We start from the raw sequence: 572,060 nt of genomic DNA, 5'->3' as shown, positions 1-572,060 counted from the left end.
GTGCTCTCTGCCTCCCCCTAGAGTGCAGTACCCGGATCTGTGAGTAAATAACGAAGTACTGCAACTTTTTATGTGTGTGTCTACCTAATTTCAGCTCACTCTGGTCACATGATCCTCTATGTTAGCCAGTGGTGGCTTCAGGGGAGAGGAGAGAGTACTTAACAGCGTGCGTGCATGTGTGTGGGTCTGTGGATGCATGTACATGTGTCTGCATGTATGTAGATGTTTGTGTGCATGTACATACGTGTGTATGTATGTACATGTGTCTGTGTGTATGTGCGTGTGTATTTCTGTGTATGTACATGTATCTGTGTGTATGCATGTCTGTACGTGCCTGTCCATGTGTCTCTGCATGTGCATACATGTTTCTGTTTGTGCAGGTGTCTCTGTTTGTTGGGGGCGAGTAACTCTTAAGGCCTGGCTAGTAGCTCAGGACTTGAAATTTTAAGCCCTGCCTTACAATATATGTACAACCGATTGCTAAAATTTCATTAAACACAACCAGAAAATGGGCCCCCAGGCGGTTCACCCCATAATGTGCCGGTATGCACCGCATTCTACAATAATATGACAGAATTACCTGTCAAAGGATACTCTCCAGCGCTGCACGGTCAGTGCTTGGGCGCTTCCATCTTTGCCCGGTCTTCCTTCCAGGTTTGCGCACATGAAAAGTGCTGCTGTTTATACTATACATTCTTACTTCTTTTTATCACAAGTTCACATATACATTTTCCATTCATTTATGGATCCACCAGATCTCCATAACATTCCACCAGATGGATAAGGCTGGATCCTGCGATCATCCACCACTGTTGTCTTCCGTGGACGTCCATGCCTTTTTATGTTGCTGAGCTCACCAGTGCGTTCTTCTTTCCTCAGAATGTCCCAGACTGTTGCTTTGGCCACTCCAAATGTTGCTGCGATCTCTCTGATGGATTTGTTTAGTTTTTGAAGCCTTACAATGGCCTGTTTCACTTACACGGACAGCTCCTTTTGAACGCATGATGTAGGTTCACAGCAATAGATTCCAAATGCAAATTCCACACTTAGAATCAACTCCAGACCTTTTATCTGCTTAATTGTTGAAGAAATAACGAAGGAGTAGCCCACACCTGGCCATGAAACAGCTTTTGATTCAATTGTCCAATTACTTTTGGTCCCTTGAAAAAGGGGGGATGACTACTCCTAAGAGTTGTAATTTCTAAACCCTTCCTCCAATTTGGAAGGACATACCCTCAAATTACATCTGAGAGTGTGCACTTTCAGCCCATATCCATTATATAACTATAGCTTGAATATATTTTAGTAAATACCTGAAAAAAATCTAAAATCGTGCCTGTGTCCAAATATATACAGTATGGACCTAACTGTATATACATTATATTGCCAAAAGTATTGGGCCCGCCCTCCAAATCATGTGATTCTGGTGTTCCAATCACCTCCATGGTCGCAGGTGTATACAATCAAGCCCCTAGGCATGCAGACTGCTTCTACAATTATTGGTGAAAGAATGGGTCGCTCTCAGGAGCTCAGTGACTCCAAGCGTGGTCACGTGATAGGTTGTCACCTGAGCAATAATTCCATCCGTGACATTTCCTGGCTACTAAATATTCCACGCTCAACTGTTAGTGGGATTATAACAAAGTGGAAGCAACTGGGAACAACAGCCACTCAGCCACCAAGTGGTAGGCCACGTCACATGACAGAGCGGGGTCAGCGCATGCTGAAGCGCACAGTGCGCAGAAGTCACCAACTGTCTGCAGAGTCAATAGCTAAAGACCTTCAAACTAATTGTAATTTAAAGCACTGAGTTTTTTTTACAAATACATACACAAATGGAAAAGCCACATGTGAAATAATAAAAAAAGTACTTAAAGTGTTACTAAACCTACAACAGTAATATTAGTCTGTATATGCAGTAAAGCATGTTTGCTATACTCACTATAGAACCTAAGGGGTTAATTGTCCATATTGTGTACAAAAGCTGTTTGATCCTGTCTCCTCTGATCCCCCCTTCTTCTACTGTCCCCAATCCATCTGCTGATAGAACAGAGCCTTTGGGGGGCAAGCTACACATGCGCAGTTTAGCGTGTATTGCCAGAGAGAGTTTTTTTTTATTCTTGGAAGAGTGCATGTGGTCAGCACAGGGCCAATCAGTACTGTCCAGACAGAGGGTCAGGTGTTAGGCAGCCTCATAGGATAATCAGGGGAAAATGAACATTCCTCCTACAAGCTTTAACCAGTTCTCAGCTGAACATTGATAGAAGTCACAAGACTGCACTAACTGAAGTGAGAAAAGGAAATTAGCAGTTTATATTTACTAAAATAATAGCACATCCATGTTCTGTGTACTGTGGGAGACCAGATATAGTGAATGCAGGGTCCGGGGAGACCAGATATAATGAATGCAGGGTCCTGGGAGACCTGATATAATGAATGCGGGGTCCGGGGAGACCGGATATAGTGAATGCGGGGTCCGGGGAGACCGGATATAGTGAGTGCGGGGTCCGGGGAGACCGGATATAGTGAATGCGGGGTCCGGGGAGACCGGATATAGTGAATGCGGGGTCCGGGGAGACCGGATATAGTGAATGCGGGGTCCGGGGAGACCAGATATAGTGAATGCGGGGTCCGGGGAGACCAGATATAGTGAATGCGGGGTCCTGGGAGACCGGATATAGTGAATGCGAGGTCCGGGGAGACCGGATATAGTGAATGCGGGGTCCGGGGAGACCGGATATAGTGAATGCGGGGTCTGGGGAGACCGGATATGGTGAATGCAGGGTCCGGGGAGACTGGATATGGTGAATGCAGGGTCCGGGGAGACCAGATATAGTGAATGCAGGGTCCGAGGAGACCAGATATAATGAATGCAGGGTCCGGGGAGACCAGATATAGTGAATGCAGGGTCCGGGGAGACCAGCTATGGTGCATTCAGGGTCCAGGGAGATCGGATATAGTGAATGCAGGGTCCAGGGAGAGCGGATATAGTGAATGCAGGGTCCGGGGAGACTGGATATAGTGAATGCAGGGTCCGGGGAGACCAGCTATGGTGCATTCAGGGTCCAGGGAGATCGGATATGGTGGATGCAGGGTCCGGGGAGACCGGATATAGTGATTGCAGGGTTCGGGGAGACCGGATATAGTGAATGCAGGGTCCGGGGAGACTGGATATAGTGAATGCAGGGTCCGGGGAGACGGATATAGTGAATGCAGGGTCCGGGCAGACCAGATATAGTGAATTCAGGGTCCGGGGAGAGCGGATATAGTGAATGCAGGGTCCGGGGAGACCAGATATAGTGAATGCAGGGTCCGGGGAGAGCGGATATAGTGAATGCAGGGTCCGGGGAGACCGGATATAGTGAATGCAGGGTCCGGGGTTTAGTAACACTTTAAAAATGTATAGTATAATCAGTCACTCTTAAACCTAAAAAAAAAAAGTCCCGTAACTTATTGTATTCTTTGCATTTCATTGAAGTAATTTTCACTATTTTCTACCGTTTTCATCAAAAATAATACCTGGTGATCAGACTATAATGCTGACCTGTACATTTAACTTGAATGTACAGATGAGAAAGTATAAAAATCGCATGTCCAACTATTCCATGTTGCTTTTATGGACTGAACTAATTTTGAATGAACTTTCCTTTGAGTACCACATCAATGTCTCATTTTCGTAGAACGAACGTTCTGCTTCTGGATTATTGACAAGTGCATACGCATAGGACTAGCTACAATTTTTCTCAACTGGGAGAAAATGCAACGATCAGAAATTCATTTGTTTCAATTGGATTTGACAAAAATTTTCCTTGTCTGACAATTTTCAAGCAGAGTTCTATAGGTGCAAGGCCAGCTCCTGGATTCACACAGTGTATAGAGACACAGGTCTAGTCCCTGCATGCAAGGGAGGCTCCTTAGGACGTTGCAATTGAAAGAAGCCACCATGACAGAGGAAACCTGGGGCAGCGGTCATTACACCAGTTTAAGGTTCAGTTCACACGCCATGCGTTTCAGTTGCTTTTTTTTCTGCATCCACGATGCACAGAAAGTAGGTTATATGGTTGTCAATGTCATAGTTCACATCAGTGCGTTACAGTTGCAGAAAAAAAAAAAAAGTAGAACAGGCTGCATTTTTTTCTGCACAGAACTGTACCGGAACATGTTAAAGCACATCAAAAATGCACCAAAAACACACTGTAATGCACATTTCCCTATTTAAATTGAAGAAAAAGACAAGAGAAAAAATGAACTGGAACGCATAAAAAAAATGCACTGGAACGAGTCAAAACGCGCAAAAACACATCCGGAATGCATCTGGACTGCATTTTTATAGTGTGAACGAACCTAAATGGGAACAGAGGTAAGGACTAAAAGATAATGAAAAGCTGCATATTCAGTAAGTGATTAACCACTTGAGCTCCAGAAAGTTTTACCCCCTTCATGACCAGGGCATTGTTTTGCTATTCAGCACTGCGCTACTTTAACTGGCAAATTCACGGTCATGCAACACTGCGTGCAAATTTAATTTATATCATTTTTATCACACAGATAGAGCTTTCTTTTGATGGTATTGGATCGCCACTGGGTTTTTCTTTTTTATGAAATAAACAAGAAAGACCAAAAATGTTGAAGAAAAAACCCCAATATTTTTTACTGTCTGCTGTAAAACATCCAATAAAACCAAATCAAATTTCTTTAAAAATTCAGGTCAAAAATGTATTCTGCTACACGTCTTTGGTAGAAAAAAAAATCCCAATATGTGTATATTGATTAGTTTGCAGAGAAGTTATAGAGTCTACAAACTATGATATATATGCTGGAATTTTTATTTTTTTATACTAGGAATGGTGATCAGCGACTTATAGCGGGACTGCGATAGTACAACGGCAATCTGACACTAACTGACCCTGGGATGGTACTGACACAGACATCACCAGTGACACTATACAGTGATCATTGACAGTACTATACATTGTACTAATGACACTTGGCTGTACCAATATAGCATTAACCACTTCTGTGCTGCCCTATAGCAGAAATACTACTACAGGGCAGGACAGGTGCGCAAAAGTGTGTAAGTGTGTGTTTCTGCAGTTCCAGGTAGGGGGCGCCATTCGCGGCCTTGGCTGTCAATCACCGGGTCTAAGGCTGGTGATTTCTTGCCGACACCCGGCGATTACCGAGTATCTCCGACGGGGGAGACACTGGTGTATAAAACAACACAGATCTCTCCCCTGTCAGCTTCTGCACTGCTTTGTATGGCTCTGCATAGCAGAGCCATACAAAGCAGTGTGCTTACAGTGAAATACACACACACAGCACACAGTTAACCCTTTGATTGCCCCAGATGTTAATTCCTTCCTGCCCAATGCCATTAGTACGGGGTCAGCGCTTTTTATTAGCACTAATCACTGTATTGGTGTCACTGGGGATGTCAGTGGCAGTTAGTCCGTTCCCCCCAGTGTCCGAATGCCTGCCGCAGTCCCGCGATGAGTTGCTGATTGCCGCCATTACTAGTAAAAAGAAAAAAAAATTCCAGTATACACACTGCCATTCGTAGACCCTATAACGTTCACGTAAACCGATTAACTTACACGTATTGGGATTTTTTTTTTTTTTTAGCAAAGACACGGAGCAGAATACATTTTGGCCTAAATTTATGATGAAATTTGATTTTTTACTGGACATGTTTAACCCCTTGGTGCTGGCGCCTCCCGGCCCTTTAAGGGTTCCAGAAGCTGGGAGGCGGGGTTTTAGGGTCATGTGACTGCCGTGATTCGCAGTCACATGATCGGGAAAGGTCCCAATCGAAAGAAGAGATCGGGACCTTTCCGTAAGTACTGAACGTGTGTGCTGGGAGCGCACAGGGCACGTGCTCTCGGCACGTTTTTTTTTTAATAGAGCGTAAGTGTGCGGCCGCTCAGCATCTAGGCCCAGACACCTGGTGGCCGCACATTTGCGTTCGGCCGCCGCCAAGAGGTTAATAGCAAAAAAAAATTTTATTTTCAAAATTGCCGGTCTTTTTTTGTTTATAGCGCAAAAAATAAATGCACAGGTGATCAAATACCACTGAAAGTAAACCCTATTTGTGGGGAAAAAAGGACGTAAGTTTCATTTGGGCACAGCGTTGCATGACCGTGCAATTGTTAAAGTAGTGCAGCGCTGTAACGCAAAAAATGGCCTGGACAGGAAGGGGGGTAAATCCTCCAAGAGGGCGAGGGGTTAATGTACTTCTTTTGCAGAAATTCTAACACCCCATTTTTTCTCCCCACCTTTATGTCTGTGTCCAGATGGCTGTCCAAAAAAGCGTCTCCATTACATCTGCCTTACTTCCTGCAGAGCCTTTAGGTCATGACACAGGAAGGAGTTAACCAGCTGACCACATTGGCACACCCCCTGCGTCATCTACCCTCCTACCTCCCACCCACTTCCAGGTGCACAAATATTAAATGAAAAGCAATCAATCCAGTGATCATTGTTCTCACTAAATACACAGGCATTGATTTTTATTTTTCTACCTTAACCTCTTGGCGCCGGCCGAATGCAAATGTGTGACCTCCCAGTGTCTGGGCCTAGATGCCGAGCGGCGGCACATTTGTGTTCTATTAAAAAAAAAACTATGCGCTGAGAGCGCTCCCAGCATACATGTCCGGTACTCACGGAAAGGTCCCGATCTCCTCTTTTGATCGGGACCTTTCCCGATCATGTGATCGCTGTGCCGGAGGTCACATGACCCTAAACACCGCCCCGCTTCCTGGCTTCTGAAACCCTTAAAGGGCCGGGAGGCACCGGCGCTAACTTTCATCTGGCATAGATCATTCATGTGGCAGAGTGTGCTGAGGGTACAGATAACGGCCTACGTGGATAGAGCTGTAGTATCGAAAACAGGAGACTAGTGCTCTGTAAAGTTCACACACACTGTACAATCTGATCATACAATCTCCTTTAGATCTACCATCACCTATGGAGTGCAAGGGCCTGCCTGATTGGATAGATAGGTGGCTTCTCCTAGGCCATAGTTTCCACCTGGAAGTGAGTGGGAGGTAGGAGGGTAGATGACCAGCTGACCTCATTAGCACACCCCCTACATCAACTCCTGTATCATGACCTAAAGGCTCTCCTGGAAGGAATGCGGCCATAGACGGTTCGAAAATCAGCCAAAAAAAAAAAAAAAAAAAAATTGGCCGATTTTCGCACTTGCATGAATTGGTTGGCCGTTTTTCGGGTTTTTTGCACTTTGAGATTATCGATCATGTTGGAAAATTTGTGGCCGATTTGGATGATTGGCCGATTTTCCCACCAAATGATGGTCAAATCGGCTGATCATTTTAACGATAAAAAAATCGGCGCATGAGGCGTGACCTGCAACGGACAGAAGTTATGGGGTGAACTTTATGATTTAGTTGGCCGATTTTTTTCATTGTTGGTGGTAACGTCGGCCGAACGAACGACCGATTTTTCGTTTATCGTTCAAAAAAAAATCAGCCGATGTTCGACCCGTCTATGGCCTGCATTAGGCAGAAGTCGTGGAGAAGCTTTTTGGACAGCCATCTGGACATAAAGATGGACAGAAAAAATGGAAAGCTTCTGAATTCTGCAAAGGAGGAACATTAATGCTGTATATTGGTACAGGGGGCAGCTGAAATTTAGAAAAAAAAAAAATTAACTTATCCTTTAACCCCTCGCCTACAGGGCACTTATACCCCCTTCTTTACCAGGCCCATTTTCAGCTTTCAGCGCTGCCGCAATTTGATTGACAATTGCACAGTCATGCAACATTGTACCCATATGAAGTTTTTATCATTTTTTTCTCACAAATACAGCTTTCTTTTGGTGGTATTTAATCGCCGCTGGGCGCTTTACTTTTTGCGCTATAAACAAAAAAATTGCAAAAAATTAGAAAAAAATTTTTTTTCTTTGTTTCTATTATAAAATTTTTCAAAACAGGTAATTTTTCTCCTTCACTGATGTGCGTTGATGAGGTGGCACTGATGGGCAGCACTAATGAGGTGGCACTGATGGGCAGCACTAATCAGGTGGCACTGATGAGCAGCACTAATGAGGTGGCACTGATGGGCAGCACTAATGAGGTGGCACTGATAGGCAGCACTAATGAGGTGGAACTGATAGGCAGCACTAATGAGGTGGCACCGATAGGCAGCACTAATGAGGTGGCACCGATAAGCAGCACTGAGGTGGCACAGATAGGCAGCACTAATGAGGTGGCACTGATGGGCAGCACTAATGAGGTGGCACTGATGGGCAGCACTAATGAGGTGGCACTGATGGGCAGCACTAATGAGGTGGCATGGATAGGCAGCACTAATGAGGTGACACGGATAGGCAGCGCTAATGAGGTGGCACTGATAGGCAGCGCTAATGAGGTGGCACTGATAGGCAGCGCTAATGAGGTGGCAGGGATGGGCAGCACTAATGAGGTGGCACGGATAGGCAGCGCTAATGAGGTGGCACGGATGGGCAGCACTAATGAGGTGGCACGGATAGGCAGCACTAATGAGGTGGCACGGATGGGCAGCACTAATGAGGTGGCACGGATGGGCAGCACTAATGAGGTGGCACGGATAGGCAGCACTAATGAGGTGGCACGGATAGGCAGCACTAATGAGGTGGCACGGATAGGCAGCACTAATGAGGTGGCACTGATGGGCAGCACTAATGAGGTGGCACTGATAGGCAGCACTAATGAGGTGGCACTGATGGGCAGCACTAATGAGGTGGCACTGATGGGCAGCACTAATGAGGTGGCACAGATAGGCAGCACTAATGAGGTGGAACTGATGATGGGTACTGATAGACAGCACTGACAGGTGGCACTGACTGGCACAACCGCTGGGCACTGACTGGCAGCACTGTATTGATGGGCACTGGTGGGCACAGGTGAGTGGCACTGGTGGGCGGCACTGCTGGGCACCAATCATCAGGGCACTGACCATCAGTGCCCTGATGATCCCTGCTCTGACAACTGTTGGTTCTCGGCAGTACTTTCCTCGCGCTCTGACAGCATGAGGAAAGTGTAGCCGAGAACTGGCAATTGCATTTCCCAGTGATCAGCCTGTCATTGGACATGGTGGATCACGTGGTAAAAGGCCGCTGTGATTGGCCTTTTACCACATCACGTGATCAGATGTGTCCGTAGGACACAGCAATCATGGAGATCGCCGGGTGCACGCCCCCGGGGGCGCGCAGGAGAGCGTGTTCATTCAGAGAGCACATCAGTCGGCTATCTGCAGTTGGCAAGTAGTTAAAAAACTGAAAGCGGAATATCACTTTAAGGCTAAGCACTTGATTTGTGTTTTTAAAACGAAGTTCTGGCCCCTCCCCCCAAAGTCAGGAGCTACAAATACTGTAGTTGCTGACTTTCAATATCAGGGTATTTACCTGTCCAGGGGTCCAGCGGTGTCCTTACCCCAAGCGAATTCTTCAATCAGCTGTCGGGTGCTGGCACTGCCATCTTGACTAAGGGAAACCGCCAAAAATATAAAAAAATGAACTTTGTATTTATGATTATATTCATTTACTTTTGATCTGTGCCTGTGTCCAAATATACTGTATATGGACCAGGGGCGGACTGACAACTCATGGGGCCCCCGGGCAATAGGGGATCATGGGGCCCCTGTGTCCTTGCCCAAACTCAAAAAAGCCTATGAAAAAGGTACCAGGGACATCTCATGGGGCCCCCTACTGACCCCGGGCAGTGCCAGAGTTTCCAAATGGTCAGCCCGCCCCTGATATGGACCTAACTGTATAAACAGATTACATTTTCATCAGAATACGATCGAATCCCCTGCCGCCTTTTAGGACCATCTGGACAGGACCAAAGGCTTTTCCCACGGCTGCAGTGTGCCACCTTCCTTCCAGTCCAGTTCATATACAGCCACGGCCAAATGTTTTGAGAATGACACAAATAATAATTTTCACAAAGTCTGCTTTCTTCTGTGTTTTTGGATCTTTTTGTCAGAGGTTACTATGGTATACTGAAGTATACATACAAGTATTTGATAAGCGTCACAGGCTTTTATTGACAATGACGTGAAGTAATGACGACAATATTTGCAGCCTTGACTCTTCTTTTTCAAGACCTCTGCAATTCACCCTAGCATACTGTCAATCAGGGGCGGACTGACCATTTGGAAACTCGGGCACTGCCCGAGGGCCCGGGGTCAGTAGGGGGCCCCATGAGATGCCCCTGGTACCTTTTTCATAGGCTTTTTTGAGTTTGGGCAAGGACACAGGGGCCCCATGATCCCCTATTGCCCGGGGGCCCCATGAGTTGTCAGTCCGCCCCTGCTGTCAATCAACTTCTGGTCTACATCCTGACTGTTGGCAGACGATTCTTGCATAATCAATGCTTGGAGTTTGTTAGAACTTGTGGGGTGTTTTTTGTTCACCCGCCTCTTGAAAATTGACCACAAGTTCTTAATGGGATTAAGGTCTGGGGAGTTTCCTGGCCATGGAGCCACAATTTTGATGTTTTGTTCCCCAAGTCACTTAGTTATCACTTTTTCCTTATGGCAAGGCGCTCCATCATGCTGGAGGAGGCATTGCTCCTCACCCAACTGTTCTTGGATGGTTGGGAGAAGTTGCTCTCAGGGGATGTTTTTGTACCATTCTTTTTTCATGGCCCAGAATTGTGAGTGAGCCCACTCCCTTGGCTGAGAAATGACCCCACACATGAATGATCTCAGGATGCTTTACTGTTGGCATGAGACAGGACCGATCTTAGCGCTCATCTTTTCTCTGATGAATCTCCTTTCCGATTGGGGCATCCGGAAAAAACCTTGTCTGGAGAAGAAAAAGACTTTACCCCAGTCCTCAGCAGCCCTCTCCAGGAAAAACATCAGGGACAGACTGATATTCTGCAAAAGGTCCAGGGATTGAAGCAGGGGTGTATTTACCACAAGGCAAACAAGGCACTTGCCTAGGGCGGCATTTTTCAGGGGGCAGCACCTCCCCCCAAAAGAAAGGATGAAAGTAGGGAAGAGCGCACCATGGGAACCAGGCAGGATCCGAGAGAGGCTGTGGGCTGCTTAATGGTGTATGTAGAGCCTGGCTCTTGTTCCCAGGGATGTCCGGAGCTGTGAAGATGAGTGTCTTTCTATCGCAGGGGGGGTAGTGGAAGGCTCTACAGGGTGGGGGGGGCAAGGATGTTGTTGGTCAATGTCAGGCTCTCTTTGCGGGAGGGGGAAGGGGGGTTGTGCTGGTCAATGTCCATGGGGGCAGACAATTTTTGTGTTGCCTAGGGAAGCACAAAACCAAAATACACCACTGGATTGAAGTGGCTTCTTTGCTGCCCTTCTTGATACCAGGCCATCCTCCAAAAGTCTTCACCTCACTGTGCGTGCCGATGAACTCACACCTGCCTGCTGCCATTCCTGAGCAAGCTGAATCAACTTTAGGAGACGGTCCTAGGGCTTGCTGGACTTTCCTGGACACCCTGAAGCCTTCTTCACGACAACTGAATCTTTCTCATTGAAGTTCTTGACGATGCGATAAATGGTTGATTTAGGTGCAATCTTGATAGCAGCAATATCCTTGCCTGTGAATCCTTTTTTGTGCAAAGCAATGATGACCGCTGTTTCCTTGCAGGTAACCATGGTTAACAGAGGAAGAACATGGATTTCAAGAAACACCCTTCTTATAAAGCTTCCAGTCTGTTAATCTAACTCAGCAATGGGCAAACTACGGCCCGGCGGACCTTTTAATCCGGCCTGCGTAGCGTGGCAAACATTGGCTGTCAGGATGTAGGCGGGGCAGCGTGACGAACTCCTCTCCTCTCACAGTCCGCCCTGAAGACCGGAACGGCGCGGGAACACGGCGAGAGGAACGCGCGTAGCAAAGGTAAGTGAATTGACACTATATGGGGGATGAATTACTATATGGGGGATGAATTACTATAGGGGGGATGAATTACTATATGGGGGATGAATTACTATATGGGGGATGAATTACTATGGGGGATGAATTACTATATGGGGGATGAATTACTATATGGGGGATGAATTACTATATGGGGGATTAATTACTATATGGGGGATTAATTACTATGCTTACTATGGGGGAATATTACTATACTTACTATGGATGGCATGGTAGTGGCTGGGCCGACCAGCAGCTAGTCCGGCCCCCAGGTCCAATATATGAACCCATTGCGGCCCTCAAGTCAAAAAGTTTGCCCACCCCTGGTCTAACTCAATCATGACAGATCTCCAGCCTGGTCAATGCTGACACCTGTATTAACGAGAGAATCACTGACACGTCAGCTTGTCTTTTTGTGGCAGCTCTGAAACGCAGTGGAAATGTTTTTTTGGATTAGGTTCATCTTCACGGCAAAGAGGGACTCTGCAATTAATTTTCATTCATCTGATCACTCTTCATAACATTCTGGAGTATACAAAAATTGCCATCATAACAACTGAGGCAGCAGACTTTGTGAAAATTAATGTGTGTCATTCTCAAAACGTTTGGCCACAGCTGTAGATATCGTCTGAGTTTCGAAGTGCTGCCATTTTTGCCCAGCGGTGACAGTTGTGCATAAATTATCCCCCCACCCCGACCACTGAAAAGTGCTCATCATTGCCACACAGGACCTCAGACCCCATATAATGGCCAGCAATGGTTCAGTAATCCTGTCCACACAATCTCTGTATACAGCCTAGATGATACAAAAAAGGAAAACATACGTTTGTTTTTTTTAATCTTTATTATCACACAATAAATATTCACATTTTATCTTTGACAGTCAAATGTCATAAAATCACAGCAGCCATTCACTCTATTATAGGATCACTCTGCAGTAAGGACATCTAAAGATTTATTTTTAAAAAACAATGCCTTGTAAGACATGAAAACTCTGCACATTAATGTTACATCTGTATTAAAAATATTCTCTTTACGATTACATCCTAAAGAAGGACAAAGATGATCGAAAATTATGAAAAAAAAAAAAGCCTTCCAAAGGAAATAATAAATATTTTATTACTCTATATATATATAATACAAATACTTTTGTCATTTATTGTCCCCTCATCTGACATTGTTACGTTTATCTTAGAAGAGAGGATCAAAGAGTTTTACTGTGCGTGAATAGAGGACTTCGAGGTAATACACACCACTGAAATATAATAAATAGCGTCTGCCAAAGTATTTGTAGTGCTGTCCATCCAGCCCTACGCTCAGGTGTGAATAGAATGTGCTGAGGAGGATTTTTTTTTTTTGTAGGCAGCAAGGATGACCAGGGAGGAGAGGTCAGCGAAAAAAAAAAAAAAAAAAAAAAAAGACTTGGACATCCCACCCAAACAGCACAGCTAACTTGGTGATCCAACTTTTTATTACTGCAGTTATCTCTGGTTCACACTAGATTTTCCAGCGACCTGCAACATTCTGGTGACATGCAAAATCGCAGGTGAAGTGAAAACACATTTTAATGATGCCATCTTTTTAGCCACGACTTGAGTTGCTGCAACAATAAAAATACTTGCACTACTTTTGGGCGACTTCCATAGACTTCAATATAAAATTGCCAGGAAGTTGTACATTTGTCTTCATTGTCACGAATCTGCTGCTACTTCTGAGACAGTTTTTTTTTTCTTTTTAACCCTCACCTCTCCTCCCTGGTCATCCTTACTGCCTAAAAACCTCCTCCCTAGTACATACCATTCACACCTGAGTGTAGTGGAAACACGCATTCCTGCTTAATTCCTTATTTGCGTATTTGTCACGTGTAAACATGCATCCAGTATAGGGCAGACCGTTCACTTGAATGGGCTGCTTGGCTGCTCTACATGCGACAAATGCCCCCAAATAGCTCAAGAACCTTTTCGGCCATGAAACGGCACGCATTTTGTCAGCATTACACGTCTGCTAACTGCAATTGGGGCGCCATTAACAATTAACCTGCATTCAATTCTGCACATTTCCGAACACACAGCAACCATTCCACTCCACACTCGAATGGGCTGTCCTGCATGCGGCGCACGTTTACGCTTGAAAAAAGTGCAAAAAATGCAACCGGGAACATGTGTTTCCGCTACACTCTGGTGTGAATAGAATGTGCTTCGGAGGATGTTTTTAGGCAGCAAGGATGACCAGGGAGGAGAGGTGAGGTTTAAAAACCAAAAAAAACCCCAAAACACTGATCCATCAAAGTCACTTTGAAGTCGCACCATGTTGCCGGGAAGTCATACAGCAAAATTACTTGGAAGTCGCGTCGTCCTTCATTTCTCTAGAGGGAACCAGGGCTTCAGCAGCACAACCTGGTCACCCCTCCTGCCTCCAGGCTGCGATTGGAAGGTGAAGGAGCAGAAACAGTCCAATGTGGTCCTCTCTCTGCTCTCTCCTCCTGTCAGCACTTGTGATTGCTAATTGGTAACAAGTATAGTTTCTACGCACCCCCCCCCTCCCCCAAGTCTGAGCTTTGCTGGACAGAGAATTGCAAGAGGCCAGCAAGTCATATCCAGGGATTCACACTAGTTGTATTTAAAATATATTTACTTTTTGTTTTAAAAAACATAAAAAATTATATATATATATGCTACAGTCATATGAAAAAGTAGGTACACCCTATGAAAATTGTTGCCTTTTGCCTTGCTGCATCCCCCTAACCCCGGGCACAGCTGAGGCTTGCCCTTTCAGCCAAACTACTGTTGTCACTGCTGTGTTCATGTACCAGTTGGACATTTCTGTGTCTTGCTCCCTCTACAGGAAAGGGCAGGGAACTCTGGCGACAAAGACAGCCTAGCTGAAAGGATCGTCCGTCCCAGTGTTGGGTGTTGCCCACACGCATCAAGCCTGCGCAATTTTTTAAATTCGATTGAACTTTTCAATATTTGTGCTTTCCTTTAATGACGCCACATGCATGTCAGCTGGTTTTTTTTTTTTGGCGCACAACCAATACGGATTCTTATGAATTTAATCTGTATTTTTTTTGTTCAGGTCTTAAAAAAAAAATAAAATTGCCAAAAGATCCCATACATTAAAATCCTCTGCAAATGATCAAAAATGTCCTACAATCTAAAAAAAAAAAAATTGATTGAAAAATACCCAATTCACCTGCAGTCTTGGGGCTTGATAAAGTATCAGTAAAGCAAAGCAATAAATTACAAAACCGTCACATAAAAAGTTAAAAACGGAAACAAAATATCCATTGTGTTGCATTGACCATCATTAATGAGTCCTGCGCCACCTACTGGCTGGTGTAATAAATAATGCACCCAAAATATATTAATTGTTTCAGTGATGCACCGATATATCGGTCACCGAAATTTATATGCCGAAAATGGGGTTATCGACATTCTGCAGATAGAAAGAAAAAAAAAAAAAAGCGCTGATAATGTCATTGACTTTAATGCAAAATCGCGTCCCGTTGACTCCAATGCAAAATCGCGTCCCGTTGACTCCAATGCAAAATCGCGTCCCGTTGACTCCAATGCAAAATCGCGTCCCGTTGACTCCAATGCAAAATCGCGTCCCGTTGACTCCAATGCAAAATCGCGTCCCGTTGACTCCAATGCAAAATCGCGTCCCGTTGACTCCAATGCAAAAATCGCGTCCCGTTGGCTCCAATGCAAAATCGCGTCCCGTTGACTCCAATGCAAAATCGCGTCCCGTTGGCTCCAATGCAAAAATCGCGTCCCGTTGACTCCAATGCAAAATCGCGTCCCGTTGGCTCCAATGTAAAATCGCGTCCCGTTGACTCCAATGCAAAATTGCGTCCTATTGGCTCCAATGTAAAAACTCCCCCTACTGACTTAAATGCAAAATCGTGTCCCATTGACTCTGATGCAAAAACGCCTCTATTTAAGTTTCTTAATTTTATACAAATATATATATATATATATATTGCATTTTATTTTCTGTCCAATGTTTGTGCGTTACTTGCAATAAAAGTAACGCACAAAATAAAAGTTATTTTACGTTACTGGATCATATTTTTTAAATTCACATTCATGATATTAATTTAAATTGACACAAAAAAAATTATATATATATATATACATACAGTGTATATATATGTGTGTGTATATATATATAAAAATATATTTTTTAATTGTCTGTTTTGTTTTCTCAGCAAAGCGCATCCTGAATTTTTGTTTTTTTCCAGAATTTCGGTGCACCACTACTCTTCATGTATAGGTTGCACACATTGTGGCGTTCCTGCATATGTTGCACACTGGGATTTTCCCGTATCGGACGCACATGTCGCAATCCTCATTGCTGCATTCCTATACGGTAATATTTGTATGTATTTTATGCCTGTATCCAAAAGCCACGAGACTGCTGCTGGGTGTCACCATCTTGGATGTGATGTCAGCAGCCCCAGCAGGCTCAGAACTGTCAGTCAAGTGACGCTCCTTCCTTAACTTCTCTCCCGGCTGCTACATAAATGGTTATGTTGGGCGGTGGGATGGGAAAGGGAGGGGCATAGGAGATGGGCCAGCACAGACAGTAATTAAACACTTGCAGCTGACTCTTCCTGAAGTCAAATTTGCTAGCAAGTTCAAAGGCACATTGCGGAGAATAAATAAAAATGTGTGGAAAGGAAAAACACTGCAAGTAATCAATAAAAATATTTGTTTTTTCTGTGCTTGTGTCTGAAATCTAAGTTGGTGACAGGGTCTCTTTAAGCAGCACCTGTTTTTTTGAAGAAAGCTATAGGCTGAAGAGCGACCATAGAAGCTTCACTAGAAAGCGGTCCTGCCATCACTGGAGGGCGCAGTGGTAGCCATTCCATTGAAATCGATCTATAAGTCTTGAGTCATTTCACTGGCCCTAAAATCCTCGTCTCTCCAAGGCCTACCAGGTGCACGGTCAATCGGCCATCTTGCTCCAGTGAGGCCCCCTTCTTGACAAATGTTAAACTACAAGGCACAAAAGGGTGTAATACCGCCAACACGTGACCATCGCTAAAGCTTCCATTTCTTAACATGAACCTGAACTGGCCAAAAACGTTTCTAATATATTAATGGTACAGAGAATATTTAGCACCTTTTGTTGCCAAGAAACATTTGTGTTAGTCTTCAAATCAGTCTCGTCATTAGAAATGATGGGAGAGAAGAAAGATGATGCATGCTGTGCACACTGCGGAGAAATGTGAGTGTGACTAAAGTGAAAAAAAAAATAGTAGGGGAGGCTTGAAACTTCAGCCTACACACAGTGCAGGGGTCAGGAGTATGCAATGTGTATAGTGCAGGGGTCAGGCGTATGCAATGTGTATAGTGCAGGGGTCAGGAGTATGCAGTGTGTATAGTGCAGGGGTCAGGAGTATGCAGTGTGTATAGTGCAGGGGTCAGGAGTATGCAGTGTGTATAGTGCAGGGGTCAGGAGTATGCAGTGTGTATAGTGCAGGGGTCAGGCGTATGCAGTGTGTATAGTGCAGGGGTCAGGAGTATGCAATGTGTATAGTGCAGGGGTCAGGAGTATGCAATGTGTATAGTGCAGGGGTCAGGAGTATGCAGTGTGTATAGTGCAGGGGTCAGGAGTATGCAGTGTGTATAGTGCAGGGGTCAGGAGTATGCAGTGTGTATAGTGCAGGGGTCAGGAGTATGCAGTGTGTATAGTGCAGGGGTCAGGAGTATGCAATGTGTATAGTGCAGGGGTCAGGAGCATGCAATGTGTATAGTGCAGGGGTCAGGAGCATGCAATGTGTATAGTGCAGGGGTCAGGAGCATGCAATGTGTATAGTGCAGGGGTCAGGAGCATGCAATGTGTATAGTGCAGGGGTCAGAAGTAGGCAATGTGTATAGTGCAGGGGTCAGAAGTAGGCAATGTGTATAGTGCAGATGGTCAGGAGTATGCAGTGTGTATAGTGCAGATGGTCAGGAGTATGCAATGTGTATAGTGCAGATGGTCAGGAGTATGCAATGTGTATTGTTCAGGGGTCAGGAGTATGTAATGTGCACAGTGCATATAGTGCAGGGGGTCAGGAGTATGTAATGCATATAGTGCAGGGGTCAGGAGTATGTAATGCATATAGTGCAGGGGGTCAGGAGTATGTAATGCATACAGTGCAGGCGATCAGGAGTATGTAATGCATACAGTGCAGGCAGTCAGGAGTATGTAATGCATACAGTGCAGGCAGTCAGGAGTATGTAATGCATACAGTGCAGGCGATCAGGAGTATGTAATGTATATAGTGCAGGCGATCAGGAGTATGTAATGTATATAGTGCAGGCGATCAGGAGTATGTAATGCATATAGTGCAGGCGATCAGGAGTATGTAATGCATATAGTGCAGGCGATCAGGAGTATGTAATGCATATAGTGGGGGCAGTCAGGAGTATGTAATGCATATAGTGGGGGCAGTCAGGAGTATGTAATGCATACAGTGCAGGCAGTCAGGAGTATGTAATGTATACAGTGCAGGCGATCAGGAGTATGTAATGTATACAGTGCAGGCGATCAGGAGTATGTAATGTATATAGTGCAGGCGATCAGGAGTATGTAATGCATATAGTGCAGGCGATCAGGAGTATGTAATGCATATAGTGCAGGCGATCAGGAGTATGTAATGCATATAGTGGGGGCAGTCAGGAGTATGTAATGCATATAGTGGGGGCAGTCAGGAGTATGTAATGTATATAGTGCAGGCGATCAGGAGTATGTAATGCATATAGTGCAGGCGATCAGGAGAATGTAATGTATATAGTGCAGGCGATCAGGAGTATGTAATGCATATAGTGGGGGCAGTCAGGAGTATGTAATGTATATAGTGCAGGCGATCAGGAGTATGTAATGTATATAGTGCAGGCGATCAGGAGTATGTAATGCATATAGTGCAGGCGATCAGGAGTATGTAATGCATATAGTGGGGGCAGTCAGGAGTATGTAATGCATATAGTGGGGGCAGTCAGGAGTATGTAATGCATATAGTGGGGGCAGTCAGGAGTATGTAATGCATATAGTGGGGGCAGTCAGGAGTATGTAATGTATATAGTGCAGGTGATCAGGAGTATGTAATGTACACATTGAAGGGTCCTGAGTATGTAATGTACATAGTGCAGAAGTCAGGAGTATGGCATGTCCAGAGTTCAGGGGTCAGGTGTGTGTAATGTACATAAAGCAGGAGTCAGGAGTATGGCATGTACAGAGTTCAGGGTTCAGGTGTGCATAATGTACATAAATCAGAGGTCAGGAGTATGGCATGTACAGAGTTCAGGGTTCAGGTGTGTGTAATGTACATAAAGCAGGAGTCAGGAGTAAGGTAAAAGTGCAGGGTTCAGGTATATATAGCGTACACAGTGCATGGCTCAGAAGTACCGATTAGAATAAGTACTGCCCTGTGTAACCCCATAATCGTGATGCGTTTTCTGTCCTCCAGAACATGTCTCACTGTAAGCCTCGACAAAAGCCCTTCATGGCAGCCCAAGTACCACCAACTTTATTTGGCGTGAGTGTGAGCAGCAGGCCAGGGGTGGAAACGTAGCTTGCAGCTCCTGGACTGCTAAGCTTGGAACACTGCAGTGGTACTGCGATGTGACTGAGTGGAGGGGGGCACAGGTAGTCCCAGCTAGGCCCAGATACCCCTGCTCACCCAACAGGGTCCAAGCCTGGTATGAGATGGCTGCCTGTACTCCCCATTTCAAATTGATCCCACAGAAACATTTCCGTAGATCCTAGTCCCAGGCTACACAAGGGGGGCCTTGACTTTTGCCCAAGTTGAGATTATTGCACACCCCTTCCTGCCCCTCGTTAGATAATGGGTGGGCCTTAGCGTCATGAGGAGGCTGGACTTGGGGGGGAAGTTGAAGCCCCATGGCACAGCCTTGGCTTTAGATCAAAAAGGCTCTAAAGAGATCAATTTAAAGGCCCACAAAAGGGACATATGGGCACCACTTCAGCACTGTTACCTCAGTGGTCAGGTCACATTCACTTTAACTGTGATTGTCACATTTGTCAAGAAGAGAAGCACTTCAAGAAAGCCTGCCACTGTTTGCAAGGTTACTTTTTCAAACTATATCTACTCACAAAAATTAGACGAGGATGTCAAGTCAACGGGCCCCACACACATTGATGGCGGTAGACCACTCATGGAAGGAACAGTCATTGGGAACTGCTTTCCCCACAATAGGTGGTGGCAGAGGTTGAACCCTCATTGTGCACCTGGTAGACAGAGGCTCCACAAGTGCTCACAAGAAGTTTAATAGAAGTACTTGTGGGCACCCTGGGGTGCCAGCAATGTGGCAGTACCGGTACCTGCAAAGAACACAGCGAACCTTGATGGGTTCAACTTTAAACATCAGTCCAGTTTTCCATTGCAGATATCCAAATAGTACATCTCCAAAACCGATGGTCTGTGACCATCAAAAGAACTTCCATTTGCTGGCTTCAGTCGGGGTGGGCGGAGCTTCACCAACGTCCACCGTAATGTTGGTATACAGTGCGGTTTGTTCCCTGGAAAGTAGAGTAAAGTCTAAGGAGTTCATTCCATCATCTCTCCAGGTTTTCCTGGTGTTTCTAAGGAGATTGAACCTAAAAGGGAAACAGAAGACATAAGGGTGTAACTACAGCAGGTACAGGGGGGTCGTCTGTCTTTTAGGCCTATTAAGTAGGCTGGAGGGGTAGAGTGGAGAAACCTAACTGCTCCTTAACCAAACTCTACAGAATGAAGCATCATTAACCTTCACAGGACTTTTCCCTTTTATGATCAGCCATTTGTGCCTCAGTTACTAAAAACATTTTCACATAATGTTCACACCCCTTGAAATTTTCCACATTTTGTCATGTTACAACCAAAAACAGAAATGTATTTTATTGGGATTTGATGTGATAGACCAACACAAAGTGGCACATAAAATGGTTTTCAAAATGTTTTACAAATAAATATCTGAAAAGTGTGGCGTGCATTTGTATTCAGCCCCCTTTACTCTGATACCCCTAACTAAAATCTAGTGGAACCAATTGCCTTCAGAAGTCACCTAATTAGTAAATAGAGTCCACCTGTGTGTAATTTAATCTCAGTATAAATACAGCTGTTCTGTGAAGCCCTCAGAGGTTTGTTAGAGAACATTAGTGAACAAACAGCATCATGAAGGCCAAAGAACACACCAGACAGGTCAGGGATAAAGTTGTGGTTAGGTTATAAAAAAAATATCCCAAGCTTTGAACATCTTACAGAGCACTGCTCAATCCATCATCCGAAAATGGAAAGAGTACGGCACAACTGCAAAACGTACTAAGACATGGCCGTCCACCTAAACTGACAGGCCGGGCAAGGAGAGCATTCATCAGAGAAGTAGCCAAGAGGCCCATGGGAACTCTGGAGGAGCTGCAGAGATCCACAGCTCAGGTGGGAGAATCTGTCCACAGGATAACTATTAGTTGTGCACTTCATAAATCTGTCCTTTATGGAAGAGTAGCAAGAAGAAAGCCATTGTTGAAAGAAAGCCATAAGAAGTCCCATTTGCAGTTTGCGAGAAGCCATGTGGGGGACACAGCAAACATATGGAAGAAGGGGCTCTGGTCAAAATGGAACTTTTTGGCCTAAAAACGCTATGTATGGCAGAAAACTAACACTGCACTTTACCCTGAACACACCATCCCCACCGTGAAACATGGTGGTGGCAGCATCATGTTGTGGGGATGCTTTTCTTCAGCAGGGACAGGGAAGCTGGTCAGAGTTGATGGGAAGATGGATAGAGCCAAATACAGGGAAATCGTAGAAGAAAACCTGTTAGAGTCTGCAAAAGACCTGAGACCGGGGCGGAGGTTCACCTTCCAGCAGGACGACCCGAAACATCCAGCCAGAGCTACAATGGAATGGTTTAGATCAAAGCATATTCATGTGTTAGAATGGCCCAGTCACAGTCCAGACCTAAATCCAATGGAGAATCTGTGGCAACACTTGAAAATTGCTGTTCACAGACACTCTCCATCCAATCTGACAGAGCTTGAGCTATTCTGCAGAGAAGAATGAGCAGAAATGTCCCTCTCTAGATGTGCAAAGCTGGTAGAGACGTCCCCAAAAAGACTTGCAGCGAAAGGGGGTCCAACACAGTATTGACTCCGGGGGGCTGAATACAAATGCTGCCACACTTTTCACAGATTTATTTGTAAAACATTTTGTCATTTATCATTTTCCTTCCACTTCACAATTATGTGCCACTTTGTGTTGGTCTATCACATCAAATCCCAATAAAATACAGACATTTTTGGTTGTAACATGACACAATGTGCAAAGTTTCAAGGGGGAGGAAGACTTTTTCAAGGTACTGTATCTATAGCCAGCAACTATTTTATTTTTTTTTACATTTTTTTTATTTTGGAATGCAAAAGGGGATCCTCTTCCAGGATTTTACTGCTGTCTATGAAATTGTGGAGGGAATTCTACAAATTTCTTGTTCCGGTGTGAATACTATAATTGGGTAAAACATGAAGAAAAACCAGCAACAGGAACACGGACAGAAGTACAAATCTCTAAGGACTCTTTACACTTGTTTTACGATCACTAAATAAAACGGTTGGCTCACAGTCTTGTTTAAACACTGTATTTGCTTTTCTGCAAAATTTACACCCCATGTCGCTTTCTTGGTGCTTCAAAGCATCTCCGAAGCCTCCATAGAAGTCTATGACAAAGCCTACTAACAGCACCTGAAGCTTTTGAGGGGCATTTATTGAGCTTTAGCTTTGCTTTGGAGGTATTGCAGGTGCGAGGGAGGAAGCACTGAAACCAACAAGAAAACAAGAAAGACGTCATTAGCAGTCCCTTCTGGTTCATGTGTATACAGGGCTTTTTTCAGCGGGAATGCAGTTCCAGCACCTCCAGTACTGAATGCAATGCCAAGGGTTTCTGTGGTGTGCTGGAGGATCTACTGATGCTGGCTGCTGGGGGATAGATTGTCACTAGGAGGGGTCTTGTTGCTGGGGGGTAAATTGATGCTGGTGGGGAATCTACTGCTGCTGAGGAGGGTCAAATGTTGCTGGGAGGGATTTACTTTTGAGGGAGGGGTCTATTGTTGAGGACTGCTGAGAGATGTATTGTTGCTGGGGGGGGTCTATTATTGCTAGTTGCAGGGGATCCTGCTCTCTGCTTTATTGCTTTAGTTTCTAATTAACAAAATCCAGGCAAAATACCATGAGGTGGGGGGGGGGGGTGGAATCAAGGGATGGTACTCAGAGGTGGGTAGGGGGCAGAAACATGGGGCAACTCAGAGGGGGATGTACCTGCAACTATTCCTGGAGGGAAAAACAACCCTGTGTGTGTATATTCTGGAAGGGTTTGGTGCAGATGTCACACCTGGTGTACAATGAGAAGCAGCAGGAAGGTGAACGGGGTCCAGAGCTGAGCAACTAGCAGATGGCACACGTCCTATGTATCATGGGAACACTATACCAGAAGGTGAGAGTAGACCAGATTGAGAGGAGTGAGCGGCTGACAATCAGCAGACCTGGGGAATCAGAGCAGGAGAAACTAGCAATGTCACATGTGTTGAGCAGCATGGGAGCAATATAGCGGGAGGTGAGCGGGGACCAGAGAGAGAGAGAGAGAGGAGGATCAGCAGAGCTACGGGTTACTACTGAGTGGGAGATCAGCAGAGCTACGGGTTACTACTGAGTGGGGGATCAGCAGAGTTGCGGGTTACTACTGAGTGGGGGATCAGCAGAGTTGCGGGTTACTACTGAGTGGGGGATCAGCAGAGTTGCGGGTTACTACTGAGTGGGGGATCAGAAGAGCTGCAGATTACTACTGAGTGGGGGATCAGAATAGCTGGAGGTTACTACTGAGTGGGGGATCAGCAGAGCTAGAGGTTACTACTGAGTGGGAGATCAGCAGAGCTGGAGGTTACTACTGAGTGGGGGATCAGCAAAGCTGGAGGTTACTACTGAGTGGGGGATCAGCAAAGCTGGAGGTTACTACTGAGTGGGGGATTAGCAAAGCAGAAGGTTACTACTGAGTGGGGGATCAGCAGAGCTGGAGGTTACTACTGAGTGGGGGATTAACAAAGCTGAAGGTTACTACTGAGTGGGGGATCAGCAAAGCTGGAGGTTACTACTGAGTGGGGGATCAGCAAAGCTGGAGGTTACTACTGAGTGGGGGATCAGCAGAGCTGAAGGTTATTACTGAGTGGGGGATCAGCAAAGCTGGATGTTACTACTGAGTGGGGGATCAGCAGAGCTGAAGGTTATTACTGAGTGGAGGATCAGCATAGCTGGAGGTAACTACTGAGTGGGGGATCAGCAAAGCTGGAGATTACTACTGAGTGGGGGATCAGCAAAGCTAGAGGTTACTACTGAGTGGGGGATCAGCAAAGCTGGAGGTTACTACTGAGTGGGGGATCAGCAAAGCTGGAGGTTACTACTGAGTGGGGGATCAGCAAAGCTGGAGGTTACTACTGAGTGGGGGATCAGCAAAGCTGGAGGTTACTACTGAGTGGGGGATCAGCAAAGCTGGAGGTTACTACTGAGTGGGGGATCATAAAATATAATGATAAACTAAAGTCTAAATGCGACACAGAAATCATTATTATTCTCTTGCAATTGAACTGTGATACCACACCTCCAATGCTGCAACAATGAAAACATCGAACAAATGATGAAATACACATCACAAGTCCGATGCGGCACATCAAACCATTAAAATGAACGTGTTCCACCACTGTGAGAACTGTGCCCTCGCCTTCAGCTTGTGACTCACAACAACATATTGTGCATAAAAACCCAATGGGTAAAAGGTCACTCTTCCAAATTCGAACACTGTCAACCAGTAAGTGTGTGTTCTCCATTAAGGGGTTGGAGCTCCTGCTCACTCACTAAAGTAGGTTCAAAAAGCACATAGGGAACAAACCCATTGATTGAAGTTAATGCATTCACATGTAATCAAAAGCAATAACAAGTTCACATAAAAGCAACGGGATACTGAAAGTCCCTATCGGCGCTCCACTTCTGGTTTTAGTACATAAAGATGTCTCCCAGCTCCGCCTAATGCGCTGCATCACACATCACGTGACTTCATCGGGGATTTTATATTTTATCTATTTATAAAAAGTTTTTAGATCACTTTGTAGTTTATATATTTAGCAGTGCAGCACAATAACACCATAGTGGGGAAAATAATTATTTGATCCCCTGCAGATTTTGTAAGTTTGCCCACTAGAATTTTTATCATAGGTGTATTTTAAATGATAGAGACAGAATATCAAATCAAAAATCCAGAAAAATACACAATACAAATGTTATAAATTGAGATTCTGTTCAGTGAGTAATATAAGTATTTGATTCCCAATCAAAACATGATTTAGTACTTGGTGGAGAAACCCTTGTTGGGAAGCACAGAGGTAAGACGTTTCTTGTAGTTGGTTACCAGGTTTGCACACATCTCAGGAGGGATTTTGGTCCACTCGTCTTTACAGATCTTCTCTAAATTCTTAATGTTTCTTAGCCGTCTCTTGGCAACTGAAAGTTTCAGCTTTCCCCCATAACTTTCTATAGGATGAAAGTCTGGAGATTGGCTTGGCCACTCCATGACCTTAATGTGCTTCTTCTTGAGCCACTCCTTTGTTGCCTTGGTGGTATGTTTTGGGTCACTGCCATGCTGGAAGACCCATCCATGACCCATCTTCAGTGTTCTGGCTGAGAGAAGACTGACCTCATCCAAGATTTTACAATACATGGCTTCGTCCATTATCCCCTTAATGCCGCAAAGTCGGCCTGTACCTTTCACAGAGAAACAGCCCCAAAGCATAATGTTTCCACCTCTGTGCTTGACTGTAGGGATGGTGTTCTTAGGGTCATAATCAGCATTTTTCTTCCTCTAAATACGGTGAGTCGAGTTAATGTCAAAGATTTCAAATTTGGTCTCACCTTACCACAGCACTTTTTCCCAATCCTTCTCTGAATCATTTATATGTTCATTGAGAAACTTCAGACCGGCCAATACAGGTGCTTTCTTGAGGAGGGGGACCTTGCGGGTGCTGCAAGATTTCAATCCTTGGCGGCGTCTTGTGTTACAAATTGGTTTGTTTGGTGACTGTGGTCCCAACTGCCTTGAGATCATTCACAAGCTCCTCCCGTGTAGTTCTGGGATGATCCCTCACTTTTCTCATGATCATCCTTACCCCATGAGGCAAAATCTTGCATGGAGGTCCAGACTGAAGGCGATTAATGGTTATTTTGTATTTCTTCCATTTGCAAAAATCGCTCCAACTGTTGTCTCCTTCTCACCAATCTTCCTACAGATGGTCTTGTAGTCCATTCCAGCCTTCTGCAGGTCTACAATCTTGCCCCTGACATCCTTTGACAGCTCTTTATTCTTGCCCATGGTGGGAAGGTTTGAATGGAAAAAAGATTCTGTGGACAGGTGTCTTTTATACACATAACGAGTTGTCATTAGGAGCACCTTCTTAAAATTGACAGGACCAATCTGTGTATGACATGAGCAAAAGCCAGTTTGAGGGAGCCAGAATTATTGTTGGTTGGTAGGGGATCAAACACTTAATTTACTCACTGAACTGAAACTCAGTTTATAACATTTGTATCATGTGTTTTTCTGGATTTTTGGTTGATATTCTGTCTCATATCATTTAAAATACATCTATGATAAAAATTATAGACCCTACATTTCTTTGTAAGTGGGTAAACTTACAATATCTGCAGGGGATCAAATAATTATTTTCCCCACTGTATATCAATCACACACGCTGCTGAAACAATGGATAAGCATAGCAGCATTAGCATTAATAATAATAATCAATGGCAGCCCTTCTGACAGGTGTACATTAGACAAAATATAAGAAATAACCTGATGAGAAAAATAAAATGCATGATATTATGGTCTTGGCCCACCTGACCAAGACCTCCATCATGACGTCATACCAATAGGTGTCTTTAAATCTGACATGTACCTGTACGTGTTTTCTTCATTTCCAGAATCCCGGTCATGTGAGATCATTTTATAGCGGCCAAGGCTTAGCGGCGTCCTTGTGATGCTCAGTCCAGATAAACGAATCCTCAAATAGAAACACATTTTGTAGCCAGATAAGAACATGTCGCTATAATAATCTCACGTCAAATACAATCTAAATTCAAAAACTTAAAAAAAAAATAAAGAAAAGTTAAAACCCGTTCGTTTTTTGCTATCTGTATCCCACTGGTTATTTTTCCTTCACTTCCTGTCTTGGGGTCTCCAAACTATGGCCCATTGCAGGATTTTATCTGGTCTGTCAACTCTTCTTCCTTTTGCAACTTCTGTCTTCAGAGCCACATCTAGGTTCCATCAGGATTTAGAGGGCTGCTTTGTGTCATACCAAACTGGAATTACAATTCTCACCCATATTGTTCTTTCTTAGATACACATAATATAACTGGATACTAGGGATGCACCGAAATTGAAAAAAAAACAAAAAAACACACTGATACAGGTGCGGAAAAAACCCTGCCCCTCACTGCCGCCACCGCTCGTTAGTTCACCCTTACCTGAGAAACCATCAATCCCGGCGCTGGGCATAGAGATGAGTGAAGGAAAGATGGCCTCCACACATCTCTATGCCCTTGGAGGACCGGAGTGATGTCACTTCCCGTTCCGGCCATTCTTTTTTTTTTAAAGCACTAGAGCAGTGGTTCTTAACCTTGGTTCGATCGAACCCCAGGGGTTCGGTGAGTCAGTCTCGGGGGTTCGGCGGAGGTGACCCACACCCGACTCATGATTTGTGATGACATGCCCAGTGGTCGGCAAGCCGCGGCTCTTGTGTGCCGGGCGCCCGCTCCCCTCCCTCCTCTCGGGCGGCAGGGACTCAAATGCAATGATTGGCCAGTCTCGCTGCCACTCACATCCTGATAGCCAGTGATTGGCTGTCAGGATGTGTGTAGGCAGAGCAGCGTGACAAACGTGAGAGGAGCTAGGCTCCTCTCACAGTCCGCCCTGAAGACCGGAACGGCGCGGGAATACGGCGAGAGGAACGCGCGGAGCAAAGGTAAGTGAATTGACACAGGGGGGACTTGGGGACTTAATATGGGGGATGAATTAATATGGGGAATGAATTACTATAGGGGGGATGAATTACTATGGGGAATGAATTACTATAGGGGGGGATGAATTACTATATGGGGGATGAATTACTATATGGGGGATGAATTACTATATGGGGGATGTATTACTATATGGGGGATGTATTACTATATGGGGGATGTATTACTATATGGGGGATGTATTACTATATGGGGGATGTATTACTATATGGGGGATGAATTACTATATGGGGGATGAATTACTATATGGGGGATGAATTACTATATGGGGGATGAATTACTATATGGGGGATGAATTACTATATGGGGGATGAATTACTATATGGGGGATGTATTACTATATGGGGGATGAATTACTATATGGGGGATGAATTACTATATGGGGGATGAATTACTATATGGGGGATGAATTACTATATGGGGGATGAATTACTATATGGGGAAGGAATTACTATATGGGGAAGGAATTACTATATGGGGGATGAATTACTATATGGGTGATGAATTACTATGAGGGATGAATTACTATGAGGGATGAATTACTATATGGGGGATGAATTACTATATGGGGGATGAATTACTATATGGGGGATGAATTACTATATGGGGGATGAATTACTATATGGGGGATGAATTATTATGGGGGATGAATTATTATGGGGGATGAATTTTCATACCGTTTGTTACAACATATCTTTGCGAGCAATCCTTTTCGAGGATGCTGGACATAAAGACGAAGAAAAGGAACAGACTTTGTTGCGAAAATGACATGAGAGTGGCACTTGCCAAGGTAATGCCGCGCATTTCTGAACTGGCCTCTGAAAGACAACAGCAGAAGTCACACTGATTTGCGGTAAATATTCATTATTTTGTTTTTGTGTGAAAATCATGTTTTAATGGTTTTGTTCATTTTGTGCACCTATGTATAAATATATACCTATGTTTTGAATTTTAAAAATCATATTTTATTTTTCCAATTAAGAAGGGTTCGGTGAATGCGCATATGAAACTGGTGGGGTTCAGTACCTCCAAAAAGGTTAAGAACCACTGCACTAGAGCAATGCTTTTTTTTGATCCAATGCTTTACATTGTAGAGGAGAGATATGGTGTCTTATTGACCCCATATCTCTCCATGAAGAGGACCTGTCACTAATTATATCTATCACAGGGGATGCGTGCATTTCTTGTGATAAGAATAAAAATGATTATATTTTTTTTTTTAAAGGAACAGTGCAAAAAAACAAAAAAAACAAAACAAAAACAAAACATTAATTAAATTTTTTTTTAAAAAGTTTAAAATGCCCCTGTCCCCCCACATAAATGGGAACGCATACATAGGCCATGCCCACATATGTAAATGGCGTTCACCACGAACGTCAGAAAAAGAACAATAATTCTCACACTAGCCCTCTTCTGTAACTTTACATCGCTAACCTGTAGAAATTTTTAAAGCGTCACCCATGGAGATTTTGAAGTACCACAGTTTCACACATGTTGGGCAGCTATTTACTCGCCGTAACATTCTCTTTCATATTTTATAAAAAAAATTGGGGTATATATTGTTTTTTTTAATCAAAGTGTATTTTTTTTTCCAAAAATATATATTCATTTTTAAAAACTGCGTATATCTGTTTTGGTTAAGTGCATTTTGAATTTTCGGTTTTGGTACCAGAATTTTCACTTTGGTGCATCACTACTGGATACTAACATTTATAGGTAAAGTTGATCCAGGGAATATCCGATTGCCTCTCGGGGAATAAGTAAGGAATTTTTTCCCTGCAGGAGCAAATTGGTTCATACTTTGCTGGGTTTTGTTCCTTCCTCTGGATCAACTGTGGGTATAGGATTATAACTTTTTTTTTAGGTTGAACTGGATGGACTTTTGTCTTTTTTCAGCCAGACTATGTAACTAGAGCACTGTGTTTCACCATACTTTTACACCAAAACAAGAGGTAAAGGCAATTGCTCCAATACGGACATTTGTTCCAGGGACAACTATTTCCTCCCACTTCTGGTTCATCCATCACGGGAAGTTAAGCAATCTCACAAACAGTAAAATGTAAGCTAACCCTTCCTAACAGAACAAAAGGTTTTGGCTTCACATACAATTTAGGCTGGAAAATGCTTCATATGACATGAGTGAACGGCAATTACATTTTTTGCACTAGTCTAATGGAAATTTAGCAGACAGTACAGTCAGATTGTTAGGTTTGGGGTCAGCTTCGCTCCAGCCATTCTCAACCAGGGTTTCATGGAATCCTAGGGTCCTTGAGCTGTGGCTGATTGATCCCTCATTTGATAGTGGCTGCATAGTTCCAGGGCCAAAGCCACTAGACGAGTCAATAACATGACATCAATGATTATTTTAGCTATCTGTAAGGTTGGCATTTTACCCAGCACTGTAAGGGAGGCTTTCTTCTAACTGGACACCAATGTAGTCGGCATTTTTTTTATTGACCCTTGGTTTTAGAAGAGATTCCCCAAGACCTGAAAATGCCTTCAGGGTTCCTCTAGGGCAGGGGTCAAACTTTGCTAAATAAAGAGCCAGTTTACTGTCCTTCAGACCTTAGGGGGGCCGGACTGTGAATACAGAACAGCGGAAAGTAAACGCTTCAGGCTTCCTGGTTGTTGAGATTAAAAAAAATCCATCATTGGTATCAGTGAGAGAAATAGTACCCCATCATTGTTTTCAGTTGGAAGGAATAGTGCCCCATCATTGGTGTCAGTGGGAGGAATAGTGTCCCCTTGTTCGTTTGAGTGGAAGGAATAGTGCCCCATCATTGGTATCAGATGGAATATTAGTGCCCCAACATTGACAACAGTGGGAGGAACAGTGTCCCATCTTTGGTGTCAGCGTGAGGAATAGTGTCCCATCTTTTGGTGTCAGTGGGAGGAATAGTGTCCCATCTTTTGGTGTCAGTGGAAGGAATAGTGCCCCATCTTTGGTGTCAGTGGGAGGAATAGTGTCCCATCTTTGGTGTCAGTGGGATGAATAGTGTCCCATCTTTGGTGTCAGTGGGAGGAATAGTGTCCCATCTTTGGTGTCAGTGGGGGGAATAGTGTCCCATCTTTGGTGTCAGTGGGGGGAATAGTGTCCCATCTTTGGTGTCAGTGGGGGGAATAGTGTCCCATCTTTGGTGTCAGTGGGAGGAATAGTGTCCCATCTTTGGTGTCAGTGGGAGGAATACTGTCCCATCTTTGGTGTCAGTGGGAGGAATACTGTCCCATCTTTGGTGTCAGTGGGAGGAATAGTGTCCCATCTTTGGTGTCAGTGGGAGGAATAGTGTCCCATCTTTGGTGCCAGTGGGAGGAATAGTGTCCCATCTTTGGTGCCAGTGGGAGGAATAGTGTCCCATCTTTGGTGTCAGTGGGAGGAATAGTGTCCCATCTTTGGTGTCAGTGGGAGGAATACTGTCCCATCTTTGGTGCCAGTGGAGGAATAGTGCCCCATCTTTGGTGCCAGTGGGTGATATAGTATTTCATAATTTATATCAGTGGGAGGAAAACATGGCTCACTGTTGGTGTCCGTGGAAGGAATAGTGCCTCATTGTTGGTGTCAGTGGAAGGGCCAGATAAAGGCAAGCAAAGGTCCCATTCCAGCCCATGAGCTGCAGTTTGGAGACCCTCTACTTTAGGGTAAAAAGGGAGATAAAGTTTGGACTTGACCATTTCAGCGCCTCTGGTACTTTTTATTGTTTTTTTTTTTTTTAACCAGTCAGTATAAAGTTCATAGAATAGGGCAGAAAATATGAGAATTTGTGGAATAGACATACAGTCCCATTCAGCAGTCTATTGTTCTCCAATCTCACCTCACAGCAATGTCATCATCTTCTCCTCCCCAGCCCCAATATGTGTTGGGGAAACCATTGATTTTCATAAACTGATCCGGGGTCAGTGCAGACACTCCTCCAAAGTACGTCCAATAGGGCAGGCTAGGAAATAAAAATAAGATGTTATACACCAGCCCCAGAGTATAGACGCCTGGACAGCCTTGTGTCTTCTGTGGAACAATGGCAGACCTGCAATTCCACCAGAAAAGGCCGTGGATTATTGATTGACTTTTGTTTGGATATTCTTTTATGCAGTCAACATTTAAGGTTTCAGATATAGCAGCAGAGTATTGTATTGTATTAGCCATTGACAACAGTAGAGGTTTGTATTTAGAGTACAACCATTGAGGGTGCAAAGGCCTAGTGCAGTACACTAAAGAAGATCTTTATTAATTAAAACATTACCAAATGCATACCAAACACTGCCATAGACAAACAAGCGATGTAAATGATCCCAAGTGATGGAGAGGTCAGGATATAAATATGTCAGCACAACCAAGGAATTGCTCAGAGTCACAGGCTGATGCGTTTTGAGGGGTTTGAAGCTCTGATGAAGAGTGTTTGTTCCTTGAAACGTGTCAGGAACGGACCTTCACGAGACTCCGGCGGCGTGACGTCATGGCGTATTGGCTCCTCGACGCGTTTCGGAGGTCCTGCGGCCATCTTGCCAATGATTGGGATTGGCAATCCCTTCTGAGGAAGTGCGTGGCATGAAATGTGTCAAGGAGGAGCCAATGCGCCGTATTTTTACTACACCTTTGGCACATCACTGAATTTTGGAGTAATTATCAGTCCTTGATTGGCACCTTAGCACGACCTGTCACTTTATGAACATTATATTTTTATGACCTAAATATTATCTATTATTTGGAGTATTATTTGGTTTAATATAATTTTAGCGCTGCACCTTTTAGTACTGTCATTAACAATAAAGGAACACAAATGTGTGTCTTTGCCGTGATTTGGAATTGCGGGCAGAATCACGGCGATTCTGTCCACGATTCCAAATCGCTCAATGTGAATGGGGCCTAATAGAATCATAAAATAAATAATAAATACATACGATAATAATTCTAAATATAAATATTAGAAAGATGAAGATGATGCTTAACCACTTCCCGGCCGTGCTAAAGCCAAAAGTCAGCTACAGCACTGTTGGCTAGTTCTGGGAGGGCGTCCTCAAAGAACCACACCCCCTGCGCGCCACCTGAGGCGCTCTGTGCATGAACTGTGATTGCTTTGTCCTTTGGACACGTGTCCAGGTGAGGGGCCAATCAAAGCTGCCTTTTACCATGTGATCAGCTGTGTCCAATCACAACTGATCGCGGTATAAATAGGAAATGCCGGTTATTGGCAGTCCTCTCCTCGCACTGACAGTGCATGAGGAGAGGAGAGCTGGTAAGTGGCATTTCTCACAGGTGACATCTACACTGATCATCAGGGCACTAATCATCAGTGTAGCCCCATCAGTGCTGCCCATCAATGCCTATCAGTTCCACCTATTAATGCCTATCAGTGCAACAAATTGGTGCAGCTTCATCAGTGCCTCCTCATCAGTGCAGTCTCATCAGTGAAGGAGAAAAATCACTTATATACAAAACTTTATAACAGAAACGAAGAAAAACTTTTCCAAATTTTTTGGTCTTTTTTTGTTTGTTTAGCAAAAAATAAAAACCCCAGTTGTGATTAAATACCACCAAAAGAAAGCTCTGTCTCAAAAAAAACAATAATAATTTAGTGTTGCATGACCGCGCAATTGTCAAAGTGCAACAGCACTGAAAGCCGAAAATTGGCCTGGGCAAGAAGGGGGTAATAGTGCCCGGTAGGCGAGGGGTTAAGATGTATTGATTACCATGATAAAATTATGGATCGTAATAATAATAATATACATAATAAACAAAAAATTATGGTACAAAAGTCTTTTAATAAAGTTTTTTTTACCTAAAAAACAGTAAATATAATAGAATGATGAATACAGTAAATATAATAAATAATGAATATATACAGTAAAATATAATGAATATATACAGTAACTATAAGGAATATATACAGTAAATATAATAATGAATATATACAGTAAATATAATATAATATTGAATATATACAGTAAATATAATATAATAATGAATATATACAGTAAATATATACTGAATATATACAGTAAATATATACTGAATATATACAGTAACTATATTTACTGTATATATTCCTTATTATATTTACTGTATATATTCCTTATTATATTTACTGTATATATTCCTTATTATATTTACTGTATATATTCCTTATAGTTACTGTATATATTCATTATTATATTATATTTACTGTATATATTCATTATATTTACTGTATATATTCCTTATAGTTACTGTATATATTCATTATATTATAAGGAATATATACAGTAAATATAATGAATATATACAGTAAATATAATATAATGAATATATACAGTAAATATAATATAATGAATATATACAGTAAATATGAGATATGGAAACCATGATGGGACTGCACTGATCACACAGGCAGAAGTGTCAGTTATGCACCATACATGAACTGACATTTGATACGGTCTATACATTGACCCAGGGAATACACACGGCACTACCCCTTCCAGGAATTCAGAATTTGTTGCTTTGATACTTTTGAGAATCCCATCCACCTGTAGTCATCTCTTTGTTCCTTTTCTTTTGTTCTGGATAAGAGAGTCAGGTGCATTACGGCTTCATAATAAACCCAGAGAAAGGTGAAAACTCCCAGAACTAGTCTGGTACCGCGTCCAGCTGACTCGCCAAATCCTCGCTACATGTGATCACTGTACATTCAGGTATAGATGACACAAGGAGTCATTGTTCCTCCCGAGGATACAGAATAGAAAAGTCCAGCTCCATAAGATCAGAGAACAGAATGGCTATTGTGCCCGGGGGGTATACTTCATGAAATGGAACCTTCCCCCTCCGCCCCGCTGCAAATCTCAGACAAACACAATTCAGGATCGAGCTAAACATTAATAATCTGCTTATGTGATGTTTAAAGAACAAGCATTCAAATTTCTGCTGGAAATAGGAATAGGAGGGTCTTGCTCATGGAGCTTACAATCTAAAGGGAGGGGGAGGAGGTACAAAAGGTGATAGCTGCGGGGGATGATATGATGGAGGCGACTCAAGTACAGTTCTTAGGTGGAGGTGGGGTGGGCTTCTCTGTATAAACTGAGTTTTCAAGAATCGCCTAAAGGTGGACAGGGTATGAGCTGACCAGACATACTAGGGCAGGGAGTTCCAGAGGATGGGAGAGGCTCTGGAGAAGTCCTGGAAGCAAGTGTGGGAGGAGGTAACAAGGGAACTGGAGAGCACGAGGTGTATATGGTTTTTGTTCAATATAGTCCATCGAATAAAGTGAGAGTTTTCATATGAATGTTTGAACATTTTTTTTATTATTTTTAATTAATTTAATTTTACTTATTTTTATTTTTTTTATATATATTTGTATGACCCGTCTTAAGCTGGATATACACCAGTAAACTTTAGTTGAATATTTTTTATTTTTAGAACATTCGATATTCTAACCGTGGTTTGAAAACAAAATTTAGTTTTTGATCGCGGTGACAAGATTTCTAACTGTGAATGTTGTTTTTGTTTGAAAGTACATTGTTTGAATTTAAAATGAATGGACTTTCCCAAACATTTGTCAAGTCACTGAATAGATTAAGAACTTTCATACGATTACCTGTATGAACTTTTTTTTTCATTTTTAAAATGTTTAATTTTTTTTTTTTTTAATTGTTTATTTTTAACCAATTTTTTAAATATAGTTTGCATGACCTGGCTTTACACTAGTAGTATTTAGTTCAATATTTTTGATTTTTTTTTTTAGAACATTCATTTGATTTTCTAATCCTTAGTGGTTTTAATTCAACATTTTGTTTTTGATTGCTGTGATGAGAAAATGTGAAGAAGCAGAATGGGAAAATTATTCTCAAAGTTCTAAGGCCCCATGTACACGGGACACTTCTGAACGATGGAAATGGATTGCTGGAAAACATAGGTTAAAAAACATCTGTTTAGCCGTGTTTGCATAACGCGTTTATGTGCGTTTGCATTTAGAAGTGTTTTTTAAAAAAGTGTTTATTAAAGATAAGCACAGGAGAACCTCCCAAATGCCCAGAATGCACTGAAAAGTGGTAAATTATTAACTATTTCAGACTGTTTCAGAGAAATACAGAGAGTAGAAGCAGAGACAGCAGTATGTGTTGAGATTAGTTTAGGTGTGAGTTGCTCATTAGCATTTCTTTTGTTTCCAAGGGTGGGAAAGGTGTCTGGTGGAGGGAGTCATTAAGGTCACCTGGCAGGGGGTCTTCATGAGGAATTTGAGGTGTGAATGGTCATTAACATATCTTTTGTTTCCAAGGGTGGGAGAGGTCTGAGGTGTGAATTGGTCATTACAATGTGTGACTAGCTTGGTAGGAACATCCTGTGTTCAGTGTTTTGTCCATCTGAGCACCTTGAAATCTCTTTGCATGCATTTTTCATGATGAAAAAAGGCTCTGGACAGCATCGGGAACTGGAAGAGTTAAAAAAAAAAATATTTTCAAACGCAAATGCTTATAAACGCGATTTGCCGCGTTTACAAGCGTTTTGCGTTTGAAACGCTGATAAAATCGACTGCTGAACGCAAGTTTTCGGCGTTCAGAAAAACGACTGTAAACTCAACTGCCTGTAAACGAAGATGTGCACATGGACACATAGGAAAACATTAGGGAGGGTTCAGGGGCTGCTGAAAAAAAACACTGAACAGATCCTGAACGCGAGTTTATCAGCTGCAGTGTACATGAGCCCTAATAGTACATGTGGTTCTTGTTTGGGAAAGTCTATTCATTTTAAATTCAAATGTTAAAAGCAAACAAAATTATGAAATACTTTCGAACAACATTTGTCAAACAAACTGAGAATTTGCATATGAATGTTAGAACATTTTTTTTTTATTTTTAATTTGATTAATTACACTTATTTATTTTTCATTTTTTAATCTATAGTTTGCAGGATCTTTTGTCTTAAGCTGGCTATACACTAGTAGAATTTTGTTCAATATTCTTTTTCTTTTAAAAACATGAATTTGATTTTCTAATCCTTAGTGGTTTTAAATCAACATTTTGTTTTTGATCGCCGTGAAAACACAATTCAAAAGGAGCAGGATGGAAAACAAAACATTTCTGACAGTGAATGTGGTTTTTGTTGGGGAAAGTCTATTCATTTTAAATCAAAATATTAAATGCAAACACAAAGTACTTTCGAAACACGTTTAGTTTGGACCGAGAATTGTCGTAGATTCATTTGTTCAAAAATCTATTTGCGTATGGCCAGAGTGGATGGAAAATAGTACTCCATAACTGGTGTCAGTGGGAGAAATAGTGCCCCATCATTGGTGTCAGTGGGAGGAATAGTGCCCCATCATTGGTGTCAGTGGGAGGAATAGTGCCCCATCATTGGTGTCAGTGGGAGGAATAGTACCCCAAGAGCCAGATAAAGGCAAGTAAAAGTCAGCAGTTTGAGACTACCATCCTGAACAAATAAAAGGCATTTATGCCATGACAATGCCCAAAATTGTGTGCATTATGCCATTATTATATGTGAACATCTAAGCTAAGGGCTTGTTCACATGGGCAGCCGGGGGTAGTAAAAGCAGGCAGTTGAGCTGTGGTTTTAGTACCCCCTGACCACCCACTTAAACCACGGTATACAGCTGCTCTGGGCAAAAATCTAAACCGCACAACACCACTGCTGAACACTGACCTGTTCAAGTGAACCTGCAACCAGCCTACATATGCCGTCTGAAAGGCGATCCATGGAATGCTTTTCAAAGGGGTGGCAGTGCAGCCTCCCATGTTAATGACACAAATGTTGGATGCAGAGGCAAAGTGCTAAGGGGTCCAATGGGGCTCATTTCTAGCCGGTGACAATTTTGCAGACTATACAACCTGCAATGTTCAGATTCCACAGATAAGGGGCTCTCGGGCACTCACCAATTATCATTTATTACTTATATACTGCCACAGTGCTTTACATATATATTGTACATTCACATCAGTCCCTAACCCTCAAGGGGTGTACAATCTAAGGTCCCTAACTCACATCCATACATACACATACTAGGGACAATTTAGACAGGAGCCAATTCACCTACCAGCATGTCTTTGGAGTGTGGGAGGAAACCAGAGTATCCAGAGGAAACCCACACAGGCACAGGGAGAACATGCAAGCTCCCGGCAGGTGGTGCCGTGGCTGGGATTTGAACCGACGACCCTAGTACTGCCAGGGGGAAGTGCTAACCACTTAGCCACTGTGCTGCTCCAATTATTAGGTTTCTATTAAAATTGAAAGCAATGAATCTCTGCTACAAGCAAAAGCCTCGATCACCTTCACAGTGGCTGCAGAGAGAGGCATGCTGACACAGATCACCCAACACCAGAATAGGTCAAATATTTGTAAGGATTTGGAATCTGCAGCAAAAGTATTGGGAGCAATGCCCACCTACAGTCAGAAAATTTGTGCACATTCCCTACACACCAATCGAAACTTGACATCAGGCTGGCTGGCAGATCAGAAGGGGGAGGGGTGACTGACACAGATAATACTTGTAGATCCTCCTGCCAGCAGTGAATAAGTTATAAGAAAAACTCTTTTTTTTTCAAGATTTTTGGACATTTTCATTTACATAGCAAAAAAAAAAAAAAATCCCAGCAGTGAATAAATACCACCAAAATAAAGCTTTATCTGTCTCAAAAAAAATGCTTAAAATTCATATGGGTACAGTGTTGCATGACAGCGCAATTGTCATTCAAAGTGTGATAGCACTGAAAGCTGAAAATTGGCCTGGACAGGAAGGGGGTGAAAGTGTCCGGGCTGGAAATGGTTAAATGCGTTTTGCACTTTTTTTTGCCAATAGGAAAGTACTGACTTTGATGTGACTTTGGATGGGTGCGACTTTAATGTGACTTTTTATTTTTTTTATGACCAATAGGAAAATAGGACAGTTCTGTTCATATAGCGCAACATTGATAGCACTCTATGGCACTCAAGTATCATCAAAGTAGTATCCAAGTCGCACCCTTCCAAAGTCGCATCTAAGTTAAAACATTCCAAAGTCACATCCCACCAGTCGCACCCATCCAAAACTGCATCCAAGTCGCACCCATCCAAAGTCGCATGAGGCTCCATTCCCACTAGTGCAACTACAAAGTCGGCTGTGACTTTGATGACACTTTACGTTCTCTGGCACGCAAGTCGTAGGAAAGTAGTACAGGAGCCTTCTCCAAGTCTATAGAGGGTGTGTGTGTGTGTGTGTGTGTGTGTGTGTGTGTGTGTGTGTACACACACACATACACACACACACTATATTGACAAACGTATTGGGCCCGCCCTCCAAATCACTGGACTCAGGTGTTCCAATCCCCTCCATGGTCACAGGTGTATACAATCATCCCCTAGGCATGCAGACGGCTTCTACAAACATTGGTGAAAGAATGGGTCGCTCTCAGGAGCTCAGTGACTCCAAGCGTGGTCCCGTGATAGGTGGCCACCTGTGCAATAAGTCCATCCGTGACATTTCCTGGCTACTAAATATTCCACGCTCAACTGTTAGTGGGATTATAACAAAGTGGAAGCAACTGGGAACAACAGCAACTCAGCCACCAAGTGGTAGGCCACGTCACATGACAGAGCGGGGTCAGCGCATGCTGAAGCGCACAGAAGTCCAACTGTCTGCAGAGTCAATAGCTAAAGACCTCCAAACCTGGTGCAGTCTTCAGATTAGCACAACAACAGTGTGTAGATATCTTCATGGAATGGGTTTCCATGGCCGAGCAGCTGCATCCAAGCCTGACATCACCAAGTGCAATGCAAAGCGTCGGATGCAGTGGTGTAAAGCAAGCCACCACTGGACTCTAGAGCAGTGGAGACATGTTCTCTGGAGTGACGAATCACACTTCTCTGTCTGGCAATCCAATGGACATGTCTGGGTTTGGCGGTTGCCAGGAGAACGATACTTGCCTGACTGCATTGTACCAAGTGTAAAGTTTGGTGGAGGGGGGATTATGGTGTGGGGTTGTTTTTGCAGGGGTTGGGCTTGGCCCCCTAGTTCCAGTGAAGGGAACGCATAAGGCATCAGCATACCAAGACATTTTGGACAATTTAAGGCTCCCAACTTTATAGGAGCAGTTTGGGGATGGCCCCTTCCTGTTCCAACATGACTGCACACCAGTGCACAAAGCAAGGTCCATAAAGACATGGAGGAGCCAGTTTGGGGTGGAGGAACTTGACTGGCCTGCACAGAGTCCTGACCTCAACCCCATAGAACACCTTTGGGATGAATTAGAGTGGAGACTGCGAGCCAGGCCTCCTCCCCCGACATCAGTGCCTGACCTCACAAATGTGCTTCTGGAAGAATGGTCCAACCTTCCCATAGACACCCTCCTAAACCTTGTGGACGGCCTTCCCAGAAGAGTTGAAGCTGTTATAGCTGCAAAGGGCGGAGCCAACTCAATATTGAACCCTACGGGCTAAGAGTGGGGGGCCATTAAAGTTCATGTGTGTGGAAAGGCCGGCCGACCAATACTTTTGGTAATATAGTGTATTATATACATATACCCGTGTTTGGTCATGCCTCTCTCAGAGCCCAAAAAGGCGCACTTGTCATTTTTTTTCAACACAGCACACTACAATGCATGTCCTTTGGAAAGCTGCATTGGGATGCCTTTCAGAATGAATTGCACCACAGTGAACCAACATGCAACACATAAACCCAGACTAACGTTTGGTGTGGCTGGGCATCTGAGATGCTTCTGCTATGGATCCTCCTTTATGGAGGAATGAAAGCAAAGCACAAACTGACCCGAATGACCTCAAATGCCATTCCTTTCTTTGTGTGTGTGAAAACTGTTACCATTCTATAGCTTCAAAGAGATCTCAAATTTCACCAGGACAATAGCTCAGGAGTGCAGCAGCCTCACAAGGGTCACCTGATCCTGCTGTATAGTTTCTAACCAGCACTAAAAAAAAAAAAAAAAAAACGACAGCGGGGAACGGTTTCCTCCTTTTCTTTGTATTTAGGCGAATGCGGTTTTGTAGTTTGTAGGCGCTATGCTGTTCCATGCAAAACCTGCCAACAGCCATTTAACAAATAGCAGTGACATCTAGCGGGCAGATGTAGGTACTGCACCTTCACATTACAAAATGTAATGGTCAGGTATAAATGGGAGGGAGGGGGAGAGAGAGGGGGGGAGGGAGAGAGGGGGGGAGGGAGAGGGAGGGGGAGGGAGAGGGAGGGGGAGAGAGAGGGGGGAGGGAAGAGAGAGGGGGGGAAGAGAGGGGGAGGGAAGAGAGAGGGAGGGAAGAGAGAGGGAAGGGGAGAGAGGGCGAGGGAAGAGAGAGAGAGAGGGAGGCAGAGAGAGAGAGAGAGAGAGAGAGAGAGAGAGAGGGGGGGGCGGCAGAGAGAGAGAGGGAGGCAGAGAGAGAGAGAGGGGGGGCGGCAGAGAGAGAGAGAGAGAGAGAGAGGGCGGCAGAGAGAGAGAGGGGGGAAAGAGGGGGGAGAGGGGGGAGGGGGACGAGGGGAGGGTGGGAGAGGGGGACGAGGGGGGGGGAGAGGGGGACGAGGGGGGGGGGAGAGGGGGACGAGGGGGGGGGGGGGAAGAGGGGAGGGTGGGAGAGGGGGACGAGGGGGGGGGAGAGGGGGACGAGGGGGGGGGGAGAGGGGGGAGAGGGGGGAAAGAGGGGAGGGGGGAGAGGGGGGGGAAGAGGGGGGGGAGAGGGGGGGAGAGGGGGGAGATAGAGAGGGGGACGAGGGGGGGGGGAGAGGGGGGAAGAGAGAGAGGGGGGAAGAGAGAGAGGGGGGAAGAGAGAGAGGGGGAAAGAGAGAGGGGGGAAAGAGAGAGGGGGGGGAAAGAGAGGGGGAGAAAAGAGGGGGGGAGAAAAGAGGGGGGGGAGAAAAGAGGGGGGGGAGAAAAGAGGGGGGGGGAGAAAAGAGGGGGGGGGGAGAAAAGAGGGGGGGAGAAAAGAGAGAGGGGGGCAGAGAAAGGGGGAAAGAGAGAGGGGGCAGAGAAAGGGAGAAAGAGAGAGGGGGCAGAGAGAGGGGGAGGGGGAGAGAGAGGGGGGAGAGGGAGAAGGGGGGGAGAGAAGGGGGGAGAGGGGGGAGAGAAGGGGGGGGAGAGAGGGGGGGAGAGAGGGGGGGAGAGGGGGGAGAGAGGGGGAGGGGGGGGAGAGAGGGGGAGAGGGGGGGGGGAGAGAGGGGGAGGGGGGGAGAGAGGGGGAGGGGGGGAGAGGGGGGGGGGAGAGGGGGGAGAGAGGGGGGAGGGAGGAGAGAGAGAGAGGGGGGAGGGAGGAGAGAGAGAGAGGGGGGAGGGGGGAGAGAGAGAGGGGGGAGGGGGGAGAGAGAGAGGGGGGAGGGGGGAGAGAGAGAGGGGGGGGAGAGAGGGGGGGAGGGAGGAGAGAGAGAGGGGGGGAGGAGAGAGAGAGGGGGAGAGAGGAGAGAGAGAGGGGGAGGGAGGAGAGAGAGAGGGGGAGGGAGGAGAGAGAGAGGGGGAGGACAGAGAGAAAGAGGGGGGCAGAGTGAGGGGAGAGGAAATAAAGAGGTAACAGAGAGAGAGGGGAGGAAACTGAAAACCGAGAGAGGAGGAAGAAACAGTGAGGAGGGAAAGGAAATAGAGGGGGAAGAAACAGAGGGGGGGGGGGGGAAGAAACAGAGGGGGGGGGGGGAAGAAACAGAGGGGGGGGGGGAAGAAACAGAGGGGGGGGGGGAAGAAACAGAGGGGGGGGGAAGAAACAGAGGGGGGGGGGAAGAAACAGAGGGGGGGGGGAAGAAACAGAGGGGGGGGGGAAGAAACAGAGAGGGGGGGGAAGAAACGGAGAGGGGGGGGGGGAAGAAACGGAGGGGGGGGAAAGAAACAGAGGGGGGGGGAAGAAACAGAGGGGGGGGGAAGAAACAGAGGGGGGGGGAAGAAACAGAGGGGGGGGAAGAAACAGAGGGGGGGGGGGGGAAACAGAGAGGGGGGGGAAAGAAACAGAGAGGGGGGGGAACAGAGAGAGGGGGACGAAAGAAACAGAGAGGGGAGGGGAAGAAAGAGAGGGGGGGGACAGAGACAAGGGAAAGGAAATAGAGGGGGGAGAGAAACAGAGGGGGGGGGAAGAAACAGAGAGGGGGGGGGAAACAGAGACAAGGGAAAGGAAATAGAGGGGGGAGAGAAACAGAGGGGGGGGGAGAAGAAACAGAGAGGTAGGGGAAGAAACAGAGAGGGGGGGAAGAACAGAGAGGGGGGGAAGAACAGAGAGGGGGGGGAAGAACAGAGAGGGGGAGGAAAGAAACAGAGAGGGGGGGGAAGAAAGAGAGGGGGGGGGACAGAGACAAGGGAAAGGAAATAGAGGGGGGAGAGAAACAGAGAGGGGGGGGAAAGAAACAGAGGGGGGGGGGGAACAGAGACAAGGGAAAGGAAATAGAGAGGGGAGAGAAACAGAGGGGGGGGGGAGAAGAAACAGAGAGGGGGGGAAGAAACAGAGAGGGGGGGGAAGAAAGAAACAGAGAGGGGGGGGGGACAGAGACAAGGGAAAGGAAATAGAGGGGGGAGAGAAACAGAGGGGGGGGGAAGAAACAGAGAGGGGGGGGGAAAGAAACAGAGAGGGGGGGGAAGAAACAGAGAGGGGGGAAAGAAACAGAGAGGGGGGAAAGAAACAGAGAGGGGGGGGGGAGAAGAAACAGAGAGGGGGGGGGGAGAAGAAACAGAGGTGGGGGAAGAAACAGAGAGGGGGGGGAAGAAACAGAGAGGGGGGGGAAGAAACAGAGAGAGGGGGGGGAAGAAACAGAGAGGGGGGGGAAGAAACAGAGAGGGGGGGGAAGAAATAGAGAGGGGGGGGAAGAAACAGAGAGGGGGGGGGGAAGAAACAGATAGGAGGGAGAGAAGGGGATGGATACAGGGAAGGCAGATGGAGAAAATAAAGGGAGAGAAGGAAGGAGCGGGGTAAGTAAAGGAAACAGAAACAAGGAGGGGAAATGAGAAGAAAATGGAGCGGAGAGACTGGATGCAAACAAGTGAAGTGAGGTGCCTATGGTGGGGGCAGAGAAGGGAGAGGTAAACATAAGAGGGAGGAGAGAGGCGACAAAGTAAAAAGGGAGAAGTAAAGGGAAGAGAGAGAAAAGAGAGGCATAGGGAATGATGGAAAGGTAAGAGAGTGGAAAGTCAAATAAAATGGAAAAGAGAAGGGGGGTGGGGGTAAGGAAAAGGAGAGAGAACAGTAAAGGAAGTTTGAAAGAAAAGGTAAAGAAACAAATAAGGCGCAGGAATGGAAGACATAAAGGGAAAGTTACCATCACCTAAACCTTCCAACACTTTCCATGGAGGTGCTCCATATTATACAGATTAGAGGGTTTTTTCCCCTGATTTTTGAAATACACAAACTGTCCACTAGAGGGCAGATGGTGATTGAATAAAAAGTTAGCAGCGCTCAGGTACTGAAGAGCATTGGAAGTCTGAACACAACTATGTGCACAATATGATCAAACGGCTCTTTCTTGTATTGCTGAAATGCCAACCAAACAAAAAACCCCAAAAAAATAGGACAGCAGTTGAAGGAAATGTGTACATGTAAACCCAATAATTATAATCCTTTATATGCTTTAACATATTACTGCTATTGCAAAAGTATTTTCAACATTTTTAAAATCGTATTTTTCATTACAATAAAACTTGGTAATCCTGCCGCAAAGGTCTTTGGTTCAGGCATTTCCTGTTATAATCTGACCACACTTGTTCCTGTCTCCTATTTGTGCATCCTGTGTTGTCACCTGTCTCACCAGTGTCCATTTCAGCACACCTTGCACTGTTGTCACCATCAGAAAGCCATTACCCTGCCATACCATGAAGTGCCATCACTGGAGTGAATAAGGATAGGAAAAGGCTGCAGAAGATCCACAGCACAATAGCTGTTGTCACAGACTGCTCCGGATGTCTGGCCATGAGGAGCTCACAGGACAGGCTCCCAATAATGTGGCAGCCAATCAGAGTGATCACCTATTTGGGAAATCCATCCCACCTGCCAACCATAAAGACCCATTTAAATGGAAGCTGGATGGGAAGGGGTTAATGCAACCTTAATAAACAGAAACAAAGCATTTAAAAAAGTTAAAAAAACAACAAAAACAAAAAAAATCACTGAGAGAAAGGAAAGGAGGAAAGTAGGGTTAATAAGAAGTTAAATGCTAGTTAGACGTGCAGAACGAAAACATTTGTTTCGTTTCAATTCGTTATTTAAATCCTTTAATTTAATTCATTTTTGGAATTTGTTTCATTTCGAGTTCAATTCAATTTAGCATTCAAATTCTAATTTATTCCATTTAAAATTCAAATTTCGGAAGATGGTTATATTCTATTTTTTATACTCTCCTCTTTTTTCCTATTTGGATTCTAATTTATTCTACTCAAAATTCGATTTCCAGAAGACCGTTATATTCTAATCAATTCTGTTATATTGTATTCTATTGTTTTTCTATTTTGTTCCTTTCCATTCAATATTTTCATTGTCTATTCTATTCCAATCTATTCTTTTATGTTCTATTTTATTTTATTTTTTTATAATTCTGTTCTTTTATGTTCTATTAAAATTTGAACTTATTCTTTTTGAAATTCGAATTTCGGAAGACAGTTATATTCTATTGTTTTTTTCTATTCTATTATATTCTTATTCTTTTCTATTCTTCTATATTGTAGTGTATTCTTTTCTATTCTATTTTCTCTTCTATTCTTTTCATATTTGAATTAGATTAAAATTTCTACTGAATTTTATTTCATTATTTTAGATTGGTTACTAATGTAATTTGTAAATTCGGAAACATTCAAATGTCCGAATAACAAAAAATTAGTCTGAATTCAAACTTGAAATGAAACGAACTGCATATGTCCAATGCTAGTTTTAGGGCTCAATGACACGTGTGTGCATGTTGCAGTGCACACCTTAATGCATGTACAAACAGATATTTAAATATTTTCTTTAAAGTGTATCTAAATCCCAAAACAAAAAAGTTTTTCCTTTTTCATTTATTTTTATCTGATGACTCTGCCAGTAATACATTTCCTGTCTTAGGGTGACAACTCTCACTCACAGTACTGTATCTATGGAGGGGCAGTGTTGTCACCCTAGGACAGGACTACAGATCTCTTCCCACTTTCTTAACATTGGGGGGGGGGGGGGGGGGGGGAGTGTCTGTAGTCCTCAGAGAGAACTGGAAACAATATAATCGATAACAGTGCAGCAATTCACAGCAGGATGGACTGAACTGGTCCCACAGACTGCCTGGGCCGTTTGAATCAGAGAAGTAACATGGTGGTCACTTGACTGGGGACAAGCACAAGGATGATAAAAGGTATCTTAGAAGTATTTTTGAATAGTCTGCTCTCTAATTTGATTTGGGAAGGAACTCCCAGCCCAGATTTTTGTGCATTTTGGTTGACAATCACTTTATAGCATGTCATTAAACAATAAAAGACCAGCAGCACACAGAAGGATGTGATTGGACAATGAAAGAGAAGCAGCACACAGAAGGATGTGATTGGACAATGAAAGACAATCAGCACACAGATGGATGTGACTGGACAATGAAAGAGAAGCAGCACACAGATGGATGTGACTGGACAATGAAAGAGAAGCAGCACACAGATGGATGTGATTGGACAATGAATGAGAAGCAGCACACAGAAGGATGTGACTGGACAATGAATGAAAAGCAGCACACAGATGGATGTGACTGGACAATGAAAGAGAAGCAGCACACAGATGGATGTGATTGGACAATGAATGAGAAGCAGCACACAGAAGGATGTGACTGGACAATGAATGAGAAGCAGCACACAGATGGATGTGATCGTACAATGAATGAGAAGCAGCACACAGATGGATGTGATTGGACAATGAAGGAGAAGCAGCACACAGATGGATGTGATTGGGCAATGAATGAGAAGCAGCACACAGATGGATGTGATTATACAATGAAAGAGAAGCAGCACACAGAAGGATGTGATTGGACAATGAAAGAGAAGCAGCACACAGATGGATAATAGTATAAGGTGCAGAGCTGCAACTTGTTTTCCTGATAAAAGTACTTTATTTATTAAGGGTACAGTGTGCCAGTTACAGCAACCTACGCGGTTTGGTAAAAAAACCTTATTCATAGCCACAGGTGGATGTGATTGGACAATGAAAGAGCAGCAGCACACTGATGGATGTGATTGAACAATGAAAGATCAGCAGCATACAGATGGATGTGACTGGACATTGAAAGACAAGCAGCACACAGATGGATGTGATTGGACAATGAATGAGAAGCAGCACACAGATGGATGTGATTGAATATTGAAAGAGCAGCAGCACACAGATGGATGTGATTGGACAATAAAGGAAAAGCTGCACACAGATGGATGTGATTGGACAATGAATGAAAAGCAGCACACAGATGGATGTGATTGGACAATGAATGAGAAGCAGCACACAGATGGATGTGATTGGACAATTAATGAGAAGCAGCACACAGATGGATGTGATTGGACAATTAAAGAGAAGCAGCACACAGATGGATGCGATTGGACAATGAATGAAAAGCAGCACACAGATGTATGTGATTGGACAATGAATGAAAAGCAGCACACAGATGTATGTGATTGGACAATGAATGAAAAGCAGCAAATTAATATGTGCAACTGGACAATATAAGAGAAGCCTGTAAGGCCTGCGGGTGGATCAGATCCTTGACTTACGGTGCCACTTCACTGGATGGCCTGGGGGTGAGGGAGGGGGAGACAGAGGGCCTAAAAAAAATGAAGGCGACGTCACAGAACATGTGACCAGCTCCAGGTTAGCTCTGCCCCCCCACCCAGGCATACATACATAGAAGGGGAGCATGCAAACCGTGGTGGCAACGCTGCAGAGGATCCATGAGCCCACAGATTATTGCCACCACCAACTGTGGATGACTGACAGGCTGAACAAACCATTTATTTCTAAGGAAAGATTTTAGACCTAAACAAAGGGCACACAAACAATTATTATTAGGAAGGGTTTAATTTTTTGGGATTAAGTGGTATATTCTTGCATCCATTTTTTTTTCCTTCTTACAGTGAAAGCAGCGGTCTCTCTGCAGAGGTCTGACACACCCTCTGTAATCAGCAAAGCTTGTGCTCTTTGCTAATAGGAGAACTTTGGCTTTGTGTCAGCAGAGGGTGTATAGACCTCTGCAGAGAGAACACTGATGAGATCTAAGAAGGAAAAAAAAAACAGTAAACCGCATGAGCTTTACTGATAGGAGAGCTCTGGTTTTGTTTCAGCAGGGGGAGTATATACCTCTGTAGAGAGACCTATGTTTTCACTGCAAGAAGGAAAAAAAGTAAAGAGCATGAGCTTCGCTGATGCGAAAGCTCTGGTTTTGTCTTGGCAGAGGGCGTGTCACACCTCTGCAGAGAGACCACTGCTTACACTGGAAGGGGGGGGGGGGGGGGAAGTAAGGAGCATGAGCATTGTTGAGAGGAAAGCTCTAGTTTTGTCTCAGCAGAGGGCATATAGACCTCTGCAGAGAGACTACTGCTTCCACTGTAACAAAGAGAAAAAAAAAAGTAAAGTAAGAGCATTGTTGGTAGGAGAGCTCTGGTTTGTCTCAGCACAGGACGTATAGACTTCTGCAGAGAGACCACTGCTTCCACTGTAAGAACGAAAAAAAAAAAAAAGGAAAGAGCATGAGCTTTGCTGATACAACAGCTCTGGTTTTGTCTCGGCAGAGTGTGTCAGACCTCTGCAAAGAGACCACTGCTTACACTGTAAGAAGGAAAAAAAAATTAAAGAGCATGAGAATTGTTGATAGGAGAGCTCTAGTTTTGTCTCGGCAGAAGGCGTATAGACCTCTGTAGAGAGACCGCTGTTTCTACTGTAAAAGAAAAAAGCACACAAGGAATGAGCATGAGCCTTGCTGATACGACAGCTGTGGTTTTGTCTCGGTAGAGGGCGTGTCAGACCTCTGCAGAGAGACCACTGCTTCTTCATAGATGTATGCAATGCTGGACACAATAACCAAAAGCAAGTCATTTACACACAATACACAGGTACGTTTAACCAGCACTTACACCATTATTCTAAGCATGTGAAAGACCCTCTACTGAATGAACATCTGCCCTGGCACATCATAGTATTCACTCGGCACTCCAAGAAATAACAGAATCCAACTGCAATATTCTTGAACTGTCAAAACCTCCACTATTATTATCACACGACACACAGGAGGATATATCTTATAGTCATCACAATCTGCATAATAACACACACCAATAATAATGTGAGCATTACAGCATGAAATAGACACATCATCTGACAGCGTCACAGCAGAGAATTAATAAATTACCAAAGCTATGGGAAGATGGGAAGGAACACACCCCATTGGAACCATAATGCACAGGGGGTTGCAGAGAAGCCGTAAATGCAACCAATCGATGAGCCCATATCAGGGGCGGACTGACCATTTGGAAACTCTGGCACTGCCTGAGGGCCCGGGGTCAGTAGGGGGCCCCATGAGATGCCCCTGGTACCTTTTTCATAGGCTTTTTTGAGTTTGGGAAAGGACACAGGGGCCCCTTGATCTCCTATTGCCCGGGGGCCCCATGAGTTGTCAGTCTGCCCCTGGCCCATATAGACTTGGTAAGAGTCCCAGTGTCAGAGCGTCCCCTTTAGCATAGGAAGGCCCCTCCTCGACCATATTCAGGCTCCTCGTTTTAAGCCCTGTTTCTGGCAACTTTCCCGAATTGGTCAGGCACCACGCCCACTCCAAGAGGAGTTAGCAGAAAGATTCCTTGAGGATAACAGAGTCACACCCAGCCACTACACTGAACAAACAACGGTATCTCGTAATATCACTTTTGCTTCAAATCAGCTTATCTACCCTAAACTTAAAGATTTCTAACTTCTCAAACAAGTAGACATCTTTAAATGCACAAATATGTTCTTATTATCTATTTATTTCAGGTACTTATATAGCACCATCAATTTATGCAGCACTTTACATATATATTGTACATTCACATCAGTCCCAAACCCTCAAGGGGTGTACAATCTAAGGTCCCTAACTCACATTCATACATACACATACTAGGGCCAATTTAGACAGGATCCAATTAACCTACCAGCATGTCTTTGGAGTGTGGGAGGAAACCTGAGTACCCGGAGGAAAACCACGCAAGCACAGGGAGAACACGCAAACTCCAGGCAGGTGGTGACATGGTTGGGATTTGAACCAAGGACCCTAGTACTGCCAGGCGGAAGTGCTAACCATTTAGTCACTGTGCTGCCCATCCCACTAACACTTATCTACTTTCACCCCCTTCCTGTCCAGGCCAATGTCCAGCTTTCAGCGCTATCACACTTTGAATGACAATTGCGCGGTCATGCAACACTGTACCTATATGAATTTTTTAGCATTTTTTTGAGACAGATAAAACTTTATTTTGGTGGTATTTATTCACCACTGGGATTTTTATTTTTTTGCTAATAAATGAAAAAGTCCAAACATTTTGAAAAAAAGTGTTTTTCTTATAAAATTTTGCAAATAAATAATATTTCATCATAAATCTTGGCCAAAATGTATTCAGTTATCTTTTTAGTAAAAAAAATGACCCAAATTAGTTTATAACCAAAAATTATATTTTTTCAAAATGTTTTTTTACATTAATTTTATTGTTTAATTTTTTTAACATACCATCACCCTAGCAGTACAGTGTCACCATAGTGACACTGTACTACTTGTGGGGAATGATGATTTTTTTTTTTTTTACACCGATTGCTTTCACACATAAAGGCTGTAAAAGCAATCATTTCTCTTTCTCTCTGGCTGCTTTCTTGCAGCCATTGAAAAATACCATGAGAGCTGTGACTGGTCACAGCTTGTCACATGGTACAAGGCTGTTGTGAATAGCCTTGTACCATGTGATCTCTGTGATCATTCACAGATTTCACATGTAGTAAGCAATGATGTCAGAAGTGACATCTTGCTTACTACTCTTCATGTGATCACTGATTGGCCAATCAGTGATCACATGATCGGGACCTCACACAGAAGTCCCGTACAACGATCGGTGTTCTTACGGACACAGCGGGCACCGGATTGCAGTGCTGCGCACTCCCAGGGAGCGCGCACAAGTAGGGAGCGGGCAGGACGATTATAAATGGACACCCGACCCTGCACTGCCACCGTCCGGCCGTTTATGTACATGGGCCGGATGGGAAGGGGTTAAGCAGTCTAATGTCTTGTGACTCTGTTCCTTTAGCCTAGAGATATGACATCCATGTAATTTCTCGTGCTTCTGGCATCTGAGCAATGATGCTTTATTGTAAAAATTCCCCAGAAAACAAAGGGTCCAAGACCAACACATTTCATAGGCATTACAATAGAGCACAAAGTCCCACCTTGCAGCATGCTGCCAGGGGACAGGCCTTGAGGTTTTTGATCAAACCTGATGGATGTTTGTCTGCAGTAGGGGCATTAGAGTGTAAGCTCCTCTGCCGCAGAGACTTATGGGGTCCATACCTGTACTGGAACTTGTCCATGGCGCTGGACATGTGTTTGGGGTAGTTGGTGTCACAGATGTACAGGTTGTAGTCATTCTCCGGCACCAGGTCCACGTCGTGCAGGATCAGGCAGTCCCAGTCGTCGTAGCGTAGGGCTTCCCGGACGCCGATGTTCAGAAGCTTCGCCCGATTAAACGTGGCGTTCCCGGCCTGGCAAGATAAAGGCAGCGCTTAGCGAGTAAATGGAAGAAAATCTGTCTTCTGCAGTAATAACAGCCGTAACTATTTCACGGATCATTACAAGCCGCGGCAGCAAACGCCGCGCGCGGGAAAAAAGAGACCAGACCGAAACTTTATTACTCTTACTGGGATTCGTCACAGGAACACAGAATATAAAAAAGCGTTTATTATCTTTTAAAATGGGCAGTTAAAGCTACCGTGCCATTTAAAGTGAACTTTTTTTTTTGTCTATGCACTGCAAGGATTTTGGGCAAATTCACTGCAGATTCTTACCTGCATCTGTCCTGCAGATACCCGGCAAGGTCATTTCACTAACTGCCTTGCCAAAGGATGAAAGTCTCACTGCAGCGGCCCTAAGGTAAAGGTGGAGGGTTGCTGACAACCAATCACAGTGGTACCCCTGTACAAATCATTAGTAATACCTCATCTGGAATATGCAGTTTAATTTTGGGCACCAATTCACAAAAAGAACATTGGGGAACTGGAGAAAGTACAGAGAAAGGCAACCAAACTGATAAGAGGCATGGAGGAGATCAGCTATGAAGAAATATTAGAGGAACTGAATTTATTCTCTCTTGAGAAGAGGAGATTAAGGGGGGATATGATCACCATGTATAATACATAAGGGGGGGATATGATCACCATGTATAATACATAAGGGGGGATATGATCTCCATGTATAATACATAAGGGGGGATATGATCACCATGTATAATACATAAGGGGGATATGATCTCCATGTATAATACATAAGGGGGGATATGATCTTCATGTATAATACATAAGGGGGGATATGATCTCCATGTATAATACATAAGGGGGGATATGATCTCCATGTATAATACATAAGGAGGGATATGATCTCCATGTATAATACATAGGGGGGGATATGAGCTCCATGTATAATACATAAGGGGGGATATGAGCTCCATGTATAATACATAAGGGGGATATGATCACCATGTATAATACACAAGGGGGATATGATCACTATGTATAATACATAAGGGGGGATATGATCTCCATGTATAATACATAAGGGGGGATATGATCTCCATGTATAATACATAAGGGGGGATATGATCTCCATGTATAATACATAAGGGGGGATATGATCTCCATGTATAATACATAAGGGGGATATGATCTCCATGTATAATACATAAGGGGGGGATATGATCACCATGTACAATACATAAGGGGGGGATATGATCTCCATGTACAATACATAAGGGGGATATGATCACCATGTATAATACATAAGGGGGGATATGATCACCATGTATAATACATAAGGGGGGATATGATCACCATGTATAATACGTAAGGGGGGATATGATCTCCATGTATAATACGTAAGGGGGGATATGATCTCCATGTATAATACATAAGGGGGATATGATCTCCATGTATAATACATAAGGGGGGGATATGATCACCATGTATAATACGTAAGGGGGATATGATCTCCATGTATAATACGTAAGGGGGATATGATCTCCATGTATAATACGTAAGGGGGATATGATCACCATGTATAATACATAAGGGGGGATATGATCTCCATGTATAATACATAAGGGGGGATATGATCTCCATGTATAATACATAAGGAGGGATATGATCTCCATGTATAATACATAAGGAGGGATATGATCTCCATGTATAATACATAAGGGGGGATATGATCTCCATGTATAATACATAAGGAGGGATATGATCTCCATGTATAATACATAAGGGGGGATATGATCTCCATGTATAATACATAAGGGGGGATATGATCTCCATGTATAATACATAAGGGGGGATATGATCTCCATGTATAATACATAAGGGGGGGATATGATCTCCATGTATAATACATAAGGGGGAATATGATCACCATGTATAATACATAAGGGGGGATATGATCACCATGTATAATACATAAGGGGGGATATGATCTCCATGTATAATACATAAGGGGGGATATGATCTCCATGTATAATACATAAGGGGGATATGATCACCATGTATAATACATAAGGGGGGGATATGATCACCATGTATAATACGTAAGGGGGGATATGATCTCCATGTATAATACGTAAGGGGGGATATGATCTCCATGTATAATACATAAGGAGGGATATGATCTCCATGTATAATACATAAGGGGGGATATGATCTCCATGTATAATACATAAGGAGGGATATGATCTCCATGTATAATACATAAGGGGGGATATGATCTCCATGTATAATACATAAGGGGGGATATGATCTCCATGTATAATACATAAGGAGGGATATGATCTCCATGTATAATACATAAGGAGGGATATGATCTCCATGTATAATACATAAGGGGGGATATGATCTCCATGTATAATACATAAGGGGGGATATGATCTCCATGTATAATACATAAGGGGGGGATATGATCTCCATGTATAATACATAAGGGGGGGGGGGATATGATCACCATGTATAATACATAAGGGGGGATATGATCACCATGTATAATACATAAGGGGGATATGATCTCCATGTATAATACATAAGGGGGGGATATGATCTCCATGTATAATACATAAGGGGGGGGGTATGATCACCATGTATAATACATAAGGGGGGATATGATCTCCATGTATAATACATAAGGGGGGGATATGATCTCCATGTATAATACATAAGGGGGAATATGATCACCATGTATAATACATAAGGGGGGATATGATCACCATGTATAATACATAAGGGGGGATATGATCTCCATGTATAATACATAAGGGGGGATATGATCTCCATGTATAATACATAAGGGGGATATGATCACCATGTATAATACATAAGGGGGGGATATGATCACCATGTATAATACGTAAGGGGGGATATGATCTCCATGTATAATACGTAAGGGGGGATATGATCTCCATGTATAATACATAAGGAGGGATATGATCTCCATGTATAATACATAAGGGGGGATATGATCTCCATGTATAATACATAAGGAGGGATATGATCTCCATGTATAATACATAAGGGGGGATATGATCTCCATGTATAATACATAAGGGGGGATATGATCTCCATGTATAATACATAAGGAGGGATATGATCTCCATGTATAATACATAAGGAGGGATATGATCTCCATGTATAATACATAAGGGGGGATATGATCTCCATGTATAATACATAAGGGGGGATATGATCTCCATGTATAATACATAAGGGGGGGATATGATCTCCATGTATAATACATAAGGGGGGGGGGATATGATCACCATGTATAATACATAAGGGGGGATATGATCACCATGTATAATACATAAGGGGGATATGATCTCCATGTATAATACATAAGGGGGGGATATGATCTCCATGTATAATACATAAGGGGGGGGGTATGATCACCATGTATAATACATAAGGGGGGATATGATCTCCATGTATAATACATAAGGGGGATATGATCTCCATGTATAATACATAAGGGGGGGATATGATCTCCATGTATAATACATAAGGGGGGGGATATGATCTCCATGTATAATACATAAGGGGGGATATGATCACCATGTATAATACATAAGGGGGATATGATCTCCATGTATAATACATAAGGGGGGATATGATCTCCATGTATAATACATAAGGGGGGATATGATCTCCATGTATAATACATAAGGGGGATATGATCTCCATGTATAATACATAAGGGGGGATATGATCTCCATGTATAATACATAAGGGGGGATATGATCACCATGTATAATACATAAGGGGGGATATGATCTCCATGTATAATACATAAGGGGGGATATGATCTACATGTATAATACATAAGGGGGGATATGATCTCCATGTATAATACATAAGGGGGGATATGATCTACATGTATAATACATAAGGGGGATATGATCTCCATGTATAATACATAAGGGGGGATATGATCTCCATGTATAATACATAAGGGGGGATATGATCACCATGTATAATACATAAGGGGGGATATGATCTCCATGTATAATACATAAGGGGGGATATGATCTCCATGTATAATACATAAGGGGGATATGATCTCCATGTATAATACATAAGGGGGGGATATGCTGCAGTAAAGCAACACTTACATTTCCCGTCCCTCCCCCCAACCTCTGACTGGAGAGTGAAAGAAGAAGCAGCAGACTGGTGAGCTCATCCCTGTCACTCTGCTCTCTCCTCCTATCAGCATGTCTCTTGTTAGCCCATAACACCGCAACACAGGTAATTGGCTCCTTGTGCTGCTGTATAGCTCTGCTGTACAGGGAGACTGATACCAACTCACATTCTGATACTTACACGGCTTGTATTAAAAGGATAACTAAAAGGCAAAACTTTTTTTTTTTGTTTCGGAAGGAGTGGTGAGGGATTAGAGCCCCTGTTATGTTTTTATTGCTGTCTGTGCCCCCCTTCCCCCCCCCCCCCATTCGGGAGATCCCCCCTCTCTATTTGTCCTGTTTAATGCCATCACCGAAAGTGAAAGAAAATCCCAAATTTTGGGTTGTCACCAGAACAGGAATAGAGGGGAAATCTTCCAATCAGGTCACTAGTTCTATTGACAACCTGGGTATCTATTTACTCGGCATGATATCAACTTTTATATTTTACTTAAAAACTTGGTATTATATATAGTGTGTTTGTGTGCACTAAAATTCATCTAAGTGTATTTTCTTCAATAAAATTTGTGTTTGAAAAACCACTGCACAAATACTGTGTGACATAAATTGCAACTCATTTTTATATATATATACATACACACACACACACACACATATACATACACACACATATATATATATATATATATATACACACACACACACATACATACACACACACACATATATACACGTGTGTGTGTGGTTAGGGGTTCTAAGTAATAAAAAAAAAAATAAAAAAGATGATTTTTGTATGAGAGAATTGGCGTGGGTGGCAAGTAGTTAAATTTAAAGAACACACCAAATCCCTTCACATAAAGGAGCGTCGGTATAAACAGTGCAAATCCATAAATACCTGTCCAAGCAATATTCCATGTTAACAATGGTCCAGAGTCCAAAGATGAAAACGTCTTCCAGCCTCCGCTGCGTCATTACTCACATAATGAAAGTGTCAATCCCCACCAGAATGCACCTCACAGTTATATCTGATCCAGTGCTGGGACAAGGTCATTTACAGCCCGGGGCGAACATGCCAAATTGTGCCCCACCCCAGGATGTATGAGCATTATGTGTCAGCAAAAATCCTCCCCCCCCCCCCCGCACAAAAAAAAATAAAAAAATCAAGCTTTAATCTGCAGGCCTCTAAGCATAAAATTCCCCCTCCTCCCAGTACAAATCAACACCCCCTGCTGAAATCCCTTCAGCTGATATCATTTCTCCCCCCCCAAATGCCCCAGCACAAATCCCCCACCAAAAAATATCGCCCCTCCTTGCACAGATCTTCTACCCCTCAAATCTCCCCTCTGAGCACAAATCCCCTGCCCCCCCCAATCCAAATCCCACCCTTGCAGAACAAATTCCCTTTCCGCAATCCCCCATCCTAGCACAAGTCCTCTACCCCCCAAATTTCCCTGCTTACGCAAATTCCCCCCAATAATCCTCATTAGTACACCCCAAAAAATATTCCCCTCCTAGCACAAATCTCTTCCCCTCCTCTACCAGATCACTTTTTTCTAGCACAACCCCCCCAAAACCTCCCTCCTAGCACAAATCCTCTTCCACACCCCCCCCCAACATAATTCCCCCCAAATCACCACTCCTAGCACACCTCCACAAATTTCCCCTCCTAGAACAATTCCTACCCCCTGCCACCCCCAAATTCCACCTACCAACACAAATCCCCTCCCCCCAATCGTCTTGTGGTGCCCCCCCCACCTGACATGATTCCCCAGCACCCAGGGCAGCCGCCCCTCCAGCCCACCTCTTGTCCCAGCCTTGAACTGAACCTCTATGCATGGAAGGAGATGTAAGCTGGCAACACGTGTTGCAATTTTTTGGTAATGACAAACCAACCAAAACAAAGATAAAAATGAATTCTACATTAAAACAGATAAAATAAAAACATTTTTTAAAATACAGCTTTTGCTGACAGTCATCTTCAATCCAGCATTTTCCTTGGCAGTATATTTTTTTCTGTGTAATTCTGTTGGCCAGCTTTATTCAATCCATTTCCCCTGAGCCCAGGTCATCCTGGCCCTGCCCCCAGGCCTGTGACTGGAATGGACAGCGAAGAGAGAAGCAGCGCAGGGATAAGCTCATCACTCTGCTCTCTCCTCCTACCTTCTCGTCAGCACATGAACTGATGAGGCTGATACCAGGTCACATCCAGGCACTTACACTGCTTGCATTTAGAAGATACGGATTTATTAATAATTACAACAGCCATCCTCAACCAGGATTCCTCCAGAGGTTGCTAGGGGTTCCTTGAGCTGTGGTTGATTTACCTCCTATCTGATGGTGTCTGCATAGTTCCAGGGCCAACACCATTCTGAAGGACCAATGGCAGTTATCTTTTTAACTATCTCTAAGGGTCACATTCTGACCACCATTGTAAGGAGCATTCTTCCCACTGATCACCAATGTAAGAAGCATTCTTCCCACTGATCACCAATGTAAGAAGCATTCTTCCCACTGATCACCAATGTAAGAAGCATTCTTCCCACTGATCACCAATGTAAGAAGCATTCTTCCCACTGATCACCAATGTAAGGGGCATTCTTCCCACTGATCACCAATGTAAGGAACAATCTTCCCACTGACCACCAATGTAAGGAGCATTCTTCCCACTGACCACCAATGTAAGGAGCATTCTTCCCACTGATCACCAATGTAAGAAGCATTCTTCCCACTGATCACCAATGTAAGAAGCATTCTTCACACTGACCACCAATGTAAGGAGCATTCTTCCCACTGATCACCAATGTAAGGATCATTCTTCCCACTGATCACCAATGTAAGGAGCATTATTCTCACTGATCACCAATGTAAGGAGCATTCTTCCCACTGACCACCAATGTAAGGAGCATTCTTCCCACTGATCACCAATGTAAGGGACATTCTTCCCACTGACCACCAATGTAAGGGACATTCTTCCCACCGACCACCAATGTAAGGAGCATTCTTCTCACTGATCACCAATGTAAGGGACATTCTTCCCACTGACCACCAATGTAAGGGGCATTCTTCTCACTGATCACCAATGTAAGGGACATTCTTCCCACTGACCACCAATGTAAGGAGCATTCTTCCCCCGACCACCAGCATAGGGAGCATTCTTCTCTCTGATCACCAATGTAAGGAGCATTCTTCCCACTGATCACCAATGTAAGGAGCATTCTTCCCACTGACCAACAATTTAAGGAACATTCTTTCTACTGACCACCAATGAAAAGGGCATTCTTCCCACTGATCACCAATCTAAGGAACATTCGTCCCACTGACCGCCAATATAAGACGCAATCTTCCCACTGATCACCGATGTAAGGAGCATTCTTACCACTGATCACCGATGTAAGAAGCATTCTTCCCACTAATCACCAATGTAAGGAGTATTCTTTCCACTGCTCCCCAATGTAAGGGACATTCTTCCCATTGACCACCAATGTAAGGGGCATATTTCCCACTGACCACTAATGTAAGGAGCATTCTTCCCACTGACCACCGATGTAAGGGGCATATTTCCCACTGACCACTAATGTAAGGAGCATTCTTCCCACTGACCACTAATGTAAAGAGCATTCTTCCCACTGACCACCGATGTAAGGGGCATTCTTCCACTAACCACCAATAAATTGGTTTTAGCATGGGTTCCCCAAGACTTGAAAATGATTTCAAAAGGTTCCTCTAAGCCAGTGGTCTCCAACTGTGGCACAGGGGCTAGATGCATCCCTTTACTTGCCTTTATCCAGCACTTGGTACATTATTTATTCCACTGATATGAGATACTATTCCTCCCACTGACACCAATGATGGGGCACTATTCCTGCCTATAATACCAAACATGGGGCAATCTTTACTTCCAGTGATCCCAGAACTACAGCTCGCAGTCCAGCCCCCTTAAAGTCTGAAGGACAATAAACTGACCCTGTGTTTAAAAAGTTTGGAGACCCCTACTCTAAGGTAGAAAGTTTGAGATAGGCTGTATAGACCATGGTAAAAGTAAAGGGTTAAGTTGACTCTAGAGAGAGAAGTTTCTTGGTGGCCTGATTTCTTTCTGATAAGGTTGGATGTACTTTAGGTGATCACAGCAGTCCATCTTGTGAACTTAGATAAGGTAGAAGATGCTAATTTGGCCAAACGCCTGGAATCAACCGAAGCCTATCTTATCACAAGAGTTTCAGATTATCTGTTCTGCCACTACAAATTGGAAGTTTTTATATGGAAATAATTTCCTTGAAAACAAAGAATGATGTAAATGAGATGGATGAATACACTGATCATTAACCAGTTCAGCTCTTGTACCCGTGTGCCCTTTTTGGACCGAGGCAATTTTTACATTTCTGCTATGGGCTAGTATATTTGGCAATAACTTTGACATTACTTAAAGATGAATTCCAGGTATTATAATTTTCACATACTTGCATTGGTCCAATGTAAGTATGTATATACTAAATTCCTGTGGGATCCCTCTAGATCAGTGGTTCTCAACCTTCCTAATGCCGCGACCCTTTAATACAGTTCCTCATGTTGTGGTGACCCCTAACCATAAAATTATTTTCGTTGCTACTTCAGAACTGTAATTTTGCAGTGGGAGGAGTAGTGCCACATCATTGGTATCAGTGGGAGGAATAGTGTCCCATCGTTGGTATCAGTGGGAGGAATAGTGCTCCATCGTTGGTGTCAGTGGGAGGAATAGTGTCCCATCGTTGGTATCAGTGGGAGGAATAGTGTCCCATCGTTGGTATCAGTGGGAGGAATAGTGTTCCATCATTGGTATCAGTGGGAGGAATAGTGCCCATCATTGGTATTAGTGGGAGGAATAGTGCCCCATCATTGGTATTAGTGGGAGGAATAGTGTCCCATCGTTGGTATCAGTGGGAGGAATAGTGCCACATCATTGGTATCAGTGGGAGGAATAGTGCTCCATCATTGGTGTCAGTGGGAGGAATAGTGTCCCATCGTTGGTATCAGTGGGAGGAATAGTGCCACATCATTGGTATCAGTGGGAGGAATAGTGCTCCATCATTGGTGTCAGTGGGAGGAATAGTGTCCCATCGTTGGTATCAGTGGGAGGAATAGTGTTCCATCATTGGTATCAGTGGGAGGAATAGTGCCCCATCATTGGTATCAGTGGGAGGAATAGTGCCCCATCATTGGTATCAGTGGGAGGAATAGTGTCCCATTGTTGGTATCAGTGGGAGGAATAGTGCCACATTGTTAGTGTCAGTGGGAGGAATAGTGCCACATTGTTAGTGTCAGTGGGAGGAATAGTGCCCCATCATTGGTGTCTGTGGGGGGGGGATAGTGCCCCATCATTAATACTAGTGCGGGGGGGAATTGTGCCCCATCATTGGTGTCAGTGGGGGGGGGGGGGCGGGGGTAGTGCCCCATCGTTGGTGTCAGTGGGGGGAGGAATAGTGCCCCATCGTTGGTGTCAGTGGGGGGAGGAATAGTGCCCCATCGTTGGTGTCAGTGGGGGGAGGAATAGTGCCCCATCGTTGGTGTCAGTGGGGGGAGGAATAGTGCCCCATCGTTGGTGTCAGTGGGGGGAGGAATAGTGCCCCATCGTTGGTGTCAGTGGGGGGAGGAATAGTGCCCCATCGTTGGTGTCAGTGGGGGGAGGAATAGTGCCCCATCGTTGGTGTCAGTGGGGGGAGGAATAGTGCCCCATCGTTGGTGTCAGTGGGGGGAGGAATAGTGCCCCATCGTTGGTGTCAGTGGAGGGAGGAATAGTGCCCCATCGTTGGTGTCAGTGGAGGGAGGAATAGTGCCCCATCGTTGGTGCCAGTGGGGGGGGGGGGGTGGAGGAAATAGTGCCCCATCATTGGTGTCAGTGGGAGGAATAATGCCCCATCATTGGTATTAGTGACACCAATGATGGGGCATTATTCCTCCCACTGACACCAATGATGGGGCACTATTTCCTCCACCCCCCCCCCCCCCCCCACTGGCACCAACGATGGGGCACTATTCCTCCCTCCACTGACACCAACGATGGGGCACTATTCCTCCCCCCACTGACACCAACGATGGGGCACTATTCCTCCCCCCACTGACACCAACGATGGGGCACTATTCCTCCCCCCACTGACACCAACGATAGGGGAACTATTCCTCCCCCCACTGACACCAACGATGGGGCACTATTCCTCCCCCCACTGACACCAACGATGGGGCACTACCCCCGCCCCCCCCCCACTGACACCAATGATGGGGCACAATTCCCCCCCGCACTAGTATTAATGATGGGGCACTATCCCCCCCCCACAGACACCAATGATGGGGCACTATTCCTCCCACACTGACACCAATGATGGGGCACTATTCCTCCCACTGATACCAACAATGGGACACTATTCCTCCCACTGATACCAATGATGGGGCACTATTCCTCCCACTGATACCAATGATGGGGCACTATTCCTCCCACTGATACCAATGATGGAACACTATTCCTCCCACTGATACCAACGATGGGACACTATTCCTCCCACTGATACCAACGATGGGACACTATTCCTCCCACTGACACCAATGATGGAGCACTATTCCTCCCACTGATACCAATGATGTGGCACTATTCCTCCCACTGATACCAACAATGGGACACTATTCCTCCCACTGACACCAATGATGGGGCACTATTCCTCCCACTAATACCAATGATGGGCACTATTCCTCCCACTGATACCAATGATGGAACACTATTCCTCCCACTGATACCAACGATGGGACACTATTCCTCCCACTGACACCAATGATGGAACACTATTCCTCCCACTGATACCGACGATGGGACACTATTCCTCCCACTGATACCAACGATGGGACACTATTCCTCCCACTGATACCAATGATGTGGCACTACTCCTCCCACTGCAAAATTACAGTTCTGAAGTAGCAACGAAAAAAATTTTATGGTTGGGGGTCACCACAACATGAGGAACTGTATTAAAGGGTCGCGGCATTAGGAAGGTTGAGAACCACTGTTCTAGAGGGATCCCACAGGAATTTAGTATATACATACTTACATTGGACCAATGCAAGTATGTGAAAATTATAATACCTGGAATTCATCTTTAAGTAATGTCAAAGTTATTGCCAAATATACTGGGCCAACATCAATTGGCAAGCCAGAGGTGTGAGAGTGTTGATCTTTTTAGCGGTCTGTAATTGTGGCATTCTGAACAGCACTGTAATTGCTCCATTCTTACTGACTACCAATGTAAGGAGAATTTTTCTCACTGACCCCAGTGAACTGGTTTTAGAAAGGGTTCCCCAATATTTTAAAGTTATTTTAGGGGTTCCTCTGGGGGTAAGGTTGAAAAAAGCTGCTCTAAAGCTGGAGATCACGAATAGATACCACTACTCCAGGGATCTCTACTAGCTTCCCCATCCCATGTAAAGTGGCTGCCCTGCTGAATTGTGAAGATAGGAGTGTAGGAATATTGTTATAAATATATACGGCAGCACAGTGGCTAAATGGTTAGCACTTCAGCCTGGCAGTACTCGGGTCATTGGTTCGAATCCCAACCACGGCACCACCTGCCTGGAGTTTGCATGTTCTCCCTGTGCTTGCGTGGGTTTCCTCCGGGTACTCCGGTTTCCTCCCACCTCCAAAGACATGCTGGTAGGTTAATTGGCTCCTGTCTAAATTGTCCCTAGTATGTATGAATGTGAGTTAGGGACCTTAGACTGTACGCCCCTTGAGGGTTAGGGACCTTAGACTGTACGCCCCTTGAGGGTTAGGGACCTTAGATTGTACACCCCTTGAGGGTTAGGGACCTTAGATTGTACGCCCCTTGAGGGTTAGGGACCTTAGACTGTACGCCCCTTGAGGGTTAGGGACCTTAGACTGTACGCCCTTGAGGGTTAGGGACCTTAGACTGTACGCCCCTTGAGGGTTAGGGACCTTAGATTGTACACCCCTTGAGGGTTAGGGACCTTAGATTGTACGCCCCTTGAGGGTTAGGGACTGATGTGAATGTACAATATATATGTAAAGTGCTGCGTAAATTGACAGCGCTATATACTGTAAGTACCTGAAATAAATAAATATACTGTATGTGGTGTATTCTCACATTATTGACTAGGCCAGGATAGGACTGAGCCAGACGTATTTTACACAACAAATGCATAACCAAGGACACTTTGCTATGTTAATTTTATGAGGTAATTTGCAAGCTTGCAGGGGTGATAAAATGCAGATAACTCAGTCAGATGTGAAAGGACTACAATCTACTATCTAATAACATAAAAAGGGTTATTAACCACTTCATGTCTGAACACTTTCACCCCCTTTCTGCCCAAGCCAATTTTCAGCTTTCAGCGCTGTCACGCTTTGAATGAGAATTGCGCGGTCATGCAACACTGTACCCATATGAATTTTTTTGCATTTTTTTTTGAGACAGATAAAACTTTATTTTGGTGGTATTTATTCACCACTGGGATTTGTATTGCTATATAAATGAAAAAGTCCAAAAATTCTGGAAAAAAAAGTGTTTTTCTTATAAAATTTAGCAAATAAATAATCTTTCTTCATAAATCTTGGCCAAAATGTATTCAGTTATCTTTTTAGTAAAAAAAAAAAAAAACAAATGACCCAAATTATTTTATAAACAAAAACTATAATTTTTCTAAATTATTTTTTACATTTTTTATATTATTATTTATGGTTTTTTTTAACATACTGTCTCCCTAGTAGTACAGTGTCACCATGGTGACACTGTACTACTTGTGGGGGGTAATGAAGATTTCTTTTACACCCATAAATGCTGTAAAATCAATAATTTCTCCTTCTCTCTGGCTGCATTCTTGCAGCCATTGAGAAATACTGTGAGAGCTGTGATTGGTCACAGCTTGTCACATGGTACAAGGCTGTTGTGAATATCCCTGTACCATGTGACCTCTGTGATCATTCACAGATTTCACTAGTTGTAAGAAATGTCAGCAACTGACATCTTGTTTACTACTATTCATGTGATCACTGATTAGCCAATCAGTGATCACATCATCGGACCTCACACAGAGGACACCGGATCGTAGTGCCGTGCGCTCCTGGGGAGCGTGCACAGGCTGCGAATGCGGGCGCCGTTTACGAACGGCAACCCGCTCCTGCACTGCTCCCGTCCGGCCGTTTATATACATGGGCCGGACGGGAAGGGGTTAAGCATGGTGAATAGCATTCTTCAAAGGGTACCTTATCTAAATTAATAGTAAAAGAATGCAGTTTAGGAAATATCTAGACAACTAGAATTTATGATTGCATCTGTCCAAGCCCAAAAGCCATTACCCGTCACCCAGAAGATCAAAGGGGCTACTAAAAGTGGCCAGAGTGCTTGCCATTGTACTGAATGGTAAAATGTGTGCATTAACCCCTTGGCACTGGTCCTTTAACCACTTCCAGTCCGGACACTTTCCCCCCCCTTCCAGTCCGGACACTCCCCCCCCCCCCCCCTTCCTGTCCAGGCCAATTTTCAGCTTTCAGCGCTATCACACTTTGAATGACAATTGCGCGGTCATGCAACACTGTACCCATATGAATTTTTTACCATTTTTTTGAGACAGATAAAACTTTATTTTGGTGGTATTTATTCACCGCTGGGATTTTTATTTTTTTTTGCTATGTAAATGAAAAAGTCCAAAAATTTTGAACAAAAGTGTTTTTCTTATAAAATTTTGCAAATAAATAATCTTTCATCATAAATCTTGGCCGAAATGTATTCCGTTATCTTTTTATTAAAAAAAAAAAAATAAGCCAAATTAGTTTACAACCAAAAATTATAATTTTTAAACTTTTTTTTACATTTTTATTTTTTTTTTATATTAATGTTTTTTTTTTTACATACTGTCACCCTAGCAGTACAGTGTCACCATGGTGACACTGTACTACTTGTGGGGGGTGATGAAGATTTTTTTTTTTTTTTTATTTACAGTGATTGCTTTTACACCCATATAGGATGTAAAAGCAATGATTTTTCTTTCTCTCTGTCTGCATTTTTGCAGCCATTGAGAACTACTGAGTGAGCTGTGATTGGTCACAGCTTGTCACATGGTACAAGGCTGTTATAAATAGCCTTGTACCATGTGACCTCTGTGATCATTCACAGATTTCACACGTAGTAAGCAATGATGTCACAAGTGACATCTTGCTTACTACTTTGCATGTGATCACTGATTGGCCAATCAGTGATCACATGATCGGGAGAGGTCCCGTCCGACGATCGGTGTTTCACTGTGTCCAGAGGACACAGTGGGCACCGGATCGTGGTGCTGCGCGCTCCCAGGGAGCGTGCACAGCTAGAAATGGCGGGTGTCGTTTATGAACGGCAACCCGCCCCTGGAGTGCCACCGTCCTGCCGTTTACAAACAGCAGGCGGACGGCAAGTGGTTAAGGGTTTCAGAATCCGGGAGGCAGGGTGGGATTTAGAGTCATGTGACTGCCATGACGTCACATGATTGGGAAAGGTCCCAATCGAAAGAGGAGACCAGGACCTTTCCGTGTGTACCGGACATGTGTGCTGGGAGCGCATAGAGCATGGAACAGCAGAAGTGATGAACTTTCTTGTGAACGAAGGCGTAAAACCCGCAGATATCTGCTGAAGACTTCAAGCTCAGTACGGCGATGAGACGCTCAGCTGCAGTAAGACATCTGAATGGTGTAAATGTTTCAAAGATGGCCGTACTTTCGTCAGTGATGATCTTGGCCCAGGGGCGGACTGACCATTTGAAAACTCGGGCACTGCCCGAGGGCCCGGGGTCAGTAGGGGGCCCCATGAGATGCCCCTGGTACTTTTTTTCATAGGCTTTTTTGAGTTTGGGCAAGGACACAGAGGCCCCATGATCCCCAATTGCCCGGGGGCCCCACGAGTTGTCAGTCCGCCCCTGTCTCGGCCGTGGCGATTCCCAGCCCACAGCAGTCATTCCTGTGAACATTCAGTGCTGATTCTGGATAAGCGACGCAGAACCTGTCGTGATATTGCACAAGAGACGAATCTTTCTGTGGGAATGACTAAGTGAAGCAAGCCGTCCCGGTTTTACTTGAATATCCCTCATAATATTGGGAGGCAACGAGGCTGGAATCTGGAGCAGCGGCGTGTCAAGTTTCAGGGACGATAATCAAGCTCCTCGGTAGTCATGGACTTCGTTTAGAACAAGTCCTTGCCTGTAGTCAGCCAGTCCTGTAGCTAGTTACAACAATTAGAGGTGACTTTCTAATCCAGCACCCATTTATTTATTTATTTCAGGTACTTGTATAGCGCCATTAATTTACATATATTATTATTACACGATATTTATAAAGCGCCAACAGTTCGCTCAGCGCTGTACATTACAATGGGAGACAGAACATGTGACAGTACAATAACAATACAATGCAAAACACGAGGGGATCGAGGGCCCTGCTCCTTGGAGCTTACATATATATTGTACATTCACATCAGTCCATAACCCTCAAGGGGCGTACAATCTAATGTGTATTACATTCATACATACACATACTAGGGACCATTCAGACAGGATCCAATAAACCTACCATCATGTTTTATGGCGTGTGGGAGGAAACTGGAGTAACCAGAGGAAACCCATGCAGGCACAGGGAGAACATGAATACTCCAGGAAGGTGTGCTGTGGCTGGGAATTGAACCAACAACCCTAGGACTACCAGGCAGAAGTGCTAACCATTTAGCCACTGTGCTACCCCATTAAATGCCTGTATACATTCCAGAATATGATACAAAGGTCACGGTATATCCCTATAAGTATCAATAATGTATATGTAACACCACTACTCTCTAGGACCAAATAAATGTGTATACTCTGAAAGGGGGGCATGCATAAAGGGGGGCATGTCAGACCCATTACGCTTTAGAATTACAGCTTCTAGAGCAGCTTTTCTCATTTGTACTCCAGAGGAACCCTTGAAATCATTTTTCAAGTCTTCAGGAACCCCCTGCTAAAACCAGTTCATTGGTGGTAAGTGTGAAAATACCCTTTACACTAAAGTGGTGATCAGAATGCCACCCTTAAAGCATTACTAAACCCCGGACCCCGCATTCACTAGATCCGGTCTCCCCGGACCCTGCATTCACTATATCCGATCTCCCCGGACCCTGCATTCACTAGATCCGGTCTCCCCGGACCCTGCATTCACTAGATCCGGTCTCCCCGGACCCTGCATTCACTAGATCCGGTCTCCCCGGACCCTGCATTCACTAGATCCGGTCTCCCCGGACCCTGCATTCACTAGATCCGGTCTCCCCGGACCCTGCATTCACTAGATCCGGTCTCCTCGAACCCTGCATTCACTAGATCCGGTCTCCCCGGACCCTGCATTCACTAGATCCGGTCTCCCCGGACCCTGCATTCACTAGATCCGGTCTCCCCAGACCCCACATTCACTATATGCTGTCTCCCCGGACCCTGCATTCACTATATCCGGTCTCCCCGGACCCTGCATTCACTATATCTGGTCTTCCCGAACCCTGCATTCACTAGATCCGGTCTCCCCGGACCCTGCATTCACTATATCTGGTCTCCCCGAACCCTGCATTCACTAGATCCGGTCTCCCCGGACCCTGCATTCACTAGATCCGGTCTCCCCGAACCCCGCATTCACTATATCTGCTCTCCCCGGACCCCGCATTCACTATATCTGCTCTCCCCGGACCCCGCATTCACTATATCTGCTCTCCCCGAACCCCGCATTCACTATATCTGCTCTCCCCGGACCCCGCATTCACTATATCTGCTCTCCCCGGACCCCGCATTCACTATATCTGGTCTCCCCAGACGCTGCATTCACTATATCTGGTCTCCCCAGACGCTGCATTCACTATATCTGGTCTCCCCGGATCCTGCAATCACTATATCTGGTCTCCCCAGACCCTGTATTCACTATATCTGGTCTCCCCGGACCCTGCATTCACTATATCTGGTCTCCCCGGACCCTGCATTCACTATATCTGGTCTCCCCGGACCCTGCATTCACTAGATCCGGTCTCCCCAGACCCCGCATTCACTATATCTGCTCTCCCCAGACCCTGCGTTCACTATATCTGGTCTCCCCAGACGCTGCATTCACTATATCTGGTCTCCCCAGACGCTGCATTCACTATATCTGGTCTCCCCGGATCCTGCAATCACTATATCTGGTCTCCCCAGACCCTGCATTCACTATATCTGGTCTCCCCGGACCCTGCATTCACTATATCTGGTCTCCCCGGACCCTGCATTCACTATATCTGGTCTCCCCGGACCCTGCATTCACTATATCTGGTCTCCCCAGACCCTGCATTCACTATATCTGGTCTCCCCGGATCCTGTAATCACTATATCTGGTCTCCCCGGACCCTGCATTCACTATATCTGGTCTCCCCGGACCCTGCATTCACTATATTGGGTCTTCGGCAGTACACAGAACTTGGAAATGCAATTATGAAAAAAAATATAAACTACACAGTACCTTTTCTCAGCAGTTAGAGCAGTCTCATGACTTCTAACAGTGTCCAGCCAAGTACTGGGTAAAGCTTGTAGGAGGAGTTTTCATTCTCCTCTGAATGTCCTATGAGGCTGCATGCCCCTGACCCTCTGTCTGGACAGTGCTGATTGGCCTGTGTTGATCAAATTCATTTTCCCAAGAAAAAGCAAAAACACTCTAGCAGTACACACCAAACTGAGCATGTGCAGTGTCCCCAAAGCTGTGTTCTATCAGGAGATGAAATGGGAAACATGAAAGAAGGGGAGAATCAGAGAAAACAGGACCATCAGTGCAGCCTCATCAGTGGCCAATCAGTGCAGTCTCATTAGTGGCCCATCAGTGCAGCCTCATCAGTGGCCCATCAATGTACTTTTTCATGCATTTAGCAAAAAATAAAACCCCAGTAGTCATTAAATACTACTAAAAAAGCTCCATTTGTCTCAAAAAATGCAAAAAATGTTGTATGGATACAGTGTTGCATGACCGTGCAATTGTCATTTCAAGTGTGACAGCACAGAAAGCTGAAAATTGGCCTGGGCAGGAAGGGGATGAAAGTAACCAGTAGGCAAGTGGTTAAAAAATACTGGCCCCTAACTTTTTCAGCTGGCTCCTAGATCCAAAGCAAATTTATCAATCCCTGCACTAAGGTAAAAAAAACCTTCTGGATGCAGCTCCCCACCAGCCCCCCCAAATACTTATCTGAGCTCAAACCTCAATCCAGCGATGTGTGCAAGAGCAGCGGCACCCTCTCCCTGGACAGAGAGGTAGTCATTGGCTCATGCTGCTACCAATCACAGCCAGTAAGGAGAGATCGAGGGGCAGAGCCGAGCCATACTGTGTGTGTCAATGGACACAGAGAGCCGGCTCGGGAGCGAGCATGCACAAATGCCCCCAGAGCAAGTGGCTTGCTCTGGGGGCACTCAGCAGGGGAGGGAGGAGCCAGGAGCAACAGTGGAGGACTCCAGAAAAGTAGGAGTCTGTGTAGATCATTACAAAGAGCAGGCGCAGGAAGTATGATGTTTGTTGTTTAAAAACAAAATGCCTTTAAAATCACGTTAAGTCACTCAGTTATGTGTCTAAATTGACTTTATACATGTAAATACAGGGGTACCTCGGTCTACGAACGCCTCGGTTAACGTCATTTTCGGTTTATGAATGAAAATCCATGGAAAATAATACCTCGGTTTACTCATTTTTTTCGCAATATGAACAGATTAATTGGCTTTCAATGCATTTACTAATTTTTTGTTAATCACGTCCCTGTACAGTATTTATGCCTTTAAAGTGCACTTTATAAAGAGTTTTGAAGAGATAAAAGACTTTCGTTTTTTTTACTTTTTCTGACCTCCGGAACAAATTAATTGGTTTTCAATGCATTCCTATGGGAAACCACGTTTCGGTTTATGAATTTTTCGCAATACGTAAAGTTCCGCAGAATGCACTAAATTCGTAAACCGAGATACGCCTGTAAACTGAATTACGTGTGTAAATAGCATGGGCTATTGAGCTCTGCACTACTATCTATTTACCTATCTACAGTCAAGGACATAAATATTGGCACCCCTGCACAGCACTTTACAATTTAATGCTGCATGAGCTATTACAATTGTGCTGCCAACCTATATTGTAAAGAAAAAAAAAAAGTTATGATGTGGTGGCTGCATTTGTTTTCTTTTTATTTATTTTATTTATTACATCGAGTTTATATAGCGCCAAAGGGGGGACAATAGGGGGGACAATACATGGCACAGTACAACAAAAACAGACAGCGTACGAGGGGTAAGATGGCCCTACTCTTTCAAGCTTACAATCTAGGAGGGAGGGAGTAGTGGAACAATAGGAAGTGGCTGAGGGGAATGAAGTGGCTGAGGGGGATGAAGTGGTGGGAGGAATGAGGGAGGATGGCCGTTAGGTGAGGGTGGGGTAGGCTTCCCTGAAGAGATGGGTTTTGAGGGAGTGCCTGAATGTGGGGAGGGAAGGCGACAGTCGGATGGATTGGGGCAGTGAGTTCCAGAGGATAGGGGAGGACCTGGAGAAGTCCTGCAGTCGTGCATGGGAGGAGGAGACCAGGGAGCAGGATAGAAGGAGGTCCTGTGAGGAGCGAAGGGTACGGGTGGGGTGGTACTTGGGGATCAGGTTGGTGAGGTAGTCAGGGGCAGTGTTGTGAACGGCTTTGTAGGTCAGGATTAGAAGTTTAAATTTGATGCGTTGGGCAATCGGGAGCCAGTGGAGGGAGAGGCAAAGGGGGGTGGCAGAGGTGGAGCGGGTGGTGAGGTGGATGAGTCTAGCCGCTGAGTTCAGGATGGTCTGGAGCGGGGAGAGCCTGCACTGGGGTAGGCCAATGAGAAGAGAGTTGCAGTAGTCAAGGCGTGAGATGATGAGGGAGTGTACGAGTAGTTTGGTGGTGTCTGGGGTGAGGAAGGTACGTATCTTGGCAATATTGCGGAGATGGAGCCTGCATGTGTTTGTAAGTGATTTGACATGAGGCAGGAAGGAGAGGTTTGAGTCAAGAATGACGCCAAGGACTTTGGCTTGCGGGTGGGAATGATAGTGGTGTTGGTGGTGGTGATGGATAGGCTGGGGGGGGGGGGGGGGGTGTGGGGAGGGGGAAAGACGAGGAGTTCGGTTTTGGAGAGGTTAAGCTTGAGGAAATGGAGCGACATCCAGTCAGAGATGTCGTTTAGGAGGTGAGTGATGCGGGCGGAGAATGTGGGGGTGAGGGGAGGGGTGGAGAGGTAGATTTGGGTGTCGTCAGCGTAGAGGTGATAATTGAAGCCATGGGAGTGTATGAGTGTGTCCAGGGAGGAGGTGTAGATGGAGAAGAGAAGGGGTCCAAGGACAGAGCCTTGGGGGACCCCAACAGAGAGGGGGAGGGAGGGGGAGGTGGTACCATTGTAGGTGACGCTGAAGGAGCGTCGGGATAGGTAGGATGAGAACCAGGAGAGAGCGGTATCTCTGATGCCAAGGGAGAGTAGTTTATTAAGGAGGAGGGGGTGGTCGACTGTGTCGAAGGCCGCAGAGAGGTCCAGGAGAAGGACAGAGTAGTCGCCCTTGGCTTTGGCGTTTAGTAGGTCGTTAGTGATTTTGAGGAGGGCAGTTTCAGTCCTTTTTTTTTCTATCCTTCTCCCTTTATTTTCACCTGGTGATCCTGCCAGTAACACACTTCCTGTCCTAGGGTGACAGCACTCACTCACTGTACGGCGGTTGCCACCTTAGAACAGGACTGCAACAACTTCCCCTCTCCTTTCCTCCATAACATAGAGAGGAGGGGTTCTGTAGTCTTGAGATCGCTTAGAGCAATGCAACATTAACAGTGATATACAGGAAGTTATTAGCCATCAAGATTTATGGCAGGATCGACAAGCATTTCTCACATTTATCGAAGTTTTAAGGAAACACTTAATAGTATATTTAACCTCTTGCTGCCCATGCCGCGCATATGTAAGGTGGCGAAGAGGGTGGGATTTTAACATCCATGCACCGCACATATGTCTCAGCACCATATATCTAATGAGAGCATGCTCACTGTGCACTCCCAGCAAAGTCAAAGACAGCACTCAGTCTGCACTAGGACCCTCTGTTTCCTGTACCAAATTGTATTGTAACTGCAATGTCTGCCTTCATTTTGTAACGCACTGAGCAAACTGTTGGTGCTATATAAATCCTGTATAATAATAATAATAATGGCGTACCTCGGTTTACAAAATTTAATTCGTTCTGCGGGACTTTTCGTATTGTGAATAATTCATAAACCGCGCAGTTTCCCATAGGAATGCATTGAAAACCAATTAATCCGTAATGGAGGTCAGAAAAAAGTTAAAAAAAAAAAAAAAAAAAAGTATTTTATCTATTCAAAACTCTTTATAACTTTTCAACACGACACAGTGAGTGATTTGTACTAATTGCTCATGTGGCCATTCATAAATGAAGCAAAATAAACGGTTTACTATGCTTCAGTTTGTGAATAAATAAGAAGCTCTGTACAGCTGAGGCTGCAGAGATGGAGACTGAGGACTGTGTCCTCAATCCCCTTCTCTGTTTCAGAGGTGGATCATCAGAAGTCTGTTTAGACCATGGATATCCCACCAAAGCCCCCCGAAAGGGGCTGCTGAAAAAATTCTACTGTAAATAAATAATAAAATGATGTATATATATATAAAAAAAAAAAAAAAGGCTTTTATCTGTTCAAAACTCTTTATAAAGTGTACTTTAAAAAGGCATAAATACTGTACAGGGACATGATAAAAAAAAATAAAAAAAAATTGTGAATGCATTGAAAACCAATTAATCCGTTCTGGAGGTCAGAAAAAAAAGTCTTCTGTTCAAAACGCTTTATAAAGTGTACTTTAAAAGGCATAGTACTGTACAGGAACATGATAAAAAAAAAAAAAAATCATAAATGCATTGAAAACCAATTAATCCGTTCCGGAGGTCAGAAAAAAGTAAAAAAAGTCTTTTATCTGTTCAAAACTCTTCATAAAGTGCACTTTAAAAGGCATAGTACTGTACAGGGACATGAAAAAAAAAAAATGTAAATGCATTGAAAACTGTTTACTGTAATCCATTCCTGAGGTCAGAAAAAAGTAAAAAAAAAAAAAAAAAAGTCTCATCAGTTCAAACCTCTTTATAAAGACATAGTACTATACAGGGACGTGATTAGAAAACAATTTGTAAATGCATTGAAAACCAATTAATCCATTCGCATTGCAAAAAAAAATTCATAAACCAAGGCATTATTTTCAATGGATTTTCATTCGTGAACCGAAAAATTACGTTAACCGAGGCGTTCGTAAACCGAGGTACGCCTGTAATAATAATACTGATGATCAGGAGTTGGCCGGATCGCCCCCTCCCACTCATGTGACCACTGTGACAGCCAATCACAGTGGTCACATGATCTGCCAATCCTACCACCTGGGCGTACAGACCCTATTAGCCTCCCTAGCGGTCTGATTATGTCCATATTTCTGTGCTCAAAGCGGTACATTTTTTTGCATGGAAATATGTATTTTTTTTAATTGTAGGCCTGTAATTTTTAGGAATAACTCACTGAAATCTGTCCGAACAAGAGTCTAGTAAACATCCCGGGTATGATAAAATTTGAAACACGAAATCATAAATTATAATTTAATAAATAATCATAAAAAATAATAATATAATAATAATAAATGTAATTCAATAATATAATCAAACCAAAAACACTGAAATGTGAAATAGAGCGCCAAGTTCGCACATCGCTGAGCAAAGTCGCAGAATCGTTTTCAGTGTCTGATGATGAATTTCCCCCACGAATCATTATCACTCAATTCTGCAAGTGGTTCTGATTTACTATCGCTGTTCTCTAGCCGGTCTAAAACCAATTTTGACCTAAAGGGACGCTTTTTGGACGCCATGGACGTTTCTCAGTTTCCAGGCAGAAAGAACAGTAAAAATGCAGGCAGGGCGCCGGACAAAGCACTCGGGACAAAATGTATGTGAAATGGTTTGATACAGGAATGTTATACTATGTGATTTTAGTGAATTTAGTGAATGTCACTTTTTCACATTTTCAAATTTCCCGCCAGTTCCGTCCCCCGTACGTCCCGACGTTGCAGGGGATGGAACCCAGATGACAGATGCCGGCATCGGCCGGAGGACATTGCCGGGGACACTGCAGGAGGGACATCGCGGGAGTGCAGGACAAGGTAAGTGATCGAGGGATTCTGGAGCAACGCTGCAGTGTATTCCCGAGTGTAGCTCGGGGTTACCGCTTGTGGTGCTGAAACTTTACCCCGAGCTACACTCAGGAATACCGCCAGGGGGGTTAAAGGGACGCCAAAGAGGCCAAAAAGGGACCAAATAATTAAAGTCCATTGCTGTGGTTTATATAAAAGTCCGGTATTCCCAGCACTGGACAATTCTACCCATCGGGCCGGCCTGGTGTACAAGGATGTGTGCTCCTGCCGGGGATAGCGGGTCCAGAATGAACCTAAAGGCACCTTTACCTGATGGACCACGAAGACGGCGTAGTGCAGCTGCTGGCGCTGTAGGAAGGGGTGCAGGTAGTAAAGCAGCGTCTGCAGGTGGGCCTCCCGGCTCCGGTGCGGAATGATCACCGCCGTTCGGTATCGCCCGTAGCAGTGTTTGGGGCTGAAATACCCGCCAGGCTTCACGTAGCGGTTCCTCAGCTGGACCGTCCTCAGGCTCGGAATTCTGTTGAACCGTATAGTTAGCGGCCCGACTGAAAATGAAAAACGGAAGATACGTAAGACATCCGACAGGTAATATAAAAAGTAACAGAAAAAAAAAAAAGACATCAAGAGGAGAGGTTTTATCTGCCAAAGGATTTTTATTTCTGTCCATCCAGTCTTGAAATTACTCCAGCTCTGTCACACCGGCAGGGGACCTGATTTTTCTCTGATTTTCTGTTCATATTCACCAACAAGTCTTTCTCACACCCCCAGCCTGTGACTTGGCAGTGAAGGAGAAGCAGGAGACTGATGAGCTCATCTATCAGCATGCTTTTTATTAACACATGAGCACTGCAGTACAGCCGAGTGGGTCATTGTGTTGCTTCTCCCTTTCCAAGTCTGAGCTCGGCTGTACAAGGATTGCAAAAGGCTGATACCAGATCATTTACCATTTACTTACATGGCTTGCCGTTAGAAAAAAAAAAAAAACATTTAAAGTGTTACTAAACCCACAACAGTACAATCAGTCTGTAGATGCAGTAAAGCATGCTTGTTATACTCACTGTGGAACCTAAGGGGTTAATCCTCTGCATGTTGTAAAAAGGCAGTTTGATCCTGTCTTCTCTGATCTTCCCCTTCTTCCAGTGTCCCCCTCTTACTTTCTGATAAAACATATCGTGTGGGGCCACTCTGCACATGCTCAGTTTGGTGTGTATCGCTAGAGAGGTTTTTTTTTTTTTTCTTGGGAGAGTGCACGTGATCCACACAGGACCAATCAGCACTGTCCATGCAGAGGTCAGGGGTTCTGCATTCTCCTAGAGCAAAATGAAAACTTCTATAAGCTTTAACATGTGCTCTGCTGGACACTGATTGAAGTCACAAGACTGCTAACTGCTGATAGAAAAGGTATTTAGCAATTTATATTTAATAAAATAATTGCATTTCCCTGTTGTGTGTACTGTGGGAGACCAGATATAGTGAATGCAGGGCCTGGGGAGACCGGATATAGTGAATGCAGGGTCCGGGGAGACCGGATATAGTGAATGCAGGGTCCGGGGAGACCGGATATAGTGAATGCAGGGTCCGGGGAGACCGGATCTAGTGAATGCAGGGTCCGGGGAGACCGGATCTAGTGAATGCAGGGTCCGGGGAGACCGGATATAGTGAATGCAGGGTCCGGGGAGACCGGATATAGTGAATGCAGGGTCCGGGGAGACCGGATATAGTGAATGCAGGGTCCGGGGAGACCGGATATAGTGAATGCAGGGTCCGGGGAGACCGGATATAGTGAATGCAGGGTCCGGGGAGACCGGATATAGTGAATGCAGGGTCCTGGGAGAGCAGAAACAGTGAATGCAGGGTCCGGGGAGACCGGATATAGTGAATGCAGGGTCCGGGGAGACTGGATATAGTGAATGCAGGGTCCGGGGAGACCGGATATAGTGAATGCAGGGTCCGGGGAGACCAGATATGGTGAATGCAGGGTCCGGGGAGACCAGATATGGTGAATGCAGGGTCCGGGGAGACCAGATATAGTGAATGCAGGGTCCGGGGAGAGCAGAAACAGTGAATGCAGGGTCCGGGGAGACTGGATATAGTGAATGCAGGGTCTGGAGAGACCGGATATAGTGAATGCAGGGTCCTGGGAGAGCAGAAACAGTGAATGCAGGGTCCGGGGAGACCAGATATAGTTAATGCAGGGTCCGGGGAGACCAGATATAGTGAATGCAGGGTCCGGGGAGACCGGATCTAGTGAATGCAGGGTCCGGGGAGACCAGATATAGTGAATGCAGGGTCCGGGGAGACCAGATATAGTGAATGCAGGGTCCGGGGAGACCAGATATGGTGAATGCAGGGTCCGGGGAGACCAGATATGGTGAATGCAGGGTCCGGGGAGACCAGATATAGTGAATGCAGGGTCCGGGGAGACCAGATATAGTGAATGCAGGGTCCGGGGAGAGCAGAAACAGTGAATGCAGGGTCCGGGGAGACCAGATATAGTGAATGCAGGGTCCGGGAGACTGGATATAGTGAATGCAGGTCCGGAGAGACCAGATATGGTGAATGCGGGGTCCGAGGAGACCAGATATAGTGAATGCAGGGTCCGGAGTTTAGGAACACTAAGTATTAATGAACACAGAGCTGCATTATTGCCTGTAATTTGACAGATTCTAATTCTGACAATAGCAAACAGGGGGTTCCCCCTGAGGGGGCATTCCTAAGCCCCCAAAAAGCATGGGGAATTTTAGTGTCCTTAGGAGGGACTTTGCCCTGATCAAAGATGGCTTCCCCAGGTCAGAGATGGTGTCATTGGGATTTCCCATGTTCCTATAGAGCACTCTGCAGGATCAAAGGCTGAAGATCTGAGTCAACTAGGCTCCTGAATCTCAAGAGACACACTCGCCAACCTAAAATATTGCAGGTAACATCACAGAAAATTCAAGTATTCAAGTGTCTCCACCTCTCCCTTCCGCTAGAATTCAGCAGCTGCAGGAGGGAAATGGAGGGCATTGGTTCCTCCATATGCTGCCCCGCTCCCCTCTTATCCAGGTTACTTGTTCCCCCTGTGTGCTCTCCCGTCCCTGCCTGCCCCCCTTCTCCTGCTGGCTACTGCAGGTGATGTGTCAGGATGGAGAGTGGGGGAAGGGGCCAGTAATTATGACATTTACTGGCCCCCTCCTTTTCTGAATGGACACAGTGAGTGAATTGTACTAAATTGCTCATGTGGCCATTCATAAATGAAGCAAAATAAACGGTTTACTATGCTTCAGTTTGTGAATAAATAAGAAGCTCTGTACAGCTGAGGCTGCAGAGATGGAGACTGAGGGCTGTGTCCTCAATCTCCTTCTCTGTTTCAGAGGTGGATCATCAGAAGTCTGTTTAGACCATGGATATCCCACCAAAGCCCCCCGAAAGGGTCTCCTAAAAAAGTTCAACTGTAAATAAATAAATAATAAAATGATATAAAAAAAAATAAAATTCCAAAAATAAAAAAGAAACTTCTAACCCCATCCTCTACTCTAATGACCCTGTCCGCTGCCATACTAACACTGTTCACTGCCCTACTGACACCATTCAGTCCTACTGACACCAGTGGCAGAGCTACTCAGGACACAAAGTGTGCACTTGCAACTGGGCCATGGCGTTCCACCACCATGGGGGTGTCCCAAGACGACAGGAAGGAGACCCCCTGCAGAACATATGTAAAATTTCCAAGTACAGGGCTATAAAAAGAGGGCCCTGCGACAGGAGTAAAGGGCCCCAGAATCAGAGGGAAGGGCCCTGGACGAGGGCCAGGGGGCCTTTCATGGTTTCTTACACCAGGACCCTCAAGGTTTTAGTTATGTCCCTGGTCTCAGGCTTGGTGGTTAGTGGTAGTAAATTACATAGTGCGTGTGGTCAGTGGGAGGAATAGTGCCCACGTTGGTGTCAGTGGGAGGAATAGCGCTCCATCGTTGGTGTCAGTGGGAGGAATAGTGTCCATCGTTGGTGTCAGTGGGAGGAATAGCGCTCCATCGTTGGTGTCAGTGGGAGGAATAGCGCTCCATCGTTGGTGTCAGTGGGAGGAATAGCGCTCCATCGTTGGTGTCAGTGGGAGGAATAGCGCTCCATCGTTGGTGTCAGTGGGAGGAATAGCGCTCCATCGTTGGTGTCAGTGGGAGGAATAGCGCTCCATCGTTGGTGTCAGTGGGAGGAATAGCGCTCCATCGTTGGTGTCAGTGGGAGGAATAGCGCTCCATCGTTGGTGTCAGTGGGAGGAATAGCGCTCCATCGTTGGTGTCAGTGGGAGGAATAGCGCTCCATCGTTGGTGTCAGTGGGAGGAATAGCGCTCCATCGTTGGTGTCAGTGGGAGGAATAGCGCTCCATCGTTGGTGTCAGTGGGAGGAATAGCGCTCCATCGTTGGTGTCAGTGGGAGGAATAGCGCTCCATCGTTGGTGTCAGTGGGAGGAATAGCGCTCCATCGTTGGTGTCAGTGGGAGGAATAGCGCTCCATAGTTGGCGTCAGTGGGAGGAATAGCGCCCACGTTGGTGTCAGTGGGAGGAATAGCGCCCACGTTGGTGCCAGTGGGAGGAATAGCGCCCACGTTGGTGCCAGTGGGAGGAATAGCGCCCACGTTGGTGCCAGTGGGAGGAATAGCGCCCACGTTGGTGCCAGTGGGAGGAATAGCGCCCACGTTGGTGTCAGTGGGAGGAATAGCGCCCACGTTGGGGTCAGTGGGAGGAATAGCGCCCACGTTGGTGTCAGTGGGAGGAATAGCGCCCACGTTGGTATCAGTGGGAGGAATAGCGCCCACGTTGGTGTCAGTGGGAGGAATAGCGCCCACGTTGGTGTCAGTGGGAGGAATAGCGCCCACGTTGGTGTCAGTGGGAGGAATAGCGCTCCATCGTTGGTGTCAGTGGCAGGAATAGCGCCCACGTTGGTGTCAGTGGGAGGAATAGTGCCCCATCATTGGTGTCAGTGGGAGGAATAGTGCCCCATCATTGGTATCAGTGGGAGGAATAGTGCCCCATCATTGGTATCAGTGGGAGGAATAGTGCCCCATCATTGGTGTCAGTGAAGGAATAGTGCCCCATCATTGGTGTCAGTGGGAGGAATAGTGCCCCATCATTGGTGTCAGTGAAGGAATAGTGCCCCATCGTTGGTGTCAGTGGGAGGAATAGTGCCCCATCGTTGGTATCAGTGGGAGGAATAGTGCCCCATCGTTGGTATCAGTGGGAGGAATAGTGTCCCATCGTTGGTGTCAGTGGGAGGAATAGTGCCCACGTTTGTGTCAGTGGGGGGAATAGTGCCCACGTTGGTGTCAGTGGGAGGAATAGTACCCCATCATTGTGTCAGAGGGAGAAATGGTGCCCCATCTGTCGGGAAAGGCTTCCCCATAGTGCAGGTGAAGGTTCGCAGCGCATAAGTAGTTTGAAGACCACAGATCTACACAATGGAGGTTTTTATAGGTAAATAAGATGCATAAAATACATACAATGCACAGATCTTCTCATGGGAAGGTGTTTGTTGAAGTGCGGTGTGGAGGCAGGGTCTCTAACACTGGAAATCAGTGAGAGTCGCCCTTCCCGCCACACAGACCCCCCAGGAAATGATGGCGGTTAGGACATGTCCACACCTTGGGTTTCATGAGAAAGAACATAACACAGAGTCCCCGAAGCTTTCATACCACATAAACCACAATGTTCTCTCTGCACTACGGCTCACCATTGTATGAATAAAAAAGAAAAGAAAAAAGAAAAAACAAAACAACGTCCTTGGCACAGCTACAGCCTGGAATACACATGTATCTGCCCTTCACCCGCTCTTGTGTGCTCCTATCTGCACCTATCGGACTTTCCACTGCTAGCCCAGCACTCACACACGTTGGCAGCACAATACCAATCAGGGTTACTGATTAACGAATGTGAACGCCGAGTTCCAGACAAACTGGCTATAGGATAAAATACAAAGAATTCTATTTGCCAAAGGATTTATAGTTATGTCCACCCAGTCCCAAGATTTACACAGCTCTGCCAGGCAGCGGTGCCAGGTTGGTGTCCTGTCTTTTTCTCTGCTGAACACAATTTTTGCACTTTAAATGAACACTAATGAAGTGTGTGGAATGTGTGGCTGTTGCTGCGTTATGTAAGGCCAGGGATTTTTTTTTCAGCAGGAATGCAGTTCTAGCATCTCCAGCACTGAATGTAATGTAATGGCAAGAGGTGTTGTGGTGGGCTGAAGGTTCTATTGTTGCTAGGGGATCTTTATTTTTTGAGGGGACTCTATTGTTGGTGGGAAGGTCTATTGTTGCTAGTGGGGGTCTACAGTTTGGGGGGGGGGTCTGCTGTTGAAGGTGTGTATGGTTGCTGAAGGGTCTACTGATGATGGCTACTGGGAGATCTATTGTTGCTAGAGTGGGTCGTTTGTTGCTGGAGTGGATCTATTGCTGGGATGGATCTATTGTTGCTGGGGTCTATTGTTGCTGATGGGAGGTCAACTGTTGCTGGGAGGGCCAATTGCTGCCGGGGAGGGATCTACCGTTGAGGAAGGTGTGTATGGTTGCTGAAGAGTCAACTGATGCTGGCTGCTGAGAAATCTATTGTTGCTAGAGAGGGTCTTTTGCTTCTGAGGAAGGTTGAGGAAGGTGTGCATGGTTGCTGAAGGGTCTACTGATTCTAGCTACTGGGAGATCTATTGTTGCTATAGCGGGTCTTTTGTTGCTGGGGTGGATCTACTGTTGAGGAAGGTGTGTATGGTTGCTGAAGGGTCTACTGATGCTGGCTACTGGGAGATCTATTGTTGCTAGAGTGGGTCTTTTGTTGCTGGGGAGGATCTATTGCTGCTGGGAGGTCTATTGTTGCTGTGTGGGTCCATTGTTGCTGGGACGGCCAATTGCTGCTGGGAAGGGATCTACCATTGAGGAAGGTGTGTATGGTTCCTGAAGGGTCAACTGATGCTGGCTGCTGGGAGATCTATTGTTGCTAGAGCGGGTCTTGTGTTGCTGGGTGGATCTACTGTTGAGGAAGGTGTGTATGGTTGCTGAAGCAACTACTGATTCCGGCTGCTGAGAGATCTATTGTTGCTAGAGCGGGTCTTTTGTTACTGGGGTGGATCTGTTGAGGAAGGTGTGTATGGTTGCTGAAGGGTCTACTGTTGCTGACTGCTGGGAGATCTATTGTTGCTAGAGCGGGTCTTTTGTTACTGGGGAGGATCTATTGCTGCTGGGAGGTCTATTGTTGTTGTGGAGGTCCATTGTTGCTGGGAGGGCCAATTGCTGCTGGGAAGGGATCTACCATTGAGGAAGGTGTGTATGGTTGCTGAAGGGTCTACTGATGCTAGCTACTGGGAGATCTATTGTTGCTAGAGCTTGTCTTTTGTTGCTGTGGTGGATCTATTGTTGCTGGGGGTCCATTGTTGCTGGGAGGGCCAATTGCTGCTGTGGAGGGATCTACCGTTGAGGAAGGTGTGTATGGTTGCTGAAGGGTCTACTGATGCTGGCTACTGGGAGATCTATTGCTGCTAGATCAGGTCTTTTGTTACTGGGTGGATCTATTGTTACTGGGGGTCTATTGTTGCTGGTGGGAGGTCCACTGTTGCTGGGAGGGCCAATTGCTGCCGGGGAGGGATCTACCGTTGAGGAAGGTGTGTATGGTTGCTGAAGAGTCAACTGATGCTAGCGGTTGAGAGATCCATTGTTGCTAGAGCGGGTCTTTTGTTTTTGGGGTATATCTACTGTTGAGGAAGGTGTGTATGGTTGCTGAAGGGCCAACTGATGCTGGTTTGGGAAGATCTATTGTTGCTAGAGCGGGTCTTTTGTTGCTGGGGTGGATCTACTATTGAGGAAGGTGTGTATGGTTGCTGAAGCATCTACTGATGCGGACTGCTGGGAGATCTAGTGTTGCTAGAGCAGGTCTTTTATGCCCAGAGGGTCTATTGTTGCTGGTGGGGGTCCATTGTTGCTGATCTCCTCCTATTAGCTCCTTATCGGCTCAAGCACTCCTTGGCTCCCTGTGCTGCTTCTTCTCACACTCCAGCCCTGCTGTACGACGAGTTCAAGACTTCAGCCTTCCTGTACAACAACTTCAAGGAGCTCAGGATTCCTGTAAGGGACCGCCTGGCGGTACCACAAGCACTCCACTGAATAGGCGTCCCCAGCGCACGGAGTCTAAGTCCCAGGGTGCTTGTTCACCAGGGCCCCTGATGGTAAGGATGGACTTGGAGCCCCCTGAGACCAGGTCGTGGCTACTGGGTGCGTCCGTCAGTGGTAGTGATATGCGCCAAGGGCTCCCACGGGGAAGAGTCTGATATGAGGAGGACAGCAGACCCCACTGCACGGGATGGATGGATGGATGAGCAAGGTCAGACGGGCCGGGTCGGTAACAGAGAGGACGGCAAGGTACAAGGCAGCGGGCATAGAATAGTCGGGTCACACGCCAGGTCAGCAACAGCAGGTCAAATCCAATAGGGGGCATTCAGGAGAGAGGTCAGGCAAAGCAAGGGTCTGGGCAGGAGAAATACAGCAGGGTCAGGTACAATCCGGGTCAGCAACTAACAATACACAGGTTCACGGATACAGGATACAGGTAAGACCAGAAGGCACTCAATGACAGCTCAGGGTCGTTTAAATATCCTGCCCTGCGCTGCCATTGGTGCCCAGCGGGCGGCCGCGGCTTCTACTGCGCATGCGCGAACTCGAACGCCGCGGCAGGCCCGGACCCAGTGCTCGAGTCCCTGCACAGGGCGGCACACTGCGCCTGGACCATCGCGGCGGGGATCGAGGGGATCCCTGACAATTCCAGGTTAAATTTACATCTGACACTGCTTGCATTTACAAATAAACGATGTATTAATGATTGCTGAGCTGCATTAATGTGCATCTTTGATATCTACCGAGTTCAGCTTTAAATTGCATATATCGTTTGTTTCCTCGGGTTCACTGCAAATGCATTTATGATGAACGGTGTCGGCAATCGGAGATCCTTCAGAGATGATCATTAAATTATGAGCTCAGGTGCCAAGCAGTAGAATCCGGACAGAAGTTCTAAGGTTCAACGTAAGCTTTAAACATATAATTGGGGGAATAAAAGAGTTAACTGCGGCAGGAATGACAATCCTCTACAGAGCACCGGGCTCCATCCAATCCGGAATTGTTGTATCAGATTTAAATGAATCTATTCATTGCGGACTCTGAAAATGGAATATTCCCCTCCCCCCCGTCCTAATTGCCTCTCTTCTCCCCGTTACAATCAAGGTAATTAGCTGTGGGAATGGCTGATGTCCCAAAGATTATTTTAGCTCCGGTTCTCGATCAGAAGACGCCCTATTTCTGGTGGTTTAATATCCGCCTAAACAAACATGAGCGCGGCTCTCCGCTTCAAACTGAGTATACTGAGCCGCGGGCGAAGGCAAACGTCTCGCATGTTACAAAAAGTCCAATTATTGGATGCCATTGCCAGGCCTGATGACCAAGTGGCCAATATTTCCCCATTGCCGTTGAGGCATGCATTCTGCACCCTGGTCTGCATAGATCAGTGGTTCTCAACCTTCCTAATGCTGCGACCCTTTAATACAGTTCCTCATGTTGTGGTGACCCCCAACCATAAAATTATTTACCCAGTAATTATAATTCATGAGTGTCGTTTTACCTCCAATACTTCTGCTTTCAACACAGTAGCTGCTTTCAACACAGTAGCTGCTTTCAACACAGTAGCTGCTTTCAACACAGTAGCTGCTTTCAACACAGTAGCTGCTTTTAACAGAGTAGCTGCTTTCAACACAGTAGCTGCTTTTAACAGAGTAGCTGCTTTCAACACAGTAGCTGCTTTCAACACAGTAGCTGCTTTTAACACAGTAGCTGCTTTCTACACAGTAGCTCCTTTCTACACAGTAGCTGCTCTTTACACATCGGAAATATGTGTTTTCTGATGGTCTTAGGGGACCCCTGTGAAAGGGTTGTTTGACCCCCAAAGGGGTCGCGACCCACAGGTTGAGAACCACTGGCATAGTGTGTGAACAGACAGGCAGAAACCACAGGATTTCAACACATGCATCTAAAATGTGCTGGGCTGCCATCTTGACTTGTGTCGCAGTGCACCCTATCGTATGGTAGTCTGTCACCTTACGTTGCACGTTAGGGTGCTTTGGCAACCCATTGAGTAGGCTCCTTTAATGCAATGCACATCAATGCGCAATGCATTGTGGTTGGAGGGGGGGCAGTAAAAAAAAAATTATGTTTGAGTCGCATTTTTTTTACCACCCCTCAACTGCCCACCCCTTCAGCTTTAAAAGTCAGCAGCTGGGGGTGTACACATGCCATGGCGCTTTGCCTTTCACTGCCAAGTCCGTTTGTCGTATGGACCTGACAGCAGGAGTGTGTTTACCACAAGGCAAACAAGGCATTTGCCTAGGGCGGCATTTTTCAGGGGGGCAGCACTGCCCCTTGGAAGAAGGGACAGAAGAAAGGGACACATGTGGCATGGGGACCTGGTGGGTTCTGAGAGATGCTGTGGGTTTCATGAAGGTGCATGCAGAGCCCGACTCTCATTCCTGGGGATGTCCGGAGCTGTGAAGGCGAGTATCTTTCTCTCGCCATGGGGGATGGTGGCTGGTTTATGGGGGGCAGTGGTAGTGGAAGGCTCGGGTAGGGGGCAGGGGTGCTCTTGGTCAATGTCAGGGTGTGGGGGGGGAAGGTGTGTTAATTTTTGTGTTGCCTAGGGCAGCGCAAAACCTAATGCAACACTGCCTGACAGTAGGGGTTGGGGTCAAGGGTAGGTGGGGCTTACACACATTCCCAGTGGCTGAAGCTTCCATCTGACAGGCAGCAGTGGCCAGACTTCTGCCTGTCAGATGGAAGCATTCCATGCTTTCACACACCCCCAGCAATGACACACATCCGCTCTCCTCCCCTCCTTGTTGCTGATCCAGAAAGTGACGTGTAAAAGGTCACTTTCCGATCCCTATTTCAATTTCTCCAGCCAGTATGGCCAGGAAAGAATGTATTGCAAGGCGATTTGCACTTAATTACATTTAGTGGAGCACAGAGGAGGCATCCAGGGTCATTAAAGAGAACACCATACCCACTGTGAAGCATGGTGGTGGCAGCATTGTGCTTTGGGGCTGTTTTTGTTCAGCTGGAACTGGGGTCTTAGAAAAGGTAGAGGGAATTATGAACAGTTCCAAATACCAGTCAATATTGGCACATAACCTTCAGGCTTCTGCTAGAAAGATGAACATGAAGAGGAACTTCATCTTTCAGCATGACAACGACCCAAAGCATACATCCAAATCAACAAAAGAATGGCTTCACAAGAAGAAGATGAAAGTTTTGGAATGACCCAGCCAGAGCCCAGACCTGAATCCGATGGAAAATCTGTGGGGTGATCTGAAGAGGGCTGTGCGCAGGAGATGTCCTCGCAATCTGACAGATTTGGAGTGTTGGGCACAGATTGGCAAGTCAAGATGTGCCATGCTGATAGACTCCTCCCCAAAAAGACACTTTAACCATTCCCTGCTCTAACAAAAAAATAAAAAAAATGTATTTTTTAGATATACAATGTATTTTAAATCTACTTGTGCCAAAAACTTTATTTTCTAACTCTAGACAGAATGGGGAAGGGTGGAAACGGATGTCAGGTTTTTATTGCCATCCGGGCTGGAGGCTCTTCAGCTCACTTCCTGTCCCGGTGACCACAGAGGAAATTCCAAACAGAGAGCAAAGAAAACCTGAAAATAAGGTCTTAAATAAATGAAAATAAATAAATACAGTTATGGCAAAAAATATTGGCACCCCTCCATCTCGGTCAGATAATGCACCTCTTCGACCAGAAAATTGCTGCAATTACAAATGTTTTGGCATTCTCGTGTTTATTTCTTTGGTTTGTATTGGTATGACACAAAAAAACCCAAAAAACTGAGAAACAAAAAACCTAATCTGACACATTCCACGCAAAACCCAAAAAATGGACTGGACAAAATTAATGGCACCTTCTCAAAATTGTAAGAAATAATTGCATTCCAAGTTTGTGATGTTCCTGTAATTTGTCATTAAACTCCCCTGTATCAATGAACAGGTGCTGACAACATAGAAATCACACCGGCAACCAGTTAAAAATGGTGAAAAATTGACTCCACCTTCCTATTGTGAGTCTCTGTGTGCCACATGTAGTATGGAGGAGAGAAAGAGCAGCAAAGAATTGTCTGAGGATTTGAGAACAGAAATTGTGGAAAAGCACGGACAATCTCAAGGTTACAAGTCCATCTCCAGAGATCTTAATGTTCCTGTGTCCATGGTGCGCAACATTGTCAAGACATTTACAGCCCATGGCTCTGTAGCTAATCTCCCTGGACGTGAACAACAGAGAAAAATTGATCCAAGATTGCAACGAAGGATTGTTGGAATGGTGGCTAATGAACCTCGATCAACTTCCAGACAAATTCAAGCTGACCTTCAGGCACAGGGTACAACTGTGTCATCTCGCACTATACATCACCATCTGAATGAAAAGGGACTCTATGGTAGGAGACCCAGGAGGACTCCACTGCTGACCAGAAACATAAAAAAGCCAGGTTTGGAGTATGCCAAAACTTACCTGAAGAAGCCAAAATCCTTTCGGGAGAATGTACTGTGGACAGACGAAACAGAATGACAGCTTTTTGGTAAAGCCCATCATTCTACTGTTTTCAGAAAAAACAATGAGGCCTTTAAAGAAAAGAATCCAGAATCCAGTCCCTACAGTCACACATGGTGGGGGGGGTCACTGATGTTTTGGGGTTGCTTTGCTGCTTCAGGCACTGGATGTCTTGACCGTGTGCATGGCATTATGAAATCTGAAGACTACCAAAGAATTCTGAGGGCCAATGTAGGGCCCGGTGTCAGAAAGTTGGGTCTCCATCAGAGGTCATGGGTCTTACAGCTTGACAACGACCCAAAGAACACATCAAAAAGCACCCAGTAATGGTTTCAGACAAAACGCTGGAGAGGACTGAACTGGCCAGCTATGAGTCCAGATCTCAAACCCATAGAGCTCCTGTGGACAGATCTCATAACCGCAGTTGGGAAAAGGAACCCTTCCAATCTGAGAGACCTGGAGCAGTTGGAGAAAGAAGAGCGCTCCAAAATTCCAGTAGAGAGGTGGAAGGAACTCATTGATAGTTACAGGAAGCCATTGATTTCAGTTATTTTTTCCAAGAGGTGTGCTACCAAATATTACACTGAGGGTGCCAATAATTTTTTCCAGTCCATTCTTGGAGTTTTAAGTGGAATGTGTCAGATTTGGCTTTTTGTTTCTCCACGTTTTTGTGTCATACCAATACAAACCAAAGAAATAAACATGAAAATGCCAAAACATTTGTAATTGCAACAATTTTCTGGGCAAAAGTGGTGCAGTTGCAAGAAAAAGTATGTGAACCCCTTGGGATTACGTGGAGTTTTGCATGAATTGGGCATAAAATGTGCTCTGAATGTCATCTAAGTCACAACAATAGAAGAACACAGTCTGCTGAACATAATACTACACAAACATTCTTGATCGTAGGTCTTCTGAGAGCTCTTTTCTGCGAGGCATGGTTCACATCAGACAGTGCTTCTTGAAACCAGTAAACCCAAAACAGGTGTGTGTTTTTTTAAGGGCAGGACAGCTGTCAGCAACACATCCAATATCCTCACACTGATTGGAGTCAAGGTTGGCTCCCTCCTGGCTCCAATTAGATCTGGGAGAAGTCATTAAGCTAGGGCCTCACATACTTTTTCCTCCCTGCACTGTGAATGTTTACATGTTATGTGCAATTAAACCAAGACAACATCTAATGTTTGTGTAGTATTATGTTCAGCAGACTGTGTTCTTCTATTGTTGTGACTTAGATGACATTCAGAGCACATTTTATGCCCAATTCATGCAAAACTCCACGTAATCCCAAGGGGTTCACATACTTTTTAATGCAACTGTACATTATCTGACAGAAATGCAGGGGTGGCAATATTTTTGGCCAGGACTGTAGATCATTTTTTTGGCCAGGAGATGACCAGAGACTGCGGACACTGTACAGGAGAGGACCAGAGACTGCGGACACGGTACAGGAGATGACCAGAGACTGCGGACACGGCACAGGAGATGACCAGAGACTGCGGACACGGCACAGGAGATGACCAGAGACTGCGGACACGGCACAGGAGATGACCAGAGACTGCGGACACGGTACAGGAGATGACCAGAGACTGCAGACACGGCACAGGAGATGACCAGAGACTGCGGACACGGCACAGGAGATGACCAGAGACTGCGGACACGGCACAGGAGATGACCAGAGACTGCGGACACGGCACAGGAGATGACCAGAGACTGCGGACACGGTACAGGAGATGACCAGAGACTGCGGACACGGTACAGGAGATGACCAGAGACTGCGGACACGGTACAGGAGATGACCAGAGACTGCGGACACGGTACAGGAGATGACCAGAGACTGCGGACACAGAGACTGCGGACACAGTACAGGAGATGGCCAGAGACTGCGGACACAGCACAGGAGATGACCAGAGACTGCGGACACACTACAGGAGATGACCAGAGACTGCGGACATACTACAGGAGATGACCAGAGACTGCGGACATACTACAGGAGATGAGCAGAGACTGCGGACATACTACAGGAGATGACCAGAGACTGCGGACCTTTGGGGAGGGGGCAGGTACCAGAATTCAACAGGTACCTGCTCCCACTTCCACAGAGTTGTCCTCCCCCCCCACCTCCCCGTAGTCTTCTGGGACACATGACAGGTCCCACAAGATGACGGGGCCATTCACCAAGCTCAGCGCTTCTTGCACATGCGCAGTGGGCACCCGCCTGTGAAGCCGCAAGCTGTCACAGCCAGGTGCCCACACTAAAGATGCCGGCACCAGGGAGAGAAGACGGTCGATGGAAGGAGGACACTGCTGGACCAAGGAACAGGTAGGACTGAGGAGCGGATTCTTCTGCACAGTAGAGCTGAGCGGCTGGCCCGGTATTCTAACACGGCGGTGGCGATGGGAAGAATACCAGGCCGGCCTCTCCATAAGACGCACAGACATTTGGGGGAAAAAAGTGTCTTATGGAGCGAAAAATATGGTAAATGCTTTCTTTTGGGTTTAATACCGCTTTAAACCATTCTATGTGCAGGTTCTGCCACATTCTGTGGCTCAGAAGTTCTGACTGTAGCCGTGGTAGTCCATGCACTGGCAGCAACACAGGTTTTTTTTTTAATTTTCAGGACACGCATTCAGGGTGTTCCCATCTTCTGGGCCCAAGCAGTACTGGACCGGCTGCACTTACCCTTTACTGACATTACAGGGAGGCAGTCAGCTCTCTCCTGTATAATCGGTCTTCCCTCTGACCTTTCTCCCCCCCAGCATCTTCCGTCTGGAGGGAACGGTGGTGTCAGGAGTGACCTTTAGGTAGTACAGGGCTGAAATTCTCCCGGTCTGGATTGGGGGGGGGGGGGGGGGTGCTGTCAGAACACAGCGCTGGATGTAGTTCTAATTGCTGCGTTTGTTCTGGGAGATCCGTATTAATATACAGGACTCTACTAGGCTCTGCTCTTCATGTCATGGGAGGGAGGAGCGTTGAAGAAAACCTATAGAAGTGGAAAACCGCAACAGCAGCGCACTTTAAAGCTGAATTTGAAGGAGGTATAAAATGACTTCAATCGATGCAGCTCTGTAGTTACATTTTTTCAAATGCAAGCATGTAAGCATTTTAATGTGCCTTGGTATCAGCCTCTTGTAATCCCTGTGCAGCAAAGCTCAGACTTGAAGCAGCACAGGAGCCAATCGGGTGTGTTGCAATGCTCGTATGCAAGGGTTTCCTCCTCAGAGAATAGGTGCAGGTACTCCCTCCTCTCCATAGTCACCCCATCTGTGCCCCCTACCCATCTCTGAACACAGTGCCTTGTCTCTGCCCCCTTCCCACTTCAGAGCACCGTCCCTGGTCTCTGCCCCCTACCCACTTCTGAGCACCGTCCCTCGTCCCTGCCCTGGGCTGCATGTACCCACTTCTGAGCACCGTCCATGGTCTCTGCCCCCTTCCCACTTCTGAGCACTGTCCCTCGTCTCTGCCCCCTACCCACTTCTGAGCACCGTCCCTGGTCTCTGCCCCCTACCTACTTCAGAGCACCGTCCCTCGTCCCTGCCCTGGGCTGCATGTACCCACTTCTGAGCACCGTCCCTCGTCTCTGGCCCCTGCCCACCCACCTCTGAGCACCGTCCCTGGTCTCTGGCCCCTGCCCACCCACCTCTGAGCACCGTCCCTGGTCTCTGGCCCCTGCCCACCCACCTCTGAGCACCGTCCCTGGTCTCTGGCCCCTGCCCACCCACCTCTGAGCACCGTCCCTGGTCTCTGGCCCCTGCCCACCCACCTCTGAGCACCGTCCCTGGTCTCTGGCCCCTGCCCACCCACCTCTGAGCACCGTCCCTGGTCTCTGGCCCCTGCCCACCCACCTCTGAGCACCGTCCCTGGTCTCTGCCCCCTACCCACCTCTGAGCACCGTCCCTGGTCTCTGCCCCCTACCCACTTCTGAGCACCGTCCCTGGTCTCTACCCACTTCTGAGCACTGTCCCTGGTCTCTGCCCCCTGCCCCTGGTCTCTGCCCCCTGCCCCTGGTCTCTGCCCCCTGCCCCTGGTCTTTGCCGCCTGCCCACTTCTGAGCACTGTCCCTGGTCTCTGCCCCTTACCCAACTCCCAGTTGCCACCACTTTTAGAGAATTCAGACTCAAGTATCATTTGGTTTTAAGTAATTTGTATGAAATCTATGATAACAAAACAGGCTGTAAAATAAGATACCATGCAACCAGGAACAATAGATCCACCTAAGCAACAACAGCTAAAAACAGACCCCCTCAGCAACAATAGATCCACTCCACAACAATATAACCCCCCCCCCCCCCCCAACTACAACAGATCCCACCCGCAACACTACACACTCCTACCCACAGTGACAACAGATTTCCCAGCATGCAGGATCAAAAGAACCTCCAGCACATGCCAGCTTCCCTTGCCAGTAGATATATTCAGTGCTGTAGGTACAGGAACTGTACATCAACACGTTCCTGCTGAAAGCCAGCAACAATAGATCCATCCCAGCAATGATATGCCCCCCACTATCATCGATAGAGTACCCACTAACTACTACAGACCCTCCCAGCAAAACTATGCCTCCCTCCCCACCCCTCAGTGACAACAGATTTCCCAGCATTCAGAATGCTCCTTACATTGCTGGTCAGTGGGAAGAATGCCCCTTAAACTGGTGGTCATTGGGACAAATGCCCCTTATATCGATGGAATGGAGCGACGATAGCATCTTCTCTTTCAGTATAGAGCAGTACATCTGTGAATTCATGGCACCATCAATGAAATTCACCTTCCCGACACCAGCAGCACTCATGCAGCCTTACAGAAGGACACTGCCACCACCATGTTTCACAGTAGGCACCATGCATTTTTCTTTGTACTCCTCACGACGGCATACAGCTTTGAAGCCATCCGTTCCAAAAACTTTCCAAAAACATTTATCTAGGTCTCATTCCTTCAGAGTACAGAGACCCAGTAGTAGTCTTTTTCAGCATGGGCCCTGGCAAATTCTAGGTGGTCTTTTTTGTGCATGTCCATCGCTCTGCAGTGTATGCCGTATTGTATCACTGGAAACAATCACCCCAGTTTGGCTTTCTACTTCTTTAGCCAAGTCCAGAGAACTTGCATGATCATTTTCTTCATCCCTTCTCACCAGAAGACGCTCCTGTCAAAGTGCTAACTTCTGTGGACGGCCTGAACGTCTCTGTGAGATGGTTACAGTTCCATCTTTGTTAAATTTTTGTATCACTTTTGTTCCAGTATTCTTACTGATAAGTAAAGCTTTGCTCATCTTCTTGTAGCCTTCACCTTTGTGTAAATACATTATTTTCTCTCTTTCTCAGGCCTTTCTCTTTCATGTGGTGCCATTGCTGACAGCATGACACGGGGAGGGGTTTTCTTTGTTAATTAATGCCCTTTTATAATCAGCTGTCTGCTGGACAACTGTTTAATGAATAATTAGACTCCCCTGTAGTTGAATTCCTGTTCATTAGGATTTTGTTGTCTAAAATGTAGCTTTGCTCCTAAGACTTTCATTGGGGTGTGTTCATTTTTGCAACATGGTCTTGAATGAATTTGTCAGGAAAAATACTTTGTGTGTGCAAATTAACAAATCTTGTTTGCAATCAATGGCCGGCATTTGTGGGAGGATTTTGTAGTGTAGTGCCCCATAGAAAATGTTGATTCTGAAAGGAAATTAAAGGTTTTCTGACACATCTGTAGTACGTACTCATTTCTGCTGAGCACTGTACTACACTGTTGCACCCATGCTGGGTCCAGCACCTGAAACAATATTCCAGGCCACCCCCACTGTGCTGGGTCCAGATACGGTCCTCAAGGTTAAACAAACAGAGGTTACACCAATCCAGATGCTCTGCTTTTATTGTGGTTGATTGCGGAATTGATTGAAGATTGTAAGTAATAGAATAGTTAGACAAGAGTGAGGGAGAAGAGGTCCATCACCAGAGGACACAAGCAAAAAACTGAGGACGCACTGCGTGGGGTGGAGTTATAGAGGGGACACACGGGGGCGTGTCCTGAAAGTGTCCAATCAACTGAAGGCAGCAGCCTATAACCCAATGTCTATGAATACTCAGCCTGTGGCCTGTACTGTACAATTAGGATACTATTTTAACCACTTGTGCACCTAGGGCCTACAAAAGCACACCCTTTAACCACTTCCCTATGTATATAAACGGACAGACAGTGGCAGTGCAGGGGCGGGTGGTCGTTTATAAATGGCCTCCCCGCACCCTGCTTGTGCGCACTCCCTGGGAGCGCGCAGCACCGCGATCCAGTGCCCGCTGTGTCCTCCGGACACAGTGAAACACCGATCGTCGGACGGGACCTCTGTGCGAGGTCCCGATCATTTGATCACTGATTGGCCAATTGGTGATCACATGCAGAGTAGTAAGCAAGATGTCACTTGTGACATCATTGCTTACTACGTGTGAAATCTGTGAATGATCACAGAGGTCACATGGTACAAGGCTATTCAAAACAGCCTTGTACCATGTGACAAGCTGTGAGCCAATCAAAGCTCACTCAGTAGTTCTCAATGGCTGCAAGAATGCAGCCAGAGAGAAGGAGAAATGATTGCTTTTACAGCCTTTATGGGTGTAAAAAAAAAAATTTTCATCACCCCCCACAAGTAGTACAGTGATAATTTTTGGTTATAAACTAAATTTGGGTTATTTTTTTTTTTTTTTTTACTAAAAAGGATAACAGAATAAATTTTGGCCAAGATTTATGACAAAATATTTATTTGCAAAATTTTATAAGAAAAACGCTTTTTCAAAATTGTTGGACGTTTTCATCTACATAGCAAAAAAAAAAAAAAAAATCCCAGTGGTGAATAAATACCACCAAAATAAAGCTTTATCTGTCTCAAAAAAATGCTAAGAAAATTCATATGGGTACAGTGTTGCATGACCGCGCAATTGTCATTCAAAGTGTGATAGCGCTAAAAGCTGAAAATTGGCCTGGACAGGAAGGGGGTAAAAGTGTCCGGACTGGAAGTGGTTACAAATTTAACCTAAGCACCTACATGTGTAAATACATCAGTGGTCCATATGGTGTAGAGTTATTCACCCTGAGGTCATCACAGAGGACAAGGGGGCGCTCTTTATGTCTGGAGGAAAAGAAATTTAATCTCCAAACACGGAAAGGTTTCTTCACAGTAAGAGCTGTGAAAACGTGGAATAGACTCCCTCAAGAGTTGGTTCTGGCCAGTGGATTCTTTCTTGGATACACAGAATATAACTGGATATAACATTTATAGGTAAAGTTAATCCAGGGAATATCCGATTGCCTCTCAGGGGATCAGGATGGAATTTTTTTCCCAGCAGGAGCAAATTGGATCATGCTTTGCTGGGCTCTTTTACCTTCCTCTGGATCAACTGTGGGTGTAGGATTATAACTTTTTTTTTTAATGGTTGAACTTTTGTCTCTTTCAACCAGACTATGTAACCTTTCGTGTACCTTGCACGAGTCTTCCTCCATCTTTGCAAGAATGCAGACAGTGGTTTCTGCCTAAGACAAGGTTCACACCATATGCAGGTGCGAGACCGCTTGTAATCGCACACTTTCCCGCACCTGCATCAAAAAAAAAAAAAAAAAAAAGGGGCACCCCCACACACTGTAAAGCACAGAACATTTTCACTTGCTGGGAACCGCATAGCATCATGCAGTTTCCCTGCAGATTTTTGAAAAAGGGCAGAGACCTTTTTGATGTGATTCCTGTAAGTACAGCAGACCATTCAAATGAATGGCAATAGTATGAAACTAGACAAAATAATGCTTCATGTACACAAGCAGCTCATAAAACGCAAGTTTAGGAGCTTTTGGCATTTTTTTGCTCCGAAACTCAACTCCATAAAGCCTGTGTGTCCGTGTACACACAGGCTTGTAGCAGAGTTTAGGAGCTGCTGCGTTCAGGTGAGGTTACACCTCCCTCTCCTGAACATGAAAGAATCGCATTCAGGATAGGAACGTTGTGACAGCTGACCGCGGAATCCGCGTTTTTGCTGCAATTTGTGGTTTCCTGAGGCTGGCGGTGGGGGTAGGCTCATGTACATGAAGCCTAGGGCTGTTAAATAGGGTTTCCCTGATAAATACATTGTAACAAATGTATTTTGTTAGACTGTATTCAGACTAGCTGTTTTATGTGCAGATCAAAAGGTTGATCTTTGAACTGAACATAACATCACTTAAGTGTTACTAACCCCAGGACCCTACATTCACTATATCAGGTCTCCCCGAACCCCGCATTCACCATATCCGGTCTCCCCGGACCCCGCATTCACCATATCCGGTCTCCCCGGACCCCGCATTCACCATATCCGGTCTCCCCGGACCCCGCATTCACCATATCCGGTCTCCCCGGACCCTGCATTCAACATATCCGGTCTCCCCGGACCCCGCATTCACTATATCCGGTCTCCCCGGACCCTGCATTCACTATATCTGGTCTCCTCGGACCCTGCATTCACTATATCTGGTCTCCCCGGACCCTGCATTCACTATATCTGGTCTCCCGGACCCTGCATTCACTATATCTGGTCTCCCTGGACCCTGCATTCACTATAACCGCTCTCCCCGGACCCTGCATTCACTATATCCGATCTCCCCGGACCCCGCATTCACTATATCTGCTCTCCCGGACCCTGCATTCACTATATCTGGTCTCCCAGGACCCTGCATTCACTATATCTGGTCTCCCCGGACCCCGCATTCACTATATCTGGTCTCCCCGGACCCCGCATTCACTATATCTGGTCTCCCCGGACCCTGCATTCCCTATATCTGGTCTCCCCGGACCCCGCATTCACTATATCTGGTCTCCCCGAACCCTGCATTCACTTTGGGTAGAGCTCCGCCTTAAAGTAGAAGTTTACACTGTCAAACAGCATGGACTATTTTTAACCCTTATGCTGCTAGCATTAGTAAACAGATAGGAACATATATTATATTTACTTGTTTTAAACTAATTATTTTTTATGTTTGTTCAGTTACGTCCTTGTTTCTTCCTCTGGAGGGGTGGGTGGGTGGGTTGGGAGATTTCTTAGCTAAGCACACCCTCCTGCTTGTATGCCTGAACTAAGGGCACATGGATTTCGGGAAGTCAATGCTACATGAATCATCTGCCCTTACTCAAGATGGCCATGGCCAGAAATGCTAGGCGGTGTTATTCAAAGTGATTTCTGAATGGATGGGGAAGGGGGTGGGTGAATATTAACCGCTTCCCAACCGCCCTATAGCAGGAGTACTGCTACAGATCGGCAGGGCTGTGCAAAATCACGTATATATACACGATTTTGTATTTCCGGGTAGGGGGCGCGCACTCCATACCCACACCGCTATTGGCTCCTTAGCATGTCAATCACCAGGTCCCAACCGCCGATTCTCAGTCGGGACTCGTTGCTTGTCAGCGAAACAACACAGATCTCTACCCTGTCAGCACGAACAGGCTGCTTTGTATTGCTCTGCACAGCACTGCCCAGTGCCAAACCCTTCCAGCAGAGCACAGCACAGCAATACAAAGCAGCTTCTCTACACAGTAAAACACACACAGCACACTGTTAACCCTTTGATCGCCCCAGATGTTAACCGTGTGCCTGCCTGGCTGTGCTGTAATTTATCATGGCACATGCCAATCACTGGGTGCCAGCCAGTGATTGGCTGATGGCGATCAGCTCTCAGACTCATAGAACACAGCTCTGTCAGTGTACACAGCACAGAGCTGTGCTCAGCGACAGGCGATGTAGTTGATTTTTCATTCCCTGCTAAGCAGGGAATGAAAACAACTAGATCCACAGTAAAAGCAGCACACAGTACACACGCAAACACGTTAGGCACATATTTAACGCCTTGATCACCCCAGACGTTAACCCCTTCCTGCCCAGTGTCATTAGTACAGTGTCAGTGCTTTTTATTAGCACTGATCACTGTATTAGTGTCACTGGGGATGTCAGTGGCTGTTCGTTCCCCCCCCAGTGTCAGAATGCCCGCCGCAGTCCCACTATAAGTTGCTGATCGCTGCCATTACTAGTAAAAAAAATAAATCAAAATTCCAGTATATATATACTGCCATTTGTAGGCGCTATAACTTTCACGTAAACCAATTAATTTACATGTATTTTTTTTTAGTAAAGACATGTTGCAGAATACATTTTGGCCTAAATTTGATGAAATTGTATTTTTTTTATTTTTATTTTTTTTTAAATTAGACGTTTTATTGCAAAAAGTCACCATATTGTGTTTTTTTTTTCAAAATTGTTTTTTTTTGGTTTATAGTACAAAGTAAAAAAAATGCACAGGTGATCAAATACCACCGAAAGAAAGCTCCATTTGTGGTTCTCAGATGCAGTGTCGTACCGCTTTAATGCTACCTGTCAAGTGCATTTTTTTTTAATTTTTTATTAAGTGTATTGGTTTATCTCCTTGTTGATGTAAAAAAGAAAAAAAAAAAAGAAAAAAAAAAAAAAAAGGGAGGGAGCTGCAAAGCTTCAGCAATGAATGCAGTCTGGCAGGGGTGTCTGGCTCACAACACTGGCTAAACAGAATAATAAATTGCTTGTCAGGCAGAATTGCTCACCTGTGTGTGTTTTAAAATGCCAAAACAAAAGACGACTTTTTGCATTGTTACTTGAGTTATCCCCTTCACCCAAAGCTTTTCACGTACCGAGAATTGGGGACCTCACAGGACAGTAGAGGGTCTTCACAGCCTCAGGGTCGGGAGTGAAGTAGCTCAGGTTGGTGTACACGTCGTGGGTTCTGGAATAGTCCCAGGTGGGGCTGGACCCAAATATCCCCTGGAAGATGCTGGAGGCTCCGCGGCGGTACAACAGCAAAACAAAAAGCAGCTGCGACAAGACCAAACACAGGAGGAAATATGGCTTTTCTGTCCTTGCCAGGAACATTGTCCAGCCTCGGTCATCCACAGACTCTGCCAGATCATGTGAACAGGATACGGAGGGCTTGGAAGGGTTTGGTACTGGGCAGGGATCCAGGGAGACGGGCCGGCATCCTCATGTGTCTGTGTTCACACAGGGGGGCACAACGTACTAAAGAGGTCACTGCAGGACATTCCTTCTTTCATCTCTGAAAAACAGCAGCAGAGAGAAAATGAAAATAAATTACATTTAACAATTCAATTAGCAGAACTGCATCTACGTCCTCTTCTGAAATACTCTGCGCAGCTGGAGGACTCCGCTCCTTCCTCTATAACTCTCCTCTCCTGCCACACTTTGCACTGCTGGAGGACTCCGCTCCTTCCTCTATACACTACCCTCCTGAAATACTCTGCGCAGCTGGAGGACTCCGCTCCTTCCTCTACACGCTACCCTCCTGAAATACTCTGCACTGCTGGAGGACTCTGCCCCTCTCTCTATAAGCTACCCTCCTGAAATACTCTGCTCTGCTGGAGGACTCTGCTCCTTCTTCTATAACTCTTCTCTCCTGAAATACTCTGCTCTGCTGGAGGACTCCGCTCCTTCTTCTATAACTCTTCTCTCCTGAAATACTCTGCTCTGCTGGAGGACTCCGCTCCTTCCTCTATAACTCCTCTCCTGAAATACTCTGCGCAGCTGGAGGACTCCGCTCCTTCCTCTATAACTCTCCTCTCCTGCCACACTTTGCACTGCTGGAGGACTCCGCTCCTTCCTCTATACACTACCCTCCTGAAATACTCTGCACTGCTGGAGGACTCCGCTCCTTCCTCTACACGCTACCCTCCTGAAATACTCTGCACTGCTGGAGGACTCCGCTCCTTCCTCTATAACTCCTCTCCTGAAATACTCTGCGCAGCTGGAGGACTCCGCGCCTTCCTCTATAAACTCTCCTCTCCTGAAATACCCTGCACTGCTTGGGGACTCTGCTCCTTTGTCGATCTGTTTAGAGCAAGGGTCTACCACATTAAATAAAAATTGATATAAGATAGGAGATCGAGTTCCCACAGAACATCTCTAAATCATACAAAAGTAAATTTATAACTACATCAGTCCTAGTGCTTCAAAAGAACTATAATGAAAAAGGGATTTTTAATTGAAATACCGTTCAGGGCGATGACCATATATGTTCAATACAAGAATTGTTCTTGCAGAAGAATACTGCAGCCAAGTAACTCAATACACAATCATGTTCCCGGATCTACCGTAAAACAATTCAAATATTACAAAAGCATTCCTGTGTCTATTGAAGCCGACTGACCCAACCCTCCTAAATGATTCCTTGTTACAGCTGAACAAAACTGGATTTCAACTTCCATATTTTCCCTGAGATGCCATCAGGAACTAGACGTATGACCAATCCATGAAAGAAAACATACAGCAGATGGTATCGGCAAGAACAAACCCTCAAACCGGCCATCGTTGATTGCTTCCTGTGAATATGCAGATATTGAACATTCCATAATAGTTCAGAATACAAAAAGAAAGGCTTTTCTTGTGTCAGCTTTTCTTGGTTACTGTAGAGGCCAATTGTAGAGATATTCACGAATGAAGGTGCTGCCTTACACAGTCCTGGCCAAAAACATTGCCCCCCCCCCCCCCCCTCTGCATTTCTGTCAGATAATGCACCACTTTGCCCAGAAAATTGTACCAATTACAATTATTTTGGTATTCTCACATTTATTTCTTTGGTTTGTATCGGTATGACACAAGAAAGTGGAGAAACAAAATGCCAAATCTGACACATTCCATGCAAAACCCCAAAAATGGACTGGACAAAATTATTGGCACCCTCAATTTAATATTTGGTAGCACAGCCCTTGGAAAAAAAATAACTGAAATCAATGGCTTTCTGTAACCATCAATGAGTTTCTTCCACCTCTCTACTGGAATTTTGGAGCACTCTTCTTTTACCAACTGCTCCAGGTCTCTCAGATTGGAAGGGTTCCTTTTCCCAACTGCTGTTTTCAGATCTCTCCACAGGAGCTCTATGGGATTGAGATCTGGACTCATTGCTAGCCAGTTCAGTCCTCTCCAGCACTTTGTCTGAAACCATTTCTGGGGTCTTTTTTGACGTGTCCTTTGGGTCATCGACCTGCTACAAGACCCATGACCTCTGACAGAGACCCAACTTTCTGACATTGGGCCCTACATTGCACCCCAGAATTCTTTGGTAGTCTTCAGATTTCATAATGCCTCCTTACCTCAACTGTCCCCATAAGAGTGCCCCCATTAAAGTCCCTCATGGTTCAGTGGATGCACTCTAAGAGACCTTAGGCATAGCCCACCCCAGCACGCTCTAGATCTGGGCCTACCTCCTCATATATATGTATATTTTCAATTTCCTCACCACCTATCGCAGATATACTGCAGCAGGGCACCGGACTCATCTGGGTAGGGGGTGCGCGTGCACATGCTGATCAGCAGGTCTTGGCCAATGATGTCATGTAGCAGAGTACATTTTTACCTAAATTTATAAAGAAATTCGTTTATTTTTTTTGGATGTTTTATAAAATAAAAACCCCAGTGCCGATCAAATACCACCAACAGAAAGCTATGTGTGTGGAAACAAAAAGTATATAAAACCCTCAAGAGGTCAAGCGGTATATATATATATATATATATATATATATATATATATATATATATATATATATATATATATATATATATATATATATATATATATATATATATATATATATATATATATATATATATATATCAGAAGTGAGTCCACCCCTCACATTTTTGTAAATATTTGATTCTATCTTTTCATGTGACAACACTGAAGAAATGACACTTTTCTACAATGTGACGTAGTCAGTGTACAGCTTGTATAACATGTAAATTTTCTGTCCCCTCAAAATAACTCAACACACAGCCATTAATGTCTAAACCGCTGGCAACAAAAGTGAGTCCACCCCTAAGTGACAAGGTCCAAATTGGGCCCAATTAGCCATTTTCCCTCCCCGGTGTCATGTGACTTGTTTGTGTTACAAAGTCTCAGGTGTGAATGGGGAGCATTGTGTTAAATTTGGTGTTATCACTCTCACTCTCTCATAGTGGTCACTGGAAGTTTAACATGGCACCTCATGACAAAGAACTTTCTGAGGATCTGAAAAAAAGAATTGTTGCTCTACATAAAGATGGCCTAGGCTATAAGAAGATTGCCAAGACCCTGAAACGGAGCACCAGCACGGTGGCCAAGACCATACAGCGGTTTAACAGAACAGGTTCCACTCAGAACAGGCCTTGCCATGGTCGACCAAAGAAGTTGAGTGCACGTACTCAGCATCATATCCAGAGGTTGTCTTTGGGAAATAGACGTATGAGTGCTGCCAGCATTGCTGCAGAGGTTGAAGGGGTGGGGGGGGGGTCAGCCTGTCAGTGCTCAGACCATACGCCGCACACTGCATCAAATTGGTCTGCATGGCTGTTGTCCCAAAAGGAAGCCTCTTCTAAAGATGGTGCACAAGAAAGCCCACAGTTCAAGCAGACTAAGGACATGGATTACTGGAACTATGTCCTGTGGTCTGATGAGACCAAGATAAACTGATTTGGTTCAGATGGTGTCAAGCGTGTGTGGCGGCAACCAGGTGAGGAGTACAAAGACAAGTGTGTCTTGCCTACAGTCAAGCATGGTGGTGGGAGTGTCATGGTCTGGGGCTGCATGAGTGCTGCCGGCACCGGGGGGCTACAGTTCATTGAGGAAACCATGAATGCCAACATGTACTGTGACATACTGAAGCAGAGCATGATTCCCTCCCTTCAGAGACTGGGCTGCAGGGCAGTATTCCAACATAATAACGACCCCAAACACACCTCCAAGATGACCACTACCTTGCTGAAGAAGCTGAGGGTAAAGGTGATGGACTGGTCAAGCATGTCTCCAGACCTAAACCCTATTGAGCATTTGTGGGACATCCTCAAACGGAAGGTGAAGGAGCACAAGGTCTCTAACACCCACCAGCTCTGTGATGTCGTCATAGGAGGAGTGGAAGAGGACTCCAGTGGCAAGCTGTGAAGCTCTGATGAACTCCATGCCCAAGAGGGTTACGGCAGAGCTGGAAAATAATGGCGGCCACACAAAATATTGACACTTTGGGCCCAATTTGGACATTGTCACTTAGGGGTGGACTCACTTTTGTTGCCAGCGGTTTAGACATTAATGGCTGTGTGTTGAGTTATTTTGAGGGGACAGCAAATTTACATGTTATACAAGCTGTACATTCACTGCTTTACACTGTAGCAAAGTGTCATTTCTTCAGTGTTGTCACATGAAAAGATAGAATCAAATATTTACACAAATGTGAAGGGTGGACTCACTTCTGTGAGATACTGTAAGTGCAATGACCGTGATGACGCTTGATTTATGCCTTTGCAATTGTTGTATGTATAATTTTGGTATATTTCCACTAATCACTCTTGTTCTGTTTTATTCTCATAGGTAGCAGTCCAATCTTTGCCCCTGAGGAAGCGAAACATGTCGAGCTTTATGTGAATGGATGGTGGCAACCCTAGGAAAATTATACCTGTACCAGTAACTTTATAGTTTGTACTTTTATCAAGGTGTGGGGCCACCACCATAACCGACATAAGGGTGCAGGATACTACGTTTTATTTTACATGTGATTTTAATTAATGTTTAATTATGCAACAACAAAGATTGCAAAATAATTTATGATATTCAGTGTTGTGCCTATAAAGTCCATAGATTGTGGTCCAATGTATGTTTCTCTAGTTGAATGGATTTAGAGACCGGGCTTTTTAGTATCTGTTAGGGTCACGGACATTGCTTTTTTTCACCCTCCTTTGTTTTGTTACCATTGATTGAATTAACTGTATGACGTACAAGGTCCTAACCAACTGAATAGAGATTCATTAGAGAATCATTTAGGAGAATCATTTAGAATCATAGAGAATCATTTAGGACTATACACTACGTTATGATTGCTACATCTAATGACCAACTTTACGGCTTGTATACAAGGGTGGCTGACCCATCCCTTCTTCACCCAGGCTAATGGACTCCTAGAGGGGACATCACAACTGGCTGCCAGTGCAAGGTAGTGCTTTGTTTGGTGGAAAAGCATCTGAATAGGAATATTGAGTCCTGAGGAGCCCCCAGGAACTGCAACCAATGCTCATTGCACTCCAACCCATCAATGCCTTACTGATATAAACACAGACGCACCTTCAAAATTCCGAAGTGTTCCCTGAGAAGGTGACAGAGTTACATTAGCAGGAAAGATGCCAAGTTAAATAGGTCCAGTTTAAACCCGTCACTGCTATTGTAAGTTGATGGTGAAGTGTTTGTGTAAGGGACGTGTCTGAGTGCATGTGGCTTCCTCAAGCTTCATCAGTCCTTAGAGGAACAAAGCTTTTTAACTGAATAAATTCCTCTGTACTAAACAAATGGAAATGCCATGTGAATGTATGGTAATGGCATCTGATAAGCATTCCATTTCTCCATTGCTGCATTTGACCTGGCTTTGCTTTTTGCTCCTGGCATCCATGTGCACAAGTCCTAAGAGGTTCAGGTGCTCACCATGTATTCACTATGCATTCATTTTAGATAAAGCAGCGTGCTTACTAAGCTTTCTTTAGCCAGGTTTTTTTTTTGGAAGTCTCTAGCAGAGCTTGGTCCCCATATAAAGCAGTGCTCTTACTAGGCTTTCTTTAGCCAGGTTGTTTTTGGAGGTCTCCTGAAGAGCTTGGTACCTGTATAAAGGAGTGTTCTTACTAGGCTTTCTGTAGCCAGGTTGTTTTTGGAGGTCTCTAGCAGAGCTTGGTACCTGTATAAAAGGAGTGTTCTTACTAGGCTTTCTGTAGCCAGGTTGTTTTTGGAGGTCTCCTGAAGAGCTTGGTCCCCGTACAAAGAGGTTCTTACTAGGCTTCCTTTAGCCAGGTTGTTTTTGGTCAGTGTTCTTACGAGGCTTCCTTTTGCCAGGTTTTTTTGGGAGGTCTCCTGCAGAGCTTGGTCCTCGTGTAAAGTAGCATTCTTACTAAGATTTCTTTTGCTAGGTTGTTTTTGGAGGTTTCCTGCAGAGATTGGTCCCTGTATAAAGCAGTGTTGTTAACAGGCTTCCTTTAGCCAGGTTGTTTATGGAGGTCTCCTGCAAAGCTTTGTCCCCAAGTAAAGCAGTGTTCTTACTAGGCTTTCTTCAGCAAGGTTGTTTTTGTTCAGTGTTGTTAACAGGCTTCCTTTAGCCAGGTTTTTTATGGAGGTCTCCTGCAAAGCTTGGTCCCCATGTAAATCAGTGTTCTTGCTAGGCTTTCTTTAGCCAGGCTATTTTTGGAGGTCTCCTGCAAAGCTTGGTCCCTGCATTAAGCAGTGTTTTTACCAGGCTTCCTTTAGCCAGGTTGTTTATGGAGGTCTCCTGCAGAGCTTGGTCCTCATATAAAACAATGTTCTTACTAGGCTTCCTTTAGCCAGGTTATTTTTGGAGGTTTCCTGCAGAGCTTAGTCCTTACTAGGCTTTCTTCAGCCAGGTTGTTTTTGTTCAATGTTGTTAACAGGCTTCCTTTAGCCAGGTTGTTTACGGAGGTCTCCTGCAGAGCTTGGTCCTATATAAAACAATGTTCTTACTAGGCTTCCTTTAGCCAGATTATTTTTGGAGGTTTCCTGCAGAGCTTGGTCCTCATAAAACAACGTTCTTACTAGGCTTCCTTTAGCCAGGTTGTTTATGGAGATCTCCTGCAGAGCTTAGTACCCGTATAAAGCAGTGTCCTTACTAGAATTTCTTTAGCCAGGTTGTTTTTGGAGGTCTCCTGCAGAGTGTGTCCCCCTAAAAAGCAGTGTTCTTACTGGCTTTTAGCCAGGTTGTTTTTGGAGGTGTACTGTAGAGCTTGGTCCTTGTATAAAGCAGTGTTCTCACTAGGCTTTCTTTAGCCAGGTTGTATTTTGTATGTCTTCTGCACAACTTGCTTCCCCACTACCAAGCCCCCTATGTGGTCCTGTCTTCTGTGTGAGCCCGAGACTGCTGCAGAAGGATTCAGGATGGAGATGCAGCAATCTCCACCAGGTTCAATGAACCCAGAAGTGTTCCGCTCTGAGCAGATTCCAGGTTCAGATCTGTCAGAATCCAGTGGGGCAGCAGCTGAGTCACCAGCAGAGAGTAAAAGCTGAACTACAATGCACCTGAGAACCACAAACCAAAAAATGCTATTTAATTCACTTTTAATATTCAAAGCAAACTTCCCCATGCATCCATGTCTCCATGCTTTATTTTTCTGAGAAATCGCTTTGAAAAACACCCACCTAGCATTTCTAGCTGTGGCCATCTTGAGTAAGGACAGATAATATAGCATTTACTTCCTGGAATCAATCTGCCCTTAGCTCAGGCATGGAGAAAAGAATGTGCGCTTAGCTGAGAAAACCCCTCCTCCCTTCTTGAACACTTCTGGGATGTATGACATAATTTTGCCTAGGCCTGGAAACTAGGAAGTAACTAAAGAAATATAGAAACAAAAAATGAAAACACGTGTAAAACACAATATACTGTACCGAAGGGGAAAAACACCCCCCCACGTGTGTCACATATAACCAGAGTGCAGCACTTCCCCTCTCTGGAAAGACTCCAGCCACCCTTTTCACCAACATTCATCATAAAAGGGAAGTGATGTGGCAACAAAAAGCAAACAATGTATACAAATATTTGAAATGCATACAATGTACACATACCAATCAAAATACAGAAAGCATTGTATCTCGCTCTTCAGTCTGGTTCACACATGCGCCTTATCACGTGATTCGCATAGGAACCGCACCGGATTCCTGTGCAAATCACAAGAATTGTGTGCGGTGCGTCCGGAGCCATACATTTTGTATGGCTGTAATCGCACTGAATCCACACCAAAAAGGTTCAGGACCCTGATTTCAATTTAAATCTGATTTTTTTTTTACATTTAAAAATCTGATTTATATTTTTTATTATTAGTCTGGGTGCACAAGTGTGCCCTGCGGTATATCACGTGATTCGCACAGGAACCGCACAGGATTCCTGTGCAAATCACGAGAATTGTGTGCGATGTGTTCGGAGCCATACATTTTGTATGGCTGTAATCGCACTGCACCCGCACCAAAAAGGTGCAGGACCCTTTTTTTGGTCCGCACTAGAATCGGATTGCATGGGTATTCACACTTATGCGATCCGATTCTGCACAATGCACCGCGTTTTGCAGACCGATTTCGGGGTGCTGCTAACTTAACACACACCCGCAGCGGTTCGCATGAACGGGCTGCGATTCTGATGCTGTGCGGAATTCGCTGCAAATTCCACACAGCATCAGTATGAACCCAGGCTAAGTCACAAACCCAAATAGGCAAAAGTTTGTGAAAAACGGAAGCAGGATTTAGAAGGGAAAAGAAAGAGAGAAGCTGAAGCAGATGTAAGCCCAATCACAAAATTTTGTACAAACTTTTATGTCATTTCAAAAAGTTATTTTAATATTTTTTAAATCAAAACTGAAGTTTTCAATAAATAATCCCTGGTGATCCTGCCATCAGGGTGGCTAAAAATCGATAATTAAAAAAAAAATCTATTTCAATTTAAATCTGATTTTTTTTATTTAATTTAAAAAAATCTGATTTTTTTTATTTTTCTCAAATTTATTTTAATAAATGCATTTGGAATAAAAATCAATCTAAAGATAGTTTTCTATTTCAGATAAATTAATAATTGAGTTTATTCAGCATGAAATGGAGCTTAGTTATATAGCACGAGGCTGTATATTCTGCAATATTTACATTTTTGGTGACGCATTCAATGAATCCAAGCTCTGCAAGCTGAGATAACTCATCACTGCATTGATACATTCACACAATGTCACAGGAACCATGAGAAAAAACATGAAATAAAGAATTTGAGTCGTTCTCCAGCTATGTGTGATTAACCAATCAACCTAAAATCGGTTCTGATATCGCTACTTTACTAACCTATTTACTAACCTAACTTATTATTCTACAAAGGAAACCTTCATTTGGTTTGCAAATATTAAACATTCCAACTACCAGCAAGAATGAGTTGGATTTCTTACATTTAAAGAGCACCTGTCATTTTAGATCCATCAAGGCAGCGCCTGTTAGCGGGCATCCACTCCCCTGCTGCCGCCGCGCCCCTCACCTTGTTGTGTCCCTGCCGCATCACCAGCCGTCCCATTAAAGTGAATAGGACTGTCGGTGAGTAAACAGCGGGTCAGAGGAGGAGCCGCTGCGGGACAAAAATGACAGTTGCTCTTTAAAAATGATGATTTAAATCGAGCCTTTTCACTACTGATTTAAATCGTGATTGAAATCTACTTGATTTAAATCAAATCCGCCCTGCCTGCCATGAAGGTGCTTGTTCAGGTAGCGTCCTGTTACAGAGTGACAACGCTCTGTCCTGTCTCCCAATTATGCTCCTGCGTTGTCACCCTGTTAAAGGAGCTACTGATCAAAACTACAAGTGTTCGTTTCAACACGCATCACACAGGCATGGTCCATGGTCCTCACCATGTGGAAACCTGGCATTGCTGCAGTGCAACAGATACAACAAAAGAGAAAAATGGGCAGCACAGTGGCTAATGGGCAGCACTTCCGCCTGGCAGTACTAGGGTCGTTGGTTCGAATCCCAACCACGGCACCTCCTGCTTGGAGTTTGCATGTTCTCCCTGTGCCTGCGTGGGTTTCCTCTGGGTACTCCGGTTTCCTCCCACACTCCAAAGACATGCTGGTAGGTGAATTGGCTCCTGTTTAAATTGTCCCTAGTATGTGTATGTATGAATGCGAGTTAGGGACCTTAGATTGTACGCCCCTTGAGGGTTAGGGACTGATGTGAATGTACAATATATATGTAAAGTGCTGTGTAAATTGACGGCACTATATAAGTAACTGTAATAAAATAATAATAATAAAAAGTCAAAAGCTTTTTTTTTTTATGACTGACAAATTTACTATATGCAGCACTTTTAGCAAACACAACGTCATTTAGTTCAGGTTTACAATAGGGATACAACAATACCGATACGGAGTATTTTCACGAGTACTCGGAAGAATGCTCCTGATACCCGAAACCGATACTTTGTGGTGCGATTTGCTTCAATACAAAATTTAAGGATGCAAATTGCACTGCGAAGAATAGCATGCGATTTGAACAGGAATTCAGTGAATTCTCAGTGCAGGGATGACAGTATGGGCTAGACAAGAGGTAGGCAAACTTAAAGAGGTGGAGATCTACCTGAACAACATGGGAGAAGTCAAAGATCACCGGGCACAGTGCTGCCTCCTCACACCCGATTTAACCTCCCTAGCGGTCTGATTATGTCCACATTTCTGTGCTCAAAGCGGTACATTTTTTTGCATGGAAATATGTTTTTTTTTATTGTAGGCCTGTAATTTTTAGGAATAACTCACTGAAATCTGTCCGAACAAGAGTCTAGTAAACATCCCGGGTATGACAAAACTTGAAACACAAAATCATGAATTATAATTTAATAATCATAAAAAATATAATAATAAATGTAATTCAATAATATAATCAAACCAAAAACACTGAAATGTGAAATATAGCGCCAAGTTCGCACATCGCTGAGCAAAGTCACAGAATCGTTTTCAGTGTCTGATGAGGAATTTCCCCCACGAATCATTATCACTCAATTCTGCAAGTGGTTCTGATTTACTATCGCTGTTCTCTAGCCGGTCTAAAACCGCGTCTGACCTAAAGGGACGCTTTTTGGACGCCATGGACGTTTCTCAGTTTCCAGGCAGAAAGAACAGTAAAAATGCAGGCAGGGCGCCGGACAAAGCACTCGGGACAAAATGTATGTGAAATGGTTTGATACAGGAATGTTATACTATGTGATTTTAGTGTATTTAGTGAATGTCACATTTTTACATTTTTGAATTTCCCGCCAGTACGTCCCGACGTCACAGGGAACGGAACCCGGAAGACAGATGCCAGCATCGGCCGGAGGACATTGCCGGGGACACTGCAGGGGGGACATCGCGGGAGCGAAGGACAAGGTAAGTGCAGAAGAGATCCCGGAGCAACGCTGCAGTGTATTCCCGAGTGTAGTTCGGGGTTACCGCTTGTGGTGCTGAAACTTTCCCCCGAGCTACACTCAGGAATACCACCAGGGGGGTTAAACCTCTAATTACCGTACTGCCGTGTCACAATCGCAGCAATCGTGAGTTTAAATCAAGTAAAGAGGAGGCAACATATCGCCCCCTCACCACCTGTCAAACGCACTGGGATCGCTGTGCAGAGGAGCAGCAGTGCCTATTGCACCTGTGAATGAGCCCTTTGTTGTAATCGGCAGTGGGACACTCAGGGCTTGTTCACATGTAAAGTTGGGGGGGGGGGGCGGGTTTGATTGCGATTTCTGTTATTCTGTCCATTACGGGATCTGTGTATCCACATTGTTCTATTTATGTGTAATCCTGTTGATGCAGTGATGTCATTGTGGATTCTGTAAGTACTGTTCCATTTTCTTTATTATCTTGACAATAAAAATTGTTTGGATTTAAAAAAAAAAAAAAAAAGTTGGGGCGTAGTAAAACTCTGCGGTTGAACCAAGGTTTTATTGCTCCCCAATATCTACCCCCTATAGCTGCTGAGGTTGCAGCCTAAAGGTGTACACATGCCGCAGCAGGAATTACACCTTCTGTTGCTTTTGGTGGGTGCTGCTGCCAGTCAACCGAGACCCATTCAAGTAAATGGGGCCACTGTGCAAGTGTCCCTTAACTGCATGCTTCTGTGGAGTCCAAGGGGTTAAAGCAGGTGGTGAGAAAGCAACACACTGCTGCCTGTTTAACCCCTTGTTTGCTGTACAGTTGCAAGAAAAAGTATGTGAACCCCTTGGGATTACGTGGAGTTTTGCATGGCAACATCTAATGTTTGTGTAGTATTATGTTCAGCAGACTGTGTTCTTCGATTGTTGTGACTTAGATGACGTTCAGAGCACATTTTATGCCCAATTCATGCAAAACTCCACGTAATCCCAAGGGGTTCACATACTTTTTCTTGCAACCGTACAGCACAAGGTTGCAGGGCAAATGCAGAGCGGCCTCGTTCACTTGAATGGGTCATGCTTGGCAAGTGCTACACCCTCCAACCATGACGGAATGTAGGAGCCGGCACTACAGAGGAGGCATCAACGTATGCGACTCTTGCTCCCTACTAGAGCTCCAACTTTACAAGTAGTCCTTCTGCATTGCACTGTGTTTGATGCTCAGCAAGCCCAGACTGTGATCTACCAGTCACCTGGCCAAGATCTACTGGTAGATCCCAATCTACTGGTTGCTGACCCCCAGGCTAGACGGCTTCTGACTGATTGGCACCGTGATGATGCTGACCAATCAAAAGTCGTCAAGCCCATACCGGAGGGTAGAGAAAGCTTCAGAGATTTCAAATCCCTGCGGCTTTCTCTCCTCTCCTTGCAACTGCATGAGGCGCATGGGAGGGAGGAAAAACAGCGCAACGTCGCAAACCAAACTCTACAGCTGAGAATCTGGAGAATTGCAACTTAATACGCTTCCATCCTTCGCCTGATGGCTGACACCAAGGTATACGTCCTCACAGGCCCTCCTCTCCCTCTCTCCGCTCAGCATGGGATCGGCGCATGGAGGTTTCCTGCACCACGCTCATGTGAACTCAGGCTATGACAAGCGTGGGATCACACCAGAGCAGTGGGGAAATCGCATTCCTGTTCAAATCACATGCTATTCTTCGTGGTGGAATTTGCGCTCATACATTTTGTATAGGCGCAAATCGCATCGCAAAGTATCGCTACTCGCCGATCAAATATGGGGTATCCATGCATCCGTAGTTTACATCTTCTTTGACCCTCTTTTTTCAACACTGTCCAAGTTTCCACCCCCTGGAAAGTTTGGACTTGGCGCGCACGCACGCACGCACGCACGCACGCACGCACGCACACACTAAAGATTAAAGCGATACTAAAAGGTTAATTTTTTTTATTGTAAAATAACAAACATGTTATACTTACCTGCAGAGCGCGGTGGTATTGCACATAGCAGCGCAGATCCTCATCTTCTCAGGTCCCCCACAGGCTCTCCTGGCCCCTGCCTCCTGTCCGGTGCCCCCACAGCAAGCAGCTAGCTATGGGGGCACCCACTGCTTCGTGTGTCCATTTACACGCAGAGCCACGACTTGGCCTCACCCCCTCTCTCTCTCCTTACTGGCTGTGATTGACAGCAGAGGGAGCCAATGGCTCCTGCTTCTGTTTTAGCCAATGAGGAGGCAGAGACCCGGGATAGCCGAGGCTGTTGTGCACATCGCTGGATCTTGAAGGGGCTCAGGTAAGTATTGAGGGGGCTGGGGGAGCTGCTGCACACAGAAGGTTTTTTTACCTTCATGCATAGAATACATAAGGGTAAAAAAAACTTTGAGCCTTTACAACCACTTTAAATTTCCCACATCTGTGGCTTGTTAAATTGCAATTAATGTCGGTGTATAAACAGTCAATGAGCTGGTTAGCTCGCACGTGGATGCAAATCGCATCGCAATGTATCGGTACTCGCCGATCAAAAAAGGGTATCGGTGCATCCATAGTTTACATCTTCTTTGACCCTCTTTTTTTCAACACTGTCCAAGTACAATTGTGCAAGTTTCCACCCCCTGGAATGTACAGACCTTAAGCCATCATCACCCACCCTAGCCCCTCTCTAGGGATCACTACAAAATGACAGTTATCACGATATAACAGGAAGTGCCTTACAATATGCCGACAACACCTTGACACGCCTCACCGGGCTTTTTTGTGCTATTGGCACCATAAAGGCTTCTTTCTGGCAACTCAACCATGCAGCTAATTTTGGGGTTGTCTCCAGAACAGGAATAGAGGTTAAATCTTTCAATCAGGACACTAGTTTTGTTGACAACCAAGGATTCCTTCACTTTGGAGGGATTTCCTCTCGCTTCCGGTTTTGTCTATGGGACAGGAAATGAAAAGAAATTTCCCCTATGGGACACAGATGGCAACAAAAACCAAAACAAAAACCTGACAGGGGTTTGCTAGCTCTCATGTGGATGCATTGAGTAGTGCATCCACTGCACCATACGACAATAGTTGAACAAAAATGAGCTGCATGGTCGAGTTGCCAGAAAGAAACCTTTACTGCGCTAATGCCACAAAAAAGCCCGGTGAGGCGTGTCAAGGTGTTGTCAAGCATATTGTAACCGGGATTTTTGTATCTATAAAAAAGGAAAAGTGTGTAAAAAAAATTATTTGAATTAAAGAATTGGTAAGCAACAATAAACTAAAAATGTTTACTTTTGGGTTTAATATCGTTTTAAAACTTCACTAAAAGCTGGGGATCAACTTTAAAGTAGAACTAAATGCAAATTTTATTTTCTGGATAAAGGGAGGGTTAAGACCAGGGGCGGACTGACAACTCATGGGGCCCCCGGGCAATAGGGGATCATGGGGCCCCTGTGTCCTTGCCCAAACTCAAAAAAGCCTATGAAAAAGGTACCAGGGGCATCTCATGGGGCCCCCTACTGACCCCGGGCAGTGCCCAAGTTTCCAGATGGTCAATCCACCCCTGGTTAAGACCCATGACAAGGTTTTTTTTTTTTTGCCATCTGTGTCCTATCAGGGAAATTTCCTTTCATTTCCTGTCTCATAGACAAAACGGGAAGCGAGAGGAAATCCCTCCAAAGTGAAGGAATCCTTGGTTGTCACCAGGACTAATGTCCTGATTGCAAGATTTCACCTCTATGCCTGTTCTGGAGACAACCCAAAATTTGGGATTTTCTTTCACTCTCGGCATTAACAGTCAACAAGACAAACAGAGGGTGAACCTCCCTAACGGGAGCACAGACAGGCCCTTGTTCAGGCACTTCCTGATATATCGTGATAACTGTCATTTGTAGTGATCCCTACAGACTATTTGAGGGGTTAGGGTGGGTGATGATTGGTTCACACCAATGTGTTTTTTAGTGCTTTTTGCAAAAACGCACTACAGTCCATTTAACATGATTTCCTATGGGACACCTTCACATCTATGCTTTTTTGAGCCGCTGTGTTTTTGGAAAGGGTCAGGGACTATTTTAAAATACAAAACGTTGCAGTTTGGGTTTAATAGACTTCAATGGGGATACTGCAGAAAATGCATGCAGTCCATTTTTTGACACATTTTGCATTTTTAATCTGAGAAGCAACAAACTGGCCTTCTAAAAAAGCAAAAAAAAAAAAAAAAAAAACACATGGCAAAAAACAAAAAACAAAAACACGGGCAAAAAGACACAAAATACATTGCAAAACGGACAAAACACATTGGTGTGAACCAGGTCTTAGCAATAATAGTCTGTGTCACCAGCCTGTGAACAGCCACGCCGCCACACATTTTACAGGCATGATTTTCATTAAATGTTTCCCTGGTTTGTTCCCCCACTGATATCTATCTTTTGAGACCAGGGGCGGACTGACCATTCAAGCACTCGGACCTGCCCGAGGGCCCAAGGTCAGTAGGAGGCCCCATGAAATGCCCCTGGTGCCTTTTTTATAGGCTTTTTTGGGTGTGCTTTGAGTTTGGGCAAGGACACAGGGGCCCCATGATCCTCTATTGCCCGGGGGCCCCATGAGTTGTCAATACACCCCTATCAGGAAGCCAGACCAGAGTAATGATGTGCAGCTGACGCTGAAGCACGTGCATGCAGACAGGACGTGGTTGAAAGAGCCTGGAGGAGATCAGCAGCACCGAGATGTAAAAAAGAATATTAAAAAAAAAAAAAAAAGTAAAATCATATGTAAAAATTAAAAAAAAAAAAAAAAAAAGGCAACTGTTTGTGATACTCAAAGCTTAGCAAACTAAGTGCCATTCAGCTATGGCTTACATCTACTATAATCTTTCTTCTTTTTTAACGGATTCTATTTTTCATAAAAAAAGAATTAAAAAAATAAAAAGTGGAAAATGAAGAAGTGAAACACTTCAGAATTTCCTTCCTTTAGATGCTACCTCTTACTATGTAACCCGACTTCACACGAAAAACGTGATCAAAGCAACAAAAAAGTTTAAAGCTGATCTCTGGGCTCCGGTGACGCCACGTCCGGCCGGAGCAGAATCGAGGCTTGGAGCGCACGTCGGCCATTGTAATTGATTACACAGGAATACATGCTGGTGCCGGATACATAGGTACTTCTATATGTGAATGTACGGAGCTTGTTTATGATTTTGTTGCCCCATTAACCCCGTCCGCTGCTGATGCGGGTGGATGTTTCTAAATGTCCCCTCGCATCCATTGCCTGTGCGTACTCCTTGGGAGCGCGCAGCATCACGATTGGTGCCCGCTGTGTCTGGAGGAACACCGATCGCTGTACGGGACCTCTGTGTGAGGTCCCGATCATGTGATCACTGATTGGCCAATCAGTGATCACATGAAGAGTAGTAAGCAAGATGTCACTTCTGACATCATTGCTTACTACTTGTGAAATCTGTGTATGATCACAGAGGTCACATGGTACAGGACTATTCACAACAGCCTTGTACCATGTGACAAGCTGTGACCAATCACAGCTCTCACAGTATTTCTCAATGGCTGCAGGAATGCACCCAGAGAGAAGGAGAAATGATTGCTTTTACAGCCTTTATGGGTGTAAAAGCAATCAGTGTAAAAAAAGAAAAAAAAAAATCATCACCCCCCACAAGTAGTACAGTGTCACTGTACTGCTAGGGTGACAGTATGTTAAAAAAAAAAAAAAAAAAAAAAAAAAGATTAAAAAAAATTAAAAAAAAAGTTTTGAAAAATTATAAATTTTTGGTTATAAACTAATTTGGGTTATTTTTTTTTACTAAAAATATAGATGAATACATTTTGGCCAAGAATTATGAATAAAGATCATTTGCAACATTTTAAAAGAAAAACACTTTTTTTTTTTTTTAATTTTTGGACTTTTTCATTTATATAGCAAAAAAATAAAAATGATTGAGCCTTAAAAAAAACAAAAAAACAAAAAGGACTCTGATACTTGTTACACTGTCTGTTTATGCAGCACAAGGACTTTCTATGGAAACAGGATTAATATTTGGTTACTGATTATATTGTTTGATGAATAGTTCACCAACAGGTTGGCTACCCACAGACAACAAATATCCAGCAATTACATTGGGTTCACAGGGGTGAACTCTTGTTCTTTTTATGCACAGCACCTACCTATTCATTATTAGTTCACGTTAAAGTGTCACCTTTACATTTTAGCTGTAAAACCCCCCCGCGGGGGGGGGGGGGGGAGAGAATAAATATTAACCACTTACCTACCGGGCACTTTTACCCCCTTCCTGCCCAGGCCAATTTTCAGCTTTCAGTGCTGTCACACTTTGAATGACAATTGCGCGGTCATGCAACACTGTACCCATGTGAAATTTTTATAATTCTTTTCACACAAACAGCTTTCTTTTGGTGGCATTTAATCACCGCTGGGTGTTTTATTTTTTGTGCTATAAACACAAAAAAACAAGTTTTTTTTTTGTTTCTATTATAAGATTTTGCAAACAGATAATTTTTCTCCTTCACTGATGTGCGTTGATGAGGCTGCACTGATCGGCAGCACGGATCGGCAGCACGGATAGGAGGTACTGACAGTCAGCACTGATGGGCACTGATAGGAGATACTGACAGTCAGCACTGATGGGCACTGATAGGAGATACTGACAGTCAGCACTGATGGGCACTGATAGGAGATACTGACAGTCAGCACTGATGGGCACTGATAGGAGATACTGACAGTCAGCACTGATGGGCACTGATAGGAGATACTGACAGTCAGCACTGATGGGCACTGATAGGAGATACTGACAGTCAGCACTGATGGGCACTGATAGGAGATACTGACAGTCAGCACTGATGGGCACTGATAGGAGATACTGACAGTCAGCACTGATGGGCACTGATAGGAGGTACTGATAGTCAGCACTGATAGGCACAGGTGGGGGCACTGACGGTGTCAGGGATCCTGTCGCCGTGCGACGGATCCCCTCAGGCCGTGGCAGTGCACATGCGCGGTAGCGTGCGGGCATGCACAGAAGCGTGCGCATGCCCAGTAGCGTACACGTCAACGCAAGGCGGGCTATTTAAACCTGCAATACAGTGAAATCAATGCCTTCTGGTCTACAACATCCCTGCACTTTTTACCTGATTCTGTTACCTGTATCCTGATCTGACTTGACTAAGACAGAACTCCGCCTGCACCTATCCCTGACTATCTGCTTGCCTGCTCTCTTGTACTTGATCTGCTCGTTTAATACTGACCTGGCTTGTCTGACTCTGCTGCACCTACTTACCTGTACTTGGTTTGCATCCTGATGGCTGCCATACTTACCTGCTGCTGCACCCACGGTCCTGCACCCGGCCTGCATCCTGGTCACCTCCATACTTACCTGCTGCTGCACCCACGGTCCTGTATCCGGTCCTCATCCTGGTCACTGCCATACCTGCCTGCTGCCGCATCTACGCTCTTGTACCCAGTCCCAGTCTGCATCCTGATTGCCGCCATACCTGCCTGCTGCACCTACGTTCCTGCATCCGCACCTGGCCTGCATCCGGATCTCCTGGGTCTCCAGCTACCTGCTCCCTCCACCCGACACTCATGCCACTCCTGGCTCTGCGCCCTCTGTTCCCACTATCAGGGGCAACGAGTGGGAGTAGTAAGAGGACGCCTTCTCTCCACGTCAGGCTCCCCAACCAGGTACGTGACAGATGGGCACAGGTGGGGGGCACTGATGGGCACAGGTGGGGGGCACTGCTCATCTGTGCCCTGATGATCAGTGCCAATCGCCGGTTCTCGGCAGTACTTTCCTTACGCTGTGACAGCATGGAAAAGTGCAGCCGATAACCAGCAACTGCATTTACCCGGTGATCTGTGTCATTGGACACAGCTGATCACATGGTAAAAGGCCGCTGTGATTGTCCATTTACTGTAAGACATGATCAGCTGTGTCTGTAGGACACAGCAATCACCGGCGGCGCCGGGTGCGTGCTGCTGGGGGTGCGCAGAGGGGCATTTTCTGGAATGACATCCATGGACGTCGTTCCAGAACCAGACAACCGCGTTGTAGCTGTCCTTCGGCTATAGCGCGGTTGAACACCAATTTAATTCTTTATTTTATATCAAGTATTTGGTGTCACAATAATTTATTATTTTTTGAACGGACATCATAAATCGTCCTCAGGTTTAGGTGGTTATACCGGGATAATGCCTGCAGCTACAGACATCATCCCAGGATCAAATTTTACAACAGCCGATGCTCTTCATGTAGAAGTGATCTGAGCGACTTTACAGCCACTCAATCACTTATACAGGCAGAAGGGGGTGCTCTCCTCTCCTGTCACCACCTTTCCTGGGCTCTCCAAATCCCATCGCGGAGCTCAAGACTGCTCTGACTGGCAGCATTGGCTGCAATACAGAGAGAAAGAATAACTGACGCAGTTCCTCTCTCTCTGTGAGATCAGAAATCGGAAGCAATGAAGATTTTGTCCCTTCCAGATTCAGTCCCATGTAAATAAGCCATTACTGGCCGGTACAAGCATCTGATCGAACTGATATTGGTTTGATCAGGTACTTCGATGGCCAGATGAGACACCAAATATATATATATATATATATATATATATATATATATATATATATATATATATATATATATATATATATATATATATATATTGGGGATCGAAAGTTTGGGCACCCCAGCTAAAAATTTGTATTAATGCGCATAAAGAAGCCAAGGAAAGATGGAAAAATCTCCAAAAAGGCATCAAATTACAGATTAGACATTCTTATAATATGTCAACAAAAGTTAGATTTTATTTCCATCATTTCAAAATAACAGAAAACAAAAAAATGGCGTCTGCAAAGGTTTGGGCACCCTGCAGAATTTAAGGCATGCACTGCCCCCTTTGCAAAGCTGAGACCTGCCAGTGTCATGGATTGTTCTCAATCATCGTCTGGGAAGACCAGGTGATGTCAATCTCAAAGGTTTTAAATGCCCAGACTCATCTGACCTTGCCCCAACAATCAGCACCATGGGTTCTTCTAAGCAGTTGTCTAGAAAACTGAAACTGAAAATAGTTGACGCTCACAAAGCTGGAGAAGGCTATAAGAAGATAGCAAAGCGTTTTCAGATGTCAATATCCTCTGTTCGGAATGTAATTAAGAAATGGCAGTCATCAGGAACAGTGGAAGTTAAAGCAAGATCTGGAAGACCAAGAAAAATATCAGACAGAACAGCTCGCAGGATTGTGAGAAAAACAATTCAAAACCCACGTTTGACTGCATGATCCCTCCAGAAAGATCTGGCAGACACTGGAGTTGTGGTACACTATTCAACTATAAAGAGATACTTGTACAAATATGGTCTTCATGGAAGAGTCATCAGAAGAAAACCTCTTCTACGTCCTCACCACAAAAATCATCGTTTGAACTTTGCAAATGGCCAGTGGCACAGGGAACATCTCACGAGTAGAAGGAAAAATGGATTCAATAAAATTTCAGCAAATTTTGGATGGTAACTTGATGCCATCTGTGAAAAAGCTGAAGTTAAAGAGAGGATGGCTTCTACAAATGGATAATGATCCTAAACACACCTCGAAATCCACGGGGGATTACACCAAGAGGCGTAAACTGAAGGTTTTGCCATGGCCTTCACAATCTCCTGACCTCAACATAATTGAAAATCTATGAATAGACCTTAAAAGAGCAGTGCGTGACAGACAGCCCAGAAATCTCAAAGAACTGGAAGACTTTTGTAAGGAAGAATGGGCAAAGATACCTCAAACAAGAATTGAAAGACTCTTGGCTGGCTACAAAAAGCGTTTACAAGCTGTGATACTTGCCAAAGGGGGCAGTACAAGATATTAACTCTGCAGGGTGCCCAAACTTTTGCAGACGCCATTTTTTTGTTTTCTGTTATTTTGAAAATGTAAATGATGGAAATAAAATCTAACTTTTGGTGACATATTATAAGAATGTCTAATCTGTAATTTGATGCCTTTTGGAGATTTTTCCATCTTTCCTTGGCTTCTTTATGCACATTAATACAAATTTTTAGCTGGGGTGCCCAAACCTTCGATCCCGACTGATATATATATATATATAGTGCTAATATAAATAACACAAATAAATACTACTGTCCAAAAATTATATTGTCCACAATAAAAAATAAAATAAAATAAACAGGATAGACAAAAATCCTCCAGCAAGACAGTCCGCAAAAAAGCTTCCAGCCGAATGTAGATCCAGTGATCGAACCTCAAAAAAAGAGAGAACTCACATAGTGTGATACCATAAAAACACATAAGGTAATATCAACATCACTGCAAAACGCATGTGAATCACACTAACCCACATGTGGTGACTCATGCAGGTGAGTATAATGTGAGCTTTGCCAACCGCTATAAACACTCTCATGCCGTGTGCAAACCATGTAAACACGTGTCCACTTCTAAGTGTAAGGATAAAACACCCTTACCAGAACATGGATGTAACACGCATGTAAGTCCCAATCCAAAAACGGCTTTTCAAACTTAGCAAGTGGGAAATTCCTCCTCCATTACCATATAGATTCCCTCCAAAGCTGATAAAGTTCATGTAAAAACTCATCCGGTCATGTTCTCAATGGCTCCGGATAATGCCACCACAAACAGCAATAGGAAGTTCTTCAAATACCACATAAATTTTATTGCATAAATGTTACATCATATTAAAACTACGAACAGACCCTCCATAGATCCTCAGGAACACTCCTCTTCCTGTTTCTCTGAATGGAATTTCCAGGATCCAAGATGGCCGACCGGCAACTTCCTGTTACTCAATACGTCTTGATGTCACTTCCCTTTAACATGTTTCGTCACCTGACTTATTCATAAAGGGTAAACAAGTCAGGTGACGAAACATGTCAAAGGGAAGTGACGTCAAGAGTGAAGGGTCACCTATGAAGAGTGAAGGGTCACCTATGAAGAGTGAAGGGTCACCTATGAAGAGTGAAGGGTCACCTATGAAGAGTGAAGGGTCACCTACAGTTGCAAGAAAAAGTATGTGAACCCCTTGGGATTACATGGAGTTTTGCATGAATTGGGCATAAAATGTCATCTAAGTCACAACAATAGAAGAACACAGTCTGCTGAACATAATACTACACAAACATTAGATATTGCCATGGTTTAATTGCACATAACATGTAAACATTCACAGTGCAGGGAGGAAAAAGTATGTGAACCTTTGGACTTAACTGATTGACCCTCCTTTGGCAGCAATAACCTCAACCAAACGTTTCCTGTAGTTGCAGATCAGACCTGCACAACGATCTGGAGTCATTTTGGACCACTCCTCTTCACAAAACTGTTTCAGTGTAGCAATATTCTTGGGATGTCTGGTGTGAATCGCTCTCTTAAGGTCATGCCACAGCATTTCAATCGGGTTGAGGTCAGGACTCTGACTGGGCCACTCCAGAAGGCGTATTCTGTGCTGTTGCAGCCATTGTTTTGTTGAATTACTTGTATGCTTTGGGTCATTGTCCTGTTGCATCACCCATCCTCTGCGGAGCTTCAGTTGGCGGACAGATGGTCGTACGTTTTCCTGCAAAATGTCTTGATAAACTCTGGAATTCATTTTCCCATCAATGACAACAATCCGTCCAGGCCCTGAGGCAGCAAAGCAGCCCCAAACCATGATGCTCCCTCCGCCATGTTTTACAGTGGGGATGAGGTTTTGATGTTGGTGTGCTGTGCCTTTTTTTCTCCACACATAGTGTTGTGTGTTCTTCCCAAACAACTCAATCTTGGTTTCATCTGTCCACAGTATATTTTGCCAGTAGTGCTGTGGAACATCCAGGTGCTCTTTTGAAAACTTCAAACGTGCTGCAATATTCTTTTTGGACAGCAATGGCTTCCTCCGTGGTGTCCTCCCATGTACTCCATTCTTGTTTAATGTTTTCCTTATTGTAGATGTGTCAACAAAAATGTTAGCATGTGCCAGAGATTTCTGTAGGTCTTTAGCTGACACTCTGGGATTCTTCTTTACCTCATGCAGCATTCTGCGCTGTGCTCTTGCAGTCATTTTTACAGGACGACCACGCCTAGGGAGAGTAGCAACAGTGCTAAACTTTCTCCATTTGTAGACAGTCTGTCTTACCGTGGACACATGAACATCAAGGCTTTTGGAGATACTTTTGTAACCCTTTCCAGCTTCATGCAAGTCAACAATTCTTGATCGTAGGTCTTCTGAGAGCTCTTTTCTGCGAGGCATGGTTCACATCAGACAGTGTTTCTTGAAACCAGTAAACCCAAAACAGGTGTGTGTTTTTTAAGGGCAGGACAGCTGTCAGCAACACATCCAATATCATCACACTGATTGGAGTCAAGGTTGGCTCACTCCCGGCTCCAATTAGCTCTGGGAGAAGTCATTAAGCTAGGGCCTCACATACTTTTTCCTCCCTGCACTGTGAATGTTTACATGTTATGTGGAATTAAACCATGGCAACATCTAATGTTTGTGTAGTATTATGTTCAGCAGACTGTGTTCTTCTATTGTTGTGACTTAGATGACGTTCAGAGCACATTTTATGCCCAATTCATGCAAAACTCCATGTAATCCCAAGGGGTTCACATACTTTTTCTTGCAACTGTATGAAGATTTTTTTAGGTACCGTAGTTTGTATTGTTGTATAGCAGAGGAATGGTGTTGCATGGGTGTATGCAATTTTAAAGCATGACATGTTCGGTATCCATTTACTCGGCGTAACATTTTTTTTTATAGTTTACCAAAAACAGCGTTTGTTTGCACCAAAATTCATTAAAGTGTATGTTTTCCCAAAAAATGCATTTGAAAAACAGCTGTGCAAATGTCATATTACATAATATACTGCAACACCCAACATTTTTTTCTCTAGGGCCTCTGCTTAAAAATATATATATACGTTTGGGGGCGCAATGTCATTTTCTAGCAGAAAAAGTAGATTTTTACATTTTACATCTATCTTACATACATGTAAAATGTATCTTCCATTTTGCTTGAGGTGATTGTAGCCGTATTAGTGCATTTGTGACAGAAACAATTGAGTACTGACGGGATACTTTTTTTATTTGCACTAACATACAATTTTGAGGACAAGCTTTCGGGGTGACTGCCTGGACCTTGAAGAAGGGGACATACCCCGAAAGCTTGTCCTCAAAATTGTATGTTAGTGCAAATAAAAAAAGTATCACGTCAGTACTCAATTGTTTCTGTAAAATGTAAAAACCTAATTTTTTTTTGCTAGAAAATGTCAGAGCTGGCCTGGTAGACAAGTGGTTAAAGAGGAACATAAACTGGAAAAGATACTGAAATATGAAGACCTGCCAACTGAGATAAAGCGATGCTGGAAAACAAAACCAGCAGCAATTCCCGCCACAGTTAGTCCTGGGTGCAATTACAAAAGACATGGAACTTGATCCGAACACTGAGTGCATTCAAGTGGAACTCTAGACAAACAGTTAAATACGGTACACACGTGATCCACATATACTGTCTGCCTTTTTGCTAAGCATGTGTAACCCTTCATACTCCCGGAACATCGCTTTATGAAACCCTAGTGAACACTGCGCTAATGCAATCAGGAAAATATCAAAAGAAATATATATAAACCAACTTAAAAAAAGTGCAATCATTACGGTCACGATAACTGCTTCTGCTAATAACTACCGATACTTCAAACATGTACAAACCTAGATAAATGTGTAGCGTTGTCCCTTTAAGAATATAATACACATACAATAATGCAAGTTAGACACAAAGAGCCAAAATTTTAAACTGTGAAAGTCAGAGAGCCACACCACGCAGTGACCTGCCAAAACAGACAAACACTCACACAAAAACACATAATTAAAACCATATTATTCACCATAACACTTTCTTCCCCTTACAAAACAACAATGTGTTCATTTCAAGGTAAGTGTCCACCCTCAACACACACATCAAACGCAACTTAGCCAGAGTTAACACATCAACTACCCTGGAGGTTGCTGTGGCACCTGTCTCTCTCTCTCTCCCTTCTCTCTCTCACTCTAACACACAAGTATACAAAAAAAATAATTCTGAGCTAATGGACTGCGGACACAGTACAGGAGATGACCAGAGACTGCGGGCAGCACAGGGATGACCAGAGACTGCGGGCAGCACAGGGATGACCAGAGACTGCGGGCAGCACAGGGATGACCAGAGACTGCGGGCAGCACAGGGATGACCAGAGACTGCGGGCAGCACAGGAGATGACCAGAGACTGCGGGATGCACAGGAGATGACCAGAGACTGCGGGATGCACAGGAGATGACCAGAGACTGCGGGATGCACAGGGATGACCAGAGACTGCGGGCAGCACAGGGATGACCAGAGACTGCGGACAGCACAGGGATGACCAGAGACTGCGGACAGCACAGGGATGACCAGAGACTGCGGGCAGCACAGGGATGACCAGAGACTGCGGGCAGCACAGGAGATGACCAGAGACTGCAGGATGCACAGGAGATGACCAGAGACTGCGGGATGCACAGGGATGACCAGAGACTGCGGGCAGCACAGGGATGACCAGAGACTGCGGTGAGCACAGGAGATGACCAGAGACTGCGGGATGCACAGGGATGACCAGAGACTGCGGGCAGCACAGGAGATGACCAGAGACTGCGGGATGCACAGGGATGACCAGAGACTGCGGGCAGCACAGGGATGACCAGAGACTGCGGGCAGCACAGGGATGACCAGAGACTGCGGGCAGCACAGGGATGACCAGAGACTGCGGGCAGCACAGGGATGACCAGAGACTGCGGGCAGCACAGGGATGACCAGAGACTGCGGGCAGCACAGGGATGACCAGAGACTGCGGGCAGCACAGGGATGACCAGAGACTGCGGGCAGCACAGGGATGACCAGAGACTGCGGGCAGCACAGGGATGACCAGAGACTGCGGGCAGCACAGGGATGACCAGAGACTGCGGGCAGCACAGGGATGACCAGAGACTGCGGGCAGCACAGGGATGACCAGAGACTGCGGGCAGCACAGGGATGACCAGAGACTGCGGGCAGCACAGGGATGACCAGAGACTGCGGGCAGCACAGGGATGACCAGAGACTGCGGGCAGCACAGGGATGACCAGAGACTGCGGACAGCACAGGGATGACCAGAGACTGCGGGCAGCACAGGGATGACCAGAGACTGCGGGCAGCACAGGGATGACCAGAGACTGCGGGCAGCACAGGGATGACCAGAGACTGCGGACACAGTACAGGGATGAGCAGAGACTGCGGACACAGTACAGGGATGAGCAGAGACTGCGGACAGTACAGATGACTGCTGACCTTTGGGGAGGTGGGGAGCGGGTACCTGAATTTGACAGGTACCCGCTCTTACTTCCGCAGAGTTTTTGTTTGATCTTACCTGTTCCTCGATCCAGCGGCGCGCTGTCTTCCCGGCTTCTGTAATGGCGCTCGGCATGACAGCCGGGTGCCCAGTGCGCATGAGCGAGAAGCACTTGCGCTTTGTGATTGGTCCGGCGGCTTCTGGGATCTGTCCTGTGTCCCAGGTACCGCCTTACCATTCACAAAAAGCACCGCTTCTTGCGCATGCGCACTTGGCACCCGGCTGTCATGCCCAGTGCCCACACTACAGAAGCCGGGAAGACAGCGCGCCGCTGGATAGAGGAACAGGTAAAAATAAGAGAAACATGAAACTTGGCAAAGAGCCACAGTATACAAAATATGATAAGAGGCAAAGAGCCGCATTGATTTTGGCCGGGAGCCGCGTGTTCGCCACCCCTGCAATAATGCATAAAACGCAAACAATCTCGGTGCAAAATCCAAACACAATCTCAATATAAAATCCATCACACCGATTGTGCAATATTATTATTATTATTATACAGGATTGTATGTATTCTATATATATGTATAAATATTATGTATTATGTCTGCTAGAATGATATAATGTGTAATAACTTCTTCTGACCACTTAAAGAGTAACTCCACTTTTTTTTTTTTTTTACCAATAAAACATTCCCCTTGGGGTGATCTATGTACATTGCAGGGATCTTAAACTTTGCTGCAGATTCCTTTTGTTATTCTGAAGAAATAGCGAATAAAAATATATGCAGCGCTAAAAAAAGGATAAGCAATGTCTCATATATATATCATGCGTCTAATAAAATTAAAAAAAGGTGATAGCTAAAGTGCTTAAAGTGAAAATAACGTCCTCAGGTGATATATCAATCGTCCCAGTAATGGGTGCGAATGCTGTCGACTCCGTGCTCATAGGTGGGTATACTATATGCACTCACCAGAAAGCGCATAATATGCGCATTTGAGTTGTCAGACCACTCCTGGTACTGGAAGGCTGAGGCAATATGGGTCATCTAGCAGGCTGTCACTCTGATGGAGAAGCTCCTTCCTCTAACCAGCAGGGGTCGCCAGGTATCCAGCAACGGTTGTCATACAGCTAGTCAGGACTCCTCAGAGCAGGGCGCTCAAAATAGATATCCACCTTGAAAGGGGGGGGGCTCAATCATACAGCCCACCCCAAAAAAGCACTGATAGTGTAGTATGTACAGACGTTTTTATTTGAACATAATGCAGTACACTCACATAGGGTAGCCCAGAAACAAAGATGGCCGCCAGCCTCCACGAGGCGGCGTGACGTCACCGGCTAGGCTCCACCCTGACGCGTTTCGTGCAGACGAGCACGTTATCAAAGGCAAGAAATAGCTGTTTGTGTCCATGTGTTGGAGCAGCACAGTGACTAAATGGTTAGCACTTCTGCCTGGCAGTACTCGGGTCATTGGTTCAAATCCCAGCCACGGCACCACCTGCCTGGAGTTTGCATGTTCTCCCTGTGCCTGCGTGGGTTTCCTCCGGGTACTCCGGTTTCCTTCCACACTCCAAAGACATGCTGATAGGTTAATTGGATCCTGTCTAAATTGTCCCTAGTATGTGTATGTATGAATGTGAGTTAGGGACCTTAGATTGTACGCCCCTTGAGGGTTAGGGACTGATGTGAATGTACAATATATAGGTAAAGCGCTGTGTAAATTGACAGCACTATATAAGTACCTGAAATAAATAAAAAATAAATGTGAGGAATGAATCTGTATCGTAGTGGTTTCAGATTTATTAATCGGCTGCTGCATTTGCAAGGCTATAATGAGGAAATTGGCAGGGTCTGCATCCCTTTAGACTTGATTTTCCTTAGGGAGTATCTCACCAAAAAAAAAAAAAAACATAAAATGACATTTTTGTTGCAGGGGATTCCCAAAATCAGATTTGTATCTTAGTGCAGACTTCTGGAAAAATCAGTGAGCCAATCACACAAGCAGGAAATGACATGTCTGGGGGGCAAACCATACACCATCTGTATACAGAACGCCTTCAGGTTGCCACATTGCATTTTACAGAAAATTACAGTGCTGCAGATTTAAAAAGGAAAGGTAATTTTTAATAACATTCAATTACAATACAACTTGTATAGGAATTATATAGGAAATATTTTTATTTGCCATTTTTTCCCCCGCAGAAGTGGAGTTACCCTTCTCTAAGTTCTCCAACACCCAGTGAATCACCACGATCTTCACCACCACTAAAAATATGCCACTTATCGAATCCAGAGACCCCCTTAGTATAGAGGTCACAAGCGGTCTTTCGTAATATGAAGCAGATGGTAGCCGGGAAGGGAATCGCTCCAACAGCCCCAGGTTATTCCTCTTCACTTCCAGGAATGCTCATGTTTTATGTAACCCATCAAAGAAAAGGCCATACATTAACATAATGTACTCACAAAGCAGCAGCAGAAATAGAGCTCATCACATTTCGCCATATGGCACACATGCGTAGTGGCGCCAGATCATGTGCCCCGCCCCATGCACGTTTCGTCAGAAACGTTTCATCGGGGGAAAGAGGAACTGTTCCCAGTGAAGAGGAATTGCCTGGGGATGTTGGTAACCCACAAGGGAATCCCTCCATCTGCTTAAAAGGGTAACTCCACTTCTGAAGAAAATTTTTATATATATATATATATATATATATATATATATATATATATATATATATATATATACACACACACACACACACATATACATACACACACACACACACACACACATACACACACACATATACATATACACACACACACAATTCATACTTAGTGGCGCACCAAAATGAAAATTCTGGTGCCGAAACCAAAAATTCAGGATGCCCTTGGCTGAAAACCGAAACTGAAAATGGACAGTTTGTAATCTTTTTTTTTCTTAATTTAATTAATGTGGCTGTACATTTTGCACTGAAGTCACTAGAGGGTGTTTCTGCATTAAAGTCAATAGGGACATGACTTTGTAGGAAAATCAACAAGACGCGATTTTGCACTGAAGTCACTAGGGGGCGTTTTTTTATGAAAGTCTATGAGATGCGACTTTGCATGTATCAGCACCATTATCAGCAGCTTTTTTCCGATCGGCAAAACACCAACAACACAATTTTTGGCCAATATGTTTCAGCCGCTGATATATAGGTACATCCCTAGTCATATTGTAATTGAATGTTATTAAAAAAATTACCCTTGCTTTTCAATCTGAAGCTCTGCAATTTTCTGTAAAATGCAGACGATCTGTAGACAAATGGTGTATAGAACACCCCCAGAAATGGCATTTCCTGCTATAGTCATTGGCTGACTGATTTTCCCAAAAGCCTGCACCAAGATACAAGTCAGATTTTGGGCGTCCCCTGCAACAGGAGGTTCCGTTTTGGTGAGATACTTCCAAAGGGAAATCACGTCTAAAGGGATGCAGATCTTGTCACTTTCCTCATTAGAACCCTTCAAGTGCGGCAGCTGATAATTATAAAGTCACTCTCAGTCACATTCATTGTACTTATGGGCAAAGACAGACAAACCGCTATTTCTTCAGAATAACAAAAGGTAGGAATCTGCAACAACGTTTCCTAAAATCCCTGAAACGTACATACAGTGGGGAAAATAATTATTTGATCCCCTGCAGTTTTTGTAAGTTTGCCCACTCACAAAGAAATGAAGGGTCTATAATTTGTATCATAGGTGTATTTTAAATGAAAGAGACAGAATATCAACCAGAAATCCAGAAAAACACGATACAAATGTTATAAATTGAGGTGCAGTTCAGCGAGTAAAATAAGTATTTGATCCCCTACCAACCAACAATGATTCTGGCTCCCACAGACTGGCTGTGTGCTCATGTAATACACAGATTGGTCCTGTCAATGTAAGAAGGTGCTCCTAATAACTCATTATGTGTGTAAAATACACCTGTCCACAGAATCTCTTTCTTGGGCACCACCATGGGCAAGACCAAAGAGCTGTCAAAGGACATCAGGGACAAGATTGTAGACCTGCACAAGGTCGAAATGGGCTACAAGACCATCAGCAAGATGTTTGGTGAGAAGGAGACAACTGCTGGAGCGATTATTTGCAAATGGAATACAAAATTACTATCAATCAGCCTCAGTATGGAGCTCCATGCAAGATTTCACCTCATGGAACAAGGATGATCATGAGAAAAGTGAAGGATCAGTCCAGAACTACACGGGAGGAGCTTGTGAATGATCTCAAGGCAGTTGGGACCACAGTCACCAAACAAACCATTGGTAACACAATACGCTGCAATGGATTGAAGTCCTGCAGTGCCGCAAGGTCCCCCTCCTCAAGAAGGCACATGTACAGGTCCATCTGACGTTTTCCAATGAACATCTAAATGATTCAGAGAAGGATTGGGAGAAAGTTCTGTGGTCAGATGAGACCAAATGTGAGTTCTTTGGCATTAACTCGACTCGCTGTGTTTGGAAGAAGAAAAATGCTGACTATGACCCCAAGAACACCATCCCTACAGTCAAATACAGAGGTGGATACATTATGCTCTGGGGCGGTTTCTCTGCTAAACGTACAGACTGACCTTGCCACATTGAGGGGCCAATGGACGGCGCCATGTATTGTAAAATCTTGGATGAGAACCTTCTTCCCTCAGCCAGAACACTGAAGATGGGTCATAGATGGGTCTTCCAGCATGAATATGACCAAAAACATACCACCAAGGCAACAAAGGAGTGGCTCCAGAAGCACATTAATGTCATGGAGGGGCCTAGCCAGTCTCCGGACCTTAATCCTATAGAGAATTTATGGAGGGAACTGAAACTTCGAGTTGCCAAGTGACAGCCAAAAAAAGCCTTAAGGATTTAGAGAAGATCTGTAAAGAAGAGAGGACCAAAATCCCTCCTGAGATGTGTGCAGACCTGGCAACCAACTACAAGAAACGTCTGACCTCTGTGCTCGCCAACAAGGGATTCTCCTCCACCAAGTACGGAGTCATGTTTGCTTGGGGATCAAATACTTATATTACTCACTGAACGGCAACTCCATTTATAACATTTGTATTGTGGTTTTTCTGGATTTGTGGTCGTTATCTGTCTCTATCATTTAAAATACACCTATGATAAAAATTATAGGCCCTTCATTTCTTTTGTAAGTGGGCAAACGTACAAAATCTGCAGAGGATCCATAAATTATTTTCCCCACTGTAAGGCTACGTTCACACTAGCGTTGTGTGCTGGTGGCAGAGAGGCGTTTGGGAAGAGTTTTTTTACCGCTTCCCAAACGCCTCGGACAATTCTGCACATTGTAGCACATGGTGCTGTTCTAACGGGAGCATCGCAGCAAAACCTCTGGTCGAGTCAGGAGGCGTTGAAGCGTCCTATTCTAGTCTATGGTGCCACTCTGCAAACGTCCGGCCGGTGTTTGCGGAGCGGTAACACCATTTAAACTTCATTATAGGCGTTTGTGGGGCATTTTTAACGCTCGGCAAACGCCTAGCAACCGCCGCTAAACCGCGCATGCGGCGTTTGTGGAGCGCTAAAAACCGCTCCGCAAACGCCGGACCAACGCTTGCCAAACACTATAGGGGCGTTTGGCAAGTGTTGGTAAAACAGTCAAGTGTGAACAAGCCCTAAATCCCCCAGAGTGGACCTGATAGCAGTGCCTAGGCACAGGATGTGACCAGATGTCAGGGGGTGCCTAGGCACGGGAAGCGGCCTGATGTCAGGGGGTGCCTAGGCACGGGAAGCGGCCTGATGTCAGGGGGTGCCTAGGCACGGGAAGCGGCCTGATGTCAGGGGGTGCCTAGGCACGGGAAGCGGCCTGATGTCAGGGGGTGCCTAGGCACGGGAAGCGGCCTGATGTCAGGGGGTGCCTAGGCACGGGAAGCGGCCTGATGTCAGGGGGTGCCTAGGCACGGGAAGCGGCCCGATGTCAAGGGGTGCCTAGGCACGGGAAGCGGCCCGATGTCAGGGGGTGCCTAGGCACGGGAAGCGGCCCGATGTCAGGGGGTGCCTAGGCACGGGAAGCGGCCCGATGTCAGGGGGTGCCTAGGCACGGGAAGCGGCCCGATGTCAGGGGGTGCCTAGGCACGGGAAGCGGCCCGATGTCAGGGGGTGCCTAGGCACGGGAAGCGGCCCGATGTCAGGGGGTGCCTAGGCACGGGAAGCGGCCCGATGTCAGGGGGTGCCTAGGCACGGGAAGCGGCCCGATGTCAGGGGGTGCCTAGGCACGGGAAGCGGCCCGATGTCAGGGGGTGCCTAGGCACAAGAAGCGGCCCGATGTCAGGGGGTGCCTAGGCACAAGAAGCGGCCCGATGTCAGGGGGTGCCTAGCCACAAGAAGCGGCCCGATGTCAGGGGGTGCCTAGCCACAAGAAGCGACCCGATGTCAGGGGGTGCCTAGCCACAAGAAGCGACCCGATGTCAGGGGGTGCCTAGCCACAAGAAGCGACCCGATGTCAGGGGGTGCCTAGCCACAAGAAGCGACCCGATGTCAGGGGGTGCCTAGCCACAAGAAGCGACCCGATGTCAGGGGGTGCCTAGCCACAAGAAGCGACCCGATGTCAGGGGGTGCCTAGCCACAAGAAGCGACCCGATGTCAGGGGGTGCCTAGCCACAAGAAGCGACCCGATATCAGGGGGTGCCTAGCCACAAGAAGCGACCCGATATCAGGGGGTGCCTAGCCACAAGAAGCGAGCCGATATCAGGGGTGCCTAGCCACAAGACGCGAGCTGATATCAGGGGGGCCTAGCCACAAGAAGCGAGCTGATATCAGGGGGGCCTAGCCACAAGAAGCGAGCTGATATCAGGGGGGCCTAGCCACAAGACGCGAGCTGATATCAGGGGGGCCTAGCCACAAGAAGCGAGCTGATATCAGGGGTGCCTAGGCACAAGAAACTACCTGATATCAGGGGTGCCTAGGCACAAGAAACGACCTGATATCAGGGGTGCTTAGGCACAAGAAGCGACCTGATATCAGGGGTGCCTAGCCGAAAGAAACGACCTGATATCAGGGGTGCCTAGGCACAAGAAGTGACCTGATATCAGGGGTGCCTAGGCAAAAGAAGCGACCTGATATCAGGGGGGCCTAGCCACAAGAAGCGACCTGACATCAGGGGTGCCTAGGCACACTCACATACCAGGAAGAGCTCTGTTATTTTCTGGAGGAATTCCAGACAAATATTACACTTCTCTACACATACAATTTATGGTCAGGGTACACTGTTGATGTTACTTTAGGTCCAAGATTATGGTTGAGAAAGCAAAACATATCATCTTCAGGTCACTGCAGGGATTTAAGCAAGCATTGCTGAGTCTTACCCGTGTCTGTCCTGTAGATACAGAGACCATTGCAGGAACAGCTTCAACCTAAATCAGTGGTTCTCAACCTGTGGGTCGTGACCCCTTTGGGGGTCGAACAACCCTTTCACAGTGGTCACCTAAGACCATCGGAAATATATTTCCAATGTATAAACAGCAGCTACTGTGCAGAAAGCAGCTGCTGTGCAGAAAGCAGCTGCTGTGCAGAAAGCAGCTGCTGTGCAGAAAGCAGCTGCTGTGCAGAAAGCAGCTGCTGTGCAGAAAGCAGCTACTGTGCAGAAAGCAGCTACTGTGCAGAAAGCAGCTACTGTGTTGAAAGCAGCAGTATTGGAGGTAAAACGACACTCATGAATTATAATTACTGGGTAAATAATTTTATGGTTGGGGGTCACCAAAACATTAGGAACTGTATTAAAGGGTCACGGCATTAGGAAGGTTGAGAACCACTGCTCTAAATGGAAGGGACTAGAGTCACCTATTCAGCCCCAAAGTTGTAAGAAGGAATCACTAAACCCCCATCATCCCCTGAGTTCCCCGTATACTAACACACATGAAAGGCTTGCTGCAGTAACCTGACAGGGGATGCCTGACATGTGAACTCGGGCTCTGTGCAGACTTCAGGAAACAACTGTGAGCTAGTGACCCCAGCAGTGAGATTCCAGGGAAGTTTTGTACACAAAACAGAAGCCCGCCGGTAAAATATTTGAACCCCTTTAAAGTATAACTGTCTGCATTTTGAAATGAAAGGATAATACAACATGGCCTGTGTAACGGGCGGACTTCCCTTTACAACACACTGCGCTCCAGTCACTGGATAGGATTTTGTATTAAAGTAGGTATAAACCCCGCCACTAAAATCCCATTGTTAATGTAAAACCAAAAAAAGGTCACCTTGAATATTTTTAAATCTGTAGAATTCATTAAACTAATCCCTGGTGATCCTGCCATGAAAGTCTTGATTCAGGAACTTCCTGTTACAGAGTGACAACGCTCTCTCTCCATCTCCCAATTGTGCTCCTGCGTTGTCACCCTGTTACATGGGCTTTCAAAATGGGACTACAACTGGCATGCAGCAGGCACTGTAATAAATGCCATGCAACCATCAATGGAGTCACTGTAGACAAGAAGTGGCTGTAAAGAGGCAACAGGAGACCCGCAGCACTGAGCTGCAATAAAGGATAAAAATAAGGTCAAAAATCATATGTTAATAAAAAGGAGTAAGTAGCACCAAATGCCACCCAGCTAAAGGTAGGTGTGGCAGCCTCCATACACGTGCAATTAAAATATTTTACAAAGTGCTTTAAGAACGCCTTTCATAAAGAGAGGTGTCATTAATAGATTAGTGCCAACAATTTACAGTGCGTAGGCTAATTTGAGGTACACGACACACCCGGATTTGTGTCTCACTATGAAGACGCTCCGGTATGCCGGCATTAATTAATTACACACGTTGTACGACATTACCTGATGCTGCACAAATACTCCCATTCAGTTTCAACCCACTATATAAACGTTGACTCCCATACACGTCTAATCCTCACCCGAGACCAATGTCCCGGCACGCATGCTTACCACCTTGCCCTTGACGCACTACCAGAGACCAATGACCCGGCACGCATGCTTACCGCCTTGCCCTTGACGCACTACCAGAGACCAATGTCCCGGCACGCATGCTTACCGCCTTGCCCTTGACGCACTACCAGAGAGCAATGTTCCAGCACGCATGCTTACCGCCTTGCCCTTGCCGCACTATCAGAGACCAATGACCCGGCACGTATGCTTACCGCCTTGCCCTTGACGCACTACCAGAGACCAATGTCCCGGCACGCATGCTTACCGCCTTGCCCTTGACGCAGTACCAGAGACCAATGTCCCGGCACGCATGCTTACCGCCTTGCCCTTGACACACTACCAGAGACCAATGTCCCGGCACGTATGCTTACCGCCTTGCCCTTGCCGCACTACCAGAGACCAATGTCCCGGCACGCATGCTTTCCGTAAGTCTTGCCCTTGACGCACTACCAGAGACCAATGACCCGGCACGCATGCTTACCGCCTTGCCCTTGACACACTACCAGAGACCAATGTCCCGGCACGCATGCTTACCGCCTTGCCCTTGACACACTACCAGAGACCAATGTCCCGGCACGTATGCTTACCGCCTTGCCCTTGCCGCACTACCAGAGACCAATGTCCCGGCACGCATGCTTTCCGTAAGTCTTGCCCTTGACGCACTACCAGAGACCAATGACCTGGCACGCATGCTTACCGCCTTGCCCTTGACGCACTACGAGAGACCAATGTCCCGGCACGCATGCTTACCGCCTTGCCTTTGACGCACTACCAGAGACCAATGTCCCGGCACGCATGCTTATCGCCTTGCCCTTGCTGCACTACCAGAGACCAATGTCCCGGCACGTATCATTGGTGTCAGAGCGAGGAATCGGGCGCGAGGAATCGTGCCCCATCACTGGTGTCAGTGGGAGGAATCGTGCCCCATCACTGGTGTCAGTGGGAGGAATCGTGCCCCATCACTGGTGTCAGTGGGAGGAATCGTGCCCCATCACTGGTGTCAGTGGGAGGAATCGTGCCCCATCACTGGTGTCAGTGGGAGGAATCGTGCCCCATCACTGGTGTCAGTGGGAGGAATCGTGCCCCATCACTGGTGTCAGTGGGAGGAATCGTGCCCCATCACTGGTGTCAGAGGGAGGAATCGTGCCCCATCACTGGTGTCAGAGCGAGGAATCGTGCCCCATCACTGGTGTCAGAGCGAGGAATCGTGCCCCATCATTGGTGTCAGAGCGAGGAATCGTGCCCCATCATTGGTGTCAGAGCCCAAACCCTATATTTTAACAGGAAAAGTAGGGGGTCGTCTTATACGCCGGAAAATACGGTACTTCTAGTGATCAGACAACCCACCATACTCATGCTCCCTTCACTCTATTAAACAAAAATAAAATACATCTCCTTTGAAAGCCTCTAGCTCCCGAAAAGATGCAGACACAGTGGGGTTTATTTACTAAAGCTGGAGAGTCCAAAATCAGACTCCCTTCTGCATAGAAACCAATCAGCTTCTAACCTCAGCTTGTTCAATGAAGCTTTGGCAATGAAACCTGGAAGCTGATTGGTTTCTATGCAGAAGGGAGTCTGATTTTGCACTCTCCAGCTTTAGTAAATAAACCCCAGTGCGACCTGATATAAGTGGTAAGTAAAAGACATGCGACTACGGTCATGTGGCTTTTGTTTACCAACAAAGCAAGTGGTAATGAGTTAGTCAAGGTAGGACCTGCTGGCCTATGTTGGCTTACGTTGAAAAACCTTTCCTTTGTGTTTTTTCACATTTTTCTTCTGTAAGGTTTGTTCTTATTGGATTTTTTTTTACTTTTTTGGAGCAAAAAGGATTCAGGTTTTCATGTTATTGCTCACTGTAGCTGCATGTTTATGAGTTAGAGGTTCAGTAGCTCAAAATGTGCAGCTAATTCTGAGTTTGGCACCAGAAACATTTTCCAGGTCATGGTGTTCCCTTACCTGCAATACGGCTCCAGTGCTCATGTCTGGGCAGCACTCTCGATAGTCTCTCTCCAGCAGGAGAGGCGATGTAAGCCAATGGTCAGGCATGGCGATGTTTGACCCAACAAAAAGTGACACCACAACTGGTGAAGGTGGAAACTCGGCCTCCTTTAGGCTCTGGTGTGCGAGTAATATTTCTGACATTAGAAAAGACTTATCCATGAAGATGATGGTGTCGTTGAAGAAAACAATAATGAGCGGGCTTCTGGTGTGTACATTTTACATGGCCTTGGATCTTGGGAAAAACACATTAGAAATGGGCAATTTGGGTTCAAAACTGGCAACTTGGGTGCAGAGTCCTCCACGGTTATGGCAGCCCAGATGCCAGCAGCTTGCAATCACCGTTCTACCCGTGTGTGTGTCTGATGGCCACTCCATCCTACAGAACCAGGAGCCGCTGTAATTACCATTTCCTATTCACACAATCAATATATGATATTGTGTTTGTCCTATGTATGTATTGGGCGCTCCCTGAATAGAGGTATAGTGTTTATTATTTGCATGGGATTACAACATGTCAGAACACGCCTATGCAAACATGTCTAGCAATGTTAGTTATGATACGGGTCAGGCAGAAGGTAAGAAGCCCAGGTCATGTTACAGATGAGGGAGGGAGGGTTTGGACCTCTGCCAGGTTTTTACTGCTGCCTGTGTACCCAATCGATGGAGATTCACACTGACTTCTGGTGTGGCCACTTTGATAGAAGTGGGGGGGGACTACCTCTAAAAGAGAACCCAGCAATGAAAACTAGGGATGCACCTGAATTTTGGCCATCGAAGCATATCGGCCGAAAATAGCCCTTATCGGCACTCTACTGGTAGGAAAAATTTAGCCGATACAGGTGCCAATACAGGGGACTGTGTGTACTGCAGACTGCAGATGTAGGGGGGTGGAGGATAAAGGCAGGACAGGATCAATGTATACAGTGACTGGCTGTCACTATAGGTCAGTGCCGGTTTTTAAATGTAATTACCGGCTTTTTTTTCTTCACTTTAGCTAAGAGAATCAACTGTCACTTTCCCCCCAGCTAAAAGAAACAATGTTTCCTTTTAGTTTATTTCCCGATAACAGAAACAAAGTTTCCTTTAGCTCTGGGGAAAGTGACAGCTAATTCTCTGAGCTATAGTGAAGAAAAAAAAAGCCGGCAGTTGCATTTAAAAATCAGCACCGACATATAGCGACAGCCATTCTCTGTATACACTACCCCTCTCCTGCTCCTCTAACCACCCCCTCCCCCCTACAAAGACAACCTGTCACTCATATGCTAATATATAGGGGCCTATTGGTTCCCTATGTGATAGCAATAAAATCATAAGTTGAAAAAAAAAAAAAAAAAAAAAAGATAAATAAAACACGCACGCTCTGCTAAAAACTGATAGAAGTCACAAGTCTGCTCTAACTGCTGATGAGAAAAGGTATTTAGCAGTTTATATTTACTACAATAATTGCATTTCCATGTTGTTTGTACTGTAGGAAACCAGATACAGTGAAAGCAGGGTCCGGGGAGACCGGATATAGTGAACGCAGGGTCCGGGGAGACCGGATATAGTGAACGCAGGGTCCGGGGAGACCGGATATAGTGAACGCAGGGTCCGGGGAGACCGGATATAGTGAACGCAGGGTCCGGGGAGACCGGATATAGTGAACGCAGGGTCCGGGGAGACCGGATATAGTGAACGCAGGGTCCGGGGAGACCGGATATAGTGAATGCAGGGTCCGGGGAGACCGGATATAGTAAATGCAGGGTCCGGGGAGAGCAGATATAGTGAATGCAGGGTCCTGGGAGACCGGATACAGTGAATGCAGGGTCCGGGGAGACCGGATACAGTGAATGCAGGGTCCTGGGAGACCGGATACAGTGAACGCAGGGTCCGGGGAGACCGGATACAGTGAACGCAGGGTCCGGGGAGACCGGATACAGTGAACGCAGGGTCCGGGGAGACCGGATACAGTGAACGCAGGGTCCGGGGAGACCGGATACAGTGAACGCAGGGTCCGGGGAGACCGGATACAGTGAACGCAGGGTCCGGGGAGACCGGATACAGTGAACGCAGGGTCCGGGGAGACCGGATACAGTGAACGCAGGGTCCGGGGAGACCGGATACAGTGAACGCAGGGTCCGGGGAGACCGGATACAGTGAACGCAGGGTCCGGGGAGACCGGATACAGTGAACGCAGGGTCCGGGGAGACCGGATACAGTGAACGCAGGGTCCGGGGAGACCGGATACAGTGAACGCAGGGTCCGGGGAGACCGGATACAGTGAACGCAGGGTCCGGGGTTTAGTAACACTTTAATGTAATGTATAATGGATACATTGTTTGTCTTTCTGGGAGTAAACCTTTTTTTTTTTTCTGGCCAGTGAAGATGTTTCATTTGTTTCCGATTTTAGATTCTGTTTTAGAGGTTTGACACTTTTGGGCTAGTTTACTAAAGCTATGTTTACACTTGTAATTAGGGAGCAAGACAAACAAGTGGTTGAGCCATGTTATTACAGCCCCACCCCAACTGCTCCCCTTAAGCTGCAAATGCAGCAGCCTGGGCGGCTGCAGGTACTTGTGAGGGTCCCCCATTCCTTTGTGTGGGTGGTGCGGCTGCAGGTATTTGTGCGGGTCCTTTATTCCTCTGTGTGGGTGCTGCGGTTGCAGGTATTTGTGCGGGTCCCCCATTCCTCTGTGTGGGTGCTACGGTTGCAGGTATTTGTGGGGGTCCCCCATTCCCCTGTGTGGGTGGTGCGGCTTCAGGTATTTGTGGGGGTCCCCCATTCCCCTGTGTGGGTGCTGCGGCTGCAGGTATTTGTGCGGGTCCCCCATTCCTCTGTGTGGGTGGTGCGGCTGCAGGTATTTGTGCGGGTCCCCCATTCCTCTGTGTGGGTGGTGCGGCTGCAGGTATTTGTGTGGGTCCCCCATTCCTCTGTGTGGGTGCTACGGTTGCAGGTATTTGTGCGGGTCCCCCATTCCTCTGTGTGGGTGCTACGGTTGCAGGTATTTGTGGGGGTCCCCCATTCCTCTGTGTGGGTGCTGCGGCTGCAGGTATTTGTGCGGGTCCCCCATTCCTCTGTGTGGGTGGTGCGGCTGCAGGGATTTGTGCGGGTCCCCCATTCCTATGTGTGGGTGGTGCAGGTATTTGTGGGGGTCCCCTATTCCTCTGTGTGGGTGCTGCAGCTATTTGTGGGGGTCCCCCATTCCTCTGTGTGGGTGGTGCGGTTGCAGCTATTTGTGGGGGTCCCCCATTCCTCTGTGTGGGTGGTGCGGTTGCAGGTATTTGTGCGGGTCCCGCAGTGGCACCACCCATACAGATGTGAACCAAGCCTTAAAGAATTGAGAATCTTCACTCAAAAAACTTTATTTATATTCACTTCAATTATCCAATCAGGTTGAAAGTATCTGCACATGACTGGGCATTTAATGTGAATAGAAAATAGCTTTTCACGATTGGATAACAGAAGTGAACATTCATACAATTCTTTCCAGTGAAGATTCTCAACTTCTTTGGTAAATCAGCCTCAGCATCTCATCCTATCACTTAAAAGAGGCCCACAGAGTGTATGCAAAGCCATTACAGGCGTATCTCGGTTTACGAATTTAATTCGTTCTGCGGGACTTTTCATATTTCGAAAAATTCGTAATCCGAAACGCGGTTTCCCATAGGAATGCACTGAAAACCAATTAATCCGTTCCGGAGGTCAGAAAAAAGTAAAAAAAAAAAAAAAAAAAAAGTTTTATCTGTTCTCTGTATCTCTTTATAAAGTGCACTTTAAAGGCATAAATACTGTACAGGGACGTGACTAAAAAAAAAATTGTAAATGCATTGAAAACCAATGAATTCGTTCATAATGCGAAAAACATTTGTAAACCGAGGCATTATTTTCAATGGATTTTCATTCGTAAACTGAAAATTACATTAAATGAGGCGTTCGTAAACCGAGGTACGCCTGTATATAAAAAAAAAAAAAAAAATTGAATAGAATAGTGAAGGGTCAAAATCCCGTCAATTTGTTGCTATTTTCTGCTGGGTGTATTTCCCTTCACTTCCTGTCTGGAAACACAAAGGAAATTTATAGGAAGTGAGAAGAATTCACCTCTTAAGCTGGCCATCCAGGAATTGAATTTTTAAATGAAAAGAAGGTTCGAAGAAAGTGTGTAATCATTAGTGGGATCATAGTCACAGTTGTTGACTGCAGTGACAAGAAAAGCTGAAGGAGCAAGGATGGGAAATTTTTCTTCAAGAAAGGAATTTCTATCAGTTTATCGCACGGTAAAGCGTATTCATTCCAAAATCAGATGTTAAAGGAAAAGTTCACCTTTGGGAACAAGTTACATGTTCCCATAGCCGCCACCATGCCTGCTGCCCCCCTTCCCTCTGACAGATAGTGCGGGGAACCCTTCCTCCCCCCGTGCCAGAGAAACCCTTCCTCCCGCCGTGCCAGAGAAACCCTTCCTCCTCCCGCCGTGCCCGAGAAACCCTTCCTCCCCCCCGCGCTGGACAAACTCTTCCTCCCCCCCGTGCCCGAGAAACCCTTCCTCCTCCCGCCGTGCCCGAGAAACCCTTCCTCCTCCCGCCGTGCCCGAGAAACCCTTCCTCCCCCCCGCGCTGGACAAACCCTTCCTCCCCCCCGTGCCCGAGAAACCCTTCCTCCCCCCTGTTGCCCGAGAAACCCTTCCTCCCCCCCGCGCTGGACAAACCCTTCCTCCCCCCGCGCTGGACAAACCCTTCCTCCCCCCCCCCGTGCCCGAGAAACCCTTCCCCCCCCCCCCCGTGCCCGAGAAACCCTTCCTCCCCCCCGTGCCCGAGAAACCCTTCCTCCCCCCGTGCCCGAGAAACCCTTCCTCCCCCCGCGCTGGACAAACCCTTCCTCCCCCCCGTGCCCGAGAAACGCTTCTCCCCGTACTGTCAGATTTGAAAACTGCGTGGCCGTACGGGGCTCCGCCCACACAGCTGCGTCACTCATTCACAGAGTTCAGCATGGCATCAGCAATCTACTGATCGCTGGTGCAATGCTTTGCAGACTCCATTGGACAAAAATAATAAATGCACATTCATTATTTTTATCCAAAAGGTGAACTTATCCTTAAGGGCCGATTCACGCTATAGAAACGCAGTCCAGATGTGTTCTGGATACATTTCTGCATGCACAGTTTTGATGTGTTTTTGGTGCGTTCTGCTTCATTTTTCCCTCTCTTCAATTTAAATAGTGCGTTCCGGTGCATTTTTTTTATGCGTTTTACCACGTTCCAGTACAGTTCTGTGCAGGAAAATTGCAACGTGTTTTACTGTTTTTTCTTCTGCATCTGGAACGCACTACAACTGCAAGCACTGATGTAAACTATGACATTGACAATCATAGACTCTAAATGTAAATAATAAAAGTGCAGCGCTCAAAATGGATTAAAGGCAGTATAAAGTCAATGCGATATCCGCGGTGCTGTCTGGATTTGAAGAAAGCTTCCAGAATTTTACTGCTTCAAATAATAGCAATGCGCACTCACCAGAAACACATGGATTATGAGCATGTAGGAATAATCATCCCAGACGTCATATCCATCGAAGCCAGGTGGTGGGCATCCCTCTCACGGTGGGTCATCAAGGACTCCAAATCAGGTCCAGAGGTCCCCTTAAGGTCAGTCAGGTAATCCACACTGATGGTAATGATCCCTCCTCTGGATGGTATAGGCACCTTCTCTGTGGTGGTAATAGCTCCACATAGGAGCCACAGAAAACAGGTGCCAGAGATAGTGTAGTATGTTCTTGGATGAATTTTATTGGTCAATAACAGAACAGGGCAGTATGCACATCACAAAAACTATTAAAAGTGAAAAACAGCAGTACTGACCCCAATAAAGATGGCCCTCCAGAGGAGGGATCATTACCATCAGTGTGGATTACCTGACTGACCTTAAGGGGACCTCTGGACCTGATTTGGAGTCCTTGATGACCCACCGTGAGAGGGATGCCCACCACCTGGCTTCGATGGATCTGACATCTGGGATGATTATTCCTACATGCGCATAATCCATGCGTTTCTGGTGAGTGCGCATTGCTATTATTTGAAGCAGTAAAATTCTGGAAGCTTTCTTCAAATCCAGACAGCACCGCAGATATCGCATTGACTTTATACTGCCTTTAATCCATTTTGAGCACTGCACTTTCATTATTTACATTTATATATACATATTTTAAAGGTATTGTGGCTACTTGGAGTGTTCAAGCTGCTGCATTTATTTAAGAGCGCTCACTACAATTTGTTTTAAAATCACAGAATCTACTTTCTGTGCATTTTTGACGCAGAAAACAAAAAAAAAAGCACACAAACACATGTAGTGTGAAGTGGCCCTTAAGGTTTCACACTACAGAAATGCAGTCCAGATGCATTACGGATGCGTTTCTGCATGCGTGTTTTTTACGCATCTTGGTACATTTTTTCCTCTCTCTTTCTAGAATTTAAATAGGGACGTGCATTCCGGTGCGCTTTACCACGTTCTGTTCTGTACAGGAAAAATGCACCATGCTCTACGTTTTTTTTCTGCATCCAGAACGCAATGGAACTGCAAGCACTGATGAGAACTATGACACTGACAAACATATAATCTACTTTCTGTGTATTTTGGATGCCGACAAAAAGCACACAAATTCATGTAGTATGAACTGGCCCTTAAAAGAAAACAAATACTTTGGAAAAATATTCAAACATTCTGAGAATTTTTGTACATATTTTACTAAAATTTTTCCTAAGAATTTTCATTCGAAATTCTATCCATCTACAGTATGGTCAGCTTTAGACAGTTGTCATCAGAACAGGTGTCCCCATTGGAAGGTTTACCTTCACCTCCTGTTCTGGTGACACCTTTCTAGTGATCTGTTGCTAGGACGCAGGTGGCTTCTGATTACACACTATTGATAAAACGAAGCCACTAAGCCACGGGCGGACTGACCATTCGAGCACTCGGGCACTGCCCGAGGGCCCAGGGTCAGAAGGGGGCCCCATGAAATTCCCCTGGTACCTTTTTTATAGGCTTTTTTGGGTGTGCGTTGAGTGTGGGCAAGGACACAGGGGCCCCATGATCCCCTATTGCCCGGGGGCCCCATGAGTTGTCAGTCCGCCCCTGCACCAAGCATCCTTCTGTAGTCAGGGTTTCTGCCACCCAGTATCCTTTTGCTGCTAGGACCCAGGCGGCTTCAGCTTCTGCCACCTAGTGTCCTTCTACTGCTTGGATGCAAGCGGCATCTGCTGTCCACCATCCATCTGTGGCTAGGACACCGGCAACTTCAGCTCCTGCTGCCTAGTGTCCTTTTGTTGGTAGTACACAGGCAGCTTCTGTTTCCTAGTGTCCTTCTGTTGCTAGAATGCAATCGGCTTCTGTAAACTAGTGTCCTTCTGTTGCTAGGATGCAAACAAATTCAGTATCTGCTGCCCAGTTTCCTTCTGTTGGTAGGACACTCCTTCTGTTGCTAGGATGCAAGCAACCTCTGCCAGCTTCTGCTGCCTAGTGCTCTTATGTTGATAGGACGCAAGTGCCTTTGCCTTCTGCCACTTAGTATCCTTCTGTTGGGTAGGATGTAAGAGGTTTCTGCCACCTAGTATCCGTCTGTTGCTAGGATGCAGACAGCATCTGCCACCTAGTATCCATTGGTTGCTAGGAGGCAGATGGCATCTGCCGCCTACCATCCTTTTGTTGCTAGGACACAGTTGGCGTCTGCTGCCTAGTGTTATCCTGTTGCCAGGATGCAGGTGCCTTTGGCTTCTGCCACCTAGTGTCCTTCTGTTGCTAGGATGGAAGCGGTTCCTGCCACCTATTCTTCTGTTGCCAAGATACAGGTGGCTTTACGACCTAGTATCCCTTTGTTGCTAGGACGCAGTTGGCTTTGACTTCTGCCTCCTAGTGTCCTATTTTTAGGATGCAGGTGGCTTCTCCCATCTAGTGTTCTTCTGCTGCTAGGATACAAGCGACTTCTGTCACCCACCTAGTGTCCTTCTGTTGCTAGGATGCAGACCACATCTTCCATCTTGTGTCCTTTGGTTGCTAGAATGCAGATAGCATCTGCCGCCTACCATCCTTGCTATGATGCAGTTGACTTCGGCTTCTGCTGCCTTGAGTCCTTCTGTTGGTAGGATGCAGGTGGCTTTGATCACCTAGCATCCTTCTGTTGCTAAGATGCAGGTGACTTCTGCCAGCTACTGGCCTTCTGTTGCTAGGATACAGGTGGCTTCAACCATCCAGCGTCCTTCTGTTGCTAAGATGCAGGTGACTTCTGCCAGCTATTGGACTTCTGTTGCTAGGATACAGGTAGCTTCAACCACCTAGTGTTCTTATGTTGCTAGGATGCAAGCAGCATCTGCCGTCTACTATACTTCTGTTGCTAGGACACAGGAAACTAAGTTTTGCTGCTTAGTGTCCCTCTATTGGCTTTGGCCAACTAGTGCCCTCCTGTGGCTAGCATATAGATGGCATCTGCTGCCTATCATCCTTCTGTTGCTAGGATGCAGGCAACTTTGACTTCTGCTGCCTAGTGTTCTGTGGCTAAGAGGCAGGTGACTTCTGCTGGCTAGTGTTCTTCTGTTGCTAGGAGGCAAGCAGCTTCTGCCATCTACTATCCTTTTGTTGCTAGGACACAGACAGTTTTGGCTTTTCCCAACTAGTGTCCTTTTGTTGCTAGGATGCAGGCACAGGGATGTTGAATTCGTATCGCCCGATATCGGGTACATGTAGTTCCGGGCAGGTAGTTTTTTTGTAACCTTTAGCCCTGCTGCGGGCAAGCAGCAGGGCTCGCCTTTCAGGTGACAGCATTCGGGTGGCTGCGCTGCCGCCCGATTGCTTCCACACAGCTCACTACGGTGACAGTCTCCACCCCCTCCCGTGCAAACCCGCCCGCTATGTCTCCCAGGCTCCGCTTGCCCATCTGCAGGCCCAGGCGTGGTCCAATGTGCACTGGCAGCTAGAGGGGAGGGAGGCCAGCGGACACGTTTGCTCCCCTCCCCTTCTTGTCCTGACCCGGATGTGACGTTATGACGTCACTTCTGGGTCCCCGTTCGCAGATTTCCTGGCCATTGAGGCCTTACCTGAGAAACCACCGAACGATCCCAGCGCTGGGCATAGAGACCAGTGAAGGAGAGATGGCCTCCACTCATCTCTATGCCCTTGGAGGACTGCAGCAACGTCATTACGTCACTTCTGGATCAAAGCCTTTTTTTTTTTTCTTATATCACTAGATGAATGTTTTTTTGATCTAATGCTTTACATCATAGAGGAGAGATGTGGGGTCTTATTGACCCCATATCTCTCCATAAAGAGGACCTGTCACTACTTATTTCTATCACAAGGGATGCATGCATTCCTTGTGATAGGAATGAAAGTGATTAATTTTTTTTTTTTAAAGAGAGTGTAAAAACACAATAAAAAAAAAAAAAAAACAGTTTAAAGTCCCCCCCCCCCGCGCTCACGCATAATGCTGAACGCATAGTGCTGAACGCATATGTAGGCCACGCCCACATATGTAAACGGTGTTCAAACCACACAAGTGAGGTATCGCCGCGAATGTCAGAGCGAGAGCAATAATTCTCGCACTAGACCTCCTCTGAAACCTCACACTGCTAACCTGTAGAAAAGTTTAGAGCGTCACCCATGGAGATTTTTTTAAGTACCGTAGTTTGCCGCCATTCCAAAAGCGTGCGCAATTTTAAAGCAGGACATGTTGGGTATCTATTTACTCAGAGTAACATCCTCTTTCATATTTTACAAATGGACGTCTATATTGTGTTTTGTTTTTTTAATCATTAAAGTGTATTTTTTCCAAAAAAATTACATTTAAAAAAAAAAAAAAAATTAATTTTTAAAAACTGTCCATTTCGGTTCCCGGCCAAGTGCATCCTGAATTTTCAGTTTCTGCAGCAGAATTTTCATTTCGGTGCACCACCAAACTTAAGTGTATTTTTTTACTGACATTTTGCATTTTCTAGACCTTTATGGTAATATCGTGCGACATGAAAAATGGGAACTGCCACTATTTTATTCTCTAGGGTCTCTGCTTTCAGACCCTACCTTCGCCGCCATTGGCGGCTTCAGCTGTCGATCACCGTGTCCAGGCTGGAGATTGCCGAGTATCACTTGCAGGTGAGAAACCTGTGTGTAAACAATACAGATCTCTCCCCTGTCAACACCAGCATGCTGCTTTGTATGGCTCTGCATAGCATGATTACACAGTGTAAAAAAAAAAAAAAGCACACAGTTAACCCTTTGATCTCCCCTCATGTTAACCCCTTCCTGCCCAGTGCCATTAGTACAGTGTCAGTGCTTTTTATTAGCACTGATCACTGTATTAGTGTCATTGGGATGTCAGTGGCAGTTAGCCAGTCCCCCCCAGTGTCAGAAAGCCCGCAGCAGTCCCGCTATAAGTAGCCGCCATTACTAGTATATATAAAAAAAAATTCCTGTACATATATCACCATTTGTAGGCGCAATAACTTTCACGTAAACCAATTAATTTACACGTATTGGGATTATTTTATTTTTTTTAGCAAAGACTTGGAGCAGAATACATTTTGGCCTAAATTTATGACGAATTTTTATTTTTACCATTTTTTTTTACTGGACGTGTTTAATAGCAAAAAAGTAAAAAACATTGTTTTTTTTCAAAACTTGGTCTTTTTTTTTGTTTATAGCACAAAAAATAAAAAACACAGAAGGTGATCAAATACCACCAAAAGAAATCTCTATTTGTGATTGAAAAAAGGACGTAAATTTCATTTGGGTGCAGCGTTGCGTGAGCACGTAATTGTCAGTTAAAGTAACGCAGTGCAGTATCACAAAAAGAAAAAAATGGCCTGGTCAGGACGGGGGGGTATATCCTCTTAGGGGGGCGAGTGGTTAAATACGAGCCGTAGGCAGGACCCTCTGATGCTGATTTTTATTAAATGTCATGATTTTAGGGATGTGAATGCAGAGCGGGTTTCCTGATCTTCACACGGCTGTGTGTACGGGGCCACAGCAAACGATGCGCCTTCAGGTCCGTATACCAAAAAAATAAAAACAAACAAAAAAAAAAACAAAACAAGAAAAACTTTTTGCCACCTTGTCTAGGAGCCCTAAAAGTGTATTCCCTGTGCTGGTCCTGGTTCTCCTGCCCTCCTCCTCCCACCTAGTACTGTCCTGACCAAGCTGTCCGCTCTCCTGTCCCCGCATTGTATGGTACCATCGATGACAGTACAGGGGTCACCAGGCGGCCATCAAAAATTTTTGTCATGGGGTTCCATGATCTGTAGTCACCCCCTTTACTGGAAGTCTCCACCGGTGACCTCGCTGTGCGCCCCCAAACGTCTCCAAGACGCCTTTTGTTTTTATTGCAAAAATGTGTCCCTTCCCCTATGATATTTTTTAGGACTTTTACACTTTCTTGTTGCAAAGCAGCCCTCCCCTTTAACCCTTCACCGCCTGCCCGGTCTAATGATCACACCCTGGACCAGAGTCCTCCAGCTGCTCTGGGACTACAAGGCTCAGCATGCCCAGCAGCTGCCATCTGTAAAAGTTACAAAGTAACAAGTAGAAGTAGTAGTAGGATTCCCCTCCCCCCGGTACCTGTAGCCGGAGCTGCCAGTCTCCTTCGCTCACCGCACCAGTCACCTGTTACACTTCTATGCGCGCTCCCGCTACCGCGCGCCCGTCTCCCCAGCTGCTGTGCTGAGGCTGCGCGAGAGCCCTAGCTGAGTGTCAGATGCACGGGCGGCCCCGCCCACCTCCGCTCAGGGGTGACGTCAGAGGGCAGCTGGGGAGAAGTTGGTGCGAAGTTCGGGGGAAGTTTTTGCGGAGTGATGGGGGAGGGGGGTGCAGGGAGATGGGGGGCTGACTGCACGACGGACATGGGGGCAGCTATAGCTGGCTCATTCATAAAATGCCAATTGCCTGGTTGCATTGCTGTTCTTCTGGTTTCAGCATTTAAAGTGACCTATAGGGAGCTGAGTTCTAACTGCCACCTTCATTTTATTGGGTTGGTGACTTTAGACCTTTGTAACCTCAGCGGGTCAGCCGAGCGATTAGCAGAACCTTGGTAACGTCAGCGGGTCAGCCAGGCGATTAGCAGAACCTTGGTAACGTCAGCGGGTCAGCTGGGTGATTAACAGAACCTGGGTAACATCTAGGGGCGGACTGACAACTCATGGGGCTCCCGGGCCCGTGTCCTTGCCCAAACTCAAAAAAGCCTATGAAAAAGGTACCAGGGGCATCTCATGGGGCCCCCTATTGACCCCAGGCCCTCGGCAGTGCCCGGTGTTTCCAAATGGTCAGTCCGCCCCTGGTAACGTCAGTGGGTCACCCGGGCAATTAGCAGAACCTTTGTAACGTCAGCGGGTCAGCCGGGCGATTAACAGAACCTGGGTAACGTCAGCGGGTCAGCCGGGCGATTAACAGAACCTGGGTAATGTCAGCCGGGCGATTTAGCAGAACCTGCGTAATGTCAGCGGGTCAGCCAGGCGATTAGCAGAACCTGCGTAATGTCAGCGGGTCAGCCAGGCGATTAGCAGAACCTGAGTAACGTCAGCGGGTCAGCCAGGTGATTAGCAGAACCTTTGTAACGTCAGCGGGTCAGCCAGGCGATTAGCAGAACTTTTGTAACGTCAGCAGGTCAGCCAGGCGATTAGCAGAACTTGCGTAACGTCAGCGGGTCAGCCAGGCGATTAGCAGAACCTGAGTAACGTCAGCGGGTCAGCCAGGCGATTAGCAGAACCTTTGTAACGTCAGCGGGTCAGCCAGGCGATTACCAGAACTTGCGTAACGTCAGCGGGTCACCCGGGCGATTACCAGAACTTGCGTAACGTCAGCGGGTCACCCGGGCGATTAGCAGAACCTTTGTAACGTCAGCTGGTCAGCCAGGCAATTAGCAGAACCTGCATAAAAGCGGGTCAGCCGGGCGATTAGCAGAACCTGAGTAACGTCAGCGGGTCAGCCAGGCGATTAGCAGAACCTGCGTAAAAGCGGGTCAGCTGGGCAATTAGCAGAACCTGAGTAACGTCAGCCGGGCGATTAGCAGAACCTGCGTAACATCAGCAGGTCAGCCGGGCGATTAGCAGAACCTGCGTAACATCAGCAGGTCAGCCGGGCGATTAGCAGAACCTGCGTAACGTCAGCGGGTCACCCGGGCGATTAGCAGAACCTTTGTAACGTCAGCTGGTCAGCCGGGCGATTAGCAGAACCTGCGTAACGTCAGCGGGTCAGCCGGGCGATTAGCAGAACCTGCGTAACGTCAGCGGGTCAGCCGGGCGATTAGCAGAACCTGAGTAACGTCAGCGGGTCAGCCGGGCGATTAGCAGAACCTGAGTAACGTCAGCGGGTCAGCCGGGTGATTAGCAGAACCTCGGTAACGTCAGCTGGTCAGCCGGGCGATTAGCAGAACCTGAGTAACGTCAGCGGGTCAGCCAGGCGATTAGCAGAACCTGCGTAAAAGCGGGTCAGCTGGGCAATTAGCAGAACCTGAGTAACGTCAGCCGGGCGATTAGCAGAACCTGAGTAACATCAGCAGGTCAGCCGGGCGATTAGCAGAACCTGCGTAACATCAGCAGGTCAGCCGGGCGATTAGCAGAACCTGCGTAACGTCAGCGGGTCACCCGGGCGATTAGCAGAACCTTTGTAACGTCAGCTGGTCAGCCGGGCGATTAGCAGAACCTGCGTAACGTCAGCGGGTCAGCCGGGCGATTAGCAGAACCTGCGTAACGTCAGCGGGTCAGCCGGGCGATTAGCAGAACCTGAGTAACGTCAGCGGGTCAGCCGGGCGATTAGCAGAACCTGAGTAACGTCAGCGGGTCAGCCGGGTGATTAGCAGAACCTCGGTAACGTCAGCTGGTCAGCCGGGCGATTAGCAGAACCTGCGTAACGTCAGCGGGTCAGCCGGGCGATTAGCAGAACCTGTGTAACAGCGGGTCACCCGGGCGATTAGCAGAACCTGTGTAACGTCAGCAGGTCAGCCGGGGGATTAGTGGAACCTTTGTAATGTCAGCGGGTCAGCCGGGGGATTAGCGGAACCTTTGTAGGGTCAGCCGGGAGATTAGCGGAACCTTGTAACATCAGCGGGTCAGCCGGGCGATTAGCAGAACCTGCGTAACGTCAGCGGGTCAGCCGTTTCTCAAGGAGAAGATCTACTGGAAAAGATGAAGAAATGATTGGATCCAATAATAGGGAGAGCCGAGACTGATCAGCTAAAAATAGAATGCATAGGATACGGAGGACCCAAACAGTAACATCGGATTCCCCAAGAGACATGATAGTGTGTTTCCATCAGTACGAAGATAAAGAAAACATCTGGAAGAAGCTGCACGGGCGTTCAGAAATAAAATTTAGAGAAATAAAGCTGCACATTTTCACAGATATTGCTCCAGAGACACTGGAGAAGACTCCTGAAACCACTACTGGACCAGATGGAAGAGAAACAAGTCCGTCATAGATGGGGTGATCGGGTGGAAGGATGACAAATCGGCAATATTGAGATTCCCAGAAGACATGAGAGACTTTTGTGAAAGACTAGAACTACAGTCAGTGGACATTAAAGGGTTGTTCGGGGGTTGAATGAGAATGTGGTAATAGGAAAAGAGAAATGGCAAGGAGTATATAAAAAGAGATAGTAACAGGAAAAGGATGGGGGGAGGTGGGATTGGGTCGAAGGGGAGAGGAGGGAGCGCGGAGCCGAATTTTCGGACATTCATATATCTCCTTTACCCCCCCTTTTTTTTTTTTTTCCTTCACTCTCCCCCTCTGTGTGATATTTCCCTCGGACAGGGCGTAGGGTAGTTGTGGGTTTTTTTTTTAGATATACGGCGGGCTGTCAGGAGGCCAGTCACGCTGATGAATTTCAGACCCAGGATGAGATACCGGGGTCTGATTGGGCGTGTGTGTTTGGAGCCCCATCCCGGAATAGGAATGGAAGGTAATAATAAATCACAACTGTTTCCAAGGCAAAAAATAGGCCAGTGGGGTTTTAAAGAGGGGAACTCGGGGGGAGGTGGGGAGGAGAGGGAGGGAAAGAATATTAGTAGTAGGTCTTCTGGTTCTAAAAAAAGATATAAATCCAATCACATAGATGAGAAAATATAGAGGAAAGAATAAATCGGATCAATTTTATGACATACAATGTAAATGGTCTGAACACCCCAACAAAAAAGGTATAAGATCTTAAGAGAAATATATCAACGTTCTATTGAAGTGGGGTTTCTTTAAGAGACACATATAACCAGGGGCGGACTGACAACGCATGGGGCCCCCAGGCAATAGGGGATCATGGGGCCCCTGTGTCCTTGCCCACGCTCAAACCACACCCAAAAAAACCTATGAAAGGTATCAGGGGCATCTCATGGGGCCCCCTACTGATCCTGGGCCCTCGGGCAGTGCCCGAATGCCTAAATGGTCAGTCCGCCCCTGCATATAACCCAAGATACAAATGTGAAACTATACTCTAAATATTTTCCAACATAGTACTATGCTGATTCACCAATAAGACGGGCAAAAGGAATAGCAATCGGGGTTGGGAGGAACGGTCGAGTAACGTATGGTGGACCCTGAGGGTTGGTTTTTATTCCTGAGAGGAAATCTGCAGGGTATGGAGTGTTGTGACGGGAGTCACTTTGGGTGGGGGGCCCATGGAACCCAGCTCACTTTGGAGAGGTGGGGAGACCCCTGTCTCAGCTCCCCATATCCCTCTTATGTGTAAGTCACCCTGTGCCTGTTAGGGGTACAGGGTGATCTGTCCTAATATTGGGGTTGCTGATTGTTTAATGTCATGTGGCTACATCCCATTGTTCTATTGTCTGGCTTGGGAGCAAACTATTATGGGATGTATGTGTTGATGTGTATTAGCTTAGTGGGGGGGTGTCTCCAGCAGCCCTCCCTCCTGATGGGACTGTCTGCTGGTGTGAAGTTTGAATACCTGTGTGTCTCTTGTTACTAAATGTAGATTGCCCCGCCCTGTGTCATTATGCAGGGAGGGGGGATTGTCCTCTGAGTGTATATATCTTGTATCTGTGTTCAAATAAACTAGTCTACCTCCTGGTTTACTTCAAGACTGGTGTCGTCTAGTCTTGTATGGTCGGCTGTGGTGTCTGTTGTCGGTGTTCGGACGGGGAAGCGGTATTCTAACGGAAGTACTCAAGCACAGTCTGGGTCGGTTCTGTTATAAGTGTACTTTGGCAAATATTTATTGTCCTAATAAAAATCTAATGGTGTACTTGGAAGGGATACTAAGAATACGTAAAGACTTTAAGAGGGGATGTCTGATCGTGGCAGGAGACTTAAATTTTTGTATGGACCCAGAGATGGATGCGACATCGGGTGTCCGAGGAGGGGGAGATAGGAGTCTAAAGTACTTTAAAAAGCTTTTGCATCAATGTCAATTGATGGATGCTTGGAGAATAAAACATCCTAGAGAAAGGGACTATACCTTCTTCTCCTTGGTACATAAGATGTATCTGCGATTGTATTATATAGTGATTGAACATAGACTTTTGGAGTCTTTGGAGAAAGCAAACATAGAAGAGATGTCTATGTCAGACCATGAGCCTGTCATGGTGAGACTATGGATTGGAAGTGAGCAGAATAAAATGAATATGTGTTGTTTAAATTAGACACTCTTACAAGATCAGGAAACAGAAAAAAGATTAAAAGAGGAAATTGAACAATATTTTAGGCTAAATAAGAATGAGGAAGTTTCTGTGGCAACAGCGTGAGAAGCTCATAAGGTCTACATTAGAGGAATTTTTTTATTGATCAGAGCAGAAAAAAAGAAAAGACCGGGGCAAGAAAATAAGGACAATAACGAAAGAATTATATACTGTAAGATGGAACAAGTGCATAAAACGACGATAGATAAAGATACACAGTATGAGATAACTAAGAAGTGAGAGGAGCTAAAAGACCTCATGGAACAAGAAAATAGGAAGATTTTTAGTAGGGTCTCAAACGGGAGGACTGACAACTCATGGGGCCCCCGGGCAATATTGGATCACAGGGCCCCTGTGTCCTTGACCACACTTAAATCACACCCAAAAAAGCCTATAAAAGGTACCAGGGGCATTTCATGGGGCCCCCTACTGACCCTGGGCCCTAGGGAAGTGCTCGGATGGTCAGTCCGCCCCTGGTCTCAAAAGATAGATATCAGTGGGGGAACAAACCAGGGAAACATTTAATGAAAAAGTTAAGGGAGAAGAGAACGAGGAATTTAATTGAAAAAATTTAAGAAAAAGGGGAGATGGTTTGCTCAACCACTGATATCGCTGAGGCAATCCAGAAATATTACAGTAGCCTATATGGAGCAAAACAAAAGAACCAAAAAGAAACAGATGAAGAAAGAAAGAAGAAAAGGTAGATATATTTATGATGCTGGCTTACCCAAATTGGATGAAGCTAGACTAACAGCTCTAGAAAGTTTAATCTCACAAGAGTAAAAAAGCTTGCCACTAAGGAGCACTGCCGCTGGTAAGAGCCCAGAGCCAGATGGCTTTACAGTGAGATATTATAGGAAATTTAGAGAACAACTAGTTCCCAAAATGTGTACATATATGAACGCGTTGGGAAATGAAACAAAGATGAGGGAGGAGTCATTAAAAGCATATATTACAGTTATACCAAAGGAGGGGAAAGACTGATCTCAGTGTACCAGTTATAGACCTATATCTTTGCTAAATGTTGATACAAAATTATATGCAAAGGTATTAGGAACTAGCATGAAAAATAATATGTGGGGTCTTGTGAGCTACTATGGTGCCAAAAACTATTATATTAACCAATAAAGTGTTGTGAGTTATTAAACAATTAAATTATAACAGTAGATCATCTATATGCACATCATGCATACCCATACTAATGTGTTATAGCAAATCCAAGAAAATTATAATAGTGTTGCGCTCTACTGACATAGTCATTTGTCAGTAGAGCGCAACACTATTATAATTTTCTTGGATTTGCTATAACTCATTAGTATGGTGATTCCCAAAAACAAAATTATTAACCAAAACAAATTTTGCATCCAAATACAATTTCTTTAGAAAATTAGAAAGTGTCCATATTCAATCCATGACTTCAAACTCATTCAGGTGATGTAGAAAAAACAATTTGTGTTCAATCCACCAATATTGTGTTGTTATAACAACCAAATGTGCATCTTCACCGGCTGTGCTCTCAGCTGGTAGATATGACCAAACCGTTAAGTGAGGTCATATATGGCTTGTGTCCCTTTAAATTGGACTTAGAAGTGGATGGGAATGTCACTCTTCAAAGTCAAGGATCCCCTCACTTTCTTAACCTCCCTGGCGGTATGATTATTTCAGATTTTTGGTGCTGAAAGCGGTACCATTTTTTTGCATGGAAATATGTTTTTTTTTAATTGTAGGCCTGTAATTTTTAGGAATAACTCACTGAAATCTGTCCGAACAACAGTATGGTAAACATCCGGGGTAGGATAAAATTTGAAACACAAAATCATAAATTATAATTTAATAAATAATCATAAAAATAATAATATAATAATAATAAATTTAATTTAATAATATAATCAAACCAAAAACACTTACATTTGAAATATAGCGCCAAGTTTGCACATCGCTGAGCAAAGTCGCAAAATCGTTTTCACTGTTTGATAACGAATTTCCCCCACAAATCATCACTCAATTCTGTAAGTGGTTCTGATTTACTATCGCTGTTCTCTAGCCGGTCTAAAACCGCTTTTGACCTAAAGGGACGCTTTTTGGACGCCATGGACGTTTCTCAGTTTCCAAGCAATAAGAACAGTAAAAATGCAGGCAGGGCGCAGGACAAAGCACTCGGGACAAAATGTATGTGAAATGGTTTGATACAGTAATGGAATACTATATGATTTTAGTAATTTTAGTGAATGTCACTTTTTGTCATTTTTTAATTTCCCGCCAGTTCCGTCCCCCGTACGTCCCGACGCTCACAGGGAGGGACATCGTGGGAGCGCAGGACAAGGTAAGTGATACAGGGATCGTGGAGCAGCGCCGCATGGTATTCCTGAGTGTAGCTCGGGGTTCCTGCTTGTGGTACCGAAACCTTACCCCGAGCTACACTCGGGAATACCTCCAACGAGGTTAAGACTCTCCCTAAGTGTCGTGACGTCAGAGCCCCTCCCCTACACATTACGCCACTGGGTCATAACAATTCAATATTGGTGGATTGAACACAAATTGTTTTGTCTACATCACCTGAAAGAGTGTGAAGTCACGGATTGAATATGGACACTTAATTTTTTAAAGATATTGTATTTGGATACAAAATTTGTTTTGGTTAATAATATTGTTTTTGGGAATCACCTATTCATTTGTCAATAGAGCACAACACTATTAAAATTTTCTTGTACTGTATTAGCAACTAGGCTGAAAGAACTGATGCCGGACTGGATACACTTAGATCAAGTAGGATTTATTCCGGGTAGAGAAGGAAAGGATAACGGATTAAGATCATTGCTTCTCCTACAAAAAAGTAAAGAAGGTAAGGTCCCTGGGGTCATACTATCGATTGATGCCGAAAAGCCCTTCGATAGAGTTGATTTATGGTAGAGACATTGGAAACCCTAGGAATTGGGCCTAGAATGGTAAAATGGATTAAAGAGCTATATAGAGCCCCATCAGCTGCTGTTAAGGTTAAAGACTCAAAATACAAAATAAAGGTGCAGTGCTAAATATGAATATCGTATTGAAATAAAATATAACCAACAATATGAATCATGTGATGAATAAACCAGCAATATGAGTCATAAATAATCCGAAGTGAAAATAGACAAATAGAAAACAACCAAAAAACAAACTGACCATGTGTGTAGATAAGATGGCCGCCAGACCAGCAAGGGGTCCCGGCGGCGGGACGTCACAGCGTTGTAGCTCCTCCCCTGGGTAGCATACCCCCTAAATAAAGGTGCAGTGCTAAATATGAATATCGTATTGAAATAAAATATAACCAACAATATGAATCATGTGATGAATAAACCAGCAATATGAGTCATAAATAATCCGAAGTGAAAAAAGTGCTGAATAAAAGTGACCAACATCATAATAAATTGACAAGTGACATATCATACAATAAAGTGAAAATTAGTGCATAAAGTGGCAAAAGTCCACATAAATTAGTAGACGTGAGATCTCGGGTTAGGAGTGATCCCTTCCTGAATCTTCTTGTGAAAATCAAATAATAGAATTGTGCACTCACCAGATGCGCAATTACATTGCGCATTTGAGAACACAATTTCTCAGAAGGTCAGCTGGGTCGTCTAACGCGGCGTCTATAACCTGGTATGGATTCCTCCCTGGATTAACCGTAGATGGCAGCAACTTCCTTCTCCTTGTCAAGAGACTCCGTGGCTGGTTAGACTCATCAAGAGCCCAAGAAAAGGATGCCACATAGCGTGATACTGCTTCAAAGGTATTTATTATCCAGTCACAGGTACAAATAGAAAACAACCAAAAAACAAACTGATCATGTGTGTAGATACAATAGCCGCTGGACCAGCAAGGGGTCCCGGCGGCGTGACGACACAGAGTTGTAGCTCCTCTTTGATGCGTTTCGTGCTCTAGCACATACTGATAGGGGGTATGCTACCCAGGGGAGGAGCTACAACACTGTGACGTCCCGCCGCCGGGACCCCTTGCTGGTCTGGCGGCCATCTTATCTACACACATGGTCAGTTTGTTTTTTGGTTGTTTTCTATTTGTCTATTTTCACTTCGGATTATTTATGACTCATATTGCTGGTTTATTCATCACATGATTCATATTGCTGGTTATATTTTATATCAATACGATATTCATATTTAGCGCTGCATCTTTATTTTGTATTTTGATCTTGGGAGATTGATACCTTTTTTGGTGTCCCAGCTGCTCCAATTATAGCGCTCACTTCTGCGTTTTTATGCTCAAGGTTAAAGACTCACTGTCAAAGTTTTTTAAGAATGTATAATGGAACAAGACAGGGATGCCCACTTCCCCCCCTTCTGTTCGTGGTATCGTTGGAACCGTTGTTGGCTACGGTGAGAAGTAGTGTAGATGTGAGTGGAATGTGGGTAGGAGATGTAGAGCATAAAGTTGCAGCCTACGCAGACGACATGTTGTTTTATATAACAAACCTAATTTAATGAAAATATTAAAAGATTACTGAGAGTTATCTAATTTGAAAATTAATCCATCAAAATCAGAGATATTAAATATTAACATCTCTAAAAAGGAGAAATTAATTCTTCAACACTAATTCTCTTTTATATGGAGAGAAAAAGAACTAAAATATTTGGGAATAAAATTAACCCTGTCTTTAAAAAATGTATAGCAGGCAACTTATATCCCACTAATAATTAAAGGATGAATTGAGGAGAATTTCATGAGGTAGGGTATCCTTGGATAGGTCATAAAAACATGATAAATATGACCATATTACCAAAAGTCTTGTATAAGTTTAATATGCTTCCAATACAACTACCAAAGTCTTTTTTTGTGATTCTTAAAAAAATGATACTCCGGTATATATGGGCCAATAAAAAAACAAGAGTTAAATATGAATTTCTGCGCAATAATAAACTAAGAGGGGGGCTAAATATGCCAAATTTTAGGAGATATATTTCAGTGTTATTGTCACGAATAGGAGATTGGATATATAATACACAGGGCAGAAGTTGGGTAAAAATAGAGAATATATTAAGGAAAGCACAATTAGGATTATTTGGATTCCACGAGAGTTTTGCACACTGGATGAAGGCTCTAGTATTTTGACACTGAATGTATTGAGGGTATGGGATGTATTACATAAACAAATGGAATGGAAGTATAATTCATTTATGATTCTATTGGTGGGAACAATATTTTTCACACCAGGGAATGAAAGTATTTCGGGAAAATGGATAAAAGATAATAATACACATTTAAAAGATATTGTAAATAGTGGGGAATTATGTTCTTTTCACAATTTAAAAAATAAGAAAGAAACATTTTCAATATTAGATGAGTGGCGGTATTATCAATTGAGACATTTTGTGGCAAAGCTCCCTCAACCATTAAGGACAGAGGAGGATATGTATCCTTTAGAGCACGGGTGTCAAACTGGCGGCCAAATCAAACATTTATTTTTTTGTTGCTCGATTCATTTTGTTCCAAGCTCCTTTTCCCACTTATCTATAAACCCTTGAGAATCTGATCCAGATATTTCCGTAAGGATCCTATAGATTCTTGAGGTAGCATGTTTTTGTATTTTTTTTAAGCTAAACATTTGCTCTAAAGCAGGGGTGTCAAACTTCCACCCCTCCAGCTGTTGCCAAACTACAAGTCCCATGAGGCATTGCAAGATTGACAGTTACAAGCATGACTTCCAAAGGCAGAGGCATGATGGGTCACTGATGAAGTCACGTGCTGAGCGTGACGCAACACGTCGGTACGTGGGGAGGAGCTTCCGTTAAACGCGGTGACGTCATTTCCGGCGTGGGGGCCATATTGGATCACCCTGTGTATTACCCATGCAGTACACCCATAGCATGTGGTAGAAGGCTGGATTTTGTCATATTCAATGTGAGTGGAACTTTACTTTTAACTTATTTATTGCTGAATAAAACTGGTTGCACTATGGAGGGTCTCTATTTGTGTTTCATCATGACCCTGGGAGGAGCTGGCTGCTAATCTGGTGGATGCTGGAGGCGGAAGGTGATACCCCAGAGAGGAATCCGGTTTATTAGGATCGTGTGATCCTTAAAGCGTGCTGGCCCTTTTGGGGTCTAATCAAGGAGGTGAGGGGGCATTTTGGCCGTTAAGGATTGTCACGCGTGAATCCTGCACACTCCACATTATTTTGCATGACGAGTGGAGTGGAGTGTGAAGATCATCACTAAGCATTGCATCACTATCATTATTATTATATATATTGTATGGACTTTATTTATAATTGAAGATTGGTTCATTTATTTTTTGGGCACTGTATGTGTTCTGTCACTTTATTGTTTATGACTTGATTTGTCACTTTTTTGCACTAATTATTCCCTATAAGGGCATACACGCATGACACGATTATTTATTTAAGAGTATATTGAGTTTGATTCATTGTATTATGTGATCACCGATTATTTATATTTATTTATTCTATCTTTTTCTGGAGCGCTGTACTGTTTATTTTTATCAGAAGGGGGGAGTACCTACATCTAATCTCTGACAAAAAAAAGCCCCGACAATACCCGTTCATTATGAGGCCATTTTCAGTGTGGTAATTGTTTGACAATTACTCTGTTGGTTGTCCAGATGCAGAGCTGTGCCCTCCCCCCAAGATCAGTGCACCCGCTCTCCTTCCTTCCCTGTGCCCTGGCCACCCATGGTTGGCAAGGTGGGTGCAGTGCGCATAGGTGGCTGTTCACTTGCTTTCTAGCAATTGGAGGCAGGTGGTTGGTTGCACACTCGCAATGTGTTTTTCATGGGCTGTTGATGGTTGAAGTGGGGGAGGGAGGCAGAGAGTGGCCTTGTGGTGGCAGCACCTGTCAAAGCAGATGAAAAGCTGTGGTCTACTGGTTGCCCCCCACCCTGTAAGGCCTGGCAATCAAAACACGTTGCTGTGTGAAAACTGAATTCAAAGACACCCCAAAAATCAAAGTGAAAAAATTATGCGTCAGGCTGGTCCATTTTGCTGAAATTTCATTGCAGCAACTCAGAATGGTCCTCAGTAGTTTGTATGGCCCCCATGTGCTTGTATGCATGCCTGACAACGTCGGGGAATGCTCCTAATGATATGACGGATGGTGTCCTGGGGGATTTCCTCCCAGATCTGGTGTCGGATGGACTGAAACATGATATCCCAGAGGTGTTCTATTGGATGTAGGTCAGGAGAGCGTGGGGGCCATTCAATGGTATCAATTCCTTCATCCTCCAGGAACTGCCTGCATACTCTCACCACATGAGGCCGGGCATTGTCCTGCACCAGGAGGAACCCAGGACCCACTGCACCAGGAGGAACCCAGGACCCACTGCACCAGCGTAGGGTCTGACAATGGGTCCAAGGATTTCATCCCGATACCTAATGGCAGTCAGGGTGCCATTGTCTATCCTGTAGAGGTCTGTGCGTCCCTCCATGGATATGCCTCCCCAGACCATCACTGACCCACCACCAAAACAGTCATGCTGAACGATGTTACAGGCAGCAGAACGATCTCCATGGCTTCTCCAGAACCCTTCATGTCTGTCACATGTGCTCAGGGGGAACCTGCTCTCATCTGTGAAAAGCAAAGCACATCTGCCCACCTGGTGATTTTCACTGATACAGAGGTAGTAAGGTGTTTAAGTGATCCTATCTGTACACACAAGAGCCAGTAAAAGAAGATTAGCAATGCTTACCTGATGGGTAACCTCCCTTCCCCTCTGCAGTAAACTGTAGTTCCATCTGTTGTAGCTTGTGATGTTACAGAATGCATTAAGAGAGATGTAGGGCCAAAGTTCTATTAGTCGTATTCCTGTAGGTCAGTGGTGGGCAACCTTTTTTTTCAACTGAGCCAAATCTCGCCAAAACCATGATTGAAATTTATTTTGAGAGCCACATTTTTAAAACTGAAAATACATCTCCCATATAGTAATTCATCCCCCATAGTAATTCATCCCCCATATAGTAATTCATCCCCCATAGTGTAATTCATCCCCCATAGTAATTCATCCCCCATATAGTAATTCATCCCCCATATAGTAATTCATCCCCCATATAGTAATTCATCCCCCATAGTAATTCATCCCCCATATAGTAATTCATCCCCCATAGCAATTCATCCCCCGTATAGTATTTCATCCCTCGTATAGTATTTCATCCCCCGTATAGTATTTCATCCCCCATATAGTATTTCATCCCCCATATAGTATTTCATCCCTCATATAGTATTTCATCCCCCATATAGTAATTCATCCCTCATATAGTATTTCATCCCTCATATAGTATTTCATCCCCCCATATAGTATTTCATCCCTCATATAGTATTTCATCCCCCCATATAGTATTTCATCCCCCCATGTAGTATTTCATCCCTCATATAGTAATTCATCCCTCATATAGTAATTCATCCCTCATATAGTAATTCATCCCTCATATAGTATTTCATCCCCCCATATAGTATTTCATCCCCCCATATAGTATTTCATCCCCCCATATAGTAATTCATCCCTCATATAGTAATTCATCCCTCATATAGTATTTCATCCCCCATATAGTATTTCATCCCCCCATATAGTATTTCATCCCTCATATAGTAATTCATCCCTCATATAGTATTTCATCCCTCATATAGTATTTCATCCCCCCATATAGTATTTCATCCCTCATAAAGTAATTCATCCCTCATATAGTAATTCATCCCCCATATAGTATTTCATCCCTCATATAGTATTTCATCCCCCCATATAGTATTTCATCCCTCATATAGTAATTCATCCCTCATATAGTAATTCATCCCTCATATAGTATTTCATCCCTCATATAGTATTTCATCCCCCCATATAGTATTTCATCCCCCCATATAGTATTTCATCCCTCATATAGTAATTCATCCCTCATATAGTATTTCATCCCTCATATAGTATTTCATCCCTCATATAGTATTTCATCCCCCCATATAGTATTTCATCCCCCCATATAGTATTTCATCCCTCATAAAGTAATTCATCCCTCATATAGTATTTCATCCCCCACAGTACTATTCCCCCCCCCCCCCTTCTAGTAAGCCAAGTCCCCCGTGTCAATTCACTTACCTTTTGCGTTCCTCTCGCTGTCTTCCCGCGCCGTTCGGGTCTTCAGGGCGGACTGTGAGAGGAGCCTAGCTCCCCTCCCCTCACGTTCGGCACGCTGCCCCGCCTACACACATCCTGACAGCCACATCCGCAGGCCGGATTAAAAGGTCCGCGCGGACTTTTGGGGCTGCCAACCGAGAGGAGGCAGGGGAGCGGCCGACCGAGAGGAGGGAGGGGAGCAGGCGCCCGGCACACAGAAGAGCCGCATTAGACTGGGTAAAGAGCCGCATGTGGCTCGCGAGCCGCGGCTTGCCGACCACTGCTGTAGGTCAAAGGAGTGCACTTTGTTCTGCAGTCCTGTGACCCGTATCCAGATAACAGTGGGCTAAAGTCCGCTGTCGACTAACGTGACTCAGCCAGTTCAGGCTCCAGAAAGATCCCAACTTGGTCCAAATAAACGAAAGTGCCGGGAAACCTGGAGATCAGCTTTAACCACTTGCCCTCCTGAGGATTTACCCCCCTTAATGACCAGGCCTCTTTTTGCTACTCGGCGCTGCACTAATTCAACTGATAATTGCGCGGTCATGCAATGCTGCACCCAAACGAAATTTACGTCCTTTTTTTCACACAAATAGAGCTTTCTTTCGGTGGTATTTGATCACCTGTGCGCATTTTATTTTTCACGCTATAAACAAAAAAAAGACCAAAAATTTTGAACAAAAACAATATTTTTTACTTTCAACTATAAAAAATATATAGTAAACTCAAAGTTAGTTATAAATTTAGGCCAAAATGTATTCTGATACATGTTTTTGGTAAAAAAAAAATCCCAATAAGTGTATATTGATTGCTTTGTGTGGAAGTTATAGCGTCTACAAACTATGGTATAGATACTGCAATTTACACCATTTTTTTGCTATACAGCACTACTCTAGTTTAACGGACAATTGCGTGGTCATGCAATACGGTACATAAATGAAATTTATGTCCTTTTTTTCCCCACAAATTGAGCTTTCTTTCGGTGGTATTTGATCGCCTGTGCGGTTTTTATTTTTTGCGCTATAAAAAAAAGGATGACAATTTTGAGAAAAAAAAATCAATATTTTGGACTTTTTGCTATAAAACATGTCCAGTAAAAAAATGTAAAAATCTAATTTCGTCATAAATTTCGGCCAAAATGCATTCTGCAACATGTCTTTGCTGAAAAAACCCCAATACATGTAAATTAATTGGTTTACGTGAAAGTTATAGCGTTTACAAATGGCGGGAAAGATACTGGGATTTTTAATTTTTTTTATACTAATAATGGCGGTGATCAGCGACTTATGGCGGCGATCAGTGACTTATGGCGGGACTGCGGAGGACATTCTGACACTGGGGGGAACTGACTTGGGGTAACTGACATCCCCAGTGACACCAATACAGTGATCAGTGCAAAAACACTAATGGCACTGGGGAGGAAGGGGTTAACTTTTTTATTTATTGAAAGGGTTAACTGTGTGAGGGGAGTGTTTTACTAGGGGGTGGGGGTGTGTACTGCAGGGGGGGGACAGCTGTTCAGGAGAGAGAAACTCTTTTCTCCAGCTCAGCATGTCAGGAGCTGTCAGGGAACTGAAAGAAAGCACAGCTACTGCAGCCCTGCGCTCTCTCAGCGATTGCCGCTAATTGGCGGGACACAGCCGGTAACGACAGGCTGTGACCCGGCGACTGACATCCGCGGTCGTGATCAGCGGGACAGGTAGGGCGGTGCCTCGCGTGCGCCCCCTACCTGTTTTGCAAACACACGTTTTAAAACATGGTTTTGCCCAGCCGTGCCGCCCTGCCGCCATATTTCTACAGTGGCTGGGCGGCATGTGCATAAATGAAAAAAGACTGAAAATTTAGAAAAAGAAACACCAATATTTTCTACTTTCTGTTTCAAAACATATCCAGTAAATGAAAATAAAAAAATATGTCATAATTCATACATTTAGGCCAAAATGTTTTCTGCTACATGTATTTGGTAAAATAAAAATCCAATACAATGAGTGTATATTATTTGGTTGGTGTGAAAGTTACAGCGTCCAGGGGCGGGCTGACCAATCGAGCACTCGGGCATTGCCCGAGGGCCCGGGGTCAGTAGGGAGCCCCATGAAATACCCATGGTACCTTTTCTAGGCTTTTTTGGGTGTGCTTTGAGTGTGGGCAAAGACACAGGGGCCCCATGATCCCCTATTGCCCGGAGGCCCCATGAGAGTTGTCAGTCCGCCCCTGACAGCGTCTACAAAAGATGGTAGATATATTTTTGAGAATTGATAGGTCCTGATGTACTGATGGCATATCTTATTCCTTGAGGCTCTAAATCCTCAGGACAGTACAAATACCCCCAAACGACCCCTTTTTGGAAAGTAAACAGTCTGAGGCATTTAGTAAGAGGCATGGCAAGATTTTTGAAGTTGTAGTTTTTTTGTCACAATATTTTGGAAAATGAAAAAAATTAAAGAACATTTGTTTTTTTCACATTTTTTTTTACATACTGTCACCAGTGCAGTACAGCGTCACCATATGACTGGTGACTGGCGGTGATCAGGGATACTGACTGGTGACAGTATGTTAAAAACACAAACCAAAAAAAAAACTTAAACATTTTGTAAAAGCATTTTTTAAACAAATTTTTGTTGTTTTTTTACTTTACATACCTTTAGCAGAGTAGTTCAGTGTCACCATAGTGACACTGTACTACTCTGGGGAGGGAAGATCAGGGATTTTGTTTTTTGACACTTTGATTTGCTGTTACAATGATGATCACTGTAACAGCAATGTTTTGCACTGTCCTGAATGGGTTAAATTCATGACAGGTGTGATTACTAGTGATCTGTGATTGGCTACAGCTAATCACATGGTATAGGGTGCTGTGGTTGGCCCAGGTACCAAGTGATAGCTATGGGCCAATCACAGCATTACCACAGGAGTCACAGCTTTTATAAATTCATTCATAACAGCTTTGTTGACGTTGATCACATGATCCCCAACTGATCAAAGAGGCTCAGTACTGGGAGCCACAATCCGCTGTGTCCTGTGGAAATAGAGGCTACGGGAGCGACTTGCTGCACACCCCAGGGGACGCGCCAGGACACATGTGCTAAGCGATGTACAGGTACCGCACTTAGCCTGTAGCTGCCACCTGCCTGTACAGGTGTGGACTGACAACTCATGGGGCCCCTGGGCAATAGAGGATCATGGGGCCCCTGTGTCCTTGCACACAGTCAAACACACCCAAAAAAGCCTATAAAACGTACCAGGGGCATTTCATGGGGCCCCCTACTGACCCCGGGCCCTTGGGCAGTGCCCGAGTGCTCAAATGGTCAGTCTGCCCCTGTGCCTGTAGTATATGTACTGCGCATGGTCAGCAACTGGATAAGAAAGAAAACTTCAACAAGAACAAAGCTCACTGTAAGCAAGTATAGGAAATAAAAGCTGTTTAACCCCATGACGCCGATGCCTCACAGAACTAGGCTTTTTTCCATGGGGGCCGCATATTTGTGCACTTGTCTTTGTGCTGGAAGCACTGAGAGCCCCGGGTCCTGTTCTAACGATCGGGATCCAGGGCTCTCTGTACAGCCGACCCCCTTTGGGTTTTTTTTCCTCTATGAATGGAGGAGAGAGATACATTGTAACTCTCTCTCTCCTTGCCTAGAGGAAAAAAATAACAAAAAACCGTTTGTTTAAAAAAAAATAAAAATTAAAAAATAAAATTAAAAATAAATTAAAAATACATGGATCAAGATTTGATCTAGTTCAGTACCCGGATTAATGTTAGGGTCAAGGTCAAAAGGTCAGGATTTTTTTTTTAAATTGGTATCAGTGTCAGTTAGTGTCAGTGTGTTTTAGGTAAAAAAAATTAAAAACAAAATGCGCACTATTGCTTCTGGGCTGTACTACGGGTACAAACAATAAATAACATACACATATATAGTATCGCTGTGATCGTAAAGGGCTGGAAAATTTATTTTGGGTTGTTCTTTGGTGGTAGGTTAACCCTTTGAGGACCGGAAGGTGTTGGAACTCCAAAAGAATCAATTTATTTTGTTTTTAAAGTTCGTACACTTCAGTTGCTGTAACTAAGCCATTTCATGAAATAATTGGCAAAAAGCTAGATCCATTTGTTGTTTGTTGACAAGAACTAATATTTTGACTCAAACCAAAAAAAAAAAAAAAGAGTTTTAAGTTCTTAATCAGATGATACAGGCAATTACAAACATGGGACAAATACGTCCCTTGGTCCTCAAAGGGTTAAAATAGTAACAAGAAACACATAGCTAAATTAAAAAAACATTTTTTTTTACTATTTTGGGCCAGTTTTCTTTTGATAATAAAAAAAAAATCAGGAGATATCTATTACCATTTACCACCAAAGGAAAGCCCAATTTGTACTGAAAAAAAAACAAGGTATAATCCACCTGGATGTACAAAGTAGTTGTGATGATATGTACGGTTTTACTAACACATGTCAACGTTGCAAAATTGTGCTTAGGCATTTAGATTTGTTTTACCCTTAGGCGTGATGGGGTTAAACCAAAACGATGAGTGATATGGTGATATTCTGCGTGTATGATGGATGACTAGCCTAAATATATACTGGCCAGCTCCCACTCCCAGCAGACAATCAATGCATGGGAGATCCTTGTGAACTAGTCATCCACCCTACGTATATCATTATATTACTCATCTTTTTTTTTAATTATGCAGCTTTTCACTCCTATACACGTTTACCATGAACTTTGGTCCTGCTGGGATCAAGTGTTCTTCCTATTTGTTATACAAAGTTATCTTTTGCTACATTTATATTGTATATGGTATGGCAGGGTCCCATACACAGCATGGTGGGTTATGTTTTACAGCGGTTGATTAGCACCATAGTATTATTATTATACAGGATTTATATAGCGCCAACAGTTTGCGCAGCGCTTTACAATATAAGGGAGACAGTACAATTACAATACATTTCAGTACAGCAGGAATAGGAGGGCCCTGCTCCTTGGAGCTTACAATCTAGGAGGCAGGGGTGAGTGGTACAGTAGGTAAAACTGTGGGGGATGGAGTGGTTGGAAGAGTAGAGGATTCCAGTATTAGCAGAGGGCGGGATAGGCTTCCCTGAAGAGATAGGTTTTCAACGATCACCTAAAAGTGAGCAGAGTAGGCGATAGTCTGATAGATTGGGGTAGGGAGTTCCAGAGGATGGGTGACGCCCTGGAGAAGTCTTGGAGACGAGCATGGGAGGAGGAGATAAGGGAGCTAGAGAGTAGGAGGTCTTACGAGGAGCGGAGAGTACAGTTTGAGTGATATTTAGAGATCAGATCGGATATATAAATTGGGGCAGTGTTGTGGATGGCTTTATATGTCATAGTTAGTGTTTTGAATTTTGTCCGTTGGGCAACTGGGTGCCAGTGGAGGGATTGGCAGAGAGGGGTGGCAGATACAGAGCGGTACATCAAATTGCTGCTGCGTAACTGCTAGGAGGCTCATGGATCTTACAATCTAAAGGAAGGGGCTAGGTGATACAAAAGGTGATAGCTACGGGGGATGGTCTGGTGGAGGTGATTCAAGTACAGTTCTTAGGTGGAGGTGGGGTAGGCTTCCCTGAAGAAGTGCGTTTTCAAAGATCGCCTAAAGGCAGACAGGGTGGGGGCTGACCGGACATGCTGTGGTAGGGAGTTCCAGGGGATGGGAGAGGCTCTGGAGAAGTCCTGGAGGTGAGCGTGGGAGGAGGTGATGAGGGAGCTAGAGAGGAAGATATCATGGGAGGAGCAGAGTGGGCGATTTGGCCGATATCTGTGGATGAGGTTGATGATGTAGCTAGGGGCAGTGTTGTGGATGGCTTTGTAAGCTGTGGTTAGTATTTTGAATTTTATACGTTGGGTTAATGGAAGCCAGTGGAGGGATTGGCAGAGAGGGGTGGAGGACACTGAGTGGAGGCCAGTGGAGGGATTGGCAGAGAGGGGTGGAGGACACTGAGTGGAGGCCAGTGGAGGGATTGGCAGAGAGGGGTGGAGGACACTGAGTGGAGGCCAGGGGAGGGATTGGCAGAGAGGGGTGGAGGACACTGAGTGGAGGCCAGGGGAGGGATTGGCAGAGAGGGGTGGAGGACACTGAGTGGAGGCCAGTGGAGGGATTGGCAGAGAGGGGTGGAGGACACTGAGTGGAGGCCAGTGGAGGGATTGGCAGAGAGGGGTAGAGGACACTGAGTGGAGGCCAGGGGAGGGATTGGCAGAGAGGGGCAGTAGTCGCTGATCGGTTGGTAAGGTGTATGAGTCTAGCAGCAGCATTCATGATAGACTGAAGGGGGGATAGCCTGTGTAACGGTAGACCAGTGAGGAAGGAGTTGCAGTAATCGAGGCGGGATAGAACCAAGGCGTGGATAAGTTGTTTTGTGGTGTCATTGGTCAGGAAGGGGCGGATTTTGGAAATGTTCCGGAGGTTGAGGTGGCAGGACTTAGCCAGTGAGTGGATGTGGGGCCCAAAGGAGAGGTCAGAGTCTAGGATTACACCTAGCATAGTATGCTTATATCTTTATTTGTGTATGTAGTCAAGAGTTATTTTTGACTTCATTGCTATAAGTTAATTATATTCTGATAAATATAATTTGATGTTTATATTCGATTCTCCATGGTAGTTCATTTAGAGCAGGGATTTGACATTTTTTGTTTTGGTCGATGTACAATGTAAACCCTATTCAATCAGCGCAACACACCCTAAAATAATATGATAGTGCTCTCTGCTAAAACACTATTAGTGACTTCACAATACCTGTACCAAAATGAATAACAATAAAGTGTAGCAAAAAGAATGGTGCTGCGCTCCCACACAATGCCTATATATAATGCATACTCAAAAATGGATTAATAGTAATCCCCTTGTATAATCCACTGTATGAGTTGAATATATTCAATTATTCACAATAACGTGCAATCATAAAAAAGTGTCCACCATATACAATAAATAATAAATATATGTGAATACAAAAATTAAAAATAAATAGTGAAAAAAATTAGAGCAATACACGAAAATACACTTGTGTCCCTAAACAGGGTTAAAATGACATATATCACTGAACCACACGTGATGACCACTTGGCATAAATTAATGCCTAAAGAATGTGCAGTGAAACGATGACCGACAAATGTCACTAATAGTGCCTTATTGATGGTCAGGATACATTAACCTGACCGAAGGCAGTAACATAGGACTATAAAAAGTCCTTCCACCTATATGTGCAACCAACACGTGACAGGTTCCCACATACAAAAGTGGGATATATATATATATATTAATATTATTATTATATAGTATTTATAAAGCGCCAATAGTTTGTTCAGCGCTGTACATTACAAAGGGGGACAGAACATGTGACAGAACAATACCAATACAATGCAAAACATGAGGGGATCGAGGGCCCTGCTCTTTCGAGCTTACAATCTAGGATATACAGTATATATATATATGTGATGTAATAAGAAGTGGGATCCATCACTGGCTAAATTGCCCCTCACCTTCATGTAGCGACCCCAAGGGGTCAAAAAGCCTACCTAGTATTAGGCACAGCTGAACGCCGAATCCTCCAGGTACGGATTCAGTATAAAAAAAGTGGTGGTATCCCCCTTCAGGACCTAAAGGTATCACCGATCCTGGTATCCGGGTAATTATTGTTTAATATTTATTTTTATATGAGCTATTAGTCTGTTGCGCTACACTTTATTGTTATTCATAAAGTACAATGTAAGGAGCATTGTTCCCACTGACCACCAATATAAGAGGCATTCTTCTCACTGACCGCCAATGTAAGGAGCATTCTTCTCACTAAACATCAATGTAAGGAGCATTCTTCCCACTGATCACCAATGTAAGGAGCATTCTTCTCACTGATCACCAATGTAAGGAGCATTCTTCCCACTAACCACCAATGTAAGGAGCACTCTTCCAGCTGACCACCAATGTAGGGAGCATTCTTCCAGCTGACCACCAATGTAAGGAACATTCTTCCAGCTGACCACCAATGTAAGGAGCATTCTTCCCACTAACCACCAATGTAAGGAGCACTCTTCCAGCTGACCACCAATGTAGGGAGCATTCTTCCAGCTGACCACCAATGTAAGGAGCACTCTTCCAGCTGACCACCAATGTAAGGAGCACTCTTCCAGCTGACCACCAATGTAGGGAGCATTCTTCCAGCTGACCACCAATGTAAGGAGCACTCTTCCAGCTGACCACCAATGTAAGGAGCATTCTTCCAGCTGACCGCCAATGTAAGGAGCACTCTTTCAGCTGACCACCAATGTAAGGAGCACTCTTCCCGCTGACCACCAATGTAAGGAGCATTCTTCCAGCTGACCACCAATGTAAGGAGTATTCTTCCAGCTGACCACCAATGTAAGGAGCACTCTTTCAGCTGACCACCAATGTAAGGAGCACTCTTCCCGCTGACCACCAATGTAAGGAGTATTCTTCCAGCTGACAACCAATGTAAGGAGCACTCTTCCAGCTGACCACCAATGTAAGGAGCACTCTTCCCACTGACCACCAATGTAAATATCACTCTTCCCACTGACCACCAATGTAAGGAGCACTCTTCTCACTGACCACCAATATAAGAGGCATTTTTCCCCGACCACCAATGTAAGGAGCACTCTTCCCGCTGACCACCAATGTAGGGAGCATTCTTCCCACTGATCACCAATGTAAGGAGCATTCTTCCCACTGACCACCAATGTAGGGAGCATTCTTCCAGCTGACCACCAATGTAAGGAGCACTCTTCCAGCTGACCACCAATGTAAGGAGCATTCTTCCAGCTGACCACCAATGTAAGGAGCACTCTTTCAGCTGACCACCAATGTAAGGAGCACTCTTCCCGCTGACCACCAATGTAAGGAGCATTCTTCCAGCTGACCACCAATGTAAGGAGCACTCTTCCAGCTGACCACCAATGTAAGGAGCACTCTTCCCACTGATCACCAATGTAAATATCACTCTTTCCACTGACCACCAATGTAAGGAGCACTCTTCCCACTGACCACCAATATAAGAGGCATTTTTCCCCGACCACCAATGTAAGGAGCACTCTTCCCGCTGACCACCAATGTAGGGAGCATTCTTCCCACTGACCACCAATGTAAGGAGCATTCTTCCCACTGACCACCAATGTAAGGAGCATTCTTCCCACTGACCACCAATGTAAGGAGCATTCTTCCCACTGACCACCAATCTAAGGAACATTCTTCCCACTGATCCTGAATGTAAGGAGCATTCTTCCCACTGACCACCAATGTAATGTACCCATCAGTGCTGCCTACCAGTGACCATCATTGTAGCATATCAGTGCAGCATCATCAGTGCCTCCTCATCAATGTCCACCAGTGCCGCCTCATCAGTGCCACCTCATCAGTGCAGCCTATCAGTGCCCATCAGTGCTGCCTATCCGTGCCACCTCATCAGTGCTGTCTATCAGTGCCCATAAGTGCTGCCTATCAGTGCAGCCTCATCAACACACATCAGTGAAGGAGAAAAATTTCCTGTTTTTATTACTTTTATAATAGATACAAAGAAAAACTTTCTTTGTTTTCAAATTTTTTGCTCTTTTTTTTGTTTATAGTGCAAAAAATAAAACACTCAGTGGCGATAAAATACCACCAAAAGAAAGCTCTATTTGTTCGAAAAAAAGCTAAAAATTTCATATGGGTACAGTGTTGCATGACCGCGCAATTGTCAAAGTGCAACAGCATTGACAGCTGAAAATTGGCCTGGGCAGGAAGGGGGTATAAGTTCACAGTTTATTGTACTGTGAGATATAAATGTAGTAATTAGTGTTAGGGGTTCTCTGAGCCGGTAAAGTGATTTCAAGGGTTCCTCTGTGTTGCGAAGGTTGATAAAGCCTATAGGGTCTAATTCTAACAACAACAACAACAACAACAACAATGTAAGCATAGTAGAATGTGTGCTTTGTCTCTTTCTCTTTCTAAAGGGAGTGTTATTGTATACAGAACTATCCCACAGTTGTGTTTTGCAAGGAAATAGTTGGCCAATTTCTCTGTGTTTTGTATAGATGGCATTTTTATCTTGATCTTTGTCAAGATACCAAGGTTCATATTGTTGTCCAACAACTTAAATACATCACTTTGTTTGCCCACAAACAGACTTTCCTGCTTGTGTTTTATGTCATCAGATTAGGATGTCAGATTATTTAGGATTCAGAAAATAAACAATAAAGTTGTGTTTCAAAGCGGCTTTGAAATGAAAATGAAATATTAATTAAAATTTTATATATATATATATATATATATATACTGCTCAAGAACATGAAAGGAACACTTTTTAATCAGAATCTAGCATCAAGTCAATTAGACTCCTGGGATATTGATCTGGTCAGTTAAGTAACAGAGGGGGTTGTTAATCAGTTTCAGCTACTTTGGTGTTAATGAAATTAACAACAGGTGCACTAGATGGGCAACAATGAGACGACCCCCAAAACAGGAATGGTTTTGCATGTGGAGACCACTGACATTTTTTTCCCTATTGATTTTTTCTGACTGTTTTTTACTAGTTTTGCATTCAGCTAGGGTCAGTGTCACTACTGGTAGCATGAGGCGATACCTGGACCCTACAGAGGTTGCACAGGCAGTCCAACTCCTCCAGGATGGCACATCAATACATGCCATTGCCAGAAGGTTTGCTGTGTCTCCTGGAACAGTCTCAAGAGCATGGAGGAGATTCCAGGAGACAGGCAGTTACTCTAGGAGAGTTGGACAGGATCGTAGAAGGTCCTTAACCCATCAGCAGGACTGATATCTGCTCCTTTGTGCAAGGAGGAACAGGATGAGCCCTGCCAGAGCCCTACAAAATGACCTCCAGCAGGCCACTGGTGTGAATGTCTCTGACCAAACAATCAAAAACAGACTTCATGAGGGTGGCCTGAAGTCTGCTCACTGCCCAGCACCATAGAGCTGGATTGGCATTTGCCATTGAACACCAGAATTAGCAGGTCCACCACTGGTGCCCTGTGCTTTTCACAGATGAGAGCAGGTTCACCCTGAGCACATGTGACAGACGTGAAAGGGTCTGGAGAAGCCGTGGAGAACGTTCTGCTGCCTGTAACATGGTTCAGCATGACCGTTTTGGTGGTGGGTCAGTGATGGTCTGGGGAGGCATATCCATGGAGGGACACACAGACCTCTACAGGCTAGACAATGGCACCCTGACTGCCATTAGGTATCAGGATGAAATCCTTGGACCCATTGTCAGATCCTACGCTGGTGCAGTGGGTCCTGGGTTCCTCCTGGTGCACAGCAATGCCCGGCCTCATGTGGGGAGAGTATGCAGGCAGCTCCTGGAGGATGAAGGAATTGATACGATTAAATAGCCCCCACGCTCACCTGAGCTAAATCCAATAGACCACCTCTGGGATATCATGTTTCGGTCCATCCGATGCCGCCAGGTTGCACCTCAGACTGTCCAGGAGCTCAGTGATGCCCTGGTCCAGATCTGGGAGGAAATCCCCCAGGACACCATCCGTCATCTCATTAGGAGCCTCCCCCGATGTTGTCAGGCATGCATACAAGCACGTGGGGGCCATACAAACTACTGAGGACCGTTCTGAGTTGCTGCAATGAAATTTCAGCAAAATGGGCTATCCTGCTGCATTATTTTTTCACTTTCAGGGTATCTTTGAATTCAGCCCTCTGAATTCAGCCCGGTCGATAGTTTTCATTTCCATCAAACGATGGGACATCCTTATGTTCCTAACACATTACCCCGTCCATATCAGTGTAGATATCCAGCAGGAGATTTTTCCCCATTGAGATCTGACGTGTTTTCTAAGTGTTCCTTTCATTTGTTGAGCAAATACTGTGTATACAGCCTATTAATTCTACTATTACCAATCTACTAAGTAGTAAAGAATTGATACACTTTTTCCTGGGGAAGGAAGGGGGGGGTGCATAGTCCTCCAGAAGCAATAAGACAACATACTATTTCACTATCCTAAGTGCTATTCCTACCGTGTTTCCCCTGAAAATAAGACACTGTCTTATATTTTTTTTTGGCTCAAAAAAACACACTAGGTCTAATTTTTGGGGAAACAGGGTAATATCACTGACATTTACATTTTTCTATGATGCATTTCTGTCAATGTTCAATTCACATCCTACATTACAGTCCTAATGCCACCTAGTGGCCTTTACTACTACTGGGCCCCTAATGGGCACGAGGCAGTCCTTCAAATATGTTCAAATTATCCTAACTTCTTAATACCATGCCACTTAGTGGTCTAACTATATACACCAGTAAGCCCTTAGGCTTCATATACACAAGCAGGTGCTAAACTTGAGTTTAGGAGCTTTTGGCATTTTTTTTGCCAAAGCTCCTAAATGCAACTCCATAAAAGCCTGTGTGTTCATGTACAGATAGGCTTTTAGCAGTGAGTATAAAAAATACAGTGAGCGCTCCAATGGTCAGCAGCTGAACATTCAAGGAAAACACATAAAAGTCCCAAAAATATATATATAAAGAAAATGCAGCGCTGTGTGATGTTACTATATTGCGGGCAGATATAGATAATAAATGAAACCAAAGCAAATAAATAAATGAATAAATAAATGAATAAATAAATAAAACACAGTCCAGTAATGGTGCTCGCTGATTCCCAGTGCAAAAGTTAGAAATGCGCACTAACCAGAAACGTATTAATCGCATGTGTATATGATATCATGGAGATTCCCCTCTCTTTTCTGGTCTGGTAATGGGCAGGAGCTGAAGATAGTAGAGATGAAGCGCCCTCGTGTGGCGAAATGGAGGTCCAGCAGGTCACAGAAATCCTTACAGAAGTGTGTGAAGTGGAAAATTCCTCCTCTCAAAGGCTGGTGCAGGGATCAATCTGGGTCTGCAGAAGAATGGTGCCAGGTTTAATCAAATGACTGACCCTTTAAGATTTAAGATGGCCGCCGGGCCTCCACGTGGCACCGGCGGCGTAGTGTCAATGGCATCCTGGGCTCCACCTCGGCTTTTAGCAGAGTTTAGGATCTGCCGCATTTAGTTGAGGTGAAACCTCTCTCTTCTGAATGTGAAAGAATCACGTTCAGGATAGGAACATTTTGGCCGCCAACCGCGGGATAACGCAAAATGTGTCAAAAAAGAGTTTGTGGCCTTGATTCGTGGGAGGTTATATTTTTATGGATATTATGATTTAAACATTTTTGGTTTTGAAAAAGCACAGGAGATTTTGTACTTCAAGCACTGGAAGTACTGGATTTAAGTATTTGTGAGGTATCTGTACCTTGTTTAAAAAAATTATGTTCTGATTCTTTAACCATTAGCCGCCCGGCCAATGGCCGTTTGGCGGCTTCAATTGTGTCCCTGCACTCCGGGTGCACGCCATTTGGCGTGCTCCCGCACAGGCGCCGTTTGCGCTAATGCAGAGCGGCGCAGCAGTGCGATCTGTCACCGGCCGTGCACCTCGGACACGGCCGATGACAGATCCGAGTACCGGCTCCCGTTGCTGGTACCATGTGACCTGCTGTGACCAATCACAGCAGGTCACATGACAGTTGTATACAATGGATGGCTTCATTCATGATGCCATCCATTGTATACTAGTGCCTAGCTGTGAATGGTCACAGCTAATCACATGCACATGTCATGTGATTAGCTGTGACCAAATCACAGCTAAGCACAAAAAAAAAAAGAAAAAAAAAGCTGAATGAATCGATTTCATTCAGCTAAATGCTTGCTTATAGCAAAGTAATTCTTTGCTATAAGCAAATTGTGTAAAAAAAAAAAAAAAATACTGATCACTTCCCCAAAGTAGTACAATGTTACTATGGTAACATTGTACTACTTTGATCATAGTAAAATATGAAAAAAAAAATCTTAAAAAAAATAAAAAAAATTAAATATAATAAAAAAATTAAAAAAAAAAATATATATATATATATTTTTTTTTTCATACGGTCACCAGTCAGTGTCCCTGTTCACCGCCATGCCAGTTATATGATGACGCTGTACTGCACTGGTGACAGTATGTAAAAAAAAAAAATAGTGAAAATAATTTTTTTAATTTTTTAATTTTCCGAAAAATTATGACAAAAAAATACAACTTCAAAAAACTCGCCATGCCTCTTATGAAGTACGTCGGACTGTCTACTCTGCAAAAACGGGTCATTTGGGGATATCTGTACTATTCTGACATTCTTGGACCTCAAGAAATTAGATTGGCTGTCAGTACTTCAGGATTGATCAATATTCAGATCTATCCCATAGTTTGTGAACTCTATAACTTTCCTACAAACTAAAAAATACATCCTAATTTGGGTTATTTTCACCAAAGACATGTAGCAGAATACATTGCGGCCTAAATTTATGAAGAACAATTATTTATTTGTAAACTTTTATAACAGAAACAAAGAAAAATGTGTTTTTTTTCCAAAATTTTTGGTCTTTTTTTGTTAATTTAGCAAAAAATAAAAACCCCAGCGTTGTGTGAAGAAAATGATAAAATTTTAGTTTGGGTACAGTGTTGTATGACCGCGCAATTGTCATTCAAAGTGTGAGAGCGCTGAAACCTGAAAAATGGCCTGGGCAGGAAGGGGTAAAATTGCCCGGTATTGAAATGGTTAAAATTATAGTATGTATATTCTAATATATAATTTTTTTGTTTTGTTTTACGGTGAGTTAATGTGTGGGTGGAGGGTCAGCATGGAAGGAAGGCATTAGGAGGAACATTATTGTAAGGATAGGGTTGAGTGAAAGGTGTTTTCTGTTTTTGCATATTTATATTATGGGTGGTGATCTTGGGAGTTTATATAAATATAATGTGGGGAGGAGGGTGGAATGAAATTGAAATGCGGAGGAGTGGGCAGTATTTAATATGGAAAATTGTTTTTGTTTGCTTTATTTGAGTGTAAAATCAAAGATATGGTGGATTATGTTATTATTATGTTTTTATGTTCTTATTTATCTTTGTTATATTTTAATAAAAGAATAAAAAAAAATATAGACCAAAACCGAATCTTGCCTCAAAGAGTCTTCCAAAGCCCAGAAAAACTAAGCAGAAACAGGCATCCTAAGTAGTTTATCTAAATATCCATATACTGTATTTACACGACCTGCTATACAGTTTAACTCCCTAGTCAGGGACATTTAAACACAGAAAAATGTTTACAAGATGTGGGTTCTGGCTCTGCTAGGCAAAGTCCATGACTCACATGTAGAAATGCTGAACTCAGCTCAACTGACATAGCAAGGACCCCAACCTGCTATATCAGGAGCAAAAGGTCCCCACTGAATTGCCACCGCTGCCACCATTTTTACAAGAGACCTTCCAAGATGTGGGTTCTGGCTCTGCTAGGCAAAGTCCATGACTCACATGTAGAAATGCTGAACTCAGCTCTACTTACATAGCAAGGACCCCAACCTGCTATAACAAAAGCAAAAGTTCCACACTGAACTGCCACCCTGCCACCAGGTAGCATCATCAGGTTGCACTTTCTTGAAGCAGAGCCGGACATTCAGTGCCCCATATGTAAGTAACTTGAGGAGGTTGCCACCTATGTTATGCAACAGTTCAATTCAGCTTTACATATTTAGGTATAACAAGAATTTGCAGGACATCTGTAAAATGTAGTTGTAGGCAGGGGCAGACTGACAACTCATGGGGCCCCCGGGCAATAGGGGATCATGGGGCCCCTGTGTCCTTGCCCAAACTCAAAAAAGCCTATGAAAAAGGTACCAGGGGCATCTCATGGGGCCCCCTACTGACCCCGGGCCCTTGGGCAGTGCCCGAGTTTCCAAATGGTCAGTCCGCCCCTGGTTGTAGGGACTCCCTTGTGGAATAGAACTCAGACTTTTTGGGAATTCTCAAGATGAGCCATCACACCCCTGAAAGGTGATAACTCAGCAAAAGTTCAAAATAATGGTGAAGCGCTAGCAATATGACACAAATAAAAATAGATATAAAATGAGCATATACACAGCAGATAAATAAATAAATCAATAAAGTGACAATACAATGTGTTGATCCAATCGGATCAAATAAAGTGCTGCTGATAGTGAACAGGTAAACCTGTACTCATACAAGTGAACCCTTTCCCGAATTGGGGAAAAAACAACAAACCAGCCACCCCTAGTCCACTGGGGGACTGATGGTATATAATCAAGTGACCCCTCTGGGGATGAAGACACAGCAAAAGTGACCAATAAATAAATAAAAATATAATAACTCCCACAAATACATAATAAATGCACATGTAACCATGAAAAAAGTCCAGAAAGAACTGTATTAATCACACAAGTGCTGGTAATCAGTGTGGATATCCAAAATGCAGAATGGCTGCAGATCAACAACTATGTGCTCGTGGTAGGTGATCTTCAAACCGGGTGATAAGAATCCTAAATGGCAGAAATGCCCCCTCACCTCCAAGCAGTGACCACAAGGGCCAGCTCGCCTTATGAATATCACCACGAAGCCACGTCCAGACCAGAAAGTTGCATGGGATCCTCTGTCACTAGCAATCTCAGGTCACACTCCCCACAGAGCCATAACGTCAAAGATAAAAGAACAGAACATCCTCCATAGTGTAAAAACATTTATTTATCATCAATAAGTAAATTAAAAATGCCCACTCACATGTAGGGAATGATAAAACCGCATTGCCACCACTTAGTATGGGTGTACTGCAGGGATCAGATGATAGAGTCCAGAAAGGCTGTCAGGGCCTGGACTTGAACCTGGGACTTCTACTGTGTCAGGCAGTAACTCTTCTCACTGAGCTACCAAGGATGCTGGACAACACTCTGCCTCATCTATTGGATAATCCTGCCTTGTTTGCTCTTGAACCTTGAACTCCTTCCTCCTCCCATGAACTTCCTATATAAGCCATGTCCTTGGACTTCCTCCTTGCCAGATTATTGTGCCTTTCCAGCCAATATCCCGCTACTGTTCCTGCTGCTGTCTACACCTCCGCTACTGATCTTTGGCTTGTTCCTGACCACGATTTCGTCTCATCCTAACGTACTACGATTGATCTGCTACCGTTTGTGACCGACCCTTGGCTTGTGACCGACTCTGCTTTTGTCTGATCCCTAACCTGTTGATCCGCTATTGGTTCCCAGTCTGGTCATTCCCTGGTGGGGTGATCCTGAGATCTGCGACCTGGTATTAACACGCAGCCCAATCCATCTCCACCATTAGGAGCTCTGGTGAATACCGGTTAATACTTAGACCCCGCACCTCAGGTGAGCCTGCGTCATTCCCAGGGGGATCCGCTGGTGTACCTATCCTGCTGGTTCCAGGTAAGCCTTTTACTGCTATAGCAACTGGTCTCTGAACCTGACCTTACACCGTGACAAAGGCGTCCAACCGGAAGTAGGTCACCGGAACTGACGTACCGACGCGTTGCGTCACGACCACGTGACTTCCTCAGGGTATACTCAGCAAAAAACTCCCTGGAAAAAGAATAGATTGCCCCCTATGTAGGGCAACAGTTCAATTCACATTGTAATTGTAGAGCAAACTTCACAAAGGATTTTTCTCCTTTGGAAACATTTCTTGAGTGTCAGGCCATCACCCACTACTAAAATGATGACCTACCTGAAATTAGCTTCAGCTTCACGTCTGAATGAAGGCCAAAGCACCATGCCCTTGAGTTGCAAGCAGGAGAGGGATTTAGATCCCAACGGTTGCCCCTTTTTGATGAAGCAACAGTTCAAAGTAACAAACTTGAAACTTTGCAGATAAACACCTCTGCATACAGATCTAGTTGGTGGATAGTCACTCACTTGTTACGGTAACGGCACTCTGGAACTTGATTCGAGAAACTTCAGCTAAGATCTAGACACTTTCTGGAAAGTTCCCTCTGTTTCAACTGCACTGACATGAGGGCAAAGGGATTGGGGGAAAAAGGCACTTGCCTCTCATAGATTATCAACTTAGTGCAACAGATAAACAGATTTTCCTTTTCTTTTTTTAACGCTAGAATTCTGGGTCAGGAGCTTGAACCATCCTTCCGTCAGGTCCCCAGATGTGTACAGACCACTCCCTGGTGATACTGGTGTCCCTACTTCTTAAATACTACATGGTCTCATGGATGGACCTTCTCCAGCTCCAGCTCCTCTTTATGCTCTAGAACAGCGGTTCTCAACCTGGGGGTCGCGACCCCTTTGGGGGTCGAACGACCATTTCCCAGGGGTCGCCTAAGACCATCGGAAAATACATATTTCCGATGGTCTTAGGAACCGAGACACCGCTCCTGTCTCCGGCGATGTGTGGGCGGGATGATATGCTGCCCCTGTCACCGCCTCCTCGCCGCTGATTGGCCACCGGAACTGTAGCTCAGGAGAGGCACACAGGCGGCCAATCACCGGCGAGGAGGTGGAGCTTGGAGAGGAGGAGCCGAGCGGCAGCGCGCGTAGATCAAAGAAGATCGAGGGAGCTGCAGGAGCGAGTGAAGAGAGAGGCCAGAGAAGGAAGACAGCTGACAGGTAAGTGCACATTTTGCTGCTGCAGCCAGGTATGCAGGCTGTAGATGGGAGAGGGAGAGAGCGAGCCCAGGCTGGAGCAGGAGTCAGCAAGGTAAGTATCATTGGTGTCAGTGGGAGGGATAGTGCCCCATCATTTGTGTCACTAATACCAACGATGGGGCACTATTCCTCCCCCCACTGACACCAACGATGGGGCACTATTCCTCCCCCCACTGACACCAACGATGAGGCACTATTCCTCCCCCCACTGACACCAACGATGGGACACTATTCCTCCCCTCACTGACACCAACGATGGGGCACTATTCCTCCCCTCACTGACACCAACGATGGGGCACTATTCCTCCCCCCACTGAAACCAACGATGAGACACTATTCCTCCCCCCACTGACACCAACGATGAGGCACTATTCCTCCCCCCACTGACACCAACGATGAGACAGTATTCCTCCCCTCACTGACACCAACGATGAGGCACTATTCCTCCCCCCACTGACACCAACGATGGGGCACTATTCCTCCCCCCACTGACACCAACGATGGGGCACTATTCCTCCCCCCACTGACACCAACGATGGGGCACTATTCCTCCCCCCACTGACACCAACGATGGGGCACTATTCCTCCCCCCACTGACACCAACGATGGGGCACTATTCCTCCCCCCACTGACACCAACGATGGGGCACTATTCCTCCCCCCACTGACACCAACGATGGGGCACTATTCCTCCCCCCACTGACACCAACGATGGGGCACTATTCCTCCCCCCACTGACACCAACGATGGGGCACTATTCCTCCCAATGACACCCACAATGGGGCACTATTCCTCCCACTGACACCCACAATGGGGCACTATTCCTCCCACTGACACCCACAATGGGGCACTATTCCTCCCACTGACACCCACAATGGGGCACTATTCCTCCCACTGACACCCACAATGGGGCACTATTCCTCCCACTGACACCCACAATGGGGCACTATTCCTCCCACTGACACCCACAATGGGGCACTATTCCTCCCACTGACACCAATGATTGGGCACTATTCCTCCCACTGACACCGATGATGGGGCACTATTCCTCCCACTGATACCGATGATGGGGCACTATTCCTCCCACTGACGCCGATGATGGGGCACTATTCCTCCCACTGACGCCAATGATGGGGTACTATTCCTCCCACTGATACCAATGATGGGGCACTATTCCTCCCACTGATACCAATGATGGGGCACTATTCCTCCCACTGATGCCAATGATGGGGTACTATTCCTCCCACTGATACCAACAATGGGACACTATTCATCCCACTGACATCAGTGATGGGGCGCTAGTCCTCCCACTGCAAAATTACAGTTATGAAGTAGCAACGAAAATAATTTTATGGTTGGGGGTCACCACAACATGAGGAACTGTATTAAAGGGTCGCGGCATTAGAAAGGTTGAGAACCACTGCTCTAGAACTTTGGCACAGCTGGGGGAACTTCAGGTTTCTATAGGGTTTAGGGACATACAGGAAGTCCAAAATCTCTCTCTGTCACACCACTCATGACATTTGACTTCTATTTCCTCCATGATGTGTTGACAAAAGTGAATAAAGCTGAAAATCCTTCTAATAGCTTTTATTTCCATCCACACAAATGCATTGGGAACACGACACATTCTATTCCAAATCAAAACATGAAGAAAAATAGATCACATTTGTGTTGTTCCTCTAAAACAATTGAAGAAAAGTGAATATTAGACGGTTCAAAAAAATCGCAGTGTTTGTATTCTTCTTTACAAACTCAAACATTCACTATATAAACTGAGAAATGTTTGAAGATTTTGCTTTCCTTTGAATCACTTCATGAATATTTGGTTGTAGTCGCACTGTATCTGAGAACTGCTGTACATCTGTGTTGCATGGAGTCACCCAACTTCTGGCCCCTGTGATCAGGTATTCCAGCCCAGGATGATTGGACCACATTCCACAGTTCTTTTCTATTTCTTGGTTTTGCCATAGAAAATGCATTTTTGATGTCACCCCACAAGTTTTCTATTGGATTAAGATCCGGGGATTGGGCTGGCCACTCCATAACGTCAATCTTGTTGGTCTGGAACCAAGATGTTGCACGTTTACTGGTGTGTTTGGGGTCGTTGTCTTGTTGGAACACCCATTTCAAGGGCATTTCCTCTTCAGCATAAGGCAGCATGACCTCTTCAAGTATTCTAATGTATTCAAACTGATCCATGATCCCTGGTATGCGATAAATAGGCCCAACACCGTAGTATGAGAAACATCCCCATATCATGATGCTTGCACCACCATGCTTCACTGTCTTCACAGTGTACTGTGGCTTGAATTCAGTGTTTGGGGGTCGTCTGACAAACTGTCTCCGCCCACTAGACCCAAAAAGAACAATCTTACTTTCATCAGTCCACAAAATGTTGCGCCATTTCTCTTTAGGCCAGTCAATGTGCTCTTTGGCAAATTGTAACCTCTTCAGCACATGTCTTTTTTCCAACAGTGGGACTTTGCGGGGGCTTCTTGCAGATAGCTTGGCTTCACATACAGTGGGGATCGAAAGTTTGGGCACCCCAGCTAAAAATTTGTATTAATGTGCATAAAGAAGCCAAGGAAAGATGGAAAAATCTCCAAAAGGCATCAAATTACAGATTAGACATTCTTATAATATGTCAACAAAAGTTAGATTTTATTTCCATCATTTACACTTTCAAAATAACAGAAAACAAAAAAATGGCGTCTGCAAAAGTTTGGGCACCCTGAAGAATTTATAGCATGCACTGCCCCCTTTGCAAAGCAGAGACCTGCCAGTGTCATGGATTGTTCTCAATCATCGTCTGGGAAGACAAGGTGATCTCAATCTCAAAGGTTTTAAATGCCCAGACTCATCTGACCTTGCCCCAACAATCAGCACCATGGGTTCTTCTAAGCAGTTGTCTAGAAAACTGAAACTGAAAATAGTTGACGCTCACAAAACTGGAGAAGGCTATAAGAAGATAGCAAAGCGTTTTCAGATGTCAATATCCTCTGTTCGGAATGTAATTAAGAAATGGCAGTCATCAGGAACGGTGGAAGTTAAAGCAAGATCTGGAAGACCAAGAAAAATATCAGACAGAACAGCTCGCAGGATTGTGAGAAAAACAATTCAAAACCCACGTTTGACTGCACGACCCTCCAGAAAGATCTGGCAGACACTGGAGTTGTGGTACACTATTCCACTATAAAGAGATACTTGTACAAATATGGTCTTCATGGAAGAGTCATCAGAAGAAAACCTCTTCTACGTCCTCACCACAAAAATCATCGTTTGAACTTTACAAATGAACATATAGACAAGCCTGATGCATTTTGGAAACAAGTTCTGTGGACCGATGAGGTTAAAATTGAACTTTTTGGCCGGAATGAGCAAAGGTACGTTTGGAGAAGAAGGGGCACAGAATTTAATGAAAAGAACCTCTGTCCAACTGTGAAGCATGGGGTTGGATCAATCATGCTTTGGGGTTGTGTTGCAGCCAGTGGCACAGGGAACATCTCACGAGTAGAAGGAAAAATGGATTCAATAAAAGTTCAGCAAATTTTGGATGGTAACTTGATGCCATCTGTGAAAAAGCTGAAGTTAAAGAGAGGATGGCTTCTACAAATGGATAATGATCCTAAACACACCTCGAAATCCACGGGGGATTACATCAAGAGGCGTAAACTGAAGGTTTTGCCATGGCCTTCACAATCTCCTGACCTCAACATAATTGAAAATCTATGGATAGACCTTAAAAGAGCAGTGCGTGACAGACAGCCCAGAAATCTCAGAGAACTGGAAGACTTTTGTAAGGAAGAATGGGCAAAGATACCTCAAACAAGAATTGAAAGACTCTTGGCTGGCTACAAAAAGCGTTTACAAGCTGTGATACTTCCCAGGGGGGGCAGTACAAGATATTAACTCTGCAGGGTGCCCAAACTTTTGCAGACGCCATTTTTTTGTTTTCTGTTATTTTGAAAGTGTAAATGATGGAAATAAAATCTAACTTTTGTTGACATATTATAAGGATGTCTAATCTGTAATTTGATGCCTTTTGGAGATTTTTCCATCTTTCCTTGGCTTCTTTATGCACATTAATACAAATTTTTAGCTGGGGTGCCCAAACTTTCGATCCCCACTGTAGGCGTCTTCTAATTGTAACAGTCCTCACAGGGAACGTCACACCTTCTTTCATCTTCCTGGAGCTGATTGTTGGCTGAGTCCGCGCCATTTTGGCTATTCTTCTATCCATTCCAATGGTAGTTTTTTGCTTTCTTCCACATCTTTCAGGTTTTGGTTGCCGTTTTAAAGCATTTGCGATTATTTTAGCTGAGCAGCCGATCATTTTCTGCACTTCTTTATATGTTTTCCCCTCTCCAATCAACTTTTTAATCAAGGTACGCTGTTCTTCTGAGCAATGTCTGGAACGACCCATTTTCCTCAGAATTTCAGAGAGAAATGCACTGTAACCAGCATGTACAACATTTGCTGCCTTTCTTCCTTAAATAAGGGCAATAACTGCCACCTGTTTTTCAAAGAATGAATGACCTCACTAATAGAACTCCACACTGCTATTATTTTGAACATGCCCCTTTCAATGAGTGATTCAATGACACAGAATCAGCAGCATGCATGTCATGACTGTTGGGTCTGTTGGATTCCTATTACTCTACTACACCTGCTAGTAAATTATTTGCCATGTAGAAATATCATTTCTACCAAAAACAGTGATTGATCCGGTTAGTGATGTCTGACTGCTATTATTTTGAACACAACTGTATATATATATATATAGCTTTTTTTCAGCGGGAACCTGGGAGAACTTAGTTCCGGCACCTCCAGCATTTATATACAGTAATGGCAAGGTGTGCTGGAGGGTCTATTGATGCTTGCTGCTAGAGAATCTATTGTTGCTGGAGGGGATCTATTTTTGAGTGGGGGTCTTTTGTTGCTGGTGGGGGATGTTATCTTTCTGGGGGGTAATTTGTTGCAGGGAGGGATCAACTGTTGAGGGAGGGGGTCTATTATTGCTGGCTGCTGGAGGATTTAGAGATTTGATGTTTTTACTGGGGGTCTATTGTTGCTTGGGCAGGGGCGGACTGACCATTTGGAAACTCGGGCAGTGCCCGAGGACCTGGGGTCAGTAGGGGGCCCCATAAGATGCCCCCGGTACCTTTTTCATAGGCTTTTTTGAGTTTGGGCAAGGACACAGGGGCCCCATGATCCCCTATTGCCCGGGGGCCCCATGGGTTGTCAGTCTGCCCCTGTGCTGGGGGATCTATTTTTGGTGGGGGGGATCTGTTGTTGCTGACTATATATACAGTATATATACTGTCAGTATCTGCTTACTATAGTATCAATTTAATAGAAGTACCAATAATTTGTATTGTTGCCTTGCAGTTTTCTTGGGCCGATAAAACAACAGAAGTGTTCCTAAATGCGGACGGCAGTCACAAAAAATATCGCCATAGCGGCTCCATGGTTTATAACCAAGCCATGGAAGTGTTGCATAAAACTCCAATTTCACAGTCCGCGGCGTAGCGCCTGGTCTTTTTAGGAAAGCAATTTAACAAACGTTAGTGGGAGCGGAGAGAATCCCGCCACTTCCAAGCTTTTACTACGCATTTCTCACCCCCGGTCGCCTGCGCTGTGACTTAAGTGATTTAAAACCCGTTTGTTCTTTAAGTGATTATAAAGGGGATGTCAGGACATAAATAATGCAGTAAACAAGATGTTTTGTGCGTAAAAATAAATTTACTTTGTGTAGCTGGGAGGATGGAAATTTTACTGGCATCGGGGAAATTAAACAACCCCATTACAAAAAAAGAACTGCAATGAGGAGAGGCAGGTTAGTCCCAGCGGATTTCGGCTAATGGGACCATTTTCTCTGCGAACATTAAAATTGCATGAATGATATTCCTGATTGTCTGAGAGTGACAGATGAGGATTCAGGCTGAACGGAGGGAACATAGCTGTGTGCAACGTGTGATGAGTCAGTACAATATAACAGCAGCGAAATAATCATTTATTTTATGCATACTTAAAGCGGTATTAAACCCCAAAACAAAAATGTAATATATTGTAGTTTACCAGTCATTATATGTGGGGGCTGCATTAGTTTTCTTTTCTAGGCTTTTTCTTTCCCCTTAATTTCACCTTGTGATCCTACCAGTAACACACTTCCTGTCTTTCCCCAGGTTCACACTAAGAGTTTTCTGCAGCGTTTTGCAGAAACACAGTACAGTCCATTTAATATGATTTCCTATGGGGCAGGTTCACATCTCTGCGTTTTCACCCGGAGCATTTTTTGGAAAGGGTCAGGGACTTTTTTGAACACAAAACATTGCGTTTTTGGTTCTATAGACTTCAATGGCAATGCTGCAGAATAGCATGTATTGCATTTTTGCTGTGTTTTTGCCGCATTTTTTATGTGTTTTTGATGCATTTTGTGTTTAAAATCTGTCTAGCAACAAGAGAAAAAAATTAAACCGCGTCTATATGGACCACCGTTGTAAGGGAGGAATCGACACTGATCACAAATGTAGCTAGGATTTTTTTTTACCGACCATCAATATAAAGAGGAGTTTCTACACTGACCACCAATGTAAAGGGGATTTAAACTGACTACTAATGTAATAGGAACATTCACACTGACCACCAACGTAAGGGAACATTCACACTGACCACCAATGTAAGGGAACATTCACACTGACCACCAATGTAAGGGAACATTCACACTGGCCACCAGCGTAAGGGAACATTCACACTGGCCACCAGCGTAAGGGAACATTCACACTGACCACCAGCGTAAGGGAACATTCACACTGACCACCAACGTAAGGGAACATTCATACTGACCACCGACGTAAGGGAACATTCACACTGACCACCGACGTAAGGGAACATTCACACTGACCACCGACGTAAGAGAACATTCACACTGACCACCGACGTAAGGGAACATTCACACTGACCACCGACCTAAGGGAACATTCACACTGACCACCGACGTAAGGGAACATTCACACTGACCACCGACGTAAGGGAACATTCACACTGACCACCAATGTAAGGGAACATTCACACGGACCACCAACGTAAGGGAACATTCACACTGACCACCAACGTAAGGGAACATTCACACTGACCACCAACGTAAGGGAACAATTATACTGACCACCAACGTAAGGGAACATTCACACTGACCACCAAGGTAAGGGAACATTCACACTGACCACCAACGTAAGGGAACATTCACACTGACCACCAACGTAAGGGATCATTCACACTGACCACCAACGTAAGGGATCATTCACACTGACCACCGACGTAAGACAACATTCACACTGATCACCAACGTAAGGGAGCATTCACACTGACCACCAACGTAAGGGAACATTCACACTGACCACCAATGTAGTAGAACATTCATACTGACCACTAGTGTGAATGAAAGGATTCTACACCACGCCCCAATGTAATGAGATGATATACACTGATCACCAATGTAATTAATACATTTAGCCTACAGTATGTTCGTGTTGGGAAAACATGCAAAATCTCTTTCCTGACACCACAGAAATGTGCTGCCCTATAGCAGATACACAGCAGTGCCACTAATTGTTAATGACACCCTCATGCATCTGCTAACGTGTGCGTTTTCACATGCACCAAAATTCACTGGCATTGCGTGGCTCGATGTTATTTTGAAAAAGGGTCGGGGGACCTTTTTTTCCCACATTTCTAGTGCACAGAGCAGCCTATTGAAATGAATGGGCTGCCCTACATGTGGCGTACTACTTTATCCACCCCGTCACTACACCTTTGCATCCTAAATTTTCCTGCTAACCTCTGCACCCCAAACCTCCCCCATCCTCTTCACTCCAACCCCCCCCCCTTAACTCTACATGCCTCCTCTGCTCATCATTGCACCCACCTTCCTTACCCTCCTTGCTCACCTGTGCACCCCAAATTGTAGTTCCTTTTCTGCCTGCCTCTGCACATCCCCCATATGCACATTACCTCCCCAGTGGGCAGCGTTCTGCAGAGGTGATGGTGGCTGGAACCTTCAAGGGGGGGTCATAATATACATATGAATGTTGTCGCTTTTTTTTCGTTTTTTGGTTTGTTAGAGGGGTGGATGGGAGAAATAAGGGAAAATATTGCGAATGTTTGGTTTTATGAGATTGTAAAAAGAATTGGTATTGTTGTTTTTATTTTTCCTATTATCTTGAAAATTAATAAATATTTAAATAAAAAAAAAAAGAATTTACATATGAATGCTGACGTTATTTGCATACAATTGCCAGTTCTTTATATGTGAATGTTGACACAGTCTGCACACGTGAGTCATCTGTACATGGCAATAGAGCAGAGCTGGGCAGCATAGGTGACAGCACTTCACATTGGGGTATCAGGACACAGTGGATGACGAAGACTTCAAGGGACAAGGGAATGCAAACTGGGACAGTTTCCAAGTATACGGCATCTGCTTTGGGCCCCACAACAATGACAGGCCCAATGACTTTTGGCTGTCCTTAAAGATGGCCGTGTATCCACCAGCGGCGAACAGACAACTCATGGGGCCCCCGGGCAATAGGGAATCATGGGGCCCCTGTGTCCTTGACCAAACTCAAAAAAGCCTATGAAAAAGGTACCAGGGGCATCTCATGGGGCCCCCTACTGACCCCGGGCCCTCGGGCAGTGCCTGAGTTTCCAAATGGTCAGTCCGTCCCTGCCTGTGGCCATGGAGGTGATTGAAACACCTGAATCACATGATTAGGAGGGCTGGTCCAATACTTTCGGCAATATAGTGTATATAGGCGGTGTCACAGAAGTGGACCTTCTTCCGATGCACCGCATATACATACACCAGAGTTTGTGCTGGAAGTGTACCGACAGTTAAGGCTCTTGTACCAATGATCAGGTGCTGGGAGCACCGCCTTTTGGTCATTTGATTAGAACCTCACACAAATACAGATCCCCACCAGTGACAATAGATCCACCTGCAGTCAGCATCAATAGATCCTCCAGCACACCCCACACCCCTTGCCATTACATACATTCAGTGCTGGAGGTGCGGGGACTGTGCTTCCCTGCGTTCCCACTGAAAGAAAGAACTGGGTATACGTAGGACTCTTTAGGCACGTATGCAACAAACACATAAAAGCCCAAACTTTTATATTTACAAAATAATAAAATAAAATGATAAAAGATTGGTTATGCACCTGAGTGAAGTGTTTTGGATTGCCACTCATGTCCCTGTATCCAAGTCCAGTGGACTCACACTGTGGGTGCTGGTTCTGGGTAGGCGCTCGTCCCAACTCTGCATATACTAGAAGGGAAAAAATGTCTTGATCACCACACTCTAGAAAAACCCAATGGTCATGCAGGTAAAAGCCTAGCTCTGTCCAGGCCACACCTCCCAATGTGTGTCACCCGCCCCAAGGTTTAGTCATGACCAGGGGCGGACTGACAACTCATGGGGCCCCCAGGCAATAGGAGATCATGGGGCCCCTGTGTCTTTGCCCAAACTCAAAAAAGCCTATGAAAAAGGTACCAGGGGCATCTCATGGGGCCCCCTACTGACCCCGGGCCCTCGGGCAGCGCCCCTGGTCATGACTAAGCTCCAGGGGCCAGTGAAACGCGTTGGCTGGGGCCTCTACAGAGCTAGAGGCACTCTTTTAAATTGGAAGAAAACTATTTTTTGGGAGGTTCTTTACTTTTTTTATTTTTTTTTTTCATTCTACACAGCCCCACGGCCACCATTCTCAAACACACAGGTGAGGGGGTTTAAATTAAAAAGAAAAAAAAAAAATGGGGGAGAGAAGGTCGGCTTTAAGGAATCTACAGCTTGAATATATATTGAGGAACAATGAGAATCACTCACTATATTCAGTATTCTGTCATTTATTATTCATTTATTCAACATTGTAGAAATTAATTAGGGTGTAAGAGATGATGTGCAATGTCGGGTTTATACAGCAAACCACCGGAGATTTCAGCAGAGGCAGACCCCGGTACTCTGCCGTTACGTAATACCACCACAATTCACTTGCAAGCCGCTGTCAACAGAGAATTAACATGTTTATGCCCGAGAGATAAGAAACATTCATTTTTCACCTCTTTCTGAATCCACGCAGTATAAAAACAGAGCTTCCTTTGTGTTGAACCCCTTAATGCCTGAAGGTAAAACAAATCTTAAAGTGTTACCAGGGGCGGACTGACAACTCATGGGGCCCCCAGGCAATAGGGGATCATGGGGCCCCTGTGTCCTTGCCCAAACTCAAAAAAGCCTATGAAAAAGGTACCAGGGGCATCTCATGGGGCCCCCTACTGACCCCGGGCCCTCGGGCAGTGCCCGAGTTTCCAAATGGTCAGTCCGCCCCTGACTGTTACTAAACCCACAACAGTACAATCAGTCTGTAGATGCAGTAAAGCGTGCTTGTTATACTCACTGGAACCTAAGGGGTTAATCCTCTGCATTATGTAAAAAGGATGTTTGATCCTATATTCTCTGATCTTCCCCTTCTTCCAGTGTCCCCCTCTTATCTCCTGATTAGACATATCTTGTGGTGTCACTCTGCACATGCTCAGTTTGGTGTATATTGCTAGGGAAGTTTTTTTCTTTTCTTGGGTGAGTGCATGTGATCAGCACAGATCCAATCAGCACTGTCCAGACAGAGGGTCAGTGGTCCTGCATCCTCCTAGAGCAAAATGAAAACACCTCCTACAAGCTTTATCCAGTACTCAGCTGGACACTGATTGAAGTCACAAGACTGCTCTAGCTTCTCATGAGAAAAGGTATTTAGCAATTTATATTTACTAAAATAATTGCATTTCCATGTTCTGTGTACTGTGGGAGACCAGATATAGTGAATGCAGGGTCCAGGGAGACCGGATATAGTGAATGCAGGGTCTGGGGAGACCTGATATAGTGAATGCAGGGTCCAGGGAGACCAGATATAGTGAATGCAGGGTCCAGGGAGACCGGATATAGTGAATGCAGGGTCCGGGGAGACCGGATATAGTGAATGCAGGGTCCGGGGAGACCACATATAGTGAATGCAGGGTCCTGGGGGACCAGATATAGTGAATGTTGGGTCCGGGGAGACCAGATATAGTGAATGCAGAGTCCAGGGAGACCAGATATAGTGAATGCAGGGTCCGGGGAGACCGGACATAGTGAATGCAGGGTCCTGGGAGACTAGATATAGTGAATGCAGGGTCCGGGGAGACCAGATATAGTGAATGCAGGGTCCGGGGAGACCAGATATAGTGAATGCAGGGTCCGGGGAGACCAGATATAGTGAATGCAGGGTCCGGGGAGACCAGATATAGTGAATGCAGGGTCCAAGGAGACCGGATATAGTGAATGCGGGGTCCGGGGAGACCGGATATAGTGAATGCAGGGTCCGGGGAGACCGGATATAGTGAATGCAGGGTCCGGGGAGAGCAGATATAGTGAATGCAGGGTCCGGGGAGACCGGATATAGTGAATGCAGGGTCCGGGGAGAGCAGATATAGTGAATGCAGGGTCCGGGAAGACCGGATATAGTGAATGCAGGGTCCGGGGAGACCGGATATAGTGAATGCAGGGTCCGGGGAGACCGGATATAGTGAATGCAGGGTCCGGGGAGACCGGATATAGTGAATGCAGGGTCCGGGGAGAGCAGATATAGTGAATGCAGGGTCCGGGGAGACCGGATATAGTGAATGCAGGGTCCGGGGAGACCAGATATAGTGAATGCGGGGTCCGGGGAGACCAGATATGGTGAGTACAGGGTCCGGGGAGACCAGATATAGTGAATGCAGGGTCCGGGGAGACCGGATATAGTGAATGCAGGGTCTGGGGAGACCAGATATAGTGAATGCGGAAAAACCCCAGGACTAGTGGGCTTCTAGAGGAGTTTTTTAGCTGTAAAAATGCTCCAACACTGAAAAATGCAGTAAAACACAGTAAAATTTGGCAAACCGGCGTTTTTGGATTTTTTTGAGCCCAAAAAATTGGGGGGGAATAAAAGAAAATGCTAAAAAATGCAAACGCAGCAAAACGCGGCTAAACGCGGCTATCCTCTAATGCAAAAATGCTGAAAAACTCAAGTTTTTAATGTGACTTTACACAGCTAATGCTCCCAGTGTTATTAAACACCCCGTGTGCATGGAGACTAAGCATGAGGCATTAGATGAGGAGTATGGAAAACAGAGATAATGAATGGTGACACCCAGGGCCGTGGATAAGGGGGTACCACCAGTCCTCCTGTACGGGGTCCAGGACAGCAGGGGGGGTGGCCCAGGCAGCTAGGTGAATCGGAATGTGGGCAGGGAGGGTGAATTGCACAAAGGGGGTGCAAATACTGTAACCAATCCCCTGTATGGCTCTCCCTGCAGCAGCTGAAAGCCAGCGGGAAGGAGAGGAGAAGAAGCCGTCTTTCAGCTGCTGCAGGGAGAGCTATACAGGGTTACAGTATTTGCACCCCCTCCATGCCAATCACCCTCCCTGCCCACATCCTATTCACCCAGCTGCCCGGGCCCCCCCCCGCTGGCTGCTGCAGAGAGAGCCATACAGGGGATCAGTTCCAGTATTTGCACCCCCCCGTAGCACCTTATCACACTCACTGTGCAGCATACGCTTCCCCCCGTGTGCCCCCACCCCTGCAGTGCTGCCGGCTTCCCTCCCCTCCTTCCTACCAGCAGCTGCAAGCACACAACAGGATCCTTCAGGATGCAGACTGGGGGAAGAGTCCTGTAAATATGTAAAATTTCCCAGCCCCGTTCCTTCCTGAATGAACACAATGAGTGCTTGGTACCATTACTCAATGTGTTCATTCATAACTGAAGCATAGTAAACTGTGTTTTTTTGGGGGGGGCTGTCAGGTTGGCTGTATGAGGCCCCGTGGTTTCTAACAGCAGCCCCGGTGACACCCTTTTACTGTGCACCTTACGCTTCTCCCCTGAGTGCCCCCACCCCTGCAGTGCTGCCGGATTCCCTTCCCTCCTCCCTACCGCAGCTGCAAGCATACAATAGGATCCTTCAGGATGCAGACTGGGGGAAGAGTCCTGTAAATATATAACATTTTACCAGCCTCTTTCCTTCCTGAATGAACACAATGAGTGCTTGGTACCATTACTCACTGTGTTCATTCATAACTGAAGCATAGTAAACTGTGTTTTTTTTGGGGGGGGGCTGTCAGGTTGGCTGTATGAGGCCCCGTGCTTTCTAACAGCAGCCCCGGTGACACCCTTTTACGTAACACCTGTGATGTAAATGGATATTGCATTGTTGGAAGGTGCAGCTCAAGTGCTCGCCATATACAATTACAGTGGGAATGTGCCCTAGAACGATCCCACGGTACATCTGGGTTATGACTGTAAGACGATATTTCCTGCCATCTCTCCAGTTACCAGCTGTAGGATATGTTTTGCTGTCACTACAAAAAGGACTTTCTATATACAATTCGAAGGAAATGAAAGAGTTTCTCAAGTTTTTCCATCTTTGCTCTGTCCGTTTCCTAAATGTGTTCCTGCGTTGTCACCGTCACCTGGGCTTCCAAGGGGGGCCACAAGTGGCTCTTTTAAGCCTAGGTTCACACCTATGCATTTTCCTTTGCGGTTTGCAGAAATGCACAGCAGGCCATTTAACATGATTTCCTATGGGACAGGTTCACATCTCCGCGTTTTCACCCGCTGCGGTTTTTGGCAAGCGTCAGGGACTTTGTTAAATGCAAAACGTTGCATTTTTGGCTCAATAGACTTCAATGGAGACGCTGCAGAAATGCATGTAGTATGTTTTTGACACATTTTTGATGGGTTTTCCGTTAATCTAGCCAGCAACCAGTTTGGAAAAAAACGCAAAACGAGTAAAAAACGTGTCAAAATTGCATGTGCAAAAATGCAAAACACACCTAAAAAAAAAAACTGCAGAAATGGATCAAACGCAAACTGCATAGGTGTGAACCTAGGGTAACTCATATCACAGGGATGGCTCATTGTTGTCACCCGTCCTGAGAAATGACAGGCAGCTATCACTGGAGTGTGTGTAGACATGAAGTGGCTGAAAAGAGGCGGTAGAAAATACAACAGGTAAAAAAGGTGGTAATTGTTTATTTATTTAAAAGACAAACAAAAAACGTTACTTGCTTATAATACACAGCGCTTTAGCAAACTAAATTTAATTTGGTGTTTTTAATTGGAAATTATAGACATAGTCCACCTTATGAGTTAAAGGGCCAAGCACCTCAGTACATGGGCGCTCGTTTTCAGTGTCATGACAGCATGTTTCTAATTTTAAGAAGAGGCGCAAGCAAAGTGTACGCTCTCTTCCTCTGGTGCATGTGCAGTCTCTGCTTCCTAGTGACATTGTGGAAAAAAGGGAAAGGGAGTGCACAGTGCACATGCACCAGAGAAAGGGAGCGCGCAGTGCACATGCACCAGAGAAAGGAGAGCGCAGTGCACATGCACCAGGGAAAGGGAGTGCACAGTGCACATGCACCTGGGAAAGGGAGTGCACAGTGCACATGCACCTGGGAAAGGGAGTGCACAGTGCACATGCACCAGGAAAAGGGAGCGCGCAGTGCACATGCCCCAGGGAAAGGGAGCGTGCACTGCACGTGCACCAGGGAAAGGGAGCACGCAGTAAGCGTGCACCAGGGAAAGGGAGCGTGCAGTGCAAGTGCACCAGGGAAAGGGAGCGCACACTGCATGTGCACCAGGGAAAGGGAGCACGCAGTGCACGTGCACCAAGGAAAGGGAGCGCACACTGCACATGCACCAGGGAAGGGGAGCGCGCACTGCATGCGCACCAGAGAAAGGGAGCGCGCACTGCACGTGCACCAGGGAAAGGGAGCGCGCAGTGCACGTGCACCAGGGAAAGGTAGTATGCAGTGCACCAGGGAAAGGGAGCGCGCAGTGCACGTGCACCAGCAAAAGGAAGCGCACAGTGCACGTGCACCAGGGAAAGGAAGCGCGGAGTGCACGTGCACCAGGGAAAGGGAGCATGCAGTGTACATGCACCAGGAAAAGGGAGAGCGCAGTGCACATGCACCAGGGAAAGGGAGAGCGCAGTGCACATGCGCCAGGGAAAGGGAGAGCGCAGTGCACATGCGCCAGGGAAAGGGAGCGTGCAGTGCACATGCACCACGGAAAGGCAGTGCGTACTAAACATGGACCAGGGAAAGGGAGTGTGCAGTGCATATGCACGAGGGAAAGGGAGTGCTCACTGCACACGGACCAGGGAAAGGGCATATGTCAGTTTTATATGTCACTTTCTGTAATTAAAATGTGTGCATTTACAATCTTGATTGCATGTCTTGGCTCAGCTAGAGAGGAGGGCTGTAGCAGCTTACAGTGCTTAAGTGTACAGGCTGCACTGCCACAAGAAAGTAGAGAATATTAGGGAGAGAAGATAAGACACTATCTTTTCAAATTTAACTCTTTTGTGTCTGCTTGGCAACAGAGTTTGTCTTGTCACCTCTCCTGATTTTCTTTTCTCTCTCCCTAATCTGTGTTCCCTCAGCACAGTTTACGTCATTCCTGTTGTTTCCTCTCCCCTCAGCAGCAATAAATCTTGAGGCCATCAGCAGATCCAGCCTTGATTGGCTCAGCTAGAGAGGAAGGCTGCAGTAGCTGACAGTTCACAGGCTGCCCTGCCCCTTAGGAAAAAAGGAGAGAATATCAGGGAGAGAAGATACTATCTTTGTAAATGTAACTCTTTTGTGTCTGCTTGGCAGCAGAGTTTGTCCTGTCACCTCTCCTGATTTTTGTTTATCTCTCCCTAATCTGTGTTCCTTCAGCATGGTTTGTGTCAATCCTATTGTTTCTTCCACACTCAGCATTAATAAATCTTGAGGCTGTTAGCAGATCGGCCTCTGGTGGCTCATTGATTATCGGCACAGTGTCAAGAATACAGGACAAATGAGCATGTGCAGAGCTGGGTGAGACAGTGAATTACTGGATTTTTAACAGTACAGGGGTACCTCGGTTTACGAACGCCTCGGATAATGTAATTTTCAGTTTATGAATGAAATTCCATTGAAAACAATTCCTCGGTTTACTAATTGTTTTTCGCAATACAAAGCGTTTATAGCACCGGCCCCATGCCTTTAAAGTGCACTTTATAAAGAGTTTTGAACAGATAAGACTTTTTGTTACTTTTTTCTGATTTTCTGACCTCCGGAATGGATTAATTGGTTTTCAGTGCATTTACAAATTTTTTTTAATCATGTCCCTTTAAAGTGCATTTTATAAAGAGTTTTGAACAGATAAAAGACTTTTTTTTACTTTCTTCTGACCTCCGGAACGGATTAATTGGTTTTCAATGCACTCCTATTCATTTTACGAATATTTCACAATACGAAACGTCCCGCAGAACGCATTCGATTCATAAACCGAGGTACGCCTGTATAAGCATTTATTTTTAATGTTTTACATCTATCAGGACTTAATTTTCTGACTAAAGTTCCACTTAAAGCTGCATACCTCATTGTGGCAGAAATTTTAACACTTCTTGGCAGTGCTGCAGCTTGTCCTCTTGATGATAGTAATGTCGGCTGCTGCAAATTATCATTACTAAAACCTTTTCAGATGTACATTGCTCAAAGAAATGAAAGGAACACTTTGAAAACCCATCAGATCTCAATGGGGAAAAATCTCCTTCTGGATCTCTATACTGTTATGGACGGGGTAATGTATTAGGAATGTAAGGATGTCCCATCGTTTGATGGAAATGAAAATGATCGACCTACAGAGGACTGAATTCAAAGACACCCCGAAAATCAAAGTGAAAAAATTATGCAGCAGGCGAGTCCATTTTGCTGAAATTTCATTGCAGCAACTCAGAATGGTCCTCAGTAGTTTGTATGGCCCCCAAGTGCTTGTATGCATGCCTGACAACGTCGGGGGAGGGTCCTAATGAGACGACGGATGGTGTCCTGGGGGATTTCCTCCCAGATCTGGACCAGGGCATCATTGAGCTCCTGGACAGTCTGAGGTGTAACCTGGTGGCGTCAGATGGACCAAAACATGATATCCCAGAGGTGTTCTATTGGATTTAGGTCAGGTGAGCGTGGGGGCCATTCAATGGTATCAATTCCTTCATCCTCCAGGAACTGCCTGCATACTCTCCCCACATGAGGCCGGGCATTGTCTGCACCAGGAGGAACCCAGGACCCACTGCACCAGCGTAGGGTCTGACAATGGGTCCAAGGATTTCATCCCGATACCTAATGGCAGTCAGGGTGCCATTGTCTAGCCTGTAGAGGTCGGTGTGTCCCTCCATGGATATGCCTTCCCAGACCATCACTGACCCACCACCAAGGAACTGTTTTTTCCTGGAGGATGAAGGAATTGATACCATGGAATGCCCCCCACGCTTGCCTGACCTAAATCCAATAGAACACCTCTGGGATGTCATGTTTCGGTCCATCCGACGCCGCCAGGTTGTACCTCAGACTGTCCAGGAGCTCAGTGATGCCCTGGTCCAGATCTGGGAGGAAATCCCTCAGGACACCATCCGTTGTCTCATTAGGAGCCTCCCCCGATGTTGTCAGGCATGCATACAAGCACGTGGGGGCCATACAAACTACTGAGGACCATTCTGAGTTGCTGCAATGAAATTTCAGCAAAATGGTCTCGCCTGCTGCATCATTTGTTCACTTTGATTTTCGGGGTGTCTTTGAATTCAGTCCTCTGTAGGTCGATCATTTTCATTTCCATCAAACGATGGAGAGTCCTAACACATTACCCTGTCCATAACAGTACAGAGATCCAGAAGGAGATTTTTCCCCATTGAGATCTGATGTGTTTTCAAAGTGTTCCTTTAATTTTTTGAGCAGTGTATAAGGATAGTGTTTCCATGTTTTGTCTAGACCAGGGGCGGAATAACCATTAGGGTACTTGGGCACTTCCCGAGGGCCCAGGATCAATAGGGGGCCCCATGAGATGCCCCTGGTACCTTTCATAGGTTTTTTTGGGTGTAGTTTGAGTTTGGGCAAGGACACAGGGGCCCCATGATCCCCTATTGCCCAGGGGCCCAATGAGTTGTCAGTCCACCCCTGGTCTAGACATGTGCATTACATTTCATTATGATTTGCTTTTTGTTTAGTTTTTTTCCTTATGATTCCGTATTCCTCTACTTCTAGGCAATGTCACTTATGAACAGCAGGTTGATTTAATAAAGACGAATAGGCTGTTCATTTTGCAAGAGAATTTGCATTTTGCATGTAAATTTACCCCAGAGGTCAGTGAATGTGGTGAAGCTCTGCTGACTTCCATCATCCAATCAAGTGAAATCAAAAATGCTTTTTTTTTAAAAAAATGTCCTTGCTTGTGATTGTGCATTTTTTGTGAAGTGAAATTTCACCTCATTTATCAAGCTCTGGGGGAAACAATTCCCTTGCAAAGTGAAATTTCTCCTGCAATTTGCCTTTTGTAAATTTACTCCACCGGTTTGATTCAGCAGAAAATCTCCCAGGGTCTATATAGACATTGCTATGCATAAAAAAAACTAAACCTTGATGTCAAAGGTTTATCCAGCCTGAAAGTTATGAACTTAGTACCTCATAAGTCCAAAGGATAGAATAAATGACAGGTTATTAGTGGTTATTGATTTACAAGGAACATGGTAAAAATTGGATATATATTTTGTCTGTGTGTATAGTTAGCTGTGAACTTTTACCTATTTTACTATATTACCGATGGTCCTTTGCAGCGTCTTATAGGACACAAGGAGGTCCCTAGAGAAGGAACTTATATACATGGGTGGAAGGCAAAGACCATGGAGGTACTTATGCAGGCCATAAATGGGTCGAATTCCAAAAAAATTTTCTTTAGAAAATCAGAAATTTTGTACATTTTGTAATCCGATGGCGCCACCATTGATTTCGAAATTTGACCAACCACACCTTTACTTTCACATCATGTTGCTACAGAAAAGAATTTTTGTGGCCAAGAATTTTCTTTTCTTTCCAGGTCACAGCTCATGCTCATTTCTTTTTCTATTACATTTCTTGCACAATTCCTCCACCATTGATTAGAAATTTGTTCATTTTTCAAAATATTTCCATCATGCCCAATCACTCAAACTTGATGGTCGCTCAAAAAGCGGCCATCGAAGTGGCCCACTAATAATAAGAAATTCAAATGAAAATTATTGGAAAGAAGGAAAGAAGGAATTTATATATATGTGTAGAAGACAAAGACTTTGGCCTCATGCACATGGAGGTACTTATGCAGGCCATATATGGGTCGAATTCTGAAAAAATTTTCTTTACTAAAATCAGAAATATTGTAATCCGATGGCGCCACCATTGATTTCGAAATTCGACCAACCAAGCCTTTAGTTTCACATCATGTTGCTACAGAAAAGAATTTTCATGGCCAAGAATTTTCTTTTCTTTCCTGGTCGCAGCTCATGCTCATCTCATTTTCGATTACATTTCTTGCACCATTTCTCCACCATTGATTAGAAATTAGTTTTTAAAATATTTCCATCATGCCCAATCACTCAAATTTGATGGTTGCTCGAAAATCGGCCATTGATGCGGCCCATTATGAATAGGAAATTCAAATGAAAATTATTGTAAAGAAGGAAAGAAGGAACTTATATATATGGGTAGAAGACAAAGACTTTGGCTTCATGCACTTGGAGGTACTAATGCAGGCCATATGTGGGTTGAATTCCAGAAAAATTTCCTTTAGAAAATCAGAAATTTTGTAATACGTTGGCGCCACCATTAATTTTGAAATTCGACCAACCAAGCCTTTAATTTCACATCATGTTGCTACAGAAAATAATTTTCATGGCCAAGAATTTTCTTTTCTTTCCTGGTCACAGCTCATGCTCATTTCTTTTTCGATTACATTTCTCGCACCATTCCTCCACCATTGATTACAAATTAGTTCGTTTTTCAAAATATTTCCATTATGCCCAATCACTCAAATTCGATGGTCGCTCGAAAAGCGGCCATTGATGTGGCTCACTAATAGTATGAAATTCAAATGAAAATCCTTGGATTTAAAAAAAAAATTATTTCGGAATTTGACCCGTGTATGGCCGGATTAAGTTTCTTTAGAAAATCAGAAATTTTGTGTGTTTTGTAATCCGATGGCGCCACCATTGATTTTGAAATTCAACCAACCAAACCTTTAATTTCACCTCACGTTGCTACAGAAAATAATTTTTGTGGCCAAGAATTTTCTTTTCTTTCCAGGTCACAGCTCCTGCTCATTTCTTTCTTGATTACATTTCTCACACGATCCTTCCATCATCGATTAGAAATTCATTAGGTTTTCAAAATATTTCCATCATGCCCAATCACTCGAATTTGATGGTCGCTCAAAAATCGTCTGTTGATGTGGCCCATTAATAGTGCGAAGTTCAAGCAAAAATTCTTGGAAAATATTTTTGAAAGAAAATTATTTTGGAATTCGACCCGTGTATGGCTGGCTTAAGTTTCTTTAGAAAATCAGAAATTTCTTGTGTTTTGTAATCCAATGGTGCCATCACTGATTTCTAAATTCGACCAGCCAAGCCTTTTAATTTTTTTTTCTTTCCAGATCACAGCTCCTGCTCATTTTTTTTTCGATTACATTCCTCACACAATCCTTCCATCATCGATTAGAAATTCATTCGTTTTTCAAAATATTTCCATCATGCCCAATCACTCGACTTTGATGGTCACTCTAAAATTGACCGTTGATGTGGCCCATTAATAGTGTGAAATTCAAACAAAAATTCTTGGAAAAGATTTTTGAAAGAAAATTCTTTCGGAATTCAACCTGCGTATGGCCGGCTTTACTGAGAAACCACAGATGGGATGTAGAGCCGACCACAGAAGTGAATTGTTGTACGCCCCTGTACTTTTGTACAGCTATACGGCCCTGACTCTTATACCGATTCTTCACATCGGCGTTTACCTGCGTATGTGTAGACGGCGTAATTTGAAATACTTGTATGCACATGAATGGGTAAACACCAACGCAATGAAGCATCAGCGTTTACAGGTGCAGATTCGTACAGCCATTGACTTATATGGTTGGCTTTATGCCCCTACTTTCGGTACTCCAGCCATGGGAAAATGCTGAGTTTTTTACGCCTAAAAACCATCCATGTGCGCTCACACTCCCCTCTGGTGTAACGGTCAACTACCCAAATTACTAATGATCCTGGACTCTTTGGGTTTCCAGAAGTGTTCTATATCTCTCCCAGGTGATCTCAAGTCGTTTCAGGCGTTGAAGGAGGAGATTTCCCTTCCCCATCACATGCTTTTCAAATACCTACAAATACGGCATGCTTTGCCGGCCTACTTGCCTAACCCCCCTCCTGAACCTCCTTATACTGACCACGAGCCTTGGGACAGACCCAAATAAATTGATCTCAATATTCTACAATGACCTCCTTACCCCCTCAGCCACCTGATTGGCATATCAACTCAAATCTAGATGGAAGGGAGATGTTGGGGACGTGGAGGATGGGAACTGAGCAGAAATGTTGGAGGCTTGTAAACTGGTTTCTCCAAAGGTCTCAAACCATCCTACACAATTATATATTGTTCACAGAGCATACCTGACTCCGATACGTATAGCCAGATATCACCCTTCTCGTTCTTCTCAGTGCCCTAAATGTTTGAACCCTGGGGGAACCTTTTTTCATCTGATATGGGACTGCCCTATTATTCCAGTCTGAATCCTCCTATATTCATTTTACTGTTTGCCCTTATATTGTAAAGTGCTGAGTAAACTGTTGGCGCCATATAAATCCAGTATAATAATAATTATAATATTCATGAGTACTGGTGCCAAGTGGTGCAATTTCACCACCATAAAATGGGCTCACCAATAACAGTTGACCCTAAACCCTGCCTGTTTTTTTCTAAACCCCGATGAATATAATTATGGGACACTTTTTCTACATGAAGCCCTTTTTTGCCACTCGAAAGTTTAGAGCTGTCCTACCCAAGGGCGTATTTACCACAAGTCAAAAAAGGCACTTGCCTAGGGCGGCATTTTTCAGGGGGGCAGCACCTCCTCCAGAAGAAGGGATGAAAAAAGGGACACGCGCACCATGGGAACCAGGTGGGATCCAAGAGAGGCTGCGGGCTGCTTAATGGTGTATATATACCTTAGATTGTACGCCCCTTGAGGGTTAGGGACCTTAGATTGTACGCCCCTTGAGGGTTAGGGACCTTAGATTGTACGCCCCTTGAGGGTTAGGGACTGATGTGAATGTACAGTATATATGTAAAGTGCTGCGTAAAAGTGACGGCGCTATATAAGTACCTGAAATAAATAAATAAATAAATATAGAGCCTGGCTTTCATTCCTGGGGATGTCCGGAGCTGTGAAGCTGAATGTCTCTCTATCACTGGGGGGGGGGGAGACAGGGTAATTGAAGGCTCTCCCGGATGGGGGGCAGGGGTGTTGTTGGTCAATGTCAGGCTCTCTCTGTCTCTCTGTGGGAGGGGGAAGGGGGGTTGTGTTAGGCGGTGTCTGTGGGGGCAGACGATTTTTGGGTTGCCTAGGGCAGCACAAAACCTAAATACACCACTGCTCCTACCCACATTCCAAGCTTGGTGCCTTTTAAGTTAACTCATCATTGCCCTTTAAAGTGGTAGTAAAGTTGTTTTCTTAACCTGCACCTACAGGTATGCCTATAATAAGTTTTACCTGTAGGTGCTGTAAATTTCTCCCAAACATGCCACATTTAGAAGATATTTACTTGTAAAAGACACTGGTGCATGTGCTCTGAAGGAATGGCATGTCCATGCCGTTCCTTCAGAGCTGAGTGCCATAAAAAGTGACTCCCGCACATGTATGAGAGTGACGTCATCAAGCTGCCCGAGCCTGCAAACCCAGAAGAAGGACCGTGCAAAGATGGAAGCCCTGTCAGCAGTGACAGCATCCCGCTGGAGGGCTTCTTTCTAAGGTAAGGTTCAAATAATGTGCTAGTATGTGGGCAGCACAGTGGCTAAATGGTTAGCACTTCTGCCTGGCAGTACTAGGGTTGCTAATTCAAATCCCAACCACGGCACCACCTGCCTGGAGTTTGCATGTTCTCCCTGTGCCTGTATGGGTTCCTCCAGGTACTCCGGTTTCCTCCCACACTCCAAAGACATGCTGGTAGGTGAATTGGCTCCTGTCTAAATTGTCCCTAGTATGTGTATGTATGAATGTAAGTTAGGGACCTTAGATTGTACACCCCTTGAGGGTTAGGGACCTTAGATTGTACGCTCCTTGAGGGTTAGGGACTGATGTGAATGTACAATATATATGTAAAGTGCTGCGTAAATTGACGGCGCTATATAAGTACCTAAAATAAATAAATAATAAAGTATGTGATGCATATTAGCACATTATGACATTGTTTTGGTACGTTCTAGTGCATTCTGGTGCGTTTTGATGCATTTTACCACATTCCAGTACAGTTCTGTGCAGGAAAAATGCAGCATGTTCTACTTTTTTCTGCAACTGGAACGCACTGGAACTGTAAGCACTGATGTGATCTATGACACTGACAACCATATCACCTACTTTCTGTGCATTTTGGATTCAGAAAAAAAGCAAATGAAATGCATGGAGTGTGAACTGACCCTTAGGGCTGGGTCACATTATAGAAACGCAGTCCAGATGCGTTTTTGCATGCACGTTTTTCATTTTTCCCCTCTCTCTTTTTCTTCAATTTAAATAGGGACATGTGTCTTACAGTGTATTCCAGTGCATTTTTCATGTGTTTTACCACGTTCCAATACAGTTCTGTGCCGGAAAAATGCAGCCTGTTCTATTTTTTTTCTGCAGCCGGAATGCACTGGAACTGCAAGCACTGATATGAACTGTGAGATTGACAACCATATCACCTACTTTCTGTGCGTTTTGGATGCAGAAAAAAAGCAACTGAAATGCATGGAGTGTGAACTGGCCCTTAGAGCGTCATCTACAGACAGTTTTGAGTGATGCAATTTTAAGGCTTGATATCTAATTACTTTCAATGCGTTTTTGGTGCATTCCAGTGCGTTTTACCACGTTCCATTACAGTTCTGTGCAGGAAAAATGCAGCCTGTTTTTCTTTTATTTCTGCAGCCGGAACACACTGAAACTGCAAGCACTGATGTGAACTATGGCACTGACAACCATATCACCTACTTTCTGTGCATTTTGGATGCAGCAAAAAAGCAACTGAAATGCATTGAGTGTGAACCAGCCCTAACGGCTAGTTCACAGTAGATGCAGTCTAGTGTGTTTTTCTTCTGCATGAAAAATGCATGCACAGTGTTTTCCATGTATTCCAATGGCTCTGGTTTACACCAGTGCAGTCAGTTACAGGCAATGCAGAAAAAAAAAAGTAGAACATGCTGCATTTTTTCTGCACAGAACCATAGCATGCTTCAAAACTGCACCGGAACTACGTGTGGTGTGAACTGTAAGCAGAAACGTATCCGGAATGCAGCCAGAGTGCGTTTTTGTGGTGTGAACTGACCATTAAACCTATGAGCCGCCTTCTTTTCTACTGACACATGATGGCGCCAGAGAGTCACCATCTGTAGATAATACAGCCCTATAGATGATGATATCATTCTGAATATTGGCTCCCTATTGGCAGCATTGTGGATCATTGTCATTGGATAACATTTGCTTTATTCTTTTTGCTTTTTCCCCATGGTGCCTTAAATGAAACATCTGTTTTTTCTTTTACTTTAAAGTGTTGCAATCAAAGAAGCATCTAGTTTGTCTATAAGGCTACACTCCCTTGGCCTCAGAGACTCCGCTCTCTCCTGGCTCTCATCCTACCTGTCACAGCGCTCCTTCAGCGTTACCTATAATGCTACCACCTCCCCCTCACTCCCCCTCTCTGTTGGGGTCCCTCAAGGCTCTGTCCTCGGGCCCCTTCTCTTCTCCATCTACACCTCCTCCCTTGGCCAACTCATACACTCTCACGGCTTCAACTACCACCTCTATGCCGACGACACACAAATCTATCTCTCAACCCCCCACCTCACCCCTTCAGTCTCCGCCCAAATCACACACCTACTGAGCGACATATCAGACTGGATGTCACTCCACTTCCTTAAACTGAACTTCTCCAAAACCGAGCTCCTAGTCTTCCCCCCAGCCCGGACACCACCCCCCACTGACTTCTCCATCACGTCCAACAACGCCACCATCAAACCCAGAGTACTTGGTGTCATTCTGGACTCCAACCTATCCTTCCAGCCCCAAGTCCAATCTTTAACTAACTCATGCAGACTCCACCTCCGCAACATCGCCAAAATCCGCACGTTCCTAACCCCAGAAACCACTAAACAGCTCATCCACTCCCTCATCATATCACGACTCGACTACTGCAACTCCCTCCTCACTGGCCTGCCTCGCCGCTGGCTATCCCCGCTTCAGTCCATCCTGAATACGGCTGCCAGACTCATTCACCTTTCCAACCGCTCCATTTATGCCACCCCCCTCTGCCAATCCCTCCACTGGCTTCCAATTGTGCAACGGATCAAATTCAAAATCCTAACACTGACGTACAAAGCTGTCCACCATACTGCCCCGAACTACATCACTGACCTAATATCCAAGTACCACCCAACACACACACTCCGCTCCTCACAAGGCCTCCTTCTCTCTAGTTCCCTGGTCTCCTCCTCCCATGCCCGCCTCCAGGACTTCTCCAGGGTGTCACCCATCCTATGGAACTTCCTGCCCCAACCCATCAGACTATCGCCTACTCTCCTCTCATTTAGGCGCACCCTGAAAACCCACCTCTTCAGGGAAGCCTACCCCACCCCCTGCTAACTTGCCGATCTCCTCCACTCTTCCTACCACTCCATCCCCCACAGCTATCTCCTCCTGTACCACAATCCCCTCCCTCCTAGATTGTAAGCTCGAAAGAGCAGGGCCCTCGAACCCCTCGTGTATCACATTGTATTTGTTTTCATACTGTCGCATGTTCTGTCTCCCACTATAATGTACAGCGCTGAGCGAACTATTGGCGCTTTATAAATACGGTATAATAATAATAAGGCTGGCATGTGTTCATCCCAGGAACGCAGCTTTTGGTTCACACTGAGAACCCTATGTGCCATTTGCTGGAGCATTAGAAATCATGGGGCCCCATACAGCCTTGCTAACACCCACCCCTCCACCTAACAGTCCCTACCTTTAAATACCTTATTGCACACCTACAACTGACAGTAATCACACCAGCCGTGGCTTCCTGCTGTTAGATAAACCTTCCCCGGGTCCCACCAGTTCAGCAGTGGAGGACCGGGGCTTCTTTCAGTGGGAATGTGGGGGAACGCAGTTCTGGCACCTCCAATACTAAATGTATTTAATGCAGTAGCGTCTTGAGGCAGGTATGGGGGGTGAGCGCCGAACCGGGTGACACCTACTGCATGAGGTGACACCGGATCCGCTCCCCGAAAAGGTAAGTTGTAAAGCAAGCCGACGATCCCCGCAGAATCGATCGGATCTGCAGATTGAGCATAATGGATCGGACCCCGATCCATTATCCTCCCCAATCCGCAGATCCGATCGATTCTGCGGGGATCGTCGGCTTGCTTTACAACTTACCTTTTCGGAAGGCTGGTCCTGTGTGACGCCGTATAGGTTGCACGCCGACGATCCCCGCAGGATAGATCGGATCTGCGGATTGGGGAGCATAATAGATCGGAGTTCGATCCATTATGCTCAATCCTCAGATCCAATCCATTCTGCGGGGATTGTTGGAGGGGGTGTCACCAAGTGTTATCGCACCGGGTGACACCAACCCTAGGGACGCCCCTGATATAATGGCAAGGAGTGCTGGGGTCTGCTGGAGGGTCTATGGGTGCTGGGGCATCTGAAGGGGATCTATTTTTGAGTGGGGTGTATTGTTGCTGGGGGGTCTATTGTTGCTTGTGGGAATCTATTGTAGCTGGGGGGGATATACTATTGAGAGAGAGGTCTATTGATGATGGTTGCTGGGAGATCTGTTGTTGCGTCAGGGAGTCTACTGTTGGCAGGGTGGATCTATTGTTTCTGGGATGGTGTCTTGTTGTGTGTGTGTGTGTGGGGGGTCATTGTTGCTGGTGGTGTCTCTTGTTATAAAGGGGATCTATTGTTGCTGGTGGTGTCTCTTGTTATAAAGGGGATCTATTGTTGCTGGTGGTGTCTCTTGTTATAAAGGGGATCTATTGTTGGTGGTGTCTCTTGTTATAAAGGGGAATATTTTTTGCTGGTGGGGTTTGTTGTTATAAAGGCGATCTATTTTTCTTAGTTTTTGTTATAAAATTTTGTAAATAAGTGATTTTTCTCCTTCACTGATGTGCGCTAATGAGGCTGCAGTGATGGGCACTGATAGGCTGCACTGATGGACACTGGTAGGTGGCACTGATGGGCATTGATAGGCATCATCAGGGGCGGACTGACCATTTGGAAACTCGGGCACTGCCCAAGGGCCCGGGGTCAGTAGGGGGCCCCATGAGATGCCCCTGGTACCTTTTTCATAGGCTTTTTTGAGTTTGGGCAAGGACACAGGGGCCCCATGAGTTATCAGTCTGCCCCTGAGCATCACTGATGGGCACTGAAAGGCAGCACTCATATATGGCACTGATAGGTGGCACTGACTGGCACTGATAGGCGGCACTGACTGGCACTGTTAGGTGGCACAAACTGGCACTGTTAGGCAGCACTGATAGGCAGCACTGACAGGCACTGATAGGCGACACTGATGCACACTGATAGGCGACACTGACTGGCACTGATAGGTGGCACTGACTGGCACTGATAGGCGGCACTGATTGGCAGCACTGATAGGTGGCACTGACTTGCATTGATAGGTGGCACTGACTGGCACTGATGGGTGACACTGAAAGGCAGCTCAGATGGGCACTGATATGTGGCATTGATGTGGCACTGATGCTGACTGACAGCTGGCATTGATGGACACTGACAGGTGGCACTGCTGGGGCTACACTGATCATCAGGGCACACTGATCATCACTGCCCTGATGATCAGTGTACATGTCCCCTCGAAGGAATGCCGATTACCGGCTTTCCTCTTCTCTCGAGCTGTCTAGGTGACAGCTCATGAGGAGAGAAATGCTGATAACCGGCTTGTCTCTATTTACATGCGATCAGCTGTGATTGGACACAGCTGATCACATGACCGAACCGACATCTTCGGCTCTTTCCGTCGATCGGAGCCGCGCATGCACGGTTAGAATGGGAGGATGTCATATAACGTCCTCCCAGGATGAGAGAACCGCCTTGCGCCCATCATTGTACTATATGGCGGGCGGGAGGTGGTTAAGGTATTTTTCATTCAACTCACCACTTTACATACTATTCATGCACATTAGTCCCCGCCCTCGAGAAGCTAAGTTCCCTATCTCACATGTATACTGTACATACCTATACCAGGGCCAATTTAGAAAGACCAATTAATGCACCAGCATGCCGATCAGGTGTGAGAAATGTGGCAATCCAATATAAACGTAATTATGCTCTTCCTGTCTGCTGGTTGTCTGTTTCAACAACGTCCTGGATTCCCTGCCTGCTTTGCAGCTTCTCCTCCATTTCTAAGGACAACATATCCCATGGTACCATGTTGCCTGAAAGCAGTGATTCCTGTACTGACTCCGCCTCCTGAAGCTCCTCCTTTCAGCCCCTCTGTATACAGATGGCGGGCTCTGTGAAATGTGTGACACAGCAGTGCCACCTGCAGGCAAAGTGACTACGTGTCACAGAATTCAGTAAACATGCGGGGTAAGTTTACAAAGCAAGTTAAAAAGTAACAAAGTAAGTTTACAAACTTCAAGATGGGTCAGATTAATAGGAAACTAGAAATAATAGAAATACAAGGTGGAAATAATTGTACGATTTTACATTTCGACCATAGATACACTTTAATTGTGCGTTTACAGTCGTCTGAATATTGAACGGTTCCCTGTGCTCTGAATTACAGGTCCTCTTTATTGGCCACAGAAGCAATCAGCGCACATGATGGGCTAATACAGTGAAATTGCTCTGAACTGTTAGACAACCCAAGGCACAGGAACATAATCACCTCTCATAAAGCCGGGACATGTCCTTTGCAGAATGATTCACTGTTTTCCTCCTGTTTATGACTCCGCGTACTCACTGCCAAGAGGAATCTGGCCCGATAATCTGCCTGTAAAACGCTGACAAGGCCTGACAAATGTGATAAAAAAAGATAATTAGATGTGACTTGGCAGTAAATATCTCCCATTCCTGGGAATTATTAGCATGAACTGACGTCTCCAGCCGTGGCACTCTTGTACTTTCATGGAGAAATACAGTCTGTTGCCGGAAGGTTGTATATAACATGGAGCAGGGGCGGACTGACAACTCATGGGGCCCCCGGGCAATAGGGGATCATGGGGCCCCTGTGTCCTTGCCCAAACTCAAAAAAGCCTATGAAAAAGGTACCAGGGGCATCACATGGGGCCCCCTACTGACCCCGGACCCTCGGGCAGCGCCCGAGTTTCCAAATGGTCAGTCCGCCCCTTTTGTGGAGGCAAACTAAGGTTTTGGCTCCATGGGCAGCCAACAGGGAGGATTCCACACGTTTTTATTTTTTTACACTTCTAAAACACCAAATAACTATGTTGAGATACTAAGAAAATATATATGCATTAGTACCATCCAAAAGACTGATCAGCATGGCTTACCTTGTTTCCTTGTTACCTTGTACACAGGTGGAGGCTGCCATATATCCTCCAACCTGAAGGTTGCGCTGTGCTGTTTCTTCAGGGTAGCAGGAGATCATGTAGTACTAAAAGTCCTCTGCTGTGGGCTCCAGGCAGCCACCTTGGGAAGGACGGCAGTCCTATTGGATACCAAAATCTTTTTTTTTCCACCCTTGAAATGCCCAATAACCACCCCACACAACAACTTCACGGTATCGCATAAATTTACTGTAAAAGAAAACTTCCAGGTTGGGGTACTAAGAAAATATGCATTAGTACAATCTAAAAGACTGATAAGCATGGGTTAACTTGTTTCCTTGCTATCTTGTAGACAGGTGGAGGCTGCCATATATCCTCCAACCTGAAGGTTGCGCTGTGCTGTTTCTTCAGGCTAGCAGAAGATGATTGAGGACAAACTGTCCTCTGCTGTGAGTTCCAGGCAGTCACCTTGGGAAGGATGGCAGTCCTATTGGATACCAAAATCTTTTTTTTTCCACCCTTAAAACGCCCAATAACTACCCCATGTAACACCTTCTTGGTATCGCATAGATTTACCATAAAAGAAAACTTCCAAGTTGGGTACTAAGAAAAATATGCATTAGTACCATCCAAAAGACTGGTAGGCATGGCTTACCCTTTTCCTTGCTATATTTTAGACAGTCGGAGGCTGCAGTATATCCTCCAACCTGAAGGTGGTGCTGTGCTGCTTCTTCAGGCAAGCAAGAGACCATTGAGAACTAATTGCACCCTGCTGAGGGCTTCAGGCAGCCACCTTGGGAAGGATGGCAGTCCTATTGGATACCAAAATCCGTTTTCCACCCCTGAAACGCCCAATAATCGCCCCACACAACGTCCTAATGTTATCACATTCACTTTAAAGCAAATTCCAGGTTGAGGTGCTAAAAAACAAATGCATTATCACCATCCAAAAGACTGATGGTTGGATGGTTGCATGGTTTAACTTGTTTCTTTGCTATCTTGTAGACAGGTGGAGGCTGCCATATATCCTCCAACCTGAAGGTTGCGCTGTGCTGTTTTTTCAGGCTAGCAGAAGATCATTGAGGACTAATTATCCTCTGCTATGGGCTCCAAGCAGCCACATTGGGAAGGATGGCAATCCTATTGGATACCAAAATCCTTTTTTCCACCCCTGAAACGCCCAATAACCACCCCACGCAACACCTTCTTGGTATCACATAGATGTACTGTAAAAGAAAACTTCCAGGTTGGGGTACTTAGAAAATATGCATTAGTACCATCCAAAAGACTGGTAGGCATGGCTTACCTTTTTCCTTGCTATCTTGTAGACTGGTGAAGGCTGCAGTATATCCTCCAACCTGAAGGCGGTGCTGTGCTGTTTCTTCAGGCTAGCAGGAGACCATTGAGGACTAATTTTCCCCTGGTGTGGTCTCCAAACAGCAACCTTAGGAAGGATCCTTTTTTTCCACCCCTGAAGCGCCCAATAACTGCCCCACAATGTCCTAATGTTATCACATAGATTCACTTTAAAGCAAATTCCAGGTTGAGGTACTAAGAAACAAATGCATTATCACCATCCAAAAGACGGATAGGCATGGCTTAAAGTGGAGCTCCATGCTCCCCCCAAAAAATTAAAAGTCAGCAGCTACAAATTCTGTACAAGCAGCCATCTCTACTTCAATAAAGTCAAAGATGTATAGCCGGCAACTAGTCATCCAGAAAGCAAATTAATTTATTGATGCAAGTGTAGTGCAAATATATAGCAGCTGTAAGTACCTGGTCACATATACACTATATTGCCAGAAGTATTGGTCGGCCGGCCTTTACACACACATGAACTTTAGTGGCCCCCCAGTCTTAGTCCGTAGGGTTCAATATTGAGTTGGCCCCGCCCTTTGCAGCTATAACAGCTTCAACTCTTCTGGGAAGGCCGTCCACAAGGTTTAGGAGGGTGTCTATGGGAAGGTTGGACCTTTCTTCCAGAAGCACATTTGTGAGGTCAGGCACTGATGTCGGGGGAGGAGGCCTGGCTCGCAGTCTCCACTCTAATTCATCCCAAAGGTGATCTATCAGGTTGAGGTCAGGACTCTGTGCAGGCCAGTCAAGTTCCTCCACCCCAAACTGGCTCCTCCATGTCTTTATGGACCTTGCTTTGTGCATTGGTGTGCAGTCATGTTGGAACAGGAAGGGGCCATCCCCAAACTCTTCCCACAAAGTTGGGAGCATGAAATTGTCCAAAATGTCTTGGTATGCTGATGTCTTAAGAGTTCCCTTCACTGGAACTAGGGGGCCAAGTCCAACCCCTGAAAAACAACCCGAAACCATAATCCCCCCTCCACTAAACTTTACATTTGGCACAATGCAGACAGGCAAGTACCGTTCTCCTGGAAACCGCCAAACCCAGACACGTCCATCGGATTGCCAGACAGAGAAGCGTGATTTGTCACTCCAGAGAACATGTCTCCACTGCCCTAGAGTCCAGTGGCGGCGTGATTTACACCACGGCGTCCGATGCTTTGCATTGCACTTGGTGATGTAAGGCTTGGATGCAGCTGCTTGGCCATGAAAACCCATTCCATGAAGCTCTCTACACACTGTTGTTGTGCTGATCTGAAGGCCACACCAGGTTTGGAGGTCTTTAGCTATTGCCTCTACAGACAGTTGGCGACTTCTGCGCACTGTGCGCTTCAGCATGCGTTGACCCCGCTCTGTCATGAGACGTGGCCTACCACTTGGTGGCTGAGTTGCTGTTGTTTCCAGTTGTTTCCACTTTGTTATAATCCCACTAACAGTTGACCGTGGAATATTTAGTAACAAGGAAATGTCATGGATGGACTTATTGCACAGGTGGTAACCTATCACGGGACCACGCTTGGAGTCACTGAGCTCCTGAGAGCGACCCATTCTTTCACAAATGTTTGTAGAAGCAGTCTGCACGCCTATGGGCTTGCCTGTTATCTCAACTTAGGGACAGCATACACCAGCACACAGGCCATGATCAGAGCTGTAAACAGCTGAGTTCTGGCAGGATGTCTGTTCTACTGACCATAAAAAACTCTAAATATTAACATTTCCCTCTGACCTATCATAAAACTATGACAAAATCCTCCAGCTCTGTGTCACATGGTTTGTAGGGTAATTAAAGCACTAGAAACCCATAGCGTGCCATAAAATGTCTACCCAGAAAGCAGTCAGGCATGGGGGGCGACCCTTCTGAGACAATACCTCCCAACAGCCCTGGATTTGGTGGGACTTTCCTACTTTTTCACTTTTGTCCTGTGGTCCCGGTGTACAGGGGCTTTGTCCCGCATTACTCTATCTATTCTTTATATGCTGACTTCCAGCTGAGCAGGACCTGCAGCAGTGTGAACAGTGGGCGCATCTAGTACAGCCAGGGACTCTGCACGTAACGCATCCCTGAATCCTGCACTCTGTACGTAACGCACACCTGAATCCTGCACTCTGTACGTAACGCATCCCTGAATCCTGCACTCTGTACATAACGTGCTACTGAATCTTGCGCTGTGTACGTAATGCTATCCTGAATCCTGCACTCTGTATATAACGCATCCCTGAATCCTGCACTCTGTATATAACGCATCCCTGAATCCTGCACTCTGTATATAACGCATTCCTGAATCCTGCACTCTGTAAATAACACACTCCTGAATCCTGCACTCTGTATATAACGCATCCCTGAATCCTGCACTCTGTACATGACGCACCCCTGAATCCTGCACTCTGTAAATAACACGCTCCTGAATCCTGCACCCTGTACGTAATGCACACCTGAACCCTGCACTGTGTATGAAACACACTCCTGAATCCTGCACTCTGTATATAACGCATCCCTGAATCCTGCACTCTGTAAATAACACACTCCTGAATCCTGCACTCTGTAAATAACACACTCCTGAATCCTGCACTCTGTACATAACACGTACCTGAATTCTGCACTCTGTATGTAACGTACACCTGAACCTTGCTATGTCAAGTTTGACAAAGGAGCGCGCCCCCAGAGTTGGTGCGCATGCTCCGAAACATCGTCGTATCACTTCCGGTGACGCGGTTACACCGAACTCTGAGTTCCACCTCACACCATAGCGGTTGTTCCAGTCCTATTCCACCTCATAGTTGGCCCCTGAACCATGGAACTGGATGCCTTGACCCGTAACCCATGCCAACCGGTCCCGGAGGACTACATTGGACTCCAGATGTGCCTGTATTTACGTTCTATAATGTCAGTATATATGCTTTTTAATAACGTGTATAATGGTCTGCACTCTGTGGCGCCTTCTCTACCTTCTTTCACATGTGACATTGGAGACCCACTTCTGCTCTGCCCTGAAGGCAGCCTTGAAGTGACGACCATCTTGGTACCCCTGTGGATCTTCTGCCGGATACAGCAGTGGTCTTCTCCTCCCTCTCCCCTTTGCTTTTGGTGCCTTCTCTACCTCCTTTCACAAACTGTGGCCCAGGGGCTGGATGTGACCCTTTGTCATCCTTTAACCAGCCCTTGGGGCACTATTCCTCTGTATGACACAAGGCACTATTCCTCCCACTGACACCAACAATGGTGCACTATTCCTCCCACTGACACCAACAAGGGTGCACTATTTCTCGAACTGACACCAACAATGATGCACTATTCCTCCCACTGACACCAACAATGGTGCACTATTCCTTCCACTGATACCAATGATGGGGCAGTATTCCTCCCACTGACACCAACAATGGTGCAATATTTCTTCCACTAATACCAATGATGGGGCACTATTCCTCCCACTGACACCAATGATGAGGCACTATTCCTCCCACTGACACCAATGATGAGGCACTATTCCTCCCACTAATACCAATGATGGAGCACTATTCCTCCCACTGATACCAATGATGGGGCACTATTCCTCCCACTGATACCAATGATGGGGCACTATTCCTCCCACTGACACCAATGATGGGGCACTATTCCTCCCACTGATACCAATGATGGGGCACTATTCCTCCCACTGACACCAACAATGGTGCACTATTTCTTCCACTAATACCAATGATGGGGCACTATTCCTCTCACTGATACCAATGATGGGGCACTATTCCTCCCACTGATACCAATGATGGGGCACTATTCCTCCCACTGACACCAATGATGGGGCACTATTCCTCCCACTGACACCAACAATGGTGCACTATTTCTTCCACTAATACCAATGATGAGGCACTATTCCTCCCACTGACACCAATGATGAGGCACTATTCCTCCCACTGACACCAATGATGAGGCACTATTCCTCCCACTAATAGCAATGATGGGGCACTATTCCTCCCACTGATACCAATGATGGGTCACTATTCCTCCCACTGACACCAACAATGGTGCACTATTTCTTCCACTAATACCAATGATGGGGCACTATTCCTCCCACTGACACCAACAATGGTGCACTATTTCTTCCACTAATACCAATGATGGGGCACTATTCCTCCCACTGACACCAATGATGGGGCACTATTCCTCCCACTGACACCAATGATGAGGCACTATTCCTCCCACTGATACCAATGATGAGGCATTATTCCTCCCACTGACACCAATGATGGGGCACTATTCCTCCCACTGACACCAACAATGGTGCACTATTTCTTCCACTAATACCAATGATGGGGCACTATTCCTCCCACTGACACCAACAATGGTGCACTATTCCTTCCACTGATACCAATGATGGGGCACTATTCCTCCCACTGATACCAATGATGGGACACTATTCCTCCCACTGATGCCAATGATGGGGCACTATTCCTCCCACTGACACCAATGATGGGGCACTATTCCTCCCACTGATACCAATGATGGGGCACTATTCCTCCCACTGATACCAATGATGGGGCACTATTCCTCCCACTGATACCAACGATGGGGCAATACTCTTTTTTTTACTGACCACCAACCCTGAGGCCATGTTTATTCTCACAGATGCTGGTCCCGGGACATTTCCTACCCCCACTGACCACAATCCGGCCCCCCTAAAGTCTGAAGTACAATAAACTAGCTCTTTGAATAAAAAGTGTGGAGACCCCTGGTCTAATACACCTGAATGCTACAACGTTCTATAGACTAATATAATAAGTCAGCCTCCTCTATGGTTGTTTTACACCCGAAAGGTCGCCTCGCTGGAAAGCTCTACAGAAATCCGTAACGCTGTTACGTTGTCTTGCGGGAAGTGCAGAAGCCGCCATTACAATCATGACTCTGCACTAAAGACCTTAAAGAGAGGAACTGCCAATCAAGCTGCATTCCACTAGATGGCTACAATGTCCCTCCAGGCACAGGCAACTGACAAGGGCTCTCCATATGTCAATGCCCCGGGCTGTGGCACAGTAGATATACTCTCTGTCAGGGGCGGACTGACAACTCATGGGGCAATAGGGGATCATGGGGCCCCTGTGTCCTTGCCCAAACTCAAAAAGCCTATGAAAAAGGTACCAGGGGCATCTCATGGGGCCCCCTACTGACCCCGGGCCCTTGGGCGGTGCCCGAGTTTCGAAATGATCAGTCCGCCCCTGCTCTCCGTTCATCTAGAATGAGCTTCAGAGGCCCAAGGAGACACTAACCTGCAATACTGTCGAGACAGCAAGCTGAATCTAAAGGGGAACCCCAGAAATTTCAAGTCCGCGGCAGGGAGGGGTGCCTATTCTGCCTACTGCACTCACTCTGGGTTATAGGATTCCCAGAATTACATTTACATGTAAAAATGACCAAAGCATATCCCTCTATAGTGTGTACTTGCCTCAGTCCAAAGAATCCAGTGTGAATTCCCTCTCTATTCCTATGCTATCTGCATGACGCACTTCTGACAGGTCATGCTGACTAGACATGTGCGGTTCGTTTGGTTCCAAATCAAAATTCAGACGAATTTTCCGTTATTTGGATGTAACCGAATTTTCAAATAACAAAAGTAACAAATTTAAACAATTCCAAAATAGTGAAACTAAATTTCGTCCGAAATAACGAATTATCCGAATTCAAATGAAACTCGGAAATGAAATTGGATTCAAAAACAAATTTGAAATGTAAACATATTGCTGATTTCCTTCAAAGACTGCATGTATTAGAATATAGCCATCTTCTGAAATTGGAATTTCAAAAACAGAATAGAATAAAACAGAATAGAGTAGAATAGAAAATAAAGGAATAGAAGAGAAAATAATAGAATAGAATAAAACAGAATATAATATAAAAAAACAGAACAGAATAGAAAAATAGAACTGATTGGAATTTAGAATAGAATAGAATAAAATAGAAAGAATATAGCCATCTTCTGAAATTCAAATTGTGAACAGAATAGAATAAAACAGAATAGAATAGAAAAAATAGAAAAAAACAGAATAAAATAGAAAAAATAGAACAGAAATGAATAGAATAGACAGAACACCCAAATTCGAATTTAAAATTTTTGTCTACCAAAATTCGAATGTAAAAAGAGTAGAATTGAAGAAAACAGAATAAAATAGAAAATTAAAGAATATAATATTAAAGAATAGAATTGAATAGAATAGAAAGAAAAAATAGAACAGAAAGAATACAGCCGTACACTGAAATTTGAATATTGAATAGAATAAAATAGAAAGAATATAGCCGTTTTCCAAAATTCGAATTTAGAAAAGAATGGAATAGAATAAACAGAATAGAATATAAAAGAAAAGAATATAAAGGAATAGAATATAAAATAAAAGAATAGAATAGGAAAAAATAGAGAAGAATAGAATAAAAATGATAAAGTCAAATTTCGCAAAGAATCAAATAGAATAAAACAGAACTAGAAAAGCTACAATTTCTGGGGAAATTATGTGAAGTGTTCTTGCCTCCACCAGTAGTCTACAACTCACACTCTCGCTTTTGTCACTCTGCTGCCTGCTCACACACCTGGGTTTCTATGGCAACTCACTCTACAGCAAGGGCAGAGAAGAGCGGTTAAAAACAAACTGCTCCAACTTGCTCACTTCACTGGCGGTTGCCATCTTCAAACGATTGTAGTTTAAAAATTATAAATCCTACACTGAAGAGCTTTATATTGTAAGAATCACAAGACCCAGACCTACATTTTGTTGCATAGTATGTCTCTAAAATATTAAAAATGAAGGCACAGTCACAGTTTAGAAATTGCCCTTCAAATTTGAGGTGTCTAGAGTGGAGTTTCAATGAATGTCAATGGGCGGCGTGAGTTGCAAACAAATGGTCATATTGTAAAAACTATCAGGATTATGGCTTAGCCGTGGACATTTTTAGTGGCAGCAGGGATAGCTGAACATTTTGTTTTGTAATATTTGTGTAGGTGGGCTTGAAAATGAGGGAGTGATGGCAGTTTAGAAATCATGTCCTGATTTTTCAGCTCACACTCTAGCTTTTGTCAGCTCCCACTCTAGTTTTGAACATTCCGCCATTCATTCCTATGGGACCAATTTCACCACAAAAACTCCGATATTTCGTGAACCATTTGGCGAAACGTTCCACAAAGTAATAGCACACCAATCGGGAACAATCTGTACGTTTCGGTATATTACTGTCTATGTAGTGTAAAAACTGTGGGAGGAGTTAGGGGGGTAAATTCGGCTATAATAATAAGAATATATATGTGAGATAACAGGAAGTGGTCGCCATGCAAGAACACTTCATTAAAGAATAGAATAGAGAGAATGCAGCCATCTTCTGAAATTCGAATTTCGAATAGTATACAACCAGTGAATTCAGTCGTGATATTTTTTATTTGAATTTTGATTTGAATACTTCGAATTCATTGGAAAAAAATGTAATCCAGTCGAAAACTAATAAAGTAAAGGGAACAAAATGATCTGAAATAAATCACATTTTTTCCTTCTACACATGTCTAATCTGACACCACTAATTCTCAGGAAAATCCCCCCCCCCCCAGCACACAGCGGAAAACTGACAGCTGTGCATGCTTCCCTATGAGACTGTGTAAAGGGGGGGGTGTCTTTTCCCTCCATCTCAGATTACACCGAGCTTTCCTCACTATGCTGTGCAGTGTGTGTGACATCAGATCCCTGCGCTGGAGCTGAGTAAAAACCTTTGATATGTGTGTTTTAGGAGACTGTAGAGAAGAGAAGACTGCAGATAAACAGGTACAACATATGTAGGTTTGGGTGTGTATCACCTGAGGCCAGTCCCTTCACTGGGGAGGGTTTACAGAGGATCCCTTTAAACAGTAGCTTTAAAAGGGTTTTGCTTTGGATAGAATGGGGAAAAGTAATTTCTTTTTGGATTTGTTACCTATTTGTGACTCCATTGGAGAGATTTTCGCTCACTTCCAGGGGTGGACTGACAACTCATGGGGCCCCCGGGCAATAGGGGATCATGGGGCCCCTGTGTCCTTGCCCAAACTCAAAAAAGCCTATGAAAAAGGTACCAGGGGCATCTCATGGGGCCCCCTACTGACCCCGGGCCCTCGGGCAGTGCCCGAGTTTCCAAATGGTAAGTCCGCCCCTGCTCACTTCCCGTATTCGCAGGGCTGCTGTTAGAAAACACAGGGCCCCATACAGCCATTGCAATTCCCCATGATGAAGCCATGTGACCCGGTGGCATAAGGCGTAGGGGAGGAGCTCTGACATCACGACCACACAGCAAGTATATGGGAGTGTGGAAAACCTACTAAAAACCAAACAAAATTGTATCAAAGGCGATTTTTTTATTGTTTTACATGTGAGTGCACTATATTTATCTAATACATCTTTTAAAAAAGAGGATAAGGCACTATATATTTTTTTCAATTACATGGAACACACATATATGGAGGAAAAAGTCTGAAAGGAGTCAAGAGACCCCCTAGAGGGAAGAGGGATAACTTCATCCATCCATCCATCCATACTTAGGAAAAGGATCTCTTGATCCCTGTATCCATCCCTGTATCCATCCATCTGGGATACAGGGATTTATCTATTTGTCCTATTCTGAGCCCAATTAACCACCTCCTGTCCGGCCCATGTATATAAACGGCCGGACGGTGGCAGTGCAGGGGCGGGTGGCCGTTTATAAACAGCCTCCCTGCCCCCTGCTTGTGCGCACTCCCTGGGAGCGCGCAGCACCGCGATTCGGTGCCCGCTGTGTCCTCCGGACACAGTGAAACACCGATCTTCAGACGGGACCTCTGTGTGAGGTGATCACACAAAAAAATCAGTGATCACATGTAGAGTAGTAAGCAAGATGTCACTTCTGACATCATTGCTTACTACGAGTGAAATCTGTGATCACAGAGATCACATGGTACAGGGCTATTCACAACAGCCTTGTACCATGTGACAAGCTGTTACCAATCACAGCTCACTCAGTATTTTTCAATGGCTGCAAGAATGCAGCCAGAGAGGAGAAATGATTGCTTTTACAGCCTTTATGGGTGTAAAAGCCATTAGTGTAATAAAAAAAAAAATCTTCATCACCCCCCCACAAGTAGTACAGTGTCACCGTGGTGACACTATACTGCTGGGGTGACAGTATGTAAAAAAAAAAACATAAATAATAAAAACAAATAAAATAAAAATGTAAAAAAAAAGTTGAGAAATTGTAATTTTTGGTTATAAACTAATTTGGCTTATTTTTTTTTTTTTACTAAAAAGATAACAGAACATTTTGGCCAAGATTTATGATGAAATATTATTTATTTGCAAAATTTTATAAGAAAAACACTTTTTTTCAAAATTTTTTGGACTTTTCGACCCTGCGTATTCGTCACACCAGTGCTAGGAATGGCAGGAATGACTGTTGCCAGGAGAGGAAGTCATCGCCAGAAATAAAAATATTGCCAGACGCTCAAACCGTTCACCACTTTGCTAAAATGTTTTTGTATTTTTTTTGGAGCGTGTGTCCACATTAGTGAGATTATCCATCACTTCCTGTTCTGACGTCTGTGTCTTTGTGAAGAGCTAAGCTGCTTGTGGATGTTGCCAAGTCAGCAGGTGACCATGCTGTCTGGACAGACTGGGTTTAGGGAGGTATATCAATCCATAAAAAGGTATTTGAAACAGAACAGTGGGCATACAGTGGGTATAGAAAATAATCTCTCCCCTTTAAAATAATCACATTTTGTTGCTTTAACCATTAGCCGCCCGGCCAATGGCTGTTTGGCGGCTTCAAAAGTGCTTTGGCATTCCAGGTGCACGCCATTTGGCGTGCTCCCGCACATGCGCAGTTTGCGCTCCTGCAGAGCCGTGCAGTGGCGCGATCGGTCACCGGCCGTGTACCTCGGACACGGCCAATGACAGATCTGAGTACCGACCCCCGTTGCCGGTACCATGTGACCTGCTGTGACCAATCACAGCAGGTCACATGACAGTTGTATGCAATGGATGGCTTCATTCATGCCATCCATTGTATACTAGTGCCTAGCTGTGAATGGTCACAGCAGGTCACATGCACATGTCATGTGATTAGCTGTGGCCAAATCACAGCTAAGCACAAAAAAAAAAAAAAAAAACCTGAATGAATCGATGTCATTCAGGTAAATGCTTGCTTATAGCAAAGTAATTCTTTGCTATAAGCAAATTGTGTAAAAAAAAAAAAAAATACTGAGCACTTCCCCAAAGTAGTACAATGTTACTATGGTAACATTGTACTACTTTGGTCATAGTAAAATATGAAAACAAAATCTTAAAAAAAATGTAATAAAAAATTTAAAATAATAAAAAAATTAAAAAAAATATATATTTTTTTCATACTGTCACCAGTCAGTGTCCCTGTTCACCGCCATGCCAGTTATATGATGACGCTGTACTGCACTGGTGACAGTATGTAAAAAAAAAAATAGTGAAAATAATTTTTTTAATTTTTTCATTTTCCAAAAAATTATGACAAAAAAATACAACTTCAAAAAACTCGCCATTCCTCTTATGAAGTACGTCGGACTGTCTACTCTGCAAAAAGGGGTCATTTGGGGGATATCTGTACTGTCCTGACATTTGGGGGATATCTGTCTTGTTCTGACATTTGGGGGATATCTGTACTGTCCTGACATTTGGGGGATATCTGTACTGTTCTGACATTTGGAGGATATCTGTACTGTCCTGACATTTGGGGGATATCTGTACTGTCCTGACATTTGGGGGATATCTGTACTGTCCTGACATTTGGGGGATATCTGTACTATTCTGACATTTGGGGGATATCTGTACTGTCCTGACATTTGGGGGATATCTGTACTGTTCTGACATTTGGGGGATATCTGTACTGTCCTGACATTTGGGGGATATCTGTACTGTTCTGACATTTGGGGGATATCTGTACTGTCCTGACATTTGGGGGATATCTGTACTGTTCTGACATTTGGGGGATATCTGTACTGTCCTGACATTTGGGGGATATCTGTACTGTTCTGACATTTGGGGGATATCTGTACTGTCCTGACATTTGGGGGATATCTGTACTGTTCTGACATTTGGGGGATATCTGTACTGTCCTGACATTTGGGGGATATCTGTACTGTTCTGACATTTGGGGGATATCTGTACTGTCCTGACATTTGGGGGATATCTGTACTGTTCTGACATTTGGGGGATATCTGTACTGTCCCGACATTTGGGGGATATCTGTACTGTCCTGACATTTGGGGGGTATCTGTACTGTCCTGACATTTGGGGGATATCTGTACTGTCCTGACATTTGGGGGATATCTGTACTGTTCTGACATTCTTGGACCTCAAGAAATTAGATTGGCCGTCAGTACTTCAGGATTGATCAATATTCAGATCTATACCATAGTTTGTGAACTCTATAACTTTCCTACAAACTAAATAATACATCCTAATTTTGGTTATGTTCACCAAAGACATGTAGCAGAATACATCTCGGCCTAAATTTATGAAGAACAATTATTTATTTGTAAACTTTTATAACAGAAACAAAGAAAAACGTGTTTTTTTTTCAAAATGTTTGGTCTTTTTTTGTTAATTTAGCAAAAAATAAAAACCCCAGCGGTGATTAAATACCACCAAAAGAAAGCTCTAGTTGTGTGAAGAAAATGGTAAAATTTTAGTTTGGGTACAATGTTGTATGACCGCGCAATTGTCATTCAAAGTGTGAGAGCGCTGAAACCTGAAAACTGGCCTGGGCAGGAAGGTGTAAAATTGCCCGGTATTGAAATGGTTAAAGCCTGAAATGAAGACAGACACAGTTTTTGTTTTATCCAGCTATTTACTCAGTGCAACTTATAACATCCAAGTTAAAGATATGACGCCAACATGTTAGAAAAATATTTCAAAAACAGAATCACTGAGTTGGAAAAATAATCATCCCCCCTCCTGGTGTCAGCATTTTGTTGAACCCCCTTTTGCTTTAACCGCTTGCCATCCGCCGTATAGCAGAAATACTGCTACACGGCGGCACGGGTGCGCAAAATCACGTATATATACGTGATTTAGCATTTCTGGGTAGGGGGCACACGCCACTATTCGCAGCCGTGTATGTCAATTACAGGGTCCCGGCTGGTGATTATCAGTGATGGGGAGGAAGACAGTCTTCCTCCCTGTCAGCTCAGGCACACTGCACAGCACAGCCATCCCGATCAGTGTGTTTACAGTGAAGCACACACCCCGACCCCTAGTAAAACACTCCCTACACACAGTTAACCCTTTGATCGCCCCAGATCTTAAACCCTTCCTGCCCAATGCCATTAGTACAGTGTCAGTCCTGATTTTAGCACTGATCACTGTATTGGTGTCACTGGGGATGTCAATGACACCAAGTTAGTTCCCCCCCCAGTGTCAGAATGCCCATTGCAGTGCCGCTATAAGTCGCTGATCGCTGCCATTACTAGTAGGGAACAAAAAAAATTCCAGTATCTATACCGCCATTTGTAAACACTATAACTTTCACGTAAACCAATTAATTTACACGTATTGGGATTTTTTTTTAGGAAAGACATGGAGCAGAATGCATTTTGGCTGAAATTTATGAGAAAATATGATTTTTTAAATTTTTTTTACTGGACATATTTAATAGCAAAAAGTAAAAAATATATTTTTTTTCTCAAAATTGTCGTTCTTTTTTGCTTATAGCGCAAAAAATAAAAAACACACAGGTGATCAAATACCACCAAAAGAAAGGTTAATTCTTGGGAAAAAAAGGACGTACATTTCATCTGGGTGTGGCGTTGCATGACCGCGCAATTGTTAGTTGAAGTAATGCAGCGTCGTAACGCAAAAAATGGCCTGGTCAGGAACGGGGGGGGGATACTCTGGAGGGCGAGGGGTTAATTCCTGCCTTTAGTCTGTTGTGGATTTGTCTCTACTAACTTTGCACATCCAGACTTTGCAATATTTGCCCGCTCTTCATTGCAGAACTCTTCGAGTCATTCCACAGATTTTTAATGGGGTTCAGGTCTGGGCTCTGCCCATGCCAGGGGCGGACTGACCATTTGGATACTTGGGCACTGCCTGAGAGCCTGGGGTCAGTAGGGGGCCCCATGAGATGCCCCTGGTACCTTTTTCATAGGCTTTTTTGAGTTTGGGCAAGGACACAGGAGCCCCATGATCCCCTATTTCCAGGGGGCCCCATGAGTTGTCAGTCCGCCCCTGGTCCAGGCCATGCAAGGAGATTCACTTTCTTCTCCTCCAACCACTGGAGGGTCATTCTTGCTGCGTGTTCTGGGTCATTGTCATGTTGGAAGGTAAACCTTCCCGTTGACAACTTTCTGGCAGAGGACAGCAGATTTTCCTCCAGAATGTGACAGTATTTTGCCCCATCCATTTTTCCTTCTATCCTGACAAGTGCTCCAATCCCAGCTGCAAAGAAACCCCCCATAACAAGATATTACCCCCCCTCCCCCATAACAGGATATTACCCCCCCCATAGCAGGATATTCCCCCCTCCATGCTCTACTTTAGGAATTGTGGGATTTGGATGGGGATCTGGATTGGATTTCCATCAGCCATACCGTTTAGTGTTGAGGCCAAGTCATCCAATTTTAGTGTCATCTGACCAGAACCCCTTTTTCCATGTGACCTCAGAATCTTCATGGTGCATTTTGGGAAAGCTCAGTGGTGGTGGCATGTGGCCTTTCTTGAAGAGCGGATTTTTTCTTGCACCCCTCCCATTCAAGCCACATTTGTGGAGGATTTGTGATATTGGTGTCACATGCACACAATGACCACTCTTTGTCATCAATTCCTGACACTGCTTCAGAGTTGGTGTAGACCTCTTGGTAGCCTCTCTGACCAGTTTCCTCCTGGCTCTTTCATCCAGTTTGGAGCAATGTCCTGATCCTGGGAGGGTCTGTGTTGTACCAAATACCTTCCACTTCTTCATAATAGACTTCACTGTTCTTCTAGGCATTGATAAAGCTTTTGATATTTTTTTCTGTATCCATATCCTGACATGTGCCTGTCCACAACTTTATCCCGGAGATCTTGTGAGAGTGCCTTGCCACCCATAGTTGATTGTTTGCTTCAGTTGCACTACCAGGGACTGTAATGCTCCAGGAAAGCTCTTTTCATGCTGAGCTAATCAAAATGACCCCAGCTGATCACAGTTTAAAGCAGGGGCGGACTAACAGCTCATGGGGCCCCCCAGGCAATAGGGGGTCATGGGGCCCCTGTGTCCTTGCCCACACTCAAAAAAGCCTATAAAAGGTACCGGGGGCATTTCATGGGGCCCCCTACTGACCCCGGGCCCTCGGGCAGTGCCCGAGTGCTCGAATGGTCAGTCCGCCCCTGGTTGAAAGTCAAATGGCTTTGTGTGCCATTGAGAAGGTGATTAGCTACACCTGAAATTACAAGTCATTTTAAGGAGGACGGGGTGATTCTGTTTTAGATTTTTTTTTTCCTGTTGATGTTATATCTTTCACTTGGAAGTTATACGCACGGGTCGAATTCTGAACTAATTTTCTTTAGAAAATTGGAAATTCTATGCATTTTGTAATCCGATGGCGCCACCATTGATTTCAAAATGCGACCAACCAAGCCTTCAATTTCACATGTTTCTACAGAAAATAATTTTTGTGGCCAAGAATCTTTTTTTCTTTCCAGGTCACAGCTCTTTTCAATTTTGATAATGTTTCTCACACGATTCTTCCAACATGCCCGACCACTCAAATTCAATGGCCACATGAAAATCAGCCGTTTTTGTGGCCCACTAATGGTGGGAAATTTGAACGAATTCGGAATTCGACCCGTGTATGGCCGGCTTAACGACTTGACAACCGGGCTATAGCTGAATGACAGCTACAGCGCAATTGTCCAGTCCTGGGAGGGCGTCATATGATGTCCTCCCAGAACACACACCCCCAGCGCCCCCAGTGGCGTGCACCCGGTGATCTCCGTGATCTCTGTGTCCTATACACACAGCTGATCACGTGATGTGGTAAAAGGCCAATCACAGCAGCCTTTTACCACGTGATCAACCGTGTCCAATGACACAGCAGATCACTGGAAAATGCAGTTGCCGATTGTTGGCTGTCACACTGTCACAGCGCGCAGAAAGTACTGCCGATAACTGGCAATTGTCAGAAAACAGATCGGCACTGATCATCAGGGTACTGATGATCAGTGCCCAGCAGTGCCTCCCACCAGTGTCACTCACCTGTGCCCAGCAGTGCCACCCACCAGTGCCACCCACCTGTGCCCAGCAGTGCCACCCACTTGTGCCCAGCAGTTCCAACCACAAGTGTCCAGCAGTGCCACACATCTGTATCCAGCAGTGCTACCCATGTGTGCTCATCAGTGCCTAGCATTGCCACCCACCTGTGTCCAGAAGTGCCACCCAGCAGTGCCCCCCATCAATGCCACCCATCAGTGCTGCCCATCAGTGCCACCCATCAGTGCCGCCAGTCAGTGCCCAGCAGTGCCGCCAGTCAGTGCCATCCATTAGTGCCCATCAGTGCCACCTATGAGTGCCCATCATTGCTGCATATCAGTGCAGCATCATCAGCACCGCCTATCAGTGCCCATCAGTGCAGCCTATCCGTGCCACCTCATCAGTGCTGCCTATCAGTGCCCATCAGTGCAGCCTCATCAATGCACATCAGTGAAGGAGAAAAATTACCTGTTTGCAAAACTTTATAATAGAAACAAAGAAAAACTTTGCCCTTTTTTTATTTATAGCGCAAAAAATAAAACACCCAGCAGCGATTAAATACCACCAAAAGAAAGTTCTATTTATGTGAAAAAAATAAAAAAAATTTCATGTGGGTACAGTGTTGCCTGACCGCGCAATTGTCATTCAAAGTGTGACAGCGCTGAAAGCTGAAAATCAGCCTGGGCAGGAGGGGGTATGAGTGTCCGGTAGGCGAGGGGTTAAAAAATACAACTGTGTCTGTCTTATTTTCAGTCTGAAAAGCAACAAAATGTGATTATTGTAAAAGCAGGCGATCCTTTTCTATACCCGCTGTATTTAACGTACAACTTTACTAATGCAGACCATACATGGGTCCAATTCTGAACAAATTTTCTTTAGAAAATCTGAAATTTTGTGCGTTTTGTAATCCGATGGCGCCACCATTGATTTCGAAATTCGACCAACCAAGCCTTCAATTTCACCTCATGTTGCTACAGAAAGAATTTTCATAGCCAAGAATTTTTTCTTTCCAGATCACGCTCACGCTCATTTCTTTTTTATTACATTTCTCACACGATTCTCCCAATGATTAAAATTTTTTCATTTTTCAAAAAATTTCCAACATGCCCGATCACTCAAATTCAATGGTCCCTCAAAAGTCAGCCATTGCTGTGGCCCCCTAATGATGCAAAATTCAAAAGAAAATTCTTTCGGAATTCGACCCGAGTATGGCCGGCTTTAGGTTTGGTTCACATATATGCATTTTGCTTTTCATGCTTTCTCCAGTGCTTTTTGCAGTTTGTTTTGTGCTTTTCTACATGCGTTTTTGACACGTTTTTACCGTGTTTTGTTCAGCTTTTTTTTTATTGAAGTGGAATTTTTTTGTTGCTGGGCAGAATATAAATGCAAAACGCGGCAAAAACACACTACCATGCATTTCAGCAGCTTCTACATTGAACCCTATTGTAGCAAAAAAGCTGGTTTATGCTTTAAAAAAAGCCCTTGACCCAGGGGCGGACTGACCATTTGGAAACTCGGGCACTGCCCGAGGGCCAGGGGTCAGTAGGGGGCCCCATGAGATGCCCCGGTACCTTTTTCATAGGCTTTTGTGAGTTTGGGCAAGGTCACAGGGGCCCCATGATCCCCTATTGCCCGGGGGCCCCATGAGTTGTCAGTCCGCCCTTGCCCTGATCCTTTCCAAAAATGCAGTGGCTCAAAAAAGCAGAGATGTGAACATGTTCCATTGACTGTAGTGCGTTTCTGCAAAAAGCACTAAAAATTGGTGTGAAGGGAGCCTAAGGGCCGGTTCAAACTATAGAAACACAGTCCAGATTTGTTGATGCATTTTTGCATTTGCGTTTTTGATGTGTTTTTGGCATGTTCCAGTGCGTTTTTGATGCATTTTTGATGAGTTCCAGTGTATTTTTTATGCCTTCCAGTTCTTTTTCTTCCTCTCTTTTTCTTCTTTTTAAATATCAGCATGTGCGTTCCAGTGCGTTATTGGTGTGTTTTGGTGTGTTCCGGTGCGTTTTTGATGCATTTTACCATGTTCCAGTACAATTCTGGCAGGAAAAAATGCAACCTATTTTACTATTTTTTACTGCATCCGGAACGCACTGGAACTGCAAGCACTGATGTGATCTATGACATTGACAACCATATAACCTACTTTCTGTGCGGTTTGGATGCAGAAAAAAAAGCAACTGAAATGCATGGAGTGTGAACTGGCCTTTAGTCCTCATGTATACTACACATTGTTACAGCAGCTGTTTTTGGCTTTTGAGTTTTTTTTCTACAGCCAGTAAACTCCCCAGCATGTTATCCTATGTGTCCATACACACATAGACTGGAATCAATGTTTTTTGGCAGGGATGCTTTTTATTTATTTCAGCTACTTATATAACGCCGTCAATTTACGCAGTGCTTTACATATATATTGTACATTCACATCAGTCCCTAACCCTCAAGGGGCGTACAATCTAAGGTCCCTAACTCACATTCATACATACACATACTAGGGACAATTTAGACAGGAGCCAATTCACCTACCAGCATGTCTTTGGAGTGTGATAGGGAACCAGAGTACCCAGAGGAAACCCACACAGGCACAGGGAGAACATGCAAACTCCAGACAGGTGGTGCTGTGGTAGGGATTTGAACCCACAGCCCTAATGCTGCCAGGTGGAAGTGCAAACCATTTAGCCACTGTGCTGCCTGCTTTTTTGGCTAGAAAAAAATCCAAGAACTAGTGTGTTTCTAGAGGAGATTTTTAGCTGTAAAAATGCTCTAAGCCCTCATGCACACTTGATGTTTTGATAATGCTGGTAATATTAGCTGTGTTAAAAATGTGAGTTTTGCAGCTTTTTTTAGCGTTTTTGCATCAGCATTTAGCGGTATTTTCCCACGCTTGCGTTTTTAGCGCTTTTTTTTACCCTTTTTTTGGGTCAAAAAAAGTCCACAAACGCCGGTTCGCAGCGTTTTACAGCGATTTACCACATGTTACCACGTTTTTTAACGTTAGAGCATTTTTACAGCTGAAAAACACCTCTAGAAACCCACTAGTTTTTTTCCAGCCAAAAAACGTTGATTCCAGTCTATGTGTGAATGGACACATAGGATCACATGCTGGGGGGTTTATTGGCTGTAGAAAAAAATGTCAAACGCCAAAAACAGCCGCTGTAAAAAAGTCAAGTGTGCATGAGGGCTAATGCTGAAAAACGCGCCAAAACGCTGCAAACTGGTATTTTTTTTCCCAAACAAAATTTGGGGGGGGGGGGGGGTAAAACTAGTTAAAGAAACACCACTAATTGCAGCTAAATGCCGCTAAACGCAAAATGCAAAAACGCTAAAAAAAGCTGAGAAACTTACGTTTTTTAGCTCTACACAGCTAACGTTACCAGTGTTATCAAAACGTCCCGTGTGCATGAGGGCTTAAAGTGAATTTGTCCTTAAACCTCTTGGCGCCGGCGCCTCCAGGGACGTATTTACCACAAGGCAACAAGGCATTTGCCTAGGGCGGCATTTTTCAGGGGGGCAGCAGCATTTTTCAAGGGGGCAGCATCACCCTCCGAAAGAATGGATGGAAGATGGGACACACGCAGCATGGGGACCAGGTGGGATCTGAGAGAGGCTGCGGGCTGCTTGATGATGTATGCAGAGCCCGACTCTTCTTCCCGGGGATATCCAGAACTTGAAGGGGAGTGTCTTCTCTCTCACCAGAGTTTGCCACTGTATGGCGGGTGGTGGTAATGGAAGGCTCTCCTGGGTGGGGGGTCTGGGGTGTTGTTGGTCAATGTCAAGCTCCCTTAGTGGGGGAGGGTGGTGTTGGTCGGTGTCAGGGTCTCTCCGTGAAGGGGGGGAGCCAATTTTTGTGTTGCCTAGGGCAGCACAAAACCTAAATACACCCCTGGGCGCCATTTGAGTTTCAGAAGTCGAGAGGCGGGGTTTTAGGGTCATGTGACCGCCGTGATTCGCCCTCACATGATTGGAAAAGGTCCCGATCGAAAGGGGAGATCGGGACCTTTCCGGGAGTAGCGGACATACGTGCTGTGAGCCTGCAGGGCGCGCGCTCTCAGCACATATGTATTTTTTAATTGCACGCAAATATGCGGCCGCTCGGCATCAAGGCCGCATATTTGCATGCGATCGGTGTCAAGGGGTTACATTCATCCCATGGTTCCCTTTTATTAGGCACCTGTATTGATCTCTGAACATATGTGACTCTGCCAATCCCTTCATTAGCTCCCGATTGCCCAACGCATCAAGTTCAAGCTGCTAACCCTGACCTACAAAGCCATTCACAATGCCGCCCCGAACTACATAACTGACCTGATACCCAGATACTACCCTACACGTGACCTCCGCTCCTCACAGGACCTCCTGCTCTCTAGCTCCCTGGTCTCCTCCTCCCACGCCTGATTGCAGGACTTCTCCAGGACTTCCCCCATCCTCTGGAACTCCCTACCCCAATCCATCAGACTGTCACCTACACTCCTCACCTTCAGGCGCACCCTGAAAACCCTCCTCTTCAGGGAAGCCTACCCCAACCTCACCTAACAACTAACCTCCTCCACTCCACCCACCACTCCATCCCCCACAGCCATCTCCTCCTGGCCACTTCCCCTCCCTCCTAGATTGTAAGCTCGAAAGATCAGGGCCCTCGAACCCCTCGTGTATTGTATTGTTACTGTCTTGTCTCATGTTCTGTCCCCCTTGCTATTGTACAGCGCTGAGCATACCCTTTGGCGCTATATAAATACTGTATAATAATAATAATATGCTTCCACTTAAAAAGGCACCATAGCTTTCCATTGGACAGATACCAACAAGAACAAAGATGTCCTGAAAGTTCATCGGAATAAAACCAGGAAAACTTTTTTTTGTTTTTTTATTGTCAGTGTACCATTTTATGTTTTTTTAATTATCATCAGCAAAATCTGTTATGTCAGATGTAACATAAGCCTATGCTTCTAGAAAAAAAAAACAAAAAAAAAAGAAACACAGAGAAATTTCTGGTCTTTCATATGGAAGCTTGATTAGGAAGTGTCGTACGTTTGATGGCGCGTTAGGCGGAGAGAACATCTTAATTAGCTTTGGTACAGAGACCCATATGTCTGAGGAAGAACCAACATATGTTTTACTCCGAGAGAAGAGATGGCTTCTTTTCTGCTTCCTCCTTGCTGGCTCTTCGTGTCTTATATTCCGTATTAATTAGGAGCGGGGTGGCTGTAGCAGCAAGGCGGTTCTCTGCCGACACAAAAAGAAAAAGTTTTTTTCTTTTTTGAAAAGTGCGAACTTAAGCATTCACAAAAAAAAATCCCACAATATTTAGTTTGTAAGAATAACACTGTAAAATCAGTCTTTTGTAAACGTTTCCTTCTGTATCTTCATAGAAATAGAGTGACGTGGACAGAACACCTGCAAAAAAACAAAAAACATTTTGTAACTTTCAAAAATCGAGAAAAAACTTTTAGATTCACATAATTAATAGGTCAGTTCACTGAAAAGTGATAATAATTTGAAGGTGGAGCCTGATTATCAGGGGCGGACTGACAACTCATGGGGCCCCCGGGCATAAGGGGATCATGGGGTCCCTGTGTCCTTGCCCAAGCTCAAAAAGCCTATGAAAAAGGTACCAGGGGCATCTCATGGGGCCCCCTACTGACCCCGGGCCCTCGGGCAGTGCCCGAGTTTCCAAATGGTCAGTCCGCCCCTGGGTCAAGGACTTTTTTTAAATCATAAACCAGCTTTTTTGCTACAATAGGGTTCAATGGAGAAGCTGCTGAAATGCATGGTAGTGCGTTTTTGCCACGTTTTGCATTTTTATTCTGCCCAGCAACAAATAAATTCCACTTCAACAAAAAAAAAGCTGAACTCAAAAAAGCCTATGAAAAAGGTACCAGGGGCATCTCATGGGGCCCCCTACTGACCCTGGGCCCTCGGGCAGTGCCCGAGTTTCCAAATGGTTAGTCCGCCCCTGCTGCTTACGTATCTTGGGAACGCCAAAGGGTGTCTCTACTTCTTTCGCTGCCAGGGCCATTTTTCCATTTTTTGCGCACGTTTAAAAAATCATTTTAGGTCTGAAGATGATGCAAAAACCCCCAAATCATTATATATTTTTTGAAAGCAGACACCCTAGAGAATATAACAGGGGTAGGTTCAAATTTTTATGTCACAAGATATTACCGCAAAAGGTTTAGGAAATGCAAATTTTCAGTAAAAAACACACTAAAGTGAATTTTAGAGCAAACAAACACAATACATTACACACGTTTGGGAAAATATAAAAGATGAGGTTGCACCGAGTAAATAGATACCCAACACGCCAAACCTTAGATTTGTGTGTGCCTATGAAATGGCAGCAAACTTCAGTACCCTATATTTTCTATAGGCGATGCTTCAAAAGTCCCCTATAAGTCATCAGCTTAGTGTTAGAGAGGAGATCTTGTGCTAGAATTATTGCTCTCACTCTGGCATGCGCGGTGATATGTAACATGTAACACCAATAACATGGGCACCAATTCACAAAAAGAACATTGGGGAACTGGAGAAAGTGCAGAAAGGGAAACAAAACTGATAAGAGGCATGGAGGAGATCAGCTATGAGGAAAGATTAGAGGAACTGAATGTATTCTCTCTTGAGAAGAGGAGATTAAGGGGGGATATGATCTCCATGTATAATACATAAGGGGGGATATGATCACCATGTATAATACATAAGGGGGGATATGATCTCCATGTATAATACATAAGGGGGATATGATCTCCATGTATAATACATAAGGGGGGATATGATCTCCATGTATAATACATAAGGGGGGATATGATCTCCATGTATAATACATAAGGGGGGGATATGATCTCCATGTATAATACATAAGGGGGGATATGATCTCCATGTATAATACATAAGGGGGGGTATGATCTCCATGTATAATACATAAGGGGGGATATGATCACCATGTATAATACATAAGGGGGGAAATGATCTCCATGTATAATACATAAGGGGGGATATGATCACCATGTATAATAAATAAGGGGGGATATGATCACCATGTATAATACATAAGGGGGGATATGATCTCCATGTATAATACATAAGGGGGATATGATCTCCATGTATAATACATAAGGGGGGATATGATCTCCATGTATAATACATAAGGGGGATATGATCTCCATGTATAATACATAAGGGGGGATATGATCTCCATGTATAATACATAAGGGGGATATGATCTCCATGTATAATACATAAGGGGGGGATATGATCTCCATGTATAATACATAAGGGGGGATATGATCTCCATGTATAATACATAAGGGGGAAATGATCTCCATGTATAATACATAAGGGGGATATGATCACCATGTATAATACATAAGGGGGGATATGATCACCATGTATAATACATAAGGGGGGATATGATCTCCATGTATAATACATAAGGGGGGGATATGATCTCCATGTATAATACATAAGGGGGGATATGATCACCATGTATAATACATAAGGGGGGATACGATCACCATGTATAATACATAAGGGGGGATACGATCACCATGTATAATACATAAGGGGGGATACGATCTCCATGTATAATACATAAGGGGGGGATATGGTCTTCATGTATAATACATAAGGGGGGATACGATCACCATGTATAATACATAAGGGGGATATGATCACCATGTATAATACATAAGGGGGATATGATCACCATGTATAATACATAAGGGGGGATATGATCTCCATGTATAATACATAAGGGGGGGATATGATCTCCATGTATAATACATAAGGGGGGATATGATCACCATGTATAATACATAAGGGGGATATGATCTCCATGTATAATACATAAGGGGGGATATGATCTCCATGTATAATACATAAGGGGGGATATGATCACCATGTATAATACATAAGGGGGATATGATCTCCATGTATAATACATAAGGGGGGATATGATCTCCATGTATAATACATAAGGGGGGGGGGGTATGATCTCCATGTATAATACATAAGGGGGGATATGATCTCCATGTATAATACATAAGGGGGGATATGATCTCCATGTATAATACATAAGGGGGGATATAATCTCCATGTATAATACATAAGGGGGGGATATGATCACCATGTATAATACATAAGGGGGATATGATCTCCATGTATAATACATAAGGGGGGATATGATCTCCATGTATAATACATAAGGGGGGGGATATGATCTCCATGTATAATACATAAGGGGGGGATATGATCTCCATGTATAATACATAAGGGGGCATATGATCTCCATGTATAATACATAAGGGGGATATGATCTCCATGTATAATACATAAGGGGGGATATGATCTCCATGTATAATACATAAGGGGGATATGATCTCCATGTATAATACATAAGGGGGGATATGATCTCCATGTATAATACATAAGGGGGATATGATCTCCATGTATAATACATAAGGGGGGATATGATCTCCATGTATAATACATAAGGGGGGATATGATCTCCATGTATAATACATAAGGGGGATATGATCTCCATGTCTAAATACATCAGTGGTTCATATAGTGAACTCGGTATAGAGCTATTCACCCTGAGGTCATCACAGAGGACAAGGGGGCGCTCTTTACGTCTGGAGGACGGGTGTAACTATTTTTTTCATCACATAGGGGACACATTGTCCCCTATCTGATGATTTTTAGGTGACAGGTTCTCTTTATTGAGACATGCAGGGTCTAACAGACCTCCAATGTCTCCTCTAGGCTCAACTCAGTCTATTGCAATGCATACCGCATTACAATAAATTGCTTCTGGACTGTGCTAGCAGAGAAAGTGACAGCTGTGACCCATAAGTGACGTCACTCACGCATGTCGCCTTCCTTGTTACGGAAAGAAGGGGAGGGGAGAGGACATACTAGGGGCTGTGGAAGCAATCGGGCAGCACCGCAGCTGCCCAACTGCTTCTACCTGACAGGCAGGAGTCTGCCTGTCAATTTTATACACAATCTGGGATTGTGTATACACAAAGTCACTGGATTGTATATTAGACCCCTCGCTGTCAGGTCTGTATGACATATAGACCGGGCAGCAAAAGGGTTAAGATATCATTATTTTCTCATGCCTGGGCTTACCAGTTGTAGCCCCCTGGTCCTAAATTGGGGCTGCTATGCAAATCTAGTTTTTGACTGGGCTGTAGTTGGCTCAGACTGATTGTACATTTCCCCAAATCTCAGTAGGTTTGTGCATTTCTCACAGTCGCTAGGAGGTGTCACTGGTGCCACAGGTCATAGTATGAGATTGCACAAATGGACTGAGTTATCGATATTTATATTTCTTTCAGACAAAACAGTAGGAGGTTCTATGGCCGCTGGTGCATTCTGGGAGAGGATATAAATATTTGGAGCGGGCTATGTGTTCATTCTCTTGCCTCAGGCCGAGGCCTTAGGAGATGCTGCTGATGAGAGCTCCATGTTAGGCCCAGAAACTTGTCTGGGTCTACCTACTTTGAAGTGGTCCTGAGGATATCCTGCCCGAAGTGGAGGAAGCCAAGCAAAGGTGGGAAGATCCAGGGGAGGCCACTTGGTGGAGAGAGCCAGGATGAATGCTGGTCTCTCTGAAGGTCCTGTTGACTCGCTTGGAGGACGCACTAGACTCTGAAAACGCGCTTGCAGTGTTGCCAGGTCGGCTTAAAGGTTCTGACGCTGTGAAGCTGGACTTTGTTCTTGATCCAAGGAGTCTGTAAGTGATCTGCGTGGCACCTAAAAGCCCTGACCCTCTCCTTTCACTTCCTTTCAAGTTCAACATTAAAACTTTGAAAAAGACCTAAAGTGGCTGGCACCCAATTTCTGTTCTAATCTCCTTTTTTAACCACAGACTTAGCCCAGGGGTAAATGCTAGCTTGCTCCATGCCCTTTGGAGGTACTAGATCTGTTGTGAGGAGGGCACTACACGGTTCTTTTTTTAAAAAATGTAACTAAAAGTTCTTGGATTTGTTTCTGCCCACCTTGGAGGTTTGATTGTTACCTCCTACCTCAGAGAGATGGGTGTTGAAATTAGCCCTAGATGTTTGAGTGTTTCTAAACACCTTGTCTTTTGGATTTTCCTTTCCACCTTGAACATTTACAAGTTCCCAGACACCTGTGTTCCTTCCAGCTTGGAGGCATGAGTGTCCCTACCATGTTGAAGGTTTGGGTGTTCCTCATCTTGGGTTTTCGGATGTTCCTGTCCACCTTGAAAGTTTGAATGCTCCCACTCACCTTCGCTACCACCTATGTTCCTGACAGCTTGGAAGTATGTGTGTTTCTGCCCACCTTGCACTTTTGAGTGTTCCCACCTACCTTGCGTTTTTGAATGTTCCTGTCCACCTTGCAAGTTTGAGTGCTTTACCCAGGGGTTCTTCCCCTAGAGAGTAACCTGCATTCATATTTTACATTATTTTACATTTTTCAATAATAAACCTCATTTGCCATATAGTTCCCACCCCTGTATTATGAGTAGGTCTTCTTGTAAAGTTGTTATATCCTGTTGTGAAGATATAACCCTGCTCAGCTTTGTATCATCAGCAAACACTGAGATTGAACTATCTATACCAACCTCAATATCATTTTATTTATGCACAAGTTTAATAAAATGGGACCCAGGACAGAGCCTTGATGTACCCCACTTACAACTGTAGACCATTCAGAAAATACGCTATTTATCATCACCCTCTGGATGTGGTACATACACTATCGTCAATGCCAACAGACCTCAACTGGTAAATTAATCTTTTATGGGGTACTGTATCAAATGCTTTGGTGAAATCCAGATACCCCACATCCACAGGTATTCCTCTATGCAGATTAAAATAAGTAGTAAATCCACCTGCGCTACTACGTTTACAATATATAATATAAAGACAGCTGCCAACATCCAATCCTCACCTTTTAAATGGACATATATATATACAAATAATCAATATTGATGCAGCGCTGATATAATTAACAATAAGGTGGGTTTCAACCGTGAGAAAATAGTGAATTCTGTGTCAAACAGCCCGCACAATCTCGGCCCACAGTGATTCCCTCTATAACATATAATTGCTGTTTATAGACGGTAAAGGCAAAAAATGCAGTCCACAGTAGATATAGATACATAAACACGTTTTAGAGGACACACATGCTCCTGTGCTCATGCAAAGTGGTAGGTGATAATCCTTGTATGGCTAGCATGCCCGCTCACCTTCCCCCTGCGACCCACAGGGGCCAAATAGCCTTACGGGTCACACCTTGACCCTATGCGTTTTCTCCAGGTGCAAGACACTCTTCACTCTCCAATGCTCTCTCCTTCACCATCTGCTATTCCCCCTGAATAGGTACCGCTGTGCATGTACTCAAAAGCTCATGGGATGGTGACAATCATGAAACAAAAACACAAAGATCCTCCATAGTGCAAAACTGTATATCACGTTTATTCCGTTTAAACCGCCAAGTTGCAACTCACATTTCAGCAGACGAAATTTCACTTGTGACACCTCTCATGGGTGTACTGAGGCACTCTGGTGTAGCAAAATGGCGCCAACCCGGAAGTGCGTCACCACGTCACTACGTCACATCTACGCGTTACGCCACGCCCCTCGTAGCTTCGTCAGGAACGTTCCTGACGAAGCTACGAGGGGCGTGGCGTAACGCGTAGATGTGACGTAGTGACGTGGTGACGCACTTCCGGGTTGGCGCCATTTTGCTACACCAGAGTGCCTCAGTACACCCATGAGAGGTGTCACAAGTGAAATTTCGTCTGCTGAAATGTGAGTTGCAACTTGGCGGTTTTAAACGGAATAAACGTGATATACAGTTTTGCACTATGGAGGATCTTTGTGTTTTTGTTTCATGATTGTCACCATCCCATGAGCTTTTGAGTACATGCACAGCGGTACCTATTCAGGGGGAATAGCAGATGGTGAAGGAGAGAGCATTGGAGAGTGAAGAGTGTCTTGCACCTGGAGAAAATGCATAGGGTCAAGGTGTGACCCGTAAGGCTATTTGGCCCCTGTGGGTCGCAGGGGGAAGGTGAGCGGGCATGCTAGCCATACAAGGATTATCACCTACCACTTTGCATGAGCACAGGAGCATGTGTGTCCTCTAAAACGTGTTTATGTATCTATATCTACTGTGGACTGCATTTTTTGCCTTTACCGTCTATAAACAGCAATTATATGTTATAGAGGGAATCACTGTGGGCCGAGATTGTGCGGGCTGTTTGACACAGAATTCACTATTTTCTCACGGTTGAAACCCACCTTATTGTTAATTATATCACCTCTATGCAGATTATAGCTCATTTCCCCTTAGAATGTTAACAGGTTGGCCTGGCAGGAAAGCCTACCCCACCCCCTGCTAACTTGCTGACCTCCTCCACTCCTCCTACCACTCCATCCCCCACAGCTTTCTCCTCCTGTGCCACCATCCCCTCCCTCCTAGATTGTAAGCTCGAAAGAGCAGGGCCCTCGATCCCCTCATGTTTTGCATTGTTATTGTTCTGTCACATGTTCTGTCCCCCTTTGTAATGTACAGCGCTGAGCGAACTATTGGCGCTTTATAAATACTGTATAATAATAATAAAAAATCCATGCTGGTTTTCATCAGCAAATTCTTGGATATGGTCCATTATCATCCTCTCCAATAGTTTACATACTATTTATGTTAGGCTGACTGGTCTGTAGTTCCCAGGTATATAATTCAGCCCTTTTTGCTATTGGTGGTACCATTCCAGTCAGTAAGCTGTCCTTAAAGATAAGGAATAATGGGCTGGTGATAATATGAAGTTCTTTGCGGACTCTCAAGTGTAAGCCATCTGGTCTCTGGGATTTATTCACATCAAGATTTTCAAGTCTTTTATGGACACTGGCTTCTGTAACTACAAGGGTACATTCTGTGTTGTGCTGCTAACCATACAGTTCCCTTTATTATACCCCTCTGAAGTGGAGGGCAGAAATATTATTTTTTTTGTTTGTATTGGTTTTGTTGAAACCGCCAGTGTATAAAGCAGTCGACGTATCGGCATAATTGATCTATAAGATCCTGTGCCCCCACAGGGGATAGGGGATGAGGCAGATCTCAGCAGGTAGTGCAGACAGCATTGTATAGTGTACAAAAAGCCAGACACTTTGGTTTCACAATGCTTCTCTGCAGGCTATTTCTTCTTGCTGTACCTTTACTTCCCTCACACCTGCTACCTGTGTAATCCCGAAGCAGCAGCCAGGATGGACACCCAGCCCTCTGAGGACCCAACACTGGCCTGTGAAGGATCTCTGCCCTGTGTGCTGGACACTTAAACTTGGCTGTACCCTATTTCTGCCTGGACGATCCCTGCCCCTTGCTGTGCCTGCTGTTGCCCTGTGGACTGTTCCCTGTTGTTGTACCCTGCTTTTTTTGCTGCTGTGCTGTATGAGGTGCTGTGCTGCAGCCAGCCTCCGACAGCTCCCTTTCCTGGAACCTGTGGACTCAACCCCCGCATGCCCTGCCTCTGCTACCAGCCCCAAGCCCTCTCCACCTGGTTGCTTTCAGCTGCTGGCCTGTAAGGACTTAACCCCGCTATGTCAAAGTCCAAAGTCCTACTCTTCTGTGCTGTGTGCCCTGTGTGCTTGATTTAACCCCTGCCGTGCCAAGTTCTGTTCTGCCTGGAGCCCTGCCCTTTGTACTAAGGACTTAACCCCGGCCAAACTCCACTCTGACCCTGAATCCTGCCATGTGTGCCAGATGTCCTGAGGATCATTCAGCCCTTGCTGTACTTTCTGGTTGCCCTGTGGACTATTTCCCTTTGCTGTCCCATATTGATGTCCTGAGGATCATTCAACCCTTGCTGTACCATCTGGCGGTCCTGTGGACTATTTCCCTTTGTTGTCCCATATTGCTGTCTTGAGGATAAGTCAACCCTTGCTGTACCTTCTGGTGGTCCTGTAGACTATACCCCCTTTGTTGTCCCATATTGATGTCCTGAGGATCATTCAACCCTTGCTGTACCTTCTAGTTGCCCTGTAGACTATACCCCTTTGTTGTCCCATATTGATGTCCTGAGGATCATTCAACCCTTGCTGTACCTTCTGGCGGTCCTGTGGACTATTTCCCTTTGTTGTCCCATATTGCTGTCCTGAGGATCATTCAACCCTTGCTGTACCTTCTGGCGGTCCTGTGGACTATTTCCCTTTGTTGTCCCATATTGCTGTCCTGAGGATAATTCAACCCTTGCTGTACCTTCTGGCGGTCCTGTCAACTATTTCCCTTTTTTTGTCCCATGTTGCTGTCCTGAGGATCATTCAACCCTTGCTGTACCTTCTGGCTATCCTGTGGACTATTTCCCCTTTGCTGTCCCATATTGCCATCCTGGAGATCATTCAACCCTTGTTGTACCTTTTGGCTGCCCTGTGGACTATTTCCTCTTTGCTGTCCCATATTGTCACCCTGAAGATCGTTCTCCCTTGCTGGGCCTTCCAGTTACCCTGTGGACCTGGTTCCCTTTTGCTGTGCCCTATTGCCTTTCTGTAGATGCTGTATCAGTGCTGTGATACATTGTTGCCCTGTGGACTATTTGTCTGTTTTGTGTCTTACTGGCACCCTTCCTGAACCCAAGTCCCCCAATAAGCGCTCGTACATGGGATTCCTTGTGTTTAGCCTCTATTTACTCTCTGCGCTCCTATAGGCGTTCACCACGCCTTCCTTTTCCTTTGTAAAAATGGAGGAGAAGAATGCATTTAATACAGCTGAGTATCCTAGCAGGGATACAGACAGCACTAAAAACCTTACAGGGCTTCCATCCCCTCCCAAAAAAAGCTTTGGGTCTACTGTTGGAAAGCTGTTGAAAATTACCAACTGGGCTGGTGCTGGACCCATGGCTGAGCCCTTCTTGTTTTTATTGGAAACCAACAAGCACCCAGAGACAGGAAATTACATCATAGCCGTTTCATTCCACCAGGAAGAATATTACATCATGCATGCATTAAAAGTAACACTACCATCTAGTGGCAGAACTGATAATCACAGTATAATGTATGAAAACGGTCATTGCGCCTATGTTTCTATAAACAGCATGCTAACATGCACTTTAACTTTGTGTTTTTTTTCAAAGGAGAGCTCGGCGGTGATACATCACATACATCTTTGGAACAGGTTGCTCTTAAAAACAGAATTCTGGGAAAGACTCGAAATATTGGTGCGTCTCCCGTGAACAGACACAGGACAGCTAAGTCAGCATTAATTAATGTTTTAACTAATTACAGAAACATGCTCTGCTCCTCAGGACTCAAAGCTTTGAAAAACTCCCCGGTGTACCCGTGCACACTGGCAGCGTGTGCAAAGCCTGGGGGCAGAGAGGCAAGCTTGCCGCACAATGCAACTCTTGTTATCTAGCTAATCTGGAGGAATATAGCAACCCGACAGCAGACTGAAAAAGGCACTTTGCTCAATTGTTCATAAGGCATCTGCTTTTGTGTTTTCTCTACTTGCTAGATGCTTTACTGTGGAAAGTGAGACCACCTTTTCTGATACCCCCAAATATTTCTGTAAAATAAATATAGCTACTCTGGGCAGTTTCTCCACTCAGTGTTTTCTGATGAGTTTTGCCAAAAATTTCAGGGCAGCACTGTGGCTAAATGGTTAGCACTTCCACCTGGCAGTACTAGGGTCGTTGGTTCGAATCCCAACCACGGCACCACCTGCCTGGAGTTTGCATGTTCTCCCTGTGAAAAATCCACCACCAAAGGAGATTAAATGAACTCACCAGAGCTCACCGCGGATCTCTCCCATACAGCACAGAACAACAAGGCTCTCTAACGTCCACATCAAGTAGGCCACGCCCAACCGGCTTCGTCACACCGACGTCATCAAGGGGGTACCGCTGGGTACTCCAGTTTCCTCCCACACTCCAAAGACATGCTAGTAGGTGAATTGGCTCCTGTATAAATTGGCCCTAGTATGTGTATGTATGAATGCAAGTTAGGGACCTTAGATTGTACACCCCTTGAGGGTTAGGGACTGATGTGAATATATAATGTATGTGTAAAGCGCTGTGTAAATTGATGGCACTATATAAGTACCTGAAATAAATAAATGAGATAATTTCACACCAGGTCCTGGTGCAGGGGTTGTGTTTGTGTCCATATTACCTCTTCCTTCAGTACAAAGTATGGCCAGGTGTAGAATAAAGTTGATCCCGTAATGCAGAGGATGTTGGATTTGGACCAGATTTCATAATTCAGATGCCCCGAGCTGCATCTACATTTCAGTGTTGTTGTCAGCAGTTTGGAATTCCAAAAGTCTTCTAGGAGAAAGGGACCAAAGGCTGCACTAAAGGATGTCGCTGCTTCACATCTGCACCCTTAGCTTGACTGCCAGTGTCACCAGGTCCTCACATCTAACTTAGGGGTCTATGTATATAAAATGTGCCATGCAGATGTCTTAGGCTCCTTGTAGGGGCGGACTGACAACTCATGGGGCCCTCGGGCAATAGGGGATCATGGGGCCCCTGTGTCCTCACCCACATTCAAAAAAACACCAAAAAAAAAGCCTTTGAAAGGTACTAGGGGCATCTCGTGGGGCCCCCTAATGACCCTGGGCCCTCGGGCAGTGCCCAAGTACCATAATGGTCAGTCCGCCCCTGGCTCCATGTACACGGGACACTTTTGAACGATGGAAACTGACTGCTGGAAAACGTAGGTTAAAAAACGTCTGTTTCCTTTTCTATTTCTGTTTGTTTTTGGTGTGGCGGTGGATAGCTGCCTTAGGTTTGAGTTATTGTTAATGTTATACCAATGTTTTTGTCATTTATGTGCCATTGATAGCCCCTGTGTGTGCGCACCTTTTGCTCTGTTGGTGTTAGAACACTGTTTTTTAAATTTTTTTATGTGCAATTGATGGCCCCGGCATGGGTGTGTCTTGTTGCTACTGTTTTTTTTAAAAATGTTTATAAACTAATAATAATCATTGAAATACAAAAAACGTCTGTTTAGCCGCGTTTGCATACCGTATTTATGGGGGTTGCGTTTAGAAGCGATTTTTAAAGATAACCTCAGGAGACCTTCCAAAATGCCCAGAATGCACTGAAAAACAGTAAAAAATTTACTATTTCCGACATTTTGAGAGAAATTGAGAGAGCAGAAGCAGAGAGAGCAGTATTTGTTGAGATTAGATTTTTTTGTGGTGTTTGGATGTGTTCCAGCTCATTTCTGTGCAGAAATTATTGCAGCCGTGTCTTGCGAAACCTCAAAGTATGGTGTACCGGGTCCATTTGAGTACTGGGAAAACTCTTTGCATGCATTTTTCATGGTGAAAAAAGGCTCTGCACAGCATCTGGAAATGGAAGAGTTAAAAAAAAAAATTCAACCGCAAGTGCCTATAAATACGGTTAGCCGCGTTTACACTTGTTTGCAAGTGTTTTGCGTTTGAAACGCTGATAAATTCGACTGGTGAACGCAATTTTTTTGCATGAAAAAAAACGACTGTAAACTCAAATGCCTGTAAACGACGATGTTTACATGGACACATAGGAAAACATTAGGGAGAGTTCAGGGGCTGCTGAAAAAAACGCTGAACAGCTCCTAAACGTGATTTTTTTCAGCTGCAGTGTACATGAGCCCTTAACCTCCCTGGCGGTATGATTATTTCAGATTTTTGGTGTTGAAAGCGGTACCATTGTTTTGCATGGAAATTTGGCGTTTTATATTGTAAACCTGTAATTCTTAGGAATAACTCACTGAAATCTGTCCGAACAAGAGTCTAGTAAACATCCCGGGTATGATGAAACTTGAAGCACGAAATCATAATTATAATTTAATAAATAATCATAAAAAATAATAATAGAATAATATTACATTTAATTCAATAATATAATCAAAGCAAAAACACTGAAATGTGAAATAGAGCGCCAAGTTCGCACATCGCTGAGCAAAGTCGCAGAATCGTTTTCAGTGTCTGATGAGGAATTCCCCCCACGAATCATTATCACTCAATTCTGCAAGTGGTTCTGATTTACTATCGCTGTTCTCTAGCCGGTCTAAAACCGCTTTTGACCTAAAGGGACGCTTTTTGGACGCCATGGACGTTTCTCAGTTTCCAGGCAGAAAGAACAGTAAAAATGCAGACAGGGCGCCGGACAAAGCACTCGGGACAAAATGTATGTGAAATGGTTTGATACAGGAATGTTTTACTATGTGATTTTAGTGAATGTCACTTTTTGTCATTTTCAAATTTACTTCTGTTCCATCCCCCGTACGTCCCGACGCTCGCAGGGGACGGAACCCAGATGACAGATGCCGGCATCGGCCGGAGGACATTGCCTGGGACACTGCAGGAGGGACATCACGGGAGCGCAGGACAAGGTAAGTGATCGAGGGATCCCGGAGCAACGCTGCAGTGTATTTCCGAGTGTAGCTCGGGGTTACCGCTTGTGGTGCTGAAACTTTACCCCGAGTTACACTCGGGAATACTGCCAGGGGGGATAAAGGGTCAGTTCACCTTTACCAAAAAACACAGTATCCTGTCCTATATATATGGGTATATACCTTTTAACCGGGACTCCCTTTTGTTTAAAATAATTTAGCCAAAATCACATTAAAACAAAGCCTTCTACAGCCTGTGATGGCTCCAAGTAGGGACTGAGCAGTCATTGGGTTCAGCTCCCCCTAGTGCCGCAAGAGGGGGTACAGTCCTATTCCTTTGGGTGCACAGTCGTTTGGGTGCACAATGGGTGGCAGGGTAAACTTCACACCACGCCTGTGCGGCCTGAAAGAACAGGGTGGTGCTTCCTCCCGTGGCACTACGGGGTGCTGGTCCCAACTGCTGATATGTTCCTGCAATAACTGCGAACTGAGCCACCACAGTGTGTAGAAGATTTTAGGAAAGCTTCACTTTAATGTGGCTTTGGCCTGTATTCTTTAAACTTAAAGGTAGGTTTAGTACAATGTGCTGCTATACCTGTCTGGGACAGTATGATGTGCTTTTTGCTAAAGGTGAACTTAGCCTTTATTATAAAGAAGATGCACAATATTATTATTATTATACAGGATTTATATTATTATTATTATACAGGATTTATATATTATTATTATTATTATTATTATTATACAGGATTTATATAGCGCCAACAGTTTGCTCAGCGCTGTACAATATAACGGGAGACAATACAGCAACAATGCAGTTCAATACAAGAGGGATAGGAGGGCCTGATCCTGGGAGCTTACAATCTAAGAGGGAGGCACATGAATGTAGACATAGGCTGTGGTGATTTACAAGGCATTATTGCCACAATGTGTATGAACGCACAGATCTGTGTATGATGTGCTGCACTGCCCTTCAATTTAAATGGAACCCCAACACACAGAGATAGCACACCAATTGCACATGCATTTTAGTGCAACAAAAGGCGGAGATGTGAATATCATCTGCAGGGCTTTGTTTCAGCGAGAACGTGAGGGAATGCAGTTCCAGCACCTCCAGCACTGAACGTGTGAAATGGCAAGGGGTCTGCTGGAGGATTTATTAATGCTGGCTGCTGGGGTATCTATTGTCACCAGTGGGAAACTTTTTTTGTGCAAGGGTCTCTTTTTGCTGGTGGGGGATCTATTGTTGCTGGGGTGTCTTATATTGCTGGTAGGGAACTCCTGTTGAGGAAGAAGTTTCTGGGAGATCTGCTGTTGCTGCTCGGGGGAAAGGGGGTGTATATTGATGCTGGAGTAGATCTTTTATTGCTGGGGGTGAAGTTTTGTTGTGGGTGGTCCATTGTTGTTGTGTGGGGGATCTATTGTTGCTGGTGTTGGCTCTATTGTTGCTGCAGGGGTCTCTTGATGCTGGAGTAGGGTAGGGTCTATTTTTGGGGGCCTATTGTTGCTGGGGTGGGTCCATTATTGGTTAGGGAGTCTATTGTTCTGTAGGGGATCTACTTTTTTTGGGGTGGGGTCTATTGTTGCTGGGGTGATCTATTGTTGCAGGCTGCAGGGGATCTATTTTACTGCTTTTCTTGTTATCATCAAATTCCATGCAAATTATTAAGCACCACAAAATTGTACTTGGTTTTGTATTCTCCAAAAGGGGTGGGACTAGGAGGTGGGAAGGGGGTAGAACCAAAGGATGGTGCTCAGAGGAGGTTAGGGGGCGGAGACAAGGGGGGACTCAGAAAGGGCGGGTTCCTGCCAGGGGCGGACTGACAACTCATGGGGCCCCCGGGCAATAGGGGATCATGGGGCCCCTGTGTCCTTGCCCAAACTCAAAAATCCTATGAAAAAGGTACCAGGGGCATCTCATGGGGCCCCCTACTGACCCCAGGCCCTTGGGCAGTGCCCGAGTTTCCAAATGGTCAGCCCGCCCCTGGTTCTTGCACATATTCTCTGAGAAAAAAAGCCCTGATCATCTATGTTTGGAAAAAGGTGCAGATGTGTTATAACCTGCATTGTGGTGAGTTGACAGGCCAATCTAAATGTATAAGTGAGTATTATCGAGCGTGCCTTACCACAAAATAGAGTTGATTTACTAAAACTGGAGAGTGCACAATTTGGTGCAGCTCTGCATAGAAACCAATCAGCTTCCAGATTTATTGCCAAAGCTTGATTGAACAAGCTGACGTTAGAAGCTGATTGGCTACCATGCACAGCTGCACCAGATTTTTCACTCTCCAGTTTTAGTAAATCAACCCCAATGTGAATCTGGTCTTAGTTGTGAAGCAAAACTCAGAAAAACAATTTTTTTAATGCATTTTTTTCTATGGAGGGTTAGATTGAGTTTGAAAATACAACTTCTTTGGCAACACTTACGCAGCAATACGTTCCATGTCTACACTTCAATGTTCATGTCAGTAAATCCTCTTTTCCCTTCATTGACCAAAGTAGGTCTTTCAGTCCTGGTGTGCCAGACCAAAACCTATACAGGAGAGGATAAGGCATCATTAGTCTACAGGTCGGCAAACTGCACAGCCAACGCTTCGAGATCTCATAAGAGATGAAAGTAGAGCTATCGCTAACTAAAGTCTGCCTGGATAAAAACCTGACATGTTACAGCCACAGAATACACAAAACCTTTTATCATTACAAAGAGAACCTTCAGCTCCAGTCATGTGACTCCTCCTCTTGCCGTTGGGAGCGCCACAGATTTGGGATCACAGCACATCAAGTAGAATCAAGGTGCTCTCATTAGTATACCAGTCTCGTTCCAATGTCCCTTCCATAGATCTGCCCAGATGGGTATCCAGATGGCACGCTCATTCCTAGGCTTCGTCACTACTTACATCAGATTACTCTGGCCTGGCCTAAACGACTTCAGGACCTTCAGAAGAAGGTGTTCCTTTTGTGTTCTGTACCACCTCGCCTGGAACTTCAGCCATACAACGGACCATTTAGTTCAGCTCTGCAGAAGACTATATCTTATCAGCTCTGAGGTATCTTGCTGCTATGCCCCAGACTACTGGGACTCTCCCACAGCTGGCCTTTATATGGGCACTCACTAAACCCCTGACATCACTAGAGGAGGGACTTCTGTAAAAGGAAAGCTATCACCTGCTTGTAACTTCCTTCTTATGGTACTATAATGGGAACAGAGCCGTCTAGTGGCAGGCAAGCTTGAACCTTCCAACACACTACCCAGGTGGACTAACCTATGAGAATAGATAATGAGGCTGGCTACCCCTCTCTGTTTGAATTAAACTGTCTGCCAAGGCAAGGTCTGCCTGAGAGGAGCATTATGGGAGAATCTGCTCAATGCTGTCCTTAGCCCATGTGTTTTACCATGCAACTCTAGATAAAGCTAAGGCTAAGATGGCAGCTTCCTTGTCTGTAAAGGATAATAGGGTTTAGTTTTACTTTAACTGCCAACCTCCCCAGATGCTTCTAGTTTTCGCTTCACACCTCTGCCATTTTATAGGGTTTAAAATTTAACCTGTGCATTGGCCATAAGGGCAATACAGCAGGTTCACTTTATTGGTGGGTCCACCAGTGGCACTTACTTATAGCCCATTCTCAAGAAAAGAGCCCAGTGTAAGCCCTAAGTTTCTCTGGTTGGAGTTAACGAGAGGCTAAGGACCCTATCCCTCTGCACTGGCAAAGCAGTCCACTTTACTAGAGGGATCCCTATTGAATCTGGCCAGTAGCATCAGTCAGGTTTGTGGACCTGTAGAGCCATGGCCGAGTTGGTTAGTCCAAATATATCCAGCAGAGGCGTAATTACAGGGGTTGCAATTGTGACCCGGCTCTAAGCTGCAGGACCCTCTGTACACCTGGATAGGAGGAACCAAGCTCACCAAGTTCCTTCAGCCGCTGAATGTTTGTGGGAGGGAGAGAAGGAGAAGCCAGCATTCAGTGGCTACAAGAGGAACATGGAGAGCTAGGTTTCTATATATACAGCCGCCCCCGGTGCTCCTCCTATCCAGATTTTTATATGCTGTCACCTGTGTGCTCTCCAGCCCACCCTGAACTCTCTGGCCCCCATGCTCTTTCCCACCCACCCTGCTGTCCGTCCCTCATGCTCTTTCCTGGCACCTCCCGTTGCCCCTGTCCTCTTTCCTATAATAAGTATATTATCATTTGGCTGCTTATAAAGATTTCCCCAAAGGACATTTGTGTAATTTTATCAGAACTACAAGCTATCAGAAACTTTTAGACATCTCTGTAGGTCTATAGGAACTATTCCTAATTTATGTTGTTGTTGTTTTAGAAGAAGGAGATGATTATTCACAACATTTTCCGTAACTCATAAAACGACAGCGACAATTGCACTTCAGAAAAATTCCATCTTTGTTCTAATGATACTTTCCTGGAATTAAACAATGGCCAGCAGGTTCTCCAACTGTTACATTACTAATAGCATCCAGATGGCTTCCCAAATGGCACCAGCTTCGGACATGGTATTGCTCATAGGGGAAAAACTGTGTGGGAGGAAATCGTAACGAGAATATTTTGTAGAGCTTGTGTCACTTGGGGATGTTTATAGGGTTTAAAAATTAACCTGTGCATTGGCCATAAGGGCAATACAGCAGCTTCACTTTATTGGTGGGTCCACCAGTGGCACTTACTTACAGACCATTCTTTCTTACACCACTTCGTTCACTTTGGGAGTGAAAAATAAAACTACCCTTTAGAAAGACCACTACCAGTTGCCAAGAGTAGATTGTTGATTGCTTATGCTATCAACCCTTGGAACGTTTGTGGAGCTTGTGCTCACTTGGTTGGAGCCCCCTCATACGCCACCCACTTTACCCAGTATTTTCTCTTATTTACTTCTCCCTCTTTTTCATCCTCTCCTAGTAACCCCTTTTTCAACTGTTTTTTTTTCAACCTGTGGCTCCTCTAGCTCCTTTTTATAACTGTAGCACTCTTCTAGTCAGCTATGGGGAGCTAGACTCCACTTGTTAGCAAGGAGGGCTGAGTAGCAGTCTGGGTGTGATAGCTATCAGGGGTCAAATTGCAGTCAGAGCTGAGGTGCTCTGCAGATCAGCCTTTTGGAATTTTCCCCTGCTCTAGAACTTTGGAGAAAGGTCTAGAAGCAGTGGGTGGATCTGAGGAGTGGCTGGTCTGCACTTAAAGAGGATCTTGGCAAATCCCCAAGATGAGGCTTGGCAAGGGGCCAGGACAACCTTTAAAAGTAACTGCGGCTGCTCAGCTGTCGGAGAGTTTGGGTGGAAGATAGAGAGGATGTGAGGCTGGAGGTAAGAGCCTGTGAGGGGGCCCAGATAGAGAGGGGTTCACCTACAGGCAGTGGAGCTTTGAATGAGGAAAGAGAGAGGACCACCTATGTAGCATGGAAGACCTGGTAGCAGCCACCAACCCATCAGCCGCACAGGAGAAGGACTGAGTGAGTGCACCTGCAACTCCTGGGCCAGAAAGGGGAAGGATGCACTCTAGTGGGATTAGCCTGCCACTCAGGACTGTTGCACTATTCACATGGCAGACACTGGATCCGTTGCTCAAGGATTCCTCCAGACACCAGGGTAAAGAAAAGGATTTATCTGGGGTCTGGGGTGATGCTACAGGAGATGCTAGCTAGCTCCCCAAAGGAGACTGTTTGCTGTAACCACTGTATATAGTTCAGGAAGTCGTCCTCGGTTTCTCAGTTCCATTGGGAATCCCGCACACCCCTTGCCCTATCCAAGTTGAAATCCCCCTAATAGCCAAGGACTGGCTACTTACTCCTGAAAGCAAGTCTGTCTGAGGAGCTGCTTGGTTGTGCAGGACTATAGGGGGACCCAAATACTCAGCAACTCCTAAGGGGGTAGTGCTACAAACTATGGCGATTGTAGTTTCTGTCCAATTTCAAGAAAAGCAAGACAACAGCCTTTCGGGGTGGGTCACATTATTGGTGGGATTCCCACTGTCAAATATTTAACATTCTATTGTTGTTGCACCACTCTATTCACTTTAGAAGTGATAAGTAAATATACCCCTTGGGAAGACCTTCACCAACCCTTATGCAGAACTTGTGTTCTCCTGGTTGGACCCCCCATACCCCACCTACTTTACTCTACCTTTACTCTTATTTCTTTCTCCTTCTATGTCTTCCCCAACTAGTAATCGCTTTTCAACTTTTTTCATCCTGTGGCTCCTCTCCCTCCTTTTTGTAACATTGTCCAACAATGGTGGTACTTTTTGTCTAATTTTGAGAAAAACAAGACAAGAGCCTTTCACCTTTATATTCCGTATTCCATATGGTTTGCTAGCTGATGTGTATTCCCCATGACCTTCCCAATTCTCTTCTTCCTATCCCCTTCATCCCTTGTTCTCCTCGCTTACCCACAAAGACTACCTTTGCCAAAATAGTGCTGTTTGAGTGTAATTCCATTTGACCTTTATTGGTCTTCATCAATTTGTATGCATACTTTGCTGTAACCATTTTGGCTTTGTTGTACAAAGAGTAAAAATATATATTTTTTTTGTAAAAAAAAAGTACTTTTTTTTGACAAAACAAGGAAGTCTAATAACATTATTGTAAAATAAATAAAACAATGAAGTATAGCATGGTCAAGCATGTAACTCGCCTTCCTTACTCCTACGTGACAGCGCTTGTGCTTGGCCACTAAGGCACCCAGCACTGTCACATGAGGGCGGGAAGAGAGTCCTCAGACCAGTGTAACCTTCAAGTCATGGGGATTAAAAGAAAATAAATAAAACAAAAGAAAAAATATTAATTTTGTAGTTCTGTATTTAATAACTAACTAAACAATAAAAATATATTAAATACTATAGATTCTCTTTAAGAAATTATTTTGAACACTTTGATAATATCAAAGCCTGCATAAAAGACTATATTCTTATCTTTTACATATCTGCACCTGGAGGATAAAAAAAAACATTTCCCTGTAGCTTATGATTCATATGTTTGATAGTTATAGCAATATTAATGAAAGTATTTCTGTTTTGCTCTCCACACCAACCTTAGTGCAATTGGCGGCCTTGGCTTCCAGTCCATCCATGGTGACGAGATCTTTCAGTAAGCTGGTCTCCTGGTAGCCGCCTTTCACCCCCTCCAGCTTGAAGTTGGCATAGGGCCTTTCCAGAATGAGACGAAGGCTGATGGCAAAGCCGGCCATGTCGATGGCAAATGGGCGATTGGGATCAAACACCGTTTTCCAGCCAACCACTCTGCCTGCTGGACTGACCCTGGGGGATTCGTACCGTAAACCGCCCACGAAAGCCACCGGCCACACAGACACTGTTCGTGTGTACCGCATCTGTGTATGAAATAACGGAATATTATTGGTATGAATACAGTATATAGCTGAACTCTGAGCAGATATAAAACATAGTATTGGGGGAGATTTACTAAAACGGGTGCACTCAGAATCTGGTGCAGCTGTGCATGGGAGCCAATCAGCTTCTACCTTCAGCTTGTTCAATTAAGCTTTGACAATATAACCTGGAAGCTGATTGGTTTCTATGCAGAGCTGCACCAGATTTTGCACTCTCCAGTTTTAGTAAATCAACCACAGTGTAAGCAGCTCTGTACTTAACCTCCCTAGCGGTCTGATTATGTCCATATTTCTGTGCTCAAAGCGGTACATTTTTTGCATGGAAATATGTATTTTTTTTATTGTAGGCCTGTAAATTTTAGGAATAACTCACTGAAATCTGTCCGAACAAGAGTCTAGTAAACATCCTGGGTATGATAAAACTTGAAACACGGAATCATAAATTATAATTTAATAAATAATTATAAAAAATAATAATATAATAATAATAAATTTAATTCAATAATATAATCAAACCAAAAACACTGAAATTTGAAATATAGCGCCAAGTCCGCACATCACTGAGCAAAGTCGCAGAATCGTTTTCAGTGTCTGATGATGAATTTCCCCAACGAATCATTATCACTCAATTCTGCAAGTGGTTCTGATTTACTATCGCTGTTTTCTAGCCGGTCTAAAACCGCTTTTGTCCTAAAAGGACGCTTTTTGGATTCCATGGACTTTATCTAAGTTTCCAGGCAGAAAGAACAGTAAAAATGCAGGCAGGGCGCAGGACAAAGCACTCGGGACAAAATGTATGTGAAATGGTTTGATACAGGAATATTATACTATGTGATTTTAGTGTATTTAGTGAATGTCACTTTTTGTCATTTTCAAATTTTCCGCCAGTTCTGTCCCCCGTACGTCCCGACGTCGCAGGGAACGGAACCCAGATGACAGATGCCAGAGGACATTGCCGGGGACACTACAGGAGGGACATCGCGGGAGCGCAGGACAAGGTAAGTGATCGAGGGATCGCCGAGCAACGCCGCATGGTAAGCCCGAGTGTAGCTCGGGGTTACCGCTTGTGGTACTGAAACTTTACCCCGAGCTACACTCGGGAATACCGCCAGGGAGGCTACTAATGCACTGTTTAAATAGTTTCCAACCCCCTTCCAAAACAAAGACTTTAAAGCCCTGCATATAAAATGTTAAAACCATCTATGCCTTTGCTTTTTGTAATCTAATGTAATATTCCTTGAATATAGCCATTGATCCTGCCAGTAAATTGTCCTTCTTGGTTAGCAGTGACAACGATCCGCAGCCTCATCTAGGCTCTATCTCTTTATGCAAGTGAATTCCGTCTGTACGGCTTACTATGCTCAGTAATCCCTGCTATATCAAGTGATCATTTCGCTCTACTCAGTTTAGCGCAGCCCACCGACTTGGGTCATGCACAGCCTAGGGAAAGCAAAGGAGTGACGTGACCTGAAGATTTTCTTAGTTTACAACCAGAGGCGGACTGACCATTTGGAAACTCGAGCACTGCCCGAGGGTCCGGGGTCAGTAGGGGGCCCCCTGAGATGCCCCTGGTACCTTTTTCATAGGCTTTTTTGAGTTTAGGCAAGGACACAGGAGCCCCATGATCTCCTATTGCCCGGGGGCTCCATGAGTTGTGAGTCCACCCCTGTTTACAACTTGATATGACAAGTGTCCATTTCTAGTACTGGTGTGCCGGATATGTAGGGCCGTGGATAAGGGGGTATCACCAGTCCTCCTGTATAGGGCCCAGGCCAGCAGGGGGGCCCAGGCAGCTGGGTGCATCGAATGTGGGCATGGAGGGTAATCAGCACGGCAGGTGGGCAATTATTGGAACTGAACCACTGTATGGCTCTCTCTGCAGTAGCTGAGAGCTGGCTTCTCCTCCTGCTGGCTTTCAGCTGCTGCAGAGACCCATTCGGGGGACTGGTTCCAGTAATTCCTCTCCTCCGCACCCATCACCCTCCCTGTGCAAAATACATTTCCCCCTGCTGTCCAAGCCCCCCTGTGTGCCGCCCATAGTGCTGCCGGCTTCCCTCTCCTTTCCACTGACAGCTACAAGCACACAAAAGGATTCTTCAGGATGGAGAGTGGGGGAAGGGTCCAGTAAATATGTCATATTCACCAGCCTCTTACTTTCCGGAATGAACACAATGAGTGATCTGTACTGATCACTCACTATGTTCATTCATAACGGAAGCACGGTAAACTGAGTATTTGTTCTTTTTTGGGGGGGGGGGGCCTGTCAGGTTGGCTGTATAGAGCCTCATGGTTTCTAACAGCAGCCCTGTATGTAAACCCCAACATTGAGCATCTCGAAAAATAGCCGTACGTGACCATATTCCTTTAGCTGAGCCTGCAAATGTAATGTGAGAAAATCTATAATGTTTCCATCTACTTTCTTAAATGAGTATGGTGGTATCTACTGTATTCAAGCAGCCCCAGTGCTCACAGCTGTCTGAATACCTACATTTTAACTGCATCTGATTGGATGCTGGTCTCCTGGTAGCCGCCTTTCATCCCTGTTGAGATAGAGGTGGCCAGCCTCATCACCTATTCTCTTAGGGTAGTCTACCTGGATAGTGCATTGTCACACATTGCTGCACCGCACACATTAACATACGTATCACTACTATGAATAGATGTGAATGGGCCCTTAATGGTAGAATGGCTTGTGCTGAAAAAAAAATAAATTATACATATATGGGCAGCCCAGTGGCTAAATGGTTAGCACTTCCACCTGGCAGTACTCGGGTCGTTGGATCAAATCCCAGCCACAGCACCACCTGCCTGGAGTTTGCATGTTCTCCCTTTGCCTGCGTGGGCTTATTCCTGTTTCCTCCCACACTCCAAAGACATGCTGGTAGGCTAATTGGATCCTGTCCAAATTGGCCCTAGTATGTATATGTATGAATGTGAGGGTTAGGGACTGATGTGAATGTACAATGCATATGTAAAAGTGCTGTGTAAAATTGATGGTGCTATATAAGTACCTGAAATAAATATATATACACAGTATCTCCCAAAAGTGAGTCCACCCCTCACATTTTTGTATCTATTTGATTCCATCTTTTCATGTGACAACACTGAAGAATTGACACTTTGCTACAATGTGACGTAGTCAGTGTACAGCTTGTATAACATGTAAATTTGCTGTCCCCTCAAAATAACTCAACACACCGACATTAATGTCTAAAATGCTGGCAACAAAAGTAAGTACACCCCTAAGTGACAAGGCCCAAAGTGTCAATATTTTGTGTGGCCACCATTATTTTCCAGCACTGCCTTAACCCTCTTGGGCATGGAGTTCACCAGAGCTTCACAAGTTGCCACTGGAGTCCTCTTCAACTCCTCCATGACGACATCACGAGCTGTTGGATGTTAGAGACCTTGTGCTCCTCCACCTTCCATCTGAGGATGTCCCACAGATGCTCAATAGGGTTTAGGTCTGGAGACATGCTTGGCCAGTTCATCACCTTTACCCTCAGCTTCTTGAGCAAGGCAGTGGTCATCTTGGAGGTGTGTTTGGGGTCGTTATGTTGGCATACTGCCCTGCAGCCCAGTCTCCGAAGGAAGGGGATCCTGCTCTGCTTCAGTATGTCACAGTACATGTTGGCATTCATGGTTCCCTCAATGAACTGTAGCTCCCCAGTGCCAGCAGCACTCAAGCAGCCCCAGACCATGACTGGGTGGTGGGTAGGGGGTGAAACCAAGGAACGGTGCTCATTGGTGGGTAGGGGGTGCAGACAATGGGTGACTCAGAAAAGGGTAGTTCCTGCACCTATTCTCTGAGAAAAAAAAGCCCTGTTATATACAGTACTGTATATATTGTACATTCATATCAGTCCCTGCTCTCAAGGAACTTACAATCTAAGGTCCCTAACTCACATTCACACATACATTACATGCAAATATCTGTGCAGTGCGAGTTGAGCCATATTACATCGCATCCGCACCAAAAAGGTGCAGGACTCTTTTTAAATCCGCACCTGAATCACATCGCATGGGTGTTTTCAACCATGCAATGCGATTTCTGGCAATCGCATTGTGTTTTGCGATCTGTTACGGGGTATCAATTTATTATTGACAGCCGCACCAGATCGCATGAACGTGATGCAACTGAAACGTACAGGATTTGAAGCATTTCTCTCATCACATTGGTGTGAACCCGGGCACAGTGTTCTGATGAGAAAAGCAGCAGTGTCTGCATCCCTTTTGAAGTAGTTTACTCTTGGGGAAAATACCACCAAAATTGAAATCCCTATTGCAGGGGAAGCCTAAAATGTGTATCTTAGTGCAGACTTCTGGGAAAATCCATGAGCCAATCACACAAGAAGGAAATTAAATTTCCAGGAGAGTTCTGTACACCAATGTTGTATAGAAGGCCTCCAGGTTGCCATATTGCATTGAAATTTATAAAAAATTACAGCAGCTGCAGATTGAAAGGGAAAGGTCATTTTTATTAACAATAAATTACAATATGGCGTGTGTAGCAATTGTATACACGATATTATCTTTTTATTTTTGCACAAAAGAGTTACCATTTAATGAAACTTCTGAAAATATTTCTTTTTAGACAAATATGAAACCCTTGGGGAGTTTCTCACCGAAACAGAAATTTCTATTGCAGGGGATGCTTAAAATGTGTATCTTGGTGCAGACTTCTGGGAAAATCAGTGAGCCAATCACACAAGCAGGAAGTGACATTTCCAGGGGCGTTCTGTACACCCATGGTGCATAGAGCGCCTCCAGGTGCCATATTATATTGAATTTTACATAAAATTACAGAGGGTCTAATAGACTCAGATCTCTCCGTATAGAGGACTTCTCACTGCATATTGTAAACATTCCTTGTGATAGCAAGAAAAGGGATTAAAAAAAAGGACAGTGTAAAAATGTTTTTAATTAAATAAATAATAATAATAATTATTTAAGGTTAAATTTAAATTATTTGAGGTAATACTGCGAACATCAGATGAAGAGCAATAATTCTAGCACCAGACCTCCTCTGCAAAACTAAAGTGGTGACCTGTAAAGACTTTTTAAACGTTGCCTACAGATTACATAATGTACATAGTTTGTTGCCATTCCACAGGCATGCACAATTTTACAGCATAACATGTTTGGCGTCTATTTACTGGGCATGACATCATCTTTTAAATTTTAACAAACAATTGAGTATTATATTGTGTTTTTATGCATTAAAAGTGTATTTTCCCCCCAAAATATTGCGTTTGAAAAAACTCTGCGCAAATACCGTGAGACATAAAAAATTGCAACACCCACCATTTTATTTTCTAGGGCCTCTGCTTAAAACATATCTAATGTTTAGGAGTTCTAAGTTATTTTCTAGCAAAAAAATGCTTATTTTTACATTTATGAAAGAAATGTGAGAATTGGCCTGGTAGTCAAGTGGTTAATAATAATAAATCACTATATGGCTTGTGTACAGGGGCGGACTGACAACTTATGGGGCTCCCGGGCAATAGGGGATCATGGGGCCCTTGTGTCCTCGCCAGGGGCGGAACTGACAACTCATGGGGCTCCCGGGCAATAGGGGATCATGGGGCCCCTGTGTCCTCGCCAGGGGCGGACTGACAACTCATGGGGCTCCCGGGCAATAGGGGATCATGGGGCCCCTGTGTCCTCGCCAGGGGCAGACTGACAACTCATGGGGCCCCCGGGCAATAGGGGATCATGGGGCCCCTGTGTCCTCGCCAGGGGCGGACTGACAACTCATGGGGCTCCCGGGCAATAGGGGATCATGGGGCCCCTGTGTCCTCGCCAGGGGCAGACTGACAACTCATGGGCCCCCTGGGCAATAGGGGATCATGGGGCCCCTGAGTCCTTGTCCAAACTCAAAAAAGCCTATGAAAAAGGTACCAGGGGCATCTCATGGGGCCCCTTACTGACCCCAGGCCCTTGGGCAGTGCCCGAGTTTCCAAATGGTCAGTCCGCCCCTGGTCCTCGCCCACACTCAAACCACACCCAAAAAAGCCTATGAAAAGGTACCAAGGGCATCTCATGGGGCCCCCTACTGACCCCGGGCCCTCGGGCAGTGCTCGAATGGTCATTCCATCCCTTCTTGTGTACCATTTGCACATGCTGTATTTTTTTTTTGCACAAAAGAGGAGTTACCGATTCATCAAACTTCAATGAATTGAAATTTTTTTTTCTTGAACATTTTTTGGCAAACGAATGAATATATAAAAAATATATACCGCATCCCACCCGCTGGTATATGCATGATATTTTCAAAATACCAAACAACACGGCATTACAAAAAAAAAAACAAAATCAAAAGAGATGAACGATATCGGTGAATTATACCCAACAAATTGCAGAATAAGATCCATTATTCACACCACTTATTTCCCGCGTATAATAGTTTGACTGTAGATCAGGGTAATTTGTTTGTGCATCTGAGCTCATTTATTCAATGGGAGAAAAGCGTTGCGTGCTCGTGGCGGTGTGGACGGCGGTGATAAATTGCTCTAGTTATCCAGCGCTGTCACCTGCTAGATTAGAGGGAGTTAGCGCTGGAGATCCAGATATGTTAATGAGAGATATTAATCATTGTGTTGCTTTTTGTGTATCTCCAATTCCTGCAGGTCCTTCCTTCCGGCTCTAATAAACCTCGTAAGAACTCGCTGCTAATGTATCAAACTGTATGCTGATTCCAAATTATTTGGGTTACAAGATTAGGCTGCTTCATTAGAATTTCTCTGAGGACTGAAAGTTCTATTTCTTTTCCCTTGTACTGTAAATATAAACTTTTATCGTCGGCAAAACTTTAGCAAACAAAAATTAAAGGGGGATTCTACTAATAATGACAGAAAAGCACTAAAATGTATGTTGTGTACTGAATATGCGGTTGAGAATGGGGGGACTTGAAGTACAGGTGTACATTTGTTTATGAAATGCTGTATGCCCCTTCCTATCTGGTGTGCCCCCAGAGGCAGGGTAGACCTGCGCCTCACTATACCACCCTCCACCCTACTGGCTGGTACTTACAACTGGGTGCCTGTGTTCTCAGTGCTGCCAATAGGGGGGTACAAGTGGTCCTTCTATACTGGGCCCAAGGCTCATTGGGTCAGCAGCAAGGGCGGACTGACAACTCATGGGGCCCCCCGGACAATAGGGGATCATGGGGCCCCTGTGTCCTTGCCCAAACTCAAAAAAGCCTATGAAAAAGGTACCAAGGGCATCTCATGGGGCTCCCTACTGACCCCGGGCCATCGGGCAGTGCCCGATTTTTCAAATGGTCAGTCCGCCCCTGGTCAGCAGGGTGTGCCGGGCACCCCCCCCACTGTACCTGCCCCCAAGTAGCCCCTGTCTCCATCAATGTCTTCTACATGGCTAACCCCCACTTCCCAGGTGGTTGCCTGGACCACCAGTTTGGTGTCCTTGTAGTATGTGGCAGGGCAGTTGCAGCCTGAAGCTGACTAATCAGCGATTTTCTAGGAAGGTAAGCTGAAGGATATTGAATGGTGGCCGTTTGTCCTGTACGACAAACCTCTGGAGCTGTCCCATCTAGGACTATGATCACAATAAGGGCAAACTGGATTTACTGCCACAGTCTACTTTCTCCGCTACCTCACTGCTAAAAGAAGAGTTGGAAGGGGCATAATGCCCTGTCAGACAGACTGTACAGGGCCCCATGATTTCTTATGGTAGCCCTGACTTTGTTCAAGGCATAGACATAACTCCAGGACTACACATGTAAATTAGAGAGCCTGGATCTGTATTTAAAGTCTGTGGGGTGGGGTATGTGCATTTTGGATAAAAGTAGAGTTTGGGAACCCTTACAGCATTTTTAAAACAAATGTACCTGTAGCACCCTCGTGGTTAGTATAAGGTTGCTTGGTAAATTTAGTGTAGCACTACCCCCATAGGAGTTGCTGAAGATTTGGGTCTCCTTATAGTCCTGCACAGCCAGTAAACAGTCCTTGAGCTTGATTTTATGCTTTATTAAGGGGTATTGAACTTGGATGGGGTAAGGGATGTAGGAGATGCCCAATGGAACTCGACAAACTACTTAGCAACTATGTACAAGCCTTTGCAAAGCAGAAACATTTCTTGGAGACTTCTCCAACCTCCACAGACCCCAGATAATTCTCTTCTTATCCAGCTGGCTGAGGGAATTTGGGGAAAGATAACCAGTGCCCGCCACTTTAAATGAAACAGTCCTGGGCAAGGAGCTAATCAGGTGTCCCACCAGAGTGCTTTTCCCTTAACTGGACCAGGGACTACTCAGTCAGTCTCAATCCTGCAAGCAGATTTAGGTGGCTGCCTTCTGCTAGGTTAGCTCCTTTCCTGGCTCTTCAGGTGGTCCTCACTCTGGGGGCCAGTGAGGCTCAGTGATCCTCCTTTCCATTGCCCTGCCTGTAAATAGGCCCCTTCCCACTAAGCCCCCCTCCCAGGCTCCTGCATCTCAGCTTCTTCACATATTCCACCCGAACTCTCTCCGCCACTGAGCAGGCTCAACCATTTTTAAGGGCTGTCCTAACGCAATGCCAAGCTTCCTGCTTGGGGATTGGTAAGGATCCCCTAAGAGTGAAGACATGCCCCTCCTCACCCCTGCCCACTGCTTCTAGAATCTTCTCCAAGATTCTAGACCAGGGGGAGGTATCAAGGAACTGATCCGCAGAGCCTCTCATCCTTGATCCAAATTTGACCCAGCTGACTATTACCCAGGCTGCTACTTAGCCTTTCTAATCGAAAAATAATCAGCTAGCTCCCTCTAGCTAACTAGGAAGGTGCTACATTAGTTTAGCTCCTCTGTAATCCGTGGAGCAGGAGTTGATTGTTCTAGCCTGCTCAGTGTTACACAGGTTACTGGTCTGATTGCTTCCTCTGCAATCTAGGAGAATCTAGATTTACAGCGGGAGGAAGAATGGGAGAACAACTTAAATATTTATGGGAGCCCAGCCACACCCTGGAGGGGTGTGTCCAGAAGGTGGTTGTAGAGCCCATAAATACTCTTAAGTCTAGAGTAGGGGGTTGATGGATCCTGGGTTTAGCCCTGTCAGAGGAGTTCCCTGTCTGAGAGGCTCTTCCCCTCTGGGCAGTCTGGTAGAAATGCTGTTTGGAGGTCATTGAGGTCCCTAGTTTAAGCTGGGGGGGCCTATTCTCTAAAGTCTGGGGTTTCTTTTTTATGGTCTGGAGAAGCACACTGGAGATACCCGGTGGAAGCTGGAAGGAAGAGGGTCCAGTGATTGGTGGTATCGTGAGTCTGATTCTCCCTCACTTAGAATCACCCAATGGATATCAGAAGGTGGAAGCTGATGATCCTGAGGCCTTGTGAATACAGACCTAAGTCCTGTGCTCCAGAGATTGTATGCAGTTCTCAGTTCTACAAAGAAGCAAGTCCTAAGAATTTCTCCTAGCAAGTAGTAAATCTGTGGAAGGTCTCTGCCAGAAGAAAAGAGTCCTCAATTATTTCAATTCTTTTGGGGTATCTCATGCTTCCCCCATACCTATCCAAGTTATACTCAGCAATAAAAAATACAGAGGATACTTCAAGACTTTATTTGAGCCATTGAGAAAGAAGAAACTACTATGTGCCTGGCTGTGCGTGCACCAAGTGGGGAAACGGGACCATTCAAAACCAGCGGCTCCTTCTGGGTTGTGCTATATACAAGTCATGAACTATATAAAAATATATATATACGAGCCATGAGCTACATATGCACCTCATACCCATGAAGGCTTTAAATGTTTTCTGATGGTTACAGAAGCTCCTTTTAGCTATCCTGGACCTGGTGTTTTCCTTGAAAAAATGGTTCATCATTAGCATCATTCATTTTTTTTTAAAGAAAAAAAACATAGTGAAAAAAAGAGTAAAATAAATAAATAAACATAAAAGAGGAAGTAAACAAATATCAATCAAATACACACACGGGGTCACTTTTACAGAAAAGGTCACCTGTAATAGAAGTGTTTATATGCTTACTTTTCTGGAAGTTTGTGTATTGAGAAGCCACCATTTCTTCACTCCCCAGCTACTGCAAGTATTTTACACTCCTGTACAATACTTGAATCTTGGTGTGGTTTGTGTATTTCTTCCAGATCTGTCCAGTAATCCAGTGTGAGATATTACCTCTGTGTAGGAGCTTCCTGTAACAAAGACCGGTCACTGCTGATCTCTCTCTTCTTGTGCAGGGTGACTGGTCTTGTCTCCGCCCCCACATGAAGCTTTCTGCAAAATGCCTGTAGTGGGTTGGCCTGCTGGGCCCCTCCCACAGCTCTGCTCTCTGCACAGGTTATTCACAGCACAGTGATGTCATCACCTGTACTTTTACAAGCCAAAATCTGGGATCACAAAGACATTGAGTACAACTAAAGTGGATTTATACCGTTTGTGGTTTATGAGGAATATGTTTGAATGGAAGTTTTTTTTTTTCAGTAGTTCTGCTTTAAGTGGGTCACAAATACAAGGCGAATAAACTAAAAAAGAAAAACACAAGAAAACTAAGAAAGAAAAAAAATGTTTTTTGCTACTTCCTTTAAGACACTGAGCATAATTAAGCAGCCTTATTATGGGCAGACTTAAAGTGTTACTAAGCCCATGACCCTGCATTCCCTATATCCGGTCTCCCCGGACCCTGCATTCCCTATATCCGGTCTCCCCGGACCCTGCATTCCCTATATCCGGTCTCCCCGGACCCTGCATTCCCTATATCTGGTCTCCCCGGACCCTGCATTCCCTATATCCGGTCTCCCCGGACCCTGCATTCCCTATATCCGGTCTCCCCGGACCCTGCATTTACTATATCTGGTCTCCTTGGACCCTGCATTCCCTATATCCGGTCTCCCCAGACCCTGCATTCCCTATATCTGGTCTCCCCGGACCCTGCATTCCCTATATCTGGTCTCCCCGGACCCCGCATTCCCTATATCCGGTCTCCCCGGACCCTGCATTCCCTATATCCGGTCTCCCCGGACCCTGCATTTACTATATCTGGTCTCCTTGGACCCTGCATTCCCTATATCCGGTCTCCCCAGACCCTGCATTCACTATATCTGGTCTCCCCGGACCCTGCATTCTCTATATCTGGTCTCCCCGGACCCTGCATTCTCTATATCTGGTCTCCCCGGACCCTGCATTCTCTATATCTGGTCTCCCCGGACCCTGCATTCACTATATTTAATCTCTCCGGACCCTGCATTCCCTATATCCTGTCTCCCCGGACCCTGCATTCACTATATCTGGTCTCCCTGGACCCTGCATTCACTATATCCGGTCTCCCCGGACCCTGCATTCCCTATATCCGGTCTCCCCGGACCCTGCATTTACTATATCTGGTCTCCTTGGACCCTGCATTCCCTATATCCGGTCTCCCCAGACCCTGCATTCACTATATCTGGTCTCCCCGGACCCTGCATTCTCTATATCTGGTCTCCCCGGACCCTGCATTCTCTATATCTGGTCTCCCCGGACCCTGCATTCACTATATTTAATCTCTCCGGACCCTGCATTCCCTATATCCGGTCTCCCCGGACCCTGCATTCACTATATCTGGTCTCCCCGGACCCTGCATTCACTATATCTGGTCTCCCTGGACCCTGCATTCACTATATCCGGTCTCCCCGGACCCTGCATTCACTATATCCGGTCTCCCCGGACCCTAAATTCACTATATCCGGTCTCCCCGGACCCTAAATTCACTATATCTGGTCTCCCCGGACCCTGCATTCACTATATCTGGTCTCTCCGGACCCTGCATTCACTATATCTGGTCTCCCCGGACCCTGCATTCACTAAATCTGGTCTCCCCGGACCCTGAATTCACTATATACGGTCTCCCTGGACCCTGCATTCACTATATACGGTCTCCCTGGACCCTGCATTCACTATATCTGGTCTCCCTGGACCCAGCATTCACTATATCTGGTCTCCCCGGACCCTGCATTCACTATATCTGGTCTCCCCGGACCCTGCATTCACTATATCCGGTCTCCCCGGACCCTGTATTTACTATATCTGGTCTCCCAGGACCCTGCATTCACTAAATCTTGTCTCCCCGGACCCCGCATTCACTATATCTGGTCTCCCCGGACCCTGCATTCACTATATCTGGTCTACCACAGTACACACAACATAGAAATGCAATTATTTTAGTTAATATAAACTGCAAAATACCTTTTCTCATCAGCAGTTAGAGCAGTCTTTTGACTTCTATCAGTGTCCAGCAGAGCACTGGTTAAAGCTTATAGGAGGAGTTTTCATTCTGTTCTGTCCTATGAGGCTGCATAACCCCTGACCCTCTGTCTGGAAAGTGCTGATTGATTGGCCCTGTACTGATCACATGCACCCTCCCAAAGAAAAAAACCTCTCAAGCAATACACACCAAACTGAGCATGTGCAGAGTGACTCCTAGAGCTCTGTATCATCAGCAGATGGATTGGGGACAGTAGACAAAGGGGAGGATCAGAGAAGACAGGATCAAACAGCCTTTTTACACAAAGTGGAGGATTAACCTCCTAGGTTTCACAGTGAGTATAACAAGCATGCTTTACTGCATATACAGACTGATTTTATTGTTGTGGGCTTAGTAACACTTTAACACATTTTGTTTTCAGTTTTATCACTTTATATAAGCTTTCAACTCCAGCAATCACTTCCCAGTTTTAACTGCGCAGAGAACTGAAATTAGCAAGGAAGGTGATTGAAAATGTATTTATTTAATTTTTTTCAAGCACTTAACCGCTTGATTCCGACCATACGCAAATAAGCGTCCTCTCGGCAGAGGGCCTTGACACCGAGCGGCCGCATATTTACGTACCACTTGAAAACACATGCGCTGAGAGCACACGCTCCCAGCACATATGTCGGTGTCTCGCGGAAAGGTCCCGATCTCTCCTCGCGATTGGAACCTTTTCCAATCACGTGACAGCGAATTACGGCGGTCACATGACCCTAAAGCCCTGCCTCCTGGCGTCTGAAACCCCTTAAAGGGCCGGGAGGCACCGGCGTGAAGAGGTTAAATAGCGCCATCAATTTACACAGCACTTTACATATATATTGTACATTCACATCAGTCCCTAACCCTCAAGGGGTGTACAATCTAAGGTCCCTAACTCACATTCATACATACACATATTAGGGCCAATTTAGACAGGAGCCAATGCACCCACCAGCATGTCTTTGGAGTGTGGGAGGAAACCAGAGTACCCTGAGGAAACCCACACAGACACAGGGAGAAAATGCAAGCTCCAGGCAGATAGGGCCATGGTTGGGGTTTGAACCAACGACCCTAGTACTGGCAGGTGGAAGTGCTAACCATTTAGCCACGGTGCTACCCAAAATGGCATTCAAGTAGCACAGTAGTAGTTTAGATCCATCACTATCGTAATCTCCATTGCTTGGTAACTCTGCATTGGGGAACAGATGAGGATGATAGATTGCTTCCTTTTATTTGGGATCCTTTTGGTTCACTTTTTAATTGAATGACTGGAGTAGGGATATTGGAAGTAACATTCCCAGTCACATGGAGGGCCAGTACAGAGCGTCGGCACGGTAGAAGAGTGTTGGGAGGAGGTGTGGTATGGGCTTCTTCCACACTTTCTTAAAAAAAGGGCCAGTTTACTGTCCTTCAGACTTTGAGGGGGCCAATTTGAGTAGAACCTGTCCTGGATTTAATGGGAGTAAACATGTCCCATCATTGGTATTTGTGGGAGGAATAGTGACCCATCACTGGTATTAGTGAAAGGTATACAGTAGTATACCATTGTTGGAGTCAATGGGAGGAATAATGCTCCTTTATCGGTGTCAGTGGGAGGAATAATAGCCCTTTCATTGTTGTCAGTGGAAAGAATTGTGCCCCATCATGAGTGTCAGTGAGAGGAATAGTACCCAGTCATTGATGTCAGTAAGAGGAATACAATTCCTCATCATTTGTGTCAGTGGGAGGAAAATATCCTCATCATTGGTGCAGTGCGAGGAATAGTGTCTGGTCATTGGTGTCAGCGGAAGGAATAGTGAACCATCACTGGTGCCAGTTTGTGGAATAGTACCAGGTCTTTGGTATTAGTAGGAGGAACAGTGCCCCATCATTGGTGCCAGTGGGAGGAATAGTACCCAGTCGATGGTGTTAGTGGGAGGAATAGTGCCTGGTCATCGGTGTCAGCGGAAGGAATAGTGAACCATCACTGGTGCCAGTTTGTGGAATAGTACCAGGTCTTTGGTATTAGTAGGAGGAATAGTACCCAGTCATTGGTGTCAGTAAGAGGAATAATATCCTCATCATTTGTGTCAGTGGGAGGAAAATATCCTCATCATTGGTGCAGTGAGAGAAATAGTGCCTGGTCATTTGGGTCAGTGGAAGGAATAGTGAACTATCACTGGTACCAGTGCGTGGAATAGTACCAGGTCTCTGGTATTAGTAGGAGGAATAGTGCCCCATCATTGGTGCCAGTGGGAGGAACAGTACACAGTCTTTAGTGTCAGTGGGAGGAATAATATCCTCATCATTGGTGCCGTGAGAGGAATAGTGCCTGGTCATTGGTGTCAGCGGAAAGAATAGTGAACCATCACTGGTGCCAGTGGGTGGAATAGTACCAGGTCTCTGCTATCAGTAGGAGGAACAGTGCCCCATCATTGGTGCCAGTGAGAGGAATAGTACCCAGTCGATGGTGTCAGTGGGAGGAATAATAGCCTCATCATTTGTGTCAGTGGGAGGAATAGTGCCTGGTCATCGGTGTCAGTGGAAGGAATAGTGAACCATCACTGGTGCCAGTGGGTGGAATAGTACCAGGTCTTTGGTATTAGTAGGAGGAATAGCACCCAGTCATTGGTGTCAGTAAGAGGAATAATATCCTCATCATTTGTGTCAGTGGGAGGAAAATATCCTCATCATTGGTGCAGTGAGAGGAATAGTGCCTGGCCATTTGGGTCAGTGGAAGGAATAGTGAACTATCACTGGTGCCAGTGGGTGGAATAGTACCAGGTCTCTGGTATCAGTAGGAGGAATAGTTCCCCATCATTGGTGTCAGTGGGAGGAATGGTACCCAGTCGTTGGTGTCAGTGGGAGGAATAATAGCCTCATCTTTGGTGTCAGTGGAAGGAATAGTGGCCCATCACTGGTACCAGTGGGAGGAATAGTGCCAGGTCTCTGGTATAAGTAGGAGGAATAGTATCAGGTTGTTGGTGTTCGTGGGAGGAATAGTGCCCCATCACTGGTGGCAGTGGGATACAGTGGGAATAGTGCCCCATTGTAAGGGACCACCAGGCGGTACCACTAGCACTCCACTGGCCAGGCGTCCCCAGCGCACGGTATCTAAGCCCCAGGGTACGTGTTCACCAGAGCCCCTGATGGTGGGGATGGACTTGAAGTACCCCGAGACCAGGTCGTGGCTACTGAGCACGCCCGTCAGTGGTAGCGGTATTCGCCAGGGGCTCCCGCAGGGAAGAGCCTGATGTGAGGAGGTCGGGTGATCCCGTCGGGATGGATGGATGGATGGCTGAGCAAGTGCGGGGTCAAACGGGCCGGGTCGGTAACAGTGGGGAAGGAGCAGTACAAGGCAGCGGGCAGAGAGTAGTCGGGTCACACGCCAGGTCAGCAACGGAAGGTCAGATCCAAACAGGGGCATTCAGGAGAGAGGTCAGGCAAAGCAAGGGTCTGGGCAGGAGAAGGCAACAAGGTCAGGTAAAATCCGGGTCAATAACTTACTAGAACAGGTTCGCAGATACAGGATACAAGGAAAGACCAGAAGGCACTGAATGACAGCTCAGGGCCGTTTAAATATCCCGCCCTGCGCTGCCATTGGTGCCACGCGCGCGCCCGCGGTCCCCACTGCGCATGCGCGAACTCCCTCGCCGCGGACGGCCAGGTCTCAGTGCCCGCATTCTGACACGGAGCGGTGCACTGCGCCTGCGCCAAGCCCGTCGCAGCGGGGATTCCTGACACCCATTGTTGGTGTTCGTGGGAGGAATAGTGCCCCATCACTGGTGTCACTGGTGGCAGTGGGAATAGTGCCCCATTGTTGGTGTAAGTGGCAAGAATTATGACCTACTGTTGCTTTCAGTGGGAGGAATAGTGCCTTGTATCACTGGGAGGAAAAGTACCCCAAGCTCCCGATAAAGGGAAGAAAAGGGTAGCATTTGCCCCCCAGGATGCAGTTTGGAGACCACTGATCTAGCCAATCATCAGAAGAGCAATACATCCAACCAACACCAAGGGAAGGGGACCAGGAAAATGCAAGTCAAAGCCTCCCTTGTATCTACCCCCTCTCCCCCAGATGCCCATGCTTGTGAAAACTGTATTTATGGCAGCTTGACGCTCACTAACTGCATAGTACGAAATGAGCTCTTCTGCCTCAACAAAAAGCCATAATGAAATCGCGGTTTAATTAAGGAGCAAAAACACATTGATTTTACAATGGTTGTAAAAATTGATATTTTCACTGTTAAAGGTGATTAAACATGTTTCGGGAAGCCAATTACAAGGGTAAATTAAGATAGCCATTAAACTGGAAAGCCAAGCAGAGCTCCAAAGGGAGATTTGGCATATTAAATCACTTGTTTTATTATTTTACACTATGCCAACATATTCCGCAGCACAGTACAATGTAGTGGTTACATATGTACATAATGGAAAATAAACGGAAAGAGGATCATGTTACCAAGAGCTTACAGTCTATGACACAGCAATAAAAGAGGAAGAGCTTATAACCTATAAGAGAAAAATGGAGAAGGTGAAAGGGTTAACAATCTATCAAATTATAAAAGCGGGGAATACAAAGCGGAAAGCACTTTCAGTCTATTAGGGTATGGAAGAGTTATACGGAAGGCAGAAGAGCTTACACTCTAATATGGTAAAGGGAGAAGTCAGAAGGTGGAAGAGTTTACAGTTTATTTGGGTATAAGGTAGGTTACAGTTTACAGTCAATTAGGGAATACGGGAGGATACCAGGGGCGGACTGACCATTTGGAAACTCGGGCACTGCCCGAGGGCCCGGGGTCAGTAGGGGGCCCCATGAGATGCCCCTGGTACCTTTTTCATAGGCTTTTTTGAGTTTGGGCAAGGACACAGGGGCCCCATGATCCCCTATTGCCCGGGGGCCCCATGAGTTGTCTGTCCGCCCCTGGAGGATACAGAACTTGGAAGAGCTTACAATTTATTATGGCATAAGGGAAGATACAGAAAGCAGAGGAGCTTACAATCTTTTATGGTATAAGGGAGGGATACTGCAGGTGAAAGAGTCTACTAGATAGGTGCGTTTTTGTTTTTCGGACAACAATTTGATTTTTGGGGATTCGGATGTGGATGAATCTCCGAATGGACACAGAAACGAATGTCAAGGAATCAAAAAAAAAAATGAAAACTAATTGTGGGCAGCACAGTGGCTAAATGGTTAGTACTTCCACCTGGCAGCACTAGGGTCGTTGGTTCAAATCCCAGCCATGGCACCACCTGCCTGGAGTTTGTATGTTCTCCCTGTGTCAGCGTGGGTTTCCTCTGGGTACTCCAGTTTCCGTCCACACTCCAAAGACATGCTGGTAGGTGAATTGGCTCCTGTCTAAATTGTCCCTAGTATGTGTATGTATGAATGTGAGTTAGGGACCTTAGATTGTACACCCCTTGAGGGTTAGGGACCTTAGATTGTACACCCCTTGAGGGTTAGGGACCTTAGATTGTACACCCCTTGAGGGTTAGGGACCTTAGATTGTACACCCCTTGAGGGTTAGGGACCTTAGATTGTACACCCCTTGAGGGTTAGGGACTAATGTGAATGTACAATATATGTGTAAAGCGCTGTGTAAATTGATGGTGCTATATAAGTACCTGTAATAAATATACAAATGCATTCGGTTCATTTAGATAAAGTCGCATAATACAACAGTAGTTTGGGCCCATAGGAAAATGAATTCAATTTTCGAATGTGGTCGATCATTCAGATTCGGATAATTCGGATATCGAATTTCATTCCATTAGTTAATTCGGATGCACATGACACCAGTAAATACTGTCAAATATTCGAATGTATAGAAAGTGAAAGAGCTGACAATCTCTTATGGTATAAGGGAGGAATGCTAAAGGTAGAAGAGCTTACAATCTTTTAACGGTTGATACAGAAAATGGAAGAGTTTATAATCTATTGTATTGAAAGCAAGGATAAAAAAGATGGAAAAGCTTACAATCTGTTATGGTATAAGAGAAGGATACTGAAGGTAGAAGAACTTACAGTCATTTATAGTATAAGGGAGAACTAACAGTCGATTATAGTACAAGGGAGAAATACAGACGGTAGAAGAGCTTACAGTCAGTTGGAGTATAAAGGAAGATACAGAAGGCGGAAAAGCTTATAGTTTGGGGAACAAGCAAGAAATACAAAGGTTGTAAAAAAATAAAATCTATTATGGTATTAGAGAGTTATACAGAAGGCAAAAGAGCTTTCAATCTAATATGATATAAGGGAGGATACAGAATGTGGAAGAGCTTACAATCTATTATAAGGGAGGATACAGAAAGTGGAAGAGCTTACAATCTATTATAAGGGAGGATACAGAATGTGGAAGAGCTTACAATCTATTATAAGGGAGGATACAGAAAGTGGAAGAGCTTACAATCTATTATGATATAAGGGAGGATACAGAAAGTGGAAGAGCTTACAATCTATTATGATATAAGAGAGGATGTAGAATGTGGAAGAGCTTACAATCTATTATGATATAAGGGAGGATACAGAAGGTAGAAGAGCTTACAATCTATTATGATATAAGGGAGGATACAGAATGTGGAAGAGCTTACAATCTATTAAGATATAAGAGAGGACGCAGAAAGTGGAAGAGCTTACAATCTATTATGATATAAGGGAGGATACAGAAGGTAGAAGAGCTTACAATCTATTATGATATAAGGGAGGATACAGAAGGTAGAAGATCTTACAATCTATTATGATATAAGGGAGGATACAGAATGTGGAAGAGCTTACAATCTATTATGATATAAAGGAGGATACAGAAGGTAGAAGAGCTTACAATCTATTATGATATAAGGGAGGATACAGAAGGTAGAAGAGCTTACAATCTATTATGATATAAGAGAGGACGCAGAAAGTGGAAGAGCTTACAATCTATTATGATATAAGGGAGAATGCAGAAAGTGGAAGAGCTTACAATCTATTATAAGGGAGGATACAGAATGTGGAATAATTAATCTATTGTGCTCTAAGCAATAATATAAAAGGTGGAAAAGCTTACAATCTATAGTATAATGGAGGGATATTGAAGGTGGAAGAGTTTACTGTATAATCTGTCATGGAGGCAGAAGAGCTAACACTCTATTGAGAATTAAAGAAGGGACACAGAGAATGAAAGCACTTGCAATCTAGTATAAGGGAGGGGTACAAAGGCAGGAGAGCTTACAATCTATTAGGGTTCAGTAAAAGGGGGTGGTACAGAAGGTAGTTATGCATACAGCCTATTAGGTCATAAGGGAAGATATATAGGGTGAGAAATCTGCAATTTATTTAGAGTAAAACGAGGGCTACAGAAGGGGGAGAGCTTGCAATCAATTCTGGTGCAAAGGAAAGATATAAAAATCTTAAGAATCTATTTGCAAATAAAACACTAGGTCAAAACAAGCAAGGTTTTATCATTCCTAGTGCTGAAAGCTATTCCTAGCCAAACCACATAAATAATGCTTCAGAGGACAAATGGTGAAAGAGAATATAGCTGGCCTTATGCGCCAATGGTAATTGGAATATTGATCGAGCAATCTAAGAATGTTCAATACATAATAGTAAATGAACAAAAAGAGAACATCAAATTATTCTATGTAATTAAACAATGTCAGGGCACTTGGTCCGATTGCACAGTAGCAGATATCGTTTAGACTAAATGCTTTGTATGCCAAACAACGTTTTTTTTTTATGGACATTTAAAAAAATTGTTGTTTGCATGATGCATTGATGATCAAAAACCATTTTGACTGATGTCTCCCATTGTATTTGTCTTTGGTGATGGGTCCTCTACCTGGTTCCTCTGTGACCTTGTCTGTGTTCATTAAATATTCTTTGAGTATTCCCCTAATCAACGTTGACTCTTCCAAAAATCAGACAATGTGTGGCTAACCTTAGAGGATGTTGTAACCTTCCCTGCACAGATGGTTTCCAATGATCACTTAAAGGTAATGAGTTGTGGTTTTGTTCATGTATTATTTATTTACTATGCTCAGAATTAAAGATGAACTGTTTTGTCATCGGAAGTCATTGAAGTCCAAATGCCCAAGCTAAATTTAAAGCAGAGGTAAAATTATTTTTTTTTCTTTTGTTTTTTAATGCAGACACACTGAAATTGCAAGTTAAAAACAGTGCTTGCTTGCATACTATACCTGCAAAACTTCTGTGGCTTGTGGTTTCATCATAGTGTACCACCTAGGATTCTCTATGGCTGTCAGGACCTGGATCCCCAACTGGTGGCACTGTGCTTCCCAGAGTGGGAGGCTGTAGTTCTGGGTGTCCACCAGCGGGTGTCTCTTAGCAGCCATCAGATCCCAGTAATCAGTCTCCACCTGATGCTGGCTGATCGGAGGATATTTAGTGCCTCTTTTACTATTACACTGCACTTAAGAGTTTTGCTTTGCTGCCAGATACTTGTTATCCACTTATCCTGAGCCTAGATCCTGATCTTGCTCCTGCCCTGCATCCTGAACCCTGTTGTCTCTTTTCTGCTTCCCTTGTACCTGATCCCAATCCTGGTTCCTCCTTCCCAACCTTTATCTCTAGCGTGCTACTAGAGTAGTGTAGAGTATTATAGGTAAAATCGTGTGTGACTCATGGTAGTGTGAGGCATGTGATTGAGATCGGGTTAGTGCAGGTCAGTTGGATGACTCAACGGGTTGTGGCTCTATCGCCTCCTCCTGACTCTGGAGGACCATAGAACCTTCCAGAATTCCATAAGAAGGAAGGGGTGGAGGCCTAATCTGCATATTCATGGGGGGTCCGGCCAGTCCCAGGTTTGGAGGCCCTGGTAGAGTGGTGGACTGGTCTATAAATATGGGAGAGTGTCAGGAATCTAGGAATGACCAGAAAGGTGTGGACTGACACAGGGAAACGCAGGTTTCAGGTATAGTATAATAACACAGTTTATTATTAGCCATCCAGATATATATATAAACGCACAGTGAACAAACCAACCTTCCACTAATCTTAGTAGGTGCAGGAACACAGGCGTAGTCAGGGCTGGAGAGGTGGAACGGTCAGGCTGGCCGTAGGGTACTGTAATGACTGTTTGGTGGTACCTCTAGTGGTCCCCAGGACAGGATTCCCCAGGGCACGGAGTCTAAGTCCCAGTCTGCTTATTCACCAGGGCCCCTGATGGTGGGGATGGACTTGAAGCAGACAGGAACCAGGTCGCGGCCCCTGAGTACACCTGCTAGTGGTAGAGGGATCCGCCAGAGGTATGTGCAGGTACGGCTGGATCCGTGCAGGATGGATGGATGGCAGAGTAGTTAGCGTGGTCAGACGGGCCAAGTCAGCAATGTGCGGGCAGCAAGGTACCAAAGGAGCAGGCAGAGAATGGTCAAGGTCACAAGCCGGGTTCAGCAACTCACGGGCAGCGCGGCACAGGGGATCAGGCAGAAGGATGGTCAGGCAAGCCAGGGGTCCAACAGGAGACGGCCAGCAGAGGTCAGGATCAAGCCGGGTCAGCAACGAAGCAGGAACACAAGATACCAGGTACAGAGGCTCATGGGAAACCATACACCAAGGTCCAGATCACAGGCCTGTTCATGCCTTAAATACACCTTTCTGCAATCAGCCCCAGGTTTGGCTGATTGCACGTGTGAGCTTCTGGCTGCTGAGAGCACCTGCTGGTCAGCTCTGGTACTGCAGCCCACAGGGCAGATGAGTCCCACCGCCAGTGCTGAGTCCATTCCTGACAGAGAGTCAAACTGACAGAGGAGTCTGTGGAAGATGGAGTGCTGAGGAGACTGTGTCTAGAAGGGGTCCCCTAGGTCTGGGGGGGGGGGGGCAGCCTCTAGGCTGTGCTCAGGATGGCTCAGGAGGATACATTCTGTGGAGAGGCATGGATGGGATCAAGACCTGGAGCAGCAGGGAGCAAAGAGGACAGTGTGAGTACAGCAGCACAGTTTGGGAAGGGGAAAGACTGCCAAACGTAGCAAGTTTTCTAAGGACCACACTGAGCTCAAGCCTTTATCCTAGTCCTGGTAGAACTTCTGGGAAACCAGGAGGGTTGGTAGTGCTTGCAGGCTGTGGAGCTTGGAGCAGCTCTGTAAAGGGGCAAAAAGACGTCTCTGCATATAGCTACAAAAAGTAAAGTGATTTTGAGGGGCTGCTAGTTCCTCATTTGTAAAGGGCAGCTGCTACTGATCCACAATGACTGATGGCTTTCAGCAAAAGAACAGTCCAGGATCTGCTTTGTACATAGGACAGAAGTGTCCCCCTTCCATTGTTTGAAGCCAAATTGGGCATCCCATAATCCCTATTTCCCTATCCAAGTTGAATTCCCCTAATAAAACAACAAAACCAAGCCCATGGACTGGTCACTGTCTTTAGATGCAAGTCTGTGTGAAAAAACACTGTTGCCTGGCTGTGCGGAGGGAAGCTTAGGGTTGTCCACAACACAGCGGCCCTCACAAGGGTAGGGCTACTCCGGCATCTACAGTTTTCCCTGTTTCTTTGTGTTCCCCATGTTTGTACAAATTGTATACATATTGTACGTAGTTAGTTTGTTAGTTAAGTTTCCTGTTACTTAGGTTGCTAGTTGGGTATTTTGGTTATATGGTTATGGTATACTTGTATCTTCATGTTTGCTGTGTTTTCTGTTTGCTGGTGCTTGGAAGTCTTTTGTTTTACTATTAATAAATGTAGTTTACTTTATATAGTCTGGTTTCAGTTTCTTAGAGTAGCTATTAACCCCCCTAGTGGTATTCCCGAGTGTAGCTCGGGGTAAAATGTCAGTACCAAAAGCGGTAACCCCGAGCTACACTCAGGCTTACCATGCGGCGTTGCTCAGGGGGTCCCTGCAGAGCTTACCTTGTCCTTCGCTCCCGCGATGTGTCCCCTGCAGCGTCCCCGGCCATCTCCTCCGGCTGATGCCGGCATCCGGCTCCTGTGTTCCGGTCCCTGTGACATCGGGACGTATGGGCGCCGGCGGGAAATTTGCAAATTTAAAAAAAATTTCATTTTTTTCAAAACGATTTTACATAGTAAAACATTGCTGTTTCAACCCATTTCACATACATTTTGTCCCGAGTGCTTTGTCCGGCGCCCTGCCTGCATTTTTACTGTTCTTTCTGCCTGGAAACTGAGAAACGTCCATGGCGTCCAAAAAGCGTCCCTTTAGGTCAAAAGCGGTTTTAGACCGGCTAGAGAACAGCGATAGTAAATCAGAACCACTTGCAGAATTGAGTGATAATGATTCGTGGGGGAAATTCCTCATCAGACACTGAAAACGATTTTGCGACTTTGCTCAGCGATGTGCGAACTTGGCGCTCTATTTCACATTTCAGTGTTTTTGGTTTGATTATATTATTGAATTAAATGTATTATTATTATATTATTATTTTTTATGATTATTTATTAAATTATAATTTATGATTTTGTGTTTCAAATTTTATCATACCCGGGATGTTTACTAGACTCTTGTTCGGACAGATTTCAGTGAGTTATTCCTAAAAATTACAGGCCTACAATAAAAAACTACATATTTCCATGCAAAATAATGTACCGCTTTCAGCACCAAAAATCTGAAATAATCAGACCGCTAGGGAGGTTAAGACTTGGCCATCCCTGCTGCTGATTCCTAACAATGACCTCATGGTTTGATCTCTGCTAGCTGCATAGCTCAGAGATCATAGGCTCTTTCCTCTAAATATGTTATTATGCCCCTATGTGTACCACCCTGCATTAGGCCATGTTCACACTTGTAAATAGGCTCAACATCCATCACATACAAGAATCCCAGTGAGGGTTCCAAGTGATTAGCTGCAAGAGGCAACACCATTGAAATCAACTGGAACTTGATGGCTCCTATTCATAGGTTATCTCTCATAGAGCGATCACCTGCAAGCAGGGGCGGACTGACCATTTGGAAACTCAGGCACTGCCCGAGGGCCCGGGGTCAGTAGTGGGCCCCATGAGATGCCCCTGGTACCTTTTTCATAGGCTTTTTTGAGTTTGGGCAAGGACACAGGGGCCCCATGATCCCCTATTGCCCGGGGGCCCCAGGAGTTGTCAGTCCGGCCCTTTCTGCAAGTAATAGGCCCTGGATTAGACTGTCTACGGCCAGGGCCTATCACTCTCAGCTGATTGCTTCATGAATGATTATATGAATAGCAGCTATTAACTGCGGGAGCTGGCAGCCTCCTGTTACTTTCATTGGGGCTACCTCCTGCAGCTAATCGCCAGGAACCCCCACTGGGGTTCTCACATGTAATAAGTGTTGGGCCATTTTTAAGTGTGAATGTGGCCTTGTATGGCTTTTCCCAGTCCTGCCACTGTAGTCTTCCTTCTCATTTGAGAGACAAGCAACATGTGGCTGATAAAAGAGCAGGAGAGGAGGATTAGGTCGAGTACAGAACCACTTTATTACCGTATTTTCCGGCGTATAAGATGACTTTTTGACCCTTGAAAATCTTCTCAAAAGTCGGGAGTCGTCTTATACGCCGGTATACATCAGGGGGCACTTTTTAGGGGGGCGGCGCGGTGCCGCCGCCGCCCCCCCCCCTTCCGACGGAAGGGACACTAAGTACAGGGGTGGCCAGAGGGCTGCTGTCTCTTACCTGGCTCCAACGACGATCCATCCAGGAAGCGCTGCTGATTCAGTCACTCCGGCCACTCCCTCACTCCTGCCGCTCGGCTCCGCCTCCTCACCGGTGATTGGCCGCCAGAACTGTAGCTCAGGAAAGGCACACAGGCGGCCAATCACGGGCGAGGAGGCGGAGCCGAGCGGACCCACAAAAATCGAGTGAGGGAGCAGCCGGTAAGTGTGCAGTGCAGAGGTGCTGCTGCAACCACATATGCTGGCTGCAGCAGCACCACACTGGAACAAGGGTCAGCAAGTGCCATTGGTGTCAGTGGGAAGAATAGTGTCCCATCATTGGTGTCACTGACACCAATGATGGGGCACTATTCCTCCCACTGACACCAATGATGGGACAGTATTCCTCCCACTGACACCAATGATGGGGCACTATTCCTCCCCCTAATACCAATGATGGGGCACTATTCCTTCCACTGATACCAATGATGGGGCACTATTCCTCCCACTGACACCAATGATGGGGCACTATTCCTTCCACTGATACCAATGATGGGGCACTATTCCTCCCACTGACACCAATGATGGGACAGTATTCCTCCCACTGACACCAATGATGGGGCACTATTCCTCCCACTGATACCAATTATGGGGCACTATTCCTCCCCCTAATACCAATGATGGGGCACTATTCCTCCCACTGATACCAATGATTATTATTATTATTATTATACAGTATTTATATACTGTATAATAATACATTATTATATCACACCATGGGGCACCATCATTGGTGTCAATGGGAGGAATAGTGCCTCATCATTGGCGTCAGTGGGAGGAATAGTGCCCCATCATTGGTGTCAGTGGGAGGAATAGTGCCCCATCATTGGTGTCAGTGGGAGGAATAGTGCCCCATCATTGGTATCAGTGGGAGGAATAGTGCCCCATCATTGGTGTCAGTGGGAGGAATAGTGCCCCATCATTGGTGTCAGAGCGAGGAATCGTGCGCCATCATTGGTGTCAGAGCGAGGAATCGTGCGCCATCATTGGTGTCAGAGCGAGGAATCGTGCCCCATCATTGGTGTCAGAGCGAGGAATCGTGCCCCATCATTGGAATACCATACCATATTGAAATCAAATCTGATGTTTTTTAATTTTTATTTGGTGTGCGTTGGAAGAGGGGTAGTCTTATACGGCGAGTATAGCCCAAACCCTATATTTTAACAGGAAAAGTAGGGGGTCGTCTTATACGCCGGAAAATACGGTACATGGAAAACAAGTAAAGTTGTTTCTACGGAGAACTTTTTGTAAGGCATGATTACAGATTACCATCCTTCAGAGAGTAGCACCAACTTCTTCACCTCTCTCTAATGTTGAGATAAGAAATGGCATAGATTCTGCAAGATGGCATATGGATAATATAAAGTAGACATAAAGCAAAACCTAGCATACATTTGCATATATTTCCATATATTCTCTGCACAGTATGTATGCATCCACAATTTTAATTTGCAATTTAACAGTGATAAATGAGGTCTGCTTTACCTTGACTATACCTCTATGACTAATTTACACACGCACACACTTTTTCTAAAGACATATGCGGCATTTATTTGGTATACTGCTTTCTTTTTTATTGTAAGGGTAAAAAAATTCACATTAATTTAAATAATTCGAAAATGTTTTTATCATTTTTCATTAATACTGTAATCATATCTGACAGCTGCAGTATTAAACAGAATACTTCCATCTTTAGGCTGGCCATACATTATACAATTCTCTTGAGATTTTTTCTTTAGATTTACCAAAAACCATTTAATATGAGGTCAAACCTAAAAAACACTTTCAATTGTATTCACTTAGGCAGGCCATTTCACTACATAGTGGAAGGTAAATCTAAAGGAAATTGGGCAGAAATTGGACAGAAAATTGTATAGTGTATGGCCAACCTTAGGCTGCACCACCATCTGCAGAATCAATGCTTATGGTGCGATTGTGATTACATGTTCAGGAATCATTTTGATTGGTTCTGCATTGTTAATGGCGACCAGAGCTTTCAGTGACAGTCCAGTTTGAATAGGTAGCAGCTATGCACAGCATTGGCTGCTGCCTGCTTAATGGGAGATGTGTGTAACAGGGACAAGGCTGGAATGGTTAAAATGTAATTTTTTTTTTCTTATTTTCTTCCTAATCAGGTAAATCTGAAAAATGACATATAAATATTTAATGAGCAGCCAACAGATGGTACTACAGAATCTGGTGAATGCAATTAGTGTATTTCAGAACACACATAGCTCAATGACTCAGAAGAGGGATAATTCTTCCTACCTGTCTATAGTTTAAATGATTCTCTATTGAGTATTTAAAGTGTCATTAAGGTAGTTGTAAAGGCTCTATTCTATGCATGAAGGTAAAAAACCTTATGTGTGCCGCAGTGCCCCCCCCCCCCCAGCCCCCTCAATGCTTACCTGAGCCCCATCATGATCCAGCAATGTGCAATACAGCCTCGGCTGTCCCGAGTCTCTGCCCCCTCATTGGCTGAGCCATTGGCTCCCGCTGCTATCAATCACAGTGAGTCAGCCAATGAGGAGAGAGGGGGTGAGGCCAAGCCATGGCTCCATGTGTGAATGAACACATGGAGCAGCAGGTGCCCCCATAGCAAGCTGCTTGCTATGGGGGCACCCGACAGAAAAAAGGAGCCAGGAGACACTGCGGGGGACATGAGAGGAGGAGAATCCAGGCTGCTCTATGCAAAACCACTGCACACAGCAGGTAAGTATTGACATGTTTGTTATTAAAAAAAAAAAAAGAACCTTTAGTATCACTTTAATCCCAAATCATCAAAAACTGTCAATACATGCTATTTGTTTTTTTGTAGACTGCAAAAATCTTGGTTTACCCTGCTGTTCACTGTCCCTCCCTCCTTGTCTGTTTCCCTGCTGCAGCCTGAGATTATGTAGACTAATTGTTGACATCTACTGAACATGCTCCAGTACTGTTGGGCTGTCTTATTAGAAAGGTCAGAATGGTTTGCAATTCATTGCTGTGGAAAGACCCTACTATACCTTTATTCCTAAAATTAAGATTTTATATAGGTGATGAAAAAGTGACTTGAAAGATCAGTTTAACAATTTGTAAACGTAAAAATGTGTTTGAAATGAAACTGAAAAAAAAACCAGTGTGGTTTTCTTCTAAAAGATGAAATGTTAGTAAGCAAGCACAATGAAACACGGGAGAGAATTCCACAAAATAGAAATTTGTCAGACAGGAAAAAAGCATAGTTATGTGAGGGAAGATGGAAGGAGAGAGACTGTTAAGTTCAACATACATGTAGAAATCTGACCATTCAATCTCAATTTAGTTTTTCGAATTGTCCACCAAATGTTTAAACAGATCCCACATCCAATTTCTATGGGATGCAAAAGCCTTATAAACGAAATAAAAGCTTCCCCACCCATTAAGTGTAATTTTTTAAATACTGTAATAGTATCTGACAATTGCAGTATTATACAGAAGCACACTTTGGAAGGTGGGAGCAAATGACAAGACTTATAACTTCTCCAGTTCATAAGAGATATCTACTGCAGTCATATACAAAATATTGCTATCCTATCCAGGGGATTACAAACAACTTGACTATGTCAAGCCTAAATGGGGACTTCTAAGTTAAAAAGACATACAGCATAACTGGTGTTTAAAATCTATGTATAAAGGAGTTACCTCTTCAAAAAGTTCCAGGCTGTAGGTGTTATCATCATCAGCAAAGTAGACCACTCCCTCGGGAGGGTTGGAAGCATTGATGTTGTCCCGAAGCCATCGCAGGCCCAAGTTCCTCTGCATGGTTCCTCTCGGGGTATGGGAAGGGGTTCTGGATAAGCCTACTTTTTGATTGTGTGGGCTCTCGATGTTCAGGTGGGTGAAGTTGAGCCCAGCTTTCTCCAGCAGGTTGGCCACCAGTTTGGTCTTCCTTGGGCAATCTTCAACCACAATCCAGTGCAAATTTACGACATGCAGAAAGGTGTTGGCCAGTCGAACCAGCTCAGCTTTCTGGACAGGTCGGGTGTAGGTGGGTGTAATAACATAGATGACGGGAAGCTCCTCATTCCAGGGCGGGGGTCGAGAATAAACATATGTCCGGACAACTACGGGGGTTTCTCGAGTGAAGTGCTGGTGGACACATTGAAGAGAGTCCTCTTTACTCTGGGTCACATTGTTGAAAAGGGGTCTGGCTGTAGAATTGTCACCTGTGTCCTCTGTACAGAGAATACATATAGAAATATATTGAGATTTTAGAGACTTTAGGCATTTAAATAAAATAACATTGAAGATGCATAGAAATATTCAAAATGGTTAGTCAACCATTTAAATTCATGAATAATAGTTAGTTTAATGGACAGTTTAAATCTCAACTTCAGCCCAGATTGAGGGTGTCAATCACCGGGTCCCAGCCGGTGATTACCCGCCGGCGCCCGGTGATTACTGGCGATCACCGACAGGGAGGAGGGCAGCATTGTTTACCAACAGCCCTCCTCCCTGTCAGTTTGGGCACACTGCTCGGGATGGCTGAGCACAGCCATCCCGATCAGTGTGCTTTACAGTGAAGCACACACCACCCTGCCCCCTAGTAAAACACTCCCATCACACAGTTAACCCTTTGATTGCCCCCAAATGTTAACCCCTTCCTGCCCAGTGCCATTAGTACAGTGTCAGTGCTTTTTTTAAGCACTGATCACTGTATTGGTGTAACTGGGGATGTCAGTGACACCACGTCAGTTCCCCCCAGTGTCAGAATGCCCACCGCAGTCCCGCTATAAGTCGCTGATTGCCGCCATAAGTTGCTGATCACAACCAATAATAGTATAAAAAAAAATTCCAGTATCTATACTGCCATTTGTAATCGCTATAACTTTATTTACACGTATTGGGATTTTTTTTAGGAAAGACATGTTGCAGATTACATTTTGGCCTAAATTTATGACGAAATTTGATTTTTACATTTTTTTACTGTTTAATAGTAAAAAAGTCCAAATTATTGCTCTTTTCTCAAAATTAGCAGCCTTTTTTTTTCTTTTTTATAAAAAATAAACACACAGGTGATCAAATACCACCAAAAGAAATCTCAATTCATGGGGAAAAAAGGGCGTAAATTTTATTTGGGTACAGCGCTGCATGACCGGACAATTGTCAGTTAAAGTAATGCAGCGCCGTAGCGCGAACCACTTCTTTATCTGCTTCCTGACCGCCCTATAGCAGAAATACTGCTACAGGGTGGAACGGGTGCACAAAATCATATATATATATATATATATATATATATATATATATATATATACGTGATTTGCGCTCCCATGTTTTTCACGCCCTTCCCAGATAGCGTCAGATTGCCTGTCAGTACACCAGTAATCACATTTAACCCCTTGATTGCCAGGAATAGCTCATACACAAAAAAACCTCCATTGCTAGTATAGTGTCTGAACAGATCAATATCTTTGATCAGATTAGCACTCTACCAGCGTTCACATTAGTATAGTGTCCCCAAAAATGCAGTGTTAGCTGGATCAGCCCAGGCACCTGCCAGCACCTGTGTTTAGCCCCTATGCTTACCCCCCCTTGTCCCCCAGCAAGTGCAGTGTCAGTAGGTCACTGTCACTTGATACATTGCACACAAAACTGCAGTGTTCACAGAATCAGGCCTGATCTCTGCTAGCACTTGCCGGTAAATTTCATATGCAGCAGGGTGCCAGTACTAGTGCTGTTCTACTTTTTGGTGAACTGGCGAGTACTAGTGGCCTAGTACCTCCTGGTCTTTCACATACCAGCACTGCAGTATCACTTGGTGACGTGGTGAGTCCCATAAGTTCAGTACAAGATGGTGCGGTGGCGAGCACAAGTATTGTCCTGTAACCATCAAGAATTCGTACACAGGCCTGTAGAGCCCCTAGTATTATTCCGGATGTGCTTGCAAATCTCGATTGGCAGCCCACAAATTCTGCAGCACCCGTACTTCCCCCATTCACTGCCCAACCCGGAATTCAGGTGGAAACAGCAAATTTATCTACTCCCCTTGATTTTTTTGGAGCTGTTTTTAATGATCTGTATGCATTGATTGTGGATTAATATATATGCACAACAATTTATCGCCGCCAACCCAAATTCAAACCTTGCGCATGGAAACCCATTACGGTTTCCAAATTTTTTTTGGGCCTAACCCTCAACATGGGCATTACTAAAAAAAATTAATTGCGATTGTATTGATCCACAGACCCGATTCATCATATGCCGTGTTCTCTGCTGCCATGGCCAGGCATAGATATGAGAGTATAATGTGTTTTATGCATTTCAATGACAATACACTCTGTCGTCCTTGGGGTGACCCTGAATTTGACTGGCTCCACAAAATTTGGCCCCTCGTAAATCACCTTAACCAAAAATTTGCAGATGTCTATACTCCCCAGCAAAAAATCTGCGTTGATGAGTCCCTCAATAATTTTCCTGGCAGCCTTGCATTCAATTTCTCCCCAGCAAGCGTGCCAGATATGGGCTCAAGATGTAGAAGACCTGTGAGAGCACAAGAGGCTATACTTATATGTTTCGGATTTAAGATAAAAGATAGCCACGTGGAGCCCTTCAGATGCCCAGACTACATGGGGAATAGTGGCAAGATATTTTGGGACTTGGTGTCATCCTTTTTCCATATGGGGTACCACTTATACGTGGATAATTTTTATTCAAGCGTGCCACTATTTAGACATTTAGACTCTAATGGTGGGCATACCACACACTTTTTCTGGCAGAGATTTCTTCTCTTTTTTTGATTCAGCCCACAGGCTGCATACAAAAAAAAAGAACATAGCATATATACCCAACAAGGACGAGCATCGTACTGATACATCACTGGACTTTGAATGGTTAATGATGCCTACAGCTGTAGGCATCATCCCGGTATCATTTTTTTCAGCCGGGGATCGGCTTTCATTTCACTTCCTCACTACCTATCACAGTTTCGGAGGTCCTGAAATGTCAGGATAGCACAAACCCCCCCCAAATGACCCCTTTTTGGAAAGTAGACACCTCGAGTAATTTCATAAGAAGCACGCTGAGTATTTTGCAGATCTTGTTTGTTGCCACAAGTTTTTGGAAAACGAAGAAAGAAAACAAAAACATATTTTTTCTTTTTTTATATTGCAAAACCTTGTGAGAAAAAATGAGATCTGAAAAATACCTACCATGCCTCTTTAAATTCCTTGGGGTGTCTACTTTCCAAAAAGGCATTATTTGGGGGGTTTGGTGCTATCCTGGCATTCCAGGACCTCCAAAACTGTGATAGGTAGTGAGGAAGTGAAATGAGGGAGTTAAGCACCTTCAGGCTTTCAAAGTGATCATTGGATTTCAGGCTCCTGTATGTGGCTAGGCTCCCAAAAAGTCACACACATGTGGTATCCTCATACTCGGTAGAAAGTAGAAGTAGCAGAATATATTTTGGGGTGTAATTCCACATATACCCATGGCTTGTGTGAGAAATATATCATTTAAATGACAACTTTGTGTAAAAAAGAAAAGAAAATGTTTTTGTCATTTTCCAAAAACTTGTGGAAAAAAAATAAAACTTCCATGGACTCAATATGCCTCTCAGCAGATAGATTAGGGTGTCTACTTTCAAAAAAGGGATAATTTGGGGGTGTTTGTACTGTCCTGGTATTTTAGCACCTCAAGAAATGTGATGGGCAGTCAGAAAGTAAAAGCTGTGTAAATTCCATTATCTATACCATAGTTTGTAGATGCTATAACTGTCACCCAAGCAATAAATATACACTTATTTGGATTTTTTTTAACCAAAAACATGTAGCAGAATACATTTTGGCCTAAATTTATGAATAACTTTGAGTTTACTATATATTTTTAATAGCCGAAAGTAAAAAATCTAGTTTTTCTTCAACATTTTTGGTCTTTTTTTGTTTATAGCGCAAAAGATAAAAAGCGCACAGGTAGTCAAATACCACCAAAAGAAAGCTCTATTTGTGTGAAAAAAAAGGACATCAATTTCGTTTGGGTACAGCATTGCATGACCATATCATCAGTTTAAATAATGCAGCGCCGAATAGCAAAAAGAGGCCTGGTCATTAAGGGGGGGAAATCCTCAGGATAGCAAGTTGTTAACAAAAGAACATACTGTACATTCCATGTTATTAATTATGCTACCAAAATTAGTGTGTGCTGTAAACTGCCTCCAGAATTCGTCCTCTTTCTTCATTCTGGATGCTGCCATTTTGTTAAAGCCCAGAGCAGTCACTTTCTTATTAGAAATCCTCCCCCTCTCCTTGGTCTCAAAAACTATATCTCATTTTCTTCAATTAAAATATGTACATTTCCAGCCGTTATAGTATGTCTTGGCTCAATTAGAGAGGAAGGCTGACAGAAGTTTTACAATGCTGAATTTCACGGGCTGCACATGAGAGAAAAAAGAGAAAATATGAGGGAGATAGGAAAAGACACTATCCTTGTAAGTTTACCTCTTTTGTGTCTCCCTGACAGCAGAGTTTGTCCTATCACCTCTCCTGATTTTCTTTTCTCCCTCCCTAATCTGTGTTCCCTCAGCACAGTCAGTGTCATTCCTGTTGCTTTCTTCCCGTTCCAACAACAGTAAATCTTAAAGCTGTCAGCTGATCGTCCTCTAGTGGCTCTGATTTTAGGCACAGTCATGAAAATATAGAGCAGCTGAGAATGTGCAGAGCATGTTTTAAACAGTATAAGCACTTATTTTTAATGCTTTTACATAGCAATACCTTCAAAGAGGGCCAGCATGAAGTGATCTAGCAGGACTTAATTTTCTGACTAAAGTTCCACTTTACATAGTTACATAGTTAGTCTGGCTGAAAAAAGACAAAAGTCCATCCAGTTCAACCATTACAAAAAAAAAAAAAGGTTATAATCCTACACCCACAGTTGATCCATAGGAAGAAAAAAACCCCCCAGAAAAGGATGATCCAATTTGATCCTGATCCCCTGAGAGGCAATCGGATATTCCCTGGATCAACTTTACCTATAAATGTTATATCCAGTTATATTCTGTGTATCTAAGAAAGAATCCAGGACTTTCCTACAGCAATCCACTGAGCTGGTCAGAACCAACTCTTGAGGGAGTATATTCCACATTTTCACATCTCTTACTGTGAAGAAACCTTTCTGTGTTTGGAGATTTCATTTCTTTTCCTCCAGACATAAAGAGTGCCCCTTGTCCTCTGTGATGACCTCAGGGTGAATAACTCTACACCAAGTTCACTATATAAACCACTGATGTATTTATACATAGAGATCATATCCCCCCCTTATGTATTATACATGGAGATCATATCCCCCCTTATGTATTATACATGGAGATCATATCCCCCCTTATGTATTATACATGGAGATCATATCCCCCCTTATGTATTATACATGGAGATCATATCCCCCCTTATGTATTATACATGGAGATCATATCCTCCTTATGTATTATACATGGTGATCATATCCCCCCTTATGTATTATACATGGAGATCATATCCCCCTTATGTATTATACATGGAGATCATATCCCCCCTTATGTATTATACATGGAGATCATATCCCCCCTTATGTATTATACATGGTGATCATATCCCCCCTTATGTATTATACATGGAGATCATATCCCCCCTTATGTATTATACATGGAGATCATATCCCCCCCTTATGTATTATACATGGTGATCATATCCCCCCTTATGTATTATACATGGAGATCATATCCCCCCTTATGTATTTTACATGGTGATCATATCCCCCCTTATGTATTATACATGGTGATCATATCCCCCCTTATGTATTATACATGGAGATCATATCCCCCCCTTATGTATTATACATGGAGATCATATCCCCCTTATGTATTATACATGGTGATCATATCCCCCCTTATGTATTATACATGGTGATCATATCCCCCTTATGTATTATACATGGAGATCATATCCCCCCTTATGTATTATACATGGAGATCATATCCCCCCTTATGTATTATACATGGAGATCATATCCCCCCTTATGTATTTTACATGGTGATCATATCCCCCCCTTATGTATTATACATGGAGATCATATCCCCCCTTATGTATTATACATGGAGATCATATCCCCCCCTTATGTATTATACATGGAGATCATATCCCCCCTTAATCTCCTCTTCTCAAGAGAGAATAAATTCAGTTCCTCATAGCTGATCTCCTCCATGCCTCGTATCAGTTTGGTTGCCCTTCCCTGTACTTTCTCCAGTTCCCCAATGTTCTTTTTGTGAATTCATGCCAAAACTGAACTGTATATTCCAGATGAGGTATTAATAATGTTTTTTATTGGGGAAATGATATCTGTCTCTCTGGAGTCTATACCTCTTTTAATACAAGAAGGAGATTTTTTTTATTATTTTATATTTTATTAATTTTTCGATTACCATTTCATACATACAAAAGCTAATAAAACAGACATATAAATATAAATATTCTCAGTTTCGTATGTCCAAAAAACATTGTCACTCATCTATTAATTTTTTTTACACCTTCCCTTCCCTGGGCGGCCTGAGATTATGCAGGACAACAAGGGGCCTATATTAGGAGCATGCAGGGTGGATAAAAATCAATGATTTTTAAAAAAAAATAAAAAAAATCAGCTTCCCCACCTCCCAGTGCTTCCTTGCAGCGGGTCACATGACCACCCCATCGTCCTCCATGCTCCGAGGCAGAGCAATCCCGCCGCAGCAACCGTCCCTCCGAGAGATCCCTGGCCACACGCTCCTCATCGCCGGCCACACCAAGGATCCCCTCCACCGCTCCACGGGGCCCGCACTCCTTCACTGAGACCACCGCTCCCACCGGTGAGTCTCGCTCTAAAGGCAGGGCACACGGAGGTATTGGGAGCTGAGAGCCCTCACATCAGGCTCTCACTCCATGCACGCCATAGTCAGGCTGCGCTTCCATCCGAAAGCCTAATCACAAGAAGGAGATTTGATCCGGCTTTTCTAATACAATGAGAATTATAATTCAGTCTATTGATCATATAGCAATACATAACAGTGTTTAAGAGATTTTGATAACTCCTAATGAATTTACAAACCAGATGTTAGAAAATTCACTTCAGACTGATCCTAAGGGTCACCATAAACAGGCCACTTTTCATGCTCTCATGTGCTGCTGTGGCGAGTACAACGTCAATAAAGGATACCCTCTTTACTACAAAGAGGTTACTGTGTATGTCAAGCCAAATCATTTTTTGGCTATTGATAGAACTTTAAGTCCGGTTTTTGCTGCTATCTGCAGCTCGAAAGATTTACTCTCACTTCCTGTCCTGCTAACAATGTTTTACCAGAAAATATATGAAGGGAACTCTCCAAAACCAACACAGAGAGAATATGAAAATGCTTTGAAGGTGAAGGCTAGAACCCCTGTCAGTTTTTATTTCTTTTTGTGTCCCTGTTGTAGATTTTTCTTCACTCCCTGCCTGGTGAAACTAAGGTCTGCAGGTCAGAAAGTGAGGGTAGCCCCAGGATAACCGAAGCCCGAGGTGCAGTTGTGTGAAAATAAGTACATGGAACTCCATGGAAATTGACTTTTTCAACATACTTGAACAGTAAAGCATTACATATTCACTCAAATAGTGCTTACAGATAAAGGGGATATACTTGAATAAGAACACAAGAAAACAGCATTTTCAATAATTTAACAAAAATATCAGTAGATGTAATGGTGTTCTAAGATGAAGGATACCCTTGGCATGAGAAGCTGGTATTGCTGTAGCAGAATGACTTCTTGTAGGGATTTTGTATGCTCACCAGTCTAGACATTAGCTTTGTTGCATTTTTGACTACTTCATGCAACCTTTCTTCAATTGCAAGATGTTTTACGATTTTTCTTGTAGGAGCTGCCATTTTCAAAATTCCCCTAAGAGTTTAAATGGGGTTTTAAATCAGGACTTTGACTAAGACAACATCTACTTAATCTCAATTGACCAGGTACATTGATATAAAGTAATATATAAAGCTAAGATTTGCTTGTAAAAGACAGAATATCCGAATATTGCAGCTTCAATATGTAAAGTTAGTGTCTTCTGAAGCAAAAGATAAAGGAGATGTTTTAGTAAATTATTAAATTACAGATGGTCAGTTTTATGCTGTACCAGAGAAGGTCATCTCTATTTATGTTTCATCAAAAAGTGCCATATATCCAATTAATATCAGGGCCCATTTGGTAATTATTAACTTCGGGCTCGTTGCTGGCTGGGATTACTGTAATTTTAACACTGGTGCAATAAAGTATACAGATTCATCTAATTATTGTATGTTTAAAAAAATAGGATAGAGCTAAACCTATAATCACTTTGGCTGCAGTATTTATTTTCACAGGGAAATTATGAGAGACAAATATATTTAACGTGAAACCTAACATGAATTTAGGGTGGGTCAGGTCAAAGGCCTACTTAGTGTAAGTTGCAGTTGAATCCAACTGAAATATGCTAAAAAAAACAAATGGAAGCAGGTACTTGTCCAGATTCTCTTCCACTGACCTCCAATGTAAGATGACCTCTTCCACTGACTTCCAATATAAGAGGACCTCTTTTACTAACCTCCAATGTAAGAGGACCTCTTCCACTGACTTCCAATATAAGAGCTCCTCTTTTACTGACCTCCAATGTAAGTGGACCTCTTCCATTAACCTCCAATGTAACAGGACCCATTCCACTGACCTTCAATGTAAGATGACCTCTTCCACTGACCTCTAATGCAAGAGGACCACTTCCACTGATTTCCAATGGAAGATGACCTCTTCCACTGACCTCTAATGTAAGAGGACCCCTTCCACTGACCTCCAATGGAAGAGGACCTCTTCCATTGACCTCCAATGGAAGAGGACCTTTTCCACTGACCTCTAATATAAGAGGAGCTCTTCTACTGACCTCCAATGTAAGGGGACCTCTTCCACTGACCTCCAATGTAAGAGGACCTCTTTTATTGACCTCCAACGTAAAAGGACCTTTTTTCACTGACCTACGAAGTAAGTGGACCTCTTCCACTGACCTCCAATGTAAGAGGAACTCTTCCACTGACCTCCAATGTAAGAGGATCTCTTCCACTGACCTCCAAAGTAAGAGAATCTCTTCCACTGACCTCCAAAAAAAAGAGGACCTCTTCCACTGGCCTTCAATGTAAGAGGACATATTTATTACAAACTAATGTAATGGGGCATTCTTGCCATTGACAAGCAATGTACGGGCTTTCTTTTCACTGACTAAAGATGTAAGGGGGATTGCTCCCACTGACCGCCAATGTAAGAAGATTTTCCTTCCACTGACCGTCAATGTAAATATCATTCTTTACCCTAACCACCAATAGTGATTAATGTATGGGTTACTCATATAAGAGATGAAAGAGGCTCCACTGGTCCTGTGCCATTGGCTCTGGAAAGTGACGCCGGTACCAGAACTATGGAGGCACACAACCCATCTCCTCACCCCACTGGGTCAAGTCATGGTTTTGTCAGATACAGGGTTTGGTCAGAGCATATGCAATTGGCATTTTATATGAGAGAATAGTCATTAGTTAGTTACTGTCAACATTTCAGACTGCAAATTTAAAAAAAAAAAAGAGACAATTCCTACAGGCTACAGAAATGTCTCACATATTTGCCTCAAATATTTTTTTCTTTGGACATTCTGTATAATTTTTGGCTGAAGCCATGTCCTGTAAGCTTCAGTAACAGAAAAAACCCAGGACCGTTTTCAAGAAAGTTGCATGCTGTATGTTCCAGAAACTAAGAATAATTTACTGTTCACCTGAAATAATAATAAATAAATAATAATTACAATATAATAATTTTAATAATTAGATAACTCTCTATAGCAAAAATTATTCTTCCTTCTTTCCTCTCTCCCTTTTTGTCCCTTTTTCTCTCCTTTCATCATCGCTCCTCTCCCCTACCAACTTTTTTTTCCCTCTCACCATCCTGCCTTTTGTTGCTCATCAAACACCAACCAAAAATACAAATAAACTACAAATAAATAGCCATTAAAAATTAAAAAATCACATTTTGCTGTAATACTAGCCTTCAGAAACAAAAATATAGATAAAAGTAGACTTCTGCCTAAATGGCCATAATGCAACTTTCTCCGTGGGGTTCTCCTTGTTGGGCATTGTTCTCCCCATCATACTACCACATTATGGATTCCCCAAATACAGTGAAGGAAATGCGTATTTGATCCCCTGCTGATTTTGAATGTTTGCCCACTCACAAAGAAATTATCAGTCTAAAAATCGAATGGTAGATGTATTGTACTATTGAGAGACAGAATAGCAACAAAAAATTCAAAAGAAATGCATGTCTAACAAATGATGACTGATTTCATGTTCATGAGAGAAATAAGTATTCGATCCCTATCATTCAGCAGGATTTTTGGCTACCAGGTGTCTTTCATACAGGTAACAAGCTGAGATTAGAAGTAGTCTCTTAAAGGGAGTGCTGCTAATCTCATGTTGTTACCTGTATAAAAGACACCTGTCCACAGGAGCAATCAAACAATCAGATTCCAAACTCTACACCATGGCAAAGATCAAAAGAGCTGTCCAAGGATGTCAGGGACAAGATTGTAGACCTACACAAGGCTGGACTGGGCTACAAAACTATCGCCAAGCAGCTTGGTGAGAAGGTGACAACAGTTGGTGCAATCATTCCCAAATGGAAGAAACACAAAACAACTGTCAGTCTCCCTAGGTCTGGTGCACCATGCAAGATCTTACCTCGTGGAGTGTCAATGATCATGAGAACAGTGAGGAATCATCCCAGAACTACACGTGAGGATCTTGTCAATGATCTCCAGGCAGCTGGGACCACAGTCACCAAGAAAACAATTGGTAACACACTACGCCGACAAGGATTGAAATCCTGCAGTGCCCGCAAGGTCCCTCTGCTCAAGAAAGCACATGTCCAGGCCCCTCTGAAGTTTGCCACTGAACATCTGAATGATGCAGAGGAGGATTGGTTGAGAGTGTTGTGGTCAGATAAGACCAAAATTGAGCTCTTTGGCATCAACTCAACTCGCCGTGTTTGGAGGAGGAGGAATGCTGCCTATGACCCCAAGAACACCATCCCAACTGTCAAACATGGTGGTGGAAACATTCTGCTTTGGTGGTATTTTTATGCTAAGGGGAAAGTACAACTGCCCTGCAGGGGAAAGGATATTGCACTGATGGACAGGGCAATGTACCATCAAATCTTGGGTGAGAACCTTCTTCCCTCAGCCAGGGCATTGAAAATGGGCCGTGGATGGGTGTTCCAGCATGACAATGACACAAAACACACGGCCAAGGCAACAAAGGAGTGTCTCAAGAAGAAGCACATTAAGGTCCTGGAGTGGCCTAGCCAATCTTCAGACCTTAATCCGATTGAAAATCTGTGGAGGGAGCTGAAAGTTCGAGTTGTTAAACGTCAGCCACCAAACCTTAATGACTTGGCGAGGATCTACCAAGAGGAGTGGGCCAAAATCCCTCCTGAGATGTGTGCAAACCTGGTGGCCAACTACAGGAAACGTCTGACCTCTGTGATTGCCAACAAGGGATTTGCCACCAAGTACTAAGTCATGTTTTGTGAAGGGGATCAAATACCTATTTCCCTCATGAACATGCAAATCAGTGCATCATTTGTTAGACATGCATTTCTTTTGAATTTTTTGTTGCTATTCTGTTTCTCAGTGTTACAATACACTGAACATTCGATTTTTAGACTGATCATTTCTTTGTGAGTGGGCAAACATTCAAAATCAGCAGAGGATCAAATACTTATTTCCTTCACTGTAAATGGCACCAAGCCTATTTGATAGTTGATTAAAATGGACAGTGGACTCAGATGCAGAAGTGGCTCTGCATCCAGTCTGTAGCTTCCTTGTGAAGCTTTGCCATCAAGCATGTTAATTTGTTGTTTTTACTATACATATGTATCACATTGTAAAGCGCTGCACAAACTGTTGGCGCTGTATAAATCCTGTATAATAAGAATAATATAATAATGTAGCCAGGTGCTGGCTATATCATACCTTTCAGGGACATTTACAGATGAGCAGGGGCGGACTGACCATTTGGAAACTCGGGCACTGCCCGAGGGCCCGGGGTCAGTAGGGGGCCCCATGAGATGCCCCTGGTACCTTTTTCATAGGCATTTTTGAGCTTGGGCAAGGAAACAGGGGACCCATAATCCCCTATTGCCTGGGGGCCCCATGAGTTGTCAGTCTGCCCCTGCAGATGAGACTATGGTTACTCCATTCCCCCCAAGTGCCCAGTATTGGGTCTGCTACATCACTTCCTGTTAGCACAGTGGATCCAGTTCTTCTGACAGCAGAAGATCCTGAGACCTGTAGTCCAAAGCCAATACATCCTGTATTGCTGATTGAACGATAACTACCAGAGAGCTGGTGAGCCAGAAGGATGCTGGGAGAGCAGATATATTCTACAGCAAGACACTAGCTCTCTCTCTTTGTGTAGCATTCAGAACTCAACACAGGGGGACTGCAGTTCTCCTCCAGAGACAGATTGCTGGTCTACTGCTGCAAGACTCTTCACAGTGGTAACACTGATCGCCACAACAGGATCACATCCACTTCTCTGCATCAAGACTGTCACTATCCGGTCTTCACAGACATCCCTGCTCGCTGCACTGACAGACTGTCATCCCTGCAAACAGCCAAGAGACTATGCGAGAACATTTCTTCCTAGGAGGCTGTGTTGTCCATGGGATTGCCCACCCTCTTTCTACAATCACCCTAGAGACACTGCATGCAGAAACCTTTAAACCTCAGTATCAGGAGATCTTTGCTTTGAGCAGTATCGCAGCCTACCTATTTAAGTTAATTGAATTACCCGTATTCACTAATGCTTATGGGCCCCACCATTGCTAGCAGAAGGCAACGTACCACCACCATATCAGGAACTTTAACCATCACAGGACTCAAATTGCATTCACTAGTTTTAGGGACCCCCTCTCTTCTAAGGCCAATGTTATTCAAATTAGGATACTTATATCTATTTATGCATCCACCTTTGCAGTGCTGTGGCCTAGAGGTAGTTGATATTGTTGACTTATCTTCCCCTGTTACTGCTGGTGTTGGAGTTTAACAGTTGAAGCTTACTACTCATGACTGTATAATTTGTTAAACATTGCTAACTTTATTGTAAAGCGCTGAGCAAACTGTTGGCGCTATATAAATCCTGTATTATAATAATAATAATAATAACAACTGATTATTCCTATTTTACCAGTGTTCTGTTTTTGTCTTAGCTGGAGTTGTATATCCTAAACCCATTATTCCTGTGGTCTACTCTTTTAAACAAGACTAACATAGAAGTGTTACTAAGAATTGTGTCTCTTGCATTATTATCCTATACTGTTAAAGTATGTCTGAACCCAGAGTGTTAGAGGTGTCGGGGGGATTGCAACCACTGGGGACAAGCATTAGCAAGCGGCCCTTGCAGAGTATACACACTTATCAAACAAATGGGAAGTTGACATTGAAAAAAGTGGGGATTCTTAAAACATTTGCTCTCCTACTTGCAAGATTGTATTGTTACTGCTTTGATCTCAATTCATGATGAATAAAAGATTTTTATTGCAGTAGATCTTCAGTATCACATCCTATTTGGTATAACATTACAGCAGTCATTTTGGAGTTTAACTTAAATAAAGGAATGCGCTAGAACCACAAACTATTCCTAATTTAGTGTAGAAACATCCAACAATTTAATAAAGATTTAGACTCACAAAAAGGGTGTCTTTACCGACACCAGTATAACAGCATAAAACAGCAAATGGTATAACAGTCTCCTGTTCCCCGCACACTCACTACAGCGCTCGTGACTCAATCCTCTCCACAGACGTCAGCATCCAGCAAGCCAAGCCTACTAGTTTCGTTATAAATGACGTCTTCAAGGGGCGGTCCCTTTGAAGACGTCATTTATGACGAAACTAGTAGGGCTTGGCTTGCTGGATGCTGACGTCTGTGGAGAGGATTGAGTCACGAGCGCTGTAGTGAGTGTTCGGGGAACAGGAGACTGTTATACCATTTGCTGTTTTATGCTGTTATACTGGTGTCGGTAAAGACACCCTTTTTGTGAGTCTAAATCTTTATTAAATTGTTGGATGTTTCTACACTAAATTAGGAATAGTTTGTGGTTTTAGCGCATTCCTTTATTTAAGTTATAGCACTAAGAAATTTATTTGGTTTCTTTGAGGTGGAATTGCTGCTTTAAAGTATTAAGGGTGTGGCGCTTTTATTACACTTGTGATATTGTTAGTCATTTTGGAGTGCTCTTGATGTGATTGCCCTATACTTGCTAACTGTGCTACATGTGGCCCATCTAAATCTACAAATATATATATGCACCACTTCGCCCAGAAAATTGTTGCAATTACAATTGTTTAGGCATTCTCATGTTTATTTCTTTGGTTTGCATTGGCATGACACAAAAAAGTGGAGAAACAAATAGCCAAATCTGACACATTCCACGCAAAACTCCAAAAATGGACTGGACAAGATTATTGGCACCCTCAATTTAATATTTTGTAGCACACCCCTTGAAAAAATAACTGAAATCAATCTCTTCCTATAACCATCAATTAGTTTCTTCCACTTGCACTTACTGGCATTTTGGAGCGCTCTTCCTTCGCCAACTGCTCCAGGTCTCTCAGATTGGAAGGGTTCCTTTTCCCAACTGTTGTTTTGAGATCTCTCCACTGGAGCTCTATGGGATTGAGATCTGGACTCAGCCAGTTCAGTCCTCTCCAGTGCTTTGCCTGAAACCATTTCTGGGTGCTTTTTGATGTGTGCTTTGGGTCATTGTCCGGCTGTAAGACCCATGACCTCTGACGGAGATCCAACTATCTGACACTGGGCCCTATATTGCAACCCAGAATTCTTTGGTAGTCTTCAGATTTCATGATGCCATGCACACGGTCAAGATATCCAGTGCCTGAAGCAGCAAAACAACCCCAAACATCAGTGACCCCCCCACCATGTTTGACTGTAGAGACTGGATTCTTTTCTTTAAAGGCCTCATTGCTTTTTCTGAAAACAGTAGAATGATGGGCTTTACCAAAAAGCTGTGATTCTGTTTCATCTGTCCACAGCACATTCTCCCAAAAGGATTTTGGCTTCCACAGGTAAGTTTTGGCAAACTCCAATCTGGCTTTTTTATGTTTCTGTGTCAGCAGTGGGTTCCTCCTGGGCCTCCTACTATAGCGTTCCTTTTCATTCAGATGGTGACGTATAGTGCGAGATGACACAGTTGTACCCTGTGCCTGAAGGTCAGCTTGAATTTGTCTGGAAGTTGATTGAGGTTCTTTATTCACCATTCGAACAATTCTTCGTTGCAATCTTTGATGAAGTTTTCTCTTTCGTCCACATCCAGGGAGATTAGCTACAGTGCCATGGGCTATAAACTTTTTGACAATGTTGCACACAGTGGACACAGGAACATTAAGATCTCTGGAGATGGACTTGTAACCTTGAGATTGTCCATGCTTTTCCACAATGTTTGTTCTCAAATCCTCAGACAATTCTTTGCTGCTCTTTTTCTATTTCTATATTGTCAGCACCTGTTAATTGATACAGGTGAGTTTAATTACAAATTACAGGAGCAGCACAAGCTTGGAATGCAATTATTTGTTACAATTTTGAGAAGGTGCCAATAATTTTGTCTAGTTAATTTGTTTACTTTTGGGTGGAATATGTGAGATTTGGCTTTTTGTTTCTCCAATTTTTTGTGTCATACCAATACAAACAAAAGAAAGAAGGCCTAATCAAACATTTAATACATAACTGATCTATTTGAAACCTTGCATTAAACCATCTGAAATGAGTCCCTGCTGATGTGTCTTTGGGCATATTTAACTGATTAAAAAGAGAACAAGAAAATATATGTTTTCTAAATTGTATTCTTTACTCTATAGCAGTGGTCACTAAATGGCGGACCGCGGTACAGAACCAAACCGAGGGACAGTCTCGTTTGGACCGGAGCCACGCCACCGCCAGGTGCCCTCCCTCGTGTCCCCCGCCCAGTCAACGACGCCATCCCCACAGCGGGCGGGATGCAAGGAGCTGCAGATCGGGACCGAGAGGCGGGAGCTGCCAAAGTCACCATGTCAACAAGTGGATGACTGCCTGGCCCGCTGACATGAAAAGGCTCCTGCCCCCCGCCTTGAGCCGTAGAGAGCAGAAGTCCCTACACACTAAAAAGCCAAGCAATCACCAGCTCTCACTCCCCAGTCCTGACCCACAGCCCCCCACACCCCGCCCAACGTGAGGACGACACCGGTGGCTGGGCGGAAGGCCTGGAAGAGGACACCCAGCAGCCGTAGTGGCACGGCTGCAGTCTGGACAGGACAGGACTGCCCCTTGGTGGGCAAGGCGTGAGGAGCTGCAGATCGGGACCAAGGGGCAGGAGCCGGCGACCACACAGCCAGTCAACATGCAAAGATCTCCATTCTCTGCAGCTCGAGACAGAAAGCAGGAGCCCCCCCCCCCCCCAACACCAGCAAGCCAGGCAATCGCCCACCTGCCAACACAACAACCTAGGCAGCTCCAGCACCCCACACAACATAAGGTCGACACCGGTGGCAGGCCAGAGGCCCAGGAGAGGACACCCCAGAAGGATTAGTGTCTCTGCCCTGCCTAAGGTACCAGGGAAAGGCTTGCATTGAAAGGGCGTTGTGTTGTTAGGGGCGCTGTGTTGTGTTAGGTGTGCTGTGTTTTAGGGGTGCTGTTATGTTAGGGGCACTGTGTTGTGTTAGGGGCGCTGTGTTGTGTTAGGTATGCTTTGTGTTTTAGGGGCGCTGTGTTATGTAAGGGGCACTCGCTATATTGTGTTAGGGCTGCAGTGTTGTGTTAAGGGACGCTGTGTTGTGTTAGGGGCGCTGTGTTGTGTTAGGGGCGCTGTGTTGTGTTAGGAGGCACTGTGTTGTGTTAGGGGCGCTGTGTTGTGTTAGGAGGCACTGTGTTGTGTTAGGAGGCACTGTGTTAGGGGTGCTTTGTTGTGTTACGAGGCGCTGTGTTGTGTTAGGGGTGCTGTGTTATGTTAGGGGCACTGTGTTGTGTTACGAGGCGCTGTGTTGTGTTAGGGGCACTGTGTTGTGTTACGAGGCGCTGTGTTGTGTTAGGGGTGCTGTGTTATGTTAGGGGCACTGTGTTGTGTTAAAGGGCACTGTGTTGTTAGGAGTGCTATGTGTTTTAGGGGCACTTTGTTGTGTTAGGGGCACTGTGTTTTGTTAAGGGGTGCTGTGTTATGTTAAGGGGCGCTGTGTTGTGTTAGGTGGCGCTGTGTTGTGTTAAAGGGCACTGTGTTATGTTAGGGGAGCTGTGTTGTGTTAGGTGGGCTGTGCTTTAGGGGTGCTGTGTTATGTTAGGGGTGCTGTGGTATGTTAGGGGAGCTGTGTTGTGTTAGGTGTGCTGTGTTTTAGGGGTGCTGTATTATGTTAGGGGCACTGTGTTGTGTTAGGGGTGCTGTGTTATGTTAGGGGCACTGTGTTGTGTTAGGGGTGCTGTGTTATGTTAGGGGCACTGTGTTGTGTTAGGGGTGCTGTGTTATGTTAGGGGCACTGTGTTGTGTTAGGGGTGCTGTGTTATGTTAGGGGTACTGTGTTATGTTAGGGGTACTGTGTTGTGTTAGGAGGCGCTGTGTTATGTTAGGAGGCGCTATGTTGTGTTAGGGGCGCTGTGTTATGTTAGGGGAGCTGTGTTGTGTTAGGGGTGCTGTGTTATGTTAGGGGCACTGTGTTGTGTTAGGGGTGCTGTGGTATGTTAGGGGTGCTGTGTTATGTTAGGGGTACTATGTTGTGTTAAAGGGCACTGTGTTATGTTAGGGGTGCTGTGTTGTTAGGGGTGCTGTGTTGTGTTTGGGGTGCTGTGTATTTTAGGGGCGCTGTGTTATGTTAGTTATGCTGTGTTCTGTTAAAGGGTGCTGTGTGTTTTAGGGGCGCTGCGTTGTGTTAAGGGATGCTGTGTTGTGTTAGGGCTGTTATGTTGTTAGTGGTGCTGTGTGTTTTAGGGGCGCTACGTTGTGTTAGGGGTACTGTGTTGGGAGTTCTGGGTCCCGATCGTTAGAACGGGACCCGGGGCTCTCAATGACACCGCGGCGCGCTCCCAGCACAAAGACAGGTACGTAAAAAAGGTACGCCCCACCAAAAAAGCCCAGTTCTGTGAGGCCGCATATTTGTGTTACGTCGGCGTCAAGGGGTTAAGAAAGTGAATTTGATGGTGCCGGAACCCTAGGAGGATGTCACCTGGTACTTAAGATTGATAACATAAAACAAATCCTACTAGTATTATCCTGATAGGGTATTTGGGTGATGCTTCCAAACACCAGGGGCCTCCACAAAAAAGCCTCGGCAAGTAAGTATAGTGGTTGGATCAAAGGATTGGAGCTCCACACCGAAGTGTTGAAGTCCAAACAGGCTTGTTGCATCCACCTGCCGCTGAAAGGGGTCAAGTTTTTTTTTAAATGTACAATTATCCTGATTTTATTTATAGCTCAAGTCCCATGGCACTCATTCTCTTAAGCCCTGGTGAAGGTGCAAATTGAGGCCCAGTGAAATGCATTGCTACATATTTGGAATAAAGCCTACTGTTTAGATTTCAACATTTCCAGTCTTTTAATCACTTGCCACCCTGCCACTGTAGAAATACGGCGGCAGGGCGGCACGGGCAGGCAAAACCACGTTTTAAAACGTGTGTTTTGTAAACAGGTAGGGGGCGCGCCGCCGCTCTACCTGTCCCGCCGATCACAGCCGCGGGTGTCAGTCGCCAGGTCACAGCCGGTCCTTACCGGCTATCTCCCGGTGATCGGCGGCAATCAATGACAGAGAGCACAGCTGCAGTAGCTGTGCTTTCTGTCACTTCCCTGACAGCTCGAGAACAAGCTGATCGAGACAGAAGAGTTTCTCTCTCTCGATCAGCCTGTCCCCATCCAACACACACCCCCACCCCCTCATACAGATAACCCTTCCCTGCAAAATAAAGTTAACCCCTTCCTCCCCAGTGCCATTAGTACAGTGTCAGTGTTTTTTTTTTTTTTTGCACTGATCACTGTATTGGTGTCACTGGGGATGTCAGTGACCCCAAATCAGTACCCCCCCCAGTGTCAGAATGTCCACCGCAGTCCCGCCATAAGTCGCTGATCGCCGCCATTATTAGTATAAAAAAAACCCTAAAAATCCCAGTATCTTTCCCGCCATTTGTAGACGCTATAACTTTCACGTAAACCAATTAATTTACACATATTGGTTTTTTTTTTTAGCAAAGACATGTTGCAGAATGCATTTTGGCAGAAATTTATGACTAAATTTGATTTTTAAATTTTTTTTTTACTGGACATGTTTTATAGCAAAAAATCCAAAATATTGTTTTTTTTCCTCAAAATTGTAAGCCTTTTTTTTATAGCGCAAAAAATAAAAACCGCAGAGGCGATCAAATACCACCGAAAGAAAGCTCAATTTGTGGGGAAAAAAAGGATGTAAATTTCATTTATGTACCGTATTGCATGACCGCGCAATTGTCCGTTAAACTAGCGCAGCGCTGTATAGCAAAAAAATGGCGTAAATTGCAGTATCTATACCATAGTTTGTAGACCCTATAACTGTCACACAAAGCAATCAATATACACTTATTGGGATTTTTTTTACCAAAAACATGGAGCAGAATACATTTTAGCCTAAATTTATAACCAACTTTAAGTTTATTATATATTTTTTATAGCTGAAAGTAAAAAATATTGTTTTTCTTCACAATTTTTGGCATTTTTTTGTTCATAGCGTGAAAAATAAAAAGCGCACAGGTAATCAAATACCACCGAAAGAAAGCTCTATTTGTGTGAAAAAAAGGACGTAAATTTCGTTTGGGTGCAGCATTGCATGACCGCGCAATTATCAGTTGAATTAGTGCAGCGCCGAGTAGCAAAAAGAGGCCCGGTCATTAAGGGGGGTAAATCCTCTGGAGGGCAAGTGGTTAATGCATGCTACAATGTTCATCTATATACCATCTCTTGCTTTTCCATTGTTTCCTCTTGTCCCTTTTTTCCCCTCTCTCTCAACAACATCTCACTCTTCTCCTCTCTTTTTAGCTTTTCTCCTCCTCCCTTTCTTCTCACTCTTCTTTTCTTTCCCCCCTTTTCATTTAGTCATTTCCCCCAATTTCTTGCATACTGTTGTGTATATAATTGTATTTGTTGGGTTCCTTACTTCTTAGCAGGGTGAGGTAGCGGCTGGTGGGGTGCTGATGCCACAGTGTTAGGAGTAGGGCCCATGGAAGGACGATGAGCAGTGTAGTGAGAAGGTTTCGTCTCCTCAGCATGCTGTTGAGACTTTCCGTGCCAGGTCATCTCTTTACCTGAATGGAGAAGAAAAATCCTGAAGGTTAACAATCATATATTTAAAAGTGCTCAAATTTGTTGGCACTGTAGTTGAATAGTTTTGATTCTTGATATCACCTGTTTCAATAGAAACCATGTTTTCTTTGCTAGAAATGTACATTTTTGAAAACCAATTAAACAAAATAAAACTGTATTATAAACAACACTTTATAATTTGATCTTTTATGACACTTTTAGCTGATTAGCTAAAATACTGTTTTTATGGTACATTTTTGGAAGAAATGTTTCAATAAACATGTTTTATACAGTAAAATGAGGTTGTCCGTTTTCTGTACCAGTAAAGTCCCCAGGGGCGGACTGACCATTTAGTCACTCGGGCACTGCCCGAGGGCCAAGGGTCAATAGGGGGCCCCATGAGATGCCCCTGGTACCTTTCATAGGCTTTTTTGGGTGTGGTTGGAGTGTGGGAGAGGACACAGGGGCCCCATGATTTCCTATTGCCCGGAGGCCCCATGAGTTGTCAGTCCACCCCTGAAAGTCCCATTTGGTTTTTGTGGTTCTTTATATGATATTTGAGGGATGAAGTACGTTTGCAGTCTGGTCTATATAATGACACTTTATTTGTATAAAGTATAGCTAAAGGAAAACCTTTTTTTCAGTTTTGGATAGAGTGTAGATGGATCAGAACACTTGTCAGTTTTTATTGCTGTCTGTGCTCCCGTTTAGGAGATTTACATTCTCTATTTGTCCTATGTACTGTAGCACCCTCTAGTGTGCTGCTAACGTAGTGCAGTGTGGGTAAATTTATTGTGTGTGACTCATGGTAATTGCGTGAGTCTGTGATTAAGATCGGGTTACTGCAGACCAAGCTGGATTGCTTAACTGGTTAGGACTCTATTATCTGGCTCTGGAGGACCATAGGAAACTTCCAGAAGCCACTGGGTGGAAGGGGTGGAGACCTAATCTGCATGTTTATGGGAGTCTGACCAATCCCAGGTTTGGAGGCCCTGGTAGAGTGGTGAGACCAATCCATAAATATGGGCTAGTTAGGCCAGCAAAGGGAGTAGGGTGGAAGATGGAATGCTGAGACCAGGGGCGGACTGATCATTTGGAAACTCGGGCACTGCCCGGGGTCAGTAGGGGGCCCCATGAGATGCCCCTGGTACCTTTTTCATAGGCTTTTTTAGTTTGGGCAAGGACACAGGGGCCCCATGATCCCCTATTGCCCGAGGGCCCCATAAGTTGTCAGTCCACCCCTGGCTGAGACTGACAGTGGCATGAGAGGGGACCCCTAGGTCAAGCGGGGCTGGCCTCAAGGCTGAGCTAGGACTGGCTCAGGAGGGTCCATTCAGCAGTACGGCATGAACAGAATCAAGGCCTGGGAGCAGTGGGAGCAAGGAGGACAGAGTGAGTACATCATCACACCCAGGGATCCCCAAGGGGAGAGACTGCCACATGTAGCAAGCTTTCCATGGACAGCGCTGTGCTTAATCCTTTATCCTTGTCCTGGGAGATCTTCAGAGCAGCCAGGAGGGCAGGTAGTGTCTGCAGGCTGCGGAGCTGGGAGCAGTTCTACAGGGGAGAGGAGTCATCTCTGCACGTAGTTTACAAGTTAAGCTGATATTTAGAGGGACTGCTAGTTCCTTGCCCTTAAGGGGCTGTTGGCTACTGATCTGCAGACTGATGGCTTTCAAGGAGAAGAACAGTCCAGGATCGGTTTCTGTAACTAGGAAGAAAGTTGTCCCCGCGCATTGATTTAGCCAACTTGGGCATCTCATAATCCCTATTACCAGGGGTGGACTGACCATTTGGAAACTCGGGCACTGCCCGAGGGCCTGGGGTCAGTAGGGAGCCCCATGAGATGCCCCTGGTACCTTTTTTCATAGGCTTTTTTGAGTTTGGGCAAGGACACAGGGGCCCCATGATCCCCTATTGCCCGGGGGCCCCATGAGTTGTCAGTCCGCCCCTGACTGTTATCCTATCCAAGTTATAATCCCTAATAACAAAAACCAAGCTCATGGATTGTTCACTGACTGTGGATGCGAGTGTGGAAAATGCGTGTTACATGGCTGTGCAGAGCTTAGGGGACCTAGAACTACAGCGGCCCTCACGAGGGTGGTGCTACATTACTATTATCATTAACCTCCCTAGCGGTATGATTATTTCAGATTTTTGGTGCTGAAAGCGGTACCATTTTTTTGCATGGAAATATGTAGTTTTTTTATTGTAGGCTGTAATTTTTAGGAATAACTCACTGAAATCTGTCCGAACAAGAGTCTAGTAAACATCCCGGGTATGATAAAATTTGAAACATGAAATCATAAATTATAATTTAATAAATAATCATAACAAATAATAATATAATAATACATTTAATTCAATAATATAATCAAACCAAAAACACTGAAATTTGAAATAGAGCGCCAAGTTCGCACATCACTGAGCAAAGTCGCAGAATCGTTTTCAGTGTCTGATGAGGAATTTCCCCCACGAATCATTATCACTCAATTCTGCAAGTGGTTCTGATTTACTATCGCTGTTCTCTAGCCGGTCGAAAACCGCTTTTGACCTAAAGGGACGCTTTTTGGACGCCATGGACGTTTCTCAGTTTCCAGGCAGAAAGAACAGACAAAATGCAGGCAGGACGCAGGATAAAGCACTCGGAACAATATGTATGTGAAATGGGTTGAAACAGCAATGTTTTACTATGAAGAATTTGTTTGGAAAAAAATGACATTTTTTTAAATTTTCAAATTTCCCACCGCCGGCGGTGCCCGTACGTCCCGACGTCACAGGGACCGGAACACAGAACCCAGATGCCGGCATCTGCCGGAGGAGATGGCCGGGGACACTGCAGGGGACACATCGCGGGAGCGAAGGACAAGGTAAGTGCTGCAGGGAATCCCTGAGCAACGCCGCATGGTAAGCCCGAGTGTAGCTCGGGGTTACCGCATTTGGTACTGAAACTTTACCCCGAGCTACACTCGGGAATACCACCAGGGGGGTTAAAAGTGAAAGTACAAGAAAGTCCCAAATTTTGTGTTGTCCCAAAAAAGTAATATAGGGGAAATAATCTAATGGTGACACTAGTTCTGGTGACCTGGGGGGTCACCAAGGAATTCCCTCAATTTTCAGGGCTTTCCTCTCACATATTGTTTGGCTTTGGGCCAGGATATGGGGAGGAAATCTCTACAAATCGACACAGATGACGAAAAAAAAAAATCTGACGGGTTATAACCCTCTCTTACTCTATCCAAAATTTAAAAAAAAAGTTTTGCCTATAGTTCTGCTTTAATTTTAAAAACTAAAATGTAAGGTGCTCCCATGGAACTGTGTTTGCTGAACATTCTGGACTTTCTAATAGGACTGCCCAGCAGTAGCAGATCAATTTGGGATTGTTTCTCTGTAACTGATTCCCCATGCAGTGAACTGAAGATGTGAATTGGTTGGTGGCCCCTCCTATGAACCATACATCTGTGTGTATCTAAATAGAGCAGAAAATCAAATTACATAACAAAATGGAAATTAAACTCTAAGGCTAGGTTCACACTAATGCGGTGCAGTACATCACATGTGATTCGCACAGGAACCACACCGCATTCCTGTGCAAATCACATGCGATTTGTGTGTGGTGAGATTGGAGCCATACATTATGTATGCCTCAAATCGCATCGCACCTACACCAAAAAGGTGCAGGACCCTTTATTTGGCCCGCACTAGAATTGGATTGCAAGGGTATTCCCACCCATGCAGGGGCGGACTGACCATTTGGAAACTCGGGCACTGCCCGAGGGCCCGGGGTCAGTAGGGGGCCCCATGAGATGCCCCTGGTATCTTTTTCATAGGGTTTTTTAAGTTTGGGCAAGGACACAGGGGCCCCATGATCCCCTATTGCCCGGGGGCCCCATGATTTGTCAGTCCACCCCTACACCCATGCGATCTGATTCTGCCCATCGCACCACGTTTTGCAGACTGATTTCGGGGTGTTGTTAACTTAACATCACACCCGCATTGGTTCGCATGAACGGGGTGCAATTGTGATGTGGTGCGGACACAGAAAACGCTATGAATTCTGCACCGCATCAGTGTGAGCCCAGCCCAAAGCTCCACCTGCTGGATGGAAAAGGTAAATATAAAATATTTACATGCAAATTGATTGACTAAATAGAAACAAAGTTTTATCTTTTATGGAACAAGGAGAAGCATGCACAAACAAGGAGAGGAGAGAGAAGAGATGGGAGTGAGATAGAGGGGGTAGAGGAGATGGGTGGGGGGGGGGAGAAGGAGTAGGGAAGGGGGGGGGGAAAAGAGAGATAAAAAGAGGGGAGATAAGAAAAAGAGATTGTAGAGAGAGAGAGGAGTGGATAAAAAAGAGGGAAGAGGGAGAGATGGGAGGGGGGGGGGGTAGGAGTCTGAAGGGGGGGTGGGGAGAGAACAGGAGGAAGAGACAGAAGTAGTAGGATAAAGAGATAAAGAGAGCAACAGGGAAAGAGAGAAGTGTAGAGAGAGCAGGAGGGAGAGAGAGTGTGAGGAAAGGGGGGGGGGGGAGCATGAGGATGTGAAAAAGAGTGTCAGAACTCAGTAGCAGGGATGCCCAAATCTGTGTAGCTACAACTATGTGCTGCTCCCCTCCAGCCCCCACCCCCCGAACCTGATCTCAATCCAGGCACCGTGCGTGGGAGCAGCAGCTCTCCTGGGTCTCTCTCTCTCTTATCATTAGCCATTGGCTTCTACTGCTGTCAATCACAGGCAGTGACAAGAGAGTTGGGGGGTGGGGCTATAGACACACAGAGTGGGGCTCAGGAGCGAGCATGTACAAGTGCCCTCATGGCAAGTGATTACTATGGGGGCACTCAGCACAAGGCAGGGACCAGGAGTGCTGACAGGGAACCTGAGAAGAGGAGGATCGGAGCTGCTCCGTGGAAAACCATTGCACAGACAGATAATTATGACATTTGTGTTTAAACAAACTGAGCCTTTAATATCACTTTAAGTGAGTTTTATTTACAGTGAAACATAACCCATCCAAACACCAGCACACAGAAAACACAGCAGACATAAAGATATAGGTGAACCATATCCCAATGACAAATAAAAATCAACTAGTAACAGAGTAACAGAAAGCCTGACTAACAAACTGACTATATACAATATTTACACAAAATGGGGAACACAGATCAACCGGCTACACAGCAGATGCAGGGAACAGATGGGAAATGGGAACCAGAACTGGAATCAGGAACAAGAAGAGCAGATAAGAAATAGTAGGGCTCAGGATGCAGGACATGAGCAAGATCAGGGTCAGTATCAGAATAAATGGCATGCAGGCTCTGGCAGCAGAGCAAAACACTGGAATAAGAGGCGCTAGTAGGGGAGGACCTAAATACCCTCCCAGTAGCCACCATCAGGTGGAAACTGGTTATGGGAATCTGCTTGCTGCTGGAAGACAGCCACTGGTGGATCCCAGAACTTTAACTTTCCAATCTGGGAAGCAAAGTGCCGGCAGCTGATCCAGGTCCTGAAGATGGAGAGCAGGAGACAGAGAAAGAGGGAGAGAAAGAAGAAGAGAGATACAGAAAGAGAGAGAAGGAGAGAAGAAAGTAAAAAGAAGAAGAGAGGGAGGGTGAGCAGGAGGAATAGAGAGAAGGGGAGAAAGAAAGCAGCAGAAACAGAAAGAGGGAGACAGAGAGGGACAGAGAAAGAGAGAGAGTGCAGAAAGTAGAGAAGGGAAGAGAGAGAGGGCAGAGGACTTGGAAGAAAAATAGGTTAGGGAGAGAGGAAGACATCAAGGTGTAAGAGAGAGGGAGGGAGAGAGGGAGGAGGAGGAGGAATGATGGCCGCTGGTGGACACCAGAACTATATCCTTCCGCTCTGGGAAGCACAGTGCCACCAGCAGGTGATCCAGGTCCTGACAACAGGATAGAGACACCAGGAGAAAGAGAAAGAAGGAAGGAGAGAGACACAGTAGGAGAAATAGGGGGGAAGAGAGACAGCAGCAGGAAGAGAAAGAGTGAGAAATGGAGGGGAAGAGAGCTGGAAAAAAGGAAGAGGGAGAGAGAGTGAAAAAGAAAGTAGAAAAAAGGAAAGAGAAAGAGCAGGAGGAAGAGTGAGAGGGGAAGATGGGGAGCAGGAGACAGAGAAAGAGGGAAATAAGAAGAGAGAGACAGAAAAAAAGAGAGAGCAGAAAGGAAAAAGAGGAAGAAAGTGAGGGAGAGGAGGAAGAATATAGAGAAGGGGAGAAAGAAAGCAGGAGAAACAGAAAAGGGAGACAGAGGGGGACAGAGAAAGAGAGAGAGTGCAGAAGGTAGAGAGGGGAAGAGAGACAGAAAGCCGGATGAAAAGAGAGAGGGCAGAGGACATGGAAGAAAAAGAGGTTAAGGAAAGAGGAAGACAGAGAGGGGTAAGAGAGAGGGAGGGAGAGAGGGAGAAGGAGGAATGATGGCCGCTGGTGGACACCAGAACTATATCCTTCCACTCTGGGAAGCATAGTACCAACAGCAGGTGATCCAGGTCCTGACAACAGGATAGAGATACCAGGAGGAAGGAGAAAGAAGGGGGGAGAAAGACACAGCGGGATCAATGGGGGGTGGGGGGAGGTAAGAAGGAGAGAGAGTGAAAAGTGAGAGCAGAAAAACAAAAAGAGAAAGAAAGAAAGAGAGAGCGTGAAGAAGGTAGAGAGGGGAAGAGAGAGAGAAAGCAGGATGAAGAGAGAGAGGGCAGAGGACATGGAAGAAAAAGAGGTTAGGGAGAGAGAGAATAATAGAAAATGATGGGGGGAGAGAGAAGAGGGAGAATGGGAAAGAACGGTAGCGATGTTGCTGCTGAACCAGGTGAACAGTCTGGCCGCAGGCTCAGTTTCAGGGCCATTTAAAAGTCAGCAGCACAATAAGAATTCAGCTAGTGAGATAGCGAGGTGCGCGCGGTGAATGTTTCAGAAAGCGTCTGGCGTTCTCCCTGGAATTAGAGGTCAGTGGTGAGAAGCAGTCAGCTGTAGACACGTTCCAAGATTTCCATTCGGTGCCGTTGTGCTCTGTTTAATAATAATTAGATTCCAGCTCAGTTAAGCGGCCACTCCGCTTTCAGGGCTTGGGTCTGACTTAACTATGAGACGATCATAATGGAATATAAACCGCTACATCAGCTGTCTGATAACAAGTCCATTCACCTTTTTCAGGTTTTGAAATGAAGCTTTCCGTTGGGTTGTTGGACTGAATGGCATCCATTGAGAAGTGTGGAAGGGTTTATCACAACTTTCTTTTTGTATATTTCATTAACCACTTCCAGTCCGGACACTTTTACCCCCTTCCTGACCAGGGCAATTTTCAGCTTTCAGCGCTATCACACTTTGAATGACAATTGCGCGGTCATGCAACACTGTACCCAAATGAATTTGTTACCATTTTTTGAGACAGATAAAGCTTTATTTTGGTGGTATTTATTCACCGCTGGGATTTTTATTTTTTTTTGCTATGTAAATGAAAAGGTCCAAAAATTTTGAACAAAAGTGTTTTTTTAATAAAATTTTGCAAATAAATAATATTTCATCATAAATCTTTGCCAAAATGTATTCCGTTATCTTTTTAGTAAAAAAAAAAAACAAATTAGTTTATAACCACAAATTATAATTTTTAAACATTTTTTTTACATTTTTATTTTATTTTTTTATATTATTATTTTATTTTATTTTTTTACATACTGTCACCCTAGCACCTTACTTGTGGGGGGTGATGAAGATTTTTTTTTTTTTACACTGATTGCTTTTACACCCATATATGATGTAAAAGCAATCATTTCTCTTTCTCTCTGTCTGCATTCCTGCACTCATTGAGAAGTACTGAGTGAGCTGTGATTGGTCACAGCTTGTCACATGGTACAAGGCTGTTGTGAATAGTCCTGTACCATGTGACCTCTGTGATCATTCACAGATTTCACACATAGTAAGCAATGATGTCAGAAGTGACATCTTGCTTACTACTTTGCATGTGATCACTGATTGGCCAATCAGTGATCACATGATTGGGACCTCGTACAGAGGTCCCGTCCGACGATCGGTGTTTCACTGTGTCCGGAGGACACAGCGGGCACCAGATCGCAGTGCTGCGCGCTCCCAGGGAGCGCGCACAAGCAGGGTGCGGGGAGGCCATTTATAAACGCCCACCCGACCCTGTACTGCCACCGTCCGGCCGTTTATATGCAACGGCCAGTCGGGAAGTGGTTAAATGGCACAGTGCCAAAGTGTTCTGCAGAATCATTTCCTATGGTACCAATGAGCTCTATGTTCCAATATTTATTATTATTATACAGGATTTATATAGCGCCAACAGTTTGCGCAGCGCTTTAGAAAATGAAGGTAGACATTACAATTACAATACAATTTAGTACAAGAGGAAACAGAGGGCCCGGCTCCTTAGAGTTTACAATCTAGGAGGAAGGGTTGAGTGATACGAAAAGTAATAGCTGTGGGGGGGGGGGGGGTGAGCTGATGTAGGAAATAAATGGCAGTTTACTAGGTAGAAGCAGGATAGGCTTCTTTAACCATTTCAATACCGGGCACTTTTACCCCCTTCCTGCCCAGGCCAATTTTCAGGTTTCGGCGCTCTCACATTTTGAATGACAATTGCGCGGTCATACAAAATTATACCCAAACTAAAATTTTATCATCTTCTTCACACAATTAGAGCTTTCTTTTGGTGGTATTTAATCACCATTGGGTTTTTTATTTTTTGCTAAATTAACAAAAAAAAACAAAAATTTTGAAATAACCCACGTTTTTCTTTGTTTCTGTTATAAAAGTTTGCAAATAAAAAATTGTTCTTCATAAATTTAGGCCGAGATGTATTCTGCTACATGTCTTTGGTGAAAATAACCCAAATTAGGATGTATTATTTAGTTTGTAGGAAAGTTATAGAGTTCACAAACTATGGTATAGATCTGAATATTGATCAATCCTGAAGTACTGACAGCCAATCTAATTTCTTGAGGGCCAAGAATGTCAGAACAGTACAGATATCCCTCAAATGACCCCTTTTTGCAAAGTAGACAGTCCGACGTATTTTATAAGAGGCATGGCGAGTTTTTTGAACTTATAATTTTTTTGTCATAATTTTTCAGAAAATGCAAAAATTGAAAAAAATTTTTTCACTATTTTTTTTTACATACTGTCACCAGTGCAGTACAGCGTCATCATGTAACTGGCATAGTGGTAATCAGGGACACTGACTGGCGACAGCATGAAAAAAAATTATAATTTTTTAAAATTATTTTTAAAAAAATTTTTTATTAGTTTTAATTTTTTATTACTTTTTTCTTTTTTTTTTAAGATTTTTTTTCATATTTCACTATGACCGAAGTAGTACAATGTTACCATAGTAACATTGTACTACTTTGGGGAAGTGATCAATATTTTTTTTTTTTTTTTTTACACTATTTGCCTATAGCAAAGAATTACTTTGCTATAAGCAAGCATTTACCTGAATGACATCGATTCGTTCAGGGTTTTTTTTTTTTTGTGCTTAGCTGTGATTTGGCCACGGCTAATCACATGACACAGCTGGGCTGTGATTGGCCCAGCTTGTGCATGTGATCGCTGTGACCATTCACAGCTAGGCACACTAGTATACAATAGATGGCATGAATGAAGCCATCCATTGTATACAACTTCCATGTGACCTGCTGTGATTGGTCACAGCAGGTCACATGGTACCGGCAACGGGGCCGATACTCAGATCTGTCATCGGCCGTGTCCGAGGTACACGGCCGGTGACAGATCGCGCCGCTGCACGGCTCTGCGGGCGCACAAACTGCGCATGCCCAAAAGGACGCCATATGGCGTCCATCCGGAACGGCAAGGTGCTCACCTGGCCACCATCTGGCCATAGGCCGGGCGGGAAAAGGTTAAAGAGAGAGGTTTTCAGGGAATGTCTAAAGATGGATAGATTAGGGGATAGTCGGACAGATTGGGAGAAGCTCAGGAGAAGTCCTGGAGGTGAACATGGGAGGAGGTGACACGGGAACTAGAGATCAGAAGGTCTTGGGAGGATCGAAGAGAGCAGTTTGGTTGATATCTTGAGACCAGATTGGTGATGTAGCTGGGGGCAGAGTGGATGGCTTTGTAAGTTGTTGTTAGTATTTTGAATTTTATTCGTTGGGCGATTGGATACCAGTGGAGGGATTGGCAGAGAGGGGTAGCAGACACTGAACGGTTGGTAAGATGGATGAGCCTGGCAGCAGTATATTAGATTATTAGTATATTAGCAGCAATATTAGAATAGAAATCCAGCAAAATCTTAGGCCAGCACAGTGGCTTAATGGTTAACACTTCCACCAGGCAGTACTAGGATTGCTAATTCAAATCCCAACCACGGCACCACCTGCCTGAAGTTTGCATGTTCTGCCTGTGTGGGTTTCCTCTGGGTACTCCAGTTTCCTCCTACACTCCAAAGACATGCTGGTAGGTAAATTGGCCCTAGTATGTGCATGTATGAATGTGAGTTAGAGACCTTAGATTAGAAGCACCTTGAAGGATGTGAATGTACAATATATGTATGTCAATTGATGGTGCTATATAAGTACCTGTAATAAATAACATTAACCCCCCTGGCGGTATTCCCGAGTGTAGCTCGGGGTAAAGTTTCAGTACCGCAAGCGGTAACCCCGAGCTACACTCGGGCTTACCATGCGGCATTGCTCAGGGAGTCCCTGCAGCACTTACCTTGTCCTTCGCTCCCGCGATGTGTCCCCTCCAGCGTCCCCGGCCATCTCCTCCGGCCGATGCTGGCATCCGGCTTCCGTGTTCCGGTCCCTGTAACATCGGGACGTACGGCGGCAAATTTGAAATTTTTTTAAAAATTTCATTTTTTTAAAAATGATTATTACATAGTAAAACATTGCTGTTTCGATGCATTTCACATACATTTTGTCCCGAGTGCTTTGTCCTGCGCCCTGTCTGCATTTTGACTGTTCTTTCTGCCTGGAAACTTAGAAAAGTCCATGGCGTCCAAAAAGTGTCCCTTTATGTCAAAAGCGGTTTTAGACCGGCTAGAGAACAGCGATAGTAAATCAGAACCACTTGCAGAATTGAGTGATAATGATTCGTGGGGGAAATTCCTCATCAGACACTGAAAACGATTTTGCGACTTTGCTCAGCGATGTGCGAATTTGCCTCTGTATTTCAAATTTCAGTGTTTGTGGTTTGATTATATTATTGAATTAAATTTATTATTATATATTATTTTTTATGATTATTTATTAAATTATAATTTATGATTTCGTGTTTCAAATTTTATCATACCCGGGATGTTTACTAGACTCTTGTTCGGACAGATTTCAGTGAGTTATTCCTAAAAATTACAGCCTACAATAAAAAAACTACATATTTCCATGCAAAATAATGTACCGCTTTCAGCACAAAAAATCGGAAATAATCAGACCGCCGAGGAGGTTAATGCAGATACAAAATACCCCTCTAGGTGGCCTTCTGGCTCACCTTCACCGACTGTAAGTTTTTGAATGGGGAATGTCCTTCGCTGACATTAAAAAAAAAAAAATGCAAATAGAAAAAGCCGCATGTCGAAATATCACGTTCATGGCGACTCGCTAATCTGAGCGAGATCCTTGTTTGATGGAGGAGAAATGAGCAGCTTCCTTGGGGAAGGTAAACAGGGCTGTGAAAGTTATCGCGGCTTGCAATACCGTTGGCCACCCCTAGAGATTACCGGCAACTTTACAGCCTCTAGTAATATATTGCAACCATCTCTCTAAGCGGAATGAATTCCTACCTTGGTACACACTTATTATTTTTTACAATTTAATATCCCCAGGGGGGCAGTGCATGGAAATATGTACAAAGATAACAATTACAAGAAAGGACATGAAAGGAAATGACTGTTTACTATGAAATAAAACATGAAAAAAAAAAAGAAATTAACTTTACAGTTTGGGCAGTAATATTTTATTTTGTTGGTGGAGAGAACACCATGAATTCGGTAACTGCTGTGTTTTTTAATTCCATCTTCGGATGAATACCATGTCTTTTGTAGATGTGTACAGTTCATTTCGTTCTGAATTGAAATTCAGACAAAATTTTAATTATACGGAGATTCAGATGTATCCAAATGTCTGAATTACAATAATAATGAATATAAAGTGTTACTAAACCCCGGACCCTGCATTCACTATATCTGGTCTCCCCGGACCCCGCATTCACTATATCTGGTCTCCCTGGACCCAGCATTCACTATATCTGGTCTCCCCGGACCCTGCATTCACTATATCTAGTCTCCCCGGACCCTGCATTCACTATATCTGGTCTCCCCGGACCCTGCATTCACTATATCCGGTCTCCCCTGACCCTGCATTCACTATATCTGGTCTCCCCGGACCCCGCATTCACTATATCTAGTCTCCCCAGACCCTGCATTCACTATATCTGGTCTCCCTGGACCCCGCATTCACTATATCCAGGCTCCCCGGACCCTGCATTCACTATATCTGGTCTCCCTGGACCATGCATTCACTATATCTGGTCTCCCATGGACTCTGCATTCACTATATCTGGTCTCCCCAGACCCTGCATTCACTATATCTGGTCTCCCATGGACTCTGCATTCACTATATCTGGTCTCCCCAGACCCTGCATTCACTATATCTAGTCTCCCCAGACCCTGCATTCACTATATCTGGTCTCCCACGGACTCTGCATTCACTATATCTGGTCTCCCCAGACCCTGCATTCACTATATCAGGTCTCCCCGGACCCTGCATTCACTATATCCGGTCTCCCCGGACCCTGCAGTCACTATATCTGGTCTCCCCGGACCCTGCATTCACTATATCTGGTCTCCCATGGACCCTGCATTCACTATATCTGGTCTCCCCGGACCCTGCGTTCACTATATCTGGTCTCCCCGGACCCTGCATTCACTATATCTGGTCTCCCTGGACCCTGCATACACTATATCTGGTCTCTCCGGACCCTGCATTCACTATATCTGTCTCCCCGGTCCCTGCATTCACTATATCCGGTCTCCCCGGACCCTGCATACACTATATCCGGTCTCCCAGGACCCTGCATTCACTATATCTGGTCTCCCCGGACCCTGCATTCCCTATATCTGGTCTCCCAGGACCCTGCATTCACTATATCTTGTCTCCCCGGACCCTGCATTCACTATATCTGTCTCCCCGGTCCCTGCATTCACTATATCCGGTCTCCCCGGACCCTGCATTCACTATATCCGGTCTCCCCGGACCCTGTATTCACTGTATCTGTCTCCCCGGTCCCTGCATTCACTATATCTGGTCTCCCCGGACCCTGCATTCACTATATCCACTATCCCACAGTACACAGAACATGGAAATGCAATTATTTTGGTAAATATAAACTGCTAAATATCTTTTCTCATCAGCAGTTAGAGCAGATTTGTGACTTCCATCAGTGCCCAGCTGAGCATTGGTTAAAGCTTTCAGGAGGAGATTTCATTCTGCTCCAGGAAGATGCAAGACTCCTGACCTCTCTGTGGACAGTGCTGATTGGCCCTGTGCTGATCACAAGCACTCTCCCAAGAAAAAAAACCTCTCTAGCAATACACACCAAACTGAACATGTGCAGAGTGACACCACAAGATATGTCTTATCAGGAGATAAGAGGGGGGGCACTGGAAGAAGGGGAGGATCAAAGAAGACAGGATCAAACAGCGTTTTTACACAATGCAGAGGATTAACCCCTTAGGTTCCACAGTGAGTATAACAAGCATGCTTTACTGCATCTACAGACTGATTGTACTGTTGTGGGTTTAGTAACACTTTAAACAAATCCGAAAAAATGAAACAAAATTTCGTTAAAAATTTTAATCTAATTTAAATCAAATTAAAAAATGAAAAGAAAAACAAATTTTAAATATATATATTGCCAACTATTGCTGATTTCCTTCAAAGACTAGATGTAAAAAGCAAGCCATACATGGGTCAAATTCCGAGCGATTTGTTGCTTTGAAAATAAAAAAAATGTGTGATTTGTAATCCGATGGCGCCACCATTGATTTCAAAATTCGACCAACTAAGCCTTCAATTTCACCTCATGTTGTTACAGAAAAGAAATTTCATGACTGTGAATCTACTTTTCAGCTTACAGCTCATGCACATTTCTTGCACGAATCGCCTATCATTGATTATTATTTGTTAATTTTTAAAAAAATTTCCAACATGCCCAATCACTCAAATTCGATGGCCGCACGAAAATCAACCATTGCTGCGACCCCACTAATGGTCGAAATTTTAACAATATTCAAAATGGCGATTTCAAAAGAAAAAACATTTGGAATTTGACTCAAGTATGGCCGGCCTTATTGTTAGAATATTGCCGTCTTCTCAAATTAAAAAAAAGTAGAATAAAACAGAATAGAATATTAAATAATAGAAAAGAAATCAAAATAATAAGATAGAATAGAAAGGAATAGAAGAGAAAAGAATAGATTAGATTTCAATAGAAAAGAATACAATAAAATAGAGAGAATATAGCCATCTTCCGCAATTTGAATTTTGAAAAGAATAGAATAAAACAGAACAGAAAAGAATAGAGTAAAACTGAATAGAATAGAATAAAATAGAATAGAAAATCTCAGAGTACAATAGAAAAGAATAGAATAGAAAAGAATAGAGTAAAGCTGAATATAAAATCTCGGAATACAATAGAAAAGAAAAGAATAGAATAGAATAGAAAAGAATACAGTAAAGCTGAATATAAAATAAAATAATAGAATAACATAGAACAGAAAATAAAGGAATAGACTAGAAAAGGAAAGAAAAGAAAAGAATGGAATTGAATAGAAAATAATAAAATAGAAAAAAATACAACAGAATAGAATAGAAAATAATAGAATAAAATAGAAAGACTATAACTGTCTTCCGAAATTGGAATTTGAAATAGAATAGTACAAGCTATTCTTCACAATGAATTCAGATCGATTCGATATTTTCTATTCTAATGCGATTCGAATACTTTGAATCGATTTTTTATACTAATAATAGTGGCGATCAGCGACTTATGGCGGAAAAAAATAGAACAGAATAGAATTGAAAATAACAGAATAAAATAGAAAGATTTTAACTGTCTTCCAAAATCTGAATTTTAAATAGAATAGAACAAGCTATTCTTCACGATGAATTCAGATCGATTCGATATTTTCTATTCTAATTCGATTCAAACTTCTATTTGAATACTTTGAATCGATTTTTTATACTAATAATAGTGGCAATCAGCAACTTATGGCGGAAAAAATAGAACAGAATAGAATAGAAAATAATAGAATAAAATAGACTATAACTGTCTTCCGAAATTGGAATTTTAAATAGAATAGAACAAGCTATTCTTCACAATGAATTCAGATCGATTCCATATTTTCTATTCTAATTCGATTCGAACTTCTATTTGAATACTTTGAATCGACTGGAAAATTTTGAATCCGGTTGGAAACAAATAAATGAAATGAAACGAGACTAAACAAAACAAATTTTTTATGAATGCAACAAAATGAAATTAGTAACTTAACAAATCGATCCGAAACGAAACAAATGTTTTCGATCTGCACGTCTGCTTGTTTTTATGAGAGTTCTTGCCCCCTGAAGTGGCCATTGGTTATATGGACCAGCTTGTTCATATGGCTTGGTTGGGGTTAGGATTTCTAAGCCCAACCAGAATGAGTTCAAACACCACATTGCTACCACTAGGAGGGTCCATTTCATCATTTTGTCATTTCCTAGGTGGTTCTAGGAGGGGAGGACATATTTATCATCTGTATGTTGCTCATGATGCATATTACTAGAAGGAATCTACCTGCAACCAATGTTTTGGGATTTATTAGAGATAAAACACTTAAGAAAATGTACGTGATCTAGGTAACTAGAAAGGTGCAAGTAGACAGTGTGGTGCCTCCAAGATGGGATGACCTCGCCTCCCTACAGTCTCCAGGTCTGAAGGATTTTTGTAGCCTCCCTAGCGGTCTGATTATGTCCATATTTCTGTGCTCAAAGCGGTACATTTTTTTGCATGGAAATATGTATTTTTTTTATTGTAGGCTGTAATTTTTAGGAATAACTCACTGAAATCTGTCTGAACAAGAGTCTAGTAAACATCCCGGGTATGATAAAATCTGAAACACGAAATCATAAATTATAATTTAATAAATAATCATAAAAAATATTAAATATAATAATAAATTTAATTCAATAATATAATCAAACCAAAAACACTGAAATGTGAAATAGAGCGCCAAGTTCGCACATCGCTGAGCAAAGTCGCAGAATCGTTTTCAGTGTCTGATGAGGAATTTCCCCCACAAATCATTATCACTTAATTCTGCAAGTGGTTCTGATTTACTATCGCTGCTCTCTAGCCGGTCTAAAACCGCGTCTGACCTAAAGGGACGCTTTTTGGACGCCATGGACGTTTCTCAGTTTCCAGGCAGAAAGAACAGTAAAAATGCAGGCAGGGCGCCGGACAAAGCACTCGGGACAAAATGTATGTGAAATGGTTTGATACAGGAATGTTATACTATGTGATTTTAGTGTATTTAGTGAATGTCACTTTTTGACATTTTCAAATTTCCCGCCAGTTCCGTCCCCCGTACGGCCCGACGCTCACAGGGAACGGAACCCAGAAGACAGATGCCGGCATCGGCCGGAGGACATTGCCGGGGACACTGCAGGGGGGACATCGTGGGAGCTCAGGACACGGTAAGTGATCGAGGGATCCCGGAGCAACGCTGCAGTGTATTCCCGAGTGTAGCTCGGGGTCACCGCTTGTGGTGCTGAAACTTTACCCCGAGCTACACTCGGGAATACCGCCAGGGGGGTTAAGGGATTGTCAGGTGATAGTTTCTTTACTCAAATCTACAACCACAAGCCTACAGGTCCTGTCAGAGGTTCACTAGCCGATAGGTGTTAATTCAGGTCTGGTGTTCAGGTTCTAAGCTATGAGCATTTGTCCACTTAGATAAATCAGGAACATATCTGTAAAATCTTACTGTTATGTCTTACATAAGCGGTTTGTGTTATGGCTGCATCACTCTAACTGACAATTGCACGGTCATGCAACGCTGCACCAAAATTAAATTTACATCCTTTTTTCCCCACAAATTGGGCTTTCTTTCTGTGGTATTTGATCGCCTGTGCATTTTAATTTTTTGCACTATAAAATAAAAAGACCAACAATTTTGAAAAAAAAAACCAAACCAATATTTTGGACTTTTTGCTGTAAAACATGTACAGTAAAAAAATGTAAAAATTTAATTTCGTCATAAATTTAGGCCAAAATGTATTATGCTCCATGTCTTTGCTAAAAAAGAATCCCAATACGTGTAAACTAATTGGTTTATGTGAAAGTTATACCGTTTACAAATGGCGGTATAGATACTGGATTTTTTTCTTTATACTAATAATAATGGCGATCAGCGACTTATGGCGGCAATCAGCAACTTATAGTAGTGATCAGCGACTTATGGCGGCAATCAGCAACTTATAGTAGTGATCAGCGACTTATGGCGGCAATCAGCAACTTATAGTAGTGATTAGCGACTTATGGCGGGACTGCGGCGGACATTCTGACACTGGGGGGGGGAACTGACTTGGGGTCACTGACATCCCCAGTGATACCAATACAGTGATCAATGCAAAAAAAAAAACACTGACACTGTACTAATGGCACTGGGGAGGAAGAGGTTAACATTTGGAGGCAATGATAGGGTTAACTGTGTGAGGGGAGTGTTTTATTAGGGGGCGGGGGTGTGTACTTCTCTGTTACACACTGTTCAAAGGCTGTGCCCAGCATTCTGGAACAGTGTGCTGAAAACTGACAGGGAGGAGAGCTCCATAGAAAACAATGCAGCCTTTCTCCCCGTCAGTGTTTGCTGGCATCCAGTAATTGACACCCTAGGCCACGATTGGCGCCGCAGGTAGGGCGGTCACACGCCTCGCGCGTGCCCCCTACCCCGAAATGCAGAATCACGTTTATATATGTACTGCGGGTGGTCCCCTAGTGGTTAATCTCACATGGCCCATCCACCATGTCTTTTTCTGTTTTTTCACAAAACAAACATTACTGTAATATCTGGAGGAGGGCTTTTCTCAGCTAAGCACACTGCCCTGCATGCATCTAAGGGCAGCTGGACTCCAGGAAGTTAATGCTACGTAAATCATCTGCCCTTACTCAAGATGGTCACAGCTAGAAATGTTTTTCAAAGTCATTTCTCAGTCAGTTCTGCTTTCGGAATACTCCATATAGATAGCAGATAGGAAAGTATGTATTTCACTTTCTGTTCTTGAAACCGTTTATTTAAAGCTGCATTTGCTGTTGAGTGTATCTCAGCCATCTTAATAGGCATGCCACCTACTTACACTCACCGATCACTTTATTGGGTACACCTTTCCAGAGGCGGAATGACAACTCACGAGGCCCCCTGGCAGTAGGGGATCATGGGGCCCCTGTATCCTTGCCCAAACTCAAAAAAGCATATGAAAAAGGTACCAGGGGCATCTCATGAGGCCCCCTACTGATCCCGGGCCCTCGGGCAGTGCCCGAGTTTCCAGATGGTCAGTCCACCCCTGCACCTTTCTAGTATTGGGTTTGGATCCCCTTTTGCCTTCAGAACTGCCTTCATTCTTCGTGGCATAGATCCATAGATGTTGGAAACATTTCTCAGAGATTTTGGTCCATATTGAGACGATAGCATCACGTAGTTGGTGCAGATTTGCCGGCTGCACATCCATGACGCAAATCTCTCATCCCACCACATCCCAATGGTGCTCTATTGGATGGAGATCTGGTGACTGTGGAGGCCATTGGAGTACAGTGAGCTCATTGTCATGTTCAAGAAACCAGTTTGAGGTGATTTGATCTTTGTGACATGGTGCATTATCCTGCTGGAAGGAGCCATCAGAAGATGAGGACACTGGGGTCATAAAGGGATGGACATGGTCAGCAACAATACTCAGGTAGGCCGTGGCATTTAAACAATGCTCAGTTGGTACTAAGGGTCCCAAAGTGTGCCAAGAAAATCTCCCCCACACCATTACACCACCAGTGGCCTCAATTGCTTATACAAGGCAGGATGGATACTTTCATGTTGTTTATGCCAAATCCTGACCCTACCATCTGAATGTTGCAGCTGAAATCAAGACTCATCAGATCAGGCAACATTTTTCCAATCTTCTGTTGTCCACTTTTGGTGAGCCTGTGCGAAATGTAGCCTCCGTTTCTTGTGCTTAGCTGACAGGAGTGGCACCCGCTGTGGTCCTCTGCTGCTGTAGCCCATCTGCTTCAAGGTTGGACGTGTTGTGCAATTAGAGATGGTATTCTGAATACCTAGGTTGTAACGAGTGGTTATTTGAGTTACTGTTGCCTTTCTATCATCTCGAACCAGTCTGCCCATTCTCCTCTGACATCAACATGGCATTTTCCACCACACAACGGGCGCTCACTGGATATTTTTTTTATCTTTTTCGGACCATTCTCTGTACACCCTAGAGATGGTTGTGTGTGAAAATCCCAGTAGATCAGCAGTTTTTTAAATACTCAGACCAGCCCGTCTTCTACCAACAACTATGTCATATTCAAAGTCACTTAAATTCCCTTTCTTCCCCATTCTGATGCTCGGTTTGAAGTTCAGCAAGTCGTCTTTGCCACGTCTAGCTGCCTAAATACATTGAGTTGCTGCCATGTGATTGGCTGATTAGCAATTTGTGTCACCAAGCAATTGAACAGGTGTACCTAATAAAGAGGCCGATGAGTGTATATGAACAGGTATCTTTAGAAGTTACCAGTTTTTTTTTTTTTTTTTTAAATCTAACCTAAATATGACAAGCTCTACATTCTAAAGTTGGTGGAATGAAACAAGAAAAAAAAAAGTCTGAGACTGCTTATTTGCATAATTCCTGCAACGCACCGATAAAAGATCTTTATAAAATCGGCAACTTTGCATATCAGTGTTTTATTGCCTCTTCATCCTGAAAGCCTCCTAAACGTGTCTGCGTAGAAGCAACCCGCGACGATAGTTATGAGCAGTCTTTAATAAATGTTTTCATCATCTGCAACTCCTTCTCTAATCCCGCAAGCGCAGATCTGATTGCTTATGTCTTTCAGCAGCTTTCCGCAGATTAACGGCAGTGGTGCAGTAGTAATCTGATTAGTTCAGACTCATCCTCGTAATTAGTCCAAATCCGACACGACAGGAGTGTTGGATGAATTTAACTTGCTCACTGCGGCATGGGCTGTAAGGATGACTAACCTGTAATTACCTGTCGCACTCAAGGATATTTCAAATTATGGAAATATTTAAATCGCCACAAATACGCACAGCTCAGCGGTCCGCTACAGCATATACGTTTAGATCCAATCATAACGCTCAGGGCAGAGCTGAAGGCCTTCCCCCTTCGCTATTCTAAGAGATCTTCGCCCAAAGAAATATGGGACCTGCCGTTGCTGACCTTCTTGTGAAGTTCGGGTTGCCTGGCTACCATGCTGGACTTCAGTACTTTCCAAGACACTGACCTGGAACAAGTATATAAGTAAGAAATATCAGAGTAAGGTCCTTATCTGTACGCTTCTTAAAGTTAGCAGTGGGTGAGCTTTTAACCATTTGCCACCCGGCCTATAGCCGGTTGGTGGCCGCAAAAATGCATTACCTTTCCGGGGTGTACGCCATTTGGCGTCCTCCCGCACATGCGCAGTTGCAGAGCCGCGCAGCGGTGCGATCTGTCACCGGCCGTATACCTTGGACACGGCCGATGACAGATCTGAGTACTAGCCCCTGTTGCCGGTACCATGTGACCTGCTGTGACCAATCACAGCAGGTCACATGACAGTTGTATACAATGGATGGCTTCATTCATGCCATCCATTGTATACTAGTGACTAGCTGTGAATGGTCACAGCAGGTCACATGCACATGTCATGTGATTAGCTGTGGCCAAATCACAGCTAAGCACAAAAAAAAACAAACCCCTGAATGAATCGACGTCATTCAGGTAAATGCTTGCTTATAGCAAAGTACTGTAATTCTTTGCTATAAGCAAATTGTGTAAAAAAAAAAAAAATACTGATCACTTCCCCAAAGTAGTACAATGTTACTATGGTAACATTGTACTACTTTGGTCATAGTAAAATATGAAAAAAAATCTTAAAAAAATTAAAATAAATGTAATAAAAAAATAATAAAAAATAAATAAATAAATATATATATATATTTTTCATACTGTCACCAGTCAGTGTCCCTGTTCACCGCCATGCCAGTTATATGATGATGCTGTACTGCACTGGTGACAGTATGTAAAAAAAAAATAGTGAAAATAATTTTTTTAATTTTTTCATTTTCCAAAAGATTATGACAAAAAAAATACAACTTCAAAAAACTCACCATGCCTCTTATGAAGTACGTCGGACTGTCTACTCTGCAAAAAGGGGTCATTTGGGGGATATCTGTACTATTCTGACATTCTTGGACCTCAAGAAATTACATTGGCTGTCAGTACTTCAGGATTGATCAATATTCAGATCTATACCATAGTTTGTGAACTCTATAACTTTCCTACAAACTAAATAATACATCCTAATTTGGGTTATTTTCACCAAAGACATGTAGCAGAATACATCTCGGCCTAAATTTATGAAGAACAATTATTTATTTGTAAACTTTTATAACAGAAGCAAAGAAAAAACATGTTTTTTTTTCAAAATTTATGGTCTTTTTTTGTTAATTTAGCAAAAAATAAAAACCCTGCGGTGATTAAATACCACAAAAAGAAAGCTCTAGTTGTGTGAAGAAAATGAAAAAATTTTAGTTTGGGTACAATGTTGTATGACCGCGCAATTGTCATTCAAAGTGTGAGAGCGCTGAAACCTGAAAAATGGCCTGGGCAGGAAGGGGTAAAATTGCCCGGTATTGAATTGGTTAAACAAACCCTCACTTACCTCTGAAGCTTTGGGTATTGCAGAACAATTCATCAGCACATTTCACATTAAATTTTGCAAAACTTTTCTCTTGGCAGTATATATCCTCCTGTGCCCCCCTCCCAGCAGTGACTCAGCAGCTCAGCTCCCCCTGTTCCCCCAGCTCAACTCACTCTACCTTCCTCCCAGCAGTGACTCAGCAGCTCCGTATACTCTGCTCCCCCTGTCAGTGGTGACTCGGCAGCTCATCTCTCTTTGTTCCTCCCTCCCATAGCTTTTGCTGTGTTTTTACATTATTATTATTATTATACAGGATTTATATAGCGCCAACGGTTTGCTCAGCGCTTTACATTATAGTGTGAGACAAAACAGTAACAATACAGTTCAATACAAGAGGGAATTGAGGGCCCTGATCCTGGGAGCTTACAATCTAGGAGGAAAGGGTGAGTGGTACAGTAGGTAAAACTGTGGGGGATGGAGTGGTTGGAAGAGTAGAGGATTCCAGTATTAGCAGAGGGCGGGATAGGCTTCCCTGAAGAGATAGGTTTTCAATGATCGCCTAAAAGTGAGCAGAGTAGTCTGATAGATTGGGGTAGGGAGTTCCAGAGGATGTGTGACGCCCTGGAGAAGTCTTGGAGACGAGCATGGGAGGAGGAGATAAGGGAGCTAGAGAGCAGGAGGTCTTGCGAGGAGCGGAGAGTACGGTTTGAGTGATATTTAGAGATAAGATCGGATATGTAAATTGGGGCAGTGTTGTGGACAGGGGCGGACTGACCATTTGGAAACTCAGGCACGGTCAGTAGGGGGCCCCATGAGATGCCCCTGGTACCTTTTTCATAGGCTTTTTTGAGTTTGGACAAGGACACAGGGGCCCCATGATCCCCTATTGCCCGGGGACCCCATGAGTTGTCAGTCCACCCCTGGTTGTGGATGGCTTTATATGTCATAGTTAGTGTTTTGAATTTTATCCGTTGGGCAACTGGGAGCCAGTGGAGGGATTGGCAGAGAGGGGTGGCGGATACAGTGCGGTACATCATATTGCTGCTGCATAACTGCTAGGAGAGGAGGCTGAGCTGCTGAGTCACTGCTGGTAATGGGGAGAAGCGTGAGCTGTGCTGCCAAGAGAACAACTTGGATGACTATAGTGCTTCTGCTGTTAAATTTGATAATGAATTTCTCTGCAGTACCAGCAGTTTCAGAGGTCAGTCAGTGCTTGTTTTGAAGCTGATTCACTGCTAGTAAATATACCATGTTCATTTCTAGGCCATAGGTTCACTTTAGGAATAAGGTCAGCAATGGCAGTCCATATTTTTCTCTTTTAATTGAAAATGTGGCTTTGATCAATGTTTGCAAAAAGAAAAATATAGCAGCACCTACAAAAAATATTAATTCCAAATGCATTCTTGTTTTCATAAAATATATGTTTATATGGGGTGTTTGATGACTTTTCAAGGCCATAGTGAGCTTTTTTATCATGGATGTGAAAAAAGAACAAAAAAAACTTGGTCCACAACAAAAGAGTTAAAGTGACTTTTCCATTCTCCAAGCAGGTATAAATAGTAGTACCTTCAGAATGTGCTCCATCAGGTGTCTCTAACATGCCTTCTTTCCCTAGAATGGAAAGGCTCAGCAGACTAAACAGATGACCATTCAGAAGCTTGAACAGTACCACCAAGCTACCCTGGAGCTACCACCAATTGGAGCTGCTAAACTTTTTTTTAACGAAATGAAAGCTCAGCTCTTGAAAGCCAACCGCCTTTTATGCATTTCTGTGGTAGGTTGTGTAATGGTTGTGCGCATTAGGCACATGGAAGCTGTAGGCAACAGCCATCTTGTTCAGGAAATTTTCGTCATGAGCCCAGTAATCTTTCCACCTCCCTCCTCCTGCAATTTATGGAATTCATAGCCTTAACCTTTAACACACTCAACTTAGGAATAGCAGACGCCGGCACACAGGCATTAGTCAGAGCTGTAAACTGCTAATTGAGTCCTGGAAGGATGTCTGTAGTTTCTACTGACCATAAAAAACTCTACATATTAATACTTCCCTCTTACCTATAGTAAAACTATGACAAAATCCTTCAGCTCTGTCACGCATGGTTTGTAGGGCAATTAAAGCACTTGAAACCCATAACGTGCCATAAAACGTCTACCCAGAAAGCAGTCAGGAGTGGGGCGACCTCTCTGAGATCTCTGCCCAATTCACAACTTAACAAAATCCGCACACAATTCATAAAACCCAATAGGACCAAGACACATTAATATTAAGTATATATTTGAATGAGGAATATCAAACCAAACAAATCAAGGTCATATATGCCTAAGCTAGCACATATGAAAGGGGGGATAGCGGTCTCCTATCTTCTGGGTGACAGGCCCATCCGAAATACTCTGTGTTTGGTATTCCTGGACACGAAACATAATGCTGAACAATAATCTACCAGTTTCCAGAATGCAACTTGTACATAGTTGAAGATATTAATATTAGTATAAAACCTTGTGTAAGGGAGGACTACGATACAGTCATAAATGTGGTGACCTCCCAGCCACCACTCCTTAACCCTTAACCCGGATGATTGGTCAGATGGTTTCTGTCAACACCCCTTTGATACAACAGAAAAAGAAAGTGTCAGGACCTTTTGACAGCTCTCATTTTAATGACAAAGGAACACCTAACTGAAACTGAGAGAGCCACTTTATTGTTTTTGGTTGATCAATTGGACTCTGCTAAAACCAAGGACTTTGCAAGTATTCTTAGTTTTCAACTCCTTTTTAATTCTCTGTTGCTTTATTGTCTGTTTATTTCCTTTTTTCTGTAAATAGTTTATTTGCACCATTTTGACCTTTTCATTATTAAACCCTATTTTGAAAAGTTAAATTGAGATTGGCCAGTCCTTTTCACAAGTTGGTTAAAAGGGCACGGGTCGGGCATCGTGCCCATCACAGGTTGTATACTGTCAAAGAATGCCAAGCAGTTGTGAGCAGTAAATGCTTGGTGTCACCATTGCTAGCCACTAGGGTTCTGAATGGAAGGGAGCCTCAAGGTCATAAGCATTAAGGCATTCCTCTTTGAGAGTGGAATACGTTTTATAATTTGATTTTAATTTCAGAAGCAGAAAAAGAATATAATTTCCCTTTTGATTTACAGCTAGCCAAACATTTCTATTTCTTGCCCTTTCTAATGTTCCCAAAGCTTCCTTACTTCTACATAAACAGTTCTTTCTTGGAACATTCTTCAAGGTTCCTTTTAGACATCTTGCTCAGATTACCATAGTCTTTACAAACCTATCCTGGCACTTCCTGTAGTGATGATTACATCTTGGCTTTCCTAAGTGAAATCTGATTTTATCTGAAACGATTCTGACGGTAAAACGTGAGGGATATAGACAGAAGAAAGAGCTGGGGTCCATCAGAACTGAATGTTTAATGTCAGAGAACCACATGATCCATGTTTAGAATAGCAGGGATTGTGGGAAAAAGGTAAGGGACAAAAGTCGGAATCATCATGGCTTTAGTTATTGGACAATACAGAATTTGCTTTGTATTAACAACCACATACTTAAACCTGTAGACAGCAGTAGCATAGCAATTGGGTCCCAGCTGCTGGGGTCTAGGGTTGAATACAGCATTTCCTCAGCAGGTTGCCCACTTTTGCTGCATAAATAGGGCCTGAGCAATGTTATTCAGTTCTATGTGTAATGATAGGTTTTTCCCTTACTATGTTTGAAGTCCACAAATGGCCACCTACAATTTATGTACAACACCATTTGTGTTTAGTTACTTGAAGGTAAGACCTTAATTTATAGGACGGACAGCAGTCATATCTCCCAAGTGTCTCAAAATATGATCTTGGAAGAATTTAGACTTGTATAAAATGATTTGACATGTTGGAAAGGACAAACTGGAGTAGAGTTTGAGCATAAGGGTATGGAGTCTGATGTATCTCTTGTTCAAAATGTTCACAAAATGTACACAGCCACTTGTAGGATTATGCCATGGCTGCAGGGTGTGTTGCTACTTAATGAGCTTATCGAGCCTTGCCTACTGCATTCCTTGAACCTGTGACAGGGAATATAGAGGTTCAGCTGTCCATATCCTTTGAATAGGGAGGATGCACGTTCTCCCAGTCCAATGAGGAACCCAGGAAAGACCTGTGAAGGACTGTAGACAAAGCCTCAGAATGACTTCTGAATCTATGCTCCTTACAGCCCCCTTAAGAAAATCTAGCAGGCTTCCCATGAATAACTTTGCACTTTACAAAATGGTTGCTGGCCATTTTATCTACTGGTAACTGCCGAAACTGTTGCCTTAGCAATGCTGGCCTTGGCTGAGTCCTCGTATGCCCATTCTGTCTTGCCAGTAATGGTGGGACTCACCTGCCTTGTGGGCTGCAGTACCAGGGCTGGCCAGCGGGTGCTCTCAGCAATCAGAGACTCAACCCTGCAGCCAGCCAAACACCTGAAGCTGATTATGCAGGTGTATTTAAGGGATGGCCAGACCTGCAGTCTGGGCCTTGGTGTGTGTTTTTCCTGGGCCCCTGTATCTTGTTACCTGCATCCCTGCTCCTGTTCCTGTCCCTGTCTGACTGATTCGTTGCTGACTCTGCCTGATCCGGACCTCTGCTGACTTCTCTTGTTTGATCCCTGGCTTGTGACCCCGACTATTCTCTGCCTGACCCCCTGTACCTACCTGCCCGTTAGTTGCTGTACCCAGCTCGTGACCTGACTACTCTCTGCCTGCTCCTTCTGTTCCTACCTGCCCGATTGTTATTGACCCGGCCTGCCTGACGACGCTTGCATTGTATGTATTGTTATCTGTGGGTGGTTTGGTTCGTTTGCACTGTGTTATGTTTTAGTATTGCACTGCGTTTATGTATTGTTAGTGTTAATAAATTATATTGTTATAACATATCTGAAGCCTGCGTTTCCCTGTGTCAGTTCACATACCTCTGGTCACACCCTGGAGCCCTGACACATTCATTCTTCACTTTGTGTTAGCAAGACCGTTATTCTTGGCCCCAGGTCAATGGACAAAAAGAAACAAAAGATTAGTTTGTCCTTTGCATATTTAAAGAAGGTGAACAGGTCTCTGAATGTGTATTTCTTTTTTATTAATTTTCTTTCCATTTTGTGCTAAGAGCTACTCAGGCAGGTTGCTGTTGTACCACATTCATCTAGAAACCAAGTTACCTAAGACCTGTGAAAATGTGAAGACAGGGTCTCAATTATACATGAGAATGACCTCTAAAACTAAGCTCCTCACTACCCCCTCAAAAAACTCTAGTAGGCTTCCTAGGTAGGTCTAGTAGATCCATTATCTTTCTGCATTAGCAAGACCTTCTCTTGACCGTTATTCTTGGCCCCAAGTCAGGGGACATAAAAGAAACAGGAGATTTATTTCTCCTTTGAATATTTAAAGAAAGTGAACAGCTCTCCAAAGGTTGTTTCTTTTTTTATTAATTTTCTTTCGATTTTGTGCTGAGGGCTGCTCAGGGGCATGTTGTACCGCAATCATCAGAAAAACCAAGTTACCTAAGCCATGCAAGTTCTCCCAGCCTGACCAGGAACCTAATGAAGGCCTATGAAGGATTGTAGACAGGGCTTCAATTATACATGAGAATTACTTTTGAATCTAAGCTCTTTACTACCCCCTCAAGAAAATCTAGTATGGTTTCCATGAATAAGTCTGCACTTCTTTTGATTTTGTGCTGAGGGCTGCTCTGAGGCACATTGCTGTTGTACCGCATTCATCAAGAAACTAAGTTACCTAAGCCACGTTCCCCCAACCCGAGAAGGAACCCAATAAATGCCTGTGAATGATTGTAGACAGGGCCTCAATTATACATGAGAATGACCTCTGAATCTATGCTCCTCACAACCCACTCGAGAAAATCTAGTAGACTTCCCATGAATAAGTTTGCACTTCGCAAAATGGCTTCCGGCCATTTCGTCTACAGGTAACAGTCAAAATTGTTTCCTTAGCAACAGCACTGACCTTGGCTGAGTCCTAGTAGGTTCATTCTTACTTTGCATTAGCAAGACCCTCCCTTGACCGTTATTGTTGGCCCCAGGTCAATGGACAAAAAGGAAACAAGAGATTAGTTTGTCCTTTGAATATTTAAAGAAGGCAAACAGTTCTCTGAAGGTGTGTTTCTTTTTTTTATTAATTTTCTTTCGATTTTGTGCTGAGGGCTGCTCGGGGGCATGTTGCTGTTGTACCGCAATCATCAGAAAACCAAATTACCCAAGCCATGCAAATTCCCCCAGCCTGACGAGGAACCCAATAAAGACCTGTGAAGGATTGTAGACAAGGCCTCAATTATTCATGAGAATGACCTCTGCCTTGATGCCCCATGTATTATTCATGCTTGTTTGTTCCCTTGGTATCACATCCACTCGGCAGACACAACTCTCCTCCAATTTAAATCAAGATAACGGAATAGCTCCATCTGTCTCTCCCACTTGTTTTTTATTTGCCAATTACTAAACCACTTCTTGCTCCAGCCGTGTTCAAGAAAACAAGAGATATTCTTTGTAATATTTGAAGCTGGAATATCATGCAATTATGAAGGGCATCAGCTGTAAGATTTACTGTATTGAAAATGCAAAGGGTTCCGAGTTATTGTCTCATGGTGGTGGCAACATAGACAATTAGAGGTCAGTTTATAGAAGAAGGCCAAGGCCAAGTACAATCCGCACCAACCTTTAGCTCTCTAGTGTATTTAGCAGAGGATGAATGGAAATTTAAAAAAATTGGTGGATTTTTTTCAAATTTGTAAGGAATGCGATGAAAGATTGTCAAGGGTCTCAATAGGAGACCGCTATCAAAGACTAATCTTGAAGGAATCTGAAATGTTATAGACTGTTTTGAAATAGTAATTTCAAGCATAACAAATACAGTTAAAGGATACCTAAACACCAGGACAAAAATATAATATATAGCAGCTTACGGTCCTTAGATGTGGTAGCTGCATAGGTTTATTTTTTTTTTCACACTGTGAACATTTTCAGCAAGTGCAGAAAACATTTGTTGAAATCTTGAAATGCAGTGTCCTTTTCACTAACTGTGAAGTGCACTAGTTATATTCCTTCCTAGCGACCTTTTGTAAAGTACCAATTACCCTGCCCGCTATGTAATGGAGAAGAAGAGATAAGTTCATATCAGGAGAGCAGGCTAAGGTTGAAAACTAGAGATGAGCGAATCGAAGTATCCGAAGTGGAATTCGAGTCGAATTTCGGAAAAATTTCGATTCGTGCCGAATCCGAAAAACAGCCTAATTCGGACGCGCGAATCGAAATTTTTCCGAAAATGGCGGCTGACATGTGCGGCGACGGAGCGGGGATGTCGGGGAAGGCGCGCAGACAAGGCGCGCTGCCCCATAATGCATTCCTCAACGACATGTGATCGCATCAGCCAATCAGCAGCCAGCCAGCCAGCACTGTGTAATGGTCGAGGTATATATAGCGGCCATTTTGGAAATCTTCATTTGCCTGCAGTCATTGAACAGAGGCAGACCGCTCTGTACTAGGGACAGGGACAGAGTTAGGGCCACAGAAACGAGAATTGGGGACAGAGAGAAGTTACTTAGGGACAGAGAACCATTACTCAGGGACACAGACTTGTTAATGAGGGCCACAGAATCGTTATTTAGGGACAAAGAAACGCTAGTTAGGGCCACAGAATTCATACTCAGGGACAGACAGAATTGTTACTCAGTGCCAGAGAATTGTTACTTAGGGCCACAGAAACGTTATTAGGGCCACAGAATTTTTACTCAGGGACAGACAGAATTGTTACTGAGTGCCAGAGAATTGTTACTCAGGGACAGACAGAATTGTTACTGAGTGCCAGAGAATTCTTACTCAGGGCCACAGAATTCATTCTCAGGGACAGACAGAATTGTTACTCAGGGACAGACAGAATTGTTACTGAGTGCCAGAGAATTGTTACTCAGGGACAGACAGAATTGTTACTGAGTGCCAGAGAATTGTTACTCAGGGACAGACAGAATTGTTACTGAGTGCCAGAGAATTGTTACTCTCACAGACACAAAATTGTTACTTGCACAGACACAGAATTGTTACTTGCACAGACACACAATTGTTACTCAGGGCCACAGAATTCATACTCAGGGACAGACAGAATTGTTACTGAGTGCCAGAGAATTCTTACTCAGGGCCACAGAATTCATACTCAGGGACAGACAGAATTGTTACTCAGGGACAGACAGAATTGTTACTGAGTGCCAGAGAATTGTTACTCAGGGACAGACAGAATTGTTACTGAGTGCCAGAGAATTCTTACTCAGGGACAGACAGAATTGTTACTGAGTGCCAGAGAATTGTTACTCTCACAGACACAAAATTGTTACTTGCACAGACACAGAATTGTTACTCGCACAGAGACAGAATTGTTACTCAGGGCCACAGAATTCATACTCAGGGACAGACAGAATTGTTACTGAGTGCCAGAGAATTGTTACTCAGGGACAGACAGAATTGTTACTGAGTGCCAGAGAATTGTTACTCTCACAGACACAAAATTGTTACTTGCACAGACACAGAATTGTTACTTGCACAGACACACAATTGTTACTCAGGGCCACAGAATTCATACTCAGGGACAGACAGAATTGTTACTGAGTGCCAGAGAATTCTTACTCAGGGCCACAGAATTCATACTCAGGGACAGACAGAATTGTTACTCAGGGACAGACAGAATTGTTACTGAGTGCCAGAGAATTGTTACTCAGGGACAGACAGAATTGTTACTGAGTGCCAGAGAATTGTTACTCTCACAGACACAAAATTGTTACTTGCACAGACACAGAATTGTTACTTGCACAGACACACAATTGTTACTCAGGGCCACAGAATTCATACTCAGGGACAGACAGAATTGTTACTGAGTGCCAGAGAATTGTTACTCAGGGACAGACAGAATTGTTACTGAGTGCCAGAGAATTGTTACTCTCACAGACACAAAATTGTTACTTGCACAGACACAGAATTGTTACTTGCACAGACACACAATTGTTACTGAGTGCCAGAGAATTGTTACTCAGGGACAGACAGAATTGTTACTGAGTGCCAGAGAATTGTTACTCAGGGACAGACAGAATTGTTACTGAGTGCCAGAGAATTGTTACTCAGGGACAGACAGAATTGTTACTGAGTGCCAGAGAATTGTTACTCTCACAGACACAAAATTGTTACTTGCACAGACACAGAATTGTTACTCGCACAGAGACAGAATTGTTACTCAGGGCCACAGAATTCATACTCAGGGACAGACAGAATTGTTACTGAGTGCCAGAGAATTGTTACTCAGGGACAGACAGAATTGTTACTGAGTGCCAGAGAATTGTTACTCTCACAGACACAAAATTGTTACTTGCACAGACACAGAATTGTTACTTGCACAGACACACAATTGTTACTCAGGGCCACAGAATTCATACTCAGGGACAGACAGAATTGTTACTGAGTGCCAGAGAATTGTTACTCAGGGACAGACAGAATTGTTACTGAGTGCCAGAGAATTGTTACTCAGGGACAGACAGAATTGTTACTGAGTGCCAGAGAATTGTTACTCTCACAGACACAAAATTGTTACTTGCACAGACACAGAATTGTTACTCGCACAGAGACAGAATTGTTACTCAGGGCCACAGAATTCATACTCAGGGACAGACAGAATTGTTACTGAGTGCCAGAGAATTGTTACTCAGGGACAGACAGAATTGTTACTGAGTGCCAGAGAATTGTTACTCTCACAGACACAAAATTGTTACTTGCACAGACACAGAATTGTTACTTGCACAGACACACAATTGTTACTCAGGGCCACAGAATTCATACTCAGGGACAGACAGAATTGTTACTGAGTGCCAGAGAATTGTTACTCAGGGACAGACAGAATTGTTACTGAGTGCCAGAGAATTGTTACTCTCACAGACACAAAATTGTTACTTGCACAGACACAGAATTGTTACTCGCACAGAGACAGAATTGTTACTCAGGGCCACAGAATTCATACTCAGGGACAGACAGAATTGTTACTGAGTGCCAGAGAATTGTTACTCAGGGAAGACAGAATTGTTACTGAGTGCCATAGAATTGTTACTCAGGGACAGACAGAATTGTTACTGAGTGCCAGAGAATTGTTACTCTCACAGACACAAAATTGTTACTTGCACAGACACAGAATTGTTACTCGCACAGAGACAGAATTGTTACTCAGGGCCACAGAATTCATACTCAGGGACAGACAGAATTGTTACTGAGTGCCAGAGAATTGTTACTCAGGGACAGACAGAATTGTTACTGAGTGCCAGAGAATTGTTACTCTCACAGACACAAAATTGTTACTTGCACAGACACAGAATTGTTACTTGCACAGACACACAATTGTTACTGAGTGCCAGAGAATTGTTACTCAGGGACAGACAGAATTGTTACTGAGTGCCAGAGAATTGTTACTCAGGGACAGACAGAATTGTTACTGAGTGCCAGAGAATTGTTACTCAGGGACAGACAGAATTGTTACTGAGTGCCAGAGAATTGTTACTCTCACAGACACAAAATTGTTACTTGCACAGACACAGAATTGTTACTCGCACAGAGACAGAATTGTTACTCAGGGCCACAGAATTCATACTCAGGGACAGACAGAATTGTTACTGAGTGCCAGAGAATTGTTACTCAGGGACAGACAGAATTGTTACTGAGTGCCAGAGAATTGTTACTCTCACAGACACAAAATTGTTACTTGCACAGACACAGAATTGTTACTTGCACAGACACACAATTGTTACTCAGGGCCACAGAATTCATACTCAGGGACAGACAGAATTGTTACTGAGTGCCAGAGAATTCTTACTCAGGGCCACAGAATTCATACTCAGGGACAGACAGAATTGTTACTCAGGGACAGACAGAATTGTTACTGAGTGCCAGAGAATTGTTACTCAGGGACAGACAGAATTGTTACTGAGTGCCAGAGAATTGTTACTCTCACAGACACAAAATTGTTACTTGCACAGACACAGAATTGTTACTTGCACAGACACACAATTGTTACTCAGGGCCACAGAATTCATACTCAGGGACAGACAGAATTGTTACTGAGTGCCAGAGAATTGTTACTCAGGGACACCTAATCGTTGAATTAAATAGTATGTCAGACAACATGCAGAGGAGTGGCAGAGGAGGCAATGTTTTAGGAGCGAGCAGACGTGGCAGCAGAGGAAGGGGTCGAGGCAGCAGTATTCGCAGCCAGAGGCCAGTGCTCCCGGTGTCATCCAGCGGTCGTGTCTCCACCGACAACCCTGCCGTCATTGATTGGTTGGCTCGGTCGTCTTCCTCTTCCCAGGTCACCTCTGACACCTACAGCCAACGGTCGGTGGGTACGTCAGACACAACCGTTAGTTGGCATGGCCCGGGACCAAGCCCACTGAAATCACGTGTCCTCTACCTGCCCCTGTCCTTTGCTGTTCCCTCACCAAGCGAAGTATCGCATGCTGTGGGCTCAGCCCCACTGTACAGTGAGGAAGAGCTAACAGAGGGCGGTCAGGAACGGGGGGAGACATCGGCCTTTTCAGCAGCCAAGCGAACAAGTACTGGCGAGGAGAGTGGCTCGGTAGCCGGTCTAGAGACAGGTCTGTCTCCTGACCCAGACGCAGCCGAGGGGGCTAGTAGTGAGGCGGAGACCCTACTTGATGATGAGGAGGTTGATCGCACTTGGCAGCCTCGTCGTCATCAGGCAATTTCTTCCGCATCATCAGGAGAAGAGGGTGGCAGCTTGGCAGCGAGCAAAACAGTCGGTGGGTTGCCCAGGAGACAGCAGCAGGGTCGCATCAGTGTCAGTGGAGCCAAACGTCCACGGAGTAGAGCACCAGCTCCACTGCAGCCTACCACCACGGCCAGTAGTGGTGCCGGTGCGCACGGAGGAAGTAGCAGTCAGCCAGTGAAGAGTAGCGGGGGCAAAGTTTCCTACTCGGTGGTGTGGCAATTTTTCCTCAAGCCGCCCGAGGAAGTAAACGTAGCCGTATGTCGACTATGTGGCCAGAAATGCAAGCGTGGCCAGGGGGCCCATGTTGGGACTACAGCGTTGCGTCAGCATATGCAGCGTCACCATTCGGTGGCCTGGGAAAACCGTGATAAACATACGGCGGTTCTGCCTGCCCCAGCCCCCGCTCCATCACCCGCTCCGTTACTTGCTCCGTCACCCGACGTCGTCAATCGCCCTCTATCAGCCAGTCAAGGCTCCAACACCTCTGCTGAGGGGAGTTGTCGCTCATTGGCATCTTCCGCTCGTTCAGATGCTCCTTCTCCTGCTACTCCTCTTCTCGGATTCCGTCAACAGTCTTTCTTGGAATCCGTATCCAAGAGACAACAGTTTGCGAGCACGCACCCGACGGTGCAAAAGCTGAACGTCCTCCTGTCCAAGTTGCTGGTGCTGCAGTCCCTCCCTTTCCAACTGGTGGACTCAGCACCTTTCCGAGAAATGATGGCTTGTGCCGCGCCGCGGTGGAGAGTGCCAAGCCGTCATTTCTTTGCCCAAAAGGCAGTGCCAGCCCTGCATTCACATGTAGAAGAGATGGTGGGCCAGTCTTTGAGCATGTCGGTCTCTGCCAAAGTGCACGGCAGCGCCGACGTGTGGAGCTGTAACTACGGTCAGGGACAGTACATGTCATTTACGGCCCACTGGGTGAACGTGGTGCCGGCACAGCCGCACCAGCAACTTGGACAGGTCACGACGCTTTTGCCTCCACGTTTGCACGTCCTTGGTCCAGCAAGCATGTCCGCCTCTACCACCTCTTTTTCCGCCGTGTCCTCAGCCGCCACCCCCGTGCCAAGTCCCATTACCCGACCGGCATATCACATGTGCAGGGCGCAACGGTGTCACGCTGTGCTGCACCTGGTATGCCTTGGCGAACGTAGTCACACAGGGGAGGAACTGCTGAGTGTAATGAACAGAGAAATCGACAGATGGCTGTCTCCGCGCAAACTAAAAATCGGAACCATGTTGACTGACAACGGAAAGAACATGGTGTCTGCTCTGCGTCAAGGAAGGTTGTGCCATGCGCCATGCATGGCTCACGTGTTCAATCTGGTTGTCAAGCGGTTCCTAAAATCCACCATCCCACTGCAAGACATCCTTAAAATGTCACGTAAACTGTGCATGCATTTCAGCCATTCCTACACCGCAAAGAACACCCTCATTGAGCTGCAGCGGCAGAACGGAATTCCACAGCATCGCCTGATCTGCGACGTTGCAACAAGGTGGAATTCAACCCTACACATGTTAGACCGCCTTTACGAGCAGCGAAAGGCCATCACCGATTTCCTGATGTTACAAGCGGATAAAGGTACTCCCCTGTGTAACTTAGATGTCAGCCATTGGCAGCTCATGCGTGACACCTGCCGCTTGCTCAGGCCCTTTGAGGAGGCCACGCTATTCGTGAGTCGGCAGGACTATGGGATGAACGACGTCATTCCTCTGTTGCACGTCCTGGAACAAATGCTGTTAACAATGGCTGGTCAGGGTGCGGTAGACGTGGCGCACAGATCTCAACGCCACATGACCCCTGTGGGGGCAGGACAGGAAGAAGAGGAGGAGGTAGAGGAGGACATTTGTGCTCAGGAATTATTGAGTGAAATGGGTGGTTTTTCCACTCAGCGGACAGGAGTGGAGGAGCAGGAGCATCTGGTAGAGGAGGAGGAGGAGGAGACAGAGGACCCAGACGCACCGTGGCAGTATGCTGTGGAGATGGAGGCAGGGAGTCCCTCGCATTCCTTGGCACAAATGGCCCATAGCATGCTCGGTTGCTTGCGTAGCGACAGCCGAATAATAACCATCAGACAGAGGGATGACTTTTGGCTGTCCACCTTGTTGGACCCTCGCTACCGGTCCAAAATGGTGGCCTTTTTCACACCTGCTGAGAGGGAGGCCAAAATTACGTACTATAAAAACCACCTATGTAGTCAGTTGGTCTCTGCCTTTGTGCGCCAACGTCCATCCTCAGACACTGTGGGCCCTGTGCGCTCGCGTTCCGCTGGCATGGCAGCAGGGGAGGGGTGGGGTGGTAGGAGCAGTGGCAGCTCCACCAGCAGCGGCTGCCTCAGTCTGCAGTCGATGATGAGTAGCTTTCTTCACCAGCGCAGTGAGGAAACTACTAACCAGCCGCAGCAGCAGCAGCAGCATCAGGTGGACCTGGAGCAGGAGCTCAAACAACAGGCTTGGGCCTACTTGGACAGCACCCTGCCAACCGAGGTAGACAATCCCCTTGACTACTGGGCAACGAAACTTGACCTTTGGCCCCAACTAGCTGAATTTGCCCTTGAAAGGCTGTCATGCCCGGCCAGTAGCGTGGCATCGGAGCGCGTGTTTAGTGCGGCAGGAGGTATTGTAACTCCGCGGAGGACACGACTGTCCACCCAAAGTGTGGAGAGACTCACGTTTGTGAAAATGAATCAGGCGTGGATTAGTCTGGATTTCAAACCACCAGTTCCTGACACAACTGACTAAATCCGCCATGAATCATGCCTCAAACATGTGCCACTTTCAGGTCTCCTCACACTGCTGGTGTGTTGAATTTTTTGACATAGGGTGCTGGCAGATTACGGGCCTCCTATAGCTGCTGCCAGGCCCCTAATCTGCCATAGGCCCCTATATACCGCCTCCTCCTGCTGCTGCCAGGTCCAGAGTCTCTCATGGGTCCCTGTACGGCCTCCCATTGCTGCTGTCTCCATCGCCACACTCTGCTGCCATGTGCCACTTTCAGGTCTCTTCACACTGCTGGTGTGTTAAATTTTTTGACATAGGGTGCAGGCAGATTACGGGCCTCACATAGCTGCTGCCAGGCCCCTAATCTGCCATGGGCCCCTATATACCACCTCCTCCTGCTGCTGCCAGGTCCAGAGTCTCTCATGGGTCCCTGTACGGCCTCCCATTGCTGCTGTCTCCATCGCCACACTCTGCTGCCATGTGCCACTTTCAGGTCTCTTCACACTGCTGGTGTGTTAAATTTTTTGACATAGGGTGCTGCAAGATAACGGGCCTCACATAGCTGCTGCCAGGCCCCTAATCTGCCATGGGCCCCTATATACCGCCTCCTCATGCTGCTGCCAAGTCCAGAGTCTGTCATGGTCCCTGTACGGCCTCCCATTGCTGCTGTCTCCATCGCCACACTCTGCTGCCATGTGCCACTTTCAGGTCTCTTCACACTGCTGGTGTGTTAAATTTTTTGACATAGGGTGCTGCAAGATAACGGGCCTCACATAGCTGCTGCCAGGCCCCTAATCTGCCATGGGCCCCTATATACCGCCTCCTCATGCTGCTGCCAAGTCCAGAGTCTGTCATGGTCCCTGTACGGCCTCCCATTGCTGCTGTCTCCATCGCCACACTCTGCTGCCATGTGCCACTTTCAGGTCTCTTCACACTGCTGGTGTGTTAAATTTTTTGACATAGGGTGCTGCAAGATAACGGGCCTCACATAGCTGCTGCCAGGCCCCTAATCTGCCATGGGCCCCTATATACCGCCTCCTCATGCTGCTGCCAAGTCTAGAGTCTCTCATGGGTCCCTGTACGGCCTCCCATTGCTGCTGTCTCCATCGCCACACTCTGCTGCCATGTGCCACTTTCAGGTCTCTTCACACTGCTGGTGTGTTAAATTTTTTGACATAGGGTGCAGGCAGATTACGGGCCTCACATAGCTGCTGCCAGGCCCCTAATCTGCCATGGGCCCCTATATACCGCCTCCTCATGCTGCTGCCAAGTCCAGAGTCTGTCATGGTCCCTGTACGGCCTCCCATTGCTGCTGTCTCCATCGCCACACTCTGCTGCCATGTGCCACTTTCAGGTCTCTTCACACTGCTGGTGTGTTAAATTTTTTGACATAGGGTGCTGCAAGATAACGGGCCTCACATAGCTGCTGCCAGGCCCCTAATCTGCCATGGGCCCCTATATACCGCCTCCTCATGCTGCTGCCAAGTCCAGAGTCTGTCATGGTCCCTGTACGGCCTCCCATTGCTGCTGTCTCCATCGCCACACTCTGCTGCCATGTGCCACTTTCAGGTCTCTTCACACTGCTGGTGTGTTAAATTTTTTGACATAGGGTGCAGGCAGATTACGGGCCTCACATAGCTGCTGCCAGGCCCCTAATCTGCCATGGGCCCCTATATACCGCCTCCTCATGCTGCTGCCAAGTCCAGAGTCTGTCATGGTCCCTGTACGGCCTCCCATTGCTGCTGTCTCCATCGCCACACTCTGCTGCCATGTGCCACTTTCAGGTCTCTTCACACTGCTGGTGTGTTAAATTTTTTGACATAGGGTGCTGCAAGATAACGGGCCTCACATAGCTGCTGCCAGGCCCCTAATCTGCCATGGGCCCCTATATACCGCCTCCTCATGCTGCTGCCAAGTCCAGAGTCTGTCATGGTCCCTGTACGGCCTCCCATTGCTGCTGTCTCCATCGCCACACTCTGCTGCCATGTGCCACTTTCAGGTCTCTTCACACTGCTGGTGTGTTAAATTTTTTGACATAGGGTGCTGCAAGATAACGGGCCTCACATAGCTGCTGCCAGGCCCCTAATCTGCCATGGGCCCCTATATACCGCCTCCTCATGCTGCTGCCAAGTCCAGAGTCTGTCATGGTCCCTGTACGGCCTCCCATTGCTGCTGTCTCCATCGCCACACTCTGCTGCCATGTGCCACTTTCAGGTCTCTTCACACTGCTGGTGTGTTAAATTTTTTGACATAGGGTGCTGCAAGATAACGGGCCTCACATAGCTGCTGCCAGGCCCCTAATCAGCCATGGGCCCCTATACCGCCTCCTCCTGCTGCTGCCAGGTCCAGAGTCTCTCATGCCATGTGCCACTTTCAGGTCTCTTCACACTGCTGGTGTGTTTAATTTTTTGACATAGGGTGCAGGCAGATTACGGGCCTCACATAGCTGCTGCCAGGCCCCTAATCTGCCATGGGCCCCTATATACCGCCTCCTCATGCTGCTGCCAAGTCTAGAGTCTCTCATGGGTCCCTGTACGGCCTCCCATTGCTGCTGTCTCCATCGCCACACTCTGCTGCCATGTGCCACTTTCAGGTCTCTTCACACTGCTGGTGTGTTAAATTTTTTGACATAGGGTGCTGGCAGATTACGGGCCTCCTATAGCTGCTGCCAGGCCCCTAATCTGCCATGGGCCCCTATATACCGCCTCCTCATGCTGCTGCCAAGTTCAGAGTCTGTCATGGGTCCCTGTACGGCCTCCCATTGCTGCTGTCTCCATCGCCACACTCTGCCATGTGCCACTTTCAGGTCTCCTCACACTGCTGGTGTGTTGAATTTTTTGACATAGGGTGCTGGCAGATTACGGGCCTCCTATAGCTGCTGCCAGGCCCCTAATCTGCCATAAGCCCCTATATACCGCCTCCTCATGCTGCTGCCAAGTCCAGAGTCTGTCATGGGTCCCTGTACGGCCTCCCATTGCTGCTGTCTCCATCGCCACACTCTGCCATGTGCCACTTTCAGGTCTCCTCACACACTGCTGGTGTGTTGAATTTTTTGACATAGGGTGCTGGCAGATTACGGGCCTCCTATAGCTGCTGCCAGGCCCCTAATCTGCCGTAGGCCCCTATATACCGCCTCCTCATGCTGCTGCCAGGTCCAGAGTCTCTCATGGGTCCCTGTACGGCCTCCCATTGCTGCTGTCTCCATCGCCACACTCTGCCATGTGCCACTTTCAGGTCTCCTCACACTGCTGGTGTGTTCCATTTTTTGTCATAGGGTGCTGGCAGATTATGGGCCTCCCATAACTGCTGCCAGGCCCCTAATCTGCCATGGGCCCCTATACCGACTCCTCATGCTGTGACGTTGCAACAAGGTGGAATTCAACCCTACATATGTTAGACCGCCTTTACGAACAGCAAAAGGCCATCACAGATTTCCTGATGTTAAAAGCAGATAAAGGTACTCCCTGTGTAACTTAGATGTCAGCCATTGGCAGCTCATGCGTGACACCTGCGCTTGCTCAGGCCCTTTGAGGAGGCCACGCTATTCGTGAGTCGGCAGGACTATGGGATGAACGACGTCATTCCTCTGTTGCACGTCCTGGAACAAATGCTGTTAACAATGGCTGGTCAGGGTGCGGTAGACGTGGCGCACAGATCTCAACGCCACATGGCCCCTGTGGGGGCAGGACTGGAAGAAGAGGAGGAGGTAGAGGAGGACATTGGTGCTCAGGAATTATTGAGTGAAATGGGTGGTTTTTCCACTCAGCGGACAGGAGTGGAGGAGCAGGAGCATCTGGTAGAGGAGGAGGAAGAGGAGACAGAGGACCTAGACGCACCGTGGCAGTATGCTGTGGAGATGGAGGCAGGGAGTCCCTCGCATTCCTTGGCACAAATGGCCCATAGCATGCTCGGTTGCTTGCGTAGCGACAGCCGAATAATAACCATCAGACAGAGGGATGACTTTTGGCTGTCCACCTTGTTGGACCCTCGCTACCGTTCAAAAATGGTGGCCTTTTTCACACCTGCTGAGAGGGAGGCCAAAATAACGTACTATAAAAAACACCTATGTAGTCAGCTGGTCTCTGCCTGTCTGCGCCAACGTCCATCCTCAGACACTGTGGGCCCTGTGCGCTCGTGTTCCGCTGCCATGGCAGCAGGGGAGGGGTGGGGTGGTAGGAGCAGTGGCAGCTCCACCAGCAGCGGCTGCCTCAGTCTGCAGTCGATGATGAGTAGCTTTCTTCACCAGCGCAGTGAGGAAACTACTAACCAGCCGCAGCAGCAGCAGCAGCATCAGGTGGACCTGGAGCAGGACCTCAAACAACAGGCTTAGGCCTACTTGGACAGCACCCTGCCAACCGAGGTAGACAATCCCCTTGACTACTGGGCAACGAAACTTGACCTTTGGCCCCAACTAGCTGAATTTGCCCTTGAAAGGCTGTCATGCCCGGCCAGTAGCGTGGCATCGGAGCGCGTGTTTAGTGCGGCAGGAGGTATTGCAACTCCGCGGAGGACACGACTGTCCACCCAAAGTGTGGAGAGACTCACGTTTGTGAAAATGAATCAGGCGTGGATTAGTCTGGATTTCAAACCACCAGTTCCTGACACAACTGACTAAATCCGCCATGAATCATGCCCCAAACATGTGCCACTTTCAGGTCTCCTCACACTGCTGGTGTGTTCCATTTTTTGTCATAGGGTGCTGGCAGATTACGGGCCTCCCATAGCTGCTGCCAGGCCCCTAATCTGCCATGGGCCCCTATACCGCCTCCTCATGCTGCTGCCAAGTCCAGAGTCTCTCATGGGTCCCTGTACGGCCTCCCATTGCTGCTGCCTCCATCGCCACACTCTGCCATGTGCCACTTTCAGGTCTCCTCACACTGCTGGTGTGTTCCATTTTTTGTCATAGGGTGCTGGCAGATTACGGGCCTCCCATAGCTGCTGCCAGGCCCCTAATCTGCCATGGGCCCCTATACCGCCTCCTCATGCTGCTGCCAGGTCCAGAGTCTCTCATGGGTCCCTGTACGGCCTCCCATTGCTGCTGTCTCCATCGCCACACTCTGCCATGTGCCACTTTCAGGTCTCCTCACACTGCTGGTGGGTTCCATTTTTTGTCATAGGGTGCTGGCAGATTACGGGCCTCCCATAGCTGCTGCCAGGCCCGTAATCTGCCATGGGCCCCCGTACCGACTCCTCATGCTGCTGCCAGGCCCGTAATCTGTCATGGGCCACTGTTGTCGCTTGTTGGCATATTCCGCTCGTTCAGATGCTCCTTCTCCTGCTACTCCTCTTCACGGATTCCGTCAGCAGTCTTTCTTGGAATCCGTTTCCAAGAGACAACAGTTTGCGAGCACGCACCCGACGGTGCAGAAGCTGAACGTCCTCCTGTCCAAGTTGCTGCTGCCAGGCTCGTAATCTGTCATGCGCCCCTGTACCGCCTCCTCATGCTGCTGCCAGGTCCAGAGTGTGTCATGGGCCCCCGTACCGACTCCTCATGCTGCTGCCAGGCCCGTAATCTGTCATGGGCCCCTGTACCGCCTCCCCATGCTGCTGCCAGGTCCAGAGTGTGTCATGGGTCCCTGTACGGCCTCCCATTGCTGCTGCCAGGCCCGTAATCTGCCATGGGCCCCTGTACCGACTCCTCATGCTGCTGCCAGGCCCGTAATCTGTCATGGGCCCCTGTACCGCCTCCTCATGCTGCTGCCAGGTCCAGAGTGTGTCATGGGTCCCTGTACGGCCTCCCATTGCTGCTGTCTCTATCGCCACACTCTGCCATGTGCCACTTTCAGGTCTCCTCACACTGCTGGTGGTTTCCATTTTTGTCATAGGGTGCTGTATGGCCTCCCATTGCTGCTGCCTCCACCGCCACACTGTGGCTCCACACTCTGGTTTTGGCCCCGTGACTGCCCAAATGAGTGAAGTGTGCGGTGATTCTAAGATCGACGGCACTCATCTGCATGTCATACTGACTGACAGTATTATTTCTCTTCCCCAGCAGACTCCAAGGGCATTTAAATTAAAGGTACAGTGTTCTGCACTAATATTAAGTCTCTCTGAAGCCTAGAAACACCCTTTTTTAAGTTAAATTCACAGCGAATTTATTCGACTCGAATCGAATATTGTCCACGAATTCGCCGAATCAGTCGAATCGAATTTTTCATTTCTTCGCTCATCTCTATTGAAAACCATGGATCCTTCAATAGGTACGGTGGAGGAGTGACGTGACCACCCAGAGACAGGAAATGTGTTATTCACAGTATTACCAGGTGAAAATATAGCAAAAGAAAGCTTGAGAAAAGAACACTAATGGTGTCACCACAGCAAGCAGTGGTAAGCTACAATATATAGCATTTTTGGTTCTGGGTTTAGATACACTTCCAGGATTTCTAGACGTAATTGGTGGGTATGGTTAGGGCACTTGGGCTTAGTCACTCAGCAAATATCACCACTATTAACTCTCTTTCTTCCCTGATCCTGCTCAATGACAGAACAGAAGTCATAGTTGTTGGAGCTATACAATGAACCTTCCTGTAGAGAGCTCAGCCCCAATTTACTGTGCTAGGAAGGTATTGATGAGAGAACACAATGCTACTTCCCAATGAGTGCCCCGCACTTGGTCATGAAAGACACGTTAAGGGAGTTGAGTTCAAAGTTTCAATTATTTATTTTAAACAACAGATCGTGGTAGGCAACCTTGGCACTCCAGCTTTGGTGAACCTACAAATCCCATCATGCCACTGGGAGTCATGGCTGAGCCTGTCAGAGTCTTGCTGAGTGGTTCGTTTAGTTCCGTATCAAAAATTTGGATGTATTTGAATTCAATCCAATTTGAAAACAAAAATAGTATAAATTAGAATAGAAAATAAAGGAACAGAAAAAAATAGAATAGATTAGAAAAGAAAAGAATTGAATAAACAATAAATTAATAGAATACAATAGAAAAGAATAGAATAAAATAGAACAGAATAATAAAAGAATAGAATACAACAGAATAAAAAATAAAGGAATAGAATATAAAATAAAATAATGGAATAGAAAGGAATAGAGTAAAACAGATCAGAATAGAAATTAAATGAATAGAATAAAATAGAATAGAAATGAATAGAATAGAAAATAAAAGAATAGAATAGAAAAAGACAGAATAGAATAGAAAAAACAATAGAATAGAAAGAAATAGAATATAACCGTCTTCAAAAATTCAAATTGCAACTAGAATAAATTTGAATGTTGATTCAATACTTTTGAAATTCCATTCACATTTTCCAAATTTGGAAAATTTGAAAACGAACATATGAAACCAAACTAAAGGAATTCTAAATTTATTTAAATAACGAATGCAAATGAAACAAAACAAATGTTTTTGTTCTGCACATGTCTAATGCGGTTACCTACTCCTGCAACAGATGAGGTTGTAAAAGCAGCAAATTCTGCATCAATCCAGTTTACTCCTCACCATGAACTCCAGGTTGCTGGATTTGTAGGTTGATGGAATCAGCGAGCCTTCTAATGCAGGCCATAAATGGGTCGAATTCCGAAAGAATTTTCTTTTGCAAATCTAAGAATTTTGGTTCGAATTTTGCACCATTAGTGGGCCACAGCATTGGCTGATTTTTGTGCAGCCATCGAGTTTGAGTGATCAGGCATGTTGGAAATTTTTTGAAAAATGAACAAATTTCTACTCAATGATGAGAGAATCATATGAGAAATATAATCGAAAAAGAAATGAACATGAGCTGTGACCTGGAAAGAAAAGAAGACTCCCAGCCAAGAAAATTATTTTCTTTAGCAACTTGAGATGAAATTGGAGGCTTGGTTGCTTGGATTTCAAAATCAATGGTGGCGCCATCAGATTACAAAACACACGAAATATTCGATTTTCTAAATAAAATTCTTTCAGAATTCGACCCATGTATGGCCTTTGATTCTTTATTATAATACGTAAAACGCAGAGTCACCAGTGTCTGAAAACACTGACTTACTAGCAGGGGCAGACTGACCATTTGGACCATTTGGAAACTCGGGCAGTGTCCGAGGGCCCGGGGTCAGTAGGGGGCCTTTTTCATAGGCTTTTTTGATAACTTTCCCAGTCTAAAATATAAGAAAATGTAGGAGGGGCACCCAAATGTGGTCCATAAATGAGAGATATGCCCCCCCTCTATACTTATCCTTTTTTTAGATTAGTTAAGTCTAATTTTGTCTGAAGACATATTCTGCCTTCGTTAATCAAAGAGAACATATCGGGGGGACAAGAAAAGAAGTACTAAGAAGGAAACTATATGTTCAGCAGTACAACAGTAATTCACAAAGCAATTGTTTTTTAGTTATCTGATGCCCTAACTAGTTGTACTGTACAGGGGTGGACAGACCATTTGGAAACTCAGGGTCAGTAGGGGGCCCCATGAGATGCCCCTGGTACCTTTTTCATAGGCTTTTTTGAGTTTGGGCAAGGACACAGGGGCCCCATGATCCCCTATTTCCCGGGGGCCCCATGAGTTGTCAGTCCGCCCTTGCTTACTACCTAGTCTGAACATCACATTGTTATTTATTGCTGATGAACATACAGTACCAGGGGCGGACTGACAGCTTATGGGCCCCCGGGCAATAGGGGATCATGGGGCCCCTGTGTCCTTGCCCAAACTCAAAAAAGCCTATGAAAAAGGTACCAGGGGCATCTCATGGGGCCCCCTACTGACCCCAGGCCCTCGGGCAGTGCCAGAGTTTCCAAATGGTCAGTCCGCCCCTGTACAGTACAACTAGTTAGGGCATCAGATGACTAAAAAACAATTGCTTTGTGAATTACTGTTGTACTGCTGAACGTATAGTTTCCTTCTTCGTACTTCGTTTCCTGTCCCCCCCAAAATGTTCTCTTTGATTAACGAAGGCAGAATATGTCTTCAGACAAAATTAGACTTAACTAATCTAAAAAAAGGATAAGTAAAGAGGGGGGCATATCTATCATTTATGGACCACTTTTGGGTGCCCCTCCTAAATTTTCTTATATTTTAGACTGGTAAAGTTATCTCTTAGAGAACAAAGATCTTGACTTTTGGCATAAATGCTTTCTGAGATCATTTACTGGTATCGTGAATGTGGCCTTAATGGACGCTAGTCTGAAGGTTCTCACCGGATGGTACCTAGTTCTGACACGCTTAGCTAGAACGTATCCCTCGGCCTCTCCATTGTGTTTCCGGGGATGTGAACTGGTTGGTTCTATGTAACACATATGGTGGGAGTGTCCTAGGATCTGTAGCTTTTGGAATGGTATCTTTTCTTTGTTGGGAAGGGTCATGGTCATGGGAGTGTCAGATCCACAAATACCCCAATTAGCCCTTCCTAATGTACAAGATACAATGGTTAATTTTCTTTATTTTGTTGGGGGCCAAGATGACAAACTCTAAAGCTTGGAAACAGCTCTCTGTGTCTATCACAAGCAAAGAAAAAGGTTTCCTGGGTCATGCTGCATGAAAACCTGGCAAGCATCCTACAAGACAGGGTCAAGAAATTTGAAACCACCTGGGAACCTTGGGCTAAATATCTCAATATTTCATTTGAATCTTAAGATAGTTTTAGAGGTCTACTGCGGCGTGTGTCTCTCCACCTCTTAGTCCGAATCTACCACTGTATTTCTTGATTTTCTTCTCCTCTTGTCTACTTTGCTTTTCTCTTTTATTTCTCTGTTGACCCTGGATATCCAGGTTGTGGTCGGTTCTCTGAAGACTCTCACCTGAGAGATTCATATCTTATGTGTGGTGTGGACTATGCTATACTCAATGAATAATGTTGCTTATGTCCTTTGTTAATACTTTAGACTTGGGACAATGTTTGTTAAGTTGCATAGACACTGGAGGGGCGATGATGCCACCAGGGCCAGACTCCAAAATCAGACTTACAATTATGGCCAAAAAAATTGTCCCCTCTGCATTTCTGTCAGATAATGCACCACTTCTCCCAGAAAATTGTTGCAATTACAAACGTTTCAGCATTTTCATGGTTTTTTTTTTGTTTGTATTGGTATGACCCAAAAAAGAGGGGAAACAAAAAGCCAAATCTGACACATTCCAAAACTACAAAAATGGACTGGACAAAATTATTGGTACCTTCAATTTAATATTTTGTAGCACACCCCTTGTAAAAAATAACTGAAATCAATGGCTTCCTGTAACCATCAATGAGTTTCTTCCACCTCTCTACTGGAATTTCGGAGCGCTCTTCTTTCATCAACTGTTCCAGGTCTCTCAGATTGGAAGGGTTCCTTTTCCCAACTGCTGTTGTGAGATCTCTCCACAGGAGCTCTATGGGATGGAGATCTGGACTCATTGCTGGCCAGTTCAGTACTCTTCAGTGCTTCGTCTGAAACCATTTCTGGGTGCTTTTTGACGTGTGCTTTGGGTCATTGTCAAGCTGTAAGACCCATGACCTCTAACGGAGACCCAACTTTCTGTCACTGGGCCCTACATTGCACTCCAGAATTCTTTGGTAGTCTTCAGATTTCATAATGCCATGCACACAGTCAAGACATCCAGTGCCTGAAACAGCAAAGCAACCCCAAAACATCAGTAAACCTCTACCATGTTTGACTGTGGGGACTATATTTTTTTCTTTAAAGCCCCTATTGCTTTTTCTGAAAACAGTAGAATGATGGGCCTTACCAAAAAGCTGTAATTTTGTTTCATCTGTTCATAATACATTCTCCCAAAAGGATTTTGGCTTCCTCAGGTAAGTTTTGGCAAACTCCAATCTGGCTCTTTTTATGTTTCTGTGTCGGCAGTGGGGTCCTCCTGGGTCCTCTACCATAGGGTCCCTTTTCATTCAGATGGTGACGTATAGTGCGAGATGACACAGTTGTACCCTGTGCCTGAAGGTCAGCTTGGATTTGTCTGGAAGTTGATTGAGGTTCTTTATCCACTATTTGAACAATCCTTTGTTGCAAACATTGATCAATTTTTCTCTTTTGTCCACATCCAGGGAGATTAGTTACAGCTCCATGGGGTGTAAACATCTTGACACTCTTGCCCACAGTGGATATAGGAACACGAAAGTGTTACTAAACCCACAACAGTACAATCAGTCTGTAGATGCAGTAAAGCATGCTTGTTATACTCACTGTGGAACCTAAGGGGTTAATCCTCTGCAATTAGGGATTCACCGAAATTTCAGCCACCGAAACATATCGGCCGAAAATAGCTCTATCGGCATTCTGATAGAAAAAATTTAGCTGATACAGGGGACTGTGTGTACTGCAGATGTGAGGGTGGGGGGCGGTGGAGAAAGGCAGGAGAGGAGCAGCGTATACAGTGACTAGCTGTCACTATAGGTCAGTGCTGGTTTTTAAATGCGATTGCCGGGTTTTTTTTCTTCACTATAGCTCAGAGAATCAGCTGTCACTTTTCCTGAACTAAAAGAAACAAATTTCCTTTTTAGTTGCTTTCCCAAGCTAAAAGAAACAAAGTTTCCCTTAGCTCCGGGGAAAATGATAGCTCATTATTTGAGCTATAGTGAAGAAAAAAAAAAGCCGGCAATTGCATTTAAAAACTGGCACTGACATCTAGTGACAGCCAGTGAGGGAGCCTCTCTGCATACACTGCTTCCTCACTGTATACACTGCCTCTCTCCTGCCCTCTCCTTTCACACACTGCACCCACCCCCCCTACAAAGATGGCCTGTCACTCATATGCTATCACATGGGGGACTATTGGTCCCCTATGTGATAGCAATAAAATCATAAAGTTAAAAAAAAATATATACATGAAAGCAGAAAAAAAATAAAAAAAATAGTTGGACCCTCCCCACCCCCACATATGCTGACATATTGTTTTGGTTCAGTTTTCGACCACATGCATTCTGAATTTTCAGTATCGGTTTTGGCGTCATAATTTTCATTTTGGTGCACCACTATCTGCAATGTGTTTGATCCTGACTTCTCTGATCCTCCCCTTCTTCCAGTGTCCCCATCTTATCTTCTGATAAAACATATCGTGTGGAGTCTGCACATGCTCAGTTTGTTTGTTTTTTTCTTGGGAGATGGCATGTGATCAGCACAGGGCCACTCAGCCTGTCCATACAGAGGTCAGGGGTCCTGCATCCTCCTATAGCAGAATTAAAACTCCTACAAGTTCTAATTAATGCTCAGTTGAACACTGATAGAAGTCATAAGATTGATCTAACTGCTGATGAGAGAAGGTATTTAGCAGTTTATATTTACTAAAATAATTGTATTCCCATGCTCTGTGTACTGTGGGAGACCAGATATAGTGAATGCAGGGTCTGGGGAGACCAGATATAGTGAATGCAGAGTCCAGGAGACCAGATATAGTGAATGCGGGGTCCGGGGAGACCAGATATAGTGAATGCAGGGTCCTGGGAGACTGGATATAGTGAATGCAGGGTCTGGGGAGACCAGATATAGTGAATGCAGGGTCCGGGGAGACCAGATATAGTGAATGCGGGGTCCTGGGAGACCGGATATAGTGAATGCAGGGTCCGGAGAGACTAGATATAGTGAATGTAGGGTCCGGGGAGACCAGATAGAGTGAATGCAGGGTCCGGGGAGACCGGATATAGTGAATGCAGGGTCCAGGGAGACCAGATATAGTGAATGCAGGGTCTGGGGAGACCAGATATAGTGAATGCAGGGTCCGGGGAGACCAGATATAGTGAATGCGGGGTCTGGGGAGACCACATATAGTGAATGCAGGGTCCAGGGAGACCAGATATAGTGAATGCAGGGTCCGGGGAGACCAGATATAGTGAATGCAGGGTCCGGGGAGACCAGATATAGTGAATGCAGGGTCCTGGGAGACCAGATATAGTGAATGCAGGGTCCGGGGAGACCGGATATAGTGACTGCAGGGTCCGGGGAGACCAGATATAGTGAATGCAGGGTCCGGGGAGACCAGATATAGTGAATGCAGGGTCCGGGGAGACCAGATATAGTGAATGCAGGGTCCGGGGAGACCAGATATAGTGAATACGGAGTCCGGGGAGACCAGATATAGTGAATGCAGGGACAAGGGAGACCGGATATAGTGAATGCAGGGTCCGGGGAGACCAGATATAGTGAATACGGAGTCCGGGGAGACCAGATATAGTGAATGCAGGGTCCGGGGAGACCAGATTTAGTGAATGCAGGGTCTGGGGAGACCAGATATAGTGAATGCGGGGTCTGGGGAGACCAGATATAGTGAATGCAGGGTCCGGGTAGACCAGATTTAGTGAATGCAGGGTCCAGGGAGACCAGATATAGTGAATGCAGGGTCCGGGGAGACCGGATATAGTGAATGCAGGGTCCGGGGAGACCAGATATAGTGAATGCAGGGTCCGGGGAGACCAGATATAGTGAATGCAGGGTCCGGGGAGACCAGATATAGTGAATGCAGGGTCCTGGGTTTAATAAGATCTCTGGAGATGGACTTGTAACCTCGAGACTGTCCCAGGGGCGGACTGACAACTCATGGGGCCCCCGGGCAATAGGGGATCATGGGACCCCTGTGTCCTTGCCCAAACTCAAAAAAGCCTATGAAAAAGGTACCAGGGGCATTTCATGGGGCCCCCTACTGACCCCGGGCCCTCGGGCAGTGCCAGAGTTTCCAAATGGTCAGTCCGCCCCTGAACTGTCCATACTTTACCACAATTTTTGTTCTCAAATCCTCAGACAATTCTTTGCTGCTCCTTCCATTCTGCAAGGTGGAGTCCATTTTTCACCATTTTACCTGGTTGCCGGTGTGATTGCTATATTGTCAGCATCTGCTAATTGATACAGGTGAGTTTAATTACAAATTACAGCAGCATCACAAACCCCTACCCAGGGGCGGACTGACCATTCGAGCACTGCCCGAGGGCCCAGGGTCAGTAGGGGGCCCCATCAAATGCCCCTGGTACCTTTTATAGGCTTTTTTTTGGGTGTGCTTTGAGTGTAGGCAAGGACACAGGGGCCCCATGATCCCCTATTGCCCAGGGGCCCCATGAGTTGTCAGTCCGCCCCTGCCCCTACCTACCTCCCAGTACCACTCCTTTTGAAGAATACAGAGCCAAGTATCATTTTGTAGTGCTGCATAATTTATATGGAATTTGTTAATAATAACATGAAAAGCAAAAAAATAGATCCCAAGCAGCCAGCAACAATAGATCCCCCAGCAACAATAGATCCCCCCAGCAACAATACATTCCTCCAGCAACAATGAACCCCCAAAACAAAATACCACCCCGGTAACAATAGACTCCTAGCAGTTACAACAGATCTCCCAGCAGCCAGCATCAATAGACTCTCCAGCAGCCAACAACAATAGACAATATTGACAGCAGCCAGCAACAGTTGTCCCCCATCAACAATAGATCCCCCACCAACAACAATAGACCCCCCCAGTAACAATAGACCACCACACAAAAATAGATCCCCTTCAGTGACAATAGTTATCCCATCAGCATGCAACAATAGACCCTGCAGCACCCCTTTCCTTTACATACATTCAGTGATTGAGGTGCCAGAACTGCGTTCCCTCGCGTTCCCAATGTAAATAAGCCCTGGTCATACTGCACTTAGAAGCGCCCTTTTGTGCTCCTTTGCAAGAGCTACAGATATTCTTTTTGTTCTCTGAAGAGTCTTATTGAAGCTAGATGGGCCTACTCAGTCATTTATGAACTATGTGGTCACGTGGGCAGCACAGTGGCTAAATGGTTAGCACTTCCGCCTGGCAGTACTCGGGTTGTCGGTTCAAATACCAACCACGGCACCACCTGCCTGGAGTTTTCATGTTCTCCCTGTGCCTGTGTGGGTTTCCTGTGGGTACTCCAGTTTCCTCCCACACTCCAAAGACATGCTGGTAGGTTCATTGGCTCCTGTCTAAATTGTCCCTAGTATGTGTATGTATGAATGTGAGTTAGGGACCTTAGATTGTACACCCCTTGAGGGTTAGGGACTGATGTGAATGTACAATATATATGTAAAGTGCTGTGTAAATTGATGGCGCTATATAAGTACCTGAAATAAATAAATTGTGGTAATTTATGAACTTTCCAGCTTGGACTTCACCACTCTGGAGTTTACTGGCTTGCTTTGCGCTCTAGCAGATTTGTTTTATTATACACCCACTCCTCCAGACTGATATCCAGCCATTAACCACTTCCAGTCCGGACACTTTCACCCCCTTCCTGTCCAGGGCAATTTTCAGCTTTTAGCGCTATCACACTTTGAATGACAATTGCGCGGTCATGCAACACTGTACCCATATGAATTTTTTAGCATTTTTTTGACACAGATAAAGCTTTATTTTGGTGGTATTTATTCACCACTGGGATTTTTATTTTTTTTGCTATGTAAATGCAATGTCCAAAAATTTTGAAAAAAAGTTTTTTTAATAAAATTTTGCAAATAAATAATATTTCATCATAAATATTTGCCAAAATGTATTCCGTTATCTTTTTAGTAAAAACAAAAATCCAAATTAGTTTATAACCAAAAATTATAATTTTTAAACATTTTTTTTACATTTTTATTTTATTTTTTTATATTATTATTTTTTATTTTTATTTTTTTTTTTACATACTGTCACCCTAGCAGTACAGTGTCACCATGGTGACACTGTACCACTTGTGGGGGGTGATGAAGATTTTTTTTTTTTTTTTTTTACACTGATTGCTTTTACACCCATATAGGATGTAAAAGCAATCATTTTTCTTTCTCTCTGGCTGTATTCTTGCAGTCATTGAGAAATACTGTGTGAGCTGTGATTGGTCACAGCTTGTCACATGGTACAAGGCTGTTGTGAATAGCCCTGTACCATGTGACCTCTGTGATCATTCACAGATTTCACACGTAGTAAGCAATGATGTCACAAGTGACATCTTGTTTACTACTCTGCATGTGATCACTGATAGGCCAATCAGTGATCACATGATCGGGACCTCGTACAGAGGTCCCGTACGACGATCAGTGTTTCACTGTGTCCGGAGGACACAGCGGGCACCGGATCGCGGTGCTGCGCGCTCCCAGGGAGCGCGCACAAGCAGGGTGTGGGGAGGCCGTTTATAAACGGCCACCCGACCCTGCACTGCCACCTTCCAGCCGTTTATATGCAACGGCCGGTCGGGAAGTGGTGAAGGCATTTTGATATTTGCATAGCTCCTCCCAAGAGCCACCCCGCTGATTGTATCAGGGGTGAGGGACCTTGAGAGGAGTACTGAGGCAGGGATCCTGTGTTGCTTTCAGGAAGCTATATGCAGCATCCTATGGCCACTCCCACCAGCCGTAATCTACCTGCATTGCATAGGGAGGCACAAGGACCCAGTGATAATGTCACTTGGTTGTAAATAAGGTATATCACGACAACTTAAATTTTTATTTAAAAATGTAATTAACATGAGAAGGGAAATTAGAAACATGAAAGGGAAGAGAATAACAAAATCAGAGCAAGTTAAACTTCAGCTTTAAGCTCTGCTATGTAGATTTGTGTATTTATTGTACATTTTCATTCTCAAACATTTTTATATTAATGTAATATCTGAATCCTTCCTATAAACCTTTACTTCGTAATGTAACACAACTCTATAGATCCGGTGCTGGTATTACACAGTAAGCATCTGCATTGCCATACAAAGGATACCTCCGCTGTTTACAGTGATGGATATATATTACAGAAACAGATCATGCTGTTTACAGAAAAATAATGATTCACTTCCTTCCCAGCAGGCAGCCCCAGACAGACACCTCTCTAACACTCCGACTATTGTTCAGCAGCAGAAAAATGTCCATTTTACTAAGCCTGCACCATCTGTGCGCAAACCGGGTCTGATGCACAATTGTCTCTTCCCAAGCTGTCCCTGGACCAGCCCCAGCTTTGTATATAAAGAGCACTGGGCTGTCATCCTTCTCTGGAGGCTTTTTTAGTCAGGTGCAATGGAGAAGGAGTTAGGTGGTTAAAAAAAAAGTATGATAAACCAAAAAACCCCACAAAATTAGCTTCAAAATTTAAATTTTAAATATTAATTTCAAGATTTTTAAATCTTTTATTTATTTTTTTTGACTTTTTAATTTTAATTACTTAACCATTTCAATACCGGGCAATTTTACACCTTCCTGCCCAGGCCATTTTTCACGTTTCAGCGCTCTCACACTTTGAATGACAATTGCGCGGTCATACAACATTGTACCCAAACTAAAGTTTTATTATTTTCTTCACACAACTAGAGCTTTCTTTTGGTAGTATTTAATCATCGCCGGGGTTTTTATTTTTTGCTAAATTAACAAAAAAAGACCGAAAATTTTGAAAAAAAACCATGTTTTTCTTTATTTCTGTTATAAAAGTTTACAAATAAATAATTGTTCTTCATAAATTTAGGCCGAGATGTATTCTGCTACATGTCTTTGGTGAAAATAACCCAAATTAGGATGTATTATTTAGTTTGTAGGAAAGTTATAGAGTTCACAAACTATGGTATAGATCTGAATATTGATCAATCCTGAAGTACTGACAGCCAATCTAATTTCTTGAGGTCCAAGAATGTCAGAACAGTACAGATATCCCCCAAATGACCCCTTTTTGTAAAGTAGACAGTCCGACGTACTTCATAAGAGGCATGGCGAGTTTTTTGAAGTTGTATTTTTTTTGTCATAATTTTTCAGAAAATGAAAAATTAAAAAAAATTATTTTCATTATTTTCTTTTTTACATACTGTCACCAGTGCAGTACAGCGTCATCATATAACTGGCATGGCAGTGAACAGGGACACTGACTGGTGACAGTATGAAAAATATATATATATATATATATTTTTTTTTTATTTTAAATTATTTATTACATTTTTTTTTATTTTTTTAAAGATTTTTTTTTCATATTTTACTATGACCAAAGTAGTACAGTGTTACCCTAGTAACATTGTACTACTTTGGGGAAGTGATCACTTTTTTTTTACACAATTTGCTTATAGCAAAGAATTACTTTGCTATAAGCAAGCATTTACCTGAATGACATCGATTCATTCAGGGTTTTTTTTTTTTTGTGATTTGGCCACAGCTAATCACATGACATGTGCATGTGAACTGCTGTGACCATTCACAGCTAGACTCTTGTATACAATGGATGGCATGAATGAAGCCATCCATTGTATACAACTGTCATGTGACCTGCTGTGATTGGTCACAGCAGGTCACATGGTACCGGCAACAGGGGCCGGTACTCAGATCTGTCATCGGCCGTGTCCGAGGTACACGGCCGGTGACAGATCGTGCAGCTGCGCGGCTCTGCAACTGCGGGAGGACGCCAAATGGCGTGCACCCCGGAAAGCTAATGCATTTTTGCGGCCGCCAAACGGCTATAGGCCGGGCGGCAAATGGTTAACCACTTCCAGTCCGGACACTTTTACCCCCTTTCTGACCAGGGCAATTTTGAGCTTTTAGCGCTATCACACTTTGAATGACAATTGCGCGGTCATGCAACACTGTATCCATATGATTTGTTTACCATTTTTTTGAGACAGATAAAACTTTATTTTGGTGGTATTTATTCACCGCTGGGATTTTTATATTTTTTGCTATGTAAATGAAAATGTCCAAAAATTTTGAAAAAAAGTGTTTTTCTTATAAAATTTTGCAAATAATATTTCATCATAAATCTTGGCCAAAATTTATTCCGTTATCTTTTTAGTAAAAAAAAAAAATAAGCCAAATTAGTTTATAGCCAACAATTATAATTTTTAAACATTTTTTTTTACATTTTTATTATTTTTATATATTATTATTTATTTTATTTATTTTTATTTTTTTACATACTGTCACCCTAGCAGTACAGTGTCACCATGGTGACACTGATGGAGATTTTTTTTTTTTTTTACACTGATTGCTTTTACACCCATATAGGATGTAAAAGCAATCATTTCTCTTTCTTTCTGCCTGCATTCTTGCAGCCATTGAGAACTACTGAGTGAGCTGTGATTGGTCACAGCTTGTCACATGGTACAAGGCTGTTGTGAATAGCCTTGTACCATGTGACCTCTGTGATTATTCACAGATTTCACACGTAGTAAGCAATGATGTCAGAAGTGACATCTTGCTTACTACTTTGAATGTGATCACTGATTGGCCAATCAGTGATCACATGATCGGGACCTCGTACAGAGGTCCCGTCCGACGATCGGTGTTTCACTGTGTCCGGAGGACACAGTGGGCACCGGATCGCGGTGCTGCGTGCTCCCGGCCGGTTGGGAAGTGGTTAAAACCCCAAAACATTATATATGTTTTCAAGCAGAGGCCCTAGAGAATAAAATGGTGTTGCAATTTTTTTATGTCACAGAGGGTTTTTTAAATGCAATTTTTTAAAAAAAAAAAGACACTTTAATGAATTTTAGTGCACACAAACACAATATATTACCCATTGTTTTTGTAAAATATAAAAGATGATGTTATGTCAAGTAAATAGATACCTAACATGTCACACTTTAAAATTGCATACGCCTGTGGAACCTTGCCAAACAACAGTACCTAAAAATATTTATAGGCCTTTACAGGTCACCAGTTTAGAGTTACACAGGAGGTCTGTTGGTGGAATTATTGCTCCCGCTCTGACGTTCGCCATGATACTTCACATGTGCGGTGCATTCACTTTTAAGTCTGTGCGTGGGACAGGGGCAGACTGACCATTTGGAAACTCAGGCACTGCCCGAGGGCCGGGGGTCAGTAGGGGGCTCCATGAGATGCCTCTGGTACCTTTTTCATAGGCTTTTTTGAGTTTGGGCAAGGACACAGGGGCCCCATAATCCCATGAGTTGTCAGTCCGCCCCTGGCGTGGGACCAATGCATGCGTTCGCCTTTTGTGTGCAAGCATGGGGGGAGGGAGGACTTAGGAGCGCTTTAACATTTTTTATTACTATTTATTGTATTTGATTTTTTTTTTATTTTTACACTGTCTCTAATTTTTTTTATCATTTTATTGCTGTCACATGGAATGTAAACATCACTTGTGACAACAATCAGCAGTGAGAGGTCCTCTTTACTGAGACTATTAGACCCCAGAAGTCTCCTCTGACCTTACCAGCATCAGATTAGACCAAGCTCAGTCAGATCCGATGCTTGTACAAGCTACAATAGCTTAGAAAAACAAAACAGTGAAATACAGGTCGTATTTGAGAAATCACTGATGCCAGTAGGTTGCATTGGTACCACTGACAATAGTATGAGATTTAATACCTCCAGCCAACACAGTAGGAGGTTCAAGGCCACTAGTGCATGCTGGGGGGGTATAAACATTTGGGACACGCCTGCTGATCTCTCTCTTCCCCTGGGCTGAGGCCTGGAGAGGTGCTGCTGGGCTGAGCTCTGCTATTAGGCCCCATAGTTTGTGTGGGGTCTACCATGTGCTGAATATTGGAGCTAGGCCTGAAGTTATCCTGGAACTGTCCTGCCTGGTGATGGGGGAATCTGTGCAAGGAGGATACCCAGGGGAGGTCCCTTGCTGGAGATAGCCAGGAAGAAGGCTGGTTTCTCAGAAGGGCCTGGTGACTTGCTTAGAAGAGGATGCACTGAGTCAAGGAAACAGTGAAATCTGTGAACCAAATAAGTTACTGTCTACAGTGTCACTGGGTTGCCTTAAAGGTTCTGTCACCGTGAAGCTAGACATGAATCTGGATACAGAGAATCTGTAAGAGACCTGTTTGGTATCTGGGACCCCCGCCCTCGCCTTCTTGACTGTTCTGCAAAAAATCTTTAAAAAAGGCAAAAGTGACTGGCACAGAGTGTTCTTTCCGGTCCTCCAATTTAGACATGGACTCAGCCCTGGGGGGGAAATTCTGGCCTACCTCCTGCCTCTGGAGATGCCACGGGGGTGGGTGCTACAATATAAACCAAGGGTAGGTGAACCCAGAGAGGTGGAGATCTACTTTGAAAGACCTGAAAGAACCCAAAGATCACTGGTGAGGGGGGCATATTTTAAAGGGGACATGACCAAATTAAAATGGCCATGGACCCCCCTTGGGGGTGCTACAATGTAAACCAAGGGTAGGTGAACCCAGAGAGGCGAAGATATACTTTGAAAGACCTGAAAGAACCCAAAGATCACTGGTGAGGGGGGAATATTTTAAAGGGGACATGACCAATTAAAATGGCCATGGACCCCCCTTTGGGGGTACTACAATGTAAACCAAGGGTAGGTGAACCCAGAGAGGCGGAGATATACTTTGAAAGACCTGAAAGAACCCAAAGATTACTGGTGAGGGGGGCATATTTTAAAGGGGACATGACCAAATTAAAATGGCCATGGACCCCCATTTGGTATCCAAGTAATGCTTTGTCACCCTGTCACTCCAGTGTCATCATTATGTTCCCTCAGTGTCACCACTATGTCCCTCATTGCCACTCTGTCACCCCAGTGTCACCAATATGTCCCCCATTGCCACCTCTTCATCCCAGTGCTACCATTATGTCCTCCCAGTGCCACCAATTTATCCCCCATTGCCACTATAATGTCTCCTAAGTGACCCTCATCAGTAATACTTTCCTTCTCCATCTCATATGCAGGTTTGTGCAGGGAAGCCGCAGCAGGACATGTCTACATATTCTTCGTCTCTACCTCTGAAGAAGTGCGTGCGCACAAAACGCGTCAGTTGGAGCCCAGGACATCGTGACGTCACGGCGCCGGTGCCACGTGGAGGCCCGGCAGCCATCTTAGATACTGGATGCTTTTCAAATTTCAGAGCCCAGACGGGATCCATCAGCTCCAGAGAGGGGAAAGTTTGTTTACATAAAGGATTGCCTATCTACACATTACTGGAAGGGGATCTCTGACTTTCTGGTTCCCATCTTCACCACACGAGGGCGCTCCTTCCTCATTTTTTCAGTTCCAGTCCATTTTCTGACCAGAGAGAGGGGGATCTTCAGGAAAATTAGACACCGCGTATTGTGAATACGCTTCTGGTTAGTGCGCATTTCTATCATATGCACTGGAAACGCAGAGAGCACCTTCACAGAACTTTATTGCACTTTAGTGCCATTTTTATATTTGTATTCATTTTTATTTTAACCACACCGTTTGTATATCTGTATCATTGATACCTTTCATTTGTCAGCGCTGCATTTTACTTTTTATGCCATTTCACAAGGTTTTATATGGTTTCCTTGAATGTCCAGCTGCTTTCTTAGAGCGCTCACTGTAACATTTTACTATTACGCTTCATGTCTACATATTCTGCCATGCTGGTCCCTGCAGATCCACATACAAGCACCTGGACGGATGGGAGAGGAGGATCATGGGGACCAGTGTGGCAGTATGGGTTAGCTTCCCTCGGCTATGCAATGTTGTTCTAATCTGAGGTCTTAGAGGTGTCGGTTAGGCACAGAAGCCGGCAACACAGTGAGGTCGATTGTAATCTATCCTTCATATGTCTGCAATCAACAGCTAGTTTATGATCGATGCCTTGCTGAGACCCAGTATAAATATCACGGTTTGCTGGATCATGATATCTACTGTATGTTTCCAAATCTTTCATTGGTTAGATAGTTTCTGTAAGTCAGACTTTGGCTGACGTGCCCTTTTGATTTCATGCATTACACTGCCTTGGCTCTGGGTTGGCATAAAAGTGCCAACCAATCAGCTGTTCCCCATATTTCTCTGTTTCACAGTGGGAAGCGTTCATCTGGCCGGCACAGACAATGCAATTGTGTTTCCTGTGTGAAAAGGTCCATTCATAGCAGCAGAGGACAAGGTTCGAGCTGGGACAGAGTGGAGATAGATACAGTGTTGTACTATCATTCATCACTTGTTAATAGACGCTGCCTCATTGTCCTGTGACTTGCATGCCCCTACAAGATGGAAAGTAGCCGGGTGGAAGCCACTGCTTCCTCACTACCCAATTTTCACTCCATGCTGGAAATATTTCCCAGGTTCCTAAGAGAAATATTGTTTAGATCACTGGTTAGCACCCTTTTTTGAGACCAGGGCCCGGGAAACTCTTTAAAATTTTCCATGCTCCAACAATAGACAAAGTTTATATTCACACAATAAATGTATGAGAATGCCAGAAAGCTCTGGACGGGGCTGGGTGTCACTGTGGGGGGATGGAGGCCTAGGAGTGAGTTAACACGCTCAGCAGCAGATTTGGTGGCTCTTTAAAGGATGAGGTTCCTTTAACCTCCTCGGCGGTATGATTCTATCCGATTTTTTGTGCTGAAAGCGGTACATTTTTTTGCATGGAAATATGTAGTTTTTTATTGTAGGCTGTAATTGTTAGGAATAACTCACTGAAATCTGTACACCACATTGCTACCACTAGGAGGGTCCATTTCATCATTTTGTCATTTTCTAGGAGGTGAGGACATATTTTTCATCTGTATGTTGCTCATGATGCATATTACTAGAAGGAATCTACCTGCAACCAATATTTTGGGTTTTATTAGAGATAAAACTCTTAAGAAAATGTACGTGACCTAGGTAACAAGAAAGGTGCAAGTAGACAGTGTGGTGCCTCCAAGATGGGATGACCTCGCCTCCCTACAGTCTCCAGGTCTAAAGGATTCTTGTAGCCTCCCTAGCGGTCTGATTATGTCCATATTTCTGTGCTCAAAGCGGTACATTTTTTTGCATGGAAATATGTAGTTTTTTATTGTAGGCTGTAATTTTTAGGAATAACTCACTGAAATCTGTCCGAACAAGAGTCTAGTAAACATCCCGGGTAGGATAAAACTTGAAACACGAAATCATCAATTATAATTTAATAAATAATCATAAAAAACAATAATATAATAATAAATTTAATTCAATAATATAATCAAACCAAAAACACTGAAATTTGAAATACAGAGGCAAATTCGCACATCGCTGAGCAAACTCGCAAAATCGTTTTCAGTGTCTGACGAATTTCCCCCACGAATCATTATCACTCAATTCTGCAAGTGGTTCTAATTTACTATCGCTGTTCTCTAGCCGGTCTAAAACCGTTTTTGACGTAAAGGGACGCTTTTTGGACGCCATGGACTTTTCTAAGTTTCCAGGCAGAAAGAACAGTCAAAATGCAGGCAGGGCGCCGGACAAAGCAGTCGGGACAAAATATATGTGAAATGCATTGAAACAGCAATGACAGCAAAATTTTTTTTATTGTAGGCCTGTAATTTTTAGGAATAACTCGCTGAAATCTGTCCGAACAAGAGTCTAGTAAACATCCCGGGTATGATAAAACTTGAAACACGAAATCATAAATTTTAATTTAATAAATGATCATAAAAAATAATAATATAATAATAATACATTTAATTCAATAATATAATCAAACCAAAAACACTGAAATTTGAAATATAGCGCCAAGTTCGCACATCGCTGAGCAAAGTCGCAGAATCGTTTTCAGTGTCTGATGACGAATTTCCCCCACAAATCATTATCACTCAATTCTGCAAGTGGTTCTGATTTACTATCGCTGTTCTCTAGCCGGTCTAAAACCGCTTTTGACCTAAAGGGACGCTTTTTGGACGCCATGGACGTTTCTCAGTTTCCAGGCAGAAAGAACAGACAAAATGCAGGCAGGACGAAGGACAAAGCACTCGGGACAATATGTATGTGAAATGGTTTGATACAGGAATGTTATACTATGTGATTTTAGTGTATTTACTGAATGTCACTTTTTGTCATTTTCAAATTTCCTGCCGTTCCGTCCCCCGTACGTTCCGACGTCGCAGGGAACGGAACCCAGAACACAGATGCTGGATTACATTGCCGGGGACACTGCAGGAGGGACATCGCGGGAGCGCAGGACAAGGTAAGTGATCGAGGGATCGCGGAGCAGCGCCGCATGGTAAGCCCGAGTGTAGCTCGGGGTTACCGCTTGTGTTACTGAAACTTTACCCCGAGCTACACTCAGGAATACCGCCAGGGGGGTTAATAATTTTGTCTACAGATAAACGTATAATAAAGCTTACCTGTTGATAAAAATTAATATCTCCTAAATGTGCACCATTTAGGAGATATTAGTCCTTTCTGATAGCCGGCACATGCGCGGGTATGCCGTTCCTTCAGAGCACTGTGTAGGAGTGACGTCATCACGGCTCGGCCAGTCAGCTGACTACAGCTGACGAACCGGGGAAGGAAGACCGGGTGAAGATGCATGCCCAGGGGAGCCGTGACAGCGCTCTGCTGGAGGGCTTCGTTTCAAGGTAAGTCCTTCATAATGTGTTAGTATGTGATGCATGCTAGCACATTATGCCTTTACCTTGCAGGGGTTTTTTTATTACTTTTTGTTTTTGAATGCGGTTTACTACCACTTTAAGTCCTGGTCCCTGTACTGTATGGCGACGGAAGTATAGCAGACGAAGGAAAGTGTCTTACTGTCCATGCTTGAACTTGGGAAAACAAACGCTTTTACCACATTATACCAGCTACCCCCTTTAGCTGCAGAGACACTGGCCAGGAGGGTACCCTGGCCCTGTTGCATCCCATTCAATTGAATAGGGCCACTCTGCAAGCACCCCACAACCAAGTGCAATGCATGCGGTTGCGGTGTGCTAGGGGTTAAAGCAGGCAGTGAGGAGGCGCAACAACGCCTCCTCAACGCCTGTCAAATGCTCCCCGAAGAGCAATCCGAATGCAGATCTCTCTTCAGAGACCAAGGCAAGTGTAAATGAGCCCTATCTATGAAAAAATTAATATATATATATATTTATTTGTTTGTTAATTAAATGTCATTTAATAACAATTTTTTTTTCTTTTTTCTTAGCAGCTGTACGTCACATCAATGTTATCACACCTATGAGTGTCTCCTTTACAGACAGGCGTGAGTTGTAGCTGGATTTAGAGATCTGTCATTCCAGTGTTCTGTTAATTAAAGGGATGAGCTGGCAGCCTTGTTACTGTACAGAGTATAGAGGCTCCAATACAGAAACCGACTCTCTAAAATGAAGTGCTGTGAATCTGTCACCTCTGCAAAACACAATCTCCATCCCGATAATAACCTTCTCACATCTCTTACCGCACAGATGATTAAAAAAAAAAAAGTGACATACAATATATGGGACTCTATGGACACTGTGTCACGTTCATGTACAGTTGCAAGAAAAAGTATGTGAGCCCCTTGGGATTACGTGGATTTGTGCATGAATTGGGCATAAAATGTGCTCTGAACGTCATCTAAGTCACAACAATAGAAGAACACAGTCTGCTGAACATAATACTACACAAACATTAGATGTTGCCATGGTTTAATTGCACATAACATGTAAACATTCACAGTGCAGGGAGGAAAAAGTATGTGAACCTTTGGACTTAATAACTGGTTGACCTTCCTTTGGCAGCAATAACCTCAACCAAACGTTTCCTGTAGTTGCAGATCAGACCTGCACAACGATCTGGAGTCATTTTGGACCACTCCTCTTCACAAAACTGTTTCAGTGTAGCAATATTCTTGGGATGTCTGGTGTGAATCGCTCTCTTAAGGTCATGCCACAGCATTTCAATCGGGTTGAGGTCAGGACTCTGACTGGGCCACTCCAGAAGGCGTATTCTGTGCTGTTGCAGCCATTGTTTTGTTGAATTACTTGTATGCTTTGGGTCATTGTCCTGTTGCATCACCCATCCTCTGCGGAGCTTCAGTTGGCGGACAGATGGTCGTACGTTTTCCTGCAAAATGTCTTGATAAACTCTGGAATTCATTTTCCCATCAATGACAACAATCCGTCCAGGCCCTGAGGCAGCAAAGCAGCCCCAAACCATGATGCTCCCTCCGCCATGTTTTACAGTGGGGATGAGGTTTTGATGTTGGTGTGCTGTGCCTTTTTTTCTCCACACATAGTGTTGTGTGTTCTTCCCAAACAACTCAATCTTGGTTTCATCTGTCCACAGTATATTTTGCCAGTAGTGCTGTGGAACATCTAGGTGCTCTTTTGCAAACTTCAAACGTGCTGCAATCTTCTTTTTGGACAGCAATGGCTTCCTCCGTGGTGTCCTCCCATGTACTCCATTCTTGTTTAATGTTTTCCTTATTGTAGATGTGTCAACAAAAATGTTAGCATGTGCCAGAGATTTCTGTAGGTCTTTAGCTGACACTCTGGGATTCTTCTTTACCTCATGCAGCATTCTGCGCTGTGCTCATTTTTACAGGACGACCACGCCTAGGGAGAGTAGCAACAGTGCTAAACTTTCTCCATTTGTAGACAGTCTGTCTTACCGTGGACACATGAACATCAAGGCTTTTGGAGATACTTTTGTAACCCTTTACAGCTTCATGCAAGTCTACAATTCTTGATCGTAGGTCTTCTGAGAGCTCTTTTCTGCGAGGCATGGTTCACATCAGACAGTGCTTCTTGAAACCAGTAAACCCAAAACAGGTGTGTGTTTTTTAAGGGCAGGACAGCTGTCAGCGACACATCCAATATCATCACACTGATTGGAGTCAAGGTTGGCTCACTCCTGGCTCCAATTAGATCTGGGAGAAGTCATTAAGCTAGGGCCTCACATACTTTTTCCTCCCTGCACTGTGAATGTTTACATGTTATGTGCAATTAAACCATGGCAACATCTAATGTTTGTGTAGTATTATGTTCAGCAGACTGTGTTCTTCTATTGTTGTGACTTAGATGACGTTCAGAGCACATTTTATGCCTAATTCATGCAAAACTCCACGTAATCCCAAGGGGTTCACATAATTTTTCTTGCAACTGTAAGTTCCTTTCAAGTGTAGCTATGGGCAAAATAATAAAAAATGCTGCAGCTTGCCACTAGCATTACCTGTTGATCCTGCCAGTACATAGGTTATGTACCTCTTCCTTTTATAGGGTGACAACGCTGCTTGTCCTGCAGCAAAATTGTACAGCTGTGTTGTCACCTTGTAGACAGGGACTTGGTGTTTCTGCATTTTACTATGTGGCCCAAAAAATAATACACTAGTGACCAAAATTGTGGATACTCCTTACATTTTTACAAACTTTTGCAGTTTAAAGTACTTTTTATCTAAAAATCTCTAAAAATGACATAGCACACGTAAAAGTTAATATAGTAAATTAATGCCTTAACAAAAAAATCTTTAAATAAGTTCAATTTTGGCTGGAAATGTAGCATATGATGCCCAGAATTGATTATTGCATGGTCTTGAGCAACAAATCAAGCAACAAGCGAGGACTCATTGAGGCTAGCCTCGTTGAGTCCTCGCTTGTTGTGTGGATTCTTGCTCGAGACCACGCGTTTCAATCTTGACCACAGATTTTTGATGGGATTCAAGTCAGGGCTATTTCCAGGCCAAGGAAGCAGAGGAATTTTCTTGTCATTGAACCAGTTAACCCCCCTGGCGGTATTCCCGAGTGTAGCTTGGGGTAAAGTTTCAGCGCCACAAGCGGTAACCCCGAGCTACACTCGGGAATACACTGCGGCGTTGCTCCGGGATCTCTTCTTCACTTACCTTGTCCTGCGCTCCCGCGATGTCACCCCTGCAGTGTCCCCGGCAATGTCCTCCGGCCGATGCCGGCATCTGTCTTCTGGGTTCCGTCCCCTACGACGTCGGGACGTACGGGGGACGGAACAGCGGGAAATTTAAAAATGTGTAAAAGTGACATTCACTAAATACACTAAAATCACATAGTATAACATTCCTGTATCAAACCATTTCACATACATTTTGTCCCGAGTGCTTTGTCCGGCACCCTGCCTGCATTTTGACTGTTCTTTCTGCCTGGAAACTGAGAAACGTCCATGGCGTCCAAAAAGCGTCCCTTTAGGTCAAAAGCGGTTTTAGACCGGCTAGAGAACAGCGATAGTAAATCAGAACCACTTGCAGAATTGAGTGATAATGATTCGTGGGGGAAATTCCTCATCAGACACTGAAAACGATTTTGCGACTGAGCTCAGTGATGTGCGAACTTGGCGCTCTATTTCACATTTCAGTGTTTTTGGACTGATTATATTATTGAATTAAATTTATTATTATTTTTTATGATTATTTATTAAATTATAATTTATGATTTTGTGTTTCAAATTTTATCATACCCGGGATGTTTACTAGACTCTTGTTTGGACAGATTTCAGTGAGTTATTACTAAAAATTACAGCCTACAATAAAAAAACAACATATTTCCATGCAAAAGAATGTACCGCTTTGAGCACAGAAATACTGACATAATCAGACTGCTAGGGAGGCTATGGCATTTTCGAGCTACATGGCATGGAGCTCCATCCTGTTGAAAAATAAATTCTGTGCCTTTGTCCGATAAGTCGCTTATTGATGGGATCAATTTTGGTTCCAGGACCTCCTTGATGTATCGCTCTGCATTAATAATGCCATCAATAACCTGCATTCGTCCAACACCATACCAAGACATGCAGCTCCATATCATGACGCTTTGAGGGTGTTTCATTGTTGCTGTCATGCACTCAGGAAGGCATTCTTCGCCTGACCTTCTTCGCACGTATCGAACACATCGCTTCCGAAAATAGAAATTTGTGTTTCATCGCTCCAAATAATTTTTTTCCAATCTTCTGTTGTCCAATGTTCCTTGGCCCATTCAACTCTTTTCTTTCTTTGTTGGCAGTTTAAAAACAAGGGAGTAAATAAAGATATCAACCAAAACTGACAAAATCAGAAGGTGTATCCACAATTTTGGCCACTAGTGTTCATTTATTTATTTCAGGTACTTCTATAGCGCTGTCAATTTATGCAGTGCTTTCCATATATATTGTACATTCACATCAGTCCCTAATCTTCAAGGAGTGTCCAATCTAAGGTCCCTAACTTACATTCATACATACACATACTAGGGCCAATTTAGACAGGAGCCAATAAACCTACCAGCATATCTTTGGAGTGTGGGAGGAAACCGGAGTACCCGGAGGAAGCTCACACAGGCACAGGGAGAACATACCAACTCCAAGCAGGTAGTACCGTGGTTGGGATTCTAACCAATGACCCTAGTACTGCCAGGTAGAAGTGCTAACCATTAGCCACTGTGCTGCCCCACACATAAAGCTGAAGTTTAGATACAGATATCTTTGCATACTTACATACCTCCCAACTTTTTGAGATGGGAACAAGGGACACTCATTAGCGAATGTATGTAGGCATAGGAAACCCCCCCCCCCACTTTCCTGCCATGCCCCCTTAAAGGAGAATTATACAAAAAATAAATTAGTTAAACTCGCAAGTGATTTTTTTTTTTCAAAATGCTATTCCTTTATACTGGCTTTTGAAGTTTACAAATGCAGCATTTTAGAAACTGGATGAAAGGTTTATCACTGGGAAAAACACTTTTTGAAAGATAAATAGTACATTTTATTTATAACTATACAGAGAAGACCAAAATGATGGACAAATGAGGAGGAAAAAAGGCATTTTCATATCTGACCTAGAATTACAATAACAACTAACGTACCTCAGTGTAATTTCTCCACACCCACCATTCCAAAAATGTTCTCTAATGTCAATGATTCCATGTTTCGGTCTATCATGAATCTACGCGTGATATTGACAATATGTTCTCATAACCATAGTTACTCAACACCTCTTTATTTCTCGTCCTTCTAGACTCACATCCTCCTCTTTGTTCTCTAAATTAATGTTTGGGGTCCGCCCCCTCATTCTTCTGTGTTCAACTTGCATGCTAATTTTTTTTTTTTTGTCTGACTTAAGGCTAGATGCTTCTAGCAAACCGCTGTTTTGATACAACCCATGTCTTTGTCTATGTTTCTGTTTTTCGATGCTCAATAAATATTTATTGGAAAAAAGGAAAAAAGGGACAGAGGGACTTTGTTCCAAATCAGGAACAGTCCCTCGAAATCAGGGACAATCCCTTGAAATCAGGGACAATCCCTCGAAATCAGGGACAATCCCTCGAAATCAGGGACAGTTGGGAGGTACGTAGTTACACTGGTTCAGCTTGGCTAAATGGACGTACAATATGTATGTGACATACCTGTGGGATCTCGTGGATGCTGGAAATGACTAGACACCGGTACTACAGTGATTACCGCTGGCTTCTGAGTCCCGTGCTGAGTGGCTGCCCTTCTATATTGTGAACACAGGGGGTCACTCGCTGAGCAGGGGCACCATACAGGAAATTCTTTGCATTTTCTCAGTGAAAGCAAAGTGTTCTCTGATTGGACAAGGTAGAGATTGTGATGTGTAAAACCGTGATACTTGTGAGCTACTATGGTATATGTGCATAAATATCTTATTAGGTGAGTGAAATATAAATTATTAAATGTAAATGTGTAAATAAATTAGGTAGCTTAGATTGTATGCCCCTTGCGGGTTAGGGACTGATGTGAATGTACAATATATATCTGCAATAGACACGAAACGCGTTAGGGAGGTGCCACCCCACACACAGACCTAGCCCACATGGTCCTCACGTCTGACCGGCGGCCATTTTGGATTTCTTTGGAATTTTTACCATGTAAGTTTATTACTTGTTTTTACTACACCTTTTGAATAAAATATACTACACTATCGGATACCTCTCTCTTGGGCTTGTTTATTCTGCGAGCCCCCAAGGTGATTCCTGATACACGAGAGTGTGCAATATCCCCCTGGTGGTTGATGACAGAAGGTGATTCCTGATAGGAGTGAGCGTGGAATACCCCTCTGGTGGCTGCTGACGGTACACCTGGAGATGACACAGAGTACCTGGAGGTTGCTGAACTGATGGCCATCCTTGTAGCAGTGTCCCGGATCCAGTGACCAGGACTAGGTCTGTTTACTCCAACGCGCTATCCTTTGCGCTATCTGCCATCAACAGTCACGTTCTATACCACAGATGTCACGGATTTCTCCTGTCACCTTGAAAAATCCACTGATGTATTGACTTTGGCACCAATGTCACTATACGCACTATGCCTTGTTTTTATGATATCTTAGCATCATTTTCATATTATTGGTTTCCGTACCAATCTCCTTATTGCCCGTGTGCATATTATGCATATTCTATTTGGTATACATTTTATTTGTTAATATTTGGTTTAGCGCTGCATATTTTATGTTTTAGCAATTTTATCACGAGGCCATTGAGGTTTTGCCTTTTATGCCAGCGGCTTATATCACTTTCACTACCTCATCCAGCGCTCGTTTTACCCTTCTTCTTTCACTTAACGGTTTGGTCATATACGTCAGGTGAGCGCACAATGGTGAAGGAGCACACAAGTTAAAGTTTTTGTGGACTTTTTCATATATAATTTTTTATATATAAAATTAAAAAAAAAAAGTTTGTATATTTTATATTATTTATTTTTCACTAGTGAATAACACAAGTCACGGATTGTTTTTGTAAATAAGCACGCAGGATTGCAATTTAAAGCAGGACTCACTTTTGTTACTTAAATAATTTTGGATTATATATATTAATCCTATGTTTATATTTCAGTGTAAATATCATATTTAATATTAGTGGAGCGGGACACGTTTTGCAGAGATTGTGATGTGACCACCCCACCTCTCTACCTCATCCAGTCAGAGAATACTCGCCATGGGACCTGGAAGATAGTGGAAATCACAGCACAACCAGGGGTGGACTGACAACTCATGGGGCCCCCGGGCAATAGGGGATCATGGGGCCCCTGTGTCCTTGACTAAACTCAAAAAAGCCTATGAAAAAGGTACTAGGGGCATCTCATGGGGCCCCCTACTGGCAGTGCCCGAGTTTCCAAATGGTCAGTCTGCCTCTGAGCACAACACATAAAAAGTGCAAAAACATGCAAAAGCACGATGCCTAGCATAGAGGATCAAAATGTGAATGGGGCCTTAAAGCTGTAGTAAACGTGAAAAAAAATCTTGGCCTTCTTCAGGTTTATGCCATCATGTGCTAGCATGCACCGCATTCTAGCACATAATGGTAAATCACCATTAGAAACGAAGCCCTCCAGCGGTGTGCCGCCACCACTGCTTAAGCTTCCATCTTCACCCGACTTCCTTCCTGTTTTGTGGACATTTGAATGGCTGTGCTTCAATGACGTCACGCATGCACAGGAACCATAGTTGCGGCACGGAGCTCTGCATTACACATACTGTGTGGCCCTGCATGCAGATGTCACCGCGTATGCGTGGGTGACATCATCGGCCATTGCTGATGCGAATATCTCCTAAACAGTTCACGTGTAGTTGATATTCATTGTACCTACAGGTAAGCTTAGGTAAGTTCACACACACCTTTTTAAGTAGCTGTATCTATATCAATGAGCTATAATGGAATGAATTAGGACAGCACAGTGGCTAAATGGTTAGCACTTCCACCTGACAGTACTTGTGTCATTGGCAGGGGCGGACTGACCATTTGGAAACCCGGGCACTGCCCGAGGGCCCGGGGTCAGTAGGGGGCCCCATGAGATGCCCCTGGTACCTTTTTCATAGGCTTTTTTGAGTTTGGGCAAGGACACAGAGGACCCATGATCCCCTATTGCCCAGGGGCCCCTAGAGTTGTCAGTCCACCCCTGGTCATTGGTTTGTATCCCAGCCACAGCACCACCTGCCTGAAGTTTGCATGTTCTCCCTGTGCCTGCGTGGGTTTCCTCTGGGTGCTCCAGTTTCCTCCCACACTCCAAAAACATGCTGGTAGGTTAATTGGATCGTGTCTAATTTGGCCCTAGTATGTGTATGTATGAATGTGAGTTAGGGAGCTTAGATTGTACACCCCTTGAGGGTTAGGGAGCTTAGATTGTACACCCCTTGAGGGTTAGGGAGCTTAGATTGTACGCCCCTTGAGGGTTAGGGACCTTAGATTGTACACCCCTTGAGGGTTAGGGACTGATGTGAATGTACAATATATATGTAAAGTGCTGTGTAAATTGATGGCGCTATATAAGTACCTGAAATAAATAAATATACAGTGCTAAATTTATTTAAAAAAAAACAAAAGAATCCCTAGGCACATCTGAATATATTACAATCTACTAGATTGTAAGCTCTTATGACCCTCCTAATTAATTGTACTGTAACTGTACCATCTCCCGTTATCGTGTAAAGCACTGCGCAAACTGTTGCTCGTATATATAAATAGTATAGATCCAAGAAAAATTAAATAAAAAAATAAGAAATATCCAAAATCTTTATCCAAAAGACCATTATTATAACCTGAAAGGCCAGCTCAGAATATAAAATGATTTAAATATATAAACCAGCCATGCTTCCAATACCGGTTTGTATTAATAAAAGCAATGTATTATAGTCAATATAAAAAAAAAGCATGATGGGAATTTCTATAAGTCCCTCAGACCTTTAAGGTTCACACAGGCAGAAAAATATATTGTCAAAATGATTCATGTATGTCCTGGAGGATCTACAAAAGGTTACACAAGTAACAGAGGGGTAAGCATCATAAAAGCTCTCTTTATATCAAAGTAACGAAAGATATTCACCCTTACGAGTCAAAAAACATCAAATGAAAGCTTGGACAGGCGAGTAGATCCTCAAATCTTCTTTGAAATTTCTTTTGGCTACCCTAAGCTTATATGTAGGTATTCCCTTTAAAATCATTTTTTTTTCTTACTTAGGGGTAAGTGAATATGTGAATGCCTCAACATTCGCACAACCCTCATGCATAATTCCCGTAATTTGTCTAATATGTTTATCTCTATGTTTCTCAGCTCCATCTGGTGGCCATAATTTGGTATTTCGATAGGCACAATAAAGTGTTTCTTTGTGACGGCTGTGCGTATTACATTTCTGCTGCAATATATTACACTTTTGTTTTTGGGTTTAGGCATGCTTTAGAGTTAAAGTTAGAGCACATGGGCTAGCTAAGCGTTCAGGAGAGGATACACAACAGGGATTCAATTCAAGGGTTTGGTTAGGCGTCGGGGTAGTGTGAGGAACCTGGAATTTGAGGCAAAGCTTAAGGTAAGGTGTCAAGAGTTTGGGGTTGAAAGGCTTATTTTAGGGAATAGTACTACATTTTCAGGTAGAAAAAGTTATAGGTGCCTTAGGGTGTATGATAGTTACAGATTTTAAGGCACAAAAGAGGAGACTAAAACTAAAGAGTGCAAAATCTGGTGTATCTCTGCATAGAAACCAATCAGCTTCCAGGTTTTACTGTCAAAGTTGAACTGAACAAGCTGAAGTTTGAATCTGATTGGCTACTATGCACAGCTGCACCAGATTCTGAGTGCTCCAATTTTAGCAAAGGGTATTGCTGATATTTCCTATGTTTGGAAAGCCAAAAGAACATAATGTTCCACAATATGAGAGCATTCCAGTACTCCTTCAGAAAATCCATTGTGTCTTTTAATACTTCCTTAGCTTCTAGCTGGGGGGAAGGGACCTAGTCTGATAGCTATGAAGATGGAAGTCAGGTAGTGGGGTCTGATCCCTCTTTGGTCTTCATGGAACACAGAAGTTTCCTGACCATCATCTAGCCTATGGCCACCATCCAAATCGAGCAAAATAGTGTCACTCCTCAATGTCCTCAGGTATCAATGCCATCGACCCACTCCCTTTAGAAGTGGAGGAACAACCTTCTACAGATCTACTAAGAGGATTGTGGAAGGTCTCAAGCTGTGAATTGCAATAAAAGGGGTTTCACTGATATTTCCTATGGTAGCAAAGCCAAAAGAACATAATGTACCACAGTGTGAGAGAGTTCCAGTGCTCCTCTAGGAAATTCACCATATCATTGTAGGCTTCCTTAGCTTTTAGCTTGGGTAAAGGACCTAGTCTGATAAGTACCTAATCTGGCTAAGAACATGGTAGTCAGAAAATGAAAGCTGCCGAACCATCATCTAGTCCATGACCATGACCAAAGTCGAGCACCACAGTGTTACTTAACATTGTATGACGGTACCAACGTCATTGACCTACTCCCTTTAGAAGTGGACGATCAGCCTTCTATGACATCCATTCTCAATCAAGGTTCCAACAGCCATTCTCAACCAGGGTTCCCCCAGAGGTTGCTAGAGGTTTCTTGAGCTGTAGCTAATTTACCTCCCATTTGATGGTGCCTTCATAGTTCTAGGTCCATCATCACGTGGTAGAGCCAGTAGCATGACACCAATTATCCTTAAAGCTGTCTGTAAGGGTGCATTCTAACCTCAATAGTAAGGAGGAGACATTCTTCCCACTGGCCACCAATGTAAGGTGCAGTATCCTAATGACCCCCAAAGGACTAATCTTAGTGGGGGTTCCCTGAAACATGAAAATTATTTCAAGGTTTCCTCTGGGGTAAAACTGTTGAGAAAGACTGTTCTATAAGGTAGTGCTGACACATCTACTAAATGGATTGTGGAAGGTCCCAAGCTATGAAATAAAATAAAAGGTGTTTATTTTATATTTTCTATGGTAGTAAAGCCGAAATACTATAATGTACCACAGTGCAAGAGTGTTCCAGTGTTCCTCCAGGAAATCCACCATGTCATTGTAGGCTTCCTTAGTGTCTACTTGATGGAAAGAACCTAGTCTGATAACTGTGAAGCTGGTAATCAGGTAGGGGGGTCTGATCCCTTGTTGGCCTTTGCAGAAAAGGAAAGCTGCCTAACCATCATCTAGATGTCTCACAGAAACACCACCAGCATAATATTGACAGAAAGTCAAGCACCATACTGTCACTCATCATCTTCTCAAGGTACCAACACCATCAAACTACTCCCTTTAGAAGTGTGTGGGGAGGTGCAGCATGCTGTGGTGGCAGTAAACACTCAGAGTCCAGTTGCAGGAAACAGAACTTGTATTATTGCTAAAGTTTGTTCACGAAAGCACCCAACCGGAGCACTCACAGGATGTAACAGCGATGTGCAGTAGAGCAGGTCTTGGATGTGCCGACAGCGTCTGCCTTGAGGGGCAGAATGGGACCTGGCCTGTTCATGCCCAAATGGGGAGGTTTCCAGGAAGGATGACATGCCCCTTTCCTTTACTTACTTGTCTGGAACCTCTCCCTACCGCTATTCACTGTCTCTTACCGATGGGTGACCTGTCCTCACACTACCCACATGCAAACTGCTCTCCAAGCCTGGGATACAGGGTCTCAAGTAGACTCTGACTGATGCAAGATGGCCACCAGAGTTATATCTGGTGGCAGCATCCAATCGGATATCTTCTCCAGTGACCCAGGAAACCACAGAGGAACCATGTTCCTCTTGACTTTTCCAACTGCAATGCCGCTGTGGTCCATCGCCACCCACAGTGGAAAAAACAGGGTGCACCTGCCTACAAGCGGAGGAACAGCCTACTGTGCCATACTGCTAGCAGATCTTCTAAGGGGAGTGGGGAAGGTCACAAGCTGTGAATTAAAAAAATAAAAGAGGGTTTCAACCACAAGGTCAACAACTGAGCCTGAAGAACACCGCAGTTCCTTCATAACCCCCGTCACCTTGAGACCACATAAGAAGGAACTTACAGTAGAAGCCTTAAAAATAAAAAAAGGACTTGTCCTGAACCCAAGAAAATTGTACATTCCTAAGCATATACACAGTGCTTGTAGGTTCCTAGGCGTGTATACCTAGTGCCCCATCTGTATTTTCCATTATTCGAAGTGCAGCAGTGATATTGCTCCTTCATTTTACCGTAACTGTTATTGGATGGCAGTCGATGAGAAGGGTTCTATCGGCAAATGACACTATAATGAAGAAGCTCCTCCATTATCGCATTGCTGCTCCCTTTAATGACTGTGGATGCATTCAGGACACGCAGACTTGTATTACAGAGATCAGTGGCGGCTGTAACTCCATTTACTGCTAGATCACTTTCTGCTCGCTGAGGAGACACTAGGAAAAAAAATGTAAATTTCAGAATGCTTAAATGGGACGCTATTGTGTTTCGCTGTGGTCTTTGCGGCTAAACACGAGAACTGATCAGCTTGGCGTACATAAATTAACCCCCATCCTTCAGGGCCAGGTCCTCTTCTCTCCTCACTCCGCTACCTGACAGGCACACAGAGCAGAGATCGGGAGGTAGGACAGATTCAGAGGCACAGTAACACTGCATGGAGGGCGGGAGCGGAGAGCTGCCGAAGCAAACTTTGCATATTACTGAGCTGGTGATTAGTTGCTAGGACCGCTCTGCGTCCTAGCAACGCCTGCTAGTTAATCTTCAAAGTTATCTTGGGCAGCTACTGCTCCTGCCTTCCATGGAATGCTACTGTGCCTCTGGATCTGTCCTGCCTCCTGATCACCACTCTGCTATTATAAAGACAGCGGCGGAGACTGGTGGACAGAACTAGTTCCTAAATGGCACGACCACAAGTCCGGATGGGACACTGACTCAGTCTGCATCCGGCCTGTGTTTGCTATTTAGTGATGCCTGGTGTATATTATTGTTTGTATATATGCCTGGTGTATATTATAGCTGTTTGATTATTTTCATCTAATGTCCATGTATTTCGGTGTGCTGAAAACAAATAAAATATTGAAAAAACTCCTAGACGTCATGATTTGCCACAAAATGCAAAATTGTCTTCAAATTTATCAAATGTTTTTAATTTTTGGTATTTGTTAGGCACACAGTTAACCCTTTGATTGCCCCTAGATATTAACCACGTCCCAGCCAGTGTCATTAGTACAGTGTATATTATTAGCACTGATCACTGTATTAGTGTCACTGGTGATGTCAGTGGCAGTTAGTCAGTTTCCCTCAGCGTCAGTTAGTGTCCGATTGCCCACCACACTATCAGAGTCCCATTATAAGTCTCTGATCGGCCACATTACTAGTATTAAGAAACACATAAATAAAAATTCCAGTATCTATACCATCTTTTGTAAATGCTATAACTTCCACGCAAACCAACCAATATACACTTATAGGAATTTTTTTTTACAAAAGACATAACAAAATACAATTTGGCCTAAAGTTATGAATAAATTTTATTTTTTTTCTAGGATATGTTTTATAGCAGAAGTAGAAAATTTTATTTTTCAACATTTTTTATCACAAAAAAATAAAAAAAAACCTTGTGTGGATCAAATTCCACCAAAAGAAAGCTCTATGTGTGTTAATATAACAATATCAATTTTGTTTGGGTACAGTATTGCATGACTGCGCAATTACTAGATTACAAAACAATATTGGATAGATTTTATAGAAGAAAGTAGAAAATATAGTTTTTTTTTCAAAATGTTTGGTCTTTTTTCATTTACTGTATATTGCAAAAAAAAAAACCCTGGTGGTACCAAATACTACCAAAAGAAAGCTCTATTTGTGTTAAAATAATGATATCAATTTTGTTTGGGTACAGTATTACATGACTGCGCAATTACCAGATTAAAAAAAAATATTGGATAGATTTTATAGTAGAAAGTAGAAAATATAGTTTTTATTTTTCAAACTGTTTGGTCTTTTATCATTTATATTGCAACAAATAAAAAAAACCCAGTAGTAACCAAATACTACCAAAAGAAAGCTCTATATATATATATATATAAAAATACAATTATTTTGGGTACAGCATTGCATGACCGTGCAATCACCAGACTAAAAAAAAATTTTTGGATAGGTTTTATAGCAGAAAGTTAAAAATATAAGAGTTTTTTTTTCAAATTTTCAGTCTTTTTATAACAAAAAAGAAAAAAACCCAGTGGTGATCAAATCCCACCAAAAGAACGCTCTATTTGTGTTAAAATAATGACATCGTTTTTGTTTGGATACAGTATTGTATGATCAAGCAATTACCAGATTTAAAAAAATAATTTATTGGATAGGTTTTATAGTAGAATTTAAAAAATTTTTCAAAATGTGTGGTCTTTTTTCATTTATATTGCAACAAATAAAAAAAAACCCAGTGGTAACCAAATACCACCAAAAGAAAACTCTATTTGTGTGGGAAAAAAAATATCTCTTAGATTGGGCCCTCCTATCCCTCTTGTATTGAACTATATCGTTGCTGTATTGTCTCCCTTTATTGTAAAGTGCTGAGCAAACTGTTGGCGCCATAAATCCTGTATAATAATAATAATATATAAATCCTGTATAATAATAATAAAATAATTTATATATATATTATTATTATTATGCAGTATTTATAAAGCGCCAATAGTTCGCTCAGCGCTGTACATTGCAAAGGGAGACAGAACATGTGACAGAACAATACCAATACAATGCAAAACATGAGGGGATCGAGGGCCCTGCTCTTTGGAGCTTACAATCTAGGAGGGAGGGGATAGTGGTACAGGAGGAGATAGCTGTGGGGGATGGAGTGGTAGGAAGAGTGGAGGAGGTCGGCAAGTTAGCAGGGGGTGGGGTAGACTTCCCTGAAGAGATGGGTTTTCAGGGTGCGCCTAAAGGAGAGGAGAGTAGGTGATAATCTGATGGGTTGGGGCAGGGAGTTCCAGAGGATGGGTGACACCCTGGAGAAGTCCTGGAGGCGGGCATGGGAGGAGGAGACCAGGGAACTAGAGAGAAGGAGGTCTTGTGAGGAGCGCAGTGTGCGTGTTGGGCGGTACTTGGATATTAGGTCAGTGATGCAGTTTGGGGCAGTATGGTGGACGGCTTTGTACGTCAGTGTTAGGATTTTGAATTTGATCCGTTGCGCAATCGGAAGCCAGTGGAGGGATTGGCAGAGGGGGGTGGCGGAGATGGAGCGGTTGGAAAGGTGAATGAGTCTGGCAGCCGTATTCAGGATGGACTGAAGCGGGGATAGCCAGCGGCGAGGCAGGCCAGTGAGGAGGGAGTTGCAGTAGTCGAGTCGTGATATGATGAGGGAGTGGATGAGCTGTTTAGTGGTTTCTGGTATATACTGTTTTATATATATATATATATATATATATATATATATATATATATATATATATATATATATATAACAGTGGCTAAATGGTTAGCACTTCTACCTGGCAGTACTTGGGTTGCTGGTTCAAATCCCAACCACGGCACCACCTGCCTGGAGTTTGTATGTTCTCCCTGTGTCTGTGTGGATTTTCTCCGGGTATCCGAGTTTCCTCTCACTCTCCAAAGCAGGGGCGGACTGACCATTTGGAAACAAGGGCCCAGGGTCAGTTGGGGGCCCCATGAGATGCCCCTGGTACCTTTCATAGGCTTTTTTGAGTTTGGGCAAGGACACAGGGGCCCCATGATCCCCTATTGCCCAGGGGCCCCATGAGTTGTCAGTCCGCCCCTGCTCCAAAGACATGCTGGTAGGTTAATTGGATCCTGTCTAAATTGGCCCTAGTATGTGTATGAATGTGAGTTAGGGACCTTAGATTGTACGCCCCTTGAGGGTTAGGGACTGATGTGAATGTACAATATATATGTAAAGTGCTGCGTAAATTGACGGCGTTTTATAAGTACCTGAAATAAATTAAATAAATATATATATATATATAATTTGGGTACAGCATTGTATGACTGTGCAATTGCCAGTTAAAGTAGCACAGTGCTAAATAGCAAAAATGGCCTGGTCATGAAGGTGGTGAACTCTTCTGGAGGTCAAGTGGGTAAACTAAAAATAGCTCAGGGTTTGATACTATTTATATCCTATTTATTATCATTGAATCTTTCGGCTATACAGGCACTCTAAAGGTTTTGAAATGAGAAATGAGTATCCCCGGGTCTTCCCCTATGGCTCTGCATTGGATGGCGGTTTCTGGATTGGAGACTCAGGGCTGAGGAGAGCAGAATTGATAGGGACACAGACAGACAGAGCAGAGTACCTGGCAGGGTGATTTATGGGGATCTTAGAAGTAACACAAGAATGAGTTTCTGGGAGATTTACTATGAGCCATAAACAAGGCTCTCTCTCAGCAGCCTCATAGTGTAAATAAAGCAGCCAGGCAGTTTTACGACTTGGAAGCAGAATGGCTTTATTAAGTCTCCGTGTTGGCAAATATCAGGTGATTATTCCTGAAAATGATGCCACCTTCACCCTCTCCGGGCTCCACCATGTTTATTTTATTGGGATTTAATTACTAGGCATTAGCATAACCTCAGGAGCTGCCGACACGTCTTCTCTACAAGTGTTCATGAGATAAAGCAGAGGCTGCAAGCCATTTATTTTTAATAGACGGCAAATCAGAGGCGATGATTGCAGGACGTGTTGTTGTGTAGCAATATCCGACACGTTGTTGTGTAGCGATGTCCGATACGTTGTTGTGTAGCGATGTCCGATACGTTGTTGTGTAGCGATGTCCGATACGTTGTTGTGTAGCGATGTCCGACACGTTGTTGTGTAGCGATGTCCGACACGTTGTTGTGTAGCGATGTCCGACGCGTTGTCGTGTAGCGATGTTCGATACTTTGTCGTGTAGCAATATCCGACACGTTGTTGTGTAGCGATGTCCGACACGTTGTTGTGTAGCGATGTCAGACACGTTGTTGTGTAGCGATTTCCGATTCGTTGTTGTGTAGCGATGTCCGATACGTTGTTGTGTAGCGATGTCCGATACGTTGTTGTGTAGCGATGTCCGACATGTTATTGTGTAGCGATGTCCGATACGTTGTTGTGTAGCGATGTCCGACATGTTGTTGTGTAGCGATGTCCGATACGTTGTTGTGTAGCGTTGTCCGACACGTTGTTGTCTAGCGATGTCAGACACGTTGTTGTCTAGCGATGTCCGACACGTTGTTGTGTAGCGATGTCCGACACGTTGTTGTGTAGCGATGTCCGATACGTTGTTGTCTAGCGATGTCTGATACGTTGTTGCGTAGCCATGTCATACACGTTGTTGTTTAGCAATATCCGACACGTTGTTGTGTAGCGATGTCCGATACGTTGTCGTGTAGCGATGTCCGATATGTTGTTGTGTAGCGATGTCCGAAACGTTGTCGTGTAGTGATGTCAGACACGTTGTTGTGTAGCGATGTCAGACACGTTGTTGTGTAGCGATGTCCGATACGTTGTTGTGTAGCGATGTCAGACACGCTGTTGTGTAGCGATGTCAGACACGTTGTTGTGTAGCGATGTCCGATACGTTGTTGTGTAGCGATGTCCGATACGTTGTTGTGTAGCGATGTCCGACACGTTGTTGTGTAGCGATGTCCGACACGTTGTTGTGTAGCGATGTCCGACGCATTGTTGTGTCGCGATGTCAGACACGTTGTTGTGTAGCGATGTCAGACACGTTGTTGTGTCGCGATGTCAGACACGTTGTTGTGTAGCGATGTCAGACACGTTGTTGTGTAGCGATTTCCGATTCGTTGTTGTGTAGCGATGTCCGATACGTTGTTGTGTAGCGATGTCCGATACGTTGTTGTGTAGCGATGTCCGATACGTTGTTGTGTAGCGATGTCCGATACGTTGATGTGTAGCGATGTCCGATACGTTGTTGTGTAGCGATGTCCGACACGTTGTTGTGTAGCGATGTCCGATACGTTGTTGTGTAGCGATGTCCGACACGTTGTTGTGTAGCGATGTCCGATACGTTGTTGTGTAGCGATGTCCGACACGTTGTTGTGTAGCGATGTCAGACACGTTGTTGTGTAGCGATGTCAGACACGTTGTTGTGTAGCGATGTCCGACACGTTGTTGTGTAGCGATGTCAGACACGTTGTTGTGTAGCGATGTCAGACACGTTGTTGTGTAGCGATGTCAGACACGTTGTTGTGTAGCGATGTCCGATACGTTGTTGTGTAGCGATGTCAGACACGTTGTTGTGTAGCGATGTCCGATACGTTGTTGTGTAGCGATGTCCGACGCGTTGTTGTGTAGCGATGTCCGACACGTTGTTGTGTAGCGATGTCCAATACGTTGTTGTGTAGCGATGTCCGATACGTTGTTGTGTAGCGATGTCCGATACGTTGTTGTGTAGCGATGTCCGATACGTTGTTGTGTAGCGATGTCCGACACGTTGTTGTGTAGCGATGTCCGATACGTTGTTGTGTAGCGATGTCAGACACATTGTTGTGTAGCGATGTCCGATACGTTGTTGTGTAGCGATGTCCGATACGTTGTTGTGTAGCGATGTCCGATACGTTGTTGTGTAGCGATGTCAGACACGTTGTTGTGTAGCGATGTCCGATACGTTGTTGTGTAGCGATGTCCGATACGTTGTTGTGTAGCGATGTCCGATACGTTGTTGTGTAGCGATGTCCGACACGTTGTTACGTAGCGATGTCCGACACGTTGTGTAGCGATGTCCGATACGTTGTTGTGTAGCGATGTCCGATACGTTGTTGTGTAGCGATGTCAGACACGTTGTTGTGTAGCGATGTCCGATACGTTGTTGTGTAGCGATGTCCGATACGTTGTTGTGTAGCGATGTCCGATACGTTGTTGTGTCGCGATGTCCGACACGTTGTTGTGTCGCGATGTCAGACACGTTGTTGTGTAGCGATGTCCGATACGTTGTTGTGTAGCGATGTCCGATACGTTGTTGTGTAGCGATGTCCGATACGTTGTTGTGTCGCGATGTCAGACACGTTGTTGTGTCGCGATGTCAGACACGTTGTTGTGTAGCGATGTCCGATAAGTTGTTGTGTAGCGATGTCCGACACGTTGTTGTGTAGCGATGTCCGATACGCTGTTGTGTAGCGATGTCCGATACGTTGTTGTGTAGCGATGTCCGATACGTTGTTGTGTCGCGATGTCCGACACGTTGTTGTGTAGCGATGTCAGACATGTTGTTGTGTAGCGATGTCCGATACGTTGTTGTGTAGCGATGTCCGATACGTTGTTGTGTAGCGATGTCCGATTCGTTGTTGTGTAGCGATGTCCGATACGTTGTTGTGTCGCGATGTCAGACACGTTGTGTAGCGATGTCCGACACGTTGTTGTGTCGCGATGTCAGACACGTTGTGTAGCAATGTCCGATACGTTGTTGTGTAGCGATGTCCGATACGTTGTTGTGTAGCGATGTCCGATACGTTGTTGTGTCGCGATGTCCGATACGTTGTCGTGTAGCGATGTCCAATACGTTGTCGTGTAGCGATGTCTGATACGTTGTTGTGTCGCGATGTCAGACACGTTGTTGTGTAGCGATGTCCGACACGTTGTTGTGTAGCGATGTCCGACACGTTGTTGTGTAGCGATGTCCGATACGTTGTTGTGTAGCGATGTCAGACACGTTGTTGTGTAGCGATGTCCGACACGTTGTTGTGTAGCGATGTCAGACACGTTGTTGTGTAGTGATGTCCGATACGTTGTTGTGTAGCGATGTCCGATACGTTGTTGTGTAGCGATGTCCGATACGTTGTTGTGTAGCGATGTCCGATACGTTGTTGTGTAGCGATGTCCGATACGTTGTTGTGTAGCGATGTCCGATACGTTGTTGTGTAGCGATGTCCGACACGTTGTTGTGTAGCGATGTCCGATACGTTGTTGTGTAGCGATGTCCGATACGTTGTTGTGTAGCGATGTCCGACACGTTGTTGTGTAGCGATGTCCGATACGTTGTTGTGTAGCGATGTCCGATACGTTGTTGTGTAGCGATGTCAGACACGTTGTTGTGTAGCGATGTCCGATACGTTGTTGTGTAGCGATGTCCGATACGTTGTTGTGTAGCGATGTCCGACACGTTGTTGTGTAGCGATGTCCGATACGTTGTTGTGTAGCGATGTCCGATACGTTGTTGTGTAGCGATGTCCGACACGTTGTTGTGTAGCGATGTCCGATACGTTGTTGTGTAGCGATGTCCGATACGTTGTTGTGTAGCGATGTCAGACACGTTGTTGTGTAGCGATGTCCGATACGTTGTTGTGTAGCGATGTCAGACACGTTGTTGTATAGCGATGTCAGACACGTTGTTGTGTAGCGATGTCAGACACGTTGTTGAGTAGCGATGTCCGATACGTTGTTGTGTAGCGATGTCAGACATGTTGTTGTGTAGCGATGTCCGATACGTTGTTGTGTAGCGATGTCCGATACGTTGTTGTGTAGCGATGTCCGATACGTTGTTGTGTAGCGATGTCCGATACGTTGTTGTGTCGCGATGTCAGACACGTTGTGTAGCGATGTCCGACACGTTGTTGTGTCGCGATGTCAGACACGTTGTGTAGCAATGTCCGATACGTTGTTGTGTAGCGATGTCAGACACGTTGTTGTGTAGCGATGTCCGATACGTTGTTGTGTAGCGATGTCAGACACGTTGTTGTGTAGCGATGTCCGATACGTTGTTGTGTAGCGATGTCAGACACGTTGTTGTGTAGCGATGTCAGACACGTTGTTGTGTAGCGATGTCCGATACGTTGTTGTGTAGCGATGTCCAATACGTTGTTGTGTAGCGATGTCCGATACGTTGTTGTGTAGCGATGTCCGATACGTTGTTGTGTAGCGATGTCCGATACGTTGTTGTGTAGCGATGTCCGATACGTTGTTGTGTAGCGATGTCCGACACGTTGTTGTGTAGCGATGTCCGATACGTTGTTGTGTAGCGATGTCCGACACGTTGTTGTGTAGCGATGTCCGATACGTTGTTGTGTAGCGATGTCCGACACGTTGTTGTGTAGCGATGTCAGACACGTTGTTGTGTAGCGATGTCAGACACGTTGTTGTGTAGCGATGTCAGACACGTTGTTGTGTAGCGATGTCAGACACATTGTTGTGTAGCGATGTCAGACACGTTGTTGTGTAGCGATGTCCGATACGTTGTTGTGTAGCGATGTCAGACACGTTGTTGAGTAGCGATGTCAGACACATTGTTGTGTAGCGATGTCCGATACGTTGTTGTGTAGCGATGTCCGACGCGTTGTTGTGTAGCGATGTCCGACACGTTGTTGTGTAGCGATGTCTGATACGTTGTTGTGTAGCGATGTCCGATACGTTGTTGTGTAGCGATGTCCGATACGTTGTTGTGTAGCGATGTCTGATACGTTGTTGTGTAGCGATGTCCGATACGTTGTTGTGTAGCGATGTCCGATATGTTGTTGTGTAGCGATGTCCGATACGTTGTTGTGTAGCGATGTCAGACACGTTGTTGTGTAGCGATGTCCGATACGTTGTTGTGTAGCGATGTCCGATACGTTGTTGTGTAGCGATGTCAGACACGTTGTTGTGTAGCGATGTCCGATACGTTGTTGTGTAGCGATGTCCGATACGTTGTTGTGTAGCGATGTCCGATACGTTGTTGTGTCGCGATGTCCGATACGTTGTTGTGTCGCGATGTCAGACACGTTGTTGTGTCGCGATGTCAGACACGTTGTTGTGTAGCGATGTCCGATAAGTTGTTGTGTAGCGATGTCCGACACGTTGTTGTGTAGCGATGTCCGATACGCTGTTGTGTAGCGATGTCCGATACGTTGTTGTGTAGCGATGTCCGATACGTTGTTGTGTCGCGATGTCCGACACGTTGTTGTGTAGCGATGTCAGACATGTTGTTGTGTAGCGATGTCCGATACGTTGTTGTGTAGCGATGTCCGATACGTTGTTGTGTAGCGATGTCCGATACGTTGTTGTGTAGCGATGTCCGACACGTTGTTGTGTAGCGATGTCCGATACGTTGTTGTGTAGCGATGTCCGATACGTTGTTGTGTAGCGATGTCCGATACGTTGTTGTGTCGCGATGTCAGACACGTTGTGTAGCGATGTCCGACACGTTGTTGTGTCGCGATGTCAGACACGTTGTGTAGCGATGTCCGATACGTTGTTGTGTAGCGATGTCCGATACGTTGTTGTGTAGCGATGTCCGATACGTTGTTGTGTCGCGATGTCCGATACGTTGTCGTGTAGCGATGTCCAATACGTTGTCGTGTAGCGATGTCTGATACGTTGTTGTGTCGCGATGTCAGACACGTTGTTGTGTAGCGATGTCCGACACGTTGTTGTGTAGCGATGTCAGACACATTGTTGTGTAGCGATGTCAGACACGTTGTTGTGTAGCGATGTCAGACACGTTGTAGAGTAGCGATGTCAGACACGTTGTTGTGTAGCGATGTCCGATACGTTGTTGTGTAGCGATGTCCGACGCGTTGTTGTGTAGCGATGTCCGACACGTTGTTGTGTAGCGATGTCCGATACGTTGTTGTGTAGCGATGTCCGATACGTTGTTGTGTAGCGATGTCCGATACGTTGTTGTGTAGCGATGTCCGATACGTTGTTGTGTAGCGATGTCCGACACGTTGTTGTGTAGCGATGTCCGACACGTTGTTGTGTAGCGATGTCCGATACGTTGTTGTGTAGCGATGTCCGATACGTTGTTGTGTAGCGATGTCAGACACGTTGTTGTGTAGCGATGTCCGACACGTTGTTGTGTAGCGATGTCCGACACGTTGTTGTGTAGCGATGTCCGATACGTTGTTGTGTAGCGATGTCCGATACGTTGTTGTGTAGCGATGTCCGATACGTTGTTGTGTAGCGATGTCCGATACGTTGTTGTGTAGCGATGTCCGATACGTTGTTGTGTAGCGATGTCCGACACGTTGTTGTGTAGCGATGTCCGATACGTTGTTGTGTAGCGATGTCCGATACGTTGTTGTGTAGCGATGTCCGACACGTTGTTGTGTAGCGATGTCCGATACGTTGTTGTGTAGCGATGTCCGATACGTTGTTGTGTAGCGATGTCAGACACGTTGTTGTGTAGCGATGTCCGATACGTTGTTGTGTAGCGATGTCCGATACGTTGTTGTGTAGCGATGTCCGACACGTTGTTGTGTAGCGATGTCCGATACGTTGTTGTGTAGCGATGTCCGATACGTTGTTGTGTAGCGATGTCCGACACGTTGTTGTGTAGCGATGTCCGATACGTTGTTGTGTAGCGATGTCAGACACGTTGTTGTATAGCGATGTCAGACACGTTGTTGTGTAGCGATGTCAGACACGTTGTTGAGTAGCGATGTCAGACACGTTGTTGTGTAGCGATGTCCGATACGTTGTTGTGTAGCGATGTCAGACACGTTGTTGTGTAGCGATGTCAGACACGTTGTTGTGTAGCGATGTCCGATACGTTGTTGTGTAGCGATGTCCAATACGTTGTTGTGTAGCGATGTCCGATACGTTGTTGTGTAGCGATGTCCGATACGTTGTTGTGTAGCGATGTCCGACACGTTGTTGTGTAGCGATGTCCGATACGTTGTTGTGTAGCGATGTCCGACACGTTGTTGTGTAGCGATGTCCGATACGTTGTTGAGTAGCGATGTCAGACACGTTGTTATGTAGCGATGTCCGATACGTTGTTGAGTAGCGATGTCCGACACGTTGTTGTGTAGCGATGTCCGATACGTTGTTGAGTAGCGATGTCAGACACGTTGTTGTGTAGCGATGTCCGATACGTTGTTGTGTAGCGATGTCAGACACGTTGTTGTGTAGCGATGTCAGACACGTTGTTGTGTAGCGATGTCAGACACGTTGTTGAGTAGCGATGTCAGACACGTTGTTGTGTAGCGATGTCCGATACGTTGTTGTGTAGCGATGTCCGATACGTTGTTGTGTAGCGATGTCAGACACGTTGTTGTGTAGCGATGTCAGACACGTTGTTGTGTAGCGATGTCCGATACGTTGTTGAGTAGCGATGTCCGATACGTTGTTGTGTAGCGATGTCCGATACGTTGTTGTGTAGCGATGTCCGATACGTTGTTGAGTAGCGATGTCCGACACGTTGTTGTGTAGCGATGTCCGATACGTTGTTGAGTAGCGATGTCAGACACGTTGTTGTGTAGCGATGTCCGATACATTGTTGTATGTACGTTGTTAGAATTTTTTTGAGACAGACAGAGCTTTTGTTTGGTGTATTTAATCACCACTGGGGTTTTTTTTTAATTTTTTGCTAAACAAACTAAAAAAGATACAGTTTCGAAAAAAAATAGGTTTTTCTTAGTTTCTGTTATAAAATTTTGTAAATAAGTAATTTTTCTACTTCGGCGATGTGTGCTGATGAGGCTGCTCTCATAGGCAGCACTGATAGCACTGATAGGTGGCACTGATAGGCGGCATTGCTAGGTACTGACAGGCATTATTGATGGGCACTGATAGGCGACACTGACTGGCACTAATAGATTGTACTGATGGGTACTGATAGACTGCACTGATAGACGGCACTGATGGGCATTGACAGGCATTACAGATTTGGCACCGATGGGCACTGATAGGTAGTATTAACTGGCACTAGTTGCCACTGATAGGCTGCAGTGATGGGTACTGATAGGTGGCACTGATCGTCACTGATAGGTGACACTGATTGGCACTGATAGGTGGCACTGATGGGTACTGATAGACTGCACTGATGAGGATGCACTGATGGGCATTGACAGGCATCACTGATGGGCACTGAAAGGCAGCACTGATGTGCACTGATATGTGGCACTGATAGGTAGAACTGACTGACACTGATAGGTGGCACTGATTGGCCCTGTTAGGTGGCATTGATGGGTACTGATGGACTGCACTGATGAGAAGGCACTAATAGGCAGCACTTATGTGCATTGACAGGTATCACTAATGGGCACCGAAAGGCAGCTCTGATGGGCACTGATTCCCAGCAATGATGGGCACTGATCAGCAGTAATGATGGGCACTGATCGGCAGCACTGATGGGTCTTCACTGTTTACTAGGGCACTGATGATCAGTGTAGATGTCCCTTCTGAGAAATGCTGCTTATCGGCTCTCCTCTCCTCAAGCGTTGTCAGCATGATAAAGGACTGCTTTTAACCGGCATTTCCTATTTAGATGTGATCAGCTGTGATTGGACACAGCTGATCACATGGTAGAGCTTATGTCATCAGCTCTTTACCGTGATCAGTGATCTGCTGTGTCCTAGGGACCAGTAGTGTATTTTGGTCTATTTCTGCCCTAGGCAAGACTAAAATTGGGCACCCCCCGCATCTAAAATTGTCCTACCCTTTTATCTGCAAACTCCACCCCTTCCTCTTTAGTCTCCACCTCTTCCTATTAGAGCTCTGCCCACTGACAACGATGGGGCACTATTCCTCCCACTGACACCAATAATGGGGTACGATTCCCCCCACTGACACTAATGATGGGGCACAATAGTGTCAGTGTGTGATATAATATTGTATTATTATACAGTATATAAATACTGTATAATAATAATATTAATCATTGGTGTCAGTGGGAGGAATAGTGCTCCATCATTGGTATCAGTGGGAGGAATAGTGCTCCATCATTGGTGTCAGTGGGAGGAATAGTGCCCCATCATTGGTATCAGTGGGAGGAATAGTGCCCCATCATTGGTGTCAGTGGGAGGAATAGTGCCCCATCATTGGTGTCAGTGGGAGGAATAATGCCCCATCATTGGTATCAGTGGGAGGAATAGTGCTCCATCATTGGTGTCAGTGGGAGGAATAGTGCTCCATCATTGGTGTCAGTGGGAGGAATAGTGCCCCATCATTGGTATCAGTGGGAGGAATAGTGCTCCATCATTGGTGTCAGTGGGAGGAATAGTGCTCCATCATTGGTGTCAGTGGGAGGAATAGTGCTCCATCATTGGTGTCAGTGGGAGGAATAGTGCCCCATCATTGGTATCAGTGGGAGGAATAGTGCTCCATCATTGGTGTCAGTGGGAGGAATAGTGCCCCATCATTGGTATCAGTGGGAGGAATAGTGCCCCATCATTGGTGTCAGTGGGAGGAATAGTGCCCCATCATTGGTGTCAGTGGGAGGAATAATGCCCCATCATTGGTGTCAGTGGGAGGAATAGTGCCCCATCATTGGTGTCAGAGGGAGGAATAGTGTCCCATCATTGGTATTAGTGGGAGGAATAGTGTCCCATCATTGGTATCAGTGGGAGGAATAGTGCCCCATCATTGGTGTCAGTGGGAGGAATAGTGCCCCATCATTGGTATCAGTGGGAGGAATAGTGCCCCATCATTGGTGTCAGTGGGAGGAATAGTGCCCCATCATTGGTGTCAGTGGGAGGAATAGTGTCTCATCATTGGTATCAGTGGGAGGAATAGTGTCCCATCATTGGTATCAGTGGGAGGAATAGTGCCCTATCATTGGTGTCAGTGGGAGGAATCGTGAGGGGCAGTGGGACAGGAGGAGCGCAGTGGGACAAGTGAGGGGAAGTGGGACAGGAGGAGTGCAGAGGGATAGGTGGGGGCAGCTTGACAGGGGGCATGGGACAGGATCGGGGCAGCTGGACAGGAGGAGCGCAGAGGGACAGGTGAGGGGCAGATGGACAGGAGGAGCGCAGAAGGATAGGTGAGGGGCAGTGGGACAGGAGGAGCGCAGAGGGATAGGTGGGGGGCAGCGTGACAGGGGACATGGGACAGGAGGAGCGCAGAGGGACAGGTGGGGGCAGTGGGACAATGTGGGGGAAGTGGAACAGGTGTGGGGCAGGGTGACAGGTGTGGGCCAGGGTGAAAGGGGGGCAGTGTGATGGATGGGGGGCAATGGGACGGGGGAGGGAAGTAGAACAGGTGGGGGGCAGTGTATCGAGGGGACAGTGAGACAGGGGTTTGGAAGCACCAGTCCTCCTAGCACTTACCTGTCCAGCAGCGGCTCCTCCAGATGGTGTCAGGCTCATTGCAGGATGGGTGCCTGTGTCCCTTCTCCCCCAGGATCGCCGGCGGCGGAGGCGGCAGCTGCAAAAGAGCGGGCGGGCTCCTTCTCCCTGACCTCGTCCTCTTCTTCTTCCTCCTCCGTGGCAACTTCTGGCCTTCCTTCACATCCCGGCACACTGATGGGCCCCGCCCCTCACACGTTCCGAGTGCACACCGGGGATCCACCCACCACTCCACTATCCTCTGTAGCCGGACCCTTGGCCTCAGCCATGGCGGCCCTGCCCCTGTATCTTTCCCACGGAAGTGTCCCTTCCGTGTGAAAGGGGGGTGGCACTGCTGCCGTGCCGCCCCCCTGAAAAGTGCCGCCCTAGGCAAATGCCTAGTTTGCCTCGCAGCAAATACGCCCCTGCTAGGGACACAGTGCACCACCTATCGCCACGCACCCCCAGGGGAGTGCATGCACAGCTAGAGTGGGAGGACATATGACATCCTCCCAGAACAAGAAAGCTCCCATCCATCCATCATTTCCCTATACGGCGGACAGGAGGCAGTTAAAAAAAAATAATTTTAGACCTAAAGATTATATCAAACCCCCAAAACATCATACATTTTCTGACAGCAGACACCCCAGAAAATAAAATAGCGCTGGTTCCAATTTTTTAGGTCACAGGATTCTTTAAAAGCCCCCACATATCAACAGTTTACAGCTAACTCATTCCCATCCGGTCTATTATAAAATGACGGCCGGGAGGGAGCACTATTTTCCTGGGAAGACGTCATATGACTTTCTCCTAGGATCGCACCCATGGACAGCAATCTGTAGTGGCCCACTGACTGTACCATGTGATCGCTGTGGCCAATTGCATAGCAGATCAGATGATAATTGTACACAATGAAAGGCTTTGATTCATGCCTTTCATTGTGTACTATCATGATAATGCTCTGTGATTGGTCACAGTGATCACATGGTACAGACAGGGCCAATCATAGCTAATCACAATAGCAAACACTGAATAAATAGTTTTTTTTCAGAAAAAAAATGGTTGCTTATAACTGTAAAATTCAGTTAAAGCAATTATAGTGTGTAAAAAAAATTAAAAAATTCCGATCACCTCCCCAGAGTTGCAGAGTATTGCTATGGTATGTAAAAAAAATGTAAAAAAAGTAATAAAAAAGGAAAAAAATATTTTAAAAAATTGAAAAAAAAAAATGACGGCCCCTGATCACCACCACACCAGTTTTATGATGACACTGAACTGCACTGGTGACAATAAGTAAAAATTGTTTAAAAATTGTGAAAAAAACATTTTTTTAAACCACTAGCCTACAGGGCACTTATACCCCCTTCCTGCCCAGGCCAATTTCCAGCTTTCAGCGCTGTTGCACTTTGAATGGCAATTGCGCGGTCATGCAACACTGTACCCATATGAAATTTGTATCATTTTTTTGTGACAGATAGAGCTTTATTTTGGTGGTATTTAATCACCTCGGGGTTTTTGATGTTTTCTTAAACAAACCAAAAACCACTGAAAATTGTGAAAAAAAAAGTTTTTTCTTAGTTTTTGTTAAAAATTTTTGTAAATAAGTGATTTTTCTCCTAATGAGGCTGCACTGATGGGCACTTATAGGCTGCACTGATGGACACTGATAAGTGGCACTGAGGGGCACTGATGAGGAGGCACTGGTAGGTGGCACTGATGGGCATTGACAGGCATCACTGATGGCCATTGAAAGGCAGCACTCATATATGGCACTGATAGGCGGCACTGACAGGTGGCACTGATAGGCGGCACTGACTGGCACTGTTAGGTGGCACTGACTGGCACTGTTAGGCGGCACTGATAGGCAGCACTGATGGGCACTGATAGGCGGCACTGATACACACTGATAGGCGGCACTGACTGACACTGATAGGTGGCACTGATTGGCAGCACTGATAGGTGGCACTGACTGGCATTGATAGGTGGCACTGACTGGCACTGATGGGTGACACTGAAAGGCAGCTCAGATGGGCACTGATATGTGGCATTGATGGGCACTGAAATGTGGCACTGATGGGCACTGGCAGGTGGCATGGATGAGCACTGAGAGCTGGCACTGATGGACACTGACAGGTGGTGCTGCTGGGGTCACACAGATCATCAGTGCTCTGATGATCAGTGTAGATGTCCCCTCCGAGGAATGCCGATTACCGGCTCTCCTCTCCTCTGTCAGCGTGACAGTTTGTGGGGAGAGAAATGCCAATAACTGGCATTTCCCTGTTTACATGTGATCGGCTCTGATTGGACACAGCTGATCACATGACTGAGTCGACATCTTTGGCTCTTTCCGTGGATCGGTGATCCGCTGTGTCCAGGGACACAGCGCACTGCCGATCGCCGTGCTGCGCGCTCCGGGAGCCGCGCATGCGCGGATAGAATGGGGGGATGTCATATGACGTCCTCCTAGAATGAGAGAACCGCCTTGCGTCCGTCATTTTACTATATGGCGGGTGGGAGGCGGTTAAATATCTTAATTTTCCAAAAAAATTGTGACAAAAAATTACAACATCAAAAAACTCGCCATGCCTAACTAAATATCTCACACGGTCTACTTTCCAAAAAGGGATCAATTGGTGGCTACAGTATGTATGCTGTCCTGGCGTTCTTGGGCCTCAAGAAATGAGATCAGGACTGATCGATTTTTCTTTTTGGTCAAATAATTTTTTTTTAACATTTTGTTAGGTTTTATAGAAAATAAAGTAAAAATAAAACAAAACAGAAAAAGAAAAAGTAACAAAGGTGCACTGAAGAGTCTGTTGCGTATAGTCCCTCCCTGTCGCCGTCACACCATGAGCAGCATATACATAGATAATAGCATAGCAGGTAAATACATGCACTTCAAAGATGCGATTACACCGCTCATTATTTGTAGTGATCCCAACAGCAAATAAATTGCCACTCATTCCCCTTTTCATTCCAGGGACACCATCTACATCAATATTTAGCAGTATACACCATAAATAAGTACCTATAAGAAAAGAGTTATAGTTGTAACAAAAAAAAAATGAAAAGAAAAGTAAGATTAACCAGTGCTATCTAACCGTGCGCTTCTGTAGCACCTGGACCAGTTAGAATCGTATACCTTGTATTGTGCTGATGGATTTACAGATATACAGTATACCCCATAGTTAAAGAAATAAAATAAATACTAAATATAAATAATAAACACTGATTTGGGTTATTTTCACCGAAAAAATGTAGCAGAATACATTTTGTCCTAAATTTTACTTTACTGTTGTTTTTAAGGTGAGTGTGTGCCAGGGGCGGACTGAAAATTTGGAAACTCGGGCACTGCCCGAGGGCCCGGGGTCAGTAGGGGGCCCCATGAGGTGCCCCTGGTACCTTTTTCATAGGCTTTTTTTAGTTTGGGCAAGGACACAGGGGCCCCATGATCCCCTATTGCCTGGGGGCCCCATGAGTTGTCAGTCCGCCCCTGGTGTGTGCACTGGGTGCACTGGCTGCCATTGTGCTAGATGCTGGGTGTTCTTTGCACTCCTGTACCTTTAAGAGGGGTGGGCTCCCTGATGTGCACCTTCCCTTGGTCTATCCTTTAAATGCATGTGACTCTACTAAGGGGGGGACTCTCAAATTTGTAGAGTTATGCAGGCCATAGACGGGTCAAAAATCGGCCAATTTTTCGGCCGAAAAAAATCGGCCGATTTTCGCACCGTTAATGAGTTAATTGGTCGGCGGTTTTCTGGATTTTGTCAGATTTTTTTGATCGGTAAAGTTGGAAAAAAATCGGCCGATTTTCGCGGCAATGATGGGCAAATCGGGCGATCATTTTACCGATAAAAAATCTGCTCATGAGCCGTGACCTGCAACAAAAAGAAAAGAAGAAGAGGAAGAGGAAGAAGAAGAGAAAGAAGAAGAGGAGGAAGAAGAAGATAAAGAAGAAGAGGAAGAGAAAGAAGAAGAAGAAGATAAAGAAGAAGAGGAAGAGAAAGAAGAAGTAGAGAAAGAAGAAGAATTCCAGTCCGCTTATATATTTGACATTAAAAAGTCTTGCGGTTGCAACAATGTATCTATTTGTATCCGAAAACCCATCTGCATCCGAAATGGATACAAATAGATACATTGTTGCAACCGCAATACTTTTTAATGTCAAATATAATAGCGTAGCTCTCTGCAGGGACAGAAGTAATTAAATGCCGGCCGTAGACGGGAAGAAAATCGCCCGATTTATTTTACTGTTGGTGGTAACTTCGGTCTATTGAACAATCGATTTTTGTTTTTTTTTTAAAAAAAACGGCCGGTTTTCTCCCCGTCTATGGCCTGCATTAAGACCACAGAATATCGGGGTGCCGTGATGTGGCTCTGTGGCTTACGTATGTATTTGCAAATGTGTGCTAACTAAACCCCTGTTTTTAAGGCATACTGTTAGACAGGTCAATTTGGTTGTTGGCAAGCTGGCTGGCGAGTTGATTCTTGAACCTCTTTTTTATTTTTCCCTTATTACTGACATGCGTTGCCCGGTTCACGTAGTCCTTGCTTCATAAGCCAGCTATAGACCGGAGCGGGTGCCATGTTTTATTTTACTAAATTTATGAAGAACGATGTTTTGCAAAATGTTAAAAAAAAAAATGAAAATTTTGAAAAAAACAAGATTTCCTTTGTTTCTGTTATATTTAGCAAAAAATGTAAAAAACAGCGGTGATTAAATTCCACTGAAAGAAAGCTCTATTTCTGTGATGATAAAATGATAAAATTGCATATGGGTACAGTGTTGCATGACCGCGCAATTGTTGTTCAAAGTGCGACAGCGCTGAAAGCTGTAAATTAGCCTGGGCAGGAGGGGGGGTTGAGTGCCTGGTATTGAAGTGCTTAACGTAGTCATAAACCCTTCCATTTACCCAGTGAAGTGACTGTCCTCAGGTGATACACAGATATAAAACAAAATCCTCCTACGTAAGTTGTATTTGTGTATCTGCAGTCTTCTCTGCTCTACATCTGTTCATAGTACTGAATTTATAAAGCTTGTCTGAAAGGCAGAGAGCTGAAATTATACAGTGCAGAGCTCAGTGAGGAGAGCTCTGAGAGCTGATTGGAGAGAAGGGACACCCCCCCCCCCCCTCCACACAGCTCACAGGAACAGAGCTGAGGCTGTCAATCACAGGCTGTGTGCTGGAGCTCCATCCCGTCACCTTTTCTCTCTTGGTGTCAGAAAAACCTGTCAGAAGTGATTTATGTTGATAGACGAAGGAGGCATCAAACAGAAATGACTCTTACTGCTCCTTATTAGGACAAGTACACACTAGAGGGGTATGCTTTGTTTACATTTCATGTCTGAGGTTTACAACCACTTTAAAGGGTAACTCCACTTTTGTGGAAAATAAAATCACAAAAAAATATACAGCCTATATAATTGTGACAAGTCATATTGTAATACAGTGTTATTATTATGACCTTTCCTTTTCAATCTGCAGTGCTGTCATTTCTGTAAAATGCACTATGGCACCCTGGAGGCGTTCTGTATACAGATGGTGTACAGAACAGAAATGTCATTTCCTGCTTGTGTGATTGGCTTACTGAATTTCCCAGAAGTCTGCAAGTCAGATACAAGATACAAGTCAGATTTTGGGTACCCCCTGCAACAAAAATGTCATTTTTAGTGGGATACTCCCAAAGGAAAATCACGTCTAAAGGGATGCAGACCCTGACACTTTCCTCATTAGAGCCTTGCAGGTGCAGAAGCTGATTGATAATTATAAAATCACTCCCAGAGTCTGCGCATGGACACAGACAAACACCTATTTCTTCAGAATAACAAAAGGTAGGAATCTGCAACAAAGTGTGTTAAAATCCCTGCAATGTACAGAGATCACCCAGAGGGGAATGATTTTTTTTTTATTAAAGTGTTACTAAACCCCCAGCAGTACAATCAGTCTGTAGATGCAGTAAAGCATGCTTGTTATACTCACTGTGGAACCTAAGGGGTTAATCCTCTGCATTGTGTAAAAACGCTGTTTGATCCTGTCTTCTCTGATCTTCCCCTTCTTCCAGTGCTTCCCTCTCCTAATAAGACTTATCATATGGAGTCACTCTGTACATGCTCTGTTTGGTGTGTATTGCTAGAGAGCTTTTTTTTTTTTCTTGGCAGAGTGCATGTGATCAGCACAGGGCCAATCAGCATTTTCCAGACAGTGGTCAGGGGTTATGCAGCCTCCTAGAGCAGAAAGAAAGCTCCTCCTACAAGCTTTAACCAGTGCTCTGCTGGACACTGATAAAAGTCACAAGACTGCTCTTGTAGGTATTTAGCAGTTTATATTTACTAAAATAATTGCACTTCCTTGTTGTGTGTACTGTGGGAGACCAGATATAGTGACTGCAGGGTTCTGGAAGACCATTTATAGTGAATGCAGGGTCCGGGGAGACCAGATATAGTGAATGCAGGGTCCGGGGAGACCGGATATAGTGAATGCAGGGTCTGGGGAGACAGGATATAGTGAATGCAGGGTCCGGGGAGACCGGATATAGGGAATGCCGAGTTTGGGGAGACCAGATATAGTGACTGCAGGGTTCTGGAAGACCATTTATAGTGAATGCAGGGTCCGGGGAGACCAGATATAGTGAATGCAGGGTCCGGGGAGACCGGATATAGTGAATGCAGGGTCTGGGGAGACAGGATATAGTGAATGCAGGGTCCGGGGAGACCGGATATAGGGAATGCCGAGTTTGGGGAGAGCGGATATAGTGAATGCAGGGTCTGGGGAGACCAGATATAGTGAATGCAGGGTCCAGGGAGACCAGATATAGGGAATGCCGAGTTTGGGGAGAGCGGATATAGTGAATGCAGGGTCTGGGGAGACCAGATATAGTGAATGCAGGGTCCGGGGAGACCAGATATAGTGAATGCAGGGTCCTGGGAAACCGGATATAATGACTGCAGAGTTTGGGGGGGAGCGGATATAGTGCTTGCAAGGTCCAGGAAGACAAGATATAATGAATGCACGGTCCGGAGAGACCGGATATAGTGAATGCAGGGTCCCGGGAGACTGGATATAGTGAATGCAGGGTCTTGGGAGACCAGATATAGTGAATGCAGGGTCCTGGGAGACCAGATATAGTGAATGCAGGGTCCTGGGAGACCAGATATAGTGAATGCAGGGTCCTGGTAAACCGGATATAGTGAATGCAGAGTCCGGGGAGACCGGATATAGTGAATGCAGGGTCCCGGGAGACCGGATATAGTGAATGCAGGGTCCGGGGAGACCAGATATAGTGAATGCAGGGTCTGGGGAGACCAGATATAGTGAATGCAGGGTCCTGGGAGAGCAGATATAGTGATTGCAGGGTCCGGGGAGACCAGATATAGTGAGTGCAGGGTCCGGGGAGACCAGATATAGTCAATGCAGGGTCCGGGGGAGACCAGATATAGTCAATGCAGGGTCCGGGGAGACCAGATATAGTGAATGCAGGGTCCGGGGAGACCAGATATAGTCAATGCAGGGTCCGGGGGAGACCAGATATAGTCAATGCAGGGTCCGGGGGAGACCAGATATAGTCAATGCAGGGTCCGGGGTTTAGTAACACTTTAAAAAAGTGGAGTTTTTATTTAATTGTGAATAATAGGCCTAGATGTATTGCTCTCACTCCAGTGTGCACAGTTATCCCACGCTGATAATACAATTATATTTTCTCCATGAAATAAACTGAATTTTCAGCTGAATTGTGACAGGTTCTCTTTAAGCAGAGGGCTCACCTCATACAACGAATGAAAGCCCCACACAGGTAGACTGTATCCTCATTACGCATTTCACGGCTTCATTTTTAATATTGCCCGGAGAATACCTTTACCGCTGAATTTTAAATGATTCATATTTTTTTTTTGCAGATGTGCGATCTTAATTACTTCTTCTGTGCGGAAACAAATTTTTTTTTTCAGCGATTTTAAACAATCCCTTGATAACTGATCTCTTCACTCATTTTCAGTGAGACTCCTCGCCGCGCTCGTCCTCCCGCTGCGACAGGATGTGGTAATCTCGGTCACTGCGCGAGGTTATTGATCACGCTGTTACAGCATCAAAGGGAATATTAGATGGAGTAAGTGAGCTGCAGCCAGTCAGTCTCGCTGTTCAAGAGGGAAGAAAATACCAATTATATTATGGAGTAAAAGGCTCTACTTCCTGCGCCCTAATCTTACCGCAGATTAAAGCACAAGCTTCCAGGCTATGAGTTGCCGTTAGATAGTAAACCCCCAACGCACTCATTCAGGCTTATGCGTCTACGGCAAACTTGTTCGATTTTTGGAAACTGCGTTAAATAGCATAATGCAACATAAAAGATCTGACAACATTAAAAAAAAAATGAATTTCAGGAAGCTATAAAAGACACAAATTAATGCAACTCCATATTCATGGAACTGTAAATGTCTTTTTTTTAACCCCTTTGCTCCAGACCTGTTTTGGCATACACATTTAAAAACTTCTGGATTTCTAATGAAAACAATCTGGTGGCTGTACAGCCGCTAGATCATTTTCTGAGTGCATCCCCCCAGCACGCCCCCCACCAAGCTTCACAGGTTTCACTGTCCCACCTGTGGGCTCGTTACCCGGATGATGGCTGCCGCCAGATAGAAGGGAGGGAGAACAGTCAGTTAGATAGAAAGCACCCAAAAAGTAACACGGGCCAGGGAAGAAGCTAATAGAGCATGATATGCACTTTGTTAGCTTCAAAGGAAGGTAGAGGGGGCTAAATACCCCTGATGTCTTCTATAAGAGAACCTGTCCTAAAAATATTGTTTTAGGGAAAATTAAAAAAAGCAATTAATCAGGTTACATTCAAGTACTTAAACCCCCCCCCCCAAAACAATTTGGAGCCTGCTCCGTCCCCATGGACACATGCACAAAAATGTAAATGCACCTGTTGGCAGCACCTAGGTATGCAAACTTCAATTGTGATACATCCCCCACCCCTCTTTCTCTCTCAAACCCTCCATTTCTTACCCCCCTCTCTCTCTCACCCTATCTCTCACCACCCTCTCTTTCTTACCCCTCTCTCTCTCTTACTACCTCTTCCTCTCAACCCCCTCCTCTCTCTTACCCCCTTTCTCTCTCTTACTCTCCTCACCCTCTCCTCTCCTCTACTCGTCTCTCTCTCACCCCTTCCTCTCTCTCTTACTCCCCTCTCTCTCACCCCCTCTCTCTCTTAACCCCCTTCTCGTTCTTACTCCCCTCTCTCTCACCCCCCCCGTACTCCCTCTCTCACCCCTCCCTTCTTACCCCTCCCTCTCTCTATTACTGCCCTCTCTCTCTTAACCCCCCTCCCATTCTTACTCCCCTCTCTCTCTCACCCCCCGTACTCCCTCTCTCACCCTCATCTCTCTCTCTCCCCTCCCCTCTTACCCCCCTCTCTCTCTTAACCCCCCTCTCGTTCTTACTCCCCTCTTTCTCACCCTCCCTTATTTCCTCTCTCTCTCTCGCCCTCATTTCTCTCTCTCTTACCCCCCTCTCTCTCTTACTCCCCTCACCGTCTCTCTCACCCCTTCCTCTCTCTCTTACTCCCCTCTCTCTCACCCCCTCTCTCTCTTAACCCCCTTCTCGTTCTTACTCCCCTCTCTCTCACCCCCCCCCCCCCGTACTCCCTCTCTCACCCCTCCCTTCTTACCCCTCCCTCTCTCTATTACTGCCCTCTCTCTCTTAACCCCCCTCCCATTCTTACTCCCCTCTCTCTCTCACCCCCCGTACTCCGTCTCTCACCCTCATCTCTCTCTCTCCCCTCCCCTCTTACCCCCCTCTCTCTCTTAACCCCCCTCTCGTTCTTACTCCCCTCTTTCTCGCCCTCCCTTATTTCCTCTCTCTCTCGTCCTCATCTCTCTCTCTCTTACCCCCCTCTCTCTCTTACTCCCTTTTCCTCTCAACCCCGTCCTCTCACCCAACCTCTCTCTTTTACCCCCTTTCTCTCTCTTACTCTCATCTCTCTCTCTCTCTTACCCCTCCCTCTCTCTCTTACTCCCCTCTCTCTCTCACCCCTCTCATTCTTACCCCTCCCTCTCTCACCCTCATCTCTCCGTCTCTCTCTTACTCCTTCCTCTCTCTCTTACCCCCCTCTCTATCTTAAACCCCCTATTACCCCTTCCTTCTTTCTCTCACCCCCTCTCTCTCACAATCTCACACACTTGTGACAAGTGTGTGTGTGGGGTTTGTGAAGTGATGAGAGCTGGGGTCAGAATTTGTGTGTGGGCGGCTGTGCAGAGGTGAGAGTGTGGGGGGGGGGGGGTTGGGAAAAGTATATGTGGGGGGAGGAGTGTATGTGTGGGGGGGGCAGGGGCGGACTGACAATTCATGGGGCCCTCGGGCAATAGGGGATCATGGGGCCCCTGTGTCCTTGCCCAAACTCAAAAAAGCCTATGAAAAAAGGTACCAGGGGCATCTCATGGGGCCCCCTACTGACCCCGGGCCCTCAGGCAGTGCCCGAGTTTCCAAATGGTCAGTCAGCCCCTGGGGGGGGGATTTGTGAAGAGTTGAGAGCTGTGAAGAGAGGAAAATAGTCAAGAGTCAGCAACTCGGAAGGTTAAAATCCAATTCTCCTTTATCAAAAGCATTGCAGGGGTAAAAAACAAGCAAACTAGGAACAAAATAGTCACTGCGTTTCAGCCTAATAATAATGAAGACAATCATAATGACTAAGGCCTGCATAGCCTGAAACGCGTAGATTATTTTGTTCCAGTTTTTTTTTTTTACTCCTACGTCGCTTTCAATAAAGAAGAATTGGATTTTAACCTTCTGAGTTGCTGGCTCTTATGACTGTTTTATACTGACGGCTTGCAGAGGCTTCGAGCGGGGCACCGGTAAGGGATTAAATCTCCTTTGAAAAGGATTACAGGGTGGCAGTGCTGTTGGTTTTTGTTATTACTATGACACAATGTGATTTAATGCTTGTTCATTAATGCAATGCCCAGGAACAGAGAACTCTGAAGAGGCCCTTATTGTCTATGTCCCCCTGGGGTGGATTTACCCTCAATTTCTGTCCAGGTGACACACAGAATGCCACACCAATCTGTTGATTTTTTAAATCAGCACAAATGTAAAAAAGTAATCTTAATATCTCTACCATCTTAATCCCCTCCCCTCCCTATTATTTTATAACCTCTGCGCAGATAGCTTTGTTCTCTTTATCATCTGCTCACCTGTCCGCCGAGAGAGGTAAGATAATTATTTCTAAATTGAAGTGTAAGAGTCTTGTAATTTCTGAAAATGGTGATATTAAAAATAATGGCCAAAAAAAAAAGATCTCTATCATTTCTTGCTTGAGAAATCTTCGCCGAGAGAAATTACGATTCCATCTCTCGCCGAACGCCCCCTCGCCCGCACGGAGAAAAGGGATTTTTTTTTTTTTCATGTGTGGGATTGCTAGTTTTGCAAAGGCTTCAGTTAATTGCACATGTTGTACTGTACCCAAGACAGGAGCCTTAATCAGATTCATGTCAGCGGCACTCAGAAAAGTCTTATTCCCTGGGATACCTATTGATTCATTTTCCAAACCCTTTACAGAGACTTTTGTCTTCATTAAGAGAAAATTACAGCTAAATCGCAGGCTGCTGTGATGTGAAGGAGGTTTTATGTAGCGTTCTCCCACCACCGACCTGCCAGAATGGTGCTTTTCCGCTGACGGCCGTGTTTTCTTTTGTGGATGCCGCAGAAAGTTGGGATTCAAATGCAAAATATTAAGTACAAAATTACACCCGTGCCCTGAAGGGTTGTACATGGCTGATACCAATAATTACTTTTAAGTGTACCTGTGGGTATAAAAGGGATCTCAATCTGTCACTTGTTTTGTATAATGGACATCAGTGGGTGCCTGTACGTCAGCCATGTCAAACCTTAATGGTACAGCTGGCTGAATTGGGTGGAATATTCCTTTAAGGGTTTTCATTGTGTCTGCTGAAGGCCACACCTTCCTAAAGCCTAGGTTCCTGCACCTTACTCACCCCCAGAGGCACCCCAACATCTGATTTATGCATTCTTTTTTTTCCAGTCCAGTCATGTGACCAGGGGTGGACTGACAACTCATGGGGCCCCCGGGCAATAGGGGATCATGGGGCCCCTGTGTCCTTGCCCAAACTCAAAAAAGCCTATGAAAAAGGTACCAGGGGCCCTTGGGCAGTGCCCGAGTTTCCAAATGGTCAGTCCGCCCCTGCATGTTACCCAAAGTCATTCTTCCTGTGCAGGTCTTCTTCGGGGGCTGCGGCGCCTCTCTCTGAATAACTGCACTGTTGTCACAGAAAGAGGTCTGTATCTACTAAGAGAAAGATAGTTCTAGGGATTTCAGGGCTGCGTCTGAGGGCAGAGAGGCAGCAGTGGAGGTTAGCAGGCCAGACAATGGCAAAGTGCACCGGGAACTGCATGGGGACACAAGTGTCATGGGGTCACACAGTTTGCACTAGGAGTAACTACATGACACTGAAAGTTCTGGGGTGCACTGGAGTCATGGGGTACACTGGGGTTACTAGATGACACAGGTGTCATGGGGTCACGCAGGGTGCACAAGGAGTAACTACATGACACTGAAAGTTCTGGGCTGTTCAGGGCTGCACTGGAGGGCAGAGAGGCAGCAGTGAAGGTTAGCAGGCCAGAAAATGGCAGAGCATGCCAGGAACTGCATAGGAACACAAGTGTCATGGGGTCACACAGGGTGTGCTAGGAGAATCTACATGACACTGAACGTTCTGGGGTGCACTGGAGTCATGGGGTACACTGGGGGTACTAGATGACACATGTGTCATGGGGTCACACAGGGTGTGCTAGGAGTAACTACATGACACTGAAAGTTCTAGGGTGCACTGGAGTCATGGGGTACACTGGGGGTACTAGATGACACATGTGTCATGGGGTCACACAGGTTACACTAGGAGAATCTACATGACACTGAACGTTCTGGGGTGCACTGGAGTCATGGGGTACACTGGGGGTACTAGATGACACAGGTGACATGGGGTCATACAGGTTGCACTAGGAGTAACTACATGACTCTGAAAGTTCTGGGGTGCACTGGAGTCTTGGGGTACACCCGGGTTACTAGATGACACAGGTGTCATGGGGTCACACAGGTTGCACTAGGAGTGACTACATGATACTGAAAGTTTTGGGGTGCACTGGAGTCATGGGGTACACCAGGGTTACTAGATGACACAGGTGTCATGGGGTCATACAGGTTGCACTAGGAGTAACTACATGACTCTGAAAGTTCTGGGGTGCACTGGAGTCTTGGGGTACACCCGGGTTACTAGATGACACATGTGTCATGAGATCATACAGGTTGCACTAGGAGTAACTACATGACACTGAAAGTTTTTGGGTGCACTGGAGTCATGGGGTACACCAGGGTTACTAGATGACACAGGTGTCACGGAGTCACACAGGTTGCACTAGGAGTAACTACATGACATTGAAGGTTTTGGGGTGCACTGGAGTCATGGGGTACACTGGGGTTACTAGATGACACAAGTGTAATGGGGTCACACAGGGTGAGCTAGGAGTGACTACATGACACTGAAAGTTTTGGGGTGCACTGGAGTCATGGGGTACACCAGGGTTACTAGATGATACAGGTGTCACGGAGTCACACAGGGTGCACTAGGAGTTACTACATGACACTAAAAGTTCTGGGGTGTTCAGGGCTGCACCTGAGGGCAGAGAGGCAGCAATGGAGGTTAGCAGGCCAGACAATGGCAGAGCGCGCCAAAAACTGCATGGGGACATGACACTGAAAGTTCTAGGGTGCACTGGAGTCATGGGGTACACTGGGGGTACTAGATGACACAGGTGTCATGGGGTCACACAGGTTACACTAGGAGAATCTACATGACACTGAAAGTTCTGGGGTGCACTGGAGTCTTGGGGTACACCCGGGTTACTAGATGATACAGGTGTCATGGGGTCACACAGGTTGCACTAGGAATAACTACATGACACTGAAAGTTCTGGGGTGCACTGGAGTCATGGGGTACACCGGGGTTACTAGAAGACACAGGTGACATGGGGTCACACAGGGTGCACTAGGAGTAACTACATGACACTGACCGATTTGAGGTGCACTGGAGTCATGGGGTACACTGGGGTTACTAGATGACACAGGTGTCATGGAGTCACACAGGTTGCACTAGGAGTAACTACATGACACTGAAGGTTCTGGGGTGCACTGGAGTTATGGGGTACACCCGGGTTACTAGATGATACAGGTGTCATGGGGTCACACAGGTTGCACTAGGAATAACTACATGACACTGAAAGTTCTGGGGTGCACTGGAGTCATGGGGTACACCGGGGTTACTAGAAGACACAGGTGACATGGGGTCACACAGGGTGCACTAGGAGTAACTACATGACACTGACCGATTTGAGGTGCACTGGAGTCATGGGGTACACTGGGGTTACTAGATGACACAGGTGTCATGGAGTCACACAGGTTGCACTAGGAGTAACTACATGACACTGACCGATTTGGGGCGCACTGGATTTATGGGGTACACCGGGGTTACTAGATGACACAGGTGACATGGGGTCACACAGGTTGCACTAGGAGTACTCTAATAAAAAAAATGTGGAGGGAAATATGAAAAATCACTGATTGCCTCCTCACTTTAAAAGTGTTGCCGTCTAAACTATTGACCAAAGCAAAAACAAAAAGTATGGCATGAGTGGGTAAAGCCCATCCCATGAGACAAGGGGTTAATTGGACAGCAAACGAGACTTGTATCAGGCTATGATGAATAAAATATTATGTTTATTCAGTTTAGTAAAATAATTTGCAGTATCAATATTAAAGTAACACGCAGTGCTCAGCAACCACAACGTACATGTGAACATACAAGACATAAATAAAAACAATGTCAGACAAGGATGTCCGGATGTCAAAATGTGGTATATATATGTATGCCAGAACTGGCGGGACATCACCTCAAGGTCTGTATGCCATTCACTTACAACACACATGACTCTAGATCCCACTGTGGGGTTAAAGCTGAAGTGGATGTTCATCTTTTTGCTCCGTACAGAGTGGCATGCCGCCGCATTGTGTCTACAACCTGATGCAACTATGAGCAACTGCTGTATCTAAGTCGGTGATGAATGTATATGTAGTGGGACACAGCTCTCTGATCCATGCATGTGCCCATACCTCGCACATTGAACTCATTAGACCTTTATGAGGGGTAGCTGGTGAAAAAGTGGTTTGGTTCCCTTGTATCTACTGGTGATACACATACCTATACAGGATAGATGGGAATGAATATCTATATCTCCACATCAGGGGCGGACTGACAACTCATGGGGCCCCCGGGCAATAGGGGATCATGGGGCCCCTGTGTCCTTGCCCAAACTCAAAAAAGCCTATGAAAAGGGTACCAGGGGCATCTCATGGGGCCCCCTACTGACCCCGGGCCCTCGGGCAGTGCCAGAGTTTCCAAATGGTCAGTCCGCCCCTGCTACACATTACGGACATATACACCTGTACCAACGGGCTAACCACTTTTTGCAGCATACTTGGGATCATACACCTCCTGGTTGACACGAACTGTGGGGTTTCCCCCTCATTGACCTGTGTGGTACATTATATTACAGCCTATTTTTTGGACTTGGAATTGTTCTGATCATCCTATTACAAGCTGATAACAGCTTATACTTTTGATTTTCTAGTACAGAACTTCCATCTCTGATTTAGGGACCTGTCAATATTATCCCATGGTCACCTATTCTAAGATATCTACCTTCATGTATCATATCAGTCCATGCACCCACCTGATAATCTGTATGGGCCCTGGGGTGTATATGTGGACGCATATAGAACTTGTGGAGCTCTAATTCTAACCTATTGATAACTTCAATACACCCAATCTTGGGTCAGGCTTTCGCAAGATATACAGTTGTGCTCAAAAGTTTGCATACCCTGGCAGAAATTGTGAAAGTTTGGAATTGGTATTGAAAATATGACTGATCATGCGAAAAAATGCTCTTTTATTGAATGATGATGATAATCATCATCATCATCATATGAAGCCATTTATTATCAAATAGTTGTTTGGCTCCTTTATAAATCATAATGATAACACAAATAACCCAAATTGCCCGGATCAAAAGTTTCCCTCCCCTGGAATGTTTGGCCTTGGTACAGACACACAAGCTGACACACACGGGTTACAATGCCAATTAGAGGTTAATGTCCCACATCTGTGGCTTTTTAAATGGCAATTAGTGTCAGTGTATAAATAGACAATGAGTTTGTTAGCTCTTACATGGAAGTACTGACTGGGCTAGATACTGAGCCATGGGGAGCAGAAAAGAACTATCAAAAGTCCTGCATAACAAGGTAATGGAACTTTATAAAGATGGAAAAGGACATAAAAAGATGTCCAAAGCCTTGAATATGCCAATCAGTACTGTTAATTCACCTATTAAGAAGTGGAAAGTTCAGGGATCTCTTGATACCAAGCCAAGGTCAGACCAAGAAAGATTGCAGCCATAACTGATAGAAGAATTGTCTGGGATTCAAAGAAAAACCCACAGGCAACCTCAAACGAAATACAGGCTGCTCTGGAAAAAGATGGTGTGGTTGTTTTTAAGGAGTACAATATGGTGATACTTGGAACAAAAATGAGCTGTTTGGTCGAGGTGTCAGAAAGAAGCTTTTACTGCACCAATGCCACAAAAAAGCCCGGTTACAATATGCCTGACAACACCTTGACATGCCTAACCGGGCCTTTTTGTGTCATTAATGCAGTAAAGGCTTCTTTTTGGCCCCCTCGACCATGCAGCTCATTTTTGTTCAAGTGTCATCATATTGTGCTCCTTCAAAACAACCACACTGTCTTTTTCCAGAGCAGCCTGTAATTTTCTTGTGGTTTTCTATGGGTTTCCCTTTGTATCCTGAACAATTCTTCTGGCAGTTGTGGCTGCAATCTTTCTTAGTCTGCCTGTACTTGGCTTGGTATCAAGAGGTCCCTGAATTTTCTACTTCTTAGTGGAAGTGATGATTGGCATATTCAAGGCTTTGGACATCTTTTTATGTCCTTTTCCATCTTTATAAAGTTCCATTACCTTGTTACGCAGGACTTTTCACAGCTCTTTTCTGCTCCCCACGGCTCAGTATCTAGCTTGGTCAGTGCTTCCACGTAAGAGCTAACAAACTCATTGACTATTTATACACTGACACTAATTGCAATTTAAAAAGCCACAGATGTGGGACATTAACCTCTAATTGGCATTGTAACCCGTGTGTGTCACCTTGTGTGTCTGTACCAAGGCCAAACATTCCAGGGGAGGGAAACGTTTGATCCGGGGGTGGAGACTTCTGATCCGGGGGGGCGGAGACTTCTGATCCGGGCCATTTGGGTGATTTCTGTTATCATTATGATTTAAAAAGGAGCCAAACAACTATTTGATAATAAATGGCTTCATATGATCATCATCCTTCAATAAAAGAGCATTTTTTGGCATGATCAGTCATATTTTCAATATCAATGCCAAAATTTCACAAATTCTGCCAGGGTATGCAAACTTTTGAGCACAACTGTATAAATACATATACCACATTTTGACATCCGGACGTCCTTATTTGACATTGTTTTTATTTATGTCTTGTATGTTCACATGTAAGTTGTGGTTGCTGAGCACTGCGTGTTACTTTAATATTGATACTGCAAATTATTTTTCTAAACTGAATAAACATAATATTTTATTCATCATAGCCTGATACAAGTCTCGTTTGCTGTCCAATTAACCACTTGTGGGCTTTACCCACTCATGCCATACTTTTTGATTTTGCACTAGGAGTAACTACATGACACTGAAAGTTCTGGGGTGCCCTGGAGTCATGGGGTACACTGGGGTTACTAGATGACACAGGTGTCATGGGGTCACACAGGGTGTATAGGGATTAACTACATGACACTGAATGCTCTAGGGTGCACTTGAATCATGGGGTGCACAGGGGTAACTAGATGACACAGAATGCTGTGTTGTTACATAGTTACATAGTTAGTCTGGCTGAAAAAAATCCAAAAGTCCATCCAGTTCAACCATTAAAAAAAAAAGAAGTTATAATCCTACACCCACAGTTGATCCAGAGGGGTGCACTAGAATCATGGGGTGCACTTGGGTCACAAGCTGACACGGGCTGGTCTGAGGTGCACTGGAATCATGTGATGCACTGGGGTCACAAGATGGCATGGGATGCTTTGGGGTGCACTGGAATCATTGGCTGAACTGGGGTTACTGGATGACATTGGATGTTCTGGGGTCTATTTAAATCTTTAAACCATTGAGGGTCATAAAGAAGGAGAGAGCTGTTTGCAAGTTTCCTAAAAACCTCATTTTGACATGACAGTTGTATATCATTCTTGCACCTCTGTAGAGCACTTCAGATACCAAGGAGCTCTGATATGAAAAGAGCAGCTATTGATGTGGGTTATCACTGTGGCCCACCCCCTCCCAACTCATGCACCTTACTATTGGCAAGGAGAGGCTCAAATGCGTACCTATTCTAGTGCTCACGTGATGACATCAGCACTGCTCCCAGCCCTAGTACACTGTAAATACAGGGTGTTGTAGTGATGCCCTGCACTCACAATATGTCCTCAGTCCTCCAAATCAAGTGACCCTGGATGTTATTCATCATAGAAGACTGAGGACATCTAGTGGCCAAGAAAAGGTACAGCAGGATGAATGATTGAAGGTATTGCAGCCTGAGCTGCTTTTCTTATGCTGTCCATGGGACTGGTTTAAAAAAGCTGGAATTTAGACCAGAATTGGGCTTTACTATTGCACACTCCCTTTGCACACTGCTAACAAAAAAGTGTGTATAAAATGATTACAATATGTTCTCTTCAACACAAATACTCACAAAATGGGAAAACTCACATGATTCCAGGTGAAATGAGGACCCTATTAGAAGGCACTCTTGGTCCTCTGTCTAAAGGAGCCTGGCACAACAAGGCAACCCCAAAAATCAATTCTTTGGCTTAGGAGAAACGGTGATATCACCATCTCAATTTTGTCCAGTCATAGATCACCTTGTAGAATTATAGATGGTGGGAACTTATAGAAACAGAACGGCGCTATAAGTATTTGACGCTTTGTGATTGTGAGCTTTGTGATCCTGCCATATCTTAAATCTGAACTCCAGGACTGATCCACATTGCATAGTTACATTGGTCCAGCAGGGCACAATGTAAGTACATATATCTCACACCTAATGGGTCACTGAAAATATCTGTAGTAGTCAGCACTACTACAGTGATAACCATGATCTTCTGGGTCTTGCATTAGCAGCTTTCCCTCTATGCACTGACCACAGGGGGTCACTCACTTGGCACTACCACCATTCATAAAAAGCCTTGTATTTTTTTTTCAATAAATGCAAGGCATTCTCTGATTGGATGAGGATGAGATGGTGACGTCACTACTCCTCTTCTCCATCTCATCCAATCAGGGAATGCCTTGTATTTAATGAAAAAAAAAATGCAAGGCGTTTTATGAATGATTATTATTATATTATTATTATACAGTATTTATATAGCGTCAACAGTTTGCTCAGCGCTGTACATTACAATGGGGGGACAATACATGATACAGTACAATAACAATACAATTTGAAACATGAGGGGTTCGAGGGTCCTGCTCCTTGGAGCTTACAATCTAGGAGGGAGGGGATAGTGGCACAGGAGGAAAAGCTGTGGGAGATGGAGTGGTAGGAAGAGTGGAGGAGGTCGGCAAGTTAGCAGGGGGTGGGGTAGGCTTCCCTGAAGAGGTGGGTTTTTAGGGTGCGCCTAAAGGAGAGGAAAGTGGATGATAGTCTGATGGATTGGGGTAGGGAGTTCCAGAGGATGGGTGATGCCCCGGAGAAGTCCTGGAGGCGGGCATGGGAGGAGGAGACCAGGGAATAGAGAGAAGGAGGTCTTGTGATGAGCGGAGAGTGCGTTTTGGGTGGTATTTGGATATTAGGTCGGTGATGTAGCTTGGGGCAGAATTATGGACAGCTTTGTACATCAGTGTTAGCAGTTTGAATTTGATCCGTTGGGCAATCGGAAGCCAGTGGAGGGACTGGCAGAGGGGGGTGGCGGAAACCGAGCGGTTGGTAAGGTGGATGAGTCTGGCCGCCGTATTCAGGATCGACTGAAGCGGGGATAGTATGTGGTGAGGCAGGCCAGTGAGGAGGGAGTTGCAGTAGTCGAGTCGTGATATGATGAGGGAGTGGATGAGCTGTTTAGTAGTTTCTGGGGTTAGGAATGGGCGGATTTTGGAGATGTTGCAGAGGTGGAGTCTGCATGAGTTTGTTAACGATTGGACTTGGGGCTGGAAGGATAGATTGGAGTCCAGTATGATACCAAGTACTCTGGCTTGCGGGGTGGGCTTGATGGTGGCATTGTTGGACGTGATGGAGAAGTCAGTGGGGGGGGGAAGGTGCGTGGGCTGGGGGGAAGAATAGGAGCTCGGTTTTGGAGAGGTTTAAGAAAGTGGAGCGACATCCAATCTGATATGTCGTTCAGTAGGCTGGTGATTCGGGCGGAGACTGAAGGGGTGAGGCGAGGGGTCGAGAGATGGTAGTGCTAAGTGAGCACTGGTGTACACTGGGGTTACTGGATGACATGGGGTGCACTGGGGGCCTCTGGGGTGCACTGGAGTCATGAGATGCAATGGTGCCAAAGATGACACGGTATGCTTTGGAGGGCACAAGAATCATGAGGTGCACTGGGGATACTAGATGACATGGGATGTTCTGGGGTGCACTGGAGTCCTTGGTCACACTGAGGTCACAAGATTACACAGGATGCTCTGGGGTGCACTGAGGCTACAGAATGCATAGAGGTCAGAAGGAGACACACAATGCTCTGGGGTGCACTGGTCAGTATTGTATCAGGGGGCTTGGATGAAGCACAGTGACGCGTTGCTCAAAAGGCGCTGCAACGTCGGTCAGGAGAAGCTAGTGCGCCGGGTGAAACACCAGACAGGAGACTTGCTGCAGGATCCCTAGAAAGGTAAGTGTGACAACTGCGAGTGCAGGGCATCATTGGGGGGTTCATGTACTCACAGGGTGTCCTTAGCTTTCTTGATTGAATGAGGTTGGGTGTCATTGATCCAGAAAGCTGAGGACATCTAATGGTGGAAAGAGGGCACTGCAAGGGACAGCACCAAAGAGGAGGACATCAAGTAGCAGAAAGAGGGTACTACACCCATTGTGATCAGTGTGCAGAGCGGAAGCTGTTCACACAGAACCTAAACAAGACCCAGAAGATTGTGCTGATCACTGTAGCAGCGCCAACTACTACAGTGATTTCCAGCTTCAGGTATGAGATATGCATACCTATGAAAACTGCCTCAAGAGTGGTGAAATTATGGAAATATTTCCGGTCCTTGAAAACATCAGCACACGCCTTGCTGCCCTCTAAGGGTCGGGGGAAACCCAAAGGACTCACAAGCGACTGTGTTGACAAAGGCATATTGGTATCGAAAGCAATCGCGTCACCAGGTCAGCTCCCAAACCACGAGAAGACCCCCAAATTTCTGACGCGTTTCGAGGGCCAATCCCCTCTCTTTATCAGAGCCAATCTGCTGATCAATTGGCTCTGAAAAAGAGGAAATTGCCCCTCGAAACACGTCAGACATTGGAGGTTCTTCTCGTGCTTTGGGAGCTAACTTAGTGACTTGATTGCTTTGGATACCGATATGCCTTTGCCAACACAGTCGCTTGTGAGTATATATTTCTTTTTAACTCGATAATGGCAACTCTCAGATAGTGCACTAGGATTTGCATCTGAACCTGTCCATCTTTAGATTTTTTTCCGGATGGACTGTTGCCACTGCCTGATGTTTCCAGTCCAAGGTGTGATCTATTAAAAAAGATATCAGATTTATCTTCTGTTACACAAACCGCTCCTGCGACTTGTGTCATGCAATTAATTACTCAAGATAATTACTGTTTTATTAGCAATTACACAGCGCTTGGCAGAGTTCCCCTACGGAAGATGTCTCCCCGCACACTGGCTTAACTTATTATTGTTGTGTTACGGCTGAAGCCAAACAGGGATTCAAACAAGAATTTATAATTTTAAGGAAAACAGTTGGGAATTTTTAGTATATATTCATTAATAAGTATATTTATAAAACAATTGCAGAGCTATTCATTCTGTGAAACCGCATGTACAGTAATTCTGTGTGAATGGGGGGCAAAAAGGAAAGGTTTTTAGGCTATTTTCTCTCCAGGTCGAACATTATTCATTCATACATAAACACATGAATCAGAAAAATGCTGCAGTATAACCATTAGATGGAGCTGATGGTCATAGGAAATAAATACTTATTTCCTATGATCGCCAGATCCATCTAGTGGCCATAATGCAGCATTTTTCAGATTCAAGCTATTCCTAATAATAAATGACATTCTATTTTATACATACACCTGTATGCTATAGTCATGTTTGGCATAGTGGAGGGAAGATGTTGGCTTTTATAATGAACCCATGTGACCTTTAGCTGGTGAGATTACTGGATTGAACCCACACTAGGTGACCAAAGGTGACTTACTGAGGGGTCTATGCTTTCCTTTTTGGAGGTGATCTAGTAAGGAGTCTGATGAACCCCCCTATACCAGTTCACTTTGCTCCAGCTAAGACCTGTCCACATTGCCTGCTTGGTGAAATTGAAAGGGTTCACTCATCTTTGGTAATGGAGAGGAAGATTGCTTCTGACCTGTCTCTACTTCAAATACTAATGACAAAAGACTGTCCCATAGCCAGGAACATCCCCGCAGCCTGGATACATTTCTTAATTCAAGTGTCTTTTTTTCAATCAAATGGACCATTGACTCTCGCTTCCATTGGCTGCGGGCTGCGTATAAAATTCAGTCTAGGTGTGCAATGGGTAAAAGCAAACTAAACCTTTGGATAATTGCAGTGCCTGCACCAAGAATGGTCACATTCATTTATGAAGCAGCCCTCACCCAGGGATGAGGAGAATTTAAAGCTGAATTCTAGATATGGATATTTTATACATAGTTACAGTGATCCAGCTTGGACCAATATAACCATGTATATACCATACCTGGCTGATGCCCCTGGCAGCACAGAATCACTGAAGTAGATACCGATACTGCAGTGATCTCCACTTGCTTTCAGGTCCTGCACCGAGTGGCTGTCCTGCTGCATTCTGAACAAAGAAAGTTGGCTGCTCATCATGGGTACCATTCACAGAATGCTTTGTATTTCCTGAATGAATGCAAAGCTTTGACTGATTGGAGGAGGTGGAGAGCAAAACATCACCACCTCCCCTCTTCACCTCCTCTAATCAAAGAACAATTTGCATTCATTCAGAAAATGCAAAGCATTCTCTAAATGGCCCACATGCTTAGTAACCAACCTCTTGTGTTCATTATGTAACAGGGCAGCTGCTGGGCATGGGACCCAGAAGCTAGTCTGAGAGTAGTAGAGATCACCGGAGTAGTGGTGTCTACGAAAATGATTTTCAGGTTCCAGGGGCATCAGCCAAGTATGGTATATGCATAGTTATATTGGTCTGAGCTGTAGCACTACCTCCGAAGGAGCCGCTTGGTAATTTGGATTCTATGTTCTCTGCCTCAACTCCAAGAACACCCTAAGCACCTCTGACACACCTGGTTGAATGAAAGTTACTGCTAGCACTTATAAGAACACAAGTATAGATACCTTAACTTGGCTGTGAATTAGTACCAGGAAATAGACACAAGACCATTTAATGGAATGGAGTGTGAAATGAATGTATTGGTACAGGTTAGAGTAAATGGTGGTTTGAGCATAAATGAACACACAGAGGATAGATTCAGACACAATCCACTAGACAGTATATTTACTTTGCCAAGGTAACGTAGAATACAGTTCTGTACCTCTAGACTGGAATCAACTCATAAATCAGCAAAAAACAGTTGATATAAGCATTAACTGCAATGTGAATAATGCTAAAACTAGAGTAGAGTGCACTCTAGGAGAATGGCTAGGATAAAGTGCAATGTCCCCTGAGAGATACCTCTAAGCATAAGCAATAGACAAAGTTCTACATGTAGCATATGTAAAGGGACAGTCTTTAGTCCTAACTCTTTAGCCGGCTAGCATTGGGGCTCAGTTGTACTGTTGGTGCACATAAGAATAAATCCTGTTAAGCCTACAGGAAGCAATAAGGCAACTAGATGGCTGAATGGTCAGTTCCTAAAGGGCTCAGTCCCTCTAGCAGCAGATAGTAAATCTCCACAGCTGCAGCCCACCAGTCCCAGTGATATTAGCTCACTATCAGAATCAGAAAATGTATCCGGTCACACACAGCGATTATTCCACCCACTGCTTTTCACCCAGGTGACTCTTGCTGTTGGCACACCTTGACTCAGCACTCCTGATCCTGCTCAGACCACGGTTATGCAGCAGTGGTGATGCACACTGGACAGCTATGTGCACTCTCCGGGCTCCCTCAAGAGTAGTCAGTGCTCTGTACGGCTTTAGAAAATGCATCTCTTTACCTTCCTCCTGGCAATCTCTCTCTGGGAAATGCAGTTCAAAAGCTCTTGATTACAGTAGAGACGCTCTCCTCTGGACTACAGTTCCCACAGTGCATTACTGTCTGACTCCATCTATTGAACTCTTCTTGCTCAGCAGTTCCCTCCTCTGGCTGATATAGCTCTTCATAGGACAGCAGCTACAGAGAGCAGCTGCAGCCAGTGTTTCTCTCATTCTTTATTCTTAGCTAAGCACCTGGCTACACAAGTGTGCAATATTCATACCTGGAATTCCTCTTAAAAATGAAATTCTCCTCTCTCTTCCTCTTTCTCTCCTCTCCTTTTCCCTCCCTGTCCACAAACTCTCTATAGCTCCGATAAACCATACTTATAGCTCAGCAGGCAGTTGATTGGTGGAATGTAGCACCGTAGGTACAGATGCATGCTGCCTCCCATGACAACTGTTGGTTTTATTTTCAAATAAATAATCACGTGTGTGGTGCATTTAAAGTACCTAAACTGGCACGGCGTCTAAATATAGCCCCAACATAGAAAGTGGCCTCAATGAGTGATGATGGACTAGTATAAGCTGCAGCACTTGATAAACAGACTTCTCAGTAATCGCTGTTTAAATTGAGTTAGCGTGTGATCAATCGGCGTCAAACACTGGTCTGTAATTGACCACAGGCTCTGTTTTAACCCCAAGGTCACCAAAGATCTGTGTTGTCATCAGTCTGCAAATCCCTATCAAGCCGCCTTGGCAATCAATGCTTATTGAAGCGTCCATCCATGCTTGCTTAGTGGCAGTCAAAGCCATCAGATTAATTAGGGATTCGGCCACTTAAAATCAAATAAACTCTGAAGCTGGTTAAGTTAATTTGTCATTACGGGATTTCCATGGGGACCAAACATCTGCCGCCATTCTATGTAAACACAATGGTGAGGATTCTTTAAAAGTGATGCTCGAGGAAACATTCTAACAAACCAGTAAGACACAGAATCATTCACTGTATAAAGCCGATACAATTCTGGATGTTTTGGTGAATCATCAAATCAAAAAGAGTCATCAAATCTAAAAGGAAATCCAACTTTCTGCATGCTGAATGGCAGCCTGTGTTCAACTGACTCTGACAGATAGTCCAGCCTCTTCTAAGGGAGTGGGAGGAGTTGTGTCATTCTACAATCTGTAGTCTGAAGATCTTTAGGACTGTTTTACAAAGTAGTTGTTTTCTGAGCCCATGGCAGGCTTCTGTTCTGCTTGAAAATCACATTTGTAGTGAACGTAAAAAAAAAGCAAGAAAATAGCAGAAGGAAACCGTTTATTTCCTCTACAGTTAAAATGAACAAGGTATTTCTAAACCTTGTTGAATCAATTAAGCAAATTTGTAGGTGGGTGCAGTTAGCTATTTTGCCATTAGGTGGCTCTGTATCCTAACAGTGTCCAGTTACAGTGTCACCAAGTGCTAGGCCCCTTTTAGTTAGAGCAGTGATGTCATGGGCAGGGGCGGACTGACAACTCATGGGGCCCCCGGGCAATAGGGGATCATGGGGCCCCTGTGTCCTTGCCCAAACTCAAAAAAGCCTATGAAAAAGGTACCAGGGGCATCTCATGGGGCCACCTACTGACTCTGGGCCCTCGGGCAGTGCCCGAGTTTCCAAATGGTCAGTCTGCCCCTGGTCATGGGTGAGTCAGCACCCAGTTCAAGCCAGCTTGGAAACAGGGCCAGTGCTTTCACTAGGTAAGCTAGGAAGCCGCCTAGGAGCACTGCCACCTAGGGGCATCTGGGCACAGCACAGGCCAGCTCTCTCTCTTTGTGCAATGCCGCCACGTCATGAATTATCCTTCAGCCGAGGGGAGGGACGGCAAAGGGGAGGAAGAAAAGACATGCCATGTGTCTTTGGCCAGTGTAGCAGCTGATCTGCCGCTCCTTCCAGTGTTCCTCTCAGACTCAGTCCCTTACTGCAAGCCAGTTGGCAGCTGCTGATCACTGTGGAGTTCCAACCCTTCTCTTCCCATTCATCAGCGGAGGCGGAGCTGTGCAGTGAGTGATGACATCATCACAATCCCACAGCTTGCTCTTCTAGTGCCTTCTTGGCCTGCTGATCTGTGTCACTGTTGGTGGTGGTGTGTTGTGTCGGATCGCTTAGTTCAGGTGTTCTCTATGTGTGTGTGGGCTCGGCTGCCTGCTTTCACAGCGTTTTATCTCCCCCCATTGCCTGGGGAATTCCAGCCTGGGATCTGTCAGAGTGTGGATCCATCAGGGATGGGCTGACCATTTGGAAACTCGGGCACTGCCTGAGGGCCCCGGGTCAGTAGGGGGCCCCATGAGATGCCCCTGGTACCTTTTTCATAGGCTTTTTTGAGTTTGGGCAAGGACACAGGGGCCCCATGATCCCCTATTGCCCGGGGCCTCATGAGTTGTCAGTCCACCCCTGGGATCCTTCATCCTCCACTCACTGCAACTGTCACCCTGCCACTGCCAGCCACAGATACAGTCCATCCGTGACACTGATTTTGTATTTAATATTGGTGCTGGTGGCATCCTTTGGCACTTATTTTTGCAAATTAAAAGAAATTTAGCAGTTTCATGTTTTGTTGATTTAATATTTTCTACTGTTTTTAAAAAACTCTATTCATCTTTTTTTTTTGGGGGGGGGGGGGGGGCACAAGTAGCTGGTCTTGCCTAGGGCACAAAATAGTCTAGCACCGGCCGTGGTTGGAAGGAGCACTAGTGAACTTGGGGTACCCACTTTTTTTTTCTGTCTCTCTCTTCCTCTCCCATTTTATTTCCTCCACCTATCCTCCCCTTTTTAGGTTTGTTTCATTCCCCCACACAAATCAATTGTCTCTCCTATTTTTTAAAAAAAAGTGGTGCATGTTGCTGCTGTCAGAGCAATTGTCCTAGACATTCTGAGTATTCTCTGCCATTGGGCAGATCTGGACCTCTTGAGTGTTTAGTCTATGAATAGTGGCAGAGGCTGCTTCTTTGAATGTAGCGGCATCTGCCGCTAGTCAGTTATTACCGTGATAAGTTTTCTTACCTTGCTGTCCTGTTTATAATTTACCTCCTTTCATAGCAGGTATAGGGAACGATGGATTTCTCATAGATTGTAGGCTCGAAAGAGCAGGGTCCTCGATCCCCTCATGTTTTGCATTGTATTGGTATTGTTCTGTCACATGTTCTGTCCCCCTTTGTAATGTACAGCGCTGAGCGAACTATTGGCGCTTTATAAATACTGTATAATAATAATAATGGATTAATGCTCCATTTATTTGCCATTTACAGAACCTGTACTGTTAGAATTGACCATACTAGCAGAAAAAAACGACATGTATCCCCAATTAATTCTGTATTATTGCTTATGTTTTTACAGTTGACTCTGTTAGCTTGACGCAAACCTTTAACCTCCCTAGCGGTCTGCTTATGTCCATATTTCTGTGCTCAAAGCGGTACATTTTTTTGCATGGAAATATGTATTTTTTTATTGTAGGCCTGTAATTCTTAGGAATAACTCACTGAAATCTGTCCGAACAAGAATCTAGTAAATATCCCGGGTATGTTAAAATTTGAAACACGAAATCATAAATTATCATTTAATAAATAATCATAAAAAATAATAATATAATAATAATAAAATTAATTCAATGATGTAATCAAACCAAAAACACTGAAATTTAAAATAGAGCGCCAAGTTCGCACATCACTGAGCAAAGTCGCAGAATCGTTTTCAGTGTCTGATGAGGAATTTCCCCCACGAATCATTATCACTCAATTCTGCAAGTGGTTCTGATTTACTATCGCTGTTCTCTAGCCGGTCAAAAACCGCTTTTGACCTAAAGGGACGCTTTTTGGACGCCATGGACGTCTCTCAGTTTCCAGGCAGAAAGAACAGTAAAAATGCAGGCAGGGTGCCGGACAAAGCACTCGGGACAAAATGTATGTGAAATGGTTTGATACAGGAATGTTATACTATGTGATTTTAGTGAATGTCACTTTTTAAAATTTTTAAATTTCCCGCAGGTTCGGTCCCTCGTACGTCCTGACATCGCAGAAAACGGAACCCAGAACACAGATGCCGGCATCGGCCGGAGGACATTGCCGGGGACACTGCAGGAGGGACATCACGGGAGAGCAGGATAAGGTAAGTGAAGAACAGATCCCGTAACAACGCTGCAGTGTATTCCCGAGTGTAGCTCGGGGTTACCACTTGTGATGCTGAAACTTTACCCCGAGTTACACTCGGGAATACCTCCAGGGAGGTTAAATAAAGAATCAAAAAAAAAAAAAACTTGGGGCATGGGAGCTAAACACCCCACATCTATACAGATGTAACTAGCACGTGTAGGCCATGTTTAGAACAGGAATTGTTCTGCACCCAGGAAGAGGCAGCTGATGACTATCTGTCCCTTATGGAGGTGGAGGCTAGGGTGGATCGCAAAAGGCCTGTGTGAGGCTTCTTCCCTGGAGGGTCCCAGGAGAGATGTACCTAAGTGGCTGCAGAGAGCACAGTCCTGTGAATACTAATGACCCTGGGCGGAAGAGGGACTGTTAAAGAGAGATGGCTACCATGCTTTCACATGTGACTACTGCGGACTGTCCACTAAATGTGATTGACTGTGTCAAGTGACTCCAGATTGTTTGTCGATCTGATGTGACTGTTATACCATGTCCTGAATTCCATCAGTACAAGTGCAGCAAACTACTTTTATGGGGAATATTCCTTCCTTTGGGGATCTAAAGGTCAACGACTCGAAATGTCATGTGGGGGCCTCTGATCTGGAATGGGGTACAAGATGGAGGAGGGTTCGGCCCCAGCAGGAGAGACAGTGTTCTAGCAGGGCAAACTGAGTCACTCCGTCAACAAAGTATGCCATACCCAGGCCTCTCTTGTGCAGACATATAAAAGCCCTGATACTGCTGCTGGACTCCGCCATATGTCAGGTGTGATGTCAGCAGCCGACTCAGAGCTGTCAATCAAGGGACCAGGGGCGGACTGACCATTTGGAAACTCAGACACTGCCCGAGGGCCCGGGTCAGTAGGTGGCCCCATGAGGTGCCCCTGGAACCTTTTTCATAGGCTTTTGAGTTTGGGCAAGGACACAGGGGCCCCATGATCCCCTATTGCCCGGGGGCCCCATGAGTTGTCAGTCCGCCCCTGCAAGGGACACATTATGTTGTTTTACTTTGCCCATTCCCCCTCCAGGTACTTTATAAAAGGTTATGCAAGGATGTGAGGGGAAGGGAGGAGAAGGTGGGCCAACACAGAGAGGAAATAGATATTTCCAAAAGAGGAGAGGGCTATGACATGCAAAGAGGGAAGGGGCCATGCTAAGGAACTGACTCTTCCTGGAGTAGTCAACTTTGTTAGCAGCTTCAGAGGCAGACTGTAAGTAAAAAAAAAATTGTTTATAGGAAAGAATGCTGCAAATAAGCATTTATAACACTTGATTTTTCTGTGCATTTACCCGCAAGTTTTGAATTTGGTGACAGGGTCTCTTTAAAACCAAAAAAAGCAAGTACAAGCCGTTCCACTTTATGTGTTTATTATTGAGCGCTGTCTCTTGTTTGGAGTACTTCTTCAAGCATCATTTTGCTTTGTCTCTCCACCCTCCTGTGTGGAAAATGACTGATAAATGGGAGCGCGGCTTATGCATTTCTCAGCAGGTTCGGCCAAATTAGGTAAAGAGCGTGTTATCCAAGCGTCCCCCTGGGGCTCACATAATCACTGATGGCTGCAGAAGACCACTCTCATCCTTGATTGCTTTCTGTCTGATAACAGGAGAGACCGGTGGCAAATATCGACTTTAATATATTCCACATCTAATTTACTCCTAGCAGTGATATAATGAGGAGCTTGGGCGCTCACAATCTACGCTGAGGAGGGTACGAGACGGCTGTCCTAATGAGGACCTGAAATATGCATACCGCAAGCACAATCACTTTGTACTTGAAGCAAACTCTGACTTTTGTTGTGAGAACAGAAATCCTTTCTAGGCCTGTTATATACATTGCAAGGTTTTCGTAATATGAGGGTACCCAAGGATCCTACAGACCAGGGGCAGACTGACAACTCATGGGGCCCCCAGGCAATAGGGGATCATGGGGCCCCTGTGTCCTTGCCCAAACTCAAAAAAGCCTATGAAAAAGGTACCAGGGGCATCTCATGGGGCCCCCTACTGACCCCGGGCCCTCGGGCAGTGCCCGAGTTTCCAAATGGTCAGTCCGCCCCTGCTACAGATGCTCTGTCCTTTATCTATATATATTTACATACTTGTAGTACTTTAGCCCCCCCAAAGGGCCCTCTGATTTGCCCCAGGTATTTTCCCAGCCAGGCACACAGAAACAGTCATTCTTTCTGCTTCAATGAACAGTCTAAGGGTTGTCTTTTTCAGATTTATTGATGAGGACACTTGGGTTGGGTGCAGGGGGACTGTGGGACTCACCAGCACAGCAATAGGACACTTTTTACTTTATCAAAGCTTCTTAGCACCTGTCCCTCTAGTAGCTCCTAATGGAATGAGCAGCACCGAGACACCATAGGAAATGTCCCAATCCAAGCAAGTGCTGGCATTCATGCATAGGGATAGTAGCAGCAAACAGCCTTTAGGATCCCACATTCAGGTCTGTACTCACATCCCTGGAGACTTGGATGCCTTCTTCCAATATCAGACAAGACATTTCTCCCAAGAATTCTCCAAACCAGATCCTCAGTGAAATCCTTTGATTAGCTCCAGCTATTCTTAGAAGAGTAGGCCCACCAGCTATAGCTTAGCTGGGACCTCGATGAGCTCCTGTTAGAACTTAAGCTGCACTGCCAAGAAGGGCAGCAGCCCTTCTGGCTGGGAACTTTTCTCTTCTGGACAAGAACAAGGCTGCCTCAGGTCCAGACTATTTATGCCTTCCCCAGCCACCTACTGGACACCCACCCCCAGGAATTGGCTGAGACAGCATAAATATTCAGGCTGTTGATTTGCCTTTTACAACCCACTATATTTTAGAATCCTCCAGAACGCAGGGGGGAAGCACTCAAACCTGAAGCCAATGGACAAGAAAAGGCTGCCTCAGGCCCAGACTAATCATGCACTCCTCAGCCACCTACTGTACACCCTCCCCCAGGTACTGGCTGAGATAACATAAATATTCAGGCTTTTGATTTGCCATTTCCAACCCACTACATTCTAGAATCTTCCAGAAGCCTGGGGGAAAGCAGTCAAACCTGCAGCCAGTGAAGCCTAGAACAGCCCAAAGCAATTACAAACTTCTCCACTGATTGCAGAGGAGCAGTCCCAGGCACACTGACATTTCAGGGGATGTCGCTTTAGTATTTTTTGCTGCAGAACTTTACCAGGAGAGAGGTTTAGGGTATCAAGACACTCCTAACGATCATTAGCCATAATGGGAGCTCAAACTTTTAACTAGTCTTCTAATAGCAGCATTTCTGGAGGTAGCAGGTTTATCTAGGACCCTACAGCAGACGTCCATGCAACCACTTCTGTCCTTTGTTCCCTTTTGGCACTTGCACAGCTATCAGTCCCAAGCAAGGTCTTTACTCACAGTTTCCCAGGAACTGTCTGCCACCCAGCATCCACAGGTTGAGCCTCAGTGAGGGAGATAAAAAGATCCTTCTCAGGACCAGGACTTCAGTGCAGTGCTCTCCAGCAAATAATACTTTAGAAAGTTTCTCCACGCCTTCAGCCTAGCTCCTGCTGAGGCCCAGACTGCAATTCTTGTATCACAAACATTCTCCCAGGGGCATCAGCCCCCAGCAGAAATGGAACCCCCCCTTGAGGGAAAGAACAATCTGCTCAGGCTTCTTGTACATATATTACCTCTCCCCCCAAACTACCTTCCGGATGCCTCCTTCTAGGATTTGGATGGGGTATGATAAAAAAATTCAACTGATCGTTTGAATCTCCCTGCCTTATGTTCTGGAAACTTCTTTCAGGAGGAAGGTGGGAGTAAACATACTCTCAGCTCAAGAAACTCTGAACAAAGCAATACAATAAATCCATGCTCCACTCACTACAGTAGAGCCAAAAACTAAAGTTATCCTAGGATCTTAACTAAAGGAAGGCGCTATACCCAATTAGAGTCACATATCTTTGACCGAAGTAGCTATGTTGGGTGAAGAGGGAGGCTGCAGCAACTAGGAGGAGCATATAAATAATGGCAATTGCTTGGAGGTCATGTTCCTAATTGTGTGCACTTCCAGTTTATGTTGTTTGATTGCTCTTGCCCTTTCTATTGCATGTAACCAACTATGACGATTTTTGTTTCATTTTGTTGATTTAGGGAACTATCACAGTTTCAGAGTTTAGAGGGAGAGTTAGAGGCAAGTAAGATAGGGAGTTGAGTTATGGGGTTGTTCTGTTTCTTTCCTCTTTTTATGAGCTCTTTCATATGGGCAGCCAGGGAGGGCATACAAACAGATGGTTGAACTGTGGTTTTACTGCCTCTCCAAACCACCCACCTAATAGCTACTGTTACAGTCAGACGGGGCTGTACACACACTGCGACCACAATGCTTTTGCTTCATAACTGCAGCATTTTTACCTCAGCTAGTAGAGCATGACAGGCGGCACCACCTAGCAAACATGCCCATTAAAACCAATGGTTATGAGTTGCAACCAAAAGCCAAATGCTTGGCTCACAGTTGTAGTGACATATTTTAATACAACATGGCCTGGAGTAAGAGTGTTATTGTAGACTTACATAGGAAGGTTCTCCTTTATCCAGGTCATGGTTTAGCTAGTAGCAGTTAGTCACATTCAACAGGACCTGTTTTTTAATATTGAAGACGTTTCATAGCTAACCCAAGACATGTCTTCATCTCCAATAAGTGTCATGAACCATGGGTTGGGGGCCATTGACACCATCTGTCTTCCACATTTAATGTGATTTGACAACAATTTACACCTTAAACCATGTGAATTGGAGGATTAACAGCTCTATAGAGCTCTGTTGACACCAAGGATGGGATAATGAAACTAGAACAGGTTGGTTTCACAACTTTCACACCTACCAACCTGTTTTAGGACAATCAATATCTACAACTACCATTATAATTGGATTAAGGTGTCTGTGCTGCTGGTGTGGATCTAAAGGCTGGGGGTATCTTCATGAAACACATTAGAACTGAAAAAGTGCCTTGGCTAACCTAAAAAACATCTTCAACATTACAGAACAAGTCCAGTTGAATGTGAATGTGTTGCATGTTTTGGGTGTTCCCGCCAACCTGTGTCCCAGCTTCTAATACGTTCAACAATTAACTTTTATTTACTCCCTGTTCAAGCTGATGTTTAGACATACATATTTTTGCATTATTATATTGCACCAGATTGGACCAATTTAAGTATTTATGTGTCATACCTGGCTGATCTCAGTGGAAGCTGGCAATCACTGCTGTATAAATTGCTACTACAGTGATTGCTGATGGCTTCCAGGTCCCATGACCAAGATGGGGAAGGAAAGATGGCTTATTTGTGATGTGCAATGTTCTGCTCTGCTACAGGTTGTCCGCATTTGTGTATGGCCATGCATGCTGAAGACACCTGTCAGTAAGTCTCTGTGATGTGATATGCCACTGCCATCTTTGAATAATATCAGTAAAGAGCAGAAAATACAATATATTTCTTGTGTGGACTTTCCTTTCTTATGAATATAAAGGCTAATCACTAGGGATGTCATGGGAAGGTCTCTGGCAAAGAGTTGGACACATGATGGCGAAGGCTACTAACTACCACCAGTGGGTTGTTGTCCTATCCAAGAAGAATCGGTGCAGGAGCTTGTTTCAGTTGGCGCCAACAGTCGGCCAATGAGAATACCCTGTACAATCTATGTTAAAAATGACTGCATTGTTGGTCAGAGCTCAGAATTGCATAATGGCTGTCTACAATAGATATAAGGGGTGGCAGGTGACTGAGGCTGCGTGCATCTACCCATACTAGCACTTTTTTTTATTTTTAAAGCTCCGCATTGCAGGCAGCGTACACACTCAAAACTACACATCATTTTTCAGAGGACCTGCCGAGCCAAGGTCCACCCAAGTACTAGCTGGGGCTCCTGTCGAAAGGAGACCCTGACTTTAAGGCCCCAATTTTCAAGGCAAGTCAGAGTGCCTACACCTTATTATTGAGGAGTGAGTAAAGTGCAAACATGCTGTGCAACACAAAAAATTGCTAAAGTTGCCAAAGTGCATGACAATGGCTAGCCTTCTGGTTGGTATAAAGTTCCTCCAGTCCCAGCCAAAAGGCCCACACCAGGAAGCAGGTAAGGAAAAAAAAGCATGCAAGAGCTCTGCGACCATGGTGCCATACTAAAAACACTGCAAGTTACCCCACAGTATATTATTCTGGCACTGCTTTGCTGCAAAGGAACAAGATAGGGTACACACTCGTAACATGGGGGATCTTCACCATCTTTGGTCACTTACATTCCCCCTGCCCTTGGCCCACCTTCAGAAATAGGGACTGTCCACACATTCGGACTTTTTATCAGTTTTACTGTAGGAAAAACATTATGTACAGTTCTTGGCAAAAACACCCTTCATTTCCACCTCTTTAGTCCCGACATCCATAAGGCCTCATGTACACATGAACTCCCCTGGACATTTAGCTCTCGTGGCAGGAGAAAAACGCTAAACACGGCAAAAATGTTTAGCGCTTGGACGTTTATTCATTTGATTGGCTAGAGTATTTTACATTGACATAAATCAACGCCCAACCACTAAACGCTGCTAGCATTTAGAGGTGTGTAGACACGTTTTTGCTGCGTTTAGCGTTTTTTGGCCAAAACCTTCCTCTCCTGAACATAATTCTTTTGTGTTCAGGAGAGGGTCCTTTAACTGTTCCTAAACTCTGCTGCTCCTAAACTCTGGTAAAAGCCTATATGGACACATAGGCTTTTATTGAGTTGAGTTTAGGGGCTTTGGCAAAAAAAACGGCAAAAGCTCCTAAACTCACGTTTAGTAACAACAGTGTACATGAGGCCTGTTCAAGTTTAACCTTCACATAGAATGGCTGCCAAACTCTTCCAGTGTCCTTACTGTAGGATGCCATAGGTAGGTTTTCCAATAAAGCCTGTGCCAAGCCTACCCTGATGCAGGGGCATATCTACCATGAGGCAAACAAGGTGTTTGCCTGGGGCGGCAATTTTTAGGGGTGCGGCACCGCCCCCCGGAAGACGGGACCTGGTGAGCAGCGGCGGACAGAGCCATGCAGAGCTGCCATCTGAGGGGTACCACCGGTACTCCTGTAGGTAGCCTGGACAATAGGAGGATCCGTGTGGTGGGGAGGGCAGTTGCAGAAGGATGCCTTGTGTATCTCTCCCTCCAGCAGCTGAAAGCGGCTTCTCCCCCTTTCCCTCCTTTCTGCTGCTGGAGGGAGAGACAGACCTGGCCGGATGGAGGGGGTGCCCTGGTGTTCTTGAGTGGCGACTCTCTGCTGAGCTCCTTTCCTTGCCCGCACTCAGAGCCAGGACCACAGGACAGCCTGGAGCAGGGAGAGAAGTGGCAGAGGAGAAAGAGCCAGAAGGAGGTGCGGGCTGTGTTGTGTTCTCTGGGCTCTCCCTCCAGTTGTCCATCTAGCACATGATAGAGGATCACTGATAGATCGTATAGGACTGCGCACACCAGGGGCGTCCCTAGGGTTGGTGTCACCGGGTGCGATAACACTTGGTGACACCCCCTCCGAATGGATCGGTTCTGTGGATTGCGCATAATAGATCAGACTCCGATCCATTATGCCAGGGCTTAAAATTGTGAGTCTAGACCAGGGGTGGGCAAACTTTTTGACTTGAGGGCCGCAATGGGTTCATATATTGGACCCGGGGGCCGGACCAAGAGTAGATATAGTAATTCATCCCCCATAGTAATTCATCCCCCATAGTAATTCATCCCCATAGTAATTCATCCGCCATATAGTAATTCATCCCCCATAGTAATTCATCCCCCCTATAGTAAATAATCCCCCATATAGTAATTCATTCCCCATATTAATTCATCCCCCATATTAATTCATCCCCCCTATAGTAATTCATCCCCCCTATAGTAATTCATCCCCCCTATAGTAATTCATCCCCCCTATAGTAATTCATTCCCCATATTCCCCTGTGTCAATTTACTTACCTTTGCTCCGCGCGTTCCTCTCGCCGTGTTCCCGCGCCGTTCCGGTCTTCAGGGCGGACAGTGAGAGGAGCCTAGCTCCCCTCACGTTCGTCACGCTGCCCCACCTACACACATCCTGACAGCCATCCTGACAGTATCATGCTCCGCGGGCCGGATTAAAAGGTCCGCCGGGCCGTAGTTTGCCCATTGCTGGTCTAGACTTACTAGCCACAAACCTTACTCTCCTCCAGTTGCCCCACCCAACCTTGCCCAGGTCCGCCTCCAACCCCACCCCTGGCCCACCCCCAACCCTGCCCCAGCCCCGCCCCCGCCCTGCCCCCTTAAAGCTAATGAAATTACATTTTTCTTTAGAATAGAGTCTAATAGAAAGCTGGTTTACATAATCAAGTCTCATAGTGGATAAGAGGCAGACTGAGCCTAGAACCTAATTTATGAAACCTATGTAAACGTGTAATGTGTATTCACAGCATCTCTGTTATTATATTAGACCGTCACATAACACATTTTCTGCCATTAAAGTATTAAAAAAGGACACAACGTGTTAATAACTGGATGTAAGGTCTATCCATAGACATAGGACAATTGTCACCGAATCCTGGCAGACTGCCATAGGCATTCCCTGGTGACCATTTGTTGCATTTACTATGTGTATGTTCATGTCACTGATGTGTAAAGGTATGACACCACGTCTGGTGAAGACAACTCGGTATTCTAAAAAGCTTGCACTAAAGTATATTAGGTTAGCTAGCAAAAAGCTGTTGCTTACATTTTCACATCCTTTTTACTATCTATGGCTGACGTGGCATATTATTATTACCGCATTGAGTACAGACACCAAGAGAAAGCACTATGCAAGTTTTCAGGTACTACTAAAAGCTATACAATACAAGTACAAGTACAATAGGGTGTTTAATAAAAGATTAAACTTTATAAAAACTGTAGGAGTAGAGGATGGACCTCTAACCGTACACAAAGAATGTACAAATAACCGTACATAAACTGAACAAAATTTCCACAGACCATACCCAAAAATACTTCAAGGTCCCCAAAGGTGGTGGAGAGCGGGCCTCTCCTCGTGTCCCCCGCGGCGGTGGAGAGCGGACCTCTCCTCGAGTCCCCCGCGGCGGTGGAGAGGGTGTCTCCTCTCAGCGTAGGAGAGCGGACCTCTCCATCACCGGTCCCCTCAGCGGCGCTGCCAGTGTAATGGTGGTGCCGAAAAAGCTTGGAAACTGGAACTCGGCTTCACAAAGAGGCTTGGAGCGCAGGTGCAGCCGCTCCATCCATCATCTGTGCTCGCTGCTCGCCACACAGGAATTTCTCCTCGCATTTGGCGAGCGAGCGAGCGTCTTTTTCAAGCCCTGCATTATGGTCAATCTGCAGATCCAATCCATCCTGCGGGATTGTCGGCATGCAACCTATACGGGGTGACACTGGGCCCGCTCCATGAAAAGGTAAGTTGTAAAGAAAGCCGACGATCCTCGCAGGATGGATCAGATCTGTGGATTGGGGAGCACAATGGATCGGATTCTGATCCATTATGCTCAATCTGCAGATCCGATCCATCCTGCGGGGATCGTCAGCTTGCTTTACAACTTACCTTTTCGTGCAGCGGGTCTGGTTTCACCCCGTGCGGTAGATGTCACCCGGTGCAGCGCGCACCCCCCGCAGCTACCTAGGGAAGCCCCTGGCACACAAACAGTATGATTACCACCCCCTGCCCACATTTCCTCCTGCCCGGAGATCAGCAGCCCTTGGAGGAGGTGTGTTTATGTGTGTGTGTGTGTGTGTGGGGGGGGGTTAATCATACCAGGGGCGGACTGACCATTTGGAAACTCAGGCACTGCCCGAGGGCCCGGGGTCAGTAGGGGGCCCCATGAGATGCCCCTGGTACCTTTTTAATAGGCTTTTTTGAGTTTGGGCAAGGACACGGGCCCCATGATCCCTTATTGCCCAGGGGCCCCATGAGTTGTCAGTCCGCCCCTGAATCATACTGTGTGTGAGCAGTCCCATACGGTCTGTCAGTGATCCTGTATCATGTGCTGGATGGACGACAGGAGGGAGAGCCCAGAGAACATAACACAGCTCACCTCCTCCCGGCTCTTTCCTCTCCATTTTTTCTAGGAAGTGTAATGTGGATTTTGGGAAGGGGGGGGTGGTATTTGCTAGGAGGAATGGGGGAAATATGTGCTAGTAGAGGAGAGATGGAAAAGAGAGAGAGGGAGAAGAGATGGAAAAGAGTGAGAAAGAGAGAGGGGAAGAGAGAGAGAGAGAAGAGAGAGAGGGAAGAGAGGGGGGAGAGAAGGAAGAGAGAGGGAGGGAGAGAGAAGAGAGAGGGAAGAGAGAGAGAAGAGAGAGGGAAGGGGGAGAGAGAAAAGAGAGGGGGGGGAGAGAGAAAGGGAAAGAGAGAGGGAAGAGATAGAGAGAAGAGAGAGGGACGGGAGAGAGGGAAGAGAGAGGGAAGAGAGAGAGGGGGGAGAGGGAAGAGAGGGAAGAGAGGGAATAGAGAGAGGGAAGAGAGAGGGAGAGAGAAGAGAGAGGGAAGAGGGAGAGAGAAGAGAGAGAGGGGGGAAGAGAGAGAGAGAGAGAAAGGGAGTGAGAGAAAGAGAGAGGGGCGAGATAGAGAGAAGAGAGAGGGGCAGGAGAGAGGGGAGAGAGGGAAGAGAGGGAGGGGGAGAGAGAGAGAAAGAGAGAGAGAAGAGAGAGGGAGCAGAGAGAGAAAGAGAGAGGGAAGAGAGAGAGAGAAAATCATATATATACACACTCATTGAGCTCTCTCGCTCTCTCATTGGGGGGGGGCACATTTTGTGTTGCCTTGTTGCCTAGGGCAGCACAAACCCTAAATACACCACTGCCCTGAATGATTCACAGCCTTTTCCCATCACCCTTTGCCCAAGGCTCTTCTGGCTTTAGATTAAAAGGGAATAAGCTAGCCCCACTTACCATATCCACCCAGGGGAGGTATTTCCCTAAAAGGGGTACTAACCCCTGGTTACACCTTGCCCAGACAAATGTAGTCCCATCCCTACCAGAAAGGCGTTAGTACTTAGAGACAGTTCTGCCTTCAATTGGGAACAAGCCTGGTAACTGGACCAGAATCAACCCAGGAATGAAAGGATCCCATCCACCGTACCCACTTTAAATGAAGAATTATTAACTGGTGCCTCCAACTGGGAAAGGGAATCGTCATTCTGTTCCTGGTGTTCTGGGTGGACTGATCATTTAATTGCCTGAGTACGATAGCAAGTATTGGTTGTATCATCCCCTCCCTCCCAGAATCCTCTCTGTTCTCGATCCCTCGCAGAGAGCCTGAGTTGTGTAATTACTGTGTATTAAACCCATGCATCATCTTGTTGTGTGTGCTTATGGCAGGTCACAGTGCACGTTATTAGTACATACATTATCTTGGCTTAGTAAATATTTCTGTAATACGGCTGGATTACAGAGGCCCCGCAGTCAGCTGCGTCTCAGAAATTGATCTATGATGTATTTACCTGGTGGGAATTCGCAGATAAATTTGCGGAAAGCATCAATTCCTCCCCCACCGAGAATAGATGGCTGGCGATGGGTTTTTCAGAATCGAGACAGACGAAAGTACGGCAAATTATCTTAGAAGGCTTGTTTCCCCGCGTGTGCCTTCATGCTGGCTCTAACGGAAGGCTGTAATTTGGAAAACCGAGAAAGTGCAGTTGAGGGAGACGTTTCAATGGTGGCACGCCCCATATCCACAGCACGCCGCAGAGCGTTTCATGGGCTTCAGGAGCCAACAGGGAGATGCATGAGTTTCAATCTAGGGAGCCACTTGGGTGTGCCAGAACTCTGACCCGGCTTTTATTGCAACTAAAAACCATAATCAGGCGCTGTGTGTTGCTTGCGCTTATGCTGCTGTCATGTTTTTTTTACAGACAAACTTTGTTGAAGTGAACGCCAGAAATATTGTTAGCTAAAAACATAAAGCTGAAGTTTAATCTACCTATATTTTGCCTCTTTTTCCTTCAGAAGGATAGAGAATCCCTTCCCCTCCCAACATTACCAGGTAGGCAGCAGAAGACCTCTGCAGAGAGGCCACTGCCTCCATACAGAGCAAGGGTCTTTCTCTGCAGCATGCTGGCTTCCATATAGAGCAAGGGTCTTTCTCTGCAGCATGCTGGCTTCCATATAGAGCAAGGGTCTTTCTCTGCAGCATGCTGGCTTCCATATAGAGCAAGGGTCTTTCTCTGCAGCATGCTGGCCGGGGACAGGCCTTACTGCTCAGGCTGTAGCTGCTTTCCAAAGAAACTGTAAGGCCTTGAGCACCTTTTGGGGGGGGATTTACTATAATTGGTGCACCCAGAATCTGGTGCAGCTGTGCATAGTAACCAATTGTTAAAGCTTAATTGAACAAGCTGAAGTTTGAAGCTGATTGGTTACCATGTACAGCTGCGCCAGATTCTGTGCGCTGCAGTTTCAGTAAGGGCTCTTTCACACGGATGTTCCGATCAGGTTCACCTGCCCGTTTTTCAGGCAGACCCGATTGGAACCTCCATTCTTGTCCATGGAGCTGCGGGTATAAAAGGACATGTGTCCATTTACACCCACCGACATCTGATCCCATCCACCAAAAAGGGACGGATGGGGATCCATTGTTCGTTTTCATCCGATCATCCATTGAGGAGAGCGAGCATCTCTGTGTCCGCTCTGCAGCAGCGGAGCGGACACAGAGCTGTCATCAGCGTGGAGATCCCCCACTGAGCAAGCAGATCCACTAAACGGGTATGCTCATGTGAAAATGTGAAAGGACCCTTACACCCCGGTCACATCAAAGCCGATCTTGAAATTCTGCGACTTACAGTGAAGTCGCACGATTTCAAAACCGGGTTTCCTTGCGATTTGCAAGACATCTGATACAGACGTCTATGCAAATCGCAACAAAAGTAGTGCTTGTACTACTTTTGAAATCGGTGCGGCTCTGACCAAGTCGGAAACGCACCGATATGACCACTCTAATGGCAGACAATAGGGAGCGACTTTGCATACGATTTGCAAATCGCCATGCCAAATCCCACCCGATGTGACCGGGGGTTTAATCTTCCACTTTGTTTTGATACACTTGCAATATATTCATGGATTGAATCGAAAAGTTCAGCTGGGTTTTAGGTAGGGATGCACTATATATCTACAGTGTTATCGGCATTTTGCGGCTAAAAACGCTCAATTTTGCAGCAATTTTGCCCACGATTTTGCTGCAATTTTACTCGTCATGCTGCGATTTTTCTCGTGATGCCGCAATTTTACCTGCGATTTTCTTATGATTTCACCTGCAATTTTGCTGCGATTTTATCTGCAATTTTGCGCATTTTTCATAGGTCATGTGACTCAAAAAACGCACCAAAACTGCAACACGTCTGCATTTTTTATGCGGTTTTGCTGCATTTTCAATGCTTTTCAGGCTTGGTTCACACCAATGCAGTTTACATTTTGTCCATTTTGCAGTGCTTTTTCCTGTGTGTTTTGCGGTTTGCACACGTTTCTGACTCTTTTTTGATGCGTTTTGCATTTTTTTAATGTTTTTCTTTTTTGGCCAATTAGTTGCTGGGCAGATTAAAATCAGAAAATGCATAAAAAACGCAACACGTGTGCGTTTTTTATGTATTTTCAATGCATTTCAGGTCTGGTTCACACCAATGCAGCTTGCCTTTTGTCTGTTTTGCATTGCTTTTTGCAGGCATTTTGCATTTTTGCACGTGCTTTTTGGACGCGTTTTTTGATTAATTGTGCTTTTTTTATGGGTTTTTTTGGGCCAACTTGTTGCTTGGCAAATTGAAAACGCAAAACGCATCAAAAATGTGTCAAAAACACATAAAAAACACACTACAAGCATTTTCTGCAGAGTCTCCATTGGAGTCTATTGTACCAAAAACGCAACTTTTTGCGTTTAAAAAAGTCCCTGACTGTGTCCAAAAAAACGCCAAATCATAGATGTGACCTTGTCCCATAGGAAATCATGTTAAATGGACGTTTCTGCAAAAGTACTAAAAAACACATGAACCAGGCCTCAATGGGAAGATGCGTTTTTGGTGCATTTTTTTTTTCTAACTTGCCAAATATTCACTAACAATGTGGCAAGCAGGACCAGTGTGAAGACATACACTGAATTTAAAGAGATGCACTTTTCTTGAGTTTTTTTAGTGCCTTTTTTTTTTTTTTAACGCAAGAGCGCTGCAAAAACTGCTCAGTGTGAAAGCAGTCTATTGGTTGAAAAGGTGCTGAAAAGAAATTCATATTCATTTAAATCTATGATACTAATTAAAAAGTCGAATATAATACATATATATATAAAAAAAAATGTTTTAAAAAATGTCCATTTCGGTTTTGGTTTTTGGCCAAATGCATCCTAAATTTTCGGTTTCGGTCCAGAGTTTCCACTTCGGTGCACCACTAGATTTAAGCACCGCAGTTGAATGAAAAACTGGATTCCAGGCAAAGCAGGCAGAGGGGGGAGTTCATAAAGAATGTTGTAGACATTTCATAGGGTCTCCACTCCAAAATTGCAAATTCATGTACCTGCCAGGGACTGTTGAAGACCAGCATACTGGACATGCCTTCCTCACTGCGCTCTTTCCATGACCGCGGTGCCCATCACACAGGCACATGATCAAATGTTTTGTAGTGGGCAGGGGCGGACTGACAACTCATGGGGCTCCCGGGCAATAGGGGATCATGGGGCCCCTGTGTCCTTGCCCAAACTCAAAAAAAGCCTATGAAAAAGGTACCAGGGGCATCTCATGGGGCCCCCTACTGACCCCGAGCCCTCGGGCAGTGCCCGAGTTTCCAAATGGTCAGTCCGCCCCTGGTAGTGGGGTAAGTACAGCCTGATGGAGAATTGAGAGACTATTTCCCCATCGAGTCTGCCTTGCTTTTGATTGACAGCACACAGCAGAGGCCGGATTCCATGCGTTGTGGCATACTGCATTGTCAAAAATTATGCATGCCTTTTTTTCAGGGCGTTTGGTGAATTTCCAGTCTATTTGAGTGGGCTGCCTTAAAATGGAAGAAAAGCCTAACTATTCTTAAAAATGTGCCCCCCCTCCACCTACTTATCCTGCCTACTCTGTATAAAAATGATATTTGTAACTTACCTATTTTAATCTGTGCCGGTCACATGATCCTGCAGCTTTGGCTCAGGGAGCGCTCAGCAGCCTCTGGGAATTCTGGTAACCCAGACATCACCCATAGGCTCCCATTGCCCAGCCATTCTCAGCCCCACTGCCCTGCAGCAGCTGCTCACTGACACTGGGAAGCAGGAGCTGCAGCATATCACATGACCGGATCGGAATAATAATAGGCAAGTACACAGATATTTTTCCATACAGGTTAGGCTGGATAGGTGGGGGGGGGGGAACATTTTTAAGAATAGTTAGACTTTTCTTCAAGTTTAGAGTGTTACTAAACCCCAAACCAAACATGTAATATATTACAGCTTACCAATCATTAGTTTTATTTTTTTTCCCTCTGTTTTCACCTAGTGATCTGGCCAGTAACACACCTCCTGTATTAGAGTTACCTCACTCTGGATGAATGAGCACAGAGGGTAGAGCAGGCTGCAGTATTGTCAGTCTGGGAGGAGAGGAGTGTTAGATATACTAGCAGATTTAAATACACTTGCAAATTGAAGCCAAACTCAAGTTACCATTTGACAGCTACATGTAACGCTTCACTTATCAGCTAATACTAATAAGCTACAGGAAACAGTTTTTTTTTCCTTTTGGGATAGAGATTTTACATAAATAAAAGCTGAGCTCTGTAAGCATCCCTGCCATTGTTCAACGGTTTGTCTTATCTTTGTAAACTGATACATCTGGAAGAGAGCATGCTCTTTTGAAAAACAACAGACTTACTGGCCAGATCACCAGCTTAAAACAGAAGAAAGAAAGCCTAAAAAGGTAAACTAATGCAGGCACCACATCTAACAATTGGTGAGCTGCCATATAATAAATGTTTGCTTTTGGGTTTAATACCGCCTTAATACACTGCATGCATGAAAAATACATGTTATCGGAACTATATAAACTCAATACACCACTGAAATTGCCCTTAAGGACTGGTATGTTGCATTTATATAATATATATATATATATATATATATATATATATATATACAGTCATGGCCGAAATTGTTGGCACCCTTGATATTTCTCCAGGAAATCATGTATTTCTCACGAAACGTATTGCATTAACACATGTTTTGCTATACACATGTTTATTCCCTTTGTGTGTATTGGGACAAAACAAAAAAAGGGAGGAAAGAAAGCAAATTCGACATAATGTCACACAAACCTCCAAAAATGGGCTGGACAAAAGTATTGGCACCCTTTCACAACTGCGGATAAATAAGAATGTTACAAGCATGTGATGCTCCTGTAAACTCACCTGGGGCAAGTAACAGGTGTGGGCAATATAGAAATCACACCTGAAAGCAGATAAAAAGGAGAGACGTTCACTTAACCTTTGCATTGTGTGTCTGTCTGTGCCACACTAAGCATGGACAACAGAAAGAGGAGACGAGAACTGTCTGAGGACCTGAGAACCAAAATTGTGGCAAAATATCAACAATCTCAAGGTTACAAGTCCATCTCCAGAGAACTAGATTTGCCTTTGTCCACAGTGCGCAACATTATCAAGACGTTTGCAACCCATGGCACTGTAGCTAATCTCCCTGGTCGTGGACGGATGAGGAAAATTGATGAAAGATTGCAACGCAGAATAGTCCGGATGGTGGATAAGCAGCCCCAAACATGTTCCAAAGACATTCAAGCTGTCCTGCAGGCTCAGGGAGCATCAGTGTCAGCGCGAACTATCCGTCGACATTTAAATGAAATGAAACGCTATGGCAGGAGACCCAGGAGGACCCCACTGCTGACACAGAGACATAAAAAAGCAAGACTACAGTTTGCCAAAATGTACTTGAGTAAGCCAAAAGCCTTCTGGGAAAACGTCTTGTGGACAGATGAGACCAAGATAGAGCTTTTCGGTAAAGCACATCATTCTACTGTTTACCGAAAACGGAATGAGGCCTACAAAGAACAAAACACAGTACCTACGGTAAAATATGGTGGAGGTTCAATGATGTTTTGGGGTTGTTTTGCTGCCTCTGGCACTGGGTGCCTTGACTGTGTGCAAGGCATCATGAAATCTGAGGATTACCAAAGGATTTTGGGTCGCACTGTAGGGCCCAGTGTCAGAAAGCTGGGTTTGCGTCCAAGATCCTGGGTCTTCCAGCAGGACAATGACCCCAAACATACGTCAAAAAGCACTCAGAAATGGATGGCAAAGAAGCGCTGGAGAGTTCTGAAGTGGCCAGCAATGAGCCCAGATCTAAATCCCATTGAACACCTGTGGAGAGATCTTAAAATTGCTGTTGGGAAAAGGTGTCCTTCCAATAAGAGAGACCTGGAGCTGTTTGCAAAGGAAGAGTGGTCCAAAATTCCGGGTGAGAGGTGTCAGAAGCTTATTGATGGTTATAGGAAGCGACTGATTTCAGTTATGTTTTCCAAAGGGTGTGCAACCAAATATTAAGTTAAGGGTGCCAATACTTTTGTCCAGCCCATTTTTGGGGTTTTGTGTGACATTATGTCATATTTGCTTTTCTGCCTCTGTTTTATATTTGTTCCAATACATACAAAGGGAATAAACATGTGTATAGCAAAACATGTGTTAATGCAATACCTTTTTTGTGTGAAATACTTGATTTTCAGGAAAAATATCAAGGGTGCCAACAATTTCGGCCATGACTGTATATATATATACTATATTGCCAAAAGTTTTGGTCGGCCTGCCTTTCCACACACATGACCTTTAATGGCATCCCAGTCTTAGTCCATAGGGTTCAATATTGAGTTGGCCCCGCCCTTTGCAGCTATAACAGCTTCTACTCTTCTGGGAAGGCCGTCCACAAGGTTTAGGAGGGTGTCTATGGGAAGGTTGGACCATTCTTCCAGAAGCACATTTGTGAGGTCAGGCACTGATGTCGGGGGAGGAGGCCTGGCTCACAGTCTCCGCTCTAATTCATCAAGGTGTTTTTTTTGGGTTGAGGTCAGGACTCTGTGCAGGCCAGTCAAGTTCCTCCACCCCAAACTAGCTCATCCATGTCTTTATGGACTTTGTGCACTGGTGTGCTGTCATGTTGGAACAGGAAGGGACCATCCCCAAACTCTTCACACAAAGTTGGGAGCATGAAATTGTCCAAAATGTCTTAGTATGCTGACGCCTTAAGAGTTCCCTTCACTGGAACTAGGGGGCCAAGCCCAACCCCTGAAAAACAACCCCACACTATAATCCCCCCTCCACCAAACTGTACACTTGGCACAATGCAGACAGGCAAGTACCGTTCTCTTGGCAACTGCCAAACCCAGACACATCCATCAGTTTGCCAGACAGGGAAGCTTGATTGGTCACTTCAGAGAACACGTCTCCACTGCTCTAAAGTCCAGTGGCGGCGTGCTTTACACCCCTGCATCTGACGCTTTGCACTGCACTTGGTGATGTAAGGCTTGGATGCAGCTGCTCAGCCATGGAAACCCATTCCATGAAGCTCTCTACGCTCTGTTGTTGTGCTAATCTGAAGGCCACATGAAGTTTGGAGGTCTTTAGCTATTGACTCTGCAGACAACTGTCTGCGCACTGTGCGCTTCAGCATGCGCTGACCCCGCTCTGTCATGTGACGTGGCCTAGCACTTGGTGGCTGAGTTGCTGTTGTTCCCAGTTGCTTCCACTTTGTTATAATCCCACTAACAGTTGAGCGTGGAATATTTAGTAGCCAGGAAATGTCACGGATGGACTTATTGCACAGGTGACAACCTATCACGGGACCACGCTTGGAGTCACTGAGCTCCTGAGAGCGACCCATTCTTTCACAAATGTCTGTAGAAGCAGTCTGCATGCCTAGGGGATGATTTTATACACCTGTGACCATGGAGGGGATTGGAACACCTGAATCACATGATACGGAGGGCTGGCCCAATACTTTTGACAATATAGTGTATATATATATATATATATATATATATATATATACATATATTAAGTTTAGATACCTTTTAATTCTAGTATCAGGCTGCATCATACTGTATATGCAGATTTTAGTTTTGCCCATGGTTTCATGGAGAATATTGACAGGTGACCCATGAAGATTGCTGTAGGGTAGTGTCAGATGGCAGAATTTCGAGGCTGCATCTGTTATAACCGAAAAGGCACAGCTCCTATTTCATATACCGAGCTACATCAGGTATAAATGAGACTCTCATTGCCTGTCACACAAGCTGTGCATAGCGGGTGATGGGTGAGAACTATTTTCTTTAATCCCATGATGAGATGATCTGACTGTGACAAGAAAATAGATGGTGCATTCAATAAATAACAACCAATGTGTCTTTTTTGTACCTCTAAAAAGCAAAATGTAGTAGTTTCATATTTCATTGTTATGGACAGGATATAAAAATGATATTAAAAATAATTTTAATTATTAAAATTGTTTTCTTGGGCAACATGTAATATTGCATATTATTTATTTATAGTTTTTTTTAGCTGGAAAGCACAGGTTCACAGAGCTCAGTAGCTCAAGCTGCAAATTACACACAGATTTGAATGGCTCATTCAACTGACTTACTCCTTTGGAAAGCTCAGTTTGTGGTTTCAGTCTAACAAAGCCAGCGATGAGGTAGGCTGCTACTGCTGTCCTGTCTTCTTAGATAACCTGTGGTGCTTTGATAATCCTTTATCACTTGAAAATGTTTGCTTTTATTTGTGTTTACTAGAAATAAAAACGTGAACATGTAATTTTGTAAGTCAGTACTATCTGAATCACTGATTATTCTAGTATGCAGATCAGTTATGATATTACTTGCAAGCATTTGTTCCAGGCTATTGACCCAGGAGGTACTGACAAGAGAGGATCAGCATGACTGCGAAACAGCCTGGGATTTCGGGAGATTAGCAATGGCTATGTATTTATTTCCTAAGAAGTTTATTTTATGACTGCATCCTGCTAGGGGTAGTCCTATACCCTGGGCACACTGGAAAGAGCCATTCTACACCCTTGGAGGAGGGCTTTCTGTGTACTGGAAGCATGAGAAGGGGGGATTTCTACACATTGTGAAAGGGGGCGTTCTGCACCCTGGAAGGAGGGCGGTCTTCTGCACACTGGGAGGGGGGCTTTCTGAGTCCTGGATGGGGGTGACTTTCTGCACAATAGAAGAAGGGGCTTTATACACACTGCATAGGCTCTTTTTGCAACAAGGGAAGGGGGCTTTCTGTACAATGGGAGGGGGGCTTTCTGCATAATGGACAGGTGCTTTCCCCACCTTGGGAGGGAAACGGTCTGCACACTAAAAGGGGGGGGGGGGGCTTTCTGCACACTGGGAGGGTGGCTTTATTACACAGCATATGGAGGCTTCTGTACCCTGGAAGGAGCTTTCTGCATACTGAAAGGTGGGCTTTCTGCACAATGGAAAGGGTTTTTTTGTACCCTGAAAGGGGTGCTTTCTGCATACTGGATAGTGGGCTGTCTGCACACTAAAAGGGGGGCTTTCTGCATACTGGATAGTGGGCTGTCTGCACACTAAAAGGGGGGCTTTCTGCATACTGGATAGTGGGCTGTCTGCACACTAAAAGGGGGGCTTTCTCTACCCTGGCAGTGGGGCTTTTTGCATACTGGAAACTGGGCTTTCTGTTCAATGAAAGAGAGGGGCTTTCTGCACACTGAGAGGGTGGCTTTCTGCACACAGTATAGGGGCTTTGTGAACCCTGGAACAGGGCTGCATGCATACTGGAAGGTGGGATTTCTGCATACTAGAAGGGGGCGTTCTGTACCCAGGAAGGTGGGCTTTCTGTACATTGAAAGGGGGGCTTTCTGTACCCTGGCAAGGGGGCTTTATGTGCTGTGGCAGGGGGGCTTTCTGCATACTGGAAGGTGGGCTTTCTGTACGCTGAAAGAATGAGGGCTTTTTGCACACTGGGAGGGTGGCTTTCTGCACACTGTATAGGGAGCTTTCTGTACCCTGGAAGAGAGATTCCTGCATTCTGGAAGGTGGGCTTTCTGCACACTGTATAGGCTGCTTTTTGTACCCTGGAAGGGGGTGTCCTGCATACTGGAAATTGGGCTTTCTGTACACTAGAAGGGGGCGTTCTGTACCCAGGAAGGTGGGCTTTCTGCACACTCTATAGGGGGCTTTCTGTACCCTGGAAGAGAGATTCCTGCAGTCTGGAAGGTGGGCTTTCTGCACACTGTATAGGCTGCTTTTTGTACCCTGGAAGGGGGTGTCCTGCATACTGGAAATTGGGCTTTCTGTACACTGAAGGGGGGGGCTTTCTGCACACTGGGTGGGTGGCTTTCTGCACTCTGGAAGGGGGAGGCTTTCTACAAACTGAGAGGTCTGAGGAAGCTTTCTTCACGCTGGACTCTTTAGCAAACAAAGGTTTGTCCTATGTAGTAAGAATCCGTGGAGGGATCATTCTCCATCTTGGATAACCTTTACCTTGAGAAATGAGATGAAATATGTCATATCCTTTAATTAACTATTGAGTTGGGCTTGGGAAAAGATGAAACCTTTAAATCTAAAGTAACATTTCTTAACTGCACTGTATTTAATATTTTCTTCTTGGAAACAGGAGGTATTGGATGATACCCTGAAAGCAGAGAGACGGCAAATCAGAGCCTGAGCCTTCAACACTGAGGAAGTTAAAACTCCAACTATGGTTTCCAAATCAATACTAATGCATAATGTATTAGTTGTCAGGAGCACTTTTTAATTTGTATGAATCATTGATGTCCTGTTTACAAGCCTCAGTGCACAGGCTTGGGTGGGAGCCAGAAGCACTGGCTTCGTAGGCCCCAACTCCTGGTTCACCTTGGTATGCAGCGGGTTAACATACACAGCGTAATTAATAATATCAATTGCACGCGTTGTGATCTAATTGCCGTCTGGAACCAATCCATTTGCGTGTCTTAGGTTAGGTTGCAGGGTGATTTCAGTTTAGAGGTCAAGCTTTCTAACGGTGAAATAATGACAATCGCTGAAGCACTGGCGCCCATCCCAGAGTCCTCTCTTCTGACCTCTAAATGTATCAGGATAAAGGTCATATTCGTTCTAAGAATACCAGAACAAGATATGGAAACCTGGGAGAATTTGAACGAGGCTACCCATACGGTGAGATAATGGTTGTGTGATGAGGAAGGACACTGCCAAGAGTGGCACATTGCCACCCACACAGATTGCTGACTGTCAGTAATACATTTCCATATCTCCAAAGTTTCTTAGATGACGAAGAGGGTCAACTTTGAGAACAAAGTATACAGGCCAAAGACATGCCCAATTTGTGCAGACCATAAAAAATGAAAAAAAAAAAAAAAGATTGTTTAAATCCACAGGTGATTATTTTTTTTAAGTGGTTTAACCCTTAGATATACCAAGTGAAGCAACTGGGCTCTGGTGATACACACAGATGGAACACATACTCCTATATAGGTTGTACCAGTTTATGTGTAGTATTCATTTCTCTACATTTGTTCAAATTGCTGATGTTATGAAGCTTGCCAGAGAGTTCAGAAAAAGGAGGCGGAGAGCTGAAATTATACTCTGCAGAGCTCAGTGAGGAGAGCTTTGAGAACTGATTGGAGGGAAGGGACAAACCCCCTCCACACAGCACACAGGAACAGAGCTGAGGCTGTCAATCTGCTGGAGGTCCCTACCCTGTCACCATTTTTCTCTTGGTGTCAGGAAAACTTGTCAGAAATTATTCATATAGATAGCAGAGGAGCGAAGCAGCAGACAGAGATGACACTTAGGGGTTTATTTACTAAAGCTGGAGAGTCCAGAATCAGACTCCCTTCTGCATAGAAACCAATCAGCTTCTAACCTCAGCTTGTTCAATGAAGCTTTGGCAATGAAACCTGGAAGCTGATTGGTTTCTATGCAGAAGGGAGTCTGATTTTGGACTCTCCAGCTTTAGTAAATAAACCCCTTAGTGCTCTGGATTGAGACAAGCACACACTATATAGGAATATGCGTTGTTCATATTTCATGTCTGAGGTTTACAACCATTTTAGCGTCTTACTGGCTTTTTAAAATTAAATATTTAGTGCAGCATAACACTTTAAGTAGCTAAAGATAAATTCCAGGTATATTGTTACATTGGTCGAGCTTGGACCAGGGGCGGACTGACAACTCATGGGGCCCACGGGCAATAGGGGATCATGGGGCCCGTGTCCTTGCCCAAACTCAAAAAAGGTACCAGGGGCATCTCATGCGGCCCCCTACTGACCCTCGGGCAGTGCCTGAATTTCCAAATGGTCAGTCCGCCCCTGGCTTGGACCAATGTAGCTATGCATATTCAATACCATCACTACCGTGATCTCCACTAGTTATCGGTTCCCGTGCCGAAAAGCTGCCCTACTGCACACAGGAGGTCACCCTCTCAGCATGATCTCCATTCAGGGAATGCTTTTCATTTTCTCATTACGTGCAAAGCATTTTCTGATTGGATGGGGTGGGGTATGTGATGTCACTTCTCCACCTTTTCACCTCATCCAATCAGAGGATGCTTTGCATTCACTGAGTAAGTTCTTAGCATTCGATGAATGACATCCCCTGTTCACAATTTAACCTTGAAGCTGGAAATCCCTGTAGTGGGCACTGCTATTACGGTGACTGCTTTCTGCCAGTTTTCAGGTGCTGCACCTAGAAGGCGACTTCCTTTGTTCAAAATGCAACAGCACAGCTACTTGCCATGGAATCCAAAAGCTAGCAGCCTTCTCTGTAGTAGCAGTGCCTACTACAGTGATTTCCAGCTTCCAGGGAGATCTCAAAGGTATGGTATATGCATAGGTACATTGGGCCAAGCTGAAGCAATGTAAGTATGTAAAAATATCTATATCTGGAGTTCATCTTTAACCGTTTCAATACCGGGCAATTTTACACCTTCCTGCCCAGGCCATTTTTCAGGTTTCAGCGCTCTCACACTTTGAATGACAATTGCGCGGTCATACAACACTGTACCCAAACTAAAATTTTATCATTTTCTTCACACAACTAGAGCTTTCTTTTGGTGGTATTTAATCACCGCTGGGGTTTTTATTTTTTGCTAAATTAACAAAAAAAGATCAAAAATTTTGAAAAAAAAACATGTTTTTCTTTGTTTCTGTTATAAAAGTTTACAAATAAATAATTGTTCTTCATAAATTTAGGCCGAGATGTATTCTGCTACATGTCTTTGGTGAAAATAACCCAAATTAGGATGTATTTTTTAGTTTGTAGGAAAGTTATAGAGTTCACAAACTATGGTATAGATCTGAATATTGATCAATCCTGAAGTACTGACAGCCAATCTAATTTCTTGAGGTCCAAGAATGTCAGAATAGTACAGATATCCCCCAAATGTCAGAACAGTACAGATATCCCCCAAATGTCAGGACAGTACAGATATCCCCCAAATGTCAGAACAGTACAGATATCCCCCAAATGTCAGGACAGTACAGATATCCCCCAAATGTCAGAATAGTACAAATATCCCCAAATGACCCCTTTTTGCAGAGTAGACAGTCCAACGTACTTCATAAGAGGCATGGCGAGTTTTTTGAAGTTGTATTTTTTTGTCATAATTTTTCGGAAAATGAAAAAATTAAAAAAATTATTTTCACTATTTTTTTTTTTACATACTGTCACCAGTGCAGTACAGCGTCATCATATAACTGGCATGGTGGTGAACAGGGACACTGACTGGTGACAGTATGAAAAAAAAAAAATATATATATATTTTTTTTATATTTAATTTTTTATTACATTTTTTTTTATTTTTTTTAAGATTTTTTTTTCATATTTTACTATGACCAAAGTAGTACAATGTTACCATAGTAACATTGTACTACTTTGGGGAAGTGATCAGTATTTTTTTTTTTTTTTTTTTTTACACAATTTGCTTATAGCAAAGAATTACTTTGCTATAAGCAAGCATTTACCTGAATGACATCGATTCATTCAGCTTTTTTTTTTTTGTGCTTAGCAGTGATTTGGTCACAGCTAATCACATGACATGTGCATGTGATTAGCTGTGACCATTCACAGCTAGGCACTAGTATACAATGGATGGCATCATGAATGAAGCCATCCATTGTATACAACTGTCATGTGACCTGCTGTGATTGGTCACAGCAGGTCACATGGTACCAGCAACGGGAGCCGGTACTCGGATCTGTCATCGGCCGTGTCCGAGGTGCACGGCCGGTGACAGATCGCACTGCTGCGCCGCTCTGCATTAGCGCAAACGGCGCATGTGCGGGAGCACGCCAAATGGTGTGCACCCGGAATGGAAAGACACATCTGAAGCCGCCAAACGGCCATTGGCCAGGCGGCTAATGGTTAAATAGAGTATTCTTCATAGAAATCTACATCAGACAAAAATGTAGGACAACCAAGGATGAAAGCGGGACAATGAGGGTTGGTTCCAAAAGAGGGATGGTTCCTCAAAATGATAGTAGGCAGCTATGCATGCAGGGTTCTCATTGTTTCTGTCCCAAAAGTTTGTGCATTTGTGTTGGTGGAATAGTGTACAGTGTACCTACAGGCCACCCACTCTTGGCCAGTACATCTAGAACCCAACAGACAGTTTGTCTACTCTTGCAATCATCCTTTCTTGTGTAATTATCCAAATCTGGCAAACTATCTCTTTTAGCCTCACCCAGCCTTAGGGTGTCTGGTGTAAATATGACTTCCAGTCTTCCAGTCTTGATGTGTGATCATAAGGCTAGCCAGTTGTCTGGAGTAGGAAGAAGGCAGCACAAGAGAGTTCTAGAGTAAAAAATTGACCCTCTGTAGTGATCCTCTTCAAATATCACCCAAACCGTACTCTCCGCTCCTCGCACGACCTCCTGCTCTCTAGCTCCCTTGTCTCCTCCTTCCATGCTCGTCTCCAGAGCTTCTCCCCTCGTCTGGAGCTCTCTACCCCAATTTATCAGACTATCGCCTACTCTGCTCACTTTTAGGCGATCTCGGAAAACCTATCTCTTCAGGGAAGCCTATCCTGCCCTCAGCTAATAATGGAATCGTCTACTCTTCCTACCAGTCCATCCCCCACAGTTACTACCTTTCATACCACTAGCCCCTCCCTCCTAGATTGTAAGCTTCAAGGATCAGGGCCCTCCTATCCCTCTTGTATTGAACTGTATTGTTGCTGTATTGTCTCCCGTTATATTGTAAAGCGCTGAGAAAACTGTTGGTGCTATATAAATCCTCTATAATAATAGTGCAGCTGTACCAAGATAGTAACACAATACCACACAGTGTTAGGCCTTATCCACATGGTCAATTAGGGCCATAGTTCAGCGAGAATCAGTGCGCAGGGATCACAGCAGTTTGCAACAGCCGTGGCCAGAAAGCCTGCATAAATCAAAGGCACATCAAGCAGTTTCATGCGTATAGGAACAGATGTGTAGGCAGGTGCAGACTGTTTTCTTCACTGTAGGTGGCACCAGAGAGGTACTGTATCTGGAGAGGAAGTCAAGAGAAACTTTGTTTCTTTATGGTTTCCTTGGTCCTCTGGAGCAGCTTTCAATTGGCTACACTGCATCCATCTTGGGTCAAGCAGAGTCTTTTTAAGTTTCTGCCACGCATTTGCGAAGTGGCTAGTGTAGGGAGAGTACACCCACTTGTCAGGCACAGCACTAGCAGTAGGGAGAGGTTCCGGAGGAGTAAGGAAAGAGAAGGGCCTATGTCTGAACTTCCACAAGCCCCCTCTTGGGTTGTACACCGCACTCCACCTCCTTGGCAAGCCCTGTCTTCAACTCGGGCCTACTATTGCTGACTCTCCGCTGCATTCGCTGTGAGTTCCTGGTCGGGTGGCTAAGTTGGGCTGTTGTTCTGTTTTGCAACTTATTCAATACATTGGTTTCTGCACTCCGGGCCTCAGTGTGATTACTGCCATTGCACCGTGCTGCACCTAACCCACAGATAAGTGCCCTGGAAGTGGGTAGTTTTCATCCAGCAAAGTGGCTAAATTGTTAGCACTTCAGCCTGGCAGTACTAGGGTCTTTGGGGCGGCACAGTGGCTAACACATCTGCCTGGCAGCACTAGGGTCACCGGTTCAAATCCCAACCACGGCACCACCTGCCTGGAGCTTGCATGTTCTCCCTGTGCCTGCGTGGGTTTCCTCCGGGTACTTCAGTTTCCTTCCACACTCCAAAGACATGCAGGTAGATTAATTGGCTTCTGTCTAAATTGGCCCTAGTATGTGTATGTATGACTGTGAGTTAGGGACCTTAGATTGAATACCCCTTGAGGGTTAGGGACTGATATGAATGTACAATATATATGTAAAGCGCTGTGTAAATTGATGGCGCTATATAAGTACCCGAAATAAAAAAATAAAAACCACCTGCCTGGAGTTTGCATGTTCTCCCTGTGCCTGCGTGGGTTTCCTCCAAGTACTTCCAGTTTCCTCCAAAGACATAGTGATAGGATGATTGGATCCTGTCTAAACTGACCCCAGTAAGTGTATGTATGAATGTGAGCTAGGGACCTTAGCCTGAACAGTATATATGTAAAGTGCTGTGTAAATTGATGGCACTGTATACATACCTATAATAATCCAGAGCTGCTCCCTAATCCCATGTACAGTTACATGTGAGAAGCCATGGACAGTTACGCCTGTCAGCTTGTCTTTGATGTGCCCAAGATGCATGGCCATGGCTGATCACAAACACGTGTGATTCACACGCTAATTTATACTGCACTACAGGACCGTAATCAACCATTTGAATTAGACTGAAGTCATACAATATCACCTGCTGATCAATCAATTCATACTGGAACACCATAGGCAAAAAGTAACATTCTGAAGAATGTTATGTGGTTTTCGGCCAGACATTTTTCTTGGAAAGGTTGCTGCTGTGATGAATGTCAACAGAACAACTGAGTTTACGGCGGTTTTTCAAGCGATGAACAATCTTTTCAGTCTTCTAATATTTTTGTGTCCAAAATCAAAGCCAAAGCTTTGTACTACTATCCCAGCTGTTTAAATTCACACTCTATCTTGTCCTGGTAACCATTGTCACTGGGACTGAAAGTGACAGGACAAGTTCAAAATTTTTTATTGTGACCAGAAAAGGTACAGAAGGGAAATGATCCGATAGGGACACTTGTTCCAGCAACAACTGTCTAAAGTCCTGGGTGTCACCCTGGACTCCCACCTCTCCTTCCTACCCCACATCCAACTGCTATCTAGATCTTGCAGGCTCCACCTCCGCAACATCTCCAAGATACGCACATTCCTCACCCCAGACACCACCAAACAACTCGTACACTCCCTCATCATCTCACGCCTGGACTACTGCAACTCCCTTCTCACTGGCCTACCCAAACGAACGCTATCCCCACTCCAGTCAATCCTAAACTCAGCGGCTAGACTCATCCACCTCACCAACCGCTCCACAGCCGCCTCCCCCCTCTGCCAATCCCTCCACTGGCTCTTCAGGGAAGCCTACCCCACCCTCACCTAACACCCGACCTCACCTAACAACTAACCTCCTCCACTCCTCCCACCACTCCATCCCCCACAGCCATCTCCTCCTGTACCACCTTCCCCTCCCTCCTAGATTGTAAGCTCGAAAGAGCAGGGCCCTCGAACCCCTCGTGTATTGTACTGTCACTGTCTTGTCTCATGTTCTGTCCCCCCTGCTACTGTACAGCGCTGAGCATACCCTTTGGCGCTATATAAATACTGTATAATAATAATAATAAGATGTCCCCCTGATCTAAAGACTTGGAGAAGTCTCTAGAACTCAGTGGGCGGGGGTGAGGAGGAGCTGATCTGAACTTTTAAGGGATTCTGACCAATCCCAAAGAAGGAGGCTTGACATGGTGTCAGGAGAGTACTTAAGAGTGACTGAGCCTGCTCAGTCGTAGAGTTCGGGTGGAAGATGTGAGAGCAGGAGCTGGAGTGTGGAGCCTGGGAGGAGGCCCGGGGAAGGGGCCGGCCTCCAGGAAGGATCTTGAAGGACGGAAAGCTGAATCTCACTGGCCCCCTGGGAGAGGACCTACTGTGGAGCTAAAGAAGGAGCCAGTCCAGCAGAAGGCAGCTGCCAAGCTGCAGCTTCCAGAAGAGGGACAGTGAGTGCTTCTACACCCCCTGGACTGCAGTAGGGGAGAGGGCATTTAGGCAGAAAACCTAACTAGCCACAGCTGGACTGTGCTTTAGGGCAGCAGACTCTAGATCCCCTTGTCCAGGGATCCCTTCAAACAGCTGGATAGAAGAGGACTATCTGGGGTTTGGGTTGATACATCAGGAGAGGCTGGATAGCTATCCAAAGAAGAGAAACCCTTTTGAGCAATTGTATCAAGACATTGTCCTCCATTTAACAGTTCCTTGGGCATCCCATGTATCCCTCATCCCCATCCAAGTTATCAACCCCTTAATAAAATCACAAAAAAACAAGTTCAAGGACTGTGTACTGTCTCCGGAGTGCAAGTCTGCAGGGAAATGCATGTTGCCTGGCTGTGCAGGACTATAGAGGGGCCCAAAACTCAGCAACTCCTAAGGGGGTAGAGCTACACAAGTATGGTTTTAATATTATCTGGCCCAGTGTATTAACCCCCCTGGCGGTATTCCCGAATGTAGCTCGGGGTTAACTTTCAGTACCAGAAGTGGTAACCTTGAGCTACACTCGGTATTACATTGCAGCATTGCTCTAGGATCCCTCGATCACTTACCTTGTCCTGCGGGTGCAGCATCCCCGACCATGTCCTCTGGCAGATGCCGGCATCCATCTTCCGGGTTCCGTTCCCTGCGAGCGTCGGGACATATGGGGGACGGAACCGGCGGGAATTTAAAAAATTTAAAAATTTGACATTCACTCAATACACTAAAATCACATAGTATAACATTCCTGTATCAAACCATTTCACATACATTTTGTCCCGAGTGATTTGTCCGGCGCCCTGCCTGCATTTTTACTGTTCTTTCTGCCTGGAAACTGAGAAACGTCCATGGCGTCCAAAAAGCGTCCCTTTAGGTCAAAATCGGTTTTAGACCGGCTAGAGAACAGCGATAGTAAATCAGAACCACTTGCAGAATTGAGTGATAATGATTCGTGGGGGAAATTCCTCATCAGACACTGAAAACGATTCTGCGACTGAACTCAGCGATGTGCGAACTTGGCGCTATATTTCAAATTTCAGTGTTTTTGGTTTGATTATATTATTGAATTAAATTTATTATTATATTATTATTTTTTATTATATTATAATTTATGATTTCGTGTTTAACATTTTATCATACCCGGGATGTTTACTAGACTCTTGTTCGAACAGATTTCAGTGAGTTATTCCTAAAAATTACAGGCCTACAATAAAAAAAACAACATATTTCCATTGAAAGCAATGTACCGCTTTGAGCACAGAAATACTGACATAATCAGACCGCCAGGCAGGTTAACAGTGAGTCTTTTTAGTAGGCAGTATACAGAGTCCGTCCCACACAGAAACCTCTCACCACAGTACTTGTAGGTGCTTGGTGAGTTGTGGTTCTTCCACTGACATCAAATATGAGGAAATGCCAGCATTCCAAAGTAATAATGTTTTTTACCCCATCAGAAAGCAAACAACTGACACAAACTTTTAACAGGATCTTTTTCTTAAGGCAGGGCTTCTAATATCTTTAGTAGTAGGCAGAGCTATGTTCTATAGTTTCTGACTTCATACAGCTACAGAACCTCCTATATATAAGTAAACTGTTTATCTCCCAACTTTCTGAGATGAAAACAGGCAACACCTTTTAGCACAAAGTATGTGAACCAAAGACAAAACCTCATCAGGTCCCCAATTGTTCTATAGACAATGGACAGAAAATGTGCAAAAAATAGAGTGTTGTTTAAATGTTCAAGCGACCAATGCTCCTGCATATGTTGCAGCATACAAACAAGCTTGGGCCAGTAACCAACATGCACTGACACATTGACACATCTGTGTGCACCAGCATGCATCGACACGCACGTCCACGTGCATTGGCACATACCAGAACACGTCCAATCACAGGAATAGTACCAAGATGTCTATTTAACCTCTTGCCGTCCGCCTGCTGTTTATAAACGGCAGGGCGGTGGCACTCCAGGGGCGGGCTGCCGTTCATAAACGGCACCCGCCTTTTCTAGCTGTGCACGCTGCTTGGGAGCGCGCAGTACCGCGATCCGGTGTCCGGACACAGTGAAACACCGATCGTCAGACAGGACCTCTTTAAGAGGTCCCGATCATGTGATAATTGATAGGCCAATCAGTGATCACATGCAAAGTAGTAAGCAAGATGTCACTTGTGACATCATTGCTTACTACGTGTGAAATCTGTGAATGATCACAGAGGTCACATGGTACAAGGCTATTCACAACAGCCTTGTACCATGTGACAAGGTGTGATCAATCACAGCTCACTCAGTATTTCTCAATGGCTGCAAGAATGCAGACAGAGAGAAATAGAAATGATTGCTTTTACATCCTATATGGGTGTAAAAGCAATCACTGTAAAAAAAAATAAAAAATCTTCATCACCCCCACAAGTAGTACAGTGTCACCATGGTGACACTGTACTGCTAGGGTGACAGTATGTAAAAAAAAACAAAAAAACCCCCCATAAATAATAATAAAAAAAATTAAATAAAAATTAAAAAAAAATGTTTAAAAATTATAATTTTTGGTTATAAACTAATTTGGCTTATTTTGTTTTTACTAAAAATATAACGGAATACATTTTGGTCAAGATTTTTGATGAAAGATTATTTATTTGCAAAATTTAATAAGAAAAACACTTTTTAAAAATTTTTGGGGCAATTTCATTTACATAGCAAAAAAAAAGAAAAATCCCAGCGGTGAATAAATACCACCAAAATAAAGCTTTATCTGTCTCAAAAAAATGGTAAAAAATTCATATGGGTACAGTGTTGCATGACCGCGCAATTGTCATTCAAAGTGTGATAGCGCTGAAAGCTGAAAATTGCCCTGGGCAGGAAGGGGGTAAAAGTGTCCGGACTGGAAGTGGTTAAAGGAAGCTCAGATCTGTGCTTATTACTGGATGTCTTTCAGCTACCCATGACCTTTGTTCCTGCTCTTGCTGTCCGATCTGTTGTTGACCCGACCTTCTTCTGACCTAGCTTTGTGGATTCTAGACTCTGACCTTGACTTGCCTCTGACCACGCTCTGCTGTCTTTCTGGTAACGACCTCAGCTTGCTGCCTGACTACGCTTCTCCTGCGCTTTGCTATGGCTTGGCTACTGACTACGTCCTTACTGTCCATCCATGCTGACCATGGCTTGCCTCCTGACAATGTCCTTGATCCTAACGAGTACCTTCATCTACCTCTGACTGTGTGTGTAGCCTCTGCGCAAAGCATCTAAGGTCCAGTTCCCAAGTGCCAGCCTTGCCTCTCTTCAGGTGTACCTGCACTGCTGCTGACTGCTCTCCAGAGGCCACCACTGCCTTCTACCTGATTATCGGCACCAATAGTTTCTATCAGAACCCTGTTCCACACTCAGATGTACTCGGACCAGACCTGTAAGGGGAATGCCTCTTCTCACTTCAGCTTCCAACCAAGGTATGGGACAGTAACACTTAAATTGCACATTCATGTATTGAGGTCTTTATATCAGCCCACAAAGGAGGGATCATTGAGACTGATGGATAGAAAAATTTGGTTCTAAACACAGACAGACCCTCCAAGTCCAGTCAGTTGGGAACAATGGGCACCTTTCATTTAGATAGTTCTCAATCCCAAATACTTGGGTTTGGGAAATGCGCTTTGTTGCATGTCAATGGGAAGGATCTTTAAAGGTCGGAGAGTCATCATCACGGTGAGACAGTGAGTGCAATTTGTCCTTTCAAAGGGGGAGCTATAATCCCAATAGTGTACACAGGAAATGAAGAAGCCAAAAAAACCCCCAGTTATAGCAGACAATTATTTAACAGCTGGGTGAATGGGCAACCTCCCAGTTGGAACCATTAGAGACTGGCTCTTCCCTGTGAAGAACACTACACAAGCAAGGTGGGGTGGTGTGACCTTGGAAAAGATCTGCAAAAAAATTCCCCATTCTCTGTGACGGGAACGGAAAAAAAAATCAACAGTTCAATCAATCTAGTTACTTTTATTCTTTCTGTTGCTGTACGGAGTTGTTAGTACCTGTTAATTCAGAGCCAGTTCCAAACTATTTTGCTGGTTACAAATTCTCTACATCACCTCATTACACACATATAAAAAAAACTGGCAAAGGACACAGGGATAGCAGCCATAGCAACCGCATCGTCTTCGCTTTTTTTCATTACAAAAATACATCTGCAGTCTGACAGCTTGCATGTTCCACTTTTTTTTTTTTTAAAAGTAAACCTACGACAAGCCTGGGCAATTCAAGCGAATGATAAAACATTCATAAGCAGAGGTGACCTTTAGTGAAAACAGCATGTCAAAATGATCAGTCGATTCAGGAATACAGGCAGTAGAAGTTATATGTGAATCTTGAATTTTGCTTCCCTCTGAATCATTGAAAGTGGACCTTGCACCAAAAAACAAGGGTCGTTTATTTATTCATACCCCCCCCCCCCCATCAATCCATTATACTCTAGTTTAAAAAAAAAATCCTGTAGGGGGAATTAAGTTGCAAATATACTTACTTTATCCATGACATCCACTTGTGACACCTAGGGGAGGATGATGTCTCCAAACTTCTGCCGAAATTCTGAGGGATGCAGAGCAATGTTCGGCTACTCAGCATTTCTTGGGATCGTGCGGTATGGAAGCCAGGAGTAAGGTAAGTGTATTTATTAATCCTTTTTTCTGGTCTGCCAGTGGATATCCCCACCGACCAACAGGAAGGATCTGGGAGAAGAAAGGGCAGGTCCACTGTTGTGTTTGATTAATTGTGTCTCAATATTTTTCATTTGTAATATTCATTTCATTGATGTATTTCTTAAAGTATTTAAGTCAAATAAATAGTTTGCTATACTGCTCTTGCCACAACCACATCTAAAACGACTGGGAATTTTACAAGCTTTCCAATAGCTCCCTCTTTCATTTGGTCTTAAAAGAACTCTATTGCTTTAAAAAAAAGTCCAAAATGCAAAGATTATAGTGAATGCTTGCAGACTGTGCCGCCAATCTTTGCTGCCCGAAAAATCTCCAGTGGCTAAAAGTCGGGGAATGGGGGGGATGCTGGTTGGTATTCCTGCTGATGTAATGTGGTGGGAATGGTGGATGGACCTTTTTCTTCCCAGGTGGATTCTGGCTCAGTGCACAAGGCTTGTCCCCGGTTGAACTGAAGACTCTCCCGAAGTTCTAATGTCTTTCTGGTAAGGATGGTGCTGCTCTAGTCTGGCTAAAGGCTGGGATGTGAGAAGCCCGTAGTGTATGTGCTCCTGGAGTGACAGTCCAGGGGTGCCAGAAATTATCATAGTGGGGGAGCTCAATATGAGTTTACTATGACCAGGGGCGGACTGACCATTTGGAAACTCGGGCACTGCCCGAGGGCCCGGGGTCAGTAGGGGGCCCCTTGAGATGCCCCTGGTACCTTTTTCATAGACTTTTTTGAGTTTGGGCAAGGACACAGGGGCCCCATGATCCCCTACTGCCCGGGGGCCCCATGAGTTGTCAGTCCGCCCCTGACTATGACACCAAGGTCACTGCACCATTGTATGTGTTTTTCACACTTTCCTCCTGGGCTAAGCCTTTTGGCTAGAACTGGAGGTGTTTTTATACCTGGCCGAAGGGCCTGCCATTGTACTGCACAATGACACCGAAGCACTTTCTCCACTTCCCTCTTCCCCACTATGCTGTTATTCTTGTTTTGCACTTACTCTCTCACAGGGGCGGACTGACCATTTGGAAACTCGGGCACTTCCTGAGGGCCCGGGGTCAGTAGGGGGCCCCATGAGATGTCCCTGGTACCTTTTTCATAGGCTTTTTTGAGTTTGGGCAAGGACACAGGGGCCCCATGATCCCCTATTGCCCGGGGGCCCCATGAGTTGTCAGTCCGCCCCTGCTCTCTGACTAGTAGGGTATAGGACCTCAGGTTTGCCCTGAAAGTATTGTTGGGGAGGGCACATAGCCTTTTAGTCACTCTCTTTGGGGGGAGGCCCACTGTGATAAAGACTTGGCCTTTTTACTTAAAAATTCCTATAGGTAACCTTTCAGGTATGCTGATATGGCACAATAAGTTCAGTAAACTAAAGAATATAAAAATAAAATGAATTTACATGGCTTGGTTTAAAAAATGTATTACAGATATAAAAAAATAGATAAATACGGCACATTCAATCCAGGGGGAGTTCGCAACTTCTTCCTTTGAAGTTCCTGTAGGCGATAGTCCTTGATTCATACTTCTCTTCTGAATCCAGCTACAAATGGCTCTTTGTCTTTCATCTATATATATAGTAGTTAGCAGGGGCGGACTGACCATTTGGAAACTCGGGCCCGGGGTCAGTAGGGAACCCCATGAGATGCCCCTGGTACCTTTTTCATAGGCTTTTTTGAGTTTGGGCAAGGGCACAGGGGCCCCATGATCCCCTATTGCCCGGGGGGGCCCCATGAGTTGTCAGTCCGCCCCTGGTAGTTAGTAGTCCAAAAACTAGCCAAAACCAGTCAGAGCCACACCATAGAATAGGAAAAGTCAGAGATTCTGAACTTCCCACATACTAATCAGTATACATGAGACCATATGTTTCAGTATAGATTAGACATATTATATATATATAGAAAAAGGTGATTACACTAACATAATTGATATCATTAAAATATTACTAGGTTTTCTTAATAACTATTAAAAACCTACACTACACCCACCTAGTACTTCGTAAAAAATAGGGGTCTGCTGGGTTTTGGCTGAGTGGATCACAAGTACCCCAGTCTCTGTCAAGAGTCTGGTACCCCGGGGGGGATCAGAGCCAGGGTACTTTCCCTTTGTAAGAGGACCATGTGTACACCCTGTTCACTTTTTCGTGCGCTCTCTTTTCTATGCACTTGGGTTACTATCTTGATAAAAGTGGCTGAAATGCTTCGCCATCTGACATACTTCCAATGGTGTTGGATGCTTGGTCTACCACTGTGCACTGTGGTTGCAGAAGATACAGAATGGGCCAAGTTGGTCTCTCATGATCTGACACTTTTGTGTAAGAAATATAAATTGTTAAAACACAATTAATTCACCCAACATGATAACTGTCTGCTATAAATGATGCTAGTTTACAGTGTAATTAATTATTGGGGATATAAATTAGATTTCTCCCAGTCTGGAATAAATGCGGTTCTATTATTTTTTTTCTGCACATTTCACTTATCTGCTAATTTCCACTGTTTAATTTATTATGGCTGTCAGAGCTTCTGACATTGCGTGATCGCTTCATTCACTGTCGCTGCTCTTTGTTCAGAGACTGATTTAATGGTAGCAAAGCCGTGTCTCCACTTTTGTCCCAGCAGGAGGAACGTTACGTTCAATATTGATATCGTTTAAATAATCTAACATATTATTATCCCACAGTTCAGTGACTGATGTCAAGATGATACGTGAGAGATGTCATTCTTTGCTTGTTATTTAAAGAGAACCAGTCAGGGAAGGAAAATGAGAGCTCTGGTTCCTGACTTATTGGATTTACACCTTTTTGTGGGCATTTTCATGGGCATAAAGGTGGAATATCACCAATCTTGTGTATTCTTACACTGCCATTTTTATCGATAGGCCCTATAATAAAGCACGCACACATCACCCCCATACTCAAAAACCCTCCCTTGACCCCACTAACCTTAACAACCTTAGACCCAACTCCTTGTTGCCCTTCACTTCCAAGCTCCTTGAGCGCCTGGCCTACAATCGCCTAAGCGCCCACCTCACTGATAACAACCTCATTGACCCCCTACAGTCTGGCTTCCGCCCCCTCCACTCCACCGAAACTGTCCTACTTAAAATCACCAATGACCTGCTAACCGCCAAAGCCAATGGCCACTATTCTATCCTCCTGCTCCTCGACCTCTCCGCAGCCTTTGACACTGTTGACCACCCCCTCCTCCTTACTAAACTGCACTCCCTTGGCATCAGGGACGCTGCTCTCTCTTGGTTCTCCTCCTACTTCTCCCAACACTCCTTCAGCGTCACCTACAACACTGCCACCTCCCCCTCCCTTCCCCTCTCTGTTGGGGTCCCTCAAGGCTCTGTCCTCAGGCCCTTTCTCTTCTCCATCTACACCTCCTCTCTTGGCAAACTTATTCACTCCCACGGCTTCAATTACCACCTCTATGTCGACGACACCCAAATCTACCTCTCCACCCCCCACCTCACCCCCTCACTCTCTGCCCGCATCGCCCACCTTCTAAACGACATATCGGACTGGATGTCGCTCCATTTCCTCAAACTTAACCTATCCAAAACCGAGCTCCTGGTCTTCCCCCCACCCCGTGCCCCCCCCCATCCTCTCCATCACTACGGACAACGCCACCATCTCTCCCACCCCACACGCCAAAGTCCTGGGTGTCACCCTGGACTCCCACCTCTCCTTCCTACCCCACATCCAACTGCTATCTAGATCTTGCAGGCTCCACCTCCGCAACATCTCCAAGATACGCACATTCCTCACCCCAGACACCACCAAACAACTCGTACACTCCCTCATCATCTCACGCCTGGACTATTGCAACTCCCTTCTCACTGGCCTACCCAAACAAACGTTATCCCCACTCCAGTCGATCCTAAACTCAGCGGCTAGACTCATCCACCTCACCAAGCGCTCCACATCTGCCTCCCCCCTCTGCCAATCCCTTCATTGGCTCCCGATTGCCCAACGCATCAAATTCAAACTGCTAACTCTGACCTACAAAGCCGTTCACAATGCCGCCCCGAATTACATAACTGACCTGATACCCAAGTACCACCCTACCCGTGCCCTCCGCTCCTCTCAGGACATCCTACTCTCTAGCTCCCTGGTCTCCTCCTCCCACGCCCGATTACAGGACTTCTCCAGGACTTCCCCCATCCTCTGGAACTCCCTACCCCAATCCATCAGACTGTCACCTACCCTCGAACCCCTCGTGTATTGTATTGTTACTGTCTTGTCTCATGTTCTGTCCCCCTTGCTACTGTACAGCGCTGAGCATACCCTTTGGCGCTATATAAATACTGTATAATAATAATAATAATAATAATGCGTGTTGATGCATCAAAAAGTGAATAACGCACATCAATGCACTGCACTGATATGAATCGTCACTATTTAGGACAATGGCTGACCTGTGCACATGCGTCGATGTGTGTTAAACAGTATGATTGTGAGCTTAGATTGCAAGCTCCAGGTCCATTTTCTTGCCCTTGCTTATCAGTTTGACAGCTTAGCTCATTCTTTGCTTATATTCATAAATAAAACCTACTGCTGTACCTTTCATTCATTAAAACACTAAAAAAATTTTTTAGCTGACTATTAACTCTTTGTGAACTCTAATTAGTTGTACTAATTACATTTCATTTTTCCCTCGATATTTTTTTCTGTTTTTTATACAGTATATATCTTTTGTAGGTAGACTTTTCAAATTTGGATTTTTTACTATTTGTACACTATATGTATTTTATGTAAAAAAAAAAAAAAAAAGCTTGTGTTAGAAACATTATTCTAGTGCCTATAAAAGGAACAAATCACAGAATAAAAATGTATTGTTTATTTTTTTGTGCAGTTTTTTTTTTATTTTTTGTATGTAAACTTTGTAAATGTGTGTTTTCTCATAATTTAGAGTGAAAAAAAAAAACAAGATTCGAGTACCTTTATAAAAAGGAACAAAATGCAGAATTCATTAAAACAATAAAACATTTTTTGAGCTGATTATTAACTCTTTGTGAACTCTAATTAGTTGTACTAATTACATTTCATTTTTCCCTTGATATTTTTTTGCTGTTTTTTATACAGTATGTATGTAGTAGGTACACTTTTAAAAATTTGGATTTTTTTCTATTTGTACACTATATGTATTTTATTTAAAAAAAAAAAGCTTGTGTTAGAAACATTATTCTAGTGCCTATAAAAGGAACAAATCACAGAATAAAAATGTATTGTTTATTTTTTTGTGCAGTTTCTTTTTTATTTTTTGTATGTAAACTTTGTAAATGTGTGGTTTCTCATAATTTAGAGTGAAAAAAAAAACAAGATTCAAGTACCTTTATAAAAAGGGACAAAATGCAGAATTCATTAAAACAATAAAACATTTTTTTAGCTGATTATTAACTCTTTGTGAACTCTAATTAATTGTACTAATTACATTTCATTTTTCCCTTGATATTTTTTTGCTGTTTTTTATACAGTATGTATGCAGTAGGTAGACTTTTAAAAATTTGGATTTTTTTCTATTTGTACATTATTTGTATTTTATTTAAAAAAAAAAAAAAGCTTGTGTTAGAAACATTATTCTAGTGCCTATAAAAGGAACAAATCACAGAATAAAAATGTATTGTTTATTTTTTGTGCAGTTTTATTTTTATTTTTTGTATGTAAACTTTGTAAATGTGTGGTTTCTCATAATTTAGAGTGAAAAAAAAAAAAACAAGATTCGAGTATCTTTATAAAAAGGGACAAAATGCAGAATAAAAACTTTACTAATCCCGAATGCATTTTTAACCCCCAAATTTGTAGTTTAAATTTATTGAACCCTACTTAGTTTGTCAACGTTTTTCATTTGTTTTCTCATTTTTGTAGAGTCAAAGAAAAATTCTTTGTATCAGAAACATGATCCTAGTGCCTTCATAAAAGGGAAAAATCACAGGATAAAATGTGTACTTAAAGTGATATTAAAGTTTCAGTTTTTGTTTCATTAAAATATTAAATATGTCATACTTACCTGCTCTGTGCAATGGTTTTGCACATTGCAGCCTCGATCCTCCTATCTTTGGGTCCCTACTGGTGCTCTTGCACCCCGCCGGTGTTCCTGCCCCCACCAAGTGCCTCCAAGGGAAGCTAATGCTCAATCTATTCAGACACACAGCCCAGCTCGGCCCCACTCCCTGCTGTCTGCTTACAAATTGTGACTGATAGCAGCAGGAACCAATGGCTCCTGGTGCTACCAGCCAAGCCTGTGAGATCCGGGAGAGAGGAAAAGAGCTGCTGCAGAATGCACAGAACCGGACCGAGATCGGGCCCAGGTAAGTATTTGAGGGGCTGCGGGGGGGGGGGGGGGGGGGGAGCTGCACTTAAAAGGTTTTTAAGCATAGAATGCATTAAGGTAAAAAAGTTTTTACCTTTACAACCACTTTAAATCTAATTATTTTTTTAACCCTAACATTTATAGTTAAAATTCAATGAGCCCTAATTTAGTTTCATTTACTCCATTCATTAAATTTATGCTTAACACTAATTATTTTTTTAACTTTAATAGTTTAAGTTAAAATTTAGTGAACCCTAATTAGTTTCTTTAACCATTTGCCGTCCACCTGCTGTTTATAAACGGCAGGGCGGTGGCAGTCCAGGGGCGGGTTGCCGTTGATAAACGGCACCCGCCTTTTCTAGCTGTGCGCGCTCCCTGGGAGCGCGCAACACCGCGATCCGGTGCCCGCTGTGTCCTCCGGATACAGTGGAACACCGATCGTCGGACGGGACCTCTGTATGAGGTCCCGATCATGTGATTGCTGATTGGCCAATCAGTGATCACATGCAAAGTAGTAAGCAAGATGTCACTTCTGACATCATTGCTTACTACATGTGAAATCTGTGAATGATCACAGAGGTCACATGGTACAAGGCTATTCACAACAGCCTTGTACCATGTGACAAGCTGTGACCAATCACAGCTCACTCAGTACTTCTCAATGACTGCAAGAATGCAGACAGAGAGAAAGAGAAATGATTGCTTTTACATCCTATATGAGTGTAAAAGCAATCAGTGTAAAAAAAAAAAAAAAATCTTCATCACCCCCCACAAGTAGTACAGTGTCACCATGGTGACACTGTTCTGCTAGGGTGACAGTATGTAAAAAAAATAAAAATAAATAATAATATAAAAAGATAAAATTAAAATGTTTAAAAATTATAATTTTTGGTTATAAACTAATTTGGATTTTTGTTTTTTACTAAAAAAATAACGGAATACATTTTGGCCAAGATTTATGATGAAATATTATTTATTTGCAAAATTTTATAAAAAAAACACTTTTTTTCAAAATTCTTGGACATTTTCATTTACATAGTAAAAAAAATAAAAATCCCAGCGGTGAATAAATACCACCAAAATAAAGCTTTATCTGTCTCAAAAAAATGGTAAAAAATTCATATGGGTACAGTGTTGCATGACCGTGCAATTGTCATTCAAAGTGTGATAGCGCTGAAAGCTGAAAATTGCCCTGGATAGGAAGGGGGTAAAAGTCTCCGGACAGGAAATGGTTAACTCCTCTATTCATTTCTTCCCTTAGCATTTTTTTTCATGTGCAGATAGTTTTTCTTGACCTTTTGTATGTAGCCTTTTAAAATTTGTGTTTTCTCATGTTTGCGGAGTCAAATAAAAAAAAATGTTTTGTATTAGAAACCTGATTCTAGTGTCTTTATAAAAAAGGCAAACTGTAGAGTATATTTTTTTACTTAACCATCATTTTTTTTAACCCTAAAATTTGTAGTTGCAAGTTTATCTAACCTTACAAAAATGTTATTTTTTTAAAATGAACTCCACTATCCTTTTTTTTTATTGTTGGCAGAGTAAATGTAAACATTTTAAATTTGTGTTAGCTTTTTAAGGGTCATATTAAAAATCTTGGGTGAGGGGTGCATTTCGGCATCGTCTCATTGGGTTCCAGAGGACCAGTCTCTGTTTTTAGCAGATTGAAGACTTTTCTTGAACAGTGTCATTCTGGCAGCACGGACAGCAGGACAAAGTCTTTTCAAAACATGCATACCAGTTAAAGAATTTTTTTTTAAAACAAGGTTGCTTTAATCTCACAAAATTAAAGAGTTACTAAACCCAGGACCACTATATCCGGTCTCTCCGGACCCTGCATTCACTATATCCGGTCTCTCCGGACCCTGCATTCACTATATCTGGTCTCCCCGGACCCTGCATTCACTATATCTGGTCTCCCCGGACCCTGCATTCACTATATCTGGTCTCCCCGGACCCTGCATTCACTATATCTGGTCTCCCCGGACCCTGCATTCACTAAATCCGGTCTCTCCGGACCCTGCATTCACTATATCCGTTCTCCCCGGACCCTGCATTCACTATATCTGGTCTCCCCGGACCCTGCATTCACTATATCCGGTCTCCCCGAACCCTGTATTCACTATATCTGGTCTCCCCGGACCCTGCATTCACTATATCTGGTCTCCCCGGACCCTGCATTCACTATATCTGGTCTCCCCGGACCCTGCATTCACTATATCTGGTCTCCCACAGTACACGGAAATGCAATTATTTTAGTAAATATAAACTTCTAAATACCTTTTCTCATCAGCAGTATATAGCAGTCTTGTGACTTCTATCAGTGTCCAGCAGAGCACTGGTTAAAGGTTGTAGGAGGAGGTTCATTCTTCCCTGATTGTCCTATGAGGCTGCAGGACCCCTGACCCTCAGTCTACCCATATGGAAGAAAAATATATTTAAAATATATTTTAAAAATATTCTTCCCAAATATATTGCCATATATTTGAAATACTACAATTCTGGCCATATTCAATATATATATATATATATATATATATATATATATTCTATATCTATATACTGCATGTTGAAGTGTGTTTTTATTACAAAATATATGGAAAAAATGTTTTAAAATACTTTTCAAATACACTGTATGTCTTTAAAAATGCAAATCTAAATTTTTAGAATGCATTTACAAATATATGTTAAAATGACTTTTTTTAGATGTTAAAAAAAATCTGAAGAATATATTTTAAAAAAATATATTTTTTAAAATATATTTTTTAAAAATATATTCTTCAGAATTGTTTTAACATATAAAAAAGTCACTTTTAACATATATTTGGAAATGCATTCCAAAAATGTAGATTTGTATATTTAAAGACATACAGTGTATTTGAAATGCATTTTTCATATATCTTTGTAATAAAAATGCATTTCAACATAAAACATATATATATATATATTTTTTTTTTTAAATAATATGGCCAAAATTGTAGTATTTCAAATATATGTCAATATATTTGGGAAGAATATTTTTAAAATATATTTCAAATACATTTTTCTTCCATGTGGGTGGACAGCTCTGATTGGCCCTGCAATAGGAAGAAGGGTCAGCCGCACAACAGAGGATAGATGAATATAGTGTATATTTATTGATCCATAGGACACACAAAACACCAGGACATGAATACAGGACTTGTTAACGCGTTTCACACGATCTTGTGCTTATTCTGATTGGCCCTGTGCTGATCACATACACCCACCCTCTCAAGAAAAAAAAAGAAAAAACATTTCTAGTAATACACACCAAACTGACCCCCAAGGCTTTGTTCTATCAGTAGATGGATTGGGGACAGTAGAAGAAGGGGAGGATCAGAGAAGACAGGATCAACCAGCCTTTTTACACAATGCAGAGGATTAACCCCTTAGGTTCCACAGTGAGTATAACAAGCACGCTTTACTGCATATACAGACTGATTGTACTGTTGTGGGTTTAGTAACACTTTAATGCTAATTCATTAAAATGGTAGTTGAAAATATAGATGATGGCTACATTTGGTTGGGATATCAAAATAACCAATTTAATCTTTGGAAGGTGTGGGTAGGTTAACAAGAATAAAAAAAAAAATTCTCTTCTATAAGAGGAGCTCTTCCTGTGGATCAGGAACCCAAGGGAAGTCTCAGGTCCTTTTTTTGGGGGGTGGGCCTCCAGTTTTATTTTTGGTATTTATATAGCACCATCAATGTACGCAGTACTTTACATATATGTTTTACATTCACATCAGTCCCTAACCCTCAAGGAGCGTACAATCTAAGGTCCCTAACTTACATTCATACATACACATACTAGGGACAATTTAGACAGGAGCCAATTAACCTACCAGCATGTTTTTGGAGTGTGGGAGGAAACCCACACAGGCACAGGGAGAACATGCAAACTCCAGGTGGTGCTATGGTTGGAATTTGAACCAGCGACCCTAGTACTGCCAGATGGAAGTGCTAACCATTCAGCCATTGTGCTGCCCATAGATTAGTGATACCTTTCATTTCCCAGCAAACCAAACTATCTGTGGTTTCATAAAAGCGGTCACTCCTCCTTGGTCCTCATCACTAATGCCGACCATACATGGGTCAAAACTCGACCGATTTTCCATCCGAAAATCGGACCTAAGAATAATCGGCTGATTTTCGCTTTGTTAGTGGGTCAATGGCACCGGCCGATTTTCATGCTTCTTCCCCTTTTCAGTGATCGGGCATGTTGGAATATTCGTCAAAAACAACTGATTTTTGACTCAGTGACGGTCAAATCGTACGATCGTTTTTCCAAAAAGAATATGCGCATAAGCCGTGACCTGGAAGGAACAGAAGTTTCGCTTGTTATATGGGGGGAACTTTATAACTTAGCCGGCCGATTTTTCGAAATCATTGATGGCACCATCAGATTACCGAGCGAATGATTTTTGGACGAAAAATCGTTCGGAATCGACCCATGTATGGCCTGCATAAGGTTGAATATCTCTGCCTCCATTCTTCTGTGAAGTAATCATCATCTTTACAACCTCAAATCCGTCTGATAGCAGAATCCTAAGCACTGCATTAAAGGAAGCCGCAGACTCACTAACATGCTAATACGCGGTCTCATCTGTGAAGGTGTTACTCGTTTCACATTGATTTTCACTCGGCACTTAAATTGGCTCACGCTCTGAAAATATCAATGCATAATAAGAGCCTGATACATATCTAAAATGCTCCCTATCTACGCATGGATGATGGAATTTCATGCGTCTTTTTACGGGACCCTCCGGTCATAAAAAAAAAAATAGAAAATGTGTTTTCAAGCAGTTATAATGACCGCTGACTCTTCGCAAAATCGTATCTTTTTCTGAGCGGGCCGTGCGTTGCTCTTGCTGTGTTAATGCTGTCGGGGCGCTGCGTTACTCTGAAAAGTGCTCTACTGTTTTCCACGCCCGCAGTTATTGCACCGCAAGATCCTGGCACGTGCCTGGACTGTGTTCTGAATTCCTCCGCCACCCACCCTACGCCTGACACACAAGGCTGCCACTGTAGCTTTGCTTTATAAACTTTTAAACCTAATTCCACAAAAAAAAAAAAAAAAAAAAAAGAATTTCACTTTTCTTCAATGACCATCATAAAGAAAGAACATGTAGTTTTATGTTTTTCAGGTACTTATATAGCGCTGCCAATTTACGCAGCGCTTTACATATATATTGTACATTCACATCAGTCCCTAACCCTCAAGGGGTGTACAATCTAAGGTCCCTAACCCTCAAGGGGTGTACAATCTAAGGTCCCTAACCCTCAAGGGGCGTACAATCTAAGATCCCTAACCCTCAAGGGGCGGTCAATCTAAGGTCCCTAACCCTCAAGGGGCGTACAATCTAAGGTCCCTAACCCTCAAGGGGCGTACAATCTAAGGTCCCTAACCCTCAAGGGGCGTACAATCTAAGATCCCTAACCCTCAAGGGGCGTACAATCTAAGGTCCCTAACCCTCAAGGGGCGTACAATCTAAGATCCCTAACCCTCAAGGGGCGGTCAATCTAAGGTCCCTAACCCTCAAGGGGCGTACAATCTAAGGTCCCTAACCCTCAAGGGGTGTACAATCTAAGGTCCCTAACCCTCAAGGGGCGTACAATCTAAGGTCCCTAACCCTCAAGGGGCGTACAATCTAAGGTCCCTAACCCTCAAGGGGCGTACAATCTAAGGTCCCTAACCCTCAAGGGGTGTACAATCTAAGGTCCCTAACTCACATTCATACATACACATACTAGGGACAATTTAGACAGGAGTCAATTAACCTACCAGCATGTCTCTGGAGTGTGGGAGGAAACCGGAGTACCCGGAGGAAATCCATGCAGGCACAGAGAGAACATGTAGCCAGGTGGTGCCGTGGTCAGGATTCAAACCAACAACCCAAGTACTGCCAGGCAGAAGTGCTAACCATTTGTATGCAAAATCACTCGCTCAAACTCTTTGCTTTCACTCTTTATTCAGTACTCCGTGTAGCACCCTCCCAGGGGCGGACTGACCATTTGTAAACTCGGGCACTGCCCAAGGGCCCGGGGTCAGTAGGGGGCCCCATGAGATGCCCCTTGTACCTTTTTCATAGGCTTTTTTGAGTTTGGGCAAAGACACAGGGGCCCCATGATCCCCTATTGCCCGGGGGCCCCATGAGTTGTCAGTTCACCCCTGCACCCTCCTAGAGTAGCATAGGCCATTCGGTGAATTTAGTTGTAATTAGTGGCGCAGGGGTTGGTTGTTTAGGCTGCTGCTTTGATTACTCTCCCCTATTCTAGAGCAGCAGTCCTCAACCTTTTTGGCACCGGGACCAGATTCGTGGCAGCCTATTCTTTTTCCTGGGATTGGGGGTCAGATGGGATATTCATGGACTCTGAGACCACAATCTCCCTTTAAGGTGTCTACAGTCGCCCTTTACAACACAGTTCCCTTTACATTACAGTGCCCCTTTACAGTGCAGTTCCTTTTACATTAATGTAATTAGGAGTGCGCTGTAAACAGGCATGGTGATATAAAGGGGACTGCACTGTAAAGGGGGCACTGTGATATAAAGGGGACTGCATTGCAAAGGGGGCACTGTGATGTAAAGGGGACTGCATTGTAAAGGGGGAACTGTGATATAAAGGGGACTGCATTGTAAAGAGGGTACTGTGATGTAAAGGGGACTGCATTGTAAAGGGGACTGCATTGTAAAGGGGGCACTGTGATATAAAGGGGACAGCATTGTAAATGAGGTACTGGGATGTAAAGGGGACTGCATTGTAAAGGGGGCACTGTGATGTAAAGGGGACTGCATTGTAAAGTGGGCACTGTGATGTAAAGGGACTGCACTGTAAAGGGGGCACTGTGATATAAAGTGGACTGCATTGTAAAGGGGGCACTGTGATATAATGTGGACTGCATTGTAAAGTGGGCACTGTGATGTAAAGGGGACTGCACTGTAAAGGGGGCACTGTGATAAAGGGGACTGCATTGTAAAGGGAGCACTGTGATATAAAGGGGACAGCATTGTAAAGGGGGTACTAAGATGTAAAGGGGACTGCATTATAAAAGGGGCACTGTGATATAAAGTGGACTGCATTGTAAAGGGGGTACTAAGATGTAAAGGGGACTGCATTGTAAAGGGGGCACTGTGATATAAAAGGGACAGCATTGTAAGGGGGTACTGTGATGTAAATGGGACTGCACTATAAAAGGGACTGCACTGTAAAGGTGCAGTCTGTATTTTTCTAGTGGTTACCTATGGGTTTCCCTTTGTATCCCAAACAATTCTTCTGGCAGTTGTGGCTGCAATCTTTCTTAGTCTACCTGTACTTGGCTTGGTATCAAGAGGTCCCTGAATTTTTTACTTCTTAGTTGAAGTGCTGATTGGCATATTCAAGGCTTTGGACATCTTTTTATGTCCTTTTCCATCTTTATAAAGTTCCATTACCTTGTTACGCAGGACTTTTGACAGTTCTTTTCTGCTCCCCATGGCTCAGTATCTAGCCTAGTCAGTGCTCTCATGTAAGAGCTAACAAACTCATTGACTATTTATACAATGACACTAATTGGGATTTAAAAAGCCACAGATGTGGGACATTAACCTCTAACTGGCATTGTAACCCGTGTGTGTCACCTTGTGTGTCTGTACCAAGGCCAAACATTCCAGGGGAGGGAAACTTTTGATCTGGGGGGCGGAGACTTCTGATCCGGGGGGGGGCAGAGACTTCTGATCCGGAGGGGGCGGAGACTTCTGATCCGGAGGGGGCGGAGACTTCTGATCCGGGGGGGCGGAGACTTCTGATCCGGGGGGGGGCAGAGACTTCTGATCCGGGCCATTTGGGTGATTTCTGTTATCATTATGATTTAAAAAGGAGCCAAACAACTATGTGATAATAAATGGCTTCATATGATCATCATCCTTCAATAAAAGAGCATTTTTTGTCATATTTTCAATATCAATACCAAAAATTCACAATTTCTGCCAGGGGAGGGAAACTTTTGAGCACAATTGTGTGTATATATATATATAAACAGGATTTATATTTCTGTCCATCCGGCCTGAGATTTGCACAGCTCTGCCACACAGCACAGTCCTGTCAGTCAGGAGAGGGAACCTGGTGCAGTTCAGTAACACAGGTTTCCTCCCTGCCCCCATCTTGTGACTTAATAGTAAAAAGAAAAGCAGCAGGTTGATGAGCTCCATTCCGTGTCATGCTCTCTCCTACTATCAGCAAGCTCTTTACACTCACTGCAGCACAACGGATAGACGCTGTGGGAAGCTCCTCCCTCCCCTAGTCTGAGATCTGCTGTACAGGGACTAAAAGAGGCTAATACCAAGCTGAATTCAGGCACATGCACTGCTTGCATTTACAAAATACAAAATAAAATTCAATTTGATGCTATTCAAACTCAAGTCCACCAAATTTGAATGGACATGCCAATGCTAATTTATTCTATTTGAAATTAAAATTTCAGAAGATGGTTATATTCTATTTTATTCTATTCTATTTTATGTTATTGTTTTTTTTCTATTCTATTTATTTTTATTCTGTTCTCTTATTTTGTATTCTAATTCTAATATATTCAAATTTATTCTATTCGAATTTTGGAAGACAGTTATATTCTTTCTATTTTATTCTATTCTGTTGTTTTTTCTATTCTATTCTTTTTTTATTCTAATCCACTCTATTCTTTCAAATTGTATTCTATTATTTTATATGGTATTCTGTTCTCTTCTATTGTTTTTCAATTCTACTATATTTTGTTCTATTTTATTCTTTTATATTCTATTCTAATCTATTCTATTCAAATTCATTCTCTTTGAAATTCGAATTTTGGAAGACAGTTGTAGTCTATTGTTTTTTATATTTTTCTATTGTTTTTTTTCTGTTCTTTTCTATTCTATTTTTGTCTACTCTATTCTAATCTATTCTATTCAAATTTATTCTATTTGAAATTTGAATTTCAGAAGATGGTTATATTCTATTTTATTCTATTCTATTTTATGTTATTGTTTTTTTTCTATTCTATTTATTTTTATTCTGTTCTCTTATTTTTTATTCTAATTCTAATATATTCAAATTTATTCTATTCGAATTTTGGAAGACAGTTATATTCTTTCTATTTTATTCTATTCTGTTGTTTTTTTCTATTCTATTCTTTTCTATTCTAATCCATTCTATTCTTTCAAATTGTATTCTATTATTTTATATGGTATTCTGTTCTATTCTATTGTTTTTCGATTCTATTATGTTCTGTTCTATTTTATTCTTTTATATTCTATTCTAATCTATTCTATTCAAATTCATTCTCTTTGAAATTCGAATTTTGGAAGACAGTTGTAGTCTATTGTTTTTTATATTTTTCTATTGTTTTTTTTCTATTCTTTTCTATTCTATTTTTGTCTACTCTATTCTAATCTATTCTATTCAAATTTATTTTATTTGAAATTTGAATTTCAGAAGATGGTTATATTCTATTTTATTCTAATCTATTTTATGTTATTGTTTTTTTTCTATTCTATTTATTTTTATTCTGTTCTCTTATTTTTTATTCTAATTCTAATATATTCAAATTTAATCTATTCGAATTTCAGAAGACAGTTATATTCTTTCTATTTTATTCTATTCTGTTGTTTTTTCTATTCTATTCTTTTTTTATTCTAATCCATTCTATTCTTTCAAATTGTATTCTATTATTTTATATGGTATTCTGTTCTCTTCTATTGTTTTTCAATTCTACTATATTCTGTTCTATTTTATTCTTTTATATTCTATTCTAATCTATTCTATTCAAATTCATTCTCTTTGAAATTCGAATTTTGGAAGACAGTTGTAGTCTATTGTTTTTTATATTTTTCTATTGTTTTTTTTCTATTCTTTTCTATTCTATTTTTATCTACTCTATTCTAATCTATTCTATTCAAATTTATTCTATTTGAAATTTGAATTTCAGAAGATGGTTATATTCTATTTTATTCTATTCTATTTTATGTTATTGTTTTTTTTCTATTCTATTTATTTTTATTCTGTTCTCTTATTTTGTATTCTAATTCTAATATATTCAAATTTATTCTATTCGAATTTTGGAAGACAGTTATATTCTTTCTATTTTATTCTATTCTGTTGTTTTTTCTATTCTATTCTTTTTTTATTCTAATCCATTCTATTCTTTCAAATTGTATTCTATTATTTTATATGGTATTCTGTTCTCTTCTATTGTTTTTCAATTCTACTATATTTTGTTCTATTTTATTCTTTTATATTCTATTCTAATCTATTCTATTCAAATTCATTCTCTTTGAAATTCGAATTTTGGAAGACAGTTGTAGTCTATTGTTTTTTATATTTTTCTATTGTTTTTTTTCTGTTCTTTTCTATTCTATTTTTGTCTACTCTATTCTAATCTATTCTATTCAAATTTATTCTATTTGAAATTTGAATTTCAGAAGATGGTTATATTCTATTTTATTCTATTCTATTTTATGTTATTGTTTTTTTTCTATTCTATTTATTTTTATTCTGTTCTCTTATTTTTTATTCTAATTCTAATATATTCAAATGTATTCTATTCGAATTTTGGAAGACAGTTATATTCTTTCTATTTTATTCTATTCTGTTGTTTTTTTCTATTCTATTCTTTTCTATTCTAATCCATTCTATTCTTTCAAATTGTATTCTATTATTTTATATGGTATTCTGTTCTATTCTATTGTTTTTCGATTCTATTATGTTCTGTTCTATTTTATTCTTTTATATTCTATTCTAATCTATTCTATTCAAATTCATTCTCTTTGAAATTCGAATTTTGGAAGACAGTTGTAGTCTATTGTTTTTTATATTTTTCTATTGTTTTTTTTCTATTCTTTTCTATTCTATTTTTGTCTACTCTATTCTAATCTATTCTATTCAAATTTATTTTATTTGAAATTTGAATTTCAGAAGATGGTTATATTCTATTTTATTCTAATCTATTTTATGTTATTGTTTTTTTTCTATTCTATTTATTTTTATTCTGTTCTCTTATTTTTTATTCTAATTCTAATATATTCAAATGTATTCTATTCGAATTTTGGAAGACAGTTATATTCTTTCTATTTTATTCTATTCTGTTGTTTTTTTCTATTCTATTCTTTTCTATTCTAATCCATTCTATTCTTTCAAATTGTATTCTATTCTTTTATATGGTATTCTGTTCTATTCTATTGTTTTTCGATTCTATTATGTTCTGTTCTATTTTATTCTTTTATATTCTATTCTAATCTATTCTATTCAAATTCATTCTCTTTGAAATTCGAATTTTGGAAGACGGTTGTATTCTATTGTTTTTTATATCTTTCTATTTTTTTTTCTATTCTTTTCTATTCTATTTTTGTCTATTGTATTCTAATCTATTCTATTCAAATTTATTCTATTTGAAATTTGCATTATTATTATTATTATTATACAGTATTTATAAAGCGCCAATAGTTCGCTCAGCGCTGTACATTACAAAGGGGGACAGAACATGTGACAGAACAATAACAATACAATGCAAAACATGAGGGGATTGAGGGCCCTGCTCTTTCGAGTTTACAATCTAGGAGTTTCAGAAGACATTTATATTCTATTTTATTCTATTCTATTCTATTGCCTAATTTCTATTCTACTCTATTCTTTTTCCATGCTATTCTTTTCTATTCTATACTTTTCTATTGTATTGTATTCTGTTCTATTGTTTTTCTATGCTATTCAATTATTTTATTTATTTTCTATTCTACTGTATTCTGTTCTTTTATGTTCTAAAGTATTCTTTTTGCATTTGAATTTGATTTGAATTTGAGTCGAATTCTATTAAAATTTTGTCAGAATTTAATCTGAATTTCGTTTTGTTATTTCGGATTTGTTACTAATTTAATTCGGAAATTGGGAGACATCTGAAAGTAACGACAATTTGTCCGAAATTTGAATTCCGAACGAAAGGAACAGCACATGTCTAATGCATTCTCAAGTCCGGAAGCAGCAATATAAATACATTTTTAGCCATACGATTTTACACTATTTAGCATCCTTGGCTTTTATTTTATGAACACCTCAGAGCTTTGGAAGGAGGCCATCAGAGACCTGTATAATGTGGAGAGCTACGTTTTGTTCCACCACTGAGAAATCACTTTGAAAAACACCCCCCACCCCTAGCATTTCTCGTCAACGTCATCTTGAGTAAGGGCAGATGATCTATGAAGCATTTACTTCCAGAAATCCATCTGCCCTTAGCGCAGGCAAGCAGGAGAGTGTGCTTAGCTGAGCAAGTCCCTTCTCCAATAAAGACTCCTGGGATGTATGACATCATTTTGGCCTAGGCCAGAAACTAGGAAGCAACTGAAATGCAAAAAAAAAAAAAAGTCAAAAACAAAATATACTGTAATTATTATTATACAGGATTTATATAGCGCCAACAGTTTGCTCAGTGCTTACAATATAACGGGAGACAATACAGCAACAATACAGTTCAATACAAGAGGGATAGGAGGGCCTGATCCTGGGAGCTTACAATCTAGGAGGGAGGGGCTAGTGGTACAAAAGGTAGTAACTGTGGGGGATGGACTGGTAGGAAGAGTAGAAGATTCCATTATTAGCTGAGGGCAGGATAGGCTTCCCTGAAGAGATAGGTTTTCAGAGATCGCCTAAAAGTGAGCAGAGTAGGGGATAGTCTGATAAATTGGGGTAGAGAATTCCAGAGGATGGGGGAAGCTCTGAAGAAGTCCTGGAGACAAGCATGGGAGGAGGAGACAAGGGAGCTAGAGAGCAGGAGGTCGTGGGTGGAACGGAGAGTCCGGTTTGGGTGGTATTTAGAGACAAGATCATTGATGTAATTTGGGGCAAATTTATAAATGGCTTTATATGTTATTGTTAGTGTTTTGAAATTATCCGTTGGGCAACGGGAAGCCAGTGGAGGGATTGGCAGAGAGGGGTGGAGGACACTGAGTGGAGGCCAGTGGAGGGATTAGCAGAGAGGGATGGAGGACACTGAGTGGAGGCCAGTGGAGGGATTGGCAGAGAGGGGTGGAGGACACTGAATGGGGGCCAATGGAGGGATTGGCAGAGAGGGGTGGAGGATACTGAGTGGGGGCCAGTGGAGGGATTGGCAGAGAGGGATGGAGGACACTAAGTGGGGGCCAGTTGAGGGATTGGCAGAGAGAGGTGGAGGACACTGAGTGGGGGCCAGTGGAGGGATTAGCAGAGAGGGATGGAGGACACTGAGTGGGGGCCAGTGGAGGGATTAGCAGAGAGAGGTGGAGGACACTGAGTGGGGGCCAGTGGAGGGATTAGCAGAGAGGGGTGGAGGACACTGAGTGGGGGCCAGTGGAGGGATTAGCAGAGAGGGGTGGAGGACACTGAGTGGAGGCCAGTGGAGGGATTGGCAGAGAGGGGTGGAGGACACTGAGTGGGGGCCAATGGAGGGATTGGCAGAGAGGGGTGGAGGACACTGAGTGGGGGCCAATGGAGGGATTGGCAGAGAGGGGTGGAGGATACTGAGTGGAGGCCAGTGGAGGGATTAGCAGAGAGGGATGGAGGACACTGAATGGAGGCCAGTGGAGGGATTAGCAGAGAGGGGTGGAGGACACTGAGTGGAGGCCAGTGGAGGGATTGGCAGAGAGGGGTGGAGGACACTAAGTGGGGGCCAGTGGAGGGATTGGCAGAGAGGGATGGAGGACACTAAGTGGGGGCCAGTTGAGGGATTGGCAGAGAGAGGTGGAGGACACTGAGTGGGGGCCAGTGGAGGGATTAGCAGAGAGGGATGGAGGACACTGAGTGGGGGCCAGTGGAGGGATTAGCAGAGAGAGGTGGAGGACACTGAGTGGGGGCCAGTGGAGGGATTAGCAGAGAGGGATGGAGGACACTGAGTGGGGGCCAGTGGAGGGATTAGCAGAGAGGGGTGGAGGACACTGAGTGGAGGCCAGTGGAGGGATTGGCAGAGAGGGGTGGAGGACACTGAATGGGGGCCAGTGGAGGGATTGGCAGAGAGGGATGGAGGACACTGAGTGGAGGCCAGTGGAGGGATTGGCAGAGAGGGATGGAGGACACTGAGTGGAGGCCAGTGGAGGGATTGGCAGAGAGAGGGATGGAGGACACTGAGTGGAGGCCAGTGGAGGGATTGGCAGAGAGAGGGATGGAGGACACTGAATGGTTAGTGAGGTGGATGAGTCTGGCAGGAGCATTCATGATAATGTAATAAATACCTTCCTATATATTTACTAATCTGAGTTTAGTTCCACGTGAAGCTCAGGTTTACCTTTCAGTGTGGATACATTTGTAGGAATTTCTCATTGTATTTGCAGTCCTTGGACACAGTTATATATAGAAGCCGTATTTACATAAACATATTAATGAATGCACGCGGCATTGCTTATGCAAATCATTCTAAGAGAGATTTACGACGCAACGCTGGCAATAAAGAGAACAAATTTTAAAAAACATTACCCACAAGCGACTCGCAGTGTGCCCGCTCCTGCTGTTACACGGGCTGTCCTCACAATCATTAATATGATTTCTTATCATATCCCGAAGATTAAAGGAAAGCGTTACTTTCAGCTGCATTATCCATATTCTTCCCTCTAAACTTCCCAGAATCACTTCGCTGTAAGATACGGCTCGTTTGTGAAAGGCTGTCCTACATTTTCCCCATTTGCACGTCACATCTCTGGTGCCTAGGCCTGGTGAAAATGTTCACATCTGACATGAAAGAGAACCAGTCACAGCTCAGCAATCAGAACATTCAATGAATGTAACTGTGTAGACTTACCAGTAAAAGATTCATATGTGCCCCATTATTATCTGTACTGTGTCAGAAGTCCCTCGAAGGCTGGCAGTTTCTGCACCACCAACGGCTAAACCCCTCACATATCTCCAATTTGCAAACATACACTATATTGCCAAAAGTATTGGTCGGCCGGCCTTTACACACACATAACCTTTAATGGCCCCCCAGTCTTAGTCCATAGGGTTCAATATTGAGTTGGCCCCGCCCTTTGCAGCTATAAAAGCTTCAACTCTTCCAGGAAGGCCATCCACAAGGTTTAGGAGGGTGTCTATGGGAAGGTTGGACCATTCTTTCAGAAGCACATTTGTGAGCTCAGGCACTGATGTCGGGGGAGGAGGCCTGGCTCGCAGTCTCCACTCTAATTCATCCCAAAGGTGTTCTATGGGGTTGAGGTCAGGACTCTGTGCAGGCCAGTCAAGTTCCTCCACCCCAAACTGGCTCATCCATGTCTTTATGGACCTTACGTTGTGCACTGGTGCGCAGTCATGTTGGAATAGGAAGGGGCCATCCCCAAACTCTTCCCACAAAGTTGGGAGCATGAAATTGTCCAAAATGTCTTGGTATGCTGATGCCTTAAGAATTCCCTTCGCTGGAACAAGGGGGCCCAGTCCAACCCCTGAAAAACAACCCCACACCATAATCCCCCCTCCACCAAACGTTACACTTGGCACAATGCAGTCAGGCAAGTACCGTTCTCCTGGCAACCGCCAAACCCAGACACATCCATCGGATTTCCAGACAGAGAAGCGTGATTGGTCACTTCAGAGAACACGCTTCCACTGCTCCAGTGGTGGCGTACTTTACACCATGGCATCTAACGCTTTGCATTGCACTTGGTGATGTAAGGTTTGGATGCAGCTACTCGGCCATGGAAACCCATTCCATGAAGCTCTCTACACACTGTTGTTGTGCTAATCTGAAGGCCACACCAAGTTTGGAGGTCTTTAGCTATTGACTCTGCAGACAGTTGGTGACTTCTGCGCACTGTGCGCTTCAGCATGCGCTGACCCCGCTCTGTCATGTGACGTGGCCTACCGCTTGGTGGCTGAGTTGCTGTTGTTCCCAGTTGCTTCCACTTTGTTATAATCGCACTAACAGTTGAGCGTGGAATATTTAGTAGCCAGGAAATGTCACGGATGGACTTATTGCACAGGTGGCAACATATCACGGGACCACGCTTGGAGTCACTGAGCTCCTGAGAGCGACCCATTCTTTCACAAATGTCTGTAGAATCAGTCTGCATGCCTAGGTGATGATTTTATACACCTGTGGCCATGGAGGTGATTGGAACACCTGAATCCTATGATTTGGAGGGCGGGGCCAATACTTTTGGCAATATAGTGTATTCAAAATAGTGCCACATAGAAACTTGTAGAACTATGGGCGAGAGCAAAAATGATAACTACAATGCAATTTGTTGATAGCATTAACCCAGTGGGTTTCGGCAAGTTATCCTATAACATTTTTTTTTATTATCTCTTGATACTGCCAGTAGAGCTGTTATTTTTTCTACTTCCTGCAATTGGGTGACAACTGTTTGTTTTGCAATTAAATCTTGTTAGTATTGTCACACTAGGATAATTATATGGTGTCCATGCACACTTCAGTAAATGATCACTTCTATTCCGGTCAATCTATAGTTAAGAACCAATTCAATATGTCCCACATGGAAAGTGGATTTCGATAGTTAAAGGAGATCTAGGGATCCAGGGCTTTTTTTTCAGAGAATAGGTGCAGGTACTCCCTTCTTCTGGGTCAACCCTTGTCTCTGTCCCCCTGCCCACCACCAAGCACCGTTCCTTGGTTCCACCCCCTGCTCACCTCCCAGTACCACCCCTTTTAGAGAATACAGGCTCAAGTATCATTTTGTGGTGCTACGTAATTTGCATGGAATTTATTAACAACAAACAAAGCAGTAAAACAGATTCCCTGCAGCCAGCAACAATAGATCCCTCCCACCAAAAATAGACCTCACAACAAACTACCCCCCAACAACAAATCCACCCCATCAAACATATAACCTCAACAATAGATCTCCCAGCAGCAGGGGCGGACTGATCATTTGGAAACTCGGCCACTGCCCGAGGGCCCGGGGTCCGTATGGGGCCCCATGAGATTCCCCTGGTACCTTTTTCATAGGCTTTTTTGAGTTTGGGCAAGGACACAGGGGCCCCATGATCCCCTATTGCCCGGGGGCCCCATGAGTTGTCAGTCCGCCCCTGCCCAGCAGCCAACAACAATAGACCCCTCTATCAACAGTAGATCCCTACCAGAAAAAAATGACCCCCCAGGAACAATAGATCCCCCATTAGCAAGAATAGATTCCCCAGTAGCCAGCTTCAATAAACCATCTAGCGCACTTCAGCAACTCTTGCCATTACATACATTCAGTGCTGGAGGTGCTGGAACTACCTTCCCTCATGTTCCTGCCAAAAAAAGCCCTGGTTACATCATACATTTAATTTTATAACATCAGCATTGTATTAACAATGCAAATGATAGTTGACAATTGAATATAAGTTTACTTGAAATATATCCTTTCATTTTGTGAGCGCTGCCTGTCTACTGGCCGTCTCATTTCACAACTTCCCATATTCTATGCAGATTATCAATTTTAAAGGACTACATATCCCATGGCCCCGTGCTACCTGACAGCAGTGATTCCTATACTAACTCCACCTCCTGAAACTCCTCCTCTCAGCACCTCTGAAATTCAGAAGGTGGGCTCTGTGAAATGTGTCACAGAATTCAAAGAAGTAAATGTGTGGGATCTTCACAAAGCAAATTTACAAACTTCAAGATTGTTCAGATTAATAGGGGTAGGCTAGAAATAATAGATATACAATGTGGAAACTAATATAGGATTTTACATGTTGACCATTGATACACTTTAAGACATGATTGTAACTTAAAGTGCTTGTAAACCTCAGACATGAAATATGAACAAAGTGTATCCCTCCATAGTGTATACTTGTCTCAATCCAGAGCACTAAGTGTCATTTCTGTCTGCTGCCTCCTTTCTCTGCTATCAGCTTGAATCACTTCTGACATGTTTTCCTTACCAGGGGCGGACTGACCATTTGGAAACTCGGGCACTGCCCGAGGGCCCGGGGTCAGTAGAGGGCCCCATGAGATGCCCCTGGTACCTTTTTCATAGGCTTTTTTGATTTGGGCAAGGACACAGGGGCCCCATGATTCCCTATTGCCCGGGGGCCCCATGAGTTGTCAGTCCGCCCCTGTTCCTGACACCAAAAATGGGAACAGGGGAGGGGCCTCTAGCAGATTGACAGCCTCAGCTCTGTTCCTATGAGCTGTGTGAAGAGGGTTGTGTGTCTCTTCTCTCCAATCAGCTCTCAGAGGCCTCCTCACTGAGCTCTGCAGTGTGTAATTGAATCTCTCCATCCCTATTTTCTGAACTCTCAGACAAGCTTTAAAATTCAGAACTTTGAACCGATGCAGCCCAGTGCGTTTTTTTTTTCTGCATCCAAAACACACAGAAAGTAGGTTGCCAATGGCATAGTTCACACCAGTGCTTGCAGTTCCAGTGCATTCCGGTTTCAGAAAAAAAAATAGAACATGCTTCATTTTTCCTGCACAGAACTGTACTGGGATGCAGTAAAATGTATCAAAAACGCACTGGACCCCCCAAAAAAGAAGAAAAATAAAGCATCTGGAATGCATAAAACAGCATAAAAACACAATGCGACATGTCAAAAACGCGTCAAAACTGCACATGCAGAAAGGCATCCAGACTGTATTTCTATAGTGTGAACAGCCCTAAGTGCCTTTCACAGGAAGATGTGCTGTGTTTCTGAAAGGACATTAGATACGTAGCTAGACATATAGGGGTTGATTTACTAAAGGTAGGTGGTCTGTGTGCTACAAGTGCAGTTGCTTTAGATCCGAGGGGAAGCTCTGAAATGAGGCGAAGCTCTGCTGATTTCTTTCATCCAATCATGTGAAAGCAAAAAATGTTGTTTTTTTAAAAATTTCCTTGCATGTTCCCCCCTTAGAGCTAGAGGAACTGTACTTTCAGTGTCTTGCAGTGCCCAGCCTATTTGCCTTTAGTAAGTCAACCCCACATTATAACATAACTTATTTGGAATTTAAAGGGCTCTTCTTTAACCCCCCTGGCAGTATTCCCGAGTGTAGCTCGGGGTAAAGTTTCAGTATCAAAAGCAGTAACCCCGATCTACACTCGGGCTTACCATGCGGCGCTGCATAGGGAGTCCCTGCAGAGCTTACCTTGTCCTTCGCTCCTGCGATGTCCCCCCTGCAGAGTCCCCGGCCATCTCCTCCGGCCGATGCCGGCATCCGGCTTCTGTGTTCCGGTCCCTGTGATGTCGGGACGTACGGGCGCCTCCGGGGGCGGGAAATTTGAAAATTTTAAAAAAATGTCATTTTTTTTCCAAACAAATTTTACATAGTAAAACATTGCTGTTTCAACCCATTTCACATACATTTTGTCCCGAGTGCTTTGTCCTGTGCCCTGCCTGCATTTTGTCTGTTCTTTCGGCCTGGAAACTGAGAAAAGTCCATGGCGTCCAAAAAGCGTCCCTAAGTGGTTTTAGACCGGCTAGAGAACAGCGATAGTAAATCAGAACCACTTGCAGAATTGAGTGATAATGATTCGTGGGGGAAATTCGTCATCAGACACTGAAAACGATTCTGCGACTTTGCAATGTGCGAACTTGGCGCTTTATTTCAAATTTCAGTGTTTTTGGTTTGATTATATTATTGAATTAAATGTATTATTATATTATTATTTTTATGATTATTTATTAAATTATAATTTATGATTTCGTGTTTCAAATTTTATCATCCCCGGGATGTTTCCTAGACTCTTGTTCGGACAGATTTCAGTTATTTCTAAAAATGACAGGCTACAATAAAAAAACGACACATTTCCATGCAAAATAATGGTACCGCTTTCAGCACCAAAAATCTGAAATAATCATACCGCCAGGGAGGTTACATTGTATAGAACTGCCAAGCTCCCTGGATCCATTATTTTTGCTATGTGGTGGTTACAGCATGTTAATGATATAGGATCAGTTTGTGGCAGTTGGACCATTGGATGCTGGAGGAAAAATTACGTGATGAGCTTCAATACCAGGGGAAATGTATCTGCAACCCCTTCTCCTCTCTCTGACCACAACCATATCAGTTTTTCACTCTACTTGTATTTAACTTCCTATCCCTCCAACCAGCACACAGTTACCCATAGAAACCTTAACCACTTCAAGTCTGGACACTTTCACCCCCCTTCCAGTCCAGACACTTTCACCCCCCTTCCAGTCTGGACACTTTCACCCCCCTGCTATTCTGGACACTTTCCCCCCCTTCCAGTCCGGACACTTTCCTCCCCTTCCAGTCCGGACACTTTCCCCCCCTTCCAGTCTGGACACTTTCACCCCCCTTCCAGTCCAGACACTTTCCTCCCCTTCCAGTCCCGACACTTTCCCCCCCTTCCAGTCCGGACACTTTCACCCCCTTCCAGTCCGGACACTTTCACCCCCTTCCAGTCCGGACACTTTCACCCCCTTCCAGTCCGGACACTTTCACCCCCTTCCAGTCCGGACACTTTCACCCCCCTTCCAGTCCGGACACTTTCACCCCCTTCCAGTCCGGACACTTTCCCCCCCTTCCAGTCCGGACACTTTCCCCCCCTTCCAGTCCGGACACTTTCACCCCCTTCCAGTCCGGACACTTTCACCCCCCTTCCAGTCCGGACACTTTCACCCCCTTCCAGTCCGGACACTTTCCCCCCCTTCCAGTCCGGACACTTTCACCCCCTTCCAGTCCGGACACTTTCACCCCCCTTCCAGTCCGGACACTTTCACCCCCTTCCAGTCCGGACACTTTCACCCCCCTTCCAGTCCGGACACTTTCACCCCCCTTCCAGTCCGGACACTTTCACCCCCCTTCCAGTCCGGACACTTTCACCCCCTTCCAATCCAGGCCAATTTTCAGCTTTCAGCGCTATCACACTTTGAATGACAATTGCGCGGTCATGCAACACTGTACCCATATGAATTTTTTAGCATTTTTTTTGAGACAGATAAAATGTTATTTTGGTGGTATTTGTTCATCACTGGGATTTTTATTTTTTTTGCTATGTAAATGAAAAAGTCGAAAAAAAGTGTTTTTCTTATAAAATTTTACAAATAAATAGTATTTCATCATAAATCTTGGCCAAAATTTATTCCGTTATCTTTTTAGTAAAAAAAAAAAAAAAATAACCCAAATTAGTTTATAACCAAATATTTTTAAACATTTTTTTTACATTTTTATTTTATTTTTTTATATTATTATGTATGTGTTTTTTTTAACATACTTTCACCCTAGCAGTACAGTGTCACCATGGTGACACTGTACTACTTGTGGGGGTTTATGAAGATTTTTTTTTTTTTTTACACTGATTGCTTTTACACCCATAAAGGCTGTAAAAGCAATCATTTCTCCTTCTCTCTGGCTGCATTCTTGCAGCCATTGAGAACTACTGTGTGAGCTGTGATTGGTCACAGCTTGTCACATGGTACAAGGCTGTTGTGACTAGCCTTGTACCATGTGACCTCTGTGATCATTCACAGATTTCACAAGTAGTAAGCAATGATGTCAGAAGTGACATCTTGCTTACTACTCTGCATGTGATCACTGATTGGCCAATCAGTGATCATATGATCGGGACCTCATACAGAGGTCCTGTCCGACGATCAGTGTTTCACTGTGTCCGGAGGTGCTGCGCGCTCCCAGGGAGTGCGCACAAGCAGGGGGCGGGGAGGCCGTTTATATACAACGGCCGAACGGGAGGTGGTTAATATATAGTATATATAGTTAGTCTGGCTGAAAATAGACAAAAGTCCATCTAGTTCAACCATAAGTCCTCATGCACATGGGGCGTTTTTACAGCGGCTGTTTTTGGCTTTTGACTTTTTTTCTACAGCCAGTAAACTCCCCAGCATGTTATCCTACATGTCCATGCACACATAGACTGGAATCAACGTTTTTTGTCTGAAAAAAAAACCCAGAACTAGTGAGTTTCTAGAGAAGTTTTTTAGCTGTAAAAACACTCTAATGCAGAAAAACATGGCAAAACACGGTAAAGCGTCACACACCAGCGTTCTTGGACTTTTTTTTACCAAAAAAAGTTTTTTTTCGTAAAAAAAATGCAAATGTGGAAAAACGTCGCTAAACACGGAAAAACGCAGTTAAACACTAATGCATAAATGCTCAAAAAAAGCTGAAAAACTCATGTTTTTAATTTGACTTTACACAGCTAATGTTACCAGCGTTATGAAAACGTCCCGTGTGCATGAGGACTATAAAAAAAAAAGTTATAAACCTACACCCACATTTGATCCAGAGGAAGGCAAAAAAACCCAGCAAAGCATGATCCAATTTGCTCCTGCAGGGGCTCCTTCCTGATCCCCTGAGAAGCAATCAGATATTCCCTGGATCAATCTAATGGGTTTCATTATTAAAGGGTTTGAACCATAAACAGACTCACTGCAATAATTAGGAGTAAGCATATAAACATTGTCATCCATGCAGAGTTTGTCTGGGAAGCAGCCAGGGATTGCAGAGTTCGGCAGGGAGACAATCGGAATATGCAGAGCTGCACCGGGAAGCTGCTGGATGGTAAGTGGCAAGACCGGAGCCACGCTGCAACGCAAGCTGGGATGGATGGACTGAGGACTTTTGGGAATACTCGGTGGACTCGGCTCAGATCAGCTGTTTCTGGACAGTGATGTCAGGATGTCGGCCTGGGTAAGTGGGGCTACGCGTTTTGGAGCATCTTCACCACTTTGTCAAGTCCAACAGCTATTAGGCCCAACCAGTACAACCATGGCAAACAGATGACTCCAGAATCCTCAGAAGATATCATTGTGTTCTTGAATGACTCTGATGTAAAACGAAATCCCTACAAGACTTTACGTGGTGTAAATCCACCCTCCAAATAAATACAGTTCCTGTGTCCATGCTGCCAAACACACCCATTAAATTAAAATGTGATTCTTCTGCGTTCAGGAGAGGAATGTTTAACTGCCCCTAAACTCTGCTGCTCCTAAACTCTGGTAAAAGCCTATGGGGGTTGATTTGCTAAAGGCAAATAGGCTGTGCACTGCAAGTTCACTCCAAGTGCACTTGAAAGTGCAGTTGTCTAGATCTGAGGGAAACATGCAAGGAAAATAAAAAGACAGCATTTTTGCTTGCACATGAGTGGATGAAAGAAATCAGCAGAGCTTCTCATTTCAGAACTTCCCCCTAGACCTAGAGCAGTGATGGCGAACCCGTGGCACACGTGCCACAGCCGGCACGCCGAGCCTTATCTGTGGGCACGCCAGGAGAATCCAGCGGCGCGCTGTCTTCCCGGCTGTAGTGTGCGTGACAGCCGGGTCCCAAGTGCGCATGCACAAGAAGCAGTGCTCTTTGTGAATGGTAAGGCGGTACCTGGGACACATGACAGATCCCAGAAGCCGCCGGACCAATCACAAAGCGCAGCGCTTCTCGCGCATGCGCACTGGGCATCCGGCTGTCCGACGAGCGCCCACACTACAGAAGCCGGGAAGACCACGCGTGGCTGGATAAAGGAACAGGTAAGATAAAAAAAAAAACTCTGCGGAAGTAAGAGCGGGTACCTGTCAAATTCAGGTACCCGCTCCCCCCCCTCCCCAAAGGTCAGCAGTCATCTCTGTACTGTCCGCAGTCTCTGGTCATCCCTGTGCTGTCCGCAGTCTCTGGTCATCCCTGTGCTGTCCGCAGTCTCTGGTCATCCCTGTGCTGTCCGCAGTCTCTGGTCATCCCTGTACTGTGTCCGCAGTCTCTGGTCATCCCTGTACTGTCCGCAGTCTCTGGTCATCTCCTGTACTGTGTCCGCAGTCTCTGGTCATCCCTGTACTGTCCGCAGTCTCTGGTCATCCCTGTACTGTCCGCAGTCTCTGGTCATCTCCTGTACTGTGTCCGCAGTCTCTGGTCATCCCTGTACTGTGTCCGCAGTCTCTGGTCATCCCTGTACTGTGTCCGCAGTCTCTGGTCATCCCTGTACTGTGTCCGCAGTCTCTGGTCATCCCTGTACTGTGTCCGCAGTCTCTGGTCATCCCTGTACTGTGTCCGCAGTCTCCGGTCATCCCTGTACTGTGTCCGCAGTCTCTGGTCATCCCTGTACTGTGTCAGCAATCTCTGGTCATCCCTGTACTGTCCGCAGTCTCTGGTCATCCCTGTACTGTGTCCGCAGTCTCTGGTCATCCCTGTACTGTGTCCGCAGTCTCTGGTCATCCCTGTACTGTGTCCGCAGTCTCTGGTCATCCCTGTGCTGTGTCCGCAGTCTCTGGTCATCCCTGTACTGTTAATTAGTTTGCACTACTGTACGAGTTGTTTTTTCTAAACCAAAAGCTCGATATTCAGGTTTCATTGCAGTGTTGGCACTTTGAAAGAAATAAGTTGGTTTTGGGTTGCAGTTTGGGCACTCGGGCTCAAAAAGGTTCGCCATCACTGACCTAGAGCAACTGCACTTGCATTGCACTTGAAGAGACATCCTGGCCAGCAAAGACACAGCTTGTACAGCAAAGACACAGCTTGTCCAGCAAAGACACAACTTATCCAGCAGAGACAGCTCAACCAGTAAAGAGACATCCTGCCCAGCAAAGAGAAAGCCCGTCCAGCAAAGAGACATCCTGTGCAGCAAAGAGACAGCTCAACCAGTGAAGAGACAGCCCCTCCAGCAAAGAGACAGCTCAACCAGTAAAGAGACAGCCTGTTCAGCAAACAACCAGTCCGTCCAGCAAAAATACATCCCGCCCAGCAAAGAGACATCCTGCCCAGCAAAGAGACATCCCGTCCAGCAGAGACAGCTCAACCAGTAAAGAGACAGCCCATCCAGCAAAGAGACAGCCGTCCAGCAAAAATATATCCTGCCTAGCAAAGAGACAGCCCGTCCAGCAAAGAGACAGCCTGCCCAGCAAAGAGATAGCCTGTCCAGCAAAGAGACAGCCTGTTTAGCAAAGAGACAGCCCATCCAGCAAAGAAACAGCTCATCCAGCAATGATACAGCCCATCCAGCAAAGAAACAGCCCATCCATCAAAGAGACAGCCCATTCAGCAACGAAACAGCCCATCCAGCAAAGAAACAGCTCATCCAACAATGAGACAGCCCATCCAACATAGAAACAGCTCATCCAGCAATGAGACAGCCCATCCATTAAAGAGACAGCCTGTTCTGCAAAGAGACAGCTTGTACAGCAAAGACACAGTTAGTCCAGCAAATAGACAGCCCATCCAGCAGAGGCAGCTCAACCAGTAAAGAGACAGCCCATCCAGCAAAGAGAGAGCCTGTTCAGCAAAGAGAGAGCCCATCCAGCAAAAATACATCCTTCCCAGCAAAAAGACAGCCCATCCAGCAAAGAGACATCTTGCCCAGCAGAGACAGCCTGTCCAGCAAAGAGACAGCCCATTCAGCAAAGAGACAGCCCGTCCAGCAATGAGAGAGCTCATCCAGCAAAGAAACAGCCCATCCAGTAAAGAGACAGCTCACCCAGCAAAGAGACAGCTCAATCCACCGCTGAGCTGTCACAGTGTGCCGGCGGGTGAAGGAGAGAGGCTGACGTTGTCCCTTCAGTGCGGCTGTGTGCAGAGGTCAGCGGAGGAGGTATCTGTGTGTCCTCAGCGGTGCTTCCTGCCTGTCGCTGGAGCTGCCTCTCTCTCGCTCCTCCTGTCAGCCCTGCTTTGGGCATAGCACACAGCAGGAGGTGAGCGGCGACTGCGATCTGTGTTAGCTCTGTCCAGACCACGGTCGCCGTTTACCTCCCGCTGTGCGGCCGGTTATCAACAGGCCGCTCTTCTTAAGCCTGGTGGCCCCAGGCCACTGGGCAACTGCCCAGTGTGCCCTATGGCCAGTCCGGGCCTGACAAGCAGTGAACAGCCTATTTGCCTTTAGTAAATCAACCCCATTGTTTTTCTGAAAGGATATTTCAGTTAATTCAAATTATAGATGTATAACATAAAATATATAAAATGTAAAGAGTTCTTTAAATCGTATAACTGCCAAGCTTCTGATCCCTTTTATTTTCCACGTGTTTTCCTTGTCCTTTAATGTGACAGCATGTTAATGATAAAGGAAACAGGTCTGCGTTCTGAGCGAGCCTATCGTGGCAGCTTGTGGCAGTTGGTCCATCAGATGCCGGGGGACAATTCACTTGATAAGCCTCAGTGCCAGGGGAAATACGTGGCCATAAGCTCACAGCTTTCTTGGCAGGAAGCGGTGTATCTGTACGGGGGCCTCAGCATCATGAAATATTCAGCATGGTAAGCGCCAGACGAGGGCCACCTGGGTAATCGCTGTGATTCATTTCTGCACCACGGTGCTTTTATTAAAGGGAACATCCCGTGCAGTATAGCACCGGGAGGATTCGCAGATGGCCATTCTCGGACTCCCAGGCGGCAATTTTTTATTTGTTCTGGGATATAAAAGATATCATATGGTGTGAAGCTGAAAAGTATCGGAACTGGTAAATGGATCAGGAGACAGAAAATGGCAGCTTGCATCAGAAAGTTCTCACACAGGTGTTCTACCTCAGGGAGATTCCTTTTAATAAGTTTTTATGTGAGCCTGGTGTAGCAATCATGCATACAGAGATGGACGCGGTCCTCCATCTTGTTAAGGGTCTTCCATCTTCTATCATGTCCTACTCCCAAATCAGCTTTCCTCATTCCCCCCTCCCTCTCTGTTGAGTGACATATGGGCTGTTTGATGCAGATCACAGGCAGCAAACTCCATGGGAGGGCGTCGTGGCTATAAATCCCACAGCCGAGCTGGGGCCTAGCTGTCTGTTAGCTGTGCAATCTGGGATATCATAAAACCATAAACCAAGTCCTTCACTAAGCTCAAAGGCATTCCAGATAAGTCATAAACCAGACACCACATTCAACATCCATTTTCCCCTATGATTACATATCTTGGATTATCAAAGACTTAAACAAACATGGAGCACAGATTCGGATGGCTAACTTTGATACAAATCACCTGGTATATTACACCCCCTAGCTGGCATGTACAGGAGAGCAGAAAATTATATCTCCTGAACCATTCAAGCAGATGTGTCATATTTCATATCTAACTGTTCCGCAGATGCGTCTGCATATTAATCTACTAGTGGCAAGGCTGCTAAATGCACCGAGAATAAGTTATGAACCATAACATAATTTGGGCAGGCTTTGGTCATAGCCTGAGGTCTCCACCTACGACTCCCTCCCCAAATGAGGCGATTGGTTCTCTGTTTCAGGGAGACCCCCTGTGGAGCTCCTAGAAAAATCTAAGCTGAGCTGAGTTAAGGGAAGTGAAAGAATTCTCGTTTTTAACATCGGAACTAAGGTTGGGAGATAAGGCATCCTTTTGGCTCATGAAACCTGATCTGCTTAAACCAGGACATTTGGCAAGTACTTTAACCCTCTAAACTCCTTTCTGTTATCTCTTTGCTGTGCTATTGCTTTCTGTATATTTATATATATATTGGCTACATCGTTTTCTGTAAATATTTTTATTGCGCCCTTTTGACCTTTTAGTAATAAATCTTACTTTCTCAAAGTGTTGAACTGTTTCTAACGCTTTTTAATGCAAACTACGAATTCCTGCCTCTGAAGAGCGCTACTGTGTGTGTTTTAAACTTCGGTATATCTCTGCCTGCGGTGACAGTGGTATACCGACGATTATTCAAACATCATAGTGTTATTGCTGATAATGCCATGTTTCCTCATTCTCTGTACAAAAAAAAGGCGGTGGCAGTGTGAAGGGTAAATTGCGTAATTAACCTGACTCAGTAACAATCGCTCCCAGGCTGCAGATACACAGATTGTGGTCCATTAGCTGGAAAATCTTTGTGCAGAGTGCAGCTTGGCGTGGCATTGTTACGCAGGTGACAGCGCGGTTTTAGATTGGCTAGTCCTTCGGTCACGAGTTTGGTGAGAAGGGCTGGTGTCTGACGTCGCGATCGTCACACCTGGGTCCACACTGGTGCGGTGAGGAATTTGCAGCGGTTTCAGTGCGAATTCCGTACCGCATCAGAATCGCACCCCGTTCATGCGAACCCCTGCGGGTGTGTATGTTAAGTTAACAACACCCCTAAATTGGTTTGCGATGTGCAGAAGGGTGTGAATACCCATGCGATCCGATTCTAGTGCAGACCAAAAAAATGGGTCCTGCACCTTTTTGGTGCAGATGCGGTGCAATTTGAGCCATACAATTCTTCTGGCAGTTGTGGCTGCAATCTTTCGTGGTCTACCTGACCTTGGCTTGGTATCAAGAGATCGCCGAACTTTCCACTTCTTAATAGGTGATTTAACAGTACTGATTGGCATATTCAAGGCTTTGGACATCTTTATATGTCCTTTTCCATCTTTATAAAGTTCCATTACCTTGTTACGCAGGACTTTTGACAGTTCTTTTCTGATCCCCATGGCTCAGTATCTTGCCTAGTCAGTGCTTCCACAGCTAACAAACTCATTGACTATTTATACACTGACACTAATTGCAATTTAAAAAGCCACAGATGTGGGACATTAACCTCTAATTGGTATTGTAACCCGTGTGTGTCACCTTGTGTGTCTGTACCAAGGCCAAACATTCCAGGGGAGGGAAAGTTTTGATCATGGCCATTTGGGTGATTTCTGTTATCATTATGATTTAAAAAGGAGCCAAACAACTATTTGATAATAAATGGCTTCATATGATCATTATCCTTCAATAAAAGAGAATTTTTTTGCATGATCAGCCATATTTTCAATATCAATGTTAAAATTTCACGATTTCTGCCAGGGTATGTAAACTTTTGAGCACAACTGTATATGCACAAAACACCTCCGCAGAAACAAAACATGCATCTAGTGTAATACCACTTTAAAAATAATTTGCACAGGTGTCCAAACTACTCACATAAGCATGCAAGACTAGTGTCTTCATAAAACCCAAATGCAGTGTATCCAGTGTATGTTTGGCTCCTTCTCCATCTCCAGTCACTCCATGCACCTTACCCAAAACATATGACAGTAAGTGCTTCTCATTAAATCACTTCACATTCAAGGTCCACAGCAGCTCCTCCATTCCTCAATCAGACAGGAATCCCATTGGGAAACATCTAACCAGAGCCATAGTGCAGAAGTTCCTCATTAAAATATACATTTATTCATATTCGATTGTACTTACAAACATAAGTACAGTGGAAAAGAGCACTGGATGGGAGACGGAGGGGGGGGGGGGTATGTCGCCTCCCACTGCTTGTACAAGCAATCGAGCAGCTAGTAGCCACTCCGATTGCTTGTACAAGAGAGCTGACTGTGGGCTCTAAAAAACAGTATCGGGGTGATGCCTGCAGCTGAAGCCGGTACAACCATGGAAAGTCCAGCAACATCCTGAAGTGGTTGAATAATTTTGTGAATGTTACATTGTTGCACTATTGCCTCTTATTTATTTTTTGGGACTAGGACACCCATCTGGAATATAGAGTGAGGTTCCCCTAGAGAGCAGATTGAATTGATGAGGATAAATTTGGAGTGGTATTTAAAAAGTCTACGCTGGAGGTCAGCAAGCAGTAGATCGCGGCAAGTAACTGGTAGATCACGGTCTGGCCTTGCTTACCCGCCATCCCAGAGCATCAAACAGAGTGCAATGCAGAGAGGACTACTTGTTGGAGCTGTAGTAGGGAGCAAGAGCCACAGAAGCCAGTGCCTCCTCTGTAGTGCCGGCTCCTGTCCCATGTGGAGTGATACCAACTGCACTCCACCTCTTATCCTGGCTAGTGGTCTCCAGACTGGTGCCAGCAGCAGGGAAGAAGAGATCTTCAGGTCAGTGTGAAGCAATAAACTGGGCAAAATAGTATAGGACTGCTTTCACACTGATGTGCTGCGGTTTACCTACGCTGCGGGTGCAGTGCATCTGTGACGTTCCTGGGTTATCTGCATTTAGCCATGGGCATCTATTATATCCTACGGGTTTGGTGCGCTTTCAGAAAATGCGCTGCAACTTTTTTCTTAATCTAATTAGAGCCCATCATAAATCTTCTTCAGCCTAATGATATATAGGACTCTGGGTAATAAAATGTCTCTGATTCACGAAGTCACTGTGCAGTGCGGCCAACTGTCCCCATTTTCCATGAACATTCGATGATAGAAAACACATTCCTGTTTAATTTTCTGAAATGTTCTTGATTTTTAAAGCTTAAGATTTATTGTTTTATAACAACAGAGGTAGTCATCATTGACCAGCATATAAATGTTGTAGAATTACAGACAAATTCAGTAATCATTCTTCTGGGAAACATCTACAACATCCTGAGAGTTGTACTTAAGTAGAAAGTTGGGGAACAGCCTCAGCACAGAGGGAAAGAAGAGGGCAAGTGGAACTGTGATGGATTTGGTAAAATGCCTATTTCATTTCCTATTGAATATATATATATATATACGCTATTTCTATAAGTTTTATAAATATTTTCTTTTATACTTGAATATATATGTTGTGTGAATATTTTCTGCCTGCTGGGCTTTGTGGTACTTTAAGAAATCCTTGCTTAAGAAATATTTGCTCACAGGAACAGACCCCCTCCCACCGTGTGATTTGGAAGACAAAAGAATGTTTTTCTCTTTTTAAGATAAGACTGAAGAAGATCACACCTATACCATGACGGAGATTGTTTTCGTGTGGAAATGACCAATCAAAGACTAATATAATGCTTATGCTGTTGTCACATGACTCTTGCATCATTCTGCATATATAAGTTCACTTTCTCATTATAATAAACTAGAAGTATTCATAGACTGAACTTGTGTGTCAGCGTGAGTGTCTTCCAATGTGCGCACATTTCAAAGCTAGCGTCATAAATTAGGACAGGAATAGATAAGCACTGGACGATTAGGTCCATATCTAAAACAGCTGGTGCCGAAACCCGGGACTCCGAGTAATGAACCTGCAGCCAGCCACCATGAAAAGGCGTTCGGTGTCAGTCAAACTGGACAGGCCGGAGATTGATCGCCTCTGGTGCATGGTAAGATATATTTTGCTATCTTACCATTTCTTATCCTGTCTTTGTTGTTGATTCATACCTGTGCCTAGTACGGCTGCTAAAGGTCACTAAAGGCAGGTAACCTTGCTTGCCCGGAGTTTATTTAAATATACCTGCATGTGCTTATCTGTTACCTGGGTCTCTCTTGTGTGTTTTTATGTATCAGGCTTGAGGTGGAAGAGGAGTGGACCTACTGAGGGTTTTGACACATAATTTCTCTGGGTGTGTGGTAACCTTGTGTGTTGACCACAACAGAGGAGGTGTCGGATATGCGTCACTTTAGTGTGACAGCGGGTGCCCTAGCCATGTTTTGGGGCTAGGAAGAGTTACTCAGTGATCTGTACTCATAGCCCACCAAGATAGACTGCTATGTTATGTCCTAAATGTGTGTCTGTGAGCTAATGTTTGCCATTCATAACAGAAGGTTGGGGTTTGTTAAGGGTTAAGGAAAGTCTGGACAGCAGTCACTGATCAGCTGGTAAGGTGTATGAGTCTAGCAGCAGTATGTTACGGGATTAGTTAAATTAGAAAGTATGTGGAATCAAAGATAAAGAATGGCGAAGAAAAAAAAAAAAAAAAAGAGAAGAAAGATGTCTTAGTTGACAAACATGTGCTGAGGACAGCAAGAAGTTTGGTATAATGTAGCCAAAGTTATCCACAAAGCGTAGTGGACAGAACAGGTATTGCTACAGGGAAAAGAAAAAAAAAAAAAAACCTGTTTATGTGTACCATTAATGTGTTAAATATTGAAAAGGATTATTGGCATGTCATATTGTGAAGAGATGTGAAGGAAGTGAAGCAGTTAAAAAGTTATCTAAAGTAGCGAAAGTTTGTAAGCTGAAGGTCAGGACTGGCATAAATCATTGTAGGAACAGAGAGGAATGTTATGTGAAAAAAGGTTTGCTGAACGTGACAGAAGCTTGGTAAAAAAAAAAAAAAAAAACTGTAAAAGCGTTGCATAAAGGATAGTTGGAAGAAATTCAAGAAAAAGGCGATTGTATAATGTATGTGTATCATAAAATTGTAATTGGAAGTGTGCTAAACCACCGCCCTATGTTGGAATGTGGGGTTGAGGAGGGGAGGGACAGCCCTGCCCTTTGTCTAACGCCTACTTTATTCCCATAACCCCAGCCCAGCCCAGTACACTTCCTGATGGCAGCCATCTTGCTGCTCCTGTTTTGTCCCTTCCTGCCCAGCCCAGTACACTTCCTGGAGGCGGCCATATTGGTACACCAAATTAGACAAATGGAAGGCCAATGCCTTGAGTGAGCCGCCTCTACCCAGTGTGTCCGGTCTTACAAGTCAATGGTACATTCTACGTGGCACCGGATTTACTGAGCAGAATCCCAAGTTGTCTATGGTCCACAGGACCCGAAGATATTGGACGTTTAAAAGGTACCCCCAATTATGGTGGAACTGAAGCCTGGAGCTCCCCTACCCAGGAAACCACAGTACCCACTGAAACCAGCGCAATCCAAGGCCATTTCGAAGCAGGTCAAGTCCCTTGTGGCAAATGGTGCACTCATACCTTGTACCTCTCCATGTAATACACTTTTGTTCCCGATAAGAAAAGAAGACACCCAAAGGAGAACCAGAGAAGTACAGGATGATACAGGACCTCCGAGCAGTGAATGAAGCCACTGTTTTAGAGACACCTATCGTTCCAAATCCCCACACTTTACTCACAGGGGTATCTCCAACAGCAAAGTATTTCACCGTGGTGGACCTGGCAAATGCATTCTCCAGCGTTCCCTTGTATCCTCCCTGCAGATACTTCTTCGTTTTTACCCATGAGGGGCAGCAATACACCTGGGCAGTTATGCACAAGGGGGCGCAAAATTCCCTGAGCCAGTTTGCCAAAGCCATGACCACCATACTGGGCACGTGGCAAAAGGAACATTCGGCAGTGGTCCTTCTTCAATATGTGGATGACTTTTCCTCTGTGCTGATGACCTGCCCACAGCTGAAGAAGCCTCTGAGAGTTTACTATGTTATTTGGCACACTAAGGCCTCTAAACCGAAGTTGCAATGGTGCTCTACAACAGTGGTATTCTTGGGCCACTGCCTCTCACATGGAACAAGGCATCTTACGGAGGAAAGAGTTAAGGCCATCCAGAACTTGCCACTCCCTTTAGACCAGAAGCCACTCCATGCCTTTCTTGGCCTCATATCCTATTGTAGGTCATGGATTCCTGATGTTTCTTGGTTTATGCAACCACTCTACCATGCTCTCAAGTCTGAGCCCTTCCATCTGTCCGAAGAGGCCGCCTCTAACTTTTTGGCTCTACAACGCTTACTTTCTTCAGCCCCAGCCCTGGTTCTACCAGACTACGAGAAACCTTTCAAACTGTTCATGTCTGAACGCCAAGGCCATGGCACAGGAGTATTGGCCCAGTCCCACGGAGACTGCCTACGATCTGTAGGCTACTACTCATGCCGTTTAGACCCAGTGGCTAGAGGAGCACCCTCGTGTCTGCGTGCAGTTTTCGCTGCTCCAGCTCTGCTGGATAAGACCTCTGATATCGTACTGGGACATGAACGTGTTCTTCTGGCGCCGCATGACATTGCTGCCATTTTAAACCAAGTCCAACCTAAACATTTGTCCACAGCGAGGCATCTTAGACTACAGTGTTCCCTCCACCTTCCTGATAACGTCACTCTCCTACGTTGCCAAACCCTGAATCCGGCCACTCTCCTCCCAATTGCTGAGGGGGGTAATGAAGGTAATGCAGAAAGTGGAGAGGATGACGGAGCCACTGAGCCTCATAATTGTCTTGAAGTGATGAAAATGGAAATCTTCCATCTCCCCACAGTGAGTGAAACACCTCTGCAGGATCCAGACTTCACTTTCTTTGTTGATGGTTCCAGATATGCAGATGAAGGAGGCAAATATTACACAGGATTTGCGGTCACTACTGAAGACACAGTCCTACAGGCAAGAGCCCTATCGCCAGCAATATCTGCACAGGGAGCTGAACTTCAAGCACTCACAACAGCATGCCAGATGAATTAAGGAAAAAGGGCTAATATCTACACAGACTCCAGATACGCCTTTGGGATGGCCCATGACTTTGCACCGACATGGAAGGCAAGAGGATTTATGACTGCGGCAGGTATGTCCATAAGACATGGAGCAGCCATTGGACGACTGCTGGAAGCACTCCTTCTACCCATTCAAGTGGCTATTCTGAAGGTAAAAGTTCATGGGAAAATAAACTCCTCAGAAGCCAAAGGCAATAATCTGGCAGATTTGGCAGTAAAACGAGCGGCCATGGGACCACCAGAAATGGAAGGAGAGGTGACCGGAGAGTGGGAACCAATGTTCACCTTACAGACCTTACCTGTGGACAGAAACTACCTCAAGGAACTCCAAGAAGCAGCAAGTCCAGAAGAAAAAGAGAGCTGGAGACGGAGAGGAGCTATTCTCAAAGACGGTCTGTTTGAGTGCAACAAGAGGCTTTGTTTACCCAAGAATATGTTTCCAGCTGTAGTCCAGTGGGCACACGGAGCAGCCCATCTGTCAAAGAGCCTCATGAACTCTCTCATCAACAAGTACTATATAGCGCCTGGAATCACCACATTGACGAACAATTTTTTGCAGAACATGTGCCATCTGTGCAAAATGCAATCCGGGACGCACAGAGAAGACACCACAGAAACACTTGGCCAAACCCCTATACCAAAGAGTGGGCGGTTGAGTACACCCTAGTGGTGTTGGACATGTTTTCCAGTTGGCCAGAGGCCTTTGCTGTAACTAACATGACTGCTAAAACAACTACGAAGAAACTCCTCACTGAGGTTGTATGCAGATATGGGCTTCCAGAGGTGATAGAGAGTGACCAGGGCCCCGCCTTCACAGCTTCAGTAACCAAAGAAATATGGGCGGCATTAGGAGTCACTCTGGCGTTCCATACCCCCTATCACCCCCAAAGTAGTGGGAAAATAGAAAGAATGCTAAAAGTAGCCCAAGAGACTGGCATGAGTTGGCCAGACAGTCTCCTTATTGCCCTATTTAGTGTCAGATACACACCAAGAGAGAACACTCCCTATCCTCTTATGAGATTTTGTTTAGCTCAGCCCCCAAACTTGGTTGTTATTTTCCACAACAGTTGTTAACTGATTATGTGACTGTAATATTACGTGAATTAACCCGTATCTATGTCCAAGTGTTTTCTCCATTCCAGATTCTGAGTCAGATACAGGAACTCACAGCCTATTACCCGGAGATTGGGTATTAGTAAAGACATTTATGAGGAAACATTCCCTTGAGCCAAGATATGATGGTCCATTCCAAGTTCTGCTGACCACAGCCACTTCTGACAAGGTGGCCGGGAAGAACACTTGGATACACGCCTCCCACTGCAAGAAAGTCCCAAACCCAGAGGAAAAGGCGTCATCTACACCATGATGATTGTGTTTTATATCCTTTTTCTAATGAGTCTGACAGAGGCTCAACAGGTGGATATCACTGAAATAGGTGACACCACTATATTTTGGTACAACTCATCCAACACTCATAGCTATTTTCACCTTTGATTTCTGTAGTATAGATCCCATGTGGTGCTATGACCATAATCTATATGATCTTGACACAACGAGCATGTTCCGATAGTAGTGACCAGGTATACATATGTGTCATGGATGATTACTGGGGACCAAAAGATTAGAATAAGATTGGAAGGGATTTGGACTGGTGAGTGTGCCCTTGCAAAGGTCATTATGCCTCTCCACATCCTAGCAGAAAATACCCCTGACCCAATGCCTGGCCGTAGGAGGAAACGAAAAGCTCCTTCTGGCAGTTTTGACCCACATGTGTATATAGATGCCATTGGAGTCCCAAGGGGGGTGCCTAATAAATTTAAAGCAAGAGACCAAGTAAAAGCAGGCTTCGAATCCCTGATTCCCATGATAACTGTTAATAAAAATGTAGATTAGATAAATTACATATACTACAACCAACAGAGGTTTGTGAATTACACCAGGGATGCCCTTCAAGGAATTGTTGACCAGCTAGCCCCTACATCCTACATGACATTCCAGAATAGGATGGCTCTGGACATGATTTTAGCAGAAAAAGGAGGTGTCTGTAAAATGATAGAAGGAACCGGAACATGTTGTATATATATTCCTGACAATGCTGGCTCGAATGGTAAGGTTACTCTGTCTATAAAGAAATTGGAAGATCTGTCAGTTGAGTTGAAAAAGAATTTAGGGATCACAGACTTGTGGGACCAATATTTCAGTTGGATGAGTGGGTGGCAAAAGATACTTGCCCAAATAGAGGTAACTGTATTAATAATTCTGATTCTCCTGGCCCTGGTTGTATGCTGTGTTATACCATGTGTGAGGAAATTGATGAGCAAAGCTGTAGACAACAGAACACCTACCTTCCTGAACCAGGAGCAAGAGGATCTCCACATGATAGATGAAGAAAAACCTTATACCCCTCCCCGCCAATAGTAATCTCACAATTTTGTAGGGATAGCATCTGACTTCCTTATGTACAAAGTCTGTGGAAAGGGGGGTGATGAAATAGTCATCACCCGTCTAACGTACAGCACAAAAGAGTTCCAAGGTACATAAGGACAGATGAGCTAGGCTTTATAGGGACAGAGTAAAATAGTCATTTTAAGGGGGGACTGTGATGGATTTGGTAAAATGCCTATTTCGTTTCCTATTGAATATATATATATACGCTATTTCTATAAGTTTTATAAATATTTACTTTTATACTTGAATATATATGTTGTGTGAATATTTTCTGCCTGCTGGGCTTTGTGGTACTTTAAGAAATCCTTGCTTAAGAAATATTTGCTCACAGGAACAGACCCCCTCCCACCGTGTGATTTGGAAGACAAAAGAATGTTTTTCTCTTTTTAAGATAAGACTGAAGAAGATCACACCTATACCATGACGGAGATTGTTTTCGTGTGGAAATGACCAATCAAAGACTAATATAATGCTTATGCTGTTGTCACATGACTCTTGCATCATTCTGCATATATAAGTTCACTTTCTCATTATAATAAACTAGAAGTATTCATAGACTGAACTTGTGTGTCAGCGTGAGTGTCTTCCAATGTGCGCACATTTCAAAGCTAGCGTCATAAATTAGGACAGGAATAGATAAGCACTGGACGATTAGGTCCATATCTAAAACAGAACCAAGCAGCTGGAGAAGAGGAGGAAGATAAGGCAGGGGATGGAAGTTTGTATGGTGCCAGGGTCCAGGTCTTGCAGTGGCACCTTTATTATGGCTCTAGTGGGATCAAGAAGAGCATGTGGCCAATTGGCCTACAGCATGGACCTGTGTAGGAAAGGGCGAGGTGGGGTGCCCATCTGGGACTCAGAAGGTAAGATCCCCCCTTGCATTATGCTGATATTGGGTATCGTTGAAATAGGCTGTCATATTTTCCATTCTCATTAAGAAGCACTTCTTGACAATCAGTCCATGATTTGGGAAAGAGCAGGGGACCTCCAATACTAACGGATCAATGAACGCATAGCCAAGAGAAAGAAACTAAGCAAAGTTCTAGTGACCATTTTATTGGGTCTGAGGGTCTAGGTCCTGTGGCAGCACCTTTATTGAGGAAAGGATGTGGCCTCTGGCAGTGACCTGAGTAGGATAGGCTGGGGAGCCCACACGGGACTAAGTAGGTGAGAGTCTGAAAAGCTACCATGTCCATATAGAGAACCCGAGGGCCTCCCAGTGCATTATAAACATTTTCCATCCTCGTTAAGAAACACAACTTGGCAACCCAGTTTATTATTTCGGTAAGAGCAGGGCACCTCTGAGACTTCGGGATCAACGAACATATAGCTAAAAGAAATAAACCATGGCATATGGTCCAATCAGGATAGATAGTAGGGCCAGTTGGGGAGTATTGAGTACCAGTGTGCCAGCAGTTTTACTTATGCAATCCTCCACTTGACCAGTGTAGCTGGCCAGCTAAGACCAGTCCTAGGTTGCTAATATGGTTCACATATATGTGTATACCGAACCTGCCAATAACCTCAGTACAGTGTATATGTGCATATGTTAAAGCCAAAAGCAGAATCATTGCTGTGATTTATGTCCCTGAATGTTATATAACATTTATATATTCATTGTGTTAGCAGAAGCAGAAAAGGAAAATATACCTTTAAGAGTCAGCACATAGGTAAGCCAATCACAGCCAGCCTCACACTGTACAGAGCCTTAACCAATCCCAGACAGTTTCACCTTTGTGCCTGTCTAATACCCCCTGCTAGATCTTTCTAGAGCCACTTGCTCACCAGACAGAAGAGGAAACAGACAGTTCCAGTCAGAGATAAGTTCTATGGAAGCAGAGAAGGCCAAATAGGTATTTAATGCACTTATAAGTTCCTCTATTGCTTAACAGTGCAAGTAGATCTGTATGTAAAATCTGTTATATGTGTTTACTTATAGTTCCACCGAAATAAGCCATTGTAAGGTAAACCGAAACAAGTCATTGTAGAGCAGTGTTTCTCAACTCCAGTCCTCATGGACCCCCCAACAGGTCATGGTTTCAGGATTTCCGTCAGATGAAACAGCTGTGGTAATTACTAAGGCAGTGAAACTGATCAAATCACCTGTGCAAAATAATGGAAATCCTGAAAACATGACCTGTTGGGAGTCCATGAGGATTGGAGTTGAGAAACACTGTTGTAGAGTAATACGAAACAAGTCATTGTAGAGTAATACGAAACAAGTCATTGTAGAGTAATACGAAACGAAATACGTAAAGAATCACAATATGCAACCGTAATCCATAATCCACAATACGTCTACCGTCTTGTTATCTGACAAGATTGAACTGTTGAATCTCCTTGTTTCTTGGTGATTTTCATTCACCACGTGTTTGTACATGAACTGTCCGCTGCACAAGCAGCAGTGTTATATGAGGAAGATTGAAGTTATTAAAGAAGTTAACTAAAGTATTCGGTGTGCTCTTTAAACCTACTGCATCCATAGAGCGGCATTGGAGGAATTACAGAGTAAAGTCAGTCTAATCAAACAAAAGAAACAGCGATTGTATAATTTTTCTAATGCCACAGTGCACAAGGCACTACATAGTGCTGCGCCTGCCACAACCAGCCACTAGTGATTTCTCTATTCCCCTACACTCCAGCAATGGTTTGTCCCTTGGCATCCCCAAGTTCAGTGATGGGCTCTGCAATGGACTTGACGATGTCAGAGGACCTGCAACTGTTGAAGCATAGGAAAGAAGATGCTGCGGGGGAATGAAGGGAGCCTAAGGGGGTGGAGGATTGGGAAATAAAACTTATTTTTCCTGCTTCTTAGACCTAAACAAGCATGTACTCCTAGCAGTGCTGTGGCAGCCCCACTGTAATGGAGTATTTTCTTTCCCAGGAGTTCAGCTACAAATAGATCAATGCCAATCAACTGCATAATAAAAGCTATTCTTGGTCTACAGCTGTAGCCATAGTTTCATGTTTCCTTTCTATACCTGAAGACATTTGGGTGATCATTCAAATGGATGTAATTGAGACATTAGATTTAGCTCATTAATGGATTATGGTAAAGATGATGATCCAAAGTGTTATGGGGAACAATGGGCCCAGTGAGGCTGTTCTCAGCACAAACAAGTTACCCCTAAACTGGAGGCCCAAACTTTGAAATCTGGACGCAAAGAATCCAATAAGAGTGCCAGAACAAAGAAATGGGAGTCCAATATCTTTTAATAATGGTGTTCATACACATCAGGACACACAACATGCATTTTAAGGGTACAAAGATCTCCCTCTTTGTGGACATCTGACTATTCAACTTGAGCTTGTTGGACATTCATCATCAATATGACCTTGTTGGACATTCCTCATCAATATGACCTTGTTGGACATTCCTCATCAATATGACCTTGTTGGACATTCCTCATCAATATGACCTTGTTGGACATTCCTCATCAATATGACCGTGTTGGACATTCCTCATCAATATGACCTTGTTGGACATTCCTCATCAATATGACCGTGTTGGACATTCCTCATCAATATGACCTTGTTGGACATTCCTCATGAATATAACCGTGTTGGACATTCCTCATCAATATGACCTTGTTGGACATTCCTCATCAATATGACCTTGTTGGACATTCCTCATGAATATAACCGTGTTGGACATTCCTCATCAATATGACCTTGTTGGACATTCCTCATCAATATGACCTTGTTGGACATTCCTCATCAATATGACCGTGTTGGACATTCCTCATCAATATGACCTTGTTGGACATTCCTCATCAATATGACCTTGTTGGACATTCCTCATCAATATGACCTTGTTGGACATTCCTCATCAATATGACCTTGTTGGACATTCCTCATCAATATGACCTTGTTGGACATTCCTTTCCAAAACAATGGGTAATAATATGGAGTTGCCCCACCTTGCAGCTATAATAGCCTCCACCCTTCTGGGAAGGCTTTCCTCAAGACTTTGGAGTATGTCTGTGGGAATTTGGGCACATTCAGTTGAAATAACATTTGTGAGGTCAGGTACTGATGTTCTGCAGGAAAACCCATCTTAAAACTGATTACCAGTTTATCCCATAGGTGATCAGTAGGTTTAGGACCAGGGGGCGGACTAACCATTTGGAAACTCGGGCACTGCCCGAGGGCCCGGGGTCGGTAGGGGGCCCCATGAGATGCCTCTGGTACCTTTTCATAGGCTTTTTTGAGTTTGGGCAAGGACACAGGGGCCCCATGATCCCCTATTGCACGGGGGCACCATGAGTTGTCAGTCCGCCCCTGTTTAGGACTCTTTATGAAGGCCACTCATGTTCCTCCACACCAAACTCATCAAACTATGTCTTTATGGAGCTGGTTATGTGCACAGAGACACAGTCATGCTGGAACAGAAAAGGGCCTTCACCAAATTGTGACCACAAGGTTGAAAGAGCAAAGTTGTCTAAAATGCCTTTGTATGCTGTAAAAAAACACCTGCTGTACTAAAAACACCTGAACTCAATAATTTGTAGGGGTGTCCACACAGAAGGAAGGGGGGGGGGGGGGTTGTTACTCCAGCAAAGTTCAGATCCAGTTTTGTGTGTAGTTTGAGCTTCAGTTCACTAAACAACAGGCTTTCTTTGTACAGCAGGTTAGGTTAGCCTAACAATCACGTGAAAAGGATTAAATCAAAAACTCTATAACTCCCCAAAGAAAAGTAAAACTTTCACCCTTGAAAGTGCAAATGTCATAGACCTTTTCTATAGCCTTCATTAACCACACATCCTATCCCACAATCTCAATACTAACATAATGTCCATAATAAAGTCCCAAATTCAAAATTGAAAAAAAATCCAAAATTATAATCCACACTCTCCAATCTTCCAACTGTGAAAATGTCCAATTCTTCACTTCAATCCAAAGTACCTAAAAAAAAATAAACTAAATATAGTGCATTATCTTTTACATTATAATATAAGTGATATCATGCAACCACACTAGTGATGTAAATATAATATAATAAATGAGCATCAACACGTGAAGTGAAAATCCACACACAACTTCACTAGTGATCATGTGAAACATCCACTTCAATACGTGAAATGCCACAAGTACACAATTAGTGATCAGTGAAAAAATTGTGCAGGATCTGATAAGTACCACCACTCTGCATTTAGGATAATATACAATTACCCTCTTTCAGCTTTCACAAGCGTTATAAAACCCCATATGCCAGATGGTTTTTCTTTCAATGGGAGTATGCTTTCCTTTAACGGGAGTACACAGTGGAATCCCCCGTTCCTCATGCAGCAATGGGCATCGGGATCCCCGTTCCTCACAGGGCAGAGAGGAGCAGACTCAGTGGAGTAATGTAAATAACACACAGATTTATTTGCCGCTTACATTTCAAAAAGTACCGTCCATCCTAAATTCAGTCCGTCCTATGCTGAGACCATATCCAAAATGGCCGCGCTGCTCCTTCCGGTTTTGCGTCTGACGTCACGACCCGTGAGGAACGGGGATCCCGATGCCCATTGCTGCATGAGGAACGGGGGATTCCACTGTGTACTCCCATTAAAGGAAAGCATACTCCCATTCAAGGAAAAACCATCTGGCATATGGGGTTTTATAACGCTTGTGAAAGCTGAAAGGGGGTAATTGTATATTATCCTAAATGCAGAGTGGTGGCACTTATCAGATCCTGCACAATTTTTTCACTGATCACTAATTGTGTACTTGTGGCATTTCACGTATTGAAGTGGATGTTTCACATGATCACTAGTGAAGTTGTGTGTGGATTTTCACTTCACGTGTTGATGCTCATTTATTATATTATATTTACATCACTAGTGTGGTTGCATGATATCACTTATATTATAATGTAAAAGATAATGCACTATATTTAGTTTATTTTTTTTTAGGTACTTTGGATTGAAGTGAAGAATTGGACATTTTCACAGTTGGAAGATTGGAGAGTGTGGATTATAATTTTGAATTTTTTTTCAATTTTGAATTTGGGACTTTATTATGGACATTATGTTAGTATTGAGATTGTGGGATAGGATGTGTGGTTAATGTAGGCTATAGAAAAGGTCTATGACAATCACGTGAAAAGGAGCCTAGATCTTTACCTGCTTGCTGGGTATATTACATATAAAACATTAATGCAATGTTTTATTTTGAACTGATAGGAAAAAAATAAAAATGTTAGTTCTGAATATATATATATATATATATATATATATAAATACACACACACAGTATATATACATAAACCACCACTTTAGATTAAATGACTGAAACGCGTTGGCTATATAATCCAAGGTGGTTTGCAGTATGTGAGAGCAGGCTGACAACACACAAGCTCCGAGTTATTACATGAAGCCGGGTGATTTCCACATTATTAACAACCAGCTCACAAAGGAAAGGCCGGGGCCACATTCTCTGATGATTCCAAAACCCCAATGATTGTAGTCAGCTTAAATAACTAATTCCATGCAAATCTATACACGTATAATAATTAAAAGGACATTCCAGTCAAACATGAATATTTTACAGTTTCTTTTTCCCGGGGGGGATAAAGCCAACCCGCTGAGTGGCTTTAATTTTCATCCTGGAATTTATCCTGTGTGCTTGGATGAGCCCCTACCTAAATCCCTCCAGATGTCTCATTTTCAGACCGGCTCAGACTGTGAGCTGGTGAAAGCAAGGCCAAGAATAAAACATTGTAGTATTTTTAAAGTAAAAGTTCAGTATTTATATAAAAGCGCAACAGCCCTTCTAAGAAGAAGGGCCCCTTAAATACACTAAGCCGAACGACCCCCTCCCCCACCACCACTACCACCACCCCCACCCTGCTGGTGCTCACTTACCTCCTCTAATGCTGATGACCTTCCCCACCCTCCACACCCCATATAGTAAAAATCTAGTGCCCGTGCACTAATGTCCCATAGACTTGAATGGGAGGTGACCGTACTGAAGGAGAAATGCCACATTCAAGTCTAGGGGACAATAGTGAGCAGGCTTGAGCAACCCGGCATTCATTTTTACCAGTTAGGATGCAGACAGGGGCGGACTGACCATTTGGAAACTCGGACACTGCCCGAGGGCCCGGGGTCAGTAGGGGGCCCCATGAGATGCCCCGGTACCTTTTTCATAGGCTTTTTTGAGTTTGGGCAAGGACACAGGGGCCCCATGATCCCCTATTGCCCGGGGGCCCCATGAGTTGTCAGTCCGCCTCTGGATGCAGACAACGTGGAAGGTGGTTGATGCTACTAAAGTAGATTAAACACTTGTGGGGGATGGAAGGGGAAGGTGAATTTGAAGTCATTTTTGGGAGGGGGGAGCAGAGAGAACTTGGCTGCTGAGAAACTGAGGTATTGAGGTCAGTGCTGGGAGGGGGAGCAGAGAGAACTGGGCTGCTGAGAAACTGAGCTACTGAGGTCACTGCTGGGAGGGGGGGCAGAGAGAACTTGGCTGCTGAGAAACTGAGCTACTGAGGTCACTGCTGGGAGGGGGAGCAGAGAGAACTTGGCTGCTGAGAAGCTGAGCTACTGAGGTCACTGCTGGGAGGGGGAGCAGAGAGAACTTGGCTGCTGAGAAACTGAGCAACTGAGGTCACTGCTGGGAGGGGGAGCAGGGTGTGCTGAGATGTAAAGTTACTGCTGGGAGGAGAGAAAAGAGGGAAGTAAAGTATATGTGAACCCTCACCTTGGAAAACTACCTATCCGGTTTAAAATAGAAATAAAAGGCAAAACATTTGTGTATAGATATAAAAAAAAAATTTAAACCCCTTTTTTTCCCTTTTTTATAAGTGATTACATACTCTCTGTTCTCAGCTACACGGGTGGGGGAGGATAAACAGCATCACACTGATCTTCCCAGTGAATGGCTGTGCAGGGGGCATGTCAGGACGAGTCTGATCAAGCAGGCTGAGTTCTGAGCACAGCTAGGGAACTGCCCACGCTGTGCTCTCATGCCCAGTGTGGTCAGTTTTTAATAGGAAAGCAGAGGGACTGGCAGGAACACCAGGGATTTTACACAAAGGAAGCAATACAAGGAGAACTGGATACTTTTTCATACAAGTACATGGTACAGTAGGCACATATCAGGAATATAAAATGTTGGGTTTACATACGCAACATGCATTAACCTCTCTAGCGGTCTGATTATGTCCATATTTCTGTGCAAAAAGCGGTACATTATTTTGCATGGAAATATGTATTTATTTTATTGTAGTCCTGTAATTTTTAGGAATAACTCATTGAAATCCATCCAGACAAGAGTCCAGTAAACATCCCGGGTAGGATAAAATTTGAAACACAAAATCATAAATTATAATATAATAAATAATCATAAATAATAATAAATTTAATTCAATAATATAATCAAACCAAAAACACTGAAATGTGAAATAGAGCGCCAAGTTCGCACATCACTGAGCAAAGTCGCAGAATCGTTTTCAGTGTCTGATGAGGAATTTCCCCCACGAATCATTATCACTCAATTCTGCAAGTGGTTCTGATTTACTATCGCTGTTCTCTAGCCGGTCTAAAACCGCTTTTGACCTAAAGGGACGCTTTTTGGATTCCATGGACTTTTCTAAGTTTCCAGGCAGAAAGAACAGTCAAAATGCAGGCAGGGCGCCGGACAAAACACTAGGGACAAAATGTATGTGAAATGGTTTGATACAGGAATGATATACTATGTGATTTTAGTGAGCGTTTTTCAAAGTGATTTCTTAGCAAAATAAAGCATGGAGACATGGATGGATGGATGGATGGATAAATGGGTGAGTTTGCTTTGAATATTAAAAGTGAATTAAATAGCGATTTCTTTTTTTGATGTTCGAATGTAATGTAGTTCCATTTTTAAGAGTAATAACAACAATAAAGAATACTGCTCGGTAGGAATAGGTTAGTGCACGTTGCCTTACTAACGCTAAACTCCAGGCCAGGGGCGGACTGACAACTCATGGGGCCCCTGGGCAATAGGGGATCATGGGGCCCCTGTGTCCTTGCCCAAACTCAAAAAAGCCTATGAAAAAGGTACCAGGGGCATCTCATGGGGCCCCCTACTGACCCCCAGCCCTCTGGCAGTGCCCGAGTTTCCAAATTGTCAGTCTGCCCCTGCTCCAGGCAGATATGAAAGAAAATTTCAGCAGCGTAAATCCCTGAACGTCCCCTGATATCAGACTCTTACAGTCCATGTACAGCAGGGTTGCAGTGTGAGAGGGAGAAGCAGCACAAGGAGCCAATCGATTCATGTGCTCACAAGAATCACATACACAGGAGGAGAGAGCAGAGTGACAGGGAGATGATGTCATCACTGTGCTGCTTCTCCTGTAACAGGATGGGGGGTGGATCCTGGATGACCTGGGCTCAGAGTAGGTGGGATGCATAATGCTGGATGTAATATCATGGACATCAGGGGGCAGAAAAAAAATGCTGCAGAGAAAATCTTGGAACTAGAGCAGAATATTACAGATAGAGCTAGTTCTGTTATTTTTTCTTTTAAAGGACCAGGTTCTGCATCAAGTCACAGGGCAAGATTCGTTTTTTTTTTTGTTCACTTTTTACAGAAATTGTCAAAAATATTGGGGATCACATTTGTTAGAAATTGAAAAAGAATTTGCTGATGAATACCTGGCCACAGGCTGCAGAAAGAATAAAAAAAAAACAGTAATTCCTTCTAAATATTGTGAATGATCCAAATCACTTCCCTTTCTTTTATCTAATCTTTTGTATCTTGTGGTATTACACATCCTGATGTCAGCATTGTACCGAGGATCCAGAATCAGCTCCGTCCGTTCTCCATCTACACAGACTTTGCATGTTCTTCCCGTGTTTGTGTGAGCTTTCCTCTAAAAATTCCAATATCCTCTCACCGCCAGAAAAAAACAGGCTAATTGGCCTCTGCCAAACTGTGCGGTTGCCTCTGTCACTGTGGATGGGACCACAAGAGGCTCTGGGGGAACCACTGAAATGAATGATTCGATGTGTTGTTATACAGAGTATACCTGCACTATATAAACAATGGAAATAACAGGCCTTGTGTCTGTACAGCTATGTGAAATAATACCAGGAATAGACAGTGGCTATATGTTCCTCTGAGGAGTGCATACTGTAAAGAGCTGCAGAATCATACAAAATATATTACTTTTCTAAAATATAATATATATTATAAAATAGAAAAGATAAAATAAATATATAAAACATTAATATAATAATCAATTAACAATAATTAATCAATATAAAATGTTTTATATATATATATATATATATGTGTAGAGTGAAGCTACATCAGCGGTAACCAGATAAGTGCTTGATGATGTATTCAAAGTGCTGCAGATATTCAACACTTGTTTTGTATCCCGGAGGTACGATGGGGTCTGTACCACCAATGGCTGGAGATAGAGCTAAGGGATCCAATCCCACTGATGATTGGACGACCTGGAGGATAGACTGGGTCCTTATGTACTTTAGGCAGAATGTACAATATAGGTAACTTAGGTGCTGTGGGGCAAAGGTAAGCTTTCTCTTTCTTATTCAGTATGTTTAAAGATTATTCTAACCAAGAGGTTTTCGATTGGCAGAAACAGAGTGAGCCTGTTTTGCAAGAAAACCCTATCCCTATTACCTCTAAAACCAACCTTAAGAAACCTACGGCTAAATCCTCTAAATTCCATAATAAAGAACACTATTCAAACAGGTTTCAGCCTTTGCAAGATGGTAATATAGGTTGCAGAGAACTATATAGGCATCCAAATGACTTCAATAGTACTACAAGGGAGAGAATCCCTCCTGACTATTATACCCCTCCAAGAAATGGTAATTGGCAATCAACTCATTATCATAACTCTGACCATCCTTACCAATATCATCACCCTGACTATAACTCCACTAGAGGGAATGGAGGGAATAGGCATCCTCCCCCTAATTATCCTCCTCAAAAAAGGAAACAAACGAATTACCAAGGTAACAACCAGGGCTACCGGAAAAATCCTCAAAACCCTGCTCCCAAAAACTCAAGCCAACCTCAATACTCTAAACAGCCTTTTTTAGAGGAAGGCAATTCAAAAAAGAGAAGAGGTTTAGAAGAGGAAAAAGAGGGGGAAGGAGGACGAATAGACACCCCAAAAAAGAGAAAAATATAGCGGGCAAAGGTATCTTTAACCTGAGTAATATACACCTAACAGATAATGAATTGCGCCTTCTTGACAAAGGATTGAAATATGCACCCCCTAAAAAATTGAACAAATTTGACACATATATTGATGTGCATAAATTTGCTAGACAGCTGTCCTTAAAACGGTATTTTTATAGTAATCCTATCATCAATAATGCTGTTTCTAGCGGCTCTGTTGGTTTCGTACACTCAAACCTGCGAAACGCATCCACCTATAACCCACCACCCCAGACCCACTCCTGTGTGAATCTCTTTAGAGACAAGGTCTTAAAAGACCTTAGAAATATCCCCATTAGGAACTCATACAGAGGAACAGATGATAATGTGGCAATCAAATCCTTACTTGAAAAGAAGGACCTAGTCATCAGACCAGCAGACAAGGGGGGTGGGGTAGTAATCCTTGGTAAGGTCCAATACATGACCGAGGTGAAAAACATCTTGAATGATGATACTACATATAGACCTTTACCACATGACCCAATATTAGGGTACAAGAAGGATTTGAAGAAGATTATTAATAAAGGTTATGACTTAAACATACTGAATAAGAAAGAGAAAGCTTACCTTTGCCCCACAGCACCTAAGTTACCTATATTGTACATTCTGCCTAAAGTACATAAGGACCCAGTCTATCCTCCAGGTCGTCCAATCATCAGTGGGATTGGATCCCTTAGCTCTAAAATAGGGGAATATGTAGACCACTATCTCCAGCCATTGGTGGTACAGACCCCATCGTACCTCCGGGATACAAAACAAGTGCTGAATATCTGCAGCACTTTGAATACATCATCAAGCACTTATCTGGTTACCGCTGATGTAGCTTCACTCTACACAAACATTGAGCATGCGGATGGTATGGAAGCGGTTGACTTTTACCTAACGAATTATGGCAACTTACTTCCATTACAGAAATGCTTTATCTTAGAACTACTAGCGTTCGCAATGGAACACAATTATTTCTGGTTTGACCAGTCCTATTATTTGCAGATTAAAGGTGTCGCGATGGGGGCAAAGTTTGCCCCTAGTTTGGCGAACCTTTTCATGTCCCGTTGGGAAGAAGACATGATATATTCTAGAGACTGGCCAGAACTGGTTATGTACAAGAGGTACATAGACGATATCATCCTTTTATGGAATGGTGATGCGGAATCACTCAATAACTTCTTTATCAGCCTCAACAACAACAGGTTGAATATTAAGCTTACATTTCTATATAGTCAGTCTGAAATAAACTTTTTAGATCTTACACTCATTAATCTTAATGGCACAATTGCTACAAAATCATTTTTCAAAACCACCGATAGGAACAGCTACATTCCTACAAGTAGCTGCCACCACCCTAATTGGCTGAATAACATCCCTAAAGGTCAACTTATGCGTATTCGACGAAATTGCACAGACTTGAATACATATTTTAACCAAGCACTAATACTGAAGGAAAGGTTTTTAGAAAAGGGCTATAAGGAAGACACCCTGGATAATACAATACAGATGGTTGCCCAATACGATAGGAACACCATGTTATCTAACAGACCAAAACGCACAGAAGCAAGGGTCTGTCCTTTCATAACAACATTTTCCACACAATTTAGACAAATTGGAGGGATTATAAAAAAGAATTGGGAACTACTGAAATTGGATCCCATATTATCCAAATTCCTACCTGATAAACCAGAGATTATTTATCGAAAAGCGCCAGCAATTAGGCATCGGATAGCCCCTAATGCAATAAACCCTCCGACAGGTGCTACATTTTTTGGAGAACTTAAAGGGTTTTATCCCTGTAATAAATGTATTATCTGTAAGTGCAACGGTACAAGGAAGAACAGGATTAACAACTTTGGCTCTTCTACTACCAATAAAACATACACCATCAACCAATTCATCTCCTGTAATAGTAGGTTTGTGGTATACCTTCTCCAATACCCGTGTCATAAACAATACGTGGGGCGCACGACCAGACGCCTCCGTGACCGGCTGCGAGAGCATGTAGATAATATCAGGAAGGGCTATAGAGAGCATTCACTCTCGAACCATTATAGGCTATTCCATAATTGTGACCCCTCTTCCCTCAAATTTGCAGGAATTGAGACAATACCACCACATTGGAGGGGTCAGAATAAAACCAGGGCCGTATCACAGGCTGAAACAAAATGGGTGTATGAACTTGATACCTTACACCCTAAAGGGCACAATATCGAAATTGATATTAATTGCTATATAGCAAATAGTTAGTATCCTTTTTCTACTTTTGTGTCACTTCACTCTTTTTGTTTGGTCTAGTCACTTCTCGCCCTGTTGTCTATTGAATTATGACCTGCACAGAGTATATTTCATGACTGACCAATACTAGCCCTGCATTTCAAGTTTGAATTATGTGTTCGTCTAGGTTGTTCTATTCTATTTATGCTATTCTATTCTATAGCATTTCTAAAAACTCAATTTATTACCATACCAGCATTACCCTGAGTACTTCTGGTGTAAACCTAAGGATCAGTACATAAGAATTTGCACCGAAATACATATATTACACGTGGTGGTGATCATTGTTCCCGGAGCACCTAAGATATGCCAAGGATGAATTAATGTTACCTTTTTACAATATTCAACATGTGTGGTCGAAATCACCTTTTAGCAGTATATATAAAAAAATTATCTTATAGGTGGTGCGTCACATGCACAACCTAAACCCCATGGCATCAATTTGGTGTCCCTAAAAACAGAAGTAAGTATTGGGTGGGGTACGCAATACTTAACACAGTAGTCCTAGTTGAATCGATTTATTTATAGCTATCCTACTTTGCCCATTTAATTTATTTTATTGTAAGCTATCCTATTCGGCTTATTGTTTCACGACCACAAGCCTTTTATTTATCCATTTATTTAATATATATGGTACTCACATGATATGTTATGCAATTTAATATATGCATTTTCATATATGATTTTTGACATATGATATATATTGTTTTTATCTTTGCTTATTTGGCTCTTTGACAGACCGTCAATCACTTGGATATAATGACACTTTGTAGACTGTTAATGTTTGTTATCTGGGCACTCGGAGCGCTTTTTTCATGATATGGGTTTATCTTTAACATCCCCTTATTATGTCACCCCCACTGTGGTGAATCTACCAATGAGATATTATTGCAGAAAGAAATTCGCTGTCCTACCTCTTTGGTAGGATAGTATCTGTAATAAATTACCACCCCACCTCCCTGGGAACGTGGAGCCATGTTTCAGGCTTAATTGCGCTGTATATACGTCTAGTTAGCTTGGCTGGAGATATCACTGCTGACAGCTCTGTATATCCGTGGTAAAATGGCGCTTCGATGTGCGCGCATGCGCAGTTGTATGGTCTTCTGGAAAATGGCGGCGATCCATTGCGCATGCGCGAACCCCGCGTTTTCTCCATATATTCATTTGGCGTCTGTCACAGAGCTGTCAGCATCCCCTCTGAAGATGTGCCTTAGCACGAAAGGCCTCAGGAGGAACTGACAGCCTGTGACGCCTCTCTACCACCCAGACCACGTGGAGGTCTGGGTGTTTGCTTTCAAAGGGTCAGTAACTTACTTTTTTAATCAATTTTATTTCTGTGTTTTCTGGCTTCTTGCCAGTAATATTACTGACCTGGGTTGTTAACCCTTTCTTCACCAATAAATTTGGATATACTACACTATGGGTACTTCTCCATTTTTTACCCCCCACTGAGGGGTCGGCAGACACAGCTACACATCACCCAGAGGAGGGATACCTGTACCTGGTAGGGACGTGTGCCGTGAGTGATCCATTTCAAACTGAGGAGACCATATTAGCCCAGCAGACCGTTTGAGGACATCTCTCCCTGTGGGATATCGGTACTCGTTTGATGGGATATAAAACAAAACGCGCATTCCCTATGTGCGGTTGGTGAGTGTGCATTCTGGCCATTTCCCGGACCCGATTTCAGCTGTGTTCACTTATTATTTTGCTTGATCCTATGAACATTTATGTGTGTGTCTAGATCGCTTTTCTATCGAACTTTGGAGATTGAACTTTTCCAATTGTCATTTTAGCGCTGCACTTTACTTATTTTATTTATACCAAAGGTGGTTGTGATCATCTTTAGTGCTATTAGCTGCTTACTTGTTTTTTATTAGTAGCGCTCACTTTTTTTCTGTATATTATCTATATATATATATAAATATATATATATATATAAATATAATTTTAAATTATAAAACTAAATATAAAATAATTAAAAAAAAATCTAAAAATACTAGTAATCAATTATTAACAGTAATAATATTAATAATCAATATCGAAAAATATATTATAAAATAGAAAAGATAAAATAACTATATAAAACGTTAATATTAATAATCAATTAACAATAATAATATTCAATAAAAATCAATAAAAAATGTTTATATATATATATATAATAAAAATAAAAAATATATAAAATAATAAAAAAAATATAAAAATACTAGTAATCAATTATTAACAATAAAAATATTAATAATCAATATCTAAAAATATAATATATTATAAAATAATAAAATCTAACTAAAAAATATACAAATATAATAATGATAATAACATTATATTATTATTATTAATAATAATAATAATAATACATTATATAAAAATAAAATGTATAACATAAAATAAATATAAAATTAATTATTAATATTAAGAATAATAATCAATATATAAAAGTATAATTTATAGTATAAAATATAAAATAATAAAATGTATAAATATAATAATAATCATCATCATATAATAATAAAATTTATAGTATAATATATATATATATATATATATATATATATATATATATGCTAAATTAAATACATATATAAAATTATAATATTAATTATTATTATTATTCTAATGAATATATAATGTATAACATGTTGTTTATAGTATGAAATCTAAAATAAATCTAAAATAATGAAAGATTGATAAATATATACAAATATAATATTAATAATCAGTTATTAATATTAGTAATAATAATCAATATCTAACTATAATTTATAGTTTAAAATATCACATAAAAAATAAAACAAATCAATAAATGTATAAAAATATATTATTATTAATAATAATAATCAATTATTTATAATGATAATATCAATAATCAATATACAAAAATATAATATATTTTACAAAATATAAAACAATAAAAAATAAAATACATTTTGAGAAGGGGACATTGAGTATATATATATATAGATAACAACAATATAATATTAATAATACATTATTATTATTATTATTATTACTAATCAATACCAATGATAATTATTTTATCATTGGTATCTCTGTTTCCACCAAGCAAATTCATAATCTGATCGATTGATTGACATACAATGTGAGTATATGGCCAAAACATTTCAGTGCAGCCAATGGATGTACAATAATCGGTAATTTTCCACCCTCACTGACTGACTTAAACAGATCAGAAGAGAAGTCATGGCTGTCCCATAGTTCTCTTATTCAATCATTTTGATCAAATCACACTTCAATTGTATAATAATGTCAAATTGTGTATGGCTGCCCACCATGTGTCAGATCCGTATCAATCAATACAGACATACATAAGTAAAGGTGACAGTCACTGAAGCACCAGATTGTAAGCTCTCCGGACACACAGGTGATGGTTACATACAGTATATATACTTTACAATATGATGCAGACTGTCAGATCCTTATCAATACAGACATAAAAAGAAATACAAATGTCACTCTGTTTTGGTCATTAGATTGCAAGCTCTGCTGACACAAAGGAACCTAAAAATGGGTATACAGTGCCTTGAAAAAGTATTCATACCCCTTTTCCACATTGTGCCATGTTACAGTCAAAAACATCAATGTCTTTTATTGGGATTTTATTTGATAGACCAACACAAAGTGGCACATAATTGTGAATTGGATGGAAAATGATAAATGGTTTTCAAGAATTGTTAAAAATAAATATCTGAAAAGCGTGGCGTGCATTTGTATTCAGCCCCCTTTACTCTGATACCCCTAACTAAAATCTAGTGGAACTAATTGCCTTCAAAAGTCACCTAATTAGTATATAGAGTCCACCTGTGTGTAATTTAACTGGGTGTAAATATACTGCTACACGGCGACACTGGTGCGCAAAATCATGTATATATACGTAATTTTGTATTTCCGGGTAGGGGGCCGTGGATGTCAATCACTGTCTCCTGGCCAGTGATTACCCGCAGGCGCCCGGTGATTACCAACAATCATCGACAGGGACGAAGACTGTTTTGTTTTTAGTCTTCCTACTTGTCAGCTCGGGCACACTACACAATACAGCCATCCCGATCAGTGTGCTTACAGTGAAGCACCCCCCCCCCCGGCCCCCTAGTAAAACACTCCCATCACACAGTTAACCCTTTGATCGCCCCTCACATTAACCCCTTCCTGCCCAGTGTCATTAGTACAGTGTCAGTACTGTTTTTTAGCACTGATCACTGTATTGGTGTCACTGAGGATGTCAGTGACACCAAGTTAGTTCCCCCCCAGTGTCAGAATGCCTGCTGCAGTCCCGCTAAAAGTCGCTGATCGCTGCCATTACTAGTAGGAAAAAAAAAATCCCATTATCTATACTGCCATTTGTAGACGCTATAACTTTCACGTAAACCAATTAATTTACACGTATTGGGATTTTTTTTTAGCAAAGACATGGAGCAGAATACATTTTGGCCTAAATTTATGATGATATTTGATTTTTAAAATTTTTTTACTGGACATGTTTAATAGCAAAAAGTCCAAAATATTGTTTTTTTTTCTCAAAATTGTCGGTCTTCTTTTGTTTATAGAGCAAAAAATTAAAAACGCAGAGGTGATCAAATACCATCGAAAGAAATCTCAATTTGTGGGAAAAAAAGGACGTAAATTTAATTTGGGTGCAGCATCGCATGACCGCATGTTCAATCCATTGTCCAAAAATGGAAAGAGTACGGCACAACTGCAAACCTACCAAGACATGGCCGTCCACCTAAACTGACAGGCCGGGAAAGGAGAACATTCATCAGAGAAGCAGCCAAGAGGTCCATGGGAACTCTGGAGGAGCTGCAGAGATCCACAGCTCAGGTGGGAGAATCTGTCCACAGGACAACTACTGGTTGTGCACTCCACAAATCTGGACTTTATGGAAGAGTGGAAGAAGAAAGCCATTGTGGAAAGAAAGCCATAAGAAGTCCCGTTTGCAGTTTACGAGAAGCCATGTGGAGGACACAGCAAACATGTGGAAGAAGGTGCTCTGGTCAGATGAGACCAGTATAGAACTTTTTTTTATAAATGTGCGGCGGAAAACTAACACCCTGAACACACCATCCCCACTGTGAAACACGGTGGTGGCAGCATCATGTTGTGGGGATGCTTTTTCAGCAGGGACAGGGATGCTGGTCAGAGTTGATGGGAAGATGGATGGAGCCAAATACAGGGCAATCTTAGAAGAAAACCTGAGACCGGGGCGGAGGTTCCCCTTCCAGCAGGACATCGACCCGAAACATCCAGCCAGAGCTACAATGGAATGGTTTAGATCAAAGCATATTCATGTGTTAGAATGGCCTAGTCACAGTCCAGACCTAAATCCAATGGAGAATCTTTTGGCAAGACTTGAAGATTGCTGTTCCCAGATGCTCTCCATCCAATCTGACAGAGCTTGAGCGATTCTGCAAAGAAGAATGAGCAGAAATGTCCCTCTCTAGATGTGCAAAGCTGGTAGAGACATCCCCAAAAAGACTTGCAGCTGGAATTGCAGCGAAAGGGGGTCCTACAAAGTATTGACTTCGGGGGGCCGAATACAAATGCCGCCACACTTTTCACATAGTTATTTGTCAAATTCTGAAAACCATTTATCATTTTCCTTCCACTTTGCAATTATGTGCCACTTTGTGTTTATCACATAAAATTCCAGTAAAATACATTGACACTTTTGGATGTAGCTTGACAAAATGTGGAAAATTTCAAGGGGTATGAATACTTTTTCAAGGCACTGTATGTCTTTTTTAAAGCAGATTAAATTGTATCCTTAGCAGTTGATACGTATATATGTATAGGTACATATGAATATGATATACAATCAGGGGCGGACTGACAACTCATGGGGCCCCCGGGCAATAGGGGATCATGGGGCCCCTGTGTCCTTGCCCAAACTCAAAAAAGCCTATGAAAAAGGTACCAGGGACATCTCATGGGGCCCCCTACTGACCCCAGGCCCTCAGGCAGTGCCCGATTTTTCAAATGGTCAGTCCGCCCCTGTATACAATATAATGCAGACTACGTCACATCCACATCAATCCATATAGACATAGAAATAAATACATACAGTATGTGCATGTGTTCGGGGCATTAGATTGCAAGCTCTGCTGGCACAAAGTCACATAAAAATTGTTCTATGTACTTTATATCTATTGATAAGGATATGACATGGTCTTCATCAGTTTATAGACATAGAAATAAATTCAAATTTAAATATAGTTGAGGCATTAGATTGTAAGCTCCATTGGTGCAGGGATCGAGGTGAATGACTCAATGTACCCAGTGGTGTATTTAGGTCTTGTCCTGCCCTAGGCAACACAAAGATCGGACCTGCTCCCCAATATTGACCAACAACACCGCTGCCCCCCCCCCCCAAGTCACTCACCTTTACAGCTCCGGACATCCCTGGGAACGAGAGTCAGGCTCTGCATACACCATCAAGCAGCCCACTGCCTCTCTCAGCTCCCACCTGGTCCCCATGCCGCAAGTTCTGCCCCCCTGAAAAATGCCGCCCTGGGCAACTGCCTTGTGGTAATTACACCCCTGAATGTACCCCTCCCAATGCAGCCACTCATACACATATTATTGGTTATACTGTATGCAGACCATGTCAGATCCTTATCAATAGATAATGACATATACATAAATGTGACTGTGTCTGCGACATTAGATTGTAAGCTCCATTGACACAAAAATGGTTATATGTACTTGGTGACGATGTCAGATAAACATATCTAATAAACATATTAATAAATACAAATGTGACTGCGTTTCAGGTATTAGATTGTAAGCTCTCTTGACATAAAGACCTATGGAAATGGTTTTATGTACTTTCTAAAATGACCATGCCAGATCCTAATCAATCAATACAGACATGTGTCTGCAGCATTAGATTGTAAGCTCCGTTGGTGCAAGGACCGAGGTGAATGACTCAGTGTACCTTTCCCAAAACCTTAACAGCAGATAAAGATATATACAAAAATGGAACTGTGTCTGCGACATTAGATTGTAAGCTCCTTCGACACAAAGTCACACGTAATGATTATATATACTTTATAACGTGATGCAGACTCTGCCAGGTCCTTATGAACAGATATAGACATAGAAATAAACACAAATGCACATGTGTTTGGGACATTCGATTGTAAGCTCTGTTGAGACAAAGGCACATGGAAATTGCTATATGTATTTTATAAAATGATGCAGACAATGTTGGATCCTTATCAATCGATAAAGAAAAAAATGTGACTGTGTCTGTGGCATTAGATTGTAAGCTCTGCTGGTGCAAGGGCTGAGGTGAATAAATCAGTCTGCCCTTCCCAGATCCCTGTCAATAGATACATGTACCTCAATGTATGCCTCCCAGATCCTTATCAACAGAAAAGGTATATAAGCAAATGCAACTGTGTCTGCAGCATTAGATTGTAAGCTCCATTGACACAAAGGTCATATATACATTATATATACATTATATAATGATGCAGACTCTGCCAGGTCCTTATGAATAGATATAGACATAGAAATAAATACAAATGTGCATGGGTTTGGGGCATTAGATTGTAAGCTCTCTTGACACAAAGGCACATGGAAATTGTAATATGTGCTTTACAAAATGATGCGGGCCATGTCAGATCTTCACCAATCAATACAGACCTATACATAAATGTGACCGTGTCTGGGACATTAGATTGTAAGCTCTGTTGGTGCAGGGACCTAAGTGAATGACTCAATGTACCCTTCCTAAGGCAGAAATGGTTATATGTACTTTATAAAATGATGCAGACCATGCCAGATCCTTATCACTAGATAAAACCATAGACATAAATGTAACTACGACTGGGGCATTAGATTGAAAGCTCCATTGACACAAAGACACATGGATATTGCCATATGTATTTTATATAAACAACATAAAAATATAAATACAAATATCACTCTGGAGTATTAGATTGCAAGCTCTGCCGACACAAAGAAACATGAACATTTTTAGATGTACTTTGCTGTGTACATTTGTTTGTGTGTGTTTCTTTCTGTTTTTGGTTTTTTCCTACCCCTTTCAACATCTCTTCTAACATTCTGCTAAAACTTTGTGAAATAGTACTGCCTGGACCTTGAAGAAGGGAACATTCCCCGAAAGCTTGTCCTCAAAATTGTATGTTAGTGCAAATAAAAAAAAGTATGACGTCAGTACTCAATTGTTTCTGTCACAAATGCACTAATACGGCTACAATCACCTCAAGCTTAGATGTACTTTATATTACAGACCCTGCCAGGTCCTTATCAGCTGATGTAGACTTGGAAATAAATACAAATGTTACTTTGTTTGGGGTGTTAGATTGTGAGCTCCTTTGACACAAAGGCACATGGAAATTGTTAGATGTACTCTGTAAAATGATGCAGACAATGTCAGATCCTTATCAACTGATATAGAAATAAATGTGACTGTGTCTGCGGCATTAGCTTGCAAGCTCCCCTGGTGCAGGGAATGAGGTGAGTGAATCAATATACCCTTCTCAGATTCTTACCAATAGATAAATGTACCTCTTTGTATCTCTTCCCAGGTCCTTATCAATGGAGAAAGAGATATATATATAAATGTAACTGTCTGTGGCATTAGACTGTAAGCTCCACTGACGCTAAGGCACATATATAGATTATATTATATATACTTTATAAAAGGCTCTGCCAGGTCCTTATGAATTGGCATATATATAGAAATAATTACAAATGCATATGTGTTTGGGGTATTAGATTGTAAGCTCTGTTGACACAAAGGCACATGGAAATTGTTATACTGTATATATTCTATAAAATGATGCAGACCATGTCAGAACCTTATAAATCAATACAGACATATACCTAAATGTGACTGTGTCTGGGACATTAGATGGTAAGCTCTGCTGGTGCAGGGTCCTAGGTGAATGACTCAATTGCGTGCTTCCCAGATCCTGATCAGTAGATACAAATATATACATAAATGTGATTGTGTCTGCGGTATTAGATTGTAAGCTCCCCTGGTGCAAGGACTGAGCTTAATAAATCAATGTACCTCTTCCCAGATCCCTATCAATATATACAGTAAATGTACCTAAATGTACTCTTCCCAGATCCCTATCAATATATACAGTAAATGTACCTAAATGTACTCTTCCCAGATCCCTATCAATATATACAGTAAATGTACCTAAATGTACTCTTCCCAGATCCCTATCAATATATACAGTAAATGTACCTAAATGTACTCTTCCCAGATCCCTATCAATACATAAAGATATATACATAAATGTAACAGTGTCTGGGGCATTAGATTGTGAGCTCCACTGACACAAAGTCACACGTATTGGTAATATATACTCTATAAAATGAAGCAGACAATACCAGATCCTTATCATTAGACAGACACAGACATAACTGTGACTGTGCTGGGCATTAGATTGTAAGCTCCTCTGGTGCTAGGACTGAAGTGAATGAATCAATGTACCTCTTCCAAGATCCTCATCTATAGATAAAGATATATACATATATGTAATGGTGACTGGGGCAGTAGAGTGTGAGCTCCATTGACACAAAGGCACAAGTATTGGTTATATATACTTTATAAAATGCTGCAGACTCTGCCAGGTCCTTTTGAATTGATATAGACATAGAAATAAATACAAATGCACATGTGTTTGGGGTATTAGATTGTAAGCTCTGTTGACACAGAGGCACATGGAAATTGTTATACTGTATATATTCTATAAAATGATGCAGACCATGTCAGAACCTTGCCAATCAATACAGACATATACCTAAATGTGACTGTGTCTGGGACATTAGATGGTAAGCTCTGCTGGTGCAGGGCCCTAGGTGAATGACTCAATGCACCTTTTTCAATCCAGAAATGCTTACTGTATTTGTATTTTATAAAATGAAGCAGACCATACCAGATCCTTATCATTAGATAGACATAACTGTGACTGTGCTGGGCATTAGATTGTAAGCTCCTAGGACTGAAGTGAATGAATCAATGTACCTTTTCCAAGATCCTCATCAATAGATAAAGATATATACATAAATGTAATGGTGAATGGGGCATTAGAGTGTGAGCTCCATTGACACAAAGGCACAAGTATTGGTTATATATATTTTATAAAATGATGCAGACCATGTCAGAACCTTGCCAATCAATACAGACATATACCTAAATGTGACTGTGTCTGGGACATTAGATGGTAAGCTCTGCTGGTGCAGGGTCCTAGGTGAATGACTCAATTGCGTGCTTCCCAGATCCTGATCAGTAGATAAAAATATATACATAAATGTGATTTTGTCTGCAGTATTAGATTGTAAGCTCTGCTGGTGCAAGGACTGAGTTGAATAAATCAATGTACCTCTTCCCAGATCCTGATCAGTAGATAAAAATATATACATAAATGTGATTGTGTCTGCGGTATTAGATTGTAAGCTCCCCTGGTGCATGCAAGTGAATGACTCAATGCACCTTTTTCAATGCAGAAATGCTTACTGTATTTGTATTTTATAAAATGATGCAGACCATACTAGATCCTTATCATCAGATAGACATAACTGTGACTGTGCTGGGCATTAGATTGTAAGCTCCCCTGGTGCAAGTGAATGAATCAATGTACCTCTTCCAAGATCCTCATCAATAGATAAAGATTTATACATAAATGTAATGGTGAATGGGGCATTAGAGTGTGAGCTCCATTGACACAAAGGCAAAAGCATTGGTTATATATACTTTATAAAATGAAGCAGACTCTGCCAGGTCCTTTTGAATTAGTATAGACATAGAAATAAATACAAATGCACATCTGTTTGAGGCATTAGATTGTAAGCTCTGTTGATACAAAGGCACATGGAAATTGCTATATGTATTTTATAAAACCATGCAGACCAGGTCATATTCTTATCAATCAATACAGACAGATACCTAAATGTGACTGTGTCTGGTGCATTAGATTGTAAGCTCCCCTGGTGAAGGGACTGAAGTAAATGACTCAATGTGTGCTTCCCAGATCCTTATCAATAAATAAAAATACATATGTAAATGTGACTGCGGTAGCTCCCCTGGTGCAAGGACTGAGGTGAATAAATCAATGTACCTCTTCCCAGATCCCTATCAATACATACAGTAAATGTACCTAAATGTACTCTTCCCAGATCCCTATCAATACATAAAGATATATACATAAATGTAACAGTGTCTGGGGCATCAGAATGTGAGCTCCACTGACACAAAGTCACACGTATTGGTAATATATACTTTATAAAATGATGCAGACAACACCAGATCCTTATCATTAGATAGACATAGACATAACTGTGACTGTGCTGGGCATTAGATTGTAAGCTCCCCTGGTACAAGGACTGAAGTGAATGAATCAACGTACTTCTTCCAAGATCCTCATCTATAGATAAAGATATATATATAAATGTAACAGTGTCTGGGGCAGTAGAGTGTGAGCTCCACTGACACAAAGTCACACGTATTGGTAATATATACTCTATAAAATGATGCAGACTCTGCCAGCTCCTTATGCATCTATACAGTCATAAATACAATAAATACAAATGCACATGTGTTTCAGGCATTAGATTGAAAGCTCCACTGACACAAAGACACACATAATGGTTATATGTACCTTATAAAATGATGCAGACTATGCCAGGTCCTTATAAATAGAGACATAGAAATAAATACAAATGCACATGTGTTTCAGGCACTAGATTGTAAGCTCTGTTGACAGAATGGCACATGGAAAATGTTATATGTATTTTATAAAATGACAAAGAAAAAAAATAGATACTAATGTTACTCTGTTTGGGTATTAGATTGAAAGCTCTACTGACACAAAGGAACATGGGCATTTATTACTCCTAGATTGTAAGCTCCCAGGATCAGGGCTCTCCTATCCCTCTTGTATTGAACTGTATTGTTGCTGTATTGTCTCCTGTTATATTGTAAAGCGCTGAGCAAACTGTTGGAGCTATATAAATCCTGTATAATAATATATAAATCCTGTATAATAATAATAATATAAATCCTGTATAATAATAATAATAATATAAATCCTGTATAATAATAATAATAATATATAAATCCTGTATAATAATAATAATATAAATCCTGTATAATAATAATAATATAAATCCTGTATAATAATAATAATAATATATAAATCCTGTATAATAATAATAATATAAATCCTGTATAATAATAATAATATAAATTCTGTATAATAATAATAATAATAGTATATAAATCCTGTATAATAATAATTATTATATTTACTTTATATTGCAGATCCTTATCAGTTGGTATAGACTTGAAAATAAATAAAAATGCACATGTGTTTGCATTAGATTGTAAGCTCTGTTGACACAAAGGAACACGGGCATTTATTACTCCTAGACTGTAAGCTCCCAGGATCAGGGCCCTCCTTTCCCTCTTGTATTGAACTGTATTGTTGCTGTATTGTCTCCCGTTATATTGAAGTGCTGAGCAAACTGTTGGTGTGATATAAATCCTGTATAATAATAATAATAATAATAATATATAAATCCTGTATAATAATAATATATAAATCCTGTATAATAATAATAATTATATTTACTTTATATTGCAGATCCTTATCAGTTGGTATAGACTTGAAAATAAATACAAATGCACATGTGTTTGCATTAGATTGTAAGCTCTGTTGACACAAAGGCACGTGTAAATTGTTATATGTACTTTATAAAATGATGCAGACAATGTCAGAACCTTAACAATCGATATAGAAATAATGATGACCGTGTCTGCAGCATTAGATTGTAAGTTCTGCTGGTGCATGGACCGAAGAGAATGATTGAATATACCTCTTCCCAGATCCTTATGAGTAGATACAAATGTATACAGAAATGTAACAGTGTCTAGGATATTACATTGTTCATTTGTGAGCTCCATTGACACAAAGACACAAGTACTGGCTATATATACTTTATAAAATGATGCAGAATCTACATAAATACAAATGCACATGTTCAGTGCATTAGATTGTAAGCTCTGCTGACAACAAGGCACATGTAAATTGTTATATGTATGTTATAAAATGATGCAGACCAGGTCAGATCCTTATCAACAGATATAGAAACAAATGGGACTGTGTTTGGGACATTAGATTGTAAGCTCCACTGGCTCAGGGACCAGGTGAATGACTCGATGTACTCCTCTCAATGCAGCCACATTGGCACATGCAAATGGTACCATGTGTTTGGGGCATGTGTTTACATGTGGTCGGGGAATTAGATTGTAAGCTCTGCTGCCTCAGGGACCAGGCGAATGACTCAATGTGCTCCTCTCAATGCAGCCACAATGGCACATGCCAGTGGTACTATGTGTTCAGAGCATGTGCGCACATGTATTCGGGGCATTAGATTGTAAGCTCTGTCGACTCAATGGCACATGTAAATGGCACTAGGCGTTTGGGGCATGTGTGGGCATGTGTTCGGGGCATTAGATTGTAAGCTCTGTTGACTCAACGGCACAAGCAAGTGGCACTAGGTGCTTGGGGCATGTGTGCACATGTGTTCAGGGCATTAGATTGTAAGCTCTGTTGACACAAAGGCACATTTAAATTGTTATATGTACTTTATAAAATGATGCAGACCAGGTCAGATCCTTATTAATTGATATATAGAAATAAATGTGACTGTGTCTGTAGCATTAGATTGTAATCTCCGCTGGCACAGGGACCAGGCGAATGAATCAATGTACTCCTCTCAATGCCACATGCTAATGGTACTATGTGTTCAGGGCATGTGTGCACATGTGTTTGGGACATTAGATTGTAAGCTTTGTTGACACAAAGGCACGTTTAAATTGTTATATGTACTTTATAAAATGATGCAGATCCTTATCAATTGATACAGAAATAAATGTAATTGTGTCTGCAGCATTAGATTGTAAGCTTCAGTGGCACAGGGACCAGGTGAATGACTCAGTGTACTCTTCTCAGTGCAGCCACAATGCAACATGCAAATGGCACTAGGAGTTCGGGGCATTAGATTGTAAGCTCTGTTGACACAAAGGCACGTTTAAATTGTTATATATACTTTATGAAATGATGCAGATCATTATCAATCGATACAGAAATAAATGCAATTGTGTCTGCAGCATTAGATTGTAAGCTTCACTGACACAGGGACCAGGTGAATGACTCAATGTACTCTTCTCAATGCAGCCACATGCAAATAGCACTAGGTGTTCGGGTCATGTGCGCACATTTGTTCGGGGTATTAGATTGTAAGCTCTGTTGACTCAATGGCACATGTAAATGGCACTAGGTGTTCGGGGCATGTGTTCACGTGTTTGGGGCATTAGATTGTAAGCTCCGCTGGCGCAGGGACCAAACGAATGACTCAATGTACTCTTCTCAATGCAGTCACATACAAATAGCACTAGGTGTACGGGGCATGTGTGCACATGTGTTCGGGGCATTAGATTGTAAGCTCTGTTGACTCAATGGCACATGTAAATGGCACTAGGTGTTCGGGGCATGTGTGCACATGTGTTCGGGGCATTAGATTGTAAGTTCTGTTGACACAAAGGCACATTTAAATTGTTATGTGTACTTTATAAAATGATTCACACCAGGTCAGATCCTTATCAATCGATATAGAAATAAATGGGACTGTATTTGGGGCACTAGATTGTAAACTCCCCTGGTGCAGGGACCAAGCGAATGACTCGATGTACTCCTCTCAATGCAGCCACATACAAATAGCACTAGGTGTTCGGGCATGTGTGCACATGTGTTCGGGGCATTAGATTGTAAGCTCTGTTGACTCAATGGCACATGTAAATGGCACTAGGTGTTTGGGGCATTAGATTGTAAGCTCTGCTGGCGCAGGGACCAAACAAATGACTCAATGTACTCTTCTCAATGCAGTCACATACATATTAGACTAGGTGTTCGGGGCATGTGTGCACATGTGTTCAGGGCATTAGATTGTAAGCTCTGTTGACTCAATGGCACATGTAAATGGCACTAGGTGTTTGGGGCATGTGCGCACATGTGTTTGGGGCATTAGATTGTAAGCTCCGCTGGCGCAGGGACCAAATGAATGACTCAATGTACTCTTCTCAATGCAGTCACATACAAATAGGACTAGGTGTCCGGGGCATGTGCGCACGTGCTCGGGGCATTAGATTGTAAGCTCTGTTGACTCAATGGCACATGTAAATGGCACTAGGTGTTTGGGGCATGTGCGCACATGTGTTTGGGGCATTAGATTGTAAGCTCCGCTGGCGCAGGGACCAAACGAATGACTCAATGTACTCTTCTCAATGCAGTCACATACATATAAGACTAGGTGTTCGGGGCATGTGTGCACATGTGTTCGGGGCATTAGATTGTAAGCTCTGTTGACTCAATGGCACATGTAAATGGCACTAGGTGTACGGGGCATGTGCACACATGTGTTCGGGGCATTAGATTGTAAGCTCCGCTGGCGCAGGGACCAAACGAATGACTCAATGTACTCTTCTCAATGCAGTCACATACATATAAGACTAGGTGTTCGGGGCATGTGTGCACATGTGTTCGGGGCATTAAATTGTAAGCTCTGCTGACTCAATGGCACATGTAAATGGAACTAGGTGTACGGGCATGTGTGCACACGTGTTCGGGGCATTAGATTGTAAGCTCTGTTGACTCAATGGCACATACAAATAGGACTAGGTGTACGGGCATGTGTGCAAACATGTTCGGGGCATTAGATTGTCAGCTCTGTTGACTCAATGGCACATGTAAATGGCACTAGGTGTTCGGGACATGTGCGCACATGTATTCGGGGCATTAGATTGTAAGCTCTGTTGACTCAATGACACATGTAAATGGCACTAGGTGTACGGGGCATGTGCGCACATGTGTTCGGGGCATTAGATTGTAAGCTCTGTTGACTCAATGACACATGTAAATGGCACTAGGTGTTCGGGGCATGTGCGCACATGTATTCGGTGCATTAGATTGTAAGCTCTGTTGACTCAATGGCACATGTAAATGGAACTAGGTGTCCGGGGCATGTGCGCACATGTGTTCGGGGCATTAGATTGTCAGCTCTGTTGACTCAATGACACATGTAAATGGCACTAGGTGTACGGGGCATGTGCGCACATGTGTTCGGGGCATTAGATTGTAAGCTCTGTTGACTCAATGACACATGTAAATGGCACTAGGTGTACGGGGCAGGTGCGCACATGTGTTCGGGGCATTAGATTGTAAGCTCTGTTGACTCAATGACACATGTAAATGGCACTAGGTGTCCGGGGCATGTGCGCACATGTATTCGGGGCATTAGATTGTAAGCTCTGTTGACTCAATGACACATGTAAATGGCACTAGGTGTACGGGGCATGTGCGCACATGTGTTCGGGGCATTAGATTGTAAGCTCTGTTGACTCAATGACACATGTAAATGGCACTAGGTGTACGGGGCATGTGCGCACATGTGTTCGGGGCATTAGATTGTAAGCTCTGTTGACTCAATGACACATGTAAATGGCACTAGGTGTACGGGGCAGGTGCGCACATGTGTTCGGGGCATTAGATTGTAAGCTCTGTTGACTCAATGACACATGTAAATGGCACTAGGTGTACGGGGCAGGTGCGCACAATGGCACACGTAATTGGTACTTTGCACTTTATAAGACGATGCAGACCAGGTCAGATCCCTATCAATCGATAGAGAAATAAATGAGACTGTGTCTGCAGCATTAGATTGTAAGCTCTCCTGTCAAGAGGAGAATGACTCAATGTACCCTTCCCAATGCTGTAGCCTATCCCGTGCTATATAACCGGAGTCAATCTGCTGCATACATGTGAAATGTAACGCTGTGGGCACTTCCAGTAAAACCAGCGGCATTCCATCATACACAAACGATCCGGCTCACAAGCAAAGCAGATGTCAGGGCTGCCGTTGTGGATCTTTGCACAGCAGCATCCTAGCACCAAGGATGTACCTAGTAGTGGAAGAACATGCAACATATGAAAGGCATACGATAACAAATAAAAAAAAATCGCAGCATTGCATTGCCTTGGAGTGGCCTGTCCTGCAGAGCTTGCAATCTACACCTTCCAACTGGATCTCTAGGGGTAGCATGAAGCATGCGATCCTACCTAGCTGACGGGGGCTGGTTCATTTTCTCTCCAGCGTTCGGAGACACAGGACAGATGGTGGGGAAAAAAATAAATTTCTTCTGCCGCTGAGAGCTGTGGGATTCAACGGCGACCGGCTCTGGCTAGCCCTTTACACAAGCAGCGACCGCATAGCATGGTCCCCGAAGTCACTCCATTCCCTCAGTCCCTTTTTTTTCCGGTGCAGCTGAGCCCGAGCGACGTACGGTGACACTTCTTAAGGAGTCCTCCCGAATCTTCTCACGCTTTGCCGAGGACAGCCAGCCCCAGTCGCTGCGCCACCTTAAACCGTGAAAGAGCTCGGAGGAGAGAAGGAGAGGAAACGTTGCTTAGCCTCCCCAGATTGTTTCATGTCTGAGGAGAACAATGCACATCCTTGCATTTAAATCTGAGTGGCGGGGAGGGTTGGGGTGAGCTGGGCTCTGATTGGATGCAGGTTAGGCAGGCAGCGACAGGGAGAAATGGGTACCAGGGGCTGTCGGGAGTCTAACGAGGAAAAAGTGGCGGATTTCTGATTTTTTTCTTTCCCTTTTTTTTTTGCAGAACTGCAGATTGAAGGATACATCAAAGTCTGGCTGAATGAAAGGCGGTCATATCTGCTGTGTGAGGAGCTGAGAGAATGTCAGGAAGAGGGGCTGAGGAAGCTGGAGCAGACGCATGGAGTGTGTGCTGTGTGCAATATGGAAACCGGGGGGGGGGGGGGGATAACCTGCAATATGACTGGGGGGAGTCACACAGGATCTGATGTAGGGAGGGGAAGAGGGGAAAATATGGGGTGTACAGTGAGGTCCATCTGGGGTGCGTCATGGGGGGACAGCGAGGTAAGTGTGGGGTGTACAGTGAGATGACAGGTAAGTGTGGGGTGTACAGTGAGGAGACAGTTAGATAATTGTGGGGTGTACAGTGAAGTGAATGTGGGGTGTACAGTGAGAGGACAGAGAGGTAAGTGTGGAGGGTACAGTGAGGAAATTGTGGAGTGTAGAGTGAGGGCACAGTGAGGTAAATGTGGGGTGTACAATGAAGGGATGGTGAGGTAAATGTGGGGTGCAGTGAGGTAAATGTGGGGTGCAGAGTGAGGGAACAGTGAGATAAATGTGGGGTGTACAATGAGGGGACAGTGAGGAAAATGTGGGGTGCAGAGTGAGGGGACAGTGAGGTAAATGTGGGGTGTAGAGTGAGGGGATAGTGAGGTAATTGTGGGGTGAAGAGTGAGGGGATAGTGAGATAAATGTGGGGTGCAGAGTGAGCGGACAGTGAGATAAATGTGGGGTGTACAATGAGGGAACAGTGAGGTAATTATGGGGTGTAAAATGAGGGGATGGAGAAGTAAATGTGGGGTGCACAGTAGGGTGACAAAAATGATGTAAAGTAAATCTTGCAGTATTGGTGGGGTGGGATAATCTGAGGTGTGCAGTATTGGTGTGTGTGTGGGGGGGTAATCTGGGGTGTGCAGTATTGGTGGGGGGGAGATAATCTGGGGTGTGCAGTATTGGTGGGGGGGAGATAATCTGGGGTGTGCAGTATTGGTGGGGGGGGGAGATAATCTGGGAGGAGTATTGGTGGGGGGGGGGGAGATAATCTGGGGTGTGCAGTATTGGTGGGGGGGAGATACTCTGGGGTGTGCAGTATTGGTGTGGGGGGGGGGATAATCTGGGGTGTGTAGTATTGGTGTGTGTGTGGGGGGGTTACCTAGGGCGTGCAGTATTGGTGTGGGGGGGGGGGATAATCTGGGGTGTGCAGTATTGGTGTGTGTGTGGGGGGGTTACCTAGGGCGTACAGTATTGGTGTGGGGGGGGGGGATAATCTGGGGTGTGCAATATTGGTTGTGTGTGTGGGTGGGTTACCTGGGGTGTGCAGTATTGTTGTGGGGTTGGAGATAATCTGGGGTGTGCAGTATTGGTGGTGGGGGAGATAATCTGGGGTGTGCAGTATTGGTGGTGGGGGAGATAATCTGGGGTGTGCAGTATTGGTGTGTGTGTGTGTGTGTGTGTGTGTGGGGGGGTAATCAGAGGTGTGCAGTACTGGTGAGGGGGGGGGGGATAATCTGGGGTGTGCAGTATTGGTGTGTGTGTGGGGGGGGTTACCTAGGGCGTACAGTATTGGTGTGGGGGGGGGGATAATCTGGGGTGTGCAGTATTGGTTGTGTGTGTGGGTGGGTTACCTGGGGTGTGCAGTATTGGTGGTGGGGGAGATAATCTGGGGTGTGCAGTATTGGTGGTGGGGGAGATAATCTGGGGTGTGCAGTATTGGTGGTGGGGGAGATAATCTGGGGTGTGCAGTATTGGTGTGTGTGTGTGTGTGGGGGGGGGGTAATCAGAGGTGTGCAGTACTGGTGAGGGGGGGGGGATAATCTGGGGTGTGCAGTATTGGTGTGTGTGGGGGGGGGGTTACCTGGAGTGTGCAGTATTGGTAAAGGGAGATAATCTGGGGATAATTTAAGATGTGCTGTAGTGGTAAGGGGGGGGGGGGGATAATCTGGAGTGTGCAGGATTGATGAAGGGGGGGGGGGATAATCTGGAGTGTGCAATATTGGTGAGGGGGGGGGTAATAATTTGGGGTATGCAGTATTGATGAAAAGGGGGGGGGAATAATTGGGGGTGTGCAATATTGGCGGTGGGGGGGGGGGGGTAAATCTGGGATGTGTAGTGGGTTAGGGGGGCAGTGGGGTATATCTGGAGTCTGCAGTAAAGGAGGGAGGTGTAGTAAATCCCGGATCTCTGGTGCGGATTCCGCAGACAATTCTCTTTTCTTTCTCATGAAATGATCTGAGTGTTGGGATTGTTCGGCTTCCTATCTCTTCAGCCCACATTCCAGCCGCCTCCAATCTGCAGGCATTGAGGAAATGTGTAAGCTGATTTACTTAAGGAACAGAAAGTTCAGTCGTGTCGCTGTGTTCACCGAATTCACCCATTTCATGTGCAGATGAATTCCGGAGAAATGGAAGTGTTCCCTGCGCCTCCAATCACTGAAGTGAACACAGATTCCCCAGGAAAGTATACGGCATTTTCTGCAAGTTCATATTTGGAGTTATTATAGTACGTTGACCACAACGGCTCCTTTACACACTTGCTCTTGGCATATTGTTTGGTGTAATATAGTCATTTATAAAAGTGTCAGTAGAGGGAGCAATTGCTGGGTCTGCAATTGTGTTCATTCAGACTAGGTGCATTGCACTGCATTGCTCTGCACGATGCAATAACAAGCCGAAATCCATAGACTCCACCGACGTGTTGCACTGAGAAAATGGAACATGCCGCATTTAGCCTCCATTCACGCCAATGCGTTTTTTAGTGCTTTTTGCAGAAACGGTCTACAGTCCATTTAACATGGTTTCCTATTAGTTATCCTTTAGTTGATCCAGGGAATATCCGATTGCCTCTCGGGGGATCAGGAAAGAATTTTTTCCCCTGCAGGAGCAAATTGGATCATGCTCTGCTGGTTTTTTTTGCCTTCCTCTGGATCAACTGTGGTATAGGATTGTAACTTTTTTTTTTTTTCTATGGTTGAACTGGATGGACTTTTGTCTTTTTTCAGCCAGACTAACTATGTAACTATTGGACACATTCACATCTGTGCATTTTAGAGCAGCTGCCTTTTTGGAAAGGGTCAGGGACTTTTTTAAGGGGGCAGTTCACACTACATGCGTTTTAGTTGCCTTTTTTCTGCACCCAAAACGCACAGAAAGCAGGTTATATGGTTGTCAATGTCATAGTTCAGTGTTTGCAGTCCCAGTGTGTTCCGGTTGCAGAAAAAAAAGTAGAACAGGCTGCATTTTTTCTGCACAGAACTGTACTGGAACGCCTTGCAATGCATAAAAAATGCACTGGAACGGATTGGATGAACATGTCCCTATTTAAATTGAAGGTAAAAATGAACTGGAATGCATAAAAAAAGTACTGGGGCGCACCAGAACGCATAAAATGCAGAGACGCATCCGGAATGCATCTAGACAGCGTTTCTATAGTGTGAACTACAATAGAACTCAATGGAGAATCTGCTGAAATGCATGGTAGTGCGTTTTTGCTGCGGTTTGCATTTTTATTCTGCCCAGAAAAAAAAATCCACTTTAAAACAAAAGGCTGAACAAAATGCAAAACGTGGTAAAAAAACCCCATCAAAAACACGTCAAAAACGCTTGTAGAAAGATGGAAAACGTGAACGGAGTCTTATACACAGTGCAATGCAATGCAATTTAGGGAAAGAAGAATGAATTTTGGATTCTGCTGTGAACAACAGGGGCGAACTGACCATTTGGAAACTCGGGCACTGCCCGAAGGCCCGGGGTCAGTAGGGGGCCCCATGAGTTGCCCCTGGAACCTTTTTCATAGGCTTTTTTGAGTTTGGGCAAGGACACAGGGGCCCCATTGTAACGGAACCGGAACCCAGACCGCACTGAGTTTTTCCGTTCTACCGCAGCTTCCCCTGTCCGAACACCATCCACCGACCACACCCTTGAAATCCCTCAGGAAAAAGACAGCACCCAGCTCTTCTTAATACAGGAAGCCAACTCTTTATTTTAACACAAAAAACAGAATATATACAGAGGGCGGGGAAAGACAACCAGGGACAAGAAACACCTCATCAGCCCACCCTATCAGTGGGAAGGGCTACAGTATAGGCAGGAAACACCTCATCACCCCTCCCCATCCAACCAAGACACAGAACAATGGGATGAAGCACATGGCAAAGGACATTGACCAACCTCCACACCAATACACAAACAGTACATCCCATAATAGTTGGCTGGACAGGAAGACACAGCACAATGGGGGGTAGCACATGGCAAACAGACAATGGACAGCCATGTGGCCGAGAACAAAGGAACACACATTATACACAAGACTCAGACATTCACATACACACCCTGTACCCCTTAAACAGGCACAGGGTGGGTTAAACATAATGATTTGGGGAGATGATACAGAGGTCCCCCCACCCCCAAAAGTCACTCCCGTCACACCCATGATCCCCTATTGCCCGGGGGCCCCATGAGTTGTCAGTCTGTCCCAATGAACAAAAAATGCACATCAACACAATGCAATGCAGCAAAACAATTAATGTCAATACAAATGCATTTCATGTGCACAACACCAGCTAAATGCACTGGATATGGTGTGAATCCAGCCTTGACAGAACCTCACTCCTTGACAACGGTTGCAGTAATCTGTAAACTACACAGGGAGTACATTGCTTTTAGTAATACAGGCCATAGACGGGATGTTTAGCGGCCGAATTGTCAGCCGATAAACGAAAAATCGGTCGTTGCTGCCACCAATGCTTACGTTTTTCGTAGAGATTCCAGTATGACCCATAAAAAGAAACGAGAAGAACCGTGAAAATCGGCCGACGACATTGCCCCACTAACGGTGTGAATATCGGCCGATTATTCGTTCCGCCGACAGTTCGGCCTATAAATGTCCCGTCTTTGGCCTGCATAAGTCAGACAACTCACAGACTTGTAGTAAACGAACAGTAAAGAGGGACTACGCAGCACTGCACCGCATGAAGCAGAGTCGTTATCTCCCAGCTTCCCATGGAGCTGGGCTGTTTCCCGGTGCCAAATGCCAGAACAAGTTCCGGCACCCAACTCCACTTATTTACTTCAACTAGTAGGGGTGCTCTAGTGCTGAACACCTAGGGAATGTGCCCCCCATCTTCTGTGGGGTGCCCTGGGTCACCGATGCTCAACTACTGCAGCTGGCAGGGGTGACTTGGGGGTGGGGGTATTTGTGCTAGAAGGGGAGAGAGAATTTGTGCTGGGAGGGAGGAAGGGGGAGATATGTCCTGGGGGGGGGGAATTTGTGCTTTGGAGGCAATATGGGGGGATCTGTGGTGAGGCAGTTGATTGGGGTGGAGAGAGGATTTGTGCTGGGAGGGGGGATTGGGAGAAGATGATTTGTGCTGGGAGGCCAATTTGGAGGGGCAATAAGAGGATTTGCATTAGCAGGTGGATTTACAGAGGGAGTATTTGTGCTAGCAGAGGGGAGAAGATTTGTGCTGGTAAGGGGGATGGTGGGGGGAGAGGTTTTGAGCTGGGAGGGGGAATTTGGCAAGGGAGAATTTGTACTGGGAGAGGAGATTTGGGGGAAGGAAAGGGCTTGTACTAGAAAAGAAATTTGGGGAGGGGGGTGTGCTATGAGGGAAAGAGGATTTGTGCTGGGAGGAGGTGATTATGAGGGCAGAGGATTTGTACTAGAAGGGGGGAGAGGATATGTGTTAGAAAGAAGGCAAGGTGAGGAGGATTTGTGCTAGCGGGGGGAAAGATTTGTGCTGGGAGAGGGAGATTTGGGGGTTAATAAAAGGATCTGAAGGGGGGGTTAGGGTGGAAGGAATTGTGTTGAAGGGATTTAGAGGATAACGGTATTCATGCTGGGAGGAGGAATTTGGGTGGAAAAAAGTATTTCTACTACAAGGGGGGTTTGGGGGTAAGGATTACTGCTGGAAGGAAAAAAAAGATTTGTGCTTCAGATTTTGTTTTTTTTTGGGGGGGGGGGGATTTGTGCTAGAAGGGGGGTTGGAGGGTATATGCTATCAGGGTGGAGATTTGTACTGGGAAGGGGGGATTGGGCGAGAAGAGGATTTGTGCTGGGAGAAGGGATCTGGGGAGGGTGGAAGATGATTTGTGCTGGGAGGGGGATTTGTGGGCATAGGATTTGTGCTGGGATGGGGGCAGGTAAGAGATATTGTGCTAAGAGGGGGGATGGGGGGGTTAAAGAAGGATTTATGTTGGAGGGGAGAAGATTTGTGCTTGGAGGGAAGGTTATTTGGGAAGGGGGGGTTAAGATTTGTGATGGGTGGGTTTGAGCATACAGATTAGTGCTGGATTTGTTCGGCAGGGGGGAGTGGGGATTGTCTGAAAGGGTAAAGTGGGGAAGAGTACTGCTTGCGGGGGGTAATTTTGCATTCTCCTGACCCCTATACTGTGCGGTACACACTCCTGCCCCTTGCACCTAGTTTTGTTTTATACTCCTGACGTCTGATCTTTGTATGTTAACCCCTTGGCCCTTTAAGGGTTTCAGAAGCCAGGAGGCAGGGCGGGGTTTTAGGGTCATGTGACCGCTGTGATTCGCTGTCACAGCGGTCACATGATCGGGAAAGGTCACAAACGAAAGGAGATCGGGACCTTTCCGTGAGTACCGGACATGTGCTGGGAGCGTGCCGGGCGCGTGCTCTCAGCACATATGTTTTTCTTAATTGCACGCAAATGAGCTGCCGCTCGGCGTCAAGGCCCAGGCCCGAGAGGCCGCACATTTTCGTGCGGCCGGCGCGAAGAGGTTAAGTACTCAGCACTGACTCCTGACCCCTGCACTCTACATTACAGACACTTGCACTATATTAGCCATCGTCAACCAGGGTGCTGGGCACCCTGGGGTGCTGTCAGGTTTCTTCAGGGGTGCCTTGGCAAAATGCCTAAAAACTGCCCAAAAAATTGTATGCAAGCCAGCGGGAGGATGAAGCCTGCCTTTTAATTTTACAAAGCTACAGGTATTTATTGTGCACCATTACAATCTTCTAGCCTGCAGTGTCATAACAGCCAATGATTGATAAGGAGCACATCGGCTGTTAGTATAGCATCCTTGTTTGCCCCTCCCCTGCCCCTCTCCCTCAGTACTGGGGTCACATTATCCGAATGAGGGAGAGAAAGTGAAGGAGAAGAAAGAAACATTGGCATACTAGTCAGTACCAGCGTGCAAAAAGTGTATTTGCTTTGGAAGAATAAATCACCTGTAACGTTGGGTGACCTATGTGTGTGGATGATGCTGCATTCAGTAAAAGTATTCATTTTTACATTTTAGAATGGGGTGCCGAATTTTAAAGGGTTGTAAGTGCATTTCTTTATTAAAGTTTGATGCTTTTTAAAACATACTGCACCATGATTGTTCACTTTTTTCTTTCAAGTGACGGTCTGATCATCTCTCAGTTTGGACACTAAATCACCTTTGGAGTGGATTTTCTACTTTGCAGCACATCATCTGTTGGAGTTCATCCCTCATTTCTTCAGTGTTGCTGTCACCATATGATTCATTTCTCCCAGAGTAACAAGTACTATATGTTGGTTTTTCAACAATCAGCATATTACTCCGGTGAGTTCTATTTAACCATTTTTGGTGGTGGATTTACTTGGTGATGAATTATTTTGGACATTATTGATTATTTGAACTTTTGGACTTTTTTGTTTTTGCTGGATTTTAGTTTGATTTAACAATATTGTTTTGTTATTTATTTTCTTGTTATACTTTTGCATGTATTTTAGCGCAACCTATTTTTTTGAAGAATTTTAAAGGGTGCCTTGACTGGAAAAAAAAGTTGAGAAACAACTATATTGTACTAGTGCTTCTCACCAAAGTGTTCATTGTCTCAACTGGTTGCTAAGCAGACGCTGACTGAATGAAATTCTTCTAGGCTCAAAGATATTTTTTCAGCGTGCACAAAAGCATATGTAATGGCAGCAATTTTTTTTTTTAATGGGTGTGCTGAGATTTATATGTGTCTGTAAGACTCTTACTTGCTGCACAGCAATCAAAGCTAATTTTATAGGTACAGTGGATATAAAAAGTCTACACACCCCTGTTAACCCCTTCCAGTCCGGACACATTTACCCCCTTCCTGTCCAGGCCAATTTTCAGCTTTCAGCGCTATCACACTTTGAATGACAATTGCGCGGTCATGCAACACTGTACCCGTATGAATGTTTTAGCATTTTTTTGAGACAGATAAAGCTTTATTTTGGCGGTATTTATTCACTTATTTATTTTTGCTATGTAAATGAAAATGTCCAAAAATTTTGAAAAAAAGTGTTTTTTTTTTATAAAAGTTTGCAAATAAATAATATTTCATCATAAATCTTGGCCAAAATGTATTCTGTTATCTTTTTAGTAAAAAAAAAATAACCCAAATTAGTTTATAACCAAAAATTATAATATTTAAACATTTTTTTTACATTTTGATTTAATTTTTTTATATTATTATTTATGTTTTGTTTTTTTACATCTTGTCACCCTAGCAGTACAGTGTCACCATGGTGACACTGTATTACTTGGGGGGGGGAGTGATGAAGATTTTTTTTTTTTTTTTACACTGATTGCTTTTACACCCATAAAGGCTGTAGAAGCAATCATTTCTCCTTCTCTCTGCCATTTGAGAACTACTGTGTGAGCTGTGATTGGTCACAGCTTGTCACATGGTACAAGGCTGTTGTGAATAGTCCTGTACCATGTGACCTCTGTGATCATGCACAGATTTCACACGTAGTAAGCAATGATGTCAGAAGTGATATCTTGCTTACTATGCATGTGATCACTGATTGGCCAATCAGTGATCACATGATCGGGACCTCACACAGAGGTCCCGTACGACGATCAGGTTTCCACTGTGTCCGGAGGACACAGCAGGCACCGGATAGCGGTGCTGCGCACTCCCAGGGAACGTGCACAAGCAGGGGGCAGGGAGGCCATTTATAAACAGCCACCCGACCCTGCACTGCCACCCTATGGCCGTTTATATACAACAGCCGGAGGGGAGGTGGTTAAAATGTCGCATTTCTGTGATGTAAAAATATGAGACAAAGATCAGAACTTTTTCCACCTTTAATGTGTACAACTCAGTTGAACAACAAACTGTAATCTTTTAGGTGGAGGGAAGTAAAAATAAAAAACTAAAATAATATGGTTGCATAAGTGTACACATCCTTAGACTTTGTTGAAGCCCCTTTTGATTTGATTCCAGCACTCAGTCTTTTTGGGGAGGAGTCTATCAGCACGGCACATCTTGATTCTTCCTTGCAAAAACACTCCAAATCTGTGAGCTTGCAAGGGCATCTCCTGTGCACAGCCCTCTGCAGATCACCCCACAGATTTTCTGTCGGATTCAGGTCCAGGCTCTGGCTGGGCCATTCCAAAACATTCATCTTCTTCTGGTGAAGCCATTCCTTTGTTGGTTTGGATGTATGCTTTGGGTCGTTGTCATGCTGAAAGTTCCTTTTCATGTTCAGCTTTCTAGCAGAAGTCTGAAGGTTTTGTGTCAATATTGACTGGTATTTGGAACTGTTCATAATTCCCTCTACCTTATTCAAGGGCGGACTGACCATTTGGAAACCTGGGCACTGCCCAAGGGCCTGGGGTCAGTAGGGGGCCCCATGAGATGCCCCTGGTACCTTTTTCATAGGCTTTTTTGAGTTTGGGCAAGGACACAGGGGCCCCATGATCCTCTATTTCCCAGGGGCCCCATGAGTTGTCAGTCCACCCCTGACCTTATTTATTTATTTCAGGTACTTATATAGCGCCATCAATTTACACAGCACTTTACATATATATTGTACATTCACATCAGTCCCTAACCCTCAAGGGGCATACAATCTAAGGTCCCTAACTCACATTCATATACAAGGGCCAATTTAGACAGGATCCAAATAACCTACCAGCATGTCTTTGGAGTGTGGGAGGAAACCAGAGTACGCCAAGGAAACTCATGCAGGCACAGGGACAACATGCAAACTCCAGACAGGAGATGCTGAGGCTGGGATTTAAACCAACAACCCTAGTACTGCCAGGCAGAAGTGCTAACCATTTAGCCACTGTGCTGCTACCTTGACTAAGGCCCCAGTTCTAGTTGAAGAAAAACAGCCCCAAAGTATGGCGCTGCCACCACCATGTTTCACAGTGGGTATGGTGTTCTTTTGGTGATGTGCAGTGTTGTTTTTGTGCGAAACATATCTTTTGGATTTATGGCCAAAAAGTTCAAGCTTGGTTCCATCAGACCAGAACACATTTTCCCACATGCTTTTGGGAGACTCCAGATGTGTTTTTGCAAAATTCAGCCGGGCTTGGATGTTTTTCTTTGTAAGAAAAGGCTTCCGTCTTGCCATTTACCCCATAGCCCAGATATATGAGGAACACGGGAGATTGTTGTCATATGGACCTCCCTCATGGCAAGATGAATCTGTGTCTTGTACAGCCTGAGAAAATGCAGCTCTTTCCCCTCCTCCTGGCAATCTCCTCTCTGGGAAATGCAGTTCAAACCTCTCTTGATTACTATAGATTACAATAGAGTCTCTCTCCTCTGGACTACAGCTCCCACAGTGCAGTGCTGCCTGACTCAGACTCTTGCTCAGCAGCTCCTTCCTCTGGCTAATATATCTGTTAACCCAGTGGTCCTCAACCTGTGGGTCGCGACCCCTTTGGGGGCGGAATGACCCTTTCACAGGGGTCGCCTAAGACCATTGGAAAACACATATTTCCGATTTGTAAAGAACAGCTACTGTGTAGAAAGCAGCTGCTGTGTTGAAAGCAGCTACTCTATTAAAAGCAGCTGCTGTGTTGAAAGCAGCTACTCTATTAAAAGCAGCTACTGTGTAGAAAGCAGCTGCTGTGTTGAAAGCAGCTACTCTATTAAAAGCAGCTACTGTGTTGAAAGCAACAGTATTGGAGGTAAAACGACATTCATGAATTATAATTACTGGGTAAATAATTTTATGGTTGGGGGTCACCACAACATGAGGAACTGTATTAACCTCCTCGGCGGTCTGATTTCCGATTTTTGATGCTGAAAGCGGTACCATTTTTTTGCATGGAAATATGTAGTTTTTTATTGTAGGCTGTAATTTTTAGGAATAACTCACTGAAATCTGTCCGATCAAGAGTCTAGTAAACATCCCGGGGAGGATAAAACTTGAAACACGAAATCATAAATTATAATTTAATTAATAATCATAAAAAATAATAATATAATAATAAATTTAATTCAATAATATAATCAAACCAAAAACACTGAAATTTGAAATACAGAGGCAAATTCACACATCGCTGAGCAAAGTCACAAAATCGTTTTCAGTGTCTGATGAGGAATTTCCCCCACGAATCATTATCACTCAATTCTGCAAGTGGTTCTGATTTACTATCGCTGTTCTCTAGCCGGTCTAAAACCACTTTTGACCTAAAGGGACGCTTTTTGGACGCCATGGACGTTTCTCAGTTTCCAGGCAGAAAGAACAGTCAAAATGTAGGCAGGGCGCCGGACAAAGCACTCGGGACAAAATATATGTGAAATGCATTGAAACAGCAATGTTTTACTATATAATAATAATTTTTTAAAAAATGACATTTTTTAAAAATTTCAAATTTGCCGCCGGTTCTGGCGCCCGTACGTCCCGACGTCACAGGGACCGGAACACGAAAGCCGGATGCCGGCATCGGCCGGAGACGCTGCAGGGGACACATCGCCCGAGCGAAGGACAAGGTAGGCGCTGCAGGAACTCCCTGAGCAACGCCGCATGGTAAGCCTGAGTGTAGCTCGGGGTTACCGCTTTTGGTACTCAAATTTTACCCCGAGCTACACTCGGGAATACCGCCAGGGAGGTTAAAGGGTCACGGCATTAGAAAGGTTGAGAACCACTGTGTTAACCAGTTCAGCACCGCAGGGCAGCAGCTACAGCCAGTGTTTCTCCTACTCTCCATTCTTAGCCAGGCACCTGGATATATTAATCATGCTCACATTCTGTCACACTATTTTGACTTTTAGTTGCAAAAGACAGGCAGATTGCTTTTCGTGGGTATTGTCAATGTTCACATATAGTTTACATTGTTTAAATATCAAGTTCATAGTAGGAGCTTCTGTCATATTTCAGGTTGTCAGTAAAAATGTGCTCTGTTAGTAAATGTTTCATGTTTTGTCAGTAAAAGATGTCATGGGGGGTTGGTAACCCTGGCATGCAGTGTGTGGCATGTGTTACTGCTTTTTCAAACCATTCTTTTACACAACACCAGGGGCGGACTGACAACTCATGGGGCCCCCGGGCGATAGGGGATCATGGGGCCCCTGTGTCCTTGCCCAAACTCAAAAAAGCCTATGAAAAAGGTACCAGGGGCATCTCATGGGGCCCCCTACTGACCACGGGCCCTCGGGCAGTGCCCGAGTTTCCAAATGGTCAGTCCGCCTCTGCACAACACACCACACATGTAAGAAGGTGCTCAGTAAGGTACTACAATAAGGTCATGTTATTTATCTCTTTGGTTGAGTTCTGCTGTGTTAATTGCACTATTTAGTTCATGCTGTTCAGCAGAAGTGGTGCTGCTTGCATGGGAAGGGTCACCCATCACCAGGACCAGCGTCACTTCCAGCCTACGTTCTGACGTCACTTCCTATTGCCATATAGTCACATCCCTGACATTTCGCCTTTCCGACTTCTTCTGAGGGAGTGAATGGTACCTGATTGTATTTATAAGCTCACATTGCTACAAGTTAAAGGGGAAGTTCCACTTTGAAGACTGGTCCCCCCGCTCCTCATTAACCTCCTTAGCGGTTTTCCCGAGTGTAGCTCGGGGTAGAATTTCTATACCAAGAACGGTAACCCCGAGCTACACTCGGGCTTACCATGCAGCGTTCTCTGGGGGTCCCTGCAGCACTTACCTTGTCCTTCGCTCCCACGAGGTGTCCCCTGCAGCGTCCCCGTCCATCTCCTCCGGCGGATGCCGGCATCTGACTTCCGTGTTCCGGTCCCCGTGACGTCGGAACGTTCGGGCGGCGGAACCGGCGGGAAATTTGAAATTTTTTAAAAATTACATTTTTGCTGTCATTGCTTTTTCACTGCATTTCACATACATTTTGTCCCGAGTGCTTTGTCCTGTGCCCTGCCTGCATTTTGACTGTTCTTTCTGCCTGGAAACTTAGAAAAGTCCATGGCGTCCAAAAAGCGTCCCTTTACGTCAAAAGCAGTTTTAGACCGGCTAGAGAACAGCGATAGTAAATCAGAACTACTTGCAGAATTGAGTGATAATGATTTGTGGGGAAATTCGTCATCAGACACTGAAAACGATTTTGCGACTTTGCTCAGCGATGTGCGAATTTGCCTCTGTATTTCAAATTTCAGTGTTTTTGGTTTGATTATATTATTGAATTAAATTGATTATTATTATATTATTATTTTTTATGATTATTAATTAAATTATAATTTATGATTTTGTGTTTCAAATTTTATCATACCCGGGATGTTTACTAGACTCTTGTTCGGACAGATTTCAGTGAGTTATTCCTAAAAATTACAGCCTACAATTAAAAACGACATATTTCCATGCAAAAAAATAGTACCGCTTTCAGCACAAAATTCCTGACATGATCATACCGCCAGGGAGGTTAAGGATTGGCACCTTTGGGGAGCGGGTACCCGAAATTGACAGGAACCCGCTCCCACTTCCACTGCGACCGCCTAGGTGATCAGAAGCAGAAGTTGTCCTCCTACCTTCCCTCCCCGTAGTCTTCTGGGACATGTGACAGGTCCCAGAAGACTATGAGGCTATTTAGGAAGCTCAGCGCTACTTGGTCATGTGTAGTGGGCACCCGGCAGTGAAGCTGCAAGCTGTCGCAGCCGGGTGCCCACAATGAAGATGCCAGGGCCTGGATCAAAAGAAGGCTGGTGAAATGGGCTGCGGGGAGGACACCGCGAGATTGTGGGACAGGTGAGTGGCTGTTTTTTAAAAGTCAGCAGCTATAGTTTTTCTAGCTGCTGACTTTTATTTATTTTGCAGTGTGAGTGGAACTCCGCTTTAACACTTAGGCCTCGTGCACACTGGACATTGTTGCAGCTGCTTCTAGGGGTTTCTGGAGTGCATATACTATTAGTGCAACACGGTGTTCTGTTGACACTCTGGGAAAGGAGGAAGGGGATGTTTGGACCCCCCTGTCTCCCCCCTTATTTACGCTCCTGTAAGCATCCTCCAGCCAGGAAATGAGACAGGCTCTAAATGACTTGCAGCAGTTTCTAATGCACATTATGAGAACCTCACAGTGTGCAGTGAAAACAGACTAAGCCATTTCAGTCCAGGAGAGGAGCCGGTACAACTGTGCAAAACTGAGGGGAAGGCTGGAGTTCAGCTTTATCATAAAACTATACCTGATGCTAGGTCCACTTTAATAACATATTTTCAATAAAAATTCATCATTGCTTCCCAAGGTAACTGTTATGCTTACCCTGGGCAAACCTGAAACAGTATGAACTATGTGCTGTATATATATTTTTTCTGTACTGGCCTTGCATTGTGCCTAAGACAATGGAAGATCAGCTTCTAGCAGATGAGGTATGAGATGCTAAACGCACTTCATTCTGGAATGTTTCGCCTTCCTTCCCATTGTGAGATTCCTCTAACGGTAGAAGCTGCCGAAGGCACAATAGATGTACAGCGTGTCAGCAACACAAAAGGCCTGAAATCAAAGGCTTGTTTCTGAGTGCTGCAGTACTGAGGAGAACTGGTGCTCAAGGACACACAGACCCAGAATGTATCTTTCGCTAAATACTGCTCTGCAAAATCGCAACTTTCTGTATTGCATTAAAGGAGAACTCCCCAAACAGCTTGATACACAGCTGAAAGGGAAAAAATCAGCATAGCTGTTCATCCTTTGTAATGGCATGGAAATTGGTTCCGTTGTGAAATTGAATGTTCTCAGACTATATTCTCCGCAGCTTGAATGTGTAAATGCAGAAAGTATTGCATTATGGCCACTAGATGGCACTGACTACCATAAGAAAAAAATGCTCCTTAGTGCCATCTAATGTCCATAATATGGTATATTCTGCATTCTATCTATTGATCCATTCAGTTGTATCTGACCCTTGTAATTGCATGGACTGTCACTCTTAAGTGACTTTTTCCATGAACTCTCTTAGCAATTATTTTGCAGGGGAGGTTGCCAGGCCTTTCCCCAACCCCCATCATGCAGGAGATCCCACATGGGCAGGGATGAAACTAGGACAATTTAGACAGGAGCCAATTAACCTACCAGCATATCTTTGGAGTGTGGGAGGAAACCAGAGTACCCAGAGGAAACCCACACAAGCACAGGGAGAACATGCAAACTCCTTGCAGGAGGCGCCATGGTTGGGAATTGAACCCATGACCCATTTACTGCATGGCAGGTGTGCTAACCACTAAGCCACTGTGCCGCCCATATTCTGCATTCGCACATTTGAATTACAGAGATTATGACAGGAGAACATTTGATTTTCCTTCATTCGCACAGAACAAACTGACTTGAAAATCAGATCTAGAGAGGTTTGGGTAGCAGATCAAGTGAAAATAGATCTTAGGGCAGAGAGAGAGAAAATGCCCAGATCAGAATGATTTACACCCCGGTCACATCAAACCCGACTTTGAAATTGTGCGACTTACAGTGAAGTCGCACAATTTCAAAGTCGGGTGACATGCCGATTTCAGGTGCGATTTGCAAGACACCTGACACAGATGTCTATTCAAATCGCCCCAGAAGTACATGTACCACTTTAGAAATCGGTGCAGCTCGGACCAAGTCGGAACCACAATGATGTGACTGCTCTAATTGGGGTGTGACTTGGCATGTGATTTGCAAGTCGCATGGCATGCAAATTGCATGCCAATTCACATTCATTGTGATCAGGGACTTAACAATAACTTCACATGAAGGTGAGCTGCTTGCGTGTTATATCAGACAATCTAGGACAGTTCATAAAAATAAAAGTAGTGTAGCAGAATCAGGGGTGGACTGGGCCAGGGGGCAAGATGGCCGCTCTGATGCCACTGTAGGGGGCCCAAGAGGCTAGACTGTGGCTCCCCAGCGGCTGCAGAGCTCTGAGCTGAGAGTCTCTCTCTTACAGCCCAGACCCAGTGTGGCAGCACCCAAATATTGCAGAGTTCCCCTTTAAACGTTAACATTTCTAACAGCATCAGCTCACTTCCCCCCTCCCTTATTGCCTGTGAAGTGATGTGTTCCAGTCTGTAGCTGGTACCCTTATTTTTAGCTGAAGATAATTTATCTAGCAAGGCCATATTCTAAACTGCCTACAAAGTTTTTTGAATGTACAGAAAGTGAAAGAGGAAATATATGCATTGTGATGTAATTGCTGATGTGTATACCCTGTGAGATGCTTTTCAAGGAACTTAGCTTGCTGACATTAGTCATTGCTAGGTCACTCAGCGCTGATTAATAAAAGGTTTGTTTTCCTCAAGTTGGTGTCCAGAGTTTTACCTGGTGTTCCCAAAGTTGCTACTACACCAGCACTGTCATTCCCCCCCCTCCTTCCCCACACACACAGGAGAGGAGAGACAGAGCTGGCCCTGCTCTTCCTCCTGCCCTCTCCTCTTGTGTCTGCCCTGCCCAGCAATGGAAAGGTGCAGCCCGCCTATCCATCCATCCATCCACTGTAAGTGAAGTCTCCCCCCTTCTCTCTCCTGCCTCCCAGTGACTATTCTAATGTAAGAGGGACTCTGATGTAAGGGGGGCTCTGTGGCTTTCCTTCCTTAAAGCGGAGTGCCAGTCATTTTTGTAAAAACTAAAAGTCAGCAGCTACAATCCTGTTCCAGGATCCAGCAGTATGTTCACTTGAGGGGGCGCCGGGTATCGTCTTCGGTCCCCGGCACTGGCATCTTAGCTGTGGCAGCTTGCGGCTCCACAGCCTGGTGCCTATTGCGCATGCGTGAGCTGCGCACTGGGATTGGTCCCGCAGTTTTCTGGGACCTGTGCTGTGTCCCAGAAGACTGGATGGAGGGAGGGAGGAAGTGGGAGCGGGTACCTGTCAAAATTGGGTACCCTCCCCCCTCCAGAAAGATTGCCAAAAGAAAATGGTATAATCTATGGGCTACTTAAGAGTGTGTGTGTGTGAGCTTTGAGGTGCACACCCTAATGCCATAGGCTGTGTACACCTATGCCTAAGGCAGGGGTCTGCAACTTTTAAGACATAAAGAGCCACTTGGACCCGTTTCCGAAGGGAAAAAAAAGACTGGGAGCCGCAAAACCATTGCAACATTTAAAACAAATCTGACACTGCATATATTGTTTCTTACCTTAATGCTATATACAGGATCGTGCAGTTAGCTTCATCCCCCATATAGTAATTCATCCCCCATAGTAATTCATCCCTCATATAGTAATTCATCCCCCCTATAGTAATTCATCCTCCATAGTAATTCATCCCCCATAGTAATTCATTCCCCATAGTAATTCATCCCCCATATAGTAATTCATCCTCCATATAGTAATTCATCCCCCATATAGTAATTCATCCCCCATATAGTAATTCATCCCCCATAGTAATTCATCCCCCATATAGTAATTCATCCCCCATATAGTAATTCATCCTCCATATAGTAATTCATCCTCCATAGTAATTCATCCCCCATATAGTAATTCATCCTCCATAGTAATTCATCCCCCATAGTAATTCATCCCCCCTATAGTAATTAATTCCCCATATTGTCTCAATTCACTTACCTTTGCTCCGCGCGTTCCTCTCGCTGTGTTCCCGCGCTGTGTTCCGGTCTTCAGGGCGGACTGTGAGAGGAGTTCGTCACGCTGCCCCGCCTACATCCTGGCTGCCCCGCCTACATCCTGACAGCTAATGTTCCACGCTCCGCGGGCCGGATTAAAAGAGTCCTGACTTTTGAGGCGGCCGCCCGAGAGGAGGGAGGGGAGCGGGCGCCCGGCACACAGAAGAGCCGCATGTGGCTTGCGATCCGCGGCTTGCCGACCACTGAAACCCTATTGCCTGTCACCTGGTGGGCAGTGTGCTCCGGAGCCGCAGCAAAGATGAAAAAGAGCCGCATGCGGCTCTGGAGCCGCGGGTTGCCGACACCCGGCCTAAGGGCTTCCTGGTGAAGAGGAGTAAAAAGTCCCCGCTGCAACCCCTGGCTGCCCCCTGCCGGCCAGTTTGGGAACATGGAGTAGGTGCAGCAGGCACTGTCCAGCCCGACCCGCCCAGTGAGTACAGAGTACTTGGAGCGGAGCTTCAGCTTGGCATGGGGGTTAGGAGGAGGCAAGGAATAGGGAGAGCGGGAGGGAGTCGCTGCACCATGGGACCTTGAGTTGTACTTGCCCCCTGGGCCAAAAGTTGACAGTCAGCCCCTGAGCGGAATACCCCGTTACTCCATATCCACAGCGGTGGGTGTGGGCTCATTTATTTCTGTCCCCCACAATCCCAGCCATTCCCTCCCTCTAGTGTTCAGTGGGACCATACCTGATGGGACAGTAGTGACTGGGCTCATGAGTTGTCATCGGGTCCTGGCTTTTCAACGTTGTCTCTGGCATGCAAGCAACTAGTGAACACGAAGCTTCCTTGTAAGCCCCAATTATGGTGGACACTATAGAATTGATTTACTAAAGAGGTATTAGTGCACTTACGACAGAAACAATTGAGTACTAACGTGATACTTTTTTTATTTGCACTAACATACAATTTTGAGGACAAGCTTTCGGGGAATGTCCCCTTCTTCAAGAAGAGTCAGCAGCTTCAAGAAGAAGGGGACATACCCCGAAAGCTTGTCCTCAAAATTGTGTGTTAGTGCAAATAAAAAAAGTATCACGTCAGTACTCAATTGTTTCATTTACTAAAAACAAATATACTGTGCACTGTGCAAAGTACACCTGCACTCCAAGTGCAGTTGCTTCATAGCTCAGTAAATGAGGGGAAGCTCTGCTGACTTCTATCATCCAATCATGTGCAAGCAAAAATGGTGTTTTGTTATTTTCCTTGCACGTGATTGGGTATTCTTTGCAAAGTGACGCTTTTCCTCATTAACTCATCTCTGAAACTGCAGTTTGCAAAGTACACAGTCTATTTGCCTTTTAGTAAATCAACCCCTATGTCGGCTGGTTCTGGAATAGGCCACCTGAACCTCCAGACCAAAAACTCCTCAAGCCTGATCTTTGTAGAGCCTATGTGGGAAGCACTACCTCAGCTAACAGCCACAGTTGGCCTTCTAGTGAGAGAGGTATTGCAACCGCATTTCTAGGGAACCGCACTGTATTCTAATCTATGCTACACCCTTTGTTTTGCTGGTGAACCTTCCTGATACCCAGCTTTTGTGCTGCCACCTAGCGCTCAAGTGTGGAAACGATTTCTAAGCATCCCTGTTTCTGAGGTAGCTTCATTGACTGTTATTCTTTGTTCAGCACTGTTGCCTATCTTCCTGCCATTCTATATGTATTAGTGAATTGGTGGAGCACTCTTAACCACTTGCCATCCGGCCGCTGTATATAAACGGCCGGACGGTGGCAGTCCAGGGGCGGGTTGTCGTTCATAAACGGCACCCAACATTATGGACTGTGCATGCTCCCTGGGAGCGCGCAGCACTGCGATCCGGTGCCCGCTGTGTCCTCCGGACACAGTGGAACACCTATCGTCATACAGGATCTCTGTGCGAGGTCCCGATCATGTGATCACTGATTGGCCAATCAGTGATCACATACAGAGTAGTAAGCAAGATGTCACTTCTGACATCATTGCTTTCTACGTGTGAAATCTGTGAATGATCACAGAGGTCACATGGTACAGGGTATTCACAACAGCCTTGTACCATGTGACAAGCTGTGACCAATCACAGCTCACACAGTAGTTCTCAATGGCTGCAGGAATGCAGACAGAGAGGAGGAGAAATGATTGCTTTTACATCCTATATGGGTGTCCTTGCCCAAACCCAAAAAAGCCTATAAAAATGTACCAGGGGCATCTCATGGGGCCCCCTACTGACCCCGGGCCCTCGAGCAGTGCCCGAGTGCTCAAATGGTCAGTCCACCCCTGATTGTAGATGATAACCCCAGGCTCCATCCACGGACCGGAACTTTATTTTATTTTACTTATTTTGGGTACTTATATAATGCTTTCAATTTACACAGCACTTATATATATTGTACATTCACATCAGTCCCTAACCCTCAAGGGGCGTACAATCTAAGGCCCCTAACTCACATTCATACATACACATACTAGGGACAATTTAGACAGGATCCAATTAACCTACCAGCACGTTTTTGGAGGGTGGAGCAGGGGCGGACTGACAACTCATGGGGCTCCCGGGCAATAGGGGATCATGGGGCCCCTGTGTCCTTGCCCAAACTCAATAAAGCCTATGAAAAAGGTACCAGGGGCATTTCATGGGGCCCCCAAGTGCCCGAGTTTCCAAATGGTCAGTCCGCCCCTGGGTGGGAGGAAACCCACGCAGGCACAAGGAGAACATGCAAACTCCAGGCAGGTGGTGCCGTGGTTGGGATTCAAACCAAAAACCCTAGTACTGCCAGGCGGAAGTACTAACCATTTAGCCACTGTGCTGAAACGTCAGGCAGAGAAGGAAGGCGCCAGTCAGGTAAGTAAAAGAACCTCTTTAACTCACACCAATACAAGACAATAGCAAAAACTGACAGCGCTGCCACCCTGTATCACTTGTTAGATGAGTTAAAATCCCATGCCGGTGCTCTGCTCTAAACCTCTGCATGCCGTTTACATAAGAAGTAATCATAAGATCCAGCAACTTGGAAAGGTAGAGTCCAATTTCCTTTATTCAAAATATGATGAAGGGGCAAAAATTTTAGGAGCAAATGTGTTGACGCGTTTCAGCCTGAAACGTGTCATCAAGTTTGTTCCTGTAATTTTTACCCCTTCATTCTATTTTGAATTAAGGAAATTGGACTCTACCTTTCCAAGTTGCTGGATCTTATGATTACTTCTAATCAATACAACCATGCAGTGGGGATGGGGGGGGGGCACCACTGTAAAGTTGGATTTTGTTTTTATTTTCCCAAAGTTGGGTCTTAATTCTTCATACATACTTATTTTCCCAGCAGTCTTCGGTTCAGTCTCATGATATCAGAGATCCTCTTTAGGTTCCACGAGCCTGAGTGATACATAGATTGCGCTCAAACATTTCACCGCTATCTCCTGTGAGGTCCAGGGCTCCAGATGACATGAGGGCGGGTCCATGACACTGGGCTCACAGGAAGTGGACTGAATGGGTGCAATTCTGGGACAAGGGGTGGGGCAGGAGGTGTGCATTGGGGATTTAGGGAAGTTGTGCTTGATGGGGTGCTTTGGATGGGGGGATATGTACAAGGAGGGTGGATTTGTGCTAGAAGGGGACATTTGGGGGATGGAGAAGGATTTGGGGGGGGGGGTGTAGAGGATTTATGTTCAGAGAGGAAATTGAAAGGTTGAAAAGATTTATGCTAGGAGGGGGGATCTGGAGAGGAAGAGGATTTGAGCTGGAAGGGGGGGAATTTTACTGGAGGAGGGTGAATTTTTGTTTGAGGAGAATTTTGGCTTGCAAATGAAATTTATGCTGAGGGGGTGTGACGGGAGTCACTTTGGGTGGGGGGCCCATGGAATCCAGCTCACTTTGGAGAGGTGGGGTGACCCCTGTCTCAGCTCCCCATATCCCTCTTATGTGTAAATCAGCCTGCGCCTGTTAGGGGTACAGGGTGATCTGTCCTAATATTGGGTTGGGGGTTGTTGATTGATGTCATGTGGTTGCATCCCATTGTTCTATTGTGTGTCTGGCTTGGGGGCAAACTATTATGAGATGTATGTGTTTATGTGTATTGGCTTGGTGGGGGGTGTCTCCAGCAGCTCTCCCTCTTTGATGGGACTGTCTGTTGGTGTGGCTCTTGTTACTAAATGTAGATTGCCCCGCCCTGTGGGAGCAAACTATTATGGGATATACTGTATGCGTTTATGTGTATTGGCTTAGTGGGGGGTGTCTCCAGCAGCTCTCCCTCTTGATGGGACTGTCTGTTAGTGTGTCTCTTGTTACTAAATGTAGATTGCCCCGCCCTGTGGGAGCAAACTATTATGGGATGTATGTGTTTATGTGTATTGGCTTGGTGGGGGGTGTCTCCAGCAGCTCTCCCTCCTGATGGGACTGTCTGTTGGTGTGTCTCTTGTTACTAAATGTAGATTGCCCCGCCCTGTGGGAGAAAACTATTATGGGATGTATGTGTTTATGTGTATTGGCTTGGTGGGGGGTGTCTCCAGCAGCTTTCCCTCTTGACGGGACTGTCTGTTGGTGTGTCTCTTTTTACTAAATGTAGATTGCCCCACCCTGTGGGAGCAAACTATTATGGGATGTATGTGTTTATGTGTATTGGCTTAGTGGGGGGTGTCTCCAGCAGCTCTCCCTCCTGATGGGACTGTCTGTTGGTGTGTCTCTTGTTACTAAATGTAGATTGCCCCGCCCTGTGTCATTATGCAGGGAGGGAGGATTGTCCCCTTGAGTGTATATATCTTGTATCTGTGTTTAAATAAACTAATCTTGTATGGTCTGTTGTGGTGTCTGTGGTCGGTGTTCGGACAGGGAAGCGGTAGTCTAACGGAAGTACCCAAGCGCAGTCTGGGGTCGGTTCCGTTACAAGGGGCAAGTGTGAAGATTAGTGCTCAAATATTTTTTTTTTTTTGGGGGGGGGGATTTTTGCTGACACATGATGCTGATACATTTTGGGGGGAGGGTTGCTGTTTGGCATCTTTGTTCTGGGCGCTAGGTGACCATGTCCCAGGAACTCTGTTGGTGAGGGCCTGAATGATGCAAAGATTGTGCACAAGTAATGACATTACTCCGTAAGGAGTGAGGTCCAGGGCTCCTGATGACACATGGCGGGACCTGGGCTCACAGGAAGTGGGCTGAATGGCAAAAGAGGACCAACAGTGAATGACTAGCACTGAGTTGGCAGTGGACAGGACCAAACAGAAGGAGAGTATTGCAGCTGGAGGGTAAATTGAAACCCTGCAGGGCTATTGTTTTGTAAAATAAAAGAGATCAAGCTAGAGTCGGGCTTTGGAGGTTGTTCAGTGCTATGTAAACTGCTGCCTCATTTACTCTACAGTAATAGTCGTTATAAATCTTTGTATTCTGTACTGTCGACTTTCTTCCGTTCTTACTTTATCCAACATTTATAAAGAGCTTAGCTTATAAACAAACACCATTAAATAGATCTCACCACTCAACAAAAAATCGCTTCTTTCCCCTGACTCAACAAAGCAGGTACAAGGCAAGGAAAATGAGATTTGGGTGGCGAAGCATCTCATTCTTAGTTATAAGCAACTTTATCGCAGGATTAACATTCTATATCCTTGTCTGCTGCCACCCAGCACAACATCTGAATGAGCTAGCACCGCGATCATTGTGTCGGCCGCGACTTCAATTACATTAGCAAGTGAAGTGAGAGAAATTACAGAGTTATCACGGGTGGATTAGAATACGTTTCTCGTTGCTTTATACTGTTGCATGCATTTGTATATTAATATATGCAATTATCTTTGCAACTGGGAATTGTGAGCACGCAGATTAGTTAGAGATGAGGAAACGCAGGAGCAGGGTCACATGCAGACCTCCCAACTTTCTGAGATAAGAAATGGGGAAAACTTTTTAAGTCTAGGTTCACACCTAAGCTTTTTCCGCAGCATTTTTGCAGAAACGCAGTACAGTCCATTTAACATGATTTCCTATGAGACATGTTTACATCTCTGCGTTTTCACCCGGCGCGTTTTTTGGAAAGGGTCAGGGACTTTTTTACATGCAAAACGTTGCGTTTTTGGCTCTATAGCCTTCATCGGAGGCGCTGCAGAAAAGCATGTAGTGCATTTTAAGGTTTAATCTGCCTAGCAACAAGAATGAAAAATGCAAAACGCATCAAAAGCGCATGTGCAAAACCGCAAAACGCACTGCAAAACCGGATCAAACGCAAACTACATAGGTGTGAACCTAGCCTTATGCAAAGTATGTAGGCCACACCCCCAATCACCTGGACCACATGGATACTCAAAAGCTGATTTATGAAATCCACATGTGCTTACCCCATTCCTGATTCTTTTTTTTTCTACAAAGGCTTTTCAAAATAAAAAATAGATTATTTTAAAGTGTAACCCAAAAACAAAACATATATTGCAGTTAACCAATCCAATACATGTTCTTGCTGCATTTTTACCATCACATACCCAGCAATTACACATCGGGCAGTTGGGTCCGAATTGGTGAATAGGCCGCACACACTGTAGGTTCTTTTTGGATGAAAACCTTTTTGGCATAGTAGTTTTTCACACAAAAAAAGGCATAAAGGTAAACTAAAAAAAGTAAAGTAAACTACCAGACCTTAAAGTGATTGCAAAGGCAAACACACCTACTTGCTCTGTGCAATAGTTTTCCACAGAGCAGCCCCGATCCTCCTCTTCTCAGGTCCCCCAGCTATTTCTCCTCTCCCCTCCCTCCTGCTGAGTGCTCCCACAGCAAGCTATGGTGGCTCCTGTGCTTCTGCTCCGTGTGTCCATTCACACACAGCTGTGGCTCGGCCCCCCCACACCGCCCACTCTCTCCTCCTTGGCTCACTGACTGTAATTGACAGTAGCCAGAGCCAATGGCTCCTGCTGGTGCCTCAGCCAATGAGGAGAGAGAGATCCAAGGCTCACGTGCACATTGCTGGGTCTAGAAGGGGTAAGTAATGGGGGGCTGGGGGATCTACTGCACACAGAAGGTTTATTAACCTTATGCATAGGGCAGGGGCGGACTGACAACTCATGGGGCCCCCGGGCAATAGGGGATCATGGGGCCCCTGTGTCCTTGCCCAAACTCAAAAAAGCCTATGAAAAAGGTACCAGGGGCATCTCATGGGGCCCCCTACTGACCCCGGGCCCTCGGGCAGTGCCCGAGTTTCCAAATGGTCAGTCCGCCCTGGCATAGGGTGCATGAAGGTAAAAATTCTTGAGCCTTTACAGCAACTTTAAAGATGAATTCTAGGCATGGTATATATTTACATAGCTACACTGGTCCAGGTCTTTCATTCAGCCAGAACGTGGTGCCATTTCCGGCTCTGGTCCTTTGCTCTCCCGCTCACGGGGAGACTACAGTGTTCAAGGAGGTACCAGAGCCAGCCAGGTGGTTCAGCAGATAAAGCAACAAAAGTAGGACATGTGCTGAGCTCTGCATTTTATACCCAGCACAGTCCCAAACTGCATTTTATACCTAGACTAGTCCTGAACACTGCACTCTGCAGAAAGCAGCTCAGAACTCTGCACTCTGTGCATAGTGTTGCCCTGAACCCTGCACTCTGTGCGTAGTGTGCCCCTGAACTCTGCACTCTGCATAGCGCGGTCCTGAACTCTGCACACTGTGCGTAGCGCAGCCCTGAACTCTGCACTCTGTGCGTAGTGCAGCCCTGAACCCTACACTCTGCATAAAGTGGCCCAAAACTCTGCACTCTGTGCATAGTGCAACCCTCAATCCTGCACTCCGTGCATAGTGCAGCCCTTGACCCTACACTCTGTGGGTAGCGGAGCCGTCAACCCTGCACTATGTGCGTAGTGCATACCTGAACCCTGCACTGTGTATGTAGTGCACTCCTGGCATTTACTGCCCCATTTTAGGCCCTCCTTACCTTGCAATTTGGCCACGTCCACCATGCAGGTTTGGGCTGGAGGGTTTAGTTCCTGCATCTATTTTTTGAGAAAAAAAAGTCCTACATTGGGCCAACTTGGATCAATATAACTATATATATACCATACCTGTGGGATCCCTCTAGAATCTGGAAATTGCTGTAGTAATCACCACTATTCCAGTCATCTCCAATTACTTTTGGGTCCCGTGCTGAGCAGCTAGCCTGATGCACTGTGATTACAAGGAGGTCGGCCGCTCGGCACAGGCGTCATTCAGAAAAGGCTTTGGATCTCCCGCACAAAGGCAAAGCATTCTCTTATTGGATGGGGTGGAGAGCGTGACATTCTTTAAAAAAATGATCACCAAAAAAGTGATCGAAATGCATGAAGCAAAGACTGCTGCCACTGGAGGAACCAGAGTGCATCCACCAGGGGTGGACTGACCATTTGGAAACTCAGGCACTGCCCGAGGGCCCGTGGTCAGTAGGGGGCCCCATGAGATGCCCCTGGTACCTTTTTCATAGACTTTTTTGAGTTTGGGCAAGGACACGGGGGCCCCATGATCCCCTATTGCCCGGGGGCCCCATGAGTTGTCAGTCCGCCCCTGGCATCCACCCCTTTAGATCACTCCGTCTTCACAGTTATGCTGGGCTGAGCTAACAAATCATGCAGGAGAATGGTTCCATGAGTGTAGTGAAGGTAATGGGACAGAGAGGCACATCCAGCATCAAGAACACATTAACGAGTTTCAAGCTACATTACTTATTTATAAGGCTATGTTGTGGTCGCTGCGTTCGTTTTTTAAAGTTTTCTTCACCTGTGGATGCAGCCAGTAACACATTTTGGGGAGAAATGTACTAAAATAGGTGCATTCAGAATCTCAGAAGCCAATCAGCTTCTAACTTCAACCTGTTCAATTAATCTTTGATAATAAAACCTGGAAGCTGATTGGTCTCTATGCAGAGCTGCACCAAATTTTAGTAGACGTTCACCTTTACGTCCTTGAACAGGAGAGAGCATAGAAAGAAAGTGCAAGATCTGACAAAAACACTTTATTGAAACATAATAATACAGTTGTACTGCACTCACATGTCACCCCAGTGATTGTTCATCCCCCCCGCATGCTGGCTATATACAAGCGCCCTTTGCTTGTGATGACATGGAAGTGCATTACTACTGTGTTTTTATGTTTCAATTTTGTCGTTTTATGTTTCAATAAAGTGTGTTTATTGCGCCAGATCCATTCTTCTTTCGTCTTTTGTTCTGAGGTTTTATACAGCACTGTGCCGATAAAGAAAACTGCAAAAGGGACCTGGAATTAAAGATGGTCTATCAACATTAGCACCGGAATTGTCTAGAGGAAAGCACACACACATATACAGTTGTGCTCAAAAGTTTCCCTCCCCCGGCAGAAATTGTGAAATTTTGGCATTGATATTGAAAATATGACTGATCTGCCAAAAAATGCTCTTTTATTGAAGGATGATGATCATATGAAACCATTTATTATCATATAGTTGCTTGGCTCCTTTTTAAATCATAATGATAACAAAAATCACCCAAATGGCCCGGATCAGAAGTCTCCGCCCCCTGGAATGTTTGGCCTTGGTACAGACACACAAGGTGACACACACGGGTTACAATGCCAATTAGAGGTTAATGTCCCACATCTGTGGCTTTTTAAATTGCAATTAGTGTCATTGTATAAATAGTCAATGAGTTTGTTAGCTCTTACATGGAAGCACTGACTAGGCTAGATACTGAGCCATGAGGATCAGAAAAGAACTGTCAAAAGTCCTGCGTAACAAGGTAATGGAACTTTATAAAGATGGAAAAGGACATAAAAAGATGTCCAAAGCCTTGAATATGCCAATCAGCACTGTTAAATCACCTATTAAGAAGTGGAAAGCTAAGGTCAGGTAGACCAAGAAAGATTGCAGCCATAACTGACAGAAGAATTGTCCGGGATTCAAAGAAAAACCCACAGGGAACCTCAAAAGAAATACAGGCTGCTCTGGAAAAAGATGGTGTGGTTGTTTTTCAGGAGTACATGATTAGTCATATTTTCAATATCAATGACAACATTTCACAATTTCTGCCAGGGTATGCAAACTTTTGAGCACAACTGTATATATATTTATGTATTTATTGGATCCTATAGTTTTTTTTTTCCTTCCTTTTTCTATTTCAAGAGATAGCATGCTGGTGCGTGTGCAGGAGTGTTGTAGCGACCTGTGGGGAGGAGGTTGTCTTTAGGTTCATTCCTAAGCAGTTGGAAGCTGAGAAGGCACCATGTGGCTAGACCTGTGGGGTGGGATGTTGCCTTTGGGTTTGTTCCTGAGCAACTGGAAGATAAGAAGGTGCCATGTGGCCAGGGCTTGCCTTGCCTCAGAGTAGCATCGTCTTTTCCTTGCTGTGCTCCCCAATGGGGCATACCTCATCTTCGGAGTTAAGACTTGAAGGAAAGATTCTTGTTGCTCCATGTGAGTAGAAGGCCTGACAGAAAGGGTTCCCGATGACATCTGAGCCATGATGTGAGACTTTTGCATATTGAAACAAAGCATGGCATTAATGTGAAGATTTATACCTCTGTACAGGATGGCGACCTCTGCACTGCAGATCCGCGCCCGTTACTGTGGGAGACAGACCACTGGCGGAAGGAGTGCAGACAACATCTCCCTGTTATAGGCTGGTCCACCTATACAAGGTATACGCTACTGACAAGCTGCTTGTCAAACTTCCGTAACCCTGGGTAACCACTGTACACTGTTTTAACTCTTGCGGAGCTGCCTTCATACCCCAATGTGTTACATGACCCAAACCTTAGACCATAGGTACCAGTTACTTGCATTACACCCCTATGGGTAACTAAAGACCAGGCGGGAACAAAGTTTCAAAGCTTTACTTGGAAAAGTGCAAAATGAACACCTCAAAGTTCAAAATACAAAACAGGATTATTCTAGTGGTGCACCAAAATGAAAATTCTGGTACCGAAACTGAAAATTCAAAATGCACTTGGTCCAATATATACCCCAATTTTTTTGTAAAATATGAAAGAGGATGTTATGGCGAGTAACTAGATACCCAACATGTCACACTTTAAAATTGCGCACGCTCATGGAATGCATGAAACTGCGGTACTTAAAAATCTCCATGGGTGATGCTTTAAAAAGTTCTACAGGTTACCAGTGTAAAGTTACAGAGGAGGTCTAGTGTGAGAATTATTGCTCTTGCTCTGATGTTTGTGGCGATACCTCACAGGTGTGGTTTGCACATATGTGGGCATGGCCTACGTATGCGTTCACCACTACATGCGAGCACGGGGGGACGGGGGCACTTTAAACTTTTTTTTAAAAAATATTAAATTTTTTTTCTTTTTTTTTGTACTGTTCCTTTAAAAAAAATTGTATTCACTTTTATTCTTATCACAAGGAATGTATGCAACAAATAATTAGTGACAGGTCCTCTTTATGGAGAGATTTGGGGTCAATAAGACCCCACATCTCTCCTCTGCAATGTAAAGCATTGGATCAAAAAAAAAAAAGCGTTGATTTAGTGCTGTAAAAAAAAAAAATTGCCGGAACAGGAAGTGACATCACTCCAATCCTCCAAGGACATTGAGAGTGGCGGCCATTTTTTCTTCACTCATCTCTATGCCCAGCACTTGGATCGATGGTTTCTTAGGTAAGGCTGAGAACTACTAAGAGGCGGCCAGTGGCGGCAGCTGCGAGGGGCGTGTTTTTTTTTTACACCTGTATCGGTGCTTTTATTTCATTTCGGCTGATGGCCAAAAGGGGTGTTTTCGGCTAAAACGTTTCGGCCACCAAAATTTCGGTTCATCCCTAGATTATTCCTACTTCCCTACTCCTAACTCAGGCTATGTGCTGCCCCAGCATACCTGCAAAAGGTAGAGTTAATGTGCTAAAAGGTCCATTAGTGGCATTTCCCAGCAGCTGGTGTCTTCAGGGGCGAACACCAGGTATAGAGGACCTTCCTCATTACAGCAGCAGTAGGTGTCATTCTTGTACTACTCCTGGGTGTGGCTTTTCGATCTTTTCGGCTAAAACATTTCGGCCACCGAAATTTCGATTCATCCCTAGATTATTCCTACTTCCCTACTCCTAACCCAGGCTATGTGCTGCCCCAGCATACCTGCAAAAGGTAGAGTTAATGTGCTAAAAGGTCCATTAGTTGCATTTCCCAGCAGCTGGTGTCTTCAGGGGCGAACACCAGGTATAGAGGACCTTCTACGTTACAGCAGCAGTAGGTGTCATTCTTGTACTACTCCTGGGTGCGGCTTTCCGATCTCTCTTTCTCTCTTCTTCTCTTCTCTCCCCTCTCTTGCTACAGACCACTGTCCATCTTTTATATCACAAGCAGGGGCAGACTGACCATTTGGAATCTCGGTCACTGCCCGAGGGCCTGGGGTCAGTAGGGGGCCCCATGAGATGCCCCTGGTACCTTTTTCATAGGCTTTTTTGAGTTTGGGCAAGGACACTGGGGCCCCATGATCCCCTATTGCCCGGGGGCCCCATGAGTTGTCAGTCCGCCCCTGATCACAAGATCAGTGGTGCGGACGGAGCTAGAGATAACCTGCCAAAATGAAAGAACTGGGAAAGGCATTAACTCTTACCCTCCTGTCTGCGGCAGCACCTAACATGCTTCAATCTTCTTACACGTTTACACCTTTGCTTGACTTTCACAGCAGGAACGGGGCGGACTGAGCATTTGGAAACTCGGGCACTGCCCGAGGGCCCGGTGTCAGTAGCGGGCCCCATGAGATGCCCATGGTACCTTTTTCATAGGCTTTTTTGAGTTTGGGCAAGGACACAGGGGCCCCATGATCCCCTATTGCCCGAGGGCCCCCTGAGTTGTCAGTCCGCCCCTGAGCAGGAACATTACACAATGAGCTACTCCACAACAATGAGTGATGGCACCATTTATTCTGCAACACGCTGCATAACATGTTAACTATATATAAGGCAGTACATGAAATAATAAGTACACTTACCAGTGCTCCTGTTCATCAGAACAATATAAGCAATTTCCACGTTGTCACGTGTGGAGAGCCTTTGACTTTTGCTTCTATGAAAGGTCTTAATCCTAAAGTAAAAATACCTTGCTGGCTGGTTCTAATTATAACATACATCCTTGTCCTTTGCTGAACGGGAAGACCACGAAAAGCTTCACGTCACAGGCCCATTCTTTTTCATTAACGATCAGTTTGCGAATGTAATGAACAGAAACGTATCTGCGTGCTGTGAACAGCCAAAACCATAATTAATGTAAACAGCCGTAGCTGACGTTGGCCTTGTACTTAGACCAGATCGCATTTGACACTCATTTTAACTTCCTACTAAATATCCTAACCTAACCGAGCGCTACTTCAATAAATAAAAAACACAATAACAGCCATCTTGTCAGCCTCCATTACTTGGATTTTTCATTGCAAAAAAAATTAGTTTTACGCTCACCTAAACCCAAGAACAAAACTGTAATATATTACATGTAGCGCTTACCCCTGAAGGAGCCGCTAGTTAATTGGGTTCACTAGATAAAAGGATAAAAATCAAGCGAGCGCTAGGTAAAATATGCCGCTAGCATAAAGGTAAACCTCAAATCCTTTCAATAAATAAGTAGTATCGAATGCAGCGCTAAAGAGGTGATAAACTGATAAATAAATATATATATATATATATACTGTAATAAATTTAAAACAATAAATGCGCTGTGGAGCACTAAAATTGATGGTGGTGATAACGTCCAAACATGACAAGAAATGCCCGTAGCGGATAAGGAAGAATGAAAATAGCGCAGGGCATACATGACTAGGCCCAGAGTGGTGTAGGGGAACGGAAAGAGTTAAAGTTAGCTCCAGGGGGTTGGGAGTTGATTGTGGGATTATCTGGTTGGCAGAGGTGGAGTGTAGGAGGGGTCTGTGGCACCTTAGGATGGGGGGTTCTGTGGAGGGGGCGTCAGTGGAGCTGGACGTGAGGAAGGACCAGAGCTTCCCTCCCGCCCTCCCTGTTTGGTTGGGTATCGGGTCTCTCCCGGGGGAAGGGAAGAAATAAAAAAAAGAAAAGAAAAGGGGGTGTTCTGTTGGTTAGCGGGCGGTTGTTGGTCTTTGGAGGCGGTTCTCATCTTGGAAGGTAAAACAATGGTGTGGGACCCATCAGTGGTATGGGGGCCCCGGTGGACATTCCCAGTTAACCAAGGTTTAACTGGAAGGTGGTGGTGCTGCACTGCGGACGGTATGGTTGTCTCCGAGCTGGTTGGTTGCGGCTGGAGGCCTAGTGTATAGGGTTGTCCGCAGGTGCATTTTGGATCGTTTGGGGGTGCCTTTGAAGACCAACAACAATTCTTTGGTTTCCATTAAGGAACGGTTGATGTATGTAAAATGGGAAATTGTTAATAAAAGGCCATGTTGGCCATTTTACTCCAAATGGTGTCATGTTTTTTGTAAAGTTTATTTGGTTAGGGGGTGTGGAGTGGTATGGATCGGTAATGGTGGAAGTAGGAGTGGACAAGCCTATCTATGGTGCATTAGTCATGTAAAATACAGTATAAAGTTCAATTGTGACACATGAATAAATATATAAATATATCAAGTCTAAATGTATGATGATCAAATCAAATTAATAAAAGTGAATTCCGTGACTCGGGTAACTGGAAGCATATGTATATTGCACTAACCAGAAGTGCAATAAAATCGCGCGTTTGAGTATAATAAACCACTCCTGGTCATCTGGATCCGAATGGATGTCTCAGAGGATCATCTGGCACACGTCAGCACATCAGGTGATCAGCAGACTTCACTCTCCGGTTCCAGGGACATCACATCCGATAATAAGGACCAGTCATGGGCATATAGTAATAATAGAAGGAATCCACCTTAGGGGCTCGTTAAAAAACGGCCAGAAAAAGAATTTCTGATAGTGCAGTATTTATTGAAAAGGTATGGCAAAATAGTGAACAAATTTTTGCACTCACATCTGGCATAAAAACAACTTCAAAGATGGCCACTGGCCTTTCTCGTGGCCTGTACGGCGTGACGTCACTAGCTGGGCTCCTCTCTAACGCGTTTCGTGCTCGTGCACGTTTTCAAAGGGCTGGTTAGTGCAATATACATAAGCTTCCAGTCATTAGAGTCACGGTGTTCACTTTTATTGATTTGATCATCATACATACTTTATATATTTATTTACGTGTCACAATCACACTTGCTATTGTATTTTACACATTATATATATATATATATTTATTTATCAGTTCATCACCTTCTTAGCGCTGCATTCGATATTACTTATTAATTGGGTTCACTGTTCCCAGTGCTCATGACTCTGTGATCAGCACCATGCTCTCCAACACAAGGGGGGGGGGGGGGGAGTCCTCTTTTTTGGTGGGACTTTACTTGTATGATAAATTTCATAAAAAATAAAAAATAGAGTGTACTTTATGTGCGAACCATGCATGATCCATGATCAGATTTGCAATACCATCTCTGATGACACCGCCGCAATATATATATTTTTTGAAGATTGTAAAACAAAAAATGCCATACTGTTTTTATAAAAAAATCTCTTTTGAATTGTTGGAATTTATCATACAAGTAATTTGTGCCGTTAAAGTCCCACCAAAAAAGAGAACTTTTCCCCCCATTGTATTCGTTAGGTATGTTGGCACTTTGTGTATTATATCCCTTCCTCTCTTTATGCTCTCCAACATTCCCGGGCTGAAGAGGGGAAATTTATTGCAATGATATACAGCAGTGGTCTCCAACCTGCGGCACAGGGGACAGACGTAGCCCTTTGTTTGCTTTTACCTGGTCCTTGGGGCACTATTTCATTTACTGCTACCACCAATGGGGCATAATTTCCCCCCACTGACACCAATGAAGAGGCACAATTCCTCCAAATGACACCAACAATAGGCACAATTTCTCCCAATGACACCAACAATGGAGCCCAATGACACCAATGATGGAGCACAATTCCTCCCACTGACACCAACGATGGGGCACAATTCCTCCCACTGACACCAATGATGGGGCATTGTTTTTTTCCCACTGACATTAGGACCTTTTCTATTCCCAATGGCCACAGTCCAGGCCTCCTAAAGTCTGAAGGACAGTAAACTGGTCCTTTGTTTACAAAGGTTGGAGACTCCTGATATGCAATATATAATATAATAACAAAAGAAGGGGTGTAACAGAACCGACCCAGTCTGTGCTTGGGTACTTCTGTTAGGATACCGCTTCCCCGTCCTAACACCAACCACAGACACCACAGCAGACCATACAAGACTAGAGGACACCAGTTTTGAAGTAAACCAAGAAATAGACTACTTTATTTGAACACAGATACAAGATATATACATTCAAGGGAACAACCCCCCCCTGCATAATGACACAGGGCGGGGCAATCTACCTTTAGTAACAAGAGATACACCAACAGACAGTCCCATCAGGAGGGAGAGCTGCTGGAGACACCCCCCACCAAGCCAATACACATAAACACATACATCCTATAATAGTTTGCTCCCAAGCAAGACACACAATAGAACAATGGGATGCCATCACATGGCATTAAACAATCAACAACCCCCCACCCCAATATTAGGACAGATCGCCCTGTACCCCTAACAGGCACAGGGTGACTTACACATAATTGGAATATGGGAAGCTGAGACAGGGTTCTCCCCACTTCTCCAAAGTGAGCTGGATTCCATGGACCCCCCACCCAAAGTGACTCCCGTCACAAGGGGAAACTGCAATACCTCCTCAAAAAATAAGTAAAACAGTAGCAAAATAGAGTGTACAGTCAGCAAACACATGTATAAACAGTAGCAAATAAAATATACCATTGAGAATAAACCAACGGCCCAGAGGATGATCCCTACGTCTGATATACTGGGGATAGTCCTGTCTAAGGGGCAATGTTAGATAATTGTTTGGGAGGCTCTGTCTAACCCAGGGGCAGACTGACCATTTGGAAACCCGGGCACTGCCCGAGGGCCCAAGGTCAGTAGGGGGCCCCATGAGATGCCCCTGGTACCTTTTTCATAGGCTTTTTTGAGTTTGGGCAAGGACACAGGGGCTCCATGATCCCCTATTGCCCGGGGGCCCCATGAGTTGTCAGTCTGCCCCTTGTCCAACCCTTTTCCAACTGGCCAGTATGTTGGGGATGCAAATCCGGCATTGGAGCAATCAGATAAAGGTCCTTTGAACCCAGGTATCCCCTTTAACCAATTGAGCGCCAGAAGATTTTACCCCCTTCATGACCCGAGCATTTTTTTGCTATTCAGCACTGCGCTGCTTTAACTGGCAATTGCACAGTCATGCAACACTATAACCAAATGAAATTTATATAATTTTATTCACACAAATAGAGTTTTCTTTTAGTATTTTATTACTACTGTTTTTTTTTTTTTTTTGCGATATAAACAAAAAAAGACCAAACATTTTGTTAAACAAACAATATTTTCTACTTTCTTTTATAAAACATATTCAATAAAAAATAAAAAAAAATTAAATTTCTTAAACAATCTAAACCTTCATATCTATATTATCAGAGGTCAGGTCTCCAAACTTTATAAACAAAGGGCTAGTTTACCATTCTTCAGACTTTAGGGGGGCTGAACTGTGGCCAATAGGAGTAGAAGATGCCCCAGAGTCGTTGGGAGTAAACATTGCCTCAGTCTTGGTGGTTAGTGGGGGTAGAAATATTACATTTTGCCTGTGGCTAGTAGGAGGAGGAATAGTGGCCCATCAAAGGTAATAGTGGAAGGCATAGTACCTCATCATTGGTGTCAGTGGGAGGAATAGTACTCCATCATTGGTGTCAGTGGAAGGAATAGTACTCCATTATTGGTGTCAGTGGAAGGAATAATGCCCCATCGTTGGGGTCAGTGGGAGGAATAATGCCCCATCGTTGGGGTCAGTGGAAGGAATAGTGCCCCATTGTAGGTGTCAGTGGGAGGAATAATGCCCCATCGTTGGGGTCAGTGGGAGGAATAGTGCCCCGTTATTGGTGTCATGGGAGGAATAGTACACCATCGTTGGTGTCAGTGGAAGAAAAAGTGCCCCATCGTTGCTGTCAGTGCAAGGAATAGTGCTCCATCATTGGTTTCAGTGGAAGGAATAATACCCCATCATTGGTGTCAGTAGGAGGAATAGTGCCCCATTGTTTAGCTCAGTGGGAGCTATAGTGCCCGCTCGTTGGTGTCAGTGGAAGAAAAAGTGCCCTATCATTGATGTCAGTGGAAGAAAAAGTGCCCTATCATTGATGTCAGTGGAAGAAATAGTCCCCAATTGTTGGTGTCAGTGGAAGAAAAAGTGCCCTATCATTGATGCCAGTGGAAGAAATAGTGCCCCATTGTTGGTGTCAGTGGAAGGAATAGTGCCCTATTGTTTGTGTCAGCGGGAAGAATAATGCCCCATCGTTGGGGTCAGTGGGAGGAATAGTACCCCATCGTTGGGGTCAGTGGGAGGAATAGTGCCCAATCGTTGGTGTCAGTGGAAGAAAAAGTGCCCCATCGTTGGTGTCAGTGGAAGGAATAGTGCTCCATCATTGGTTTCAGTGGAAGGAATAATACCCCATCATTGGTGTCAGTGGGAGGAATAGTGCCCCATTGTTTAGGTCAGCGGGAGGAATAGTGCCCCCTCGTTGGTGTCAGTGGAAGAAAAAGTGCCCTATCACTGATGTCAATGGAAGAAATAGGGCCCCATTGTTGAGGTCAGTGGGAGGAATAGTACCCCAACATTGGTGTCAGTGGAAGGACTATTCTTCCATAACTGGGGTCAGCAAAAGGAACAGTGAAATAGTCTCCCATCATTGGGGTCAGGGGAAGAAAAAGTGCCCCATTGTTGGTGTCAGTGGAAGGGATAGTACCCCATCATTGGTGTTAGTGGGAGGAATAGTGCCCCATCATTGGTATCAGTGGGAGGAATAGTGCCCCATCATTGGTGTCAGTGGGAGGAATAGTGCCCCATCATTGGTATCAGTGGGAGGAATAGTGCCCCATCATTGGTATCAGTGGGAGGAATAGTGCCCCATCATTGGTATCAGTGGGAGGAATAGTGCCCCATCATTGGTGTCAGTGGGAGGAATAGTGTCCCATCATTGGTATCAGTGGGAGGAATAGTGCCCCATCATTGGTGTCAGTGGGAGGAATAGTGTCCCATCATTGGTATCAGTGGGAGGAATAGTGCCCCATCATTGGTATCAGTGGGAGGAGTAGTGCCTCATATTAGTAGGGGAGAAGAAGCCCTAAGGGCTGGATAAAGGAAAGCAAAGAGCCACAGTTTGGAGACCACTGTTCTATATCATAAGATCGCATTACAAAGTTGTTACTGAATTAATGAGCCCACAGCTGAAAATGGCTCTGGAGCTGAACTTGTTAAAAGAGAAGCGCATAAATATGAATGATATATATATATATATATATATATATATATATATATATATATATAAAATCTTCTCTTTGAACTAGTTTGGCTCCTGAGCCTCATTATTTAGATTGTGTATATATATATACACACACTATGTATATATATATTTTTCATTTAATTGAATTTTTTTATTTTATTTTTTTAACACCACAGGTCTGGGGTTAAAGGTCAAGGCTGTACTGCTGTAAAAAGAAAATAATGGTGAAATATTTCTTCTTTCAAAGGAAAGTTAAAGCTTCTCATCTCAGAGGGCTTAATGGCTAATGTGTTGGCATAACCCCTCGAGCCCGGCTAATACGTCTATTCTGTAAGCGGCTTAAGTGAATACAAAGGGGGTGACGATCTCTGAAGGAGAGGGCAACACTTTCTGTAACCCTGCAGAAAAACGAAGCAACCTGAGGCATAATGGTCCGCAAAAGACAAAAAAAAAAAAAGTATCTTAAGGTTAAATAAAGAAAATTGCAGAAAAGCAGAAAAATTAGATTTCTTGAAGGAACACACCATTGTATCCTGTGGTGACTTGGAGGCAGGCAGATGGAACCAGATCGCTAAGCCAGGGAAGGGGACATCCAATGCACACAGAAGTGTGCCAGATGCAGCAGATCCTTCGGCAGCAGTAGGATTATTTCATTTACAGGCTCTTTGTTTTTAAAGTGTCAGCAGAGGCACTGCGACAGCGAAGGGTGTTTCAAAATCACACATGCTTTCTTTTGGCTCTGTGTCTGCAAAAAGGGTTTAATTAGCAAGCATTGTGGTGTAGCAGGTATCTATACGCTCGCTAGGTACTGATAGCTGATTTTTACATAGTCACTTTACCTTTCTTAGTTTGCAGTGTTACACTATGATTGTTCCTTACTGCTCCTTCTCTATGGGGTGTGACAATTTAATTCCCGGGAATGCCCGCGGCGTAGCCCTATGTTGGTGAGTCGCACGGCCATTTGCTCTCAAGTGCGTTCTGAAATGTTCTCAATTGCACTCGCCTGGGCCGCAGACCAGTTGACTCAGTTGTTATGGAGTAGTAGAAGAAATAACACGTGTGTGCGCTGCGGTGTTGGTGGAAAATGAATTACATGAATCTGGAGCAATGGATTAACATCAAATTTTGCGTGAAAATTGGCAAACGTGCGAGTGAAACTTTACCTCTGTTACAACAGGCATATGGTGATCATTCCATGAATGTGTTTTTCAGTAGCATAGGCCAGCCTTTCTCAACCACGGTGCCAAGGCACCCTGGGGTGCCTTGAGGTTTCTTCAGGGGCTGCTTGGCAAAATGTCTAAAAATTGCCCAAAACTTGTATACAAGCCAGCGGGTGGAACAAGCCTGACTTTTAGTTACACAAAGTCACAGGTTTTCATTGTGCACCATTATTACCTTCTAGCCGCCGGCATCCTGACAACCAATGACATCATCAGTTGATAAGGAGGATGTCAGCTGCCTGCACAGCATCCTAGTTTGGACCTCTCCTGCCCCTCTCCATCAGTGCTGGGGCCACATTAGCTCAGTGAAGGAGAAAAACTGAGGGAGAAGAGAAACACTGGAATACTAGTCAGTACCAGTGTGCAAAAGTGTATTTGCTTTGGAAGAGTAAATCACCTCTAATGTTGGGTGTCCTACATGTGTGGGTGTCGCTGCGGTATATAAAACTATTATAGTTTTTCACATTTTAGAATAGGGTGCCTTGGGACTGTCCATAATTTTAAAGGGTACCTCGGGACTGTCCATAATTTTAAAGGATGCCTTCACTAAAAGGTTGAGAAACACGGGCATAGGCAGAGGGGCAGGAAGATTATTATTATTATTATTATTATACAGTATTTATAAAGCGCCAATACAATGCAAAACATGAGGGGATCGAGGGCCCTGCTCTTTGGAGCTTACAATCTAGGAGGGAGGGGATAGTGGTACAGGAGGAGATAGCTGTGGGGGATGGAGTGGTAGGAAGAGTGGAGGAGGTCGGTCAAGTTAGCAGGGGGTGGGGTAGGCTTCCCTGAAGAGTTGGGTTTTCAGGGTGTACCTGAAGGAGAGGAGAGTAGGTGATAATCTGATGGGTTGGGGCAGGGAGTTCCAGAGGATGGGTGACACCCTGGAGAAGTCCTGGAGGCGGGCATGGGAGGAGGAGACCAGGGAACTAGAGAGAAGGAGGTCTTGTGAGGAGCGGAGTGAGTGTTGGGTGGTACTTGGATATTAGGTCAGTGATGTAGTTCGGGGCAGTATGGTGGACAGCTTTGTACGTCAGTGTTAGGATTTTGAATTTGATTCGTTGCGCAATCGGAAGCCAGTGGAGGGATTGGCAGAGGGGAGTGGCGGAGATGGAGCGGTTGGAAAGGTGAATGAGTCTGGCAGCCGTATTCAGGATCGACTGAAGCAGGGATAGACAGCGGCGAGGCAGGCCAGTGAGGAGGGAGTTGCAGTAGTCGAGTCGTGATATGATGAGGGAGTGGATGAGCTGTTTAGTGGTTTCTGGGGTTAGGAACGTGCGGATTTTGGCGATGTTGCGGAGGTAGAGTCCACGATGATGCAAGAAGTGGGTAAACAAAAACAAAAAGGACGGGAGCAAATGTGGAAAATTGAAAGGTTACAGGAATCTGTTTGGAGGGAAAGATCGCAACTCTGGCCTGACAAGTGGTTTCTCCACCACAACAATGCTCCTGCACGATGCGTTAAGTGTTTGCAAGTTCCTGGCTTTGAAATTCATTTTGAAACTGATCAGTTTATTCCCCAGACTTAGCACCCTGCGACTTTTTCAGAATTAAAAAAATTACATAAAAGGACACATAATTGGTGACGTTCCAGACATCCAGTACACTTTGACAAAGACTGCGCAGCGTTCTGGAAAATGAATTCTGGGGAATGTTTCCGGCAGTGATCTAGAAAAACATTGCTTCACAAGGGGACTGCTTTAGGGTGACAAAGGCCGCTAGTGTATAGGTAAGCAAACATATTTTTACAGTCCATTCCAGAAATTAAATTGTCACACCTATTTATAAAAACATTGAAGAGCTATTCATCCTGCGAAACGGCATGTATATTCATTCTGTAAATCCCAGGAAAATACAATGCTACTAGGCTAGTTACTCTTCAGGTTGGATGTTCTTCATTCATAAAAATAGTGTATATCAGGAAAATACAGCCACTTGATGGAGTTAATGATTATCTCTACAGGCAGTTTCCCAGGATGAATAGCTCTACATGTTTTTTTGTTTTTTTATAAATACACCCCAGGAGTCGGCAGATTGATAGATAACAATGCACTCCCAACATGGCTAAAAGGTTATCTTGACATTAACAGGGATCAGGAAAATACTGCAATATGGCCACTAGATGGAGATGATCATCCTAAGAAAAAGTACATATTTCCTATCATCATCAACTCCATCTGGAGGCCATAATTCGGTACATCCCCTATGAGTCAGTGGACCAATGGATGGCAATGCACTCCCAATGTGGCCAAAAGCTTAGCTTAACAGTAGCAGGAACCAGGAAAGTACTGCAATATGGCCACTAGATGGAGCTGATCATCCTAAGAAAAAGTACATATTTCCTATCATCTTCAACTCCATCTGGTGGCCATAATTCGGTACATCCCCTATGAGTCAGTGGACCAATGGATGGCAATGCACTCCCAATGTGGCCAAAAGCTTAGCTTAACAGTAGCAGGAACCAGGAAAGTACTGCAATATGGCCACTAGATGGAGCTGATCATCCTAAGAAAAAGTACATATTTCCTATCATCTTCAACTCCATCTGGTGGCCATAATTTGGTACACCCCCTATGAGTCAGTGGACCGACAGATGACAATGCACTCCCACTGTGGCCAAAAGCTTAGCTTAAAGGTAGCAGGAACCAGGAAAATACTGCATTCTGGCCACTAGATGGCATATACTTACTAAATGAAAATAATTTCTTCCTGCGACCATCAGCTACATCTGTAGGCCATAATGCCGAATTTTCCTGGTTTCTGCTACTGGTAAGCTAAGCTTTTGGCCACATTGGGAGTTCATAGTCATCAATCGGTCCACTGACTCATAGGGGATGTACCAAATTATGGCCTCCAGATGGAGCTGATGATGATAGGAAATATGTATTTTTTCCTAGGATGATCAGCTCCATCTAGTGGCCATATTGCAGTATTTTCCTGGTTCATGCTGTGTTTATGAATGAAGAACATTCTCCTTCAAGGGTAAATAACCTAGTAGCATTCGTTTTTGAAAAGAATAGTTGTACATACAGTTTTGCAGGACAATAGGTCTGCATATTTTTTATAAATACAACTCTATGAGTTGGCAGACTGTTTGAAAACTATGCAGCCCCAAATTAGCTAAAAGCCTATGTTAACTGTAACAGGAATAAGGAAAATTAAGGCCACTAGCTGGAGCTGATTATCATAGGAAAAAATACTTATTTTCTATGATCATCAGCCCATCAGACCATCTAGAGGCCATAAAGTGGTACTTTCCTGATTTACACTATTCTTATGACTGAAGAACATCTGACCCAGAGAGCCTAGTAGCATAGAAGCTTAGATCAAAGGTCTCCAAACCTTCTAAACAAAGGGCCAGTTTACTGTCCTTCAGACTTTAGGGGAGCCAGACTGTGGCCATTGGGAGTAGAAAAGGTACCAACGTCAGTGAGAAAAAACAGTGCCCCCTTGTTGGTGTCAGTGGGAGGAATTTTTCCCTATCTTTGGTGTCATTAAGCTCCATTGTTGGTGTCAGTGGGAAGAATTTTTCCCCATCGTTGGTGTCATTAAGCTCCATTGTTGGTGTCAGTGGGAGGAATTTTCCCCATCGTTGGTGTCATTAAGCTCCATTGTTGGCGTCATTGAGAGAAATTGTGCCTCATTGTTTGTATCATTGGGAGGAATATTGCCCCTTCATTGGTGTCAGTTATTATGCCCTAGTGTTGGTATCAGTGGATGAAATAGTGCCCCAAGGGCCAGGTAAAAGCGAGCAAAGGGCCACAGTTTGGAGACCACTAGGCTAGAGCCTAATATTGAATTTTAGTACAGAATGAATGTAGAAGCAGTTTCACAAGACAAACAGCTCTGCAATTATTTTCTACAAACTCCTACCAATTGGAATCAATGCACTCCCAGGGTGGATAAAAAAAGGCTTATCCCAACAACAGGAAGCAGAGTGAAAATATTGAGTGGAGATGACCGAACGTCCGAAAATTGTATTCAGTTGTGGTCTATCTGAACTTTTTTGAAACACGCAAACCTCCAAATTTTCAGCACAGAATGATTTAAGAATCTCCTGGCAGCGATGCCCGATGAGATGATGGTGCCAAAAAAGTTGGAAAAATTGGGATGTAGTGGAGAAAGCTCAAAAATCAGTACCAGGGATACTAATCAAAAAGTGAGGAACCAAATAATAATGACAGTCAAGCTAAGGGTGGTCAGGCCACCTGTGAAATTGTCAAAAATAGTACTGAGATTTGGATTCAACTCAGAACCTTCGATCTAAATCTAACACCACCCAAATTTCAAGATACATGGGTCAAATTCCAAACACATTTTCTTTCGAAAATTGGAACTAAGAATTTTCATTTGAATTTCGCACCATTAGTGGATGTAGCAACAGCCAATTTTCGTGCAGCCATTGAATTTGAGTGATCAGAAATGTTGGAGCCATGCTGCACATTGTGAATGGTTCCACGGTCTTCTGGTATCTGTCACATGCCCCAGAAGATGGGGAGGGAGGGGGGAGGAGAACTTCTGCTTCTGATCGCCTAGGCAAAAGGGGGAGCGGGTATCTGTCAAAATCAGGTACCCGATCCCCAAAAGTGACAATTCTTTAGCAGGAGCAAGCAAGGAGGTCTTAAATCAGAACTTCACCCTTTGGGTGGAGCTCCTCTTTAATTTTGAGTTGCCCCCTTTTGTGGCTCTAATAGCTTCCAGTCTTCAGAGAAGGCATTCCACAGGATTTTGGGGTGCATTGTGTCTACTCACCTGAAAGAACATTTGCAAACTCATATACTGATGTTGGATGAGCAGATCTTGCAATCAACATTCCAATTTATCCCAAAGGTGTTCACTAGAGATGAGGTCAAGTCTCTCTGTGCAGGAATCTCAAGCTCCTCCACACCAAACTCATCAAACCTTGCCTTTATGAATGGTAATGAGATCAGTAGGGTTGAGGTCAAGTCTCTCTGCAGCCAATCAATTTCCTCCACACCAGACTCCTCAAACCATGTCTTTATTGATGGTGATCAGTAGGGTTGAGTTCACGTCTCTGTGTAGGCCAATCGGTTTCCTCCACACCAGACACCTCAAACCATGTCTTTATGGATGGTGATCAGTAGGGTTGAGTTCACGTCTCTGTGTAGGCCAATCGGTTTCCTCCACACCAGACTCCTCAAACCATGTCTTTATGGATGGTGATCAGTAGGGTTTAGTTCACGTCTCTGTGAAAGACACTCAAGTTCCTCCACAGCAAACTCCTCAAACCATGTCTTTATGGATGATGATCAGTAGGGGTGAGGTCAAGTCTGTGCAGGCCAATTAATTTCCTCCACACCAGATTCCTCAAACCATGTCTTTATGGATGGTGATCAGCAGGTTTGAGGTCGAGTCTCTGTGCAGAACACTCAAGTTCCTCCACACAAACTCATCAAACCATGCTATTATGGATGGTGATCAGAAGGGTTGAGATCAAGTCTCTGTGCAGGCCATTCGAGTTCCTCCACACCAAACTCATCAAACCATGTCTTTGTGAAGCTGGCTTTGCAAATGGGCACAGACACGCTGGAACCAATAAGCACTTTTCCCAAAATTGTTACCACAAGTTTGGAAGAGCCAACTTGTCTTCAGTGTCTTTGTGTACTGTAGTATTTGAAGCACGCTGGACTGGAAACACCTGAACTCAATTATTTGGAGGTTGTCTTTGTACTTTTGGCCATTTGTGAATTTTTGTCCGAATCACCTTTTGCATTATTCATTGCCTGTTTTTTCACAGCTTTATTTATGTATATATATTTATGTTGAAAAAAAACATCTGGAATATCTAGGCAAACTGTAACTATTTTGATTTCTCCTCTTATTTTAGCTCGTCTATCTGGAAGCTGCAGCAAGATTGAAATGATGTTAGTGGCTCTGGTTAAAACAATGACAGGGAAAGTACATCTCAGAGTTGATGCATCAGCGCATTGATGTGCTCAGATGTGTTTTTGACAGATGTAAATGGCGGTTATGGAGGTAATCTCCACATTAAAATGTCCTTTTAAAGGGCATCTGCCAAGAAACAAATTGCTAGTCATTTCCGGCTTCTCCTTTGGAAAATACCATTTCTCTGGCTTTTATTCTGACACTCTGGCTGTCACTGACCTAAACAAGTACACAGATAGGGATTTCTGCTTAAAGTGAACCCGAACTCGGGGTATATTTAGAAATGTCAACTGTACCTAAAAAGTACCCTGAAAAACAAATTACCTTTTGTCTACATTCCTTCTGCAACATCGCAGTGCTTTTCTTGGTGTGTCAATGTGCCAAGGCACTTCAGTATCTACCAGGGGCGGACTGACAACTCATGGGGCCCCCGGGCAATAGGGGATCATGGGGCCCCTGTGTCCTTGCCCAAACTCAAAAAAGCCTATGAAAAAGGTACCAGGGGCCCCCTACTGACCCCGGGCCCTCGGGCAGTGCCCGAGTCTCCAAATGGTCAGTCCGCCCCTGGTATCTACAGCCTCATAACTGCAAAGGTTCAGTGTGAGATCTAAAACACTGCTGAGACCCCAAAGTTGTGCGACTTGCTCGAGACTTCCTTGCAATTTCCATGTGACTTTTGTGATGTAATATTGCAGTTTATGGCACTCAAGCTGCACCATATTTGCAAAAGAGTAGTGCAGGAACCAGGGGCGGACTGACAACTCATGGGGTCCCCGGGCAATAAGGGATCATGGGGCCCCTGCGTCTTTGCCCACACTCAAACCACACCCAAAAAAGCCTATGAAAGGTACCAGGGGCATCTCATGGGCCCCCCTACTGACCCTGGGCCCTCCAAATTGTCAGTCTGCCCCTGGCAGGAACCTTTTTTTTGCCACTGTGACTTGAGTCACATTGATTAAAGTGGCACACATTGGAATGAATTTATTTTGACTTGTCATGTGACCTTATGCATCGCAAGTCACTTGAAAAGTCATAGCAGTGTGAATCGGGGCTTAGAGTGAGATTCGGTGATGTCACTCCTCTGCTTCTCACTGTTCTTCATGCTGGAGGCAAACCTTTGTGCTGCTCAATCTGTGCATACGTGTTAGTTCTTACTTACTAAAGATACTAATTAATTAATGCAAACCAACATGTATAGCAATTTTTGACACGTTTAACTTGTGTTTAACCACCTCCCGCCCACCATATAAGGTAATGACGGGCGCAAGGCGGTTCTCTCGTTCTAACCACACATGCGGATCACCGATCATCGGAAAGAGCCGAAGACATTGGCTCGGTCATATGATCAGCTGTGTTCAATCACAGCTGATCGCATGTAAATAAGGAAATACCGGTTATAGGCATTTCTCTCCTCACGAGCTGTCACGCTGACAGAGGAGAGGAGAGCCAGTAATTGGCATTACTCAGAGGGAACATGTACACAGATCATCAGGGCACTGATGATCAGTGTGTCCTGATGATCAGTGTAGCCCCAGCAGTGCCACCTGTCAGTGCCCATTAATGCCAGCTGTCAGTGCTCATCAATGCCACCTGCCAGTGCCCATCAGTGCCACATCAATGCCACATATCAGTGCCCATCTGAGCTTCCTTTCACTGTCACCTATCAGTGCCAGTCAGTGCCACCTATCAATGCCAGTCAGTGCCATCTATCAGTGCTGCCAATCAGTGCCAGTCAGTGCCGCCTATCAGTGCCAGTCAGTGCTGCCTATCAGTGCGCATCAGTGCCGCCTATCAGTGCCAGTCAGTGCCGCCTATCAGTGCCAGTCAGTGCCGCCTATCAGTGCCAGTCAGTGCTGCCTATAAATGCCGTATATGAGTGCTGCCTTTCAGTGCCCATCAGCGATGCCTGTCAATGCCCATCAGTGC

General features: G+C 44.4%; 2 protein-coding genes across 2 annotated transcripts; both read right to left on the bottom strand.

Moving 5' to 3' along the window:
- Nucleotides 1-12,702: 12,702 nt before the first annotated feature.
- On the bottom strand, nt 12,703-147,411 carry LOC149444263 (beta-1,4-galactosyltransferase 3-like). The gene is made up of 7 exons (XM_089654743.1): nt 147,310-147,411; nt 98,228-98,646; nt 75,277-75,512; nt 51,405-51,595; nt 31,788-31,910; nt 26,856-26,960; nt 12,703-20,487 (listed from the first exon to the last, which is right to left on the bottom strand). Exons 2-7 carry the CDS (start codon nt 98,463-98,465, stop codon nt 20,319-20,321), a joined length of 1,062 nt encoding a protein of 353 aa, XP_089510869.1. The 5' UTR covers nt 98,466-98,646; nt 147,310-147,411; the 3' UTR covers nt 12,703-20,318.
- Nucleotides 147,412-231,036: 83,625 nt separating this feature from the next.
- Nucleotides 231,037-525,951, bottom strand: LOC149444262 (galactosylgalactosylxylosylprotein 3-beta-glucuronosyltransferase 1-like). The gene is made up of 6 exons (XM_089654742.1): nt 525,415-525,951; nt 300,925-301,072; nt 280,370-280,902; nt 251,587-251,883; nt 246,983-247,088; nt 231,037-231,605 (listed from the first exon to the last, which is right to left on the bottom strand). Exons 2-5 carry the CDS (start codon nt 301,034-301,036, stop codon nt 247,002-247,004), a joined length of 1,029 nt encoding a protein of 342 aa, XP_089510868.1. The 5' UTR covers nt 301,037-301,072; nt 525,415-525,951; the 3' UTR covers nt 231,037-231,605; nt 246,983-247,001.
- Between the last annotated feature and the right edge of the window lie 46,109 nt (nt 525,952-572,060).

The sequence above is a fragment of the Staurois parvus genome, unplaced genomic scaffold (genome assembly GCF_062004578.1).
Source record: "Staurois parvus isolate SC_StPar_1 unplaced genomic scaffold, SC_StPar_1.0 ptg000795l, whole genome shotgun sequence".
Taxonomy (NCBI): Eukaryota; Metazoa; Chordata; class Amphibia; order Anura; family Ranidae; genus Staurois; species Staurois parvus.
Note: the sequence above shows the minus strand (reverse complement) of the source record. Positions and strands in the feature narration are given on the sequence as shown.

Coding starts and splice junctions, on each gene's coding strand:
- LOC149444263 (XM_089654743.1), bottom strand. CDS start 98,465: ATGTTCCTGGCAAGGACAGAAAAGCCATATTTCCTCCTGTGTTTGGTC. Junction 75,513..98,227: donor TGTGAGGTCCCCAATTCTCG/GTACGTGAAAAG, acceptor TTTCATTTTCAG/TCGGGCCGCTAACTATACGG. Junction 20,488..26,855: donor AATGAAGAAAACACGTACAG/GTACATGTCAGA, acceptor TTTCCCTTTTAG/GTTCAATCTCCTTAGAAACA.
- LOC149444262 (XM_089654742.1), bottom strand. CDS start 301,036: ATGCTGAGGAGACGAAACCTTCTCACTACACTGCTCATCGTCCTTCCA. Junction 280,903..300,924: donor CTACCTCACCCTGCTAAGAA/GTAAGGAACCCA, acceptor TTCTCTGTACAG/AGGACACAGGTGACAATTCT. Junction 251,884..280,369: donor GCCTGGAACTTTTTGAAGAG/GTAACTCCTTTA, acceptor TTTCATACACAG/ATGCGGTACACACGAACAGT.